This window comes from Schistocerca cancellata, chromosome 5, assembly GCF_023864275.1.
Source record: "Schistocerca cancellata isolate TAMUIC-IGC-003103 chromosome 5, iqSchCanc2.1, whole genome shotgun sequence".
In the NCBI taxonomy this organism is placed as follows: domain Eukaryota; kingdom Metazoa; phylum Arthropoda; class Insecta; order Orthoptera; family Acrididae; genus Schistocerca; species Schistocerca cancellata.
In genome coordinates this window covers 155,711,488-156,288,203 of record NC_064630.1, presented here as the reverse complement: position 1 = coordinate 156,288,203, position 576,716 = coordinate 155,711,488, and the positions used below count along the sequence as shown (strand labels likewise).

General features: G+C 40.2%; 2 protein-coding genes across 2 annotated transcripts; both read right to left on the bottom strand.

The window, feature by feature from the left end:
* Window positions 1–64,388: 64,388 nt before the first annotated feature.
* LOC126188411 (DNA mismatch repair protein Mlh3-like) lies at window positions 64,389–238,891 on the bottom strand. The gene is made up of 11 exons (XM_049930014.1): window positions 238,455–238,891; window positions 215,786–215,890; window positions 189,124–189,251; window positions 173,028–173,367; window positions 151,622–152,336; window positions 149,919–151,523; window positions 143,245–143,414; window positions 96,195–96,327; window positions 95,905–96,113; window positions 85,127–85,268; window positions 64,389–66,173 (listed from the first exon to the last, which is right to left on the bottom strand). Exons 2-11 carry the CDS (start codon window positions 215,873–215,875, stop codon window positions 65,989–65,991), a joined length of 3,717 nt encoding a protein of 1,238 aa, XP_049785971.1. The 5' UTR covers window positions 215,876–215,890; window positions 238,455–238,891; the 3' UTR covers window positions 64,389–65,988.
* A 53,321-nt stretch (window positions 238,892–292,212) lies between these two features.
* On the bottom strand, window positions 292,213–552,578 carry LOC126188956 (papilin). The gene is made up of 36 exons (XM_049930714.1): window positions 552,519–552,578; window positions 539,468–539,618; window positions 527,916–528,039; window positions 519,107–519,187; window positions 518,857–519,029; window positions 514,854–514,989; window positions 512,513–512,853; window positions 495,555–495,734; window positions 480,692–480,865; window positions 480,354–480,536; window positions 480,111–480,252; window positions 477,918–478,021; window positions 472,838–474,461; window positions 469,089–469,253; window positions 463,858–464,071; window positions 457,944–458,122; window positions 451,820–452,008; window positions 448,742–448,915; window positions 440,250–440,474; window positions 416,281–416,460; window positions 410,934–411,110; window positions 408,975–409,151; window positions 403,650–403,829; window positions 403,245–403,430; window positions 393,707–393,919; window positions 387,699–387,869; window positions 379,930–380,355; window positions 369,756–369,968; window positions 364,983–365,216; window positions 356,391–356,600; window positions 347,513–347,640; window positions 340,698–340,848; window positions 331,010–331,579; window positions 318,009–318,164; window positions 315,957–316,070; window positions 292,213–293,861 (listed from the first exon to the last, which is right to left on the bottom strand). Exons 2-36 carry the CDS (start codon window positions 539,570–539,572, stop codon window positions 293,665–293,667), a joined length of 8,196 nt encoding a protein of 2,731 aa, XP_049786671.1. The 5' UTR covers window positions 539,573–539,618; window positions 552,519–552,578; the 3' UTR covers window positions 292,213–293,664.
* Between the last annotated feature and the right edge of the window lie 24,138 nt (window positions 552,579–576,716).

The following is a 576,716-nucleotide window of genomic DNA, read 5'->3' as shown; positions in this document are numbered from 1 at the left end:
GTGCACAAACATAGTTTTATCCCTCATGTCTTCAGAACTCCACGAGTTTGGAAATGCGACGAGAGAACTGGTCCCAGAATGACTTTTTCACTCTGCAGCGAAATGTGCTTCGATTTCAAACTTTCTGCTTGATCATAGCTTTGTATCGTACCGGGAATCTAATATGGGACCTATGTCTGTTGCGGGGAAGAACTGTAACGGTTAAGCTATCCAAGCACGACTCACAACTCATCCCCACTGCTTTCCTTCCGCCAGTACTTTTTCCTGGCTGTGATTAACAATTTCTCTACAATATCCTTTCCTCCATGGTGCTAGTCCCGAAATGAATGCAAGAGAACTGCTAAGTTTGCAAGGTAGGATAAGAGGTATTAACGGAATTGGAGCTCTGAGGGGGAGTTGCGAGTCGTGCTTGGATACCTCAGAAGGTAAAGCTCAAGCCCGCGTCAGGCAAAAATCCTCAGTTCAAGTCCCAGGCCCAGTCCCGCGCACAAGAAGTTTCACAATGAGAGAACTGTACAACCATACATAACTCCATCGAACCAACACAAGTACACGACCGTAAGCACCCTCACCGTCCATAGCCGTGTAACCGTGTCCTCACTGTGAGATACAGTGGCCACAATCTCACTCATGTACCTTTGATCACCGCACAAGCCACAGAAATTAGCACAGGTGTGCAAGAACACTGCCATTGGAAGCTCGGAGCATGGAACCCAAGGACGCCTGGATTGATGAGCAGCAGTTGCGTTAGTATACGCTGATGGAACGATAGGTGTACATCATAAAGTAAACAAGACCATGCTTCCCGCTTCTCATAGGGGCACGGTCTGGTATGCAGTGGAGAACGCTTCGTTTGGGGGAAGTTCCATTGGTTTAAATGGCACACCTGATATATCTCCCATTGCCCTTACCCGACGAAAGATACAGAAGCATTCTAGAAACCATGTACACCGGATTTGTGTGACAACAGCTTGAGGAATACTTCACGAAAGGATGCCTGAATTGATGAGCAGCAGTCGCATTAGTATACAGTAATGGAGCGGTAGGTATACATCAAAAAGGAAACAAGACCATGCGTCCCACTTCCCATTGGGGCAAGGTCTGGTATGCAGTGGAGAACGCTTCGTTTGGGGGAAATTACATTGGTTTAAATGGCAGACCTGATATATCTCCCATTGTCCTTATCCGACGAACGATACAGAAGCATTCTAGAAACCATGTACACCGGATTTGTTGTGACAACAGCTTGAGGAATACTTCACGTAAGGACTCCCGATTGATGAGCAGCAGTCGCGTTAGTATACGCTAGTGGAACGGTAGGTATACCCCAAAAAGGAAACAAGACCATGCGTCGCGCTTCCCATTGGGGCACGGTCCGGTATGCAGTGGAGGATGCTTCGTTTGGGGGAAGTTACATTGGTTTAAATGGCGCACCTGATACATCTCTCGTTGTCCTTATCCGACGAACGATACAGAAGCATTCTAGTAAATCCTGTACACCGGATTTGTGTGACAACAGCTTGAGGAATACTTCACGGTCATATTGGTGCTTATGTAGCTCCCATGCTGGCAGGCTTAAATCATACTAAACACACTTCGGATACCATCGAGCGAGGAGCCTTGCAACCCAGATCCGACCAACCTTCGAGAGTTGTTGGTGACAGCTGAGCGATCATGGATTGGGACAGCTCCCCTATGCTTTTGATGACTACTAGAGTTGCTTCCTCGAGGTGTCGCTGCCATCAACAGGGTGGGAGGTGATGTTACACACTACTAGATAACTTCTCTAGTTGAACTACTCACTAGTGTATGTTTCGCTTTTCCGTCTCTTGTAGTTGAAGTGGCGTGCTCTGAGAGCAGTAGACAGTCTGCATTCTCCGTAGCTTAATAGTTCATACTAAGATTGAGTTATTTGACTTTACGCAGTGTTAATTATAGGCGACACTTATAACTTGGTGAGGTGGTGCGGTGGTTGAGATTCTGGACACCCATTTGGGAGATGAGCAGTTCATATCACCGTCCAGCCACGTTGATTTAGGTTTCTCATGATTACCTTAAGGCACTTAAGGTAAATTCCAGGCTGGTTCCTTTCAAAAAGGCACGGCCGGTTTCCTTCGTCAGTCTGAGTACGTGCTCCGACCCCACTAATGTCATCATAAATGGGAGGCTAAACTCTAATTTTCATTCCTATTGAAACTAATATCTGGGTTCGTATTCTGAATTTTAACTTGTCACACCAATAATCAACATGGTGTGCACTCCACCAAACAAATATGAACTCTTTCGGTGATTTTTTTTAAAAAAGTTATTTACAAGATACTAATGCATACGAGTAGAAACTTCTTTCCAGTTGGGTAGGTTCGTCGAGCGGCAGAGTTTCGAATGACTCGCAGCCCTCTCACATTCTGAGAAGCAGGTGTGGTGCGGAAATAATCCACCAACCCCGCCAGAAGAGACTTCGGTCCAGCTCTTTTTTCCTTGTTATTAAAAAACCGGAGTAAAGGGAATAGAGTAACTGCGGGGGTTTGTCCGAGCAGGAAAAGTCCATTGAGTAGTGTGTGTGTGTGTGTGTGTGTGTGTGTGTGTGTGTTTGAGGGGACGGGTAGATGCCGGACAATTTACAGACGGTCCGTGGCGATTAACTTGTCTGGGGACGGGGGTGCAAGTGTGTGGGGGTAGCAGACTCCCATGCTGGATATTTATGGCCGGGCGCGCCATTACGGAAGCGACGCTTTCGCTCTCCACTCTCCTACGAGAGCCCGCAGCTCGGTTCGCCCTTAGGTGGCTCGCGGATCACCCGGCGCCATCTGAGCCGAGACTGTGATCGATGACAGCAACGAAAGGTGCGAAAAGCGTAGACGCCGCAACTCGGACGAACAGCACCACCGCTTTCGCATTTCCAGCGACATCTTTCTTGAGCTGACTAGCCCCAGCTGCGTCGATATTACTGTAAGAGAACTTTTCTAATGGTAATTACTGCAACTAAATGAAGCATATTTCATAATCTAATAGAGAAAAACTTTCGAGTTTTTACTCTTGTCATCCTTCTAACCATATCGTAGCGAGATTCTAAATCTTAACCAATTGTTCAAAAGTTCCACGGACTCTGGCACAGTATCCTTTCATTATTGTAACGTTTACTCTCTCAGAGACAGACGATTCCTGTTTCCAGTTGGCGTACAGTGTCTTGTGGAGGTGAGGCCACATTATTGGTCACCCGTCCAGCATACTGATCTACTGAATGGTCCTGATCGGCTGAAATTCGTAATTTTCACTACGAGAGACAGAAAGACTTGAACGGAGCTAGCGAGCTTGGTACTCTCCTACAGGGCGAAATTACCTACAAACTTGTAGGACTTGTAGAGGGGAGTGAATAGATAATATTTTGAACTGGAATCAATCTCCGTAAAATCATTTGAAAACATGTTGGTAACGCGATTAGGCATGACGCAGTACATCATTTGTTTTACAGTTCCCTTCGTTAACAGCCAAAGAAATTGCTCGTGTACTCGTTGACTGGTTCTCTTCAATATGATGCAGAATGGTCTCTTCGAGTTATGGTGTGCGGCGTCTCCTTGGAGCACCAAAGTCACGCCTGCTAATGGTGAAGGTATCCTTTCTCGAAGCCGTTGCGTAATTGTGGCGAAAAGGGTATGCGATGAAGTCGAACGTTGTGGAGAACGGTCTTGATAAAGGCGACGAGCAGCTCTTCAAAAATGGCTCTGAGCACTACGGGACTCAACTTCTGAGGTTAGTAGTCGCCTAGAACTTAGAACTAGTTAAACCTAACTAACCTAAGGACATCACACACATCCATGCCCGAGGCAGGATTCGAACCTGCGACCGTAGCGGTCTCGCGGTTCCAGACTGCAACGCCTAGAACCGCACGGCCACTTCGGCCGGCAGCAGCCCTTGCCCGCGAAAGGCAAAGTTCCGAGTTCGAGTCTCGGTCTGGCACACAGTTTACTCTGCCAGGAAGTTTCAAAACAGAGAGCAGTTCTTCAATAAAGTATGGCCCAGAGACAACATGTGGATGAATTCACGTGAGGAAGAAACGTCGGGAAACGGGAAGGAGTACGAAGTTTGTCGACTGTAGCTCAGGAGCAGATTCCGTCTGAGTAGTGGTTCTGGACGTACTCTCCTATAGCGAGAGGTGGGAACACGTAATGCACCCGCGAACATTAACACGGTAGTTTTGTTGATCCAGGTGTTACGATACGGGGAGGCATAATTTTACATGGGAATACTGACGCCCGAATCTTTGAACTTGGTACACTCACCAGACAATGTTACTGTGATACTGTACATCCCATGTGCGTCTCTTTAGTGATGCATTCAGTCCCGACTTTATTTTCATGGATGACAAATGCGCGACCGCTTCGAACAGCGCAGACGGAGGGTCTCTTTGGAACAAGAGTATATTCTGCGAATGGACTGACCTGGCCATTCCGCCGACTTAAATCCCATCGAGCATGTGTGGGTAGTTGAAACCTCTACCTAATACCATAACATGACCATGAATTTTACTCCAAACGTTCTCTAGTTTCTTAAGAGCATACGTTCACGTGTGCCAACGACCATTCGACAGTTATCAACCGCGCTTGTAGAGGAATGGAACGGCCTACCACAAGAACTCCTTAAGAACTTTGGCTTGGGGGCACATTGCAGAGTATGCATTGCCGTCCGTGGTTATCACACACTCTATTACGAATTATTTCCTGTCTTTTGTAACGCCCTATAGATCATTAATAGCGATGACTTCGGCGTAGTTATTGTATTTGAATAAAAGTGTCCTTTCTGTTCCTCTCATTGCCTATTTCTTTCTGCTGCCATTTGTGTTACAGTGTAGCAGTTCTCCATCAACTGAGTCCGCCAGAAAAATGTATACACTCTTAGGGGAACGAAAAGTATTACTTATGTGTTTATTTTACATTTAATAATTGATCACACATGTTTTACATCCTTCAGTTTAGTATATGGTTACTTTAAATGTTCAAAATGTCCGTTGGGGGCTATTCACATAACAGAACGACAAGCGGTCGCCGTAACTATGTCAGTCAATGTTACAGCGGAGATTACTGCACAAATCGCTGTAATCTCGTGACGAAGTTCCTCCAGCGTGCGTTGCTTTATCTTTCACAGTTCCCCACAAGCAAAAGTCCATTGGTGTTAGATCTGGCGACTGTGGGGGGAACTCAGTGGACCCTCTTCGTCCAATCCAATGCTGCGGAAAATTGTCATCCAGGAAAGCTCGTACGGCTAGGTGGTAGTGTGGTGGTGCCCAATCCTGTTGGTAGAATACCTCTTCATCAGCTCCATATCGCACGTATACCTCGCAAAATTGATGTGCGTAACATTTCCAGGTACACTTCTCTAGTGACAGTAGCATCAAAGAAAAAGGGCCCTACTAAACCCCTAGATGATAGCCCACACCACACATGAACCTCTGGTAGATTGACCGCTTTATCCACATAAACATGCGGATTGTCCGGTGCCCAGTACACAAGTACACACTGTTATGCCGATTCACGGTTCCATTAAGTTTAAATTATGCCTCGTCGTTTCGCACTACCTTCGTCACAAGTTGTTCGTCATTAGTTACCATTTGTTGATACCATTCGCAAAATTGCATTCGGCGATCAGGATCGCCATCATTAATCGCGTGCAGTACTCGTAGAATGTAAACTTTCCACTTAGCTGCTTTCAGAATTCTTTGTACACTTGTACTGCTAACCCCCACTTCACGTGCACAATGCGTAGCAGACTTCTGTGGTGAATTAACAAATGTTTTCAGCACAAGAGCCGACGAAGCAGAACTTACAGCTGTACGTTGTCTTCCTGATCTGAACATCACAAATCGTTCCATGCAATTCAAACTTGTCAGTGATGCGTTTAATTGTTAGGTGGGTTGGCGGTTCTCTTTCAAACTCCCGCCTCCACTGACGTTTCACTTTAACGGCATTGTCAAACTTGAAAAACCACTTCACAATACACTTTCGTTGCTCGAATGTCAAGCGTGCTCCAGCCACCTTGTTTTCTCAATACCGAGATGAAAGTACTAACATCTGTTGAGTCAAAGACCTTACTACAACATACTCGTAACTCAAATCGAACTACAATACCGATATCTAAATAGAGCTTGACAAAGAGTGTATACATTTTTCTGGCGGACGCGATCGAAGTTTAGTCGAGCTATGTTACTTAGCAGTGACACATCATGCGAAGCTTACTTTCGTTCTTAAGTAGTGGTGTAGTTAACACTCCCTTGGCGAACGCCCGAAGTTTCGTTTACGTCTGAAGATGTCTCTCCACTGAGAATGATATGCAGTGTTCTGTCAGCTACAAACTCGTCAGTCCATTCGCACAGCTGGTCTGATATTCTGTACGCTCTTATTTTTTTCAGTAGGCAGCAGTGCGGAGGTATACCAAACACCTTCCAGAAGTCCTGAAAACAACCCGTATCTGCTGCTTTTTGGGTCTCGTGGACGAACAGAGCGGGCTGAGTTTCACACGATGGTTGTTTTAGGAACCCATGTTGATGTCTAGAGAGGAAATTTTCCGTCTCCGGAAATGTCGTAATACGCAAGTATAAAACGTGTTCCAAAGTTCTGTAACAGACTGTCAGCGATGTACTCCTACAGGTTGGTGCTTCTGTTCGATCACCCTTCTCGAAAACACGGGTGACTTGCGCTCTACACCAATTATCAGGAACGTTTCCTTCCTTCAGTGACCTACGATACAATGCTCTAGAACAGGAGCAATTTCTTTTGCAAGTCCAGAGGCCTTTCCTCTGTTGAGCTATTTCAGTTCCTTTTCTGTTCCATGGTCACTTATTTCGATGTAGTATTTCGCTTTCTCTGTGTCATCCTCCGTTTTGATGCCATGATGGTCACAGAGGGTCGCGATGGCTTCGATCCGTGCACTGATTTAATATAATGACAAAAGTTCTTAGGATTTTCTGTCAGGCCGGTAGACAGAATTTCACTTTCGAATTCGTGAATGTTTCACACATGACTCTCCTTATACTGATTTTGGCTCCGTTCAGTAGTTATTCCCCTGTGAAGCTTCGGACACGTTTAAAATTTCAGTGAGGCTCTCTTTGCTTACGTAGCAGCTTTCTAAGGGGGCTATCGAACCACGGCGGGTCTTTTCCATCCTCACAACTTTGCTAGGCACGTACTTGTTTAAAGAAAAGGTATAATACTGTTGAACTTTGTCCATTTATGCTCAACTTTGTCAGTGCTGAAGACAAAATTTCACGTTGACCGTACAGGTATTACGAAATCTGTTTCTTGTTGCTCTTGTTAAGCAGAAATATCTTCCTTTCTTTCTTTATATTTCTATTTACGGAAATATTCGGTGATGCCGTAACGGCTTAATCACCATTAATTCCCTGTTCTACGCCCATTCGAAATGTTCGACCCTGTTGGCGACCAGGAGATGTAACATATTGTCGGTTCTCTGATTAGCGCTCAAGGTAGTTTTCGGATAAGGTATTTAGAACAGTTTCACGTGACTCTCTGTCCCTCAAACCAACTTTAAACACTTGAGCCTCCCAGCCTATGGCTGGGGAGCTTCGAACCTCTACCTAATACCATAACACGACCAGGAAATTTACGCGAAACATTCTCCAGTTTCTAAAGAGCATCCTATGACCATGTCTGATCCACCTCTAACACTTATCTTCATCCAAACTGTTACGCAGTCGGAATCAGAGGCTTAAATTGTTTCTTTTGTAAACGCATAAATGTGACGAAACGACTAAAATCAGTCACTTCTCCTCTAACGATTCCTACTGAGATTGCTATTCTTATTATTCGTTGCTGATCCATGTAACCGTATTCAAGTTGAAAATACAATTTTAGAGAAAAGTACGTATTAGAGTCGTGAGCATTATTTAGATATCCTGAGTCATATTCCATTTTCAAATAATTACTAAATGTGGCCTTCAGCATTGTTATAAGAGAAGCTATCGTTGGAGAAATTTTTGGTCAGCTTCACTGAGAATTAATAACTCAAATTTATCTGCAAAGCGCATCTTTTCTGAATTACATTAAAGATGTCTGATAGTTTTTCTACAGGTGACAAGGAGATTACTCATTTCATAATATAAAAAGGAGTCACACAAGTCGATGTTACTCGAACTGTTAGGCACAAAAGACAATGACTTTCATAATGGAGTTAAGAACATATGGGGTCAAAGCTTTAAATAGCATTCAGACTTGAGAAATATTTTTACTCCACCAAATCTCAAAAGTATCCAGAGACCATAGTTATACGTAAAACAGCTTTGTCCTTCACACAGGAAATAGATATGATTAACTAAAATTGCTACAGTCTACGAACACTTAAAACACTTAAAGAGTAATAATAGTACCATTATTTATTTTAATTTTATTTCCTCACTAGATACTATCGTGCTTTTAAGGCCAGTACCGCGCACTGTGTATAGTTCTTTCCAGAACCACAAAAGGTGGAAGAGAATTATAGCTTATCCCACCCCAGACCAAAAGCCTATGGTGGGGCCAGTGTGTCTAGGGCGAATGTAACTCTATAAGACAGCACTACTAGGTCTACATCGTACGCGCAAACGACCATTACTTGCGCGCAGGCGGAATCTGCATTCGTTAATGAAGATCACGGCACGTAAAACGTTGTTAGACCCTTCCTTATCTCCAATCGAGCATGTGGGATATGACGGGACGAGAAGTGATCCTATGACTCGTCAACCAACAACTCTTACAGAACTGCGTGAACAGGTGGAGCAGGCGTGGCATAACGCATCCCAGGACAGTATTCGCCATCTGTATGATCGACTGGATGCCAGAGTTAACGCCTGCATTAACCAACCATGAAGGCTACACAACGTATTAATACGGATGTTACAGCATTGGTCGATACCTGGTACCTCTGAATCACTTGTGATACTGATCTGTAAATGTAATCATTTAACGTACTCCATATGCGCTGTTGCAACAATAAATCTTGAGAGAATTGGATGCCTCTAAAAGGGTGTACTTTTTTTTTTTTTGTGGCAGTGGTTTTTGTTTCTCCGATCTGCCATGATGAATTAATGGGTGTAAGATTCATAGCTGTTTGAAATCTGAACGTATTTCATCAGGTATAAGGAGGGATTTCTCTGTACGCCACACGTATTTCACTATCCTAGTAACCACTTCCCCCCCATGAACCATGGACCTTGCCGCTGGTGGGGAGGCTTGCGTGCCTCAGCGATACAGATAGCCGTACCGTAGGTACAACCACAACGGAGGGGTATCTGTTGAGAGGCCAGACAAACGTGTGGTTCCTGAAGAGGGGCAGCAGCCTTTTCAGTAGTTGCAAGGGCAACAGTCTGGATGATTGACTGATCTGGCCTTGTTACAATAACCAAAACGGTCTTGCTGTGCTGGTACTGCGAACGGCTGAAAGCAAGGGGAAACTACGGCCGTAATTTTTCCCGAGGGCATGCAGCTTTACTGTATGATTAAATGATGATGGCGTCCTCTTGGGTAAAATATTCCGGAGGTAAAATAGTCCCCCATTCGGATCTCCGGACGGGGACTACTCAAGAGGATGTCGTTATCAGGAGAAAGAAAACTGGCGTTCTACGGATCGGAGCGTGGAAGGTCAGATCCCTTAATCGGGCAGGTAGGTTAGAAAATTTAAAAAGGGAAATGGATAGATTAAAGTTAGATATAGTGGGAATTAGTGAAGTTCGGTGGCAGGAGGAACAAGACTTCTGGTCAGGTGACTACAGGGTTATAAACACAAAGTCAAATAGGGGTAATGCAGGAGTAGGTTTAATAATGAATAGGAAAATAGGAATGCGGGTAAGCTACTACAAACAGCATAGTGAACGCATTATTGTGGCCAAGATAGATACGAAGCCCACACCTACTACAGTAGTACAAGTTTATATGCCAACTAGCTCTGCAGATGACGAAGAAATTGAAGAAATGTATGATGAAATAAAAGAAATTATTCAGATTGTGAAGGGAGACGAAAATTTAATAGTCATGGGTGACTGGAATTCGTCAGTAGGAAAAGGGAGAGAAGGAAACGTAGTAGGTGAATATGGATTGGGGCTAAGAAATGAAAGAGGATGCCGCCTGGTAGAATTCTGCACAGAGCACAACTTAATCATAGCTAACACTTGGTTTAAGAATCATGATAGAAGGTTGTATACATGGAAGAACCCTGGAGATACTAAAAGGTATCAGATAGATTATATAATGGTAAGACAGAGATTTAGGAACCAGGTTTTAAATTGTAAGACATTTCCAGGGGCAGATGTGGACTCTGACCACAATCTATTGGTTATGACCTGTAGATTAAAACTGAAGAAACTGCAAAAAGGTGGGAATTTAAGGAGATGGGACCTGGATAAACTGAAAGAACCAGAGGTTGTACAGAGTTTCAGGGAGAGCATAAGGGAACAATTGACAGGAATGGGGGAAAGAAATACAGTAGAAGAGGAATGGGTAGCTTTGAGGGATGCAGTAGTGAAGGCAGCAGAGGATCAAGTAGGTAAAAAGACGAGGGCTAGTAGAAATCCTTGGGTAACAGAAGAAATATTGAATTTAATTGATGAAAGGAGAAAATATAAAAATGCAGTAAATGAAGCAGGCAAAAAGGAATACAAACGTCTCAAAAATGAGATCGACAAGAAGTGCAAAATGGTTAAGCAGGGATGGCTAGAGGACAAATGTAAGGATGTAGAGGCTTATCTCACTAGGGGTAAGATAGATACTGCCTACAGGAAAATTAAAGAGACCTTTGGAGATAAGAGAACCACTTGTATGAACATCAAGAGCTCAGATGGAAACCCAGTTCTAAGCAAAGAAGGGAAAGCAGAAAGGTGGAAGGAGTATATAGAGGGTCTATACAAGGGCGATGTACTTGAGGACAATATTATGGAAATGGAAGAGGATGTAGATGAAGATGAAATGGGAGATACGATACTGCGTGAAGAGTTTGACAGAACACTGAAAGACCTGAGTCGAAATAAGGCCCCCGGAGTAGACAACATTCCATTGGAACTACTGACGGCCTTGGGAGAGCCAGTCCTGACAAAACTCTACCATCTGGTCAGCAAGATGTATGAGACAGGTGAAATACCCTCAGACTTCAAGAAGAATATAATAATTCCAATCCCAAAGAAAGCAGGTGTTGACAGATGTGAAAATTACCGAACAATCAGTTTAATAAGCCACAGCTGCAAAATACTAACACGAATTCTTTACAGACGAATGGAAAAACTAGTAGAAGCCAACCTCGGGGAAGATCAGTTTGGATTCCGTAGAAATACTGGAACACGTGAGGCAATACTGACCTTACGACTTATCTTAGAAGAAAGATTAAGGAAAGGCAAACCTACGTTTCTAGCATTTGTAGACTTAGAGAAAGCTTTTGACAATGTTGACTGGAATACTCTCTTTCAAATTCTAAAGGTGGCAGGGGTAAAATACAGGGAGCGAAAGGCTATTTACAATTTGTACAGAAACCAGATGGCTGTTATAAGAGTCGAGGGACATGAAAGGGAAGCAGCGGTGGGGAAGGGAGTAAGACAGGGTTGTAGCCTCTCCCCGATGTTGTTCAATCTGTATATTGAGCAAGCAGTAAAGGAAACAAAAGAAAATTTCGGAGTAGGTATTAAAATCCATGGAGAAGAAATAAAAACTTTGAGGTTTACCGATGACATTGTAATTCTGTCAGAGACAGCAAAGGACTTGGAAGAGCAGTTGAATGGAATGGATGGTATCTTGAAGGGAGGATATAAGATGAACATCAACAAAAGCGAAACGAGGATAATGGAATGTAGTGGAATTAAGTCGGGTGATGCTGAGGGAATTAGATTAGGAAATGAGACACTTAAAGTAGTAAAGGAGTTTTGCTATTTGGGGAGCAAAATAACTGATGATGGTCGAAGTAGAGAGGATATAAAATGTAGACTGGCAATGGCAAGGAAAGCGTTTCTGAAGAAGAGAAATTTGTTAACATCGAGTATAGATTTAAGTGTCAGGAAGTCATTTCTGAAAGTATTTGTATGGAGTGTAGCCATGCATGGAAGTGAAACATGGACGGTAAATAGCTTGGACAAGAAGAGAATAGAAGCTTTCGAAATGTGGTGCTACAGAAGAATGCTGAAGATTAGATGGGTAGATCACATAACTAATGAGGAAGTATTGAATAGGATTGGGGAGAAGAGAAGTTTGTGGCACAACTTGACCAGAAGAAGGGATCGGTTGGTAGGACATGTTCTGAGGCATCAGGGGATCACCAATTTAGTATTGGAGGGCAGCGTGGAGGGTAAAAATCGTAGGGGGAGACCAAGAGATGAATACACTAAGCAGATTCTGAAGGATGTAGGTTGCAGTAGGTACTGGGAGATGAAGAAGCTTGCACAGGATAGAGTAGCATGGAGAGCTGCATCAAACCAGTCTCAGGACTGAAGACCACAACAACAACAGTAACCACTTCCTGTGTGTAGTGCATGCCTGACCTATTAATTGAGGGGGGGGGGGAGGGGGGCACAGGTTCCTACATTTCTCCAGCCGACCATAGCGGAGGTCGAGAAATCCACATTCAAGATCGTCACAGAATCGTCTGAGCATTTGGTTCTAGCCTTCCACTCGGTTCCTTATCAGAGTACAGTGATCAGTTCTGGGGACGATGCTGCATAACGTTAGTTCTGCTTCCACCCTACGAGCCAGACTAGCTGCCTTCACCAAAACAGCCAGCCTCTTGTAGGAACCGAAGCGGCAATGTATTCAATCGTTGCCAGCACATCCTCCTCCACATCTCGCACGTGAGCCCTTCAGCAAGCAAACAGAGTGAGCACGCCTTTCTTTTATGATCTGTCTGGTATTTCCCTGAGGAGCACGCACCATCACCAGCCTAATGTTGGAGCTACCAATTACAAGTAGTCTCACTCACTGCACTTATTCGGACTGTTCAGGAAGATTGGCCTCAGTCCCAACAGACAGGGCGTTCCGTGCCGGCTCAGATGTACTTTCAGTTGTGGGCAAGATGTCAGTCCTGTTTTTAAGGAGTAGGGGGAAAGCATCGTGTCCAGTATATACATTCGCCTTCTTCCCTGGGATTCACGACCCTGCCACTGTAAGCCATTCACTTTCATGTAAGTGTCGACCAGTCAGGATGTGCGAATCGGAAGGCGCAGCAACATCAGGGATCCCAGGCGTCACTATAGGCTCCAGAGGTATCAAACCAGTCGTCTCAGCCGCGCGGGGTAGCCGCGCGCACTGTAACACGAATTCAAGAACTTTAACACTAATCCCAGGAGTCGTTTCGTACAATTTAATTTCTGCTGTAATGCTGCTTCTGGTTATTTTACTACGCTCCAAGGTCAGCTCATAAAATTAAAATGCACTAAATTATACGCAAAAACGTATATTAAGTTAGTATACACTAGTCATCGCAGTAAAGTACACAGATACAGTTCGCTTCTTTGCAGAAGAACGTGAGACAAAAAGGAAACCTAAACGAAATCCTGTATATAATCAGAAACTGCTGCTAGCATGTACGTTCCTCAGCAGCTGCAGCTACAGGAGATGTTTACCATATAATCGGTAATGAAAGATTAGGATTTTATTCTATTTGGATCTAATGTCACTCATCATCAGTAAGGTTCGACCCCTACGAGTCACTCTTGTATTCACTACTGCGTGGAAGCAAATAGCCTCAGAATAACACCTTGATGAATGTCTTGGCATTCCTGAAGCAGTTGCTATGTCAGTTCATGAAGATGGCTAACTGAAGGTTGGTATGAAGGTACACGTCTTCCCATTCGTGTAATCTTATCCAATTGCTCTCTACTCCATTATTCCAGGAGTTGGGTTGGTGTCTGTATCGAAAGTTGCTGCTTCCTGTGACTGGATTGTTGCTGGACACAGAGATCATCTGACTGCCTCTCAGGCAAGATATAACTTGTGTGTCCCTTTTGAAACCAGACCTGGAAGCTGGAGAGATCTGGAGAGATTGAATAAGAGTCTCTGACCGTTCTTTCCACCAACCTGTCGTCTTCTAAAGTTGTGTCCACAGCTCAGAAGACAACTCGTCGGTTTTGGGATCTTCTTCGGCGAAGGCTGCTATGCTGTCAATTCGAACCTGTGGGATGCCACTTACCCAGGTTAGTCTCTGTATGTACAGAAGGCAAGATCTGTAGTACTGACTATGATGGTCGGCGACACTTCTCATTAATATATCCTGTTTGCTTACTATTCAAATATTCACACGTTTCCACTGTCTTTTACAACACTCGACGTAGCTTTCTTTATTGTATGGTAACTTTTCCACCCAACTTCCGAAATATGATACACATGTTCGGCTCTCCGGTACGCACTGGACAGAGTGAATATTATATATTCACAACTAAGTTACGCCCGGTATAGAGTACAACGCGTCCGGCTCTGAAGAACACCTGACACAGAGTGACTATTACATATTCACATCTAAGTAACACACGATACTGAGATACGTGTCCGGCATTCCAAAACGCCCGAAACAGAGATACACTGTGTGATCAAAACTATCCGGTCACCCCCAAAAACATATGTTTTTCATATTAGGTGCATTGTGGTGCCACCTACCGCCACGTACTCCATATAAGCGACCTCAGTAGTCATTAGATATCATGAGAGAGCAGAATGGGGCGCTCCGCGAAACTCATGGACATCGAACGTGGTCAGGTGACTGGGTGTCACTTGTCTCATACGTCTGTACGCGAGATTTCCACACTCCTAAACATCCCTAGGTCCACTGTTTCCGACATGATAGTGAAGTGAAAACGTGGACTGGACACCTACAGCACAAAAGCGTACAGGCCGATCTCGTTTGTTGACTGACGGAGACCGCCGACAGTTGAAGAGCGTCGTAATGTGTAATAGGCAGACATCTATCCATACCACCACACAGGAATTCCAAACTGCGTCAGGATCCACTGCAAGTTCTATGACAGCTAAGCGGGAGGTGAGAAAACTTGGATTTCATGGTCGAGCGGCTGCTCGTAAGCCACACATCACGCCGGTAGATGCCAAACGACGCCTCGCTTGGTGTAAGGAGCGTGAACATTGGACGATTGAACAGTGGAAAAACGTTGTGTGGAGTGACGAATCACGGTACACAATGTGGCGATCCGATGGCAGAGTGTGGAAATGACGAATGCCCGGCGAACGTCATCTGCCAGCGTGTGTAGTGCCAACAGTAGAATTCGGAGGCGGTGGTGTTACGGTGTGGTCGTGTTTTTTATCGAGGGGGCTAGCACCCGTTGTTCTTTTGCGTGGCACTATCACAGTGCAGGCCAACATTGATGTTTTAAGCACCTTCTTGCTTCCCACTGTTGAAGAGCAATTCGGGGAAGGCGATTGCATCTTTCAACAACATCGAGCACCTGTTCATAATGCACGGCCTGTGGCGGAGTGGTTACACGACAATAACATCCCTGTCATGGACTGGCCTGCACAGAGTCCTGACCTGAATCTTACAGAACACCTTACGGATGTTTTGGAATCCCGACTTCGTGCCAGGCCTCACCGACTGACGTCGATACCTCTCCTACTGAGGAGAGGTATCGGTTACATGGATCAGCAACTCCGTGAAGAATGGGCTGCCATTCCCCAAGAAACCTTCCAGCAGCTGATTGAACGTATGCCTGCGAGAGTGGAAGCTGGGATGAAGGCTAAGAGTGGGCCAATACCATATTGAATTCCAGTATTACCGATGGAGGGCGCCGCGAACATGTAAGTTATTTTCAGCCAGGTGTACGGATACTTTTGATTACATAGTGTACGTGTCCGGCCCTCCAGAACGTCCGAAACAGACTGACTAGCGCGCCGAAGTACTTCGTCTCATGGGCGCGCCAAAGCGACCCGAAGGTGTCGGAAGCACTTCGATTGCAATATTGTTACTCTTATGTCTCTCAAAACTAGTGAAGTTTAATAAACAAAAACGATAGACTCGTAGGGTAACCATGAGAGACTATCATACTAAAAACTAGATTAAATACAATGAAAAGTATATAAATAATTAATAAGAGAAGTTAGGCGTTTTGGCTGCTGGTACCTCAACATGCCGACCAGTCAGAAGCAAGTTCAGTACAAATGGCGGACCCTCCCACGGGACTGGTACATACTATACCATCTGTCGCTTGTACCTGAATCCAATTTTGTACATTATGCTGCTTCACGTGTATCAAGCTGCATCAAGGCGAACTTCTAGCAAAATAAAATACTGGCAGCTGTAGCCAGGAATATCACAGAGTGTGAGACTAATCATAGAACACCACAGAATGTCACTCAGTCTCCCAGTTGATTCTGGCTCTATAACATAAAAATCACTATTGTCTATGGAATGTTCTCAGCAGTGAACTATCCGTGCAAACTCGAAATCGCGACCCAAATCCCATTAACCTATCGTCGACGGTTCGTGGTGACACTCTACCTGCAAACTCTCCCCTCATTTTAGCCGTTATCATTCATCCATACCTCAGAGCCAGTCGAGCAATCCCACAGTCTTCTTGTGATGTAGTCCTTTTGGAAGGCCCTGTGAATGCTCATCTTGTCACACTGTTGTCCTTAGTCCATCTGACCACTACACGTCCTGCAATCATTGCGCTACAGCCAACAGTCTGTGCGATCAGTCGGTATGCAGGGTAATTCAGCTAAGCTGTTCGTCATAGATACTTCCTGGACCGTATCGTAATTCTGAATTCAGCCAAATAAGTTTTGAAATAATACTCACTAAGTGACGTATAATCTTTTTTCATCGCTATATTAATTCCAGAGATCAGTTTTGCGTTTTCAAATGGAACCATAGTACTTTCCGCTGCTAGTATTGTAGTTCAATTCATTGGCTTTTCATTCTTCAGAATCTAATTAGTACACTACTGGCCATTAAAACTGCTACACCAAAAAGAAATGCAGATGATAAACCGGTATTCATTGGACAAATATATTATTCTAGACCTGACATGTGATTACATTTTCACGCAATTTGGATGCATAGATCCTGAGAAATCAGTACCCAGAACAACTACCTCTGGCCGTAATAACGCCATGATACGCCTGGGCATTGAGCCAACCAGAGCTTGGATGGCGTGTACAGATACAGCTGCCCATGCAGCTTGAACACGATACCACAGTTCATCAAGAGTAGTGACTGGCGTATTGTGACACGCCAGTTGCTCGGCCACCATTGACCAGACGTTTCCAATTGGTGGGAGATCTGGAGAATGTGCTGGCCATGGCAGCAGTCGAGCATTTTCCGTATCCAGAAAGGCCCGTACAGGACCTGCAACATGCGGTCGTGCAATATCCTGCTGAAATGTAGGGTTTCGCAGGGATTGAATGAAGGGGAGAGCCACGGGTCGTAACACATTTGAAATGTAACGTCCACTGTTCAATGTGCCGTCAATGCGAACAGGAGGTGACCGAGACGTGTAACCAATGGCACCCCATCCCATCACGGCGCGTGATACGCCAGTATGGCCATGACGAATACACGCTTCCAATGTGCGTTTACCGCGATGTCGCCAAACATGGATTCGACCATCATGATACTGGAAACAGAACCTGGATTCATCCGAGAAAACGACGTTTTGCCATTCGTGCACCCAGGTTCGTCGTTGAGTACACCATCGCAGGCGCTCCTGTCTGTGGTGCAGCGTCAAGGGTAACCGCAGCCATGGTCTCCGAGCTGATAGTCCTTGCTGCTGCAAACGTCGTCGAACTGTTCGTGCAGATGGTTGTTGTCTTGCAAACGTCCCCATCTGTTGACTCAGGGATCGAGAGGTGGCTGCACGATCCGTTACAGCCATACGGATAAGATGCCTCTCATCTCGACTGCTAGTGATATGAGGCCGTTAGGATCCAGCACGGCGTTCCGTATTACCCTCCTGAACCCACCGATTCCATATTCTGCTAACAGTCATTGGATCTCGACCAACGCGAGCAGCACTGTCGCGATACGATAAACCGCAATCGCGATAGGCTACAATCCGACCTTTATCAAAGTCGGAAACGTGATGGTACCATTTCTCCTCCTTACAAGAGGCATCACAACAACGTTTCACCAGGTAACGCCGATCAACTGCTGTTTGTGTATGAGAAATCGGTTGGAAACTTTCCTCATGTCAGCACGTTGTAGGTGTCGCCAGCGGCGCCAACCTTTGTGAATGCTCTGAAAAGCTAATCATTTGCATATCACAGTATCTTCTTCCTGTCGGTTAAATTTCGCGTCTGTAGCACTTCATCTTCGTGGTGTACGAGTAGCAATTTTTATGGCCAGTAGTGTAGTTACGGAGAAATTAAAATATGTAGAACTTCGGATTTATCTCTTTCGAACTTGAAACGATTGCTGTCTTACGCGCAAATTTTTGTTGTTATATGAAACTGCTACATCAGTCCGGTGTGGCGCTCCAGGTTGACGCAGTTAAGAGTGTCCACTTCTAAAATCGAAGTAGGGAGAAAAATTTAATTTAAAACTGATGCTAATAACACTTGGCTATATGTAATTCGACTGACACACCAACTGCAAGGCAAAGGGCACGGCATGTAAGGATGATTCACCAATTAAAAACAGTAACGGTTCTGCTCTTGTGACTGTCAGAGCCTGGAAAGCAAGGTGCACGTCAAAATTGAATGGATAACTAAAAGAGGAATTGAAGCGTAAGGATTGTTAAATAACAACTATCTGTCTTGAATATAATGTCAAGAGACACACATACAGTATCTGATCAAAAGCAACCGGGCACCACTAAGTAATGCGGAACTAACCACTGGACGTGACGAGAGTCGGACCCGCAAGTATAAAGAGGTGTGGGGAGTACGATGTTGTCGCCAGAGACGCAGGGACAGCAGAATGGGTCGGTCGGGAGAGCTAAGTAACTTCGAACTTGGACTAGTCGCTGGATGTCACTCGAACAACAGATCAATCAGAGATATTTAAAGCCTTCTAAAGCTGCCCAAGCTGACTGTTTCCGATGTGATTGTGAAATGGAAACGCGAAGGAACAGTCACTGCCGAACCAAAACCGGGCAGACCTCATGTACCGACGGACAGGGGGCGTCGAGCATTGCAGAGAGGGCAAAAAAAGACTTGAAATCAGCAGACTGAATGGCTTGGTACTTTCAAATTGCTACAAGCAGTCGAGCTAGCACAATGACTGTGCGTAGGGAGTTCAAAAGGATGGAGTACAATGGTCGAGCAGCTCAGCATAAGCTACCTATTTCTGTGGTCAATGCTAAGCACGCTTGAGGTGGTGTAAACAACGACGCCACTGGACAGTGGATGACTGGAAACGAGTGGCTTGGAGTGGTGAATCCTGCTATCCCTGAGGGAATCGGATGGAGGTGTTTGGGGTTGGCGAATGCCTGGGGAGCCTTACTTTCCGTAGTGTGTGGTGCCAACAGTGAAGTACAGAGATGGTGGTGTTACGGCACGAGAATGCTTTTCGTGGGTAGGGTATCGTCTCTTATTGCAGTTAAGAAAACCCTAAATGCGGGAGGACATGAATACATTTTTACAGCATTGTGTACTGTGTACAGTAGAGGAACAGTTGGGAGACGACACGATGATTTATAGTACCAGCATGACAATGCACCCAGTCATAAAGCAGCATCTTTAAGGCAATGGTTTGTGAACAATAACTTACCTGAAATGGACTGGTCTACCAAGAGTCCCTATCTGATCCGAATGGAGCACATTTTGGATGAGATGGGATATCGACTTCGCTCCATACCCTCAACATCCAACATCACTTCCTTCTATGGTTTCGGTTCTTGCAAAAGAATGGGCTGCCATTCCTCCACAGACATTCATCCAACTCAATGGAAGTGTCCCGAGCAGAATTCAACCCGTCATAAAGGCAACATGTGGATACACCCCATATTATACTTTCATACATCCATTCTCAACTTAAAAGATGGTTAGTGCGACAGCAGCTTATGAATATATATACGAAGTAATGAATAACACTGTCAGCTGTGTGTCTCTATCTATTATTTATACATTTGCGACCAGTTTCGGTGGTCCACTCCACCATCATCAGACCCCTATGTAAATCATGTGTGCCGAGTGGTCTAATGCGCTGCAGTCATGGACTGTGTGGCTGGTCCCGGTGGAGGTTCGAGTCCTCCCTCGGGCATTGGTGTGTGTATTTGTCCTTAGGATAATTTAGGTTAAGTAGTGTGTAAGCTTAGGGACTGATGACCTTAGCAGTTAAGTCCCAATATTAAAAAAAACAATGTGTAATATTCGCAGAAGTCGTCCAAGAAATGCAACATCGTAATACCAGTAGTAACTGTTGCAAAGCAAATTTATTTTAGTCAATAGTGTACCGATAAAAACAATTTACATCTGTTCAAGTTACCAGCAAGATCCGTAAACCATAATTAAATGCTGTTCCATAGCAATATACATTTTTACTCACGAACCCCAAATGTTTAAACCAATAGGTGTATTGTTCAGTAAGGACACCATATCACACATGTATAGTAAAAGGTACAAACGTATAACGAAACTTGTATAGTGTAGCCAAACAAATTGTATCATGTAGTACAAACATCCAATTAAGGTAGTAATAATATGTTAATGCAAAGTTACATCTGCCTGTCTACAAAGTTCCACCCAGTACATCGAGTACCCTCCCATAAACATAAAAACTACAATCCAAAAAGTAATACGGTATTCCAAAATATATTAAGATCGATGCCCCCCGGCTCATGACGAACACACAAGTACTCCTGGAGCATGTTGTGTTCAATTATAAAGTAAACTAAAGACTAACAAGTAAGTCACAATGTAAAATAATTAATAATGTATAATGAAAAAGCATGCAGTAACGTAAGATAAAACCAAAAGGAATAAAACGTACCCATGAAAGATACTTATGACGCCACTGGTCACTGGTGACCAATAAACCCCCCCCCCCACCCGATCATTTGCCAGGAATGTCGAAATAGGTGAATATAATGCGGTAAACTGAAACAGCTAATATTTACAGAACTAACATACTGGTGTAATGAAACATTGTTATGCACTATTAATAAACTTATCATACACAAAATACCTAATCTTGATTGTTGTGACAAAGTGCTGTCAAAACTGAAATCCAACAGGCATTTTTACTTAAGCTAGCTTAACAGTCTCTGTTAAGATATTCAACTACAGAGTAGAACGAGTTACCTATCAAAAAGTCTTTCAAACTCTGTTTAAACTGTGCTTTATCTGAAACTAAGTTTTTAATGATTGCTGGAAATTTATTGAAAATGTGTGTTCCTGAATATTGGACTCCTTTTTGGACCAAGGTAAGTGATTTAGGTCTTTATGTAGATTGTTCTTATTCCCAGTATTGAAAATATGTATTGATCTATTGGTTGGAAATAGAGGTGTATTAGTTGCAACAAAATGCATTAAGGAATAAATATACTGCGAAGGAGTGGTTAGAATACAAAGTTCCTTGAACAGGTTTCTACATGATGTTCTTGAATTTACACCACAAACGATTCTTATCACAAGCTTTTGCACCCTAAAAACTTTTGCTCAGTTTGAGGTGTTGCCCCAGAATATGACCCCATATCACATACAAAGTATACAAGTTTTTTTATATTTATATCTCTAACATCTGAAATCATTCTCACTGAAAATATAGACTTGTTTAGGCGCTTAAGAAATTCTGTGGTATGCACTTCCCAACTGAATTTATTATCGAGTTGTAATCCCAGAAATTTAACATTGTCAACCTCTTCGATCTGCATGTCTTGATATGTTATACACATGCTGGAAGGAAATCTCTTATAGGTTCTGAACTGCATATAGTGGGTTTTCTCAAAGGTTAATGACAGTGAATTAACTTTAAACCACTTATTAATTCAGTGAAAATTTGATTAGCAGCTATTTCTAAATCTGTACTTGACTTGCTACTTATTTCAATGTTTGCATCATCTGCAAACAAAACAAACTTAGCGTCTGACAATTTAACAGATGAGAGGTCATTAATGTACACAAGAAAGAGCAATGGACCCAAGATGGAACCTTGAGGAACACCACATGTAATTAATACCCAGTCAGATGAACACTGCGCAGGTATTTCGCAACGACACCCTTTGTTTCCTGTTAGGTAGTTAATACTCAACCATTTCGCAGCATTGCCGATGACGACACCTTAATATTCTAATTTACTTAAGAGAATGCTGTGGTTTACACAGTTAAAGGTTTTTGACAGGTCACAGAAAATGCCAGTAGCCTCTAATTTATTATCTAATGAATTAAGCACATTACCACTGTAAGTGTAAATAGCTTTCTCTACATCAGAACCCTTAAGAAATCCAAACTGTGAGTTGGACAATACAGAGTGTCCCGTCCAATACCTCCCTGATTTCAAAGATGCAGGAAAAAAAAACACAGTAGATACGATAATGAAAAATACACCACATTGTAGAGCATCTCAAAGAATTTATTTATTTATCATCGATACACCTCTACAAGTGAACCATTTGTAGCACGAAGAATATCGAGTCTATATTCAACTTCTAACAAGTTCTTTGTAACATTTACTCTGTTATTGTTGCAATCGCGTTAGTGATACGATGTCGCAATGTAGGAGTATCGTCCACTTTGGTCACAAAAACACAGTCCTTCACGAACGAATCTCCACATGAAGAAATCAAGGGGCATAATGTCGGGTGAATGTGGTGGCCAGGCAATGGGTCCTCAACGTCTGATCCAACAATTGGGAAATTCCCTATGCAGGAACTTGCAAACAGCCGTTGACCAATGTGGCGGAGCTCCATCTTGTTGAAATACGATGTTGGGTTGCAACTCTTGTATCTGAGGTACACAGACTGCTCCAACATGTCCAGATACACTGACCCATTCACTGTTTGTTCCGCAAAAGAGAATGATCCAACAATCCTGTCGTGCATTAGCTAGCACAAGACTTTTAGTTTAGAGCTATCATTAACATGTTCAGTGACAATATGCGGATTTTGTGAACCCCAAATCCGAACATTATGCCTATTAACCCTTCCTGATAGATGAAAGGTTGCCTCATCTGAGAATAAAAATCTTTCCAGGAAGCATACCCTCAGCAAATTGTTGTCAGTGTGGTTTGTCAGATGTTGCAGAATTTGCACTTTGTAATCACACATACGAAGACACTGGTGAACTACACGATACAATGTTGATGGAGGTACATCAGGTTGCCTAGATGCTTGTCGAATTGACTTACGTGGGCTTCTGAGAAACGTTTGTCTGATGTCCTCCACTGTCTTTTCTGAAACTCAGTAATGTGCACCGCCAGAATGTTTCAGAACACTTCCTGTTGCCAGAAACTTCCTATACCATTCCTTAATTATTTTCACATCAAGTGGATCACATTCATACACATGACGATAATTTATTTGCACAGTAATAGGCGATTTTGTTTCTGCAAACCACGCTAGTGCTTGCACGCGCTCCTGTGGAGTCGACATTTTCACTTCATTTGACCATGTAGCACTCTGGCGACGATACTTGGCACTTCTGACACGGGAATATAAATTCTTTGAGATGCTCCACAATATGGTGCATTTTTCGTTGTTGTATCTGCTGTGGTTTTCCTCTCCTGGGTCCTAGATATCAGGGAGGTTTGAGTGGGACACCCTGTATATTATTTGCAGTCAGATGCTTAAGGAGACGCTTGAACACAACCTTTTCAAATATTTTTGATGAATCCGGCAAATGTGAAATTGGTCGATAGTTTGATGGTATCTTAAAAATGGTTCAATGGCTCTGAGCACTATGGGACTTAAAATCTGTGGTCATCAGTCCCCTAGAACTCAGAACTACTTAAACCTAACTAACCTAAGGACATCACACACATCCATGCCCGAGGCAGGATTCGAACCTGCGACCGTAGCGGTCACGCGGTTCCAGACTGAAGCGCCTAGAACCGCACGGCCACGCCGGCCGGCCAAACTCGCATGGACACCATTTGATTAACTTTGTTGGTATGTTATCATACCCACTGGAATACTTAGATTTAAGAATTTTATGATGGATGCTACTTCTTTGGTAGATGTGTCATTTCCATTTTACTGAAGTTATTTTTAAAGACTGGTCTCAAATATTCCATTGCACTGTTCACCAAACCTGATAACCCCAAGCTGAACCTGATAACCCCAAGCTTTCAGCAACAGAAATGAAGAAGTACTTGTTTAAGAGGTTTGCAGCACTACATGCACTTCAGCAAATAAAAAAACAGCACTCATATCAAGACACGAAGCCACGCAAAATAGCACACTACTAGCATCCATATGATACACAGTCAACTATGAAGATGTAGATAGTCTATGTGACAATTACAACACATCTAACATAGCCTACACCCATGACAAATTCCAACAGTATCGCCACAGGGCACATATCGAAAAAAACATAGACAGTCAAATATGCAATCATGAGCAAATGTCACTAACAGTGGCAGGGCGACACAGAATGACAGTATGTTAGTCCTTGCAGCGACAGAAACAAAATATCCTCATAGCATATCTGGCCAAGGACGGAATAATAAAAACCAGTGCGGCATTAGGCTAGGTAGAAAACACTACGTATAAAAAGACAACATATAATCTATGTATAGTAGTGATATGTAGTGATTCAAATGGTTCAAATGGCTCTGAGCACTATGGGACTTAACAGCAATGGTCATCAGTCCCCTAGAACTTAGAACTACTTAAACCTAACTAACCTACGGACATCACACAACACCCAGTCATCATGAGGCAGAGGATATGTAGTGAAAGCCTATTGTTATAGACGATTTATAATGTAGTGAGTCTCACACGATTAACCCTGACATTCTGCAACGATATACACTCCTGGAAATGGAAAAAAGAACACATTGACACCGGTGTGTCAGACCCACCATACTTGCTCCGGACACTGCGAGAGGGCTGTACAAGCAATGATCACACGCACGGCACAGCGGACACACCAGGAACCGCGGTGTTGGCCGTCGAATGGCGCTAGCTGCGCAGCATTTGTGCACCCCGCCGTCAGTGTCAGCCAGTTTGCCGTGGCATACGGAGCTCCATCGCAGTCTTTAACACTGGTAGCATGCCGCAACAGCGTGGACGTGAACCGTATGTGCAGTTGACGGACTTTGAGCGAGGGCGTATAGTGGGCATGCGGGAGGCCGGGTGGACGTACCGCCGAATTGCTCAACACGTGGGGCGTGAGGTCTCCACAGTACATCGATGTTGTCGCCAGTGGTCGGCGGAAGGTGCACGTGCCCATCGACCTGGGACCGGACCGCAGCGATGCACGGATGCACGCCAAGACCGTAGGATCCTACGCAGTGCCGTAAGGGACCGCACCGCCACTTCCCAGCTAATTAGGGACACTGTTGCTCCTGGGGTATCGGCGAGGACCATTCGCAACCGTCTCCATGAAGCTGGGCTACAGTCCCGCACACCGTTAGGCCGTCTTCCGCTCACGCCCCAACATCGTGCAGCCCGCCTCCAGTGGTGTCGCGACAGGCGTGAATGGAGGGACGAATGGAGACGTGTCGTCTTCAGCGATGAGAGTCGCTTCTGCCTTGGTGCCAATGATGGTCGAATGCGTGTTTGGCGCCGTGCAGGTGAGCGCCACAATCAGGACTGCATACGACCGAGGCACACAGGGCCAACACCCGGCATCATGGTGTGGGGAGCGATCTCCTACACTGGCCGTACACCACTGGTGATCGTCGAGGGGACACTGAATAGTGCACGGTACATCCAAACCGTCATCGAACCCATCGTTCTACCATTCCTAGACCGGCAATGGAACTTGCTGTTCCAACAGGACAATGCACGTCCGCATGTATCCCGTGCCACCCAACGTGCTCTAGAAGGTGTGAGTCAACTACCCTGGCCAGCAAGATCTCCGGATCTGTCCCCCATTGAGCATGTTTGGGACTGAATGAAGCGTCGTCTCACGCGGTCTGCACGTCCAGCACGAACGCTGGTCCAACTTAGCGCCAGGTGGAAATGGCATGGCAAGCCGTTCCACAGGACTACATCCAGCATCTCTAAGATCGTCTCCATGGGAGAATAGCAGCCTGCATTGCTGCGAAAGGTGGATATACACTGTACTAGTGCCGACATTGTGCATGCTCTGTTGCCTGTGTCTATGTGCCTGTGGTTCTGTCAGTGTGATCATGTGATGTATCTGACCCCAGGAATGTGTCAATAAAGTTTCCCCTTCCTGGGACAATGAATTCACGGTGTTCTTATTTCAATTTCCAGGAGTGTACACTGAAGATCCAAGAAATTGGTACACTTGCCCAATATCGCGTAAGACCCCATGAGCACACAGTAGTGCCGCAACACGACGTGGCGTGGACTCGACTAGTGTCTGAAGTAGTGCTGAAGAGAACTGAAACCATGAACCCTGCAGGGCTGTCCATAAATCTGTAAGAGTACAAGGGGCTCTTCTGAACAGCACATTGCAAGGCATATGTTCAGTAATGTTCATGTCTGGGGAGTCTGGTAGCCAGCGGAAGTGTTTGAACTCGGAAGAGCGTTTCTGGAGCCACTCTGTAGCAATTCTGGAGACGTGGGGGGTGTCGCATTGTCCTGCTGGAACTGCCCAAGTCCGTCGGAATGCACAATGGACATGAATGGATGCACGTGATCAGACAGGATGCTTACGTATTTGTCACCTGTCAGAGTCGTACCTAGACGTATCAGGGGTCCACGTCACTCAAACTGCACATGCCTCCACACCATTACAGAGCCTCCACCAGCTGAACAGTCCCCTGCTGACATGGAGGGTCCATGGATTCATTTGATTGTCTCCATACCCGAACACGTCCATCCGCTTGATACAATTTGAGACGAGACCCGTCCGACCAGGCAACATGTTTCCAGTCATCTCCAGTCCAATGCCAGTGTTGACAGGCTCAGGTGAGGCGTAAAGCTTTGTGTATTGCAGTCATCAAGGGTACTCGAGTAGGCCTTCGTCTCTGAAAGCCCATATCGATGATGTTTCGTTGAATGGTTCGCACACTGACACTTGTTGATGGTTCAGCACTGCAATCTGCCGCAATTTGCGGAAGGGTTGCACTGCTGTCTCGTTGAACGTTTCTCTTCAGTCGTGGTTGGTCCCGTTCTTGCAGGATACTTTTCCGGCCGCAGTGATGTCAGAGATTTGTGTTTTGCCGGATTTCTGATATTCATGGTACACTCGTGAAATGGTCGTACGGGAAAATCCCCACTTCATCGTTACCTCGGAGATGATGTGCCCCATCGCTCGGGCACCGACTATGACACTATGTTCAGACTTATTTCAATTTTGATAAGCTGCCACTGTAGCAGTAGTAACCGATCTAACAACTGCGCCAGACATTTGTTGTCCTTTATAGGCGTTGCCGACCGCAGTGCCGTTTTCCGCCTGTTTACATATCTCTGTATTTGAATACGCATTCCTATACCAGTTTCTTTGGCGCTTCAGTGTATTTCTTGTATGTAGGGGCCTGATGATTGTGGAATGGACCATCGAAAATGATCGGAGTGAATAAATAATAGATACTGACTCACAGCTTACGGTGTTATTCATTACTTCACAGTCCTGTATTAATGACCACTTCTAGGTGTCCGGATACTTTCGATCAGATACTGCACATTGCAGAATTACATCAGCGATAGCAAGAGAAAGGAAATCACAAAAGAACGTGGTCATAAACACTTGCATAAAATTCCATTTATGTCAACAATTGTTCGAACTGCGCACCATCAACCGCAATACACGTTTGCAGTTGCTGCTGCAAGGACTTCTGGACAGACTGAAGAGATCCCTTCGATATCATTGCACATGCTGAAAAAATGCGATGTTTTAAATACTCCTGGTTCTCTGGAACTTGTGTGTGGATTTCATATTTGTGCTTACCCCAGAGAAAAAACATCCAGTGGCATTAAATCGGGTGGTCGTGCAGATCAACTGATAATGCCTTCACATCCTATCCAGCTACTAGGAAAGACCTGGATGAGTGCTTTCCTGGCCACAAGCTAGTACTGAGCCACGTGCCCATCGTGCTGGTATCACATACATCGACGTATTTTATGCTGTACTATCTCTAGAAGGGCTGTTAGTACCTCTGTAAGAAACTGCGTATTTTTCGCACTTTAAAATTTCTTCAGTGAGGGAAGGACCAGTCACGTAGTCTCCAATAACCTCACACGAAACGTTCACAGTCCACTGCCTCTGGTGCTCAACCTACCTTAGCCAGGACGGATTCTCAGAGGCCTATTAACGCATGTTTCTACATTCAACTTTCAATTATTTGTGAAGGTAACTCCATTGGTGAATAAAATTCTTTGAAGAAAGATCCTGATGTCGCATCAGAACTTAGTGAAGTAATCTGTGTGTCTTTTGCAATTTGACTGGTTAATCTGCTGGTGAAGTGACACATAGTACTGATGGATCTGTTTGTGCGAAAATTCTAGCAGTGCTGGGCTGACTTGTTCCAGAGGCACTTACAATTTCTCTGGGATTAAGAAATAGTTGGGAGCATCAGCTGCCAGAACATCTACTTCTTTCGCTTATAAGATCCTCCTTAGTTATAAACTTTCAGAAGTGTCTCAGTTTAGTTAGGGAGTCCGTAGAAGATGGCATATGAGAAATACAATATGACTGTTCGTGATTTTCCATCCGAGACTTACTGAGTTTAAGATAACCCTGTCCTTGGATATTCTTAGTGAGTCATCGAGTAGGATTTCTTCCTACCTGTTTTGCCGCAAAGCTCTCGTAGTTGATGTCCTGATGTCCCTCGCAGAAGCAGTACCAGCGCCATCGGATTCTATGGAAAATGCAATTTTATCTCCTGTAACTTATAAGTGGTGAAGCGAGAAGCTATATTATTTAAAGTAATGCTCGTGGATCCCGATACGCTAGCATGGTGTGGGCACTGGGCGTATGCCCATGGTAGCTCAAAACGTCAGGAATCACAACGCCATATTATATATATGTACATGGATGGTTGTATTTTATTTATTCCTTTTTTTGGGGAGGGGGCGGATTTATTCGAAATGTTTCAGGTTACGAATAACAATGTACTTTTATTCAATAAGTGAATATAAACACAAAATACACATCTTATTTTTGTGGTCTTTCCGCGAAATATAAGTTGGCGGCAGTAAAATTGTACTTCATTCAGCCTCAAATGCCGGTTCTCTAAATTTCCTCAGTAGCGATTCACGAAAAGAACGCCTCCTTTCCTCCAGAGACTCCCACCCGAGTTCCTGAAACATTTCCGTAACACTCGCGTGATGATCAAACCTACCAGTAACAAATCTAGCAGCCCGCCTCTGAATTGCTTCTATGTCCTCCCTCAATCCGACCTGATAGGGATCCCAAACGCTCGAGCATTTCTCAAGAATAGGTCGTATTAGTGCTTTATAAGCGGTCTCATTTACAGATGAACCACATCTTCCCAAAATTCTACCAATGAACCGAAGACGACTATCCGTCTTCCCCACAACTGCTATTGCATGCCTGTCCCACTTCATATCGCTCTGGAATGTTACGCCCAAATATTTAATCGACGTGACTGTGTCAAGCGCTACACTACTAATGGAGTATTCAAACATAACGGGATTCTTTTCCCTATTCATCTGCATTAATTTACATTTATCTATATTTAGAGTTAGCTGCCATTCTTTACACCAATCACAAATCCTGTCCAAGTCATCTTGTATCCTCCTACAGTCACTCAACTACGACACCATCATCAGCAAACAGCCGCACATTGATATCCACTCTACCCAAAAGATCATTTATGTAGATAGAAAACAACAGCAGACCTACCACACTTCCCTGGGGCACTCCAGATGATATCCTCACCTCCCATGACAACGTACTGGGTTCTATTATTTAAGAAGTCATCGAGCCACTCACATATTTGGGAACCAATCCCATATGCTCGTACCTTAGTTAGGAGTCTGCAGTGGGGCACGCTTTCCGGAAGTCAAGGAATATGGCATCCGTCTGATACCCTTCATCCATGGTTCGCAAGATATCATGTGAAAAAAGGGCGAGTTGCGTTTCGCAGGGGCGATGCTTTCTAAAGCCGTGCTGATGCACGGACAGCGACTTCTCTGTCTCAAGGAAATTCATTATATTCAAACTGAGAATATGTTCGAGAATCCTGCAACAAACCGATGTTAAGGATATTGGTCTGTAATTTTTAGGATCCGTCCTTCTACCCTTCTTATATACAGGCATCACCTGCGCTTTTTTCCAGTCGCTCGGGACTTTACGTTGGACAAGAGATTCGCGATTAATGCAAGCTAAGTAAGGAGCCAATGCAGTAGAGTACTCTCTGTAAAAACGAATTGGAATCCCATCAGGACCTGGCGATTTATTTATTTTCGACCCATTCAGCTGCTTCACAACCCCAGGCATGTCTATCACTATGTCCTCCATACGGGAATCTCTACGAGACTCAAACGGCGGTATGTTTGTACGATCCTCCTGCGCGAAAGATTTCTCAAATGCTAAATTTAAAATTTCAGCTTTCGTTTTGCTGTCTTCCGTTGCCAGGCCAGACTGATCAGTGAGTGACCGGATGGAAGCCTTCGACCCACTTACCTATTTTACGTAAGACCAGAATTTCCTTGGGTTTTCAGCAAGATCTTTTGCTAAGGTATGACGGTGGTAGTGGTTGTATGCTTCGCGCATCGCTCTTTTTATAGCAGCGCGAATCTCTGCTAACTTTTGCCTGTCCTCTGATGCTAGGCTTTATTTTATTAAATTATTAATGAATACATGATAGTGTAAATATTTATGACAATAACTAGGATTTTTGGACAAATCTAATATATTTATATTTATGAACTTTATTGCAATTAACTTATGCAAATGGTATGAAGCAATAATCATGAAGGATTTGAAAGCATGGAGCGATACGTAGTCCGGGTTCTTTTGAACAAAGTTGGCAATAAAATGACGTGGAAATCCTAACTTTTCCTACGTCCCACAGGATTTACAACGCAGTCGGATAGTTTTTCCTTTCGGTTCTTTTGGAGAGAGCTCTGGAAGGTGAACTTTGTTCAGAGGTTTCGGAACTGGTATAGGTTTTGGGCCTCCGACCAATCCGTCGATTACAGACAGGCGAAAGTCCAACAGATTCACTGGCTTGGCATTTCCCCTGCACTTATTATATAATAATTGCGAATAGATGAGCGTTACTTGAAAAATACGCAATCCTAATTTTTTTTATACCTCCTGAGAGTTTTGTGACACACCGGATAATATGAAAGCAGTTGGTCTTGCACGTCTGCCCTTTCCTACACTTACTCTATTTAACAATAAGTTGCAGATTCCTGGTGACTACGAGGTCTCCTCAGAAAATTCCGGAACTTTGTCCACAAAATTTTGCACCGCTTACCTTTTATTTATTGTGCACGGTTGCCTTTGAACTATTCTCCTACACAATTGGTACACTGCTCCCAACGCAGTTTCCACTTCCGAAAGCAGTCTTGGTACGGCTCTTGCTGAACTGCACGAAGTGCCGTCTGCGAATTTTCCTTTTTCTCGTCTACCGTCGCAAATCTTTGTCCTTTCAACGGGTTTTCAACTCTGGAAATGAAAAAAAGGTCTGTAGAGTACAGAGGATGATTTCGTGTTTTGTGCAATAGTCATGCACCGACAGGGATGAATGTGCGGGTGCGTTGTCGCTATGCAAGTGCCATGAATTTCCTCGCCACATTTCAGGCCTTTTTTTTCTCACGTTTTCTCGCAGGCTTCGCAGCGCATCCCGACATTACCATCCAGTAACAGTTTGTCCCTGTAGCACGAATTCATGATGAACTAATCCTTCAGGGTCAAAGAAATCTATCAACATGGCTTTGACATTTGACCTGACCTGATGAGCGTTTTTTGGTCTTGGAGAACCTTTCCCGACCCATTGTGAAGACGGAAACTTGGTCTCAACATCATAGCCGTAGACCTGTGTCTTATCACCAGTTAGGATTCTCTTAAGAAACATCTCGTTCTCATTCAGGCGATCCAAAAGCTCTTCAAGATTGCGAGGTAAAGATCTTTCTGGTCTTGACTCATGAGCCATGGGATGAACTTGGCGGTAGCACGATGCATTCCAAGATGCTTTGTCGGTATTTCATGACATGATCTAACTGAGATGTTACATTCTTCTGCAATGTCTCGGACGGTCAGTTTCGTTGACGTTCATGACATGAGCGTCTAGGGTAGACGTCGAAAGGCGTCCAGAACGAGGGTCATCACCTCTGTAAGCTTCCTGCGTCATTTGGTATGTCTCTTTAAGGGTTTTCTTGAGTTTCACGCAAAATTTAATGCAGAAGCGTTGCTCCTCTAACTTTGCCATCTCGAAATTCGCATACTGTTCGACACAACGTTCGATTCAATACAGCACTGAACAAGTAGCAGACAAACAACAATGAAACTTCCGGCTGTTACACATTAAACACAGGCGTGTGCTGGGATGCCAACCGCATTTTGCTCAACACACTACTGGCGCGAAATTACGAATGTTCCGAAATTTTTTGAACAGACCTCGCAACCCCTCTTGTTCCTTGCCTCCATTAACTCTCCCGTGTTTTTCAAAGATATGCACAGGATATCTCACTTATCCCGCCATTTCGTGATGCAGATTCCTTCCTTTGTATAAATACTCCCCTCTTTAGCTTCTTTTTTTGTCACTTCTTGAGGGTTACCTTGCCTGTTGGGTTGGAGCGTGCCTTTCCCTAAATCACTCCAGTCAAATGCACGGATAGTTACTTTGAAAGGGCATGGCCGATTTCCTTCCCCATCCTTGACACAATTCGAGCTTCTGATCTGTCTCTAATGACCTCGATGCAAGAGCGATTCAGCCAACGCTATACGAGGTGCATTCAAGTTCTAACGCCTCCGATTTTTTTTTCTCCGGACTGGAAAGAGATAGAAACATGCGCATTGTTTTAAAATGAGCCCGCGTTCATTGTCAATACGTCCCAGAGATAGCAGCACCGTACGGCAGATGGAATTTTAGCGCCAGCGGCGAGAATGAGAACTGTTTTAAATACTTAAAATGGCGACGTTTTCCTTACTTGAACAGCGTGCAATCATTCGTTTTCTGAATTTGCGTGGTGTGAAACCAATTGAAATTCATCGACAGTTGAAGGAGACATGTGGTGATGGAGTTATGGAGGTGTCGAAAGTGCGTTTGAGGAACCGACAGTTTCATAAAGGCAGAATATCGTGTGACAACAAACCGAAACAACCTTGGGCTCGCACAAGCCGGTCTGACGACATGATCGAGAAAGTGGAGAGAATTGTTTTGGGGGATCGCCGAATGACTGTTGAACAGATCGCGTCCAGAGTTGGCATTTCTGTGGGTTCTGTGCACACAGTCCTGCATGACGACCTGAAAATGCGAAAAGTGTCATCCAGTTGGGTGCCACGAATGCCGACGGACGACCACATGGCTGCCCGTGTGGCATGTTGCCAAGTAATGTTGACGTGCAATGACAGCAAGAATGGGACTTTCCTTTCGTCGGTTGTGACAATGGATGAGACGTGGATGCCATTTTTCACTCCAGAAACAAAGCGCCAGTCAGCTCAATGGAAGCACACAGATTCACCGCCACCAAAAAAATTTCGGGTAACCGCCAGTATTGAAAAAAATGATGGTGTTCATGTTCTAGGACAGCGAGGGCGTAATCCTTACCTATTGCGTTCCAAAGGGCACTACGGTAACAGGTGCATCCTACGAAAATGTTTTGAAGAACAAATTCCTTCCTGCACTGCAACAAAAACGTCCGGGAAGGGCTGCGCGTGTGCTGTTTCACCAAGACAACGCACCCGCACATCGAGCTAACGTTACGCAACAGTTTCTTCGTGATAACAACTTTGAAGTGATTCCTCATGCTCCCTACTCACCTGACCTGGCTCCTAGTGACTTTTGGCTTTTTCCAACAATGAAAGACACTCTCCGTGGCCGCACATTCACCAGCAGTGCTGCTATTGCCTCAGCGATTTTCCAGTGGTCAAAACAGACTCCTAAAGAAGCCTTCGCCGCTGCCATGGAATCATGGCGTCAGCGTTGTGAAAAATGTGCACGTCTGCAGGGCGATTACGTCGAGAAGTAACGCCAGTTTCATCGATTTCGGGTGAGTAGTTAATTAGAAAAAAAATCGGAGGCCTTAGAACTTGAATGCACCTCGTACTATTACAGCACTTGTCCGTATACAGGCTATGAGCAGTATTTCCTTTCCTTGCTATTAGACTGTTTATCACTATTTCAGAGTGCCCCTTTCCTCCTATTTCTTTGTCGTCAGTCCTCCAGTAAATCAATTGCTTTTCCAGGCGCGGCTCGTAATTAAAGACTCTGAGGTGCAGGCGCCCCAAAATAAATACAAAAATAAATGTCTCAGTAACGTATTACAGAATTTAAATTATCAGAACGCACTTCGCAGATTTCCCACAAACATTTAAAGAATGTCAGACAACGTTCATGGAATTGTTTGGTAATCATACCATGCTGTTTCTCGAACAGGTTGTAGCTAGTGTTTAGGCTGCGGCATGAAATGCTGCTTAGCTCTAGGGGTTTGGAGGCATAGTTTCCTCGGAGTACAGCCGTTATGCCTTGTGGGCGTCCAAAGCTCTGTTCTTTCAGCCTAAGGGTTTCCTACCATCTGCACACAATTTTCACATTCCAGTGCTTACATCAAAAGGGAATGAACAGAGTTTCTGAAACCTCGCTATCGAATCCGTGCCTCTGTATATCTCTATTATATTTGATGTATCTTTAGTCGTCGTCGTATTATTGTTTCGAGAATGTTTTGGATAGTTTTTTTTTTCTGCCATTGGCTGTTCTATCCACCGTTAGAATAAGTTTGCAAGTCTCTCACCAGAGTGCACTAGAGTAGGGTAACAAGCATCACGAAAGACTGGAAGAAAAAGCGCTCGAAATATATCCCGCACGAGGAATATGTACCGTTACTTTAATTGCCTTGTTTACTGACTGCGTTTGCGGGTAACGTGCGTTATTAAGTATCTTTTTGTGAGTTTATTACGCAGGAGTTTAGTCAGTTTTACTTTCTTGCCAACATTTGCAGCGTACCACGAGTTCGAAATCAACACAATATGAATTCAGTATGCACTTTACCAGATAAAATTTTGGAACATGCGGTTAGGATGAAAGACAAGGAACTTGGTGCGTCCAGACCCGATCTAAACATCAATAAAGAACAAAAACAGTGTACATCCAGGCAAGGGTACACACATACTTTTAACACAGCAATGTACTCTGCAGCTGAGTGATTGTGTGCGGTTGTGAAGTGAAGCATTTTTCTGTTTCACCCATCGTATGAGAAATAGTAGTGATAGCGCCGGACTGAGAATGGTATCACAGACTTTAAAAAATTTCAAGCACTGGTGAGAAAACACAAATTTAGTGAAATACATGTAAGCAGGTAGTTTTTCAACTTTCAATGCTAGGGAAAGTGGACAGTATGTGCCAACTAGATAGTGCTACCGCTTCACCGTAAGGACATGATAATGTTTCAAAAGACAGGTGTATGTTGAGTAAACCGATGACTGCCAAAGTCTGCGGCAAATTTAAGCTTGTATTACGGGGCCATGACGTAAGAGAAAAATCCAAGAACCCAGGAATTTTTCGAGTTTTAGTTGATCTGATGGCAGAACTGGACAGCTTCTTCAAGCGGCACACTGAAAAATCGGAAAACCGAGTTTTCTTAGGCCTGTCCAAAACAATTCAAAATGAACTGTTGGAATCAGTTTATGAAGTGTGTCTTAATCTGATCAGGAGTGAACTGTCGAAGGCAAATTTCCTCGCACTCGAAGTTGTCGAAACCACTGACTGTGCAGCTCTGTCAACAACTGGTCGTAATAATCCGATATGAGTTACTGGGGAAAATAAACGAAAGGCTTATTTTCTTCTGTTTAGTCACCTACAGCAAAGGAACACTGGTGCAGTGAAAACTGTTGAATATGTATCCCACATTGCAACTTCTGCCCAGCATGTTAGGGCATCACTTGACACTGACGATCATTGGGAACAGGATGGACCAACAAGAAACCGGGGAAGTTTCATCGAATCAAGAAGGTGTGTGAACGAGATGTCTGCGACTGCATGACTCAGATCAGTGATCGATTTAGTTTTAATGATCACTTGTCAATTGCAGTACTGTTTGAACTGTCGTTGCTTTCGAAACATAAAACTGTTTTCCCAGAAGAAGAACTGTTAATATATTTAAATTACAGTCTTCAGATTTACGTCATGAATGTGTCATACAGCCAAAGGATTTTATCAAAGCGTCAGGTACTTCTACCTTGTTTAACTTTCTTCATGAAACGATTAGGCAAAAGCTTTTCCCGAAAGTGTGTCAAACTTCTGCAGATAATATTAATCTTTCCAATGACGACAGCAGAGGCAGGACGCTGCTTCTCTAAGCTAAAGCGAGAGGAAACATTCATACTTAATACAATGAATGTGGACAGACTTTGTAGGCATACGATGATTTCTCTCACAGAACTATCGAATCAGCCTAATTTCAAAGCAATGGTCATAGACCATTTTGCAGTGCAGAAGGAGAGACGAGCAGATTTTATCTACAAACAAATTAATTAAGGTAAGCAAAAGCGCATTAATAGGTGATAAGAAGCAATTCTTTTCCTATAACTATCAATTTGCTTACGATATTAAGTGCATAAAAAGGGTGTGACATACTTAGCGACCGACATCATGTTTTGCAAAACGCGTCTTCTTAATACGGTTTATGACACAAAAACGTCACATTTTTCGAGACTTAAACACAAGTAACCATACTAAAAACGACTTCTTGGAGAGATCTGTAATGAGCTTTATAATTTTAAATACATATTTTCATGATACATAAGTATAAATACAACAAATACAGTATGTAAATTAACATGGCGGTTTCTGGGGTTGCTCATGTCCGCCAACCACAACACAAGACCCGTGGCTCATGAGAAATTATAAACGCCGCAGTTTGAGCGCACAAAACATAAAACATTTGAAGTTTACGAATGAAAACACGACAAACATTAAGCATGCAGTGAACTAACATAAGCCACATCAAAGATCTTTCCAAAACTCAGCTTTTAGTGTGATTTTTTTTGTGGTAAACAGTGGGGGAAAATGACGTTTGGGGATAAATAAGCGACCTGTACATTTTACCTTGGAGTTAACGTTCGATGTTATTTAGTAGTTGATTACCATACAGAAAGAAGATACATTATGGAAACGTTTGGCTGCAGTGTGATATTGCCACCAACCCTCCACTCCTCAGAAATCTTGGTAGTGGTGACAGACTGATCTGTAGTATAGAGGTCGAGGTTAGTTCCGATCGATAAATATCGCTGCCATCCCCAGTATGGAAACCACGTGCTGCGCCTGGTTTTTGCACAGAACCATTACGTTCCGCCAGGACGTCTATTTGAAACCATATTATGTTTCTTACTTTTTATACACTGCCTGATTCGTAATCTGCCCCTCCATAGGACCATAGATTCGTCCACAAAGACGTCATTTCTAGTGGAATGTACTTGCTCCATCCTGTCATTAAAATATTGTAAAATTGGTCGAATTTTAAATATTTTGTCAGAGTCGTCGTCACTGATGTTTTCACGAAAGTTTAAAGCTCTGAGCAGTAACGAATACCTGTTACGTCACCTTTCATTCTGAAAAAAATTTATGTCATAGCGATACCTGTAATCAGTTCTCCAATAGTCGCTAATTATATTCAGGTGAATGATGTCCATGTGAAATAGAAGACCAGAAATACTTTCAGTTCTTTAGTATTGGCATTCTTCCATTGTGTGATGCTTGCTTAAGAACTCTCGCTAGTACGGAGAATTGTCACAGCTTAACTATTCATTTCAACCTCCAGCATTTGGAGAAATGAGTCGGTCAAAAACCACCGAGTAAATTCGATAGGGTCAACTGACTCTGGGTCAATTTTGAGAGCTTGTTCCCCAATGAAGGGTAGCTACTCCCGCTTTGGTCGTTGGGTTGACCACTTCAGTCCATCAACTGGCACAGTAATGGCTTCTGTAATTTTCTCGCGTGGCTGAGGTTGAGAAGTCTCTACTGAGTCAGGCTCTAATATCTTTCTGCCTCAGATTCAGAATCAGAATCAATTGAGGAGACGTGCTCCATCTCGTCATCTGAAGGAGAGAAAATAATTCTGCATCAATGGGGCAGAATGTCTTGTTCCTCCCCTCCCTCCCCTACTGTGTAATATCGAAGAAAAATTAACTCGAGTTTCATATTTTATCTTCATTTCCGGCCGAGCCGGCAAGATGTGAATGTCCTGGTAAATCACAAGAAGAAATTTCATCCTCACATTCAACAACAAAAAAATGTTAATTCTCAGAGATGAAGTGGAGAACAAGGACTGCTGAGAATATTGCATACATTTCTTGTCAGATAATACCAGAATCTTTCACTGAGAAAAAAAAATTATTGGACATGTAATGAAAATTTTATAATAAAATTATGATATCGAATGTTATTTATGCAAAGCACGCACTGGAGAAAAATAATAAAAGACACAAAAAATACGAAGGGCACACATTTTAATTTATACTTACTACAAATTTACTTTCAACAGGAAACAATTTCCTCTTACGTCCTCGGCTGCTTTGAGACGTGACTATAAAAATAGAATTTGTGTGCAATTACGCTGACAATAATTATTTTAAAGATAAAGAACGATAAATTGAAAACAAGTACACTTACCTTCACAAGTTTCGCCATAGAGTGGTAGAAAGATAAACCAACTGCTAAACCGGAATCTGTGTTCACTGCAGAGTGCCCGGGCACGGACTGACGCAAATCCGACCCGCACAGTATACAAAACGTAGACTGGAAGTAGCCGATAGAACATGGTGGATGTGGCTTCGGCCACCTGCTGCTCCCCGAGATAACCACACCTGGCGGGGCGGAGGCACAGAACGTGGTCAGGTAATGGACATCGTTTGTCGGGATACCATTACGCGTACAACTCAGCTGTTCTCTTCAAGTCCCTTCAGCATTCTCAGTCAAGGAGTGGTACTGCATATCTAGTTTCTCTTGAAACTTCCTGGCAGATTAAAACTGTGTGCCCGACCGATACTCGAACTCACAGTTTTAATCTGCCAGGAAGTTTCATATCAGCGCACACTCCGCTGCAGAGTGAAAATCTCATTCTAGTTTCTCTTGGTTTGTGCAAAACATTCGTTCTTACAACTTAACTAGCCCACGACCCTCGTGAATGACACAGACAGAATGAAAGCTTCATTTTCTCTGTGTCCCTTTCATACCTGTGTCACGGACGTGCCACGATTTCCGTCATATTCGATGTGTCGCATTTTCTTTCTTGGTAAGCGATCTAATCCGTATAAGCTACGACACAATCGGTTGCACGTTGAAATCAGATTATTCCTAAGTTCCAATTCTGAAACCAACATTCGGGTCTTGGAGAATGAAACGTTGTTGAATTCGTCGTTAGGAGCATAAGTTATTATACTTCGGTTTGAAAATGCGAGATTAATATTGACATCTTTGTAATTAATACAGCTATGAAAAAGACCACACGCCGTTTAAAGAAGACTTTTTCACAAATCATAATGGCGAAGAGACTGCGGTATCTTCAATGTTTCCGGAAATATTTGGGGTGTACGGTTTAGCTGAATCACTTTGTATGTTCCCAAATCCCTCTTACCAATGATTCAGTCTCTCTCAGAGGCCGACAAATGGTGACAAATGGCACATGCAATTCCTCTGACCATGCTGTCTTAGTGATCTACACCTGAAAATTTCCAGAAATGTAAGACACACTCAACAGCCACCAAGTACTCATACCATTCTTCCTCTGTAGCAATGCAAAGTAACTTTACTTACGAATGAACTTTCAATCTACATATTCCCCAGGCTTCGAAATACTGGAGTATCAGTTTTTCGGTCAAGGTGTTTATGGTGTAATACTTTCCCTTTTCATCAGTGTATGTCAAAGACTGAGTGAGCCTGCATTACGGGACTATCAACTAGAGTAGTCAAGTATGTAGAGGTGCTAAGAACAAACAATTATTGTCGCCTTACATCTGTAGGTTATGTATATTCAGTGCTAAAAAATAAGAAGGTGCAAAAATAAGGCTGTTTACTGAAATTATATCCACAGTTCACAACAGTACATAGTGAATGACATATGACATGTTTTTCTCCACGAGTTCTCTTGGCTGTGTGGTTAACGTACTGATGACTAGCAATGAAGGTGTTCTTCTTCTGGATATTACTGGGCGGTTTTTTAGGTTACAGGGTCTCAGGAAAGTGTAGAAGGGCTTCTGTCTCAAAGGATGGAGAACAAACACAGGAAGAGGGTAGTCACAGCAACAATGAGTACTGTTGTGGTTATTGCAGGAGGTTAGTCGAGAGATAACACACTTCGGTATGAAATATACATTTGTTGAACACTTGTACATACGACAACTATGGCTGTTACACATATCACAAGCAGAAAGTTCACGCCAGACTCGATAGTCCAAAGAAAAAGGTTCCCAAAGATAGGGCGTTCTGCGCCAGAGATACCACAGCGCCCTCCCCCCCCCCCCCCCCTCCCTGTAGTGCAGAGCATGGCGGAGGAAAGGCTCACCAGATGAAGTCACAATCTCAGTGCCAACGTGGCGGATGTAGGCGGTGGCCAGTGCGGGAAGTGGGGATAGTGGTGTCGGCAGTGCTACAGCTGGTAGTTCCAACAGCTGCATGTGAGTGGTGACTGTGGGTGGAGATGAGTCGGCCAAAGGCAGGACGGCTGCATCAGGAGGAAGGTTGTCATTGAGGGTCCACGCTGGTTTAAGTCTATTAACTGACACTGTCTGGATCAGTCCATGGAGGTGGATGACAAATGTTTTGGTACCACAGTATAGCACATGGTGAGGGCCCGAATAGGGTGGCCAAAGGGCTGCTCACACAGTGTCATCCCACAGCATAACAAAGTCGCACATAGCTAGGTCCTTGCGGACAAACACATGGAGGATAGTGTGGGAGCAGGGCACAGGGGTGCAGAGGTGTGTGACGTGCATGCGGACATGCTCGACCAGGACGGGGAGATCCTCGGATGCAGCGGGAGGTGAATCCTCAACAAACTCGATGGGGAGAAGCAGTGGATTGCCATTCAGAACCTTGACGAGTGAGGCAGTAAGATCTTCCTTATGAGCTGAGCAAATACCCAGCAGGACCCATGCGAGGGCCTCTGACCATAGGCCTCCGTGGCACATTGGGGAGCCTTGAGGGTGTGGTGCCACTGCTCAACGAGGCCGTTCTCCTGCAGGTGGTAAGCTGTGGTATGAAACTTGGCGTCACCGCAGAGTTCACACGGTTGTGCGTAGAGTGCTGACACAAACTGGTGTCTCTGGTTGGTGGTGAGATATAGGGGACAGCCGAAGCGAGCACCCCATGCTGAGATGAAGGGACAGGCGACGGTCTCGGCCGTGATTTCAGTTAAGGGGGACTGCCTCGATCCATCGAGTTACACGGTCGATGATCGACAAGATATATCTGTAGCACTTGGATAGAAGAAGGGGACCAATGATGACGATATGGACGTACCGGAAACGCCCTTACGGATGCCAAATTTGCCCAGAGGAGGTTGGGCATGCCTGCCAACCTTGCTGTGCTGGCACGGAACGCACACATGGCTCCGCGCATGACAGTCGTGCTTGACACCAGGTCAGACAAAGCGATCCATAACCAGCCACATCATGGCTCGTGTCCCAGAGTGAGCTAAGCCATGCAAGGCAGTAAAGATCCTATGGTGAAGAGCAGCAAGGACCAGGGGGCGAAGTGTGCCTCTAGAGGTGTCACAAAGGACAGGTATTGTCGAAGCAGGTAGTATATGGGGCTGGACAGAGAGCGATGAACCGTTGACTGATCTTAGTTGCTGTATATCATTGTCGGTGGCTTGTAGTTGGGCGAGCTCCTCCAGATTCAGCAGTGTGGTTAGCACACAGATGCGCAAAAGGTAGTCTGCCACAACGTTCTCTGTGCCGTGGATACAGCACGTGTCACAAGAGTGCTGAAAGATGTAGTCCATATGGCGGAAACACCTTGGCGGATGGTTCTTTGCCATATTACAAATAGCGTCCATGAGTGGCTTGTGATCGGTATAGATCGTGAAGGGTCACCCCTCAAGATCACTACAAAAATGTTTAATCACCTCGTACACTGAGAGCAGCTCATGGTCAAATGCCGACCACTTGCACTAGCGATTAGTTTCTTGGAAAAGAAGCGGAGGGGCTGGATGGAGTCGGCAGTGTGCTGCTGTAGAACAGCGCCCACAGCTGAATCACTGGCATCAGTCATGATCGAGACATGGGCCTCAGGGTCACAGTGGGCGAGTATGACGGCTTTGGCTTGGCCAGTTTTAAGGTTACCAAAAGCATCAAGCATTTGTTGGGTCCATTTCAACTCCAATTTTTCAGTGGTGTTCTTGTCTGAGAGAGCATCGGTGAGGGCCATTTGGACAGAGACAGCTTGAGGAATACGGCGGCAGTAAAAGTTTGCCATACCCAGAAAATGATGGAGCTGAGCATAATACTCAGGGAGAGGAAGTTTAAGCATGATTTCGACATGAGAACTCATCGGCCAGAGGCCGTCTGCAGAGACAGAAAAGCCAAGGAAGGTAACAGATGTGGAACATGGTTGAGATTTATCATGGTTGATCACCACACTATTGGCAGTAAAGGCTGAACGGACTGAAGCGAGGTGAACTTGATGCTCCTCAGCAGGGGAAGAAAAGATAAGTGTAAGTACAAGGCAGAGGAAGCAAAATGGAATTGATGAACCACTGCCATGTGTGCACAGCAATTTTCAATCCATAAGGCATGTAACAGTATCCTAATAGGCCGAAGGGTGTGATGATGGCCATCTTTGGAATATCTGGTGGATGCATAGGAATCTGATGATATGCTTTGGAACAATATGGAGAAAAAGGTAGAACCCTGAAGCAACAGTGTGAAACCTTGGATATGTGGTATGAGGTAGTTATTGATAATGATGTGGGTGTTAAGGCCGCTGTACATGCATAAGGTGCTGTCCTTTTTGGGAACAAGGTGAGTAGGGGAAGACCAGTTGCTAACTGTGGGGCGGAAGATGCCCAAAGTCAACAGATCCTGAACGATCTCCCTGGCGCGCAGAAGTTTGGGAGTGTTAAGGCACCTGGCCTTATAACGAAAAGGTGGGCCATCGGTGGTGCGAATCTTATGGAAAGTGCCATTACGGATGGCCGATAATCACATAAGCGAGTCAGCATGAGGGGTCACAAAGGAATACACAGTCAACGTCGGTTCACTGACGAGGAACCGGGGCGACTTAGGTGAGGCTTGGCTGTAGTCGGCGATGGAAGGCGTGATGCAGGAGTGAAGTGGTGTGAAGAATCAGAAGAGGTACATGGTGCGTCTACGAGATCTGTCCGCAACACTGTGAAAAAAACAGCAGGTGGTGGAATGCTTGACACTGCAGCAGGTTGGCGAAATGACTCTGTAGAGGCATTTGCGGGCCACCTTGCTGCAGGGCTGCAGATAGGCGATGTATGGTCTACTGTGCATGTGAAAATTCAGCAGAGGCAGAGGCAATGTGGGTGCATAATCGTTCTGGGTGCAGAGTTCTGGGAGCACATATATGACGGATCAGAGAGCCAAGAGGTTATGCGCTCGACCAGGGAAGCACAAGTGGAAAGTGCAGCCAAGGAGGTGGAGAGCGAAGTGGTAATGAACTCGGATGTGCACAGGACTGTAGAGCCGGACGCTTGGCTGAGTGTGGTGGCTTGCAGGTCTGGTGAAAGTTTGTAATGGTGTACAAAATCCAATCCGATCACAGGTTCATCCACGTTGGCAGTGTGGGAGGTCCAAGGGAATGTGTGAACTGGTGAGAGGTGAAGCGACGTCTTGATGGAGTCATGGACTGCAATGGGAGAACCGTTGTCGGTGATCAATGTGAGGGTAGGGGGGGATAGTGCTTCAACAGTGTGCTTGGCTGGGATGACGCTAAAGTTGGTACCGTGTTGACAAGAAAGTCGATGCTGGTCGTGATATCTGTGGCATACAGGCATCGTGTCGCTGAAGCAGGTGGTGCAGCATTGGAAGATAGGCACCGTGAAGGTACATGGCAGGACATGGCACCTAAATGTGCCCACCAGTCTCATTTGGGTAGATGCAGGGTGCGGGCGACATCCACATAAGTAGCGTGGAACCAGCACAGTCGGTAGCCTGGGTGACGGGCCAGCGTGGTGCAGGTGGCGGTAGAAGCTGACTGCAGTGGGGCCGGTAGCTGATTGGGTCACTGCTTCGGTGAGGTTGGCGGCTGTTGGGAACCCACTGGCAGTACGTCCTGTAGGCCACTAGTGGCAGCTCCCAACAGGCAGCTGAGGTGAGCTTGCTGGCCTCTACCAGCTGGGCATGGAACTGGAGGTGCAGGTGTGCCAACTGAGTTGGATGGTGGAGATGTCATTCATGACGCGTGGTGCAGGTGACGAATGATGGCATAAGCCTGATCCGCCATATGAAATCGAACCTCGAGTGGGTCAACAACATGAGACAGGAGATGAAGCTGCAGATCTGAAGACATTTTGACTATCCACAATGTCCAAAGAGTGGCATCAGGCAATGAATAGTCGTCGATTAAAGCACGTAGATGATGCCAAAGTTGCAAAGGGGTGCAGTCGTCAAGATGCTCCTCGTGTATAATGTGATGGATAGCCTCTACTATAGGGCAGGAAAGATGCTCGATGAGCAGTGATTTGGTCATCGAAAATTTGTGCGATGTAGGCGATGAGAGGAGCAAGTCACTGATGAGGTACATACGTATGTGGAGATGGCTCACCACGCAGACAAAATAGGTACCATTGTCGGAAATGCAGTGGATGTCCAGGAGGTGGTCCACTAAGGTGAACCAAGATTTTTGGTTGTCTTTTTGCAGTGCAGGTAGCTTAGGGAACCTGCCTGGTAATACATGTTGAGTTTACACCAGCAGCTGGAGATTGGTGCCGGCAGGGTAGGACGCCTCCGACACCGAAAGTGCAGTGCCGGTAAACGGTGCATTGCCTGAGGTCTGGGTGGGATGGTGGTTGCACGCAGCACATGATACGGAGGGAGCAGAGGCGGCGGCAGGTGTATAAGCTGGCAAGGTATGTCCAGCTGGCAAACCTGATGAAGAATGCGGTGTCGGTTAACAGGCGGTGCCGTTGCAACAGTGGATGGGGGGGGGGGGGGGGGGCAGTCGTGGTGGACCCACAGAGCGTCGACCATGGAAACTGGTGTGGGTGGAATGGCCGGTGCTGTTACGAAAGCTAGTGGAAGGCGGTTGTGGTGCAACCATGGTACAACGGTCGCAGAAACTGGTGCAGTCGAGGCGAGAGAATGTCCTACCCATCAAAATGTAACATTCAATTCGCTGTCCTGGAAATTTGCTGGCATGCCAAGCCATCCGGAAGGTGGCAATATACATGAAGGATAGACGGCAATGTCTTTAACTGGAATGTCCTCCATGTTGTGGTTAGGCAGTGGGCACTGTCCATGTTGCGGCTGTTGTGCTGCCACATTAGGCGGCGGCCATGTTGAACCAGGTAGGGTTAGGTGGCCACCAGCATGGCCCGGCGTAAATAACTGTTCACTTTTAACGTAAATAACTGTTCACTTTTAACTTAGTGCGAAGGAGGTACGCTTGTCCACTCATGGTCACAATCAGTAGAGTTAATGGGGCCTGTTACACTTGCACCGAAAGTCACGGGTAGATGCATTGTGGCATAAACAATGCAGTCTGGCACGTGATGTGAGCGAATGACAAAAACAAGCACAAATAACTCGATGAGACATGACAGTGTCAGGGTCACCACTGTGGTTATCATGGGAGATTAGTCGAAAGACGACTCACTTCAATATGAAATATACATTTATTGAACACTTGTACAAACGACATATCATGAGCAGAAAGCTCATGCCAGACTCGCTAGTCCAAAGAAAAAGGTTCGCAAAGATAGGGCGATCTGTGCCAGAGACATCACACTGTAATTGTAAATTATTGTAGCTGTGTTGGGAAAGAATGAGAGCTCCAAGCACTAATAGAAAGCATCTTAGCTCAAATCTTCATGGTACTGAAAGGTGGCTAAAGTTGGAGAAAAGTTCAGGTGAAATTTTTACAAAGGAGCTAACAGTATTGTGTTCAGAAAGGCTAGATTAAATGCAGTTGGTGGTGGCATGTTTGTTGCTGTTAGAAGCAGTCTGTCAAGTAGAGAAATTGAAGTAGATAGTTCCTGTGAGCTAGTATGGGTAGTAGTTATACTTGACAATCAGAATAAATTAATAATCGCTTCCTTTTACTGACCCCCCTCCTCCCCCTCCCCACCCTTGGGCACAGATGATTCAGTTAGTGAACAGTTCAAAGAAACTCGAGTATCTTCACAGATAGATATCCTACTCACAAAATTATCACGATCAATACCTTCACTGTCTGATACCAATGTTAACATAACCAGTGTCAGTGAAACTAAAGCGGAGTAACTAAACAGAATATTCAAAATTTTTTCACCAAAGACGACGAAGTAAATATTCCAGAAGTCGGATCATCCTCAGTGTAGCGAATCAGCTTAAATTACTTAAAAAAGCCAAATCTTCTGGTCCAGATAGTACATCAGTTAGGTTAATCTCAGAATATGCTACTACAGTAGCTCTATACTAGCAATCGTATACAACTGCTCTCTTAACGAAAGATCTGTACCAAAAGACTGAAAAGTTGCACGGATCACACCAACACTCAAGAAAACAAATAGAATAATCCGACGAATTTCAGACCATTATACTGTCATTGGTTTGCAGTAGGATTTGAAAGATATACTGTATCCGAACATTATGAATTACTTCAAAGGAAATGGTCTATTGACACATAACAAGGATTTAGAAAATGTAGTTGACGTGAAACACAAATAGCTCATAATTTGGAGGAAGTAATGGATTCTGTCGACAGGGGATGTCAAATTGATTCCATATTTCTAGATTTCCAGAAGGATTGTGTCACTCGTTCCTCACAGGAAACGTCTAATCATATTTCGTGCCTAGGGAGTATCACTTCAGTTGTTAGTATGGATTCATGATTACCTGTAGAAAGATCACACACAGTACATAATAATCGATGGAAAGTCGTCGAGAAAAACAGAAGTAATATACGGCGTGCACCAAGGTAGTGTTACAGGCTCACTGCTATTCCTATCTATGCAAATGATTTAGGAGACACTGTGAGCAGGCCTCTTAGAGTGTTTGCAGATGATACTGTCATTTACCGATTAGTAAAGTCATCATAAGATCAAAACCAACTGCAAAATGACTTACAGGAAGATTTAAGTGCTCAGTTTTCCCATGTGTTGCTGGAGAGTGGAATGGTTATGAAGTAGCCTGAAGGTGGTTCGAAGAACCCTCTGCCACATACTTCGGTGTGATTTGTGGAGTAGTCATGTGGATGTAGATGTAAACGAGTGTTGCACGTGTGGGATCGGATCCTACAGCAGATGTTTATATGGTAGTTCATTTCGTCCGAGATAAGAACCATATATTACTGATTGTCTGTTCCACTAAATGAGAGATGTTCTTCTTTAAATCATCCCTTTTTTACAGTAAAGTGCAACAACCTTCACGTATTCTTACAATATTAAATCACTGGGCTTTAGGTCAGGCAGTTGCAGAGGTGAAAACAACACTGGTATAACAGCATTCTGGTGCAGCCAACCCAGCATTTTGGTACACTGGTAACTTTCTGAACTTGAATGACATCAGCATAAACAGAAGCCTGTAACTACAAATATATTGTTTTCACATGATTGCACACACAATTCTTTAGGGGCAGCAGAAAATTACTCAGCAACCGCTTCTGTCCGGTCCTATTGTTCGTTAACGCCGTGGGAAAAAAATCTAGCCCTTTACTACCTCAGTTCTAATGAACAGAGCCTGGCTATTAAATTAATGCACTCCAGAGTCTGTTGAATATCTGTTCCAACCAATTCCATACAGTTCTGGCATAATGAGGGAGAGCTCCACCCAACTGTGAAACCCACCAAAGTGGTCTCTCTGTTGGAGTAAAAGCTGAACAAGTTCCCTAATGAGCTCCTAATAATTCTCCCAATTGGCGGCATCTTCAAAGATGAGGAACCAATATGACATTGGAACATAATACCTCGAAGCCCACGCTGACCACAGTAGTACAAGTATATATGCCAACTAGCTCTGCAGATGATGAAGAGACTGAAGAAATGTATGGTGAGATAAAAGAAATTATTCAGATAGTGAAGGGATATGGAAACTGAATAGCCATGGGGGACTGGAATTCAATGGAAGAAAAGGAAGAGAAGGAAACGTAGTAGGTGAATATGGATTGGGGGTAAGGAATTAAAGATGAAGCAGCCTGGTAGAATTTTGCACAGAGCATAACTTAATCATAGATAACACTTGGTTCAAGAATCATAACAGAAGGTTCTATATGTAAAAGAGGCCTGGAGACACTGGAAGGTTTCAGATAGATTATGTAATGGTAAGACAGAGATTTAGGATCCAGGTTTTAAATTGTAAATTTCCAGGGACAGATGTGGACTCTGACCACAATCTATTGATTATGAACTGTAGATTAAAACTGAAGAAACTGCAGAAAGGTGGGAATTTAAGGAGATGGGACCTGGATAAACTGGAAGAACCAGAGGTTGCAGAGAGTTTCAGAGACAGCATTAGGGAATGATTGACAAGAACAGGAGAAAGAAATACAGTGGAAGGAGAATGGGTAGCTTTGAGAGATGAAATAGTGAAGGCAGCAGAGGATCAAGTAGGTAAAAAGACGAGAGCTAGTAGAAATCCTTGGGTAACACAAGAGATAGTGAATTTAATTAATGAAAGGAGAAAATATAAAAATACAGTAAATGAAGCAGGCAAAAAGGAATACAAACATCTCAGAAATGAGATTGACAAGAAGTGTAAAATGGCTAAGCAGTGACGGCTAGAGGATAAATGTAAAGATGTAGAGGCATATATCACTAGGAGTAAATAGATACTGCCTACAGGAAAATTAAAGAGACCTTTGGAGAAAAGAGAACCACCTGTATGAATATCAAGGGCTCAGATGGAAAAGCAGTTCCAAGCAAAGAAGGGAAAGCGGAAAGGAAGAAGGAGAATATAGACGGTCTAGACAAGGGCGATGTACTTGAGGGCAGTATTATGGAGATCGAAGAGGACGTAGATGAAGATGAAATGGGAGATATGATACTGTGTGAAGAGTTTGACAGACCACTGAAAGACCTAAAATGAAACAAGGCTCCGGGGGTAGACAACATTCCATTAGAACTACTGATAGCCCTGGGAGAGCCAGCCATGACAAAACTCTGCGATCCAGTGAGCAGGATGTATCAGACAGGCGAAATACCCTCAGACTTCAAGAAGAATATAATAATTCCAATCCCAAAGAAAGCAGGTGTTAACAGGTGTGAAAATTACCAAACTATCAGTTTAATAAGTCACGGCTGCAAAATACTAACACGAATTCTTAACAGACGAATGGAAAAACTGGTAGAAGCTGACCTTGGGGAAGATCAGTTTGGATTCCATAGAAATGTTGGAAAACATGAGGCAATTCTGACCCTATGACTTGTCATGTAAATTAAGGAAAGGCAAACCTATGTTTCTGACATTTGTAGACTTAGAGAAAGCTATTCACAATGTTGACTGGAATACTCTCTTTCAAATTCTGAAGGTGGCGGGGTCAAATACAGGGAGTGAAAGGCTATGTACAATTTGTACAGAAACCAGATGGCAGTCATGAGATTCGAGGGGCATGAAAAAGAAGCAGTGATTCACAAGGGAGTGAACAGGATTGTAGCCTATCCCCAATGTTATTCAATCTATAAACTGAGCAAGCAGTAAATAAACAAAAGAAAAATCTAGAGTAGGAATTAAAATCCATGGAGAAAAAATAAAAACTTTGACGCTTGGCAATGACATTGTAAATTCTGTCAGAGGCAACAAAGGACCTGGAAGAGCAGTTGAGTGGAAAGGACAGTGTCTTGAAAGGAGAATATACAATGAACATCAACAAAAGCAAAATGAAGCTAATGGAATGTAGTTGAATTAAATCAGGTGATGCTGAGGGATTTAGGTTAGGAATTGAGACAAAGTAGTAGATGAGTTTTGCTATTTGGGGAGCAAAATAACTGATGATTGTTGAAGTAGAGAGGATATAAAATGTAGACTGGCAAGGAAAGCATTTCTGAAGAAATGTTTGTTAACACTGAGTTTAGATTTAAGTGCCAGGAAGTCTTTTCTGAAAGTATTTGTATAGAGTGTAGCCATGTATGGAAGTGAAACATGGGACAATAAATATTTTATACAAGAAGAGAATAGAAGCTCCTGAAATGTGGTGCTACAGAAGAATGTTGAAGATTAGATGGGTGGATCATGTAACTAATGAGGAGAAGAGAAATTTGGGGCACAACTTGACTAGAAGAAGGGATCGGTTGGTATGACATGTTCTGAGGCATCAAGAGATCACCAATTTAGAATTGGAGGGCAGTGTGGAGGGTAAAAATCGTAGAGGGAGACCAAGAGATGAAAACACTAAGCAGATTCTGAAGGATGTAGGTTGCAGTAGGCACTTGGAGATGAAGCAGCTTGCACAGGATAGAGTAGCATGGAGAGCTGCATCAAACCAGTCTCTGGACTGAAGACCACAACAACAACAACAACAAAATACCTCAACAGAACATGATGCCAGGATATTTATCATGATACTCAGTTACTGTTAAGTCAACTTACAGCAGTAAACACAGTTACGACTTTTTTCACTATCAGAAAGGTAAAATTTTTCTTCATCACTCCACACAACACTCCACTTCTTCTGTAGGCCCTTTGGGAACATGACGGGCCACTCTTCCACAACCATAACACAGAAATACCCAGATTATGCAATATTAGTTGGAGGTGATTTTAACCTACCAAGTAGAGACAGGATGCATTGTACTTGTGAACACACTTTCTAAAAACTGTCTTGAGCGGCTAGTTCAACAGCCCACACACAAAGAAAATATTTTAAACCCTGTAGCATCAAACAGACTGGTCTCACTGATGGGGTCAATTTAGAGACAGGAGTTAGTGAACATGATGTCATCATAGTGACATTGATTACTAAAGTTAATAAATCACTCAAGAATACTTGGAGAGTATTTTTGCTAGAAAGAGCAGATCTGTTAGTGACCCATTTAGAAAATGAATGCCAAAATTTAGTTTCAGTGTGATGGAAGTAGAGGGATCGTGGCAAAGTTTATACAGATTGTAAAGCACGTCCTGGAGAAATATGTGCCGAGTAAGTGTATTAAGGACAGAAAAGACCCTCTGTAGTTTAATAACAAAATTCAGAAATTTTTGAAGAAGCAGAGACTATTGCACTCTCGGTTCAACAAAGAATGCGCAAATGATGATGGGCAAAAGTAAATATAAAACTGAGCATCTGTAAAAAGATCCATGTGCAAAGCATACAACTACCACCATCCCACCTTAGTGAAAGTTTTTGCTGTGAACCCTACAAAATTCTTGTCCTACGGTATCAATATTGCTAAGCAGGTTGAATGCTTCTATCCAGTCACTCATTGATCAGTATAGTGTGACTATAGAAGACAGCAAAAGGAAATTATTCACCCAGGAAAATTGTGCACACATCACACATACAATTGTCTGACCGCTGTACAGACTCCCGTATGGAGGGCCTAGTAACTGCACCCGTGCCATACAGAAGCAACTACAATAGTTGAAAATAAATAAGTCTCCAGGTTCAGATGGAATCCCAGTTCGGTTTTGCAGAGAGTACTCTACAGAATGGCCCCTTACTTTGCTTCCATTTCTAGGGAATCCCTTGCCCAGCAAAAAGTTCCAAAGAATAGAAGAAAGCACAGGTGGCTCCTGTGTATAAGAAGGGTAAAAGAACGGACCTACAAAATTACAGACCAATATCTTCAAAATCAGCTTGTTGCAGAACTCTTAACCATATTCTAAGTTCAATAAATATGATAACTCTCCTTGAGACAGAAAAACTTCTCTCCGCAAATGAATATGGATTTAGAAAGCATCATTCATGTGAAAGCTTGCCATTTTCTCACAATATCCTGCGAATTGCGGATGAAGGGCAACAGGCAGACTCCATAATCCTAGATTTGACATGGTACCGCACTGCAGACTGTTAAGGAAGGTACGAGCATACGGAATAGGTTTCCAGATACGTGTGTGGCACAAAGACTTCTTAAGTAACAGAACCGCAGTACTTTGTTCTAAACAGTGATCGTTCATCAGACACAAGGATATCATCTAGAGTGTCCCAGAGACATGTGATAGGATGACTCTTATTTTCTATAGTCATGAATGATATAACAGACAGGGTGAGCAGCAACCTGTGGCTGTTTGCTTATGATGCTATGGAAGGTGTCATTGGTGAGTGATTGTAGGAAGATACAAGATAACTTATGCTAAATTTGTAATTGGTGTGATGAATGGCACCCTGCTCTGAATGTAGAAAAATGTAAGTTAATGCACATGAGAAGGTAAAACAATCATGTAATGCTCAAATACAGAATTAGAAGTGTGCTGCCTGATATAGACACGTCAATTAAATATCTAGATGTAACACTGCAAAACGATAGAAATTGGAACAAAAACTTAAGGACGGTATGAGGGAAGGTGAATCGTTGACTTTGTTTTATTGGAAGGATTTTAGGAAAGTGTTGTTCATCCATAAAAGAGATCACACATAGAACACTAGTGCAACTTATTTTTCTGTACTGCTTGAGCAGCTGGGGTCTCAACCACATTGGATTAAAGGAAGACATCAAATCAATTCAGAGGTGGGTTGCTAGATTTGTTACTGGTAGGTGCAATCAACACACGTGTATTACGGAGATGCTTCAAGAACTCACGTGTTCGTGAAGGAAAGGCAAAATTCTTTTCATGGAACACTATTCAGAAAATTTAGGAACTGGCATTTGAGGCTGATTGCACAACAGTTTTACTGTTGCCAATGTAAATTTTACATAAGGGCCATGAAGGTAAGATAAGAGAACGTTGGGCTCTTATAGAGGCATATAGACAGTCACATTTCCCTCGCTCTCCACCATGTGCCATATGGTGGCTTGCAGAGCATGTATGTAAATGTAGAAATTAAAGGCAGTGATCAGGATCATTCCATTTAACTTACTGAAGAGTCTCAGATGGTATCATTTCAATTTTATGTATACATACTCTGCAAGATACCACACAGTGCATTTAATCATGCCCTTTCCTGTTCCACTTGCAGATGGAGTGAGGGAGAAACAACTGCCTATGTACGAGCCCTGATTTCTCTTATCCTGTATTCATGTTGATTATGTGAAATGTATGTTGGTAGCAGTAGAATCATTCTGCAATTTGTCAAAATTTTGGTTATCTAAACTTTCTCAATAATGTTTTGTGGAAAGGACGTCTTCTTCCCTCCAGGGATTCCCATTTGAATTGATGGAGTGTTTCTTTAATGCTCAGGTATTGATCGAAACTATTGGGCACAGAACTGATCTAGCACAACTCTGAATTGCTTTGATGTGTTCCTTTAATCTGACCCGTTGGAGATCACAAAAACTTTAGCAGTACTTAAGAATGGGTCAGACAAGTGTTCTGTATGTGGTCTCCTTTATAGATTAATTACACTTTCCTAGCACTCTCCCAATAACTGAAGTCGACAATTCACTTTCCCTACAACTGTCTCTAAGTACTCATTACATTTCATGTAGCTTTGAGGTGTTACATTTAGATATTTAATAGAAATGACTTTGTGTCAAGCAGCACACCACTGATACTGTAGTTGAAAACTACAGGATTGTTTCTCCTATTCATCTTCATTAAGCTACATTTTCTCTCATTTAGAACTAGTGGTATTTGCTGTAATGATGTTCTGGGAAATGATGATGCAGACAGATTTAGATTTGCAGGGTGGTGATGTTAACACCTGCTGCAGCAGCTCCTTGTTCTCAGCCTTGTTGGCAGTGTTTGATCTCCCTGAGCGAGGCACATCCAGTATGATGCAAGTCATATTGATGTATTCATTTAAACATGTTATGGTTTTATACCTTGGTGTGCTCAGTCCATACTCAAGACACATACAGCGATGAACTTCCTACACATTCTTGGTTGTTGAGTACAGACGTAAGCACCGAATTCATTGCTCCAGAGAAAACCTACTAGTCACCATGACAAAAATGCCACAAGTAACTTTTAAGACAGCAAAACTTTGTACCATTACAACTTACACTTCTACTACTTGTCACCGGTAAAACCACTCACAAAATGCATGTCCACTAGATGTTAAAATGATACAACCTCTGGATTACTATTTACTGGCCACATGTGCACTGTATTTTCACATTGGATTTCCAGGAATTTTACAGATTGTGCCAGTCTTCAAATGTGTGACTGCTTACAGAGAAATATATTTTCTTTAGTGGAGCTGTGCATGATACCTTATGTGGTTGCCATGCTACTGTCATACAACAAAATAGTATTGATAAAATTTACACGATCATGCTTTGACAAAATTATTTCTTGAAAATGTATTTAGCACATATCAAGAGTAGAAAGAATTATGTAACTTTGTACATATGTTAATCTCACAACATAAAAAGTTACCTAAGATAGTTATCTTCGAAAACTATGTTAGACATGGTATATCGTAACTGTAATAGTTTGTATGCTGAATGGTCCACCCACTTGTGGACCTATAAAAATAGCAAAATATAAGGGTCATGACTATTATGTATGTTCTGTTGCTCCTAAGTCATGAAACAGAATATTGGATTTTTCTTAGGGTATAAATTGCAGGATTTAAACAGTGGCATTAATCACAACATCCACTTCAAACAAAGTTTTTAGTACCTATTTTGAGCAAAAACAATAAAATGGAATGAATAGCAACAGTTCTCAACTTTAAAAAAAAAATATTAATACATCCCCAAATTAATAATTTTACAAAGAAAAATCAAAATTATATTGGATAATGGGTCTTGTACCTATCTTTAAACTTATAATTAGTTTTCAGACTTAGCTGATGATTTTATAACATAAAAAATAAACGCTTGGTATTCATTTCTGTTCATCTCACAAAGAGGGGTAAATAGAAACAGCACTGTTAATCTTTTATTGTTCTTATTTATTGGTTCTTTGTAAGAATTGGGACCATCCAAAATCTGTTTTGGTTCTAGTAGAATAACAAACAAATTTTATCTGGCTCAAAAAAATTTATTCAGTGCAAAACTAAGAATGTTGCATGAATTGTGTTTTTTTTTACTCTGTTTTCCAAATTATTGTAACATTAAATTGATGAATTTAGTTGTTTGTGAATAATTAAGTCACTCATAACATATTTAAAAATGATCTGTCTTTGAATCTACAAGTTGTTGGTACTCCCAGAAGCAATGGTTGGTTGGGTTGGTTTGTTTGGGGAAGGCACCAAACAGCAAGGTCATCGGTCTCATTCAATTAGGGAAGGATGGGGAAGGAAGTTGGCCATTCCCTCTCAAAGGCACCATCCCGGCATTTACCTGAAGCGATTTAGGGAAGTCACAGAAAACCTAAATCACAATGGCCGCACGCGGGATTGAACCATCATCCTCCCAAATGCGAGTCCAGTGTGCTAACCACTGCGCCACCTTGCTCCTTTACCTTCTAAATAACAAACTTTAGAAGCAGACACTCTAAATGGCTGCTTACTTTTTCCATGTACTTTAATCACAGCATAACCTCCTGAGTGGAAAATAGTGTCAAATGGTGGTTCACTTTTGTCAAATTCTTGGATTTCTTCGAAGAAACACTGACGATTGCTGTTTCTATTCACTCTGCAAATTCAGGAAACATAAATCCTATGTTTTCAGTTAGCTGAAATACAAGTCTGATTGAAGTATACCTTAAAGCTGAAGTTTTTGTTAATTTAAATTGAATTTCAATTTGCTTTCCAGGTACTTACATTAAAACAATTGGATTGGTACTTACAGAGTGCAAAGTAAGAAAATTCTGCACCTTATCCAATGACCATTTAGAGTGAACAAAGCACTGACAGTGTCGACAGCTTTGAAATTCATAATTTCCCTGTGAGACTGGTTCACTACCAACCTAGATAGATAAGTCACTGAATGATATTCCCATCTGTCTTCCAACATAGTAAGACCAAACATTTTTGGAAATTTTGTTTCTGTTCAAACCATTTTATGGTACTCGTGCAAAAGGTACCTCATAACAAAGAGAAATACGCCCTTATACAAGAGCTGGTAAGCTGGCCACCCTGGATGTGTTTTTAGGCAGTTTTCCATGTCCCACTAGGTAAATACTGGGCTGGTTCCCACATCTTGCTGCAGATATAAGCTAAGCAAATATTTAGAAAATGTTTGCAGATTTCCACATGAGATTTTCTGTATATACAGACAGATGGGTACACAGATTTGTCCTGGGGAGATGAATAAGAGACTGACGACCTTAGATTCTTAGCCTCTGAAGACATAATCATTACGATCATCATTATCACCATCATTATCACTATCATCATCACCCTCCCATCATTACAAATAATACATGACCGCAAATATATTGTCAATCAGATTATAATTCTTTCCAATTGCTGTTATTGTGATGATAAGCAATTCCTAGAACCAAAGTTAAATAATTTCTATGCATTGTAAACTGTGCATCATTTTTGACACTCACACTGACATATTTGTTACAATTTTTGTTACCCAAAGATTCTGGTAGAGTCAAATTCAGGCGTTCATGAACATTTTGATAGAAATGAGGAGAAGCACCATCCAGTTAGAAGAGAACATTAGAAGGCCATGTTCTAGTTGAGACACAAGGCATTCTTTTAATATAGACTGAACATGAGGCCAGTGATTATTTTCTTCTGTAGTAATTAAGGGCACTACATTATGTATAGGCTATTTCTTTAAACATTCACTTTTGGTGATTCATGCCTATACTCACCAATCGGAAGCATAGTTTCTGTGCCCCAGAGGCCTACATTATAATGACTGACCCTCCTCTATTTGTTTGTTGTAATGTAGTTTCATCACTGAATACTGACTTGTTATATTCTTCACATTTAGTAACAGGATCTGCATTGCAGAGCAGAAAATATTGCATTTTGACTTGCCCAGCAGTCTTAACTTCCAAATGAGCTCATTTTCTATGGTTTACATTATAGACTCTTTTGCATAACATACCATCAGAGGCTTGTGGAATATTTAATTCATGACTAACCTGCACTGCTGATTTCTGTGGGCTACTTACAATGCATTTCGCACCTTTCGCGCTGTATCATTCAATGTCTGAATGGGAGCAGGCCTCTTCACGGGGCACTAACGTCCAGGTCATAATTATTATTGCTTCCAAACAGATATGCAGTTCATGTGAAGTGGCTGCTTCTTAAATTGTGTTTTAAAGTTGTTCTGGGTTGTTAGCTTACCTGTTCACACAAATTCAATAAAACGCCTTGCTGTTCTGTGAAATAGCCATTTTGGCAGCAACTGGATTTCTAGTGACGAGTATATGAACTACACTGACAGCCATGAAACTTAAAAATAGAAAACTTACAAAGATCATGAATGATTGCATACCACTGAGGCTAGTTAATATCATTTCCTTCTTTATTGTAGGGGCACTGGATTGCACAAGCCACAGCTGCCATAACCATACCAGCTGGTGCAAGGTTTCACCATCATGGCCAGCCTCTGTATGTCTACTAAATTGGCAGTTGTGTTTTAGACCCAGGACACTCCTGTAGTGTTGCAACAGGGGAGCTATGTGACATCTGGGACATCCTCATATTAAAATGCCTGACCCTGGCACATGTAAGTACTGACCACCCAGTCAGCAAGAATCATCAAATCGGCAACTACTGAGGTGCAGGCTACAGTCTTTTGGCCCAGCCCTTCATTAATGGAGACATCTTCATTCCTCATCCTATGGGACTGCCTGCCATACAGACCACCATCAGCTTCAATGGGCTGAAAGTCAACCTAGGGCCCTTCTGATTACAGACACTCTCATTGTCTACCATTGCCAGGTACAGTCAGTCAGATACCAGATGCCAACGTTCATTTCATGGATCACTATGACCTCGCCGCATGCCATCCCAGACCAGCCAGCAACGCCACAAACCCCGTGGCTTGGCCACGATGCAGGGCTGCTGTGTGAGACCAGCACTGGCTCAGCATCAGCTGCGCTGAGTGCCTGCCTAGCAAGTATGTACTGTTCAGAGCCACACTGCACTGTGTAAATATTGTGGATGAGGTTCTGACAACACATTGTTGCTGAGACTGAGGGTTAGATGCTGCCTCCTGTGTACTGTATGTGATCGTTGGATTTCTGATGTACGCTGAACCTTGAAATGAATCAACTAGTTCTAACCTGAGTGTGACTGGATTTGTGCCTGCTCCCACTGCAGAACTGGGGAGAGGGAACTGAAAGCGCTGCCCTCAAAAGTCCTCTCCCAACTTGCTCACCTCCAATGCGGTTGATATCATTACATTATAATAACACTGTGTCATGCCACAGCACGATCTCAACTGTGTACGTAGTTCTTGCAAACTTATAGGGAAGGATGGAGTCCTGGTAACTTGCTGAATAGTATCCTACATGTTCTCCGTGACTGATAAATGTCATGAGGTGATGGCAGATTATCTGCATCAAGAAGACAAAATCTGGAGGCAAAAATTGTTTGGCAGCATTTGTCTTCATGAAATAAAGCAATGGTATAAGGGCAGAGTCACTAACATACTATACTCTTGGGTTGCTGCCTGTTACAAAAACCAGTGATACTAGTTGACCATTAATAAAATCATAGTCAGATGAAATTGTGTTAATTGTTGTTAAAACATGAGAACAAAGTGTTCATCTTGGTGTTATATCACATATGTTTTGTATCCATAAAAACTGGCAGAATGCTGTAAGAGTGCATCCTTGTTAACTTGAGTGACAGCAGTTGTTGCAGTTTGGACTGATAGCACTTTTACAGACAATCATTGAATTGTCACTCCTAGTTATTAGTTATCCACAACTTGCTTTATTCTTTGCACATTCCTTCCTCTAGTCATGATCATTCACAGCAGGTGATGGTACTATTCTTGTGAGCAGTTTGTCATCCATCATAGCAGAAAAACCATTTGATCTCCCACTGCTCTAACAAACTAGATAAAGAGGCAGTAGCATCATATCTCAATAAAGAACTTGAAACATTTAGTTCAGGAGAAGAGCATGTAGAAGGATTGTGGCTCAGGGTTAGAATAGTAGTTCACCATGCACTTGACGGGTAAGTACATACTAGAACAATTCATAATGGGAGGGATCCTCCATGGTATACAGTCACTTGTAAAGAAACTTCCAAAGAAACAGAGACTACTGCATATAAACCAAAACATAGGGCTACAGAGAGGAAGACACTGAATGACACATGTTTGGCTGTTGAGAGAGCAATGTGTGTAGCCTTCAACAGCCCCCATAGTGTAATATTATTGAAGGATCTCATTCAAAACCCAGAGAAAGTCTGGTCATATATAATGGCTGTTAGTAATGCAAAAGTAAGTGTCCAGACACTCATGGACAAGAAAGGGACTGAAATTTTGGGTAGCAAAGCAAAAGCAGAATCACTGAACTCAGTTTTCAAATGCTCCTTCACAAATGAAAATAAAGCGGTTTTGCCTCCATTTAATTCTTGCTTCACTACAAAGATGAGTGATGTAGATTTTAGTGTCAGTGGTGCTGAGAAACAGCTGAAATCCATCAAATTGAGAAAAATTCCATGGCCTGATGGTACCCCTATCAAATTCAATACTGAATACCTGGCTATCTTAGCCCCTCTATTGACTATTACCTACTGTAGATTCCCCAAACAAAAAACTGTTCCCAGTAGTAGGAGGAAAGCTCAGGCTACAGCCATCTACAGGGAAGGTAGCAGAAGTGATCTACAAAATTACTGTCCAATATCCTTGACATTCATTTGTTGCTGAATCTTAGAACATATTCTGAGTTCAAACATAATAAGGCATCTCAAACACAATGACCTCCTCTATGCCAGTTAGCACAGATTCCAAAAATATTGACCATGGGAATCCCAACTCCCACTTTTCTCACATGACCTCAGGGTATCAAGCAATATGTGTGTGAGTCATCAACAAATGTAGGAGGCATTTCAGGTGTGCCTTAGGGAAGTGTGTTGGAACCCTTACTGTTCATGTTGTACACTAATAACCTCACATATGATTTTAATATAATCTCAGACTTTTTGCAGATTATGCAGTTATCTCTAATGAAGTATTGTTTGGCAAAAGCCACACAAGTAATATGTCAGGTCTTGATAAGATTTCAAGGATGTATAAGGATTGGCAACTTGCTTTAAACGTTCGAAAATGTAAAATTGTGGTCTTTACACAATGAAACGAGTCACAGCTGGATTGCTGAAGTAATACAAATATCTTGGTGTAACACTTTGTAGGAATATCAAATAGAAATAGGCTCAGTTGTTGGTAAGGAAAGTGGCAGACTTCGGTTTACTGGTAGAATGCTAGAGATATGCAATTAGTCTACAAAGGTCGGTTGGTTGGTTCGTTAGTTTGGGGGGAGGAGACCAGACAGCAAGGTCATAAGTCTCATCAGACTAGGGAATGATGGGGAAGGAAGTTGGTCATGTCCTTTCAAAGGAAGGCAATTTGGCAATTTACCTGAAGTGATTTAGGGAAATCATGGGAAACTTAAACCAGGATGGCCGGACATGAGATTGAACCGTCATCCTCCCGAATGCGAGTCCAATGTCCTAACCACTGCGCCACCTCACTTGGTAGTCTACAAAGGACGCTGCTTACAAATCACTCGGGCAATCCATCCAAGAATATAAGTGTGTGGGGGCCGTACCAAATAGGATTTACAGGGGATATTGAACACATACAGAGAAGGGCACCACAAATGGTCACAGATTTGTTTGACCCAGGCAGAGTGTCACAGAGGTGCTGAATAAACTGAACTTGTGGACATCTGAACATAGACACAAAATGTCCCCAGAAAGCCTACGTATGGCTTTAAATGACGAGTCTAGGAATATACTACAAGATCCTACATATCACTCCAGTAGGCGTTTCGAGGACAAGATTAGATTAAGTGCAGCATGCACATAGATGTTTAAACAATCACTTTTCACATGCTCCATAACATGAATGTAAAAGAAAGAGGCCCTAATAATTGTACAATGGGAAGTACCCTGTACCATACACTTCCCAGTGGTTTGCAGAGTATGGATTTAGATGTACATGTAGAACAGTATCCTCTTTGAGGAGATCAAGCTTGATAACAGTCCGGTTCATTTCAAAGTCATACAGCTCTCTGCTGTATCTCCAACAACATAATAGTGGGCACTGTAAAAGAAATCACACACAATATTAAGCTCAGCTGGCATGAAATTGAATCATTACCACATACTGTGGATCTGGTCTACATGTTTTTCAGCTATAAATATTTTTACACTGATGACTCTACATTACTGTATAATCTTTCTGCTTCATTCTATGTTTTTTTTTCACTTAATCTCTTAATCCATGTAATTTACATGCTGCATCAGTCTCAATGTTGTATTTATTAGCAAGGCACTCGAGTCAAGGTACATGTAGATTTAAAACCCAACTTCTTTCTGTGCAATCTGAGGGCAGATTTACAAAGATGATACAAAGAATTAGACACAACTGCCATGTTGGGGGATTGGGAGAGGGATAGGGATAGGGAGGGGGAGGGGCAGGGGGAGGGGGAGAGGGAGAGGGAGAGGGTGAGGGAGAGGGTGACGGAGAGAGAGAGGGAGAGGTTAAGACGAGACACATGTTTGGGACATTGTCAGACTAAGTACTGGTCTTTTGCAAGATAGCCAAATGCAGAAAGGGCAAAACAAACAATAGCAGTGTATTTCGGTGTGATAAGATGGTGAGTAATTGTAAAATAGGACAATTGTGGTTACAATGGGCTTTTTAAGTTTTCACTGAGTAAAGGGCATACAGTGGGTGCCTCAATTTGAGGATAACCACCATCAACAGAGTCAAATGCCATGGATGAGAATGTGCCGCTGACAGGGTATGCTGCTGACCATTTTAACAGTACACGTAACTGGAGAAAGCCCACTATCTCTGTAAGAACCCTCATGGCTCTAAATATCTTTCCCTTAACCAAAAACTCCAACACTAGACATCATTAGACCTGTACTATATGCCTCAGAATGCCTGAACAGGGCCAGAAGGAACCAACTCAGGAAAGCAAAATTAAATGATCGAAAGAGTCAGTGAAAAATCTAGGCCTCATCAAAGAACAGAAGTAAGAAATAGAAGTAATCCACAGAATTATAAATCCATATCAGTGACATCAATTTGCTGTAGGAATTTGGAACATATACTTTGTTCGAACATTATGAAATACCTAAAAGAAAATTATCTATTGACAAATAACCAACATGGATTCAGAAAATACTGTTCTTGTGAAAAACAACTGACTCTTTATTCACAGTAAGTAATGAGTGCTATCAACAGGAGATATCAAATGAATTCCATACTTCTAGATTTCCTGTAGGCTTTTTACACCATTTCTCACAAGTGTCTTCTAATCAAACTGCATGCCTATGGAGTATTGTCTCAGTTGTGTGACTGGATTCATGATTTCCTGTCAGAAAGATCTGATATTTGGAGTTCCCCAAGGAAGTGTTATAGGCTTTCTGCTGTTCTCAATCTATACAAAAGATTTAGGAGGCCACCTGAGCAGCCCTCCTGATTGTTTGCAAGTGATGCTGTCATTTACCATCTATTAAACTCATCAGGAGGTCAATAAGAATCAATACCCCAGCCTTGTTACAAATTTTCATTCATTGCTTCCGTCTGCATATATACATCATAGATGTTTGAGACTTGAAAAGGTCTCTGGAACTCTACAGTTTCATTTGATTTGCAAAAATATTTGCAGAGAAAAGTGATAATTTAACCTAAACAATAAAAAGTGTGAGGTCCTCCATATGAGTACTAAAAAAATTCAGTCAAATTTCAGTTACATGATAAATCACACAAATTTAAATGTTGTCATCTCAATTAAACACCCATGAAATAAAATTATGAACAACTTAAATTGGAATTATCAGCCAGAAAATGTGTGAAGCAAGTGAACCAAAAACTGCATTTTATTGGCAGAACACTTAGAAGGTGCAGCAAATCTACTAAAGTGACTGCCTATGCCAAACTTGTCCATCCTCTTCTGGAGTACTGCTGCACTGGTATGGGATTCTTGATGCAGGACATCAAAAAAGTTCAAAGGAGGGCAACTTGTTTTGTATTATCACAAAATGCGGAAGAGAGTGTCATTGCTTCTGATAAGCAAGTTGGCATAGCAAAAAAAAAGTTTCCATGGGAGGTTCTTTTTTTCCCATGAGGTATTTGAGACTGGAATTGTTGAGAAACAGTCTGAAAGCAGTTCTCTGCCAAGTACTTAAGTGTGAATTGGAGAGTAGAAATGCAGATGTAGACCAACAAGTAGAGTACATTACAACAACAACGATAAAGAGCCTGCAAATCTTGTGTAGTCATCTAGACAAGATTGGCAATTGGAGACTCATGTCAACAATCTTTGGCACTTTATATAGAAGGAAAGTGACTTACGTCAAGTTGACTGGCTAGTTTTAATTTAATTTAATCATATGGCTACAGCTAATCATATGGCTAATCATATGGCAGACCATTAGCCGGGTGCCGGTCTTTCAATTTGACGCCACTTCAGCGACCTGAAGTCGATGAGGATGATAGGATGATGATGAGGACAGCACAACATCCAGTCCCTGGGCAGAGAAAATTCCCCAACCCAGATGGGAATTGAACCCAGGCCCAGAGGATTGACAATCCATCACGCTGACCATTCAGCTACCGGCGGCGGACGACTGGTTAGTAAAGACACTGAACAGTTACAAGTTGACTTTAATGACACTCATCTTGGGGATTAGCACATAATGCTTATCACAACAACAGATTCTCTCCAGTCACTAACAGCAGTAAAAGTGTATCTGGAAAACAGAGAAAACTGTGCTCAGGAATAGAAAAACATTCGTAACACCAGGATAGAAGAGTAATAGGCTAAGGGGAAAGTTTGCCGGTATTCAAGCTTAAATCAAAACAACAACAACAATAATAATAATAATAACAATAAAGGTTTTATTGAATACTAGGTAACATTTTGACCAAAAATAAACATAAAATATATTAACATAACAAAAATAAATAGCAAACTCATTCATGAACATTGATTGTAATATCTTGCAGGCACTTAGAGAAACTCACAGAATGAAAACTTGGAATATTTATTTCAGGCATAATATTTTGCAAAGAAATATAGTAAATAAATACTTTAAAAATACCAATAAACTTTTTTTCACTTATCGCTTCTAAAAGGTACTTTGGAAAAAAATAGGCTCTTTTAAAGCTGCAGAATGTTACATCTGACTCAGATTTGCTTATAAATTCTCCTTTAAATTAATGTAACAAAGCTGACATTCTGCAACTTTTGTGGCATATTAGATCTAAAAATATATGAAACTTTAATTTGTGACCGTTATTTTTTTAGACCCATCTGTTTCTCATGTATAAATTGCTAGAGCCAAGTCTAGGGTAAATGGAATAAGCATGGAGGAGGAGGAGGAGGAGGAGGAGATATAGGTGCTGGAGAGAGTAGGAGGGGAAACAATAATTATGAATATTGATCTGAAGCCTGGCAATCAGAGAATTCCTATCTGTGGGTATTGTTTTTGAAAATGAAGGAAGCTGTTGTTCAAAAAATCTGGCAATCAACTTTGTTCAGTTTTACCTCTGAGCCTGCTACCATTGCTGCTATGTCATCATCATTGACATTATTTACATCTGGAAATATCCATATTATTTACCTGTTGTAATCCAACCAATCATTAACCCTTCTTTTCTTCTTATTTAGTTGAGATTTATTTTTCACTGACAAATATTATTCCAGCTGTGAAATACTGGAATGGTGAATTACTCTTAGCTAGTCTGCTATCAATAGTTGAACTGTCAGCTTCTTCTTTGCTGACTAACTCAAGTTCATTAGCTATCACTGCATTCCTGGCTTGGATTCTTCAGCAGAATATGAGCAGATGAAAGAAGCTCATAAATTTGTTTTAAATTCACATATCACATGTTTAGCTAATAACAGCTAAAAATCAAATAGAAATAATTGTATCATTGTTAAGGATTGGTACCACATATTATAACAATACCCCAGTAAAATACGATTTCTTCATGAAACAAATGATGCCATATGTGGCAGTGTATACAATGTTTGACATCGCAGTTGGAAAACTGATCATTATGCATGTGGAAATATGTGTGGATTTTGCTCAAGTTGACGAACTTTGTAGCACGCTCTTTCTCATTTTGTAAATTCTTCATGGTCTAAGTACTTTCCATTAATAAATCTTTACAGTCTTCTATTTCTCTCTCCTGTTTCTGTATGATGAACTCATTCTTTACTGTTTCTGTATGATGTACTCATTCTTTACTGTTTTTCGTTTGCAGGTAGCAGGTGCTGCCAGCAGATGGATTGTAGTCTCTTTCACAAAGCCAATTTCTGTCTGCTGCAGTTTACTTGCATAATATTTTAAAAACGTTTTTATGCTGATCACTTTTGTAAGTTCTTGGCAGAAATAATACAGCAGCTACTCTTCACCTCATTCATGAGATAATGCATAATTAAAAAATGTTACATTCCTTAATAAAACTATTCCTGTAGGAAATTATCTTTGTGTCTCATTCACACAACTAATTACCTCAATAGTAGCATGATAGCAAATCAAACACTTTCTCTCCAGCACTGAAGACTCTCGCTAGGTCTTTAACCCAAGTTTATTAACAGCTACTTTGACTGTTTTGTTAATTTGCTCCAAGTCAAATATAACACCAAATGTAGGGCGACCATGAGCACACATGAAGGGCTGGTCACACTTTGCAAGATTTTTAATTAAAGTTTTACATTCCTCAAGTGCCAACTCTTCGCCAAACTTGATTGCACCTGTAACATATTAGGAATTAAATGTTGCTTATCTTAAAATCAAAATGTTTGCAATTTATTACATTACACAATTCATTCTGGCACAAAATAAAAAAAGACTATAACTACGAAATTACAGCTAACATTGTGTATTTGAGAGAGCAGCATTGAAATTATTGCTTGGATTTCACAGATAATAAATACATCTACACAAAAATAAATTATGTATTAAAATCTCAGGTGTGCTGCACAATTATGGAATGAATGTGAACAAGAGAGCAGCAGCACTACTGGTGACATCCATAAGATCTGTGCAAAATACAGCATATCTGAGTTCAGTAAGTGACACAATTATCTGCTGTTGGTGAGGGAAACATTCATTGGTGAATCTGGACCGACTATTTATTTATTTATATCTAAAAACAAAGTTGATGAGACTTACCAAACAAAAGCGCTGGTAGGTCGATAGACACACAAACAAACACAAACATACACACAAAATTCAGGCTTTCGCAACAAACAGTTGCTTCGTCAGGAAAGAGGGAAGGAGAGGGAAAGACGAAAGGATGTGGGTTTTAAGGGAGAGGGTAAGGAGTCATTCCAATCCTGGGAGCGGAAAGACTTACCTTAGAGGGAAAAAAGGGCAGGTATACACTCGCGCACACACACACATATCCATCCGCACATACACAGACACAAGCAGACATTTGTAAAGGATACCTGTCCTTTTTTCCCCCTAAGGTAAGTCTTTCCACTCCCGGGATTGGAATGACTCCTTACCCTCTCCCTTAAAACCCACATCCTTTCGTCTTTCCCTCTCCTTCCCTCTTTCCTGACAAAGCAACTGTTTGTTGCGAAAGCTTGAATTTTGTGTGTATGTTTGTGTTTGTTTGTGTGTCTATCGACCTGCCAGCGCTTTTGTTTGGTAAGTCTCATCATCTTTGTTTTTAGATATATTTTTCCCATGTGGAATGTTTCCCTCTATTATATTCATATTTATTTATTTATTTATTTATTTATTCATTCACTCACTCACTCACTCACTCACACATCTCATTCCATCAACTGAATCATGAAGGAGAACCTTCAGGAATATGGAATGAACTAAATTATACATTAACAGGCAAAAATAACCATTGACAGCTATTTCTGTAATAATGTATAATAATGTATAATAACAACAAACTATAACTAATGCTAATCAACTAACACTTATAATTATGGAAATTACTTCTACAGTACTTTGTACGCACACATTTATATTAGGAGGAAAGCAACTACTTTGAAAAAAGTCACTGCTCCTCCTTTTACAAGGTGCATTCCATAAGTAATGTGACCAAATTCATAAAAAATCATTTATTGAATATATTCATACAAATAATCAAATATTTTCAAAATAGCACCCTCTTGTGTCGATACACTTCTGGAGGCGGTGTTTCCATGCCGGGAAGGCATCCTGGAATGACTTTTCCGGAATGCCCTTCAGAGCTGATGTAACATGCACCTGGATGCTTTCAATTATGTCCCAATGTTGTCATTTCATGGCTCCTTTTAACCGAGGAAACAAAAAAAATGTCAGCGGGGGCCAGGTTAGGACTGTAGATAGGCAGGGAAACCAATGGGGTCTTGGTCCTGGCCAGGAAGTCATTTACAATGAAGGCGCTGTGACTCGGCGCATTGTCATGGTGAACTTTCCACATGTCCTTGATGTCACTTCAGCAGCACGAGGCCCTCCTTTTCAGTCTTTTGAGCACTTCCAAGTAGAAAGCTGAGTTCACTGTAGTCCCAGTAGGTATGAATTCGTGGGGAACAATGCCTCTGACATCAAAGAAGACAATGAGTATGGTTTTGATCCTGGACTTGCTCATACATGCCTTCTTGGGATGGGGCGACAGTGAGGTGTGCCACTCTGAACTCTGCCTTTTTGTTGTTCTCAAAAATCCATGACTCATCACCAGTGATAACTGAGTTTAAAAAAATGAGGATCATTTTCACACATTTCCAACGCTTCTCGGCACCAAAGCACTTGCATGTGCTTGTTTGTTGCTCAACATTTTTGGGACGAGTTTGGCACGCACCTTTCTCATGTTCAAATCTTTGGTCACAATGCAGAAAACCGTAGTTTTTGACATGTTTAGAGTTTGTGCTATCAATTGAAGGCTCAGCTGTCTGTCAGAGTTCAAACAATCGCGCACACACGTCACATTTTTGTCGACTGTGCGGTTGATGGCCGTCCACTGCGAGGTTCGTCGGTGATCTCCTCACGGACCTCCATGAATGACTTGTGCCATCGGAAAACCTGTGATTTGGACAAGCAATCATTCCCAAAGGCATGATGAAGTAATGGAAACGTTTCGGTAGCAGACTTCCTAAGTTTAACGCAAAATTTGATAGAGTACTGTTCTCTACAGAATGATCCATTGTGCCGCATTACATAAACTCAAAATGGGGTTGACAGAAATGCACGTCCTGACTCTCTGGCAGCTCACAGCCAAATGAGACAAAGAACGTTTTGAAGCTAACACCCCCCTCCACTTAGCCCAGCCAGTTACAACACGCTGTGGTGTACTGTTGCATAAGAAAAAAATTAGTCACAGTACTTATGGAACGCACTCTGTACACTCAGCAGCTGCTTTCTTTTAATACTTAATGTGGTGTCACCGCCAGACACCACACTTGCTAGGTGGTAGCCTTAAATCGGCCGTGGTCCATTAGTACATGTCGGACCCGCGTGTCGCCACTGTCAGTGATCGCAGACCGAGCGCCACCACACGGCAGGTCTTGAGAGACGTACTAGCACTCGCTCCAGTTGTACGGACGACTTTGCTAGCGACTACACTGACGAAGCCTTTCTCTCATTTGCCGAGAGATAGTTAGAACAGCCTTCAGCTAAGTCCATGGCTACGACCTAGCAAGGCACCATTAACTATTTCTAGAGAGAGTCTCACTTGTATCATCAAGAACGCTGTATACAAATGATGGATTAAAGTTGAGTATTCCAGCAGCTACGTACTTTTCTTTATAGCATTCATTATGTATCCTGTTTCAGACCTAGTGCCGGCCTGCGTGGGTTGACACGTGCATTTCGGCCTCCTTTCTAAATTAGTGTTGGCAATTCTGCCGACACTTCACTTAAAACAAGAGATTTACATACCTTTACATAAAACACTATCAGCTGTCTATGTACAGGTAAAGTAATGTTTTTTAATACAGGGTGTTCAGGCTAGAAGTATACACAAAAAAAAGCTTATAATGAAAGACCTCAATGTTTTATATCTTTAGGTAAATACGCAATCTCCTGATGGTCACCGTTTCATGAACTGTGGTGAGTCATACAAGGCACATGTGCATGCATTCATGGAAATGTTTATTGAGCAGCATGCAGACATATCTTGGCAGTCAAACATGTGAACACCACAATGAAAGGTGCAACATATGCTATATTTAGCTGAGTTAAAATCTGTTACATGTGTTCAGCAGTGTGCAAGAAGAGAATGGAATGAGGATCCTCCCACACGTAAATCCATGTATCAGGCAGGTTTCCAGGCTTATACAAATTTGATAATAATAAACAAACATTAATGACATGTGAGCTGGTTTGCATGCTACTGATTCTAAAGACTACCATTACAACTAAATATAATGAATTTGCATTTTCAGAGTTATGAGGAGCCCTCACTCATAACAGAATCTTTGAAACACAGCAAAGTAATTCACAGGCTACATTATTTGGAGTGGCGACAACTGGAACTTCAAACAAACCAACACTGAAGGGGAGATGTTACTGCAAGGCATCATTGCAACAACGTTCATACAGGTGAAATATGTACATGCAAAAGAGAAAGGGGGCAGGGGAGGGAGGGGCAACAGGACAAAGATGGACCCACCTGATGGTGAAGAGACCCAGTCAAACAAAAGAAACTCGCCTCTGGGTTAACTTGGTGGTAATGAGATACCAGAGCAGCAGGGGACAAAACTGTAATAAAAATCATCTGGTACTTGTGGCACTCAGTAGACCTCACCGCACTGAACAAACTTCACTGCACTTAACAATTCAGGTGTTGATATAGGGGAACAAACTGGGAATGTGGCACCAGATTTTGCAGAACCATGGCAAAAATTCTTCGAGGAAACACAGCTTGAGGACGGAGTGCAGGAGATGTGGCAGAACCTCATACATTTTCCATGCTGCGAGGAAATATGCAAACTGAGTGCCAACATGAAACGTGGCACTGGTCTGTGGCACATTGTGTCAGAGGTGGTGTTGATGGCACTGTGACAAGGGCTGGTGGTAGGTGGAGGCAACTTGTGACAGCCAGAGCGAGAGCACCAGCAGCAGCGAGTACTGTTTGTATAAAGCGTTTATTTTGCATTTTGTTTACGACCTTCCACTAAGGAAGGGATTCTATTTGTGTTTATCTGCTCTGCATAGTAACTAACAGTTCTTGATAAAACTTTACGTAGTTTTCGTGTTAGATTTCTTAGTGTTTTCTTGATCGTTTAGAACAGAAAGCGCCCTAAAACCGTCTTTTGTTTGTTTCGCGGCCGTTAGCCACTAGTCACTTGAATCAGCAGTTGTCTTGTGACAGCCAGAGCGAGAGCACCAGCAGCAGCGAGTACTGTTTGTATAAAGCGTTTATTTTGCATTTTGTTTACGACCTTCCACTAAGGAAGGGATTCTATTTGTGTTTATCTGCTCTGCATAGTAACTAACAGTTCTTGATAAAACTTTACGTAGTTTTCGTGTTAGATTTCTTAGTGTTTTCTTGATCGTTTAGAACAGAAAGCGCCCTTAAACCATCTTTGTTTGTTTCACGGCCGTTAGCCACTAGTCACTTGAATCAGCAGTTGTCTTGTGACAGCCAGAGCGAGAGCACCAGCAGCAGCGAGTACTGTTTGTATAAAGCGTTTTTGTACTTATTTGCTGCGCTTAGCTTTTAAATAGTTTTTCTGGGAAAACCTAGCGTAGTTTTCGCGTCTCGTATTTCAGTGAGTGTTTCTTGATTATCAGAGTAGCTCATCAGAAGATTATCTTGGGAATTTGTCACCGTATAGGGTAGGGTAAACATAGTCATGTGTAGGGACTGTGGTTGTTGTGAGCGGACGCAAGGAGAATTGGCCACTCTTCGGGGGCAGGTGGAGGCTTTGTCTGTTAGGCTCATCGAGCTCGAGGCACAGGCGTCGGCTCGTAGTGGCGTTGGGGCAACTGTGGTGAGACCTATGCCTACTTCGGTGGCCTTGGAATCACATGGAACCCCTGATGTCGCTGCGTCTTCCAGCAGTGAGCATCTTACCGGTCAGCCATCACTCCAGGGTGAATGGCGGACAGTGGTGGGCTCGCGCGTGCCTGGCCGAAAGGCGAAGGTGGGATCTGGCCGCTTGGCAGCTGCCTTACCCCTATCCAACAGGTACGGGGTGCTTCCTAGTGGTGATGACATCGTTTCCGAGCCACCACAGGATGCCTCGCCTGTTGGGCCAGTGGCCGATTCTCCGGCAAGGTCCCGACAGTCACAGAGGGCGGGCCTATTAGTTATAGGGAGCTCCAACGTTAGGCGGGTTATGGAGCCCCTCAGGAAAATAGCGGGTAGGTCGGGGAAGAATGCCAGTGTGCACTCGGTGTGCTTGCCGGGGGGTCTCGTCCGTAATGTGGAGGAGGCCCTTCCGGCAGCTATTGAACGCACTGGGTGTGACCGGCTGCAGATAGTAGCACATGTCGGAACGAATGACGACTGCCGCTTGGGTTCTGAGGCCATCCTTGGTTCCTTCCGGCAGCTGGCTGATTTGGTGAAGACAACCAGCATCGCACGCGGAGTGCAAGCTGAGCTTAATATCTGCAGCATAGTGCCCAGAGTCGATCGCGGTCCTCTGGTTTGGAGCCGTGTGGAGGGTCTAAACCAGAGGCTCAGACGACTCTGCGACTATAATGGTTGCAAATTCATCGACCTCCGTTATTGGGTGGAGAACTGTAGGGCCCCCCTAGACAGGTCAGGCGTGCACTACACACCGGAAGCAGCTACTAGGGTAGCAGAGTACGTGTGGCGTGCACACGGGGGTTTTTTAGGTTAGAGGGACCCCCCCTTGGGCGAAATGATAAAATACCTGACGGCTTACCAGAGAGGACATTATCATCGTTGATAAAGAACGTCCGTCCTCAGAGACCAAAAACAGGAAAAGTTAACGTAATATTGGTAAACTGCAGGAGTATCCAGGGCAAGGTTCCTGAATTAGTATCTCTTATTGAAGGAAATAGTGCGCATGTAGTATTAGGAACGGAAAGTTGGTTAAAACCGGAAGTGAACAGTAACGAAATCCTAGACACAGAATGGAATATATACCGCAAGGATAGGATAAACGCCAATGGTGGAGGAGTATTTATAGCAGTAAAGAATTCAATAATATCCAGTGAAGTTATTAGCGAATGTGAATGTGAAATAATCTGGGTTAAGCTAAGTATCAAAGGTGGGTCAGATATGATAGTCGGATGCTTCTATAGACCACCTGCATCAGCAACCGTAGTAGTTGAGCGCCTCAGAGAGAACCTGCAGAACGTCGTGAAGAAGTTTCGTGATCATACTATTGTAATAGGGGGAGACTTCAATCTACCAGGTATAGAATGGGATAGTCACACAATCAGAACTGGAGCCAGGGACAGAGACTCTTGTGACATTATCCTGACTGCCTTGTCCGAGAATTACTTCGAGCAGATAGTTAGAGAACCAACTCGTGAAGCTAACGTTTTAGACCTCATAGCAACAAATAGACCGGAACTTTTCGACTCCGTGAATGTAGAAGAGGGTATCAGTGATCATAAGTCAGTGGTTGCATCAATGACTACAAGTGTAATAAGAAATGCCAAGAAAGGAAGGAAAATATATTTGCTTAACAAGAGTGATAGGGCACAAATCGCAGAATATCTGAGTGACCACCATCAAACGTTCATTTCTGAGGAAGAGGATGTGGAACAAAAATGGAAAAAATTCAGAAACATCGTCCAGTACGCCTTAGATAAGTTCGTACCGACTAAGGTCCAAAGCGAGGGGAAAGATCCACCGTGGTATAACAATCATGTACGAAAGGTACTACGGAAACAAAGAAAGCTTCATCATAGGTTTAAGAGTAGTCGAATCATAGCTGATAAGGAAAAGCTGAACGAAGCGAAAAAGAGCGTAAAGAGAGCAATGAGAGAAGCATTCAACGAATTCGAACATAAAACATTGGCAAACAATCTAAACAAGAACCCTAAAAAGTTTTGGTCATATGTAAAATCGGTAAGCGGATCTAAATCCCCTATTCAGTCACTCGTTGACCACGATGGCACCGAAACAGAGGACGACCGAAGAAAGGCAGAAATACTGAATTCAGTGTTCCGAAACTGTTTCACTGCGGAAAATCGTAACACGGTCCCTGACTTCAGCCGTCGCACGGACACCAAAATGGAAAATATTGAAATAAACGATATCGGAATTGAAAAACAACTGCTATCACTTAGTAGCGGAAAAGCATCCGGACCAGACGAGATACCCTTAAGATTCTACAGTGATTATGCTAAAGAACTTGCCCCCTTTCTAACAGCAATTTATTGTAGATCGCTGGAAGAACGTAAAGTACCTAGCGACTGGAAGAAAGCGCAGGTCGTTCCCATTTTCAAGAAGGGTCATAAATCAGATGCGAATAATTATAGGCCTATTTCGCTTACGTCAATCTGTTGTAGAATAATGGAACATGTTTTGTGTTCTCGTATTATGACGTTCTTAGATAATACAAATCTCCTTCATCATAACCAACATGGATTCCGCAAACAGAGATCATGTGAAACTCAGCTCGCCCTATTTGCCCAAGAAATTCACAGTGACGTAGACACTGGCGAGCAGATTGATGCCGTATTCCTGGACTTCAGGAAGGCATTTGATACGGTTCCGCACTTACGTTTAGTGAAAAAAATACGAGCTTACGGAATATCGGACCAGGTTTGTGATTGGATTCAGGATTTCCTAGAAGAAAGAAAACAACATGTCATTCTTAACGGTTCAAAATCTGCAGATGTAGAGGTAATTTCGGGAGTACCGCAAGGAAGCGTGATAGGACCTTTATTGTTTACAATATACATAAATGACTTAGTTGACAACATCGGTAGCTCTGTGAGGCTATTTGCAGATGACACGGTTGTCTACAAGAAAGTAGCAACATCAGAAGACTCGTACGTACTCCAGGAAGACCTGCAGAGGATTAATGCATGGTGCGACAGCTGGCAGCTTTCCCTAAACGTAGATAAATGTAATATAATGCGCATACATAGGGGCAGAAATCCACTCCAGTATGATTATGCCATAGGTGGTAAATCATTGGAAGCGGTAACGACCGTAAAATACTTAGGAGTTACTATCCGGAGCGATCTGAAGTGGAATGATCACATAAAACAAATAGTGGGAAAAGCAGGCGCCAGGTTGAGATTCATAGGAAGAATTCTAAGAAAATGTGACTCATCGACGAAAGAAGTAGCTTACAAAACGCTTGTTCGTCCGATTCTTGAGTATTGCTCATCAGTATGGGACCCTTACCAGGTTGGATTAATAGAAGAGATAGACATGATCCAGCGAAAAGCAGCGCGATTCGTCATGGGGACATTTAGTCAGCGCGAGAGCGTTACGGAGATGCTGAACAAGCTCCAGTGGCGGACACTTCAAGAAAGGCGTTACGCAATACGGAGAGGTTTATTATCGAAATTACGAGAGAGTACATTCCGGGAAGAGATGGGCAACATATTACTACCACCCACATATATCTCGCGTAATGATCACAACGAAAAGATCCGAGAAATTAGAGCAAATACGGAGACTTACAAGCAGTCGTTCTTCCCACGCACAATTCGTGAATGGAACAGGGAAGGGGGGATCAGATAGTGGTACAGTAAGTACCCTCCGCCACACACCGTAAGGTGGCTCGCGGAGTATAGATGTAGATGTAGATGTAGATGTACCTTGATGGTGCTGTGCTCACTGGATGTAGTTGTCTCCATAATATAGGCCAGCTTGAGCCAGTCTTTAGAGACGATTGTTGCAACAGATGGACAACATTGAGTTCAGACAGAGGGAGAATGTCTTCTCCCCACATTGCAAAAACAGTTGTGAGGCCATGTATTGCAGGCAGTGAGGTGGCTGGTATGCATCCGTCCAAAGCATGATGTGGGAGCATGCTGCAAGGTCATGGTGAACAAAGGTGCAGTGCTCACCGTAATGCTGCAGAAGTGCTGGTTGCAGCTGGGACATGAAGCCTTGGAACTGTTGCACGAGACATGGGATGATGCTGTCGGGAGGAAGTGGGGCTGCTTCTATAAAATCGGCAGAGACGACGAGTGGTTGTCCACATACTAGATCAGTGGCAGAAGTTCCTAGGTTGGCTTTGGGTGGGAGCCCACAGGCCAAGAAGCACAAGGGGCAAGGCGGCAAGCCATTCAGAAAAATAACACCTGAGTGTGGTTTGAAGTGTGTGGCAGAATCATTACATATGCCATTAGCAGCAGAATGACAGCTGGTACTACACTTCATATTGGAGCTGCAGGTGTTTGCCAGAAAGTGAAACGTGTGGAGATGAATTGGCACCTGTGATCTGAAGTGAGGTCATGGATGCATCCAAAATAGGACAGTCAGGTCTGAAAGAAGGCTGCGGCCACAGTTTCGGCTGAAACATCAGGGATGGGGATGGCCTCTGGCCTGCGTGCAAATCAGTCGATAACTGTCAATAGGTACTGACAGCCACTGGAGGAGGATAGCAGGCCATCATTGTCAAGGTTACATGTCAAACTGGTGCTGTGTGAGAGGTAAGGCTGCAAAAGGAGTGTGTACATGCTGGCTGACCTTGGATGGCTAGCACGGTATACAGGTTCAAGCCCAGTTGCTGCAGTCACACTGAATGCCCGGCCAGACAAAATGTTGTTTCATAACGGCAACAGATGTGCAGATGGCAAGGGTGCATTGCCATGAATGCAGTTAAAGGCATGTTTTTGGAAGGCGGATGGGAGAAAGGGGTGGGAAAAATTGCCAGAACTGTCAGGCTGTGAAGGCCCTATGAGCATGTCGCACCAGATTTTATGGTCAGAGCCAGATATAGGTATTAACTGCAGTTTGAGGCCAAAGGCAGCATTCTGAAGGGAGGGGTTGAGGTATGTGTCACCCTTTTTGGGCATTCTATGGGTTTGGTGATGGTGCAGCAACAGCTAAGTTAATCTGCCACAGTGTTATCACAGCAGCATTGTGTATCAGAGAGCTTGCAAGAAAAGAAGGCAATAATTTGCCAGAAATTGTTCACATGTTGCTGGAGGGTGGCTCCAATAGTGACTTGGCTTGCGTCTGCAGCTATTGCAAGAGGGGCAGCAAGTTAGGGGTGGGCCAAAAGCACCACAGTGGTGAGGTCTCATTTTGTTTTCTCACAGCTTTCAATCATGGCCTCTGTTCAAGTAACCAGTTTGTTATCTTGTTTTTTATCACCATGAAGTGTGATAGTGAGGGGCTCTTGGGTGGGGATATCAACAGAAAAGTTGACCATGCTGATGAAACACAGGAGGCCTTTCAAGGTGGTAGGATATGGAAAGTCTGTAATTGCCTGTAACTTCTGAGGGAGGGGGTGTGAGCAAGCAGCAGAGATTGAGCACCTGAGAAGTTCCTTGCTTGCCTGCCCAAAAGACAAATTTTGCTGTGATGACAGTCACCCCAGCTTTCTGTATATGAGTATATTATCCAAACAGGTAAAACATCCCAGTGTGCCCCAGAATACGCCATCTAAAAATCGCTGCCAGGTTTGCAGTGGGGAGGCCAAACGTCATAAATGCATTTGCAATAAGCTGAAGAGTGTGATTATGGCTGTTTTCTCAATGTCCTCTGGACAAACTGGGATTTGAGCATAGACCTTTGCACAGACTTTGTTACTGAAGATAGTTTCTCCAGATATGACACTGTTGTAAATGTGCTGCAGAGGAATGCGATAGCATTCAGGAATAGTGTGGGCATTCAGTTTAGGTAACCACTAAACAGGTACCAGGAACCATCCTTCTTGGGAGCAAGGTGAAGATATGAGGCCCAAGGGCTTTTGGAAGGACAAAGTATGCTGGTGATGAGTAGCTCTTGAACCTTGTTCTATAGGATTAAAGAGCATATGAGGGGGAAGGCGGCGGGCAGGAAACCAATGTCATGCATAGTGTCATGGTAAATGCTTGGGAGGGGGGAGGGGGGGGGGCACAGCTTGTTGAGAAGGGGAAATTCTATTCTGCAAGGAGCTCAGTGTATTGGTGTGGAATCATCATCTGTTTTGTTGTGAAACACATGGTGGAACAGGAACTGTAGAGGATGGACTGGCCAGAGGTGGTGTTGATTAAATGTCACTTCACTACAACGGCCAGTATGCAGTAATGGCTGAGAAAATCAACACCCAGAATGGGGTCAGTGACATCCATGACCAAGAAGATCCTTGGGAGTATGCAGTGAAATCCTAAGTCAAGCGAGTGGGTATGTACCCCGTTAAGTAGTGATAGCTGAGTTGTTGAAGCCAGTGATGATGAGAGGAGAGGCAGGGCTGGGATTCTGGAGTAGTTTGTGGGGAACAAGGAACTGGCATCATTCGAATCACAGACAAATAGGCACTTTGATGTAGTACAGCAACCAGGTGTGCCTTTTGCCAGTGCCTGCTGGTGTTTGGGGCCCAGGAGTAGGAGCATTTACCATTTGTGGCATTCTTATTGAGCCTCTGGTGCTACCAGCAAGCTACAGAAAGTTTCTGATGGTCATTGGAGAGCAGCTAGAACTGCACCAGCAGGGGAAGCTAATTTTGCCTGTGCCACTGTTGTGCAGGTGGGGCAGTCAGTGTCTGGCAGTGAGAGGGTGATATGTATGCAGGCATCACTTGTGGCAAGTGCTGCCACTGTGGAGCTCAAGTACATTACAAGGTTCGTATAAAAAGTAATGAGACTGAGCTTGTAAATCTAAATTTATTGTAGATATCACTACAACCACTTAGACTTTTCAATGTATGACTCTTGAGAGTCAACAATCCCCTGCATGTGAGATTTCCACACTTCAAATGCTGCCACAAAAGCTTAGTCTGGGATGGCCTTCAAAGCCCTCATTGTGGCGGATTGGACCTCCTCCAGGGTCCCATGATGGTGTCCTTTCAGGGAAGTTTTTGGTTTGGGGAACCAAAAAAAGTCTGGTGGGGCCACATTGGGACTTTAGGGGGGATGGGGAATCGTTGGAATCCCTTTCTTGGCCAGGTAGCTGGCCACCATGAAGCAGGTATGACTCAGCGTGTAGTCATGATGCGGCTTCGAATAATCAGCAAGGATGGACCCTGGCTTTCAGTCTCTTGAAGACTTTGCAATAAAAAGCACCATTGACAGTTTGGCATGGGGCACAAACTCATGATGAACCACACCCCTGATGTCGAAAAACACAATCAGCATGGCTTTCACCTTCGATTTGATATGTGAGCCTTTTTTTGACGTGGGGACGTTGCGGTGTGCCATATGGCACTCATGTGCTTTGTCTCCAGGTCATACTGAAATACCCAGGTTTCATCTCGGTGATAACGTTGTCTAAAAACTCTGGATCAGCTTCAACGCTCTGGATATTGTCTTGCCAGGCGTCCACATATGCTTGCTTTTGAACATCTGACAAAATCTTTGGGACCATCTTGGCACAGATCTTCCTGATCAACAATTCTTTGGTGATGATGTTGTTCACCGTCACTTTATCAAGCCTGAGGTCGTCTGCTATCATCCTGACACTCATCCGATGGTCAGTGTTCAATAAAACATGCACAAGTTTGATGTCTTTGTCAATTTTGCTGGTTGACGGGCATCCGGAGTGGTCCTCGTCCTCAACACTGTCCCGGCCCTCTTTAAATCTCTTAACCCACCTGAAAACCTGGGCTTTTGACAGGAAATCATCACCATAGGCTTGCCGACACATATCCAACATTCCTCTACCCAATTTTCCTAGTTTCACACAAAACTTGATGGTGTAACATTGCTCGATCATGTTGCACCAGGACCGCCAACTTTGCGACGTGTCCACTCAACACATGATACTGCTGAGACAAGAGCCCGCAGGCGACTGACATGCCCCGCATTTTCGGCCAGATAAGCCCCATCACCAATTCTCCCCCAGGCAAGCGCGCACTGTAAAGTACAGTCGCATCAGCAAAAAATCAGTCTCATTACTTTTTATACAAACCCTGTAGAATCTGGCAGAGCTTGGTGACCTGCATGCTGGATGGTGGGTTGTTAGTTGTAAGGGGCACGAATGACGTGATGTGCACACACGCTGGCAGTGGGTACGTAGCCATCATGCTGGTGGCTACCAGCAGAACACATCACAGCCATGGCAGGGAGGGAATTCAGAGTCACAAACAGTTTATCGACCAAGACAGTTGCATCATTGAATGTTAAGGTGGGTATGTGAGGCCAGGGCAACTTGAGCTTGTATAGGGGCATGAAGGCACATAAGCCAACAATTTAGAAGAGAGGATGTGTGGTTCAGTAAGTGCTCAGATGTAATTCAGTGACACGGATGGATGTTGCTGTGCTGTTCAGATGATAACATGTTGCATGCTCGTTGCAAATCTAAATGCACAAAGCAGGAAATGATGTGCTCTTTTACGTTAGTGTATCTGGCTGAAGGGGTTGGTGTGAAATAACATTCCAGATATGGGCAGTGGTGGTCTGGTTGAGGTTGCCAACGACCATCCTGAACTTCATTGCATCGCTCATGATAGAACACCCTGTGTAAACTGCCTCAATTGAAGCAAACTACAAGTGAAGGACAGCAAATGGTTGGCCATGTGCCCAGGAGGAGTTTCAATGGGGTGGGCTGGCACTCAACCTGTGACTCCATTGGTTATCTGAGCCAAGCTGTTTAGTTCTAACAGTCGTGTGTAGACTTCTGAAACATCGAAAGTGCTCGTGGGTGTTGGGTCAGGAGCAATAATGGGAGGCTGCTGGTTGGAGCTGATGTGACCTTCACAATAGTGAGGATATGTGACAAAGGTGGGGGGGGGGGGGGGGGGGGAGATGGTGGCGTGTGCACCCTGCTCAGTAAGCAATGGGAGTGAGCGTTGTGCGAGGGGTTGGGTGGAGAGAGGTGGTGAAAGCTGAGGGTGGGCCACTGGTGGAAAATAGTGGTGCACTCTGAGAGTGGGGGCACGAGTGGAGGGTAGATGAGGAGGGGTGACAAGTGGAGAGTGGGAATGTGTGTGGGAAGTATCCTGTACACATAACAGAAACTAACTGTTCTCATGACCATATGGAGTATGTAAAACGAGTAAAGTAAAAATCAGTGTGTTTTGATAGTAAGATTCAGTACTTGTTTTGGAGCAAAGGAACATCTTAATGTTTCCTCCTTTGCTCTTAAGGACTTGCAGGTTTCCAGGCTTATGCAAATTTGCCAAGAATAAATAACAATTAACAAAACATAAAATACGTGAGGTGGTTTGCTTGATATTTATTCCTAAAGACCACCTACTACAGCAAAATATAATTAATTTGCGTTTTTGGAACTAAGAGCAGCCCTTGCTCATTAAAGAATCTCTGAAACAGAGCAAAACAATTCACAGGTTACGTTATTTGGTGCAGCAACACCTGGAAACTCAAACAAACAAGCACAGAAGGGGAGATGTTACTACAAGGTTTCATTGCAACAATGTTCATATGAATAATATGTACATGCAAGAGAGAGAGAGAGAGAGAGAGAGAGAGAAAGAGAGAGAGAGAGAGAGAGAGAGAGAGAAGAGGGAGTGGAAAGGGGGGGCAAACAGGACAAAGATGTACTCGCCTAGCAATGAAGAGACTCGGCATAGTCACAAAAAGAAACTTACTTCTACGCATGCTCTTGGTGGTAAAGAGGTATTATAGTGGCCTGGGGTGAAACATTAAGTCACCTGGTACTTCTGGCACTTACTAGACCTCACTGCACTGAACACACACCCCCCTGCACTTAGTGATCCTGATGCTGATATCGGAGGGTGATGAAACGGGTGTCTGACATTAGACTTTGCTGAGCCATGACAAAAATCCTTCAAGGAAATGCAGTTTGAGGCCCATGTGCAGTAGACATGTTAGAACCTCTCATGTTAGCCGAACTGTGGGGAAACACAGAAATTGAATACTGCCGTGAAACCCAGCTGGTTAATGGATTTTCCAGTAAAGCATGGCAGTTAATGACATGACTCACTTGGCGCTGTTCAAGGTGATCTGCCAAGGGCACGGCCAGGAGATGCTGCTTTGTTGAAGCAGGAACACAACCGGGACAAGCGACAGTGGGGATGCATGGCTCCCAGAAAGGATGCCAACCTAAGATTTACCTGCAGCAGTAGTGACACATGGGCCAGCAGAAGCTTCGCTGACCACTGGTTTCTGACTGGCATGGCACGCCATTTGCTGCTCTCAGTGGAGGAGGATGAAGAGTATCACCACATTTCTCCATGAGATGCTTTCTGAGCATTGGATCAAAAGGGGGGACTCATTGCCTGGCCCCCTCAGCCTTCCAATCTGACTCCACTGTATTTCAGTGCATAGGTGTTTATCAAGAACATTGTTCACAGAGTAAAGGTTCGAGACCTAGTAATCTGAAACAATGGATCTATGCTGCAGTAGAGGCCATCTCTGTCATGCTTATGGACATATGGTGAAAAGTGAGGTTTCGTTTTGACATCTGTCAGGCTACAAATGGTGCTCGTATTGAACTGTACCGAAATGCATAAAAATGTTTGAACTCCTGCATACAATGTTGGACAAACAAAGTTATGAGCCTTAGTAGGTAAAAACAAATGTTTTTGTATATCTCTAGCCTGGACATCCTGTATAAACTTTAAATTTAAATTAATTTACATCCATAAGTCCAAATAGTCTGATAAAGGGTGGCTAGTAGGATACTTTTTTTGCTTTGTTTTGAATAAAGAGCTTTATGTGCAAAATTGTTTCTAGAAGGGCTGGTCAGTTTCACTATTTTCTGTGAGACATAGTTAAGTAGTTGTAGTTCACAATCCACTAAAATGAGCTCTGCAACACTGCTAGAAAACCACACTGATCTGACCACTTTGTCAGAAGATAAAACTCTGCCCACTATCTTCTTGTAACAACTTACAGATATCAAATAGAATGACTTTCTACAGACAAAAGGTCTCTGAACCTCAGCTAAAAAAAACAGCAGTCAAACTATTTTTTCAAATTAATCTCTTTAGTTTCCATTATGCTTTATTCAGTGCAAAGCCATTCTTTATTTTACCATAACCTCACCCAGGTGTTTATTGATACTCAGCTTTTTTATTAACCTGCTGCCAAAAATCTGTGCCCTTAGGCTACGTGCAACAATAGCTCTCCAAGGTGCTCTTTCCACACAAGACAACTACAAAAGGGACTGTAACTGCTCTTCATATTTGCTCTAAACATTTGGATAAATCCATCAGCACCTCTGGATCTGGGCGATAACCTGTAGAAACTACAGAACTGATGAAACACTATTGTCCATGCACTGTAGAATACAGGGTACCACAGTAACTCACAACTCCACTCTACAGAAACCTTTATTTGACTCCTCTGAGAACGGAAAAAAAAGAATTAAAGGCATTCTTATTGTTTCTGCCCCTATTTCATTTAACCGCGATGCACTATAGGGTCCTGTCTCTTGGCAGGGCATTTCATTCTATTGGAAACCATTCTGTTGTTTAGAGAACACTGAATCAAACACAAGCAATTCAGTCACACTACGCAGGCATGCAAAAATTACATATGTTGTGAATGGCTACAAATGGAGTGAGATAGCTTTTCCTATTCAAAGAACAGAAAAATCTTAGAAATAAAAGTATATTACATACCCACATTTCAAAGTATGAAGGCCTACCAGTCATTCCAATCATCATTGTCAACATTTTTCAGTGACTGTCAAGAAGCTCTCAAAACAAACATATTCAAATGGCACAGTTACAACAGCTAACTGACAAGAGAAACCAAACACAAAGTCTGCAATCTTCTAGAACAAATCACCTGTGGCCACAAGTGAAAGCACAGTGCACAAATAATTCAAATATTAGAAAGCCATTTTCAGCATCTTGCGTTATCTCAAAATTCACCATAGTTCTGTTTTGCTTAACATCTGTTGGGGCTTCAGAGAATGGTATATCAGATCTCACTAAAGATCCTCATCTACTTAACAATGAATGCCACATGGGGCACAGTGCCATTGGCCAGAACACAAGACTAACAGCATCATTTCACACTAGAAGGATGACAACAAACGTTAGGCAGAGTGACCAAGCGTCATAGCAGTACAAATATTGAAACAATACTATTTTCATTGCTTGATTTCAAAACAGCCTACATTCATCTTTTCTACCATAACCTCATCCAACTGGTTATTAATAAAATATGGAAATTCCATTTAGGTATTTATTTTATTCTATATTTTGCCTAACACAAACAAAGGGAACCAATTGTCACCAAGACTTTATAATCATATCCCATGGCTCCATCTGCAATGACTTCAAAGTATAATGTCTATGCATACTTACATTGTGTGAGCAATACAATACTGTGCCTGAAGATACAGTCGCTTTATATAACTGCAAGTTTCCTACTCACATAATGTGCTATTTTGGGCTGGCAAAAAGTTCAATAATCAGATCAATACGAAGCCCAAAGTCTACCTATAATCTCAAAATATACTTTTTTTTATTAATTTGGCATCATAGCCACACAGGTAACCAGCAAGTAACAGGTCAAAACTCAGTCAACACCAATGGTAGACATTTAATAGTAGCCTGCAGAAAACATATCTTCCCTGTACATTGTCCAGCCAATGTACTAAATTTCCACTATGGAAAGTGTTACCAAATGTACTGAGAGACAAGATCATTGTTTGGTTTTAAATGTCTAACAATGCCTGTGTTTGTAAACTAAATAAAAGAAGTTCAAGACCAATTTTATGCAAACAACTGTTCTTTTTAATGCCCAAGCATGTTTAGCACCTCTATGTCATAACACTTCTGTGGCATCACCAGATGGGCAGGCGGATGAGGACACATTTTTCACATCTGAGCAGGCAGATGAGGGCATATTTTACAAAAATAACTTTGGGGATGCCAACTTATACAATAATGTAAAGAAGCGCCCAGAAAACCTAACATTCATAAAATAAGAACTGAGTAAAATTAACCACCGATGATGGGATAAGGGTGCTGAAACAGGTTTGGCCATTTAAAAGAAGAGTTGTTTGCATACTATGTATATCTAAACACCCATAATTTTGTATGGAGACAGTGTCATTTCCATGTCCCATAATGAAAATGAGCACCAACTTGTGTATGTTCTCACTAGTGCAGTTTTAGATAAAGCCAGTGACACCTACAACCATAACTGCTGCCTGCCATTACATATCTCAATCACATCATACAAAGTGACAGGTAACTGATATCAGTCTTTGCCAGCCAGATTTCTTTTGAACAGGGATCTTCCATGAAATAGTAACACTTTCAAACTGCCTTTTTCATTTTTACACCTTTGTGATCAACAAAAGATCTGTTGTGATGCGTGTGTTGAGATTACTGTCAAGATAAATTTCTCCAGAGAAACAGGCTGCATGTCATATATCCTTGTGTCTGTAATGGGGTCCAGTCACTGACTCATAGCTGTTGCTACCACAGTAAGCTCAAATTTCCATATTTTCATCATGCTGCACTCTCCATAATAGCCAGATAAATGCAGTGAGTGTATCAATTTTTAGATACAGTGTTGTTATATGTTATTGATCTGATATCTCAATAAAGACTTTCTTCAGTCTTCATAACTGTTGCTTCATTCTTTTGGCTTCTTGGACATATGATCAGTTTTGTTCTCTATTAACAGAGTTTTTTAATGACTTCATGAAATCAAGTAAACAGTCTGTGGCAATTTCACTCTACAGTATACAAAACCATTTTTCAGATACTTAACTTACCTCGGCAAGCTTCATAATTTATTATTTCTTGTAGAACACCAGGTATTCCAAAGCAAGTTCCATGTGTCTCAAACAATACTTCTACATGGTCACTGATCAAACACTTAAGAAATCGTTCTATTGATGAAGATTTTCTAGAATTCTGAAATTGCAGACAAAATAAATTCATTAATTTTATAGTAATTTACAGTCTTCTAATCACTAATTTAGTAACACAGACAACCTCCAAAACTTTACAGCAACTTCCTGCTTATAGACGAGAGGTACGGTGGAAGTAAAACTATGAGGTGGGTTGGGAGTTATGCCTAGATAGCACAGACAGGCCATGAAAGGCAAGATTCCAGGTTTGGGTCTCATTCCAGTTTTAATCTGCAAGAAATTTCAAAACAGCACATACTCTGTTGTAGAGTTTAAGATTCATTATGAATAGAGACATAAAAAAAAGCAAACACAGTGCTACAGAGCAATATTATCCAATTTCTTTGACATTACACACAAATTAACGAATTCAGATCATCATCACAGACTAAAAGGATGGCTCCAAAAGATCACCAAAAATATGTTCTTCAATACAAAATAAGTTGAGATACTTATCATTTTATTTCAAATAAAAGTTTACATCCAGATTTAGAAAATGCTATACTCAAAAAAAGGGAAGAGTGATCAGCGGGAACTTTCTTACATTCTTTTTTAAATACTGACAATGTGTTAGAAACTTTTGTATCAAGCTGTAACTACTGTGTGATGGTCACAGCTAGTATATTATGCACAAGAGACTCTCTCAACTTGTGACTAATACATACTGTGCTTATATGAGAAAACCAATGCTACAGAGTCTTAACTAGACATGAAGAAAAACATCTCATTGATGGTGAGAACATTACAGAAAGATCTCAAGATTAGACTGGATAGAGATAGAAAAGTCAGTCATTTATCTTGCACATTGTGTATGAGTGTAATGGTAAGGGAAATCAAGTACCAGTAATATTTTAAACAGTAACTCTATGCCACACACTATGTAGCCTGCAGAGCATGCATTTAACAGTATACATAGATAAAACAGTGGATGAGATAGGAATCATAAGGAACGGTGGTGTTCATACCAGAATTCAGGACAATGACTGCTTTATTTTTATTAATGTGGGTAATATATTTAAGCTACTTTTGTCAACTGATTCATGAAATAATAAAATTATTTCAGTTAAGTGCAAAACTGTAGAATTCACATTCTAGGTCACATTTTAAGCTATGTAAATAGATACCTTGTTTCAACTTTACAGCTACTATCAGACAAAAATACAGTGATGCAGATAATACGTATTCACAAACTGAACTGATTAATTAGATGTGTGGTACTTAAATAATGGGTAGAAGTTATAAATCTTGGCACTGGCAGAAGTACTGGGTACAGACCTTTAAAAGACTTATTAAATATTACATATTCCAGGTTGTTATGCCTTGGCTGAATGAATTACTTGGAGAAACCCAACATTTATGGAGCACATCTTCAAAGGAGACTGTAGCTTCTACAAAAGTCCTATTCACAACTGAATTGGACCATCATAGAAGTTATGATACATGCGGTACCTCAGTGTGCAGTGAGCACAACATCAGTAGAATGTGCATGTTAGAGTGAATTGGGAAACATATGACACAGTGCATGCCAATCGACTGCTAGTGCCACTGCCTGCTCTATTGTTACTGAGCTCATTGCATATACACAATAGTAGGATGAATACATGATTAAATTTGTAGGTGACCTGGTGGACCATAGGGTGTGAAATTTAGAACACAAAGCTGCCACATATGGCAACTAATAATGCCTCTAACAAAGCTGGGCATAGAGTTAAACTCAACTTGGGTGTGAGACATGGGTACATCATTTCATGCAGCTTCAGCTCTACCCCAGTGTTCATCAATTCTAGAGGCTGGTTAGTGGTACCATCCCAGTGTCGTAGCAACCCACGACCAGATGCTTACAATGGTGAGATATCTGGATAATGTACTGGACATGGTGACAATCAAACACCCCTTGTACGAGCTAGGTCAGGATAGAATGGGAAATGTGCAGTCGAAGACAGGGCACCGCCACTGGCCTAAACATATCAGAAATCTAATTCCTACTGTTACAGTTACCAGCTGTGGGAGCCAGAGGTGATCCTGGTGTGCATCCAATGGCAACCCATGCCATCATGTGGCCAAGTGCTGTATGAAAACAAAAAATGCAGTCTGACAATGTTTATTCTCCTCAGAATTCCACACATGAATATGTCTATTGTGGTGCCGTATGCAGAGCCAGGACTCATCTGTAAAGATGACATGGTGCAACTCATGTGTCCAGTTTTGTCACTGGCCACACCTCTCTTAGCAACCGCACCAAGGAAAACTGCAAGAATTGTCACCATGTTGACAGTCCATATGTTGACAGCCCATGTTGCTCCATATGTCACCACACTGACTATATGGGTATTTGTCTTGCAGCAAACAGTCCCATTTTTTGATTCACTTCACATAGCGTGTCTGTACAAACCTGGATGGCCAAATGAACAACATGTCTGTCTAGTAGGATACTAGTCACACGGGTCATTGAGGTCCACCATGGCATTGGATGTGGCCCTCCTGAAGATCCTACATTCGCATGATTGTCGTGCGATCCCAACCAACCCAAGCTGCAGTGTCACGGAATAACAAACCACAATCTCGTAGATCATGATCCTGCTGTTGTCGAATTCAGGCACATATTGGTAGACAGACCTTTCTCCTTCATACATGAGATATGACATGATCTCACAAACACTCAACAATTCCACTATGCAATTTCTGTCCAATTACGGTTGTGTTCACTTCATGTCAATTTGACATTTGTTGCATGCCATCTTCATGACGCAACTTTGATGGCCTGCACTGTATTAAGAATAGCTCTCTACAATTAATTCTTTATGGTTGATGAGTCCAATGTTTTATTTAATCCTAATTACTGTTCTTACTTTGTGTTGTATTAGAGAAATGCAGCTGTCCTATTAAACAGAACATTACACACTGTGCAGTAGTTGGTTATTGGATGTGAGGAGTGCATAAACTAGCTTGTTCCAATTATCCTGCTAATGACTGAAGTTACACAAGTGACTTTATTTTAAGGAATTGCTTGAAACTGTCTGACCTATTGAAAACTGTGCGCCCATTGTTTTTATATATTAGTGACTGGCAGATAGGACATTGTGTCGTGTGTGCAACAATCAGTTTTCTGAAGATTAGACTGTTTTCCCAAGCTAGAAAGACAAATAAATGAACTCCCACAAAATAAATAAAAGATAATGGGAAACTGAATATTCTAACTGACCCGTGCACATCCTCAGATGGCTCCATCACAAAAATACCATAAAAAATGGGAAGAGGGGGAGGGCTGTAGAACACGAGATAGAGAGATAGAGAGAGAGAGAGAGAGAGAGAGAGAGAGAGAGAGAGAGAGAGAGAGAGAGAGAGATCACTCTGGAACAATTTTTTCATTTATCAAAAGCATACATTTGCTGCCTTTAATACAGTAAAAATCACACCTCTCAAAATGGCCATAACTGTAATTTATGTCTTAGTAATTTATTACCTAACCTGAAGAAGGGAGAAAGCACCTGTAGCCTATGAATCCATATGCATGTTAGTAGTGTGGATTATCTTTGGCATGTTAATTAGTGGGAAAAATTCAGTGGTAGAACCAGTGATACAGCTAAAATTTGTTTGGGTGCTGCCCCAGAAAAATTTTGGCCTTTGTTTTAAAACATGTATAAAAAGAAAATTTATTCTTGTTTCAGTTTGTACGAAAAGATCAAATAATTTGCACCTTGATCTCTGGATGACAACTGAGGAAATTTTTCTCCATTGAAAGCACTGCAAGGACAATTAGTCTTTCAAATCGATAGTGATTCTTAGAAAAGTTTTTATTTCATTCAATGCTGGAAATCAGCACTCTGTCTTTGACATAGTCATGTGAACTATCAAGAGGATTTTTATCAGTTTAATAATTTCATGAAAAGTGTCATCTAGGTCATTTTTCAAGATAAATTTCAGCAGCTCAGTTAATCTGCAATATTCACGGATGTCAGACCTACAATAGGATACTCTTAGTTCAGTTCCAAGCTTTTCTTTGTCAGTCATGAGATATGCTTCAATGGGCAGTACTCTCTCTCTTGTTGGATGTTAATACTTACAACTAGTGAAGCACTTCTTGTAGAAGAATTTAGCAGCTACTAAGTGTTCAGTGGAAGAATATCTGTGCTTTATATCACCACATAACCAGTCACAACCTTTCTCAGCTTCAGCCATGAGCGTCTTTAAAGAATTTTCACATTGGTTTGAGATTCTTAGTTCCAAAATAGCAATTCTCAAATCTATTATTTATTCATCAACTGTCAACATGCTAATTTCCTGAGATTGTATTTGGTTGTAAATCATTTCAACATGAAGCATAATCTGATGAAAAAGCTCTAACCAAAACTTAAAATTATCATCATTCAGGCGTTTTATGATCCCTGTTGCTTTCTGAAACCTTGATGTCAACTGAATTTCAATAAGGCACCTCTTTAAATGTTGTAAATTTTCAGAAGTCTGTTTATGGTATGTATGCTGAAGTTGCACCTTGTAGAGTTTGGATGTGGAATGCTGACATCCATATGCTTCTTGAGGGTGGGTGCACATTGAGGCGATCTTGACAAGAATGGAGGAATAGCCAGAATGTTAGAGAAAAATATTCTTGTTTTTCAAGCTGTATTTCTCATTAGTTGATGTGCATAACAATGAATGAAATGTACATTAATATGAACTCCTTTAATTTTTCTTGAACTCCAGCTGTTTTGCCTTTCATGACATTTGGACAATCAGTTTTGTTCTTTTCCTTGAAGGATTATGTGCAGTTGTTCTAAAATAAATTTTGATATTGCACCTGCCATTCCATTTTCTGAAATGATCTCCAAAATGCTCAAATATTTCTCAAATCATCTGTGCTGTAGAACAAGGACCATTTGAATGTGTTTTGGAATATCTGTCATGTCATCAGCCATGGCAGCTACAAAGGAAGCTTTTCTAATTACTGTCCTTATCTCCTCATGGTATATTTATAGCAGGCAATCAAGTATCTCATTCTGAAAGGTCTTATTAGTAACACCTTTGAAGACTGCATTGTTTCCCAAGTGATTCTTCAAATCCGACAAACCTGAATCTAATTTAGATGCAAAATTTATTAATCCTCTAAATACCCCTGAATTTACTGAATCATATTTTTCATTGTGTTCATGAAAGATAGTTTCAAAGTTTTACAAAAGAAAATGCAATCTATTGTTTTGGACAAAATTTCAAGGCTCTTTTTATCCTTTATATTATGCACATTAATTGAAAGTCTGCATTCCTGACTAAGTTCCTCCTTATGGTTCCTAAAAGTGAAAGTGAAACTACATTATCAATGGGCTCCTTTGATATTTCATGCATTTAATTTTTTTTCTTCACTGTGTTTGTATTTCTAAAATCATCTTTCGTCCACATTACATCCTGCTAAACAGCGAATGCAGGAAGCAGAACAGTGCATTTTTTTACTTCACAGTCGCAACTTCTCCATTGGTACCATTCAGAATTAAAGCTATGAATATGTTTCTTCTTGTTGCTTTTGCCTGGCTGAGAATATTAGGTGTTGAATGACCTTGTCTCTTAACTGTGACTTTCTCATGCAGAGACAGCTATGAAAACACAAGCTGTTGACATTCACTTACAGCTTATTTTTTTCGGGGATGCAAGTTCTGGTTAAAATTTCCTGTGAAATAAAAGAACTACAAAAATGAATGAAATATAACATTTGGAAGAAGGATAATAATCTAATTCTACACCATCACATTCAAGAATGCGGTACATGGTTTATATGCGCTGCAGTCAAACACCACACTGCTGGAACTGTGAAGCGCACTGTTCCACACAAAGACTAGTAAATATTTTTCATAATCTAGGGGATGGCCACTGATATTAAGCTTAAGAATTATGTATTATACTTGTAAAAAGAAAAAAATTAAAGAAAATGGGATTCATTATATTAAACACTAGTCCTTTTATTTTCATTTGTTTTCCAAGGAAACTCCAGATCACTCAAGAACATTTCGGAAAATAGTAGAAATGAACATTCAAAAACCTTAGAAAAGATAGTATGCCATACTTAAGAGTACCCCCGAATGTTGAAAAATACTCTCCAGTACTCTTAAATCCACTGATGTATTCAGTAATACCCAATCTGAAATAAAATACTATGCCAATCACTTCTTTATAGAATACCAAGAATATTCCAAAACATTTGAGAATGCTAAAAAAACAGTCAGGAACTTTCTAGAACATTTTAAAATATAGAGCATTCGAGAATATGTTAAAACATTCCAAAACATTCATTAACATCAAAAAATATTCATAATACCTTGATGACATAAAAATATCGAACTTTTTCCCTTAAAATATACGTTGATGAGAAACTACATCACTACAATCAACATTTAAAAACCACAAATTACCAGCATATTCTCAATACAGCTGAATTTAAACAAGTGAAAAAATTTTTGCTTTGTTTTCATTATATTTCATACTTAACTAACTTATTCTGTCATAACTCTTGCTAATGAACTACATTTGTTCATCTTGTTATTTGGTAGGTAGGTAAATAAATTCATTGGGTTCCTCATACCTAGGGAAAACTGCACATAACTACTGACTATGAGAAAAGCATGATTTTTTTCAAATTACAAGGTGTACAACTTTGTTTCATCATTTGCTGATAGGTGGCGACAACGGTAAGTAGCGGTCGAGAGAGACAGATCACAGACATCAGGCAGCTAGTTTGGACCTTGGTCAATATAACCTCATTCAAACATTAGTCGATTTGTGCCTGCACCATAAAGTTGTTCTTGATTGAAAATGTCAGTTTACGAGCCTAATTCTAATCATTTGCGGGAGGTGTTACTGTTTTGTTTCAGTACGAAGTAAACAGCAGCTGAGTCTCATCGAATGCTCTCAAGTATGTATGGTAAGGATGCTGTTAGTGAAATAATGTTTTGTGAGTGGTTTCAATGCTTCAAGAACGGTGATTTTAACATCGTAGACCGACATAGTGGTAGAAGAGAGAATGTTTTCAAAGATACAGAATTGGAGACATTGCTGAGTGAAGGCTAACGTCAAACTCAAGAAGAATTGGCACGATTAGTGAGAGTGACACAGCAAGCCATTTCAAAATGTCTCAAGGCTATGGGCATGATTCAGAAAGAAGGAAACTGGGTCCTGTGTGAGCTGAAACCAAGAGACATTGAACGGCATTTGTGTGTTTGTGAACAGTTGCTTCAGATCCAAAAACGGAAGGGATTTCTACATCGCATGGTGATCAGGGATGAAAAATGGGTTCATTACGATAACCCTAAATGCAAAAAATCATGGGGACATCCCGGCCATGCTTCCTCGTCAACGGCCAAGATCATGCTCTGCATTTGGTGGGACCAGCTCGGCATCGTGTACTATGAGGTGTTAAAACCAAGTGAAACAATCACAGGTGCTCATTATTGAACACAATTAATGTGTTTGGGCTGAGCATTAAAAGACAAATGGCCGCAATACAGTGAGAGGCATGATAAAGTGATTTTGCAGCATGACAACGCTCGACCCCACGTTGCAAAAGAGGTCAAAACGTACTTGGAAACATTAAAATGGGAAGACCTACCCCACTCACCATATTCTCCAGACATTGCTCCCTCTGACTATCACCTGTTTAGATCAATGGCGCATGGTCTGGCTTACCAACACTTGCGATCTCATGCAGAAGTCACAGATTGGATCGATTCATGGATCGCTTCAAAAGATGAATGATATCTTCGACGCGGGATTCTTACACTGCCGGAAGATGGGAGAAAGTAGTGGCCAGCGATGGATGAACTTTGAATGATACATGTGTAACCAATTTGTTTCATTAAAGCCCCAAATGTTGGGGAGAAAATGGCAGAAGCAAAGTTGTACACCTTGTAATATAAAATCTTAATGTTTGTCCTTGTGCCTTATTTACAGTGATACTAAATGCTGCTGGAAATCAGTCTTCTGAACTGAAATGATGGCGCAGTAGATATAAGCGGAATAATTGGACAAAATGCTGTTTTTCCTTTATATGTTCCTGATATTATTTTTGCTTCAGTTATATTGTTTGTTAACTGCTCACAGCCATTTCTTATTTTGAATTTTTTAGTTGATATCATCAACTACTTCATTTCTTACCACTAAAATGACTCTCATGAATAATCATCTTGTGTAATTTAGAACAATGTTCAGAAAAACCTTTATCTATTAATTCATTGGGGCTGCTGACAATGTTACATAAATCATTTCTAAGTTCAATTTGGCTAGTTAAACAATCAACTGTGTGAGTGTCCTCACCAATTTGCAGGCATCTTCCGAAAAAATGCTCTGCTTCTCCATAACTGTAAAGGTGAACTCTTTATTTGTACTTAATTGTATATTCCTCAAACAACACAATAATAATAATAATTTCTTCAAACAACAACAACAACTGCAACATTCCCCAACATTCTATAAGTAACATTCTGGCCAGTCCCGACCACCTTGAGACTCAATTCCAAGCTGCTTCCCCTCTTTTGACACCCATATCTTTGAATCCAACCCCTGCACTTCCAAACCAAACCTGCTTCAAGGATGGAGTAATGCCATGCCATATAACCCCATGGAGCTGCAGGAAAGTGTGACGGAGTTATAACAGTATGCACAGACAAACCACACTTACATTTTTTTTATGTTGTCATGAATAAATGCCCCTTTAGACACCCATACCTCCATAACTAACCCATGCAGTTCCAAACAAAACCTTCTTCGTGTATGGGGGATGGGGGGTTACTACACAATATAAACCCCCTGGGGCAGTGATATTTTTTCCCGAACTTTTGGCGGCATGCAAAGGCACATCACACTTACATTTATTATATATACACATTGGTTAATGTCAAGTGGAACTAGGGGATGCCACAGGTCAACAGTGCCTATATACAAGCTAACACTGAGGAGAATAGTTTCTAGACTTACTCCTTTTGAAGTTTCTCTCTTAAAATAATAGTTTAGTTTCCATGATTTTCAAAAATAACAGTACATAACCAATTCAAAAGCACAAACATTTTCAATGGTGAACAATCATTATACAAGCAAAAACAAATCTTAAGACACCATATGCCAATGTCACAACAGTGCAGCATATGAAATGAAATGCCTTAAGGAAAAAAGATATATTTGAAAAGTTACTGTCATATGAATAAGAACATTGCATTTAAATTGCACATTATTCATTAAACCCCTTGATAAATTGTCTAACAATTGTTATTGAGCAAAATCCTTTAAAGTTGCCTGTACCACCAATGTTGCACTGCTTCTCTTTGAATGACGTTTGAGACAGTCAGTCAAAGAAAGAGCATATTTGAAAATCACACAAACAGAAAAAAAACAGTTTCAGTGAAATTACTACTTGCTGCTTTCTTACCTTACTTGATCCTTAATTCCCTCTCCTTCTCTGTTGATGAAGATTATGATTTATGGTCTCTTTGTCAGCAAGATCATTTGAGATGGAGGACAAGGTTGGATTGGAGAAAGATGGGGAAGCAACTATGTGGTGTCCTTTCCAAAGGAACCATCCTGACATTTTATCGAAATCAGTTAAGGAAATGATGAAAAACCATGATCTGGATGTCCTGATGGGGGAATGAACTACTGCTGAAAGTGAATCTAGAGTCTTAATTCTCTATTCAATCAAATCTTTCTGACAAATCAGAACTGTGTGCCAGTAGCTCTCTCCTATCTTCTAAATTTCACACAAACTCTCCTGCATGCCTTGCTGGAATAGCAACCCTGAAATAAAGTATGATGCAGAGAAACAGCTTAGCCACAGCTTGGGAGATCATTTACAGAATGAAAAGTACACTTTGCAGCAGAGTGCAAACTGTTTTGAAACTTCCTTGTAGATTAAACCTGAGATACTGGTGGAAGTAAAGTTGTAAGGGCAGGTCATCAGTTGTACCTGGACAGCCCAGTCAGTAAGTGCCTTTCCGATAAAAGGCATGGTTCTCAGTCCAAGTTTTAATCTGCCAGGAAGTTTCAAAACAGCACAATATTTGCAGCAGAGTGAAAATTTTATTCTGGAAACAATATCCACTACATCCTTTCTTCCAGGTCTACTATTTTATGGCACAGAGGTGAGCTTCTGTAAAGTCTGGAAGGTGGGAGACAGGTAATGATGGAAGGTAAAACTATGGAACAACGTCATGAGTCATGCCTGAATAGTTCAGTTGGCAAGACCATTGACCATGAAGTCTCAGCCTGTCACACAGTTTTAATCTGCCAAACATTTCAAAACAGTGCACATTCACAACAATCAATCTTCAATCTTTCCTACACCTTTTGCTGCCCACTCTCTTTTACAAACCCCCCTCCCCCCTCTGCCTCTCTCTCTCTCTCTCTCTCTCTCTCTCTCTCTCTCTCACCCACCCACCCACCCACACACACACACACACACACACACACACACACAATGGGAGGGGGGATGGGGGGGAGGGGGGATGGGGGGGATGGGGGGGAGGGAGGGAGGGAGGGAGGGAGGGGGGGGGGAGAGAGAGAGAGAGAGAGAGAGAGAGAGAGAGAGAGAGAGAGAGAGAGTGCACATGCACTTGTGTCTTTTTCTCTCTATCATTTCATCTTGTTCAGAATGAATACTGATTAAAACTTACCTCTCTTATTTCTCTGTTATACAGACAAGTGGGCACCTTCTTCACACTGACACAGTTATCATTAAGTACCTCATAAGATATGCCAAGTCGCCTAAACTCTTCTTCAAAGTTTTTCATAATTCGACAGTCCTTGCTGTTTAAAGGAAGCACAATTTCAGATTTCAATTCTGTTGCTTTAAATGTATGCTTTCTATCTTCTTCCATGTACTCTGTGACAACATAAACACAAATTCAGAGGCTAGAATGAAAACAAGAAAGTCTATTATTCTTTTATATTATAATCATTTTACCTTTCATTAATGTTTCCAGTCTTATCCTCTCATGTACTGCATGCTGATCAAAAGCTCCTATTACATGAGGTACTTTGTCTTCCACAAAACTACAATATACGATAATAAATTTTTTGTCACATTGTCCTACAACCTAAAAAAAGAAAAGGGAAGATCTAAGATACATTGCAGATGAAGCATTCTGAAGTAACAAAAATGGTATCAAAACAGTACACTTATTTGGAACTTACTGAACATTTAAAAAGGACAAGAAGTAGCACTGTATCTGTGACAATTTTTGGTGTAAATTAATTCTTTTGCAGAGAGAACAGGGAAGGGTGGGTGAGACTCACAAGGGGTTGATAATCATCATTTACTAATAAGTCTTGAAGCTTCAGAAGAAAGTAACAGTGGCTATACTGGCTCCAAAAGGCTGAAACTGCTGTAGTGCTCCTTCTAAAACATAAAATTCAACCATCTGACAAAAAGTGGACTACAAACTCAGTGGTACAAAATACACTGACAGAAATGGAAGGGGCTACACCATGATGCACCAGTTCAATATTCAACTAACTTTGTGGAGGTGTTCATCACTGGGGTATTAAATGATTAAACTTTTCTCCCATTCAGAACTGATGTTCATCATGAACATTGCTGGTTGGAGGGTGGTATAAAGTAAATGTCTTCCCATCACATCCCAGGCATGATCTGTGGAAGACAAATCCAGGACCAGCCAGACCAGTCACACATCCGTAATTTGTCATTTGGTACCTGAGTCATGAAGGCTATGAAACAGGCTTAACCAGTTTTGACACATACTAGTAGGCATTCATCCTCCCTTCAACTAGTAATAAATCAGTCCTGTCATCATATCAAATGGCTTTCCATATCACAATTCCAGAAGCTGGAAAGGTTTGGGTCTCGAGAATCACTGCTTCCTGTAACCTTTTACTGTAACATTTATGGCGTCAATCCAACTGCCACAAACAAGAACAAGATTCACTGTTGAATACCATAGTTGGCTGTGGCTCTACAATATGCAAGTTTCTGTTGTCTCTGGTGAGATGTCAGCAATGAACAATACATGGCAACTCTATGCCTCAACTGGGGTGTAACATATCATCTTAGAGAAAATGACCATCATATTTCATAATTCTTTTTTTTAATAGTAAAGTTTCAGACAGTATATTGTGAGGGAAATGTTCTATTATCACGTGCAGGTAATGTGGGGTTCATGGGTGCAGCATAACTGCAAGACAGGATGACAAGTTTAGCGTCTCCACCTGCTATGGACCACTTATTCTTAAACATCATGGCTTAGAGGTGTTTTGCGGCCATGGAAGAATGGCACTTACAATAAAAATAGTGACGGAAAGAAAGCCAATGTGCACTCAGTATGTCTGCTGGGGGACCTCATTCGAGATGTGGAGGCAGCCTTACCTGTGGCTATCGAGCATGCAGGGTGCAGTCATCTGCATGTTGTCACTCACGTCGGCACCAACAACGGCTGTTGCATGGTTTCTGAGGCAATCCTCAGTTTGTACATGCTGCTGGTGGAGGTGGTGAAGACTGCTCATCTTGTGCACGGGTACAAGCAGAGCTCGCATTTTGCAGCATCGTTCCCAGAGTTGATCAGGGTCCTTTGATTTGGAGCCAAGTGGAAGGTCTCAACCAAAGGCTTCCTAAACTCTGTGACAGTCTTGGCTGCAGTTTATAGACTTGTGTTATCATGTGGGGATTTGTATGACTTCCCATGATAGGTCAGGGGCGCACTACACAAAGGTAGCAGCTACTCGGGTAGCAGAGTACTTGTGGAATGCCCATGAGGGTTTTTTAGGCTAGGCAGTAGTTTGAGGAACTCTGATGAACACTTGCCAGCCAGTATGGAGCAAGGAAAGTCAAACAGCATTCAAAATGAAGACAATTTGACTGTCACAATTTTATCAGTAAACTGTTGAAGTATTTTCAATAAAGTTCCCGAATTTACTGCCTCCACAAAAGTTCTTGCACTAAAATTATTCTTAGGACTGAGAGCTGGTTGAAACCCAAACTGGAAAGCTCCAAGTTATTTGGCGAGTCATGTAACACATATCAGAAAGACAGATTAGAGGCCATAGGAAGGGGTGTGTTCATTGCAATTGACAAAAAGATTGTCTCTAGTGAGGCCGAAGTTGAGTATGACAGTGAAGTCATCTGGTCACGGATAACAGGTGTAGGTGAAACCAAGTTAATAGTTGGGTGTTTTTACCAGTCAACCGATTGTACTGTAACAGTTGTAGAGTCATTCAAAGAAAGTCTATGGTCAATAGCGCATAAATATCCATAGCATGCAGTAACGATTGGAGATGACTTTAAGCTGCCGAGTATAGACTGGGATGTCTATGGATTCATTGTGGGGCATACAGACAGCCAGTCATGCGAAATACTTTTTAACACATTTTCTAAAAATTGTCTTGAGCAGCTAGCTCAACAGCTCACATGCAATGGAAATATCTTAGACCTTGTAGCTACAAATATGCCGGACCTTACTGACAAAGTAAATATAGAAATGGAGATTAGCGATCATGATGTCATTATAGTAACTATGATTATGGAAGTTAATAAATCAGTCAAGAAGACTAAGAGAGTGTTTCTGCTAGACAGAGCAGATAAGTAGTTATTAACATCTCACTTAGACGGTGAATTGGCATCACTTAGTTCCAGCAAGGTGGATGTAGAGGAATTATGGGCAAAGTTTAAGCAGATTGTAAATTGTGGTCTGGAGAGTTGTGTGACTAGGAAGTGTATAAAAGATGGAAAAGACTCACCATGGTTTAATAACAAAATCTGGTGGATCCTGAGGAAGTAGAGAGGCTGTTGCACTCTTGGTTCAAAAGGGAACACAAAAATGACAACAAGCGGAAGTTAGTAGAGATTCTTGGGTCTGTGAAAAGATCTATGCACGAAGCATACAACAATTATCACTGTCACACATTAGCAAAAGATCTGGCAGAGATCCTGAGAAAATTCTGGTCATGTGCAAAATCACTAAGTGGGTCTAAGGCTTCCATTCAGTCTCTTGTTGACCAGTCTGGTCAAAACGAAAGCTAAAGTTTTATGTTTCGTGTTCAACAAGTCATTCACACAGGAAAATTGTACAAACATACTGTCATTTGACCATGAAACATACTCCTGTATGTACAACATAGTAATAAGCATACCTGATGTAGAGAAACAACTGGAAGATTTGAAAGCAAATAAATTATCAGGTGTGGATGGAAACCCAGTTTGATTTTACAAAGAATACTCTATGGCTTTGGTCCCTTACCTAGCTTACATTTATCACAAATCTCTCACCCAGCACAAAGTTCCAAGTGACTAGAAAAAAGCCCAGGTGACTATAGTATGTAAGAAAGATAAAAAGAACGGACCAGCAAAATTACAGACCTATATCCCTAACTTTTGTTTACTGCAAAATCCTTGAACATATTCTCAGTTTGAACATAGAAAACTTTCTTGAAACTGAGAACCTTATTTGCACAAATCAGCATTGTTGGAGAAAGCAATGCTTGTGCGGAACTCAGCTTGCCCCTTTCTCACATGATGTACTGAGAACTGTGAATGAAGGGCAATAGGCAGGTTCCACATTTCTAGATTTCTGGAAAGCATTTTGACATGGTGCCCCATTGCAGGCTGTTAACAAAGGTACTAGCACATGGAAAAGTTCACAGATATATGGGTGGCTCAAAGGCTTTTCAAATAATAGAACCCAATACATTGTCCTCGACAGCGAGTGTTCATCAGAGACAAGGGTATTGTCAGCAGTGCTCCAGGGAAGTGTCATAAGACTACTGCTGTTCTCTGTATACATAAATGATTTGGATGACAGAATGGGCAGCAATCTGCAGCTGTTTGCTGATTATGCTGCAGTGTATGGTAAGGTGTCAGAGTTGAGTGACAGTAGGAAGATGCAAGACGACTTAGACAAAATTTCCAGTTGGTGTGATGAATGGAAAAATGATGGTGGAAAAATGTAAGTTACTGCAGATGAGTAGAAAGATCAAACCTGTAATGTTCAGATACAGTATTACTAGTGCCCTGCTTGACAAAGTCAAGTCATTCAAATCTCTGGGCATAATGTTGCAAAGCAATATGAAGGGGAATGAGCATGTGAAAACTGTGGTACATAAGGTGAATGGTTGACTTCAGATTATTGGGAGAATTTTAGGAAAGAGTGGTTCACCTGTAAAGGAGACTGCATACAGGATGTAGGTGTAACCTATTCTTGAGTACTGCTGAGTGTTTGGGACTTGTACCAGGTTGGATTGAAGGAAGACATTCAAGCAATTCAGAGGTGGGATGCTAGATTTGTTACCAGTAAGTTCGAACAACATGTAAGTGCTACAGAGTTGCTTCAGCAACTCGAATGGGAATTCCTGGAGGAAAGGTGACATTCTTTTTGAGAAACACTATTGAGAAAATTTAGAGAACTGGCATTTGAAGCTGACTGCTGAACAATTCTACTGGTGCCAATATACATTGCACGTAAGGACCACGAAGATATGACACAAGAAATTAGGGCTCATACGGAGCATACAGTCAGTCATTTTTCCCTCACTCTATTTGTGAGTGGAATAGGAAAGGAAATACGAGGGTAAGTCAATTATTATACGCAATTTAGTTATATTTTTGTTTGTTTTGGTAGTACTGTCATTTTACATTGATGATGCATGCTTTGTTTATTTGTTGTTATATCATTGCTATTTCCAAGCTGCTAGGTTAGTTTCATTATCGCTGCCGTGCTGTTAATCATGGCTGCTCCGCTGTCTATTTGCACCAAAGAAGAGCAACGTTCAGTGATCCATTTTTTATGGTTGGAAGGTATACGTATCAGGGGCCGAATTTCATTGAAGACTTTCGGTACAGTGTAGGAACAGTGTTTTGCCACAACAGAGTGTCTACGAATAGATTGAAAAATTCTGAAATGGTCGCACAAGTGTTACGCATGATGAAGGAGCTGGATGAGCATTTACTGCCACAAATGAAGAAACCATTAAGCATTCACGTGAAATGATTCTCTTAGACAGATGATTAACTATTGACAAAGTGGCACATTGTCTGCAAATTAGTCATAGTTCTGCCTACAGAATCATCCACAACAGACTTGGGTTTCATAAAGTTTGTGCAAGATAGGTCCCAAAACAACTCACACAGTGGCATAAACAAATGCGCTTGGACGTCTGCAAAAAATATTTGCACCATTATGGTAATGAAAGGGACAACTTCTTAGACAGGATCATTAATGATGACGAAACATGGATTCATCATTATGAGCCGGAGAGGAAACAGCAGAGTATGGAATGGAAACATCCAAATTCGCCTAGCAAGAAAAAGTTCAAGACCCATCTGTCCGCAGGAAAAGTGATGCTTACAGATTTTTGGGTCGCACAATGTCCAGTACTGGAACATTATGGAGAAAAGGGCACAACAATAAACAGTGTACATTACAGTGAGATGCTTACTGCCAGGCTAAAGCCTGCAATTCAAAGCAAGTGCCAAGGATTGCTGTCAAAAGGTGTTGTGTTGTTGCACGACAATGCCTGTCTGCATACTGCTGCCCACATTGCTGAAATGCTCCAAGGTGTTGTGTTGTTGCACAACAATGCCTGTCTGCATACTGCTGCCCACATTGCTGAAATGCTCCAGAAACTTGAATTTGAAGTACTGGATCATCCTCCATATAGTCCTGATCTTCCCCCTTCTGACTATCACTTGTTTGGTCAACTCGAACAGGCATTAAGGGGCCGTCAATTTGCCTCGAGCGAAGCAGTGAAAGAAGCAGTGCATTCCAGGCTCTCAGCTCAATGGAGAACCTTCTTTTACGAGGGCATCAGGAAGCATGTACAACAATGGACCAAGTGCGTTGAAATGCAAGGAGACTATGTTAAAAAATGATGTTCTTGTTAAGTTTCCTATTTGATTACAGTAACATTTTGTAGCTACTCCGCAGATAATAATTGACTTACCCTTGTAATAAGTAGTGGTACAGGTTACCCTCTGCCATGTGCTGTATAGTGGTTTGCAGAGTATCTTATGTAGACGTAGACATCACAGAAGTGAAACAAAAGAAGTTTTTAAATTGTCATTCTCACATTCATTTTCTGATGTCTGATTGTCACATTGTACAGTCTAATCAACCAAGAAAAGACAAGCTATTGTAATACTATTGTATTATAAGTAACTAATGGGAGATATCTGGTGTTTTATGCTGAAGTTTTAATGTATTGGTATATAAAGAAGAAATTTTCTTGGTCAGAACACAAATTTGATACTGATTACAACTTTCTTCCAGCCATTAACACTAAAGACAAAGCACAGGAAAAGAAGTCCACTAAGAAAAACAAAAGCACAGTTATTCAGAACTGATTAGCAGGTCCAAATTGTAATTACTTCTTGATGAAGGCAACCTCAAAAACAATATTATGTACCATTTATTGATCAACTAAACAGACAAAGCACACTCCATTTTAACTCCACAACCCACCTAACAGGAACATTTTAGTGGTAGTTCTGTCCAGATCTCAGCTATTGTCATCAATCTATTTGCTAGAGCCAGTCAAACAATCTTATAATCTTGTCATGGTGTAGTTCCCCATGGAAGGATCTGTGCTTATTCTCTTGAGCACACTGTTGTCCTGAGATCTCATTGGCACACATTCTGGAGTCATTTCACTACAGGCAATTGTTTGTGTGATCTTTCAGCATATATTCCTAAGCCTCTCAACCTTTCTTAAATTTCAAAAGATGGCAATAAGCCACATGTGCACACCCTCTGGGTATGCAGTGTTGTGATAGCCAACTTAAAAATTACAATAATATTAGAGACACTGAATATCCACCATGTACTCACAACATTCTTCATCTCTATGAATTACTTTTTTATGTATTGAAACAAGCTCAAATAAGGATAACATTTCAATCAAGATATCCCACAGCCATGGAAATATTGGCTCAGTTTGGTAGAGTTTGGTCAAGCTGTTCCTGGAAAAAGATTTCCACTTTCTGTTAAAGTAGGAGACAAAATGCAGCCTGACCCAGTTTTCTCATGTAACTGAGTTCAAGAAATGATAAAGTAACACTGCATATACAGGATGTTACAAAAAGGTACGGCCAAACTTTCAGGAAGCACTCCTCACACACAAATAAAGAAAAGATGTTATGTGGACATGTGTCTGGAAACGCTTAATTTCCATGTTAGAGCCCATTTTAGTTTCGTCAGTATGTACTGTACTTCCTCGATTCACCGCAAGTTGGCCCAATTGAAGGAAGGTAATGTTGACGTCGGTGTCTGTGTTGACATGCGACTCATTGCTCTACAGCACTAGCATCAAGCACATCAGTACTTAGCATCAACAGGTTAGTGTTCATCACAAATGTGGTTTTGCAGTCAGTGCAATGTTTACAAATGCGGAGTTGGCAGATGCCCATTTGATGTATGGATTAGCACGGGGCAATAGCTGTGGTGCGGTACGTTTGTATCGAGACAGATTTCCAGAACGAAGGTGTCCCGACAGGAAGACTTTCGAAGCAATTGATCAGCGTCTTAGGGAGCACGGAACATTCCAGCATATGACTCGCGACTGGGGAAGACCTAGAACGACGAGGATACCTGCAATGGACGAGGCAATTCTTTGTGCAGTTGACGATAACCCTAATGTCAGCGTCAGAGAAGTTGCTGCTGTACAAGGTAACGTTGACCACGTTACTGTATGGAGAGTGCTACGGGAGAACCAGTTATTTCCGTACCATGTAAAGCGTGTGCAGGCACTTTCAGCAGCTGTTTGGCCTCCATGGGTACACTTCTGCGAATGGTTCATCCAACAAAGTGTCAATCCTCATTTCAGTGCAAATGTTCTCTTTACGGATGAGGCTTCATTCCAAAGTGATAAAATTGTAAATTTCCACAATCAACTTGTGTGGGCTGACGAGAATCCGCACGCAATTGTGCAATCACGTCATCAACACAGATTTTCTGTGAACGTTTGGGCAGGCATTGTTGGTGATGTCTTGATTTCGCCCCATGTTCTTCCACCTACGCTCAATGGAGCACGTTATCACGATTTCATACGGGGTACTCTACCTGTGCTGCTAGAACATGTGCCTTCACAAGTACAACACAACATGTGGTTCATGCGCGATGAAGCTCCTGCACATTTCAGTCGAAGTGTTCGCATGCTTCTCAACAACAGATTTGGTGACCGATGGATTGGTAGAGTTGGACCAATTCCGTGGCCTCCATGCTCTCCTGACCTCAACCCTCTTGACTTTCATTTATGGGGGCATTTGAAAGCTCTTGTCTACGCAACCCCGGTACCAAATGTACAGACTCTTCGTGCTCGTATTGTGGACGGCTGTGATACAATATGCCATTCTCCAGGGCTGCATCAGCGCATCAGGGATTCCATGCAACGGAGGGTGGATGCATGTATCCTCGCTAACGGAGGACATTTTCAACATTTCCTGTAACAAAGTGTTTGAAGTCACTCTGGTGCGTTCTGTTGCTGTGTGTTTCCATTCCATAATTAATGTGATTTGAAGAGAAGTAATAAAATGAGCTCTAACATGGAAATTAAGCGTTTCCGGACACATGTCCACATAACATATTTTCTTTCTTTGTATGTGAGGAATGCTTCCTGAAAGTTTGGCCGTACCTTTTTGTAACACCCTGTATAAAACATTTAGTGAGGCAAGTAACATGTGGACTCTTAATATATTATGAAGCCCTTCTTTTAAGGTCCTTAATATATTGAGCATGAGTGCTTAGACCTTAGAAATGAATAAAAAATGACATACCAATTAATGAAACTTGTGAGTGATGTGGTGTATCATATCAATTGGTAAAGCAAACTGTTTGGAAGTTGTTGGTGTTCAAGCATGAACACTGGTCCAGACTGTCATCATACATCTCAAAGGCAGGATGATAATGGCAGTCTTTGTTATGTGCTGTGGTACTTACTGGTTGGGCAGTCACTCCATGCTATGATGTCCCAGCTCAGAGAAGTGGGATGTGCCATTGAGAAAATGGATGTGCCATGATAATGGTGCTTTGTAGAGGACTATCATTAGTAATGTCAGATTGAACTTATGTACCATCAGATTGAACGTACCAACATTCCTTGTAAATGTGGTTTTCCATTAGATCATATAGTGTAATAGAAGACATAAAAGAACTGTTATCAGAAGAAACACTTCCCATCATTTAGGAAAAAGTTGTGATTTAGTAACTGTTTGCACATTCAAGCACAAGAGCAGCTGCAGATGGAAAGAAGTCCTCATCAAGTAATAACTAGACCATTTGTCTAAACAGCCATTCAGAGTTTAAGAGTAACAGCATTCATAGTCTGAAAATACACACTATTTCAGACACAGAGAACACTTCACTGATGACACTGAGCACACTGAAACTGTCAAGCCCTTTCTCAAGGATAAACTGCAAATACAAAATCATGAGGTGACTAGAGAATTAGTGAACAGAAAACAATAACTACATTGAGATAAGTCACAGTTAGTACATTACTCTGACAGCAATATAAGGAAACTGAAGTAACTTCACTACATTAAATTAATTTTTCCCCACAAAGCAGATCAAATGTGGCTAAAAATTAGTAAAGTTACTAACTTAGTAAAAAATATGAAAAATTCTGAGTGGAATACAAGAGATGAAATGAGTAAATATAACACCTCTCCTTGTATTTAAGGAGATGAGTGATCAACAGTCACAAAAACAAGAATATTCTTTTTCAGACTACACAGACACACACTGTTACATTGTCCCCATGTTGCAGAGAGACAGCTGTGAAGTCTTCTAGTGAGTGGAGTTGAGCAGATGAGATGAAAAAGGATTGAAGGTAGATTTAACATCCCACTGATGATGAGGGCATTGGAGACAGCACACGCTCAGACAGGGTAAACATGGGGAAGAAATTGGTCAGGTCCATTTCAATGGAATCATTCTCACATTCACCTTAACTGATTTAGAGAAGCCATAGAAAACCTGAATCAGGATGACCATTCTTGGATCTGGACCCAGCTCCTCCCGAATACATAAACACTGTGAAAACCACTGCACTACATAGCTTGGTTAGACAAACAAGATATTGGTGAGGGGAAAATTGGGATGAGTGGAGAAGGGGTGGACAGTATATGATACCACTTTGTTCTCCTGATTTCAGAGAGTGGTTCTCTTTCCACACATTTCCACTATGCGGAATGCTGAGCTGCTACATAAAAGGATACATTTATCCTTAACTGCAGTTGTGATTATTATGTTGCATGTATTGTACACTGCCTGAATGAGGCATGATGACAACAGAGCTATCTACCAGAGATACCCAGACCACAGAAGCTCCCAGTCATCTACACATAAATTCAAGGATATCCAGGCACTAAGAGTGAAGGTCTTATTATTATAATGATTGTAACAAATTAAAAGGCATTCCTTTGTTCACAGTAAAAGTGGTCTATATAAATTTTATTGAGAGTTGGAAGTAAAGGCCAGGCACTGGAATTTGGTGACCTCTCTTTTTTCTTTTTTTTTTCTTCTTTTCCTCAGTCATCAGTGCTCTGACTGGTTTGAGGTGGACCACCACGAATTCCTCTCCTGTGCCAACCATTTCACCACAGAGTAGCACTTGCAACATTCATCTTCGATTATTTGCTGGATGTATCCCACTCTCTGTCTTTCTCTACAGTTTTTATCCTTTACTGCTCCCTCTCGGACCTTGGAATTTATTCCTTGATGTCTTAACAGATGTCCTGTCATCCAGTCCCTTCTTCTTGCCAGTGTTTTCTATATATTCCTTTCCTTGCAGATTTTGTGGAGAACCTCTTCATTCCATACCTTATCAGTCTACCTAATTTTCAACTTCTTCTGTAGAAATTCATCTCAAATGCTTCGATTCTCTTCTGTTCCTGTTTTACCACAGTCCACGTCTCACTGCCACACAATGTTATGCTCCAAACATACATTCTCAGAAATTTCTTCCTCAAATCAAGACCTATGTTTGACACTAATAGACTTCTCTTGGCAAGGAATACCCTTTTTGGCTAGAGCTAGTCTGCTTTTTATGTTGTCCCCCATCCATCATGGGTTATTTTTATTTTGCTGCCTAAGTACCAGAATTCCTTCGCTTCATCTACTTCTTTACCACCAATCATGATGTTAAATTTCTCACTGTTCTCATTTCTGCAACTTCTCATTACTTTCGTCTTCCTTTGATTTACTCTCAGTCTATATTCTATACTCATTAGCCCGTTCATTTCATTCAAGAGATCCTTTCTTCACTTTCACTGAGGATAGAAATGTCATCAGTGAATATTAACATTAATAGCCTTACACCTTGAATCGTAATCCCACTCTTGAACCTTTCTTTTATTTCTGTCATTGCTTTTTCGATGTATGGATTGAACAGTAGGGGTGAAGGACTACATTCCTGTCTTACACTCTTTTTAATCTGTGTACTTCAATCTTCATCTTCCAGTCTTATTGTTCCCTCTTGGTTCTTGTACATAATGTACAAGGGTTGACTGAAAAGTAATGCCTCCACTTTCATTACTATTCAACTATTACTATTACTATTGGTATGCAGCAGGCATTACATCAAAACTCTGTGAACTCTGAAACAATGGCTAACAAGAGTCCAAAAGGAAAAGGGAAATGTTTTCCTACAGCATGACAATGCAAACCACACACTCCACGTGCCACCACAGCAGAACTTCAGAGACTGAATCTCACCACCACACGGCATCCTCCATACAGTCCAGATTTAGCACCATCTGACTTCCATCTGTTGCCAATAATGAAAGACGATCTATGGGGACATCATTATGCTTCTGCTGAAGATGTTGAGAGGACTGTGAGACTGTGGTTGCGGAAAAAGAGTGTCAACTTCTTCCATGACAGCTTCAGAAAACTTGTTCATCATTGACAGAAATGTATCCAATGGGCTAGTGATTATATGGAAACATGAATACCGGTAATTGAAGATCACATTCTAAGGATTATTTCTGCATCTGATTTATTAAAATATTCCCATCCAAACCCAATTAACAAAGGTGGAGGCATTACTTTTCATTCAACCCTCATATGTTACCTGTCTTTTCCTATAGCTTAACCATATTTTTCTCGGAATTTCAAACATCTTGTAGCATTTTCATAGAGAAATGTTTTTTCTAGGTCAATAAATCCTATGAGCGTGTCTCGATTTTTCTTCAGTCTTGCTTCCATTACCATCGCAACGCCAGAACTGCTTCTCTGGTGCCTTTATCTTTCCTAAAGCCAAACTTATCATGACCTAACAGACCCTCAATTTTCTTTTCCGTTCTTCTTTATCAGCAACATTCTTGCATTTGTTAGCTGTTACAAACTTGGGAATTGTGTAGATGATGTTTCTCCAAAATTCTGCTGCAATATCGCCACTCTTACATATTCTACACAGTAATGTGAATAATCATTTTGTTGCCACTTCTCCCAGTGATTTTAGAAATTCAGATTGGGTGTTATCTATCCCTTATGCAGTATTTGATTTGATGTCTTCCAAAGCTCTTCTAAATTCCAATTCTAATATAGGATCCCTTATCTCTTCCCTGTAAACTTCTGTTTCTTCTTCTATCACTTGATCAGGTAAATCCTCCCCCTCAAAGAGGCATTCAAGGTACTCTTTCCACCTATCCACTCAGTCCTCTGGATTTAACAGAGGAATTCCCATTGCACTCTTAATGTTACTTCCCTTGTTTTTAATTTCACCATGGCTGTTTTGACTTTTCTATATGCTGAGTCAGTCTTTCTGACAACCATTTCTTTTTCAATTTTTCCACATTTTTCATGCAGTGATTTCGCCTTAGCTTCCGTGCACTTCCCATTTATTTCACTGCTAAATAACTGGTATTCCTGTATTCCTCAGTTTCTCTGTTTCTCATTTTTGCACTTCCTTCTCTCATCGATCAACTGCAGTATTTCTTGTTACCCACAGTTTCTTTGCAGTTATGTTTCTTGTACCTATGTTTTTCTCTCCAACTTTTATGATTTCCTTTTTTAGTCCATTCTTCTTCATCTGATCTGCCTACTGAGCTATTCATTATTATAGATGTACGGCCTTGGAGAACTTCACGTGTCTCTCTTCAGTCCTTAGTACTTCTATATCCCACTGCTTTGTCCTTTTTGATTCTTCCTGAATAGTCTCTTACACTTCAGCCTACTCTTTGTCTTTACCATATTGTGATCTGAGTCTATATCTACCCTCGTGTATGCCCTGCAATCTATTATCTGATTTCAGAATCTCTGCCTGACCCTGATGTAATCTCAGAAATCTTCCTGTATGTCCCGGCCTTTTCCACATATACCACCTCCTCTTAACTCTTGAACAGAATATTTGCTATTACCATCTGAAATTTATTGGAGAACTCAATCAGTCTTTCTCCTTTCTCATTCCTACTACCAAGCCCATATTGTCCTGTAGAAGAAACACCTTCCCCTACAACTGCATTCCAATCCCCCTTGAAAATCTATCTTCCTTTACGTACTGAATTACCCGTTCAATTTAAGAGATGGTGGCCTATAACACTGTATACATTTATATTAAAACATAGGAGGATAGCATGTTTTAATTCTCAAGCTCGACATTGTGCTTGAGGAGGATTGGTACAAAATTGTGTAGATTCATATAGTAGGATTTTTTATTATATAAAGATGGCAACACCTTTAGAGGAAAAGTCTATTTTTGTTGGTAGGATGGAAAGTGGCAGTGTCAGTTAGGGCTAGCCCTGATTTTTGTTTAATTTTTTTGGGATGAGTAAGCTTAGTTTTGAGAGAGGGATAGTTAGATGCTTATTTTGACTCAGCACTACGCCATTCAGTTTACTAATTTTGATAAAACAAATGCATTCATTGTCCAAGATACCTTGGCCCTAATTTGTACACAGAATTTGCAACAATTCTTACCAGTATTGCATTTTTAAGTTAATGAAATTAAATGAAGGTGACTATTACTTCTTGTGCCTATCTGCGACTCAGCATCTCCGTTATATGGCAAGTAGCAACTTTCCGTTTGTAACTCTTCAGGCTTTCCCGGCGATCTAATGACATCTTGGGTTGTCGGGTGTTCTGCCGGATATCAGCGTCGTACTTGCACGATATTTCGGTCACGTAGCTCATGGCCTTCATCAGGTGCGACCTGAGACTACTCCTCGAGTGGACCTGGTCCAGTATTTATGCCTATGGCCTTCCCCCTCCACCAACGGCTGCAGGCACTTCCACTGTGGTCCGCGCCCATTCCCTGCGACCTGCTGGAGCGTTGCTGCTCCATTTTCCGTCCGCTGCGGTTCCAGGTGTTCCCTCTGCGGTCCGCGCCCACCAAACCCACTCCTGGGGGTTTCATCTACGGTCTGGGGTACCAAGCGTTCCCCCTGCGGTCCGCGCCCGCTCACCACGGCCTGTTGGAGTGTTGCCGCTCCGTTTTTCGTCCGCTACGGCTCTGGTTGTTCCCTCTGCGGTCCACGCCCACCAGTCCCACTTCTGGGTCTTCCATCTTCAGTCTGGTGCGCCTGGCAGTCCGTCAGGGGCTCGTTTTCCATCTCCATGTCTCTGGTTCTTCTGTTTGTGTAGTGTTGCAGCTGGCCCCGTTGCTCCTTTAACAATTCCAGAGCCGGATCCCAGGCTCTGCTTAGCTGGTATCCTGTGTCACGGTTCATAAGATCGTCAGCCATTTTAATTTCTATCGATTCTCTTATAACACTGTCCCAAAATCTGCGTGTTTGTGCTAGAATCTTGGTATCCTCATACTTCATGGCATGGTCTAGTTCTAGACAGTGTTCAGCAATGGCTGACTTAGTCACTTGTCTTAATCTAGTGTGCCTCTGATGTTCTTTGCACCTGATCTCCACAGTTCTTGTCGTCTGGCCAATGTAGGACATGCCACATTGACAAGGTATATTGTAAATCCCTGGTTTACGTAACCCCAGGTCATCTTTGACACTCCCCAGCAGTCCCCCGATCTTGTTGGATGGACAGAAAACACACTTGATATTGTGTTTACGGAGGATCCTACTGATTCTGGCAGAGATAGAGCCAGCATAGGGCAGATATGCCACCTTCTGCTTCATCTTGGTCTTCTTCAGGAACCTGTGGTATATTGGCTGGTTGGAGTGCCCTCCCAATTTGTCTGTCCGTGTATCCATTCTTGGAGAAAACTGTTTTGAGACGTTCTATCTCTATAGGTAGATTCTCTTGGTCTGACAAGGCACGTGCTCTGTGGACCAAAGTCTTCAGAACTCCATTCTTCTGTGCAGGGTGGTGACAGCTGCTGGCCTGCAGATATAAATCAGTGTGTGTTGGTTTTCGGTACACACTGTGGCCAATTGATCCATCTGCTTTCCTGTGGGCTAGTACATCCAGAAATGGCAGCTGGCCATTCTTCTCCAGTTCCATGGTGAACTTGATATTAGGGTGGCATGAGTTAAAATGTTCAAGAAACTCATTGAGCCTGTCCATCCCATGTGGCCAGATCATGAAGGTGTCATCCACATACCTAAAAAAAGCATGTGGGTTTAAATGTGGCTGTCTCCAATGCCCTCTCCTCAAAACTCTCCATAAACATGTTGGCAACCACAGGGGACAGTGGGCTGCCCATAGCTACACCTTCAGTTTGCTCGTAATATTGGTTTCTGTACAGGAAATACGTGGATGTCAGTGTATGACTTAACAGGTCCAACAGAGCACTGTCAAATTTCTCTGCAATCAGTTCTAGTGAGTCCTTCAGTGGGACCCTGGTGAACAGCGATACCACATCAAAACTAACCATGATGTCCGAATCTGTGATGTGCAGTTGCTTGAGGCGTTGCAGGAAATCTTCTGAGTTGCGGATGTGGTGAATACATTTCCCCACATATGGAGACAGGAGACCTTTCAAGTACTTGGCTGTTGTGTATGTAGGTGCCCCAATATTACTGACAATAGGCCGCAGGGGCACGCCCTCCTTGTGTATTTTCGGTAGACCATACAGTCTAGGTGGCATTGGCGCTTTTTCCTGTAGTTGTCTGATGATCTTATCGGGCATCCCTGTTTCCTTCAAGAGAGCACTAGTCTTCTTGGCCACCTTGTCCGTGGGGTCACACTCCAGAATTCTGTATGCAGGGTCCTCCAGAAGTTGGCGTACTTTCTCATCATAATCCACCCGCTGCAAGATGACAGTGGAGTTCCCTTTGTCTGCTGGCAGTACCACAATGCCATTGTCTTCCCGTAGTTTCTTGAGTGCAAGCCTCTCCTCGGTTGTGATGTTCGATTTCGGCGGCCTGGCCTTGGTGAGGGCCCTGCAGGTCTCTCGGCGGACTTCCTCTGCCACATTAGGTGGAAGTGTGGCTGCAACTTGCTCTACTGCACTGACAAAACCTGAAATGGGTACGTTTCTAGGGGTCGTAGCAAAGTTGAGACCCTTGCTGAGTACCTTTAAGGTTGTATCATCAAACTGTATGTCACTCAGATTCGTCACAGTGCGTGTCTCTTCCATCTGCTGTGCTTACTTACTCATGCGCTCAAACTTTGCAGATTGGCAAGATGAGGCATTCCTTCTAGCACACTCAGCTAAAGACCAGGAGGCACGGTCTACCCAATCCCAATCTTCTCCTGTTAAGGAGGCTGCCATGTACAGATGAATGTGTAACAGCTCCCTGGCCACAACATCTAACCTGTGGCGCATATCTCGAATCTTCTCTCTCACCAGTGCCATGCTGGCTCTGCGTTTTATCTTGTTCGCCGCTCTGGAGTTGATGTGATGTTTAATTCTGGCAAATACTGGTACCACTTCTCCATCTCGACACCTCAGCAAAAAACTGAGAGAACTCAGCATCTTCCCTTTCTTCTGCCATAGCTTGTCCAGCTTCTTGATATTCTGATACATCTCCTCCCCGTGGAGACTTTTGATGTAACTCTTCAGGCTTTCCCGGCGATCTAAAGACATCTTGGGTTGTCGGGTGTTCTGCCGGATATCAGTGTCGTACTTGCACGATATTTCAGTCACGTAGCTCGTGGCCTTCATCAGGTGCGACCTGAGACTACTCCTCGAGTGGACCTGGTCCAGTATTTATGCCTATGGCCTTCCTCCTCCACCAACGGCTGCAGGCACTTCCCCTGTGGTCCGCGCCCATTCCCTGCGACCTGCTGGAGCGTTGCTGCTCTGTTTTCCGTCCGCTGCGGTTCCAGGTGTTCCCTCTGCGGTCCGCGCCCACCAAACCTGCTCCTGGGGGTTTCATCTACGGTCTGGGGTACCAAGCGTTCCCCCTGTGGTCCGCGCCCGCTCACCACGGCCTGTTGGAGCGTTGCCGCTCCGTTTTTCGTCCGCTGCGGCTCTGGATTTCCCTCTGCGGTCCGCGCCCACCAGTCCCACTTCTGGGTGTTCCATCTTCGGTCTGGTGCGTCTGGCAGTCCGTCAGGGGCTCGTTTTCCATCTCCATGTCTCTGGTTCTTCTGTTTGTGTAGTGTTGCAGCTGGCCCCATTGCTCCTTTAACAATTCCAGAGCCGGATCCCAGGCTCTGCTTAGCTGGTATCCTGTGTCACGGTTCATAAGATCGTCAGCCATTTTAATTTCTATCGATAGAAATTAAAATGGCTGACTATTTCTATCGATAGAAATTAAAATGGCTGACGATCTTATGAACCGTGACACAGGATACCAGCTAAGCAGAGCCTGGGATCCGGCTCTGGAACTGTTAAAGGAGCAACGGGGCCAGCTGCAACACTACACAAACAGAAGAACCAGAGACATGGAGATGGAAAACGAGCCCCTGACGGACTGCCAGGTGCACCAGACCGAAGACGGAACACCCAGAAGTGGGACTGGTGGGCGCGGACCGCAGAGGGAACATCCAGAGCCGCAGCGGACGAAAAACGGAGCGGCAACGCTCCAACAGGCCGTGGTGAGCGGGCGCGGACCACAGGGGGAACGCTTGGTACCCCAGACCGTAGATGAAACCCCCAGGAGCGGGTTTGTTGGGCGCGGACCGCAGAGGGAACACCTGGAACCGCAGCGGACGGAAAATGGAGCAGCAACGCTCCAGCAGGTCGCAGGGAATGGGCGCGGACCACAGTGGAAGTGCCTGCAGCCGTTGGTGGAGGGGGAAGGCCATAGGCATAAATACTGGACCAGGTCCACTCGAGGAGTAGTCTCAGGTCGCACCTGATGAAGGCCATGAGCTACGTGACTGAAATATCGTGCAAGTACGACGCTGATATCCAGCAGAACACCCGACAACCCAAGATGTCAACTTTCCGTTTCATAATATTGTGACTGTTACTTATTTAGGCTTTTCTTGAGTTAGTCATATTTAACTGGTGACTTTTTCCACAAGAAACAACGGTCTGTGGTCATATGAGACAATTACTAAAAATAAAAAAATTAAAGATGCTGGAAAAAGGAATGTCAACATGAGTTTGAAAACATAAAACATGGCTATCAGATACCACTATACGTAAGTTGTGCAGGGCCAAAATTTTTAGTAGTCTGTGTGACACATGTATCACTTGTCATCATGCCTATTTTATGTAGTCAGAAATAAAAAAAAGAAAACTATGGTATCTGATATAATTGTCAATGTGACAGCCAGGCTTGTTAGAAATGATAGCCAATATAATCAGAAATTTTCTGGAAATATCAACTGTGCTTGAACATGACTCAGTTGGCAAAATATTTTGTCATTACTGTGATCTTCGATGCTCTGAAAGTTTGTGCACACAATTTCAACCAGTTGGGGAAGAGCATGTAGACATCCCACCATGATAATCGAGCTACTGGAGACTGCTGTAATTCAACGTTTGCAGTTTGGTGGTATCATGCCAGATGTCAAATGCTGTTCTACACACATGCTGCAGAGAACAACAGATTAGTCTGTGATAAGCAATTTATTTATTTGTGTTCTCAGTAGTATTGAATGTTGAGACTTTTTGGAGTGTGATACTATTTAATATTTTTAGTGGTAATAGTTAAAGAAAATATAAAGAACTAAAGCTGATAGAGGCAGAAATTGAAATTCTGTTGGCTTATTTTAGTGTATAATAGTAATCAGCATGTAGGAGAACGCACATGAAATGTTTAGATAAATCATGGAGAAGATGACCAAGGTAAAAAATGAATGAAAAAGGGAATTAAGGCATAAAACAATAAATAAAACTGGTGTTGGGGGTATTAAAAGGGAAGATACAGAATTTGTGCTTTTGAGTGGTTGTTGAGGACCACACAGAAATTATAAATCATGAGATATCCAAACCTAAACTTGAATAGAATCAGGGAATTTTTCAGTTGGAAGTGGGACAGGGTAGGTATGGCAAAGAAGTAGCTGAAATGAAACAGGATGGAGAGCAGAATTCTGCCTGCATTAAATCAACATTAACAAGAAGGAACAACAAGTCAACACATATTATGCAATTCAAGGACAGTGAGGATGCCAAAATTGCCACGCCTCAGAGGTGGGTCTAAGATAAGTTACAATCATAAATGAAATGCTTGACAGTGTGACTGTGACTCAAGGAATAAACCCTTGAGCTTGCCAGCATCATGTGGTTCAGTGTTTTTTACTCCTCAGCTTAAGAGGAATGTAAAATTTTTAAGCATGTCTTTCCAGTTGCATGCAGGAACCTGGGAGAACCACTCTCCCATGTTAATTTTCCAGTAGTGAACAGCAATTTAGAGGGAAATGAAGCTTATTTTACATGAGTTTGAATATGAAATAAAGAAGGGAGGTATATACAATTTTCCAATGTTCAAAACAAATGGTGACGTCCATCCCACTGCATTCTAAAGATCTTTTTAGGGAGTTTTACCTCAATCAAACAGTTTTCACAAAGATTCAGATCAAAGCACTGGTCAAAGAAGCACAAAGAAACTTAGGCTTTGAAATTTTTAGCCTGATGTCATACAAAGAAAGGATGTGTGGTTATCAACATTTAGGAGAATATTGTCTGAATGAAGTGAAGCATTTAAATGAACTGATTAAGAAGCCCCATTTAAAAGAAATACTCACCAGTCATTTACCAAATAGAGTGTCAGAGGGACTGGGTGAGAAAAGGCAGAGCAGTACACAACAATTATTACAATTTCTAGATAACCTAGATGATTTATTCAATTCTAGAAAAATTTTTGACACCAAGAGGACAAATTTTTTGGATGTCAGTAGAGAAGAAAACTATAACCACAACAGAAGACAGAGGTCTGGAAATAAATTCAATGAAAGGAATAACAACTGCTACACGAACAGGCAGAATTATAGTTACCAAAATAATAGAGAGAATCGCACATCAAAAACAGTAGAAATTAAGGAAGAGAAAACAACACAAAATCAGTTGCACTAGCCAAGTACTTCAAAGTCAAACAGTCATTTAGAACAGCACTATTAAGATTCCAAAAAAAAAAAATCAGTTGTTAAAGAATGAGTTGTTATAACAGCTGGAGAGAGGAATCCTCACAGTACCGGTACATAATTTGTGTGTGACAGGAACACTAATGAAGAAAAGAGTACGTATGGTTGTGGACACTGGGAGCCAAGCTAGCATAATACCCAATGGAATTTGGGAGGAAGACCACAAAAAATGGAAGTATCCTTCTGTAAAAAATGTTCACCTTACAGGAGTCACAGGTTTCAAAAGAAATAAGACTGCGGAGAAAATATTACTTAGCTCTGATTTTGATGGAGTCTACTTCTAACAGTCCATGTTAGTGGTAGCATATTTGAAGCAAAGAATTGGGGCTTGAATAGATGGTACCCAATGGAATAATACTTGACCTTGACAGGAAAGTAATGGCTATTGGTGCTGAGAGTAAAGTTAAGATGATTATATTAAATAATGCAAAAAGTAAATACCAGAATACTGAGCCAACTTGGAAAAGTTCACAGGCAGTAACTGATACAGGCAGGGATGAAGACAAGAAGGAAACTAGCTGGCAAACTGATTGTAGTCACAGAAATGAAATCCTTTCCATTGTTGAAAAGGCTTTGTGTAATATTATTTTTTTATTTTATTTTGACAATATGTGCTTTCTTTGTAATAGTAAGAATTCCTCATACCAGAGAAGTGCTATTAACCAATCTGAACTTAAGAAGAATGGAAGGCTTGTACAGTATGCAGAATTTGAAGAAATAAATGCATTCAGAGCAGAAAGTATGGATAAGGTATAGAATGTTTCGTAGGTCACTATATTTGGCTGTTAGATATTTTGAGAAATGAAATATTTGTGCCATCAGCTGTACAATTGTATATTTATCCTCTAATGGCCATAAATTCAAATAAATCCCTAAGAATTTCAATTACAAACAACTTAAATTGGAAAGAACGCGTAGAAAATGTTGTGGGGAAGACGAACCAAATACTGTGTTTTATTGGCAGAACACTTAGAAGAGGCAATAGATCTACTAAAGAGACTGCCTACACTATGCTTGTCTATCCTCTTTTTGCTGTGCAGTGTGAGATCCTTACCAGATAGAATTAACACAGTACACCAAGAAAGTTCAAAGAAAAGCAGCACGTTTTCTGTTATCGAGAAATGGGAAAGAGAGTGTCACCGACGTGATACAGGATTTGGGATGGATACCATTAAAACAGAGGTGTTTTTGATTGTGACACAATATTCTCATGAAATTTCAGTCACCAACTTTCTCCTCCCACATAAGGAGAAACAATCATCATAATAAGACAAGGGAAATCAGAGCTTGCACAGAAAGATGTAGGTGTTCTTTTCTTCAGCAGGCTGTTACATATTGGAGTATTAGAGAATTATTGTGAAGATAGTTCAGTGAACCCTTTGCTAGGCACTTAAGTGTCATCTGCGGAGTATTTCTGTAGATGTAGATGCAGATATTGCTTTTGCTTATTACAACTATCTTCAAAGCAGAGAAACAGTGTCCATCAGTGGAACAAAGAGCTGGTGAAAGTGTAAAAGTCCACACCAATGACTGGCTCTGTGATGTACACGACACAGAATTCATTGCAGCCTTGGCAAAAGGAGCACAGTGTAGTCAGTGGTGCCATGTACCGTGATTTCCGAGTTGTTTGCTGAATGGAGGTTTAAGGGTACTGTTGGTGCAAATGTCAGCAAGCTGAGTTATGGCAAGGAGCTGAAGTATGATATCATGTCTATCACGAACTACTGATGTTTCATGAGGTCAGGCACAAAGAGGCACCACTGCATGGACACCATTGTGGTGATGTGTGCCTGTGCAGTGTGTAAAAGCCAAACGTTACTTGTTTCTTCTACATGGGTTGATGCATCTATATTGGACCACTGACACTGTTTAGGTAATCACAGGGTGTGCAACACTTACAGGCAGTGGTGCCGAAAAGGCTGGGAAATCAGCAAGCCATCAATCAGGGGGCGAGTGGTATCTAGTGTGTTGTTGCCATGTGGCATGGGCTGGGTAGACAAGCTAAGGGGTCCACAATGTCGTTTCTCACATAAGAAACACATCAATGGTTGCACAGAGTTTGCACCAAAGCTGAGATGATGTGAACTCCTGATGCTGCTGCTCATACATGGCCACCTGAAGTTGCTGTTCTGGAGTGTGTGAAAGTCTCTGTAATACAGTGGTTTTCGTTATGCCATACTTATGCCTTTCTAGCAAGGTCAGGATAATGCCACTGATGAGTTCAGATGTGCTACCAGATGGCAGAGTAGGTGTACAAATGTGGTGGCATCATCGGAAATTCCAAAAGTCTCAAAAATATGTTCCGCAGTCATGACCCATAATTCTGGCTGTGCAGCATCGAATGGTGGTAGTTTTAAATGTATGCCCGACTGTTGCAATGAGAAAGGTGGGTGAACAGTCCATCGGTTGACATGTTATGCAACACGCTGGCAGATCTGTGTAAGACACAACTGGTTGCAGTGGAGTGGGCAATAGTTGCTCGAATCAAATACGCAGTGTGGAAGATGCAGAAAATGCCAGCACAGAGTTGTATATAGTTTGCAACTGTTGCTGAAAGGAGACAGTATTGTCCTCAAAGTCTAATATTAGGTTTGGAGCCGGTGGCCACTGTTGAGATGTGACAAGGCCGGTGTTCGCAACAGAAACAGTGCACTGTTGAATGTTGCACTCAGTTTTAAATAAATGATTAGCACATGGACAACACTGCTCCTGCTGCACTGACATCCTTGAGCAGTTGTCCACAGCAACTGGTTTGGTGGATGAGTTAGTAGGATACTGCCAGTAGTACAGAGTAGGTTATGTGGTATAACACTTTACTAGCATGGGCTACCTCTACCTTGTTTGTACAGTCCCACTATCTACTAAGCACTGCCACTTCACTGTTTGTCAAAGACCTTTCTGTCTGCCTTGTCAGAGAGATTCCCATGGTGGCTGAGGTCAATATGCCCACAAAATTATTCCTTCCATTCAACAGTTTATGCATGGGTATCTCTGAAGCAGAGATGTTGCTGGGGGAGCTAGCTGCATATTAAAAGATTGTTACTATTCAATGCTAAACAGTGTTCTTTTGACGTTAAAAAGTATCATCTTGTCAGGAACTAAAATAATTTATAATTGTTTTTGTAAACTGTTTTTAATAAAATCCAGGAATGCATTGCACTAAGTGTATCTCAATAATAAAGATCATACTGAATCCCAAGTTTTAATGAGAACTCAGCATACCTCACATTAAAAATAACAATAATTGTCTGTCTGTGGTTACCATAGTAGCACAGGGTGTATCAGTTACCCATGTGTGAAAGTTATAGTGCCAAAATTATCAACAGGTCATGTTTATCATCACGGCTGTTTGATGTAGTCAGAAATAAGGAAAGAAAACTATGATATCTGATAACAGTAGGAGAAATGAATTGAAATACAACACCAGAGAGATCTCATCCTGGTGTAGGAAGGAGTAGTGGTATACTGCATGTGGTGATAAGGTAGAAAAGAGGGACAATGTTAAGGAAACATTAAGAGAACTACACGAGATGAAAAATCCTATGAACCAAATTGTACTGAGGGATTCAAGTGAAATAATGAGCATAAAATACTGATACAGAAAGTGGGAAATGGAAAGTTGTGGGAACAGGGATAGAAATGGATGTACAGAGATTGAGGCCTGGCTGTTACAAGATCAAAATATATGGGGACAGCTCTCACCTATGCAATTCAGAAAAGCTGCTATGGAGAAAATAAGAAAATGAGATGGGAGGTATAAGTTATGAAGCAGCTATTGGCCAAGCATGGAGAATACATTGCTCTGCCACTAAGAACAATAAAGAAGCTGCTGCACCAGATTTTGGGATATGTCACATCGTATATATGTTTTGAATGACTCCAAATACAGTAAAATATTTGTGGTTTAGTTGTGTGTACTTAATTTGCTGTGTGTGTGTGTGTGTGTGTGTGTGTGTGTGTGTGTTACCTTTACTCCTAAACTAGCTGAGAAATCCAGTGTTGCCCAGATATTTATTTATAACTGTGCCTGAGACTTCATACGGGTAGAATTTATTTTTGATGTATAAGGCTTCTTTCTATACAACATCTGAAGTAAGGTCCACACCCACAACCACAGTCTAATACATACAGTCATGATACTCTCTGGTGCAAAAGATGTTACCATTTTAGAGCTGGAGAGAGAATACCACTCCAAGTGGTCGGAAAGCACACAGTAACATATGCTGTAAGGATAATGTTTGCTTTTAACTATTTTCTATTTAATTAAAAAAATAGTGGTTATATTTTTGTGTTTCATGCATTAATAAATAACCAAGAAACACGAATTATCATAAACATGTAAAAACAGATGAATCACACTGATTCAATGAGCTAGAATATTTTCAAATATGTGAATCTTTGCAGCTTATTCTGCTGAAAGCAAGAGAATATAAACACATATTTCATGCATTAGAAAGATATATTTCTGTTGTTGTCTATAGTTATTAGCCTTAACACTTAATTTTTTAAGGAGTCTAATGATTCATCCATTCTTACATTTCACTTGACTTTCTAATACATGAATATTTTTGTAAATGTAATTACTTTTGCTTCAGATGTGAACGTGTTGAAGATTCTTGCAGGTTGTCACTCAAATTTAGCAACAAATGAGGAATTTATTTATTCTGTGTTGGGAATCAGTCTTATTGCTTTTGATGATTTATTATCAAACCTGTGTGGTTTTCCCTTAAGCTACAGTTGTGGCAACTTATTTAGTGCATTAAATAATGCAGATATTACATTCCATATACATTCCTTATGTTCCACATTCACTGATTTGGCTGAAAGTGTAGCAAACAAAATTCAGCATTGGTGAGCAGATATAGGACATCTTTCTGCAAAAAGTCAGGTCTTGTAGTGCTTACTAGCAATTTTCTGTTATTAAAGGAAAACAACATTATTCAGTAAATGCTTGTGTGTTACCAGAGAATCTAAAATAAACTGTCATGTAATGTACCATTTTGTTCCTCCCAGTATCCTTAGGAAGATAAATAATGACAAATGTGGTGTCATTTTCTAGTTATTATCAATTTTTATGGCACTACATTGTACCCACCTATTGTAAGAACAATATTACAAATCAGTATAAATTGCACTCATCTGATTTTTTATTTAGAAGTGTCACTTGCTGTCCACTTGGGGTGCTGTTGTCAATGGGGTAACAAAAAATGAGACAGGGTGTCACACTGTTATGATAGATTCTGCCTGCAACATGCAGTATCTGCCCTTGTGCTTTATTTATGGTCATGGCATAAGATAAGGTCACCAGGAATTGTACACATTTAAGGTAATATGGGAAACTGTTAGGAATGGGCAGGATTCGGTGCATAAAAATCGCTCACCTACACTACTTCTCGCAAAATTTCTGCTTCCATGATGTTGCATTGGAGGGAAGTAGTTTTAAGCCTTGTGCCATTATACAATTCTGGTGGGCTTAAATTTCGCAACAGAATACTCAGGACACCATTTTTCAAATTAGTTTTGTATGAGGGAAAGAAGGTGCACAAAAAATGTTTAAAAATTCTACTAGATAATTAGCAGAGTCATCTTGCTTCATAACTCTGTTAAGAGAGATACACTCTACATCTTCTGTCTCAACATGAGTAAGTATGTCTGAGTTAATTCTTGCAGCCTGATCATTTATATGTGTCAGTGTAGCCCTCTAACAATTCCAACAGCTTTCATGAGTTGTTTGCATTTGATCACATATAAGGATGTAATGAGGTCTTGTGTGCATCTATGTTGCCTCCTACTTACAGCTACACATTCACTGTTAACTGCATCCATTTTATGTGTTCCACGCTTGAGCTGTTCACGTATGCTCTTATCTCATCCATTATTGCTCACTGGTAATGTCTGCCTAAAATACCACAGAAGGGATCACAACACCGTCCATGGGTGGAACAGTTTCTTGAATATCTCTGAGGGTTCTATCAATCACCTCTACTGCTGTATGATTAGAATCCTGGTTTTGTCACTGCTCCTGGATGTGTCACATAGTGTGTGTTCACACAAGCCCAAATCTATTGGGATTTTAAGTATTGTGTGAGCAGTTTTAACACCAGGTGATGAAGTGGCTGCTAGTACTAATAAAGACGTGGAAAAAGCTATTTTTCCTTGGGCTCTTAATTGGGCCAACATGATTTTAGTGAGGAATGTTTTTCCTCTACCACAAGCTGCATCCGAAAACAGAAATTAAATACTGTGCACTGTTCTCCCATTACATTTTGGGCACCATTTTGCAAGGTTTCCACAAGTTCTGCTATGTTAAAACTTATTTCCACTGTGTACTTTCTGTTGATTTATTTGCCTTCTACTAATAGTGCTGGCAAGCTGTACTGAGGAAATGTATTTCTTTCTACTGACATACCCAAATTCTGAATAGCCACAAAGCATTGATTAAGAGCACTAATTTGCAATCTATCAGTCAATTCACCTTCTATATATTGTCCAATATTCCTATAAAAGTCTTCTTGGCAGCTTATCCTGATATTTTTGCCAGAACATTGTAGCATCAGAAAAGACATAAAAAACATCAAAATGGCAAACAAATGACACAAGTGATGTGGACAGTCGTTAACATAAGCTTTAACCAGAGCATCCTCCCAGTGTTTGTCATCATTGTATGTGTCACTATCAGCAAACATTTCAGTAAGTGGGATATTCGATCCCATTAACCATTAGCAGACTCCCAAAAGAAATAGATCCCCTCATTGTATTAAATGCAAGAACATGTAGAAATTTTTGGCATTGTTTAGATGAACTGTGTATACCCTTCCAATAATGTGTTCTTTAAATATGCAAAGCGGGCTGTATAAAGCTCTGCCACTCCTTCTATAATTGAAGACATATCACTGCTTGTCATAAGTACAGTATGACAGAACTTCATTACACAACAGTTTTTGCAAAACAATCAGTTTCACAAAGCTGAAAGTAAGCCAACAAAGTTGTGTATCCTGGGTTTCCTAAATGATCTGTAATATTTTCAGGGTTAAAATACATCCACTGTCCTTCTCCAAGATGACTATCAAGATGAACCACAGGTGGGTGTGAATAGAGAAGTTGAAAATGTGCTATACTGTCTATGAAGAGGTTATCTACCAGCCCAACTGAAACCTTGTGACTTCGTAGTGTTTATTCTTCAATACAAATGTGGCTTGCTCACTCTCTTTATCTGTGATGTACTACGTCACAAGCAGACTCTTAAAACTTTAAATTAAGGTATCTTCCTGTTCCCACAGTCTGATGACGCCTATATGTTGCCCCAAGCTATGCTCAAGTCACCTATGAAAACCCCATGAAAATCTGTCTAGTGGTTTTGGAGATTAGCATGTTCAAACAGACACACAAACAGACAATGTTTTTAAAATAGTCTCATTGTATTTTGTTACACACCCTACATCACCTGCAGTCAGTTTTTGGCAAATATTTACAATGTACTGACACAAGAGTTTTGCAATATTATTACTAGTATAGATTACTTATATTTTACCAGAACTTTCCACACCAAATAAATACAACAGATTCTAACAAAGAGCATGTGTTCAGTTATTTCCAACTTCTGCCAGTGTAGTCAGTTTATGGAGTATTTACCTAAGTTAATTTGTTAAGTGTCCAACAAGCCACTCACACTGCTGCTACTGTTTTAATAAAACAACTTGATGGAATTTTGAATCCAATAATAGCTAGTGACAGGATGGACTCACTATCAAACATCTCATTTCACCTTCTGCACTTGGAGTTCACCTTATGGCTGAGGGTCATTTTATATAGGTTTTTTTACCATACTCAAAATACATTTAACTGAGGCAGAATTCTTGCTGTCTGTAATAATGTTGCTCCTTCATGTCACAATCATGGAACAACATGTAGAGCTTACGTTAACAATGATCATGAAACAGCAAAGTGGATTTACTCCACTGATATTATTCCACTTGTTTTAAATAACTAATTTTTCCCCTGTCTTTCATCTAAATCTACTTATAAACACATAGTGTGCTGTGTACATAAAAAAGCCAAACTACTGCTCATACAACATATCACATAACTTAATTATCCATGTGATAGATTACAGCCTGTTGATTATACTGACATATTCAGTTTTGCTGAAAAACTTGTTAATTAAGAGAACCCAGAGTTGCAAAAATAGGATGTTGTGTGAAAATTAGTACGAGAGATAATCAGCGGTTTTGAGAGGACTGATATCATGCATTAGGAAGCCCTAATTTCATTCTTTCCAGCAACCAAAGTCATTTTCCTGGAAGCTCATTAATGTAAGAGATCTTCGTAAATAAAGTCTGGTCCACTCAAAATAACTTTTGCCATTTGAGCCAATATGGTTGCTGATTCCAGGATCTGACATAATACTTTTGGTGGCTTAATTTTTCTAAACCTAGTACTGTCCTCAGTTATTTAAGCCTCTGATTAAGAATTTGCATAAATTAGCAAAATTTTGAACACTGAAAGTTTAGATGTAAGTAGGGAATTCATTGTGGAGGTGTACTGTGGATAGCACTGTGAACTTCCATACTTTTATAAACCAAGTATCTTCAAGATAAAACAAATCATTATTGGAATGTGTAGACCATCTTAACTAGTAAATGTTTACCCTGCAGTTTTATAAACTAATGTGTAATATATCAGATCACAAAATATCATTACACAAATCTATATATACTTCACCCCACCCAAAAATCCTCAGCCTGTGTCCAGCTCCCACACAATTAACATTTTTATGAAAGTCAGCACTCAGAAATCACACAAGTAAGATCTATGCAAAAAAATTATCTGTGTAACATCCCCAACTATTCTGCAACATGTTCATAGTAAACAAATCTGCCACAGTTGTAAAATGCTTTGTTGACTGATGTCTTGCATAATATAAGTCGCTATCCACTTCTGTTGTGCAAGACTTCAGTCAATAAAGTATTTTACAACTGTGGTCAGTTTGTTTACCATGAACACTGGGTAAAAAGTTCTTGGTGAATGTGCCATGTTAAGCACTAGAAGCCTATGCCAGCAACACCCGAACTGTATTCTAGGTGTTCAATATTCCCTATCGAAGCTGCTTGTGACGTCTCTGACAGAGAAAAGGGTTTATCTGCATGAGTACAGGGTGGAAGAGAGGACAGAAACAATGAGATTGAATATTGCAAGTAAGGGGAAGTTGTCACTGACTAAAGGAAAGCCTGACACAGACAGATGTTATGTCTACATGGTTGTGCCTAAGTGGGAGGAACCATGGTCTGTCTCATGGAGGGCTGTCATTGTGTATGCTTGACATGAACGCACTGTACACTTATGTGATGCGAATAAGCTGTATGCATAAAAATTGTGTGTCGGGACTGTGTCAGACATTCAGTTCCTTAAGTACTGTGTACCAATGGTTGTGTCATCGTTTCATGATTTTCCATCCTCACAGTGTACTGTTATTCGTTCAAAAAACTGTTCATATCCACACTGACAGAAAAAAATCACAGCACCAATGACGAGTTGTGCGACATAAAAAAAGGTTGGTAGGTGTGTTTCCACATCTAAAAGATGATGCCTGTTCACATTTTGCAACAGTCACACAAAAATGGCGCTAGTTGCACCACAAAGAGGATGAAAATCAGTTTTGCTTTAAATACAGCCTGTAATGACGGTGAGTATGAGTTACCTTTGAGATTGGATGTGCTGTGTTGAAGTTAGTGAAGAATGCCTTTAAGGTGACAAAGATATCATTATCACCATCTCACTGAGTTTGAAAGAGGTCATGTAATAGGGCTATGGTAAGCTGGATGTTCCTTCTGTGATATTTCAGAAAGACTTGACAGGAATGTAGCTACAGTACATGATTGCTAGCAGCAGTGGCCATGAGAATGTATGGTCACAAGAAGACTGGTTCCTGGATAGTCATGTGGCACTGCTGAGAGGGAAGACCATCATAGGTGTATGGCACTGGCATACTGTACTGTATCTGCAGCAGTAATTCAAGAAGCAGTTGGCACCACACCGATACACCAAACTGTTACAATCAGTTACTTCAAGAACTACTCTGAGCCAGATCCCTTGTAGCATGCATTCTACTGACCCCAAGGAGGAGATTAGTGTTTAATGTCCTGTCAACAATGAGGTCATTAGAGACAGAGTAAAGCTCAGATCTGGGAAGGATGGAGAAGGACAGTGGCCATGTCCTTTTGAAGGAACCATCCTGGCATTTGCCTTAAGCAATTTAGGGAAATCACAGAAAACCTACATCAAGATGGCCAAACACAGGTTTGAACCATTGTCTTCCCAAATGCAAGTCCAGCGTGGTAACCATTTTGCTACCCCGCTCTGTCCCACTGACCTCAAACCACCTTCATTCTTCAGCGATGTCAAGCGAGAGCTCACTGGAGGACAGGGTGGAGATATGTTGTGTTTTCTGATGAAAGTGGGTTCTGCCTCAGTGCCAATGATGGCTGTATGTTGGTTAGGAGGAGGTCAGTTGAGGGCCTGCAACTAACCTGTCTGTGTGCTAGACCAAAGGACCTATCCCCTGAAGTATGGTCTGAGGTGCAATTTTGTATGACAGCAGGAGGACTGTCGTGGTTATCCCACACACCCTGACTGAAAATTTGCATGTCAGTCTAGTGATTCAACTTACTGTGCAACCATTTATGAACAGCATTCTTGGGAGTGTTTTCCTACAGGACGACACCCACCCTAATACCACTGTTGCAGCCCATCATGCTCTACAAAGTGTTGACATGTTGCCCTGGCCTGCTCAATCACCAGATCTGTCTCTAATTGAGCACATATGGGACATCATTGAACTACAACTCCAGCATCATCTTCAAACAGTATTAACTATCCCTGTACTGACTGTCCAATTTAATGGCTTATATCACACTTACATTAACCTGTGATCTTGCAATGTTAATCACTTAAATATGTTACTTAGACAAATGTATTTCCAAAATTTCATTATTCTACATGAATTATTTTTATTGTTGCTATTTTTTTCTGTCAGTGTATTTTATGTGCTACATGAACTGTAGAGATTCAACACACTTTATTATAGAGGCATTTGCCTCATTTAAACTATTCCTTTTTATCCACTTTTTGTGTGTGGTATTATTAAGATTTCATTAAAACATGTACAGCATATGCTTGCTTATTTCTTAGTCCATTACATGCATGTACAGGGCATATGCGTCAGTGAAACTTTGTAGTGCTTGTTTATAATACAGGCTTGCTTCAGGTACACTATGGGGTATTGTATTGTGTCTGTCATAGGAAGGAACTCAAAGGTTGATGATATAAATACTGCAGTTAGTGGTACAACACCTCAAACCTAAGCTAGCTATGTAAAAAACGAAGGAGCTGTTCCAAAAATTACTTCTATTCTATGCTCACTAGTAGATGCTATTCCAAGCCATTTCAAATGTTTATCTGAAAGTCAAGTAAAGTCTGAAGAGCTCTGTACAACTTATCATTATCCTTGTAGTGTTTTAAGTCAGAGTACAAACTTAACTTAAGGTAACTTAAGTAAATTTTAATTTCCATAGATCTATTAGGTTAAAGAGTAAGTAATTGTCCAGTTTAGTTTTCTGTGCAATATTGAGGGTTTGCTTACTTTGGATTCCTGTGCTGAATAATTATGACGGTTCAGCTTTACAATTTGCTACTTGTTTGGCTAGTGTGTAAATTTTAAGAGAAATTGTTATGTAGAGCAGAGGCTGTAAACTTTTTAAAACAGAGAGAATATCAATGAATGTGTAATGTGTTAATGTAGCTGTGACCCAATCATTTGTTTCCACCCTTTCTGATCCCATATCCCCAGTAAATACTACGTATGTGGTTGCAGTGTGTGGCTGACTGATTGACAGTGTACACAGATATTTTGGGTAATTATGCTAACTTGCTCACTGATACTGTGTCAAATGTTACAGAATGCCCACCAACGTAAGAATCTAGCTTCTTTGAGGAGGAGTGCACTTGTCTATGAATTACAGAGGTAAAAGATAGAAGTGATTAAGCAACTTCATCAACTTATTCATTTGCCTGTACACCAGACTACCAAGCCCAAGAAGTTAAGTTGGCCACTACTGATATTGCTGCTGTTTTGGAGGCAACGTTAAAGGTTGTGAAAATTGAGCAGTCATCCATTTCTAATCAAATGTATAGATTGCAGACTCATTTCAGTCATTATCTTGACAGGAGGAATGACTTGATGGATGTGGGTGAGGGGCAGGTGGAATAACTAGTAACCTACAGTAATATCATTGAATATGGTTTCATATTAGCAACTCCAGTGAAGCCAGTAGTGACAGTTACCAAGTAGATAAGAATGTTGGGGTAGAGCAAGCGGTCTTTGACACTACATCTTCACAGTTACAGAATCCACAGCAGTACAGTTTAAATGAGTATTCTCAGTTGTCACTGGATTCAGTTGATAAGATAGTACAGTTTTTGCACTTTCCGGTGGAATTTTAAAATCAAAAGTTAGCTATGCAAGTAAATAATGTGGATGCATTATGATTAATAGCCACTACTGTAAAGAGTAAATTACAGGAGGAATTAGAGTGATCCACACAACAGAATAACGCATGGAAACAACTAAGAGAAGGAATTTGTAGGTTAATTCTGCCCAAGGCCTTGCAAGAATTGATTGGTCATCAGCATTGGAATGAGCAAGAGGTTGCTGAAACTTTAATGGAATATGTTGAATGGACTAAAACAAGTGTGGTAGCCTTAGAATTGGAGTTCACAGAGGAACAAACAGTGAACCATATTTTAGGTGGGTTCAGTTTCAAAACCAGACAGAGAGCTATACTTCATTGAATTCCCACAATGTTTTCTCAATTTGAAGGACTAGTGAGACATACACAAGCCACTGAATTAATGGATTCTTGTAGGAATAGAGATAATGAAGGAGAAGTCTGTGAAAATCAGCACTCACACAAAAAACAAGGGGAAGGGGGGTGGGGAGGAGGGGAAGGAACATATCTAAGAAAACTTATGTAGGAGACAGGAATATCCAAGGGCAGATTGGGAATGGGATAGCAAAAGTAACTTTTTGGAACAGTAGCAAGCAGGGGAATATAAGGAGGGAATGCACCAAAATGGTATTAATTAGTGCAATAAGAGAGGGTGGAACTCTGCATTTGCTATTTGTTTCTGAAGCTATCAACAATGAACCAGAATGCATCTTAGTTGATTCTGGTAGTTCAATACCTGCCATCTATTACAAGTGATTTGTCAAGCATAAGGCTGTATGTAGCTGGGGGTACTAGATAATTTATGCTGCTGAATATCTTACAGAAGACAGGTCGAGTCTGGGTGTGATAGGGGTTTCAGAAGTTAAGAGTTTGATTGGCAGATATTCCTGGAACATTGCCAAGAGGGTTGTGGAAGATACAGTTACTGAATTTATTCTGATATTGGACTTTATTGGTAAGGCAGGACTGATTCAGGGTTGTGCAGGCCAACAGTTTTATTTCAAGTTTTGGATTCAAGTTCAGTTTCAGTTTTGTCGACATGGGCAGCAGGGGATGGTCAACTTGGAATATGGTACACATCGAATTGAAGAGGGTAGTGAGTGGAAGTCACACAGCAGTTAGTTCACTTCAACAGTTTGCTATAGGAGAAGATTAAAGCTGTAAGTGAGGACTTTCTGGATGTGCTAGTGGAAGATTTTGGGATGACAGATTTGGCTGAATTTTGTGTAGAGTTATGGGATCAGATTCCCATTAAATACGGGTATTATAGATTATACCCAAACAGAATGAAGGAATTAAGGGAGCAAGTAGAAAAAAATGTTGCAATAAGGTGTGACATGACCATCTAAGTCACCTTATGCTGCACCAATATTCTTAGCAATGAAGGCTAATGGGGGCTCTCATCCAGTTTTGTACTACATGGACTTAAATAGGAAGGTGATATTATGATCTACACTCCTGCCAGACTTGCTTTCATGTTTTGGATGGTTTAGGGGAACAAATATATTTACCACCTTTGATCTTAATCAGGCATACAATCAAATTCTGTTAGACGAAGGGTCTAAGCAAGTAACAGCTTTTTTGAAATACTGGAACTTGTTTCAGTTCAATTGGGTACCATTTGGTTTGGCTACAGGCACAGCAGTGCTCTCACAGCTAACAGATGCAGTGTTTTCAATATCAAGTTTCAGTATGTCTATCATTATCTCAACAATCTGGTCATGCATGTTAACTTGACTTAAGAGCATGTTCTACACCTAAGAAAAGTTTTTCATGGTTGATGCGGAGATTAAGGAAATTTTTGCTTGTTCTACCACAAAGTTTTGAAGTCATATGGTCTCCAGCAAAGGGATTCAGTATCCCAAGCCAGAAAATGTAAAGGAAGTGGCTAGACACGTCAGATAGGCCAATTCTTTTAGAAAATTTATTTGCGTGTTCATTGAGATGACAGCACCCCTCAACAAACTCGGGAAGAAGGGATGTGAGTTTGTGTGGGGTCTGGCCCAGGAAGCTTCATTTGTAGCGTTAAAGAAGCCTTGCAGTCAGCACCAGTATTAGCCCTGCCTGACTTACACATAAGGAATTTCTCTTATAGATTGATGCATCAGCTTTGGGAGTGGGAGCAGTTCTGCTGCCAGAACAGAGAGGCGGCAATAAGGAGATTGCTCATGTTTTAAGTGGTCTGAATGATTTAGCGGAACAATATTCACCTATTAATTAGATGCTTTGACTGTATTGTTTGGTATGGAGAGATTTAGATACTGCCTTGACCATAGGCATAGAAATGGACAATCAGACACTTAACTAGGTGTTGGTGAGACCCAGAATGACTGGTCACATTGCCAAATGGGCCAACCTGATTATTAATGTTCAAGTTTGCAGTGAATAATATACAAAGCCCTGAGATTGTGATTGCTGATAGTCTGAGCTGTATGTTTGGAGAAGAGGGAAAGGAGCAAAGAGATGAACAGCAGGAGAAGGATTATGGTGTGAATGCTACAAAGGCCTCTATCCTCATGAAGATTCTGCTCTTATTCCATGACATCAAGCAATTTAAGGACTCCAATGAACATCTTAACAGAATTAAAGAAAAGCTCCCAGGAGGGGAGAATGTTAAGCCCTATTTGTTGGATGAAGGGGTGGTTTGCTGTAGGATAAGGGGTAAATATGATCTGAAGGTAGTTGTGCCTACTGAACTGGTTCCATTACTGTCCAAATATTTTCATTAGTCACCAGTGGGTTGACATCTTGTGGCTGTATAAGATGCGAGAAATGATCAGGCAACAATCTATACGACTGGATATTGATGATGAGATTTGGAAGGGAATACACAATTGTGACATGTGTGCAATGAGCAAACCCAACCAGGATAGTAGGGGGTGGATATTTAGCTTCCAAGACAATGGACAGACCCTTCCAACAGATGTATTTTGATTTTGCTGGACCTATGCCCCCATAGGGACCAAAGAAATTAAGTCATGTAAATCTACCTAGATCTAAGGCAGGCAACAAGTTCATTTTGTTGTGTGTAGATGCATTCACCAGGTTTGTCTGGTGTTTCCAACTGGGGACCAACTGGAGGAGCAACCATGCAATTCATCATTCAAAACTTGCAAGATATTTTGGAACCTTTGGCCCCCAACAGCCTACAGTTACCAACAATGTGACTACATTCACAGCCCACCAATTCAAGCAATTCTGTATTGGAATGGGTATATGATGCATCACCATCATGCCATATTATCCCAACCCCCCATACACAGGAAGGATTAATAGGAACTTCTGGTCTGCCCTGACAGCATATTGCAATAAGAACCAAAGTACTTCCTTCATTAACCAGGGCATACAACACTACATGCAACAAGAGCCACCAGTCAACGCCCACAAGCTTGGTTCTGGACTACTGAATAGAAACTCCACGTGCAATTTTTGGTCCACTGAGGACTTGTTGCCTGAAAGGAAGAGTGCTCAGCAGGTGGTTGCACAGTGGAAGAGAACAAAGAGGGATGTCCAAAAGACTCATGAGGGGGAAGCCAAATGTTACAAAGAGGGACAGCAGCCAAACAGCTACCAAATTGGGGATACGGTATTTGTCAATAATTTTCAAGGAGAGAGCAAGGGGGGAAAAAAAATCACTGCCCAGTTCCATGGACCCTTTGAAATTCAAGGACTTTTAATACAAGTGACCAACTGTTTGAAGGAGCTCCAGAGAAGAAGATAGAGACACATCTACCATAGGTAAGCTTAGGTCCTCGAGGAGAATTCCATAGTTCCCTCAGCTACTTGACTAATGGGGGATGCGGGGAGGGGGGGGGGTGGGCTGGGAAGAGTACACACCATTTCGACACATTGGCATCATCCAATCTGCATTCTATGTAGAGACCAGAGTGGCATGATCACTTGCTTCCTTCATTAACCTCTCCATAAAACACTGCACACAACGAGAGCAACCAGTCCACACCCACAACTGGGCAGAGTATATGTCATTTTTGCCACTATGGCCTAGGTTGGCATCACATGATCTGTGTTCTATCTTGGCCATATTCCCAATCAGTGCCACTTGTGATCTCTTTGACAGTGAAAGGGGTTTATCTGACCAAATGCAGGATGGAAGAGAGGACAGCAATGGTGAGTTGGAATGAGTACTGCAAGTAAGCAACTTCTTGTTGCTCACTATGAAGGAAAGCCTGACATGAATAGATGGTGTGTTTACTGTGGCTGTGCCTAAGTGGAAGTGACCATGGTCTGTTGCACAGAGCACTGTCATTGTGTATGTTTGGCAAGAATGCTCTGTGCATTTAGGTACTGTGAATACGCCAGTGTATATCAAGATTATGTCAGACATTCACTTCCTTCAGGTGCTGGGTACTTATGGTTTTCCATCCTTAGTGTGTACTGTTATTTATTCACAAAATTGTTTGTATATATTTTATGTGCTACATGAACTGCAGAGATTCAACACGTTTGTGTACATGCTTTATTATAGAGAAATTTGCACAATTTAAATTATTCTGCTGTATCAGCCTTCTGTGTGTGTGGTATTATCAAGATTTCATTAAAATGTGTGTGATGTACACCTGCTTATTTCTTAGTCCATAACACATATGTGCAGGGTGAATGAATCAGTAAAACTTAGTAGTGTTTGTTCTAACTACGGCCTGTTTCAAGCACATTATGAGCTATTGTATTCTGTCTCTCATGTGAAAGAACTCAAAGTTGATGATATAAATACTGCATGTAATGACACATTACCTCGAACCTGAGCAAGCTACACAAGAACGGAAGGAATCGTAAAAATATTACTTCTGTTCTATGCTCACTAGTGGATGCTATACCCAGCCATTTCAGTCAAGTCTGAATAGATCTGTACAAATTATTGTTATCCTTGCAGTGTTTCAGCTCAGCTTGCATTCATATGTCCCTTAAGGTAATTTCAGTAAATTTTAATTTCTGTAGATCTGTTATGTTCCAGTGTAAGTAATAGTCCAGTTTAGTTTTCTGAGCAACAGTAAAGATTTGCTTACTTCTGGATTTCTGTACTGAACAGTTATCATGGTTCAGCTTTTTTAATTAGCTACTCATTTGGCTTGTGTGTAAATATTAAGAGAAACTGTTGATTTTCCCCCCAGTTTTTTATTCTGCTAAATGCGTGCAGTTTTCTTATGTACCTGCAAATGCTCCCTGAATCTTATTTTAAAATAACGGCCAATTTGACCAATATAAAATTTGTCACAACTGCTACAAATGATATAGTAAACCCCAGAACCATCAAATCTATCAGAATTATTACTCAAGTTATGTTACGCACGGAGTTTCCTTATTGTGTTAGAAATTTATTGACAAATTGAAACTGAGTACTAGACAGTTCGTTACTTAATTCCAAATGTAAATCGAAAGCTTCTTTATTTAACAAGTCTTTATGTTTATATGAATGAATAGTACTGCAGAATGCACAAAATTAATAGAACTTTTAGAATTTGCATTAACTTATAATTTTTTACCTTCAATGGCAAAATATATGAACAAAAAGATGGTCTTGGGATGGGTAACAGTATGGCTGGTATGTTAGCAGACATTTTTATGAACGACTTAGAATGTATGCTAAGTTTCTACAACTAAAAGACAAGACTATATAATTTTTTCATAATGTGGGGCCACAGTCATAATATATTTGTTTAAAGTCAGTACCGCCATTAGACGGTTTTTTATTTGCAGTATTTCATTTACACGATCATGATTTTGGCTTAAAATGCCATTATCAAGTGTTTTAGGCACTGTATAACGTTAAAACACTTGATAATGGCATTTTAAGCTGAAATCATGACCGTTTAAATGAAACACTGCAAATAAAAAATAGTCTAATGGCAGTACTGTCTTTAAAGAAACAAGACCACATATTATAAACGTTATGTCGATGACATCTTGCTACTGTTAGAGGGTGATGAGAATGAGGTTACCGCATTTTATCAAGCCATAGGCAGCAGGCACCAAAAAATAGCTTTTACTGCAGAACTAGAAGAAGCGGGCTCCATTAAATATTTAGATCTTACTATTAAGAAGCTTGATAACAGGCATCAATTTTTCATTTTCAGAAAGCCTACATGTACAGATACTGTTATCGGTGCCAGTTCATGCCATCTGCCATGATATAAAAGGGCCTTTTTCACCTCTATGATCCACCGACTTTTTCGATTACCATTGACCAACAATGAAATATGCCAAGAACTTAGTATATTAAAGCAAACTGCAGTAGCCCACGGTTTTTCTGCAAATGATATTACGCACCTGTATAATAGGATAAAAAAACATATAGTAAATAGTAGGCAGACCCACAATCACCCAGAAAAAAGAAGTAATAAAGAAAAACTGAAAACTATTCCAATGAAATTTTACCGACAAATGTTCCAACAAATAGAAAAGTGTTTCAGGAAATCTAAGGTTAGATGTGGTTTTCAAGATAACAACACTCTGAAACTCCATATGAAGCATAACTTGGGTAATAATTCTGATAGATTTGATGGTTCCGGGGTTTACAAGGTCGTTTGTAGCAGTTGTGACAAATTTTATATTGGTCAAACTGGCCATTCTTTTAAAATAAGATTCATGGAGCATTTGCAGGCAGGTAAGAAAACTGCATTGGGAATGCATTTAGCAGAAACTGGCCACACTATAGGGAATATTGAGAATTGTATGCATATTCTACACAGGCCAGAGAAGAGTCATGCTCTCAACTTCATGGAGGAGTTGGAGATTTACAAGGCCAAAAAGCATGAGGTCGCAAAGGTACTCAATGGGCAAAGCAATTTTGTGCCCAACACCTACTTTGCTTTGTTTGATAACATACTACGATAACCACTTAATACCTCGCTTATTTATATCTAGCCTTCTTGCTGATTTATGTCAAGAACAGTATGCATTTGCCTTACTTCCATATATTTGTTGCTCTAATCCTGTAATTGATTATATCCTAGCTATTCATGGATTGTATGCCCAGACTATATAATTTTATTTATCAACTATTGCTATGTTGTATAAATATTTCTGTGGGAAATCATGATGTATGAAAAGCCCTATAGTGGTTAAGTTCTTATGATCGCTGTGCACCTACGTAGCATCCTGGAGGCATTTTGATTATTATTCTGTCTTTTCTTCAGTTATTTTGTCTGAGAGAAATTTTATCTTTCATAGGTAATTTGTAGGTTGCTATAGGCAGTGTATTACGTATATTTTATTAATGACTGTAAATTCACCATAAAAGTGTCAGACCTGTTATCTTTATATATTTCCTTTTAATAATTTGTCTTTTATTTTATCACAATTGGTTTCTATAACAGTTATCAAAATTTACATGTATTTTACCTAATGTGTTTTTATCAGATTATGGTTCTTACATAAATGAAGAATACATCTAAGCCCACAATAGCAACATCTATGTAGTATATGTTGTTGTTGTTGTGGTCTTCAGTCCTGAGACTGGTTTGATGCACCTCTCCATCTACTCTATCCTGTGCAAGCTTCTTCATCTCCCAGTACCTACTGCAGCCTACATCTTTCTGAATCTGCTTAGTGTATTCATCTCTTGGTCTCCCTCTACGATTTTTACCCTCCACATTGCCCTCCAGTACTAAATTGGTGATCCCTCGATGTCTCAGAACATGTCCTACCAACCGATCCCTTCTTCTAGTCACGTTGTGCCACAAGCTCCTCTTCTCCCCAATTCTATTCAATAACTCCTCATTAGTTATGTGATCTACCCATCTAATCTTCAGCATCCTTTTGTAGCACCACATTTCGAAAGCTTCTATTCTCTTCTTGTCTAAACTATTTATTGTCCACATCTCACTTCCATACATGGCTACATTCCAAACAAATACTTTCAGCAACGACTTCCTGACATTTAAATCTATATCCGATGTTAACAAATTTCTCTTCTTCAGAAACGCTTTACTTGCCATTGCCAGTCTACATTTTATATCCTCTCTACTTCGACCATCATCAGTTATTTTGCTCCCCAAATAGCAAAACTCATTTTCTACTTTAAGTGTCTCATTTCCTAATCTAATTCCCTCAGTGTCACCCGATTTGATTTGACTACATTCCATTATCCTTGTTTTGCTTTTGTTGATGTTCATCTTATACCTTCCTTTCAAGACACTGTCCATTCCGTGCAACTGCTCTTCCAAGTCCTTTGCTGTCTCTGACAGAATTACAATGTCATCGGCGAACCTCAAAGTTTTTATTTCTTCTCCATGGATTTTAATACCTACTCCGAACTTTTCTTTTGTTTCCTTTACTGCTTGCTCAATATACAGATTGAATAGCATCGAGGAGAGGTACAACCCTGTCTCACTCCCTTCCCAACCACTGCTTCCCTTTCATGTCCCTTGACTCTTATAACTGCCATCTGCCTTCTGTACAAATTGTAAATAGCCTTTCGCTCCTGGTATTTTACACCTGCCGCCTTCAGAATTTGAAAGAGAGTATTCCAGTCAACATTGTCAAAAGCTTGCTCTAAGTCTACAAATGCTAGAAACGTAGGTTTGCCTTTCCTTAATCTATCTTCTAAGATAAGTCGTAGGGTCAGTATTGCCTCACGTGTTCCAACATTTCTACGGAATCCAAACTGATCTTCCCCGAGGTCGGCTTCTATCAGTTTTTCCATTTGTCTGTAAAGAATTCGCATTAGTATTTTGCAGCTGTGACTTATTAAACTGATAGTTTGATAATTTTCACATCTGTCAACACCTGCTTTCTTTGGGATTGGAATTATTATATTCTTCTTGAAGTCTGAGGGAATTTTGCCTGTCTCATACATCTTGCTCACCAGATGGTAAGAGTTTTGTGAGGACTGGCTCTCCTAAGGCTGTCAGTAGTTCTAATGGAATGTTGTCTACTCCAGGGGCCTTGTTTCGACTTCTACTCTGGGAGCCTTGTTTCGAAGCATATAGGCAAACCGATTTCTGGTAGCTACTGCACTTCAGTAGGTTTTGTACAGTAACACCAGTCGCAAAATGACTGTGTGGACAATGTGACCTATTTTACACATTTTAGTTCTACTTGGCAATGCTTTGCTGAGTGTATTTATGTGTTTTGACAATGCCATTACGGCTTTATCACATTAGGGAATGGTGCAGAACAGGTATTCTTTACCTTATTTTATCTGTACATTTCCCAGTTTGTGTGAGAGTATATTGTGATATGAAATGTTTTGTATTGTTTTGAGAAATAGACTGTCCACTAGGTGTATAGTTTTTTATTTTGTAAATCTGTAGACGGTCATCACTGGCTGAAACCGGTCATCATCAAAGGAATTTATATTGTGATCAAAGACTGGAATAATAATAATAATAAAATATTGACAGACTTGTTAAAACTGTGAGAATACTAATAAATATCTGTTGCGTTACTGTAGCTGCAACTTAATTGTTTTGCACCCTTCCTTATCCTATGGCCCCAGTAAACACTACAACATCTCTTTGCTGAATATTTTGATAAACTTTGTTCAGTATGCGTCTAAACTGTGTCTGCCAGATTGTTAATATCAGTCTTTTTACCATTGTATTACACAATTTGGTGACTCACTTTTAGACTGTCCTGAATGCATTATTTTTTCATAAATCATTATTTTCAGAAAATTAATGTTTACAATGTTGCTAATGAAATAATCATGCAGTACACAGTTTGTCCTAGCTCTTTTAGGGCTGTAACTATGAAAAATAAAAGTCATGTATTACATTCACAAAACCACTGTACTTATTTGAAATAGACTCCCTCTGAATCAAAACATATCTGAAATCGTTTTAAAAGTGTATAGAAGCAGTCACTGTAGCCCTCTTTCAGAAGCAGTCACTGTAGTCCTTTTGCATTTAGTACTGCAGTACAATTTTCTTGGACTTCCTTAACTGCATCATAAAACTGACCTTCCATGGCCATCTTCAATTTGGCAAACAACCAGAAGTCGGATGGAACCAAATTCAGCAAACATGATTGGTGATCCAGGACTGTGAACCATTTGCTGCCCAAAAACTTGTACACAGTCTTCACTCTGTGGGCTGAGGTGTTGTCATGGAGAAGCAACCAGGAACCTGCCTCTTGGTATTTGGGTCAAAATCGACAAATTCTCACCCACAAATGCTGATAGACTAAAAAAAACTTGATCATGTCTTGTCATTGTTCCACTGCAATTTTCTGACAAGTGTCTGACACATACTGTTACATTCACGGCCAGGACGCCTGCAGCAGCAATGCTACAGCTTTGACTTCCTACACTGCTGTTCTTGAAATTTCAAGGGTTGTAACATCACAACTCACCATGAGACAGCATTGCAGTTTTCAGTTTCACACAAGCAATCCTGTCAGAACTGGGACACATTATGTATTTTCCAACTTGTTTTTTGGGAATTATAAATTAAAGTGCACAGAAAACTGGTAATTGCTCAAATATAATTTAAACATATTAAAGGTGTAGACTAGTGTAACTTAAAGCATTGGTGTTGTGTCCATTATGATTTGAATTCACTGAATACCTACATTGTTTTCAATAAGACTACAAATTTAAGGTGCTGTCATGGACTTCAGTCTAAAAGCGGATTAGTAACATCACAACCCATCTTCAGGTTGGCAATTAAACATGAACTCATGAAACTGCTGGCTGGATTCCCTGAGATGCTTCCCACCTGGGACTGTCCAAGAACCATATACAGCTTATGATATGCTTCGGGCAAGCATAGTTCCATCTTTAATCATCTTGCAAAACAGATTTCTGGCTAATGACACAATAATAAGTAACAAGTTTGTTCCAAAAACCAAGTAGTAAAATATTGCATACATCACTGAAAAATGCTTTTAAATGTCTTGGTTGTTTTAGATTTGCATAGCAGTACTTGTGCTCTTCAATGGCAGTTGTTGCTGAAAAATGTGAATTCTATACGAAACATTTTGCCCATGGTGGATGCACTCCTGTCTACATTTAAAACTGAAGTTCTCCATTCTGATGGAAAATTTGTTAAAGGAGTACATAAGGACAGAGTAATTCAAGACCCAAAAATATTTGAAAACTAGACTTTTCCCTATGGCTTCACTCACATACGGATTCAATGCATATGTTGGACACAATGCCTCCTACCCCTTCTCTGCATCCATCTCTTTCCCCCCTCCCCTTCCACCTCTCTGCTTACCTCATCTTCCCACCTCTTTCTGTCTCTCTCTTCCTCCTCCCTCTATTTGTCCATTTCATCCACTGCCCTCTCTCTGACCATATCTTCCTCACCCCTCTCTCTGTCCATTATTCTTCTTCCTCCTCTTTCTGTCCATTTTCTCCTCTCCCCTCTACTTGTTCCACCTACCCACTACCCTTCTTTTCCTTTCACATGTCTCCTGCATCATCTTCTCCTCCTCCCCCTCCCTCTGTTCATCTCCTCCTCCTTTCTCTCTCTGTCCATGTTATTCCCATCCTCACTCTCTGCCTATCTCCTCCTGCCCCTATCTCCCTTTCCACCTCCTCCTAATGCCCTATTCCTATCCATCTCCTCCTGCGTCCTCTCGCTGTCCACTTATTCCTCCCCACTTCTTCCTAATCATCTCTTACTGCCACCTCTCCAGATCCACCTCCTCTCGCTAACCATCTCTTTCTGTCCCTCTCCTCCCCCCCCCCCCTTCCCTGTTCCTCTTGGCCCCTCTCTGCCCATCTGCTCCTGTCTCCTCTCTCCCTAATCATGGCCCCAGCCCCTCTTTCTGTCCACCCCCTCCTCCATCCATCACAACATACCCCCAGCTCTGCCCACCCACGAGTAGCCCCTGTAAAACAGGTTGATAAAGCAGTCCGATACTACTCCCACATCACACTTATTGTACAGGGCAGCCTTTACATCAGGGCCAAGAAATAGTTTTCCCACAGGATCATAGATATGGGCAAAGCATTGTTTATTCAGTGCCTGCCATGTAGGCTAACCTGTGCAACAGGCATGTTGTGTGGGAGTAATATTGGCCTGCCTTATTGAACTGCTTTATAGGGCAGCCTACACATCAGGGTGTGCAAAACCATTTCTTGTCACTGACAAGTAAGTTGCCCTGCGCAGCAGGTTGATAAGGGCGGCTCATACTACTCCAACAAAACACTCCTGTCATTCTGGGCAGCCTATGTCTTGGGGGCTGGAAAATCATTTCTTGCCCCTGATGTGAAGACTGCCTTGCAATGCAGGTTGGTAAGGCAGACCAATTCTTCTCCCATACAATGTGCCTGTCGTGCGGGGCAATGTGCCTGTCGTGCGGGGCAGCCTACATGACAGTGGCTGAAAAACAAGTTTCTGAGTTATGTCCACTCCCATGAGAGCAAGGGGGTTCTAAATGCAGTGCTGATACTAATGAAGTTTTCCATCCGTGTACCAAATTTGGTTGAAATTGATCCAGGGGCTTGGGAGGAGGTGCTGGACACACATACAAGCATGCTGCTCTCTCTCTCTCTCTCTCTCTCTCTCTCTCTCTCTCTCTCTCTCTGAGTGTGTGTGTGTGTGTGTGTGTGTGTGTGTGTGTGTGTGTGTGTGTGTGTGCACATGTGTAGATGAGCAAACAATGTACAGGAACATAATTTTTATGGTGAGTTTAATAGAATTTTTCTTACTCAAATATGCATCAGTTGGTCTGGCAATCGACATAGCAATGCATCCACATGCTTAGAAGCCTACACTCACACAGGGTGTACCATTTTTACACCATATCACCACAGCACGATGCTGTGAGAACTTTTCTTTCCTTTTAAGTGCTCTTGGTCAGAAACTATGTACATTAAGTTTAGTTGCACTTAAATAATAACTACTGCTTTGTAAGCCATGAGCTGTTAACCTACTAGCTAAACCATTTACATTATATTACAAATCTTTTACAATGATATTTTTGTCACTGGAAGAACAGAATGCTTAATCATTGATTAAATAAAAAGAAGGAATTTGCCCAAGATAGAACCCTGTGGCATCGTCCCTTCTTTCACTTTACAGCATTGTGTTTCACATTTATGAGATATGGAAACAATCACTGGTGAACTTTCCCCCTAATTCCACATTGTTCTGACTTATGCAAAAGCATAGCATGATCCATACAAAATAATCCTTTTGTCAAAGCAGCGAAGGTGGCTACAGTCCTCAATGAATCATTTAACCCTGCAAATGTTTCACATACAAAGGAAGAAATAACATTTTCAATTGACCCTCCTTTTTTAATCCAAATTGTAACTTTGATGACAAGTAATATGGGGCTTTTATTACATAGTGATAATTAATGGCATTCATGACTGTAGACTGTACCCCATTTTGTTTCCAGACCATACCATGCTGAGTGAATGTTCGCCTGACATGTTTTTTGCTCTCAACTTTCCTGACTATAGGTGATAATGACTAAAAAAATAACATTTCTCTCACTTACATGCTTGCACAGCCATATTCTGCACGCCTGTGTTCACAATTAAAATACTGATAATGGTTGAGTGCACACTTCAATTTCATGTAACATAAATTATTATTCTTGTAAGTTAAGCTTAAGTCATGTACTAAGCACTAATGTAAGCAAAAGGTACGTCAGAAGTGGGAGTGACAGCACATTATATTTGGGGTGCAAATGGAGAGAGAGGAGTAGGTTAGAAACTATTAACCCCCCTCTGAACCCATCACTGGATCGGCATCCATTTCCATTGGTTTTTCTCCCATCTGTACCTTTAAAATAATTTGTGAGTGAAGCTAATGATGAACTGGTTGAACTTATGGGTAACATAACTTAATTCAGTATGGTAAAACCATGTGCAATGTGTTATACCATGGATGTTTACTTTGAAAGGGATTTCACACAGCTTCAGTCAACGCCACAATTCTAGGCACGAAGGCCACAATCATCAAGCAGTGCAATCAATGGTGCATTAAGTGCATTTTATGTTTCTCATAAACAATCTGTACACAGTATCTAACATAACTACCACTGTTCCACTCACTGAAATGTTCTGCTGAGTAATTCCCATTCCACACAGATTTAACACATTCATCACTGAATATATGAGCATGAGACTGTAAGTCCATCATATTCCAATGTCATTTTTACAATTTATGAATCAGTATGCATGTTATTGAGAAATAATACTTACATGCATATTACAAAATATATTTTTTTTGTATTCTGTTGGATACATTATCTGCGATACTTTTGCCGACAACTTTGCAAGTTTCTTTTCATACAATGATTCATCGGGCTTTCTGGAGTGCTTTATCCGGCTTTCAGCATCAAGTAATAGTTTCTTCACAAGTTTTTTAGACTCTGCATTGGGAACATAAATATTTTTGTAAATAAACAGTAATAATTAAGAATACAAAACAATTGAGTTAAATGCATTCACTGTACTGTCACAAAGTGAAAAAAAAAATATTCTGGTAGATACCATCTGAATTTTAAAGATGTCTTTTAAATGAATTGTTCTAACTTACATATTTACAAGATAGAATAGGACTGCAATTAAGTACATATAGATTTCTTTTATCAGATAGATTCATTCAAAACTAAATGCCTCTTAAAATGCAAGTTTGAAGGAATTTCATTTTAAAAAGAGTCAACAGCTCACTTGCGGATGAATGACAGTTATGTGTACGAAATGAAAAAATCCTGATTTTGTTTTATTTCCAGAATAAATCTTTTACTCTTCAGTGGAGTGGGTGCTATTTTGAAAATGTCTGACTATTTAAAACTGTTGCTAGACTAGGTCTCAAACCTGGAACTTTGAGTTTCGTGTGCAATGTTCTTACTGACTGAACCATTCAGGTACAATACCAATAGGTATCTCCTACTTCTCAAACTTCACAGAAGCTCTCTGGTATACCTTGCTGGACTAGCACACAGGGAAGAAAGAATACTGCACAGAAGTGGCTTAGGCACACATTAGGCTATTGTTTTCAGAATGAATTTTCACTCTAATGCTAGTGCAGACAGTTTTGAAACTTCATTTCTGCCATTTTAGCTCGAGTGTCCTCAGTCAGGCAATGATGGGCAGAGGTGGGCAGGAGTGTACAACATCTTACATGTGTGCAGCCTGGCAGTCAGGCCATGGCATTCATGACTGTAGGCCTTGGTTGAGTGTCTGAGGGCAGGGATAGGGAAATGTCTCATACACACAAACATGGTACATAGGGGAGCCTGGCAGGTAGACTTTATTACCTGTGCCAGCCCGTGGCAAGGATGATGGGCGCATGTGGTCACCCATGCCCTGTAGGATAACACTGGAACAGATTGCCCTAGGCTGTGACTAAGTCATTTGTTCACAGTATCATTTCCTTCCGGAGTGCTAATACACCAAGGTAGGCATCAGAGCTTTTGTCAGCAAGGCACACATCTGAGCTTTTGTGAAGTTGAAAGAGGCAGTGGCAGAAGCTAAACTGTGACGGTGGATCATGAACTTTGCTCAAATAGCTCAGCTGGTAATACCAATGCCTGCAAAAGACTTGGAGCTGGATTATAGTCCAGGTGTGACAAACAGTTTTAATCTGCCAGAAAGTTTCAACCATGATTTTGTTTGTAGCTGGCAATGTAGCACTTGTGATATAATTTCATAATCAATCATGGATTGTAGTACCAAAGTTGATCATGACACATAACAACAAACTCTTTTGCCCTAATACAACATTTTTTAATTTCTGTGAATACTAACCAAAAGTAGGTTGGCAACAGGGCACAAACATGTCCAATGTCGACAGTTACTGCGAGCTTCTTTTGTAAGATTGTGGATTGTGATTATTTTTGTGGATGTGAGGTTGGTTTCCATGTTGAGGGATTTGTGGAATGATGGTGAGGAAATGTTCAAGGAAAGAAAATTGTGTAAAGTTAACAGGAGATGATTTAGGTGCAGTAGGAGTGTATCATGGATAAATTGAGGCAGGCGGGGTTCAGTTGTTATTCTATCCTGGACTTCCCATTGTTGAACAATGTGGATAGTTTAATAGACTGCTACTCACCACTTAGAGGAGGCACTGAGTCACAGACATGCACAATGAAAAAGAATACTACAAATATTCACCTCTCAGAGTGCTTCATCAAAGAGCTGATAATAAGTTTCGAGTGCAATGCAGATCCCACAAAGCCATGGACCCAAGTTGTCAACGATGCACTATGCAGGCTGGTGGTGACTCCATAATGGTGTGCACCGTGTTTACATGGAATGAACAATGTGGATAGGAAGGAAGTCCATGAACAGATACTTAGGCATCCCCTTGGACAAATGACAAAATTATAAACCACATTTGAAGAACTGAGCAAGAGAGCCAGGAACATGATGAACAAAATTATTAGTCTTTCCAGTTATGATTATACACTGCCAATGCAAACAATAAGAATGTATCATCACACTATCTTAACTGCAATCATGGGATATTGTGATGATGATGATGATGTTTGGTTTGTGGGGCGCTCAACTGCGTGGTTATCAACGCCCGTACAATTATCCAATCTTTGCTCAGCCCAATTTCGCCACTTTCCTGGATGATGATGAAATGATGAGGACAACACAAACACCCAGTCATCTCGAGGCAGGTGAAAATCCCTGACCCCGCCGGGAATCGAACCCGGGACCCCGTGCTCGGGAAGCGAGAACGCTACCGCGAGACCACGAGCGGCGGACATGGGATATTGTGTGAGTGCTTGTATGTACAGACTTCTGCTCAGAACATCAACATGGATAGCAAACACGGTGCAACGGGGAATACTTCTTTGGTTGATGGGAACTTTGGCAATGTATCAGATGAGGCATTGCAAGTAATACTTGGAATATGTCCAACCAATCTCCAGATATGGAAAAAAGCAGCAATGTATTGGCTGAAGAAAGAACAATAGGAATACATGCCACAAGCAAGTAGCAAATTCATAATAAGATACTCCAACTGTTGCATAAATGATGGGATGATGTGCAAACAGCATGGTGTACCTATTGTTTTCTGCCAAATACAAAACAGAGGCTGGGAATGAGGCATCTGAATCCTCAAGAGGCCTAACACACTTTTTGACTGGTCATGAGACCTACACTGACTATTGGCATCAAATTGGTAGAAGACAAACCTCCAAGTGTACATATGGTGGAGAAGGTCCATCAGAACATACTATCTGGGGATGTCTTCTGTATGCCAATGTTGCTGATACTGCTTGGCAGCAACTGAATCAGCATGGAAATCTTGGTGTCAAGGAGATACTGCATTGTGGGACAGAATAGCAGATCTTGGGCAACACTGACAACACTGTTTCAAAGAAAGCTTGGGCAGCACATCATCTTATCATTCAAGCTCCATCTACTGGACTATGAGAGGTTGCAACAGAAGATCGAGGAGCAAAGCAGTGAAGACAGCTGAGGTCAGCAGTTGCGGCAGAAGAACAGCCAACTCTGCATGCACAGCCATTGCAACAACACTAGAGTGAAACACAGTTGTGGGTCGTGCCTCCACTCAAGGAACCAGAACTGGGAAGACGTGAGCTGGTGTGTGGCTGCACTATCCGGGGATGTCTTCTGTATGCCAATGTTGCTGATAATGACTGGCAGCAACTGAATCAGCATGGAAGTCTTGATGTCACGGAGATTCTGCATTGCAGGACAGAATAGCAGATCTTGGGCAACACTGACAACACTATTTCAAAGAAAGTTTGGGTAGCACATCATCTTATCATTCAAGCCCCATCTACTGGACTACGAGAGGTTGCAATAGAAGATCGAGGAGCAACACAATGAACATAGCTGAAGTTAGCAATTGCGGCAGAAGAACAGTCAACTTTGCATGCACAGCCACTGTAACAACACTAGAGTGAAATGCAGCTGTGGGCTGTGCTTCCACCCAAGGAACCAGAACTGGGAAGACGTGAGCCAGTGTGTGGCTGCGCTCCTTACCAGCAACAATGATGCTGCCTCAGAACAGGGAAATTGCCCCTGCAACCCAGGAGCAAACATAGTGAAAGAGGCAGATGTAACCACAACACTCTCAATAGGGCCGAAGGAACTGGCAGCAGGGGCCTACAGATCAGGATGCAATGGAGTGCATCGTGGAATTTGACAGACAAGAAAGGATGTTTTGTATTAGTAGCAGACATAGCTAGATTTGATAGTAGGTGTAGTTTCTATTTAAATAATAGGAATAGTTTTTTCTAATTATTATTATTATTATTATTATTATTATTATTACTAATGCTAGAAATAAAAACAGTGATGGGAGATAGTACTGTGTGCGAGGTTATAATGTATATTACATAATTTGTGTAAGAATCAATACCGTCTGAGTTTAAATTATAGGTAATGCCACAGTGGAATGAATGTATGAATGAAGAAATGAATGAATGGATAATAGTCTATGTATGAGACAGAAAAAGAAATCAAAATATACTGCATGAATTTGGACTGCAACTAATATTAGAGTAAGTACATCAGTATTAAGAAGAAGCATTATAACATTTCAAATAGATGCTCAACAAAAGAATCCTAAAAAATGTCCTAAACTACAGACTAAACATCAAAAGAGCTGCAGAATGTTCCATGAAGACAAGGAAGGAAAACTTTAATTTTAGATCGAAACAGTCTTCCAAGTACTAAGTCATGTCAGAATGATGATGATGATGATGACTCTAACAAAGAAACATATTTGTAATTCTAATTAAGCAAAACTTATCTGCAGGTACCACAAACACACACACTCTAAATGAAAACCAATGTGTAAAATTCCTTGTTGTCCACTGAGACAAAACTACACATATAAATTTTTCAAGGAACTCTATTCAGCATCTTTTGCACCTTGAAGTCTCTCCCCTTGTGTTTACAAGGGTGCTAGCTTATTTTGCACATTTATAATTATTTTTGTCTCATTAAATCATCTTTTGCAGAAATGTAGCAGAAGCAAACAACACATTCATTCAGCAAAAGGGAGTATTAATATACTGTGCAAAGCAGATGACCAAACATTCTGCAGAGTGGGCTTCAAAAATCTTGCTACTCTTATGCACCTACTACCCCATAAGATTTCCAGGAATTTGCTGCTAGTATTAATGACCAATTTCAATTCAATCTTGATTTACATACCTACAAAACAACAGAGAAAAATAATTTCCACATACACTTGCCCTTTCCCTCAGGAGGGAGTGGATTTTTGTGTCCTGTGTGAAGGTTTTGTTTCCTGACCAACTTAACAAAAAAGCACTTCTCTTATGTCCATACCAATAGCAGCATAGCGTGGTACAACTCACAACACTGACACTGTAAATATTGCTAAAATTTGACAGTGCTGCTAAGTTTGGATACTGTGTGATTAAAAGCTGCTGTAGAAAATACAGTTAAAAGTTTAGTTTTAACTCATCTGCAGAAGTGTCAGCATACATGTATTTACAGTAATTAAGTGTCAAATAATGATAACAGTCACATTCCCAATGACAACAAAGCTAAGTACTTACTGCAGAGTTACTGTAAACAATAAAAAAAAATTCCTAAAGTGCTATTTATATAAAGGATGGTTGAGAACTATTCATCAGTTTGTATGATAAAAATAACAAACTACATAACTGTACAATAATATGGAAAGAATAGATTCATGCTCACCTGATAGAGGTGGTGTTGAGTTGTTAACAGGTACAATGACAAAGAATGCTACTCAGCTTTTGGATAAAACACACACACACACACACACACACACACACACACACACACACACAGAGAGAGAGAGAGAGAGAGAGAGAGAGAGAGAGAGAGAGCCACTGTGGTCCCTGAGTGCTAAGGCAAAATGCCTTAGCACCCAGAGACCACAGTGGCCATATGTGTGCAAGATGTGCTTGTGTGAACATTTGTGAGTTTTCTGTCTAGCTTCGGACATGTCCGAAAGAACAGAGACCATCGGTGACCAAGCAGCTTGTTAGAATGAAATTACAATGAAATGAACACCCTTAGCTGCTTACAGGCATTGACATGCGTCAATGGGGACAGATGAAAATGTGTGCCCCGACCGGGACTCACCCCCCGGGATCTCCTGCTTACATGGCAGACGCTCTATCCATGTGACGTTGAGAATGTGAATTTCGTGGGAGGCATGCCAGAGATAAATCCCTGCAGTCACGCTATCCTCTGTGCCCTCGGTGGCTCAGATGGATAGAGTGTCTGCCATGTAAGCAGGAGATCCTGGGTTCAAGTCCCGGTCGGGGTACACATTTTCATCTGTCCCCATTGACGCATGTCAATGCCTGTAAGCAGCTAAGGGTGTTCATTTCATTGTAATTTCATTGGTATGTATTCTCAGCACACTCTTGACACTGTGGTTCTCTTCTGAGTTCTCTAATGATTCCCAAAATGGAAAGTCTCATGCATCTAGCTGTAACTACCATTCCGTGTTCAAAGTCTGTTAATTCGCAGCGTGTGGCCTTAATCACGTTGGAAACTTTTTCACATGAATCACTGAGAACAAGTGAAAGCTCCACCAGTGCAGTGCCATTTTATACCTTGTGTATGTGATATTACTGCCATCTGTATATTTGCATATTACTATCCCATGACTTTTGTCACTTAAGTGTATAAAAGGGAAGACAATGTAAATGTCATAGCTTTTCTGAACTAATTTTATTCTTGTATCTATATACAGATAATAATTTTCATTTAGTACACTTACACTCACAATAACTGCTTAAACTACAAACTAACTTTCTACTTTTTTTTAACAGAAATGGTTATAACATGTCATATGACACATATGAAATGTGTCCTTTCTGGATTTCTTAAACTTTTCTGCGCACTTAAAAATATACTTAAATCCACAAAAATCTCACCTGCACTTTCCGAACCAACAGCATTTCTCCATTTAGCTTCAGCCGATGCATTTGTAGAAGAGACATCGTTCAGTAGCATTTTGTGGAGCTCCTGCCGAATCCCTGGTTTCAAGTCACTCTTGTTGTGAAGTACTGTTTTCTGGATCCCTGGTGACAAGCCTTTTGGCAGGAAACTGTATCGCCCTTCAATCGTGTATTTCATGTTAATATTTTCTATTGCTGGTGCACTATATGATGTCACCCCACTTTCACTATGAACATAAAAGGCTCTTCCAGAAGAATCAAACAGTTGGAGCCAAAATGGTGATTTACTAGTGTCTTCACTTTGTTCTTCACTGTTTGTCATTTGACTATTATAAGCTTCTTGTGGGATCTCAGTTTCTCTCAATTTCTCATTGACTACTGAGTGACTCAATCCTTCCTGTGGTGAGTAGTGACAAAAAAATTTCTTTTCTTCTTCACCAGCAGATTCCCTGTCTTCATTTAGTAAATTCCCATTATAAGACTGATCAAAGTACACATTTGAATTTATCACATCAGTTACTTTTGTCATTTCAAGTAATCTCTGTTTTTCACTTGGCGCATCACGTCCGTCACGGCTGACTCTCTTCCTGTTCCTATTTACTTTTACAAAATCATTAAAATGACCACCTGCATCACACTCTTTGCGGCAAGACACACCATTTGCCATCAGATTTTCCTCACATGTGGAATAATTATTCACATCAGAGTCTGGACTTGCTACTTTCATTTCATTATCAGAAAATCCTTTGTCATTTGTAAAATAAGGAGATCTAATGAAGTCTTTAGTTGCAAAGTCCCCTTCTGTAACACAAAATATATCATTAATGCTAAGTGATTCTGCTGCAGATATTTGATGTGTTTTTTTCTGTGTGCATTCTTCAAATGTTACCTCTTTGAGATGCGCAAGTTGTATATCTTGTGTGATCTTACAACCTTCATTGTTAAATGCAGTGGAATTGCATGCTGGATCCTCAGCACTTATGTGTTCATATTGATTTCTCTTGTGCACTGATGGATAAATTTGGTCTTGTTCATGTAATTCTTGTGATAATTCCTTATTACAGGTTTGAACAAATTCTTCAGCATTCATAAAGCTACTATGTTTTCCACTTTCCTTCATCCTTTCATGATTGTTCTTAGACACCTGGACATTAGCAAAACTCATATCCTGATGGTCATTATGCATCTCAAAACTCATATCCTGATGTTCTTTAAGACTACTTGAGGATACCAAACTTCTACTGTCTTCAGAAACAGTAATTTCCTTTCCACAAAAAGGATAAAACTCCTTTTGAGGCTTATCCATGCCTAAATTTCCATAAGACTTTTGCTGCAAAGTAAACACATCTGAAACATTAGAAGAAAAAGGAGTCACAGCATCTGATTCTGATAGCACAGACATTGAAGCGGGAACTTCACTATTTTTACAGAGCTTTCGATCCATTGTATTTGATGTAAGGAAAACATCTGTTGAAGAAACTGGTGTATCACAACTCAACTGCTTATATGTTGTGCTAGTTTCAGCAAATGAAGTTTCTTGTTTCTTTAGGAAACTTAGTACATGAATAAGCAGAAGTATCTCCTACTGCAACTTCATTAGTTATATATTTGTCAGTGCACTTGGGTTTATTTGAAGTTCTGTGAGATGTTTCTTCATAATTAAATGTTGTTTTATCAACTTTTAAAATGCCACCTCTTCTGGCTGGTACCCCCATGAAATGCATGTTTGATGTGGAGTGTAAATGGCTCCTCATCACTGCTTGGTTCTGTGGATTGGTTTTGAAAAGTTTCCTTTTCGATGGTCTCAAGAAATGTCAGTGGTGAGGTTCCAGGAACTTCTGTTCCTTCAACAAGAGAACTATCTATCAAATTTTCTTTCTCTAGAAACTGTCTCATACATTCTTCAAAACAATTTAGTATGTGCTTCCAATTCCTGAATTCAATTACTGTTTTCTTAGGATCAAAGCATATGTCATATTCTGCATATGAACACTGCAAATTAAGAACATAAACACCAAATCTATTCCGTCGATTAAGGTTTGGCATTGACAGTAGACTTTTGGAACTCATTTCCTTTGGTATGGGCTTGTAACGCCATGGCCCATTGGCTCTTAAAATAGAGCTCTTTGCTAACATATTATTCACTAATTGATGTATTTTTGTGTTCAGCACAACTCTTTTATTAACATACACAAACTGTAAGTTTTTATACTTTGAGGACTCTTTCCCAATGTACCCATGTATGGTCAAGTTATCTGCTTTGTACTGTACAGGTGCCAGGGTCTGACCAACAGTCATACCAAACAAGTGGGAAAAACAACTTTGAAGATCAGCACTTCGATGTTTTTGAAGGATTGTGCATCCTTTGCACTCGTCATGAAGGCTGAATGATATCTGAAAAATAGAAAAAAAAATAATACACATACCATTAGGCTCATGCAAAATTCAATCTGGAAACTTGTAGAGGAAGAGGGGGGGGGGGGGGGGGGGAGGAGGTCTGTTAGTAATGATCAACAGAAATTTTTTAAATTAATTTTATTAAACTTAAGAACTCAGATGATGAACACCTCCACAACAAACAGCTTTGCATGAGCCACTATGTTATGATGTACAATTAACTCCCCCATACATTACATCACAATGAATTCTTATTTGTAACAGTTTTAGTGACTATTCCTCTGATTTGAGTTCTTTGTGTACCATAGTAAAGAATAATACTTCTAAACTTTAACACACTCTCTGTGTTGGTTGTTAAATATGAAGCACATATACAAATGAACAAACAAAATAGGTTCCCTACTGAAATCAAACAACAAGAACCTCAGCTTCACTCCAAATGCACAGTTTTAAACTACATTTCTGAAATGCTCCTGCTTGTTTCAGATCTTTAATGTCCAATATGTTCAACCACTTTACACATGTACCCAGTATTAATCATTAATTATGTTCGGTATGGACATTGCAAATGACTTGAACAGGATTTCCCTTACAAATGAATAACAACATTTCATTCTTCTTGTAGCTGCATCAAATCAACTAATTCTATACAATAAAACTGTATCTATTCAGTTTACTATTCATTCACAATTTTGGTTTAAGAGGGAAAAAAAAGTCCTTTCACAAAAACCAGAATGTGGCAATAGAGATAACCTGAAGTCTGACAGTATGTTTTTGTGTGGTTTCATGTGCTCAAATAATATCATTTTTCATACTCACTGTGTTATTTCAGGATGGACAACTGAAAATTTTATTTCTTGAATTGTATTTTCAAATGACTGCGTTTAATTTATATCAAATACCAAGGATGGACAAAAATATGGAAACACCAAAAACACACCACTTAACCAGGCCTTATATGGTGTAGGAAAACCATTGTCATTCAAAACAGATTTCCGTTAGCTCAGTATGTATAAATACAGGTCCTGTATGGTTTTCATTCTTCCTGCAAAATAATGGCAAAATCATGAAATGATTATGGGGGTGGATAGCAATCATGCACCCTTCTCTCCAAAACAGGGCACAAAGGCTCAAAAATATTGAGATCTGGTGACTATGGTGGCCAGGGGAGAGGTGACAGTTCACCCTCATGTTCATAAAACCAGTCCTGGATGATGTGAGCTGTGTGAACAGGGTTCCTGTTGACTTGGAACACAGCATTATCACTGGGGAACAAACACTGAAACATGGGCTGGACTTGATCAGCCAAAATGGTAACATAATCCTTGGTAGTAATGCAGCTTTGCAGAGCAACCATTGGACCTATTGAATACCATTATACAGTAGTTCAAATCATCACCGAACACCTCCCTTGTCCCACTCTTGGGGTGTAAACTCTGCCAGAAGGTGGAAACAATGTGAAATAAGGCTCATCTGACCAGATGACTTTCTTCCATTGCTCCACAGTCTAGGGTTTATGGCTTCACCACCATGATTTCCTGTTACATGTATTTGCATCACTGATGAGTTGTTTTGGAATTGCAGCTCACCTTGCAGTTTCCTGCTTATAGAGCTTCCTCCATGTCATTTTGGTGCTGACAGGTTTCACGAGTGTGACATTCAGTTCTGCAGTGAACTTTTGCAACTGTCATATTTTTATTTTTAATCACAATCAGCAACATAAATACGACTGGGGCCTGCGGGTTAATGCCCTGGTAGGGACGGGCATTGTGATCTATCATACATAGAATACCACACAGTGGACACAAGTACCGTTAATCTGGGAACATTTATAATACAGGGAGGTTGAGCAGAACCACTCTATAGAGCTTGGTTAAATATCAGCTACCAACAGTGCAACTAGCGACCGTTATGAGTCTGGTGGGAACCATTACTGCAGAGCCATAAACTAAGTGTCAAATTACTCTGCATTGACCACCACTTACATGCAGCACAGAAACAGAACCACTGTTCAAATATTCCACACCAAGTACACCCTCACCATATTGTTAGTTGGTGTTGAAGACAGCTGATCTGGGTGGTGGTGGTGGCAGGAAGGTCAGTGGATGTAATTCCAACAGGTCACACCTTCAACAGCCGATCCTACTACAGGTAGACCAGATCCTTTGGACCGCCAGTGTCACACTCTCCATGCTCCACATCTTTTGTTACCCTGACATATTCTATTGGACCCCTGGAGCATTGGAAGCCAGAAGGCCATGGGCTAGCACCACACTGCTTCAGTCCACTTTAGCCACTCAGCTCCCTCCACCTCACCTTGCCTCACAGTCTACCATCAAATCCCCCTTTTCCAGCACACACGTGCCCTCTCGCTGACTTGTCCCATGCACCAGAATCTTTGCAGGAAAGATGTGCTACAATTTATTGATAGGTTGGGCCATGGCTTAGTAATGACTGATGATACTCTGCTCAGGTAAGCAGCCAGATAATGTAGTCATCTTTACAATTTTTTTTTTTTTTTTTTTTTTTTTTTTCAATTCACCGACTGGCCGTCATCTTCAGATGAGTATGCTGATGCACAATGTTACCATAACTGAGTTTTGAACAGAATTAGTGAGTCCTTTATACACCACAGCTGACTCACCGCACATCTGTGAACAGCAGCACTGCTGCCCTCAAGTGCAAGTGAACTAGTAGCAAACTGGAAGAAGAAATATGCAAAACAATATATCACTAGCAGAACACTAATTAAAAATTACCCACTGGCTGAAATCAAAACTGCTGTTGTTTAATATCAGACAAATTCAGATACCACGTCTCAGTTAAAGAAAAACCCTTATCCCTATTAACAAAATTATTGGGTAAACAAATGTCGATAGATTCCTTTAGAACATATTCCCAGTAGCAGGAAGTAAGAGTGATCACTTGCGGTGCATTACACACCATCTTATATCCCTCATTAAGACAGTGATCTGCCACAGCAGATTTCTCTGGCTGGAGCAAACAAGTGTGATGACGGTGTTCTAAATGTCGGCCCTGAGTAGTAGGGATAATCTGGCCAATAAAAGCCACCCCACAATGACAAGGAATTTGTATACTCAGTTTCCTTGGTCCCAAGTCATCCTTTCAGAGCCAAGACGGGCTCTAATCTTAGCTGGTGGCATAAATACACATTTGATGTCATATCTTCTTAGTATTCTTGAAATGGTTGAGGATATCGATATCTACATCTACATCCATACTCCGCCAGCCACCTGACGGTGTGTGGCGGAGCAAATGGTAAAAAAGGAACAGATTTACAAGTCTCCTCCAACGGTTTCCCCAGTGGTCAGAACTGAAGAGCACAACATATTTGTTGGTCAGTATCACCATTTTTTTTTTTTTACAAACAAATTCCAGAATCAAAATTTGTGTGTCAGAAATGCCACAGGCTCTCTTCACCAAAGTCCGCTGGTGTGGTGGTTGACAGCTAGTCACATGAAGATAATGACCAGTAAGCGTAGGTCTACTATATACATTATGCCCCAATGTCCCACTGTCATTTCTGTGAACCAAAACATCAAGAAAAGGAAGTTTGCCATCCTTTCACAAATCTGATACTAGGATGGAGACAATTAAAAAGATCTAAAACATGATTCAGAGTATCAATCCTATGAGGCTAAACCAGAAAATTATCATCAACATATATCCAAATAAAGAAGTGGGTTTCAGCAACAAAGTCCTGAGTGCCACATCTTCAAAGTCTTCCCTAAAAAGATTGGTGACTAAGGATAAAAGAGGGCTCCCCATACACTCCATCAGTTTGCACAAAATATGTATAAATAAATAAGAAACATGTCAATGTTAGCATATGATGACATAACTTAGTTGTTTAGTCATTGAGTTTCTCACCAGTTAACAAGAGGGACTCTTCCAGAGCACACAGGTAAAAAGTAACACATCATCAAAACTAATATGCAAGTCTGAAGGACCAAAGCACAAAGACTTCAAACACCAGATTAATTCCAATGTATTAGAAATGTGATGCTCACTATTTTCAAGATGGAAGCTGAGAACAAAAGGTAAATATTTGTCCAAACTGTAGGTAGAAGCACCCAGATAGCTCCCAACTGAATGAAGAAGAATCCCATGTTTGTGAACCTTAAGTAAACCGTATAACTTGAGGGGGAACAGCAGTTTCAGTGTGAAGTTTTTTAAGCACCTCATCAGAAAATGAGCTCTCCTTAAGAAGTGAAAGAGTCTTTCATTTTATTCATTCCATAATGTATTGTGTAGTCTTCGTCATGCCAAGTCCTCCAATAAAAGATCCTGTTTAGCCAAATAATCTCCATGTGAGAGACAAACTACAACACTGCTTTTGTTGGCTGGAAGAATAAATAAATCTTGATCTTCTCTCATGCATCAGATGGCCGTCCTTACAGGGGATGAAATGTTGCTGCCTGGGGGTGGTGCTCGACAAACCTTGAGGGAGATGACCTGCCTGATTTCTTCCACCAGGTACTCAGGAAAGTGGGACACAGCTTGCTCAATGCATAAATGTTAATGAAATTAATCACAATCTGTCAATGGGTGTCATCATTAGATATGGTGGCTTGAGGATACAGTTAATAAAACTTAGATGACTGATGACTGACAGTACTCTTCTGCACTGAGTCCGAAAATGTCCACGAGGAACTATCCAACCATTCCCATGATGCAGTTGCACAGCTTAGATGAAGTCTCCAAATGCAAATAATATAAATCTTCGGATATAAACTCCAATTGTCTACATGTAAAACAAATGTGTTCACATACTAGGGTAAAACTAGCATGCTTCTTAATCTCATTAGCCATTTTCTTATCAACATAATGGGCAATTCTGGCAAACATAGGAATAATACCTTCATTATGGCAACTCAGTAAAAACACGAATGCACTCAGCAGCATTCCTTTCTTCTTGCGAAGGTTATCAGACTTCCTGACAAGATAACCATCTCCTCCCACTAAATGTTCTTGATGTGATTACATAAGAAGAAGAAAGGAAATCTGCTGAATGCACATGTGTTGAGAAGTGAGGCATCATGCTGTCAAGAAAGCAGGCATGCCGTGTGAGTCATTCTTATGTCAGAGAAGAAAAAAGAAGTTTCATTCTAGCATGGACGGAACTGTCACCACCAGCTTTCCTGAACTGTGCTGAAGGGAGTTATCCTTACGACATATTCTCTGCTCCTGAAATTATTTTAGCCTCAACCTCTGGTAACCTAATGCCCCCGAACCCTCCTATCACCTCCTCCCTTTTCACATCCCCGACCGTCATTGTGTGCCAACCTCTGCCAATGCAACAGTCCATCCATCCCTCTTCCGTCCTCCTTTCCTTTACCGCTCCCCAGTCATTCCCCTCCCCTCACACCCCACCTCCCGACACTGCACCTGGGAGTCTCAGACAGCACTCTACCTTCTCCCCACCTGTACCCTGCTATCCCACCCTCTTCCACCCCCCCCCACCCCTCCCCCCCATCCCCACGTGTTTTCTTTGCTGATGAAGGCTATGACCAAAAGCTATAATGTGTAACAGTCTTTTCATTGTGCCTGTCTCCAACTCAACGGATCATCTTCAAAAGAGTAGCAATCTTTACTTTCCCTAATATTGTTAAAAAGGAAAACATAGTTTTGTGTGATATGAGATATATCTTATTAATAAAGTCACAGTGGCTACAGTTGTTCAGTATATATTGTGTCAAAACTTCTCCTTGGACAAAAACATTATACTGAAATTTTTCTAGCCTTTAAATTATCAAAATCTTTCAGAGTAGAATCTGAATTCTTTGACTTTAAGGTATCGCTTTCAAAGGCTGAAGTTGACACTCCACACAGTTGTTCTGGAGGAAGTCTTGCTCTAAGGTACATCTTTATCAACAGTTGTGTGTAAAATGTCTTTCAACACTAGCTAAAGATATTGGCCAACATTATGAATGAAAGAATATATCAATACCAGCAGAGGGTGTACACAAGGAGGGGTTTTGTTCCCACTACTGTGGAACCTAGTGATGAATGAACTCATTGAAGAGCTAAATACTAGAGGTTACTTTTGCCAAGGATACAAGGATGACTTATTCATAGTAACACATGGCAAATTTGCTAGTACTGTAAGAACAATGGCACAATGTACATTGAACATTGTAGAAAACTGGTGCAGGAAACATGATCTAAGGATCAGTCTCAACAAATCTGTACTATTTACAAGGAATCATATCCAGCACATGTAATGGAATCTTTGGCTTCTTGGTGAAATTCTACCTATAGAGGGTGTAGTAAAGTATTGATGGTTTACCCTGGATGCAGAACTATTATGGACCTCTTACATAAGGAATACATCTATCAAGGTGCCCTTATGAGCACTAGAAGAGCCTGTGGAAAAAACTGGGGTCTAAATCCCAAGAGAATATACTGGACACACTCCACTGTAATAATACCTATGATAATGTATGAGGCTACAGCAGAGTTGAATAAAGTGAATACAAGGTGGCTGCTAAGGAACTTGGCAAGGTGCAGAGACTGGCCTGCCTAGCCATAACAAGTAAAATTAGCAGCACACCCACTGCTGAGGTGGAGACCATGCTGGAAATGCCTCCATTATACCTGATTACAATGGAGGCACCACCAGCAGCATACAGGCTGAAAACTGGAAATAACCAGATACCTTTTGGATACCCAGAAGCTGATATCAACACAGGGAATGTGTTAAATACAGGAACGGTTGGGAAAATGCTGACTGACTATACAATAACTTCCAGCTGCTTCTATAAATCTTTCAGTGCAGCAAGTGGAAGTAGAAGCATTGGAAGGATGAACCACAGCACCATGCGCGAGACATAGTCTGGTTTATTGACAGACCGAAAACGGACAAAGGCGCAGGGGCCAGGGTTTACGATGTACAACCAACACTAGAGATAGCAATATCTCTATGGAAGTTGGCCACTGTATTCCAGGCAGAATTATCTGCTATCATGGTGTGCACGGTTGAAAATTTGCGTAGGAACTACAAAGACTGCAGCATTTGCATATATTCAGACAGCCAAGCAGCTCTGAAATCTGTCCCTGCAACAGAATCAAAAATCATTGCAGATTGCAAGAAAGCCCTTGGGAGACTAGAGGAAAGCAACAGGGTAAACTTTCTGTGGTTCCCTGATCACCTGGGAATCAGTGGTAATAATCAAATTGACATGATGGCCTGAACAGGCATGACAACTCCATTTATTGGACTGGAAACTGTCCTAACCGTCACTGAGGTAATAGTTAAATCAGGACTACGAAGCTGGATCAGAAGGTGGCAAATAGAATTAGAATGTAGAACTATGATAAAAAAACAAAATATGGGAATATAATAATGCCAAAGCCAGGTTCTAAGAGATGTTCTGTAATCCTGTGTTTGATCTGGAGGCAGATTTACCTCATGGAAGGACTAATGAAAGGCCATGGGCACTTGAAAAAATACCTACACATGATGGGATTATACACAGAAGCCTCTAAGTCTAAGCTGTGTGGTGAGGGTGATGAAACTGTGCCACATTTAATCTTCCAATGCACAGTGTTGGAGACCAAAAGACACAGAACATTAGGGTTATTGAGTCCTGAAGAAATTTTGTCTAATTAGGAACTTGTAAGGGGCCTCCCACTACTCTGTAAGGGTACTTATTGATCTTACTAGAATCACAGAGAGTGAAACTGCACAATAAACCCCATCTCAGTGCAGGCATTAGTGGGGTGAGCATGCTGTTGATTCTGTCTCCCCATTCAAATCACATCAGTTATAAACAGCATCCTACACTCATTCAATGTAATATCTATGAGACTACTGAGCATCTATTCAACTTCCCCAAAGGGTGCCTTTGGAAGAGTTTACACCCAGAGTAGATACATGTTTCTTCAAACTATCTCATCAATAGTTAGATGCAGAAAAGAAACTTAAAACTTCTTGACCTGTACTGAAAATGTTGACACCAAGAGGACATGATTGAGCTGAATCATTCATGACAAGGTTTAATGAGTGAGCCCCACAATGAAAAAAACTGCTCAAGAATTGAGGTCATTAATGCTTTTTTCGAACTCTTATATTTATCCCTTTAATACTCAAATCATTACCATATTCTTGCCATTACATATTTTTCAAAGGCACCTGCCATCTTATCAATTTGTCTAAGAGAAAATCATTGATAAAGTCATCACTAGTATCTGTAACTGGAATATAGCTAAATAAATTTTCTTTGATAGTCATTTCTTCACCACACTCTCTATGACCAAAACAAAGAACCGTTGACATTTGTTCTGTGTGACTCACATTGGGAGTAATGGCTAAAATAATTGAGTAACATGTCACCTAATTTTAAGTTCATCTGAAATGTGGTATTGAATCTGTATTGGAAATGGAGTGATGAATTCATTACTTTACAGAGATAGTGAACATAAGTTTCAAGAGAAGTTACTCTTCGTAAATGCCCTTTCAACACAACAAAGGGTAATGAGCTCTATTAGTTCCAAGACATTCCCATTATTTTCTTTAAAGAAAATGTCTGTTGTTTCTTGAAATGCCAACCTCTGTGTTCCCAGGAACTGTTGTGCGAAACAACCTTTTTAATACCTCATACCAGTATTCTGTCTTAGCCTGAAAGAACCTCTGATTTTCTTCATAAAGTGTTTTGCCTAGAGGTAAATGCAAGTGTAATTCTTGTCATGAAAGCTTTTATATGGTTTGAGGCATTTTCATGTTGCACCAAATATTTTAACATTTTTTTTTTCCACTTCAAAAGCCCTGACATACCTGCAAGTGAGATAGTTTCAGAAGTAAAATGTTTGCAGTAAAAACAAAAAACAAAAATTGAACTTTTTAAATGGAAGAATTTAGCCACTCTTTGCAGGTTTCTTCAGTGTTGGAGAGTTTTTTTCCTAGTCAGCTGCAGTAAATCTTCTACCTCTTGTATCAACAGGAAAATTAACGTCAGTGACTTGAGAAGGGTTGCTTTCTACAACAGTTTCTTGTAAGTCATCAGTTATTTTATCTGGCCATCGCCATCAGTCAGCCGATAAGTTAACAGTAACTGAGGCAGGTAAAGAATGGTTTTTCTTTTTTAAATGCTACATAAACTGCAAAGAAGCTCATATTCCTATCAATCAGATAAAAAATTAATATTAAATGCAAAACTGCCAAATGTGTGAACAAGAAAATTGACAAGTCAGTGCATTCCTATCCTAAAGATGCCTCTGTTCTGGTATGCATAGGAATAGATTTTCACATAAAAGTGTCTCTTTACTCAACATAAGGATGAAATAATTCTAAAAAGTCATTAAATGTTTGTCCAATCAGAAAATGTCAATGTGCCAATAATCATAAGGCTCTATCCTAATATTACCTTCTGAAGATTTTCACAGGAATAGTAATCTAATCTTATCATTTTAACCATCCTTTGGGCCTGGACAGTATTCTTACATTATTCTTAATACACAATGGTCAATATAGAAAATGTATAGCCTCCATTAATATTAATTTTCATTTGTCAACAAAAAAAATCATGACAAGACAAAGCAATGGTGCAGCATGAAGAGCAGTGTTCACCAAGTGAAGTCAAGTGTGATGAACTCAAACTGTATATTAAACTGTGTATTATTTCCAAAAGCCTGGAACAGGTAACAGTAAGACTGACAAACAAGACTGATGGTTTATAGGGAATTTATTGCCAGCTGTTCCAACAGTGAGAGATCACAAGTACCTAGGGCTCATGCCCAAAGAAATACTGGTGGTGGTGGTGGGGGGCATATACAAACACATTTTACTCATAGAAAAGCATTCAAGACTTCATAGACACCCATGAAGATTATCCTGCAAGTTCATTTCTCAGAAACAGGCTTTCATTAACAGCTATGATGCATTTTTCTGACATATCAGATCAGGATTGTCAAAAATGTGAAAGGAAACATTTACTGGAAATGTCAGCACTAACAAAGATCTGAAGGGAAATAGGAGACTTTAGACAATAAGGACAACATGTGTCGGTGATATGTCAGAAAGAAACCATACCATCAATTTTGGCCAATATGCACAAAAAATGAACCTGCGAAATCTTCTACACATTTTTATTCAACAGAACCCACTCAAATTCATATTTTCTAATCTTTTAATACGGGCCAGTACTTTTATGAACTCCAGTGTATGTTTTAAAACTGACTGCCAAAAAATAAAATCTGTGAGTAATAGTACATATTTTCAAGATAAATTTTATAATGTTTAACTGAAATAGATCAAATGTGAAACGATGCACATGGTAGGGGAGGAAATTTTCCATTTTCTTTACGTAGCAGATTTGCTCGTGGTACTTATGAGTACAGACGCACGTGCCTGCTAGCAATGCATCCACAAAACTGCATTTTTATGATGGCTGTACAGTACAAAGATCTGGATAGCCACCAGTCAAACACTTGAGACTATACTGTATTCATCATTTTTTAAAGATCATATTACTCTTTGCAATGACCCATGTAAGACTCCACACCCACAATCTGGGATGCAGCCACATGGCATGCCATGGAAGTGGCAAGACACTAGCACCTGTAGAGGTCTCCACTCTCAGATGCGCACAGACTTTCTGTAGTGAATTCTATCAGCTGGACTAAGGATTGTAGAGTTGGACTCAGCCAGCCTCATTCTGAGTCATATGTTGAGATTCAGCCTACTTGACTCAGAATAGGAGGGCAGCCACGTTCATGTACCAGTATTCTTGATGTAATAAAGAAGCTCTACTTCAAACGTTGGTGCAACAACAAACAGAACTTCTTATGGTCATGTGACAGGTTGTGACAGCATTGCGCTTCCCCCCCCCCCCCCAACCCCCCCCCCCCCCCCTTCATCTCCAGCTATGTTTCTTCTCTGTTTGACAATACGGTAAAAGACTGAGATGCTTACGAACATCATCTACAGCAACATTTCGAGGCCTTCTGCACGACATATGCAGAGGTATGTCATGCACCATTTCTGTCATGGATTTCTCCTGCCTTGTATCAGGTGTTGCAGCAACTGGCTCCATTACAGAAATCTTCTTTTTTGTCTTCTGACATTTTATGCTCATTGTTGTCTTCCTATTATTGATGATGCATGCATGCATGTTGTGACTAGGTTTGAATTCTACTAATGGAAGAAACAGCTCTATCAGTCTTATCATGCCTGGGCCCCGACTCTCCATGACCATAGTCTGAAGTGCCATTTTGTCATGTCCAAGTCAAAAGAGTCATATGTGGATGACAGTTCATGATGTTATAATGCACTCCACCATGGATAAGGAAGTCCATCAATGGGTCCTACAATTAGAAAACCTTTCCCTCGATGAGGTATTGTCTATTGCTCAGTTGTATGAGTTGTATGAGGTCTCACACGCCATTGGTCGGCAACTGGAAGCGTGGTGCGATGTCGTGGCAGTTCAGGGTAACACAGCTGTGTGATCTTTGTGTCCGGGGAGGACAACACAGCAATGGTGCAAGCTGGCCAATCTGGCAGTTTCCACATAGCATGTAAACAGCATTCCAGCTGCCACTCCTTGTTGCCATTATGTGCATCTTGTTACACCCAGCATGGTAGATCAGAGTGTCCTCAGCACTGAGCCATCTGTTGTAAGTGTCAGAAAAAAGGCCACGTTGTGCTAGTCTGCCACTCAATGGCATGGAGTGCAATATCAGACATTATGGATACAGACATTCAGGAAGTGTCTTGAACGGGCATCCATCAAGCTTTTTATCAAGGTTTTAGTTGTCCTGTGACAGTTGCACCTGCAGTTGGACACCAGCATGGAAGAATCCCTGCTTAATGGCCAAACACAATCAGACCTTAGCTCTCCTCTGCTGTCACCAGTTAAGAGGTACCTATGAGGTTATCGTAAACAGCAAATCCCCATGCTTGGTCAGTTCACAGCTGACGTTACCTATAGATCAGCAACTTGCCCTATTACCTTTATCATCACTCACAACACTAGTTCAGCAAATCTTTTTAGGTCTGATGCCTTTCAGACATTTGGCCTTTCAGTCATGGATTCCATACAGTTGGTATCTGCTGGTGTCCCATATCAATAGGAATCTCAGGGTATTTCAGGGTATTTGTGGAGGTGGCCTAGGGTGCAGCATAGACATAAAACCCACATAACCTTGGAGCAGTTGGCTCATACTAGATATTTTCATGTTCAGCTGATTCCAACAGACCTCCACTCCCAAATCAAGCTGGAGCTGGACCAGCTTGTGCCTTCTGGGTCGTGGTTCCCATTTACTCTAGTGAATGGGCCACACCCCTTGTTAACGTAATGAAACTCTCTGATACACTGCAATTTAGCGGCAATTTTAAGGTCCCCATGAACTACCTGTAAGACGATTTTGTTACCAGACATACTATGAGTGACCACCTGCACAATCTCTGCACCATTTTTGAATAACTTTGGGCCATGGGTCTACGTTGCAAGCTGCAGAAGTCTTAATTTTTCCAACCCCTCCCTTGAATATCTGAACCACACCATATCACAGCAGGAGGTCCAACCACTGGACGGACATGCTTCATCCCTTTTTGTTGCACAAACTGTTGGCATTCACAGGAAAAATTGCCTATTACCATAAGTTCATTACCAAGGCATCCACCACTGCATGCTCAGTCTACCATCTTCTCTGCATGGATGTTTCATTTTCCAGACCTTTTTCCACACTGAAGGACTGCCTCTGGTTGGCACTGTGTCTAGCTACTTTTGATTGTAACAAACCAATGGTTTCAGTTACAGACACCTAACAGTACGGAGTGGGGGCAGTTCTCGCCCACTGGAATGCAGACAGCTTAGAGCAGTCACTGGTGCTTTTATCCAAAACTCTCAGTCCAGCACAAGTCTATTACTCCCACGTCGAGAAGGACTCCGACCATTGTGTACATGGCCACCAAATTTCATGTGTTCTTGTACGGCATCAAATTCCAATGCATTATGGACCACAAGCTGTAAGTTTTGTCATTCACTCTCCGCATGGGTCCCCGATAATGCAGCCCACAGACTGCAGTGATGAGCTTTGTTCTCTCCAGATAGCACAATGGCATCCATTTTCACCCCACTGGGTGCCATGCCAATGTGGACACCGTATCCAGACTGCCCATCACTCTGGACCCTGAGTTTGATAGAGAGGAGTTCATGTGTTTTCATTAGGATGTCATCTCCCATCAAGTGGTAGACAGCTTTCCGATCACTATAGTTCGAGTCATGAGCAATGGCGTCACGTTCAAGCTTGTTCTGCGCATCTATGACAAGCATTCTCCAACAACCAATGAGCATTCAGCAAAGTTCTCAGTGCTCTGCTTTGAAATTCATAGCCAATGCAAGCATGAAACGTGATCATATTGAGCTATTTAGTGAATTTTTCTTCCATTTGTTGTGATTTGTCACAGATGATGATGGTGACAAGTGACAACATCTCCACAAGCAAGCAAGAGATGTAATTTGCAGTATACATGCTTTCTTCAAATGCAGAGCATGCGTATGCACTTAGTGCAACCACTGCTTGGAACCCACAACAATGCAATCCCAGTCCATGTCTCAAGCTGTGAGAACTGCCATCATTCATGAATCAGACTATAGTACCGGACTGCTGAGGTCACAGTGTCTGACCCCCTCCCCAAGCCAGTCATCCACTTTGACAAGCAAGGTTGGTCTTCTCATCCTCTGGGCCACACTTCTGATGAACTTTATAATTATATTGTCTTGCGCCATCATCTCTCAGTCTTAGATGGGGATCATCCTCCTCTCGAAGGACAACACATCTCCCAGGGTGATCAACCCAGGAGTTTGCATCAAGAGGTCTTACAGATGTTGCATGAGGGTCTCTAGGCTGTTTCCCACACCAAAGTCTTGGCTCACAGACGTGTACTGGCGCAGCATTGACCTGGAGCTGCATATTTTGTTTGCTATGTCTACCCAGTGCGCTAGTTACCAGGCAGGGGCTTCATTCTCCCCATGGCCTCCAGCAACACGGCCCTGAGAATGCATCCACGTCAATTTTGTGGGTCTGTTACTGAATGTGTTTCAGCTGACTGTCACTGACACGTTTTTGCATTTTCCATATGTGGTCCGTGCTCCTCAGCCACTACCAGAGTTACTATTTAGACTCTTTAAAAAAATTTTCTGTGGAAGGTCTCCTGGGTACTCTAATTTCTGACAACAGACCACAGTTCCTGTATCAGGCATTTCATGATTTCTGTGCGCGGTCAGTCATTCATCATGTTCACTCCTCTCCTTTTTACTTCCAGGGTAATGGGGAGGCCAAGCACATGGTTCACACCTTTAAGGCCCAGATGAAAAAATATCTGCAGAACTTTCCCACCAAGGAGGTGTTACTGTTTTTTCTAACATTTCGCTGCTGAACTGCTCCACGGGTGCCAGCCTTGGACACTGCTCCAGTTCCTCCACCTGGGTGCTCACCTGCTGTCTTGTTCCACTGTACCGGGCTTTTTTCCAGGAACGGCAATCTGGGCACATGGTTTTGGTCAGTGCCCTCACTGGTTACCAGCAAACATCATGCGTCAGAACAGCTACCGGATCTACACATTCCAGGTGGGATACTGGGAGGTCCGGCGCAATATAATAAGCTCAGAGTCTGGGTTGGCACCCATCCACCCATTTTCAAAAATTGGTTCAAATGGCTCTGAGCACTATGGGACTTAACATCTGTGGTCATCCGCCCCTAGAACTTAGAACTACGTAAACCTAACTAACCTACGGACATCACACACATCCATGCCCGAGGCAGGATTCGAACCTGTGACCGTAACAGTCGCGCGGATCCGGACTGAGCGCATAGAACCGCTAGACCACCGCGGCCGGCCCACCCATTTTGGCCACACCACCGCCTTCGCCAGTGACCAAGTTCCTTTGGGCTGCATATCTGTCAGTGTTCCAGCCTCCATTTCTGCCTGTGTCACCACCAGCCAGTGAGTTGATAATGTCACAGTCTCCAGCAGCAGTTCCAGTTGTCCTCCAGCCAGTGGACATACCCCTCACTGGTTCTATATCCCCTGTGTGGTCTCAGCCTGCAGTGGAGTCACCTCCACCTTCCCGGATGCACATGAAAGTGCATGATAACAAAAGTAAAACCATTCCAGGAGACATGGGCCCACAAACAAACTGTTAGTGAGATAATTGCAAATGTGCAGTTATTAACCACCATTGATTTCAATATCAAATAGTGTGCTAATTAGAATAAATGTATTTCAAGTCAGCTTTTTGCTAACTAAATTTTCTATGAGTGCTTGGCAGAACATACCAACATAGTAAATTGGAATCATTTCTCTAATATTCTGTTATTTTGCCATGAACCAGCTTTCAGTTTCTTAGTCAACCAACAAGTAACAACTGAATGTTGCAAACACAGATAAAGTGACACGCAGTTTACACAGATTTTAGTTAGACAGAAGATACAAAAACTGATAACATGTTGTTGTTGTTGTTGTTGTGGTCTTCAGTCCTGAGGCTGGTTTGATGCAGCTCTCCATGCTAATCTATCCTGTGCAAGCTTCTTCATCTCCCAGTACCTACTGCAACCTACATCCTTCTGAATCCGCTTAGTGTATTCATCTCTTGGTCTCCCTCTACGATTTTTACCCTCCGCACTGCCCTCCAATACTAAATTGGTGATCCCTTGATGTCTCAGAACATGTCCTACAATCTGATCCCTTCTTCTAGTAAGTTGTGCCACAAACTCCTCTTCTCCCCAATTCTATTCAATACCTCCTCATTAGTTATGTGATCTACCCATCTAATCTTCAGCATTCTTCTGTAGCACCACATTTTGAAAGCTTCTATTCTCTTCTTGTCCAAACTAGTTATCGTCCATGTTTCACTTCCATACATGGCTACACTCCATACAAATACTTTCAGAAGCAACTTCCTGACACTTAAATCTATACCCGATGTTAACAAATTTCTCTTCTTCAGATACGCTTTCCTTGCCATTGCCAGTCTACATTTGATATCCTCTCTACTTCGACCATCATCAGTTATTTTGCTCCCCAAATAGCAAAACTACTTTACTACTTTAAGTGTCTCATTTCCTAATCTAATTCCTTCAGCATCACCCGACTTAATTCGACTACATTCCATTATCCTCGTTTTGCTTTTGTTGTTGTTCATATTATACCCTCCTTTCATGACACTGTCCATTCCGTTCATCTGCTCTTCCATGTCCTTTGCTGTCTCTAACAGAATTACAATGTCATCGGCGAACCTCAAAGTTTTTATTTCTTCTCCGTGGATTTTAATACCTACTCCGAATTTTTATTTTGTTTCCTTCACTGCTTGCTCAATATACAGATTGAATAACAACGGGGATAGGTTACAACCCTGTCTCACTCCCCTCCCAACCACTGCTTCCCTTTTGTGCCCCTCGATTCTTATAACTGCCATCTGGTTTCTGTACAAATTGTAAATAACCTTTCGCCCCCTGTATTTTACCCCTGCCACCTTCAGAATTTGAAAGAGAGTATTCCAGTCAACATTGTCAAAAGCTTTCTCTAAGTCTACAAATGCTAGAAACATAGGTTTGCCTTTCCTTAATCTAGCTTCTAAGATAAGTTGTAGGGTCAGCATTGCCTCACGTGTTCCAACATTTCTACAGAATCCAAACTGATCTTCCCCGAAGTCAGCTTCTACCACTTTTTCCATTCGTCTGTAGAGAATACGCGTTAGTATTTTGCATCCATGACTTATTAAACTGATTGTTCGATAATTTTCACATCTGTCAGCACCTGCTTTCTTTGGGATTGGAATTATTATATTCTTCTTGAAGTCTGAGGGTATTTCGCCTGTCTCATACATCTTGCTCACCAGATGGTAGAGTTTTGTCAGGACTGGCTCTCCCAAGGCCATCAGTAGCTCTAATGGAATGTTGTCTACTCCTAGGGTCTTGTTTCGACTCAGATCTTTCAGTGCTCTGTCAAACTCTTCACGCAGTATCGTATCTCCCATTTCATCTTCATCTGCATCCTCTTCCATTTCAATAATATTGTCCTCAAGTACATTATCCTTGTATAGGCCCTCTATATACTCCCTCCACCTTCCTGCTTTCCCTTCTTTGCTTAGAACTGGGTTTCCATCTGAGCTCTTGATATTGATACAAGTGGTTCTCTTTTCTCCAAAGGTCTCTTTAATTTTCCTGTAGGCAATATCTATCTTACCCCTAGTGAGATAACCCTCTACATCCTTACATTTGTCCTCTAGCCATCCCTGCTTAGCCATTTTGCACTTCCTGTCGCTCTCATTTTTGAGACGTTTGTATTCCTTTTTGCCTGCTTCATTTACTGCTTTTTTATATTTTCTCCTTTCATCAATTAAATTCAATATTTCTTCTGTTACCCAAGGATTTCTACTAGCCATTGTCTTTTTACCTACTAGGTCCTCTGCTGCCTTCACTACTTCATCTCTCAAAGCTACCCATTCTTCTTCTACTGTATTTCTTTCCCCCATTCCTGTCAATTGTTCCCTTATGCTCTCCCTGTAACTCTCTACAACCTCTGGTTCTTTCAGTTTATCCAGGTCCCATCTCCTTAAATTCTCACCTTTTTGCAGTTTCTTCAGTTTTAATCTACAGGTCATAACCAATAGATTGTGGTCAGAGTCCACATCTGCCCCTGGAAATGTCTTACAATTTAAAACCTGGTTCCTAAATCTCTGTCTTACCATTATGTAATTTATCTGAAACCTGTCAGTATCTCCAGGCTTCTTATATGTATACAACCTTCTTTTATGATTCTTGAACCAAGTGTTAGCTATGATTAAGTTGTGCTCTGTGCAAAATTCTATCAGGCGGCTTCCTCTTTCATTTCTTAGCCCCAATCCATATTCACCTACTACGTTTCCTTCTCTCCCTTTTCCTACTACCAAATTCCAGTCACCCATGACTATTAAATTTTCGTCTCCCTTCACTATCTGAATAATTTCTTTTATTTCATCATACATTTCTTCAATTACTTCGTCATCTGCAGAGCTAGTTGGCATATAAACTTGTACTACTGTAGTAGGCATGGGCTTCGTGTCTATCTTGGCCACAATAATGCGTTCACTACGCTGTTTGTAGTAGCTTACCCGCACTCCTATTTTGTTATTCATTATTAAACCGACTCCTGCATTACCCCTATTTGATTTTGTATTTATAACCCTGTATTCACCTGACCAGAAGTCTTGTTCCAGCTGCCACCGAACTTCACTAATTCCCATTATATCTAACTTTAACCTATCCATTTCCCTTTTTAAATTTTCTAACCTACCTGCCCGATTAAGGAATCTGACATTCCACGCTCCGATCTGCAGAATGCCAGTTTTCTTTCTCCCGATAACGATGTCCTCTTGAGTAGTCCCCACCCGGAGATCCGAATGGGGGACTATTTTACCTCCAGAATATTTTACCCATGAGGACGCCATCATCATTTAATCATACAGTAAAGCTGCATGCCCTCGGGAAAAATTACGGCCGTAGTTTCCCCTTGCTTTCAACCGTTCGCAGTACCAGCACAGCAAGGCTGTTTTGGTTAGTGTTACAAGGCCAGATCAGTCAATCATCCAGACTGTTGCCCCTGAAACTACTGAAAAGGCTGCTGCCCCTCTTCAGGAACCACACGTTTGTCTGGCCTCTCAACAGATACCCCTCCATTGTGGTTGCACCTACTACGGTACAGCTATCTGTATCGCTGAGGCACGCAAGCCTCCCCACCAACGACAAGGTCCACGGCTCTTGGGGGGACTGATAACATATAGAGTGTTTACAAAGGAAAGTATTACATTTTTAAGTCACACAGAAATAATTTTATACTTGTGTGCCTGTAGCTCTCCCTCCAGCTTGTCACTCCAAGCAGCTGCTTGAGTTGCTTGTGCCTCAAACCAGCTCTGGACATGTGGTAGTAATTGAATAAACCTTGATAGCTGTGAACTATGTGAAGATTTTTGTGGACTACCTGCATCTCGTCAAGCTTGATGTCTTCACAATAGTGATGGCATCAGGATCACTGTCCACCTCACAAGACTAGCACTATGCTACAGTGTATTATAGTGATTGCACACTGAGTCTAGGCCACCAAATATACCTGATCTGAACCCAATGGAATACACCTAGGATGCTATTGGACACCAGCTCCACACACACAGACCACCAGCCCATAATTTAATAGGGATCATGTGAACTGTGGATACACATACCTTCAAGAACCTACCAAGGACTTGTCAAATCCATATCACATGCAGCTGCTACTTTATTGCATTTTACATGAATCAACAAGCTATTGGGTTAGTGCATAAGTGCATAGCATTTTTCCATAGTTTTAATAAACACAGTAGATGGAAATAAGAGAGACTTCAGTGATCAATAATATATTCTCCTTCATGATTTACAACAGTCTGCCAACTCTGAGGCAACCTTTTGGTTCCACAACTGTAGAAATCATGCAGTTTTGAGGTAAAGAACTCATCAAGCCATGTTTGGAGCACATTTTCACCTGGAAAGGAAGTTCTGTGAAGGTTGTTTGATATAGAGTGAAGACAGTGGAAATCTGAGGGTGCAAGCTTCCCAACCTAACACTTGTACACTGTCAGCCCAGCAGAATGTGGGTGGCTGTTATTGTGTAGTAGCATCATTACACACAGTCTTCCTTGTTGTTGCTCTTGGATTGCATCTGTAAGACACCTCAGCTGTTGTCAGTAAACATCAGCAGTGGTGGTTACACTTCAGAGAAGCAATTCATACCACACTGCACCATCACTGTTCCAACACAAATATAACATTACCTCTTACGGATGCACACAGCTCTTTGTAAGGGGAGTTGCTGCTTTGTTTGGGTTCAACCATTCCTTTCTTTTCCTTATGTTAGCATATAAAGTCACCATTTCTTGTCACCAGCAACAATACAGGATATGAATAATTGGTGTTGTTCACAACCCAATTGATGGGCAAACAGAGACACTCATATGGCCACCAGCTGATTTTTTGTGATTTTGACAGAGCATGTGGTACCTATACATCAAATTTTTGAACCATCCCCATTGCATGCATATGTTGCATGATGGTGGAATGACCACAGTTCATCCCAGTTGGCAGATCTAAGTACACTAATGTGGATCATTGTGGATTAATGTATAGGTCTTCCTGAATGAGGGAGTCATTAATGTCAAAACGATCATCCTTAAAATGAGTAAACCACTTTCTTGGCAAGCTCTGGTCCAATGGCATTATCCCCATATATGAAGCAAATTTTTCTGGCTGCCTCTGCTGCTGCCACCCCTCTACCGAACTAAAACAGAAGAATATGTCAGAAATGTTTCAATGTTTCCACTTGGCACTCCATTTTCTAGCATCCACAGCTCCACTCACCATCTCCAAATGACAATATATAAACTCAAATAGCAAGAGTGAACTACTAATAAAAATAACAATCGACAAATGAATCCATACCAACTGGAATATCAACATGCAAAACAAAAATGCTGCAGATTTACGGTCCAACATAATAATAAGCAGGTGGTCATAATTTTTTTGGCTTATCAGTGTATTACACATAAATTACAAAAAGACTGAATGCTGGCTGGTACTTAGCCTGTAATATGCATCACCAGTATTCATAAAAGTATGACTAACTTATGTAGGTAGCATAAAAATTGTTGTTGTTACCTGTGGATGCATCAGAGCAATGCACTCAATCTGACGCTTAATTTCCTCAACATCCAATGTATCATGTGTGCACTTTTGTCTAACAGGTAAATTGTACATAAAATCCTGCACTATGACTGTTGTCCCAGCATCCATATTCTTTAATGTACATGGTGAAATTTTTAATGATACTCCACGCACAAACATTTTGGAATATGCTTGTTTGCTTGTAGCATGCTTTGTGATAATTGACAAGACACCAGAAGCATCTCGGATACTAGCCAGAGCTTCTCCACGAAATCCAAAAAAACGTAAACCATCCTTAAGATCTTCGACTGAATAGCATTTGCTGGTCATATACCTAAAATAAAAATTTTAAAAAATTCTTAGAACTGTTTGTGCCTATCTTATTATATGTAGGTGAATGTGGCTAAGTAAAGAATGTGTACACAGAGATAGTTGACCAAGCACCAGATACATCTGCACCTAACAAATAATTCATGATGGGAGGAACCTTCCATAGTATACAGTCTCTGTTAAAAAACTTGTAAAGAAATAGTGAGTATCACACAATAGATGTAAAACAAAGCATAAAGAGATGCCAAGTGAAACACATTTGGTTGTCCTAAGGGCACTGCATGAAGCCTTCAACAGTGACCATAGCAGAATCTTACTGAAAGACTCCTCACAAAATCGAAATAAATTCTGGTCATACGTGAAGGCTGTCAGTGGCTCTACTGTTAGCATCTGGACACTCATGTATGACAATGGAATTGAAATTAAGAGTAGCAAACCAGAAGAAGACATTTTGAACTCCATTTTCAATTATTCCTTTACATCTACATCTACATCTACATCTACATCCATACTCCGCAAGCCACCTGACGGTGTGTGGCGGAGGGTACCTTCAGTACCTCTATCGGTTCTCCCTTCTATTCCAGTCTCGTATTGTTCGTGGAAAGAAGGATTGTCGGTATGCCTCTGTGTGGGCTCTAATCTCTCTGATTTTATCCTCATGGTCTCTTCGCGAGATATACGTAGGAGGGAGCAATATACTGCTTGACTCTTCGGTGAAGGTATGTTCTCGAAACTTCAATAAAAGCCCGTACCGAGCTACTGAGCGTCTCTCCTGCAGAGTCTTCCACTGGAGTTTATCTATCATCTCCGTAACGCTTTCGCGATTACTAAATGATCCTGTAACGAAGCGCGCTGCTCTCCGTTGGATCTTCTCTGTCTCTTCTATCAACCCTATCTGGTACGGATCCCACACTGCTGAGCAGTATTCAAGCAGTGGGCGAACAAGCGTACCGTAACCTACTTCCTTTGTTTTCGGATTGCATTTCCTCAGGATTCTTCCAATGAATCTCAGTCTGGCATCTGCTTTACCGACGATCAACATTATATGATCATTCCATTTTAAATCACTCCTAATGCGTACTCCCAGATAATTTATGGTATTAACTGCTTCCAGTTGCTGACCTGCTATTTTGTAGCTAAATGATAAAGGATCTATCTTTCTGTATATTCGCAGCACATTACACTTGTCTACATTGAGATTCAATTGCCATTCCCTGCACCATGCGTCAATTCGCTGCAGATCCTCCTGCATTTCAGTACAATTTTCCATTGTTACAACCTCTCGGTACACCACAGCATCATCTGCAAAAAGCCTCAGTGAACTTCCGATGTCATCCACCAGGTCATTTATGTATATTGTGAATAGCAACGGTACAAAAGAAGTTACAGAAGTAGAACCCTAGTTTAAATCTCACACCACAGCAAATATGAGCGATATACATATTAGTGTCAGCAGTGCAAAGAAACAGCTGAAATCACTTAAACTGAAGAGGGCCTCATGGAATACCTGTCAAACTCTACACCAAATTTCTGACTGAGTATGTCCCCTTGTTTAACCATCCCACAAACCAAAAATTGTGCTCAACTGTTGGAAGAGAGGACAGAACACTCCCACCTATAAGAAGGGTAGCAGAAGTGATCCATATTCATTCAATATTATTCCCATTCATCTGTTGTAGGATTTTAGAACACATTCTGAGCTCAAACATAATGAGGAATCTCAAGCAGCCAGAGTGAAAGTTCAAAAAGTACCATCATGGAAAATCATGAATTTGGCAGTGAAAAAGCAAGTGTGTACAAAGTGTAATGATGAAAGAACATGTTTCAAACTGAAAAAGTGCATAAAAGTGCCATATAAAAATAACAGACATAAAGTGAAAATGCTGAAGACTGTGTAGCGTATGAAAATATAGTGAACAAGAATCATTTTCAAATACTTTCTAATATGGACAGTGCAAAAGCTGTGAACAGTGTGGAACCGCATGGCAAGATCGAAGACGGCAAAAACAAGACAAGACAGGAAGGTGTTTCTGCTTGGAAAAATAATCAATGTAACATGACTGTGAACAATAGACCTTTTCATTTACTGATTATTAGAAATTATCCTCACATATCGTCACCTCTCACTGACAAAAATAACATCTGGAAAATATGATTCAAAACACCGCAGGTACCTCTAATGATTATAGACCAAACAACAGTGAGATTCCCACAACAAGTACATGTGAAATTGACATTTATGCTGATAGCCATGAGCAAGGAGCAGACTCTGATCTGCAAAGAATATGTAGACATGAGACCAACAGCAACCAGGCACAAATTTCAAGGCAGCAATTGCAGTCCGTCATGAAAAAGTCTCAGGGCTAAACAGTAGCAATTTTTCTGCCTTTCTCGCGAGAACGAACACTGTAGCAAAGAACAATGCAAAAGATTTTATGCTTTTCCTTTAAATAGAGACTGCAAAAATTCAGAAATATGAATATGATCATTTTTTCTGTACCCGATCACCATAATCTACATGATTGGTCCTATGTGAATAAGGAAGTTGAAAATACAAATAAGGCTGTGCGAAATGTATGCAGGGACTTTAAAAATGCAGCACACATTGATGTAAGAACACTACAGAGATGATTTCATACAACACATGGTTTACATCTCAACAGACTGGGAAAGGTCTTTGTTAGTCATAGTGTGTGTGGGAAAGGCCTTTGTTAGTCATAGAGTGTGTGTGTGTGTGTGTGTGTGTGTGTGTGTGTGTGTGTGTGTGTGTGTGTGTGTAAAATTTAGCTTGCAACATGATGAAACAGTACCAGTAGTGGTCTCTACCAAGATCAAGCTAGTGATGATGAAAATGCTTTTTTAGTGAAAGCAATTCAAACTTAGACAATTACAGTGTGTGTAATTTGGATATGCCACATGCAGATGAGTACTCACTTGAGAAAGAAACCAGTGATAAAATATCTACTCTTCTGCAAGTCAATATCTACTGTATAAGAAAGAAATTATTAGAATTGGAACATTTTTGTAGCATTAAGGATGTAGATGTGATGTGTGCATCAGAACATTGGCTAACAGAAAATCAAATTCACTGTTTCATTCCTCAAGGATACATTGTTGCTGACATAAAGTGTAGGAAACACAGAAAATGGTGGTGCTGGAATTTACATTGAGCATGGTAAAATTTACAAGTTAAACATTACATCACATTGTTCAGAAGTAACTACTGAGTTTAGTTTTATATGACTAACTGAAGACATTATAATAAACATTATCCTGTTCAGGTTACAAAATGGAGATATAAATGTATTTTTTGAACAATCTGAATTAGTGACATAAGACTTTTTTGTTTAAAACAAAGCTTGTTATCTGTAGAGATTTTAATATTGAAATGGGAGATTCAAAGCAATGAGACTCCAGAACATTTTTTAACATTTTAAGATCTTTAAACTTACAATGAATGTCCTACTGGTAATGAAGCATGTCTAGGCAATATTATCGTTAACTTAAATAGAAAAGAATTTGTGGTTAGCCTGGCCAATGAACTATTTTCACATCATGTTCCATTGTTTTTAACACTTCATCATAAGCAGCCAACTTATTCAAATGACTTTAATGAGGCATGAGTAAGAGGTCAGACAGAGGAGCACATAATGTTATTTGTTGACAAGTTAAAGAATGCAACCTGGGACTCTGTACGCATGTGTCAAACAGGAAAAACTGGAGTTGAAAATGATTTTGAAGACTTTCTTAAAAAAACATTGGACTTATCATTTTCAAGCTCCCCATTAACATAAATTAGTTTCTCAAACAAACGTAAAAATAAAAAAAATTCCACGGGCAGATGTGGAGTCTGACCACAATCTATTGGTTATGAAAGGTAGATTACAACTGAAGAAACTGCAAAAAGGTGGCAATTTAAGGAGATGGGACCTGGATAAGCTGAAAGAACCAGAGGTTGTACAGAGTTTCAGGGAGAGCATAAGGGAACAATTGACAGGAATGGGGGAAAGAAATACAGTAGAAGAAGAATAGGTAGCTTTGAGGGATGAAATAGTGAAGGCAGCAGAGGTTCAAGTAGGTAAAAAGATGAGGGCTAGTAGAAATCCTTGGGTAACAGAAGAGATATTGAATTTAATTGATGAAAGGAGAAAATATAAAAATGCAGTAAATGAAGCAGGCAAAAAGGAATACAAACGTCTCAAAAATGATATCGACAGGAAGTGCACAATGGCTAAGCAGGAATGGCTAGAGGACAAATGTAAGGATGTAGAGGCTTATCTCACTAGGGGTAAGATAGATACTGCCTACAGGAAAATTAAAGAGACCTTTGGAGAAAAGAGAACCAAATTGTATGAATATCAAGAGCTCAGATGGAAACCCAGTTCTAAGCAAATAAGGGAATGCAGAAAGGTGGAAGAAGTATGTAGAGGGTCTATACAAGGGCATTGTACTTGAAGACAATATTATGGAAATGGAAGAGGATGTAGATGAAGATGATATGGGAGATATGACACTGCGTAAAGAGTTTGACAGAGCACTGAAAGACCTGAGTTGAAACAGGGCCCCTGGAGTAGACAACATTCCATTAGAACTACTGACAGCCTTGGGAGAGCCAGTCCTGACAAGACTCTACCATCTGGTGAGCAAGGTTTATGAGACAGGCGAAATTCCCTCAGACTTCAAGAAGAATATAATAATTCCAATCCCAAAGAAAGCAGGTGTTGACAGATGTGAAAATTGCCGACCTATCAGTTTAATAAGTCACAGCTGCAAAACACTAACGCGAATTCTTTACAGACAAACAGAAAAACTGGTAGAAGCCGACCTCGGGGAAGATCAGTTTGGATTCTGTAGAAATGTTGGAACACGTGAGGCAATACTGATCCTACGACTTATCTTAGAAGAAAGATTAAGGAAAGGCAAACCTATGTTTCTAGCATTTGTAGACTTAGAGAAAGCTTTTCACAATGTTGACTGGAATACTCTTTTTTCAAATTCTGAAGGTGGCAGGGGTAAAATACATGGAGCGAAAAGCTATTTACAATTTGTACAGAAAGCAGATGGCAGTTATAAGAGTCGAGGGGCATGAAAGGGAAGCAGTGGTTGGGAAGGGAGTGAGACAGGGTTGCAACCTCTCCCCGATGCTATTCAATCTGTATATTGAGCAAGCAGTAAAAGAAACAAAAGAAAAGTTCGGAGTAGGTATTAAAATCCATGGAGAAGAAATAAAAACTTTGAGGTTCGCCGATGACATTGTAATTCTGTCAGAGACAGCAAAGGACTTGGAAGAGCAGTTGAACGGAATGGACAGTGTCTTTAAAGGAGGATATAAGATGAACATCAACAAAAGCAAAACGAGGATAATGGAATGTAGTCGAATTAAGTCGGGTGATGCTGAGGGAATTAGATTAGGAAATGAGACACTTAAAGTAGTAAAGGAGTTTTGGAGTTTTGCTATTTGGGGAGCAAAATAACTGATGATGGTCGAAGTAGGGAAGATATAAAATGTAGACTGGCAATGGCAAGGAAAGCATTTCTGAAGAAGAGGAATTTGTTAACATCGAGTATAGATTTAAGTGTCAGGAAGTCGTTTCTGAAAGTATTTGTATGGAGTGTAGCCATGTATGGAAGTGAAACATGGACAATAAATAGTTCGGACAAGAAGAGAATAGAAGCTTTCAAAATGTGGTGCTCCAGAAGAATGCTGAAGATTAGATGGGTAGATCACATAACTAATGAGGAGGTATTGAATAGTATTGGGGAGAAGAGAAGTTTGTGGCACAACTTGACTAGAAGAAGGGATCGGTTGGTAGGACATGTTCTGAGACATCAAGGGATCACCAATTTAGTATTGGAGGGCAGTGTGGAGGGTAAAAATCGTAGAGGGAGATCAAGAGATGAATACACTAAGCAGATTCAGAAGGATGTAGGGTGCAGTAGGTACTGGGAGATGAAGAATCTTGCACAGGATAGAGTAGCATGGAGAGCTGCATCAAACCAGTCTCAGGACTGAAGACCACAACAACAGCAACAGCAACAACAACAACAACAACAACCTGGTACACAAAAGAACTAGCAAAAATTGTGAAAGTGTCCTCATATGGTACTGAGTACATAAAAATGAGGATAACTGAGGGACTGAACAGAGGGATTTGGATTACAATGCTTACCTTACAAGTAAAAAGTATTACAAAGCCAACCAGCTAAAGAAGCAGCATGTAAAAGGTACCTTGAAGGCGCTCCAAATAAATTTAAGGCAGCATGGGAAGTTATCAGACAAGATAATTCTTCTGGCCAGGTAAGTCAAACTTGGCTTGATCCACGAGAATTGAATTACTACTTTGTCACATCAGTCAGTGAACTCAGAAACAACATTAAGATCACACACACATCTGCACGGGATCTACTTGGTACCTCGTGGTCTGAAAGGACTTTGTTTCATTGGGAGAAATGCATGTCTGATGACATCTGTAAAACTTTTTCCAAATTATCTAATTCCAAAAGTATGCACTGCTAGAGGAAGTCTAATTACGATGTTAAACGAACAGTTCACTTGATAGGTAAGCCACTAAGTTTCATGTTCAATACATGTTTAGAGTTTGGGATTTATCCAAATTCACTCAAAAGCTCTAAAGTTATTCCCATATTCAAAAAGGGTGATAAATAACTCCCCCCAGAACTACCGACCAGTTTCTATTGTGCCAATATTCTCAAAAATATTTTAATCACTTATGTACATTCAATTAACAAATTATTTTGAAAAGCATGACCCCCTTAGCAACAGTCAGTCCTGATTTCAGCCATGTACTGCAGCTGTTCTTGAAACTGTTGATCAGACTTTAACAGCTTTTGAGAATAAGAAGACAGTGCCACTTGTATAGGTGACCCAAGAAAAGCATTTGACTGCATTCCTTTTAACATACTGCTAACAAAATTAGAGTATTACGGTACACAGAAATCTACATTAGCAGTAATTTCTTCCTATCTGAACAACAGAAGGCAGTTTGTTTCAATTAGAAATAGACACTCCCCCTTAATAAAAATTGGAACCAGCGTTCCACTGGGTTCTGTCCTTGGCCCCTCAACCTCACTTACTTCATAACATGACAGCCCAACTCTTGAAAAGATTAGGCTACACAATAAACTCTTGACTCTGCATTAAACTGGTTTGCAGCCAATAAATTTGTTTGTCATCCAGACAAAACTCAAAAGCTTGTTAGTTAGGATTGTTCAAGAATGTACATAATAAATATGTCAAATTCTGATGACAAACTCTGTTGCGAAGAATGTAACAACGAAGCCTGTAAGAAAATTTTACAAGGGTCCTAGCTCATGTGGAAACTGAAAGATATGGTCAGCAATAATTATCTTTGTATGACCTATTATATCATATGGCCTGGTCATATGGGGACATTCTCCTCATATCAGTATCATAAAAAAAAGTCCATGTAATATAAAAGGCTGGTCCTAAAGAGCACTGCTGCCCTCTTTTATGGCCTTAGATACTAACAGTGGTGAATCTGTACATCTATGAGTCTGCACTCTTTATCCAGAACAACAGTAAAAAATCAGGGAAACAGTTCACAATTGTGACACTAGAAATAAGGAAAAGATAAAGTTCCCAAGGCAAAGGCTAGCAATAACAGGAAATTCTCATAAAGTGAATATCCTCAAAGTTTTTAACAAGTTTCCTCTAGCTGCTAGGTGCTTGCCATTTAAAAAATTCAAATTTAAATTGTATGACCGGCTAAGAAAAAAATCAATGTTACAATATAAAATAGTTTTATGATATGGACAATGTTGATATCAGTATTTAAGATTACATTTGTATACAAGATACTTGATTTGTACATGTAATACAAATATTAATTTTAATAATTTGGTTGCAACTGTAATTTGCTATTGCTGGAAAAGCCTAGTCTACTGTAAGTGGTCAATGGCAATAAAGAACCTGAATGAATCTCCTCCTTGCCAACCAGCATTTGTTTCAGTACTACACCTGTTGTTATTAATCACTGTACAATCATATGTGGTAAGAATGAAATTTTTGACTGGATTAAAGATTTCTTGACAGAAAGGACACATGATCGTGTTGGACATGGTGTCATCAACAAATGCAGAAGAAAATTTTGGCATGTTTCTTGGAAGTATGTTCAAATCCTTACTGTTCATCTTGTATATTAAAGACCTGGCAAATAATATTAATAATAACTTCAGACTTTTTGCAGATGATGTACTGTAGTTATATTTAATGCAATAGATGTCGGAAAAAGCTGCACATATGTTCAGTATGCTATTAACGAAATTTCAAAGTGGTGCAAAGATTGGTGACTTGATTGAAATATAAAAGAATGTAAAATTGAGCATTTCACAAAATGCAAAAATATAGTATCTGTAGGTATAATATCAAAGAGACACAGTTTGCAATTTGTCAATTCAAATGCCTGGGTGTAAAAATTTGTGTGAATATGAAATGGAGTTATTACATATGTTCAGTCATAGGAGGAGCAGGTAGCAGACTTTGGTTCACTGGTAAGCTCCTGGGAAAATGCTGTTAAGTCTAAGATGGAGACTGCTTATGAAACACTATAAGAGTTTTCCCAGAATTTTGCTCAAGTATGTGGAACCAAATACATCCGACAGGGAACACTGAATATATCCAAAGAAGACTGCAAAAATGAAGACATATTTGTTTGCCCTATGGGAGAGAGTCATGAAATTGCTGAAAAACCAGAACTGAAGGATGCTCCAAGACAGATACCATTATTCTAACAAAGCCCACTTACTAAGTTTCAAGATCAGAATTAAGTGAGGAAACTAAAGATATTCTTCACTCGCATAGTGACCATGATGACAAGATTAGACTAATTACCACATACACGGAGACTACACAGAGACATTTAAGTAATCAGTCTCCCTGTACTCCATATGCAAAAGGAATAGAAGAAACCATAATATGTAATACCATATGAAGTATCCTCTGCAATGCAGTTCAAAGCGGTTTCCAGAGCATGAGTGAGATGTAATGTAGATTTATGGGCACTCTGGTATGAGACATGCAAAAGCAGATTTTAGACTGGTGGTCTGCCAGGTGTGGTGGACTAAGAAAGTTGATGTTAAAACTATCAATAAATTGTTAAACCCGCACCATATCAGATATAACATACAGGATCACTGAAATCCCTGGGCAAGCAGGACAGAGTGGATGAGGTTATATTTGTGGAAAGGGGCAAAAATAAGTTACTGTCAGTTGCACTCAACATATAAACTTTATTTGTTAAAACCCACAATCACACAAGCAAAAATCAAAAACTCTCAAGGTTTTAATGAAAGACCTCCTTTGATTTAATTTAGATTGGCTGAAGACCACATCGAAAATCCAAGGCACAAGGCCTAAGCAAGGAATTGAGGTACAGGACTTCTTCTGGAGGTTTCACTTCTTTAGAAGAAGTTTTTTTATCTTCAATATAAACAGACTCAAAGCCTTAGCTTAAATTTTTCCCATAGAACTCGGCTGAAGGTCACACATTATTCAAGAACAGTTTTACGGCTTAAGGCCGAGACAAAGATTTTCAATGTTTAGTCTAAATAGGCTGAAACTCTGCAGAAGGCCGCATACAAAATAGAAAATATTTCCTATGGCTTAAGGCCTAGACAAAATTTTTCAACTTTTGATTTACAAAGGCTGAAAACTCGGCTGAAGGCAACATACCAACCTGAAAAAATTTACGGCTTAAGACCTAGACACAAGGAATTTTCAATTTTAATTTTGAAAGGCTGAAACTCGACTGAAGGCCACACAGAGTACTTAAGACTAAAAAGGAAATCACTATGTAAAACACAAGGAGTGGCACTCAGAAGGTTCCAAGGGTCAGCCTGGGAAGGTAACACTAACATACGTTTAGGTGAGACAGGCAGCCAGACCAGCAACCTCTTAATCGGAAGGCAACCCAACTGAAGGCCAGCCGACGAACCAACCAACAAGATCAGTTCTGCTCCGCCCAACCAGCAAACCGACAACAAGACATCAATAGCACCACATTCTGGATACTGGTACCCAATCCAGCCAAATCAGAATAAACGCCCAAAACTACCAACAACACCTCAGCTGTCGAACTACATGCCGCGCTGGACAGCATCAACATGACGAGGAAAATACACTGCAGAAAACTAAGCCAACGACCAGGGCATCTAAGTGGAATGTCAATGGCCACAAGGCAGAAGATACCGCTGGTGCACTTCATTAATGAAGGAATGAATTAAGTTAAACACCATACAGGAAGACAGCTGCAATTCTAGCCGACTTCAATGCACACACATTGTTGCTCGTAGGAATCTCCCAGAAAGTGACGACCAGGATCAAACAAAGAGATGTGATAGCAGTTGAGGCTTAATAGTAGGTTAAGTGAGCACTCAACTTTAGTGTCCCGGATTGGGGGCGACGAACTTCGTAACCTTCGCAAGAAGTGCCTTACAACTCCAACCGTGCATGCACGCCACCAGCGGCAATGGCCGACTACGCACCACAGAGACTTCCTCGCTTCTCTGCCCCAACCTACTGCCACACGCAGCACACCCGGAAAATATATCCTCCACACCAAAGATAGTACAGTAGCACTGCTGCTGATACTCACGGAGAGAAGACAGCAACGTTATGGAGGTAACCGAAGAAGAATAAGACACCACTGGACTGCAACCAACGATAAAAAAACAAGGCATGACGTGAGCCAGCCACGGCTCAACCTCCCCCCCTCAAACACGATGCCTGGGGGGAAGGGGGAGGTGACTCAACCATGAGACTAACTGAATTTAACCTGGCTAAGGCGATCCCGGTACTGCTTACCGGACTGGTTATCCTTAACCAGCAGATTTACCGGGCCTAAAATGTGCACATTGGTTCAAGGCCCCGGAAAATGAGGAGTAAATTTACTCAGATTTCCGACACACACCTGTCCACTGGGAAAATTAACGACCCAGACCTGATCTCCTGGCCTCCCTGTTTTCCTTGATGACCTGAGGAATAATATCTGCCGGAACTAGGTCTTGAATTCCCCACAAGTTTGAAAGAGGGGAATTAACAGGATACAAAAGGATCAAAGAGGTGGGAGTAGCTCTCAAGACTTCATGATTGGCAGTATTAAAAGCAAAACTAAGCCAAGGAAGACTGGAGTCCCACTTGCTAGACATTTTCTGATGATAAATAATCAAAGCGGATTTAAGATTTTGGTTAACCCTCTCCGCAAAGGATTCCTGCAGATAATACAGTGTAGTCGTGATATGCTTGACACGGTTCTGAAAACAGAACGCCTTGAAAGGAGCTCAAAGGAAGGCCGGAGAATTATTACAAACAATTTGCTGAGGTGGGCCAAAAACACTGAAAACATTAGTTAAATGAGAAATAGTGGTGGTAGCAGTGACGTTACAGCTTGGAAGGAGCCAAGTGAATCTGGCGAATGCATCAATAATAACTAGCACGTATTGGTGACCTTTCTTAATACGAGGTAAGGGTCCTAGATAATCGATATGTAGTTTGTGCATAGGACAGGACTCTTGCTCAGAGCTCAACAAACCCTGCTGAAGAGCATTCTTGGGCTTGGCTACATTACACAACCGACATTGGGATACCATCTCTCTGACATCCCGGTCCATGGAGGGCAAAGTCAAATGCTCCTTGATTTTTTGCGTAGTCTTTTATGTTCCTAAGTGATCACCCACGAACAAATCATGAAAATAATGAAAAACTGGGTGCTCCAGAGCTACTGGCAAACAGATCTTGAACTGCTTCACATGCCCCACCCTTTTACACAGAATGTCACTCTTAATAATATACTCATCCGACAGTTCCCCAGCAAAAAGGCGTTGCTTAATCGGCCCCAAATAGGGTCCTGATCCTGATGCTGAGCAACATCATCAAACAAAACAGGAATTTCACCCAACATGATACAACTAAGACTGCCTCCATCTGTCTCCTGGGTTACCTCACTAGGTGTAGATTCAGCGAACAGCAGGCTGAGGACATCTGCAAGGACATTTTCAGTGCCTCTTACATGTTTAAACTTCAAATTGAAATGCAGAAATGTGTACCGCCCATCTGACAATACGGCCAGTTTTATGCAGCCTAGCCAGCACCCAGCTCAAAGCCTGATTGTCAGTTTCTAACTGAAATACCCAATGCTCAAGATAGAAGTGGTACTTCTCCAATGCAAACAAAACTGCCAATGCCTCACACTTGAAGACGGAGTACTTAAGTTTGGCACCAGTTAACTGAAGAGACGCGTAAGCTAATGGCTGCCTCTGACCTTTGAACTCATGAAGGAGGACAGCTGAAATACCAGCATTAGATGCTTCAGTTTGGACAATAAACCTTTTATTAAAGTCTGGTACTCTGAGAACCAGAGGATATGCTATAGCTGCCTTAATATGCTCAAATGCGGCCTCCTGGGCACGTCCCCATTCAAAAGCACTCCCTTCCAGTGCAATTCATTCAATTGCACCACCAACTGAGCAAAATTAGCTACAAAACAACTAAAATAGTTCGCCATGCCTATAAACCTAGCAATTCCGCATTTAACAGTAGGCGGAGGCAAAGCCCGTAAGGCCTTAGTTCGCTCTTGGTTGATGCGAATACTCTGACCTGAGACTAAGTGACCTAAGAAGGACACCTGCTGCCTGGATAATGTTATCTTACTGGGTTTCACAGTGAGCCCGGCTCCCTGTAACCTCAAAAGAACTTGCTGGATATGATCCAAATGGTCCTGAAATGAACGGCTATACATGACTAAGTCATCCAAATAATTATATACACACACTAATTTCAAGTCCCCAATTATCCAGCAAATGAGTAAGAACACCCGCACCGGTTGTCAAACCAAAGGGAACTCTGTTAAACTCAAACAGATTCCGATCAGTACAAAACGCGGTAACATGTTTACATTCTTCAGCTAATGGAATCTGATTATAGGCTTGGTTCAAATCAAGAACAATAAACCAATTAGCACCGGCAAACCAGGTAAAAGAGGTATGCAGATCAGGCAGAGGCACAGATTTGAGGACAACCTTAGAGTTCAAGTGCCGGTAGTCAACCAAAGGTCTGAAATTACGCCACTAATCCTTAGTAACAAGGAATATGAGGGAAGCATAGGAACGAGGAATGTGAGGGAAGCATAAGCAGATGGAGAAGGCCTAATAACGCCTTGTTGGAGCATTTGTGATATTTTAGCCTTCAGTATCTTCACCTTAGGGGGTGAGAGGCGATATGGGGACTGCCTGACAGGAATATCGTCAGATAGATGGATATGGTAATTAAAAAATTAGTGACACCCAAGTTATCACTAAGAAGCTCAGGAAAACTCTGTAACAAATTCCGTAATTGTGAAGCCTGATGCAGCGAGAGATGGGTAAGATCAAACTCATTAGCCACAGCCTCAACAGCCAATGCGTCTGCATTTTGATGCACAATATGTTTAGCGCACTCACAGAAACCAAACTTCTCCACAGGAGAGAACTTAAAGAAAAGGGTGTGCCCAGAATAATCCACAACTAACCCCGTGTTATTGATGAAATCACATCCCAAAATTAGATCGACCGGCAGCTCCTTGACAAAGGCTAATGACAAGGGCCAGGAAAAATCCCCCACCGATATACTCCCTCAGACCCAACCATGCAGAGGAAACACCTGGCCATTGGCCACCCGACATCTCTGCACCGGAGAAGGGACCGAGCGAAGTTTCGTAAGATGACCAAATTCCAAAAAACCATTTGAAGCTCAGTAATGAAAAGGAGCTACCAGAATCCAAAAGAGTACAAATCGGTTCACCACCTACTCGAGTACAAACATAAGGCAAGGGTGGTCTACTCGAGTACAAACATAAGGCAAGGGCGGTGATGAGGGAGTGACAACACGGGTACGCCAGGGTCTAAAGGCTCGATCCTGAGGTCGCTGCCCAGCCCGGCATCATTTATTGGCTCTGGGTGCATGAGGCAGTGGCACGGAGCTCTTCCTAAGTTGAAGGCTGATTATGGAAGACAAAGTGCGACTTATCCACCACACGCATTCCCCTAAGATCAATAGACACCAACTCTTGTTCAGGCAAATCAATTGACAAGGCCAAGGAGGCAGTCTGAACTCTGTCCACATACTGATGTAACTGCTCTTTATCCCACTGCATTTCCTAAATTAATGACACTCGAGCTATTTTAGAACTTTGGTGGTCAATCTCTGGCTAATGACAAGCCCCCTCAATTGCTGTAAGGAGAACCCTTCTGCCATGGCTCGGGCGAGGAGGTTCTGCAACTCACCTCTAGCTAACAGGTACAACAGTGACAAAATTACTTGGGGCGGAACATGAAAGACAGCACCATGTTGTTCAAGGCAAACCAACAATCATAATAATTTCTTGACCTATTCAAGCTACTCCAAGACTAATTTAGTAATATCACGAAAGAAATACGCCAGAGGATTAGGCAAATTGGCAAACATTGCGTCTAACTTCACCCCCGAGCTGGCTCTAACCCCCTCCCTGGTACAGCAAGTCCCGCTCTTCAGTCCTCTTTCCATCCAACTCTAAACACGTAAGGTTAAACTGCAATGCACAAACCAAAGATCCCAATTCAATGGTTAATTTTTTATAATGATCTTCCAAAGCTAACATGCTAAATCCACTATCCGATTAGTTAAATGCATTAACTGCGCCCGCACCCTATCCTATTGACTGTCACTAGGTTAAGTGCCTTCCAAAACACAAATAGTGTCCTCAAGTCTGCTTACAGCCTTAAACAAAAATTCAATGGCAGCTCCTGTCTCATCCACCACCACCACCGACATGACGTCAACCAGATGAAGAATGGCAGCACGCAAACAGGCCACTAAATCTGGAACACTGCCCTCGATAAGTTGGTGCCTTATTGCCAACTCGTAAACAAGATGGTCCTTCCTGAGTGGGCCGGACAGCCAGTACTCGCCCGACTGCTGGCGACACACATGCACTGCCCAACAGTAGGATATGGTCGCAAGAGTGCACAACCACGTCAAGGACCGGGCTCAGTGAGTTAGTTGAGTGGACCGCGATATTCAAGTAGTGCAATTTTCACCGGTGTGTGTGTGTGTGTGTGTGGTGTGTGTGTGTGTGTGTGTGTGTGTGTGTGTGTGTGCGCGCGCGTGTGTCCGTGTTGTTTCACAGTGACTGGTTTTAGTATTGGTTGAGACATTGGGGAATTGTCTTTGCAGATCCAGTGAGGAGGTCCGCAGCGCTAGGGCAGGCCGGGGCCACTGGCAGTGTGAAGGCACTGTCAGATTGAGGGGCTGTAGCTGATGGATAATTTGTAAATGTGGCTACAAGCTGAACATTAATAAGTTATTATTATTATTATTATTATTATTATTATTATTATTAAATCTACATATGTGAGTTAGCAATTCCTATCTACCACCTTTTACACATTACAATTTCTTCTATGACAAAAATCAAACAATGAAAAATCCAGGATGAAACATAACAATATTGTGAAAAGGAAAGTTACCACTCATCTCATAGCGGAGATGCTAAGTCGCAGACAGCCACAACAAAAAGACTGTCACAAAGGCCGAGAGCTAATTTGTGACAGTCTTTTTATTGTGCCTATCTGCGACTCAGCATCTCCACTATATGGTAAGTGACAACTTTCCTTTTCACAATTTCTACTATGGAAGAGATGTATGTTTGTGTTTTCTTACAAAAACATAAGATTTGAAAAGTAATTAAAGAAATGGCTGCAGTCTTACCTCCCACAAATAAGCTCTAACTGATCTTGAGTCATTCCACATCCATCATCCTCCACGCGAATTTTAAAATATTTAAGATCAACATATACAGCAACAGAAGTTGCCCCAGCATCAATAGAATTCAGCACCTAGAAATATTGTAATAATTTTGAGTGGCTATAAGAAAAACAATCATAGCAGTTATTATACAGTACAATTGATTCTGTAATTACATATTTGCAAAAGGTCTAATATATTACTATATAAGACAAAAAATGTCATGTAGAGTTGTGTGATATTGTTTTAGATGATTTGCCTTCCACAAAAATTCACTTCATGTTGCTTCATTGTGTACATCATGTATTTGCAGTCTGTTTTAAACATAAATCTTGTTGTTATTAGTTATGTGGTGATTTAAATTATTTTCATCATATCAAACTAAATAAATAGAGAGAACCATTTAAAAAAATCAGAAACAATGCATAATGTATGAGCATCTTTAAAATGGATGAAATCCCTTCAAGTGTGCTACAGGAAAAAAATTAAACTGTAAGCTGCTTGTCTCTTTGCTGTTACATGTGCAGGAACACTGAAATGGCAGATGCTGTGATAACTGATCACAAAACTGAAAAATCAACTAAAGTCATTCAACAGTGGGAAAACATTTGGAGTGGGTGATATACCTGTGAGACTCTACAGACATTATGTGAACTAACTTACTCCCTCTCTCTAGCAGCACCTTACGGTAGGTCACTGGAAAAATGATATAAATCAAATGATTGGAAAAAAATAGCAGGTCATTCTGATTTTCAAGAAGGGTAACTGGACATATGTACATTAATATAGGCCTATATGGAAAGACAGAGCAACCAAATAACTATATGCAAAATTGCAAAAAGTAGTGGAAACCAAAACAAGCAGCTTGGACAGCACAGAGGGTCACAATAATAATACACTTGGACTTTTACATCAAAATAAAAGAAATTACATATGAAGTATCAGTTTCTCATATCATTACAGGAAACTGAAAAACCTAAGGAGATTTCTGCAGATGTGCTATGCATAACAGAACATAATATGGAAGTAGCAGAAATTGGACAGCTGCATCTAGATGGATACAAGTTAATATCACATTACTAGAGGCATAACATAAAGAAAATGTGGAGTGGCTATATATGCAAAAAGTGGAATGAAGTTTCAGGTCGCAAACCTATGTTAAGTGCAGCAATTAAAATCTCTCTGAGTGCTGTACTTGAGTAATAGACTTTAAAACATACATGATAGTAATTCTGACAGTGTATAGGCCCCCCAGAAAGGCAGCACATAGGGTCACAGATTTATTTGGGGACCATGGGAGAGCACCACAGAAATGCTGAAAAACATGAACTGACAGGCACTTTAAGATAAATGCAACTATCCTGCAAAAGACTACTTACAAAGTTTCAAGAACCAATATTAAGTGAAGAATTTGGGAATCACCTATATATAGCTCCCCTAGGAACCACAAAGAGAAGATTAGACTAATAAAAGCATGTATAGAGGAACTTAAGCACTACACACATGAATGGAACAGGAAGAAACGCCAATACTTGGTACTACGGAAAATTCTCTCAGGATTGCATTTCACAGTGGTTTGCAAAGTTTAGGTGAGGATGCAGAAATGTTTTAATCTTCATTAAGCAGTTACAGAGGATACTAATGTTACTTATCATAAATAGTGGGGGCAGCCATTGTACTTACAGATTTCAAGACTGATTTCATCTCTGACAGTACTGATCAAGAGCACAGCCTTTTGTTTGTTCCCCAAACTAACATTGAAATGCAACTGCCTTAACCAAATTATAATGTATCATGCAACACAAGCATTAATGTAGCATCCAATACATGCATATTTCTCAATCCTATAGCTTCTTTTTCTTGTTTTTAGCATTAACATATAATTTTGGGCTCACAATTGGGTTGATTTTGGGGAGGAGACCAAACTGCGAGGTCATAGGTCTTATTGGATGAGGGAAGGATGGGGAAGGAAGTCGGCCGTGCCCTTTCAAAGAAACCATCCCAGCATTTGCCTGAAGCGATTTAGGGAAATCACGGAAAACTTAAATCAGGAAGGCCAGACGCGGGCTCACAATTGTCACTTTTGGTTAATAATTTGAGGAATTTGCTTCATTTTGCAATTAGATACCATAATCAGCAAAACTAATAATTTATAACACAGACAACAAGTGCCAAGTACTTCATTGTTTTAAGCTGCGTAAAAACACAATTTCTCAAATAAAATAATGCTGATAATAAAACACTAAACTATGAATGATAATGTGTGAATGTAGACTTTCTTAGCACACACTATTGATGTAAAGCTCTTGAGCTTTCAGCCAGGTAGCAATGATAAATTATCACAACATTTCAAATTCCTTCACCAGAAGATGATGAGTACGAGATTCTTTGAAATATTGCGGAATTTTAATACTTCCATCTGGCTGGAAGCCCAAGAGCTTTTTATTGAAACTGTGTATGATTCTATTTAATGAATGATTGTTGAATATATGTAGATATTTGTCAAAGATCAAAATAAGAAAGGAATTTTATGATAGAGATTCATGTAAGTGATCTGAAAAAGGCCACATGCTTGTGTCAGGAAAGTCAAATTTGTAAAATACTATGATGTTAATAATTTTAGGTGAGGATGTTGAATAACTTATCACATCAAGACTGTTATAACATCAAACAATAGAAACTCCAGGTAGGAATATCAACAATGTAGGAAAAGACAGTTAGCTCATCAAGTTTCAGACAGGCATAATTAAAAGGCACTTACATAAAGCTTTTGGCCACAGCCTTCATCAGGGAAAGAGTGAGACACGCACACACACACACACACACACACACACACACACACACACACAAAATAAAAAATAAAAACAAAGCAAGCACATCTGATGCATACACGACCACCAACCAATGTCATGCGTGCATAAGGTGTGCTTGCTTTTGTGAAGCTTGATGTACATGTCTTTTAATTGAGCCTGTCTGCAACTTGACATGTCTTCTTTATGGTACCGGTAAGTAACAATCTGTCTTTCCTACATTGCTGTTATAACATCATCACTTTATAATAAAATAAACTGAAACTGAATTTGTAAGAAAGAGGAAAAACGTAACCAGTGTTAAAAACATAAATGTTATAGCATCTGTGACCACATGCCTAAGTTTTGATCAGTTTTGGTTCAGTACTATTTAGTTTGGCTCATCTCAGTGCCAGTCTTACGGAATTGTAATCGCTGGCTGAATATTATCAAATAAACCATGGATATATTTGTACGGCCTTCGGGCCAAAAGCCACATATTTTAAAAAACAAACCCACATATATGGATAAAAGCATCAGATTTCATGCTGTAAATACCTAAGGACCATTCTACATTATATTATTTTAAAAAATATAAGTAAAAATACTAATTTTACAATGATCTATGCAATAATAATGTGTTTATTACCAATTATGGATGTGGTGTAACTAACTTTTTGCAGTTGCAGCAAAGCAAAAGCACTGAGCAAAATAAAATGGAAAATATTTTTGTCTGAATATGACATGACTCAATGAGTGTAGGTAAGTAAGGAGAAATATGTCAATGTAAGCAACAGAGCGGAGGGGACTTAGCAGAAGCTTATCATTTGCACACAGATTGTATACTTCATTTAGTTTAGTGTTATTCTTACTTTGGAGTAGAAGTGAACAGTAGTTGATTATTTAGCTGTTTTTAGTAGTGTTATTTATTTTCATTGTAAGAGTTTAAGTATTTTTTGATTGTTTGTGTTGACTGAGTTCAGTTTCTTGGGTTAGTGTTCCATTACCTGCAGTTTAGACAATAACTGATTAAGTACAATGTAATTAGATAGATAAAAAATCTAATCACCAAGTGGCGGCTGGAGAACACACATATGAAAAAAATATTTTATTTGTGTAAGATTTCAGAGCCAGTGTCTCCTTCTTGTGGCAGAAGTATTGAAGGAGAAGGAAGAGGAGTGAAGAGAAAGGAACTGGAGAAGTTTAGGAAAAGGGGCAAAGTTCAGAAAAGTCGCCCAGAACACAGGGTCAGGGGAGACTTATCGGATGGGATGAGAAGGAAAGGACTGCGCCAGACAAGATTTGAAAACCTGAGAGCTTAAAGGTGGAAGACAAGATAATATTCAAGACAGAGACTACTGCTAAAACAACATGCACAAGTTGATAAGAATGAAAAGCTAAGTGCATTGTGTGTAACACAGAAGTGGGAGGGGGAAAGGCAAAAAATACACAGGTAAGAAAATGAAAGATGGAGAATGCTATAGTGGACTGAAGAAAGGATTAGTTACTGTGAAGTAATGCTGAGACAGAAGAAATTAACGTAAATTAATGCAGGTGGGTGGCAAGAACTGAAGACACATTTTAGTGCTAGTTCCCACCTACAGAATTCTGAGAAACTGATGTCTAGAGAAGAATTCAGGTAACGTGTGGGGTGAGACAGACACCGAGGTCATGACTGTCATGCTGTAGAGCATGATCTGCAACAGGATATTGTGTGTTGCTGGTATAAACCCTCTGCCTGTGCCCATTCACCCTAACTCATAACTTGGTGATAGTCATGCCGATGTAGAAGGCTGAACAGTGTCTGCCTAGCAGTTGGTGTATGACGTGCATTGTTTCACAGATGGCTCTCCCTTTAATAGTATATATTTTGCCAGTTACAGGGCTGGTATAGGTGGTGGTAAGCGGGTACATCGGGCAAGTCTCGTAGTGAGGACAGTCACAGGGATAGCAGTCATAGAGTAGAGAGATTGGGTGTAAAAGGAGCATAGGGCCCCACAAAAATACTGTGGAGATTGGGAGAGTGATGAAAAGCTATTCTAGGTGTGGTGGACAAAATCTCAGACAGAATGGATTTCATTTTAGGGCAAGATTTTACGAAGTCATGGCCTTGTCAAAGTAGCTGATTTGGCTCTGTCTTAGTGTCAGTTCTACAGAATTGAAATTGCTTGCTTAATATTATCAAAAAAGCCATGAATATAGCTGTGTAGTCTTCAGGCCAAAAGGCCACATATAAAAAAATAAAACCACAAAAATGGAGAAAAACATCTGATTTCATGCTGTAAATACCTGAGCTAATCAGCTACTTCAACAAGGCCACGACACCCAAAAATCATGCCTTGAAATGAGATCCATTCTGTATGAGATTTTTTCCATCACACCAAGAATAGCTTTCCATAACTCTCCCAATCTCCACAATATTCTTGTCGGGCCCTATGCTTCTTCGCATCCATCTCTCTACCCTATGGCTCCTACCCCTGTAGCCATCCCCGCTGCAAGACTTGCACTATGCACCCTCTTACCATCACTTAAACCAGCCCTGTTACTGGCAAAACATTGACTCCCAAAGGAAGAGCCACCTGTGAAATGACAAATGTCATATACCAGATATTACGTAGACACTGTAATGCCTTTTACATTGGCATGACTACCAACAACTTATGAGTCTGGATGAATGGGTCTAGGCAGAGGGCGTATACAGGCAACAGACAATATCCCGTTGCAGAGCACATTCTACATTATAGTTGTGACCTCACTGCCCATTTCACCATATGCACCATCTGGATTCTTCCCCCAGACAGCAGTTTCTCAGAACTCTGCAGTTGGGAACAAGCGCAACGACATGTCCTTGGTTCTCACCACACACCTGGCCTTAATTTAGGTTAATTTCTTCAGTCTCGGCATTTACTTACACTAACTACACCTACCTTCAAACCATTTTAGTTTTCTATATCTTTCATTTTCTGTCCTGTCTATTGTTTGCCATCCACCTCCTACCTATGATGATGATGATGATGATGATGATGATCGATTTGTGAGGCACTCAACTGCGCGGTCATCAGTGCCCACACAAAGTCTTAATTTTTAGACAGTCCAATTTTTTTGCAATCCAATCTAACCACTGACAAGAACGATGATGATGATGATGATGATGACAGCATAATCACTCAGTCTCCGGGCACAGAAAATCCCCAACCAAGCTGGGAATCAAACCAGGGACCCCGTGATCCAGAGGCGACAAGTCTAGCCACTAGACCACGAGCTGCAGACCCCTCCCACCTCTGTTACACACAATGCACTTAGCTTTTCACTCTTATTAACTCATGTACAATGTTTTAGCAGTAATCTCAGTATTGAATATTATCCTGTCTTCCATCTTTAAGCTCTCAGGTTTTCCAATTTCATCCAGTGCAGTCCTTTCCTTCTCATCCCGTCTGATAAGTCTCCCCTGACCTGGGGTTCTGGGTGACTTTTCTGAACTCTGCCTCTTTTCCTAAATCTCCCCTGTTCCTTTCCCTTCACCCATCTTCCTTTCCCTTCAACCCGTCTGCCAGAAGAAGGAGCCACTGGCTCCGACAGTTTGCATAAGTAAAACCTTTCTTTATATGTGTGTTCTCCTGCCGCCGCTTGGTGAGAACATTTTTTATCTATCCAGTTACATTATATTGTCAAAAATTGATTATCTTCATTGTTAATAAGTGATTAAAGATGGATGGGGACTGTGCCTGTTGTCTATGGATGCTGGGAAAATTTATAAATGTCCGTATACAGCTGAAAGCTGTGATGACCACGTCATGAGGTTGCCCCATGCTGTGGTAGCATTGGGGCATCTTGACACAAGTGCTTTGGAACCTCTGGAGCCTATAGTGTCACCTAAGATACCTGACATCACTTTGTCCTCCGATTCCCACAACCTGGTAGGTCAACACTTACCTGACATTGATTGTCTCATAGTGGTGGGGTTCCAAATCACTGGGTGGAAGGTGAAAGTGGATATCAGCCACACAGCTGTATGCTTATGTCTCAAAAACAGGTGTGAATTCCTGCTGCTGAAAGTACATCTGAGCCAGCACAAGATGCTTCACCTTTTGGGACTGTGGCCAATCTTCCTGAGAGACTCAGACAAGTGCAGAGGGTGGGATTGCTTGTCCATAGGGGCTACAGTGTTAGGCAGGTGATGAAACCCCTTCCGGACCATAGCAAGGAGCAGGTCAGGAAATAACGCCAGTGTCCACTTTGTCGCCCTGCTAGAGGGGGGGAGGGGGGGGGGTGGCTCCAAGATTTGGAAGAGGCTTTGCCGGATGTAACTGAATGTGCACTGGGTGTATCCGGCTGCAAATCATGGCTCATGTAGGCACAAATGATGCCTGCTACCTTGGTTCAGAGGCCATCCTCAGTTGCTGCAGGTGTCTGGCTAATTTGGTGATGACAGCTAGCCTCACCAACAGTGTGGAAGCAGAGCTATCATTTTCCATTATTGTTCCCAGATCTGATCAAGGTCTTCTAGTTTGGAGCAGAGTGGAAGGTCAAAACCAGAGGCTCGGGCAATTCTGCAATGGTATCAGATTCAAATTTCTTGAGATCTGCTGTTGGTGGTAGAATCATAGGGTTCCTCTTAATAAGTCAGGTGTGCACTACATGCAGGAAGCTGCTACTGGAGCTGTGGAGTACATGTGGCATGCATGTGGGGGTTTTTTAGGATACAGAAATCCCTCCACAGGCTCAATGAGGTGTGTTCTGATTCCCAACAGGTTAGCAAATCAGTTTGGAGAAAGAAAATGTTAACACAGTATTATTTAACTACAGAAGCGTCTATGGACAGATCCTAGATGTAGTCTTGCTTACAAAAGGTAAAAATGCCCCCACAGTGCTAGAAACAGAAAACTGGCTGAAACCAAATGTCAACAGCAATGAAATTCTAAATTCTGATTGGAATGTATATTGCAAAGACAGGTTGAACATAGATGGTGGAGGTGTGTTTATAGAACTAAAAATACGATAATATCTAATGAGATTAGTACAGATTCTAATTAAACAATAATTTGGATGAAACCAAGTATTGAAGGAGGATCAAACATGTGGTGCTTTTATAGATCCCTGCCTCAGCAGCAGTAATGATAGAACATTTTAGAGGAAACTTTGGAAACATTCCATGTAAATTTCCTGGTTACATTGTAATATTAGCAGGAGAGTTCAACTTACAAACTGGGAGATTCAAGTGATTAGGATGGGTTGTAGGGACAGGGAATCATGTGAAATTGCTTTAAAATTCTAGTCTGGAAATTACCTTGAGCAGTGAGATCAGACTAGTGCAGGTAACATCTTAGATCTGCTGGTAACAAACAGACCCAAACTTTTTGAAGGAGTTAATATCAACAGGCATCAGTGATCATAAGTTGTTACAGCATCACTGAATACAGCAGTAAATATGAATACAAAGGAAGGTAGGAAGATCTTTCTGGTTAGCAAGTCTGACAAGAAACAGATTTCAAATTACCTGCATAATCAACTCAAAAATTTCATCTCCAATATCAATGCACACACTTCAAGAGCATTGTTACAACATGCTTTAGACATGAATGCATCAAGTGAAATTGTGAGGGATGGGAAAGACTCTCCATGGTTCAACAGCCATGTTAGAAAGCTCCTATGGAAATAAAGAGAGCTTCACTGCAAATTTAAATGTAGCCAAAACCTCACATACAAACAAAAACCAAATGAAGTTAAAATTAGTGTAAGGAGAGCCAAGAACCATGACTAGACAGAAAATCCTAAGAAGTTTTAGTCTTATGTTGAATCACTAAATACATTGAAGTCATCTGTCCAGACACCACGTGATCATAATGGGATTGAAGCAGAGGATGACACAGGAAAGGCCAAAATACTTGATATCTTTTTTCCAAAACTGTTTCACAGAGGAAGGTCCCACTGTCCTGCTTCATTTAATCTGTCGCACAAATGTCAAAATGGCTGACATCAAAGTAAGTGACTACGGGACAGAAAAGCAACTGGAATCGCTCAACTGAGGGAAGGCCACTGGGTCTGAAGGGATACCAATATGACTTCTACACAGAGTATGCAAAAGAATATGCAGTGTACTGCATGTCTTTGGAAGAGCAAAGAGTTGGAATAATGCATAGGTCATTCCTGTTTTCAAGAAGAGTTGACAAATAGCTGCACAAAACTATAGGCCTATATGTTTGACATCAGTCAACTGTAGAATCTTGGAACAGGTTTTATGTTTGTGTATTATGACATTCCTGAAGATACGTGCACCCAGGTAGACACTGTGTTTCTTGACTTCCATAAAGCATTCAATACAGTTCAGCCCTGGCGTCTAATGAACAGAATACATGCTTATGGAATGTCAAACCAAATGCGTGATTGGACTGCAGAGTTGCCAGCAAACTGTATCACAGAATGTCATTCTCAATGGAGAGAAGTCTTCAGACGTAAAACTGACTTCAGGTGTATGCCAAGGGAGTGTTATAGGTTCATTACTTTTCACAGTAAACAGAGTGATCAGAAACAGTCTGAAAAGCTTGTCAGAGTGTTCCAGGGTAGGTTTTGTTGAGAAATAACTGTTAAGAAAAAATTTGATACGTCGCACCATTTCCAAGACAATTAACATTGAAGCTAGCCAATCAGATCATTGTGCACACAAATTCAAGTGGTCCATCAGAGAAAGTATTGCCAAATGTGTTCTTCATTTCATTTCCTAAAACTGAACAAGAGGCAATACAAAAACTGGATATGGGACAGCAGTACAGATCGAACTTGAGCCAATACAGATCGAACCTGAGCCAACGGCTGAGTAGTCTCATGTGCTATCATCTAGGAGCTATGAGAACAACTAACACTAATTGCTGCTTCAATTTGTGTGTGCAATGGCCTGACTGGCTAACTTCAATGTTAATTAACTCAGAACTGGTGGGCTGCTTGAATCTGCACCCCGAAAGCTAGCAAGTTTCCTTTATTTTGTGTGTGCCTATTGACAATGCAACACTTCTGCTTTGGGGTGACTGGTATCCTTTAATCCAAAAGTACACAGCTGGAAAAAATTGGTACATCCTTTTAGAGGTTTCAAATTCACTCAAGATTTATTGTTCCAACAATGCATATTGGGTACATCAAATGATTATATTTACAGATCAATATCACAAGCAGTTCTGAGGTACCAGGTATCAACCCACACTGAAACACCGATATTAGTGCATGGTGTAGCCTCCACAGGTGGCAGCAAAGGTGTCCAGTCAATTGTATAGATAGTGGAAACTATCCTGGGATATATTACACCGCAACTGCTTGACCTGTTCACATAATCCTGTAAGAGTTGTTAGTTGTCGAATCACATGAGCCACTTCTTGCCCCATCATATCCCACATCTGCTTGACTGGAGACAAGCTCAGAGATCATGCTAGCCAGGAAAGTTGCTGCACCTCTTACAGAGCATATTGAATTTCACAAGCAGTGTGTAGGTAGGCATTATCCTGTTGCAACAACACCTCACCTTCTTGTTGCAAAAATGGCAAAACAATGGGTCTAACAATATCCTACATGTACCAAGTGCTGGTTAGTGTCCCCTCCAGAAACAACAAAGGTAAATGAGAGTTGTAGCTTATACCATCCTATAACATAATGTCTGGGGCGAGGCAAGTGCGTCTTGGATGAATGCAACCTACAAAACAGCACTCGCTATGTCTGTGTGGTATGCACAATCAATCATCACTTGTGTGCAGGCAGAATCTGCTTTCATCACTCAAGACCACGGCACACCATTCTGTCTTCCAAGTGATCATCTGATTGCACCAGTCAAGCCGGGTACATCGAGTTTCTGGTGTGAGTGGAAGATTGGCTAGACGTGTGCATGCCCATATTCCCACTGTTAATAACTGGTTCGCAAAAGTTTGTGTTGACAGGTCAGGGCCCACAAGCCTTCTTATCTGTGCTGTATCTCTCCAATCTGGCACTGCTGCCCTTACGATACGATGATCCTGGCAGGCATCTGTGCTGTGTGGACATCCAGAATCCCTTCTATGGTTGTTGAGAATGTTCACGTGTTACTGATACCAGCATCCTTGCACAACTGATGCCACACATCCAACTTGTGTGGCAATTCTCTGAAAGGACCATCCTGCCATTCAGAAGACCACTATTTGACCCCTTTAAAACTCATTTAGTCAGTCTTAGGAAGCAAGAGTGCATCTCTGTGGCATGGTTGGCTGCTTACTTCACGTGTTTGCATCACTTGGAGCCTTCTGTCTGTGAGCATTCCCTATTACAGGATAGACACAGATGGTGCCCTGGTAGCTATGCCACTATGCTATCTGTTGGCAGATGATGTTGAAACCATTATCATACACCTACTATCACACAGGTGGCACATGCCACCATCGGATCAAGATCAATGTTGTCTTTTCAAGTGTACTACCTTTTTACAGCAATGTATATACATTCTACAAGAACTTTCCTACAACTTATCTATAAATGACGTAGCAGACAACACTGGAAGTTCCATGATGCTTTTCTTGGGTAATGCTGGTGTATACAGAGAAGTCAGAGTGCTAGAAAATTGTTGCAAAATGCAGGAAGACCTGCAGAGGATCAATGCTTGGTGCAGGGAGTGGCAACTGACCCTCAACATAAATGTACATATTGTGTATACAAAGACAGAAAGAGCCATTATTGTATGATTACACAACGATTTGAAGTGGAATGATCATATAAAATTAATTGTTGGTAAGGTGGGTACCAGGTTGAGATTCATTGGGAGAGTCCTTAGAAAATGTAGTCCATCAACAAAGGAGGTGGCTTACAAAACACTCGTTTGACCTATACTTGAGTATTGCTCATCAGTGTGGGAACCATACCAGATCGGGTTGACGGAGGAGATAGAGAGGATTCAGAGAAGAGCGGCGCGTTTCATCACAGGGTTATTTGGTAACCGTGATAGCGTTACGGAGATGTTTAACAAAATCAAGTGGCAGACTCTGCAAGAGAGGCGCTCTGCATCGCGGTGTAGCTTGCTCGCCAGGTTTCGAGAGGGTGCGTTTCTGGATGAGGTATCGAATATATTGCTTCCCCCTACTTATACCTCCCGAGGAGATCACGAATGTAAAATTTGAGAGATTAGAGCGCACACAGAGGCTTTCAGACAGTCGTTCTTCCCGCGAACCAGATACGACTGGAACAGGAAAGGGAGGTAATGACAGTGGCACGTAAAGTGCCCTCCGCCACACACCGTTGGGTGGCTTGCAGAGTATAAATGTAGATGTAGATGTAGAATAGCAGAAAAATTACTGGAAGCAGTTACTTCTATAAAATATCTAGGAGTATGTGCACAGTGCAATTTAAAGTAGAGTGGAGTGACCACATAAAACTAACTGCAGGAAACGCTGATGCCAGATGGAGATTCATTGGAAGAATACTCAGGAGATGTAGAACATCAACAAAGGAGGTAGCTCAAAAAACCCTAATTCGACGGATACTGGATTATTGATTGTCAGTATGGGATCCATACCAGATAGGACTGATAAAGGAAATAGAGAAGATCCAAAGAAGAACAGCACATTCTGTTAAAGGTTCGTTTAGTAAACACAAAAGCATCACAGAGATGATTAGCCACTTTCAGTGGAGATGTTGCAACGGGGGCATCCTGCGTCACTGTGTGGTTTACTGTTCAAGTACCAAGAGCATACATTCATAGAAGAGTCAACAAGTTGCAGAAAGACTGTGAAGATAAAATTAGAGAGATTCGAACCCTCACAGAGGCTTTCCAGCAATCGTTTTTCCCACGAGTTTTCACGACTGAAACAGGAAAAGGGGAAGTGACAGTAGTACATAAATTACCCTCTGCCAGACATTGCAAGGTGGCCTGTGGAATGTAGATGTAGATGAAATAGAAGGATATAGCGCAACATAATTAATAATTTACAACTGAATCGAACTGTATGTCATGAAATAGAGATGAGCCCCATAATAAATGGCTTATCTGATCCTGATGGTCAAATGACAGTAATAAAGCATCTATGTCAATCAGGTTTAGCTACAAAAAGTATAGTTTCACAGAATTATAAATCCTGTCTCAGTTACACTTTCCAGAGAGAATTTACAGGGTGAACAACAGGGAGAACATTATCACAGACATACAGAAAATGAAGAAACAATTTTTATCTTTAAATTGTTCTTACAAAACTGTGACACTAGTTTTCCTTTACAATAAGGGAGGGACAATCAGAGTGGAAGCCAAGAAAAAGCCATATTAACATCTGTGATCAAGGTACCTAGTGAGCTTTACTTCATGCAAAGGGCCAGATCTATCAAGAACTAAAGATGTACTACATCGACTAATGGAAGATTCTTCACTGTGTTGAAAATAGACAGAGCACAAAGCAAAGCCAATTTTGAGCACTATAAGGCATGAAACAGACAGACTTGGTAAAGCTAATATAGTCAAGTCCCAGATGACAGTAGCAGCGGAACACAGATGATGTTGCATACAAATCATTGGTTATTAGATTTAATGAATTCCTAACAGTAGCTGAAAATGCAGGGAGGAAAAGAGACCATCAAAAATCTATTTAGACAGGTATGGCATACTCCACCACCAGCTATCACATATGTAAAGCAACCTGCAAAAATCATTAGTCACTGAAAACAAGCAACTATTCTGACTATAATGGTATTTCCACCAAAGTACTAAAATCTTGTACTGACTTGATATGTATAAGTTATTTTTGTAGCTTATTAAATTTGTAGCCAGTCGGTGAATGAAAGTTCCTAAGAAACTGAAATATGTGATACTAACACCCACTTAGAAAAGTGGAGTAAAGCTAGTGACCTTTATCTATAGACCCATCTCCCTCTTTCCTACATACTCAAAAAATTTTGAGAAAGCAGCTTACAACAGATTATTGAACTACATTTCTGAGACTAACTTTCAACAGCTCAGTTTGGCACCTTTAATGCATCTCTACCAAGAAAACAATATACTACCTCACAAACCAGATTCTGGTAGAAGTAAACAACAAAAATAATCCTTTTCACATTTCCTGTGATCTTATTGTGGCCTTTGATTGTTTAACTCATTAAATCCTACAAGAGACACTAATGTGGCAGTGCACTAAAGGTTTTCCCTTGCATAGACTGGAGCATTGTCTTAACAATAGAAATTTAGATTTACATTAGCAAACAATATGAAAGAATAAGATTAAATTCAGAGAAGGGAACATTAAAATACTGTGCTGCAAGAATCAGGGCTTGGCCTTGAGAAGGTGAGAACTATCATACAATCACCCTGGCAGCTCACACAGCCAACTTCCTGACCAGAACAACATATAAAAGAGTAGCAAAGAAAACTGAAGATATGTTACATGACAATCACTTTGGCTTTAGGACTGACATTAGTATTAATAATGGAAGCAAGACTTGGCAAAAATCAACAGACTTTCTTAGAATTTGTTAACCTAGAAAAAAATCTTTCAACAAGATATATAGGGGCATGATGTCTGAAATCCACATGAAAATCGTTATACACTATAAGGAAAGATGGGTAATATGAATTATGAACAAGAACCTGTTGTTGTTGTTGTTGTTGTTGTTGTGGTCTTCAGTCCTGAGACCGGTTTGATGCAGCTCTCCATGTTACTCTATCCTGTGCAAGCTTCTTCATCTCCCAGTACCTACTGCAACCTACATCCTTCTGAATCTGCTTAGTCTCCCTCTACTATTTTTACCCTCCATACTGCCCTCCAGTACTAAACTGGTAATCCCTTGATGCCTCAGAACATGTCCTACCAACTGATCCCTTCTTCTAGTCAAGTTGTGCCACAAACTCCTCTTCTCCCCAATTCTATTCAATACCTCATTAGTTATGTGATATAACCATCTAACCTTCAGCATTCTTCTGTAGCACCACATTTCGAAAGCTTCTATTCTCTTCTTGTCCAAACTATTTATTGTCCATGTTTCACTTCCATACATGGCCACACTCCATACAAATACTTTCAGAAGCAACTTCCTGACACTTAAATCTATACCCGATGTTAACAAATTTCTCTTCTTCAGAAACACTTTACTTGCCATTGCCAGTCTACATTTTATATCTTCTCTACTTTGACCATCATCAGTTATTTTGCTCCCCAAATAGCAAAACTCCTTTACTACTTTAAGTGTCTCATTTCCTAATCTAATTCCCTCAGCGTCACCCGATTTGATTCGACTACATTCAATTATCCTCGTTTTGCTTTTGTTGTTGTTCATCTTATATCCTCCTTTCAAGACACTGTCCATTCCATTCAACTGCTCTTTCAAGTCCTTTGCTGTCTCTGACAGAATTACAATGTCATCGGCGAACCTCAAAGTTTTTATTTCTTCTCCATGGATTTTAATACCTACTCTGAATTTTTCTTTTGTTTCCTTCACTGCTTGCTCAATATACAGATTGAATAACATCAGGGATAAGCTACAACCCTGTCTCACTCCCTTCCCAACCACTGCTTCCCTTTTGTGCCCCTCGACTCTTATAACTACCATCTGGTTTCTGTACAAATTGTAAATAACCTTTCACCCCCTGTATTTTACCCCTGCCACCTTCAGAATTTGAAAGAGAGTATTCCAGTCAACATTGTCAAAAGCTTTCTCTAAGTCTACAAATGCTAGAAATGTAGGTTTGCCTTTCCTTAATCTAGCTTCTAAGATAAGTCGTAGGGTCAGTATTGCCTCACGTGTTCCAACATTTCTACGGAATCCAAACAGATCTTCCCCGAGGTCAGCTTCTACCAGTTTTTCCATTCGTCTGTAGAGAATGCGCATTAGTATTTTGCATCCACCTTCAGAATTTGAAAGAGAGTATTCCAGTCAACATTGTCAAAAGCTTTCTCTAAGTCTACAAATGCTAGAAACGTAGGTTTGCCTTTCCTTAATCTAGCTTCTAAGATAAGTCGTAGGGTCAGTATTGCCTCACGTGTTCCAACATTTCTACGGAATCCAAACTGATCTTCCCCGAGGTCAGCTTCTACCAGTTTTTCCATTCGTCTGTAGAGAATGCGCATTAGTATTTTGCATCCATGACTTATTAAACTGATTGTTCGATAATTTTCACATCTGTCAGCACCTGCTTTCTTTGGGATTGGAATTATTATATTCTTCTTGAAGTCTGAGGGAATTTCGCCTGTCTCATACATCTTGCTCACCAGATGGTAGAGTTTTGTCAGGACTGGCTCTCCCAAGGCTGTCAGTAGTTCTAATGGAATGTTGTCTACTCCCGAGGCCTTGTTTCAACTTAGGTCTTTCAGTGCTCTGTCAAACTCTTCACGCAGTATCATATCACCCATTTCATCTTCATCTACATCCTCTTCCATTTCCATAATATTGTCCTCAAGAACATCGCCCCTGTATAGACCCTCTATATACTCCTTCCACCTTTCTGCTTTCCCTTCTTTGCTTAGAACTGGATTTTCATCTGAGCACTTGATATTCATGCAAGTGGTTCTCTTTTCTCCAAAGGTCTCTTTAATTTTCCTGTAGGCAGTATCTATCTTACCCCTTCTGAGATAAGACTCTACATCCTTACATTTGTCCTCTAGCCATCCCTGCTTAGCGATTTTGCACTATCTGTCGATCTCATTTTTGAGACGTTTGTATTCCTATTTGCCTACTTCACTTACTGCATTTTTGTATTTTCTCCTTTCATCTATTAAATTCAGTATCTCTTCTGTTACCCAAGGATTTCTACTAGCCCTCGTCTTTTTACCTACTTGATCCTCTGCTGCCTTCACTGTTTCATTCCTCAAAGCTACCCATTCTTCTTCTACTGTATTTCTTTCCCCCATTCCTGTCAATTGTTCCCTTATACTCTGCCTGAAACTCTCTAAAACCTCTGGTTCTTTCAGTTTATCCAGGTCCCATCTCCTTAAATTCCCACCTTTTTGCAGTTTCTTCAGTTTTAATCTACAGTTCATAACCAATAGATTGTGGTCAGAGTCCACATCTGCCCCTGGAAATGTCTTACAATTTAAAACCTGGTTCCTAAATCTCTGTCTTACCATTATACAGGGTGATTCAAAAAGAATACCACAACTTTAAAAATGTGTATTTAATGAAAGAAACATAATATAACCTTCTGTTATACATCATTACAAAGAGTATTTAAAAAGGTTTTTTTTCACTCAAAAACAAGTTCAGAGATGTTCAATATGGCTCCCTCCAGACACTCGAGCAATATCAACCCGATACTCCAACTCGTTCCACACTCTCTGTAGCATATCAGGCGTAACAGTTTGGATAGCTGCTGTTATTTCTCGTTTCAAATCATCGATGGTGGCTGGGAGAGGTGGCTGAAACACCATATCCTTGACATACCCCCATAAGAAAAAATCGCAGGGGGTAAGATCAGGGCTTCTTGGAGGCCAGTGATGAAGTGCTCTGTCACGGGCTGCCTGGCGGCCGATCCATTGCCTCGGGTAGTTGACGTTCAGGTAGTTACGGACAGATAAGTGCCAATGTGGTGGCGCTCCATCCTGCTGAAATATGAATTGTTGTGCTTCTTGTTCGAGCTGAGGGAACAGCCAATTCTCTAACATCTCCAGATACTGTCGTCCAGTTTTGTATTTATAACCCTGTATTCACCTGACCAAAAGTCTTGTTCCTCCTGCCACCGAACTTCACTAATTCCCACTATATCTAACTTTAACCTATCCATTTCCCTTTTTAAATGTTCTAACCTACCTGCCCGATTAAGGGATCTGATACTACATGCTCCAATCCGTAGACTGCCAGTTTTTTTTCTCCTCATAACAACATCCTCATGAGTAGTCCCCACTCGGAGATCCGAATGGGGGACTATTTTACTTCCGGAATATTTTACCCAAGGGGACGCCATCATCATTTAATCATACAGTAAAGCTGCATGCCCTTGGGAAAAATTATGGCTGTAGCTTTCCCTTGCTTTCAGCCATTCGCAGTACCACAACAGCAAGGCCGTTTTGGTTAGTGTTACAGGGCCAGATCAGTCAATCATCCACACTGTTGCCCCTGCAACTACTGAAAAGGCTGCTACCCTGCTTCAGGAACCACACGTTTGTCTGGCCTCTCAACAGATACCCCTCCGTTGTGGTTGCACATACGGTACTAAAGATAAATAAGAATGGAAGAGCAAGAGGGAAGTGTTCAGATTAAAATGAAATTAATTTATCATATGTTCTGCACCATGGCCAGCCCTGGGTAACACTGCTGTGTGGTGTGAACACTTGAGCAGACTGTTGTTGACTGAAATTAAATCTCATATGAGTGCATGAGTGCAGTGCCTGTTGCTACAATTTGAAGATGGGGATATTCTAGACATGGCCTACAGCTGAATAGGAGAGGGAAAAATATGTTGGCTGAGCTTCTTACACATAATATACAGGGGCCACCATCACACAAAACGTGATCCCTGTGGTTACTGGTGTCAGAGAGGTATCTTTCTTAGGTTAGAATCAGGATTCACACACCCTGTTTTGAAAGAAGTAAAAATGACAGATGAGCCTAAAAAAAGACTTCAGAAGGAACAGAAAAGAAAGGTTAGCTTATTTCACCAAAATATTAGAGGGCTGAGTAATAAGGTACAAAAACTTCCTGATAATTTGGAAAATTTAGAGAGCTCTGAAAAGGTAGACATCTGTGTCTATCTGAGCACCACATAACCACAGGATTAGACAAGTTACATAAAAAAGATTACATTCTAGCAGCCTACTCACACAGAATTAATACAGGAAAAGGAGGAGTTGTTACATAGATTAAGACAAAACACACATTCAAAAACAATGAGACTCATAGATTTTGTAGTGGTCAGCACAAAGAAGTGTGTGCTTCTGAACTAATACTGAAAAATAGTTCACTTTTAAGTGTAACTGTATATAGATCACCACTGAGAAATTTTGAACTGTTTATGAGTAATTTGGATTCCTTGTTACATTATGTGTCAGACAGCAGCAAGTTGTTAATAACCTGTGGTGACTTCATTTTAGATTTCATAAATGATTCTGACACAAAAAATGATAGGGAAACCTTATTTGTAGCCTACAATTTGATCTCTGTAATTAACTTTGCAACACGCGCAGAACAAGACAGGAGGAGAAGCTCAAAGAAAGAAAATAACTGTTTACCCACTAACAAATGCTCTGATCATGATGCATTGTTAATTAGGTTAAATAAAATAATGCTTCAGAGTATGCATACTCTTTAGTGGAAATAAGAATAATTAATGCCTCCAGGACAAATGTTCTTAAGAATAGTTTACAAGAGATAACCTGGGATGAAATTTATAATGAATCAGAGTGCTAACATAAAATTTAATCTTTGCCATGATAAAATCATGTCATTATTTGAAAATAGCTTTCTGCATAAGCTAACCAGAAAGAACACTAAACAGCCATGCAAAAACCATGTGTATCACTAGAAGGATTAAAGTATCTTGTGACAGGAAAAGGGAACTTTATCTGTTGACAAGAACAAGTAGAGGTCCCGCAGTAATTTCATACTACAGAAACTACTCAAATTACTAAGAAAGGTTATTAAAAAATCATGGAACATGCACATAATGACAAAAATCAGTAATTCCAACAACAGACTTAAGGCTGTGTGGAATGTAGTGAAACAAGAGCAGGACAACAGCCACAGAATACAATAACATCACTATTGAACTGAATGAAAGTGCTATAACTGAGGACTGATGTCTCAACTATATTTAATAATCATTTCTTAGATATAGTAGAAAATATAAGGACAAACATTTCAAGAGAAAAATAGCAGTATAGGGGGTGGATCTCGGGCCACACATGGTCAAATGCCTTTCGTCTTAGGTAGGAAAAGTAGGTCTTTTTAGGATAAATCCAGACAACAGGTTCCCCTGCCTAAAGAGTATCCCCAGCACTTTAAAAAATACTGAAACAATCACTCACAAGACAGATTTCAACAACTCAAATATCACATACACCAGACGTCACAAAGAAAAACAAACCACTGGAAAGAGTAACATGAGTCATTTCACAGACTTAACAATCCTCCATCAAAACATGCAATCAATAAAAAATAAAATACAACTATTAGAAATTGAGCTCCAATCTTTGAAATGCACAGTAGTTTGTATTACTGGGTACTGGTGTAGAGACACAGAAATCCAACATGTAGTATTATCATTGTATGAAAAGGCCAACTCTTACTGCAGAACTACTTCAAGGGGTGGAGGATCATGCATTTATATCAGAAAAGGAACACAGTTCAAATCAAGACATGACCTCAGTGCAGTAAGTGAAGACAAACACTTTGAAATATCAGCTATTGAATTAACAGGACTCGATATCGCCAAGAAATTAATCATTTTGTGTGTGTATAGATCTCCCAGTGGTAGTGTGGACACTTTTTTCAAAAAATTAACAGAAGTTCTAGTTAAAGTCTCAAGTACAAAGGTCAACATAATTCTGCGTGGGGACATTAACATCAACACTAATATCACAAATGAATCCAGCAGCACCTTTATAAACATCATTCAAAGTTTTGGCTTGCCCCTATCAGTCAATAGTGCAACAAGGGTTACTACAACAATTTCATCAGTAATTGACCATGTAGCCACAAATATGGACAGGGAAAAATGTGATGTAGCTGTAAAAGATCTCGGACTATCAGACCATCTCTGTCAAATAACAACAGTAAAATCAGGCATTGAATCATTCCCTAAACTACAAGCAAAACAAATGACATCAACCAGAAAACAAATAAAAGATTTTTCAAAAGAACTAGAAAAACAAAGCTGGGATGAAGTGTATAAGGAAACCAATATGAATATGAAATTCTCTAAATTCTCCACATTGTTTAAATTGAACTTTGAACAGGCATTTCCAAAAGTATGCATGTCTGTATCAACATCTCACAAAAACAGATGGATAACAGCACGTATTAAGAAGTCCTTCCAAACATTTAAACACTTCAGTTCCATGAAAAAGATTTGCAATGATCCAGAATTCTTAAATTTCTATCATAAGATACAAAAAGGTCTATAGGAAGGTGCTGACTGCTGCAAAAAAGTCATTTAATGACAAAATAATATATAATGCAAAGAATAAAAGCAAAGCATTCTGGGATATTATAAAAAAGGAAACGGGGGGGGGGGGGGGGGGGGGCAAACAAATACAGAATAGCATACTGATAAGGGAGAAGAATAAGGTAATAAATGATCCACAACACTTAGCAAACTATTTAAACGAGCATTTTTCAAGTATTGCAGAGAAGTTACAGCAAAAACGCCCCCCAAAAAATATAACCCCTGTAAATAATGTTGCACTAAATACAATGATGTTACTTCCAACCACAGAGACTGAAGTCAATAAAACTGTTGAAAAACTAAAAAATAAAAAGTCAGTAGGCTTAAATGAAGTACCAATGTGTGTACTAAAACAATGCATAGCGATTATACAAGGCCCCTTAACAAATATAATAAATGAATCCTTCACATCAGGGACATTTCCATAGGAGTTAAAACAGGCAAGAGTTGTACCTTTGTTTAAGAAAGGTAATGCAGAAGACATAGAAAATTACCGGCCCATTTCCCTGCTGTCACCATTCTCAAAAATAATAGAAGCAATTATGAAAGACAGATTAATGAATTACCTGAATAAATACAATCTTTTAAGCAAATCACAGTTTGGTTTCCGAAGTGGCAAAAATACGGAGTCAGACATAGTAGAATTCACAAAAGTTGCACTTGATGCTTTCGATAAAGATGAGTGTCACAGGCATATTTTTGGATCTTTCTACGGCGTTTGATACAGTCGACCACAAGATTCTATTAAATAAATTAGAAGCATTAGGAATAAGAGGGGTAGCTAATGACTGGTTTCGATCATGCTTAACAGATAGGGTACAAAGAGTAGGGATAACACATACTTCAAATAGATCTAAACATTTAGTAAAACACTTATCAGAACCACATTACATTAACATAGGTGTTCCACAAGGTAGCATATTAGAACCAATACTGTTCCTGATATACGTCAATAACTTTCCCAGTAGTGTTACTCAAGGTGAAAAAATTCTCTTCGCTGATGACAGCAATATTACAGTTACTGAGAAAACAAGAGAACTCCTTGCCGAGAAAGCAAATGAAACTCTCAAGAAAGTTTATGATTGGTCAATAAGCAATAAAGTGACATTGAACATAAAGAAAACTTATGCCATGAATTTCAGTTTGAAGAGGAAAAATGACAATGTTAAATTAAATGTAGATGGTACCACTATAGACTGTGTAACAAATGCAAAATTTCTAGGAATGAATATTGATTCTCCATTGAAGTGGTGTGAATACACAAAGGTACTTGCACACAGAATGTCATCAGCATGTTATGCCCTTAGAATCCTATCATCAGTGTGTAACATGCAGTGTCTTTTAGTTACATATTATTCATGTGTACACTCAATTCTTAGCTATGGCATTCTTTTTTGGTGAAAAAATGCACAAAATATGAACACAATTTTCAAACTTTAGAAAACAGCCATAAGAATAATAACCAAAAATACTAGTCGAGCTCATTGTAAAGATCTGTTCAAAACATTGGGGATTTTACCTGCTCCATGTGAATACTTTTACCAGTCAGTTGTACACATCAAAAATAACATTGGTAATTACTGCACAAACAGCTGTGTCCATGACCATGCAACAAGAGATAGACTAAACTTATATTTACGAAGAAAAAATAAACATAAAACTCAAAACATCATTTTCTACCAAGGAATAAAACTGTACAATAAATTGCCAAAAGAGATTAAAGAAATCGCAAAAATACACTTATTTAAAAAGGCAGCTAAAGAGTACCTGTTATGCAATATATTTTATACATTGAAGGATTGCTTAGCTAAAACAGAGTAGGGGTTTGATAAAAAAAAGGTATACAAATAAATAATAATAATAATGATTATAAAATATCCAACATTCCACATAACACCTTCACTTTATGTTTTTTTTTCCTTCTTTTTTCCTTTCTAGAAATACTTACCCCCAAGCTATGCATAGCACAATACTAACACCTCTTTCTCTTTCTGAGCTCAACATCTCACTCATTATGGAGGGATGTTGACTCAGTTTTTCAGGATAGCAAATGGGAAGTTGCAGTACAAAAAATGGCCCACAAATCACCAGTGTGTGTGTGTGTGTGTGTGTGTGTGTGTGTAGTGAATGAAGTGTTATGAAACAATGTGTGTATAGTGTGTGCAGTGACTGATAGGGAGATACGAGTGAACAGTGTGGCATTACGTTATTTAATAAGTTATTTTTTAACAAAAGTATTGTATACCAGGAGTAAATCTAATGATAGTCTCTAACAAGAAGTCTGTAAATATATGTGTATACGAATTAGCTGTCCGCAGCTCGTGGTCGTGCGGTAGCGTTCTCGCTTCCCGCGCCCGGGGTTCGATTCCCGGCGGTGTCAGGTATTTCCTCTGCCTCGTGATGACTGGGTGTTGTGTGCTGTCCTTAGGTTAGTTAGGTTTAAGTAGTTCTAAGTTCTAGGGAACTGATGACCATATATGTTAAGTCCCATAGTGCTCAGAGCCATTTGAACCATTTTTATACGAATTAGCTTATTTTAAATTGATCTAAATTTTGTTGTCCTATATCCTAGTAGAAAGAGATCCACGGCTGAATAAAGTTGCTGCTACTACTACTACTACTACTACTAGCAATATGTTGAAAAAGTAACTCTCATAAAATTCAATTATATGAACGCATCGCCAACTTCTTCTGAACTTAAGAAAATTACATATTCTCCCAAGAATAAAACCTCGTCTAGTTTTGACAGTGTTTCCAGTAGAGTACTAAAGATTTTTTGTACGTCCATCCTTCCGACTGAAGGTTTGAGGACTTCGGCCGTTCACTTGTGTAATAAAACGGATCACCTACAGTTGGTAGCTGATGGTATGAGACACATCATTGTTATAGTCTGTGAAAACCAGTTCATAGATGTTGGCCACTGACGGTATCGTGTATATGATAGGATTTAACCCCCTCAGTGTCAATTAAGGCCTGAAGATAGTGTACTGAATCACTGAAACTGGTAGCCATATAATAAATAACATCAAAAGGATGGCTGTAGGTGTTTCATTTTATTACATACTAAAGATTTGTTCCCATACAATAAGCCCGATCTCATCAGAAATATGTAATGCATCATTAACTGAATGCATTTTTCCAGAGAGACTGGAATATGCCATTGTCAGAAACCTATTTAAAAAATGTGATAAGAGATACGTTGACAACTATTGATCTCTTTCACTGCCGATATCATTTTCCAATTTTTTTTAGAATATGATGTATTCTGGATTAGTATCTCACTTGAGCAATGATAATGTCAGCAGCAAATCACAGTTTGGATTTCAGAAGAGTTGTTCTACTGAGAATGCCATTTACATGTTCACTCGCCAAATTTTACAAGCATTAAATTATAAATTAGTGCCAGTTGATATTTTCTGCAACCTATTTAAGGCAGTTGACTGTATGCAGTTTTCTCCTACAAAAAGTGAAGTTTTATGGGGTGATAGTACAGCCAACCAATGCATACCGCCCTGTCTAACAAAAAGAATGCAGAATGCAAAAAGCTGTAATTCAACCAATATAGTTGGGAACGTTATTCTGACTGGGGAGAAATCACATGTGGGATTCCCCTAGGCTCAACCTTAGACCCACTATTGTCCCTCATATATGTAAGTGAGCTTCCATCTAGAATGTAACAAGCAGAATTAATTCTTTTTGCAGATGACACTGGTATTGTATTCAATCCAAGAACGTACACAGAAACAGAAGAAAAGATAAACAAAGTTCTTAAAAGTATCATTGGCTTGGCTGCTTTTCTGTTAATGGTCTCACTATCAAATTTAAAAAAGACACAACATATTCAGCTGTGCACATCTAGGAGTACTACATCAACGATAGATGTAACACATGGTGAGAATATAATAAACATGGTAGAAACATCAAAAATTTTATGTTCACTTATTGATGAGAATTTAAACTGAAAAAAAAAAAAATGCTTTTTGGAGCTCCTAAAATAAATTAGTTCAGCCACATGTGCACTTAGAATCACTTTTGGGGGGGGGGGGGGGGGGAGACAACAAATCAGTAAGTTAACATATTTTGCATATTTTCATTCAGTAGTCATGTCATATGGAATAATGTTCTGAGTTAACTCATCGTTAAGAAGGAAAGTTTTCATTATACCTCAAAAACATGGTGTAAGAATAATACATGGTGCTCACCCGCAGTCATATAGTAGACATCTGTTTAAGGGTTGTGCATTCTGACTACTGCTTCACAGTACATTTATTCCCTCAGGAAGTTTGTTGTAAATAAACTACTGCAGTTTGAAAGGAAAAATAATGTACCTAATTACACTACCAGAAGGAAAAATTACATTCATTACTGCACATTATAATTTTTTTAGCTCTAAAAAGGCTGTAACTACAATTTTTCAACACTTACCCAAGGATATAAAATGTCTAACAGACAGCATAGTACAATATGAAAACAAACTGAAAATGTTTCTCCTTGACAACTCCTTCATTTCTGTAGAAGACTTTCTATTACTGTAATGTGTAAAAGATAGTGGGTGGGAATTACTAACTCACATCTGTTCTTCTTCTTCTTCTTCTTCTTCTTCTTTTCTTTAAAAACAACTGATAAACTTTCAGCATGCAGCCACATTTACATTTCAATTTGCATTGTGAATGTAAAATAATTCATACCATGATTTATGATGCAAAATGATCCATGGAATGTGAAACTAACTGTTAAGCATAAATTCAGCATTTGTCCTTTACTGTTCAACCATTACATCAAAGAATCAATAAAGGAAACAGAAAGTTCAAAAATGGGATTAAAAGTTGCTGATGACAGCTCTCTGAAAGTGATGAACAATTAGAAGAACTGTTGAATGGGATGAACTGTCTACAGAGTGCAGAACATGGATTGTGAGTAAACCAAAGGTAAGATTAAAGTATTACAGGGTAAGAGAAATGAGATGAACATTCAAATCACCATCATACTAGTGGACATGTAATAGATGAAGTGAAGGAATTCTGCTGCACAGGAAGCAAAATAGTGCTTGACAGACAAAGCAAGGAGGCTATAAGAAGCAGAACAGCACACATAAAGAGAACATTCCTCACCAAAAGAAGTCTACTACTACCAAACATAGGTTTAAACTTGAAAAATAAATTTCTGAGAATGTTCATCTGGAGCACAGCATTGTATGGAGTGTATCATGGATCGTGGGAAAACTGACAGAAGAGAATCAAAATGTTTGAGTAGTAGTAGTAGTAGTAGTAGTAGAGGGGTGTTTGGGCGCACGACAGCAAGGTCTTCAGCGCCCAAAATGTTTGAGATATACTATTACAGAAGAGAGTTAAAAGTTTAGTGGTCTGATAGATAAGAAATGATGAAGTATTCCAAAGAATCAGTGAGAGGAGTACTATATGTAAAATATTAACTAGAAGAAGGGATATAATTATTGCACAGTATTAAGATATAAAGGAATGGTTTCTGCGGTACAACAGGAAAATGGAGACAATAAAACTTTTAAGGAAACACAGGCATTAGAATACATACAACAAATAATTGTAGATACTGGATGCAGGTGCTACGCTGAGAAGAAGATATTGGTGGAGGAGAGTAAATAGTGGCAGCTACATCAAACCAGTCAGATGACTGGGGTTGGGGGGTGAATGGCACTTTTAACCCATCACTAGACCATAAATTACACGATACTGCACCAAGAATTAGTTTTTTGTATTATAAAATAATTCTTAGGACTCACCAATTCAATCACAGCTTGTGATACACTTGGAACCGAAATACTCGAGCGTATTAATGATTGCACATTCTTAGGAAGTTCTTGAATAGCCATTTTTCAAATGAAAATCTGGAAGAGAAACATCAGTTAAATAACTCATCAATATTGAAAAAGCCACAACAGTCAGTAAAGAAAACACATTCTTAATTGTTCAAGGGTAGTTTTTTCAAGGTTTATGAAAAGGACAGTTGCTGCTCACCACATTATGAAAAGGATAGTTGTTACTCACCATAAACAAAGAAGCTGTAACTTACCAAACGAAAGCGTTGGTATGTTGATAGAGACAATATAAACAATAAAAAACACACAAACACACACACAATTTTCAATCTTCGCAACCCAAGGTTGCTTCATCAGGAAAGAGGGAAGGAGAGGGAAAGACGAAAGGATGTGGATTTTAAGGGAGAGGGTAAGAAGTCATTCCAATCCTGGGAGCGGAAAGACTTACCTTAGGGGGAAAAAAGGACAGGTATACACTAGCACACACACACATATCCATCCACACATATACACACACAGGCATACATATGTAAATGCAAAGAGGTTGGGCAGATATGTCAGTCAAGGCAGAAGTACAGAGGCAAAGATGATGTTGAATGACAGGTGAGGTACGAGTGGCGGCAACTTGAAATTGGCGTAGGTTGGGCCTGGTGGGTAACGGGAAGAGAGAATATATTGAAGGGCAAGTTCCCATCTCCAGAGTTCTGATAGGTTGGTGTCAGTGGGAAGTATCCAGATAACCCGGACGGTGTAACACTGTGCCAAGATGTGCTGGCTGTGCACCAAGGTATGTTTAGCCACAGGGTGATCCTCATTACCAACAAACGCTGTCTGCCTGTATCAGTTCATGCGAATGGACAGCTTGTTGCTGATCATTCCCACATAGAACGCTTCACAGTCTAGGCATGTCAGTTGGTAAATCACGTGGGTGCTTTCACACGTGGCACTGCCTTTGATCATGTATACCTTCCGAGTTACCAGATTGGAGTAGGTGGTGGTGGGAGGGTGCATGGGACAGGTCTTACACCGAGGGTGGCTACAAGGGTAGGAGCCAGAGGGTAGGGAAGGTGGTTTGGGGATTTCATAGGGATGAACCAAGAGGTTAGGAAGGTTAGGTGGACAGTGGAAAGACACTCTTGGTGGAGTGGGGAGGATTTCATGAAGGATGGATCTCATTTCAGGGCAGGATTTGAGGAAGTCGTATCCCTGCTGGAGAGCCACATTCAGAGTCTGATCCAGTCCTGGAAAGTACCCTGTCACAAGTGGGCCACTTTTGGCGTTCTTCTGTGGGAGGTTCTGGGTTTGAGGGGATGAGGAAGTGGCTCTAGCTATTTGCTTCTGTACCAGGTCGGGAGGGTAGTTGCGAGATGTGAAAGCTGTTTTCAGGTTATTGGTGTAATGGTCCAGGGATTCAGGACTGGAGCAGATTCTTTAGCCATGAAGACCTAGGCTGTAGGGAAGTGACCGTTTGATATGGAACGGGTGGCAGCTGTCAAAATGGAGGTACTGTTGCTTGTTGGTAGGTTTGATGTGGACGGATGTGTGAAGCTGGCCATTGGACAGATGACGCAACTCCAGAGATGGGAACTTGCCCTTCAATATATTCTCTCTTCCCGTTACCCACCAGGCCTCAACCTCCGCTAATTTCAAGTTGCTGCCGCTCGTACCTCACCTGTCATTCAACATCATCTTTGCCTCTGTACTTCCGCCTCGACTGACATCTCTGCCCAACCTCTTTGCATTTACATATGTCTGCCTGTGTGTGTATATGTGCGGATGGATGTGTGTGTGTGTGCGAGTGTATACCTGTCCTTTTTTCCCCCTAAGGTAAGTCTTTCTGCTCCCGGGATTGGAATGACTCCTTACCCTCTCCCTTAAAACCCACATCCTTTCGTCTTTCCCTCTCCTTCCCCCTTTCCTGATGAAGCAACCTTGGGTTGTGAAAGCTTGAAAATTGTTTGTGTGTTTTTTATTGTTTATATTGTCTCTATCAACATACCAATGCTTTTGTTTGATAAGTTACAGCTTCTATGTTTTTAGATATATTTTTCCTATGTGGAATGTTTCCCTCTAACAAAGATGATGAGACTTACCAAACAAAACCGCTGGCAGGTCGATAGACACACAAACAAACACAAACATACACACAAAATTCAAGCTTTCGCAACAAACAGTTGCTTCGTCAGGAAAGAGGGAAGGAGAAGGAAAGACAAAAGGATATGGGTTTTAAGGGAGAGGGTAAGGAGTCATTCCAATCCCGGGAGCGGAAAGACTTACCTTAGAGGGAAAAAAGGACAGGTACACACTCGCACGCACACACACACACACACACACACACACACACACACACACACACACATATCCATCCGCACATACACAGTCACAAGCAGACATTTGTAAACGCAAAAACACAAACATACACACAAGATTCAAGCTTTCGCAACCAACGGTTGCTTCATCAGGAAATAGGGCTGTCTTTCCCTCTCCTTCCCTCTTTCCTGATGAAGCAACCGTTGGTTGCGAAAGCTTGAATATTGTGTGTATGTTTGTGTTTGTTTGTGTGTCTATCAACCTGCCAGCGCTTTCGTTTGGTAAGTCACATCATCTTTGTTTATATATATATATATATATTTATTTATTTAAAAAGAAAGATGATGAGACTTACCAAACAAAACCGCTGGCAGGTCGATAGACACACAAACAAACACAAACATACACACAAAATCTAGCTTTCGCAACCAACGGTTGCCTCGTCAGGAAAGAGGGAAGGAGAAGGAAAGACAAAAGGATATGGGTTTTAAGGGAGAGGGTAAGGAGTCATTCCAATCCCGGGAGCGGAAAGACTTACCTTAGGGGGAAAAAAGGACAGGTATACACTCGCACACACACACATATCCATCCATACATACAAGACACAAGCAGACATTTGTAAAGGCAAAGAGATTGAGCAGAGATGTCAGTCGGGACGGAAGTACAGAGGCAAAGATGATGTTGAAAGACAGGTGAGGTATGAGCGGCGGCAGATTGAAATTAGGAATTAGCGGAGATTGAGGCCTGGCGGATAGCGAGAAGAGAGGATATGCTGAAGGGCAAGTTCCCATCTCCGGAGTTCTGACAGGTTGGTGTTAGTGGGAAGTATCCAGATAACCCGGACGGTGTAACACTGTGCCAAGATGTGCTGGCCGTGCACCAAGGCATGTTTAGCCACAGGGTGATCCTCATTACCAACAAACACTGTCTGCCTGTGTCCATTCATGCGAATGGACAGTTTGTTGCTGGTCATTCCCACATAGAACGCTTCACAGTGTAGGCAGGTCAGTTGGTAAATCACGTGGGTGCTTTCACACGTGGCTCTGCCTTTGATAGTGTACACCTTCCGGGTTACAGGACTGGAATAGGTGGTGGTGGGAGGGTGCATGGGACAGGTTTTACACTGGGGACGGTTACAGGAGTAGGAGCCAGAGGGTAGGGAAGGTGGTTTGGGGATTTCATAGGGATGAACTAAGAGGTTACGAAGGTTGGGTGGACGGCGGAAAGACCCTCTTGGTGGAGTGGGGAGGATTTCATGAAGGATGGATCTCATTTCAGGGCAGGATTTGAGGAAGTCGTATCCCTGCTGGAGAGCCACATTCAGAATCTGATCCAGTCCCGGAAAGTATCCTGTCACAAGTGGGGCACTTTTGGGGTTCTTCTGTGGAGGGTTCCGGGTTTGAGGAGATGAGGAAGTGGCTCTGGTTATTTGCTTCTGTACAAGGTCGGGAGGGTAGTTACGGGATGCAAAAGCTGTTTTCAGGTTGTTGGTGTAATGGTTCAAGGATTCCGGACTGGAGCAGATTCGTTTGCCACGAAGACCTAGGCTGTAGGGAAGGGACCGTTTGATGTGGAATGGGTGGCAGCTGTCATAATGGAGGTACTGTTGCTTGTTGGTGGGTTTGATGTGGACGGACGTGTGAAGCTGGCCATTGGACAGGTGGAGGTCAACGTCAAGGAAAGTGGCATGGGATTTAGAGTAGGACCAGGTGAATCCGATGGAACCAAAGGAGTTGAGGTTGGAGAGGAAATTCTGGAGTTCTTCTTCACTGTGAGACCAGATCATGAAAATGTCATCAATAAATCTGTACCAAACTTTGGGTTGGCAGGCCTGGGTAACCAAGAAGGCTTCCTCTAAGTTTGGTACAGATTTATTGATGACATTTTCATGATCTGGTCTCACAGTGAAGAAGAACTCCAGAATTTCCTCTCCAACCTCAACTCCTTTGGTTCCATCGGATTCACCTGGTCCTACTCTAAATCCCATGCCACTTTCCTTGACGTTGACCTCCACCTGTCCAATGGCCAGCTTCACACGTCCGTCCACATCAAACCCACCAACAAGCAACAGTACCTCCATTATGACAGCTGCCACCCATTCCACATCAAACGGTCCCTTCCCTACAGCCTAGGTCTTCGTGGCAAACGAATCTGCTCCAGTCCGGAATCCTTGAACCATTACACCAACAACCTGAAAACAGCTTTTGCATCCCGTAACTACCCTCCCGACCTTGTACAGAAGCAAATAACCAGAGCCACTTCCTCATCTCCTCAAACCCGGAACCCTCCACAGAAGAACCCCAAAAGTGCCCCACTTGCGACAGGATACTTTCCGGGACTGGATCAGATTCTGAATGTGGCTCTCCAGCAGGGATACGACTTCCTCAAATCCTGCCCTGAAATGAGATCCATCCTTCATGAAATCCTCCCCACTCCACCAAGAGTGTCTTTCCGCCGTCCACCCAACCTTCGTAACCTCTTAGTTCATCCCTATGAAATCCCCAAACCACCTTCCCTACCCTCTGGCTCCTACCCCTGTAACCGTCCCCAGTGTAAAACCTGTCCCATGCACCCTCCCACCACCACCTATTCCAGTCCTGTAACCCGGAAAGTGTACACGATCAAAGGCAGAGCCACGTGTGAAAGCACCCACGTGATTTACCAACTGACCTGCCTACACTGTGAAGCGTTCTATGTGGGAATGACCAGCAACAAACTGTCCATTCGCATGAATGGACACAGGCAGACAGTGTTTGTTGGTAATGAGGATCACCCTGTGGCTAAACATGCCTTGGTGCACGGCCAGCACATCTTGGCACAGTGTTACACCGTCCGGGTTATCTGGATACTTCCCACTAACACCAACCTGTCAGAACTCCGGAGATGGGAACTTGCCCTTCAGCATATCCTCTCTTCTCGCTATCTGCCAGGCCTCAATCTCCGCTAATTCCTAATTTCAATCTGCCGCCGCTCATACCTCACCTGTCTTTCAACATCATCTTTGCCTCTGTACTTCCGTCCCGACTGACATCTCTGCTCAATCTCTTTGCCTTTACAAATGTCTGCTTGTGTCTTGTATGTATGGATGGATATGTGTGTGTGTGCGAGTGTATACCTGTCCTTTTTTCCCCCTAAGGTAAGTCTTTCCGCTCCCGGGATTGGAATGACTCCTTACCCTCTCCCTTAAAACCCATATCCTTTTGTCTTTCCTTCTCCTTCCCTCTTTCCTGACGAGGCAACCGTTGGTTGCGAAAGCTAGATTTTGTGTGTATGTTTGTGTTTGTTTGTGTGTCTATCGACCTGCCAGCGCTTTTGTTTGGTAAGTCTCATCATCTTTCTTTTTAAATATATATATATATCTCTGCGTGTGTGTGTGTGTGTGTGTGTGTTTGTTTTGTCTAATTCCAATGAAGGCCTTTTCGGCCAAAAGTGTACTTGTTTGACTGTCTTTTTGTTGTGCCTACGTGCAACTCAGCATCTCTGCTTTATGGTTAGCAGCAACTATCCTTTCAATGATACTGTCATTATTCCATCCTGGACTTAACATTGTTGGATTTTGGAAATCAACAAAAAGGAAATTTGAAATAAGCAATGAAATATTATTATTGAAATAATGCATCTTTGGAGAAGTATTGTTTTATGATATTCCAGAAGCAATGAGTAAGTTATCTTGGGGGGGGGGGGGGGGGGGATGAGGGAATGTTGTTGGATTTAGCTAGCAATTTTATGTTAGTACGTAGAAATATTTGTTTTGCTTTCAATTTTTCAGAGGATGAAAAAATTAGGATCTTTTGCCACCACCCCTACTCCCCCTCCAACATGTATTATTCCTGCATTAATTTTGTTAATGAAGTATAGTTTGACTTCTGAGGTAGCAGAACAATATCATCCATAAGAGGGTTTTCAGAAACAGTAATTGAAGCTCTTAAATAAACATCGAAGATTGTCACACTTTCTTACTTTTGGATGTGCCCTAAGGCTTTTGACGCTGTTGACTGTAAAATATTACTAAATAAACTACAAGTACAATGTATAAGAGGAATAGCTAATAATTGGTTCCAGTCAAATGTGGAAAATAGGATGCAACATTTCAGATGCTGCCAATTTAAACCTATTAACAGAGGTGCCCTTAATGAGAATATATTTGGAGTACTTCTGTTCTTAATGTAGATCAATGACTTTCCAGACAATCAAACAATGGAAACTCCAGTTAGAAATATCAACAATGTAGGAAAAGATAAATTGCTACTCACTGTAAAGGTAACACTCTGAGTTACAAACAGGCACAGTTAAAAGATGCTTACATGTGAGCTTTCAGTCACAGCCTTCATAAAAAAAAAAGAAAAACACACACCATTCACTCACACAAGCAAGCAACCCTCACGCACACATGACCGGCAACTCTGGAAGCTCAGGCCAGAATGCCTGTAGGAAACTTATTGTGTTATCTTAACAGAAGTACAATCTCTCTCTTCCTACTTTGTTGACTTTCCTGACAATATAGACCATGGAGAAAAACTTCTCTTTTTCCATGACAGCAACATTCTAGTCACTGATAAAATATTAAAACTTTTAGTTAAAAAGGCAAATGAAACCCTCGAGGACATGTACAACGGAGCAGTATGTGTTACATTTAACACAGAGAAAACAAACAGTGTCAACTGCCGGATTAACTGAATTTTCAGTTGGAGGAAGGAGGACGGGAAAGCACCCAAGTGATGTGGTGTGAGTGAAAATAATATACTAATAACATAATTAATAATTTAGACACAGCTGTAAGGGCACCATCTCTGTGTTACAAAAGACTGTATAAACAAATCACAGGCTGAGCAAGAAAGAAAAAAATTGTTGATAAGAATTACAACTTTAAAGTACTTCACCAAAATGTACTACATCCTTCCAACAAATCTGATGAAACTGATGTAATGTTAGCAACTGACAGAGAATGGGCTAAAGGAAAATGAAATAATGGTGTATAATCTAACATAATACCTTTCCCTGTTGCTTCATAACCTGGGTTGTGAGTAACTGAATCCACTTTCCCTTCTTCCCTTTTTTCCCCCTCTCTCCTCCCTGATGAAGGAACAAAGTTCCGAAAGCTAGGAATGTAAATTTTCTGTTCTGTTTTGAGTTATCTATCAGCTGTACTGAGCTGAGGTAAGTAATGGCCAGCTCCTCTATCTCTTTGTTAGTATTTGTTTCACATAATACTAAAAACGGCACATTATTGTAGAAGTAAACAAAAAACTTGTGGGGTAACTATAATGTTGATTGTAATGTAATGGACTGTACTGCTATCACATACCTAACTACGCAGAACTAGTGTTCACAGCAGCAGCCATACAAATGCAGTTCCTAGGAAAAAAAGGTCTTGTGCCGGTTATATACAACTCACAAAGCTCAATGGTGGACAGCTTCCTCTTAGAATTTGAGGTATTACTAGGCAGACTTACCAGAAAATTCATTTTTTTAATAATAGCATGTGGCATTAGTATTAATACAATAAGAGAAAATGTTTGTGCAATAAGCTTCCCTGATATTTTAGGCTCATTCAACCTGTAGACACAACAAGGTGTACAGATACAATAAACACTATAATACAGCATATGTTGTGGGCAATGAAGATAGAATGAAGACAGAACAAACCAGGAAACTTAAACATCTTGGAAGTTTTGGAGGAAACAAAAACATGGGATGGGATTTATGGTGAAAATTATAGAAGAGAGTTGGGTAATTTTTTGTTAAACTATGAATTACTGTGTAAATATTACTTGTGCAAAGGTATGTCAGGAAGTACAAAACAAGCCCAATAAAAATCTTATCACATAAAAAATTATTCAAAGCCGACAAAAATTAAAATGAATATATAAAGATTATCAGGAGGACAAATTTAAAGTCAAATGGTGAGGACAATAGAGACTTAAGAAAGCTTATAGAAGGATGATAAGGGAGACCAAAGCCAGCTACAATAAAACTGTACCAGCTTTTGTTAACATCATACTTACAAGGGAAGGAACACAACGAAATATGGAACATAGCTAAATGTAAAACTTTCAGTCAACACTACATAGTTGTAGTTGATGGGTTGGTCAAGAACTGAAAATTCAAATAGAAAATAACATAAAAAGCTCCAGAAAAAGTTGCAGATTGTATATTTCTAGCACATACAGATGAGTCAGAAGTCATCAATGTAATTAGATCCTTAAAAAACAAAAATCCAGAGGTATTGGATGGTATGTCTCCTAAAATTATTAAATATATTTCTGAATACCTGACAAAGCCTTTCACATTCCTGATAAATCAAATACAGGAGGAAAGAACATTCCCAGACCGCCTAAAGAAAAGAAAAGTACAGCCAATAGATACACAAAAAACAGAACCGAAAATTTACGTTCCTAGCTTTCGGAACAAATGTTTCTTCATCAGGGAGGAGAGAGGGGAAAGAAAGGGTAGAACAAAAAGTAGATTCCGTTACTCACAACCCAGGTTATGAAGCAACAGGGAAAGGAAAAGGAAAACAGGGAGGGTAGCAAGGATGCAGGCATCGTTGTCAGAGGGAAGCCAAAGATATTCTACTGTAAGTACTGTGCCAGCTTCAAACCAAAGAGGATGCATACAGAATTAAAGAGGTGTAAAGTATAAAGATAAACACAACTATGTAGGATGAAAAGATGCGTGAATGGCTAAAGAGGAAAGGGAAAGAGGAGAAGACTGAAGAGTAAATGGGAGTGAGGTTGTTTAACATAGGTTCAGTCCAGGGGGATGGCGGGATGAAAGGATGTGTTGGAGTGCAAGTTCCAATCTCCGCAGTTCAGAGGGACTGGTGTTTGGTGGAAGAAGCCAAATGGCACATACGGTGTAGCAGGTTCCTAGGTCCCTAGAATTATGCTGGAGGGCATGCTCCGCTACTGGGTATTGGGCATCTCCTAGGCGGACAGTTCGTCTGTGTCCGTTCATGCGCTCAGCCAGTTTAATTGTTGTCATACCAATGTAAAAGGCTGTGCAGTGCAGGCATGTCAGTTGATAAATGATATGTGTAGTTTCACACGTGGCCCTGCCTTGAATTGTGTATGTTTTACCAGTAGTGGGACTGGAGTAGGTGGTTGTGGGGGGATGCATGGGGCAGGTTTTGCAGCGGGGTCGGTTACAGGGGTAGGAACCGCTGGGTAGAGAAGGTAGTCTGGGAATATTGTCGGGTTTAACAAGGATGTTACGGAGGTTAGGGGGGCGACGAAAGGCAACTCTGGGTGGTGTGGGGAGAATTTTGTCAAGGGATGATCTCATTTCAGGGGTTGACTTGAGAAAGTCATATCCCTGGCGGAGTAATTTGTTGATGTTTTCGAGGCCAGGATAATATTGGGTGACAAGGGGGATGCTTCTGGGTGGTCTGGGGGTAGGAACATTGTTGTAGGATGGGGAGGAATGTATTGCTCAGGAGATCTGTTTGTGGACAAGGTCTGCAGGATAGTTGCGAGAGAGGAAAGCACTGGTCAGGTTATTGGTGTAATTGTTGAGGGATTCGTCACTGGAGCAGATACGTTTGCCACGAATACCTAGGCTGTAGGGAAGCTATCAAAGTGAAGGTACTGTTGTTTGTTTGTGGGTTTGATATGGACAGAGGTGTGGATGTGAGCTTCAACAAGATAAAGGTCAACATCCAGGAAGGTTCTGTTTTTTGTGTATCTATCGGCTGTACTGAGCTGAGGTAAGTACTGGCCAGCCCCTCTATCTCTTTGTTAGTATTTGTTTCACATCTTTATATGAGATTTTCCATTAATCATTTAAAGAGAAGAAAAGTATTTCCCATTCTTAAAGGGGAAGATAAAGGCATCCTCAAAACTACAGGCTTATTTCTATCACACCTAAAACTGCAGAAATATATATAAAGGATAGGGCAGTAAATTTTATAGTGAAAAATAACATTATAAATAGGGCACAGCATGGTTTTAGAAAGGGTTGATCTATAAAGACAGCAATTACAGGCTTCACAGCATATGTAGTCAGGGCATTTAAGAAATAGGAACAAGTCTGTTATCTTTCCCTTGATCTGCCAAAGGCTTTTGATTGTGTGTATCACAGATTTCTGTTAAAAAATTAAACCAGTATGGCATGAGAGGCAGAACAATAAATATTATCACTACATTTGCCGACAACAGGTGACAATGTGTATAGATAAAATGCAAAAATGTCAATAGAATGGAAAATTTGCTTTAATATTCAAAGAGGTAAAATCTGTAAAATACAAGGTTCAGTACTGGGACCATTACTGTTTATTCTATACGTAAATGACATGCCAGAATCTGTGTGAAACAGTGATTGTGTATGCTAATGACACACCCCTAGTAGTCACCAGTGAATCCACGAAGGACCTAGAAACAAAGACATGTTTCGAGAAGGATAAGGCATGCAAATGTTTTGGGGGTGCCTTGTGCTCTTCAGTCCTCAGAATGCAGTGCTCTACAATAGTCTACCTGTGCAACTCTCTTCATCTCTGCATACTTATTGCAACCTGCATCCATCTGAAACTTATTACTGTATTCAAGTCATGTCTTCCCCTACAGTTATTACTCCCTTCCCACACACGCACTTCCCTCCATTATCAAATTGGTAATTTATTGTTGTCTCTGAATGTGTCCTGTCAACTGATCCCCCCCCTTTTTTTTTTAGTCAGGTTGTAACTTTTCTTTTTCTCCAATTCAGTTGAGTACCTCCTCATTAATTATTTCATCCATCCATCTAATCTTCAGGAGCCTTCTGTAGTACCATATTTCAAAAGCTTCTATTCTTTCTGAACTGTTTATTGTCAATGTTTCATTTCTGTACAAGGCTACACTCCAAACAAATACCTTTCAAAAAGACTTCCTAATATTTAAATTTATATTCAATCAACAATTTTCTTTTTTCAGAAAAGTTTCCTTGCTACTGTCAGTCTTCATTTTATATCATCACTATTTTGGCCACAATTTTGCAGTTACTTTGCTGCCCAAATAACAAAACTCCTCTATTACTTTAAGTGTCTCATTTGCCTCTCATCACTTGATTTAATTCAATTACATCCATTATCCTTGTTTTACTTATGCTGATGTTCATCTTCAGAACTCTTTTCCAGACACAATACCCATTGCATTCAACTGATCTCGCAACCCCTTTGGCATTTCTGGCAAAATTACAATCAGCAAACCTCAAAGTTTGTTTCCTTCTTCCTGAACTTTAATTCCCTTTCCAAATTTGTTCTTGGTTTTCTTCACAGCTTTCTCAAAGTATAGACTGAATATCATCATGGATAGGCTACAACCCTGTCACATTTTCTCAAGTACTGCTTTTCTTTCATGTCCTTTGACTCTTACAACTGCAGTCAGGTTTCTGAACACACTGTAATTAACCTTTGTTTCCCTGTATTTTATCCTTTTTATTTTCAGAATTTCACGTAGTGTAATCCTGCCAATATTGTCAACAGCCTTCTCCAAATCTACAAATGCTATAAATGTAGGTTTTCCTTTCATTAACATACCTTTTAGGCTAAGTCATAAGGTCAGTTTTTTCCATTCTTCTGTAAATAATTAATGTCAGCAGCCATGGGATTCTTCTCTGGGGACTAAATGCACAAACCTGAATACAGTTTTCAAACTGCAGAAAAGGGCTCTTAGGATAACAACTAAAGGTAGTCAGTATCCACCATGTGAAGTTATCTGCCAATCTACTGTGCACAGAAAAAAGTATGTTACAAGTAGTTCTATAGAGTATTGTGGAACAAGAGCCAGTTTGGACTTAAATTTGCCAAGGAAAACAAACAAAACCACTTAACAGCATTTTCTATCAGGAATTAAAATTGTATAATAATCTCCACAAACTTAAAATAGCAATCAAAGCCTATATCTTAAATATGTAATTACAGATCTCAAAGACCTGGGGCACATAATTGTTAAAAAAGTGATTGCTAGAACGTTATACTAATCTCTCAGTATTTTTCTGAGGAACGCATCTCACTCAGTATGAGAGGAAATTGACTCAGTTTCTTACATTGGCAGAAGGAAAGACATGGAGATATGGCAAAGGTTTGGCAGCATGATAGTGGACTTAAAGTTGAATGCAGAACAAAATGTGAAGAGACTAAGTGAAGGGTGTACAATTATTTTTATATTACTGAGCGATCTTATTTCAAGCAGGCTATGTACAAGCATAAGAGAACTTACATTAGGTATAACTGAATGAAGCAGTGCACTTCCAAGACATTGGCTTGATATTCAGGAGAGTGGAGGCTCATAATGTCTACTACACTCCTATAAGTTTTCCTAAATCGCTTTACGCAGATTTCAGTATGGTTCCTTCAGCAAGGCAATAGCTAACCAATTGTCTTGTCGTCTTCTCATTAAACGTGTGTATAAATATCTCTGTATATATGTCTTCTATTTTCCTTGTATTAAGCTGTCCAATTCTGTATCCTTGAATAAATGAATTGTTAATAGTAATTCCAAGGTTTGGGGTTTAGCCTCCACCTATCCTTGGTTACACAACTATTTTGCCAGTAACACTGGAAAGTTCTTCAGAAATTGTAATGTTAGCTGATAACACAAGTACACTAATGAAAGAGTCCAAGAACACCCATACTAGCCCCAGCCAGAAGAAGAATGGAATAGCTCACAAATGGGATAAAACCAACAGTTGATCACTTAATATTACCAAAATCTAGTATTATGCAATTCCAAACAAATAAAGCTGATTTACAGCTAGGAGAAGTAGAGATCAGTGAGCATACACTGAATGAGACTCCATGAGTGAAGTTCCTGGGCATCGAAATGGATAATAAACGCAGGTGCACCAGAACATGGATATTTACCTCAATTTCTGAGTTCTACTTCAAAATTTCTCTCACTGTGATGACCTATTGAGTATTGTCTCAGTTGTGTGACTGGAATCACGATTTTATGTCAGAAAGGACACAGTCATAGTAATTAACAGAAATTCACTGGGTAAAACAGAATTGATACCTGGCATTCCCCATGGAATTGTTATAGGAACTCTGCTGTTTCTAAAGTATATAAATGATTTGAGAGACAATGTGAATAGCCCTCTTAGATTGTTTGCATCTGGTGGTGTCATTTGCCATCTAGAAAAGTGATCAGAGCAATATGAATTACAAAATTATATAGACAAGATATCCATATGGTGCAAAAAGTAGCAGTCGACCCTGACCAATAAAAAGTATGAGATCCTTCACACAAGTACTAAAAAGATTCCATTAAAGTCTGATTCCACAATACATAATACAAATTTAAAGGTTAGCAGTTCAACTAAATACCTAGGGATTACAACTATGAACAACATAAATTGGAGCCATCACCTACAAACTGTTTTGGGGAAGGTGAACTCAAGATTATGTTTTATTGGTAGAACACTCAGAAGGTGCAACAAATCTTGCAGAATGACTACCCTACTTTTGTCCGGCATCTTATATATTGCTACATGGAATTTGATTCTTACCAGATAGTACTGATGGAGAATATTGCAAACATTCAAAGGAGTATAGTGAAATAGAAGCAAGAGTGTCACAGGTATCATGCATGAGCTGGGATGGCAATCATTAAAACATAGGCAATTTTCATTGCAACAAAATCTTTTCACAAAATTTCAGTCACCAACTTTCTCCTGCGAATATGAAATACTTTGCTGATTCCCACCTAGAAAGGGAGAAAAACCATCATAATAAAATAAAATAAATCAGAGCTTGCACGGAAAGATTTGGATGTTCATTTTTCCCATGTGGTACTCAAGAGTGGAAGAGCCAAGAAACAGCTTCAAGACTCTTGAAAGAACTGTGACAGAAGCCTGAACAACAGGGGACTGATGCTCTAGAACATGCACTGATACTATGAAATGGTGCACTGATAATGGCTAGGCACTAGCTGAAATCTAGGTTTGCTGAGTAAAACCTGCAAGAAAAGGGCAATTGATAGCTGTGCTCTATCATTTGTAAATACAAGAACTAGATGTTTGGTATAACTGAATGGATAACTTGACTCATTCCATAGCCATGAAGGCTTGCTTTCATGTGGGGTTTATGGAAATTATGTATGAATGAAAGAATGTATGTATTTTGATTTGTGACTGAGTGAGATGTGTAGAAATAAAATTCTGTAGTTTATCCACAATGTAGAGCCATCGACAACATTTCTGCATCCCAGAGAAGCATGATAGAATCATTATCATTCATGCATTGTATAAATATCGTGGAAGACAACATTAATTCTGGCCTCATATTGACGGATGGTGGTGACAGCCACAATTTAAATGTTTTTATGTAGAATCTGGATAAATATACTGGAGGGATCTGGTATAGGGTCCAGCACTGAAGTTTAAATTCTGAAAGTACGTAAAGTTATGCAACTAACTCAAGACATAATAAGAACAGCTGCCTCTATGAAGTGGAAAATGATGCTTACAAATTGCTTGATATACAGGGTTATTAGTCAACATCTTGTATTATTAACATATAATCTCCCCCATTCTTTCCAGATCCATCCATGAATAGTGCACAGGAAGAACAACAGTTGGTAGAACTCAATATTCTGTGAGTTGTACAATGAAATATTTATGACCTAGACAATTACTAAAGAGAGCTACAACCTAGAAATGTGACACTTATTGAGATTGCATGCATCTAGTTCTACTTATTAAAGACTCAGCTGGTTTGTCACTATTTCCTTGAATCACAATTTTAGGTTTTGCATCGTTTCCCTAAATAGTTTAAGGCATATGCTGAGGGAGTTGCTTTGAAAAAAACATCATCCATTTCCTTCCCTATCCTTCTGTAATCCGAGCTTATACTGAATGACAAGATGACCGCATGTAGTATGTTTACAATTGAGACAGCTCCCAACAAAAGCAGAATTTTGAAGCGTATAAAGCATAAAAAGTGTAATAAAAAAGTGAATAACGGAATTCTATGCAACGAGTGTGATTGTTGGCTACATTTTCAATGTGCAAAGTTAAAAAGACAATCTACATCTACATCTACATTTATACTCCGCAAGCCACCCAACGGTGTGTGGCGGAGGGCACTTTACGTGCCACTGTCATTACCTCCCTTTCCTATTCCAGTCGCGTATGGTTCGCGGGAAGAACAACTGTCTGAAAGCCTCTGTGCGCACTCTAATCTCTCTAATTTTACATTCGTGATCTCCTCGGGAGGTATAAGTAGGGGGAAGCAATATATTCGATACCTCATCCAGAAACGCACCCTCTCGAAACCTGGCGAGCAAGCTACACCGCGATGCAGAGCGCCTCTCTTGCAGAGTCTGCCACTTGAGTTTGTTAAACATCTCCGTAACGCTATCACGGTTACCAAATAACCCTGTGACGAAATGCGCCGCTCTTCTTTGGATCTTCTCTATCTCCTCCATCAACCCGATCTGGTACGGATCCCACACTGATGAGCAATACTCAAGTATAGGTCGAACGAGTGTTTTGTAAGCCACCTCCTTTGTTGATGGACTACATTTTCTAAGAACTCTCCCAATGAATCTCAACCTGGTACCCGCCTTACCAACAATTAATTTTATATGATCATTCCACTTCAAATCGTTCCGCACGCATACTCCCAGATATTTTACAGAAATAACTGCTACCAGTGTTTGTTCCGCTATCATATAATCATACAATAAAGGATCCTTCTTTCTATGTATTCGCAATACATTACATTTGTCTATGTTAAGGGTCAGTTGCCACTCCCTGCACCAAGTGCCTATCCGCTGCAGATCTTCCAGCATTTCGCTACAATTTTCTAATGCTGCAACTTCTCTGTATACTACAGCATCATCCGTGTAAAGCCGCATGGAACTTCCGACACTATCTACTAGGTCATTTATATATATTGTGAAAAGCAATGGTCCCATAACACTCCCCTGTGGCACGCCAGAGGTTACTTTAACGTCTGTAGACGTCTCTCCATTGATAACAACATGCTGTGTTCTGTTTGCTAAAAACTCTTCAATCCAGCCACACAGCTGGTCTGATATTCCGTAGGCTCTTACTTTGTTTATCAGGCGACAGTGCGGAACTGTATCAAACGCCTTCCGGAAGTCAAGAAAAATAGCATCTACCTGGGAGCTTGTATCTAATATTTTCTGGGTCTCATGAACAAATAAAGTGAGTTGGGTCTCACACGATCGCTGTTTCCGGAATCCATGTTGATTCCTACATAGAAGATTCTGAGTTTCCAAAAACGACATGATACTCGAGCAAAAAACATGTTCTAAAATTCTACAACAGATCGACGTCAGAGATATAGGTCTATAGTTTTGCGCATCTGCTCGACGTCCCTTCTTGAAGACTGGGACTACCTGTGCTCTTTTCCAATCATTTGGAACCTTCCGTTCCTCTAGAGACTTGCGGTACACGGTTGTTAGAAGGGGGGCAAGTTCTTTCGCGTACTCTGTGTAGAATCGAATTGGTATCCCGTCAGGTCCAGTGGACTTTCCTCTGTTGAGTGATTCCAGTCGCTTTTCTATTCCTTGGACACTTATTTCAATGTCAGCCATTTTTTCGTTTGTGCGAGGATTTAGAGAAGGAACTGCAGTGCGGTCTTCCTCTGTGAAACAGCTTTGGAAAAAGGTGTTTAGTATTTCAGCTTTACGCTTGTCATCCTCTGTTTCAATGCCATCATCATCCCGGAGTGTCTGGACATGCTGTTTCGAGCCACTTACTGATTTAACGTAAGACCAGAACCTCCTAGAATTTTCTGTCAAGTCGGTACCTAGTATTTTACTTTCGAATTCACTGAACGCTTCACGCATAGCCCTCCTTACGCTAACTTTGACATCGTTTAGCTTCTGTTTGTCTGAGAGGTTTTGGCTGCGTTTAAACTTGGAGTGACGCTCTCTTTGCTTTCGCAGTAGTTTCCTAACTTTGTTGTTGTACCACGGTGGGTTTTTCCCGTCCCTCACTGTTTTACTCGGCACGTACCTGTCTAAAACGCATTTTACGATAGCCTTGAACTTTTTCCATAAACACTCAACATTGTCAGTGTCGGAACAGAAATTTTCGTTTTGAACTGTTAGGTAGTCTGAAATCTACCTTCTATTACTCTTGCTAAACAGATAAACCTTCCTCCCTTTTTTTTATATTCCTATTAACTTCCATATTCAGGGATGCTGCAAAGGCCTTATGATCACTGATTCCCTGTTCTGCACATATAGAGTCGAAAAGTTCGGGTCTGTTTGTTATCAGTAGGTCCAAGATGTTATCTCCACGAGTCGGTTCTCTGTTTAATTGCTCAAGGTAATTTTCGGATAGTGCACTCAGTATAATGTCACTCGATGCTCTGTCCCTACCACCCGTCCTAAACATCTGAGTGTCCCAGTCTATATCTGGTAAATTGAAATCTCCACCTAAGACTATAACATGCTGAGAAAATTTATGTGATACATGAAAGTAGTAAATGGTGGCACAAATTCTGCCTGAAGAACAAAAACAATATGGCACTGCTGGAGGAAGACAGACACCACGTAAACACAGATTATGATACTCTACAAGTTATTTTATCTGTTATAGAGGAGAACTTAGTTTTGGCTGAAGAAAAGGAGAAACTGATAAAGGAATAAGAAGTGATGGATTTGAAAGTGATGAATAAAAAACTTTCTCAAGATGACATTTCTTTAATGTAAAATTTCTACAGAACCATACAATCAATGTAGGCCAAAGGACAATTTATAAAGACATGGGGACATTGTTCCTAACACAGAAAGCTGCAATCCAAGGCTTCAGGAAGATCATATAAATTTTCCACCACACCTTAACCTTACAGAAAAAACATTAAAGCAGACTTACAAGTTAAACTGCCTAACCCAAGGAAAACCTAATGAAAGTGAGTAAAGAACACAGTAAAAAGTTTAGGTCAAATGTCAATGGAAGTAATGAAATGAAAAGCCCAAAGACATCAAGCTGTAATGGCAGACCTAGATCTATGAAAATGCATTTTTATGCACACAGCCAAGGGAGGAAAATAAGGGATATTTTTGAAAACAGTTAGAGCCATCATCTCACTGCCACAATAAAACTTGGTGCAAAATCTGGAGATATTGTGGCATGTTTTTCACCAACAGATGCTACTTAAGCAGCAGTTTTTCTTGCTGGAATAAACAATACGGTGGGAAATGATGGAAGAGGTTTCTTGTTGTCATTAAGAAAAATGTTGTATGGACTATACAACAGAAAAATCATGCTCCTCTCAATACCATTTAGGCTTGATCTTCCATTCCGGGCATGCTAGAACATAAAAATGGCATGAGTAAATGAAGAAATTTTGTAAACACTTTAAAAATGTCTCTTTTGTAAACATAATTGGTTTGTGTGAATGTAGGCTTTCCTAGTGTATACTGCTCAAGAAATCTTCTCGAGTTTCCATCCGGGTAGCTACCCAGATGGAAGCCCGGAAAGATTTCATCATAATTGGTTTGTGTAAAAGATTTCATACCACTCATGGCCTCCATCTTAATAAACTTGGGAAAAAATGTAAGTGATGAAATCATAAATCTAGCTGATAAGTTAGGCTAAGCACAAATTGGTAGGATAGAGTCAATACCACTTTTTTTTATGGAAAATTCTTTTTTAGAGATAGCAAAGAAGGCCTGGGCCTAGCTGGTTTACCCAGATTCCCACTGGAGAACCAGCTTAAAGATAAGAAATTTTTAATAAATATTTGCACTAGGCCCTTGAAGATGGTCAGGAAAATATCAAAGGTGAGAACAAAATTAGCATAAGGAATTTTGCACATAGTTCTTCACCTCGAGGCATGGTCCACTGAAGTTAGTCATTGTTTCGAGAAAATAGCAGGAACGATGACTGCCCTTATAATACAACTTTATATACACACACTCCATTCTCTACACTGATGATACCACCTTTTTCAATGTCAGTTCAGACTGACTAAAGACAGGCACCTTATCACAAGTATCAATCTGGCTTCATCGTAATGGATTCTTGCTCAGTGATAGTAAAACTCAATAAACTGTATTTAGTTTAGGAGATTTGCCAGCGGAAGACTTTTTAGGTAATGTTAGTTGCTGACAGTAAATTGTTTTGGTATCCACACATTAAGTATGTTAGTACAAGGCTGTCTAAAGTGGTGTACTTGTTCAGAAATTTAAAAAATAATGTACCTTTGGCGTATGTACGTTCAGCCTATTTTGCTTTTTTCACTGTATTATTCCTATGAGTTTTTATTTTGGGGCAATAGCACATATGTTCAGGATATTTTGGTACTTTAAAAGGAAGTTAGTAGGATTAATATAAACTCAGAAAAACTTGTCCACTGCAGACCATTTTTTATTGACATGAAAACATTAACTGTAATAAACTTGTACATTCACACTGTTCTCTTGCATACAAAGAATAACTCATCAGAATACAAACTTAGACAGGATTTGTACTCTCATAACACTAGAAATAATAGGCATATTAACATACCTTACTGTAGACTATCTACATTACTGAACAACTATGAAGTTATGGGTATGAAAATGTTGAACAAACTGCCTCCAGAAAGGGTAGAAGCTCCATTCAACTTATTTAAGCACAGACTGTGCAGTTGGTTATCCATTAATTCTTTTACTCAGTTAATGAAGTCTATGAACATGAAAATGTGACAGCATAGTGGGAATTCTTTGGAGTGTTTACCCCAATTTCTTTAACACTGATAATGCAAGATGCTTTGTTCATATTGTTTTAGCTTAAATATTGTACTTTGCCAGAAATTTAACGAGAAGGGGTGAGGGGTGATATCTGAAGACAGATTGGCAATGGTGGATATCAGTGAACTAGGAGATCCAGCTCAGCTGCTTCTAGGCCTAGGGAGGTGTACAGATTATGTCCAAATAAAAATGTGTTTAGACCTTGCACTAAAGGCAATCAAGTTTTGCATTAAACTAAACAAGTATGCAATGAACACTTTTGATATGATATCCTGTATGAAGCTTGCCAAGGCAACCAGAATGACATTGTTTTGGGATGAATGATGCAGTCTAAATAACTTCAACGAGGTTTCCAGACAATCTTGTCATTGCAGGCCTCCAGAGGGTGAACGACAACTAATTGGACAGTTTATGTGTTTTATTTATTCATCCAGCTATCATTTCACAATAAATAGGATTGTCATCATATTGCACTGAAAAATGAATAGCTCAAAATATATAAACACAGAATATATAACTATACTTTTTAAGGCTTTTTTAAGGATAGAACAAGTACTTGCCATGGCCTTGATGAAGGAAGTGCCTGGCATTTGCTTAAAATGAGTCTGGAAAATCACAGAAAACCTAAATCAGGATGGCCAGATAGAGCAAACTCCATCCTTCTGAAAATGAAGGCAGTGTCTTAACAATTGCACTGCCTTGATCGGATGGTAGTTATTGTACAATGCTCTTTGATTTACACATGATGTTTACTCAGAACATAAAACTTGGATTTGAACTTCACCACTGCACACAATAACATTGGTGACTCTTGGACCACAAACATGCTGCTAGGCCCCTTGCACTTGCTCCAGTCTGTTCAAAAAACTGACTTTAGGCCTGTTAACATGCAACTCTGCCCCATTCAAGTCCTTCTGAAAAACTGAGTGAGCATCTCCCCCAAGAGTTGTGTTGAGCTCAGGAGAACAAAACCACTATCATGCACTGTAGTTCTGATTTGTTGATTTTCTTATAAAGGCATTACATAGTGATATTATAGTGTAATGTGACAAAGTGTTACACTTATCCCTTTTCATTATGAACCACCACTCTTGATTTATCCAAGTACTAGTTGACTGTATCACATGCATTACTAATGAAGTTTTAGTTATCTTTTAAAGCAGATGTATTTTAGTAATTTTTTTCATCTCCTTGGGCAATTTATTATACAATTTTATTCCCTGATAGAAAATGCTGTTTTGAGTTGTTTGTTTTTCGTTGGTAAATATAAGTCCGAACTGGCTCTTGTTTCATGATTATGTATAGAACTATTAGTGAAATATTTAGAAATGTTTCCCTAGACAACAGACTGGTAGATGTGCTCACTTGGTGCATTAGAGGTATCCAGATTTTTAAACAGCTCTTTACAATGAAGCTAACTACTACTTCTACTACTAAAGTACTGACAGCGGTTTACTGCTGCAGAAGGGGAATAATTTAGAGTATTAACCTCCTGTCTGTGTACCTGCAATAAACTGATTTATGTAACTTCAGTTCCAATTTTTATTCAACAAACCTTTTTGCAGAAGGAAATAAGATACTGTTTAATTCTTCTTGCAACATGAATTCATGGAATTTTAATTAATGCCTCTCTGATATACTTCTCCTATACTGCCTCTGACTGGAAGTGTACCTATGAGTATCTCCACAATATTAATACACTGCCTAAGCAAACTAATGATGAAATCTACAGATCCTATTTCAATCTTCTCTATTAACTGTACCCAAGAATGTCCCAGACTAACAAATATTCTCAAGAAATGGCTAAATAATAGATCTGTGAGCTCCTTGTTAGATGAACAACATTTTTGTACAATTCTTACAAACATACTCAGTTTGGCATCTAGCTTTTCTATGAACAATTTCATGTTGTGATGAGACCTTAAACAGCTCTGGGCACATATCTGAAGTTCGTTTTTATTGTGTTTACCACTTCCATTGATTGATCTACAATGGTGTCATCAAAATAATGGGTACTTCTGATCACTTAAGCCTAATATTTCACATTTGTTTGTCATAACATCAACTACCAATTCACACACCAACAGTGATGGTATGGGATTGCAGCTTTCCTATATATTCGGTGACAAAAATTTAGTACGGAATCAAACGAATAAAACGGCCATACAGAAGTTTGATCATTGTATAGAAAAATGTAATAACAAATTTTGCAAGATAAGGTGCCAAAAATTTATTTTTAACTTGCAAATTTATCCGCAGTACTAATCCCAAAATTATTTATTTTCAGATCATATAAACAATTCATTAACCTCAAACTGGCCGACAAATAAAATGCAAATGAAGCTCATCAGTGTAACGTAATGGACAGGCATTTCTCATTTATACATAAGTATTATTCAAAATGCAATTGCAAGAAACATGTGAAACCCATGAAAATGTTAAACTCCTTTTAAACTGTGGGGCTTCTTATTTTACGATGTTTCCAACTACAGTAATATATTATTTCAGGCATAAATGACCATTTTTCGAAACTACAATAAAAAAGTCCTCTTCATAATTATAAAACTTCAATTACTACTCTGTCCACGAATCAGAAATGCGAAATTTAAAAGTTCTTTTCACAGAAAAATTTATACCTCAATCCCCTTTACTTGCGTTATCTTCTCTTACTCGACTGTGATGCGGTACAACCGAATGAATTCCAATTACACACACGCCGTTGTAAGCAACGAACGTGTTTCATGATATACAACATACATTATTAACTTGTATTTTCATTGCTCATTCGAATGCATTATAAACTCTCCATTGCACAACAGAAATAATAAAATTACTGGCAGCTACTACGTCCTCACACTCCAACGTTACACGCTAATTGTGCGTTTCAGCTACAAATGCATATTAACATCGGACACAAACTGATGTTTTCATAGTTTATATACAATACGTGCAACACAAATAACATATATACATTGACAATGAATAAATACATAGTTTTGGCTACAACATAATTTCTATTATTTATTCGGGGAGACAGTTAACAGTTTATTTCCAGGAAATTAACCCACATTTACATCCCCTTCCCTTATTTAAAACTGTCAAGTTTTTCCATGAACCATAAAGATATTACCAATACGAACCATAAAGATATTACCAAATTCAGCTACGATTGTGCCGAAATCCGCCGAGACGCAACGACCTCACTGCGGTAATATCTTTGCGCAGGCAAATCGTTGCCAGTGAACCGAATTTTGTGCAGATATGAGGTGTACGCAGACCTGTAGGTTGGAGTTGGAGGTTTGAGAAAAGTTGCTCAAATCTGTGGGCACCAACCACATCTGCGCAGACAAATCTTAGCGTATGAACAGAAGATCGCCGCGAATCTGGCTCGCGACATGTGTTTCAGGCAGCTGTTTGATCAGTCTATTTTGTAGTGTTTCTCGTCTGTGTGTGCACAGTGAATAGGAAAATGGAAGATCCACGTCATTGCTCTGGAGATTTTATTGTTGAACTTATTGAACTGTGTAGGGGTCATCAAGGGGGTTGCTAGGTGTATTGCCACTCTAGGTGAGAACTGAAAAATGACGATCCTTGTGTTTACTAGCATCGGTCTCCCCAATATCTCGCCTGCACCCTCCACCACCACCAACATCCAGTACCACAACAATTCACATACCCTACTACACTTTTAATCATTAAACTAAGATAAGCAGACTTCCTCCCCCCCTCCCCCCCCAATGAACCTAGGACCTTGCCGTTGGTGGGGAGGCTTGCGTGCCTCAGCGATACAGATAGCTGCACCGTAGTAGGTGCAACCACAACGGAGGGGTATCTGTTGAGAGGCCAGACAAACGTGTGGTTCCTGAAGAGGGGCAGCAGCCTTTTCAGTAGTTGCAATCAAACCAGCCTTGCTGTGCTGGTACTGCGAATGGCTGAAAGCAAGGGGAAACTACGGCCGAAATTTTTCCTGAGGGCCTGCGGCTTTACTGTATGATTAAATGATGATGGCGTCCCCTTGGGTAAAATATTCCAGAAGTAAAATAGTCCCCCATTCGGATCTCCGAGCGGGGACTACTCCGTTATCAGGAGAAAGAAAACTGGCGTTCTACGGATCGGAGCGTGGAATGTCAGATCCCTTAATTGGGCAGGTAGGTCAGAAAATTTAAAAAGGGAAATGGATAGGTTAAAGATAGTAATAGTGGGAATTAGTGAAGTTCGGTGGCAGGAGGAACAAGACTGCTGGTCAGGTGAACACAGGGTTATAAATACAAAATCAAATAGGGGTAATGCAGGAGTAGGTTTAATAATGAATAAAAAGATAGGAGTACGGGTAAGCTACTATAGACAGCATAGTAAACGTATTATAGTGGCCAAGATAGACACGAAGCCCATTCCTACTACAATAGTACAAGTTTATATGCCAACTAGCTCTGCAGAAGATGAAGAAATTGAAGAAATCTATGATTAAATAAAAGAAATTATTCAGATAGTGAAGGGAGACGAAAATTTAATAGTCATGGGTGACTGGAATTCGAGTGTAGGAAAAGGGAGAGAAGGAAACGTAGTAGGTGAATATGGATTGGGGCTAAGAAATGAAAGAGGAAGCCACCTGGTAGAATTTTGCATAGAGCATAACTTAATCATAGCTAACACTTGGTTTAAGAATCATGATAGATGGTTGTATACATGGAAGAACCCTAAAGATACTAAAAGGTATCAGATAGATTATATAATGGTAAGACAGAGATTTAGGAACCAGGTTTTAAATTGTAAGACATTTCCAGGGGCAGATGTGGACTCTGGCCACAATCTATTGGTTATGACCTGTAGATTAAAACTGAAGACACTGCAAAAAGGTGGGAATTTAAGGAGATGGGACCTGGATAAACTGAAAGAACCAGAGGTTGTACAGAGTTTCAGGGAGAGCATAAGGGAACAATTGACAGGAATGGGGGAAAGAAATACAGCAGAAGAAGAATGGGTAGCTTTGAGGAATGAAACAGTGAAGGCAGCAGAGGATCAAGTAGGTAAAAAGACGAGGGCTAGTAGAAATGCTTGGGTAACAGAAGAAATATTGAATTTAATTGATGAAAGGAGAAAATACAAAAATGCAGTAAATGAAGCAGGCAAAAAGGTACACAAACGTCTCAAAAATGAGATCGACAGGAAGTGCAAAATGGCTAAGCAGGGATGGCTAGAGGACAAATGTAAGGATGTAGAGGCTTATCTCACTAGAGGTAAGATAGATACTGCCTACAGGAAAATTAAAGAGACCTTTGGAGATAAGAGAACCACTTGTATGAACATCAAGAGCTCAGATGGAAACCTAGTTCTAAGCAAAGAAGGGAAAGCAGAAAGGTGGAAGGAGTATATAGAGGGTCTATACAAGGGCGATGTACTTGAGGACAATATTATGGAAATGGAAGAGGATGTAGATGAAGATGAAATGGGAGATACGATACTGCATGAAGATTTTGACAGAGCACTGAAAGATCTGAGTCGAAACAAGGCCCCGTGAGTAGACAACATTCCATTGGAACTACTGACGGCCTTGGGAGAGCCAGTCATGGCAAAACTCTACCATCTGGTGAGCAAGATGTATGAAACAGGCGAAATACCCTCAGACTTCAAGAAGAATATAATAATTCCAATTCCAAAGAAAGCAGGTGTTGACAGATGTGAAAATTACCGAACAATCAGTTTAATAAGCCACAGCTGCAAAATACTAACACGAATTCTTTACAGACGAATGGAAAAACTAGTAGAAGCTGACCTCGGGGAAGATCAGTTTGGATGCCGTAGAAATACTGAAACACGTGAGGCAATACTAACCTTACGACTTATCTTAGAAGAAAGATTAAGGAAAGGCAAACCTACGTTTCCAGCATTTGTAGACTTAGAGAAAGCTTTTGACAATGTTGACTGGAATACTCTCAAATTCTAAAGGTGGCAGCGGTAAAAGACATGGAGCGAAAGGCTATTTACAATTTGTACAGAAACCACATGGCAGTTATAAGAGTCGAGGGACATGAAAGGGAAGCAGTGGTTGGGATTGGACTAAGACAGGGTTGTAGCCTCTCCCCGATGTTATTCAATCTGTATATTGAGCAAGCAGTAAAAGAAACAAAAGAAAAGTCCGGAGTAGGTATTTAAATCCATGGAGAAGAAATAAAAACTTTGAGGTTCGCCGATGACATTGTAATTCTGTCAGAGACAGCAAAGGACTTGGAAGAGCAGTTGAACGGAATGGATGGTGTCTTGAAAGGAGGATATAAGATGAACATCAACAAAAGCAAAACGAGGATAATGGAATGTAGTCGAATTAAGTCGGGTGATGCTGAGGGAATTAGATCAGGAAATGAGACACTTAAAGTAGTAAAGGAGTTTTGCTATTTGGGGAGCAAAGTAACTGATGATGGTCGAAGTAGAGAGGATATAAAATGTAGACTGGCAATGGCAAGGAAAGCGTTTCTGAAGAAGAGAAATTTGTTAACATCGAGTATAGATTTAAGTGTCAGGAAGTCATTTCTGAAAGTATTTGTGTGGAGTGTAGCCATGTATGGAAGTGAAACATGGACGGTAAATGATTTGGACAAGAGGAGAATAGAAGCTTTCGAAATGTGGTGCTACAGAAGAATGCTGAAGATTAGATGGGGAGATCACATAACTAATGAGGAAGTATTGAATAGGATTGGGGAGAAGAGAAGTTTGTGGCACAACTTGACCAGAAGAAGGGATCGGTTGATAGGACATGTTCTGAGGCATCGATGGATCACCAATTTAGTATTGGAGGACAGCGTGGAGGGTAAAAATCGTAGGGGGAGACCAAGAGATGAATACACTAAGCAGATTCAGAAGGATGTAGGTTGCAGTAGGTACTGGGAGATGGAGAAGCTTGCACAGGATAGAGTAGCATGCAGAGCTGCATCAAACCAGTCTCAGGACTGAAGACCACAACAACAACAACAAGGAGACTTCCACATTTCCTGGTGATGATACTCAATTGAACTGGTGCAGGACAAATGAACCGCAGTGACAAAACAAAAAGAGGGAGTGAGAGGGGTATGATATCAAGTAGCAACACGATTGCAAGCCAGTGGACGAGCCCTGCTCCAGTGCTCGACATAGACGAATCAATGTCATGTATGTTTGCGTTTTGCCGGCCTTTGTGGCCGAGCGGTTCTAGGCGATTCAGTCTGGAACCACGCTACCGCTAGGGTTGCAGGTTCGAATCCTGCCTTGGGCAGGGGTGTTTGTGATGTCCTTAGGTTAGTTAGGTTTAAGTAGTTCTAAGTTCTAGGGGACTGATGACCTCAGACGTTATGTCCCATAGTGGTCATAGCCATTTGAACCAGCCATTTTGTTTGCGTTTTGTGCTCAGTAACAGCTACCTTAGTTCTGTTTTTGAGGCATTTAGAGGCAATCTGTTTACTTTCGTCAAAGAAAGTAAAGACTTATTAAGTAACTGCCCATACATTTTTGAAAGCAAATCGGTTTTTTAGTTTTCCTCTTTACCATATTTTCTCCCTCTTTGCTCAATTTTTTCGCTGTTCGATTTTAAATTAATTTTTTCTGCCCTTCATATCCTAAAACTTTGCCAATCTAGGCGGTTGCCTAGTCTTGGCTAAAGGCAGAAACAGCGCTGGGGTTCATAATCGTTTGTGGGAAATTAAGAGCCAGGAGTACAGTGATCGAAATGAGACGGCAGCTACTTATTATTCCTTAACAGAGAGATTACGAGCAGTTGACTCTACGGGAAACGATAAATAAATAAATTCGTTAGGCACTGTTTACATGAAATATCTAAGCAAAGCAACAAAATCAATGCGATCTGGCGCCAGGGACGACAATATAGATAAGCCGAGTTTGTGATATTTGGACATCCTCTACTTTCTGATTTATTCCAGTAAAGTTCTAGGTTTGTCTTGTAGATAACAGTCACTCTTAGTTGGTTTTTTCAGAACTATTTCCTTACCTCTAAGACAAAAGGCATTCAAGTACCAGAAACAACAGAGGGAAATGACTGCAGCTTCATGTTTTCATAGATTTCTCTTTTAGATGCTAATATAGAAATCATTTTGCCAAACTGAAGTGGCACTATCATGTAGGTTACTGAACCAGAATTCTCAGTTCAGCTTGGTTTGCACTTAGAAAATTCTTTCTTTATGTTGACCTGCAAAAGGGATTGTTAGCATACTTTCACTCAGTAGTCTATAGTGCCATAATCTTACACGACAGTACACCAAAAAAATTTAGCGCCATTTATTCCAAAGAAAAGTGCAGTCAGTATATTGTGTTAGGCGATAATGAAAGATCTTGCAGCAGTTCCTTCAGGGACTGGAGATTTTTACACTTGCTTTACTTCCTAAAATAATATGCAGTGAGCTTAAGTGAATTAGAAGTGAGCTGGAGAATTCACTGCAACAATACTATGAGTAAGATTTTTGTGATAGACTATGAATCCCTGTCTAGTATTCAGAATGGAGTTTTATATTCTGGTCAAAAGCTCATAACAGGATGTTAGTAGACTTCAGTTAGGGAACTGAAAATCCCAACTGATAAACAAAGGAAACTATACTGTAGCTCATTGGGTTATAATTTCTAGGAATAGATAAGTTTCAAATACGTCTAGAAAAGTAAAACTACTATCTGTAACTTGACAGGATTGATGTATTAGAGAACTGAGTTACTTTATTTGCCTTCATGAAATCCTTCCTCAGGATAGCATATATAACTTCACATGTGTTGGGTGTCATTTAACTTAGTGATTGCTTCGATACTACAGTAGAGAATTCCAGTTCCTTTTAGCATTTTCCTATTGACAGAAATCTTAACGTCAGCTTTGGCTACTCTTGTGCAGTAATTGTTCTCCTCTTATGAGTATTTTTCAGTATTATACAAGGGGTTATGAGCATCAACATATAATCGTTTGTTTCTAAATGCATTCACAAATAATTGAGCCAACTGTCTAGTTCGCCCTGAAACATGAGAAGTAAATTTATTTGTAACTGCCTTCGCTTAAGTTGCAATTGTTTAGACCATTTTGATTGGTCTTTATGTTTTTGCCTTTTTTCCAACACAGGTTGCTAACACAAACCATAACAAAATTTCCCCACTAGATGTGGATGTAGGAGTTTCTGAATATATGAAATAAACTTAGAGGTTGCAACAGCCTATTCACTTGCTCCTGAAATTTCTTTTCTGGACTGACAGATGGTGGGGGAGAAGTAGTGAATAGACTGGAAATATGTCGTGTGACCACATCACATTTGCAGCAATTTAGTGCATGCACAGACACATGTGCACATATATGCATAGATGGATCATTGTGTGTGGATAGGCCTGTTGACTGTGGCAGAACACATATGGAGGTTAGAATCCATGGAGTTTTTCTAAGAGCGGCCACACACTTAATTGCATGCTAGACAAGCAGGCATACAAATTCCCCAAGCTTCCACATGGCTCAAACATGCTGTGCAAGTATCAGTTTGATTACCAGAAAAAGTCGAGCTCAGGAGATGATGCGCTGTCTTTGGCAGCCGTTTTCCTTATATTACGAAAAAACGAAAGAGGAAACGTGATACGTGGGTAAAGATGGTTAAAGAAACCACAATATTAACTATTCGCGATAGACACGCTATAGAACCTATCTCACAGTACCACTGTTTTTATTCTCTTTTTCTCTATGTAAGATCGTTTTCCTTGACTTGTCCTACAGCATGGTACAACCTTTATACAGGACATAATTTAACAGGACCAAATAAAAATTAAATTAAAAGGATCACTGATGAATGCTTGCACAAGCATCCCCATTCTCGGCACATAGGATCAAAAATGCAAAAAACCTTGCAGAAACATATATAATCTAAATTTTATGAAGTGTCAGAATGCTTGTACAATCCTCATGTTTGTGAAGATTTATCTTTATCCTACAGACATTCAATTACGCTTGAGCAAGCACTCTTGCTCATGAGTGCTTGTCAAGCATGAAGTTATGAGTGAGACTGTCTTAAGTTACACGTTAGTGCCTGCTTGACAAGAACTCTTTTGCAAGCATATGCGAGCAAGTGTAGTATAAATCTGTGCAAGTATCAGTACTGTATAAGCAGCTTAACATTTCATCGAATTTCAATTATAGATGCTTGTGCAAGCGTATCCATGCTTGAGCCAGTGCACCAAGGGTATGGACGCTTGTACAAGCGTTCTTCAGTTCTAAGTTAGTCTGCGTAGCATTAGTGTCTTGTCAAGTTAATGTTTCGTTTTGTAACCACTATGTCTGAAATCAGAAACATTAATTGCGAATTGTTACAAAAATTTATTTGGCTCTATGAAAGACATTAGTATTTATGGAATGTAAAAAGTAAAGAGGATCGTCGTAAAACAATGAGGGACACTGCAATTGAGGTTGTAGTTTTTACTCTAGAATCATACAAAGTTAATGTTTACTAACAACAGAGTTATATATGACATTTAATTTATTCTGTAATCAACCTAGGACAAATACGTGTCTAAGTGCACAGGAGGCATAAAGTACACTGAATCGTAATTCTTCAGTTATTTCACATGAGGCTTCTGTCACTGACAGAGTTTCTTTACACAGTACAAGTATTAATGTAATGTAATGTGTAAATTCACAATTGTGTATCTGGTACAATAGTCTTCAAACCACCTTCAAGCTATTTCTCTACCATTCCACTCTCGAACAACATGCAGGCAAAAAATGAATCTTTCTGTGCAAACTCTCATTTCTCTTATTTTATTATTATGGTCATTCCTTCCTACATATGTGGGCATCAGCAAAATATTTTCACACTCTGAGTTGGTGACCGAATTTTCATGACAATATCCTACGGCAACACAAAATGCCTTTGTTTTAATAATTGCAACCTATGACTCTCTCTCCCATATTTCGCGATAATACTAACCGAGCTGCCCATCTTTGGACTTTTGGGATGTCCCCCATCAATCTTATCTGATACACATCCCACACTCCACGGTGATACTCTAGAAGAGGGCGAACAAGTTAGTAGATCTGTTGCATTTTCTGTGTTCTGCCAGTGAGTTGCAGTTTTTGTTTTTCTTATCCCATAACTTTATTTACATGTCAACAGATGCTCTTGCTGTCATCTCTGCTATAATGTTCATGAGGGGAATGGCTTCCACCCAGAACGTCATTTGGTTGATGACGGAAAGTATATATTGATAGCCTTCAGACTCAGGAAGAAAACCTACCATGTTGGTGTGGATATTTGAAATCACCCTGTCAGGATCTCAAAACGACCGAATGACAAGTCATGCAGCCCTATGTCCAGGATTGGTAGTCCTTTTTTATGTTAGGCCATACAATCCAGTCTATAACAAGTTGTATCAACGCATGTATGCCAGAGTGTTACAGATTGTGTAGTTGGTCGAATATGATATTCCTCATTGATGGGGACATGAGATGTCGAATTTGATTGTGTGAAATATCACACAAAACTTGCTTAGTGGATACAGGGATGGGACGACATACTATATGTAAGTTGGTTGTAGTATCTTGAAGAATGGCCAGAATTTGTCGGTCTTGTAGCTGCACCTCTGCTAATGTATCGTAGTCTACGTGTGTGGAGAGGGCGTTTATTCTTCATGGATAGTCTGTGATGACGCTGTCTGTTTTGTGTAGATGTCTGATATCTGTTGTGAATTGTGCTATATAATCTAAGTAATAGAACGAATAAGGGTGGAAATCTTTTGAATTATTGCGAATCAAGTCCACTGAAGCTCAATGGTCTATGTAGATGGTGAGTGGTCTGCCCTCCACGTCATCTTTAAACTGGCGGACTGCCTCCTATGCTGTCAATAGATCATGATCATATCGCTCATATCCGACGTAATCGTGAACTGGGCGTTAGATAATCGGTATGCTTAAGTAAAGGCATGTGCGAGACAGTCTCTAATTTTGTCAAAGGTATGTTGAATATGTGGAGTCCATTCGACCATGCACTTACAGGTCATCTTCTTGCGAGCCAGAACTTCTGTGGGGGCTGTCTGTATGGTGGTAACATTAGGAAGGTGTCGATAATAGAAGTTAATCATACCTGGAAAATGGCATAGTTCTTGGAAATACAGTGTTGAAGTTGTTGCTTAACCCTTGCATGATGTCTGGGCTCTTTCCAGACCCCAAAGCTCATTTAACTACAAATAAATAGTTTCAATATGGGTGTAGACAAGACATCCTCCAGATATACTATTCACGGACTTGTTTTTATAACTGAGTAAAATATTTATGATTATATCACAGTCTGTAGTACAACAATTTGAAATTTTTGCAGTGGGGTTAGAAAATACCCCAGATATACAATATGTGATTTTCAGTGCTATACATAAGTTGCAAGGGCAACAGTCTGGATGATTGACTGATATGGCCTTGTAACAATAACCAAATCGGCCATGCTGTGCTGGTACTGCGAAAGGCTGAAAGGAAGAGGAAACTACGACCGTAATTTTTCCTGAGGACATACAGCTTTGCTGTATGATTATATGATGATGGCGTCCTCTTGGGTAAAATATTCCGGAGGTAAAATAGTCCCCCATTCGGATTTCCGGGTAGGGACTACTCAAGAGGATGTCGTTATCAGGAGAAAGAAAACTGGCGCTCTACGGATCGGAGCGTGGAATGTCAGATCCCTTAATTGGGCAGGTAGGTTAGAAAATCTAAAAAGGGAAATGGATAGGTTAAAGTTAGATATAGTGGGAATTAGTGAATTTTGGTGGCAGGAGGAACAAGACGTTTGGTCAAGTGACTACAGGGTTATAAACACAAAGTCCAATAGGGGTAATGCAGGAGTAGCTTTAATAATGAATAGGAAAATAGGAATGCGGGTAAGCTACTACAAACAGCATAGTGAACACATTATTGTGGCCAAGATAGATACGAAGCCCACACCTACTACAGTAGTACAAGTTTATATGCCAACTAGCTCTGCAGATGACGAAGAAATTGAAGAAATGTATGATGAAATAAAAGAAATTATTCAGATAGTGAAGGGAGACGAAAATTTAATAGTCATGGGTGACTGGAATTCGAGTGTAGGAAAAGGGAGAGAAGGAAACGTAGTAGGTGAATATGGATTGGGGCTAAGAAATGAAAGAGGAAGCCGCCTGGTAGAATTTTGCACAGAGCACAACTTAATCATAGCTAACACTTGGATCAAGAATCATAAAAGAAGGTTGTATACATGGAAGAAGCCTGGGGATACTGACAGGTTTCAGACAGATTACATAATGGTAAGACAGAGATTTAGGAACCAGGTTTTAAATTGTAAGACATTTCCAGGGGCAGATGTGGACTCTGACCACAATCTATTGGTTATGACCTGTAAATTAAAACTGAAGAAACTGCAAAAAGGTGGGAATTTAAGGAGATGGGACCTGGATAAACTGAAAGAACCAGAGGTTGTACAGACATTCAGGGAGGGCATAAGGGAACAATTGACAGGAATGGGGGAAAGAAATACAGTAGAAGAAGAATGGGTAGCTTTGAGGGATGAAGTAGTGAAGGCAGCAGAGGATCAAGTAGGTAAAAAGACGAGGGCTAGTAGAAATGCTTGGGTAACAGAAGAAATATTGAATTTAATTGATGAAAGGAGAAAATATAAAAATGCAGTAAATGAAGCAGGCAAAAAGGAATACAAACGTCTCAAAAATGAGATCGACAGGAAGTGCAAAATTGCTAAGCAGGGATGGCTAGAGGACAGATGTAAGAATGTAGAGGCTTATCTCACTAAGGGTAAGATAGATACTGCCTACAGGAAAATTAAAGAGACCTTTGCAGATAAGAGAACCACTTGTATGAACATCAAGAGCTCAGATGGAAACCCAGTTCTAAGCAAAGAAGGGAAAGCAGAAAGGTGGAAGGAGTATATAGAGGGTCTATACAAGGGCGATGTACTTGAGGACAATATTATGGAAATGGAAGAGGATGTAGATGAAGATGAAATGGGAGATACGATACTGCGTGAAGAGTTTGACAGAGCACTGAAAGACCTGAGTCGAAACAAGGCCCCCGGAGTAGACAACATTCCATTGGAACTACTGACGGCCTTGGGAGAGCCAGTCCTGACAAAACTCTACCATCTGGTGAGCAAAATGTATGAAACAGGCGAAATACCCTCAGACTTCAAGAAGAATATAATAATTCCAATCCCAAAGAAAGCAGGTGTTGACAGATGTGAAAATTACCGACCTATCAGTTTAATAAGTCACAGATGCAAAATACTAATGCGAATTCTTTACAGACAAACAGAAAAACTGGTAGAAGCCGACCTTGGGGAAGATCAGTTTGGATTCTGTAGAAATGTTGGAACACGCGAGGCAATACTGATCCTACGACTTATCTTAGAAGAAAGATTAAGGAAAGGCAAACCTATGTTTCTAGCATTTGTAGACTTAGAGAAAGCTTTTGACAATGTTGACTGGAATACTCTTTTTTCAAATTCTGAAGGTGGCAGGGGTAAAATACATGGAGCGAAAGGCTATTTACAATTTGTACAGAAAGCAGATGGCAGTTATAAGAGTCGAGGGGCATGAAAGGGAAGCAGTGGTTGGGAAGGGAGTGAGACAGGGTTGCAGCCTCTCCCCGATGCTATTCAATCTGTATATTGAGCAAGCAGTAAAGGAAACAAAAGAAAAGTTCGGAGTAGGTATTAAAATCCATGGAGAAGAAATAAAAACTTTGAGGTTCACCGATGACATTGTAATTCTGTCAGATACAGCAAAGGACTTGGAAGCGCAGTTGAACGGAATGGATGGTGTCTTGAAAGGAGGATATAAGATGAACATCAACAAAAGCAAAACGAGGATAATGGAATGTAGTCGAATTAAGTCGAGTGATGCTGAGGGAATTAGATCAGGAAATGAGACACTTAAAGTAGTAAAGGAGTTTTGCTATTTGGGGAGCAAAATAACTGATGATGGTCGAAGTAGAGAGGATATAAAATGTAGACTGGCAATGGCAAGGAAAGCGTTTCTGAAGAAGAGAAATTTGTTAACATCGAGTATAGATTTAAGTGTCAGGAAGTCATTTCTGAAAGTATTTGTATGGAGTGTAGCCATGTATGGAAGTGAAACCTGGACGGAAAATAGTTTGGACAAGAAGAGAATAGAAGCTTTCGAAATGTGGTGCTACAGAAGAATGCTGAAGATTAGATGGGTAGATCACATAACTAATGAGGAAGTATTGAATAGGATTGGGGAGAAGTTTGTGGCACAACTTGACCAGAAGAAGGGATCGGTTGATAGGACATGTTCTGAGGCATCAAGGGATCACCAATTTAGTATTGGAGGGCAGCGTGGAGGGTAAAAATCGTAGGGGGAGACCAAGAGATGAATACACTAAGCAGATTCAGAAGGATGTAGGTTGCATTAGGTACTGGGAGATGAAGAATCTTGCACAGGATAGAGTAGCATGGAGAGCTGCACCAAACCAGTCTCAGGACTGAAGACCACAACAACAACAACATGAGTTTTGTTACGAAAATAAATCTTGCCAACTATGCGCCTTATAAACCGACATTCAATTGAACATTGTTGTAAACAATGAATAAAAAATACATTCATGTGCATTGTTACAGCAAATTCATATTTTTAAATTGAGTTTTGTGGAAGGAAGACATGGTGTTATAGTTAATTCATCATGGATGGTAATATATGTTTTGCAAGGGCCTACAGTCTCGAGCAGGCTTTGGCAGATTTACAGAAGGGTGATAGTGATAATGAATCAATTTTTAGTAACGAGGAGAACAGTGATGCTGATGGAGAGATGATAGTGGAAGATATACAGCTCTAAGGTGAAGTGGATATGAGTGACTGTGAAGAAGACGATAACGGTATTCAGGTAATGAGTGCATGTACTTTTGTGTCTAGAAGTGGACAGATAACATATATCATAGTACCAGCTGATGTACATAAGCAGGTTTCAAGGAATGTAATACATGAAACTGATCATATTCCATTTCACCTTAGGCCGCAATTACAGCCAAGGGCAGATTGTTTCAGACTTTTTATCATTAATCACATGCAGAGTATAATAGTAATACATACCAAAAATCATGCAAAAGATACTAAAGTTCTGAACCCAACTGTTGAACACTGGGTTGAACTTTATTCTACAGAGCTGCAGGCAATCTTTGGTTTACTAATAACAGCTGGCTTGCATAAGGCATGTGGGAAACCTTTGAGTGAATGTTGGTCACAAGAGTGTGTTTTACTTATTTTTCGAGCCACAATGAGCTTTTTAAGATTTTGTGGTATTTCAATGTACCTCCAGTTTGATAATAAACTTACAAGGGTAAAAATAAAACCTGCTTCTGGATCAAAACCTGAATTTACAATGGCTGTGTTCGTTGATGCATGCTTTTGGTCTCATACCCCTGGACCTTATATTACAGTTGATGAGAATCTGTGTACTTTCAGGGAGTGGTGTCCATTCAAGGCGTACATTCCTTCGAGATCTGGAAAGTATGGGATAAAAGTGTGGGCTGCTGTACATTGTGAGACCCATTACGTCATAAATGCGCAAGTGTATGTGGGGAAATCTGCTGAAGGATGGGAAATAAATCAAGGGAAAGGAGTGATACGTAATTTAGTTAATCACCTGAAGAGAAGTAGTAGAAAAATTACCACTGATAACTTTTTTTCAAGTTTTGATTTTGGACAAGAATTTCTTGCTAATAAATTGACACTTGTGGGAACTCTTTGGGCCAACCGAAAAGAGATATCAAAAGAAATCTTGTCATCAAAACAGAGGCTTCCATTATCAACCACTTTTGGATATGCACAGAATACTGTTTTAACTTCGTATGTTTCTAGACAAAGTAAATCAGTCATTTTCTTATTCAGTCTACACCAAACATTTAATGTAAGTGAGCATGAGCACAAAAAACCTCAAATAGTAATGTTCTACGACTCAACAAAGTCAGGAGTTAATATAATTGATAAGATTATTCACTGAAACGTGGAATGAGAAGGTGGCCACTTGCTGTATTTTTTATATACTACATTAAGCTTGTCTGAATGCTTATGTTCTGTATTGTAAATGTTTACATAATATCAGAAGTAAAAATGCAAGAAGAGAATTCCTCTCGGAACTAGGAAAAGAACTAGTAAAACCTCATGAACGATGAATCCTGTCACCCTAGTGCAGAACACAACCTATACGTTCAGTAATAGTATCTTCAGGCTTCAAGGATCTTCTAAAGGAAAAACAACATGACAAGGAGGAAGCCGATGTTCCAAATCTGAAAAGAAAATGATGTGATTCTTGCCTAAGGTCGGAGGACAAGAATGTGAACCAACAATTTGATGGGTGTCACAAATTTACTGGTAAGGAACATGCTAGGATAAGTGTGTTGTGTAATGATTGTTTGTCATATGACACAGAGAGCGAGTAGGAGTGTATTTCTAATAAAATTCCATGTAAGTGATATTACACATAATATTAATAAATTACAGTATCGTTACTCAGTGTGTGGGTTATGAATATTTTGTGTTAAAATAATTTTTGGAACTAAAAAAACTATGTTGTTTTTGTGGTCTTCAGTCCTGAGACTGGTTTGATGCAGCTCTCCATGCTGCTCTATCCTGTGCAAGCTTCTTCATCTCCCAGTACCTACTGCAACCTACATCCTTCTGAATCTGCTTAGTGTATTCATCTCCTGGTCTCCCCCTACGATTTTTACCCTCCACGCTGCCCTCCAATACTAAATTGGTGATCCCTTGATGTCTCAGAAGATGTCCTACCAACCGATCCCTTCTTCTGGTCAAGTTGTGCCACAAACTTCTCTTCTCCCCAATCCTATTCAATACTTCCTCATTAGTTATGTGATCTACCCATCTAATCTTCAGCATTAGCAAATTATATTTTCATATTTCAAACAAATGTAGTAAATAATTACAAGTTATATGTAACTTAATTAAATTAAGAAACTATGGAGTTGTAATATCAACATCATGCATATGTTTCTCAAACAATTACAATTACGTTTGTGGACATATTTCACATTTTATCGCCATAAAGTTGCTTGAATCTCATTGGGTCAGAAAAGACCCCAGGCATACAATATGTTTTCCAGAGCTGATACCAAGCAAGGGTTAATGAGCCTGGTTCGTAGTTTTGCAGGGTGGATACCAGAAGCATTCACCAGCTGGCTGAGTGAGACTGCTTCAGGCTAATGAAGCTGACAGTTGTCATCATTAATGATGGTGCCATTGTCAGTAAGCACATTGAGGACTTGTTTGTGATGCAGCTCATACTCTTCCTATGAAGGGGAGAAATTGGGAATGTCATCCAAATATGGACAGCAAAAAAGGATCTTAAACAACATATTGTCAATAATTCATTGCCAGGTCCAAGCAGCGTTTTTGAAGCCATAAGACAAGTACAGAAGTTTATACAAGCTAAAGGGCGTGATGATGGCTGCCTTTTGAACTCTCACTCATCGGCTATTTGGAAGTATGCCTGTTTAGCAACCAAAGATGCTGAAAACCGCAATGCCCATGAGGTAGTGGGTGAAGTGTTGGGGATCAGGTAACTATCAATGATTGTGTGGGCTTTCAATACCTTGTAATCGAGTGGCAGATCATGGGCCTAAATTCTGGGGAGAACAGGAAACCTTTTGGAAAATCCCCATTCCTTCCCTTTTAATGTACACATATCTAGTGCTCCTCACGACCACTCACTACGACGACCACCACCACTACTACTACTACAACTACTACTACTACTGCTGCTGCTACTAAGATGACGATGATGACGAGGACTACTACTACTCCTGCTGTTGCTGCTAATGATGATGATAATAATAATAATAATAATAATAATGACACTTTTATTTATCCATGAACAACTAGATTGGGTGTTTGAGTGTTGTTACTAGTAAAACAAAGTTAACTCGAGATACTTCTTCCTCCTGAATCACTCGATGACATCATCATATCAAGTGTCCTGGCTTCCAACTATTCGCAGTACTGGTATTTCAGTAGACGTACAAGCAAGAGCTGATAAGCGATCATCGTACATAATCTCCCTCAAATACGTTTTTAGATGTTTAAGACAAGAAAAACTCATTTCAACTGAAGCATTTTTTGGAGGAATAGTGGTAGTTACACAAAATAGTTTTAAAGGTTCTGGAAGAATTTGGTCCATTTCATTCTCAGCCATGCTTTTGATAATGTCCGCCAAACTGACAGAGAGAGTGAAGTGTTTCCTTATTCTGGAAAAGTATATTTTCCAGTTCGAAAAGCGATTGAAGGATGCACCATATGTTTGTAATAATGAATCCAAGCTGTCTACAGAGAAATGTTGACCATAACTGTCAAAGTGGTATCGCCTAAATTAATGAAAGAGCTGGAATAGCTCAGTGTTTTGAAATAAAAACTGGTGTTACACAAGGTGATGGTTTATCACCTTTACTGTTTAACTGTATTCTAGAAAAAATTGTAAGGATCTGGAATTCGGAGCTAAGAAATCACAAAATTGAACCAATAACTCTGGGAAAGAAAATAAATGGATTTAAGGTAAACTGCTTGGCTTTTGCGGATGATTTCGCAATACTTTCAGAAAACCTGACAGAAGCAGTTACTCAAATAAACATTCTGGAAAAATTAGCTAACAGAACTGGCCTCAAAATTTCAGCTGAAAAAAGAAAAGTCATGACAAATATAAAAAATGCACCAAAATACATAGAAATGGAAATAGGTAAAATAGAGTGAGTAAATAAATTTACATATCTTAGAGAAACTATACGACAGAATGGACTAGAAAAATCTGCAATAGATGTAAGAATTAACAAAATGGAAAGAGCGTATGGTTTGACCAAAAATTTTTGCAACAAGAAATGTATATCTAGAAAAACAAAACTAAAACACTACACCACAGTGGTACGACCAGAATGTTTATATGGATCTGAATGCCTAACGATGAACTATAAGATGGACAAACTAGAAATACTGGAAAGAAGAGTTATTAGGACAATAATGGGTGCAATGAAAACTGCAAATGGTTGGAAAATAAGAAGTAATGAGGAGATCTACAAAAACATAGAGAAAATATCTGAAGTAATGGCCAAACGAAAATTAACCTTTTTTGGACAACTCTACTGAATGGATGGAAATAGACTAACAAAACAAATACTCCCATATTTCTGGAAGAAGAAGTCGACAATAGCATGGATCTTGAAAGAAACAACATCAAAGAATCAGAAATACCAGAAATAAAACGTTTTAAAAACAAAATACTAAATATGGAAGGCTTTCAAAGCAGAAGAAATAAAAAATCGGGAACAACACGGACAGAAGAAAGGACGAGACTTCATGGTGAGAAAATGAGGGAATACTGGAAAAATACGAAACAAAAACAAAGGAAGAAGACGAATTGCAGTTTTTGATGTGATCTTAGTTGATCAATACGATTGTAAAAAAATGACTAAAAAAGTGTGAAGATTTCAGGCAACAATTGTTTTTGGGAATATATGTATCTCAAGAGATTTTTAGAAACCAAGCATGACTCAGAAGAGTGGAAGTCTAAACAGTCCATGGAAGAAAGGTGGATTTACTTTCATAAGGATACTGATAATCTTGAATGCAAATGTCGACTGCCAAAATTTTGTGAATATTTTTTTTTATTCCCACACACAATATCACTGTGGAAAGCGTATTTCTGCTGATGTCAGCACAGTGGACTGATGAAAGAAATCGACTGCTACCAGGGACTGTGGAATCAATCTTACAATGCCAACTGAACTACAAGCTGATGTGCATGGAGTTTTATAAATATATATAAGGGAAGAAAGACTTGCTCAGAAAGGTGAAATCTTCCGAAAATTATGGTGTACCAACTACTTCTGCCGCAACAAGTTCCATGTAATTGTGTTCTAAATAAAAAAAATTCATATTAAATGAAGTTTTTACTTCATTTCTACACCCCCATCTCAGAGTGTGCCAACGAGGTCCCAGCTAGACATGGCAACTCTATTTACAGGCCATTTAATTCTCCTGCCAGAAAAGAACCACCACCATAAGTTTGGGCCATTAGTTTGTTCTCCCTACCATAATTTAAAAACACGCCTCTCAGCACAGTGAATAAAGCAGCAGTAGTTCTAGCTTGGCTAATATCACAAAGCCAAGAAAATATTTGTGAATGTCGCCATTGGAGTCCACTACTCTCACAACAATGAACATCACAAACTGGTTAAAATCAGACGCAAACAATAAAGTGAAAGCTAACAGAGACATCATTAAAATTCTAATTGATATCATAGATCTTTTGTGCAAGCATAATTTGTATAAACGTTATGATCTGTGAGACCAGGTTTTGTGTAAATTGTGGATTATATGTGGAAAACAATCACCGACTGTGATGTGGCAGTTATTAAACCCAAAATTAGTTATTCTAAACGCCTATGTAAATGAATACAATAAGATTCCAAAATCATGGAATAGTGTATGTCTGCAGATGATATTTAATTTCATGCCAGTTGTTGTTTAATTTGACATAGCAGACAGCATTTTTGTCTTGGGGTGTTATTTGTTTTAGAAATATATTTGTGGCTCCTGATTTATTCCTGTGCAGAATATATTTTCAGAATATATTTTCCTTGTATTTAACTTTGGTCACAGCTCTAATACCTTAACCTGCACTGTGACATTAATACCCGACCATATGACTTCAGTTGACACCATGCTGAAAACAGTGCAACTATGTAGAATTTGTGGCATCCTGTTGAACAGTGGCACATGGTGCAGCTCAAAAACTGTAGCATCACATTAGTTACGTGTGTGAAGCCAGCTTAAGAACAAGCATGGCCAGTGGAATAATTCTTTTGCAGGGGTAGCACATAACCACTTGTGCTACTCATACCATGAACTTTGGAATGCACATGCTTTGTACTTACGGTTCTGAAGAAGGTGTAGCGCTGGTGCTAGATGTTCTTTCTTCAAAATTTAACGTTGTTCAGTTTCACATCTCCTTGAAAACTAAAGTTCCTGATGTCTTCACTCGAAAGTTTTACATAAGTACTGGCACAAGACTGGACTTCATCCACATTCATTGCACGTGGGACAACTAACGTGAAAGAAACCCAGCCACTGGCCACATTTGCCACAGAAGTACATGGCAACATGGCTATAGCTGCCTGTAGCCTCTCTTTTGTTCCTAGTACAGACGTCATGGTTACCATGGCAACTAAGCATTAACAGGTGGCCTGGGCTGTGTCTGGCTTTCTAGTCATATGCTTCATACTTCTTTGCCTTAGGTAAGGGTTAAGCTTCCACATTTTGACTTGCTATTAAGAGCTTGCTGTTTAGATGAAATAACACAAGCTAACATCTTTCATACTCGGTGAAAAAGGTACATACATTTTATTATATACATAATTACTGCTACCGCTACTACTACTACTACTACTACTACTACCAGTACTTGCCTCCTCTGATCAGCTGCCACTGCTGTAATCTCCACATAGCCTAACTGTACCATCATACTTAGGTTAATTTCATAGTTGAAACCCATGAACTTTCAGAAGGTTACACGATTCTATCAGTGGTCATCTTGGTCACACAGAGTTTGTCTGGCAGTAGCTACTGCAGTCTGTAGGAGAGGGCGTAGGGTGTTAGTAATTGTGTGGACCTCCCAAATGGATGTATCTCTTTCTTTGTATTTGCGGCCATGGCCACTGAGAGCTAAGTCTGGGCATGGGACCCCATCTTCAAACATAGCAATCCTGTTTTATTGTGATTTTAAAGAAGGTCTGAGACAGTTTAAACATCACACATTTCGGGAAATATACGAGATACACAAAAAGTACACGTTGAGGTAAAATATAGAATAAACGCTATATATGTCTTCACAAATACAATCAGTCCATGCATAACACTATACGATACCAATATGCTGCAAAAAACAGTGGGCGAAAATGAGATTTTTCAATGGTTCGTACCTTAGGTTCTATTGATCACAGACATAAGAGGTCAACTGTTTTGGTTATTGCTTGTCTTTTGGCAATTTGTATACCTGTCAGAAGAAGTGGCATACTGTAGGGATCCTGCAGTACAGGATGAAAATTTAAATATGAATCACTTTCTCCAGCCCAGGCAAATTGAGCAAATTGGTAGGTTGTTTTGCATTAGGTGTTGTGTATGGTAGACCATAGGTTGCTTTTAAAAGCACAATTTGTTCATGGACAATCTGGAGAAAACCCTGAAAAACTACGATTTTTAGGTTGGAAAAGTACCGAGCATGGGAATGGCCACTTCTCTAACTTCTGTTCATGGCAAATCATTGAAGATTTTACCACAAATTTTTAAGATTATGTTCTTGGGGAACTTTTTGGTTATTATTAACAACATCCAGAGCTTCATAGTTACCACTGCTTTATGTAGAAAACTGCAAAAATCGGTTTTTAGCCATTTTTCCACTGTGGGCCATAATCATCTGAGTAACTAACCATAGCAAATGAATCAATTTTTCATCGTACATTTTTTAGAAATTCATCTAGAAACACCATTTCCCTGTTGTCAAACGTGGGTATCTGTTATCGTGATAATCCCAAAAAAAAAAAAAAAAAAACCATGATTTTGGGCACCAAAAGTACCAGTTGTGGGGATGGGCAATTCTATATTTTGTATTAGTGGCAGATCATCGAAAATTTTACGATATGTTCTAAAAATGATATTCTCACCGAACTGCGTAACTTTTTTCAACATGATTATAAGTTACCAAGATCCAGAGGTTCAAACTTGTCATACTTACGCAGTAAGATATGCTTGTAATACCTGGTCTGATGCATAAACTAGTTCTAACTGAAGTTGTGAACTCATGGCAAGGGTTCTAGGGACATTACAAGGAATCTGAGATCACCAAACTATGTTTTTAGTCTGCATTTTTTCCACCAATGGAACATCATGACGCACTGTTTCTACACTCCTGGAAATTGAAATAAGAACACCGTGAATTCATTGTCCCAGGAAGGGGAAACTTTATTGACACATTCCTGGAGTCAGATACATCACATGATCACACTGACAGAACCACAGGCACATAGACACAGGCAACAGAGCATGCACAATGTCGGCACTAGTACAGTGTATATCCACCTTTCGCAGCAATGCAGGCTGCTATTCTCCCATGGAGACGATCGTAGAGATGCTGGATGTAGTCCTGTGGAACGGCTTGCCATGCCATTTCCACCTGGCGCCTCAGTTGGACCAGCGTTCGTGCTGGACGTGCAGACCGCGTGAGACGACGCTTCATCCAGTCCCAAACATGCTCAATGGGGGACAGATCCGGAGATCTTGCTGGCCAGGGTAGTTGACTTACACCTTCTAGAGCACGTTGGGTGGCACGGGATACATGCGGACGTGCATTGTCCTGTTGGAACAGCAAGTTCCCTTGCCGGTCTAGGAATGGTAGAACGATGGGTTCGATGACGGTTTGGATGTACCGTGCACTATTCAGTGTCCCCTCGACGATCACCAATGGTGTACGGCCAGTGTAGGAGATCGCTCCCCACACCATGATGCCGGGTGTTGGCCCTGTGTGCCTCGGTCGTATGCAGTCCTGATTGTGGCGCTCACCTGCACGGCGCCAAACACGCATACGACCATCATTGGCACCAAGGCAGAAGCGACTCTCATCGCTGAAGACGACACGTTGTAACAATAACCACTATACCTATAATAATTTTTTTTCATTATGAAATTAGATAAATTTTTCTTTCTGAATTTATGTAAAGTAATATAAGTAATGTTTTGAATTTCTTTTTCTTTTCTTGTCATGTTAAAGAAACTGTAAACAACTTTTGAAATGAATGTTATTATTTACGTTAGATTTCAAGCAATTTGATAAACAAAGGGAAATGTATTTAATGTTAAAACTATTGTAAGATATGAAAATTGTAATTTATACACTTGGTCCATACGTAGGTAATGCATTAAGATATGTGTAGTAGAAAACCTGTGGTGAATACCCTACCTGTAGGGGAGCGGGAAAAGGTGGATGCAGGCGAGTGCGGGAAAAAGCACACTGGCGCGGTTCGGCACAACGGGCTCAGTATAACAGTCGGAGTTGGGTATTGGTCGGAGGAACATGTACCGTACTGAGGAGGCTATCCAGGAAAAGTGGATTCCATTGAGCCTCGGATGGGCCGATTCCGATGACTACTTGGCATGGCTATATTCTCAGGCACAAAATTGGAAAGATTACGACGCTAAGAAGAAGGAAAGTGCCGATGCAGTGAGAGCCTTAGCCGTGTTTGTATGTGTGCTGTGCTGCCCGCTATCTCGCTGCCCGCCACCCGCCGCACCGACGTGCACAGGTCAAACATTTATTTCATCTTTAGAAGTGTATCTGTGTGGACCAGTGTCGAAACTGTTTTAACTGTTCAATAATAACGTGACTTTTATCGGAATTGCCTTAGCCGTTACTTATCCTTTATCACTGACCTAGATAGGGTCCTTACCACATATTGTGCAACCCGAGTATCCCGAACTGAAAGTTTACAGTTAGTATTAAATTATCTGCAGACCAATCTATGCTATAAAGGCGTTTAAAGTTAGGTGTGTAAATGTAAATGTTAGTAAAAAACAACAGTGTGATTAAATTGAAAGATAAATTTTGAATTGAGCTAGCGATGTTATTTAATTAATGTGTGACTAAAATAATGATAACTAATTAATTCAAAAATAAGACAAAAGAGTAGTTATCCACAGATTGATAATTTTGAGTGTTAATTTACCTCCAGGACTTACTAGTTTCAGTATAACAACTATAACAGTTTCAGGGCCCCCCTTCTCTTGCCTATTCTTTCACATCTTGAAGTGTACTGATCAGATTTGAACAGCAAAGTTAAGTTCTATATTTAACCTAAGTGTATTAGTGTGTTTTCCAATTTTAATAGCGACATTGTATGTGTGTTTTCAAAATTGTTAATTCTAGGGTAATCTATGCCCGATTTCAGTCTGATCAATATACAAAATGCAGTTCGTAGTAATCATTGCTGTGTGGTGTGGTGTAAATTTAACTCGTCCAAACTAATACAAAAGGAGAGAACTTTAGTTCAGTGGATTTTTCCTATGCCAAACTTTGTCTTATAACGCAACAGTATTCCGTGTTGTTATGCTTGTACATGCACACACTTGTACAAGGAAAAACTCATTCAATGCCTAATTAGGCTGGCGACCGAATTATTAATCATTGGTAATATCTACTGTGTGTACTTCTTGTCCATGCGAACGCGTAATTATACTTTACATTAGCTTGACGCATCACTGTAGTTACTGACTGAATATAGGTTCGATCTTGCTTCCATTAGGTACACGCGGTCATTTTATGTACTAAATCCTTGTTTACAAGGTGAAGCCCGTGAACTTATTACAGTACAGGCTTTATTGAGCTAACGCACGTCCGACAGGGCGGTAGTGTTACAACGTCTCCATTCGTCCCTCCATTCACGCCTGTCGCGACACCACTGGAGGCGGGCTGCACGATGTTGGGGCGTGAGCGGAAGACGGCCTAACGGTGTGCGGGACCGTAGCCCAGCTTCATGGAGACGGTTGCGAATGGTCCTCGCCGATACCCCAGGAGCAACAGTGTCCCTAATTTGCTGGGAAGTGGCGGTGCGGTCCCCTACGGCACTGCGTAGGATCCTACGGTCTTGGCGTGCATCCGTGCGTCGCTGCGGTCCGGTCCCAGGTCGACGGGCACGCCACCTTCCGCCGACCACTGGCGACAACATCGATGTACTGTGGAGACCTCACGCCCCACGTGTTGAGCAATTCGGCGGTACGTCCACCCGGCCTCCCGCATGCCCACTATATGCCCTCGCTCAAAGTCCGTCAACTGCACATACGGTTCACGTCCACGCTGTCGCGGCATGCTATCAGTGTTAAAGACTGCGATGGAGCTCCGTATGCCACGGCAAACTGGCTGACACTGACGGCGGCGGTGCACAAATGCTGCGCAGCTAGCGCCATTCGACGGCCAACACCGCGGTTCCTGGTGTGTCTGCTGTGCCGTGCGTGTGATCATTGCTTGTACAGCCCTCTCGCAGTGTCCGGAGCAAGTATGGTGGGTCTGACACACCGGTGTCAATGTGTTCTTTTTTCCATCTCCAGGAGTGTATATAATGGAACTTCACCCCTATTTAAACAGTCCGAAAGGGTAAAGTACTGCAGTAACAAAAAATAGGGTTAAAAGTGTCCTAATGCACCTGAAAAAACTTAAAACGACAACCAAAATTTAAGTAAACCTGGGAAGACTGGAAATTCAGTAAAATATTTTCAACAGCATTTGAAATAGCGGCGACATGGTTTAGTTACTTTTTAAAAATTTGTATAAATAATCATAGGTCTTTGAAAATACATGGGGAGGGCAGCAGACCGAACAGCTGCTGTAGTTATGTTCACCTGTAACACTAGTAATTTTCATCAATGCCTTGAACAATAATGTCTGTGGAAGTTATCGCTTTATCTCGTTTCTTCTTAATATTAGCAGCTTTGGAACCTTCTTCTTAGGCCTTCTTTTTACTAAATGAATAAATTTCTTCTGACCATGTTACATTATAAGGCATCTTCTTCATGATATACAATTTTTTACGTAGGAATCTTAATAGACATAGGTTTTTTCTCCTACTAAATAAAATCCCACTCCAAACTTGTAATGAACAGTGTATTGAATTCTGTTTGAGACAAATTGAAACTTTTTTCTTCTCGCAAATGGCAGGGTGTCTTCAAAAAGCATCCTACCACGGAGGCATCTGGGACAAGAGAAGTGATTAATAAAAAAAATCTGTTAACAAATTAACATTAAGAAAATTGGAATTACTGAGATAATGGTGACTCTATACCAGATGTTGTATAATCTTGTCAGGTTTATCTTTCTATAAACCTTGAGAGAGAGAGAGAGAGAGAGAGAGAGAGATAGAGACAAAGAGAGAGATAAACAATAGATTTATCTTCCTATAAATCTTGAGAGAGAGAGAGAGAGAGAGAGAGATAAACTATGTAAAAAATTTAAAAAAGTATTACAGTCTTTCAGGTATCCCAGTTTAAGTATGCTACAACTGCTCCTCCTACACCTCCCCCCCCTCCGACCCTGCTGTATACTGGCGTTGTCCACTATGGCAGTAAATAGTACATATTCAAGGAGCCGTATTCCAGGAGTAGGCGTTTTTGTTTGTACAAAAAAAAATGGCTCTGAGCACTATGGGACTTATTATCTGAGGTCATCAGTCCCCCAGAACTTAGAACAACTTAAACCTAACTAACCTAAGGACATCACATACATCCATGCCCAAGGCAGGATTCGAACCTGCGATCGTAGCGGTCGCGCGGTTCCAGACTGAAGCGCTTAGAACCGCTCGGCCACACAGGCCGGCCTTTGTTTGTACAGTTCGCTGTTTAAAAGGCTATTTGATACTTACACTGTGTGTCATGTTCCTCATAGTAAATTACCATTTTCCTTATTTGTTATGGTCTTAAGATCTTTCCTTTATCTCATAAATTCAATCTCGCACTTAAATATCCAAAAACCTCACATACATACATACCATTGCTTATACATTCGTACACATAACATTTCCAACATGAGGGGCCATCTTCAAAGGTACCATCACCCTAATATTCTTCTGTTTAATTGGGACATGGCATTGCATCATTCCCTAGAAAATATTCTTATCACTAATGAAAATATTAAGTACATACTGCCCGTGAGTTAGAGAATCCTTTAATCACTTACTCATATTTGTCCAGTATGTGAGACTGTTCTCTTTTTATTGACTTTAACACCCAGTAAGTTAAATTCTTCAATTATTCTTATCTTCTAAATCTTCTGTTAGTGAGCACATATGTTTTGTTTTTAATATGGAGACAAATATCGTTATTCTAGCTACAATCGACTTACCTGACGCTTGTTCTACTTGTGTCTGCTGTATAATGAAATGACTTTGTGTGTAACATTTTGTTATTTAATGTGTAACATAAATAAGCTAGTAGGTTTCTTTTAGTATGTGGTACCTGATATTCACTTCTTTTCCATATAGTTTCTAGTTTTGTTAAAAATGCAGTTTGCTTATGCAGTAAATAACCCTAACTTTAACTCACAGTGCATATTGAAAATATGAGTGTAATTCGTAGTTAGGTTTAGTATTTGTTGAATTTACTTCATCTACATCTACATACATATTCCGCAATCCACCATACGGTGCGTGGCGGAGGGTACTCGTACTACAACTAGCATCTTCTCTTCCTGTTCCACTCCCAAACAGAACGAGGGAAAACTGACTGCCTATATGCCTCTGTACGAGCCCTAATCTCGCTTATCTTATCTTTGTGGTCTTTCCGCGAAATATAAGTTGGCGACAGTAAAATTATACTTCATTCAGCCTCAAATGCTAGTTCTCTAAATTTCCTCAGTAGCGATTCACGAAAAGAACGCCTCCTTTCCTCCAGAGACTCCCACCCGAGTTCCTGAAGCATTTCCGTAACACTCGCATGATGATCAAACCTACCAGTAACAAATCTAGCAGCCCGCCTCTGAATTGCTTCTATGTCCTCCCTCAATCCGACCTGATAGGGATCCCAAACGCCCGAGCATTTCTCAAGAATAGGTCGTATTAGTGCTTTATAAGCGGTCTCATTTACAGATGAACCACATCTTCCAAAATTCTACCAATGAACCGAAGACGACTATGCAACTTCCCCACAACTGCCATTACATGCTTGTCCCACTTCATATCGCTCTGCAATGTTACGCCCAAATATTTAATCGACGTGACTGTGTCAAGCGCTACACTACTAATGAAGTATTCAAACATTACGGGATTCTTTTTCCTATTCATCTGCATTAATTTACATTTATCTATATTTAGAGTTAGCTGCCATTCTTTACACCAGTCACAAATCCTGTCCAAGTCATCTTGTATCCTCCTACAGTCACTCAACGACGACACCTTCCCGTACACCGCAGCATCATCAGCAAACAGCCGCACATTGCTATCCACCCTATCCAAAAGATCATTTATATAGATAGAAAACAACAGCGGACCTACCACAATTCCCTGGGGCACTCCAGATGATACCTTCACCTCCGATGAACACTCACCATCGAGGACAATGTACTGGGTTCCCTTTTGTAGTAGTGTATATTTTACTTTAGCTGTATAATTCTGTCAGTTCCCTATTCTTTGTGGAATCTCCTTTTAAATTACCTTGATCCTGTTACATACATATATACATGTTATTTTATTAATTTCGTTCCTGTGCTTATTTCAGTACCATTGCTTATGCTGTAGGATTTTGGTACATGTATGATATTACATTACAAGTGTGGTTCATTAACTAAGCCATATCGTTCTGCACAGGTGTCAAGTTTCCCAAAATGTGCTGTAGTGTTTGTAGTGTCTGCGGGAGTCTCCCACCACTATTCCAATACTTCAGAACTGCTTCTGTCCACAACAGCAATCACGTGCCATAGGTCAGAATGTATCTGTCATTTGTGAAATCTGTTGTTGCCCCATACAAAGGTCACTCCAAAGAATTTGATTAGTTGCTGTTTGTTTAATGATCACTAATCAACTATATCGCTGAAAATCCTTTAAAATAATCATTCACTTAGTTTTGTATTACCTGGCACTTTCCTGGATACTGTCATAGTGATCTTGTTGCTCTGATTAGGTGTTTAATCCACGATATCTCCATAAAGTGCATTTATGGTGTCTCCTCACATTTATGGCATTTGTATTACCTGACACTTACTTAGATATTATCATTGTGATCCTGTTGCTCTGATTAGGTGCTTAATACACAATATCTCTGTGAAGTGCATTTATGGTGTCTCCTCATATATATGGCACATGATTTGTCTGCTGTCGAACTGATATATGTTATTCCAACTCCTCCACCTTTTTAATTTGTGTGTACTGATTATATTGTTTTGTGTTAGTGAACAAATTCTTTAAGAGCGTTATGTGGGTACAACCCCTTTTCCTCCCCACTGTTTGGATACTCTAGTTATTAACATCCTGGATTTGCGATATTGAGTATTATAAATGGTTCAGAGTATAATAGTTGTATCTTATGATTTGAGTTTCTTGTATTTTTTCGATTTCAGACAGAATTGCAGCAACACTTCCTCACCCATTTGAAATCTAATTATATGTCCTAAGCTCTTATCATGTATTTTTTCTACCTTCTGCCTTTTTCTCTAAGATTACTAGTTGTCTTATCTTCTCCTCCATTGTCATTTTTTTAGGTATCTTTGGTAATAGTTTTGCCTATTTATCTATTGTAATTTTGTTGAACACCAACTCTATGGGTGTAAAACCAGTAAATTTGTGTGGTAAATTACTTATGGTCTGCTGGAATGGCGATGTAAATTAAATCCACAGTGTGTGTCAATGGTATGTGTGTTTGGAAGAATTAGTTAAACTCTCTGAATACTCTCTCTGTGGGGCTGGCCTCCTGGTGAAAACAGTATACTAGCATATGTTTGATGTTGTATTCATTGACAAATTCTTTCCATTTCTTACTGGTGAAAGATAACACATTGTTGATCAAGGTTATCCTAAGCTTTCCTAGCCTTGGGAGGTAATCTGCCTCTAGTCTGACGTTACAGCATATAATTTGAACTACTTAGAAAAGACATCATAAAATGTTATCACATATTTCACTCCCCCTTTCTTTGTAGATATGAACCAGCCCCATCAACTGATACTAATTCAGGTGGTTTCATCAGAATGATAGGATTTATTTCATTCAACCTAGGCTTAGTTGTGTGTTTAGACTTTTGGTATATTTCACGTTTTCTGATCACTTGTTGTATCCTGCATATCGTATTTGGAAAATAACAATAGTTGGTGATTTTGCCTCCAAAAGTTACGAATGTACTTAATACAGTTATCAACATAGTACTCTGGTAGCAATAGACACCAATTTCCTTGTTCTGGGGTGCATCTGTGAAACAGCACATATTGGTATATCGTGTAGAATTTGTTTAAATTTGTGTCTCTAGCATCTTGCAACTTTTGTCTTACCTTTTGCCAGCGCTGATCCTCTTCTTGCAGCTGTCCTAGGCTGTGGCACATTTTTATGTAATACGCTCAATAGATTCCATCATGTATTAGTATGATTCTAATGTCTGGGGTCTGTTCAGTAAATTCCAAACATTCATTCAAACCATGTGGTAATCTCGATACTGCATTAGCTATTATGTTTTGTGCACCCCAAATATTATACCACACTATTTCAAAACTAAATTCTTGTAAATATACCCACCTACGAGCTATCCTTCTGTGTTAGTAGCTCCCAGGTTAGGAGAAACGAGAGGGTTTTATGATTATTGTAAACATTTGTGGGCCTGCCTCATAAATAATATTCAAATTTTCTAAATGCCTACATAACAGTGGGTGCTTCAAGTTCAGTTACAGAGTATGATGCTCTCTCACACTATAAGTGAAACTAATAATGCTTGCTGATTGTTTACCATTTAGCTCTTTAATTTGAAAAAGACATGCACCCAGTCTTTTGATGATGCATCTGTACTTGTACAAAATTCCTTATTCATGTCAAGATGGTTTAAAATATCGGCATTGACGACTGCCTCCTTCGTTATTTCAAAATCTTTTTGGCACTGATTTGTCGATAGCCAAGTATTGTTTCTAGTAAATTCAATAATGCATCATTATTTAAGAGTTGGTTAGGCGCGAATTTCCTGAAGGAGGAGGGCAAGCCCAACTACACCTTGAGCTGTTTCTTGTTTTATGGAGGTAGAAGGTATCTATCTAATGGCATCTAGTTTCCCAGGGTCTGGCGAGATCCCTTGAGGCAAAATAACGTGTCCTAAAATTTTAATACTTTATTTCTCGAGTTCGGACTTTTTCAAGTTTGCCGTTACCCCATATTCAGAGAGATGGTAAAGTACCAATGCTGTTATACTCAGTGCTCTTCCATGTGGGGGTTGCAAATCAGAAGGTCGTCTGCATGTACCATAACTTGGCTAAGCAGTTCTGATCCCAATACCTTCTGCAGGGCTATGACGAAGGCACTGGTACTTATCTTTAAGCCAAAAGGTAATGCATAAAATTCATAACTCGTTCCACCACATAAAAAAGCCTTGTACTTTTTTCCTCGTATCGTGCAAGACTAGTTGCCAAAAAGGCACTTTGAGATCGATCTTTGAAAGAAATCGAACACCATGAAACTCAGCAATTCTTCTTCTAAATTTTCTGGTCGTGTCCTCACTGGGACGATAATTTTGTTTATGGCCCTTTCTTCAATTATTAACCTCACACTGCCATCTGGCTTTCCAACTGCTAATACGGGACTACAGTAGGGTGAGTGTGAAGGTTCTCTCACCTCCCAGTCGATCATGCATTCTATTTCCTTCCTTACTGCTTCCTTTTTTTACCATGATATTGGTAAGATGAGTACAAAATTTTTCATGGGGGTAGATATCCAACTTGTAGATATAACCTTCTATTACTTCCACTTGTTTCTCAAACACATAAACATATTATTGGATGAGTACCCTTAACTCCTCCCACCGAGCCTCAGATAAACAAGTACATTCTTTGACCTTTGTCTCTATTGCTAATACATGTATGTTCCTTTTGTTAAAGCGTTCGTCTTTTTATTCATGAAGTAGAGGTAGGGGTGTAAATGTGAAAGCGCGTGGGTAATGTGGAAACGTCTAGTATCTGCCCTGCAGAGTGCTGCACTCCTGCCTGCCATGGTAGAGGGTTATCAGTCAGTTGAGCAACTGATGTCGTGACAGTGATGCAATTTACGTCCAAGCAGTTTCTAAACCTTTTTCGAGTTAAGTTGTGGTATTATATTTACCTACATACTTTGTAGTAATCTTTCTTTACGTCTGATAGCTTATGAATGGAGGTGCATAAAAGGTTTTAGCAGTTCTTTGTTAACCTTAAATGGATAGTTTTCTAATGTAATCTACCGAAATTTAAAATGGCTATTGTGTAGGTAATGTGGAAGCATATACACGATGGCATTGTGGAAACGTTTGCACATCAAATGAATCAGTAATTGTAAAAACAACATTAGTCCACAAAAGTAAATTTTTCAGGAGAAGCAAAAAACTGTATACAGGCTAAATAATGGGCATTAGGATAAATCCATTAATTTTAATATTTACTGTGTATGTTAGGTAAGCTTTAACAATAAAACAAAATACTTTAAATGTAATAACTTTGCATGAACGATTTTTTTTAATTGTACGGACTTTGTTGTTATTGCAGGATGAACATTTTGGACTGACATTTTAACATCAACATTTGTTTATGTTATCAAAAATTTATTTACTGTATAAATTTAATATACAATATAACTTGTACATTGCCTAATATTGTTTTACAGAGAAACTGAAAAATATTGTTAATGTATGCACACACTGTATGGAAAGACTAAAGATATGACGATGTAAATCGTGACATTAGGAATTAAATTTCTTATTTCACCTAACAGGACAATGAAGGATTAACACTACACTATACAGGTTATTTTACACCAAAAATTTATTATGAATCATCTTCAGGAGTGTCCACAGATGGCCACTCAGTCAATTCCAGATAAAAGGCTTTGTGCTCATCAGGAATATATTGCATTAATTGTCCAACATCTTTCAATTTTTTGACATTGTTTGCAACTTTGTTATTATATGCAATTTCTGTAGGCAACTTTGGTTCTGTCTGTAATGAATGTCACAATAAAAAGCGGTGTTTTACGAGACTATCAATATGATAGTAACAGTCAACTTTGCCTGGAAATATTTCACTGTGATGGAAGCTCATAAATGAGGACACTGTGAATTTCACTTTACTGCTTTTGTCCACATTAGTCCCATAACTGTCGTCAGACAAATAGGATCGCTTATAAAATTTGGGCCACCATTTTTTGTAACCCAAAATCTCTTCAGTGGTAACAAGCTTTATATTAATATTTTGTTTTTTGAACGATGTCACCATACATTGAACATAATCATACAAACAATATACAGGGCTCTTACAAATGATTGAAGCGATTTCATAAGTTCACTGTAGCTCCATTCATTGACATATGGTCACGACGCACTACACATACGTAGAAAAACTCATAAAGTTTTGTTCGGCTGAAGCCGCACTTCAAGTTTCTGCCGCCAGAGCGATCGAGAGCGCAGTGAGACAAAATGGCGACAGGAGCCGAGAAAGCGTATGTCGTGCTTGAAATGCACTCACATCAGTCAGTCATAACAGTGCAACGACACTTCAGGACGAAGTTCAACAAAGATCCACCAACTGCTAACTCCATTCGGCGATGGTATGCGCAGTTTAAAGCTTCTGGATGCCTCTGTAAGGGGAAATCAACGGGTCGGCCTGCAGTGAGCGAAGAAACGGTTGAACGCGTGCGGGCAAGTTTCACGCGTAGCCCGCGGAAGTCGACGAATAAAGCAAGCAGGGAGCTAAATGTACCACAGCTGACGGTTTGGAAAATCTTATGGAAAAGGCTAAAGCAGAAGCCTTACCGTTTCGAACTCATTGATGGGGACATGCTGTGCCGAGTGTGGGAGGGACTTGATTATCGGTTTGATGTCTGCCGAATCACTAAAGGGGCACATATCGAACATTTGTGAATGCCTAAAAAAACTTTTTGAGTTTTTGTATGTGTGTGCAAAGCATTGTGAAAATATCTCAAATAATAAAGTTATTGTAGAGCTGTGAAATCGCTTCAATCATTTTTAATAACCCTGTATTCTGTCTTTTCTTCTTAACACCCACTTTATGGAAGCAAATGTACGATCACATGGTAAAAATGAATAGCCACGCACAGGAAAATGCTGGAATACATCCTTGAATCTGCCAGAACTTACAAGGCAGTTCATTAACGTAACCACTGTGTTGTTCTTATTTTGTGCAGGGCACCCATCTGAGAACAGGTGTAATTCAGTAACACTATCAGATATCTCTGTGTTGATGTAATCAACCAAAAACGAGCATACTTCGTTAGGGCTTTGTGGGCAGTACCTTCGTTGTACAGATATACCTTGGATTTGTTGCTCTTTAGGTCTGTTATACAGAATGCATTAACGTTAATTTGCCCTAAATAAAAAGCTTCCTGTACTGGGAGCTTAGGCAACTGCAGATTTTGCATATAATCGAAACACAATGCTACTGCATGCTCATTTTCTGCACACTTCTCCTTAACAGCATCCATCTTTAAATATAATTTTTTGCTTCTTTTTTTATGTACCATGAGTTCCGCTACAGTCACACGCTTTGCAGTATCGTTCAATGATGGACTCTTAATCTTCACTGAAAGTGACTCATAAGTGCAGCAAGTATCGATTTACGGTCGCCCTTTGCGGCCGCTCAAAGCGTAAGTTAAAACGCTCAATGAAAACCCTTAAATAAATTCCATATGACACTCTGGTATGAGGACATAACTTCATGAACAGTTCATACATACTTTTTACAGATAATTCAGGACTTAAATAATATATTTCTTTGCTTGAATAATGTGAGATTTTCGTAGGGAATGTTTTAATATGCTCCTCAATTATCGATAGGACTTCCTGTGGTGTTGCATTGGTTGAAGCAGTACATCCTCTACTGTCACATGGGCGAACATTATTTTGCACACAGTTACAAATTCCCCGCACACGTTCATTTGTAATGCCAAAAATGCTACAAAATGCCTTTTTGCACACTTCGGCCCACCCAGCATCTCCAGTTAGCACGTGATATCGATAATTTAGTGGTCTTGGCTTAGGCTGGCCATCACTTTTCCGGGGTCTTCTGCATACCACGTCTTCTTTTTCGATCAGCCCCGTAAGGTAACCATCTTGTGTGTTCTTACTCTCAAAATCGTGAAATTTAGTGAATATATCTATCTGTTCATGTTCAGAGATCCTCTTGAAACACAGTTTCTTACATCTGAAACATATTAATACACGAATACCAATGTCAGGAAATGTAAAAGAGTTGCAAAAAAAATTATTTACGTAAAATCAATTATTTTTTTATTGATAGAGTAAATTATGCATATGATATTTACGTACCATAAAACTTAGAACAGATGAGAACCTCTAAGAAGTAAAAAATACACAGACAAGAGATTAATTCACATAGCCTTTTAACTTACCCGCAGTCAGGTCCTATTTTTACAGCATTAATTTCTCTTCCGCTGTGATTCACGTAACCAATTCCCTTCGTTCTGGCAGCTTTTATGACATTTCTTTTACATAGTTCCGGTTGCGCACCTCTCTTCTTCGACATTGTGCATAGATAATCTAAATAAACGTGTTCTATAAACAAAACTAAACGACAATGTATACGCAGCTGCTACAACAATGCACACAGGTAACAAGATCATAGGCGTCAGATGTGCTGCCATCTGGCATGCATTCTATCCACTACATGAAACAAGATCCGAGTATGTTCGTTTGGTGCTGCCATCTGCCATTTCTTGCAATATTAACAGAAGTCCTGGACTCATGTTGTTACTGCAAAAAACACGAGAAACTGTATGCCTGTAAACGCATTAATATGTGTAGGACAAGTGTGATTTTTGCATAGATGCTGCATCTAGTATCCTGAAGGCTTCTCTGCAAATATCTAATTTTTGCCAAAAAGTGGACATGTGTTGTTTTTACAATTACCGATTCAAATACATTGCTTCTAATACGTTTTGCGTCTGTTTCTAGGCGCCACGAAAACTAACTGGTCATAAACCAAGACCTATTGTGAAGACGTGGGATGCTGAAAACAAGATTAAGGCTATAATAGCCTTAAGGGAATAGCAGATGGGGTTAAGAAGAGCAGTAAAAGCTTTCACTGTACCTCAGACGACACTTCAGATGTTTCTGTATAGTGATATGTCACCTGAAGAATGTGTTTCTTTGAGACTTGGACGTAAGCCTGTACTAACTGATGTTATTGAGAAACAGTTGGTACAGTATCTCATTGAAATGGATAATCGCCTCTATGGCCTTACCAGATTAGATGTCAAGAGAATGGCATATCAGATAGCGGAAAGAAATAATATTACTCATGCTTTTACTTCAAATGCTGCAGGTAGAGCTTAGTTTGACACGGAAATAAACTCACAATCCACAAACCTATGGGGACCTCATTGTCAAGAGCAAACAGATTCAACAAAGAATTTGTAGACAAGTTTTTTGACATTTTGGAAGCCGAGTACAGTAAGCACTCCTATAGTGCTGAGCATGTGTACATTGTGGACGAGACTGGGATCTCTGTCGTCCAGAGCAGAATACCACATGTAATTGGACTGTAAGGTTATCGTCAAGTAGGTGCCCTCACATCAGAAGAGCTAGGATCCCTGGTGGCTGTCATATGCTGTATGAGTGCTGGCGGTACTTTCATACCACCAATGATGATCTTCCCCAGGAAGAACTGGACTGATACTCTACTTAAAGGAGCACCAACTGGAACAATTGGTAAATGCCATCCTTCAGGCTGGATTCAAACTGAGCTCTTCTCTGAATGGTTTGACCACTTCATTTCTAAGGCACATCCCTCAAAAGAATATCCTGTGTTGTTAATTCTTGATGGGCACAACAGTCATGCCAGAAACCTTCAAGTTATAGAACGTGCAAGGGAGAACACTGTTACAATCGTGAGCACCCCACCTCACACCTCTCATAAAACTCAGCCACTTGATAAGACCTTTCTGGGCACTCTAAAAACCTATTACGCTGAGTATGTTCGCCAATGGTTGTGGCACAGCAGCCGGTCCTTAAGACCATATGACATATCTGAGTTCTTTGGGAAAGACTACCTAAATTGCCAGACTGGCTCTATTAGTACAAAAGAATTTTTAGAGACTGGAATTTTCCCAAGTGACTGGACTGTTTTTTGCAGAAATCGACTTTATAGCTGCCACGTCGGCTTTAGACAAGGCCAGAAGTCTGAGAGGAACTTATGAGAATCCAGCATCTCCAGGTGGAAGTAATGACCTCAGACAAGAAGACACTCAGAACGCATTCAGACCTGTGACAACTGACCGCCCAAGTGAAGATGGCCAAAGAGAAAGCAGAAGGTCAACATCATTGTCAAATACCTCATCAAACATGTGTGTGTCTCCACAAGATATCATGCCAATCCCTCCTCTAAAGAGGACGGTTTCCAACAGAGGTCGTAAGTCAGGTTCATTAGCTGTTTTTACATTTTCTCCTTATAAAACACGCCTTGAAGACTGCTTACTGAAGGGTAAACAGAAGCTTCCTAAGGCTCCTGCCGAAAACAAGAAGAAATGTGAAGCTCTTCCTAGAAAACCATGCAAAAATAGCTTAAGTTATCTGAGGATTCAGATGGAGAGCCCAATGCACCAACTGTCTCTTCAGGTGAGTCAGATTTATATCTCCCAGTTGGGGAAGAAAAACCTACTGAAGAAGATGCCATTTGTATTTTTTGTGGAGGAGCATTTTCCAAAGACATTCAGGGAGAATTGTGGATTAAGGTGCTGTGTGTGAGGAGTGGAGTCACTCTTTGTGTGCCAGAAATCAAGGAGATATTTAGATATGAGATTTTTGTAAGTGAACTTTGCTTATGGAGCATTTTTCTATTACAGTTGCGTTTAAAAATATTTGTGTAATTTAAATTTAATATAAAATAAAATAGTTTATAACATTTTTAATAGTTTTCGTTTGAAGTAGGCAGTTTCCCACAATTTTAAGGCGTTTCCACATTACCCACACTTCTTGAAAAATTAATGAGTTGTTGTGCAAGCAGAAAATGTTTTTTAATTTGTAATATATTTAGTTTTTGTGTTTCATAATATTACATTCATTGCTAAAACTTTATGAATTATCTTTGGCTAATTTTTGAAGCTGAAAGAGAAGTAAACATTTCTTTTATACAGCCCTACCTCTAATAATATCTCAGGATATAACAATTCTATTTTTACATTACCGTCTCCTCTGTGGCTTTTATGGGTTGTTGTTACCATCACCAAGTCTACTCTACTGATATATCTTTCTTATCCGCTGTGAAACAATACTTACCATTAAACAACTGACATTCAGTTTTTCTACTACCAAAAAGGTACATTCTATAGTGATGTCTTTGAATGTCATGGGTATACAATCCTGTAATGTTATTCCCTTTGATCTGTTCTCAACTGCACTCAAGATATGGCCGTTTTGTACTAATAAAATTGGTATGTCTATATATTTTCTAAAGTCATTGAACATACTTTGTGAAATAATGTTAGTTGATGCCCCTATATCTAGTACACTAGATACTGTGACAAATTGCCTATTTTAGCCATTAGCATGGTGCATTATTTCTTCTGCTTTTTTTCATACCACTTCTGTCTTCACTATATAATTTCTTCTTAATATCAGTATGACAGTCACAGTGTATAAAACAGTTTATAAATGAGTTCGTTCCCTGATCCTCACCTTGGATTGCAAGGGGGAAATTATCGCGACCATTGTCTGTTGTCCTGTGGGGGTGACGGAGTAATTTCGTCAGTTTGCGTTACGTCTGCTTTATGCACAGTATGATCACTGTTTCTCGAATTTGTATCCTGCCCGTATCGTGACTTAGGTTCCCTTTGTCCTCCTCTGCCCTGTATCTACCCCTCTGTTTCCTTGCCTGTAATTATTGTTAGTTTATGTTTCGATTTGTATTGTCTACTGACGGTGGACCTCGAAATTTGGTATCTGGACCCCTTTGTACCATAGATCTGGGATCATGGTAAGCTGGATAATGTTCTCTCTTATCCCTTTTTTGGTACCTGTAGTTTCTTGTATTACCGTAACTCTTATTTGTTACTTTGCTGAGGCGCGTAAGGATGCCTACCGTTCTAGTTGTTTCCACTGCTATTGTTATTGTTATGGTGGTCTCCATTACGCGACGTATCAGGCTGTACATCCTACTCTCAGCTGGAGGATGCCCCTCCTCGTAAATGAGACTGATCGAGTAGAGAAGAGAGAGCAAGTACTCGAGATCGTTCTCTGCTATTGTTACCAATTTTTTCTTAATATGCGGTGGCAACCAACTCTTGACTATCTTTTAAGACGTCAACGTGTGAGATTGGATTTGTCCAGTAACGTGCCTTATTAAGATTTTTTTACCAAATATCGACGCAGTCCTCTCTGTTTACTGTTAAAGGGCTGAGGGCTAACACCTCAAGATGCAACCTCTCTTATACAGCGATTAACCAGAACTTCTCAAGGAACGCTTCTTATGTGTGGCAACGCTCAGCCATGTCGTTAGGTAGAGGTGGGCCAAACGGTTATTCTGGAGTTATCACAGTTCCAGTTATTCTTTGATAACCGTTATCGTTAACGGTTATTAATAGCTGCCAAGTTATTTTTCGGTAGCGAATACCGAATACTCCGACAGTTAAATAACGACATAGTTGGAATCCATCAGTTTAGTTATCAGTATAACTGCGAGTAGTGTGAAATAGCAGGAATGTCGTATGAATCGTGTCATAACCTCAGCTTATTAACTCCGGGTACATTTTAGTTGATGTTAGAATGATTATTAGTGTTTCAGATTATATGTTTGTAGGTTATCGGTCGCTATTAGAAATATTATCTTTGCAGCTGCGACAGAAAGTACGCGGAACTTCGCCAAAGCACTGTTTAAGTAAAATGTTAACAACGTGCATTTTTAAGTATGAAATAATATGTAAACTGTGTACTGTAGGTTAAATTCGAAGCTTAATTTCTTGTGCTGCTCACATAATAGAATAAAGTGTACAGCCTTGTAATACAAGAAAAAATATGCGTAATGTGACAGATTCGTTCACTCTTGTGGTGTAAAAGCTAGTCCTATTGGGGAAAGTGTGAGTACGCTAATCCAAGTGTTATGTCAGATTTGGAAACTGCTCGATTTCTCCAGTTACAGCATGTTTATAACATATGAAGACATGCAGACAGAAAAGGTTGACAGTGTTACATTTCTGGGACTACAACTCGATAATAAATTCAGTTGGGAAGGGCATACCACATTTTTTCATTCTATTATTTCATAAGGGAGCATATTCTGTGGTAACTTATCAAACATAGCAAAAGTTTTTCGCATGTAAAAGCGTGTAATAAAAATCGTTTGTGATATCAATTCAAGAACATCATGTAGGAACCTGTTCAAGGGACTTTGTATTCTAACTACTGCTTCCTAGTATATTTATTCCTTAATGAAATTTGTTACGAGTATTTCCAACCAATAGCTTAATACATAATATCAGTACTAGAAATGGGAACAGCAATCTACATAAAGACCTAAAATCACTTACCTTGGTCCAAAAGGGGTCCAATATTCAGGAACATGCATTTTCAATAAACTGCCAGCAAGTCAGCAACCATTAAAAACTTGGTTTCAGATAAAGCACGGTTTACAGTGTGTTTGAAAGACTATTTGATACAGAAGTGTGATTCCACCCGTCATCAATATGCCGGAAATAGCTATTTTAAGTGTGTCTATGACGTTACTACATACACATGGCAACAAATACGAAGATACATATAAATAATACAATAACATTTCCCACCAAAAATACAATTAAACCAACGGGACAACTGCGGGAAGTTGAGGGTTTTAGAGTGAGGACAAGCTAGTAAAAAAAACACACCATGATCCCAAAACACAAAATGAAGAACAAAAAGAAAAAAATACAGCATTCTGCTACATCAACAAAAATCTGCAGGAATAGGACACTTCCCTTGAACAATATAGGTCAACCATAGGTGACCATACCAAAACACCAATACCCACAACTAAAAGTACAAAAATTGGAATCGGACATTTCCCTTGACCTACATAGGTCAACCTCAGATGACGATACTAAAACATCAGCACATACAACTATAAAAATGGGAATCAGTCATTTCCGGTGACCTATATAGGTCCACCACAGCTACTGATGCCAAAAAACCAACACCTACAACTGCGAAAAATAAAACCACAATCCCAAAAGTCCACAAATCAATCATCCCTACATAAATTAAATCACATTCAATACTTCATAAATACACAAAACATCACAGCTAGAAAAAAAAATAATTACCACCACCAAATTCCGGTACTGCAACCTAGATCGACAGCCCCCCCCCCCCTCCGCGCACACACACACACACACACACACACAAACCAACTCATAAACACCGTGCCGTAATGACATTCACACACAACACCTTTACGTCGAAGCAGACGAGTGGAATCAGACGCTTCCATTGACCGCTCCTTCTACTCTGTAGATGAATATCGTAACAGAGACTGATAGACCAACTTAGGTAAAAATTCTGCTATATTTCAGTTTTGACAGCACTTGGTTGCAACAGTCAAGATCGGGTATTCTGTGTATGATAAATTTATTGAAAGTGCGTATCTGTGTTTTATTCTGACAGTGTATCAATTCTGTAAATATTAGCACTTACTGTGATATATTCACATATTTTGACAATCTCCTGACAAATGATGAGGATAATAATTATTATATTCCACTGTATTATGTTATACGTTCTGACATGTTATTTGTCATTCGCGACGGCCAGCGGCTATTTCCGAAGAAGTAAGTAAATATTTGTTCGCTCCAGTAACTATCGTCTCTGTAATATCACCGGTGTCTAAGACTGGAGTCACTGTATCAGGAACACAGACACACAGTTATTCCGTTACCAACTTCCAGGTTACTTGTAATGGTAGTCCGATAACGGAGGATGCTAAGTTCACCCAACCTGGATATGATGTGACGTCATTATGACGTATATACACTTTAGTCGATTAACACACCTATCGACTTTTACGAACGTTCGAGATTCTAAACTGTCGTCAGCTAGTGGTTTGTTTAGACACATGCGATTCTGATAACAGCTCAGTGTGGCAGCGTATATGTATTTCGCCAAATTAAAAGTAAAAGAGCTTGATATTAATAGAAATATTCCTGACCGTGGCCTTGAAAACACCACAGACATCACGTTTCGTAAAAAAGTGAAGCCTTCTTATGTCCCGACCAGATTAGATTGTGTGATTGTTGTATTGAACGCTTACGCCGAAAATAATATTTATTTATTATCAATATTTTAGTATGGTTTCATACAATTGGTCTTGTCAGTACATATTAGATTGTAGCAGCATACTCTTGCTGACTTTTTTTTTTCTTAATTTATATAGCTGAAAGAGAACTCGTGCAAGTTTGTTAGCTAAGTAATTTACATGTCCGTCCCAAGGTAGTCTTTTATCAACCATAATTCCAAGTAATTTTACACTCGGACTGCAGAGACAGGTACCTTAGTGTCCAGTAATGACTGGTGTGTAGAATGATTGAATTTCGAATTTAAAAAGAAAAATATGAGGCATTGTTGAAGAAAAATCGTCGACCGGAGATGAAATACGAGGGGAAGTGGATTTCTCAATGTAATCTTAACCAAAGGTTAGTATCTTGACGCATCTAAAGATTTTGGCTGCTCAGTGCTTCTTCTTACCGAGTACGAATAACCGACGCACTTCAGCTGGGTCAGAAGTACATCAATTTCTGCTTGAGATTCACAATAACCACGCAATTGCCCGTCGTCATCGATGCTGAACTCTTTCAGCTTTTCTCTCATTAGTCTCTCGAATGCTGAACACATAATTAGAGACGAGCAAACGAAAAACAACGCACAGGACACAAACACAGTACAATACACGATTTAAACGCAAGGAGCGCAAAACACATTTAGACGAATGGTGCAGAGTACAGCGCTACCCTGTCACAACCTCTCGAAAGTTCACAAAAGTCGAATAGTCGACATACTGTTTCTATCGTTTTCGATGTAGCGTGTATACGTCATAATGACGTCACATCGTATCCAAGTCCGGTGAACTTAGCATCCTCCTCCGATAACTGCCAGAGAGCGAGAACTGTGAGCCAATGACGATAACTGCCAGAGGAAAATACCTATCTCTGACAGTTATTTCCATAGTCGCTCGAATTCCTTATGGTACCTCTCTTTATACAACCCGTCCAAGCTAAATTGACATGTGAGGCAGTGGCTTAAGGGAACGACCGTACGTGTTAATGCCTGTACTGCAGCTCCTATCAGCCACCGCTCGGACATTAATCTTATTTAATTGTTTGTGCTAAAAGTAACGAAGGCGCACGATATAGTACACAGTTCTTATCAACAGATGGCGCGCAGTCTCACAGTTATTCCCATGGCCTATAGAACGCCTTCCAAATGGTCTATCCTCTCCTTAGTTCCTAGCCAGTTCTCCGATGAGTTGACGAGAAAGCGTAGTACGATCTTCGGTCAACAGATGGCGCGAGGCACTGTTGACATTAGACAGTAATTGAAATAACTGCCTGTATCAGAGGAACGGTTATCGCAGTAACCGTTAGTTTTCAGTAACCGGTTATTTCTATCAGTTACGTTATTTTTTGCTACCTCTATCGTTAGGCCAAGCAAAGCGTCACCTGGGATATAGCCTACTACGATCTGATCTTTTGTGCTACCGTCCAGTTACGTGGCAGCACATACCGGAATGCCCTTATCAATACGACAGGGTTCGTTTCTTTGCCCTCAGTCTAATATACTGGAAATTGCCTATGCCTAATTAGGCCTTCATCTGGAAAAATAGATGACAAACAAGGTGCTGTGTTCACAGGCTTGGCGCCGTCTCCGGCGGCATGCGATTATGTACAACATAATTATGACGGTGCTGTCATTGGAATCTGTTGTTGCAAATTTTATTTGCTTTCTTCCCCGCCAGGTACAGTCGCAGATGAATGCGTTTAAGAATTCTCGCTTCCTGACATATCTATTCGGCTTTTATTGTTGGCTGCAGTCGACTCCTTTCAGCTAATTTCACCATTCACGAGCTTTGTATGTATTCGCTCTTCTACTGCTTTAATATCCGAGTCGATTTTAGCTATTATTTTGCTTTCGTTCTGTGACATTACTTCTTCCACAACAACTACGTACGTTTTATGCTCAGGCATGAACTTTTATGCAAGTGTCGCTCTAGTAACGCAAACTCGGCTCTTACAGTTAGTTTCTTCATATCTTTGTCCTTACTTTCTTGGTATTTTTTCACGAATTCGTCACCCATTTTCAAGTTTTACACCTCTCCTGAAAATTTTTGAACTTCATCTAGGGAGTCCTTGTATGGTGACTCCAATTCCGTGGCGTTGACTTGCACAAACTTCACGGTTTTGTAACTTCGATCTGTAGTTTGTATATTATTCTGAACTACGTTTATACTGTTAAGCCTGTCAACGGTTTCCTTTTGATCTTTAATTGTGGACGGGAGCTTCTTATCTAGCTTGTTTAGGTCAGTGGAGAAGTATGTAAGTAAATCTTTCGCAAAATCTCTGCGTAGGTTCACGCGTAACTTTGAGCTCAAATCGTCAAACATCTACGGTATGTTACGTCATTATACAAGTCTGTGCGCAAATTGCACATGTTCGAATTACGTCACCAATAGTTTTTAATATTACTTGCATTTATCCACGCTAGCATGTCTTCCGCAATTATCCTGGGAAAAAATGCCCCCTGCGGTTTCTTGCGAGTTGATTTCATTTACTGTGAACATTGCTCCATCATACATCAGTACATTTTCCTCCAGTAATGTTCGTTACAATGTATTGCTAGACTTTTAGAAAGTTTATGTGCCGTTTACACTGTGTCCAAATGGCGGCTAATTGTTGCCTGCATTATGCATATATTGAAGCAATTTTTTGATTAACAATACTGCTACAACTACTAATAATAATAATCACAGGCCCACGAGTTTTAAGATAGAATAAGATCTGGATTTAGTACAGATAGAGACGCTACCAACCGTAATCATCCAGATTAATAACTGGATAGTTCTTACCTTTGTTGCAAAATGTTTCTCCGCGTATTTATCGCAGTTTACCCCCAGCATATTATTTGATTACTTTCATCTGTAGCTTTTTCTCATCCTCGATTTTGCTTCACGTCTCATTCAATCACAATAGTGGCAAACATGAAACGTAGAAATAAAATACAATTAGTACTTTTGCAATGTATGCTATATAACACTTTTTTTATTCACTCCGAAGTCTTCTTCTGCGGCCTTCGTCTTATTAGGAAAAGAAATTTCTTCTGACTATGTCGCGTCGATAAGGCATCATCTTTTCAATATAAAATTTTCTTAGTAGGAATCTTAATGGATGTAGGTTTTTCCTCATACTGAATAAAACTCCACTCCAAACTTGCAACAAACACTATACTGAATACTTTTTGAGAGAAGTTCACACGTTTTTCCGTCATATAAAAGGCTGAGATCTCCATAAAACATCCTACCACTGAGGCTTCCGAAACAAGAAAAGGGATTCATAAAAAAACTGTTAACAAATGAACCATGAACCATGGACCTTGCCATTGGTGGGGAGGCTTGTGTGCCTCAACGATACAGATAGCCGTACCGTAGGTGCAACGACAACGGAGGGGTATTTGTTGAGAGGCCAGACAAACCTGTGGTTCCTGAAGAGCGGCAGCAGCCTTTTCAGTAGTTGCAGGGGCAACAGTCTGGATGATTGACTGATCTGGCCTTGTAACACTAACCAAAACAGCCTTGCTGTTGTGGTACTGCGAATGGCTGAAAGTAAGGGGAAACTACAGCCATAATTTTTCCCGAGGGCATGCAGCTTTACTGTATGGTTAAATGATGATGGCCTCCTCTTGGGTAAAATATTCCGGAGGTAAAATAGCCCCCCATTTAGATCTCCGGGTGGGGACTACTCAGGAGGACGTCGTTATCAGGAGAAAGAAAACTGGAATTCTACGGATCGGATCGTGGAATGTCAGATCCCTTAATCGGGCAGGTAGGTTAGAAAATTTAAAAAGGGAAATGGATAGGTTAAAGTTAGATATAGTGGGAATTAGTGAAGTTCGGTGGCAGGAGGAACAAGACTTCTGGTCAGGTGAATACAGGGTTATAAATACAATATCAAATAGGGGTAATGAAGGAGTAGGTTTAACAATGAATAAAAAGATAGGAGTACGGGTAAGCTACTATAGACAGCATAGTAAACGTATTATAGTGGCCAAGATAGACACGAAGCCCCTTCCTGCTACAGTAGTACAAGTTTATATGCCAACTAGCTCTGCAGAAGATGAAGAAATTGAAGAAATGTATGATGAGATAAAAGAAATTATTCATGTAGTGAAGGGAGACGAAAATTTAATAGTCATGGGTGACTGGAATTCGTCAGTAGGAAAAGGGAGAGAAGGAAACATAGTAGGTAAATATGCATTGGGGGTAAGAAATGAAAGAGGAAGCCATCTGGTAGAATTTTGCACAGAGCATAACTTAATCATAGCTAACACTTGGTTCAAGAATCATAAAAGAAGGTTGTATACATGGAAGAATCCTGGACATACTAAAAGGTATCAGATAGATTATATAATGGTAAGACAGAGATTTAGGAACCAGGTTTTAAATTGTAGGACATTTCCAGGGGAAGATGTGGACTCTGACCACAATCTATTGGTTATGAACTGTAGATTAAAACTGAAGAAATTGCAAAAAGGTGGGAAGTTAAGGAGATGGGACCTGGATAAACTGACTAAACCAGAGGTTGTACAGAGTTTCAGGAAGAGCGTAAGGGAACAATTGACAGGAATGGGGGAAAGAAATACAGTAGAAGACGAATGGGTAGCTCTCAGGGATGAAGTAGTGAAGGCAGCAGAGGATCAAGTAGGTAAAAAGACGAGGGCTAATAGAAATCCTTGGGTAACAGAAGAAATATTGAATTTAATTGATGAAAGGAGAAAATATAAAAATGCAGTAAATGAAGCAGGCAAAAAGGAATACAAACGTCTCAAAAATGAGATCGACAGGAAGTGCAAAATGACTAAGCAGGCACGGCTAGAGGACAAATGTAAGGATGTAGAGGCTTATCTCACTAGGGGTAAGATAGATACAGCCTACAGGAAAATTAAACATACAAGGGCGATGTACTTGAGGACAATATTATGGAAATGGAAGAGGATGTAGATGAAGATGAAATGGGAGAGACGATACCGCGTGAGGTGTTTGACAGAGCACTGAAAGACCTGAGTCAAAACAAGGCCCCGGGAGTAGACAACATTCCATTAGAACTTCTGACAGCCTTGGGAGAGCCAGTCCTGACAAAACTCTACCATCTTGTGAGCAAGATGTACGAGACAGGCGAAATACCATCAGACTTCAAGAAGAATATAATAATTCCAATCCCAAAGAAAGCAGGTGTTGGCAGATGTGAAAATTACCGAACTATCAGTTTAATAAGTCATGGCTGCAAAATACTAACACGAATTATTTACAGACGAATGGAAAAACTGGTAGAAGCCGACCTCGGGGAAGATCAGTTTAGATTCCGTAAAAATGTTGGAACACATGAGGCAATAATGACCTTGCGACTTATCTTAGAAGGAAGATTAAGGAAAGGCAAACCTACGTTTCTAGCATTTGTAGACTTAGAGAAAGCTTTTGACAATGTTGATTGGAAAACTCTCTTTCAAATTCTAAAGGTGGCAGGGGTAAAATACAGGGAGCGAAAGGCTATTTACAATTTGTACAGAAACCACATGGCAGTTATAAGAGTCAAGGGGTATGAAAGGGAAGCAGTGGTTGGGAAGGGAGTGAGACAGGGTTGTAGCCTATCCCCGATGCTATTCAATCTGTATATTGAGCAAGCAATAAAGGAAACAAAAGAAAAGTTCGGAATAGGTATTAAAATCCATGGAGAAGAAATAAAAACTTTGAGGTTCGCCGAGGACATTGTAATTCTGTCAGAGACCGCAAAGGACTTGGAAGAGCAGTTGAATGGAATGGACAGTGTTTGAAAGGAGGATCTAAGATGAACATCAACAAAAGCAAAATGAGGATAATGGAATGTAGTCGAATTAAGTCGGGTGATGCTGAGGGAATTAGAATAGGAAATGAGACACTTAAAGTAGTAAAGGAGTTTTGCTATTTGGGGAGCAAAATAACTGATGATGGTCGAAGTAGAGAGGAAATCAAATGTAGACTGGCAATGGCAAGGAAAGCGTTTCTGAAGAAGAGAAATTTGTTAACATCGGGTATAGATTTAAGTGTCAGGAAGTTGCTTCTGAAAGTATTTGTAAGGAGTGTGGCCATGTATGGAAGTGAAACATGGACGATAAATATTTTGTACAAGAAGAGAATAGAAGCTTTCCAAGTGTGGTGCTACAGAAGAATGCTGAAGATTAGATGGTTATATCACATAACTAATGAGGAGGTACTGAATTGGATTGGGGAGAAGAGGAGTTTGTGGCACAACTTGACTAGCAGAAGGGATCAATTGGTAGGACATGTTCTGAGGCATCAAGGGATCACCAATTTAATATTGGAGGGCAGCATGGAGGGTAAAAATCGTAGAGGAAGACCAAGAGATGAATACACTAAGCAGATTCAGAAGGATGTAGGGTGCAGTACGTACTGGGAGATGAAGAAGCTTGCACAGGATAGAGTAGCATGGAGAGCTGCATCCAACCAGTCTCACGACTGAAGACCACAACAACAACAATTTTCCACAGCACTTGTACAAAATTTTCAAAAATATGATGTCATAACCATCCTAAAATTCTCAAAAGTAACCTGTTTCTCAAGTAATTTTACAATGAAATTAGAGAACAATTGTATTTGAATGAGAATAGGCTTATTGTTCTCAAAAATTTCTAAAAGGGAACTAGATGAACAGCCAAACAGGAATTTCATCAATGCGCTTAAAGTTAAGTAATTAACATTGTTTAATTTCCCCTTGCTCATAGTAATTTTGTAATTATCATATAAATGGATGCATTCTTTACACATTGTCAGTTTTGCTCATTTGTTTAGTACTTGAATTATAGAAGTCAAAGCCGGCCGAAGTGGCCGTGCAGTTCTAGGCGCCGCAGTCTGGAACCGCGAGACCGCTACGGTAGCAGGTTCGAATCCTGCCTCAGGCGTGGATATGTGTGATGTCCTCATGTTAGTTAGGTTTAACTAGTTGTAAGTTCTAGGGTACTAATGACCTCAGAAGTTGAGTCCCATAGTGCTCAGAGCCATTTATAGAAGTCAAAGAGCAAAAGGGGGGGGGGGTTTAAAACTTGAGGATTCCATGCCCAGAACTGAAACAAAATGTACCGAAATGATATGTGTGTAACCGAAAATTGAGGAAAATAGTAATATTGTTAACTGAAATAAGAAGAAAGTTTATTTTCAAACAAAGTACAGCAATTATGGTGGATAATAAAGGAACTGGATAGCCAACAATGGCAGTGCAGCATGTGGAGTTACGTAATGACATTTATTGTTTTTTATTTATATCGCAATGGAAAGTAACAATATTTTGAAAAAGATAGTCGCTATTCACCTTATAGCAGAGACGCTAAGTCACAGGTAAGTGCCACAAAAAGACAGTCAAAGTGAGCTTTCAGCCAACAAGGCCTTCATTGAAAATAGACACATATCATAATTTCGACAAAGGCCTTTTTGGGCTAAAGCTCACTTTCCCAGACTTTTTGTTGCACCAATCTGCGACTTAGCATCAGTGCTATATGGTGGGTAGCAACTATCCTTTTCATAATATTGTTTCATTTATCATGTGTTAATAAGGAGAACATTTAGGAAAAATGATCATCTTTGAGCTAAAGTCAGATTTGGAACAAGTGGAGGACAGTGAGTAAGTGTTAGGAGAGGAGACTTAAATGTAATAATCAAGAAGGAGAATGAATCGTTTGAAGCACCAAAGCTGGAAGGAAGATAGTATGATCAAAATGGATGAAGTGGTGGTTCAAGCAGGCAAAAGAATGTCAAACGTAGAAAATATTTTGGCGAACATCGAAAAATTTCTGGAGAATTTTCAGGACCAAACAAGGGATTTTATGGACCAAACTAAGAATATTGATGACTAAACTACACATCATCTCACAAATTTGGAACAGAGAATATGTTAAAAAGTTTCACATCTTGGAGGATTGATGAACAAAAAATTTTCTGGTGTTGCATGTTGTGTTAATACATTACATAATTATCTTCAAATACTGAGGGAAAAACCTGATAATATAGACCAAAAGTTTTGCCTGGAGAATCAAAAATGAGTAAAGTAGAACTAATCTCAGTAGTAAAATCAAACAAGTCAGAGGCGAAATTGGTAATGATTGGAAACAGAACAAAATTGCTTTTGAAGATATTCATTCTGAAATTTAAAATGTCTACAAAAATTTAAAAAATCATATTTCTGCTATTGAAAAAAATGTTGGTATTCAATAGAAAGCATTTTGCACCTAAGATAAATTTGGTCAGTCAAAGAGTAGATTCAAATGAGATGTTCAGTGTGTCAATCCTGGAAAGTAGTATTTCTGTACTTACTAAGAAATTTGATGAGCTTAATAATAATATAGTAAATAGAAAACTTACTAATAATACTGGTACTACATGGTGTAACATTCCAGGGAAAAGCTTTACCGATAAGGCTATTTTACACCTAACTGACTTCTTACAACGTTAATAAAATAACTTTGTAGTTAATATAAATAAAAATGATGCACGTAAGAAAATTTTTGGAAGGTGAGGCATTGTCAAATGCCATTCAAAATTTTTCTGTAGACATGTTTTATTCAGAATTTAGAAAGGGGTTCTTAAATAAGTGCTGGTCAGAAACTGAGCTGTGCAGAATAAAAAGTGAATTTCTGAAAGGACCAAACTACAGGGAGGAACATGATGGCATGAAACAATTTTGTAATGAACAAATAAAGAAGTTAGCACACTTAAACAAATCATTTGATGGGTTAACACAGGTAGGTGCTTTAAAAAAGATGTTATCTGCTGAAATATTATGGGACTAAGTGTAATGGGCCACTTAAATCTGAAGATAATTTTTTAAAATATGTGGACAAACTGGGTAGAATTAAGGAAAAAAATGAGTAGACAACATCATAACAATCACAGTCATTTACAAAGGAGCAGTAATCAATATTGAGGAATTAATAACAATTACAGAAAGAAATATAATGATTACCATGATAACAATTTTCAATTGTGGTACAATAATAATAATAATAATAATAATAAAGATAGTAATTTTCATTGAAAGCGATGCCATGGAAGTGTCTGGAACAAAAATGCGAATAGAGACTTTGACAATAGATTTTAGGAACAGGAGAAGCTTTGAGAAAATAATTAAAACATGAAAAACATTATATTGAGCTGCCTGTAGCTGCTGTTAAAATAAAAGGTGCAACAAGCAGATATAGTAAGAGGGTAAAAAAACCAAACTTTATTAATTTTTGCAATTGAATAAGAGACTTTTACACATGGATGATTATTTATACCTGATCTCACTGAGGACTTTATTCTGGGGATAAACTGGATATGAAGTGCAGTGCAGAGTTCAATTGGGGAGGACAAAAACTTAGCATAACATCACCTAATTGGAAATGCATTTGTACTAATTTTATTAAATTAAATGTAAGTCATAAAATAAGTACTAGCAGAAAATTTTCAAAAGGGGGAGAATTTGTACACAGAGATATTGAGTTCCTCTTTGAGATAAGACATCAGTGCATCTTTATCTGACTGACTGAACATGTTCAATGTTAAAGACAGATTGCTACTTTCCATAAAGAAGACATGTTAAGTCACAGACAGGCACAATTAAAAGATACTTACATAAACCTTTCGACCACAGGCTTCATCGGCAAAAGAGAAACAAACATCATTCATACAGACAGGCAAGCAAACAGTATGCACACACGACTGCCATTTCCAGCAGTTCAGCCTTCATCAGCAAAAGGCAAACACACACCATTCATACACACAAGCAAGCACACCCTATGCACACATGACCACCAACTCCTGCAGCTCATGCTGGCCTGAGCTGCTGGTCATGTGTGCATGAGGTGTGTGTGCTTGTGTTTACGAATGGTGTGTGTTTCTCTTTTGCTGATGAAGGTTATGGCCAAAGGCTTTATGTAAGTGTCTTTTAATTATACCTCTCTGCAACTTGAAGTGTTTTTTTAATGGTTAGTAGCAAACTATCTTTTCCTTCACTGTTGATATCCCTACCGGAGTTTCCATTGTTTGACTGAATTTGTAAATATTTCTACTTGTTTCAGTTTCCCTTTGTATCTTAGTAATTATTGTTCTTATAAACTCCCTTGGTAACTGATACCAGTTTCAATATGGTCATCCTCAAAGAGGTCGGATGTATTTATTACCATTAGGTCCAACATATTTCACTTGTGAATGGGCTTCTGAACTATTTTTTCCAAACAATGTTCAGAGAAAGCACATAAACTACATGCAGATTCAGTTTCTATCTCAGTGGGTTTGACCTTCTTGTCTACTGAATAAATACACCACTGTCCTTTTCCATTAGTCTATTCTTTCTATTAACAGATTTATCTCAAAAATGTCATTACTATCAATTTTGAGTTTTAGGCAGTGATTTTACTTAGTACTAGACAAGGTCCACTGCTTTTTTAAGACTCCTTCAACCTCTGGGACTTTGCTGCAAATGCTTCAGACAGTTTATCACTAGGATTTTAATAATTTCACTGTGGGAGAGGGGGCATTTCTTGAGGACTTACACAAATATTTTGGGGTCTCCTGCAACTATCATTATCTTCAGTGGATTGTTCACAATTGCTGACAACTAACAGACCCCTACCCTTTTGCCATTGCTTCCCACTGATAGCTTATGCAGGAGACAGTAGCCTCCCTACAAGGTGAAATGCATCACACTAGCTCACTTTCTGTTTCCATGGGTGACAGCATCTCAAACCTATTGGTAAGAGACGTCCAGGTTGAAATATCAGCAATGTTAGGAAAAGGATATCCTTTTCCTTTTGATTTTACTATTGGTAAGAGAGATGAGAGTAGAAACTTGAGTTCTCCTAGGTCCATCACTCCATGTATAGCACCCTGTAGACACATTGACTAGCCACTCACAGTCAAGTCAATGTTCTGCATTTCCTGGGGAGAAGATGGTACCCACAGAAGAGGATAGTACTTGCGATACCTTTATTATCTCTACCATCATACCCACTGACAGTAGCTTCCAGCCACTTGACCTATGAACAGCAACTAACTCATCCTTGCCCCAGAAAGAACAATAACAGTGGTGCTGCATTCAGAGTGGCCCAATGTTAATATGAACACTAAAAAAATAACTTAAATTTATTTTCACTTATACTGTTTCAATTCCAGAGTCTGTTATGCTGCAAGGATTCCAAATATCCTTTAATATATATAGCTAAAAACCCAAAAAAGTTGTTTGTGTCATAACAACAGAAACATCTGGAATAAAGTTTACAGGATCCTTCAAGATTACTTTGTATCTCAAACTGTTGTTAACGTTTTGCTCTCTTAACAGATTTGTGTGACAAAGTTAGAAACAGTGCCATTGTATCACAGAGGTTGACAGTATACACTTTTGCTGTAGAGGGGAACTAAATGGAACACAATATGTCAGTTACAATATATGCAAAACGCAACTGTAGCAGCTGACTTTGTAAGACCTAAATTTATGTCATGATCATAAGATTTGAAACAAAGACTTACAAGAAACAGGCCACGAGAGGAAGAAAGTGGAGAAAAAGGGAAATGAATTTCTAAAAAGATATTCCTGCCAAAATTTGCAGAAAACATAACTTTACCTCACAACTTACTGTGAAATATGATACACATAATACTTGTAAGATTCTAAAAATATACCTTTTATCATATAAATGCACTGTGAAACGGGAGGGGGGGGGGGGGGGGGGGAATGATTGTCAATATGAAGATACTGCTGCAAAATTTCTAAGAAGAACAAGTGTATGAGTCACAGTTGATGATATAGTATGAATTTTGTGCAGAACCCACAAAAGTTTGAAAATACTCAATACATCACAATACACAAAACTCACGACCCAATCAATAAAAGATAATGGGAAACTGATATGAGCAGTATAACATTTTCATCTAGAATTTTAAGTCAGACTCATGTGGCATGTGCAGCCTCACACAGAAAAGAAAACTAGGTGCTTATATTTGTAAAATGCCCAAATTTTTCACTCAGCCTAACTGAAGACATCTTCCACATTAACATTTCAAAAATGAACACTGTAGAGTCAGTCTCCTACAGAGCCCCACACAAACTTCATTTGCCACTATTTATCTCAGTCAGTCCAGGTGTACAATTGATCTCGATCTCTTGCCAGTCTTTCATGGTCTGTCCTTCATCACTCATGTTTCCTAGCCTTAACTGACACTTACTACTACTTTACTTGACCTTTATTTTGACCCCTTTTTTATAAGTAATGTGGCCATTTTACCCTTTTTGTTAAAGTAGTTGTCCTGTAGTTATCAGTTGCCATTTATTAAGAAATGTGGTACTTTTTTTTTATTGAGAAGGGAACTGTTGAAAAATAAGTTCACAGATTTATTTCAATAAATTTTCTTATTTACACAATGTTACAAAAAATTAAAAAATCTCAGTAATACATTATGAAATTATACTACAAGTACTTTTGTGTTGGATGACATTTTTAACAAATTGTTAACATGATACATGTTTCAGGAAAGTGAAATGAATGATGATATAATACAGTACACTACAAAATATCATTAGCTTTGCCAGCTTCACGTATTTCTTTCTAATGTGGCAGTGACTTAAGTGAGCTCTCCGAATCTACTATAGTCTTAATGTACTTTCCATAATCTCTTGCTGTATCTCTACAGTAATTGACTACCTTCTCAATGACCAGTGCATACATTTAAAAATATATATATGTTTCATTCTTATCCTCTCTCACTCCCTCACACACAGATACACATTCACAGTCTCACATGTTTGCACTCATTCATTCATTGTACATGCGGCCTGTCTCTGGCCATTTTAAATAATATGAACATCACGCATCCTTCAAAGAAATACTTTCATCTCCTTGTGAACAAAAAAACTTCTATGGTATCCCTTGAAAATATGCTGAAAATAAAGAAGTGAAGAAAAATATACCTTTATGCTCGTTAACATAATTTTACATTAACTTAACTTAGCAGAATTTAATAAATATGTGCATTTTTACATATTTTCAAGGCAACATAGCATTTTCTATGTTTCTAAGATCTTGAAGGCACTTGTCTTCAATAAGACCACTTCACTGGATTGTCATAAATCCTTTGAACTATAAAACACTGATTTTATATTTTCTCAATCTGTTTGTTATCCTTTGGAACTGCTTCTATTATAGAACTGTGAAATATTGTCTGGCTGTTGGGCATCTAGGTTTAAACACCCCTGAAGTATGTTTTACGATACTCTGTCTCTGGTGGACCTTTCTCAATTTAAACAATGGAATGCTATGAAACATTTTGATTTTTTTTTTTTTTTTTTTTTTTTTTTTTTTTTTTTTTTTTTTTTTTTTTTTTTGGAACAGTTAATGTGAACATACAAACTCTACTAACAAATTATTTTATTTCCAGATAAATCTACCACAATGTTTTCCATGATTATTTGATATCTTGTACATATTCTTAACTTCACACATTACCCTTCTAATCTATAGTGAGAGTCATAGTGTAACAGAAGCAGATCATGGAGGTATAGCATGCTTTCTTTTGTCCCTAACATGGAAAAGGTCATATAAAATCAGAGTTTTATATCAATCAATGAGCACTGAAATTCTAGATTCACAAATGTGTCAAGAATTTATCACAATAATTACAGTAATAATGAAATTGTTACTGTACACAGTGACATCAAAACAAATGTAGGACCACTTTTAACACTAGAGGAACACAATACACAGATATTAGTCTACTGTTTATTTCCGTCACTGTGATCGTTTGGCGATGTGACTAGCTGCATATATTATTTTCTTCTGCCATCAATTCTGCTTGTACCTGTTCTTTCAAGATGAGGGCCATATGATGGCAACTGGCCAGCTAAAGTGCAAGATTTGCAGCAGAAGTGAGCGTAGTACTTATGTGTACAATATTGACCCTTCACAATCAGACTACAATTGGCGAAGAATGGATTATCTGTACAGTTTGGATGGATGTATATCCCTGAAACAGAATTATTAGAATGTCACACATGCTGTAATAAAATGGGAATATGGTGGAAACATCAGTTATAATTAACATTAAAAATAAATAAAATATCACAGTGCATACTACTGCCAAATTGATGAGAAAAATTAGGTACAGTTTGTTTTGTGGTGCGCACAGGCTGCTTTGATCACCAATCCAATGACTGAAAGGGAGAGTGAACCTAGCCCTTGTTACATGACAGCTGCCTTTATGCTGAATTTGAAGTTGGGTCAGGCATAAATCCATATGAGAGGACAAAAACTGAAAGAAGACTTTTTCTTTTTATTATTATTATACTACACTTTCACAGTACAGTGTTACATTTTAGACAATCCTCCATTGTTATTCTTTTTTATTTTTTTATTTGTATGTGTGCTAGCTATTCTTCTCTTTAGTTTTAGGATTTTGTCAAATCCTATTTTCTGAGTGACATTAAAAAGAATTCCACTTGTGTGTGTTACCCCTGGCTGAACAACCATACTGTAGTGTTTTAATTTTGTTTTGATCGACAGAAATTTTTATTGTATGTAGGCCATGTTAGTTTTTGAATCTTTATCATTGTATTAGTTCTACAGGTTTTTCATTTAAGTTGTTTGTCATAATTCCTCCTACATACTGAAATTGTTTCACTATTTTTATTTTTCTGTTGTTCACTCTGATGTGATTTATTACTTCTAGGCCCATTTCCATCAACTCAGTCTTTTGAAAGCTATCTGGAGTCCAATTTTTTGTGTTATATTTTTAGCATTGTTGTTTGATTTCTGGCTCCTTGTATGTTATTAGGTAGCAACGATAAATAATCTGCAAATCCTAAGCAATTTAAATGTATTTGATACTTGTTTGTTCAAGTTTGTATTTTCTTAGGATTTTCCTTGTAACATTTTCACATTGAGTATCCCAGAGCACAGCTGAAGAATAGTGTTGATAGACCATCACCCTGTCTTAGCTCTATTTTAATCCCTAAATGGGTTAAATAGTTCTCCTCCGAATTTTACTTTGGCTTTAGTGTTTGTGCGGGATAATTTTATTATTTTTATTAATTTGGGGTGAAGTTCGTAATTCCTTAATATGTGCATTTTTGCATGATTTGTTTTGTCTTCTTTTGTAGACACCCATTACCAATTTTAAAGTGATTATCTGTTCCAAGCAGCTTCTCAAGGGTCTAAATCCTCCTTGGCAGTCTCCTTGTTCCTGTTGAAACTGATCTTTACAGTGGCTGTACAACATTTTTGACAAGAGTTTATATGTGCAATCCAACAGGTAAATCACTCAATAGTTTTTGTTTTTACCCTCTTTTATGTAATGGATATACTATAGCTGTAGTCTCATGCTCTGGAAGTTCTTCTTTGCTCCAGATTTTCACCATGCAGTGGTGTAATGATATCTTCGATGACTCTGCTGCAGGTTTCCGTAGTTTCACAAATATCAGATCTCCACATCCTTTGTAGTTCTTGAGCTCTCTAGAAGCTTTGTAGACTTTATGGATTGTTGGTGGGTTTACATTTTATGGTGGTTTTTTTTTTTTTGGAGGTTCTTTGTTTTTATCTGAAGTTCTTGGGCATCTCTACAGTTTAGTAGTTTGTTAAAGGTTTCTAGTAAAATGACTGTATTTACTCAACTGCTATGAGTCATCTTACTGTTTTTATCTTTTAGCATTAGTGTTGGAGGATCATATGTTTGGAGTTGTCTGCTAAATATTTTGTAGTAATCTTGTGGATTTGTTTTCTGACTATTTGTTTCTGTCATAAAAAGTATATCTTTTTGGTATTGGCTTTTAACCCTTATTATTATGTTTTAGGTTACCTTTCTTTGATTTGTAAGTTCCAAGTGTGATTCTTCTGTTTTTTGATTCAGATATCTTCACCAGGCTTGGTGTCTGTCTTGCACTGCTTTATAACATTCATCATTCTTCCTCTGGTGTTTCTTCCTTGGATTTATTGTGGCCACCTGTTCAGCTGTTTGTTTCAATTGGAGAATTATTTCCTCTAGGCCATCTGTTAGTTTTATATTCCTACTTTTTCTTCATATTCCTTGTTATTTATCAGTTTATGTGGGTTATTGATTTTCTTCATTTTTGGGTGGGATTTTTTGTTTCTTTCTCAATGAGATGAATTTAATTTTAAGTTTAATCAAGTAGTGATCTGAACATGATCTAGCTGCCTTTATCCTTTTTTCCAGTCTGGGTGATTCCAGGTTTTTAGTTTTCTCATGAAACATATTGTCTCTGAGATCATGCCATGGTTTTGCAGCATTCCACCAGTCTTGTGCCATTTTTGTTCTTTACTGAGCTGACTATTTCCCTATAACATCTGTTTTTATATATAAGATATTGCCTAACATTCTTCACAAAGCATTAATGTTCCTTTGGAAATTATGAAACTTAATGCTGTCCCAGAGATTAATATCATAGATGAGATAATATATACCAATAGCTGTTATTAATCCTACAAGTAATCACAAAAACATATTCGGAATCAATGGGATTTATGAGTTTTGCAAACCTGATGACTTTGGCACCAGACCATAGGTAGCAACAAGGACAAGGAGACAATGTCTGTATGCAAATCATATTTCTGGAAACTATTGTGGTGGTGTTAAGTCAGAGATAACCCAAAACAGATTTTCATTATTTTAAACAAGCACCATTAAGTAGTCAGTGTACTTGGAAGTGAGAATGAATTCCAAGATTTTTGAAGAGTTCTTTGAAGGTGTACGGTTATCTATTTCACACAGTAGAATTGCTGCTACATTATACTTAACACAAACTTTATTTATTTTATATGCATTGCTGCAGATGATAATTCCATAACATAATGAAATATAATTATAATTAAAAAAAAACAGTATGAACTGAATTTCTTTATTAGTTTAGCTCCACATTGTCTCCATTTCATCTTTTTAATCAGCTTGACCCTAGGGATTTTACCCATTATGTGCCTATGAGTGTACTGTATATCTGTTGATGTCAATTTCTATCTGCAGGTAATTTTTGCTTGTCTGCAGTTGCAGATGGGTCTTTGTGAGACTTACAGCTGTTGGCAGTGAGCCAACTCAAAGTCTGTTCAGCTGTTACTTGCACTGTGTTAGAGTGATTGACCTGAGCACCTTAATTAGTCTTACTGTGCCATTCCCAAGCCTTTTAGTTTTTGAACAGTCCTTTAGATACACTGTAAGGTCATTTACGAAGATCAAGAACACTGTTGGATCCAGTATCAAACCTCCACATATTACATTTTTTCATTCTGAATAACTTTTATTACTAGTGTGCAATTTGTCTATCTGACCCTCTGCTTTTATACAGGTAAGACTCAGTTCGAAGAGATATGTCATTAACAGCATAACACTTAAGTTCTCCAACAAAATTTTTTTGATAAACTCTATTAAAGACCTTGACAACATCACAGAACTGTACCAACAGGATAGTTTTTGTTGTTCATCTCTCCCAGGACTTTATTGGTTAGATCCGATATTGTTTACTTTATAGAGAAAATTGCAAAATTATGATGGAACAGAATGGCTGGTCAATACTTTAATTCAGGAAGACATATTCTGAATGCCTTGCAGAAAAGAAACACAATTTTTTTCTATTTTTAAGTATTCAAGAAGTTCTTGGATTTACTTCTCATGGTTAACTCCCCCCCCCCCCCCCCCAAAAAAAAACAAAGAAAAAAAAATTTGCCACCTAATGATACATACTTGTCAGCCCTTCTGTCGCTTTTTAATTTTACAACTTTATGTGCACAGAATACTTAATAAAATTCAATGAGAGGCATCTACCTTTATTTTGCTAAAGAAGACGATTCAGTTTCCTTATACAAAAAGAGACTGTAAGGAGTTAAGTAAGTCTGCAATTAGAGATGGTTTGCTTATCTCCATTTGTAAATATGGGCAATAACATAGATAACTTACAAGTAGCACTGTTAGGCATACATCTAAATCAACATTCTGCAAACCACTGTGAAGTAAATGGCAGAAGTTACTTTCCATTATGCTACATATTATGGTTTATTCACTTTTCATTCTGTATGGGCTACGGGAAGATTGACTGCTTAAATGCCTGTGTGTGTGAACTGTAATCATTCTAATCTTGTTGCATGGTAGCACTACAAAGTTCCTCACTTAATATTGGTTCTTGCCACTCTGTTAGTAGGCTTTCACAGGGTGGTTGGTACTCTATCCTCAAATGACTGCCAGTTCATGTTTTTTAGCATTTCTGTGATGCTCATCCATGAGTCAGACAAAACTGTGACCATCCATGCTGCCTTCTTTGTGTTGCTGTTGTGGTCTTCAGCCCAGAGACTGGTTGGATGCAGATCTCCATCTTGGTCTATCATGTGCAAGCCTCTTCATTTCTGCATAACTACAGCAACCTACATCCACTGACTGCTTACTGTATTCATGTCTTTGTCTCTTTCTACAATTCCCCCCTGCCAGACTTCCTTCCATTACCAAATTTGATGCCTCAGGACTGGTCCTATTAACCGTCCCCTTATTTTAGTCAGCTTGTGCCATTAATTTCTTTTTTCCACAATTTGATTCAGTACCTCCTCATTTGTTTATTTGATCTACCTATCTAATGGTCAGCATTCTTGTATAGCACCACATTTCCAAAGCTTACATGTTCTTCTTGTGTGAATTGCTTATAATCCACCATTTCACTTCCATACAAGGCTACACTCCAGACAAATACCTTCAGAAAACACTTCCTAATACTTAAATTTACGTTAGATGTCAAAAAACTCCTTGTTTACAGAAATGCTTTTCGTGCTATTGTCAGTTCGCATTCTATATCTTCCTTACTTGAGTCACCATCAGTTACTTTGCTGCCCAAATAATACAGCTCATCTACTACTTTTAGTGTCACATTTTTCAACCTTATTCCCTTAGCATTGTCTGATTTACTTAGACCACATTACATTACCATTGTCTTACTCTTACCAATGTTCATCTTACAATTTCTTTTCATGACACTATCAATCCTGTTCAACTGCACTTCCTAGTTCTTAGCTGTCTCTCTCTCAGAATTACAGTGTCATTGGCAAACTTCAATGTTTTCATTTCCTTGATTTCCTTCACATCTTGCTCATTGTACAGACTGAACGAACTACAGGCCTGTCTCATCCCCTTCTCAACTATGGCTTCTTGTTCATGTCCTTTGACTTTTATAACTGCAGGCTGGTTTCTGTACAAGTTTTAAATAATTTTTTGGTCCCTGTATTTTATCCCTGCAACCTACAAAAATTAAGCTTCCTCTAAATCTATAAAAGCTAGAAATGTACATTTGCCTTTCTTCAATCTACCTTCTGAGATAAGTTGTAGGATCAGTGTTGCCTTGTGTGTTCTAACAGTTTTCCAGAACTCAAAATGATCTTCACAAGTTCAGCCTTTACCAGTTTTTCCATTTGTCTGTAAATTATTCTTGTCAGTATTTTGCAACCACTACTTATTAAACTGATGTTTCAGTAGGTTCACACCTGTCAGCACCTGCCTTCTTTGGAACTGGAATTATTAACTTCTCCCTGGATCTGAAAGTATTTCACCTGTCTCATATATCTTGCACATTAGGTGGAATAATTTTGTCATAGCTAGTTCTCCCAAGGATAATAGTTCTTAGGGAACATCATCCACTCCAGGTACCTTGTTCCAACTTAAGTCTTTCAGTGCTCTGTCAAATTCTTCTCACAGCATTGTACTCCTACCTCATCTTCATCTAGCTCCTTGTCCATATCTATAATATTGCACTTCTCTTTTCTCCAAATGTTTTTTTAATTCTCCTACAGGGAGCACTGTCAATCTCGTTTTTACAGAGATTTGTATTTCCTTTTGCCTAATTCATTTGCTATGTTTTTATGTTTCCTCCTTTCTCCTCAGTTATCTAAAGATTTCTAATGGGCCTTGTCTTTCATCTACATCTACATCTATATCATACTTCACAAGACGCCTAATGTTGTGTGGCGGGGGATACTTTGGGTACCACTATCTGGTCCCTCCAACCCTGTTCCACTTTTGAATAGTACATGGGAAGAATGATTGTCAGTTGGCCTCTGTATTGGCTCTAATTACTTGAATTTTCTCCTTGTGGTCAGTACGTGAGATGTATGTGGAGGAAGTATATGTAATCTGACTCCTCCTGAAAAGTGCTGACCTGAAATTTCAATAGTAAAGCTCTCTGTGATGCACAATGCCTCTCTTGTAATGTCTGGAATTTGTTTAGTATCTCCGTAATGCTCTCTCACCAGATAAACGATCCCATGATGAAACGCACTGCTCTTTGTTGGATCTTCTCTATCTCCTCTATCAGTCCTACCTGATGGGGATCCCAGATAGATGAACAATACTCAAGTATCAGGTGAACAAGTGCCTTATAAGCCTCTTCTTTCATAGATGAGTTACATTTCCTTAAGATTCTTCCCATGAATCTGAGTCTGGTATCTGCTTTTCCCACTATCTGTTTTACATGGTCATTCCACTTAAGGTCACTCTGGATAGTTACACCTAGATATTTTATGGCAGATGCTGTCTCCAACTGTTTGTCATCAATAGTGTAGCTGTACAGTAATGGATTTATTTCCTAAGTATGTGCAATATGTTACATTTATTTACATTCAGAGTCAACTGCTACAGCCTGCACCATTCATCAATTCTCTGTAGGTCATTCCACAAATTCTTATAACCTTCTGGCACTGCTACTTTGGTATAGACAACGGTATCATCTGCGAATAGCCTCAAAGACCATCTGACACTTTCTACTAGATCATTTATATATATATATATATATATATATATATATATATATATATATATATTGTAAGCAGCAATGGTTCTATAACACTTCCATGTGGTAATCCAGATATTACCTTTTCATCTGTCGATTTAGTTCCATTAAGAGCGATGTGTTGAGTTCTATCTGCAAGGAAGCCTTGAATGCAACCCCAAGACTGCTCCGATACTCCATAAGCTCATATTTTTTCATTAAACGCCAATGCAGGATGGTGTCAAATGCCTTACTGAAATCTGAGCACTGTTGTCCACTGCACTGGGGATCTCGTGGAGGAACAGATTGAGCTGAGGCCCACAGGATCTCTATTTGTGGAATCCATGTTGATTTTTAAAGAGGAGACGTTCATTTTCCAAAAACGTCATAATTCTTGAGCATTAAACCTGTTCCATAATCCTACAACAGACTGACGTCAACAATTTAGGTCTATAATTGTGGGACTCTATCTTAAGCCCTTTCTTAAAAACAGGAATGATCTGTGCTTTTTTCCAGTCGTTAGGTACCTTTGTTGTCAAGTGATCTACTATAAATTACTGCTATAAGGGGAGCACGTTCTTTTGCATAATCTTTATAGAATCTTACAGGTATCTCATCTGGTCCTGAAGCCTTTCCACAACTAAGTGAATTTGTCTTTTTACCTATGTGATCCTCTGCACCTTCCCTGTTTCATCCCTCAAAGCTACACATTCATTTTCTGTAGTATTTCTTTCCCCTATTTCAGTCCAACATCACCTACTACTCCCTCTGAAATTCTCAATAACCTCTGGTTCCTTCAGTTTATCCATGCTCCGTATCCTTAAGTCCTACCTTTTTGTAAATTCTTCAATTTTAGTCTCCCATTCACTGTATATATTAAATATCCCATGTTAGACCTTTTTTTTATAGGTGTGACAATATTCTAGGATGGCCCAAACAAATGTTTTGTAAGCAATACCCTTTATATAGACTGGTTTGTATTTTCTCAATATACTGATAAGTCTGTTAGTTGTTTTACATACAATGGAGCTTATCAGTTTCATTCCATTTCATAGCTATACAAAGTATTACACCTCGATATTTGTATGAGTTGACTGATTCAGTCGTGCCTCATTTTATTGTAGTCACAAGCTGTTACCTTCCTGCATTTTGTGAAATCCACTGTTTATATTTCTGTAAATTTAAAATAATTTGGGAACTTTGTAAGATCCTGAAACCTAAATTGAACTGAATATTTGTGCAGCTTTTTCAGACAGTTTTTCGTTATAAATTATTGCAGGAGGTGCAGAAAGTCTGATGTTACCATTAATATGGTCTCCTAATATTGATAGCAAGGGTGGCAGTAAACTTCTGTGGAGAACTCCTGAAGTTATCTCTTCATCTAATGATGACTCTCCACCCAAGAAAACATGCTGTGTGTTCTCTACTGATATACCCTCAGTCCAGTCACAAATTTCATTTAATACCCATATCACCACACTTTCATTATTTAGCATCAGTGTGTTACTGAGTTTAATGCTTCCTGTAACTCAATAAACACAGAATCTACACGTCTGCCTTGACAATGGCTTTCAAGGTGTTGTCTGAGTAAAGCACGAGTTGCATTTCACACAACCAGTGTTTATAGAATCCATGCTCATCGTCATTGAAGAGAACACTGTTTGAGATACATCACTGAGTTTGGGTTAAGAACATATTTTAAGATGCAAATGGGTGCCACTGATATTGGATAGTATTCTGTGGTTCACTTAATTTTCCTTCCTGTAGTCAGGTGTGACCTGTGCTTTCTTTGAATTTTTGGGCACAGTTTTATGTTCAAGTGATCTGCAGTATATTATGGTTACGAAAGTAGTGACACAGCTGCAAATTCTGTATAGAAAATGATTGGAATTATATCGAGCCACAGGTCTCTGTTCAGTTTTTGTGATGTCAGTTGTTTTCCAAAGACATTGACACTTGTATGTCACTAAGACACTTGTATGTCAGTAAGACTAATTAAGGTGCTTAGGTCAATCACTAATCTTTTCAGTGGTGCAAAAGCTAAATTGGGGTGGTACTCCTGGACCCTCCTTTGTGAAGGAACATTTGAAAACACAGTTCAGTTATTTCTGCTTTACCTGTCTTTGACTGAGTTTTGTAAGGAGTCTTTAAATAAGATAGTGTCACAGAAATCACTTAAGGCTTCTGTTTTGATGTTATACTCTTCACACTTTACTTCACAGACCACAGAGATGAGCTCGGATACCTCTGTTCGCATCTTAAAAAGGATGTATTGAAACCTCTTGCACCCGTATCATTTATTTGGTGTTGCATTTTTCCCCTTATCTTTCATGTGGCTCTATTTATACACATAGATTGTATGCAGGATATACTTAAAACTGCCAAAATGTTGGTCTTACTATATGCCTCATAATTTTATTATCCCTGTGATAGTTCACAGTCTACTGATTATAATGGTATATTTAGTTTTGCTTAAAATCTTGTTTATTAAGAGAAATTAGTAACCAAAACTGTTACAGTAGCATGCTGTATGAGAATTCGTGTGAACTAATCAGTAGTTTTGAGACAACTATTAGAAGGCCCTGATTTCATTCTTTCCAGCAACCAAATTAATTTTCCCAGAAGCTAATTAACTTACAAGATATTTTTAATTAAAATTTACCCACACTCAAAATTATTTTTGAGCTCTGAAACTTATGCTTTTCTTATTCTTAGGTTTGACTTCATACTTTTGCTGCCCTTATTTTTCTAATCCTGATCCTGATGTGGCGACATTCTACAGTGCATGCATACTCGCCACCCATCTGCACGATACCAGGTGCCTATGAACCCACCTGGTGCAACGTTTGCACCAGTACCAACCACTCCGGCTCCCCTCTGAAGTGTGTCCATCTGTACCTTCCCCTGGATTTCTGCAAGGAGGCCTTCGAGCACTTGAATGGCCTGGCCCACACTTGTGTTCACACATCGGACACACTCGTGCAGTAACATTTTGTTTGGCCCAGTATCCAATGCAACTCCACCAACTGGGCCTGTGCCTGCATCCTGCGACAATGCTCTACAGTAGGCAGGCATGTGCATGCTCTCATCATCCCCTTCCCCCGGTGGACCACTGCTCCTTCCATATACATACTGATATTGTAGGTCCCCTGGTGTCATCCAGCGACCACCAGTATCTCCTTACTATCACTGATTGGTTCACACAGTGGCCTGGAGCAGTACCTCTGCCTGACATAGACACAAACACAGTGGCAAAGACCTTTATAGATATGTGGGTCTCACACTTTGGGTACCTTACCATATCACCACTGACCATGGGTGAGCAGTTCATGTCTTGATTCTCATGGCAACTTGCAGCACGACTGTGCACTTCATGAGAAGCTACCACTCTGCCACTAATGACACAGTGGAAAGATAACACAGGTCTCTAAAAGCTGCCATCACATGCCACTCTGCAGCTTGGTCTACCGTTCTGCCTCTAGTGCTCTTAGGCTTGCAGGTGGCCCATGTGGTAGATCTGCCACATCCGCTACTGAGCTTGTGTACAGACAGCTGCTCACCCTCCCATGTGACCTCATCGAGCCACACCCCTTGCCGCCCATAACCTGCATCTCAGCCTATGTGCAGCAGCTCAATGATTCAATGGTGTGCCTGCCCCTCCACCCCCCCACCCCCGCTCCCCACGTGATCTGACCACATGTATGCATAGTGCACTCTGCATGGACACCTACCAGCTGCATCTGTGCCCACACTACACTCAGGCCCATATCTTGTCCTCATGCGTGGCACAAAGACATTCTCTTGTGGCTCCAAGCACTACACCAAGATCTCAATCGTTTGCCTGAAGCTGGCTTACACGGTCGACCTCCTGAGCTCCTGTGCACTGCCAGCTATCGAGAGCGAAGTGGCACCAAGCAAAGGTTATGGCACTTTGTCCAACACCACTGATCTGAGTGGTCATCAATGGGACCCTACGGTGGATGTTGCCTTGGCATTCATCCCACCAATCAACCTGACAGAGCTGCCAATGATTTCAGCCACCTTGTCCCCACTAACGTACCATTCCCCGACCACTGCACCTGAGTCATCAGGCACAAGAGCCAAGACCCAAGCACTGAGGGACCATTCACCACCATCGCAGTGCCAACATGCAACCCTGAGGCGATGTGTGGCCCAGCCTAACAGCATGGGCTGCCTGCAGTCCACTGCACCAAGACAGTACAGTGCGCAGTATACCACCCACGTGCTGTGCACCACCTGCTGTGCGTCATTTGCTCATGCGCTGGCAGATTATCGCCTCTGTCACCAAACCCTGCCCCTGCACCACACGCACACCTGGCGAACAGAGGTGCAGTATTGCCCCCTGCCCCAGCTGGCAGTGTGGCATTGCTTCAGCCAAGCACCAGGCTCAAAGCAGGACAACACACCCACTGCCGTGGCATATGCCTGCCCTACTGACTCTGCGCTGTAGCTCGCTGCAGGTACCACTCCATGTATCATTGCCACCTCTGTCTTTGCCATGCCCTGCCAGCACCACACCACCACCACCACCACCATTGCCATTGCCAACATTTCCCCCTGCCCCTTCACCATTCCTTCTCATAGGGTGATAACTGTGTGACAATGCACTACACTGCACAACACATATTGGCCACAAGCATAGTGGACCGAAGTAGTGGAATCTCTCTCCACCATGTGCTACCTTGCAGCAGCCCCCAGTTTTTCCCAAGTAAAGCATGCCACGGAAAGAGTTCCCTGAGTGTGCTGTGTGGACATGGAGACCGGAGTTTCCATGATACGCAGTGATGGCATCCTAGACATATACGGTTGCAGAGAAGCTGATGCCGGTGAGTCTGTATCACACACTTCAGCTGAACAATGACTGCAGACATCTGCAAAACTTTGCTGCCGCTATTGGCAGAACATTAGAATTTTGTTCATTGGACCAATTTTAGATTGATGTTTCTTATGCGAGCCCACGTTTCACGGGATAAGTAGACTACTTCTGCATCATGGACTTCCCCATAATCCTCAGTAACAATTGTATCACAGTGGATACTGTACCACATGTTGCCTGATTGCTGTATTCTACCATGTGCACATGCCCACGTTTTCTTTTCCTGTATTTGTTAGGTATGGAACAGCTGTGTGTAATTTTCAACATTTATGATTCATTACTTGCCAATATATATGATTCATTACTTGCCAATATATATAAATGACCTAGTAGATAGTGTCGGAAGTTCCATGCGGCTTTTCACGGATGATGCTGTAGTATACAGAGAAGTTGCAGCATTAGAAAATTGTAGCGAAATGCAGGAAGATCTGCAGCGGATAGGCACTTGGTGCAGGGAGTGGCAACTGACCCTTAACATAGACAAATGTAATGTATTGCGAATACATAGAAAGAAGGATCCTTTATTGTATGATTATATGATAGCGGAACAAACACTGGTAGCAGTTACTTCTGTAAAATATCTGGGAGTATGCGTGCGGAACGATTTGAAGTGGAATGATCATATAAAATTAATTGTTGGTAAGGCGGGTACCAGGTTGAGATTCATTGGGAGAGTCCTTAGAAAATGTAGTCCATCAACAAAGGAGGTGGCTTACAAAACACTTGTTCGACCTATACTTGAGTATTGCTCATCAGTGTGGGATCTGTACCAGATCGAGTTGACGGAGGAGATAGAGAAGATCCAAAGAAGAGTGGCACGTTTCGTCACAGGGTTATTTGGTAACCATGATAGCGTTTCGGAGATGTTTAGCAAACTCAAGTGGCACACTCTGCAAGAGAGGCGCTCTGCATCGCGGTGTAGCTTGCTCGCCAGGTTTCGAGAGGGTGCGTTTCTGGATGAGGTATCGAATATATTGCTTCCCTCTACTTATACCTCCCGAGGAGATCACAAATGTAAAATTAGAGAGATTCGAGCGCGCACGGAGGCTTTCAGACAGGTGTTCTTCCTGCGAACCATATGCGACTGGAACAGAAAAGGGAGGTAATGACAGTGGCACGTAAAGTGCCCTCCACCACACACCGTTGGTTGGCTTGCGAAGTATAAATGTAGATGTAGATGTAGATGTGCTGATACCTTCAGTTCTGTTTGCTGAAACCTTCAGTTTTGTGTGGCTACTGTGTGCTATAGATTTTATTTCCACTGTGTCCACATTTATCGCTAGGCATTTTTTACTGTGTTAATGTTCCATGTTAATTTTTATGTAATTTGGTCCTGTTCCAAGTCCTGTTCCAGTAAAGGAACTGAAAAATCAAGAGTACTTTTATGTCCTTTTTGCTTTTTTTCCACTAATGCCTGTACATACTAGTGTACCATAGACCATGTGTGCAAGGTTAGTGAGTAAAGAATTTTCCACACAGATAATGCCCTTGGTTATACAGTTAAGTCCCTAATTAATAATTTGCATAAATTAGCAAAATTTCAATAATGGCAGCTGTACATGCAATTAGGGAAATCACTGTGGAGGCATACAGTGTACTAATCAAATTCTACTGTGAAATTTTGTAATTTTTTAACCAGCTATCTTTTAGTCAAAGCAAATCACTGTTGGGACACAAGATCAACCACTCTAGTAAATCTTCACCCTTGCAGTGGAACTGATCAGTGACACACTATTACTATTTTGTGAACAGCTCAATACATCATATAACTTTGCAATAGGATCCAATACAGAGAAATCAGTGACTTCACTTTTATGAGTGTTTTATAGTCTGAATAATGTAAATAAACTGGTTACACGTATTTATAAACAACAGAATATCCATTTAAACAAGAATCTAATATGAAAGCATTTGTTTTATTATTTAAAAAAATTATTTTCATTTATTGAATGTATTTAAAAATTTTGTTATTTGATACAACTACATCTGAAGACACTGACTTTAAGTTTGTTCTTAAATAAGATTCAGAAAAGGTTATTAAAAAGTGACTGTTTTCTTAATGTTAACATTGTCTTTTTTGAAAATATAATTGGATAGATAAAAAAAAATGCACCAAGTGGTGGGAAAAGAAAACACATATGAAGAATTAAGATGTTTTCAAGCATTTGGAGCCAGAGGGATGAAGGAAAAGACCTGGCAAAGATTAGGAAATGGGGAAAGTTCAGAAAAGTCACCCAGAACCCCAGGTCAGGAGAAAATTACAGGACAGGATGAGAAGGAATGACTGACTGTTGGGAACTTCACTGGATGAGGTCTGAAAATCGGTGAGTTTAAAAGTGATAGGTAGGGTAATAAGAAAGACAGTGATTACTAACAAAACATCCTGCAGGAGTTAATAAGAGTAGAAAGCTAAATACATTATATGTGGTAGAGGTGGGGGTGGGGAAAAATAGAGAGGTCAGAAAATAAAAGATATGGGAAACTAAAAGGGAAAATAGAAAGGAATAGTTATTGAGAAGAAGTGTTGAGACCTAGGAAATTAATGAAAAAAATTAACATAAATTAAGGCTACACAAATGGCAAGAGTCAAGGACATATCGTAATGCCAGTTCTCACCCTGAGTTCTGAGAAAGTGGTGTCTGGGGGAAAAATCTAGGTGGCATGTGTGGTGAAACAAGCACCGAGGTCATGACTGTCATGTTGTAGAGCATGCTGTGCAATAGGATACTGTGTGTTGCTAGTAGGCACCCTCTGTCTATGCCCATTCATCCTAAATGATAACTTGTTGGTAGTCATTCAAACATAGAAATCTGAACAGTATTTACGTAACAGCTGGTACATGGCATGTGACTTTTCACAGGTGGCTCTCCCTTTGTTAGTATATGTTTTGCCAGTTACAGGGCTCATATATATGATGGTAGGAGGGATATTGAAAGGGTAATGCAGTATGTAAAGGGGGACGAAAATCTAATAGTCATGGGCGACTGGAATGCAGTTGTAGGGGAAGGAGTAGAAGAAAAGGTTACAGTAGAATATGGACTTGGGACAAGGAATGAAAGAGGAGAAAAACTAATTGAGTTCTGTAACAAGTTTCAGCTAGTAATAGCAAATACCCTGTTCAAGAACCACAAGAGGAGGAGGTATACTTGGAAAAGGCCAGGAGATACGGGAAGATTTCAATTCGATTACATCATGGTCAGACAGAGATTCCGAAATCAGATACTGGATTGTAAGGCATACCCAGGAGCAGATATAGACTCAGATCACAATATAGTAGTGATGAAGAGTAGGCTGAAATTCAAGACATTAGTCAGGAAGAATCAATACGCAAAGAAGTGGGACATGGAAGTACTAAGGAATGACGAGATACATTTGAAGTTCTCTAACGCTATAGAGACAGCAATAAGGAATAGCGCAGTAGGCAGTATAGTTGAAGACGAATGGACATCTCCAAAAAGGGCCATCACAGAAGTTGAGAAGGGAAACATAGGTACAAAGAAGGTAGCTGCAAAGAAACCATGGGTAACAGAACAAATACTTCAGTTGATTGATGAAAGGAGGAAGTACAAACATGTTCCGGGAAAATCAGGAATACAGAAATACAAGTCGCTGAGGAATGAAATAAATAGGAAGTGCAGGGAAGCTAAGATGAAATGGCTGCAGGAAAAAAGTGAAGACATCGAAAAAGATATGATTGTCAGAAGGACAGACTCAGCATACAGGAAAGTCAAAACAACCTTTGGTGACATGAAAAGCAACGGTGGTAACATTAAGAGTGCAATGGGAATTCCACTGTTAAATGCAGAGGAGAGAGAAGATAGGTGGAAAGAATACATTGAAAGCCTCTATGAGGGTGAAGATTTGTCTGATGTGATAGAAGAAGAAACAGGAGAAGATTTAGAAGAGATAGGGGATCCAGTATTAGAATCGGAATTTAAAAGAGCTTTGGAGGACTTACGGTCAAATAAGGCAGAAGGAATTGATAACATTCCATCAGAATTTCTAAAATCATTGGGGGAAGTGGCAACAAAATGACTATTCACGTTGGTGTGTAGAATATATGAGTCTGGCGACATACCATCTGACTTTCGGAAAAGCATCATCCACATAATTCCGAAGATGGCAAGAGCTGACAAGTGCGAGAATTATCGCACAATCAGCTTAACAGCTCATGCATCGAAGCTGCTTACAAGAATAATATACAGAAGAATGGAAAAGAGAATTTAGAATGCGCTAGGTGATGATCAGTTTGGCTTTAGGAAAAGCAAAGGGACGAGAGAGGCAATTCTGACGTTACGGCTAGTAATGGAAGCAAGGCTAAAGAAAAATCAAGACACTTTCATAGGATTTGTCGACCTGGAAAAAGCGTTCGACAATATAAAATGGTGCAAGCTGTTCGAGATTCTGAAAAAAGTAGGGGTAAGCTATACGGAGAGACGGGTCATATACAATATGTACAACAACCAAGAGGGAATAATAAGAGTGGACGATCAAGAACGAAGTGCTCGTATTAAGAAGGGTGTAAGACAAGGCTGTAGCCTTTCGCCCCTACTCTTCAATCTGTACATCGAGGAAGCAATGATGGAAATAAAAGAAAGGTTCAGGGGTGCAATTAAAATACAAGGTGAAAGGATATCAATGATACGATTCGCTGATGACATTGCTATCCTGAGTGAAAGCGAAGAAGAATTAAATGATCTGCTGAATGGAATGAACAGTCTAATGAGTACACAGTATGGTTTGAGAGTAAATCGGAGAAAGACGAAGGTAATGAGAAGTAGTAGAAATGAGAACAGTGAGAAACTTAACATCAGGATTGATGGTCATGAAGTCAATGAAGTTAAGGAATTCTGCTACCTAGGCAGTAAAATAACCAATGACGGACGGAGCAAGGAGGACATCAAAAGCAGACTTGCTATGGCAAAAAAGGCATTTCTGGCCAAGAGAAGTCTACTAATATCAAATACTGGCCTTAATTTGAGGAAGAAATTTCTGAGGATGTACATCTGGAGTACAGCATTGTATGGTAGTGAAACATGGACTGTGGGAAAACCGGAACAGAAGAGAATCGAAGCATTTGAGATATGGTGCTATAGACGAATGTTGAAAATTAGGTGGACTGATAAGTTAAGGAATGAGGAGGTTCTACGCAGAATCGGAGAGGAAAGGAATATGTGGAAAACACTGATAAGGAGAAGGGATAGGGTAATAGGACATCTGCTGAGACATGAGGGAATGACTTCCATGGTACTAGAGGGAGCTGTAGAGGGCAAAAACTGTAGAGGAAGACAGAGATTGGAATACGTAAAGCAAATAATTGAGGACATAGGTTGCAAGTGCTACTCTGAGATGAAGAGGTTAGCACAGGAAAGGAATTCATGGCGGGCCGCATCAAACCAGTCAGTAGACTGATGACCCAAAAAAAAGGAGGGTGCATAGGGCAAGTCTTACTGCAGTGATGGTTAAAGGGGTAGGAGCTGTAGGTTAGGGAGCCCTGGATATTGCAGAGAGCTTGGGCGGGGGATTGGGGGTGAGGGGGTGGGGGGCAGAAAGCTATGGGCAAAATGTCAGACATTTTAGGGCATGAGTTTAGTAAGTCATAGCCTTGTCGAATGGCTGATTAATTATTCAATTTTGTAACTAACATAAATATGGAAAGTTGTATTTTTCCAAATTCTACATTTCTGTATTGTACAGAATATTCATTTCTGTAACTTTATATTGTATGTAAATTTCATATGTTTGATTTGTGATTAATTTAAAAAAGCACATGGTCTAATCACATCAGTGTGACCAACACCTATGTTTGCCATCAATAGGCAATAACCACTCACAGAGAGCATGTGACAGGGCTAATGGTGGAGGCTGTGTCGTTATGAGGAAATGGAGCGATTTATCTGGTGTTCAAAAGGGCATGACCATTGGCTTTGGGGTCAAGTGTGGAAGCATTTCCAAAATGAATAAGGTTGTACACTGTTTGTGTGCTGCTGTGGTCAAAGCATATGGTGAGTGGCAAAATGGTGCTATGCAAAATTGGCGCTGAGGCAACTGTGATGTATCATGGGCCGCAGACGACAGGGGGAATGACAGCAGTGGAGATGTGTATGGGCAAATAGACATGCAAATACTGAGAAACTGACTACCCAGATGAAATAAAGGCTACCAACAGCATCTACTCAATGACCATTCCGTGAATGTCGCCATGTATGGTCTCCACAGCAGGCACCTTGTTCATGGACCCATGGTGACTGCTGTTCTTTGCTGACAAAGGCTGGAATTTGCACACCAACACTGCAACTGGAGGTCCACTGAGTGGCAACAGGTAGCTTTTCCAGGTGAATCATGTTTTAAACTCCATCAGACAGGCGGCCATTGGCGTGAAGCGCATGAAATGTCTAAAATCAAACACTGCAACAAATGTTGGAAGGGCCCATGCCAGAGAAAGATGCGTTATGGTCTGGGGAATGTTTTTGTGACATTTTCTGAGTGATATTGTCATTGTGGAAAGCACACTGGATCAACACAAGTATGCATCTGTCCTGGGGAACTGTGTTCACCCCTACATGCAGTTTGTTTTTTCTCAGCACGATGGCATCTACCAGAAGGACAATGCAATGTGTAACTCAGCTTACAGTATACAAGCTTGTTTCAAAGAGCACCAGGATGAGTTTACCATACTCCTCTGGCCACCAAACCCCCCAGATTTAAATCCAGTTCAGAATCTCTGGGACCACTTCAAGCTGGCTGTTCATGCCATGGATCCTCATCTGAGAAACCTAGCACAGCTGGCTACGGCACTGGAGTTTGTATGGCAGCACATCCATCGGTACTTGCAGAACCTCACTGACTCTCTTCCTGCAGGTCTCACAGCGGTCCATGTTGCAAAGGGCTTCTGACAGTTGGTCGTATTAATGTGGCTAGACAGTGTATGTGTAAATGTAAATGACTGTTGTGTTCACAGTGAATTATCTAGTTATCAATTTTTCAATATTTGTAAAATTCAGTGGCGGAATAGCAAAGTGGAGTGAATCACCTGATTTTATTCCACTCCTCTTAAATAATAATTTTTTCCCTTATCTTTCATCTGACTATTTATATACCTAGTGCATATATGCAGGATGTATCTGAAACTGCGAAAAAACTATTCACACAATATTCTAAGTAATTTCATTATCCATGAAATATTTTACAGTCAGCTGATTATAGTAGTATATTTAGTTTTGCTTAATATCTTATTAAGAGAGATTAGTAATCAAAGTCATTACAATATCATACTATATGAAAATTAGTGTGAGCTGATCAGTAGTATTGTGAGGATTGAGTCCACTCATTGGAAACAAATGATTTCCAGCAACCAAATTCAAACTAATTAATTTAAAAGATATTCATAATTAATGTTTTGCTTCACCCAAAATTTTTTGATATTTGAGTCGTTGTGTTTGGTTAATGCCCGAGTTTGACTTTATGCTATTGTTGCAGTAATTTTTCTTATTTTTGTTATGTAATTAAACCACTAATTAAGAATTTATTTAAATTAGCAAAACTTGAATTATGATAACTTTACATGGAATAGGAAAATCATTGCAGAGGCATTACAGATTGCTAATCAAATAGTACTGTGAACTTTTGTACTTTCCTAACTAGCTACCTTTTAGTTAAAGCAAATTTTTGTCGGGCTCCACAGATCATCTATACAGTAAATTTTCACTCTATAATTTTATAAACTAATAAGTAAAAATCTCACAAAATATCATTATGCCATTCTATATACACTATCGCTCACCCAAACATGCTCAGTCGACATCTAGCAAGGATACACTCAACATCTCCATGAAAGTTTGTGCCCGTTAATCATATGACATACAGCTAAGTGCTGAAGTGTGTGGTTAGTTTTGAACATGCGCAAACCGTGTACTCACTAAACTTCTTTGGTTATTGCAAATATGAACTGTGTCTAACAGTCTGCATTTAGTAGTAGTGTCTTTACCTTTGCTATATTAAATGTTTAGGTGACTTACTTTGAGGACTGTGTGTAACGGACTATTTTCTTATGATGGATGATCCGTGGAAGGTTAACGTTTCTAAAATGTGTTGCCACTGAAATACTCATGCAGTGTATGTTCTGACCTGGTGTTTGTGAATTATGAACTGAAGTTCAAAATGAAATGGTATCATTCAAATGCAATTTTAACATAATAATGAAACTTTAAGCAACTGTATATGATTTTGTTCAATGCTCAAACTGTTTTCAGTAACAGGCTATGAACTCAAGATGCTACTGACAGACTTCACTCTCAGCTAGGTTCGTCACATTACATCCTCTAACGATCATATAACTCAGCACAGTGAAATGGTGAGTATGTGCCAGCCGATTGTATGGAATCAGCACAATAAGAAGGGTTAAAGTGCAGATGTCTCAGAATGGTAGAAAGATGCAATAGTTTTTACAGTTTCTTATGACCACATCATGAATGAAGTTGCCTAACATGTTGGTGTATCTACATGTCTACAAGGCATGATGTACCACCTGCAGCTACATAACGTGACATAAGAACAGTGGTCATAAAAGATGGCAATTGACAGGGATGGAGATAAGTTCATGACTTGTCAATAATTGTCAGTTTCAAACCCAACTGGAATTACTACAATTAGTGAATGCATGCCAATTTCAACCAATTTCTGAGTAAACATTGAAAGCTGCAAGCAATGAACATTTGGAGTAGATTACCTTGCAAATGGCCATTGAACACAGCAGCACATGAGGCTGTACAACTCTGATGGGCCACACAACTAGAGAGTAGCTGACTGGAGGTGTGCAGTGTGTTTCAACAAGTTGCAGTTAGGTCTCTTTTGAAATGATCACAGGTTTCAAGTGCAGCAATGGCCCAGTAAGATGTGTAAAGTGTAGTGTATGGAGGGTGTAGTTTAGGCAGAGGTGGTGCTGCAATGTTTTAATGGTGTTTTTCATGCCATGGATTGAACCTACTGATTGAGGTTACTGTGATTGTGAACCAGGATGTTTGTTTATAAATTCTCGGTGATCATGTGTTGCCCTTTCTCCCACACGTCCAGAACAAAAATAATCAAGTTTTGAAAATGCAATTTAATTTGATAAATAAAAGATATACTCACCAAGTGGCGGCAGGAGGAAATATATGTAGGGGTTAAGTAAATGCAGAAGCTTCTGGAGCCAGTGGCTCCTTCTTCTGGCAGAGTGGTTGAAGGGAAGCAAGAGGGATGAAGGTAAAGGACTGATGAGGTTAAGGAAAGGGGGAGGGATTTGAAAAGATTGGAGACTGTTGTCAGTCCCCAACAACCAGCCTCTCCTTCTCATCCCATCCAGTAAGTCTTCCCTGACCCAGAATTCTGGGTGACTTTTCTGAACTCTGCCCATTTCCTAAATCTCACCACTCATTCCCTTGACCCTTCTGCCACAAGGAGCCACTGCCTTCAAAAAGTTTCTAAATTTACGTTACCCTTATATATGTTTTCTCCTGCCGCCACTTGGGGAGTAGATTTTTTATCTATCCAATTATGTTATATCTCAATAATGAGTATGATGTGGACACTTCTGTCTTGCAAAGTGACAACAGCTTTAGATAGTTGTATGCTCTAAAAACACCTTGTTTAAACTCAACTTAAAGTAAACTATCTGTATAGCAGCTTCTGATATATAGTGGAGTGATGACCCATTTAGTGATACACTTAAGTTTTTAATCCTGCAACACGATTCTCAAGAAGTTGCAGCCTAGCTTGCCCTAGAAGGTTTAAAGTCTCTGGTTGAAACATAAACTGAAATTCAATGGGCAAGACTGATATTCTCGGCCTTTTCTGGTAGTTGCTAGAATAATCCAACTGTGACCTTAGAGCCCAGACAACAGGCATCACTCATTTCAATACACATCTCCATCTGCAGATGGTTGCACCTTTCCTGAGTGGCTGCTGGGATGGCCTCTTCACCACATTAGATGAGACCATCACTTGCTGAGATTTCCTTAAGGGGTACCGTTATTCACTGTACATTTAAACTGCTGTCATTTTACACACCCCTATCCTTTTGTGTTTGCCTGTCTCTGAAGTGGAATATGATGGGCTTCCCTAAAGGTGAAGTGCATTGTACTGGCTCAGTTTCCATTTCAGTGGGTGACAACATCTCAAACCTGTTGGTAAGAGAGATCAATGTAAACCTTGAGTTCTCTTTGGTCCCAGCTTTCTTGTATGAGCCCCTGTAAACTACCACCGACTACCTACTGAGAGTAAATTCAACCAATACTGATATGTTCTTTATTTCCTGGAGAAATGACAGTATCCACAGAAGGAGATAGCTCTTGAAGTACCTTTGGCACACACACACACACACACACACACACACACACACACACACACACACACACACACACACAGATATATTGATATTTACCTTCAACAACAACTGAGACAGCACTAGATGAGGCACTGTATGGATTTGATGCTGCACATCGATATGTGCCAGAGTCTGTTCCCTCAGCTCTTGATATCAGCAGTCTGTGACTTTCTGCAAGTTGTAAACACATAAGTCTAAGAAACAAGTATATTTAGTAAAACTGTTAAGGTGTGCATTTATGTATTCAGCCAATTATTGAACAATTAGGTGTGAATGTTACCAAGATTCACCCATAGCAATTTTGAAAAATGTGTTTTGTAACTTGGCGTAAGACATATAAAGATCCAGCTTATGAAACCATTAAGAATTTTGTGAATATTATCAACATTATTCTGTGTAGTCCTAGGTTCTGTATCCAACAGATCTATGAACACAGGTCATTATTAATGCAGGCTACAGAAATGCAGGTGTTTTCAGCTTTGACACTTAAGTATTGCTGGAGGCCACTGGTACAGAAATAATGTTTACAGGGCCAGTATATTGCTGAAGTTTTGTAATGTCAAAATATTGTAGGCTCACAATTGTCTTACAACATATCTGAGGCAATCATTTACGTTAATTTGTAGTGTTCGTGCTATGGTGTTTTTAAAAACCAAAGTGATATATGTCCATTGACTACATTGCTGGTATACATTTACTGATGTGCTCTTGTTTGCATTAGCTCAAAAAATATAATACAAATATATACTTGACTAGCTGTGACATTGTGAAGTCCTTCTCCTTAACTCAAAAGATTCTATGTGAATTACGTGCTTACAGTTATAACTTGGGAGAAATATGTCAACAAGTAGCATCCTGACAGGAAAAATCAGACACTTTGCAATGAATGTACTGGTACTTCCCTGTTGTTACTATGTCTTCAGGTTATTTGAAACAGGAACATTAAAGTTCCAACAGAGGATTACAAAGCTCATGCAGTAATGTATGAAATAATATTTTGTAACTACTCACAGGAATATGAAGATAAATTTTTTTCCCATAGTAATTTCGATGTTTACAAGGATGTCAAAAATATTCAGGGTAATTATGTATATGAACTGGGGGAGGGGGGAGGGGGTGAAAATTGGGAGGGCCAGAGCTCGATGTACTCTGTGGGTGCCATTTGGAGCCAGAAATATTATACATTGAATGCTCCAATCACTTTAAGTATTTACATAGAAATCTCTACTACATTTTCAGCTTTGATATTTTGAGTACCCTATTGAATATAAGGTTTTTGTAAATCAGAATATGAGTAACGATAACTCAAAAGAATCGGATGCACTGAAGGTGCATAGTCATTGCATTCTCAACTGATTGAATTTTATGTACGGAAGATGCAAAAGCCTTCTTCTCATTAACCAAGATAGGCAACATTTATGCCATGTGTATGTATTTTCCTGTAACTAATAAAATATTGGGTTTACTGCCAATAGAGGACATACATCCCTCTCATCCTGGAGTCTGAAGGGACCTGCTACTCCTTTCTAATATTCCCCAACCTACTCATCTCTGCTTCCTGAGAAAGGAAATAATAGTTCCAGAAACTAGGTTTAGTGTTTTCACTTTTCCATGTGTCTATTGGCAGTATTACAATTTCTTGAATGTAAGTACTGAGTATCTATTTAGTCTCTTTGTTAAAGTATAAGGCTTTTTTCTCATTTTTTATTACATGTCAACCCTTAATTTGGAAACACAATTAATGTACTATTGTTTGTAAAGTTAGTATCATCAGTACAACCATTCTCTTTTGTACTTCACACATGTTACATATTATGGAAACCAACACTATCAAATGTTAGGGTATCATTTGATACAACATGAGTGAATTACAAATCACCAACTTGTAATGATAGTTAATAACAATTTATAGCAGTGGGCCCTACCAAGCATCAAATATTATCAGAATAACATTTAAACAGACACTGACAAAGAACATTAGCTGCAACCTGATGACCAGCATGATATTTAAAATATCCTTACCAACAATTATCTTTAGTACTATGTAAAACAATTGGCTGTTCATTATCATATTACAAAATGATTAATAAAACAAGGTACATATGTTACCTGAAACTTGAATTCTGTTTCCAACTTGAAGAGGATTGTCATCCTTAAACCACTGAACCTGTGGGATGGGATACCCATCAACATCACAGGCAATGGATATTTCACTCCCAACAGGATAAACTGTTCGGTCTACTGTTACATTAACTTGCACAGGCACTGAAAAATATTCAGTAGTTGAAAATTAGCATCACACTGTTCTTATACATGAAATTAAAGTTTACATTCATTGGCTACCATTAAAACATATTAAAACTGCCAATGACATGGGTCTTAATGCCTGTTGCCATGACTGATCCCTGACTTTGAACTCATTTTCTGACTGCATTGCATGACAAAAGTTGATGTGTTGTACCGTCCTGGAATTTTGTAAATGTCTACTTTTATTTGGTGTATGAATATTACAGTTTAGTTGGAAATGGGATGGCATATGCAGTAATATTTGAGAGCGCTTTTTGGTGAATGTTAACTTTGAAGAGTCACGGAAGACAGACCACAAATATGTAAACAGTTTCCTTTGCCCAATTTAAAGATAGAAGCATTTTCTACTGACAGACAGATTTTTGTTGGTTTCTCATTAGTTATTTGTTGTAATAATAATGGATGTAGATTGCTACTATTCACCTAACGATGATATGCATGAACAAGACAAAGAGTGTAAATTCTATTTCTGTCTATTGTTGCCTTTCACAGCTGTTAGGTTTTATGCTCATAAATCTACATAAAGCACTAATACCAAGTGACTAATTTATTTGCTTTTGCATTGTTATGTACCATGTCCTTGGATATGACACGTTAACAGACCTCTGAACAGAATTTCCATTCCATCATTCATTGTTGCAGTGTTCACATTGGTGCTTCCTGTCAGGTAAAAAACAAGCATGTTGACTTTCAATGTTGTATACTCATGTGACACAGTCTTTATGATAGAAATAGCCTTGTTCTAGTGTGGAACTGTGTATCATTTATGCAGTTATGAAAAGTCCATGGTGATCAGTGCATTTGCTTACTCTCAGGCCAAAAAGAACAGGGTGTGAGTAGTTCAGTATCATAACCTCAGGCACTACATAGAATTTCTGAATATCTCAGTATTAGTGAAGGAACAGTGAAGCAAATTTTGAGAGAATGCGGGGAACCTTCATGTCTTGTGCCACCAAAAGTAGTACTGGCAGGTGAAAGAATTTTGCATTGGACAAGTTTACACATGGAGTTATAAGGAGGAAAATCCATGACTTGTATGTAGAAAAGCAGTTTCCAACAGTAGCTGCCATATTGAAAAATTTGAAGAATGAATTGGATGAGTGAAACAACACTTTGGCACACTACTTGACAATTGGGTTTCAGATACCAAAAATTCACCAAAAAAACTATGCTGATAGAAAATAACCAAGTAGCAGAGTTCTTGCAGGAAATAAACCACTTGCAAAATACTGGATGGACTATTTGTTACACTGATGAGAGTCATTGTGGTCCAAATAATTCCTGAAAGTTTGGATGGCAGGAACAAAAATTGCCTTATGTGCAAGAAAATGTATAGGGTTATCACAGAGGAAGTGTCCAAGAGTAGAATGGCTGGTAAGGAAGAATTAAAACACTGTACAGATCCGGAAAAAAGATTAGAGTGTGCTCTGATGTGAACAAATGTGGGATCGTGCTAAATGGTGGCTCTTTTTATTGGGCAAAAAGGAGGTGCAGATTATGATTCTGAAATGAATGACAGACGCTATGGAAATGGGTTTAGGAGCATTCTTTAAAAATTACCAAAGAGATCTGCAATTATTACAGATCAGGCTAGGGCTGGGAAAAACTGACTAGTTGAAACCAGTATTGTTATTTTAGTTCTGAATAACTGGCATTTTTCAGTATTTTTTGGCCTTGATTATAACAGGCATTTTTAATTTAAAAAAGTTTCTTACAACTTACTGACTAAAAAGCCAAAACATCAATTAGTAACATCCCTCTAACTGACTGGCCTGCACAGAGTCCTGACCTGAATCCTATAGAACACATCTGGCAGGTTTTGGAAAGCTGACTTCGTGCCAGGCCTCAGTGACCAACATCAATACCTCTCCTCAGTGCAGCACTCCGAGAAGAATGGGCTGCCATTCCCCAAGAAACCTTCCAGCACCTCGTTGAATGTATGCCTGCGAGAGTGGAAGCTGTCATCAAGGCTAAGGGTGGGCCAACACCATATTGAATTCCAGCATTACCGATGGAACTTGTAAGTCATTTTCAGCTAGGTGTCCGGATATGTTTAATCACATAGTGTATTAGTACATAACAGCCTTTCAGACCTACATACGATTCTTATTTTAACCAAATCATTAAAGGCAATGCATCCCATTTTTCATCACCATCATATGCCACGGAACCTTACAACACTTCATTCACAACAACATTTAATGCATGTCAGTTAAACATAATGGAACTGCACAACACATATATGGCATTACACCATAAACTTATCATACCTTACACCTTTAAACATGTTGAGTAATTTTTAATTTGTGTGCATAGTTGCATAAAAATATGTTAGTAAAAATGCTAATACTAGTAACACATTTTAGTTGTAGCAAATGATACAAAGAATTAATCAATGTGAAATAGTGTTGTTATTACCAGCAATAATTAGTTTTTGTTATTGCCCACTACTAATGTACTTAGAAATATCTAAAGTCCTTTTATTATGTAACAAAAGAAGCCAGCTGAAAAAAGTGTAAAGCACAAGAGAATATTGTGTATAAAGAAATAACAAAAACCTCATTAATTCACATGCTATTGTCAACAAAACAACTTACTGGCCAAATACAATGGCTATGAATAAATGAGGAAGTGATTCCCTCATCCTGAATTTGAGTTGCTAAAAACTAAATCCTATGACACGACACACATACATCTGTAGAAGAGAGATATAATTATCAATAATCTTGGATATGAAGTAATGGCAAACAAAGAGAATATGTAGAAAATTATTTCTGAGCTAAATGTTTTTTTGCCTATCTATTCTTCTAATATATTGAGGTACTGTGCTTCATATATGGGAAAGTATACATACATATTCTGCCCTGACCCGTCTCCTGTGAAAGATGTTAAGTTGATCTAAACTATCAGTTCACTTCACGGATTTGATCATATGAGAGGAGAGCGGGAGGGGATTCCTATGTTACACATCATATTTTCATATGAAAAATTGTGCAGATTCTAGAAATTTGCCTCGTACCACTGAATATTACAATAATTGTCAATTATCACTGTAATAATAGCTTGATGAAATTTTAAAGCATTCCACCATTCCCTGTGAAGGATGTGAGTATTTTTCAAACCAGTTAGTTACTTTGTCTGCATGAGACATAGCTATTGGTGAAAGAAACTCAGAAAGGTAACAATGAGAGTGACACACAGATACAAATTCCACTCAATCCACTGTGGGAATCGACTCAATAAGGCTGGAGCTCTTGTTGGTTATTCTTAGCCTGCAGTCCAGACTGCTAAACTTCAAACAGTGGTGAGATACTGCTGGGGAAAAAAGAATATTTTATATATATAGAATATATTATCAAAGTATGAAAGGTACGAAAACTCCACTGTACCCTTCTAAAGAATGACGACTGTCTTCAGGGAGGCAATAAAATGGAGATATGACAATGGACAGTGGGGCAAGGGAATTAACCATTGATAAAGTTGTCTTCCCTCACATGAATCATGGCTAACCCTACTACAGAAATATTCCCCCATGTAGTTTCTCCGCAATGTATCCAGGTCATGGTTCACTTGTTTCCCTTGTCTACCATCAATAGATGCATCTAAATGTCCATGTTCCATATAAATTTAACATTTTTTAAACATCGTACCACACTGTCATTTGAAAGCTTGAATGCTAGCCTAAAATCCATTTATGGAATTTTTCCCATTTTCTCATTTTCATGTAAAACATTGATTATTAGCCACACATTGCATACTTATGCAATTTCACTGAAGGAAAGGATACCTCTCTCTGTTCCTTCATATGGTGAGATCTCTTATTGTATCAATTCTTTGTGCTCTTTTCACAGGCTTGTTTGTGGTGCATCCCACCATGGATGTCTAGCCCCAAATTACTCCTCAGAAACACAACAGAATCAGCTATTGTGGCCACATCATTAGGTTAAAAAAAAAAATCCAAAGACAAGCTCATAGGGCGTGCAGTTTTTTAAAAAGAAGAAGAAGAAGGAAGAAGAAGAAGAAGACGACGACGACTTCAGGTACACTTTTAAAACCAGCCCAGGTTGTTGAAAATATTTTTTTCTGAAACTCTCAAAAAGTCCATTTTGTGTTCTCTGAATGAGCATAGCAGAGTTGCTTTGTGAGTTACTGCCAGACTACAGATCCAAAGGTCTGGGATGCAACACCCACCTAGTCCTGGGATTTTTTGTGTCATTTATAATTTCTTTCACCTCTGGCAGTGATTTGGTAATTTAAGACCTATCAAGCTGGACTATGGTTCATAGCCCACATTAAATTGTAAGAAACCCCTACAATTGGACGAATATATCACTTCAAAGATCACAGGAAGGCAATGGCATACTTCTTCCAATAGTATGATGCCTAATGAAGTACTATGATGGTCAAACCAATCTCTTCATTGAGGACAGATTTACTTACTATTTAAAAACGCCACAGAAACATCTATTACACATGTGATTTCTTCAAATTTATGATGATTTGGTGATTCATGGAGATATATTAAGATTAAAATGAAGTAATCTTGAACTAGTGGGTTGACAGTATACAATCTTCCCTCTTACTGCATCAAGTGACTGCATGGCAATTACAGGTAACACAATTAAGTACCTCAGTGCAGTAACCTGACAGTCACACTCCTGTTCCATATAAAGCTACAGGTCATGCAGCAATCAGTATTTGGCTATGTCTCACTGTCTTGCTTTCGATTTGCTCTTTGGATATTCTTTGTTTGTCAGCTGATGACTTGTGCTTCATACTTGTTTCTGATTTGCATGTTATTGTCATTCACAAACCAACACATCATCCTCACAATTGGATATATTGGTTGGAAGATTGTTGGTAATCACACCACTCTGAAATTTCCTATTTATGGTTCCATCGCTACCTCCAGTGATTCATCCACTTGCAGTTATGCTGCTGCCATTTCCAACTACTTCTGTATGACACTATCTTGCCAGATAGTATAGAAATTTCTGATCAAAGCCCATGGTCTTCACTGTTACATACAAATGCCATTAAAACTTTTCTTCATAAGCTTATCAACCCATTTCAGTTCTTTTGCTCCTTCAGATCATATACTGGAGAAAAGGTGCACCTATAACAGCTTTGAATCTCATATAAAATTATGTGACACACTTATAACCATATAACTTTCATATTACTTCCAAGGAGAGCAACTTCACACTGTCATTAATGGTTACATACTAATCCTGTTTTAAAATAACATTTCTGGTCACATCAAGCTTCCTTAACCCACAATCACTCTTCAGATATTATGCAGATGAGTGTATTGGCTAAGCACCCTGGCCAAACTGGCAATTTTATCAGTTTTTATCATTAGTAGAAACCTCCCTCGAGAGGTTGCTTTTACAAAATATACAATTAAACACCATAAAAACCCAAACAGGGCACTGAAGGGTACTATTGTTCTCAAAACACAAATTTACAGGCACATTTTTGATTTATGTCTGGCAAAGTATCTATCATAATCATCTGCAGGTGCTCAAACAACTCAATTATTTCTTAATATTGAATGAGCTTATCATGAGGTGCTCTGGCATATTTACTGCTTATTAAGTCAAATATGACTCATCACTTGCATCTTTACTGCTGATTATTCACAAGAAGATAAACTCTAAAGCTAACTTACTATTTTAATTAAATGTTTTCCCTGCAATATAATAAAGATGAGGATAAAGACAAGAAAGGTAACGAAATAAATGGGAGAATCAAATCAAATCTTAATTTTGTTATAAGAATACAGAATTATTGCACTATCATTGAGTAAAGTCCTGTCAGTATTTTTGGAAAAGGTGTAAATAACGTCCTGCAGATGACAGTAAATTTCAGACACACAAACAATGTCACAGTAGAAGAGCAAACAAGGTTACTGGTCTACATCAGAAGTGCATTAAAAAGGAACATTATTCTCTTATCCAACACTGATAGTATGTAACCTACTGGAATCATAAAAAAGGGTAACATACATTTAGCCAAAACAGCAAGGTAGCAAATTTGCAAATACATTGTTTTAGGAGAAAAAACTTTTCATCTGAGTCAAATGTTGCAGCACTTACTGCCCTGTTCTAATAACTATTTATCTTACTAATTTATACATTTTATCATTTCAAATTTGAATTGATTTCTGCAGTCCAGAATGTTTTAATTTCTGAGATATGAGAGATTACATCTTGACAGATTCACAGTTGATTGTAAACTTGACTAACAATTATATAAGTCCATAATTTTATTTTTATAGAACTTGATGAGATGGAAAGCGGCAGGGCAGGTAGCCTGTCTGATGATTAAAAGCCTATTTTTCATTACTTATATCTGAATCAGACCACTGAATCCTTTGAAGCATTTTTGTTATGCAACTGCTAATTTTTTTTGCTCCATGGATCTAGTGTATTGTGTAAAACATTAGTATAGCTACAACAAATAACTTCAGTTAGCATGTTTTGGTCATTTTGTGTCCTTTAGATTAATAATATGAGTGACATAATTCCAAGACCATCAAATCGGACTCAGCCTAAATTTGATCCAGACCTGCCATATTTTCTCCGACCACAAGAATGAGACTGCTACAACTGCACTGAATGTAATTTTGCTTCTAAGTCCTGCTCATAAACACGACTCACCCACCTCCAGTTACCTCTTTGATAAGAAACATAAGATCACTGTTGGCAGTGTGAAGTATGTCCTATGCAGTATGAAGGTAAAATTCTTTCTTTTGGGCATAATCAACTTGGGCACAAATTTTTCAGATACTCTGCACATGTTTAAATCAATGCATAAAAATACATGAGTAGAATCTTTGTTTATAGCAGTCTTTTGGGCATTCTCGCATTATCTGATTTCACATGCTCTTTAAAACAGTTGCACTGTGCATGGAATGCTACCTCCTAATTTGTTTGTAAACCTTCACAAATACTGACCATTTTGGAACTGGTTGAAAAACTCTTTTAGCTGTATTTTCCTTTGCCTCTAATCATCTGTCAAAATGTAAGCAATACTTCATTAATAAAATAATGAAACATTTGACAATATTTTTTGCAAGATTTATGTTCAACATCTTCAGTCATCTTGACAAACTAGAAATTCAATGAACGTTTGAAAATCATTTGATTGATGTTATAAATGATAAAACCGATTGGGAGATAAATGATTAAATAGCTTCTAGGATTTTCTCTGAACAGATTCCCTGGACAACCGCTCTGCCTGAATCACCATAATCATACAATTATTTAAGTTGCCTTATTTACAAACATATATGAGTTCCCTTCTTAGTAGCAAAACTCAAAAACCAAAACATTCAACTGAAAAACCTAAGTGTTTTTCTCTCATCACACAACACTAATCAGTACTGGAACACATCAAATAACAATGCTAGGACCACAGTTATTGAAAGTCATTTTCTAAAAATAATGGCCACTCCTCCCAGTGCTCTTTGTATGCTACTATGAGTAACATTTCATCACCTTTCCAATCCTTGAAATAGCCCAGTCATTTTCTTTGACCCTCCTCAACACATTCCTTTGTCAGATAGCTCATATCCTCATGGCCAAACGCAATGAAAAGATTTGCTTGTGCACCTACCTATTCCAGTAACTAAGTCAATGAGTAACACAACGATAACAGAGTAGAAACTCAGGGAAGTGTCTGAAGTTTCTTCTTGCACTTTAGAAAGTGGAACTGTCTATCATCACTACATGCTGAGAAAAGTTAAGTTCAGATACTTTTAGGACGTAGTTCGTAACTGGAATGGGGAGGTGCATAGGCAAATCTTTTCATTGGGTGTGGTAATGAAGATATGAGCCATATGGCAAAGGAATGAGTTGAGGAGATTCAAAGAAAATGATTGAGCTGTTTTAAGGATTGGGAACATGATGAAATGGTACTCACAATAATATGTGGAGGGTAGTGGGAAGAATGCCCATTATTTTTGGAAAATAGCTCCAATAATCATAATTTTAGCAGAGATGTTGGTTGATGTATTTCAGTCCAGATTAGGATTGTATGATGAATGTTACAGTTTTTGAGTTCCTGAGAAGAGAAGGCATATGTGCTTGCAAATGCTTAAGTAATTGCAAGGATATGATGGTTCAGTGTAGCTGTCTAGGGAAGCTGTGGAGAGAAAACTCTATATGTTATTTTAATCACATATCCCCCACCAAGTTTTATTTGTTACAATACAAGGTCTAATAGCTTTGAAAGAAATGTTGACTTAAACTGTACATCATGTATGAACTTCATGTGTATGATTCACTAAATTTTGTGAATGATGTACTACACTCATATGAAGCCTTAACTTCATTCCTGAACTCACCCTTGTTACATTTGAGGATAGAACTGGTCCCTTATATCAGTGAACCACTATGAATCATGATATGCTGCATATCACAGTCATTTTGGACATCCAGTTTCCTTAATGTAACTTTATCTGCTGGTAGTTGTGTTCAGAACTTTCTCAGGTATGGGAAAGACAAATACTGCCATTCTCTCTATTTGTTTCTCATTGATGGTATCAGCCTAGGTTTCATACCATTTCAGAGACTCTTGTGAAGACATCATTACACTCTCACTGAAAGCATCTTAGAACTTCTTCATATGTAAGTTTTTAAATTCAGATATCAATATGGGTGACACCTAGTGTGCTACCTTCTTGTGAAATTGGAGTTCATCACACATAATATGTAGAGGTTAACTACTGATAAGTCACAAAGTTGTACATTCTTATTCTGGGTCACTTGGCACTTAATTACACAATGACTTGCAATGTGCAACTTTTTTCAGTAATATCTAACTAAAATGAAAAGCTTGTGGCCCCATAGTCATTCATGTGCAAATTTTTGCCCTGTTTGTGTACTTGCTGTTGTATCTAGCATGGGACCTGCACCCACTCATCATCACCAAGTTCATCCAAATTTATAGTACGTGGAAGGCTTGGCCAGAAATGGAAGTGACAAAAGTGGGAGCACCAGAAAGCCAAAATATCAATTTTGGCACGGAACAGGTGAGGTAACAGCCATATATGTTACTGTTCTTCCCAGGCTGTGGTTTATGCAGCAGGAAGAGAATGGGAGAGTTATCCAAGAGTCATGGGGTCGAGGCCCTATGTCACAACATTTTTTTTCTTCTTTTCTTTACTTTTAGTGTTTATGTTACTTACACTGCATAAAAATCAAAATAATGTAAATATGGTGTATTTATTAGTATTTTCATAAAAGGAATGACAAGAAAGGGCAAAACAAAATTTGTGATTGCAATTAACTTTCCAAAAAGGAATTGTAATTCAAGTGTAAAGAACTTTGTTATGGGTAGTTTGCTCTCAAACTGTCCAATAAGAGAGAATCTTTTGTGAATGTAAACCACATTTGTTTTTCCTACAGAAACTTTAAAACAACCATGTAATTGTAACATGAAGATTACATACTATCACTGTTGAACAAAAGAATACAGTTCCTATTTAGTGCACTTCTGATTTAGACTGGTAACCATGTTCGCTCTGTTCGTGTATCAAACTCAGAAAATTAAAGTGCATGGATTTATTGTCTTAGGGAATCTCTTTGTTTAATCTTTGCACGGTACTGAATCGTTTCACACTTTCCTCTATTATCAGCAAACAGAGGATGTCGCAGGTCCAAAAAATGAAAAATCTATAACTTTTGTATATGTCTAACAATATGCAAGACTGACTGTTGTCAGTAGACATGTCTTCACATGTTATGTGGTTTCAGCTGTTAACTCGACTCTAAATTCTTGACAAGCAGAAGACTGTGAATCTAACATTTTTGTGATTACCCTGCTATCCAAGCCAACACAATAAAATACTGCCCTCATTCATGATAAAGATAGTTGACCACTGTCTTAGTTTTTCATCCAAGAGTTCTATTATTTTCATAAAGTGCTATGAGTAAAGTCTAGTTGTTTCTTTACAATGTCAGGGCTAATTATTTCAAAAGTAAAATAAGAACACTATTTTCAATTACCTTGTCATCAATAAAAAAGAAACACTTAATTGTACATTGTCTTCACATTTTTTCTGTCTATCAGCATTTTAAATTCTTTGTGATTGGGGCATCAGCTATCTTGACACAAGTATTTGTAAAAACAGAAGAAACTTTTGTTTTTTTTTCTTAAGATTCAGTAAAGTGTGAGTACCTTAATGTAGCAGTCAGCCATGACCATAAACAAATGAGAAATTATACAGTCTGAGGAGCAAGGAGCGGTATGGGGGAATAAGCTCTGCGTTCCCCCGAAAGGCTGGTTAGCCTATGCATGTGATCTGTACTTTTGTGAGAGATCATCTGTCCTTCCTGGTGTCATGAGAATCATACTCAAACTCAGTAATGGACCAAGATTAGTCTCGATAACAATTTTGAAACAAGAAAAGAAAATAACAAGCAACACACAACTCAAAGCAATATGGAGTATACGAAACATTCAGTATTGGCTGCCACACAATTGCTTGCTAATTTGGCAGTGTTGTAAGCAAGAAGTTTAGGTTAGTCCTCTACTGGTATCTCATCCTCCCAAAGTTCAAAACACACCTCACCTAAAACTGCAACATTAAAGTGTCCACATAATAACTACTTAGCACGTGCCAGAATGCAGCAGTGCAGAAGGACGCAGTGTAAAAAAGCAAGAACACAAAACAAATGGTATAATTCATGTTTTTTCTCTACAGACAAATTTGGTGACAAACCCTACCATAACACATTGTAAGATAATACAAGAGCTATTTGGAAAATAACCTCCATTTGGTTATAAATAAAATACTGGAACAATAAAATTTATTTGAAAAATATTCAAACCATTCCTTACTGTTACTTCTCTACTTACTCACCATTCAGATATTAGCATTTATTACATCTCTTAATAAATTGCCGAATTCCCTCTGCCTTAAATGCTGTTAGCTGAGATTGTAGCCAGCTGATGATAGCACCTTGATGTTCTTCATAGGTATCCAAGCATTGGGGCTCAAGCCAATTTTTCATGTGCATGGAGAGGTGGAAATCATTTGGAGCAAAGTATAAACTGCAGGGAAGATGTTCAACAACCTCTCATTTGAACTTATGCAACAATTTTGAAGTTTGCTGGGAACAGTTTGGTGGAGCATTTCCATCACAACACTGATTGTCAAGAGATCATGTTGCTCATTTTTAACGGCTCTCCTTAGTTTTATTAATGTCTCTTAGTGGACTACTGAAGTGATTGTCCTTCCACATTCCATAAAACCCATAAAAAGAATACTTTGGTGGCCCAAAAAATGGTAGTCATAACTTTTCTAGCTGAGAAGAGTTTGGAATGCCTCCTGACATGAAAACATTTATTCGCTTATTGAACAAACTTTCTTGTGTGACAAAATACCATCTGTTTTGAATTGCTTACAATATGGGATTAATAATATAGAAACAGTGGTTGAGCTCATAATGGATAGGTCATGTCTGCATGTGTTTCTCATGCAGTTTTTGTTTTGCCTTTGATGTCATCATACCAGTGTAGGGCCATGTGGGTGGTTGGTATGAATTAGCTTTGTGTAAACTTTTAAGTTGGTGTAACATGAAGATGCATTTAGCTAGGATATTGATTCAGGTGTCATTGTGAAGAGCTTGTGGATCACTTATAGAACCCATAGGGAGACAATAAAATATTTGCCAGTATATAAGTGAAAATAGATATTAAACTGAAAATTCAAAATAATGAAAGACATTGCCTCATAGGACTTTTAAATACAGTCAGAGCTATAGAAAATGCAAGTCAGCAGAAACCCTGCATAAAAATAAATCCAAAAAGCCTGAAAGTCCACTGTTGGATGAATGTGAGAGATACAGTAGTCAAAAATGAAATAAAAAAGATACAAAGTGATTACATAGATGGCCCGTCATGCATACAGCAGCCAGTAACAGTCCAAGCATGTGATTTATCTATTGTGTAACAATTACAGTACTCTGTGTAACCACTGTATTAAATAAACTGATAATTATGAGTAAATTACATATTAATATGAAACATTTGCTATGATTTCATCCTAACATTTTCAAGAAAAATCTATGATGTCAACCCAAACTGCACACACAGATTTTTTAATTTTTTGTTTGTTTGTTTGTCGGTTGAGTGTGTCAGTGTGCCCTCACGCCACTGAGACACTGTCAATGGTTTTGTCTTCACATTAGAATGGAAAATCTGTGTTATCTTGGGACATGATTCAGTGCAGTAGGCGTTTTCTCTCTCCATCTTGTGACAAAAAAGAAAGTCCAGAGAAGTAGTCATATATTGCACTTTTTAGTTCACAGAAAGGAGTTTTGAAAACTGATAAACACAGAACTTGTGATACCCTAATTACTTAGTCATGATCTCAAGCAAAACAGCTTTGAGATTTATTGCCATTTAAAACTATTACATAACAGATTTCATATATGGAGAGATTTTGGATTGTAATGTTCATTTTGGAGGACTACAGCTGGCAAACCAGAAACATTGTGGCTTTCACACTTTCACAGATCTAAGCATATCTACCAACTGCATGAGTCACTGTAGTGACAAATATGTTCGCCAGTCCCTACTTCCACACTACTTTTCTCATACTACATAAAAATAGAGGTACTTTCCAAATAGTCCAAATAATAAACTAAACAGAGTTAATTTCTTCATCATGAGAATAACTGACTTACATGACATGAGGTAATAATATTTTGTTGGTGAAATCTCTGGAATATTAGCTCACAAAAAATGTAATAGAAGACAATTTTAATAAATAAATAAAATCACATTCTCACCTACAAATACCCTAGGCTGCTCCGGTACCAGGACATTTTCATCTTCTCGTTCTTCAACTGGTTGAGGAGTGGTAGTAGTGGTGGTTGTAGTCATTGTCATAACAGGTATTGTCTGAGTTGTTGCAGGTCTTGGTCTGTAAGGTGGACGAACAGGTCGGTATGGATATGAAGGTCTAGTTTGGGAACTTGCTGTCTTATTCCTTTCGGGTGCCCTTCTAGGTGCAGATACAAGGTACTGGAAGTAATCTCTGTCAATAGGGTTATTACTGTAAACAGGACCAATAGCTTGTACAGTGACAGTCCATGACGTTGCTTTTCCTTGGCCATTGTAAGCCTGACATGTGTAAGGCCCTAGTTGTCTCAAGGCAACAGATCTGATAAACAAGGAGTAGTCACGCCGTTGCTCATACTGCTCTGAACTGAGAGGCAGCAAGCGTTCACCACGCCACCAGGTTACAGAAGGCCTGGGCCAGCCAACAGCATAACAGTGGAGAGAAGTAGGAGCTCCCAATGTCACCACTACGTATGTACTGTCTTCACCAATTATCTCAGCTGGCCGTGGATGAGGATCTACAATACAGTGTTAGTTGAAAAATCTCATGCTTAGCAACATTCCAGTTAGTCTTATAAATAGTGCACTTGTGTAAATGTGAGAAAGTTCTTATCTGACTTTAGTACCAAATGAGAAAAAGTCTTGCATCTTTTTTTAGGTAAAGGTATTTGTTGGAGAAGCAATTTAAGCAGCAAATTTTTTATACTTTGGTTATAAAATTATGAACAGCTAGTTAAGCTGTTGCCATTAAGCAAGAGTGGCATGAGAATTAAGATTTTCAAGATTTTTTCTTTATAAAGGCAAAGTAGTATTATAATGTCAGTGAATTAATTTTACATGTTCCTTTCGGATCATGTGGACTCTTAATCATAGCAAAATTGAGATCAATAGTTCCACCTCACATGTACACAATGGCACTTCCATTAATAAAATGTAAAAACATGCTTTAATATGAGAATAGTTATTATAGTACCAGAAAAATGTGAAGGAAGAAATATCAGTTAGAAGAAAAGAAACCGTAACTTCTCCATGCCCTGCAACAAATCAAATTTTGTTATTGATCATGTTATAATATCATCTTAAAGAGTACTATAAAGCCACAGTATAATGTTAGTTAACATTTTACTGTTTTCTGAAATAAGAGAGGCACTGAAATTGACACTTTAAGTATGGACAATTTTGTTATAAGTAGCAAATAATATTATAGCACTCCCCTTCAAGTTTTGTTATACAGAAAATCTTACATTTCCTAAGACCAATTTGAAATTAATTTTTTACAGTATAATGAATAATGTCATCAATTACAAAACAGTATCAAAATGTAGAAGACATGAGTACCTATGGCATAAGCTTTCCATAAGAAAAGTCATCTTTATCCGAGCGTATTACACTGCCATGACAACAACACAAAATGTACAACTGTAATAGAATGTTTTTGTCCTTGGATGGATTCCACCTTGAGCAAACACAATTTTCTCTTCATTTCACCCAAATAGGTTTCACTGAAGTTAAAGCATCAGTTTTTTTATTTCCTTTCTATCAAATAACAGGAAAAATCAAACAATGGAAAATCCAGGACAGAATGTAACAATATTATGAAAGGGATAGTTGTACTCACCCTAAAGCAGAAATGCTCAGTTGCAGATAATCACAACAAAAGGATTGTCAGAAAGTGAGCTTTTGGCCAACAAGGCCTTTGTTGGAAATAGAGAACACACACACACACACACACACACACACACACACACACACACACACACATTCTTCTTTTTTTAACAAAGAAAATTTGACTCAGAATGTTCAACTTTGAAGTTCTCTATGGTTACAGATAACAAACTGTGAAGGAAAACCAGCTACAAAGCAAAACACAGAAACCACAGCATATGTTAACAAACCAGATATAAAAATTTTTGTCTGTTTTCAGGTTACTGAAGGCTTTTCTTAAAAACTGATATTCTATAAGTACAGATAGTAATGAGCAATTTTCCTATTATTTAACAGAAATAAAATAAAAAGCCCATTGATGATACTGTAACTTCAGTGAAACTGAGTGAAAAGAAGAAAAAATTGTGTTTGTTGAAGGTGGAACCTATCCAAGAACAAATTTATTTGTAAACAAACACAACATGACACAAAAGTTAGTGAATGGGGTGAAGAACAGTGGAACGGTGTTGTATCTTAAGGGCGGGTAATGGCCGCCATTATTGGAAGAAAATGAATGAGCTGAAACAACGATTGTTGGCCGGAGCACATATCACAGACCTGAGAGGGAACCCGGCAGTGAGGTTCAGCGTCAAGATGAATAACTGAGTATTTTGTCAAAAGATAAGAGAACTGCCACAAGTATAAAAATGGCAGTTCATTATTTCAGATATTGAGAAATACAAATTAAAAAAGGATGTTTCCATGTTTACTATGAAAGATGAAATGCCAACACTTAGTGTATGCTAGCATTGTTACAGAGCTGGTACCACTGAAACTGTGATAGCTCTAAAGTATCTGAAGACAAACTGTTGAAAATGAAAGGATGAGGACAGCTATAATGCATACAGACACTGTTATAAGATGAAATAATATCAGGACAAACTTTTCTTGTTTTCTTCACACTCCTTGTTTCAGTCTTGATTAGTGTGGTGCGTAGTGTCTGTATAGTTAATCTTTAACTTCCATGTTTCAAAACAACAATGAGACAAAGCTAAATACTGGCACCTAATCTGCTTTAAAAGAAAAACTGAAATGCAGAGCCAGGAAAAATTTGGAAAATGACACATGATAGAGTTGGGGAGAGAAATAATTTAAATATAATGCAACCATCAAAGGTGTCAGTGCAAAGGTAAAATTCTCATATGGATTAAAATTTACTAGATGCAGTTAATTTGGAAATAAATTAAATACACATTTGTTTATCTATTTGATTATGTATTCTAGAGGGAAACATTCCACCTAGGAAAAATATATCTAAAAACAAAGATGATGAGACTTACCAAACAAAAGCGCTGGCAGGTCGATAGACACAAAAACAAACACAAACATACACACAAAGTTCTAGCTTTCGCAACCAACGGCTGCTTCATCAGGAAAGAGGGAAGGAGAGGGAAAGACGAAAGGATGTGGGTTTTAAGGGAGAGGGTAAGGAGTCATTCCAATTCTGGGAGCGGAAAGACTTACCTTAGGGGGAAAAAAGGACAGGTATACACTCGCGCACACACACACATATCCATCCACACATATACAGACACAAGCAGACATACTAAAAGGCAAAGAGTTTGGGCAGAGATGTCAGTTGAGGCGGAAGTGCAGAGGCAAAGATGTTGTTGAATGACAGGTGAGGTATGAGTGGCGGCAACTTGAAATTAGCGGAGATTGAGGCCTGGTGGATAATGGGAAGAGAGGATATATTGAAGGGCAAGTTCCCATCTCCGGAGTTCGGATAGGTTGGTGTTAGTGGGAAGTATCCAGATAACCCGGACGGTGTAACACTGTGCCAAGATGTGCTGGCCGTGCACCAGGGCATGTTTAGCCACAGGGTGATCCTCTTTACCAAAACATCTACATCTACATCTACATCCATAATCCGCAAACCACCTGACGGTGTGTGGCGGAGGGTACCTTGAGTACCTCTATCGGTTCTCCCTTCTATTCCAGTCTCGTATTGTTCGTGGAAAGAAGGATTGTCGGTATGCCTCTGTGTGGGCTCTAATCTCTCTGATTTTATCCTCATGGTCTCTTCGCGAGATATACGTAGGAGGGAGCAATATACTGCTTGACTCTTCGGTGAAGGTATGTTCTCGAAACTTTGACAAAAGCCCGTACCGAGCTGCTGAGCGTCTCTCCTGCAGAGTCTTCCACTGGAGTTTATCTATCATCTCCGTAACGCTTTCGCGATTACTGAATGATCCTGTAACGAAGTGCGCTGCTCTCCGTTGGATCTTCTCTATATCTTCTATCAACCCTATCTGGTACGGATCCCACACTGCTGAGCAGTATTCAAGCAGTGGGCGAACAAGCGTACTATAACCTACTTCCTTTGTTTTCGGATTGCATTTCCTTACGATTCTTCCAATGAATCTCAGTCTGGCATCTGCTTTACCGACGCTCAACATTATATGATCATTCCATTTTAAATCACTCCTAATGCGTACTCCCAGATAATTTATGGTATTAACTGCTTCCAGTTGCTCACCTGCTATTTTGTAGCTAAATGATAAAGGATCTATCTTTCTGTGTATTCGCAGCACATTACACTTGTCTACATTGAGATTCAATTGCCATTCCCTGCACCATGCGTCAATTCGTTGCAGATCCTCCTGCATTTCAGTACAATTTTCCATTGTTACAACCTCTCGATACACCACAGCATCATCTGCAAAAAGCCTCAGTGAACTTCCGATGTCATCCACCAGGTCATTTATGTATATTGTGAATAGCAACGGTCCTATGACACTCCCCTGCGGCACACCTGAAATCACTCTTACTTCGGAGGACTTCTCTCCATTGAGAATGACATGCTGTGTCCTGTTATCTAGGAACTCCTCAATCCAATCACACAATTGGTCTGATAGTCCATTCTGTCTGCCTGTGTCCATTCATGCGAATGGACAGTTTGTTGCTGGTCATTCCCACGCAGAATGCGTCACAGTGTAGGCAGGTCAGTTGGTAAATCACGTGAGTGCTTTCACACGTGGCTCTGACTTTGATCGTGTACATCTTCCGGGTTACAGGACTGGAGTAAGTGGTGGTGGGAGGGTGCATGGGACAGGTTTTACACTAGGGGCGGTTACAAGGGTAGGAGCCAGAGGGTAGGGAAGGTGGTTTGGGGATCTCATAGGGATGAACTAAGAGGTTACGAAGGTTAGGTGGAAGGCGGAAAGACACTCTTGGTGGAGTGGGGAGGATTTCATGAAGGATGGATCTCATTTCAGGGCAGGATTTGAGGAAGTCGTATCCCTGCTGGAGAGCCACATTCAGAGTCTGATCCAGTCCCGGAAAGTATCCTGTCACAAGTGGGGGACTTTTGTGGTTCTTCTGTGGGAGGTCCTGGGTTTGAGGGGGTGAGGAAGTGGCTCTGGTTATTTGCTTCTGTACCAGGTTGGGAGGGTAGTTGTGGGATGCGACAGCTGTTATCAGGTTGTTGGTGTAATGGTTCAGGGATTCTGGACTGGAGCAGATTCGTTTGCCACAAAGACCTAGGTTGTAGGGAAGGGATCGTTTGATGTGGAATGGGTGGCAGCTATCATAATGGAGGTACTGTTGCTTGTTGGTGGGTTTGATGTGGACGGACGTGTGAAGCTGGCCATTGGACAGATGGAGGTCAACATCAAGGAAAGTGGCATGGGATTTGGAGTAGGACCAGGTGAATCTGATGGAACCAAAGGAGTTGAGGTTGGAGAGGAAATTCTGGAGTTCTTCTTCACTGTGAGTCCAGACCATGAAGATGTCATCAATAAATCTGTACCACACTTTGGGTTGGCAGGCCTGGGTAACCAAGAAAGCTTCCTCTAAGCGACCCATGAATAGGTTGGCATACGAGGGGGCCATCCTGGTACCCATGGCTATTCCCTTTAATTGTTGGTATGTCTGACCTTCAAAAGTGGAGAAGTTGTGGGTCAGGATGAAGCTGGCTAAGGTAATGAGGAAAGAGGTTTTAGGTAGGGTGGCAGGTGGTCGGCATGAAAGGAAGTGCTCCATCGCAGTGAGGCCCTGGACTTGCGGAATATTTGTGTATAAGGAAGTGGCATCAATGGTTACAAGGATGGTTTCCGGGGGTAACAGATTGGGTAAGGATTCCAGGCGTTCGAGAAAGTGGTTGGTGTCTTTGATGAAGGATGGGAGACTGCATGTAAGGGGTTGAAGGTGTTGATCTACGTTCTGTGGGGGCTTGGCAACCAGCTACAATGGGGCGGCCGGGATGATTGGGTTTGTGAATTTTAGGAAGAAGGTAGAAGGTAGGCGTTCGGGGTGTTGGTGGGGTCAGGAGGTTGATGGAGTAAGGTGAAAGGTTTTGTAGGGGGCCTAAGGTTCTGAGGATTCCTTCAAGCTCATCCTGGACATCAGGAATGGGATTACCTTGGAAAACTTTGTATGTGGTGTTGTCTGAAAGCTGACGCAGTCCCTCAGCCACATACTCCCGACGATCAAGTACCACGGTCGTGGAACCCTCGTCCGCCGGAAGAATGATGATGGATCGGTCAGCCTTTAGATCACGGATAGCCTGGGCTTCAGCAGTGGTGATGTTGGGAGTAGGATTAAGGTTTTTTAAGAAGGATTGAGAGGCAAGGCTGGAAGTCAGAAAATCCTGGAAGGTTTGGAGAGGGTGATTTTGAGGAAGAGGAGGTGGGTCCCGCTGTGACGGAGGACGGAACTGTTCCAGGCAGGGTTCAATTTGGATAGTGTCTTGGGAAGTTGGATCATTAGGAGTAGGATTAGGATCATTTTTCTTCGTGGCAAAGTGATATTTCCAGCAGAGAGTACGAGTGTAGGACAGTAAATCTTTGACGAGGGCTGTTTGGTTGAATCTGGGAGTGGGGCTGAAGGTGAGGCCTTTGGATAGGACTGAGGTTTCGTATTGGGAGAGAGGTTTGGAGGAAAGGTTATCTACTGAATTAGGGTGTTGTGGTTCCAGATTGTGTTGATTGGAATTTTGAGGTTTTGGAGGGAGTGAAGCTAGAAGTGGGAGATTGAGTAGATGGGAGAGACTGGGTTTGTGTGCAATGAGAGGAGGTTGAGGTTTGCTGGAAAGGTTGTGAAGGGTGAGTGAGTTGCCTTTCTGGAGGTGGGAAACCAGGAGATTGGATAGTTTTTTGAGGTGGAGGGTGGCATGCTGTTCTAATTTGTGGTTGGCCTGTAGGAGGATGCTCTGAACAGCCGGTGTGGATGTGGAAGAGGAAAGATTGAGGACTTTTATTAAGGATCCTATGGATGCGATGGAGCACTTCCTTTCACACCGACCACCTGCCACCCCACCTAAAACCTCTTTCCTCATTACCTTAGCCAGCTTCATCCTGACCCACAACTTCTTCACTTTTGAAGGCCAGACATACCAACAATTAAAGAGAACAGCCATGGGTACCAGGATGCCCCCTCGTATGCCAACCTATTCATGGGTCGCTTAGAGGAAGCCTTCTTGGTTACCCAGGCCTGCCAACCCAAAGTTTGGTACAGATTTATTGATGACATCTTCATGGTCTGGACTCACAGTGAAGAAGAACTTCAGAATTTCCTCTCCAACCTCAACTCCTTTGGTTCCATCAGATCCACCTGGTCCTACTCCAAATCCCATGCCACTTTCCTTGATGTTGACCTCCATCTGTCCAATGGCCAGCTTCACACGTCCGTCCACATCAAACCCATCAACAAGCAACAGTACCTTCATTATGATAGCTGTCACCCATTCCACATCAAACGGTCCCTCCCCTACAGCCTAGGTCTTCGTGGCAAACGAATCTGCTCCAGTCCAGAATCCCTGAACCATTACACCAACAACCTGATAACAGCTGTCGCATCCCACAACTACCATCCCGACCTGGTACAGAAGCAAATAACCAGAGCCACTTCCTCACCCCCTCAAACCCAGGACCTCCCACAGAAGAACCACAAAAGTCCCCCACTTGTGACAGGATACTTTCCGGGACTGGATCAGACTCTGAATGTGGCTCTCCAGCAGGGATACGACTTCCTCAAATCCTGCCCTGAATTGAGATCCATCCTTCATGAAATCCTCCCCACTCCACCAAGAGTGTCTTTCCGCTGTCCACCTAACCATCGTAACCTCTTAGTTCATCCCTGTGAAATCCCCAAACCATCTTCCCTACCCTCTGGCTCCTACCCTTGTAACTGCCCCTGGTGTAAAACCGGTCCCATGCACCCTCCCACCACCACTTACTCCAGTCCTGTAACCCGGAAGGTGTACACGATTAAAGGCAGAGCCATGTGTGAAAGCACCCACGTGATTTACCAACTGACCTGCCTACACTGTGACGCATTCTATGTGGGAATGACCAGCAACAAACTGTCCATTCACATGAATGGACACAGGCAGACAGTGTTTGTTGGTAATGGGGATCACCCTGTGGCTAAACATGCCCTGGTGCACAGCCAGCACATCTTGGCAGTGTTACACCGTCCGGGTTATCTGGATACTTCCCACTAACACCAACCTATCCGAACTCCGGAGATGGGAACTTGCCCTTCAATATACCCTCTCTTCCTGTTATCCACCAGGCCTCAATCTCCGCTAATTTCAAGTTGCTGCCACTCATACCTCACCTGTCATTCAACAACATCTTTGCCTCTGCACTTCCGCCTTGACTGACATCTCTGCCCAAACTCTTTGCCTTTTAATATGTCTGCTTGTGTCTGTATATGTGTGGATGGATATGTGTGTGTGTGCGCGAGTGTATACCCGTCCTTTTTTCCCCCTAAGGTAAGTCTTTCCGCTCCCAGGATTGGAATGACTCCTTACCCTCTCCCTTAAAACCCACATCCTTTCGTCTTTCCCTCTCCTTCCCTCTTTCCTGACGAAGCAGCCGTTGGTTGCGAAAGCTAGAATTTTGTGTGTATGTTTGTGTTTGTTTGTGTATTTATCGACCTGCCAGCGCTTTTGTTTGGTAAGTCTCATCATCTTTGTTTTTTGATTTTGTATTCTGAAGCAAATGGAGTTGAAAGGGCAGGAGTGTTCAATGGAAACAGTGACTCTTTAATTTATTGTTAATTAGAGTTGCAATCATAAAAAAGCACAAAAAAGATGTAACAGTCATTCGTCTATCAGTGAAAAAACCTTTGGGGGGAGCAATAGTTATATGTAAAAACAGAGTGGAATAGCAAAGAGATGGAGGGCTGTGTTGTGTGAATTGATACTAAAGGATTTTAGCACACAAATACTGATACAGCAAAATCATATTCAAGTAAGCAAACCATATCTGTCAACTCCAGAAATTCAGACACAACTGACAGAAGAAAAAGATGAATCCCATTACCTGTAACCCAGTTGCTTCAATTACTTAAAACATGCAAAATATTGTTATGAAACATGCTCCACATAGAAGACCAGCAACCAGAATATTCTTGTACTAAAGAATATTTTTTAAATTCATCCACTATATACAGAAGAGGAACTTTCTTCTGTGTTATTCATAACTTACATTATAGTCTCAGACTTTAAATGTTAACAGTCTACCACAATATACAAACATGCATTAAGCAGTATCAATATTGTAAATAAAACAGCTAAAAGAAAGAGTGTTATGAGAAAAGTATCCGTAAATTTCAATACTCATCAGAAAACAGAAACATCAGATTATATTATGTTTTATAATGAGGATGCTATTGAGATAATTCTGGAAAAAAAACTTCTGATGACCTCACTCAGCACCTGCAGTGCACAGATTGTGGAATTAAAATTATGGAATGTGATCTCTCAGACCAAAAATGTCACAAAGTTTTCTTCTTCTTGGCAACATGTGAACTATAGTAGAAACATATGTTATAACACAGGATTGTAGAGAATGATCTTTAGTTTACATGTTCCATTTGATCTTTGTATATAAAATAAGTTTGACATGCATATGTCCAGTTCTTCTTAAAAAAGAAGGGAGGGAATTTGGAGTTTAAATCTTATTACACTGCTTCTTACTGTACCTGTCACTTTTAGATGAGTTTCCTTCTGAGCTGGTTGGCCTATGCCATTGTCAGCAGTGCAGATGTAGACACCTGCATCAGAACGATACAGACCTATAATCTGCAAAGATCCATCCAACAACAGTCTGTATCGCCCACTCGATCCATCAATCTGAAATAAGATCATATTCAGAAAATTATCAGGTGCAGTTTTTTAATGAATGTTTAATATTAGATATCTAATTAAAATATTATGCAGTTCAGCACATATTCTGGTGAACATAATTTCTGTGCTGATCGGACAGCTGCAGATGCAGTAGTGTATTACGTACAGTGTTTCTTTAAGAGACTGTGTCCCACTGTACTGTACCATCTTCAGAAAATACTTCTTGCAGCCAAACACATTAGTGACATGACTGGACACATGGAGGAGCTGTTTGTGAACAATTTCAAACAATTTTTTCCAACTGTATAAAGGACTTTGCTTTGTACAAAGGACAGCAATGCAGACTTTTTTAAAATAAGTTCTGCTGTGGTCACTATTGCAATACCAGATATTACAGTGTGGAAACAATAAACAAAATTAAGGAAAGGCAGCAGCTCAACTATGGCTGCCATATAAACACATCAAAAAAAGTTTTGCATCAACCCTGTTCCCAGATCTCCTGAAGATAGACGTTGACTGTGGATAATGTATCACAGACACAGTCCCTTTGACTATTCAGAGATGTCACTAAACTCGCCCAAAGGTATAAACAACCATGCATGAGCAGCGCTTATTTGATGGAGAGGATCTGACAGCCGATCAGCTGCAGTCATTCCACCAGGAAGGAGGTACATGGCTTTTGTTGTCTGTAGTTCAGCCATGCCTAGATGGTCAATACCATGGCTCGATCACGTCCGCATTGTTACTTTGTGCCAGGAAGGGCTCCCAACAAGGGAAGTGTCCAGGCGTCGCAGAGTGAACCAAAGCAATGTTGTTAGGACATGGAGGAGATACAGAGAGATAGGAACTGTCGACAACATGCCTTGCTCAGTCCGCCTAAGGGCTACTACTGCAGTAGATGACTGCTGCCTATGGATTATGGCTCAGAGGAACCCTGACAGCAACACCACCATGTTGAATAATGCTTTTTGTGCAGCTACAGGATGCCTTGTTAAGACTCAAACTGTGCGCAATAGGCTGCATTATGCACAACTTCACTGCCGACCTCCATGGTGAGGTCCATCTTTGCAACCACGACCCTATGCAGCAAGGTATGATGGACCCAACAACATGCCGAATGGACCACTCAGGATTGTCATCACATTCTCTTCTCCAATAAGTGTCACATATGCCTTCAACCAGACAATCATCAGAGACATGTTTGGAGGCAACCCGGTCAGGCTGAACACCTTAGACACACTGTCCAGCAAGTGCAGCAAACTGGAGGTTCCCTGTTGTTTTGGGGTGGCATTATGTAGGGCCGACATATGCCACTAGTGGTCATGGAAGGCACCATAAAGGCTGTACGATACATGACTGCCACCCTCTGACCAATAGTGCAACCATATCAGCAGCATATTGGTGAGGCATTCATCTTCATGGATGACAATTTGCGCCCCCATCATGCACATCTTGTGAATGACTTCCTTCAGGATAACAATATCGCTCAACTAGAGTGGCCAGCAAGTTCTCCAGACATGTACCCTATTTAACATGCCTGGGATAGATTGAGAAGGGCTGTTTATGGACAACATGACCCACGAACCACTCTGAGGGATCTATGCCAAATCGCCATTGAGGAGTGGGACAATCTGGACCAACAGTGCCTTGATGAACTTATGAATAGTATGCTATGTCAAATAAAATACAGGCATGCATCAATGAAAGAGGGCATGCTACTGGGTATTAGAGGTACTGGTGTGTACTACAGCAATCTGGGCCACCACCTCTAAAGGTCTCGCTGTATCGTGGTAGAACATGCAATTTGTGGTTTTCATGGGCAATAAAAAGGGCGGAAATGATGTTTATGTTGATCTCTATTGTTGCAATTTTCTGTACAGATTCCGGAACTCTCAGAACCAAGGTGATGCAAAACTTTTTTTGATGTGTGTAGAAACACCTATAACATTGAGACTTTATTCATTTTTGAACTATCATTTTTTCTGCAGTGCAAGTTCACTCTCTCATGTACATGGACATTCAAGTCTGGCTACTAATCCGAAGTCCACTGTGTATAATTTAAAACAAAGTTATTATCTTCAATGGAGGTAGAATTTATGAATATGTTCATCTGAATATGCTGTGCAGCTAAAATCAGATGAGCACATGTTGTATGATGTTCAGCTCTGCATCCAAGGGCATTTAACTTCTTGCACAGTGTCTTAATATCACAGAGTTGTTTTCCTTCAAAATAGAGAGAACTGGTGAAGTTCATATGGTCAGTGTTTTAGGGAACTACAAAGCTCAGCATTCCATCAGGGAGATTTCACCGGATTTACATTCCCCAAAAGCACTTTTGCTGATGTTATTGCATGCTACACATTAACACTCCATTTGATGATAACTTCAGCACTTTATTTGTCTGTGTTTCATAGCACTGTGAAAGTATAACAGTTCACAATTCACACTGCCTGAAAAAAATGTGAAGAATTGGAGGAGAAAATGAAATGGAACTTCAGAGATTGTGATATTATTTCAGTGAGAAGAAATAAAAGTCAAATTTACAAAGAACTTGGCAGTATGAGCCTCTTATCAGTAAAACACTGCACGACCGCTGTCATGGATGGATGAACTGATTTGATTGGGAAGGGTGTCATAAAACTTGATCCTCTTCTGCAGCAAGCTGGTCCACATTGACGTATTCAGTTTTGGATGTGTATACTGACACCAGGATGGAAATGACATCTGAGTTGGTCCCACACATGTTCCATTGGCGACAGGTCTGACGATCATGCTGGTCACGGGAGTAGCTCAACATCACGCAGACAATTCACAGGTGGAGTGGTATTGTCGTTTCAAAAAAATGGCACCATGATACTGTCACATGAGATGTAAAACACGAGAATGCAGGTTGTCCATCATATACCATTGTTCTGTCAGGTTTCCCTGAATCCCTGAATCACCAACAGTCATAGCCTGAAGTCATACTTGATGGCTCTCCACACCATGATTCCAGGAGTAACATCACTGTGCCTATCCAAAACACTGGAAGCATGGGACTTCCAACCAGGTAGCCACAGTCACCAACAATTGTCATCCACAGTTGTGCAAAATCACCATTCTTAGCAGAACACAATATGATGTCTTTCATCAGCATTCCACGTTTCTCGATCACAGTTCCACTCCAAATGCAATTGTTTGTGTTGTGACGTCAATGGCAGCCTTGATGTGGGGTGGTAATTCCCTATCCTGGATGTTGCTAGTCTCTGAGCAATGATGCAGGATGATACAGAATCTTGCATGGAGTCCATTACATGTTCTTGGATGGCAGGTGCAAATGTGAAGGGGTTACAATGTGTTTGGTGTATAATATGGTGAGCCTCCCTTATGGTGGTCAGACATGCTCAATTGTAACCCTGACAAATAGTATGCCTGCCCTCACATTCTCATGCAGTGCAACACCGAACTGTGTGTGTGTGTTTTTGTAAGTTGTGGCTTATTTGTCTCATGACATACATTTATAATCCACATGGTCTGGGTACAGGTGACATGTCAAAAATTTACATTACAGTTGAAATAATGTTTTGCGATAACAGAAATTATATATGAATGAAACTGCACAGGCTGAGAGGGTGCTTGTTATTATTTCAGTGATTACAAAATAAGAGTAAAATTGTAGACAGGTTTGGTTATCTCACTGGCCACAAGAGTACCTCAACATCATGCAAACAGTTCACAGACATTAACCATGTGTGGACATGCATTATCCTGTTAAAATAAGGCACATTAATGATATTGCATGAGAAGTAATAAGAGGACATGGGATATCCATGATGTATTTTGTGCCATCAGCGCTCCCTAAATCATTAACAGTCATGAAATAAAGTCATATCTACTGGCTACCTATACCATGACACCAGGAATAATACCATTGTGGCTCTCCAAAACACTAGAAGAATGACACCTCTCCTCAGGTCAGTGCCATATTCACCAATGAGGGTAATCAGAGGTAGTGCATAGCCACAATTCATTGCTAAACGCAACATGACACCATTTATCAGCAGTCCATGCTATCCGTCCACAGCACCACCCCAAACTCAGCCATTCATGTTGTGGTGTTCATGGCATTCTATGTATGGGGCAAAACACCCTATCCTGCCTGCAGGTATTCTCAAAAGAAGGAAGGAAGATAAGGTTTAACATCCCATTAACATTGAGTTAATAGAGACAAAGCACAAACCTGGATTGTGTCAAGGATGGGGAATGAAATTAGCTGTAGCTTTCAAAGGAACTATCCCAGCATTTGCTTGGAGTGATGCATTTGCTTGGAGTGATTTAGGGAAACCACAGAAAGCCTAAATATGAATGGCTGGATGCAAGTTTGAATCATCGTCCTTCCGAATGGGAGTCCAGTGTGCTAAACACTGTGCCACCTTGCTCAGTGTAGTTACTTTTCAATAAATGATGCAGGATGACACAAAATATTGCAGGGAGTCTATACTTGTCCTCAGATGCCAGGTACAGATATGAAGGGGTTACAGGGTGCCTGGTGCACAGTACGGTGATCATCCATTGTGGTGATTAGATATGGTTGACTGGAAACACGACAACTATGCCTGGAATCACATTCCCACACAGTCAAACATGAGACCGCTGTCACATCTGAGTGCCCCACAAATCTGGATACTACGCAATTTGACCAGCCAGCCTAATGGAGTCCAATAATTAGGTGCCTTCCAAATTCTGTCAGGTGCTTATAATCTCCACAAGAGTACACAGCATCTCTGTGTCCTTCACAGTGACCACTTAACATCCAATGCTGTTCAGCCTCATTATATACCCCACCAAGTCTGGTAAAAGCACTAAACATGAACAACACTGATGCACTCTGGTGACTGTTTTCTCACAGAGAACTGAAACTCTAATAATTTCCTTCATATCACTAGCTTGATTAATGACCAGCTTTTAAGTTCCATCTTAGTGTGCCTCACAAAATAGGAATGTATTCCTTTTCAGTTAGTGCTTGACCTTCTGTCATCTGAATGCCCCAAAAATTTGGATATTGTACAATTGACCAGCCAGTCAAATGGAACCCACACTGAGCCTCTTTCAGATTCTGCCAAAGAGAAACATTCAATTTTACAACTTACAAAAGCTTTTTTAAAATAAAAAACACCATAGTGCCCAATTTCCTTTACTTACTTATTTGGAACATATGAGACAAATTTGTGGCTGGATTTCTGCCAAATCACAATTTTACTCTTATTGACTAAAGTTCTTCTCCTAAGTACAAGTTGATCAGATGGTGATTTGTGTCACTCTTCAGCTATTAGCTGCAGGGCTTTATTGTTTCTAAGAGGAAAAGGAGACTAGCATTGTGACTTTAAGATGATCATAGCTTTATTGGCTGTGCCTATAACTAAATCTGTAGTGAATTTTGTGATATCTCCAGTAATAAAGATGTTGGCATCTTGCAGTTTTCTTTACCCTGCAATTAATAAAAATTAATTCAACATGGCAGTGAATGTAAAAGTATACTATGTTTCTCTGCAAAAACAAGTGTTAATATCAGTATTAAAAAGAAAGCCTGTCTAAAATGTAAAGATAAATTACAAAACTGAAGAAGCAAGTAACAAGTCAGCAGTTCATAATCAGCATGCAACAAATGGATATAATCAAATTTTAATAACGAAACTGTAAGCTAATGCTGCAGCAAAATATTTTGAAACCTGTGCAAGAAAATAAGAACTCTGCGGATAAATGAACTAACGTTGTGAACAAGTACAAGAAGTGATAAACTGTGTGAACACAGTCTATTTTGTGCGTGACAGTCCATTTGAATTATTTTCAGTTGAGGACGGTGATTGTGCAGTGAATAGTTATTGCAAAGCATGTGAAAAGGAAAAGTGCTGTGTAGTGTGTACACAAAATAAAAAAATTGAGAATGGCTGGGAACATTTTTCAGTTATCAATATCTACTGTAGTATTAGGGAAAAACAGTTGCAATAAACAATACAAACTAAACCTCTTAACAGTATAAAAATAAGCCAAAGAACTGTAAATTCCAGCAACAAGTGTACGTAATATTAATTTACATACTGACAGCCAAGGTGAAAACTTGTAACATTACTTCATGGTAGAAGTTCCATAAAATATTTGAGTGCAGTCAAACCAAGTGTCAAATTTTGTTCTATGACTGGAAGCAATGAAAAAATTTCATTATTACAGAGAAATTATATTTTTGTCTTTCTTGCAGGAACAAAAGATGTTGCAAGATACAAGACTAAATATCTGGCCATATCACTTAAGAGATGGCCTATCAATCAGGGAAACACAAATGTGATCATTCTACACTGCTTTGACTCATATGAAATCTGACTGGTCCATTGTTTAGAGAGAGAGAGAGAGAGAGAGAGAGAGAGAGAGAGAGAGAGAGGTGTGAAGTGCACTGTATACCTGCATAAGTGTAGTTAAGAAAACCTATATCATGAACATGCTCAGTAGCTGATGAATAAATATGAATAATAAATTGAGATCCAGAAAGTGAGTACATCACTTGCATCTGATAACATCTACTTTTCACAGCAGCTGTTTATGTTTTACTGAGAGCATGTACAATAAGTGTAGATAACTTGAAACAGTGGTGATTTAAATACATAAAAAAAATTCCTTATGCACTCAGAATACATACTGTAGAAGTGCCTTTCCTCCAGACAATACGTGGTGTTGGACGACCTTGAGCAATACATTTTAGTGTCGCATATGATCCCTCTTCAGCTTGAACGTCACTATCAGTGAGATCAATACTAGGTGGTTCATCTAAAAGTAAAACAAATTCAATATTCAAAAAATTAGTAACATGGTAATAATTTGATTCCAGTCATTTATAAGTATAATGGAGATGGTGGTTTAAATAATAATAATAATAGTAATCATAACTTACTAATTTGCAGAGTGTAGCAGATGTAGGCATTAGAAAAATGTGAAATGAATACTATTTTCAAATCAAGGTCCAAGAATTGAAAAGTATGTGTAGAAACAAGGCTATTCAGGCAGTATTAAACTTTGTATGCCGTCAGTATTTCATTGAGGACTTACCTTTTGTCCTAACCTGTTGCATCTACATTTAAGAAGGGTCCAAAATGAGTTTCCTAGATAATTCCACAACAGTTTCATTTCCTATATTTCTTTCCTTTACTTGATCATAAGCAGGAAGTCCTGGTGAAACATTACACTTGAATATTTCCGGCAGTTTGGATCTCTTCTAACCCAATATTAGAAGTACTTATTGTTCCTTTCAGCACCTTTCTTTTAGGTTTTCTATACTTTATGATTACAGGAGACCACTCGCCAAAAAGCAGAAGCACTGAGTTGCCTACAGGTACACACAAAAGAAATAAAATTTGCTAGATTTTGGAGTTATCCTTTAACTCTGAAAGCTACCAGGCTACATTCTACAAGACTTTTCCTACCCTTTCATGCCCCTTGACTCTTATAACTGCTATCTGGTTTCTGTACAAATTGTAAATAGCCTTTCGCTCCCTGAATTTTACCCCTACCACCTTTAGAATTTGAAAGAGTTTTCCAGTGAACAATGTCAAAAGCTTTCTCTAAGTCTACAAATGCTAGAAGCGTAGGTTTGCCTTTCCTTAATCTTTCTTCTAAGGTAACTCGTAAGGTCAGTATTGCCTCACGTGTTCCAAGATTTCTACAGAATCCAAACTGATCTTCCCTGAGGTCGGCTTCTACCAGTTTTTCCATTCTTCTGTAAAGAATTCACGTTAGTATTTTGCAGCTGTGACTTATTAAACTGATAGTTCGGTAATTTTCACACCTGTCAACACCTGCTTTCTTTGGGATTGGAATTATTATATTCTTCTTGAAGTCTGAGGGTATTTCGCCTGTCTCATACATCTTGCTCACCAGATGGTAGAGTTTTGTCTGGACTGGCTCTCCCAACACCGTCAGTAGTTCTAATGGAATGTTGTCTACTCCCGGGGCCTAGTTTCGACTCAGGTCTTTCAATGCTCTATCAAACTCTTCACGCAGTATTGTATCTCCCATTTTATCTTCATCTACATCCTCTTCCATTTCCATAATATTGTCCTGAAGTACACCGCCCTTGTATAGACCCTCTATATACTCCTTCCACCTTTCTGCTTTCCCTTCTTTGCTTAGAACTGGGTTTCCATCTGAGCTCTTGATATTCATACAAGTGGTTCTCTTTTCTCCAAAGGTCTATTTAATTTTCCTGTAGGCAGTATCTATCTTACCCCTAGTGAGATAAGCCTCTACATCCTTACATTTGTCCTCTAGCCATCCCTGCTTAGCCATTTTGCACTTCCTGTCGATCTCATTTTTGAGACGTTTGTATTCCTTTTTGCCTGCTTCATTTACTGCATTTTTATGTTTTCTCCTTTCATCAATTAAATTCAATATTTCTCCTGTTACCCAAGGATTTCTACTAGCCCTCGTCTTTTTAGCTACTCGATCGTCTGCTGCCTTCACTACTTCATTCCTCAAAGCTATCCATTCTTCTTCTACTGTATTTCTTCCGCCCATTGCTGTCAATTGTTCCCTTATGCTCTCCCTGAAACTCTGTACAACCTCTGGTTTATTCAGTTTATCCAGGTCCCATCTCCTTAAATTCCCACCTTTTTGCAGTTTCTTAAGTTTTAATCTATAGGTCATAACCAGTAGATTGAGGTCAGAGTCCAAATCTGCCCCTGGAAATGTCTTCCAATTTAAAACCTGGTCCCTAAATCTCTGTCTTACCATTATACAATCTATCTGATACCTGCTAGTATCTCCAGGATTCTTCCATGTATACAGCCTTTTTTCATGATTCTTGAATCATGATTAAGTTATGCTCTGTGCAAAATTCTACCAGACGGCTTCCTCTTTCATTTCTTACCCCCAATCCATATTCACCTACTATGTTTCCTTCTCTCCCTTTTCCTACTCCCAAATCTAGTCACCCATGACTATTAAATTTTCGTCTCCCTTCACTAAATGAATAATTTCTTTTATCTCATCGTACATTTCATCAATTTCTTCATCATCTGCAGAGCTAGTTGACATATAAACTTGTACTACTGTAGTAGGCATGGGCTTCGTGTCTATGTTGGCCACAATAATGCGTTCACTATGCTGTTTGTAGTAGCTTACCCGCACTCCTATTTTTTTTATTCATTATTAAACCTACTCCTGCATTACCCTTATTTGATTTTGTATTTGTAACCCTGTATTCATTTGACCAGAAGTCTTGTTCCTCCTGCCACCGAACTTCACTAATTCCCACTATATCTAACTTTAACCTATCCATTTCCCTTTTTAAATTTTCTAACCTACCTGTCCTATTAAGGGATCTGACATTCCACACTCCGATCCGTAGAACGCCAGTTTTCTTTCTCCTGATAATGACGTCCTCTTGAGTAGTCCCCACCCGGAGATCCAAATGGGGGACTATTTTACCTCCGGAATATTTTACCCAAGAGGACGGCATCATCATTTAACCATACAGTAAAGCTGCATGCCCTCGGGAAAAATTACGGCTGTAGTTTCCCCTTGCTTTCAGCCGTTTGCAGTACCAGCACAGCAAGGCCGTTTTGGTTAGTGTTACAAGGCCAGATCAGTCAATCATCCAGACTGTTGCCCCTGCAACTACTGAAAAAGCTGGTGCCCCTCTTCAGCAACCACGTGTTTGTCTGGCCTCTCAACAGACACCCCTCTGTTCTTCGGGGTAATTGGTACAAATTCTGGCGTAGAAAAAAATTTGACCATAAGTATCTGGCTTGCAAGGTGAGGAGAGGTGGGGAAATAGGTTTCTGATCACCAAGCTTTATGCCAATGTCCTGCATTATATTCCAAACCTCTCCACAGAGTCGGCTGAGAACTTGTGACAAAGTTAATGGCTTATCCATAGAGAGGTATGACTAGCTAGGTAGCCCCTTTGTGGCATTCAAGAGGAGCAGAGTATGTGCCAGCACCAAATTTCACAAGCAGATTGAAGCAGCTGATGAGCAGGTGCAGAAAGAGGTTCTGAAGTGGGAGAAGGACATAGTGTGAGAGGTCTTCAAGGATGGCATCAAGCTACTACTTTTGTTTTAACTTTGAGATATGTGTACCTATGCTATACATACTTAATTGACATGTTTTATTTCACTTGCAACACAAAATCTAATTCAGAAAAAAGTATGAGAGTAAAAGCTATGGTTCATACATTAGAATGTTTCCAAAAGATCTGTTAAAAGAAGTAAACATTAAATGGACTTACAACTCTTATTTTTTGAGCTACGGTATTTAGAAAAATTACAAATTTTTCAAAATTTCCACTTGTGTTCATATAGCGCTCCCCTTAAGAATTCATTGAGTTTCCTGGGTCTCAAATTTGATGAGATACTTCATTTCCTCATAAAAGATCTCAAAGGTACATTAACAAAAACACATGCCATTTTACAATGCCAGAACGGCAGCTAGGACAAAAAAAGAGCACTCCGTCTTCCGGCCACGAGTGGCCTACCGGGACCATCTGACCGCCGTGTCATCCTCCGTGGAGGATGCGGATAGGAGGGGTGTGGGGTCAGCACACCGATCTCCCGGTCGTTATGATGGTATTCTTGACCAAAGCCGCTACTATTCGGTCAAGTAGCTCCTCAATTGGCATCATGAGGTTGAGTGCACCCCGAAAAATGGCAACAGTGCATGGCGGCCTAGATGGTCACCCATCCAAGTGCCGGCCACGCCCGACAGCACTTAACTTTGGTGATCTCACGGTAACCACTGCGACAAGGGAGTTGCTGCAGTTAGGACAAGACTGCCGCAATTTTATAAAAGGCACATTTGTTCCTGTCCTAGTTATGGCTTCACCATGTATGGAACTGCACAGTCATTATATATGAAGATGCTAGATGTAATCCATTATAAAACAATTAGTTTGGCTACTAGGGCTATCAGAACAAGACCAATTCCCAGTCTCTGTGCTGAGGTGGGAGTGCCACCATTATCTGTTCAGCAGTGGCTTCACATGATACAACACAGCTAAAAGTATCACACCATACAGAAGCCACCTGCATCGTCATCAGTTGCTCATCTGCATATTAAGTACTTTTGCAAACACCCAAAAGCCACTGTACCACTTGGGATCAGAGCAAACCACCTTCTGCCAAATTACAGACAGCAGGCATATGGGTTCTTTCTCAGGGTTGTAGTAGGTCTCCTCCCTCATTATTGGAAGGACCCAGGAATTTTTAAATTTAATGGAATACAATAAGTCCCTTACTATAAATTAAACTTTTAATTTCAAATTTTATGAGATTTTAAATTAGAACAAATATTTTAAAGCTACATACACAGACATATCTACACAGGGGGATAACCTAGGCTGTGCAGTCATTTTCCTTGACTGTATCTTCAGGGATCCTTTCCTGAATGAGTAGAGTACATTTTACGCTGAATGCCACACAATCCTGTAGACACTGCACCAGAAGAGACAAAATTAAGGTAAAAAGTTCTTCACCTGCTCCAGTTCCTTAAGTGCCATACTGTTTATTCGGCACATGTACTCATCAAGTAAAACTGTCCAAAGAATTCAGGACACAATATATCAGCAAGGGACAGTAGTTGCATTTACTTAGTACCAGGCTATGTTGGAAATGAGATAAATTAAATAGCTGATTAAGTGGCAAAGGAGGCCTATCACGAGCTACTCATAGTTAACAGTCTGGGAGCCATCTGATTACAAGCTGTTACCATGACATTTAGGCATAATTGTGAGGGCCATATTTTAATTTTAATTTTTTACTGTTCATGGAATGTTCTTTGATCAGTTAAGATTTTAGTTGTGTGCATGTGTGTGTGTGCATGCACACACATGTGAACATGCATACACTGCAGTCATTCACCCCAATTTTTTTTACATTAATACACTTGCTAACTCCTTCTCATATTTATATTAGTGGTCAGCCAATCCTATATAACTGAGTAACAGTTTTAGACACTTATAAATTTATTGACTTGTCACTTTGAACAAAATCTGTTGTTTTGACATGGTGACTCGAAGATTTTACATGTTCTTGACTACCTTCTTCTAAAAGGAATTTACACTGGCTCTGACAGCCTCATTGTTGAGTGCCATGAATTCAAACCACAGTCACAACCACACATTCCCTGTGGGATACTTGTCTTCACCAAGTCACCGTTTTTAAACTATAGCAATTTCCACAGCAGCACAAAAAATTGACAACTAAATCTCACATTCAACAATTCAATACCTCTACTATCTGTGAGGTGTTACCCTTAATCCTTGATTTCTATATATTTATATAGTATGTATTACTAGGGGCTCCAGTTTTCAAGATAAGTAGAGCTTTTTGCCACAATTTTTTTTTTGTAGTTGGGCCAAGATCAGTTTTATCTACTTTTAATTGATTTTACAAGCTTCTCTAGACTTATCATTTGTAGAATTGCTATGCTGAGTGGAAAAAACAATAAGCACAAATTTGAGAATTTTATACCACCACTAGCTGATTTTCAGCTTTGTAAGCAACCGACACTGATGGATTTAGATTATGAAAAGACCCTCTACAAGTAGGAGAGTAGTTATGATACTTTGGTAGCAAAATAACTGATGATGGCAGAAGTACAGATGGTATAAAATGCATAATATCAAGGACAAGAAAAGATGTAACAGAGTAAGGATGGATTAGCCTACTTTTTCTTCTACCACTCCTGACACCAATACTAATTTTTTGTTTTCTTTTCTGATCTCTTTTCATTAGTAGTGAACATACCATAGTCACATCCATGCAGTATTTCTCTGAATTTCATTATTCAAGGCATAATTTACCATTTGCTGATGACAATAGTAAATAGTTCATATGGAAACATTTTATTTAAAGAAATATTCATAATTTACTATACCTGTAAATCATGCACTCATCAAAATTCCACCATGATAAAACTTGTTTGTTTCTAGATTGACATGATTGAAAGCCCTCATTCCCCTTTTTCAAGCAAATGTTTTATTTTTTTCTGAAAACTTTATATTTCAAAACTTATTTGTATTCAAAATTTTCATTTTCCAGAATGTTTCAGTTGTTTCCAAAACCCAGTGGTTTTTCTGTTTTCAAAAATGAGTACTTTTACTGAGGTAGCCTGTTAATTTATCAATCATTCCAATTAGAAAATTTCACTGTCTAGAAAATTATTGTTGAGCTTTGTTGAATCCCCATACACATTAAAAAGAGCATCCCATAAAATAGTGCCTATTATTTTGTCATTTCATAATTATAAGGCTTTAGTCAAACAAATTTATTTAATTGCCTGCTGTGCATTTGTATCTTTCATTTTTTTCACTTTTTATGTTGATATACAAAATGTAATAGCCCTGTATTTTCATGTTTCATAATTTCTGTAATATGTACATCTATAAATAGGTGTGACACACAAAGCCCCAGTCAGCTGATGGCCAGTAGTCAAAAAGTGAAGATCTATGGCAGTCAGTCAAACTTCTATGTCAGCTCTGTTTGAAAATTATGTCAAACCACTTGTAGGATGCTTAACTTATTGATCTGCATTGTGAAATCTATATGATAATAATAAGCTGATCATCTGTGCTGTTTAGTAACAATAATTATGAGCAAGGTGAAAAACAACTAATCTGTTGTTTTGCATTTTGGGCTTTATTAATTGTCTGAATGGCCTAGCATTTATTGGAAGATTAGATAGATAGAATTTAATGAGACTAAAGAGGCTCCAATATGGTTAGTAAGGTCAGCAAGAATTTCAGAAAAAGAGAAATATATGTTAACAGTGAATATAAATCTAAGTAGTAGGACATTAGTTCTGAAAGTATTTGTCTCAAATGTAGCATTATACGGATGTAAAAATATTGGTAATAAACAGTACACACAATCAAAGAACAGAAGATTTTGAAATGTGATGCTGCAGAAGAATACAGATGATTAATGGGTAGAATGGAAAACAAATGAGGAGATGCTGAACCAAACAGAGGAGAAAATAAATTTATGTACAACTTGAAAAAAAGATGAGGTGGTTGAAAGGCCAGATCATGAGGTGTTATGAAATAGTTAATATGGTAATGGAGGGAAGTGTGGGGGTAAAAATTGTAGAGGGAAACCAAGACTTGACTGGAGTAAGAAAGTTAAAATGGATGAAGGTTGCAGCAGTTATGCACATGATAGACTAACATGGAGAGCTGCATCAAACCAGCCTTAGGAGTACAGAAGATAACAAGAAGAAGCCTGTAACAAGTATCTTTTCCTTTAAAGATTAATGCATGATGTATTACAAGTGTATGAATGGAGGATATACACTTTAGATAATTGCGTAACTCATTCCAATGAACTGAAAAGCCATCTTTCACATCTTATCTATGTTCATACTTCTTTAATTTTCAAAGACAGAACATCTGCAAGTGATATAATGATCATTTTTATGATGATTAAGGCTCTTTCTTGTTACCTAAATTTTTATTTTGTATCTTCCTATTTTCACTTTAAAAAATTTATAAAGGCCTAACTGAAGAACAAAAAAGAAGCACATAACATAGTGAATTTGAAATTGCTCACAATATTATGAAATGTGCATTTTCCTCGTGTTCATTGACCCTTCACTTCTTTCCTACTCTTTGTTTCCAGTCACTACACATGCATGATAAGTTTGTTATACGGATTAAAAAAAAAAAAAAAAAACTAAGCATATAAGAATTACAAATAAGTAAAAGTATGTTATGTTATGAAAAGGATAGACCGCTACTTCTCATGCAGAGTAGATTTTGAGTTGCAGACAGGCACACCAAAAAAGACTGCTAAACATGTGACCTTTCAGCCAACAGGCCTTCTTTTAAAGTAGGCATAACCAACACACACACACACACACACACACACACACACACACACACGCATATTACAAAAATACAACTCACACACACATGACCACTGTCTCTCGCCACTGCGACCATATTGCAAACAACTGCGCAATGTGAGGGAAACAATATGGTTGATGGGGGGTAAGGTAGAGGCTAGGGCAGAGATATCAGGGTAGGGGTGGGGATGATATGGTACTGGGGACAGGGTAGTGCAGCAGGAGCGAGGAGTGAAACGGAGAGAAGTAGTGGAGGAGAAAAAGAAGACTGTGGGTGTGTTGGTGGAATAGAAGGCTGTGTAGTGCTGGAGTGGGAGTAGGGAAAGGGACAGATGTGAGAAGAACAGGGAATAATGAAGATTGAGCCCAGGGGGGTTATGGGAAGGTAGTATACATTGCACAGAGAGTTCCCACCTGCAGGTTGATTACTTGTTTAAGTTCTGCTCTACTCCTCTTCCACAAGTGTTTATCCTTCTTCATATCAATGTACACACTCTACCCAAGATTTTCTGTTACTCACATTAAATGATATGTAAAATAAAGGAAAAGCAACTACTCACCTATAGCACTATAGGTGAGTAATTTCCTTTCCCTTATTTTATGTATTGTTCCACCCAAGAATTTCCAATATTGTTTCACATTAAATGACTCATTTTAACAATAGATATTGCACATGAACGTACCATAAACTCCATAAGGTGGCTGTGGTTGTGGTTGCACAACTGGTCTTTCTGTTGTTAAAAGTTGTCCAGGATAAACAGGATTCAGGCATGAAGAACCACAACCACTGAAACAACATTTACGTATGTCTGTGCAGTCTGCATCTGATTGACACTCTTGTATACAATTTTCATTTGCTTCCACTAGTTTAGGACATTCCCCTGGCTTATTCACTGCAAGACATAAAAAACAGAAGTGAATTTTATGAGTAAGGAGCAACACCAAAATATGCATTCTGTTAACAGATTTTTCATTTATTTGAGAATTTTAGACAAAAGTTAGGGTGCTGAAAATGTTAAGATAATACAGAAATATCACTGATTTTTCTGGATCAATCACTCTTTAATTATGACCATTGCACATTTTTGTAGTCATACCACCTCCATGAACAAGGTTTCATTCTGGTTTGGATTTTAAATTGCCTTTGTGGCATGCACATGTGACAATGTTTGGCACTCTGCAGTGACATAAGAGGGGTATACTCTGATTAAAATTAGTCTGAGACTGATGGATTCCAGTGGTGGGGGACAGTGTTGCCAGCATGCTGCCAGCCATACTTCACACGGCACTGCATGTACCTACAAAATGGGAAATATAGTGAGCACATGGTGCTCAACAAAGACCTGCAACTGACTAGTGGCTGACCCTTACCACACAACTCGCTGTAACATTAATGATAAAGTAATTTTAATTGGAGTACGACTCTTGCCTTGCAGTAGTGGTGAAACAAAGCAACATTCTATATGCTTCAGTTTAATTTCAAATATTATTTCTGTTAAAATACAAATAAACATGGCAGTCCTATCAGACTTACTGTTAATTCGATCAAAAACATAGCATATACAATAATAAATTAATGTGTAAAGTAAATCATATTCTACAAAATATCTACATTTTTACAAAAAAAAACCTACTTAGTGAAAATATACTAACATACCAGTTAACTGTTTTACTTCACCCTACTTACGGGTGGGCTGTGTGTCAATGTCTTCATCGAGACTGGGTCTACAGCCATAGACCCTGCCTCAATGAAGAGCTTACCTCTTAATGATGCAATAGTAATTATAAAATATAATCTATTTTTCTTTTATTTGAAAATTCCCCCACATACAGTACTGAATTAGCACACCTAATGAAATTAACTCTTTAAGATACACAGAACACCATAACACTTTACAAGGCATGGTGCTACTGGACAGGGGTATGCTGCTGTGTCTGATTTTCACAAGGAGGAGGGGGCAGGGTGAGCTGAGGTAGTGGTCATTAGCTGGTGCTGTTGACATAAGTCAATCAATAAATGGCAGATCTTTGATGTTTTGTGTTTCATGATAGCAGATGAATGTTCAAATGACATTTTTTGATTAACATCAATTTGGCGGTCAACTCTCCTTGCAGAAAACCCTTCTTTTCATAAAATAAACAGTGCACACGTGGTATAAGCTGGAAAGATCTTTTGAGGCACACTGACACACCCAACAGCGTACATAACTGACAGTGTCCTGTTCATGACTGGAGTCACTGTGTGCTTTATTTGACTTAAATGAGAATGGAAGTTTACTTGTACTTCCATAACATAGTGATTTCCTGTGGTCAAAAGAGTATTGAGAAATGTGTTTTTGGTAAAATAAAAAATAAACAAACACTTTGTAAATCATTAGGTTGTGCAAAGTCTATTTGAGCAGTATGTAATCAATAAAATAATTAAGAGTTGCAATTTATTTCAATGAGGCCTTCATAATTTGATATTATTTGTAGTATTCTGTTCTAATTAAAGTGATAAATGAAATTGAAAGTGATATTGCAAAATACACAAATTTTCTGTACGACAAAGCTGCAATTTTGGGATGTGCCAGATCTAATTTAAGTGCATTGCCCCCTCTGGAACCTATTGTCTCAGTTAACTTGAACGAACGCAATATGCCACAGATAAAGTAAATTATCTGGAGCATCTGCAGAAATGAAGGTGTTAAAATGTTAAATTATAATTCATATTTATAAATACTTGGCCAACCATCAACATAGTTTTTAGTATCATTTAAGAAGAAACCATTATGATTTGTTATTTTAGTTCTAACAAAGGTAACGGTTTCAGTTTATTAAAGCTTAGAGTCCGGCACTCATTCTGCTCAAACAGCACTCGAAAAAATATCAATGGCCTCTCTCTACTCATAGATATGAGCCTATTAAATAATTCTTTGGTGAAAGGTATTGTCTTACAATATTTTCTAATATAACATTTTTAAAAGTTTGAGATAGCTTTGTGGTTGGTATTACCTTTCTGTGAGACTGTTTTATCTTTGATAGTATCGGGAAACAATCACTGGTGCAGTGACAGCATGTCCAATTCACAGTATGGAGTTCAAGCAGTGAATGATGAAATCTGTATGAGATACCTAATGAAGATAACTGGGGAAGTTGTTGAAATATTGTGGAAAGAACATGACATCATTAAGTCAGTGGCAAAGCCTGAAACTTGGAAATATCATATTTCTGCTTTATGCCTGACTAAATTCTTTATCAAAGAGTTCTGTGAAAGTTAAAAAGTTAGTTTCAGTAGAAGATTTTGTCCCTTGTACTGCTATTTATGAATTCTGATGGTAATATGTGATAAGGGCATGATACATATTCTACAACCCACTGCTGGTGAGAATTAATGCTTGCAGTTGAATGTTGTCATGTCACACGAAAATGGAAAAAGTTGTAACCAATACTCAAGGGTGTGTTTGATACACATACGAACATCAGAACTGCATCATTTAAAGCTAACTATTTTGAAGCTGAAGGATCAATTTTTGTAGAAAATAATTTTTATAGAGAGAAAAGAATGAAGTATGAAAAAAGTGTAATAGAGGGAAATAAAGATTAGAGCTGAAAGTAGATATGATGATCACATTAACAGACAAGTTGAAGAAAGCAGAGGGACTTCGTAGGGCAGCATTATAAACTGATACACAATCAGACTCTAATCTTGGCTAGAGGAGAAAATCTTATCTGTGGAACTTTGAATATTATACAGGGTGTTACAAAAAGGTATGGCCAAACTTTCAGGAAACATTCCTCACACACAAAGAAAGAAAATATGTTATGTGGACATGTGTCCAGAAACGCTTACTTTCCATGTTAGAGCTCATTTTATTACTTCTCTTCAAATCACATTAATCATGGAATGGAAACACACAGCAACAGAACGTACCAGCATGACTTCAAACACTTTGTTACAGGAAATGTTCAAAATGTCCTCCGTTAGCGAGGATAAATGCATCCACCCTCCGTTGCATGGAATCCTGATGTGCTGATGCAGCCCTGGAGAATGGCGTATTGTATCACAGCCATCCACAATATGAGCACGAAGAGTCTCTACATTTGGTACCGGGGTTGCGTAGACAAGAGCTTTCAAATGCCCCCATAAATGAAAGTCAAGAGGGTTGAGGTCAGGAGAGCATGGAGAGGCCATGGAATTGGTCCGCCTCTACCAATCCATCGGTCACCGAATCTGTTGTTGAGAAGCGTATGAACACTTCGACTGAAATGTGCAGGAGCTCCATCGTGCATGAACCACATGTTGTGTTGTACTTGTAAAGGCACATGTTCTAGCAGCACAGGTAGAGTATCCCGTAGGAAATCATGATAATGTGCTCCATTGAGCATAGGTGGAAGAACATGGGGCCCAATCAAGACATCACCAACAATGCCTGCCCAGACGTTCACAGAAAATCTGTGTTGATGGCGTGATTGTACAATTGCGTGCGGATTCTTGTCAGCCCACACATTTTGATTGTGAAAATTTACAATTTGATCACGTTGGAATGAAGCCTCATCCGTAAAGAGAACATTTGCACTGAAATGAGGATTGACACATTGTTGGATGAACCATTCGCAAAAGTGTACCCGTGGAGGCCAATCAGCTGCTGATAGTGCCTGCACACACTGTACATGGTACGGAAACAACAGGTTCTCCCGTAGCACTCTCCATACAGTGACGTGGTCAACGTTACCTTGTACAGCAGCAACTTCTCTGACGCTGACATTAGGGTTATCGTCAACTGCACGAAGAATTTCCTTGTCCATTGTAGGTGTCCTCGTCGTTCTAGGCCTTCCCCAGTCGCGAGTCATAGGCTGGAATGTTCCGTGCTCCCTAAGATGCCGATCAATTGCTTTGAACGTCTTCCCGTCGGGACACCTTCATTCTGGAAATCTGTCTCGATACAAACGTACCGCGCCACGGCTATTGCCCCGTGCTAATCCATACATCAAATGGGCATCTGCCAACTCCGCATTTGTAAACATTGCACTGACTGCAAAACCACGTTCGTGATGAACACTAACCTGTTGATGCTATGTACTAATGTGCTTGATGCTAGTACTGTAGAGCAAATAGTCACATGTCAACACAAGCACCGAAGTCAACATTACCTTCCTTCAATTGGGCCAACTGGTGGTGAATCGAGGAAGTACAGTACATACTGACGAAATTAAAATGAGTTCTAACATGGAAATTAAGCGTTTCCAGACACATGTCCACATAACATCTTTTCTTTATTTGTGTGTGAGGAATATTTCCTGAAAGTTTGGCCGTACCTTTTTGTAACACCCTGTATAATGTAACAGAGGTTCAATTAACTTGAGCCATAAATAATTTAAAACTCCCCAATGCAGTGATGGAGACAATTCTCTGTCTGTGGCATGTGTATGAATTTATTTGAATCTGCTCAATTGCTGTTGTTTTGGCTATGATACACAACAGCACAGCCATGTTATCTAAAGTGAAATTTGATAACACTAATTTAAAATGAACCAAAACAGTAACAAAAATAATACATTAATTAAAATGCTAAAAAGGGTAATGTCATAAAAAAAATGTCAAAAAACTGAAATATCTCCAATATTAATGTGGATGACCATGCTAAATCTTCATTCTCACGAACTTATACAAACGCTGGGAAGATGACAAAAATTTAATGAATGCTTAACATTGTGTGTGTTGTCACATAAAATAGACAGTAAGTCTCCTGCCAAAGCAGGAGCTATCGTCTTGTCAGTAACCTGTGAGCAATCATGGCATCCAAAATGGGTCCTTTTGCTGAGGAATAAATCCATGAATTAATGGGAAAGCTGGGTTCTAAAAACCACAGCTTCTTGTTCTTCATTTCAAGCCATCTGACATCACAAAGATTCATGACCCTGTGTCTCACCATCACAAACATTGCATTCGCAGTTATGAAACAATGCAGACAGTGTCAAATCCAACTTGTGCATGGAGAAGAGGCAGCTGTGCAGCTTTTCATTTTTGTAACAAAGTCTCAACTGTACCCTCAGTTAAGGCTCTGGTGGTTATGGAAGACTTCAACCTACCTAGCAGTTGTTTGATTGTGTATTTTTCTACTGTCTAAGCTACAGCTCTCTGATTGATATGGATACAGCCATTTCTCATTATGCCAGTATCATGCCATCTGCAGATTCATCATACTTTCCCATATTATTTAACCCATAATCAATTTAAATTTACCAACAACAAAATCTTACTTAAAAAAGAAAGATGTTGATGTTCACTACAGCAACTATTTCCATTATCAAGGTAGTATGTCACATATTTTGCAAGTTCATACGAGACATCCAGGCTGTCAGGCAATGGTTCTAACATTCTTGCCCTCCAGTGGGTAAAGTTATACACTCAATGATGACATGTACTCAATATACTACTTACTGTAGGTGTTGTTTCTTTTCATTCTTCTGAAACTCATCTTGAGTTTTATTAGATGCTGATTCAGCAACACTAGTAATTATATTTCATCTTTTTGTCTATTTCAGTTATATTTCTAATTTTTCATGCCTGATTTCCCACCTGCATATACAGATGATACTCCAATGATATTTTACCAGTGACCAAGGCACTTTGAGATGTTACATGTTTTGAGGGACCAAGCCATCAGATGTCTCAGTAGTTGTGATAAAAAATAGAGCCAGAAATTTCACCAGATCTTTTAACATTTAGAATTATGTCCCTCATTTGCAGTACAACTGGAAGATAAATGTCCCTTGCATTGTGAAAATCAATGCAAACAAATTTACAGCCTATCCACACCGTCCACTTCTCCAACCTTCTGACAGATAGCTGCCAACTGAGAGGTACCTGGGTTGTAGGATATCTGGATTCTAAGAGGAGCATAATATCATCTGCAAATATGGGGCACAACTTTGGTCTCATCATCACAGATGTTTTTCTACTGTAAATTGTGTCCTCAAGGAAGAATAATAATACTTCTTTTTCCAAGTAAAATTATATATACATATATCTAAAAAGAAAGATGATGAGACTTACCAAACAAAAGCGCTGGCAGGTCGATAGACACACAAACAAACACAAACATACACACAAAATTCTAGCTTTCACAACCAACGGTTGCCTCGTCAGGAAAGAGGGAAGGAGAGGGAAAGACAAAAGGATTTGGGTTTTAAGGGAGAGGGTATGGAGTCATTCCAATCCCGGGAGCGGAAAGACTTACCTTAGGGGGAAAAAAGGACAGGTATACACTCGCACACACACACACACACACATATCCATCCGCATATACACAGACACAAGCAGACATTTGTAAAGGCAAAGAGTTTGGGCACAGATGTCAGTCTGGGCGGAAGTACAGAGGCAAAGATGATGTTGAAAGACAGGTGAGGTATGAGCGGCGGCAAATTGAAATTAGAAATTAGCGGAGATTGAGATCTGGTGGATAGCGAGAAGAGAGGATATGCTGAAGGGCAAGTTCCCATCTCCGGAGTTCTGACAGGTTGGTGTTAGTGGGAAGTATCCAGATAACCCGGACGGTGTAACACTGTGCCAAGATGTGCTGGCTGTGCACCAAGGCATGTTTAGCCACAGGGTGATCCTCATTACCAACAAACACTGTCTGCCTGTGTCCATTCATGCGAATGGACAGTTTGTTGCTGGTCATTCCCAGATAGAACGCTTCACAGTGTAGGCAGGTCAGTTGGTAAATCACGTGGGTGCTTTCACATGTGGCTCTGCCTTTGATCGTATACATACATACATATATATATATATATATATATATATATATATATATATATATATATATATATATATATATATATATATATATATATATATATAAAAAAGCACTGCCGTGGGTGGAGCTTGTGCAGTACACATTTCTGCTGCTAGGCACATATAGTGAAACTCATTGCCAGTTCAGTCCTAACACTGTTTTGTTCTTTTTTATTTTTTATGATAGCAAGTTTAAGTAAACAAAGTTCAGCTGTGAAATTTTGTTTTCTACTTGGTAAAAATGCTGTTGAAACTGTTTTAATGTTGAAAACAGCTTACCAGAATGATGCCATATGACAAACTCAAGTGTACGAGTGGTTTAATCGATTTAAAAATGGGGGCAGGACTGATTTGTTGACAAATCTCATGCTGGATGTCCATCAACTGCACAAATTGATGAAAATATTGAAAAAAAAAATTGAGAACTTATGCTTACAGACCATTTTAAGAAGTGTCAACAAGGTTGCGCAACAGTGTTCATCAAAAAATATCTGATCTGCAGCAGACAGGAGACTGGTTCTTCCAGCAATACAATGCAGCCGCACACACAGCTATCTCTGTTAGACAGTTTTTAGCTGAAAATGGCATGGTTCCACTACCCCACGCACCTTACTTGCCTGACCTGGCTCCATGCAACTTTTTCTTATTTCCATGCATGAAAAGGGGCGTGAAGGGACACCGATTTAACAACATTGAAGAACTCAAGAAAAAATGAGGGAGGAGCTGTCAGCCATATCTAAAGAGGAATACAAAAAATGTTTTGCAAACAGTTGAAGCACCAGTGGAACAAATGTATTCATTGTAACAGAGAGTATTTTGAAGGGGATATGGTTGTTTTGTAAACAGTTTGAAAATATATAGCTTTTAAAAAGCAATTCTGGTTTTTTTGGGTACCCCTTGATTATTTAACTTTTTTTGTAGGGAGGATTTAATAATTCTTTAAGTTTTTACATTTTATTGGGTGTTGTTGGAAAGAGATACTCAAGACAGACTGAATACAGCCAAGACAGTGAAAACAGGATGTATCTATTGTTCTTTTGAAATGTAGTTTCTCCAGATCTACTCAATTCCCAAGAAGAACATTGTCTTCCTAGGTGTTTTGCAAGAAGCACACTGCCATCTTCCTAATCATTCAGTTCATGTTTCTCTGTGATAATTTTGTATGAACTAACTAAACTTACTGGATACATATGAATCATTCAATCAGGAGGAAAGGTTTGTTTAACACCCATATTTAACTAACAATATGATGAAAGGGATTGTTGCTACTCATCCTGTAGCACAGATGCTGAATTGCAGGTAGGCACAATAAAAAGACTATCACAGAATAAGCTTTTGGCCAATGAGGCCTTTGTCAAAAACAGATGACTGACCACATACACATACGCAAACGCAACTCTCTCTCACACACACACACAAACATAACCACAGTGGGTTGCAGTTGAAACCACACTAATATTTAATTAATGTGGACAGAATATACATATCCACCTACCTGGTCTACAAACAGCTCTAAATTCAGTGTCATCTGTCTCAGTATTTTGATAAAGGTCAACAGCACACCTAGTTCCATCTGGACAAATATGGTCTTTGCATGGCTCATGACACTGACATATTTCACAGCTATCTGCATTGACAAATCTTTCAATCCCATAAGGGCATTGCAACAGATTGCAATTCTCTTTGGCAGATGTGCAATCAACTTTTTCTTCTGGTTTATCTTCAATTTCTGCACAATTTAAAAAAGTATTTTAAGGAATTAGGAATTACATGGGCAACAGCTGCGATATTATCATACAATAAAAAATTACATGTTGATAATTTGGCAGTATGCGTGGATAGTATATCTAGACCATTTATTATATAATAGGAAAATAAGAATCTCAAATATAACAATGCATGTGAAGAAAGGTATAGAATGAGAAGCTTATAATACAATCTGCCTGATTGAAAAGCTGAAAGCATGTAAAATTATAGCATTAAAAGTCACCAATTCATTTCTCAAAAGCTAATGGGATTAACAGGAAAAAATTAGAGGGAGGTGCTGAGACAAAAGACAGACTACTGATAACACTATGCAGAATAAAGCATAATAAATACATAAAAGAAATTAACTTAACCCCTTGTGCTACAGTGCCACTGAAGCACTGTTTCAATGCTCTAACCATCATTCAATGGCATTATTTGAGGAGCATATGTTTAGCAGATTGCTCTCCCTGTCTTAACACTAGTTTTTAAAACCAGGAATACTACTCTTTTTCCAAGCAATTTCTCAGTTGTCACTCCAAGGCTGAGTGGGCTCCACTTCACTCTTATTACAGAAAACATCTTGACAAGACTGAGGAACAAACACAGATCATCCACCTAGAAGTCCAGTGAACTAACTAGTCAGTCACAGAGGCGGGTCAGGGTTAAGACTGAAGCAAATTAACCATACGTAAACAAAGAATCTCTTTTTTACTTGACTTCTTTTCTTGGTTTCTGTGGAATCAGCACATACTCAATTATGGAAAAAGTGACAATACACATAATTCAAAATGTGCTGATTGCAAAACCAAACACCAAAAACAGGAAATCTGTTTCATACATATAGTACAATATGCAAAAGGCTCTAAACTACGGCGTGAAATGCATAAACATAATAAGGTGAGGGTGCCACAGGAAATCTTTCAACTGAGGTTTCAAAATCTATGGTTCATCACTCCCTTCTCAGTTCTGCTGGAAGCCTACTGAAAAACAGAAACTGCAGAATAATTCTGTACACTTATTAGATTAGGGAAACATTACATAAGTATGAATGTGGTATACTCCCAATTATTCTGGGTAATGTGGAGAAGAAGATACACGAATAGTCAAAGTACTTTCAAACACATGTGGGGGAGATGTCTACTTGATGAGTTGTAGCTGCAGTATTGTTGGCCGATGTCTGCTCTTGCTCCAGTGCACCAAGTAATGCAGCAGTTTCCTTGGAATGTATTCGCAGCATAACCCATAAATCTCAAGAAGGAGTGTATATTCAGGAACAGCAGCATTAGAATAATGAAATGTTTAGACTGCAACTTACACGAAATATTTGTGAACTGATGCTGCAGATTATGATAATAATAGTGTGTTCAAGCTGGATGCAGTCTGCCTGCTTATGAAGCTTTGTGACACTGTGGCCTGTGTCCAAAATTTTTCTAGAGGTGAAACACCCACCCCTCACTTCTCTCTCTCTCTTGCACACACACACACACACACACACACACACACACACACACACACACTGATATTTTACTCAGTAAATCAATAAAAACTTTTTAGGGTTATGCTGTATCAACATGATAAAAAAAAAAAACAGATTTCTCCAAAAAAATAGGCTGCAAAACATCCTCCCCTGCCCTCTCTTCCCATATTTCTAACTATCACTCACTAGATTGTGCAAAAAACTGAAGAAATTAAGTAGCAAAGAATTGAAGTAAAAGCATTTTCATGTGCTATGTTTCATAAGCTAGCAAAGTGCAGCATATTTAAAGCCAGAGTGCAAATAGTCATCATGATTTCTATTTCCACTTACTATCATCATTACCACCTGGCAAAACTACAGAACAAAAAGATAGACAACTCTGGAAATTCTTGAACCGGTTGAAATTTCCACCACATCCAGTATAGATGAATGGAATACAAGTCTGCCGCTCATCATCATAATACCATCTTTTGTGGTATCCCCCAGCACATGGTCCTGAGTCTACAGGAAGCCTACATATTGCTAAACAGAGATTTTTTATGTAGCATCTAAAATGTTTCACTTAATAAAACAAATGCTCATCATTTCTATTTGAATTATAAATAAAAAAGAAACAAAAAAAATATATAAAAACAGATAACACGGGGAACAATTTAAACATGGAGCTGTATGCGCGGCAAACAACAGCACTATAAAATTGCATTTATTAGTCTTACAAGCTTCATTTGACTCATCTAGGGCTGGAGAGAGAAATGTAAATCTATAGCTGCCTGTAACTGGTCCTGATTTAGTAGATGTGTGGATTTCACTTAAGCTGATTAACTTCTGGCTACTGTGCTCCATTGTAAGCAGATGGTTTCTGTGAATAAATATTACCTTTTTATTAAATGTAACTGAACATGAACAGTACTGATTGTGACAATTCTGGATCCTTTGTTCGTTATACTCAATAAGTCGTTAGAAGAGTTCACAATATGGCAATGTCAGGTCGAAGATTAAAGACTCGTGACTTTGTTAAAGCAGTGATCATTTCAATCAATATACTGATGAACACTTAAAAATACAAGCTTCGTATGCAAGTTGGATTCCAGCTTTGCTAATGAGTTATCTAAATTGTGAATCTGGAGTCACAGGGCAGAAACTAAAAATGCTTGCTTCAGTGGATACATTTTTGGTAAGGATGGGAAAATCATTTGGATTTTGAAGACAATAAAATGGAACAGGGTAATATTGTACAGTGTTAGAGGACTGACCTAATGAATCAGTTCAAAGTACTTTTCTTTAGCTAAAATTAAAATCCCATTTTGTAGTGATAAAACAATTGCACCAACTTCTACAAATACAACAGCCAGATTAATAGAACTACCCTATAAACTCTTTCATTGTGTATTCAAGGACTTTTCATTTTTAATGAAGGAATGAGATAGGGATCAATGAAAAAAATGTTTCTTTCATTAATCTGCACTAAGCATTATGTATGAAGGAAGCAAAACAAATGCTACAAGTCATTTATTTAATGCAACAATGATAGTGAAATCAAGTAGATACTTTTTCTTTATTGTATCTAACAGTTTGAATAGAACAACAATCAAGTTTTTGTTCAGTGCAATGGTTAATTCATCAGATCAAATATTGTGAACATAAATTTTTGTTCACATGAAGATCTATGCTTCATTTTTTCACTTTTTTAATATTATCACAACATAAACTAATTCTAAGGGAGAAAAGGGAAACAAACATTTTATGAATTGACTATATGACTAGTGCACACAACTGTAAACTACATTAAGATATTTAACAACACAATGAATTAAGATGAGATTGCTACTCACCACATACAGGAAGCACTGATCAGAAAACAGGCACATATAAAAGTACTCTAAAAAAAACTAAGCTATTGAACAAAATCCTTCATCACAATTAGAAAAAACACATTAATAAGTGTATAACTCTCACACAAGTGGTCACTGTTGTCTCCAGGCATCTCCCGATACAGCACCCAGAGTTGACACTGGCCACGTGTGAGTGTTTTTCTAAATCTGACAAAGAACTTTGTAACTTTGTTTAATAGCTTAGTCTACATTTAATGTACTTTTAAATGTGCTATCTGCCACTCAACATCTCCTCCACATGATGAGCAGTAATCTATCCTAATACATATAGTTGTTATTTCTTCCTGGATTTTACATTTAATGTACTTTTAAATGTGCCATCTGCCACTCAACATCTCCTCCACATGATGAGCAGTAATCTAAACTAATACATATAGTTGTTATTTCTTCCTGGATTTTCCACAGTTTGAAATTAAGAGACATGTACTTTTTTTTGTGAACTTTGGATGTCCTACCTATTGTTGTGTTGTGTAAGACATATTCCATGAATCTGGATAGCATATATAACAAGTGGTTAAGCATCACTGAATGGGTTTTGCAAGCCACCTAAAAAATACACTCACGGGAGTACAAGTGCCAGTGCATCAGTAATTAATGTGGCTTACAGATATGAACTAGAATGAAACTTTCACTCTGCATTGGAGCATGTACTGATATGAAACTTCCTGGCAGATTAAAACTGTGTGCCAGACCAAGATTCAAACTCAGTACTTTTGCCTTTTGCCTTTTGAAAGGTAGAAAGTACTTGTGGAAGTAAAGCTGTAAAGATGGGTCATGAGGCACGCTTGGGTAGCTCAGCTGGTATAGCAACTGCCTGTGGAAGGCAAAGGTCTTCAGTTTGAGTCTCGGTATGGTAAACAGTTTTAATTTGCCAAGAAGTTTCAGTTATGAACCATTTCTGTATAATTTCCCCAACACTGCAATGGGTACTTAATACAGTGTGCAGTAAACTGTTTAAAAATTTCACATACGAGGCCTCTTTTACATTCTACTATACCTATGTTGTAAATAGATTATAACTTGCTGCAATTATTTGTATTCATTTAATACCTACAACAAAAAGTAACGAATGTAACTGCAACAATACTGGAAACAACACAAAGAACATAAAGGTACATCCTAAAAAACCTATGCTTCTAGAATTTAATACCTTGTCTGGAAAGAGCAGTGTCATTGCCAAGTGGAGGAACTTCCTGATACTGTAAACAAACAGATTCACATTCTTCTTGGCTACTGAAACGATTTCCACTTCCACCACAGCCTGTGTAACTAAACTGTGTGCAGCTTCGAGAAGTTCCATCATAGTACCATTTTTGCAGTGCATCTTGGCAATACCCAGGATCAAATGGGATGTTACAAACATCTGAAAAAGAAAATAATTTTTGTGGATGTAGATGCAAAATGGTAACCACTATTTTCACTCCTTAGTCATTAGATTATTTTGTTTGGGACATAATTATAAGCAATATTATTAATTCCCTTAATTTGAAAATGAACACATCATTTTAACAAGGTATTAACATTTGTGTTCTAATGCAAAGCTAAGTTACAGGTAAATCATCATACACTCGAACAGCACTGAAAGAAAAGCATCATATGCATCACTTATACAATAAAATATCATACATATGATGGAATGTACACATGGAAGAATCCTGAAGATACCAGAAGGTATCAGATAGATTATATAATGGTAAGACAGAGATTTAGGAACCAGATTTTAAATTGTAAGACATTTCCAGGGGCAGATGTGGACTCTGACCACAATCTATTGGTTATGACCTATAGATTAAAACCGAAGAAACTGCAAAAAGGTGGAAATTTAAGGAGATGTAACCTGGATAAACTGACTAAACCATAGGTTGTACAGAGTTTCAGGGAGAGCATAAGGGAACAATTGACAGGAATGGGGGGAAGAAATACAGTAGAAGAAGAATGGATAGCTCTCAGGGATGAAGTAGTGAAGGCAGCAGAGGATCAAGTAGGTAAAAAGACGAGGGCTAGTAGAAATCCTTGGGTAACAGGAGAAATATTGAATTTAATTGATGAAAGGAGAAAATACAAAAATGCAGTAAATGAAGCAGGCAAAAAGGAATACAAACGCCTCAAAAATGAGATCGACAGGAAGTGCAAAATGGCTAAGCGGGGATGGCTAGAGGACATATGTAAGGATGTAGAGGCTTATCTCACTAGGGGTAAGATAGATACTGCCTACAGGAAAATTAAAGAGACCTTTGGAGATAAGAGAACCACTTGTATGAACATCAAGAGCTCAGATGGAAACCCAGTTCTAAGCAAAGAAGGGAAAGCAGAAAGGTGGAAGGAGTATATAGAGGGTCTATACAAGGGCGATGTACCTGAGGACAATAATATGGAAATGGAAGAGGATGTAGATGAAGATAAAATGGGAGATACAATATTGCGTGAAGAGTTTGACAGAGCACTGAAAGACCCGAGTCGAAACAAGGCCCCGGGAGTAGACAACATTCCATTAGAACTACTGACAGCCTTGGGAGAGCCAGTCCTGACAAAACTCTACCATCTGGTGAGCAAGATGTATGAGACAGGCAAAATACCCTCAGACTTTAGGAAGAATATAATAATTCCAATCCCAAAGAAAGCATGTGTTGACAGTTGTGAAAATTACCAAACTATCAGTTTAATAAGTCACAGCTGCAAAACACTAATGCGAATTCTTTACAGAAAAATAGAAAAACTGGTAGAAGCCGACCTTGGGGGAAGATCAGTTCGGATTCTGTACAAATGTTGCAACACGTGAGGCAATACTGACTCTACAACTTATCTTAGAAGAAAGATTAAGGAACCACAAACCTATGTTTCTAGCATTTGTAGACTTAGAGAAAACTTTTGACAATGTTGACTGGAATACACTCTTTCAAATTCTTAAGGTGGCAGGGGTAAAATACAGGGAGCGAAAGGCTATTTACAGTTTGCACAGAAACCAGATGGCAGTTATAAGAGTTGAGAGACATGAAAGGGAAGCAGTGGTTGTATATTGAGCAAGCAATAAAGGAAACAAAAGAAAAGTTCGGAGTAGGTATTAAAATCCATTGAGAAGAAATAAAAACTTTTAGGTTCACCAACGACATTGTAATTCTGTCAGAGACAGCAAAGGACTTGGAAGAGCAGTTGAACGGAATGGACAGTGTCTTGAAAGGAGGATATAAGATGAACATCAACAAAAGCAAAACGAGGATAATGGAATGTAGTCGAATTAAGTCGGGTGACGCTGAGGGAATTAGATTAGGAAATGAGACACTTAAAGTAGTAAAGGAGTTTTGTTATTTGTGGAGCAAAATAAGTGATGATGGTTGATGTAGAGAGGATATAAAATGTAGACTGGCAATGGCAAGGAAAGTGTTTCTGAAGAAGAGAAATTTGTTAACATCGGGTATAGATTTAAGTGTCAGGAAGTTGCTTCTGAGAGTATTTATATGGAGTGTGGCCATATATGGAAGTGAAACATGGACGATAAATATTTTGTACAAGAAGAGAATAGAAGCTTTCAAAGTGTGGTGCTACAGAAGAATGCTGAAGATTAGATGGTTATATCACATAACTAATGAGGAGGTACTGAATAGGATTGGGGAGAAGAGAAGTTTGTGGCACAACTTGACTAGAAGAAGGGATCAATTGGTAGGACATGTTCTGAGGCATCAAGGGATCACCAATTTAATATTGGAGGGCAGCATGGAGGGTAAAAATCGTAGGGGGAGACCAAGAGATGAATACACTAAGCAGATTCAGAAGGATGTAGGTTGCATTAGGTACTGGGAGATGAAGAAGCTTGCACAGGATAGAGTAGCATGGAGAGCTGCATCAAACCAGTCTCAGGACTGAAGACCACAACAACAACAACAATGATGGAATGTGGGGATACAGTTGTATTGTCATGCTGTAACCACTCTCAAGTACAAATCCAAAACCAAGGTCATCAATGAAGTACAATACTTAGCACTGAAAGCATGTTTATTATGAACACCATCTTACAGGCAGAACAGAACTGAACTCCTGGACAAAGAATGCTGCTATTTATCCAATGCCCCCACCACCTCTCAGGGAAAGGAAAAAAAATGTTATCAGGTGTTTTTCTCTCAAGAAAATGATTTAAAACTTGGTTGTTATGCATGTTTTACAGGGTCAGAACTGGAACTTTTTTACGGTAACTTATAAGTTGCCATTCATCTTCCAAATTATTAAAAGTACTCCACACCTCCACATCTTGCCCCCTCCCCTCTGATTTTGGCACTCTTGATGCTAGCCAGTGATGCTAACCATGCCATCATGGTGCCTGCACCAGAACTTCATGATCATTGAGAAGGTTTTCAGCTTCCTTGAACCTCGGTCTGCGCCTCATGACTGTAGTAGAGCTTTATATGGAGGACATGGACAACATCCATATTCTTTTGTCATCTTGATGAAGGGTCATAATCCTCAACTTCATATGTAACATCTGACAAACAATGAGGGATATGATATGGCCCAAAGTAGTGTGTTAGTAACTTTCAAACAGTCTTACTCTCTGCACAGTCCTAGACTATATCTCACTGGTTGGAATTTGAAGCTATGGCATTCTCGGTCTCTCTCCCGGCCATCCAGGGTCTGTAAGCAAGCCAGTGCATTGCTTCTTTGGTAGTGGTGATGAAGTGTTTCACACAGTTGAAATGTGAATAATGTAACCATTATTGTCTCTGCCTCGTGACTGTGGAGCAGAAAGAACGGTGTGAATCCTGCAGTATCTTACTTCGCAGTGTTGTATTCGAATGTAACAACAGGTGGTATAACATTCCAGTCTCTCTTTTTGATATCAGCATACATCAAGAGCATACATGCCAACGTCTTATTAAAGCATTCTCTGAGGCCATTTTTCTGTGGATGGTAGGCAATTGTCATCCTGTGAGTGATGCCATAACATGAAATCACTTCTGATACCATCTTGACTGGAGAACTTTTCCATGATTCAAGATCATCACATGAGGTGCTACACAATGATGTCTTCTAGAAGGAACTTTTGCAATTCCTGGAGATTTAGCAGTCAACACAGCTTTGGTGTCAGTGTACTGGGTGAGATAGCCTGTGCAGACTATAATCTATGAATTCCCTTTCGTTGTGTTTGGAATCCCCCCCCCCACCTCAAGATGTCAGTTCCAGTTTGGTGGAATGGCGTTGATGTAGGCAGAACTGGTACCACATGCCTCAGAGGTAACTGCAGAATGTGCTTCTGTGACTGGCATTCCTTACAGTGGCTCACATAGTGTCTAAGGAATTGGTAGAGACCCAGCCAATGATAACATGCATCTCATTCTGTGTAGAGTCTTCAAAAATCCCAGGTGACCAGATGCTAAAATGCCATGGCAATACTTCAGAATAGCCAGCTGTAGAAGAGCTGACATGATGAGCAACTATTTCTCCCCATTGGATCACAGTTCTTGTATAATGCTCAGTTTATTAACTTAAATTCTCCTTTAGATACTCCCTCCTTCTTCAAGGCTTCTATGGTTTCAGCAATGCTGCATCTTCCCTCTGTTCAGCAGCCATATCATTTAGTGCTGCAATGACTGAGATTTCATCCACAAAAGGATTCCTTGAAAAGCAGGTGGTGTCCTTGTGTTTGTCTCTGTATTTGTGTTCCATTTTGATGTCATACTCCTTAAGCCTCAGTGCCCATCCAGTAAGTCAAACCAATAGATCCTTCAGGCTAGTCAGCATAGAGAATGGGGGGTCTGTCACAACAGTGAACAGTTTGCCAAATAAATATGGCCAGAATCTGTTATGGCTTGGCACAAACAACTGCAAGGCACTCTTTCTCAGTGATAGAATAGATCATCGCTGGCTTAGAGAGTGCTATGGAGGCATAAATTATCATCTTTTGAGCACCTTCCTCAGTCGGAACCTGAACTGCACCTGTACTTTATCTGCTGGATGTGGAGTTCTGTCTCAGCATTTTTGTCATACACTGCTAGGACTGGAGAAGATTTTAGTGCCTCATTAAGAATAAAGACAGCTCTTCCTTGTGCCTCAATCCAGGGAAGTTTGGCACCTCTCTGTTGTAGTTCTTGCAATGGTACAGAAGTCCAACAGTATGAGCACATTTTGAGCAAACTTCCTTTATCATGAATACGCTGAGGAGTTAGAAAATTTAATCCTGCTCTTATTTTCTCTGGATCAGGATGAACACCACTGGTATTCATTACATGCTGAAAGATTTTTATTTCTTGGAGAGCAAAGAGACACTTTTTCAGATTCAAGTTGAGGCTTGCTGCTTGAATACACTTCAAGATTGTTAGCTTAGATGTTCTTCAAATGTCTCTGAAAAAATGACAGTAACATCCGGAGAGCAAAGACATGTCACCCATTTAATGTGTTGCAGCAAATTGTCCCTCATGATTTTGAAGGTGAATGGAGTGATACACAGTCAAAATGTCATGATCTTGAACACAAGGATATCATCAAGTGTTATGAGGGTAGTATTTTTTCTGTCATTGTCATCAACCTCAATTTGCCAGTAGCCTAGTACCCAGACAAGTTCGCTGTCAGTGACAACATTAATGAGATTTCCTGGTATCTTGGTGACTGTCATTCATGGAAGATTTCCATTTGCGATGGCCTCACCTCCAAACATGTTTGCCTCGCTCAGTTTTCCAGAATTCGGCGGGTAGATGAGTGGCTCAAACCTCTATATGACAACAGAGAATGGCTATGGCTTGTTAGGAAATAACATGTCCAGGGTGCAGTGATAGTGTTCATCTCACAGGTCAGCTGTAATCATCTGCAATTGAGTGGCATGAACAGAACTGTTGTGATGGTTGACATCTGGCAGTGTAGTAGTTATTGAAAACACACTTGCTCTCTGCACAGTAAAGTACAACAGATAGTACATGGTAAAAATGGAAATAAGCGTTTGGCATCATTGGCTGGGAGGCCACTTGCAGGGCAGGTCCAGCCGCCTTGGTGCAGGTCTTATTACATTCGACGCCACATTGGGCAACCTGCACACCAGATGGGGATGGAATGATGATGGGGACAGCACAACACCCAGTCCCTGAGCGGAGAAAATCTCCGACCCAGCAGGGAATCGAACCCAGGCACGTAGGACGGCAATCTGTCACACTGACCACTAAGCTATTGGGGTGGACAGTACGTGGTGGAAACACACCTCTTTGCTAACCTCTATCCTCCAAATATCTTTTTTTCTGTGGGGCATTAAACTTGGCATTTGAATTGGAAATAACTCTATTTCTGAGGTGCAGAATTGCCATTTGACAACTGCAGCATAAGTTCGTTGAGTCCATTCTTACTGGTATGTTCAACTGGTGGCGAAGATTGGTGCTAAAGATCAACTTCTTCTTCAATCTTCTCTAGTACTTCCTGACTTATAGGGTCGACATTCATGTCGGTTATCTACTGCTTACTCTGGTTCCCTTAAAATGCTCTCTTCTCTCACTATCTCGTTTCTGAGAGAGGCAAGGTCAAGGTTGTCTTCTGCAATTGCCATAGGGACCACATTTGGGAGTTGGCCACACTTCTTTCATTCAACTAGTATCTGTTGCATTTCGTTAATGCACTAGTACCACTTATTCTTTGTTTGTTGTAACATCCTTTACCAGAACAGCTTGGTACAAGTCTTCCGTGATCCCAGTCATCAAATGTGAAATTTTATCAGTTTCTGTCATTTTTGGATTCACAATGTGGTGTAGTGCCAAAAGGTTGTGTGTGTTGAATTGTGTTGTTTCCTCCTGACACTGGGCTCTGTTTTTCAATTGTTCCTCTTCAAAGTGGGCTAGCTATTGATTGTCCCAGCTATCAAGTTTCTGTTTGATGTTCTTGGACCATTGCTGTGCTGTGCCATCCAAGTAAAACTACACATTTGTCAAACACTTCATGTCACCCGCCCCACTGTATTTGACGACTCAGTGGACTCAATTAACCATTTTGTTGTTTCCTGACTAGCTTCTCAGAAAAACACTGATGGATGCCTGTGTGCACCTAACTTATTGCTGGTCTGGAATCCATTGGTATCCTGGATATATAGAACTTGGGAATAAATATACTGCATGTTCTCCAGTTCCTGTCAGTATAGGTGACACCTGTTGCATTGCCTAATTGGAGCCACAGTGCTTCAGATATTTTGAAGTACCTGGAGTTTTCACTGAACAATGTCACATCGTAACCACACTCAATAACCAATCCAAAATCAGAGTCATCAATGAAGTACAACACTTATCAGTGAAAGCATGTTTATTACAAACATCAACTTACAGCAAGAACAGAACTGAGCTCCTGGGCAGAGGGTGCTGCTATTTATACAAACACTGATTACTCCAGAATACACAAACACAAGAAGTTTTGAGAACCTTCCAAAAATGACAAACACTAAATAACAAATATTTGCTGGTTAGCAAGTCTGAAATGGCAATCCGCAGTACACTAGCCAACAACGCTAACAGCTATGCCACACTACATGCACTACAGCTGGTGGCAGTAGGTTAAGTTGAAATTAAAAATAAATTTGCCTCTTGACTGCAAAAATTATCTTCAGTTTCTTTTTATTGTGTCATGATTGATTTTATGGCCACCAGATCTATGCTCAGATGCAGCTCTTCACATTAAGACAACCTTTTCTACAAAAATTACATTATGCCATTGCATATACTACACAACAACATTACTTGTTGACTATGTGTTACAAATTCCTTAAGCTCTTCCAGTCATGAGCTCAGTAAATGTTCTTATGCTTAAGTCAAAAGTGCAGGTAAAGTAATAATTTCACATGATCATAGACAAAAACATTACTACAACAAAATTAACTAACATAAGCATGCTACATGTTGACTAATAATGTTGGGAACCAGTTTACATCTTGAATTAAGAATCATCTGTAATGAGGGTCTATATGTCATACTCCATGATCATCATGCATTTTTTGTACCAAAACCTTACGATAAAATAGGTAACAAAATATTACTCTATACTCCATGGGATAGACAGCTCTGGACTAAAATTAGGTATGTTATTCATCTATCAGTACATAATATGGTGAAAAACAGGTACTAAAATTTACAGAACAGTTATGTATAATATATGATGTATTATTTGTTGTGACATGCATTAAATCTATTTCATATTAAGTTTTATGCACTTATAACACACAAATGAAACTCAGGAAGACACTGTCACATAAACTGATAAAGTATCGTATGGAGGTATTACAGACACTCCCAAGGATTAACACACTGGTGCCTCAAAATGAGAGGGATCACATTTGGTAACCACTGTACATACTACATTTTACACCAAATCTTCCATCCTCGGGCTGTCTGACAAAACCTGCCTGTCCTCAAGACATATTTACCAGACAACATAATAGTGGAATAAGATTATATAATCATGTTTTGCATGGGTGTTTAGGATTCATTTTCTTATTTCCATATATAAACTGTTGATGTGAGAGTGGCTCCTCAACACCAATTCACAACATCTGTCAATGACTTTTCATTCAAGCTGTGTCCTTTCTATCATTGAACCTTCAACCAAGTAACATATTTCACTTGATACCACATATGATCAATCATATTTGCATGACCAATGTTTTGTGTGAGTGATGTTTTCAGAGTCGATCCCAGTTGGTATGGAGGAGATTTCTTATTTCCGTATCTGTCACTTACACTTATGAGCCAATACATTATGACTACCTGCTTAGTAGGGAGTTGGTCCACCTTTCGAATGCAACACAGCAGCAATTCTGGAAATGCAGTGATACTGCATGGCATAGTTTCAACAAGCCCTTGCTAGGTTACCAGATGTACACGGCACCAGATATTTATGCACATGTCATGTAGTTGCTTTAAATTTTGGGCTGGTGATTTGTGAGTGCAAAGCTCGTGCCCTGTAGCAGCCCAGATGTGTTCCATAGTGTTCAGATCAGGCAAATCTGGTGGCCAAAACATCCACAGTACCATGCTCCTCAAGCAATTATAGCACAATTCTGGTCTTGTGACACAGACAGTTATTCGGCTAGAAGATGCTATTGGCACAAGGGAAGGCACCAAGCATGAAGGAATGCAGGTGGCTCACGTTACTGTTCATGTAGTTTTCTGTTGTTTTTGATTAATACCATAGGCCCCATGGAAGCCAGGTGAATGTCACCCATAGCATAATACTGCCCCCATCAACCTGCATCCAAGACATGGTGCCTGTTTCTAGCGGCCGCTCACCTTGATGTCAGCATATACTGACATGTCCATTGACCTGGTGTGACCCAGAAATGTGACTTATCTAACAAGATGACACAATTCTGTTGATCCACACTCCAATCTTGATGATCTTACGTCAATTACATTTGCAACTGATGATAGGTCAACATTGGAATACATAAGAGTCATTGCAGAGCTCCATGTTCAGTGGTGTAAAAACACTTATGCCTGCACCAACATTGTACTCCATCACCAGATCTGACACAGATTCTGCTTTCCAGAGTGGGCAAGCCTGTGATGTGGCATGGATACCCAACAAATTGTTGCCTAACTGTGGATTCATCATCCTTCAACCACCTTCCACAAATGCTCTTGTGAACAGTTGACCAGCTTCACCATTTCTGGAATGCTCATTCACAGACATTGGGCCACAATCTTCTGCCCCTTGTCAAAGTCACTTATGTCAGTGGACATCCCCATTTGCAGCCATTATTACTGCCAGTATGATTCCCCACTTGTTTCTGCTCCACTAGAATGATGTTCTGTTTATATAATTCCCTTATCATATACATGCCACAACACCATGAGATGGCACTCAATCCTATGTTAAGTAGCGATCATTATTTTTTGGCATATTAGTATATATCCACATATGTCATATCCTGCTCACTGACTGTTTGTATATACAAAACTCACGAACTGCAAGCAAAAACAAGTTTCAAATATTTCCTGGTTGCTTCATCATGCCCTATACCTAAGTAAGTTGTAGAATTATCAGAATATGAATTACAACAACTTTTAGTCATACTATGTGCTTTGACATGCCACAATTAAAAACAAATGGAATTAGCTGAGTTGTTCAAAAGCATGCCTAGATCAAGGCACAATATCCTTCATATGAATAAATAAAATACATTATCAATGGTGTTCTCTAATGTGAAGAGAATAGCTGATGCAATAAAAATGTAAATATATATGTTGTTTCGAAGCTGAGATCCTTTGAAGACAGACATCAACTAATACACTGCCCATAAGACTTAATTTTTCATTTAATTATATTATTTGAAACTTTACTATCATTTATTTGTCCCAAAGTGTAAGTGCACTGACCTTGTCCTTTAAATGCTCCACACTGCCTCTCACACTGTTCTTCTGATTGGAATCTGTTGGCATTTCCTCCACAACCACCATATGCAAATGATCCACATCTTCCAGAGCGCTCGTCATAATACCATGACACAATTGAGTCTTGACAGGGACCAGGATCTACTGGTGCACTGCAGATATCTGTACTTTCTATCTCATTCATCCTATCATCCTGGGTGGTTAGTAGCAAAGCACTCACATCAGGGGCAGAAGTTGTAAAGTGATACCTCTTACAGTACTGTTCACACTGCTGTTTGTCATCAAATTTATTTTTGTTGCCTTGGCATCCACCATAGTCAAATTCATAGCATGAATCAGTCACTCTATCATAATACCACTGAGGAATGCTTCCACTGCAGGGTCCAACAACCCTAGGAAGATTGCAAATATCTGCAAAAAGAAAAAAAATTTCATAGTCTATGTACATTTTTCTATAATGCCAATTTATTCAGCAAACATTTTCTGCAACAAGACCACAAATATACAGTTTAATTTTCTTTTTAAATAAAATTATAAGAAATGAAGATTTTGTTTTTATCGACTCTGAAGCACATTGATATTGCCTTATTTGCTTATATGTTGAGCAGCAATTGCAGCACTCTGAAGGAGATGATACATCCTGCTTATACATGAAGACTTTAATAATTTCTAATTAACTAACATGGGGCAGATGGAGGGAATATTTTGAAGAGTTGCTCAATGTAGGTGACAATGCGATCAGTAATGTTTCAGATTTTGAGGTAGAATGGGATACGAATGATGGAAATAGGATCACATTTGAGGAAGTGGAAAAAATGGTCAATAGATTGCAGTGCAATAAAGCGGCTGGGGTGGATGAAATTAAGTCGGAACTCATCAAATACAGTGGAATGTCAGGTCTTAAATGGCTACACAGGATAATTGAAATGGCCTGGGAGTCGGGACAGGTTCCATCAGACTGGACAAAAGCAGTAATCACACCAATCTTTAAACATGGAAACAGAAAAGATTGTAACAACTACAGAGGTATCTCTTTAATCAGCGTTGTGGGTAAAATCTTCGCAGGTATTGTTGAAAGGAAAGTGCAAGTATTAGTTGAGGACCAATTGGATGAAAATCAGTGTGGGATTAGGCCTCTTAGAGGTTGTCAGGACCAGATCTTTACTTACGGCAAATAATGGAGAAGTGTTATGAGTGGAACAGGGAATTGTATCTATGCTTTATAGATCTAGAAAAGGCATATGACCGGGTTCCTAGGAGGAAGTTATTGTTTGTTCTACAAGATTATGGAATAGGAGGCAAACTTTTGCAAGCAATTAAAGGTCTTTACATGGATAGTCAGGCAGCAGTTAGAGTTGACGGTAAATTGAGTTCATGGTTCAGAGTAGTTTCAGGGGTAAGACAAGGCTGCAACCTGTCTCCACTGTTGTTCATATTATTTATGGATCATATGTTGAAAAAAATAGACTGGCTGGGTGAGATTAAGATATGTGAACACAAAATAAGCAGTCTTGCATATGCGGATGACTTAGTTGTGATGGCAGATTCGATTGAAAGTTTGCAAAGTAATATTTCAGAGCTAGATCAGAAATGTAAGGACTATGGTATGAAGATTAGCATCTCCAAAACGAAAGTAATGTCAGTGGGAAAGAAATATAAACGGATTGAGTGCCAAATAGGAAGCACAAAGTTAGAACAGGTGGACGGTTTCAAGTACTTAGGATGCATATTCTCACAGGATGGCAACATAGTGAAAGAACTGGAAGCGAGGTGTAGCAAAGCTAATGCAGTGAGCGCTCAGCTACGATCTACTCTCTTCTGCAAGAAGGAAGTCAGTACCAAGACTAAGTTATCTGTGCACCGTTCAATCTTTCGACCAACTTTGTTGTATGGGAGCAAAAGCTGGGTGGATTCAGGTTACCTTATCAACAAGGTTGAGGTTACTGATATGAAAGTAGCTAGGATGATTGCAGGTACTAGTAGATGGGAACAATGGCAGGAGGGTGTACACAATGAGGAAATGAAAGAAAAACTGGGAAAGAACTCTATAGATGTAGCAGACAGGGCGAACAGGCTTAGATGGTGGGGTCATGTTACAAGCATGAGAGAAGCAAGGTTACACAAGAGACTCATGGATTCAGCAGTAGAGGGTAGGAGGAGTCGGGGCAGACCGAGGAGAAGGTACCTGGATTCGGTTAAGAATGATTTTGAAGTAATAGGTTTAACATCAGAAGAGGCACCAATGTTAGCACTGAATAGGGGATCATGGAGGAACTGTATAAGGGGGGCTATGCTCCAGACTGAACGCTGAAAGGCATAATCAGTCTTAAATGATGATGATGATGATGATGATGATGATGAACTAACATGGGGATGAAAAAAGTTTGTGATGTGGAACCTGAGGTGTAAAAGAGAGAATAAAGAGAAAGTGAAATATTGCAATCACACTTTATGGATAACTTTTTTATCTATTTGTGATTGCAAATTATACAGTGCTCCAAATCTTTGTAATTTCTTCACATTATTATTTCTCATTCTTGCTATGTTTACTGTTTTGCTCTCTTCTCACTTGGAATTCTAAATGACTTATCATACTGAGCAGAAGTCATATAAACCTAAATTTAATGGGATGTTTATTGGTCCCTGTAGATTTCCTGAAAATTCTAACAATCAGACGACTGCTGCAGTACATAGTTCGGACAATTTTGAACAGTCATGTTTTTAAGAGGCCATTGTTGTTCAAGCAACATGTGCACATGTCAAGGCTCAGAAGATGGGTGAAAAGGAGGAACAGTTGATACCAATTATAGTTTGTTGAAAAGCTGATTTTTCAGTGACAAAAGACAACTGAAATGATACGGCATGTGGGCAAGTCAGAACTGGATCAAACAAGCATTCATGATTGTGTAAAGGGACACCCTCCTCTAACATTACCTTTATTCAACAGAAGTAACTGATACCAAAAATATTTTCAAATCTTGTATGGGTTAATATTATCTCAGCTGTTTTCCTAAAGGAATTTCATATGATTTTGTTTATGATGTATTATATTTCAGGCTAAATTTTGCAGAAATAAAAACATATTGCATAGATTTTGTGTATGGTACATTTTAGCTCATACATTGCTGTGTATGAAATGTAGCTAACATATTAAATTGTATTTAAAGCTGAGAGCAGAGTGATATCTATTACCATTGGTTTTTATAGCTAAGGGACAGTTGCACACTGAATGGCCAGTATTTTGCCCATGTGCAACGTGAATCATGTGGACATCATATGTGTCGTATTTCATAAACAGTTCAAGATATCAAAACAAGGTTTTCTACTAATGATAGCACACAAGGAGGTGCATATTTTTTCATGTGATTAATGCTCGAACTTTTTTATCTATTGAGATATGGAAGTAACTATAGCTTTTTCAATGAAACAATGTACTTCTCTTAAGAGCATTTAATATCTCATCAAAAAAGAATACTGTGGCATTGTACATATTAATATTTGTGGTTTTCTATGTGGCCTACTTGGCTTTGATCGAAACCTGTTTTTTATTACGTCACAAGATGTTATCACTAAGTAACTACATGTTTTAATTATTTTGGTTTCCATCGGTACCTTTTGTTTATTTACAACCTTTAGAATGCTTTATATCTGCATGAAATGATGTCAGCTTTCCAGATAGTGTCTCAATCAATGCTATTAAAATGGTCTTTATACATGCCTGTCACCATCTTTATGATTTCTTCCTCTGTACAATCACAATGGTGTGCTATTTTTGTTGTTGTCAAAAATGAAGATGAAAACAGCAACACAAATAAGATCACAGCAGTAAATGCACACAGGCTGAATATTGGAAAGCTACTGAGCACTCATGGTGGAAATGCTGCTACCTGGCCACTCTACCTGGCCAATAAGTGCCTCACACATTAATACTTCCAGAGCACTCAGAGGGGCAGGGGAGGGGGAGGGGAGAGGGAGGGGGGGAAAGGTGGAGATGATGACAGCCTGTTGTAACATGTCGGGCATACGTATGCAGTGGCAAGTGAGTACGTGTATACACGTCTAGAGCAGCTGATGAAATGAATAACAGTGTGTGTAAATGCATCCAGAGCACCTGGGGATGTAGCAGTATTAAAACATATCTAGTGCAGTCAAGTAAAAATAGATTAGCCATGAAATGAAAAGGTTTTTTTTGACAATCAGCCTACAAAATTAACTTATCTGCACCTCCAGCTACATTTGGCATCCCATATGGTACATACACAAAAAAGAAAAGAAAGAGAAAGAGAGAGAGAAGGGGGGGAGGAGGGAGGGGGGAGAGAGAGAGAGAGAGGGAGAGGGAGAGAGAGAGAGAGAGAGAGAGAGAGAGAGATTGGGGGGGGGGGTGCGTGGGAATATTTGTAACACCCTTTCCCTCCCCTTTCCTCACACACACAGTAGCAACATGTAGACAATACGAGGGTGAGTCAAATGAAAACCATAAATTTGTAATAACAAATCGAAATTTCACGCCGTTATCCTGTAAGTTGGTAAGCGTGCTACAAACAGCATGCAGAATGGCCTGTAGGTGACAGAATAGTGCAGATGCACACATACCATCGTAGTATCAGTATAAAGATGGCCGCCCCACTTGCGACTTGCACTAGGAAAGAACAGCATTCTGTTATTCGGTTTTTGTCTAGTGAAGGTGTGAAACCTATTGGAATTTGTCGACAAATGAAGGTTCAGTACGGTGACGCATGTTTGCCACAGCAGCAAGTTTACGAATGGAGTAGGAAGTTCCAAAATGGTTGACTTCAGTGGAAGATGCTCCTCATCCAGGACAGGCACAACAAGTTGTGACTCCACAGAACATTGCAGCAGTTGAAGCCATAGTGAAGGAAAACTGCCGAGTGACACTGAATGACATTGCAGTATGTTTACAGATTAGTCATGGGTCAGCACACCACATTGTGCATGATGTGCTCCAGTTTCACAAAGTGTCTGCAAGATGGGTGCCACAGCAGCTGACTCCTGAAATGAGAGAACGACGTGTTGATGCTTGTGAAGAACTTCTTTGGTGCTTTGAATGAGAAGGTGGTGGCTTCCTTGCAAGAATCATTACTGGGGATGAAACCTGGGTTCACTTCCATCAACCGGAAACAAAGAGAGCGAGCAAGGAATGGCGCCATTCGTCATCACCAAAACCAAGGAAGTTTCGAAAAGAACCATCAACAGGAAAGGTTATGCTGACTCTCTTTTGTGACGAAAAAGGTGTCGTTTTGGAGCTTTACATGCCTAGAGGGACCACTGTCACCAGTGCATCATACACAGATCCCCTTAAAATATCATCTGCAGATTGCAATATAATAAACTGACTTGGATTGCTGTCAGCAGGTGTCCTTTTGCAACATGACAATGCAAGGCCCCACACTGCCCATACTACAGTTGCAACAATCACAGACCTGCATTTTGAGTGTCTTCCTCATCCATCATACTCACCAGACCTTGCCCCAAGTGATTTCCATATGTTTGGACCACTCAGAGACGCAATGGGAAGAAAGACGTCCCATTCTGATGAAGAGGTACGCCACGTGGTGCATGAGTGGTTGTGCGGACTACCAAAAGAATTTTTTTCTAAAGGAATTTATAGACTTTGTAAGTGCTGGAGGACTTCCATTGAGCATGGGGGAGATTATGTTGAAAAGTGATACAGTTTTGTACCACTTATACACAATAAACAATATTTAAAAAATATATTTAAGGTTTTCATTTGACTCACCCTCGTATAATGTAACAAAGGCATTTGCATGTAAAATGTAGTGTTTTTCATACAGGAACATTCAGTACTTTGTTTAACTATTGGTTAACCATAATATTTAAAGGAAGTAGACTAACTTGCAAGTACTGCAACAAATACTTTTAGAAATATAAAAAATAACTATTCCTAAATTCAGAACTGTTAGTTCCTTTCTATCCTTCTTTCCTACCTGATGTGAAACCAACAGTTCCTAAAGCTACATACAGATTTTTTTCTATTTATAAATATGTCCATTGGCAGTACTTGCAATATTGTCTGTTGAAGGTAAGTACTGACCAGCCATTCTGAATGCTTGTTAGTTTACATTTTTATTGGTGAATTTTTCTTTTTATAAAATATTAGTTGCTACTTTTTCAGTACATCTTCATTTTGGACAAATTAGAACCCTTATGAGGTAGTCTAACTTCCGTTACAGCCATTTTTCCTCACTGTATTGTGTTATTGAAAAATCTGGAAGTGCATTCTGAAATCATGCCTTATTATTATTGTTTCATCATGAGACCTGGAGGTTACTGAACAAGCATACATACAAAATTTCAGTTTCAAAGACACTGTATACATTCATGGAATACAAGCACAATATCCATATGGTGAAAGCCTTCTGCACATTGTTAAGGGGTTTATTCTTTACTAAGGCTCCTATTATCAGATAACCCTTTCCAAATTTGCTGAAACAGGTCTAACAGAAGAGGAGGTTGACCGATTCTTTCAGCAAATGGAGCTCCATGTAGGGTTGCCATAATACAAGGACGAAAATCAAGGACAAAATCTGGTGATTAAAAATATGTGGTAGAAACATGGACCGAAATGTTGTGCAAGTGACCATTGGTGTGCATTTCAGTTATTTTATACACACACACTCAGACACTGTACTGGAGGTTTCATTGTAAACCAGCTGTGGAAAACTGAAACAATCGAAAAGAATTGATTATTGCACTGCTTCCACAGTCTGTTCTGAAAATAGCAAAGCAATTCTGAAGTGACACGGAATATCAGCACAGGTTTCAATGACTATTGTCAAGTTTGAGGAGTTATGAAACACTTGATCGGTGGCCAGTGGCAAAAGTTGTGTAAAAAAATTCTTTTTACTTACTAACCACGTTTTTCATGGACATTTTCCTCTTCGTCCAGGACACCCATCTTCGAGCATAAAATCGTGGACGGTCCACGACGTATGGCAACCCTAGCTCCATCTTATCTTCATACGAAGTTCAAACAATGGAAAATCCAGGATGGAATAAAGACCATGTTATGAAAAGAAAAGATTGCTACTCGCTGTATAGAGGAGATATTGAATTGCAGACAGACACAAGAATAAGACTGCCATACCTGTTGTGCTCCTGACCAACAGACCTTTGTCTACTCTAGAAGAAGGCCTTTTGGCCAAAAGCTCATCATGTATGGCAGTCTTTTTGTTGTGTCTGAACTGCGACTCAACATCTCTTCTATAAGGTGAGTAGCAATCTTTCCTTTTCATACTATTGTATTCATAGTAAGTCTGTATGTATATAACTCAAGACATGGTTGACTAGTGACAAAACTATCAGAATGCACGAAACAGATGGTATTTGTACCACTTTTTTCCAATGTCATCTAGGGGAATACAGGGTGTGTACAAAATATCTGTACAACTACTAGGTCCTGCTATGCAAACAACAAAAAATGTTCATTATATAAGCCGTGAATACTCTCAATAAAAAAAAAAGGAAAGAAAAAACTTCTTATTTGGCAGATTTATTCACTTTACCACCAAATTCTTTTTCTTTTCTGTGCTTCCAGTTTAGTAAAAATATTTACAGCTACATCTGGTATGAAATTCTGTAATGCCATGAGAAAGAGAAACACATCTGGTTACAGTAGCTCTGCTCTTTTGTGTAGAATTTGTCATTATTTTAAAAATTACAATATAGTTATAAATATTTTAAAACATGTTTGGAGACTGTTTAAACAAGATTACCTTGTACATCACCACATTTCTCTTCACACTCCTGATGACTGGAGAAACGGTTGTCATTCCCTTCACAGCCTCCATACAGAAACTGTTTACACACACCATCCCGGCTATCATAAAACCACTTTGCCATACTCTCAGAGCAAGGCCCATGTTCATCAGGGAGGAAACAGCTTTCTGAAAAATTATATCATTTTTATAATTTACCACTAAGCGGCATCACCAAGTCAGGCATGCCATTAAGTGAAGTGTTGAAATCCTGGGAAACATCAATAACAAAAGGTGCAAAATGTGTCATTATTGGGGGAGGAAACGACATTTATAGAAACGAAAGTATCAATGCAAGAAGAGTACTGAGGGAAACTCTAGGGAAAGCTACTCATTCTGAAGTATAAATGCTAAGCATTCCTCAAAGACACGACTTGATGGTCGAGTCCTGCGTAAATAAAGAAATTACCAGAACAAATAGGATATTTAGGAAGATATGTAGCAGCTTCTCAAATGTGACTTTCATAAATGCAACAAGCTCACAAAGAGAGCATTTCACAAGGCATGGTTTACACAGAAACAACTGCGGAAAAACTATTCTGTGCAAATAAATTTTGGAAAAATTTGACAAACTACAAGGGCAGACACCGACACCCGTGATACTACCAATGAAGGAAGAGGCAGGAAAGTCTCCACTGTGCCATATAAAAGAAAAAGAAACAACCTCATCACCAACAGAAGCAGACCCACAAACGTCACCATGCCCGATAGAGGAAAAAGAAGCAACATCATCACCAACAGAAGAGGATCCACCACCCACACCCCCAAAAGAGGAACAGATAACGCAAATAACAGGAAAAGAAGTAAGGTCATCAGAGACCCGACAGATAAGATATGAGAGGGGAGAAAGAAAAAATAAACCTATCAGGGACCAGGACTTCCTATATAATGAAGCTGGAAACCGGCCAACCTACAAGAGGCTGTCATCGAAGGAAACTCACGATTTTCACTGGCCCAAGACCAGCAATGCCACAACATAGCAGACAATCTGAGAAGCACACCGGTATTAGAATGTAAAAACCAGATGTACCCGGAGACGACAAAACCAGGAGAAAATGAAGGGAGAAAAAACATGAAGATAATGTTATGGAATGTAGAAGGATTGAAAAACGCAGCATGCATAGCTCCAACAGACTTTCTCAAAGGTTATGACGTAGCAATATTCACAGAAACTTTTCTCTCAGATCATAGGCAACACCCGAAATTCTATAGCATAAATTTGCTGGCAAAGCAAGGAGAAAGGGGGCGACCCCAAGGGGAAATAACAGTCCTACTGAAACTGTGGATAACACTAATTATAGTGACAACAGAACTAAATCACTCCATTCTAATAGAAGTAAAACACTTCACAATATTAGCAACCTACTTCCAGCCAAGCGAATTGGCCATAGACATAATTGATGAACTGGGCCAACAAATAAGATGGAGCAAGAAAGACATCCCTTTACTTATCACAGGGAATCTAAACTGTCGGTTGGATGTACAGAATCACAAAACAAAATTAGTAATTGAATCACTACAAGAAGAAGGCCTCATCCTGCTAAACGACACAAACGTCCCTACGTACTTCTGCCATAATGGCATAAGTGCTATTGATATCGCCCTCATAAGAGGAAACATAAAAGGGGACATAAGCCCACTTTGGAATGCAAACCACACGCCTATAAGAAAACACATCCCGATGAACATATCCATACAAAGTGATTGGAAGGCAAGTGAGAACCAAGAGAAGAGACCGCTCTCGAGCAGACTGGATTCACGGAAAGTGGAAGAATACCACAACCAGATAGAACAAATTGAGTCCTTAATTGACAACTGAAATGTAGAGGAGACAGCGCTTGAACTGGAGAAACTCTTAAAACAAGCAACTACCCCCAGGAAAGTGAGAAGAGCTAAACCATGATTCGATCAAGAGTGTTATCTGCAAAGAAAAGAAGTACTCCAAGCTTTACACCGACTAAAAACGGACACAGATAATCACTCACTACTACACACATATGCTGAGAAAAGAAGATCCTACAAAACACTAACAAGGGAGAAGAGAATGGCACACAGCGAAGAAGAGGGAAGAAGACTAGCTGAAGAAGCCAGGAGAGACCCATTCATTGCAATCCGCCCCCAAAAGCAGGCACAGTCACACTATATAAGCATGGAAGAATGGACGAGACATTTCAAAGACATTCTCAACAAAGATGGTAGAGAAGGAGCACAGGTAGCAAGTCAAGAGCTCACACCGCAAGAGATACCAGGCTGGACCCCACTCACTCCAAATGAGGTCCGAAACATCATTGAATCAACAAAAAGGAAGAAAGCAGCAGGACCTGACATGCTTTACAACGAATACCTTAAAGACACAGCCCATCTGCTAGCACCAACCTGGACAAAACTTTATAAAAAATGCATTGAAACAGCAAAAATCCCAGGCCAGTGGAGAAAATCAATAGTAAGGGTAATGTACAAAGGGAAGGGCGACCCTAAGGACACAAACAAATACAGAGGAATAGCCTTGGAAAACAACCCTTTTAAGGCATTCACAAAACTAATCACAGGAAGAATAAGACACACTTTGGAAGACCACCTCCCTGAATCTCAATTCGGGTTCAGGGAAAAAAGATCCACTACCACAGCAGTGGAGCTGCTTTTAAAAAACATATGGGAAACCATCGATAAGAAGCAAAAATATTATGCTGTATTCTTAGCCTTTACAAAGGCCTTCGACCTCCTCGATCGATCATTAGTAAAAAGGATGCTCGACGCAACCCTGGGAAGAGACAGCGTCAGGACAAGGATCATAAACTCCATAAATGAATGGAATGAGATAAGGATCTTGGACAACCTCAACCTGTCTGAAACAATAAGGCAAACAAATGGAGAACTCCAAGGAGACCCACTAAGCCCGCTTCTGTTCATTCTGGCAGCAAAGGACATTATGGAAATCGCTCAAGATGAAGATGTCGAAGCATATGCCTACGCGGACGACATTGTGATAGACTCAAAAAGCTTAAAGAAACTACAGGAGACTATAGACGATGTGGAAAAATGATGCACAAAACACAAGTTAGTAATCAACACCGACAAGATGGAAATGATGGTATTCAAACGACAAGAATTGCACTACACAGAAAGCAAATATCTATCACAAAAGATTACAAATATCTAGGGATAACACTCCGGCCGTCCACAAAGTGCTTCACTAAACATACAACAGAGAAAGCGACACAAGCCATCAGAGTGATAAATGAAATAAGTTCCATCAGAACACTAAATCTAGACACAGCTATGGCACTCTTCAAATCAAAAATAATACCGATACTGGCTTATGGGATAGAAATCATATGAATACACCTAAATGAAAAGAACTTAGAAACATTGGAAAGAGTAAAAGCAACCTATATCAAAGGAGCATTAGGGGTAGCAAAAACCACAAGATCAAGGTTAGTCTACCTTCTCGACCGAGAATCTTTCCCAATAGAGGATCTAAGGACAAATTTCTTACTTCCCAACACATCAGCATCGGAGAACCTACTAAGATCACTACTCAAGAAAAGAGAGGAAGTACCAACGGATGGATCCGGGGCCATGATCGACCGCACTTGGACAGCAGCAAATTTTGAGATGAGACACGTACTTACAAGACTTGCAGTACACGGATTCCACCATGAAATTTGTGCAAATACAACATACCACAAACCGTCAAACCTTTGCAAGTGTACACTATGTGGACAGTCTTGTGAGAGACACCATACAGAAATATGCAACAAGAGGACCAGTTCAATTAGAGACTATGCAATAAATGGTTCAAATGATAATCTGTTATAATACCTGCACTGAATGTAATCTACTACTAAGAATTATGAAGACACTCAATACATCCTTGTAATTCACTCTCAAATGATTGTAATCTAATGTATAACTATAATGGCTATTTTGCTGCAATAAATTCTGACTGTGTCTCAAAGTTGTGCTGGGCAGTAGTTAATGATATGAGGAACACTGATTCAAAAACTAAAATTAATAATATAGAGTTAAGTATACATAATGATAATTTTTCTGATCCTTATATAGTTAGCAATATATTTAATAATTACTTTATAGATGCTATTGAAAATGATACTTGCATGAAACAAGTGAGGCAGTTTAAATATGATAAGGAAAAGGAACGGGACTCTTGCAAGCTACCTACAGTAACCACCAAGGACGTAACACAGCTGATTGACAGCCTAAAAAATAAAAGATCAGCTGGATGTGATGAATGTTTTCCTTTTCTACTGCAAAAAATGCAAGGGTGAGTTAGCCAGACCATTAGTCCATCTAATAAATTGTGTACTTGAAGAAGGTGTGTTTGCGAAGAAACTCAAACTTGCTATAGTTAAACCTTTACATAAAAAAGGGGAAAGAAAACAACCACAGAACTACAGACCAGTTGCCTTCACCTCAGTGTTTGGTAAATTAATTGAAAAAATAATGCTAGAAATCTTAATTGAGCACTATAATATGAATAGCTTAACAGGAGATTTCCAACACGGCTTTAGAAGTGGTCGGAGCACCATATCTGCAGCAATACAGTTTGTACACTGTCTGATGGAGAAAATAAATGACGGTTACGAAACGGCAGGGGTGTTTTTAGATCTTTCCAAAGTGTCAAGTAAACTTGCTTGTAATGGTGTCAGTGGGAAACTGTTGCTTTTAATAGAATCTTACCTTAAAGATAGACAATAATGCACAGAAGTTGTGTATGATAATGGAGAGGTAACCGAAAAAGAAGATCAAAGATAAGAAATATAAATTTTGGTGTGCCACAAGGCTCTATCTTGGGCCCCTTCTTGTTTATTTGCTACGAGAATGATTTCCCAAAAGTATTAGACACCAGTCATCGTATTACTATGTATGCTGATGACACCTCTGGGGTTTGCTGGGCACATAGTAATGATGACCTAAAATCAGTGGTACAGAATTTTGTTGAAAAAGCCCAAACACATTTTGAAAAAGAAAACCTGGGGGTCAATATTAACAAAACTAATTTAATTTATTTTAAGACAAGTGGCTCAAATAAAAATACTGTTGTAAATGAGGACATTCAGGAAAATACCTGTTCAGAACGTAAATTTCTGGGGATATATATAGATGACAGACTTTCGTGGACTCAGCAAATAGATCATGTCTGTGGTAAAATAACATCTAGTCTGTATTTACTAAGGAGATTCGTTCAATATTTAGATATTGAAGCAATAAAAATAGTGTATTTTGGGTTGATGTATCCCCATCTATCTTATGGAATTGTATTGTGGGGTGGGTGTAGCCAATACAATATAAGAAGGGTATTTGTATTGCAGAAAAGAGTAATAAGAACTATGGCAAAATTAAGACCCAGAACTTCACACAAAAACCTGTTTATTAAGTTTAATATTATGACTATCTATGCCGTATATATGTTTCAATCAATATTATTAGTGAAAAAGGACAAAAAAGTGACAAACAGGAATATGGAAATCCAGGATTACAATACAAGACACAAATCAGACTTTCATATGGCGAGCAGACAACTGAATCTAACAAATACCCCATTCGTTAAGGGAGAAATATTTTATAATTCTCTGCCAAACAACCTGAAACAGCTTTCTGGTAGAATTTTTAAAAATGAGTTAAAAAAATGGCTTATATTGAAGTGCCCATACAATATGGTGCTGACATGATTTGACCTCAGGAATGCTATGTTAAATATACTTAAATGATCTTTTACTTAATAGCATGTAATCTATTTATATTGTGTATCAATAATCTAAATGTAATTATTATAACATTGCCCATGCATGTTAAATACATGTTTCGAGCTGTAAGATAAATAAAAATCATTTAACATAATTTACCACTGCAGCACATAATAAAACTGTATGATAAACAGAAGATTCCTTTCTTTCTAAGACATTGTTTTCTTCTCAATTTCCTATAATAATAGTATTATTTACCTTTTCTGAATTCTGCAGCAGGTACAGAGGTAAGAATCCGCTTCTCACAACGATTTTCACAATCCTGTAGTGTCAGAAAATTGTTTTCATTTCCTCCACACCCATTGTAATAAAACGACCTGCAGCGCACCTCATAAGAGTCATAATACCACCGTTCAGTATAATTGTAGCATTGACCACCAACAACAGGTTTAAGAGTACAGATGTCTTGCTCTGTTGATACAAAGGAAATTAATTAAAACTAATCCACAAACCTTGTGATACAAAAGGTCTTCAACTAAAAGTTCATGAGTGTTTAATGTGCTCCTTAACTAGAGAAAGTCATCATCACAGAACTATCAAATAACCTTCCTTCCCATGGTTTTCATTTAATAAACGATTTACAAATAAGTAAATAAATCAATAAATTAGTAGGAAAGAAGGAAGATTAAAATTTAACATGCCTTCAACAGTGATTGAAGTAATTTGAGACACAGCAAAAAGTCTGAATGTTTCAAGGATGGGAAAGGAAATTGGCTGTGCCCTTTCAAAGAAGCCATTCTGACATTTTTCTGGAGCACTTTAGAGAATTCATGGAAAATCTAAATCTGGATGGCCAGACACAGATTTGGACAGTCATGCTTCTGAATGAAGAAAATAATCTTCAATACACATTTTCAATTTTTTTTTTTCCACACAGCTCACTTTCAAATAAATGTAATCCCCACATGCACCTGTTCATGGATTTTGGAAAACAGTTTCCAGCACAGTTACTAACATGGTGTGACAAAAAGAACTCAACTCACCAACAGTGCTAACTAAAGCAGAGCCAACAGAAATAAATAGCACCTAAGACCAACCACCTTCCTTCTGAAAACTTACGACTGTTCTATTACTGTTTTGTACTACTACTACTACTACTACTACTACCCTGTTGCAGTTACTTCCTTTTTTTGCCACTGTTGAGTTTTTCCTGTTAATTCTGAATATTTTTATTTATCCAGCATGGACTTACAGAGTTATATTACAACAATGATAATATACAGGGCTATTACAAATGATTGAAGCGATTTCATAAATTCACTGTAGCTCCATTCATTGACATATGGTCACGACACACTACAGATACGTAGAAAAACTCAAAGTTTTGTTCAGCTGAAGCCGCACTTCAGGTTTCTGCCGCCAGAGCACTCGAGAGCGCAGTGAGACAAAATGACGACAGGAGCCAAGAAAGCGTATGTTGTGCTTGAAATGCACTCACATCAGTCAGTCATAACAGTGCAATGACACTTCAGGATGAAGTTCAACAAAGATCCACCGACTGCTAACTCCATTCGGCGATGGTATGCACAGTTTAAAGCTTCTGGATGCCTCTGTAAGGGGAAATCAACTGGTCAGCCTGCAGTGAGCGAAGAAACGGTTGAACGCGTGCGGGCAAGTTTCACGTGTAGCCCGCGGAAGTCGACGAATAAAGCAAGCAGGGAGCTAAACGTACCACAGCAGACGGTTTGGAAAATCTTACGGAAAAGGCTAAAGCAGAAGCCTTACCGTTTACAATTGCTACAAGCCCTGACACCCGATGACACAGTCAAACGCTTTGAATTTTCGGCGCGGTTGCAACAGCTCATGGAAGAGGATGCGTTCAGTGCGAAACTTGTTTTCAGTGATGAAGCAACATGTTTTCTTAATGGTGAAGTGAACAGACACAATGTGCGAATCTGGGCGGTAGAGAATCTTCACGCATTCGTGCAGCAAATTCACAATTCACCGAAAGTTAACGTGTTTTGTGCGATCTCACTGTTTAAAGTTTACGGCCCCTTTTTCTTCTGCGAAAAAAACGTTACAGGACACGTGTATCTGGACATTCTGGAAAATTGGCTCATGCCACAACTGGAGACCGACAGTGCCGACTTCATCTTTCAACAGGATGGTGCTGTACCGCACTTCCATCATGATGTTCGGCATTTCTTAAACAGGAGATTGGAAAACCGATGGATCGATCGTGGTGGAGATCATGATCAGCAATTCATGTCATGGCCTCCACGCTCTCCCGACTTAACCCCATGCGATTTCTTTCTGTGGGGTTATGTGAAAGATTCAGTGTTTAAACCTCCTCTACCAAGAAACGTGCCAGAACTGCAAGCTCGCATCAAAAATGCTTTCGAACTCATTGATGGGGACATGCTGCGCCGAGTGTGGGAGGAACTTGATTATCGGCTTGATGTCTGCCGAATCACTAAAGGGGCACATATCGAACATGTGTGAATGCCTAAAAAAACTTTTTGAGTTTTTGTATGTGTGTGCAAAGCATTGTGAAAATATCTCAAATAATAAAGTTATTGTAGAGCTGTGAAATCGCTTCAATCATTTGTAATAACCCTGTATATCTTTCCTTTTCTTGGGAAACTGGTATGCAGGTTATGAAGCAAGGATTGTTCATCACACTTTAAATTTACACCAAGATATAAGTGGATACAGTAATATAGCTAAGAATTACATGTAATTATAATGAATGCATATTTATAATTTATGTTTAATTTACATGCAAAGTGAATGATAATGGAAGAAATTATTAAAGTGTATTTTAATAAACATGCAAAGGCTTGGTCAAACACATGCACTTACCAACTTTTGGAGGACAGTCAACTTCACATTCTGTTTCTGTCTCAAACCTGTTGGCATTACCCCCACACCCACTGTAATAAAATGGCATGCACCTGTTCTCTGAGGCATCAAAAAACCATCGAGGTATACGATCTGTACAGTTTCCTTCATCTCGAGGTAGTGAGCAAGACTCTGTTAGGAGGCATCAACAACATTTAACACCATGAAATTAAAACATGCAAAATTATTCAAAAAATTATACCAGGCATGTTAAATGTTACTGGAATATTCATGCTCTACATTAACCGTGCATTTTACTTTCAATTATTAACTGTAATTGGTGTTTCTAGAAATTGTTATGGTGATTATTTGATAAGTTGATGGAAATTACTTTCCAAGTATACCACCCATAGAAAAGAAAGTAGGCAATAATTCTGAATGTGCATGCACTAATTCAGCTGATTTTGGTTATACATTTTCATTTTCATATTTTTTAAGCAACTGAATTTCAAATGTTAGGCAAGAACTTTAGACTCCTTTAATTCCCATGCACTTATCATAATTATACTATTTCCTTTCACCTTCTTCTAATATAAATCTGTCTGAGAATATCTGTTCAAGATGATAATTGACTACAACTGTTTTGTTACTGGCATATCACACAATTTTCCATTGCAGCTTAAAGTGAGAAAATTTGAATGCTTACAGAGATATGTTAACAAAAAGTAATGCAAACCAACACCATCCATCCCAACTTCTCCTACGGACTCTCCTATTGCGAGTACAGCGAAAATTTACTGGTTAGTCTCTGAGTATTTTTGTATCTTGCAATTAATTCCTCTTTTTTACCAGTAATCTATGGTTGCAAAAAATAGTATTTATGTCACTTTCTAAGTGCCTTATGCTTGCTGCCTACTTGTTAGCGGAATAATCTTCCATCATTTAATCGCATTTTTATTGTTACTGTCGTTCGTAGGACACAAAATTTTTCTACTCAGCCCTCAATCTCTCCCTGTGCCCTTTTACATTCACACAGACAAGTACAAAACAGTGTATGCAAACCTTCTCAAATCTCCCCCCCCCCCCCCCTTTTTTTTTCCTCAACTGGGCCAAAACCATAGTACTGAATAATATCTGTTTTCTGAAGTAATATATTTAAAATAAAGCTTGACACCTAATGTCTTCTAAATACATTTCAAAACAAATAAATTTACAGTGGATTATCTGTACATAACCACGTTTTTTCAGACTTCCTTATTTGCCATCACCACATGTTCACTTCATGCATCTCTGTGGAGATTCTCTTTATTTTATTTCTCTTCTCACATCAGTGTCAACTGACTTCTCTTTTATAGGGGGGACGGGGATCAATATGCAATGAAAATTATATTTTCCAAGTATTCTCCAGATATTCCTGGAGACTGAGTTAGGTTAAGGGAAGGATGTCACTTTGATGCTCTCCTCCTCAGTGTTAGTTTTCTCCTCAGTTTCTGTTCAGTTATGTTGCAGTCATCACTCACTTCCTTGTTATGAGTCCCCCCCCCCCCTTTTTTTAAACCTTTCTCAGATGTACGAGTTCTCAGACAAGACTTCTTTTATCTGATAATATTTATACTCTTGTGTCCTAAGTGCAGGATGTCCCTGCAAAAGGGGAGGGAGGTGGGTAGGGCTTGTTTCCTCATGGCATGGAGATGGGGTTCAGAATGGGAAGACTTCCCATAGACACTGTAGCCCAGTGATCCATCTGCTATATTATGAAGAACTGATAGCTGGGCCAATTGCTGTATTTCAATTGTGAATTTTGTACAATTATGGATCTAGCTGAGATTCCAGGAATTCTCAAAATTTCTCCATCTTACACAATCAGACAGCAACATATTGCCAATATAACAATAGAAATGTATGGGCCTATTTTTGGTAGATTCTGCTACTCTGGCCTCAAAATGTGTCAATATAAGCTGGCATTTACTGGCAATATTGGACTGCTATCAGCACATCATCTAATTATATGGCTCTTGGATGTACCGTCATATCGCACAGTGCAAATTTCACAAATTCCCCCAAGACACCTGCTCTTAGTAGCAAAGTTGTTACAACAGGTTACTGCTAGCAAATAGCAGCTGTTGGTATCTACATTGTGATGGTCTTCTTATGGAAGCCTCAACTGGTTTGCTTCAAGTGGATGAATGTAGTTTTTCTACAGGCTTATACTGGCAACCAAGAGTTTAAGCCTTCTGTGTATCCAAGTATCAGCAGAACTCCCAACTGGAACCAAGTTGTTGCCTTCTGAGCATTTACTGAGGCACCAATGCTGCTGCTGGTCACTGCTGTGGACAAGAGCCAAATCAAAGATGGTAAGACCTCTACTGTGCTGCAATGTGACTGTCACTGGAAATTTATTTTAATTTAATGACAGCAAGTCCATGGCAGAGTGCCTTTCATTAAACTATCCAATGTGTCATGCAGTCCTTGAAGAACAAAACTGTGGATATAACATTTGTCTTCTTGAACATCATGTGTATGATGTGCTAAGGCAATGCTCTACTACTGCAGATATATCTGATCAGCCCAGGCTTGTATGAAGAGAGTGTTCATTGTACTTTCCTTGCACTAAGCAGAATGTTTGGCCAATGTATATATACTGTCACAGAACTTTGTGAGGCCTTGTTTCCTAAGGATGAGACTGTCTTTAATAATATCCAGCAAGGCACTCAGTTTCACAGATGGACAAAAGGCTTGTTTTAATGTTGTGTCTGTTGAGGAACCTGCTGATTCTTTAAGAATTACTGCTGAAGTACATCATGGAGACTACATTTGTGGGTGCCTCTGTTTCTTCATTTTGTTCCCACACTTTAGATGGAATGCATGATGAAACTGTTTTTCTTGAATAGCCGCCCAGTCATAAAACCATCCTTAGGTTTAACCTGGCAGCTTAGGACAGTCTGAAGTTATGCGTGTTCTGTGAATTAGTATCCTACAGCTTGCAAATACAGATCTGTGTCAGTTGGCTTGTGGTACATGCTATGTGCCAGCATTCTCTTGACTTTCCATTACACCGAAACAAATAATAGTATGCCCTCTTGCCCCGACTCCATCATCAATTGGATATTAGGAGAGAGCATACTGAAACGTTGGAGAAACATGGGAAGTCCTTTCACTCCATCAGGCCACGCTACTTGCTCAAAGTACTTGTCATTGAATAAAACTATGTTGAAGTGAACACGTATTTAAAAAGCACCAGAATGTTCACATCAATGCTCCTGCCAGTCAACTCCAAAGGGACTTTTGTAATTAAAGACACTGTACTAAGTAGAAGGTTCTGTGGTTGTAGTCTGACAATGCTCACTTAGGTTTTTGCCTTGCACATTCATGGTTTCAGTATACAGTTCCTTCTCAGTTAAACTGACAACTGTAGGGCAAACTGCTTCTTGTCTTGGCTCATTTAGAAAGCTGTCAAATGCTACTTTCTGCGAAGTGGTGATTTTATAGCTCTACGGATCTGCTTATGTTCTGATGTCAGTCCACTATCAAGAAAATGTAGACAATCTAGCAGACATACTGAGATGTAGATGATGTAGACAACATATTATATTATGGTAATGGGAATTAATTATGCCTGGCACATAAACATGTCATGGAGATATGCATTTGGAGTAATGCAACTTCAATTTTGTGTGTGTGCACGATATAGAGAGAGACAGAGAGAGAGAGAGAGAGAGAGAGAGAGAGAGAGAGAGAGAGAGTGCAATTACTTATACAGAAATGAGTGTGTGCTAAAATCTAATATAATTTTCTGTTCTATTACAAGTGTCCATGAGCACAACCTTGCCTCCCCCCCCCCCCCCCCCCCCCAATTTATCTGGAGGTGAGTGTTATAATCTTTACTAAGTTTGTTGTTTCTTGTAACATAATGTGCGTGCTTGGCAAATGCATTATTTTGTTAAGACTTACTGTTGTAGGGTTTTCAATGAAACAAAGATAAGCTCAGGAAGTCACAGGCAGCTAAAATAAATGTGAACATTATAATGTGCCTTGAACTAAACAAAAGTTCTGCAAATAATTCCTGAAATAGCATACAGGTAATGATACTGGGCACATAAGATGAACAGTAACATACCAAACTAAAATGAAGCTGTAAATGTGTATATTAAATAATACATAAGTATATACTCCATAAAACAAGTCTCCACTAATCTCAAAAGTAAGTAACATCCCATGTATAGCTGTCTCCTACTACTATTAATTTAAGACATGTTTATGTTACTTCACTTCCTCACCTTCCACGTATTTCAACTTCTTGTTCATAACCATCAAAGGAAAATGTTGTTCTAAACCATGAAATTAGTGTCAGTAAAATCAGATGACAAGAATGAAGAGAAGAAACAGCCCCTGTTTGGAGTCTTTGCTGATAATGTGTCTGAATATTATTTGCTGCCACTGAGCATGTGTGTCTGGAGGTTCCAACCATTCTTTCAGTTTCAACTTTGGGTGAAGCTAGTGTTTATTTTTCCCAAATACAAATAAAGATAGATTCACACTAGCCATCAATGGACTGGAATGAAAGGCAACACATCCTTAAATGGAAGCATGTCCATACTAGACAGAATGTCAACAGACATCATTTCACTTACTGAATGGTGAAATTGAGGTGATGAGACACCATCTGTGATACAAAAAGATGAAATATAGTTTCAGAGTTAAGTAAGTAACAATGATAGTACAGTTCATTAATGGTCAAAGAAAAGTTCATTATGTGGCAGCAGAACACATACATATAAAAGAATGTTGTAATTGGTAAGCTTTTGGAGACAGTGGGTTCTTCTTCAGGCAGAAGGGTTGAAGGGGAAGGAAGAAGGGTGAAAGAAAAGGACTGGAGAGGACTAGGAAAAGGGGTAGATTTCGGAAAGTCACCCAGAACCGCAGGTCAGGGGAGACTCACCATACAGGATGAGAAGGAAAGACTGATTGTTGGGGACTGCATCGACAAAGATTTGAAAACCTGAGAGCTTTCCTTCTCCTGTACGGTATGTCTCCCCTGATCCGCGATTCTGGGTGACTTTCCCGAAATCTACCCGTTTTCCTAGACCTCTCCAGTCCTTTTCCTTCACCCTTATTCATTCCCCTTCAACCCTTCTGCCTGAGGAAGGAGCCACTGGCTCTGAAAGCTTGCCAATAACAACAGTCTTTTATGTGTGTGTTCTGTCACTGCTTGGTATGTAATTTTTTATCTATACAATTAAATAATTTTGTCAATAACTGACTGTTTTTGTTGTTATAAAGGTTCACTATGGATATTCTTGATGGAAGTTGTATGGTAAATTTCCCACATTGCTGAGAGTGAAAGAATACAAAGAGCATCATGCAAACATTTCAAATAATCAATTTTTTGCTCAAGTAAATATATACATAGAAACACATTAAGCAATATTTAGATGACAATTTGTACAGGTTTTTCACTCTATCTATTGTGTTTTTTTTCCTAAATAGTAAAGAAATCAAATATAACTGTATTTTTTCTCCTTCTGTACAGCTGACTCTCTGACTGGTTTATCCATTTATGTTCTTATTTACACACAGAGTGGACTTTTTATTTGTCTGCATGTTACAAAATCTAAATTATTTTTCGATTTCAGATACGTTGCCTCTTTTGTAGAACTCTCATAGCATAAAATATCTAAGTCCTTATAAAACAATCACAATATCTTTTCCTGTTTTGTTGACATTCTGTGTGGATATCACTACTTGAAATGTAGTGTGGCATGTTTTGACGTTGCATTCCATGAAGTATGATGTGAATCAACCTTAAATCATACTAACAGGAAGAGACTGGAACTATATTTATTGTATTATAGAAAGGGAAAATATTTTCACTTATTGTAATCATGTGCAATGATACAGCTCTTACTGACATGAAAAGTTATGCCAAAATCCTTGACATATTGTGAAATGCATACTTTCCCAAGAATTTTACAAATTTTGTAAACAAATTAACATTGCTAAAGAACAAAAGTCTCCAACATTCAACTGTGAAAAAAAAATTGTTTCCATTTGCTGAAAAAGCTTTATGTAGTTGAATAGTGCCAAGGCACTATGTGATTTGTATCCCATTTTAAGGAGAAGAGTTTTCATGATTGGCTGGGCACATGAGTTTACACATGAAGGAAAGCCATGGTACACCATTTTAACAGATTCATTTGGTAAAACACTGTGGTGTTTAAACCAACTTTGACAAATTTTGCTTTAATAGTGTTCAGATCTGTAGTTTCACTGACACTAATGAAATTGTTGAATAGAAGTAACAGAACATAAATTATATATTTTAAAATCTGTAAAAATGTTATGTACAGATGCTGAAACATAACAAATGTCATTTTATGCCAGATTCTAGTGACATAAGAAGCTTACAGATTGAGTAATGAGAGGTCATATTCTGGCAAAGAGTAAATACAGGGTGTTATAATGAGTGTTGAGGGGGGGGGGCAACTTAACAAAGCTTAGTACACATAAGCAATAAATATAATGCTTTTTTAAATTTTGTAATGCAGAGCCAAAAGAAAGAATTGCCTCTACACCATAGAAAGTACATTTACCTAAAGACTTTGAGCAATTTGGAATTTGTAATCCAATTTATGAGACATTACTGATTTAGAAAACTTATTTTTCAGATAAATTTTCTGATTTGCAGAAATTTGGTTCTCTTTCCATGTCTGTAAGAATATAAATATTTTATAAGTTTTGTGGTATAGTACCTGAACAGGTAGCATGCAAAATACTTTACACAAATACCAGAGAAACATACACCTTCCCCAGCATTCCAGTAATGAGAGTGAAGATGGGATGCAAAAGCAACAACACAAAAGCCTTTTTCCCAATAAACATCACCATCAGCAGCAATAATGCTACAGAAATGAAAGATACCACATTGCGTGCCTACAGATCATTGATTTCTGAATACCTCTCATTATGTCAGAGACTTCACACTTAGACTTGCATTCGGCTTCAGTCCTAAACCTGTTTCCATTGCCTTGGCAACCACCATAAACAAACTGCTGACATCTTTTCTGTTCAGCATCATAATGCCAACGCAACATAGCACCTAGGCACGGACCCATATCCTTCGGAAGAGCACAAATATCCATTACTGCTGAAACAAAGTTTGTAACACAGCAAGGCAGAATATTTAATATGAGGATATGTCTCCTGGATGCCTGGAAAGAAAGTTATATAAATCCTATACCTCTGTTATAATACATGAAAAATTTTAAAATTGTCTACAACTATGTGTAGCAGCTTATCTCAGCAACATAAGTAATTTTTTTACTGAGAGGTCTTTAACATATTCTATGATGAATTTACTTACCCCTACTTCGCCCAGGTTGCAAACACTGTTGATGACAAGCTGCTTCAGTGAGGAAGTTATTTCTGTTTCCTTTACAGCCACCATATGCAAATTCTTCACACACACCATCTTCTCTGTTGAAGAACCACCTTCGGTAATTACCCTTACACGGACCTTCGTCTTTTGGTTGCTCACATGCATCTATCATTAAAAAATAAAAAATTCTGTAGGTTTGGATGGGATACCCTTGAAAGTCATTAAATAGCAGGACATCCACTATCTTTAATAATGAAGCAGAATAAGGATGTTTCACATATGCAGTAAAATAAGTAGGAGTTAACTCACTGCTCAAAAAGGGTCATGAAGAGATATGAGAAACTATTGCTTTATCTCTCTTTTGCCAGTTTTGTCAAAAGTATTTGGAGAAGCTGCTGCTTCCCAAATATGTAATTTTATTACAAGCCATGGGATTATTTCACATAAACAATTTGGTTTAAAAATTTTGTGGATGTCATGAATAATTTTGTTGTAGTTATAGGAATCTTTTGTGCCTTATGAAGGTCTCTTATTTCATAAACCACATTGTTAATCCATATAGTAGATAAAGATGGAATGAAGGGCAGTGCTTATGGGCTTATTCTGTACAGTGCACCTGGCAATAGTTTGTAACTGCTAAATATGTATAGGAATTGGATATACCTCCCAAATTCCTCCCCTCTCTCTCTCTCTGCCCATCTTCTCCTCACCCCTCTCTTCGTCCATCTCTTCTTCCTTCCATCTCTGTGCATCACCTCCTCCCCTCCTCTCTCTGTCCATCTCATCCTCACCCCTCTCTGTGTCCATTTCATTCACCCCACCCCGTATCATGTCCTCTAACCCCTCTCTCTGACACTGAGCCTTGTTTACTGCTATTGCAAACAAAGTCACTTAAAATGAATGGGTAAATGGGTTGAGAACATTGGTACAAGGGATACGAGAGAGAAATCTCTCCAGATGTTGGATATGTCAGGACAGTAGCTTCAGTGTAAGTATTTTATATAGTTCCAGTCTGCGAGTGAGTAGTATTACAAAGTTTTGCACAATTTATGTTCCATAGTAGTATTCTAATTGTAAGCCAATATACCATAAATACACCTTTCCTGTTTTCTGTAAAACTGACAGAAAAAAATCAGCATGTTGTTGTGTATCCTTTTTTTTTTTTTTAAAAAAAAGAATAAGCTGACATTTGACTGTGTATTACTGTATTTATCTTCTGTACTATCTAGGTTTTGACTTTTATGCCATTATCAAGTTCAGTGCTAAAAAGTTCTTAGACCATTAACACATTATATCTGTTATGGCAGTCCTAAGCAGGTAACAGTTACAATGTGTTAAGCGTCTAATAACTTTCGCATTTTACTTGATAATAGCATAAAAGACAAAATCTAGATAGCACAGAAGGTAAATACAATAACACACAGTCAAATAGCAGTTTATTCTTTCAAAAAATATTGAATGACTGTGACTCAGCACCATCAAAAACATTTTATACAATTTCTGTTTGAAATTACATATGAGATGTGTGAGGAATATAATGAGACTGACAACACTGCGACCGATCTGGCAAGGCTGTGTTGTTCTAATTGTGTAGACCAGAGTGTTCACCCCTTCCAGATGCTCAATCTGAGTTTCAGCTCCATACAGTCATCATGTGATTTTTTTGATGCCACCAAATTTTGTGTTAAACTGTGGGAATCCACAAGCATGACATCTGAAAATTTGAAACGTGCCTATGGGGAACATTTGTTATTAAGAGTACAAGTTGTCCACTGGCACAAATCATTTCTGGAAGGCTCAGGGAGACCTTCAACTTCAAAAACCAATGAAAATGTTGAATGTGTGCATGCTCATGTGAGATTGTTCCTCCATGAAAAACTGTCAACCAAGCATTTCACAAAGATGGTCTTGAAAGGCTCAGGAAAAGGGTGATTCGAGTGAGACTGAACACCGCACACAAGTGACAACTCCCCCTGTTGCATGGCCACTTCCATCGCAGAATTTTTGACCTCAAAAGGCATTCCTGTTGCACCACAACCCCCCTGTTCACCTGATCTGAGTCCTTGTGACCTTTTTCTTTTCCCAAAACTGAAAAAAAGTCTTAAAAGGATGTCATTCTGGGTCTCTGGAGGACATTCAAAAGAATGTGACTGACATGTTAAAGGCCTTAACAGTTGATGCTTTCCAGAGCTGCTACCAAGGCTGGGAACAATGGCTCTGCCAGTGTATAGCTGCTGAAGGGAACTACTTTGAAGAGGACAGTAATGTTGTTTGAAAAATCTTGGTAGATAAAAAATCAGTCTCATTACTTTTCTCACACACCTCATGTAAGGAGAAAGAATATATATATGAGAAACAATTTGTTTAATGGTTTACATGCTTTGCTATCAAAGTTAAAGCTGAGCTGCAAGAAAGAAAACAAAACTGCACATTTGCACAGCATAACACAGCATTTTCTTTCTCACAGTCTATTTTAACAGAAAACCTGTGGATTGTCATACAAAAAATATGTAGCCTATGTCTGTCTGAACATTCATTAGAGTATCATGTAGAAATCTGAAGTAAATTGGTGAAGAACTTTTTGAGATTTTTGTCGACAATGTTTACCCTTCACAAATTAAACATATATTTATACCTCATAAATATGTAGCCTATGTCTGTCCCAATGTTCATTAGAGTGTTGTGTAAAACTTTGAAGTAAATTAGTCAAATAGTCCATTGGCAACTACATTAAACAATCTGTCTTTATGTAGATAAGACAAAGAATAACTGCCTACTCATTAAAAGTAAATTATGCTTAGAATTGCATAAGGTTCACCTCAATGACCTATTCTCTATTAATGATTTGCTGACCAACAAAAACTCTCCACCAGTTTTGTCTGCAGATAACACTCCTATATTAACTGAAAATCATAATAATTTCTGTGTGGCATATGAAGCCCTTCCAGTGCAACCTCTGCTGAATAATGTCAAATGTTTCCACAATATTTTCAAGGTAGTCAGTTACAAAATTAGTTGTTAATGTCATGTGGAAACTATTGTCATTAATGCAATTGCACACAAATCTTAAAGCAGTTCTGTTGGAAAACAAACATAAACAATGACAGAAGTCAAGGCACAAAAGGCATAGCGGCAAGGGATTATGCTAATGTTCATTAAATAGTTTCACTCAAGTCTAATTAGGAAGAAAAACAACTTCTGATGGTCAAATTTGATTCCATCATCTGAAGTTTGGACTTATACCATCATCAAGGAAGAAGACACTCAAACTAAACATGATAATAGCAACATATAAGAAACAGTTAATATTAAAAAAATATTACATTGTCCATCCTGCTGTCCCAGATTGGTCCCCTAGATTTTAACTTGTTTAACTGTTACTGAATTCTTTAGGAACACAGCACCTTTAAAGAACTGATACACACCATGGATATTGTAGAACTGCTGGTTATGTTCCTTCATTGCTCACTGATGCACTGTTCAGTACACCTAAGTTCTATATACTTTCATTTCTTTAACGAGAAACATTATGGTGTAATGAAATCTGTGTACATATTAGTATCACAGTTTAAAATTTTGTTACAGAAATGACAATTTTAAACTACAATAACACTAATATGAGGTGTGGCAATAAAGAAACTGGATTCATGCTCTAACACTTTATTGAAAAACTTACACGTAACTGAAATGTTGTCCCCTTCAATGTGGTCCCCTCTCTGATCCCTGCACCACTTCATGTGAACTTTCCATTGTTGGAAGCAGTGCTGCAAGTCTTTTTCTGTTATGTTGCTGACGAGGGTCGTAGCTTTTTCCTTCACTTCATCCATAGACACAAACCTGGTTCCTCCAAGTGCAGACTTCAGTTTTGGGAAGTGAAAGAAGTCGCATGATGCTAGGTCAGGTGAATGGGGTGGACGTTCCATCACTGGAATGTTGTTTTCAACCAAAAATCTCTTAACAGACATTGCACTTGGGGCCAGAACGTTATCCTGACAAGGAATCCATGAGCGATTCTTCCACAGATCTGGTCTCCTTCGTCACGAACATTCACAGAGGGTTTTCAGAACAGTTACATAATAAACTTGATTGACAGTCTGACCTACAACCACCCAATCAATGTAGATAATCTGTTGGACATTGAAGAAAACACTCATCCTTTTTTTAAAATTTTGATTTGCTCCTGTGGACTTTCTTCTTCCTAGGGGATTGTGGGCTCTTCCAAAGCATGGATTGTCACTTAGTATCTGGAGTGTATTGGAATATCCATGTTTCATCACACGTAATTACTTTGCTGAGGTAATCAGGGTCATTTTCAACATTTTCAAGAGTGTCAGCACAGCAGTCCACTCGATGTTGCTTTTGCTCGCTTGAGAGTATTGTTGGCACCACTTTAGCACAAACCTTTGTCATGCCCAGATCATCATGCAGAATCTGTCTAACAGTTTCCAAACTGAACAATGGAAAATCCAGGATAACAATATTATGAGAAGGAAAGTTGCTACTCACCAAATAGCGGAGATGCCGAGTTGCAGATAGGCACAACAGAAAGACTCTCACAGTTATAGCTTTTGGCCATTAAGGCCTTCGTCAACAGTAGACACACATAGGCACATGCACTCACGCTGTGTTTGCATGAGTGTGTGTGCATGTGCATATGTGTGTCTATTGTTGATGTAGGCCTTAATGGTCAAAAGTTATAATTGTAAGAGTCCTTTTGTTGTGCCTATCTGCAGCGCAGCATCTCCGCTATTTGGTGAGTAGCAACTTTCCTTCTCATTATATAGTTTCCTTATTGATTCAGACAAGTTCTGTAATAGCTCGAATGCTCAGGTGGCAGCCTCCTTGAACAATTCTATTGACCTTCTCCACATTCTCGCCAGTTTTCAAAGTGGAAGGACGTCTTCAACATCTTCCCTACCATCCATGAACCTCTTAACCCACTCAAAAACTCACATATGAGATAGACACTGATCATCATAAACTTGTTTCTCAAACTGTAAGTTTCTGTGGCAGATTTTCCAAGTTTTGTGAGGAATTTGATGTTAGCACATTGTTCCACTTTAGAGTGTACCATAATTCTGACAGAGTTCAGACACAAGACCTGTTTCTAGGAAGGTTTATAGCCAGACTAACCACCACAACAATGTGAAATTTTATATGTATGTCAGGGAGAGTTCCAAGATTATTTTGCCACTCTTCTTTTTGTCATCAATAAAATCAGAAATATGCACAACAACCAGTCTGGTTTCTTTATTGCCACACCTCATATTACTTTCTTTACAGAGAAGAGAAATTTTTGCAGTGTCTTACCAATGGTATCAGGGAGCACACAAAGTGCCTCACATTCCTCTTGAGTTTGGAATTTGTTGTTGTTACCCAAACAACCTCCATAAATGAACTGACCACACTGCTTTCTTTCCGAATCATAATACCAAGTTGGATAGTAGCCTTCACATGGACCTGCTATCTTAGGTAGGTAACATGCCTCTGCAATCATAAAATATACTTATTACTGGTACAGTAGATTGGCTAAATTAACAATAAACAGTTCTCAGTCTAACCATCTTCAAAAGACAACCTATCTACAACTCAGAAACTGATTGGAAAAAGAGAGAGAGAGATAACTGATAAATAATTAATGCTAGAAGGGCATTTTCTGAAGAAAATAGCACTAAAAAAAGACAAATCAAACATTTTTAAAATATTTTCTGTGCCTGATCAGCCCATCAACACTTCTGTCTGTTTATTCTGATAGCACAGTTATTATGACTTTGCCCTTACTAGATGTGAATACAACAGTGAATTTTGATTTGGCATTGCAACCGAGTTACAGCTGTACTTCTCTTTTATTTTTCCAAGCTGCCATCTGAATATGTATTTTAGATGAGGCCACCTCTTTTGCCCCACTAAGTAATATTAGAACATTAATTATCTACCTTACAGTCACAGTCATTAGAGTCATACATTATCATTACACTATTTTTAAAAAAGTGTAACTGTACCATTGGCAGCGACATAACTGGCTATACTAAACAAGTGTCTGTTCAACTTATTTAGGAAGAGTGTATATGTACACACACACACACACACACACACACACACACACACACACACACACACACACACACACACACACACAAAATTCATAATATATAAACTGAAATAATATTATATTCACTGTGGTTATCTGCATACTATAGTTAATCATGTCTCATGTTAAGTTTTGGCTGACTAGGTACACAAATCCGGATCACGTAACACACTGTACATGCTTAATGTGTTGGTACTTTAGTGGTATAGAATAACATTTTGTAGCTTATAAGAAGTTTTTGCTTTATTTTGAATTTTTTTTTGTAAATCCATAAACTAATTATGTTGAGAAAGAACTCACCAGTACAGAATGCTTCAGTGTTTAGAGAACATAAATTTTCAATTTATGTATGAAATAAAAAATATCCACAGAAAATTGAGATTGTAAATGACTGAATGAAATTAAAAACTGATGGAAACAAATGAAACCAAATGTAGAATTGTCAATGGAGACAAATGTATGAATTTGAATTCTGAGCAGTACTGTTTTGTAACAGGAAATGTATTTCTTCAAGGTGAAGGAAAAAAGTATCTTGCAAAAATCTTTCAAAATAGTAAAGTTAATTGTGATTAACCTTATAATAATTGAAATCTATGATCTTGTCATTAAGCATATATGGATGATACAGTGGCAGAGGTGACAATGGATTTTGTGGAGACTGATGTGAAGAGTTGATTGTTTTTTCCCTGCACACTTGTCAAGTAAAATATTTTGTAAGAATACCTGAATCACCACATCCTGTTACAAGATAAGTAGCAAAATGGATTCACAATTTTCCATAATTTAACATAAATTTTATCATCACTGGCATGACATGCTATGTTTTTTTCATAAGCCATTAATGTAGTGCCATTTAAATTATTATTTTTCATATTTTAGGTGGGATGAGAATGTTAAAACTTCTGTGTCCTGCTTCTCGGCTTCAGTTCTCATTTATTCCCAAGAAATGCATAACAAGTATTCTGATTATTCAACGAGTTTTGAAACTCCTCTGAAACATTACTAGTATCATAAAAGTTGTGTGAAAACTGGACATCCTGTGTACATACCTTAAATATTATAAAGTGATGTAAACTCTACAAATCTTATAATCTATGAAATTTTAATGTCTTAAATTACAATTGAAACTCCCAAAATACAAATATTAGCATTGTTTTTAGAAATAGATAGTTCACTACCTCTTCCAGGAGGTTCAACACAGATATTCTTGCATTCTTCTTGTGTTTTGAATCTGTTGTCATTGCCTTCACAGCCACCATACCAAAACCGTGAACAACCTCCATATTCAGTGTCAAAGAACCACTTGACAGTAAAATCTCGACATGAGCCTCGGGACTTTGGTAATGTACAGATTTCTGTAATAAAAGCAAAACCTTTAATCCTGAAACAAGATGTTAATAGCAAAATGTGCAATAAAACATAATGGCAATAGTCACAAATGCAACAGCCAGTCCTGTGTATAACAAAGGAAAGAACAGTATTATCTTCACTAATGAGTAAGTTTTGGGAAGAAATAAGGAAGAAATACAATGAAATTGCTTGATTTTTGTACAGAAACAGGAACAAAATAACAGATGGATTATGTTAGGGTGATCTGTGTCACTTTACCCCTTTGCAGTATCTAATTTCATTTAAGTATACTGAACCTGCTCAGGTGTAATAATTACATATTTTTACATTGCCACATAGCAGTTAAAACATGTAGGTGGCAACAGTGCTGCAGCTACACAAAAGTGAATTCTGTTGCATGAACACTTGTTGTTAAGAGGTGATTTGTAGAGACTTGATCAATTCGTCAGGCCTCCACAATGAGAGAGTTAGATATTGTATGGATAAATGAATAAGAATGTTTTATTTTATATATGACAGCAATCAAGAAAACATTGATAGGGGCAAATTAACATAATAAATAATTATCATTTGTTTTTATGTATGCATCTAATATACATCCTCAACTTTTCAATATTTATAGCTGTCAAAAGATTTTGATGGACTGCAAATAATGGAAGGAGTAAGGGTAAGAACTCACTGTATAGTTGAGACAGTGAGTGGCTGATCCACAGGTAAATAAGACTGAAAATGTTGCTGAACTTTTGACTACAGAATAAACATACTGACACATTCATACATTCACATGGCTACACTGTCCCAGATGACTACGTTGTATCAGCTGTGGAGCACATCATTGTGCAGCACACACAACTCCCCCTGCCTATGCCAGAGTGAGCTCACTGGCACCACATTCATACTCTGTGTGTTTACTGACCTCTCACCTCTCATATTGTGTACATGCTGCACCAGTGCAATGTAGTTGGCCAGGAGATGTAGCCATGTAGGCACTTGTTGATACTGTAGTTATCGCTGAAAAAGGAAATTATCTGAAAGCTCACCTAGATTTTCAATCTTATCTACGTGCCTGTCAACCACTTAATACCCTTACCTTACCTTTACAGCAAGTTATTACATTTACTCTTTATGTTGTTTAAATTCCAATATTTAAGCTGAGAAGGAATTTAGAAAATGGGTCACAAAGCAAGAATATGTAGGTCTCTGCAAATAGTTTCTTCTTTTTCTGATTTTCTCCTTGAAATATACAAAGACTTTGTTTAACCCTACACGGTGGAATTCCCAATACAGGTGATGGGATCACATACAATACAGTGAAGTACTCTTAGCTTTTGTCGCAGGCTCTTTCTTTGAGGAGAAAGGAGGGTTCAGACCTCTCAGAACCATAAAAAGGAAAAGATGCAAGGTGAAGGCAATATATATCACACAAAGTATGAAGTCCAAGAAAGCACATCTGTAGCCATCCTCAATACAAAAATAACAAATGGGAGTTATAGAATGAGAAGTAAAGAATTATGTACATTTTGCCAGCTATGGGGATTGAATATACGATAGTGGGTGCATGGAGTGGAAATGGCTATATGGGTAGGGGTGGTGGTCTGGGAATATTGTACGGGTTGCCAAGGAAGTTGTGAAGGTGTGGAGGGTAACGAAATGCAACTCTGGATGATGCGAGGGCTATATCAAGGGAATGATGATTTGATTTCTGTACTTGACTGAAAGAAGTTATAGCCTTAACTAAACAAACACTGTTTTTAGCCTTGTTTCACAATTTATTATTAATGTTATTGCACAACCTATATTTTGGGTTATAAGCCCATTTGTACTTGAAAATGGGCTTATAACCCGAAATGGAGGTTGTGCAGTAACATTAATAATAAATTATGAAACAAGGCTAAAAACAGTTTTTTTAGTTAATTTATAATGTTTCACTAAGAACCCACAGTTGATTCAATTAAAATGAGTTGTAACCTTAGTTGGGTAATCTATGGAGGCTTGGGTGGTGCTGAGTAATTAATGGGGTGTTGAAAGCAGAGACTTCACTGCTAGGAGGAGAAGCCCTCTTTGTTTGCAGGTAAGGTCAGAGAGTTAGTAGTGAGAACGGAAAACCTGGGAAAGCTTGTTCATGTATGTGTTACTGAGTTTGGTGCTGGGATGATTTTTATCCCAATGTTTATTCTGTAATATGTCACGTATTTAAAATCATATATAAGTCTCCTTCCACTTGCTGGAACTTACATTTTTCAGACATCATAATGTGGTATTACACTAAATAGCCTTTTTGTGTACATTTCATATTCAAATGCTAATATCAATAAGTTGTATTTATATAATTATTTTTCCTGTTGAGCTGAGCTAATGTGAAGTTATCAAGTTTCTAGTTTTGCAAGATCATAAAAAACATGGCATTTTGATGAGTGTTATTTGTATAATTTTCTGGCAATATTTCAAAGTGAAGTCTATGTTATCTTTATGTAGGTGGTATCAGGGAGCAGTCTGACCCCTTTAAGTGTTTCAGGGTAGAGCAGGAGGGGAGAGAGAGGGGACTGAGGCTATACTGAAATCCCAAAGTAGTCGGTCAGGCTCCATCTCATATGCTATCTGTGCGTCACTAGGCTAGGTGTACTCAAAGGGAATTGGGGCAGTAACAGATCCTGAACACAGCTTGTTTCATGGCCTTGGCCACTGTTTATGAAGCAATGATTGATCTTAATTTCAATGTTCTCCTTTATTATGCTGTCTCAAAGGCCACTGGCCCTGCATGGCACATTATTCCATTCAAAATTCAATACATGACCATTGTTCAAGCAGTGTTGGAAAATGTCTGTCAAATGCACCACAGCTCACGCTCACATTGAATATTGCATACATCAGGCATGTACAGTCCTACTGGATATCTCATCTCCAGTGGTTAGAATATATTTTTGATGCCACATTTCTTCAGAATCATTATCATCTTGATTGTTACGGGTTCCTATAAAGGGAAAGAAATGCTGGTAATTTTAAACCTTCATGCATTACTTTGGAGTTGTATGTTGTTTGCTTTTTCCTTCCTAATTTGTGTGTTACTGTATCCATTTCTCTGAAACACCTTACTCAGGTGTTGCAGTTCAGGCTTCCCTGGACATTTATGGCCTAAAAGTTCAGTGGACCAAGGTCCTCAGGAGTGGCAATCAATTCAATGAATCCATATTTATATGCATCTAGCTGCCACCACTGAGCTCACTAAAGTATTACTTTGAGAACTATGGTTGACAAGAGTTTACACAGACTATGTAAACTGATCTTTGCTACAGTGAAAAACTTCTACTCACAACATTATCCTCAGATCTTCCTATTCTATTGTGTATCTTTGGCTCTCAGGGAAGGAACAGTCTGCTATTATAGCTTGGAATTAGGTGTCTTATGTTTTGTGTTTTTGTCGACAAATTACTATTTTATATGCCTACGGAAGTAAATGTTTTAGCTCTGTGAGACGTTTAAGAAATTTAATAGTTAAAAACTATACTAAAAGTATCTTTCTCTTATATTATGTATGTGTCTTTAGAAGCAATATTGTAATCAGACACCAGTCCAAGGTAATGAACCAACTAATGCCACTTGTATACTCAACACAAAATGGTCATGGGCAACCAACACAAATAATGAAATATGAATTACAATAATTAACTGTCTCACATATCCTAATTTTGTCCAAAAATTGTGCAACTGTGTGATTTACTCTGAAACTTATGTGTCAGTTGTGAACACTTTGGAAAGAAAGTTTACTATAACTAATTTTGTATGAAAATGTCAGAAGAAAAATGCAAATGAGTAGAGCAAGAAGAATAAGGGAAAAAAAGAATAAAAAAAGAAAGAAGCAAAATTCACACACAGTTTGATCATGTGATGCCAAAAGCTGAAGCTTTGAATACTGCTTGTATTATTTTACAGGAGATGAACTCATTGAAGACAGAGATATAGTGCTAGAAGACATATATAAGGATTAAAATTTAAGTGGTAATCAGCCACAAGTACAGCTTAAAAAGATAGCAGAAGACATATATTTCATGAAGACTAAGCCTACAAGACTGAGAGTTTCAAATGTAATAATACTAAGAGACAACAGGCTATTCTACATTTAGTGGGTGAGGATAGTCACTAAATAGTTACAAGCATTAACCAGAACTTTTTGTTCTGGTGGTCATGTGACTTAATATGCAGTTTCCATCATTACCCTCATATTTGCCAAATTTCTGTTAATGGTGGCTCCCCACTATCAGAATTCATGTAAATATTACCCTATTGCATTCATCATCTGCACTTCAATGAAACTGCAGCCTCAGTTCAGCCGGCCGGAGTGGCCGTGTGGTTCTAGGCGCTTCAGTCTGGAACCGCGTGACCGCTGCGGTCGCAAGTTCGAATCCTGCCTCGGGCATGGATGTATGTGATGTCCTTAGGTTAGTTAGGTTTAAGTAGTTCTAAGTTCTAGGGGACTGATGACCACAGATGTTAAGTCCCATAGTGCTCAGAGCCATTTGAACCTCAGTTCTGCTAAATGCAATGCACCATTTTTATTACTGATATCTTCTTTCTGCCACCACTTCAAACAGAGTGAGAAACAAATTTTAAGGAGTTCGGTTTCTCATTTAACTTATATTTTTAATCCTGTCTTAATTATATGTGTAACAAAACTAGGGTCAGTCAGATCTTATATTAGCCTTCTTTTCATAATACATAACCTGTAATTTTGTGAAAAGGCAAATTGATAATCACCATATAGCAGAGATGCCGAGTCACAGATAGGCACAACAAAAAGACTGTCATAAATATAGCTCACGCAAATGCAACTGACACAGACGACTGCAGTCATGTGGCCTTAGTTTCCCCGAGACTGCAGTCATGTGTGTGTGAGTTGCGTTTGTGTGAGTTTTGTATGTATGTGTTTTTTGCCTAATTTTGATGAAGGTCTTACTGGTAAAAAGCTATATTTGTGACAGTCTTTTTGTTGTGCCTATCTGTGACTCAGCATCTCCGTTATATGGTGAGCAGCAATTTCACATTCTGTCTTGGATTTTCCATTGTTTGATGACCTGTAATTTTACATTTTTGTTACTTATTGTACACCGAGACAGTGACTCTTCATTATTCATTACATCAGATGTGTGTATTGAACAAAACATTAGAAAAATGACACACCTGAGGCAATAACGGGTGCATCTTCACATCCCTCAAACTTTTCTCCTTCAGCTTCTGACACCCCATCAGGACAACAGCCATACTTTGAAGCTTCACATCCACAGCCTTCTTTGTTTGGTCCAGCTGCTGGGGTCTTATCATCTGAGCAGCAACCAAATTCTGTGTTTTCACACCCGCAACCTGTAATACACAATGATTAAAAGTAAATCCTGTATTTTAATGGCAAATTTGCTCATGAATATGTTAGCAGTGGCATTTGCATGCGTATGTCCACTATTTCAAAAGCTTGGGATGTGGGAGGGTGGATGGGAGGTAAGGTTGGGGAGCATAATGGAAACAACAAAAGATTCCAACATTTGGCATAGCAGAATTATCAGGTTGGACCCATAACATTAATGCACTGATACTCAACACTACATAGGTTAGTAATACATATCAGCTTTTAGTATTTGTATAAAATATAAACAGTAACACTTGATCATTCTACAACAAAGGACATATTTAACTAACAGCACCCACAACCATAGCCTACATAAGAAGTTTTCATGCCATTATAGTGAGGGCACGTACTTTGTTGATGGCGATCTGTCCATCAGCCCTTTCTGATTAGATGCCTGAGCCTATCCCTCATAAATATGTTTTTAGTCAATCACTCAAAAATTGTGCCATAAAGTAAGTGAGCAGAATCATTATCATAACAAAGACATTTAAATGTAATATTAACCCTTTTTTTTTGGGGGGGGGGGGAGTTTGGAAGTATGTTGATGGTTAGTGTGCATAATAGGTGTAAAACAAAGTGTAGGACTATAGACAGATGCTGAACGAAAATCATTTGGCTGTCAAGAGAGCAATACGTGAAGCCTTCAGTGTCTACTGTGGCACAATATGTCAAATGACCTTCAATAAAACCCAAAGAAATTCTCATCCTATGCAAAGGCTATTAGTGGCATAAAAGGTAGTTCCAATCACTTGTGAATGACACAGGAACTAAAATTGAGGGCAGCAAAGCAAAAGCTGGAATTTTTAACTCCATTTTCAGATGATCCTTTACAAAGAAAAACCCAAGAGAATTTAATCCTTGTACCACTGAAGAGATGAGTGAAATAAATGTTAGTGTCAGTGGTGTTGAGAAACAGCTGAAATCTTTAAAACTGAACAAAGTTCCGGGGGCCCAATGGAATTAATCTCAGATTGCATCTGTATTTGTGGCTGAGTTAGCCCCTCCTCTAACTATAATCTGACACAGATCCCTCAAATTAAAAATCATGCCCAATTGTTGGAAGAAAGCACATGTCACATCTGTTTACAAGAAGGGTAGTAGAAGTGATTCACAAAACTGCTGTCCATTATCCTTGATAAAGATTTGTTGTGGAACCTTAGAACATATTTTGAGCTCAAACATAATGAACCAACTCACACTTTTCTCACGTGGCATACTGAAAGCTTCAGATCAAGGAAATCAGGTAGATGCAGCATTTCTTGATTTCCGTAAAGTGTTTCACTCAGTACCATACCTATGCTTATTGTCAAAAATATGGTCATATGGGGTATCAAGCAGAATTTATGATTTGATTGAGGACTTTTTGGCAGGGTGGATGCAGCATGTTATCTTGCTGTTCATTTTGTATATTAATGATCTTGCAGACAATATTAATAGTAGCCACAGACTTTTTGCAGGTGACACAGTTATCTATAGCAAAGTCCTGTATGAAAGAACCTGCAAAAATCTAAGTCAGAGCTTGATAAGGTTTCAATGTGCTGTAAAGATTGGCAACTTACTTTAAATGGTTAGAAATGTAATACTGTGCACTTCACAAAATGAAAAAACACGATATCAAAGGACTATAGTATCAACGAGTAACAACTGGAATCTGGATGTAATACTTTATAGGGATATGAAATGGAATGATCACATAGCCTCACCATGGGTGTAGGCTGGTAGTAGTCTTCACTTTATTGGTAGAATTCTTGGAAATTGCAATCAGTCTACAAAGGGGATTGCTTATAAATCATTTTTACAACAAATTCTGGAATATTGCTCAAATGTGTGGGACCCCTAGCAAATAAGACTAACAAGTGATATTGAACATATACAGAGAAGGGCAGCATGAATGGTGACAGGTTTATTCGGCCCATGGGAGAGCATCACAGAGATGCTGAAAAAACTCAGCTGACAGACTCTTGAAGATAGATGTAACCTATCCTGAGTAAGCCTACTTGCAAAGTTTCAAGTACTGGCTTTAAATGATGATGCTAGGAATATGCTACAGCCCCCTATCAATCACTTACATAGGGATCATGAGGACAACATTAGATTAATTACAGCACACACAGAGGTATTTGAATGACCATTGTTCCCATGCTCCAAACATGAATTCAGTGGGAAGAAATCTAATAACTTCACAATGATTTGCTGAGGATGGATGTAGGTAAATGCAGTGTAGAGGTGAGTGACCTAACATTTAAGAAAAAAAATTTCGGAAAAGTATACAGTCAGCATACCATGGACATAGAAATTAGAAGAAAATGCAGAAGGACAACACAACTTTACAAATTCAATACATCAGTCATACTCTGTGGACCTCACTGAGAGAGAGGGCAGTGGCAGTGGGTGGTTGGGTGGGTGGGTAGGTGGGGGGGGGGGGAGGGGGTGTTACTTTTGGGACAAGATAGGAAGTAAAAATGTGCATTTTATTTCAGTGTAATAAAGCTAAATGACTTAACATTATAAAATATTATAGTACAGCTATAGTATTTCATAATGTTAATCAGATTATAACCTTATAGACCCCACATTCATTTTAAGGGTTTCTATGCAGATGCATTTCAGTGGAGTAAGATTTCCAAAAAGAAAAAAAAGAAAAACAGAGTTCTTTAGTTTTGTCTTGAATTCTAACATATGATTTGGCAGGTTATTGAATAAATATTATCTAAGATCTTTCAATACTAACATTAAGCCCTTGAAATATTTTTAGGGGTTGGTTTTGGTCGTCATATTATATTCATGCTTTTCACATTCTTTTAAGGAAAGAGATATAATAGCAAACACAAAGCATATCACTAAAGAGTGAAATGGATGCCAAAAAAGAATTTTTTAGAGGTCGCTACAGCATGCTCTAGAACTAACACCAGGTACAGTTCTTATGACACATTTTTGCTTTCTAAAACTATTATCCCTGTGCATTAAGTTTCCACAAAAATTATTTTTTAATCCCTTACTGAATAGAAATAAGCAGAAAAAACTAGTTCCTTCTTTTTCAATACCCTGTTGCAGTAGATTTGCAAACTGCAGGAAGTACTGAATTGTATTTACTGGAAGTTGTTACAAGTTAATGACAATTCATTTGTATTGAACCATCTGGTTATGTTTTCACACATTTTATTAAATGTCTTTTCAGTTACAGGCCTGGTACTAATTTTTGTTTCTATATTTGAATTGCCTGAAAAAAGTACCAACTTTATATCTTCTGGTAATACAACAGGAGACCATTTATGTATCTCAGAAACAACAGAAAACACAAAATAAAGTCCTGACTATTTCAGATTCTAAGTGCCCGTCATTATGTGATCAACATGCAACTTGTGGTGACATCAGTTACTGTGCAATTAGCCAGCTCAAGAGACAAAAGATGAATTGCTGATTTGGCAGATAGAAGGTAATATAAATATAGAGTTTTGTTCATTATGCTTTGTATTTACACTGATCAAGATTTAGTGTGCAGTAAAGTTATGGACTGAGTAGTCATCATATCCACAATTTATTTATTTATTGTCATCAAAATACCCTTAGTAGAGACCCCAATGTGACTCATTGAAGAGGAGATTCAGGACTGAGATGTTTTCTTCTTTTGTGATAATGACAGATGTGATATCACCAGAGACTGATACAAAAGTGGGGCAAACCATGTCTCCAGCTGTGTCACACCATGCACCCACTGACATAAATTGACAAGACACATATTCCATGATCAATTTTAATCACATCAAACTTCCGCCATTCTGATCTAATCACTAACTGATGCGGCTGGCACACATAGAGTGCATCTTTCAACAATGTGGAGTGTGTACTTATAATGACAAGTATATAACCACAGTTGCACATTTAGAATGAGCAATGATGCAAGAAATATAAGATGTTCTAATGCAACATTGCTACATATCATTAAAGAAGCTCGTTCAATGCTATATTTTGTCACTGAAGTTTTGGCTGCAGAAAGGTTATAATGATGAACAACTTGGCAACAGTTTCCCATCTCAAATGTTGCAAGTCTTACTTACTTCAACTGCCCTGATCTGTTGCCTGAACAGTTGCTATGCAGGCTGTGGGTTCATAAGTTACCAGTTGGTATTCACACAGTCATGGCAACGCATCAAAACTTATCACTGCAGTTGTTGGCAAAGAAGGCTGATGCAGTAGTGAACATCTTGGCTGAAGTACAACTGATAACGGTCATGGAAGGATCATTTAAGCAGCAAGCACTGCCACCAGCAACAAGAATGGTGCATTTGATGAGCACGGATGCACCAAAGCACGAGCAAAGAATGGAACAATTAGAAGATAAAATCACAAGTCTGAGATTGAAGCTATTGGCACAGCAGCACAAATTCTGATAACTCTATGATCGAACTCCTGAGGAGCAGACAGGACACCAGAAAGATGGTCAGTGTAGAGCTGATATGATACTGACCAATGGTGCTGGTATCACACAGGTTTTGGAGGTGCAGCTTGCCAGTGCACCAGCCCTTGCTGTTACTCAAAAGTTGTAGACAGACATTAGAGGACACTGACATTTGTCGTCAACAATGTGTGCATCCACAACTGAATGATGTACGATCACACCACCATTAAACATTTTGTCATAGATCTGGGTGCAAAGTGAATGTACACCCAAACAACTGAGTATTCTACCTGCCACCTCAACACAGCATATACTGACCAAGGCAAACAATTCGTGCACTGGAACGGCTAGTGAACAGAAACTGACACTGGAGTTGGGTCTTCAATATGAGTCTACTTCGACATTTCTTATCACCAATATTGCCGACCCTATACTCAATGCAGATATTTTGTCTCATTTTCATCTGTAAGAAGATTTACTCAACTGTCAGTTAATCACAGTGAGCCACAGTGCCAGTCTGTCAACCATGTCATCCATCCTGATAAATGAAGAGTCATTTGTGTCTTGACAACTGTGTGGAAACCACTTGGGTGTGTCTCACTTGATGTTGACCACAGGTCCAAATTATTTTGGCCAACGGAAACTATTACTATAGTAAATGACAGCAGTCTTTTTGGCTGCATACTTCAAGAATTTCCGGTGCTCACTCATCTGACAACCATTAATAGGAAATGTCACCACTCAACGGTGCATCGTATACACACATCACCTGGTCAATCTGTTGCAGCTCATCCAATATGGCTTCTATCTCACAAACTCCTGGCAGTGCAAGCAGGTTCTGAGAAGCTGTTGAAAGCAAGTACTGTGACTAGATAAGATAGTTCAGGGGCATCACTGCTACACATGTGTGAAAAAAAAGATGGCTCCTGGAGATTATACGTGGATTACAGGGCACTCAAGGCCTGCACAATTCCTGACCCTTACCCTGTGCCTCATTGGACTATTTCCAACAGTGTCATTAGCCATGGTCAGGTATTTGGTGTGGTCAATTGTACAAAGGCATTTCTGAAAATTCCAGTGGCACTGGAAGAAGTTCAGAAAACCACTGTAATAACATGTTTTGTGTTTCTCCAGTACAAATTTATGCCTTTTGATATAACAAATTCTGTGCAGATGTGGCAGCATTTTATGCATAAAGTGTCACAAGGAATACCATTCCTAATATGTTGATGGATGATATCGTCATATTTTCACCTACAAATGAGGAGCATATTACTAACCAGTGGCAGCTTTTTCAGTGCCTACAGGAGTATGGCATAGTCATTAATGTCACAAAGAGTGTTTTGGGCAAATGAGAGGTGCAATTTTTGGGATATGTAGTCTCATCAGCCAATCGGTCATCACTTCCCAGATGCTTGGCAGCAGTGTAAGATATGCCTTTGCCAAAAATCTGTAGAGGATTGCATAGATTTCTGGGAATGCTGAATTACTACTTGCAGCACTCTCCAGGGCTGACAAATTAACAGGCACCACTTACTATGCTGCTCTCAGAAAAGAATACATTTGGTAGTTGGAAGGTACCTTGGAGTTCAGCGAGTGACACTGCATCTCATAAAGTTAAGCAATATTTGGCAGAGTGGCACGGCTCGCTTAACTGCAGGTTAGTGCTCCATTTCCTCTAATGATACACTTGAGCCAAAATGCAATTGGTGCAGTACTGCAGCAGAAAGTGAACGACTGATGGCAACTGTTCACCTTTTACTTGCAGAATCTTATGCTGTGGTAGAGGAAATGGAGTGCTATATATCACAAGTTGCTGGCAATCTATATGGTCATTAACCATTTTTGTTTGTCTGTGGAAGGAAGAAATTTTACAACTTTTACTGGCCACAAACCACTAACTTGTTTCTTCCAAGGCACAATGGATAATGGCTCCTGCAGCATTGTAGGCAAGCAGAATATACACCACAATTTACAACTGATGTGAATCACACCTGAGGCAGAAACAACATTATCGCAGATTGTCTGTCACGGAATACTGCCAGCCTACATGCTCTGCCACGGGTTAAGATAGTGGCCAAGCACCAAGAGGACACAGTGCGGCACAACTACTCCAAAGTGAACACACAAGCCTGCAACTGAGACGTATTTCGATCCATATTGTGCCATGAGTCTCTTGTGCAACACATGCCAAGACAAACAACATCCATACATTTCCACAGAATTCCGACACACAGTTTTAAACTGGTTCATCCAGGGAACAGGGTTAGTGGTAAGCTAGGTGGTGTGGCAAGGAAGTCAGAAGTACTGCTGAGTGTGAGTGTGCCCCTGTCTCAATTGCCAGTGAGGTGAAATCGGCTGATATGCCTTCACACCAGTTGCACATTTTCCAACACTGAAAGCAAGATTTTCACTCACACATGTGGACATCATAGGACTGTTACTCTATTCTGATGGTCACCACTATCTAGTTACTGTAGTGGATAGTTTTACATGGTGACCCAAAGCTACTCCCATGCAAGACATCTCCAATGAGGCGGTTGCAAAGGCATTGTTGCTAACGTGGTTTTTGAGCTCTGGCATTCCTCAAACCATTATGACTGACTGCAGATGCCAGTTTGTGTCACAGCTGTTTAATGAGCTTCTTCAACTATTTAGCTGCAACCATCTTCACACCACTCACTAACATCATGCTAGTAATGGAATGATGGAGAGGCTTCATGACATGCCAAAGACGGCACTGATGTGTTGCTCATCAGTGTGTATGGATGCCTTGCCACTGGCACTGTTAGACCCATGCACCTTAGTAAACAAGGATCTGCAATGTTTGCCAACCCAACTAGTGTAGGCAAACAGTTATGTGTGCTAGACGTACTCATCATACCAACACCACTTTAGCCAACTGTTCCAGAAACAGTGACAAAGTTCACACAATGGTTCAGCTCCCAGATGAAATGTCAGCATGAAGGCCCTCCTGTCAGGATATGCTTAAATCACACATGTCTGGCTCAAGAGCTGACACTGTGCACCCACCACAAACTGGTCCCTAAAGAGTTCCCTCAAAAGAGAATAACACTTTCAAGATTGTCCAGAACAGCAGGCACAAAACAGTCACCATAGGGTGACTAAAGCATGCCTACCTCTAAAAAAATGAACCTCTACAGCACAATCCCATCACTTTTCCACTGGCCTGCTCTGAGACTACAATGAGGACTGATACTGCAGCCTCCCAGGAGACTCAAGAGCCCTGGACTGTCCTGTCAGCTGCTGCCACAACACACATGCCCCCCCCCCCCCCCAAGCCAATCATCACATCACAAGGGCTGGCTGACAGGTTAAGCACCAGTACCTCAATATTCCAGAAGCACTCAGCTTCAAAAGGGAGGATTACTGGGCAAGTAAGAGATTGCTGGTTTGGCAGAGAGAATATATTATCAATGTAGAGTTGAGAAAGATGAATTGCTGGTGTGGCAGAGAGTATATATTATCAATGTAGAGTTTTGTTCATTATTCTTTTTATTTAGTAGTTGTAGTAGCTTTACTCATCCGTAATTCTCTTTTTACAAGAATATAGGACATGTCAAATTATTTACAAGTTTAGACCAATTTAAAATAAGATAATTCATATACACATACATTACAGACTGCTAGTTAGAGACAATCATTAGATTTATTCCTGGTTATGATCAGTTGTGCAATAAAGCTATGTATTGCATAATCATCACGTTTACATATGGGAATTATTTTTTGTCATCAAAATTCCCACAACTGATACACACAGCTTTCTGTCACACAGATAAAATAAAAACCATAACCTGCTCTGCCTACTATTCAATAATACTTTAAATTTTTTTGTGAGGGTACCATGGTTTACAAAATTAAAAGCCTCTGCCAAAAACACAAATTATTTTCAACAGTAATTATTTCTGACTTTCTGATTCCAATTACTTTCTCAAATACAAATCTGTAGGTGTTTAGAGGGAAAAAGTAATTACAAAGTTTTCACCATGGGTGGCTGTTAAAGCTTGAATATTATTTCAAAATTATATTTCAGTTTGGTTGATCAAGGTAGGATAGTTTCATCTGCTTTCTGATACCACTCATAAAACAAATATACATTTTTTGTCTTCTCTCTTTTATTTATTTGATATGTTCTATACCATCTATACATAAAGTACCAAATTTGTTTTTCAAACTGTATCTTTGGAAGGCTTATTGTTCAAAGTATTTTGTGTAGAAACATTTTGTATAAGGAAACATTCAAAATTTAAGATGCAAGAAAACTATGTGCACTTAAAAAAATCCAACCCCATTGACAATTGTTTGTTTTAGGATTAAACAAACTAATTTGAAAGCTCTGATCCTCTTCTAAACAAACATATTGCATTTTATATAAATTCTGTGACAATGAAAATGTTACTACTCAAAAATGTTGTTGCAAAATTATTCAAATTTTGGAGTGCTAACCCTACAAAAATTGAATATTACAATCTTGTAACCTTAATTTTTCAGTATCCAAAAATGTATACTTTTACTAGGAACACATGTTAGTGAAATACCTCAAATAAAAAATTTTGGATTTTAGAACATTTTTGGCTGCCTTAACTAGAAAACATGGGAGAAAAGAGCACACCTAACAATTTGTGCAGGGTGTAGATACTTATATTAATACCACTAGCTGTACATGTTCCATTTTGGAGTCACTTGCTTGTATCGACAGTAGCCGTACACGACGAATGTCTTTGACCAGTTTCTGGGTAACTGAAGGATGCTTCGTATTAGAGGGCAGGGAGGCAGAGCCGAGCAACACTATATGGACATGCAAGGCATATTCATGGAGTTTGGTCTTGTCAGCAGAACTGTGTATAGTTTGGGCTCTGCAATTGCCACAGATGTGTTGACATCCCTGTGAACTGGACATTACCTGAAGTCGGCAGCCTGGCTTGGGGTGTTTGTAGTTCGCACTGACAGGTTGAAATTCAAAGTGTCAGCCACTTAACCAACTGGAGGAAGCAAAGCTGGCTTGGGAATCTGTCTCACCTGAGGACTGTAAATTCTATGGTGAACACCCGTTTCCAGCTATGGACAGCAATTCTGAATTTGATATACAAGTGTTGTGACACTGGGCATCCTGGTTATCTTCCTAGTTTTTGCGTCATTTTCCTGTGGTTGTCCTGAGGAGTGTGTATGCACTCATTTGTTTCTGTACTGGACTTTCTCTCACTGTTTGAGCATGTTTAACGAGTTGTGGCAAACAAAGGCTAGTCATTAAATTTACCACTGACAGTTTTCGCATTTTATTGTATTACTGTTGAGTGGACCCTGACCACAATCTATTGGTTATGAACTGTAAATTAAAACTGAAGAAACTGCAAAAAGGTGGGAATTTAAGGAGATGGGACCTGGATAAACTGAAAGAACCAGAGGTTGTACAGAGTTTCAGGGAGAGCGTAAGGGAACAAATGGCAGGAATGGGGGAAAGAAATACAATAGAAGAAGAATGGGAAGCTTTGAGGGATGAAGTAGTGAAGGCAGCAGAGGATCAAGTAGGTAAAAAGACGAGGGCTGGTAGAAATCCTTGGGTAACAGAAGAAATATTGAATTTAATTGATGAAAGGAGAAAATATAAAAATGCAGTAAATGAAGCAGGCAAAAATGAATACAAACGCCTCAAAAATGAGATCGACAGGAAGTGCAAAATGGCTAAGCAGGGATGGCTAGAGGATAAATGTAAGGCTGTAGAGGCTTATCTCACTAGGAGTAAGATAGATACTGCCTACAGGAAAATTAAGGAGACCTTTGGACAAAAGAGAACCACTTGTATGAATATCAAGAGCTCAGATGGAAACCCAGTTCTAAGCAAAGAAGGGAAAGCAGAAAGGTGGAAGGAGTATATAGAGGGTCTATACAAGGGCGATGTACTTGAGGACAATATTATGGAAATGGAAGAGGATGTAGATGAAGATGAAATGGGAGATATGATACTGCGTGAAGAGTTTGACAGAGCACTGAAAGACCTGAGTCGAAACAAGGCCCCAGGAGTAGACAACATTCCAATTAGAACTACTGACAGCCTTGGGAGAGCCAGTCCTGACAAAACTCTACCATCTGGTGAGCAAGATGTATGAGACAGGCGAAATTCCCTCAGACTTCAAGAAGAATATAATAATCCCAATCACAAAGAAAGCAGGTGTTGACAGATGTGAAAATTACCGACCTATCAGTTTAATAAGTCACGGCTGCAAAATACTAACGCGAATTCTTTACAGACGAATGGAAAAACTAGTAGAAGCCAAACTTGGGGAAGATCAGTTTGGATTCCGTAGAAATATTGGAACACATGAGGCAATACTGACCCTACGGCTTATCTTAGAAGCTAGATTAAGGAAAGGCAAACCTACGTTTCTAGCATTTGTAGACTTAGAGAAAGCTTTTGACAATGTTGACTGGAATACTCTCTTTCAAATTTTGAAGATGGCAGGGGTAAAATATAGGGAGCGAAAGGCTATTTACAATTTGTATAGAAACCAAATGGCAGTTATAAGAGTTGAGGGGCACGAAAGGGAAGCAGTGGTTGGGAAGGGAGTGAGGCAGGGTTGTAGCCTCTCCACAATGTTATTCAATCTGTATATTGAGCAAGCAGTGAAGGAAACAAAAGGAAAATTCGGTGTAGGTATTAAATATCATGGAGAAGAAATAAAAACTTTGAAGTTTGTCGATGACATTGTAATTCTGTCAGAGACAGCAAAGGACTTGAACATCAACAAAACTGAAACGAGGATAATGGAATGTAGTCGAACTAAGTCAGATGATCTTGAGAGTATTAGATTAGGAAATGAGACGCTTAAAGTAGTAAAGGAGTTTTGCTATTTGGGGAGCAAAATAACTGATGATGGTCAAAGTAGAGAGGATATAAAATGTAGACTGGCAATGGCAAGGAAAGCGTTTCTGAAGAAGAGAAATTTGTCAACATCGAGTATTGATTTAAGTGTTAGGAAGTCGTTTCTGAAAGTATTTGTATGGAGTGTAGCCATGTATGGAAGTGAAATATGGACGATAAATAGTTTAGACAAGAAGAGAATAGAAGCCTTCGAAATGTGGTGCTATAGAAGAATGCTGAAGATTAGATGGATAGATCACATAACTAATGAGGAGGTGTTGAATAGGATTGGTGAGAAGAGAAGTTTGTGGCACAATTTGACTAGAAGAAGGGGTCGGTTGGTAGGACATGTTCTGAGGCATAAAGGGATCACAAATTTAGTATTGGAGGGCAGCGTGGAGGGTAAAAATCGTAGAGGGAGACCAAGAGATGAATACACCAAGCAGATTCAGAAGGATGTAGGTTGCAGTAGGTACTGGGAGATGAAGAAGCTTGCACAGGATAGAGTAGCATGGAGAGCTGCAGCAAACCAGTCTCAGGACTGAAGACCACAACAACAACAACAACAACTGTTAAGTGTCATGATATAGCGGAGATGCTGAGTCGCGATAGGCACAACAAAAAGATTCACACAATTAAAGCTTTCGGCCGTTAAGGCCTTTGTCAGCAGTAGACACACATACACATACACACACACACACACACACACACACACACTCATGTAAATGCAGCTTGCACACAGATCTATAGTTTCAGAGAGCTGAAACCACACCCAGCTCTCTGAGACTACAGATGTGTGTGCAAGTTGCGTTTACATGTGTGTGTGTGTGTGTGTGTGTGTGTGTGTGTGTGTGTGTGTGTGTGTGTGTGTGTGTGTCTACTGCCGACAAAGGCCTTAATGGCTGAAAGCTTTAATTGTGTGAATCTTTTTGTTGTGCCTAGCGCGACTCAGCATCTCCGCTATATGGTGAGTAGCAACTTTCCTTCTCTGGTATTGTTACATTCCATCCTGGATTTTCCATTGTTTGATTGTAGAGTGTCATGGCTTGTTAGTGCTTGTACAAGCTTTGTGTTTTAATATTCTCTAGAGAGCTACATGCTAGAGTATTTATTCTAAAACTTCCTTGTGTTTTTTGTGCTCACCAACCTTGCCTCACTTCTTGGTGCTAGATTTTCTTGTTATAGTGATACTAGAATTTATGAGTTTTATATTGCAGGAGAACTCTATAACCATTATTTCATAATCATTATTGTATTGAATTCAAGAGGGAGCCTGGAAGGAGATCTCATTGTGCTGCATGCCTCCGAGTGGAACTAAATTCACGCTAACTGAAAATAAAAAGGTGGACAAGAGACACCTTGGGGTTCTGTTTAATCTTTTGTACACCATTGGATATATGTGTGTTATGTCTTTGTAAAACAGCTTGTCAGCTAATTTTACTTATACACTTTACTGTAAGTTTTTTACTGTTCTATGGCATTAGAGCATGCTTGCCTTTTGTGCTATTACCATGTTGCACATTCATGGGACTCCATTTGCTCCCACAGTGAACTTAAGGTGAGTTATTTAGTGTCTGTTTTGTTGGGTGTAGATAGTCATTAGCTGTTTTAACTATTATATTGAAATGTGGTGTCTGTTTTGTTTGACATGTCTGACAGAACAGTCATCACATTTCCATACATATACAATCAAGGATGGCTGTACGTACTTCAGTGCAGATATACCATATCTTCCTAGCCACAGCAGGCTTTAGTGAATGCTATGAGTAGTGGGCATTATGGAAGTGGGCACTAGTTGCACATGACAGGCCAAGAATTTGGGTCAGCTAAGAAGCGTTTCCAGATGGCTGACACAGTTAAGGCATCTGTTGTAGGAAGTGGAGCACCTACTTTTGAGTTCCAGTTGGGCACAAATTTTCAGTCTTCACCACTATGTCTCATAATATTGATTTAACTGTTAGTTCCTCTAATTGAGCATATACAGTAAAACCTTGCTTTTGCACTTTTCAAGGGACTTCAAAAAATGACGTAAAACACAGGAAAATGTAAAAGGTGGGAAATAATGTTTTAAGCTGTAAACGTTATGTATAGGATACCCCCCTCGCATTTTATGTATGATATATGTACATAAAAGGCATCAAAAGACTTGTCCTGGACTTGTTTATTATCTAATGAAGGTTTATTATGTAACGAAAATCACTGATGTAACTGGAACTGATAACTGTCTGGGAAGTAGGAACATTAGACTCAATTTCATGTCATAATCGATGTTTTTGAAAGCCTGCAGCTGTCATTCATTAATTGAATAATGAAATATTGCAAAAGTTACATATTTTTTTCATGCTTAGCATGACGCATTTCGAATTTTTTCTTGTTGTAGAGTTCAAATATGTAAGTAAGTACTTTGTGTGGTGTTTGAATATGTGGTATTCTGCGACTCTTGCACTGTAGTTGTTTTTTTGAAGTTATCAGGTACTGTGCCTCATCTGTTATGTAGAAAACCACACACACACACACACACACACACACACACACACACGCAAAATATCACTCACATTTTTTGTTTGTGTAACATCACAAAAAATACATACGTAAATACAGTACTTGACAACAAGAATAAATTCTCGAAACACATTTTGCTCAGCATGAATAAAATACATAGCTGGCACTGTGTTTAAACTAAAAACTTTTTTTAATAATTTTATCCGTATGTTTTAGCTTCAATCGTGACTGTATTCAATACACTGGAGAGTCACAACTTTTTGTGTTTTTTTAAGTACATGATGCATTTCAGATCCTGTGGGTGCATCATCAGGTGTAATTTGTCTCAATATATGGTCTTTATCTTCTCTAGAATGAGGTGAAATTCATATCCCTGTGACAAAAAGGTTTAATGTTAGGTTATGAATTTCGTAAGTCAAACGTGGAAAATATGTGCGAAATAGTGGAAAAGATGAACAGTGTAAACTTACCACATAATCCGAGAAAAGTGTTTTAACATTTTAGAAGCAGCAATCATACTTTTCTCTATCATTTTCATACATGTCACTTCATTCAAGAGGACGACACTGAGCTGATTACTTAGGAGAGAAAAAAAAGTATGCCGTGCCAGAACTGCTCCCAAAAGAGCATGCTTGGGCCACCCCACCTGGACAACTGAAACAATTTTCCAGAAAAGCAGGTTGGCAGCCTTGGCAGCCATGACATCATGCACTATCAAAGGAAAAATGCAGCAAAGTTTGCTGAAAGGCATCATCCAAGATGAAAATGAGAGTCTCTTGTTAGTCGAACTCTGTATCTGGTCCCACTGAGAATTACAATTGTGCATCCCCATTTGCATGCTATGTGGTGGACCAGTATCAAATGTCATAACAATAATTCAGTAATTGAGGAATAGTGCCTGCCTCTGCAAAAAAGTTCGCACTCCTATCTGGCAACGTGGAATGAGGACTGAATAAGGAACAAAATGGATGGCCCACTGTCTTGATGGAATAGGAGAAACAACGCCAATGTCCTGCCAATGCTGCAACTTGGCCTTGACCTTGTTGCACATGGCAAAAGGATTTTATTTATTTATTTATTTATTTTTTTTTGGGGGGGGGGGGACAAAATTTAGATATTGCAGATGGCTTAAGAGACATGATTATCTCAAAATTTCCTACCCACCACAAGGTATTCTCAAACAACAGGTCACACAACCATAGGAAAAAGTCCAAATATTGGACAGGGACAGAATGAGATATCAATTGTACTTTGTCAACTGTCTGGAAGCCAAAAACATAAAAGGTATCTAGCCCAAATGTATCTTGATCCAATGGTGAATTAATCACTAACAATGTCAGTTGCCATTCCATATTTTTATAATGTGTAGAAACAGATAACTGTCCCATCAAAGGAATAAAATGATTGCTATTAGAAATGTCAGCCTCCATAGTCCAATTGTCAATATGGAAGACCTTCATGTGGGGACCCTGGTTCAGTTCCTGGTACTGTCATGAATTTTTCCTGGGTGGGAGGACTGGACCGAGTTGGGCTCAGCCTTGCTATGCCAACTGAGGGGCTACCTGATGAGAGGTCAAAGTGTGGCATTGTTTGGGAATGTAGCGTGCTGATTCCACTGCCCCTCCATAACACATCCAATGATAAACGACTGAGGATGGCATGGCAGGCAGCTGACTACCGCATGATTTCAGGGCATGATCATGAGTTCTCCTTTTTCCTTCTGCTGTAAGGCACAACAATATGTACAGGCCATTGCAATGCAAGACAGCTCAACAGACAGGTGTGTGTGTCTGTTAATGAGACTGACCATCGCTCCTGGTCTACCCAAAAACTCAATCGGTTGCCCATCCAATAACAAAATCAGTTGAATATGCTGGGGTGAAGTTTGTGGGGCACTAGAGACCATCTGCGACTCTAAGGGAAAATGCTGGGTCCTCCAATAATCACCCTGCAGTTTTCCCACTGTCACAAACTGTTGCCAAATGGCCTACTTCGTGGCACATCCCACACATGACATCTATATGCAGGTAATTCTATGAATGTGAACTAAATGAGAATTAGGTCAGGACCACCAGCTTGCTCATTGGGCAGAAATAAATGTGGAAGGGGAGCAACTTTGAGAATCCAAATAACATTGTGAGTGGGGATAACAATGTTTTGATTTGCTTGTATCTGTCAAGCACAATGCAGGTGGAGATGGGCAGCACTGTGACATCACTGCACTTGAATCATCCATGACACCAACAGACACTCGCTCAGTGGAAGGCAAGGCCACCTGGCTCGCCCCACGGATCATCAAGGGTTGTTTACCATGCACCATGTTTATCTTGACTGCCTGCAAGTTGTCAGGTGGTACGTCCCTTGCCATTGCTGAAAGTCCATATGATTCAATGATCTTAGTGACTTTAGCAAAAAAAGAAAAAAAGGATTAGAAAAGGCAAATGAACAGGAAAATGCCCTAGCATGGACCTCTGGATCAGGTCTTAACTGGGCGATATCACCACCAATTAGTGAGATCACAAATGAGGTAACACACTGGTGACAAATTGACACTTGCACAATAGACTTTGCACGATGGTGATCTACACTGCATATGACTGCCCAGGTCACTTGCGGTAGTGATAAAACTGTAACCATGCTGCCAACACATGGATTTGATGATCAAAATACTGTGTGAGCAACTGACAAAGATTCTCAGAGTTTTCCAGGATGGTAGACAGCTTCAAATTCTGGACAATTTCATACAATGCTGCACTGTTGGACAATAACAAGGCAGCCTTATCAAATCGATTGATGATGCACCTTACCTGGCAGAATGGCAAGAATTGGTGCATGTAATACTCCCACATTTCTATAGCCTTGCAAAACTAGTGAATGGTGTTGGGGGTGACGTGGGGAGGGGGAAAATTTCTTAGCAGGTGCCTGGGTTCAGCATGGTCTATCTACAGAGCACTTCCACATTCTGTCTGAGCAGTTCCTACATGTGCTCCTGCTGGAGCTTTTGTTGCTGCTCCTGGAGGTGCACCTGCTCCTTCCAACAATGCAAAAATGCTGGGTCCATGGTGGCCACAACTTAACACTATGAAAAAAAGGATGAGTGTCACATGGTGGCTAGTGTTGATATGCATAGTGTTCATGCGAAAAAAAGTGAAAATTACACTGATAAAAACAGCATGTGCACGAATTGTACTGATGAAATCAGAAAGTTAAATGATCGTGTAAGTAGTCTGCAACTAACCATTAATACTCTGATGAGCGAACTAAAAAAACTTACGTCCGGAAAGTGTGAACCTACATCAAACCTGACTCACAGTAACCACAAAATTCCAGGCAAAGTGAAAAACAAGGTGACTCATTCTCAACGAAGCTTATTGTATGAGCCTAATATCGTTTTTACAAGCAGGTTCAGTGTGAAATCAACTGTGCAAGATAAGAAACATTGTGCTTGTGATAAAACTAACTTCCGAGCTGAATATGAAACTACAAATACGTGGAGTGATACATCCAAAAGAATACCTAACAACGCAACTACTGTTATGAAAGGAAATGAAACTGAAAGACCTGAACACTTGCGTGACCTAAATATCAAGTATTTGTCCAGCGCTGATACTAAATTGTTTGGCCATAATGCTGGTGGGCCTTCTAAACATGCAACGAAGAAAAGTAGTTGTGATGGCAGACAGTCATGGTCGTGGATTTGCTCGCCTTCTGAACGGTCAGTCCAGTGTACAAACAATCGCTTACATAAAGCCTGGTGCCTCTATGTTGGAAGTTTGCAATTGTGTACGATCCACAGACATTGCTGACTTATCCTCTGAAGACTTTATTGTGCTAATTGTTGGGTCAAATGACATATATAAAAACGAAACACACAAAGCAAAACAAGAACTAAAAAGGTGCTTAGGACAGTTGACACACACAAATGTTTTAGTGCTGAACATCCCACATCGGCATGACTTACCGTCTTGGTCATGCATAAATAAAGAAATAATCAATGCCAACCAACAAATTTCATTACTTTGCAAACATTCAAGAAATGAAGAACTCGTAAATGTTAACAATATTGGAACAGATTCCACACATTACATGGATTGCACGTTAACAACATGGGGAAAAACCTGCTCGTCGGAAAAATTGAAGAAATTATCATCAAGAGGCATCAAACACCTAAAAGTAAAATCATTCTGGATTGGCCCCCCAAATATTCGAAGGAAACAATGCCAGCAAGACCTCACTCACCAACATTAACAACAAAAGAAGGAACAAGGTGCCTCCAATATTCAGGCACAGCAACAAGAATGAATGCAGTAACAGCTCTACCAATTGCAGACCCAGCTCTAACACCAGCAGCAATATTATCAACAGTAGGATCAGCAGCTGAACAACTACCAGGGGAGTCAGACACAGAAGAAAATTCTGCTGCAGATGATAATAGATTAGGTGCAGTTGGGAAAAGAAAAGCAGTACTTGCAGCACACCTGAATGATTTTTTATTGACAAGGTAAAGGTAAGTGATCAATTAAATATGCCAAAGTCTAACAATATGCCAAAGCCTAACAAATCCTTTAATTTCATGCTGATTCATCAAAATGTCCGATCATTGCTAAACAAATTAAGTGAAGTTGAAATTTTATGTACTGATGAGCTAAAAAACGCTTCTGTAATGTGTATAACTGAACACTGGCTGCCTAAAGATGCAATGTCAGTCACAAAACTTGCAGACTTCAATCTTTCATCATCATTTTCTAGAATTACATCCAGTCATGGAGGGTCATGTACATTTGTTAAAAGTGGCATTGATTATTGTAACATAAAACCCATTGAACTGTTAGCTGAAGAGAAAGTTTTTGAAGTATCCGCAGTTGAATTCTCTGCATTAAAATTAATAATCATCTGTGTATATAGGAGCCCTGATGGGAACTTAAATGATTTCTGTCTTCAACTAGAAGCATCTTTAAATACTATAAGAAACTTCAACAAAACAGTGACCATATGTGGAGATTTTAATATTGATTTCCAAGAAATCTCAAAAGACCAGCAAAGCTTGATGACCCTACTGGAAACATATAACATAAAAGCCACCATAGACTCTTCTACAAGAGTTACACCAACAACTAGCTCAAAAATTGATCAGATATTAATAAACACAAATGTAAATCACAATTTCTGTGCCGGAAATCTTAATACTGGCTTCAGTGATCACTATGTACAGTTTATTGCTTTGCACACCCCAGGTGAAACAACTGAGAATGGGGAACTTGTAAAAGATTCAAGGACATTCACTAACATAAAAATAAACCTTTTTGTACAGAGACTAAGTGAAGAAACTTGGTATGAAGTGTATACTTGTGAAAACACTAACAAAAAGGTTGAAAAATTCATGGAAATCTTCATGTCATACTTTAAACCTGAATTTCCATTAAAAAAAAAAAAAAAACAAAAATGTCAACCTAACTTCAAAAAGAACAAATGGATTACAACAGGTATTAGAATCTCTTGTGCAGAGAAAAGAAGATTACACGATATAGCAAAGACACAGAACATGCCTCCTGAATTTCATTTGTACCTGAAGAATTACAAGAGGATCCTCAAAAATGTTGTAAGGAAAGCTAAAACAATGGCAAATGACAAATACATTGAAAATTCAAAAAACAAATCTAAAGCTATATGGGAAGTTACAAAAAATCAAACAACAAGTGAAACTAAACAATATAAAAATATGAACTTATGTTATGAAGGACAAATGATTTCTTACACAACAGAAATTGCAGGGACCTTCAACAAATATTTTGCAAACATAAGTGAACAGTTGGTAAGTGGACTGGAAGAACACAACAAAATATCACCTCCATCATGCAATAGTGTGAGAAATGTGTCTACATCTTTGTTCCTTTCACCCACAAATACTGAAGAAATTTTATCAGTTATAAAAACCTTGAAAACAGGGTACTCATGTGGAATTGATGGAATACCAGATGCAATTATTAAAAAATGCTGTCTTGCCTTAGCTGAACCCTTGACACACTTGTGCAACAGCTCACTGGCATCAGGAACCTTCCCTTCATGCTTAAAAAAAGCAAAACTGAAACCACTGTTCAAAAAAGTAAATCCAGAATGTGTTTCAAATTATAGACCAATAGCCCTACTGCCTGTATTTTCAAAAATTTTAGAAAAAGTCTTTTATAAGAGATTGTCTGATTTCCTAAATAAAAGTAAAATTCTTTCTCCTTCACAGCATGGCTTCAGGAAAGGCTATTTAACTGAAAGTGCAATATTTGAATTTCTTAATGAAATCTGTACTAAACTGGATGCAAGTGAGTTTGTGACAGGCATATGTCTTGATTTATCTAAAGCTTTTGGCGTCATTGACCATAATGCCCTACTGCAGAAGCTTGGCCAATTAGGAATTAGAGGTATATCCAATGAGCGGACCATAATAAAATCAGCTACTACTATTCAGGATATGAAAATGTGAAATATGATGTCCCTCAAGGATCAGTATTAGGACCTATTCTGTTTCTCCTCTATGTCAATGATCTTATGTACAACAAGTATTGCCAAACTACCCTCCAATTTGCAAACAATACAAGCTTTCTTATTAGTGGTAAAACAGAAGAAAAACTTAAAGACTCCGCTATCCAAACAATGAACAGTGTAGAACAGTGGTTCAGCTCCAACAAGCTAATTATAAACAAAGAAAGACAGTAGCACTGAACTTCTATAATGTAAAAGGAAGACACCACCCAAACATAGAAATAGAACTTAGGGACAGAGTTCTTGAATGTGTTGACAGCACTAAATTTCTGGGACTCTGGCTCCAGAACAACACAAAATGGGAGGTACACATTGAATATTTGCAAAGAAAACTACGTAAGCAAAACCTGGTACATGACACGGATCTTAAAAACTTGTTGCAGCAAAGCAAAGCCAGCCTGTTAAATGTATACTACTCCTAAGTGCATTCTGTAATTAAATATGGCATAACCTTCTGGGGCAATACAACAACAAATATTAAACTTTTAGGAGGCAAAAGAGAATACTAAGAATTACTGAAGGGGTAAATGGTACGAAATCATGCAGACCCACATTCAAAAAACTGTCAGTTCGTCCTCTTCCTTGCATTTTTATCTACGAAACATCAGTTTTTATCAAACAATATATCGATAGACACCCAGATATCTTATTAAAAATGAAGATATAGATGCACACAATACAAGACAAAAATCTGACCTTCATATGAAACAGGTGAGAACATCATTGCGCCAAAAAGGCACACTACATACTGGGATAAAGATTTTCAATGATCTACCTAACGATGTTAAATCAATAGGTAAACTCTGTAGTTTTAAGGCTGAAGTAAATGCATATTTAATTCATTATTGCTTTTACAGTCTGACAGAATATATAAAAGCCAAACAACAAAAATAAAGATTCATTATTAATATTCTACTTTGTATGTTGCCTGTAATGTTTGTTGTATGTATGAATCTCTGCTAAATTACTTCAGTATCTAGTCCTTAAGATTGCAATACAAACTGTATTTTATCTTGTAAATACCTAACCATGTCCAATATCCTTGTATATATTCTATAGATATAGGATTTGAAGGACTAAATAAATAAATAAATAAGAATGATGTTGCCACTTCATCATCCATACAAGTCATGACAATGCTGTGAAGTGTCACTGTTGGCACTAATGTAAACTATGTGAGCCACTGGTGGCTCATCAACAGGACTGGAGTTGAACCCCAGTAGAGGGAACAAAACTCAATGTTTGAGTTAATTTACAGGGTAGCGGAGGGTCTGAAGACCATGTAGAGACCGAGTGCTAAGTAAAACACAACATGCAATCAGCTTGCGTGGCTGACAACTAAGCACATGAAAACAGAGCACTACACAAGGTGAAGGATTGGTCTGTGAGTGTTGAAATCAGTGTCAGAAAGCCTGTACCAGGCCTACTGCTGCTGGCAGGTAAATACCTGGTCAGTGGCTCTGTCCAAGCCATGCTCAGAATCATCGACTACTAAGTTTCACCTACATAAGCAACAAAACTCAAACAAATGTCTACAAGTTCAGCATTTACGTGCCAGAAAAGACAGAAGAAGAAGAGGAAGAAGAAGAAGAGGAAGAAGAAGATGATTACTGGGGTGAAGGAGGTAGAAACCCCCTGGTCTCAACAACGTGACTGACACGGCAGACCGTACAGTTTGGTTCTATAACAAAGCAATGGTTGTGCACTTCTAAAACAGTTGTCTTATCTGTAACTAAATACCAAAGATTTTGAGAAAAACAAAAGTAACTGCAATACGAAACCCAAGCAATGTCCATTCTGTTCCAAAAAAAATCTGCTCTGTGTCTCTGCTGTATCACCTGTATAAAACTTTTTAAGGGATGTTTCCTCTACCTTCTGAAAAGGTTTTAGTTAGTTTGCTTGGTTAAATTTTTCATTAGTATTGTAATGACAAAGATGTGAGCTCAGAAGCCTTGTGAAGTTCCTAAATTGTTTGCAGATTGTCACAAGAAAACAATAAGTTACCACAATAAGATAGTGTCCTTCAGGATCAAACCACACCGTGTATCTGTAAAATTAACAAGCTATGAAGCTCTTATTCTTAGTGCCACTGTGTCCAACTAGTACAAATTTTAAGGTAATTTTCTGGGTAGAAGAAGCACTACTGAGAAGCAATTTTTTTTTTAAATAAAATGACAAGTGCCTGTTTAACTAGCTGTATATCTATGACTTCTGGTTACAATTATTATTATCTTCTATCATTATGTAAGGAAATAAAAGTGAGGAAAGGCAACATGGTTTGTTGTAACTGCACTTATTTGACAGGCCTTAAGGTGGTAAATTTTCGCAGATTAGGTATGTGACTTTATCACTGGTTAGTTTTGAAGCAAACAAATCTCTCGTGTCTGCATTTCAGGAGCTTATGTCAAAGAGGAATGGTAGTTCTGGTGACATATGAAAGCAAGTTATCTTGAAATAACTAATGTAGAATATATAGTCTGAACGCGAACTTCAAATGTTTCAGCAGTAGATATCTGTGATCTCCAGATCTCTTTACTGGGTAACCTGATGCTGTATTACAATTCAATGAACCTTTTGGTCACAATGATTTGTTACAACATATTACAGAGAAACTTCATACATTAATTTCTGTCTCTTTTAAAATTTGATTCATGATTTGATCTCAACAATCCTTTTGCAGTCTGCTACAAACTGACAATGATTTTAATATTCTAGAAAATCAGAACATTTCTGTAGCAGCTTTAAATATCACCAAAGTTGGCATTTTCAACTTTCAGTGAATGTTATATTAATTAATTAACAGGAAATTGTGAATACATAAATAAATAGAAAGGTACTGATGTAACACAAATAATGGAATGACTAAAGAAAACTGCTGATCCTCTAGTCTCCACTAGTCTGGCTTCAGTTTCTTGAAATCTTCAAATAGTAGACTGGCACATAAATTGTGTATTCAAGCTATTAACATAAGCAAGAAGTTATATTGCATCTACAATTTTCAACTTCTTCTTTACAGGTCTATTCACAGTGCAACAATTTCACTATATGATAAGTGATTTTTTAAATTATATATATATATAGATTTACAATAACACCAGCAAATATTAAAAGACAAAAAGTATTTTATCAATATTCCTGAAAAAAAACCACTCCAAATGCAGAATGTTGTAAAGTTAATTTTCATCCTGAATGGTCTGTAGTTGTCTTGCAAATTTCTCCAGTAAATCGAAGACATCTCCCCTTTTTAGACTTATCCTGCCTGTTTCAAATATTCTCAATAAAAAATTAAAAATTAAGCATCTAAATAACTACAGATATTTCTGAGAGTCCTTGTGTTGGTATTGCTAATTTCTGGCTTCAGTTTCTTGAAATCTTCAAAAAATTCTTTGTTCATTAGTGTTAAGGCAATTATAAAATAGTACCAATTAACATACCTTGGTTATGCAAGCCTCTAGCTATTGTTATGCCATCAGGGCAGCAGCCAAACTGGAATGTGTGACACGGGCAACCCTCATAGTTTGGTCCGGCAGCAGGAGTGTAATTATTTGGGCAGCAACCGTGCTTGGTATACTTGCAGCCACAACCCTCATTACCAGGTCCCCGTGCAGCAGTCTTGTTGTCCGGGCAGCACCGATAGCGAGTGTACTCACAACCACAGCCTGTATGTGCATGTTATGTGCAATATCAAGCTAATGCTAAGAAGCAAGGAGGGGCAGTAAAATCAGTGCGGGAGAAAAGGAAGGAAAAGATTGGGTCAGAAGTTCAATTTCATGGTTAATGTGAGTTAGCTTTCCTTTGCATGCATGTGTGAACTACTGACTACACCAAGCTTAATGCTGATATGGTTAAGCTAGGTATACGGATTGCATTCAATAATGCACCGTAATATTCCTCACTCTTTTGGCTACAAAACCCTATTTTTCAACATAATCTCTATTCAATGCAATGACCTAATGTCACCTTACTGGGAGGACCTATATACCCACATAGTACCATTCTACTTGTCAGTGTCAGAATCAGTATCTGCATCCAGTAATCTCCCCATCATCCACGTAATGCTTCCCACGGAGTGCATCCTTTATCGGGCTACGCAAACGGATGAAGAAAAGCGTGAGATCCGGGCTGCAGCATGGGTGCACAGTCCAATGAAATTTTGTGAGCTCCTCTCAAGTGCACAGACTTGTGTGAAGTCTTGCATTGTCATGGAGAAGGAGAAGTTTGTTTGCATTTCTGTGGTGATGAACATGCTGAAGTCATTACTTCAATTTCCTGAGGGTAGCACAATACACTTCATAGTCGATTGTTGCACCACGAGGGAGACATAAAACAGAATAACCCGTTCAGACTCCCAGAAGACCATCGTCAAGACTTTACTGGCTCAGGGTGCAGCTTTGAATTTTTTCTTCCGAGGAGAGGTGGTGTGGCACCACTCCACAGATTGCCATTTGGTTTCTGGTTCAAAGTGATCAACCCATGTTTCATGGCTTCTGATGATGTTTGACAAAAATGGTCCTTCGATGGTCTTCTTTTAGGTGGTGAAAAACCCAGTGGGCATACAACTCTGATACCTCAACTGGTTACAGACACTACTTGGAAGGCTACGTTTAGCACTGTCACCTATTGGAACTTCATGAAACTGTGGGGGCTGAGTGGGAACACTAGTATGATGAACAAATACAAAAAGTACAAAAACATAAAGAGTCTCCTCATCTGTATATGAAAGATCTAAATCTTCAGCCTCTTAAGACTTCTCTCAACGTTTGTTTCTGAATGATCTCATGTCTAAATGTTTCCATTGCTTTCTCTTGTATTTCAAATATTCTTAAGATGATTCACTGGTTTACCATTGCTTACAGAATGCCAGGTAAGTAACATACATTCTGACCCCCCACAAAAAATTGCAAAAGTAATATAAGAACTATGCCACATATTCAAACAACATTTCACTAAACTAAGTGCTCAGAAAGCAACATGCAAGTATTTTACAGATCTTAAGTGAAACCTCAAGTAAAAACACTAATGGATTCACGCAATTTAAGCGTGTTAGAATAAGTTGAAAGGCTGCAAATGCATGAGAAAACAATACAAACAAGATAATAATGTTGCATACTAATATCCTAATACAGTAGAGGAAGCTGGTGCGTTTTAGATAATCCCAACAAAAGAAAAGCAAGCTATGGTGAATGACTTGGCTTCTTCTGTCTCTGAACATTTTAACACTCTGTAGACTTTAAAAATTAATGATATTTTTGAAAATGATCCAAACCAACTTAAATGTAATACATCATTCATACAAGTTAACAATTATAAATGAAGTATATATGTCCACATATAACACACATCCCTTACATAATGTATTATGTTGATTAGAATGTGCAAATTCAAATGCAATTGATACATGTTCCCTGACTGATTACTAGTGTGTTTCAGGATGTAAAGCTGAGTTGCTGTTTCCATTTCTTGCCCAATATTTCTAAGACTGACACAGCCTTTTTCTTCAGGTGCTGCACATTTTGCTGTTAATTATACTCACTGCCTAGATGCCAACCAGACTGAACAGTAGTGCGACAGGACCAGTGATAGTTCAGTCTGGTTGGAGTCCAGCCACGGAGTACACATAATAACAAAACTTGGAGCACCTGAAGAAAAATGCTGGGTTAGTCACAGAAATATTTTGTAAGAAATGAAAGCAAAATCTCTGCTGCATACCTGGAAACATACCCTTAAATAATCGGCACAATTATGCTCTAACTCAAAGAATGCAAAAATATACTGACAAATCGAGAACATATACTGAAACAATTATTGTACTTTTTTCTGTGAAAGGATATGTAATATCAGTAATTTATTGAGGTAGAAAACTCAAGATAATCAAGACAACGCCAGTGAAGTGCACTATAATACATTTTTGGCTTAGAGCTGGGATTCAGGTTACTGATTAATTTCTGATGCTGGTGGGGAGAGGGAGGTCCAAGTAAAAGAAAAAGAAGTGGGATTAATGTATGAGTACAGTACTCTTGACTATCCAGCCTACTGTGGCAAGAGGTTGAACTTGAAAACAAAATAACCAGATAGACAGGAGTTCTGTAAGTTCTCTCTTCTGATCCCATCAATACATTTCAAAACATCCTTTTTTATACTAAAACCTAATTTTATTAATATTTTCTGACTCCTTATGTAATACATGCTAGTTATAAGTGTTTATTATGTACATACAGCATCCTTCAAAAATTATTACAGGAAACAAGATGATCTGCTGAAAAGTCAGGCCTAACAAAAAAGATGAAACTTACAGGTTCCTGTTTTTAAAAAAGTCTTTGACAGATGACTGCTTCCCTCCTGAGCCCTCCTCCATGCTACAATATGCAATTCAGCTGGCAGTGCTTCATCCTGCTCACTAATGTACTGCAGTACTGGCTCAATCCTCCTGAACCTTCCGAGTGTTCACTGAGTTTCTCCTGTCATCTAAGTTTGCCTTCTCCTCTTGTGTTACTTCTCCCTACATCACCATTTTCACCATATTGTTGCCAGTTAGTCAGTCAATGTCATTTGCCATCCATTGTGTGACATCCTCTGCACTGACATACAGCCCAGTTTATTTTTGAGAAATAAAATGACATTTTTGTTTCCATCTTTGACTGCAGTTTCACACGTGGATTCAAAGTTCCTCCTTCATAGGCTAAAAGAATTTTTCAAGAGCTTACAAGTGATATGTTCAGAATACATTCCCACACTTCAGCCAACCATCTTATAACACACAGCAAATCAATCCTCTTCAGAAAGATTACACTGTCCTCTTTATTATCAATCACTATCAGCAAACTGAGAAGATGGTGGCAATACATCTTCTTTAGCATTTCAAGGATGAGGTCCATTGGCTGACAGAGAGCAGTCACAGTTAGGGCCAATTGTATAAGCATCACTGACTGGAGATCAAATCTGACATAAGATCAGAAAGTGGACTATGTTCAAGACTCAGCTCTATTGTATAATGAAATCCTGGGTTCACTGAAGCAGTTTCCAGTTTCATCTTAGGTAGCACATAACATGCTTGGCTATAACCATGGGAGCAAGTAAACAGAAAAAGGAGAGATTGTCAAACTTTTCTCAATATGAGAAAGATTTGCTGCTGGAAACTGTGTTAGGTCACTATACAGAACGATATAATTGAGTGGGGAAAGAGAAGGGAACAAAAAAAGATGAAGTCACTGTGTCCAGTAAGGTAAAGGCATAGAGGGAAGGCCAATACATTACGGACAGCTTTGCAAGCTGTTGATATGTATGCTTTAAACAGATCACCAACCACTATTTGAAATGTCCCTTTCATGTAAAATATTAAGGTTAACAGCAACATGCACACTGCAGACAGTGGTTGGTTTCTTTTGATTGGCTGCATCATATAGTCTCTCAGCCTTAGTTCCAACAGCTTCTCCAAATGAAACCTCAGCTTAAATGATGTGTTATTTAACTCCAAGAATGGGTTCACCCCATCATGGAATGTGCGGGCAGCTCATTGGAGCTCATCACTGTTGTTCTCTGTGGACTCATCTCAGATATTTGTAAAGTAAGTAAAAGGAAACAATGTAATTCACATCGCATAGGGTTACTGCACACAGAATTCTGTCCCAAAGTGGCCAGAATGCTTGGAAAATGGAGAGTATGGTATGGTTTCAATGGTATGGAATGCCATGGTAACGCTGTTACAATTATCTTCATGACCAATAATGCAGAGAAAGTAGTAATAAACAGGGGGAGGGGAGGGGGATGAAGAAGTTTAAGTAATGACATGGGTTTGAACGTGCAATCTTCTGCACTGCAGTCCACAACGTAACCTCTGAGCCACTGAAATGAATGAAACAAAGTTATGTGGTTAGTATATTTTGACATATTTGCTTATGTTCTCTTTATCGAAATGGGCATGGAATTGTCATAGCAGTTTAAGGATGTGTTTGGTAGTTAACAGTTTAATACAAATTGCATAGTTACTGCTACTTGATCTGAAAAAGAACATCTATAAGTGATGTTGAATCATTTTTGGTGGCTGTCAAAATCTCATACTTAACTGTTCACTGCAAATATTTCAGATTTTCCTTTTTTATACTGCTGCTAAGTGTCTATATAATGCCTTTGAACTAATCACATAAATTACGAGTCATCTCCCAGGAACTGTTATGAGATTGATTATTAATTACATGTAGTAGCTGGTAATTTCCTTAACCTAACCTTCCACATAAAAAAAGGTATTTTGAGCATCAGTGGCATATTTACTTGCCATTTTTTGTGTTAATAACAACATTTTTATTATTTCAATTGGTATCTGCTAAAAACAAAAGCAATGAATCATAGTGCCACTACACTACAAACCAACAATTAGAGCTGAATCTGACTTTGAACTGTGAATTTTAACCAGTCAAATATGATCCCATTTCACGGTGACATGATCTACGATTAATGTTTACACAATGCAGATTTCCAATTTAAGTTTGATCTAAGGTCATTTTCTGTCTTAATCTAAGGCTAAGTGCTTTATACAATTTGCCCTAAGTGGAAAAATAATGCTTTGATATCTCCATCTGTGAGTTCATAGCTGGCAGGATGAGAAGGTGCATCATCAAGAAGCAGCAGAGCTTTCCTCAGTAAATTATTGTATCCAAATATTTCTCTGCAGTTGGTATGAATTCATTTTGGTACCAGGTTCTACAGATTTCTGAATTCATATAGCTTTCTTTTGATGAGTGTAATGTAAGGGCAGTGATTCCTGATTTTTCAGGATTTTTTAAAAGCTCTATGTTTAATTGATTTCCCTATTAATGTAAGCCTAAGTTTGAGGTTGCCAGTCACATTACTGCAAGCCAATATGGTATCTCATTCTTATTTATCTTATATCTGGGTGCCACAGTGTATTGTTTTGAAGCAAACATTTTCATAGGGAGCATCTTGTGATTTAAACCACTCTCATCACAGTTGTACAACAGTTCACCATAAATTCCATCCCCATCAATTAACTTTGAAAGATAATCTTTAAACAATGGCACAGCCTCTTTGTCAGCAGATAATGTCTGTCCACTAATGGTAATCTGGTGAATACCCAATTGCTTTTTCCTCAAATCCAACCACCCATCCATCACTGGCAGTAAATTCTGAATCTTCTCATTTTATTTGCTGCTGCAATTGCTAGGCTTTTTGCTGAAGTCTCAGCCCAGTAATGGGCAAACTTTTTCCTCTTTAATGTTCATGCCACAAAAAGATTCTTCAGCTTCTTTATGCTTACCATTCAACACAGTCTTCCTTATTTTTATTCCACTTCCAGTAACTTGGGAAGCACACCACTTTTCAATTTCTGCTTGAATTTTCTTCCTGTCTCCAACAGTACTTTTTCCTCTCCCGAATTCCAAAGCAATAGTTCTGGCTGGTACTCAGACTCCAGTTGCATTACAGCACACAGTTTCTGATCCATAGTCTCTACAAGGTTGTTTCATTTATCACCCATTTTGGACTCTTTAATTAAAAAAAGGACTGCACAAAACAACAATTTAACAACACATGTATTTTATGTGGCTGATATGCAGCTGAAGAAACAAAGAACACAGAGCTGCTCACTACTTGTTTTCATTTTTGTTTATAAGTACTGGAAGAAGGCTTTTAAGTACTGGTTCCAGTAATTTATTCAGTATTAACAATACAGTATGTACCTTATAATTGTGACTCCAGATGTGCTAGAAGCACAAAAGACACATAAAACATTTTGAAAGGCCACATGGCATTGTAGCCAGCACGTGCTTGCTAAAGCTTTGTGAAAGTACAATACGCTCAATAAATTAACCCTTGTTTTATCATGGAGAAGTATTATTGTGATATTAATTAAGCAGGCTAGATTAAGTAGGCCAGATAATCATGAGCTGGAGAGTCAGGAGTCTACTGTATACATTACCATCAGACATTGTATTATGACACTGAGTTCGTTTACTAGAGTGATTATAGCAGCAATATTGAAAGAAATTAAAACAGATACTGTCCAGTGGTCTTGTTTTACTCATGTGATTTGATATCATTGTCTTGTTTATCTATTAATGACAGCAGACACTGAATCATTATACGAAATCTTTAATATGGAACAGATGTTGAGATGAAAATCAAATGAGAACTTGTACCACATCAGAGTGTTAGCCAGATCTACAGATGCCATACAAAGTGGCTTATCCTGTTCCTTGGATTTTTCTTCAGACTGATGGGCTTTGATGATCATGTCTGTAGTGTCCGTTAATGGAATGAAGGCATACTAACTTTCTAGTAGTATTTTATGTGTTGATAGTAATACACTCCTGGAAATTGAAATACGAACACCGTGAATTCATTGTCCCAGGAAGGGGAAACTTTCTTGACACATTCCTGGGGTCAGATACATCACATGATCACACTGACAGAACCACAGGCACATAGACACAGGCAACAGAGCATGCACAATGTCGGCACTAGTACAGTGTATATCCACCTTTCGCAGCAATGCAGGCTGCTATTCTCCCATGGGGACGATCGTAGAGATGCTGGATGTAGTCCTGTGGAATGGCTTGCCATGCCATTTCCACCTGGCGCCTCAGTTGGACCAGCGTTCGTGCTGGACGTGCAGACCGCGCGAGACGACGCTTCATCCAGTCCCAAACATGCTCAATGGGGGACAGATCCGGAGATCTTGCTGGCCAGGGTAGTTGACTTACACCTTCTAGAGCACGTTGGGTGGCACGGGATACATGCGGACGTGCATTGTCCTGTTGGAACAGCAAGTTCCCTTGCCGGTCTAGGAATGGTAGAACGATGGGTTCGATGACGGTTTGGATGTACCGTGCACTATTCAGTGTCCCCTCGACAATCACCAGTGGTGTACGGCCAGTGTAGGAGATCGTTCCCCACACCATGATGCCGGGAGTTGGCCCTGTGTGCCTCGGTCGTATGCAGTCCTGATTGTGGCGCTCACCTGCACGGCGCCAAACACGCATACGACCATCATTGGCACCAAGGCAGAAGCGACTCTCATCGCTAAAGACGACACGTCTCCATTCATCCCTCCATTCACGCCTGTCGCGACACCACTGGAGGTGGGCTGCATGATGTTGGGGCGTGAGCGGAAGATGGCCTAACGGTGTGCGGGACCGTAGCCCAGCTTCATGGAGACGGTTGCGAATGGTCCTCGCCGATACCCCAGGAGCAACAGTGTCCCTAATTTGCTGGGAAGTGGCGGTGCGGTCCCCTATGGCACTGCGTGGGATCCTACGGTCTTGGCGTGCATCCGTGCGTCGCTGCGGTCCGGTCCCAGGTCGACGGGCACGTGCATCTTCCGCCGACCACTGGCAACAACATCGATGTACTGTGGAGACCTCACGCCCCACGTGTTGAGCAATTCGGCGGTACGTCCACTCGGCCTCCCGCATGCCCACTATACGCCCTCGCTCAAAGTCCGTCAACTGCACATACGGTTCACGTCCACACTGTCGCGGCATGCTACCAGTGTTAAAGACTGCGATGGAGCTCCGTATGCCACGGCAGACTGGCTGACACTGACGGCGGCGGTGCACAAATGCTGCGCAGCTAGCGCCATTCGACGGCCAACACCGTGGTTCCTGGTGTGTCCGCTGTGCCGTGCGTGTGATCATTGCTTGTACAGCCCTCTCGCAGTGTCCGGAGCAAGTATGGTGGGTCTGACACACCGGTTTCAATGTGTTCTTTTTTCCATTTCCAGGAGTGTAGTTAGTTCTTCATGATGTGAGCATTAATTTCTTTGAACAAGACAGCTGGAACGTCTCAGTTGTTGCCCATCTGTCTTATCACTAGTCATGAAAGCAGTAACTATTAACCTGTGCTTGAGGCCTGATGTGATTTCTTCTTTGACTAATTTTTGGAATTTTCATGAAAAAGCTAAATAGTCACTTACCTTCCAGGTTTGGACCTTGTGCCGGCAATACATTGTCTGGACAGCAGCCAAATTCTGAATTCAGGCAACAACCTTCCTCATTTGGTCCATGAGCTGGTGTTATACCATCTCTGCAGCAACCATACGTTTCACTTTCACATGGCATTCGACACCCAATGTAGTCTGGTCCTAAAGCTACAATAGTGAACAGGGTTTCATGACAATGTCCTCCAGGGACAAATCAATATAATATTCACAAATTTAAGTTGGATTTAAATGCTACTGTGGTATAATGAAGAACTGGAAATTGATAAAGGAAGCTATTACAACTGGTTTTAAATCTCAACCTCAAGCTTCTGTATAAAGAATTACTTAGCCGTTTACAAGTGAAAATTATGAATAAGTATCATGTTCAACAGACCATTTAATTATCTGACCAGACAGGGTGAGAAGGAAACATTGATAGTTTAGTCTTCATTTTCATACTGTCCATTAAGTCTCCCCTGACCAATGGTCCTGGGTGCCTTTCCCAAAATCTACCCCTTTTCCTAGATCTCTCCAGTCCTTTTTCTTCACCCCTTTTCCTTCTCCTTCAATCCTTCTGCCTGAAGAAGGAACTACAGGCTCCAAAAGCTTACTAGTTATAACTTTCTTTTATGTGTGTGTCCTGCAGCTGCTTGTGGAGTAGATTTTTTATCTATCCAATTAAATTGTTTTGTCAAAAATTGATTGTATTCATTGTAACAGATGGAGTAAGTTTCTTTGATCATGACTGTTCCCGTAATATGAAATGTTATTTTCAGAGGCCACTACTAGTCCTAAAGTTTTGTTGATTTGCTTAAATTATTTAATGAAGCAACATATTTTGAGACCTCATCTCAAAGCTACAATGGTAATACAAAATCTTTTAACGAAAGTACACAGATGTTAAAGAGATCTTAAAGTTGTTCTTTACAATCTCGGCACATGCTGTGGCCATCCTAAGTAGAAAGAGAAAGATTAACTACTATGAAGGAATGTTTACTTTGTTTGCTAGTATGATGTTCACATGGTTAAGAAAAAAATAATCATTCATTTTGTTCATATGAATTGGCTGTGTTCTTGTCATGTGTTCAGTTACATTCATTGCTATGGCTCCTTGGATCTTTCTAACTACTATTCATAAACTTGCAAAGGACACTTAAAACATGTCATCAAAACATGTTACTACAGAGAGTATTTATTTTTTTAAACTCCAGATGCGAAACAGAAGAGTGCTACTGCTACCACTAAAAACATCAACAATAAATGTTCAGCTAATGAAAAGTGCAATCTGAAAATCAACAAACAGTGTTGTAAATTTGTGAAAAATATTGTTGAGAGACATGTGTCACTAATGCACTTAATCTAGGGTTAAATAATTTAAGTCAACAAAAATGTGTTACTGGTAGCAGCCTCTGAAGAACATTTTCATAAGTTGCTTCCATATATTTCACTTTCTCTTTCCTCCTTCTTACATGGCTCTGTTTCTATTGGGATGGCAACTGTTTTGAAAGCTAGATATACAATGTCCTTTTCACTTCAGTAATTTTAAGACATATACCAATTACTTCTGTTTAACCATCTGCTCTAAGTGAGTATGTTTCTTCTTCCCTTCATAGTGATAAATTATTAATTATTCAATAATTATTACCTTAACAGACAATTTCATTGTTTCAGTTTCTTTAAGAAGGTAGATCAAAGTGTGCAGTTACTTGTCTGATACATCATTTACACATAAAATCTTTTTTCAAGCAGTAAGCAATTCGTCTGTTCTGGTCTTGTAGAATGTTATTTGCCAACTTTTCCTTGGTCATCCATGTCTCTTCAACCATTTGATCTGTATGATAAAATGTATTTTAGTATTCTTCCTTCTAGCATTATGTTTACATGTGACAGCCACCTTTATTTATTTTCACTGATTCTGTTTTATGTTTTAAAAATATTCAGTTCTCTCTGTGCATTGCCATCTTTAAATCTGTTCAGTCTCAAACAGCATTTCACAAATTTCATCAATGTAATTTCTGATCCCTGTATCTTACTCAGTTATTTAGGACTCATCACCCTTGCGCTGAGCCACACAGAAAAACTTAGACAACACTCACTTTATAAAATTTCATAGTTTTTCTCATTGTTCCACATAAGGCTTTATACCTATTTAGTTTGTGATCAATATCAGTATCAATGATGCAAGCAATCAGCCAAGGCACTGAAAGTGAGACACTAGTTCAATAGGTCTATTATCTAAAGTTGTTTCCATTGACTACACATTTGCTTCTAAAATTCATAGTCTTGGTCTTTTCTGCAGATATTTTCATGTTATGTCCTGAGCAGGTCTTCCAACGATAAAATACAGAGATCTCTGAAGTTCGTCCTCAGTTTCTTCAATAATAACTTGATCATCAGCAAGGAACAATATATTTAAGTACATTCTTTCATTTATTTTAATTCTGAGATTCCCAGGGACTGTATTGCAGGTGTTACTAAATCTCTGAAATATTTTAACTGCAGCTTCAATTAATGATATTGCCTGTTGATGACGACTCCTAAAAGGTTTGTTCTGTTGTGAAATATATACTGCACAGGTACCCAGCAACAGTATTTAATCTTTAATTTGGCATCTCACCACACAATCTGTTTACTTTGCTTTCAAAAGAATGCTCATTTCTAAGGACTGCATCACATTTTTACCATGACAATTAGTGCTTTGATGATTTCTTCCACAAACTGTTAACACCATCAGCTGAAGATGACAAACAGTTTCTCCATAATAATATTACAGAGTTTCAGTGACACTACTTGATATAATATCTGAAAATCTCATCAACACCTGTCATGCTGGAAAAAGCCTTACACAGTACAATAAATAATATTCCATGTTTTGATCAGGCTCAAATAAATAAGTATTATCAACTGCTGTTTCTTAATCCTGATATTCAACTCTGTCACTCATAGCAACTTGTAATTTAAATCAAGCATTTGTCACATATTGTGCTGAAATGACATATACTATGCACACAACAGTGCAGAAAAATTATAAGACTGAGAGGAAGTTCACCTATAACCTTAAAACTGTAGTACCTGGGTTTATTTGATCGGGGCAACATCCAAAGTATGATGCAGTGCAGTTTTCTGAGTTAATAACACCACATCCCTCAAAGTAAGGACCTGTAGCTGGTAGGTAACCATCTGGACAACATCCGTGCTCAGAAGCAGTGCAGTCAAGCTCAGCCTCTGTTGATTTCAACAATGGTGTTGTAACACCAGACCCTAGACAAGAGGGAAAAAATGTTGCTGTCAAAAGAGAGAACTGTGTTACAACTAAATCAAGATAAACAGGCTCCTATTATAAAAGTATCTTGGTACATTTGTTTTTACATGCACACACACACACACACACACACACACACACACACACACACATCAGTCTGATTTTCAGAAGTAATAGACTCTTCCTGGAGAGGAGAGAAGGGTAGGTTGGGAAAGGTTAAAAAAGGGCAGAATGAGAGGGATCCATCTGGAGGGAGAGGGAGAGGGAGAGAGGGAGAGGGAGAAGGAAAGAGGGAGAGGGAGAGAGGGAGAGGGAGAGGGAGAGGGAGGGAGAGAGAGAGAGAGAGGGAGGGGGGGGGAGAGACTGAGGTAACTGCAAATCAAGATATTTGAGAACAGGAAATATTTTCAGAATGAAATTTTCACTCTTCAGTGGAGTGTCCGCTGATAAGAAACTTCCTGGGAGATTAAAACTGTGTGCTGGACCAAGACTCAATCTCGGAACCTTTGCCTTTCACAGGCAAGTGCTCTACTGATTCAGCTACCTAAGCACGACTCATGACCCATCCTCACAGCCTTACTTTCACCAGTATAGCACTTGCCTGTGAAAGACAAAGGTCTCCAGTTTGAGTCTCGGTCCAGCACACAGTTTTGAAGCACACAGTTTTGAACTGCCAGGAAGTTTCATATCAGTGCACACTCCATTGCACAGTGAAAATTTCATTCTAGAAACATCCCCTAGGCTGTGGCTAAGCCATGTCTCTGTAATATCCTTTCTTCCAGGACTACTAGTCCTGCAAATTATGCAGGAGAGCTTCTGTGAAGTTTGGAAGGTAGGAGATGAGGTACTGGCAGAAGTAAGGCTGTGAGGACCTGTAGCTGGTAGGTAACCATCTGGACAACATCCGTGCTCAGAAGCAGTGCAGTCAAGCTCAGCCTCTGTTGATTTCAACAATGGTGTTGTAACACCAGACCCTAGACAAGAGGGAAAAAAATGTTGCTGTCAAAAGAGAGAACTGTGTTACAACTAAATCAAGATAAACAGGCTCCTATTATAAAAGTATCTTGGTACATTTGTTTTTACATGCACACACACACACACACACACACACACACACACACACACATCAGTCTGATTTTCAGAAGTAATAGACTCTTCCTGGAGAGGAGAGAAGGGTAGGTTGGGAAAGGTTAAAAAAGGGCAGAATGAGAGGGATCCATCTGGAGGGAGAGGGAGAGGGAGAGAGGGAGAGGGAGAAGGAAAGAGGGAGAGGGAGAGAGGGAGAGGGAGAGGGAGAGGGAGGGAGAGAGAGAGAGTGGGAGGGGGGGGGGGAGAGACTGAGGTAACTGCAAATCAAGATATTTGAGAACAGGAAATATTTTCAGAATGAAATTTTCACTCTTCAGTGGAGTGTCCGCTGATAAGAAACTTCCTGGGAGATTAAAACTGTGTGCTGGACCAAGACTCAATCTCGGAACCTTTGCCTTTCACAGGCAAGTGCTCTACTGATTCAGCTACCTAAGCACGACTCATGACCCATCCTCACAGCCTTACTTTCACCAGTATAGCACTTGCCTGTGAAAGACAAAGGTCTCCAGTTTGAGTCTCGGTCCAGCACACAGTTTTGAAGCACACAGTTTTGAACTGCCAGGAAGTTTCATATCAGTGCACACTCCATTGCAGAGTGAAAATTTCATTCTAGAAACATCCCCTAGGCTGTGGCTAAGCCATGTCTCTGTAATATCCTTTCTTCCAGGACTACTAGTCCTGCAAATTATGCAGGAGAGCTTCTGTGAAGTTTGGAAGGTAGGAGATGAGGTACTGGCAGAAGTAAGGCTGTGAGGACCTGTAGCTGGTAGGTAACCATCTGGACAACATCCGTGCTCAGAAGCAGTGCAGTCAAGCTCAGCCTCTGTTGATTTCAACAATGGTGTTGTAACACCAGACCCTAGACAAGAGGGAAAAAAATGTTGCTGTCAAAAGAGAGAACTGTGTTACAACTAAATCAAGATAAACAGGCTCCTATTATAAAAGTATCTTGGTACATTTGTTTTTACATGCACACACACACACACACACACACACACACACACACACACATCAGTCTGATTTTCAGAAGTAATAGACTCTTCCTGGAGAGAAGAGAAGGGTAGGTTGGGAAAGGTTAAAAAAGGGCAGAATGAGAGGGATCCATCTGGAGGGAGAGGGAGAGGGAGAGAGGGAGAGGGAGAAGGAAAGAGGGAGAGGGAGAGAGGGAGAGGGAGAGGGAGAGGGAGGGAGAGAGAGAGAGTGGGAGGGGGGGGGGGAGAGACTGAGGTAACTGCAAATCAAGATATTTGAGAACAGGAAATATTTTCAGAATGAAATTTTCACTCTTCAGTGGAGTGTCCGCTGATAAGAAACTTCCTGGGAGATTAAAACTGTGTGCTGGACCAAGACTCAATCTCGGAACCTTTGCCTTTCACAGGCAAGTGCTCTACTGATTCAGCTACCTAAGCACGACTCATGACCCATCCTCACAGCCTTACTTTCACCAGTATAGCACTTGCCTGTGAAAGACAAAGGTCTCCAGTTTGAGTCTCGGTCCAGCACACAGTTTTGAAGCACACAGTTTTGAACTGCCAGGAAGTTTCATATCAGTGCACACTCCATTGCAGAGTGAAAATTTCATTCTAGAAACATCCCCTAGGCTGTGGCTAAGCCATGTCTCTGTAATATCCTTTCTTCCAGGACTACTAGTCCTGCAAATTATGCAGGAGAGCTTCTGTGAAGTTTGGAAGGTAGGAGATGAGGTACTGGCAGAAGTAAGGCTGTGAGGACCTGTAGCTGGTAGGTAACCATCTGGACAACATCCGTGCTCAGAAGCAGTGCAGTCAAGCTCAGCCTCTGTTGATTTCAACAATGGTGTTGTAACACCAGACCCTAGACAAGAGGGAAAAAAATGTTGCTGTCAAAAGAGAGAACTGTGTTACAACTAAATCAAGATAAACAGGCTCCTATTATAAAAGTATCTTGGTACATTTGTTTTTACATGCACACACACACACACACACACACACACACACACACACACACACACACACACATCAGTCTGATTTTCAGAAGTAATAGACTCTTCCTGGAGAGGAGAGAAGGGTAGGTTGGGAAAGGTTAAAAAAGGGCAGAATGAGAGGGATCCATCTGGAGGGAGAGGGAGAGGGAGAGAGGGAGAGGGAGAAGGAAAGAGGGAGAGGGAGAGAGGGAGAGGGAGAGGGAGAGGGAGGGAGAGAGAGAGAGTGGGAGGGGGGGGGGGAGAGACTGAGGTAACTGCAAATCAAGATATTTGAGAACAGGAAATATTTTCAGAATGAAATTTTCACTCTTCAGTGGAGTGTCCGCTGATAAGAAACTTCCTGGGAGATTAAAACTGTGTGCTGGACCAAGACTCAATCTCGGAACCTTTGCCTTTCACAGGCAAGTGCTCTACTGATTCAGCTACCTAAGCACGACTCATGACCCATCCTCACAGCCTTACTTTCACCAGTATAGCACTTGCCTGTGAAAGACAAAGGTCTCCAGTTTGAGTCTCGGTCCAGCACACAGTTTTGAAGCACACAGTTTTGAACTGCCAGGAAGTTTCATATCAGTGCACACTCCATTGCACAGTGAAAATTTCATTCTAGAAACATCCCCTAGGCTGTGGCTAAGCCATGTCTCTGTAATATCCTTTCTTCCAGGACTACTAGTCCTGCAAATTATGCAGGAGAGCTTCTGTGAAGTTTGGAAGGTAGGAGATGAGGTACTGGCAGAAGTAAGGCTGTGAGGACCTGTAGCTGGTAGGTAACCATCTGGACAACATCCGTGCTCAGAAGCAGTGCAGTCAAGCTCAGCCTCTGTTGATTTCAACAATGGTGTTGTAACACCAGACCCTAGACAAGAGGGAAAAAAATGTTGCTGTCAAAAGAGAGAACTGTGTTACAACTAAATCAAGATAAACAGGCTCCTATTATAAAAGTATCTTGGTACATTTGTTTTTACATGCACACACACACACACACACACACACACACACACACACACATCAGTCTGATTTTCAGAAGTAATAGACTCTTCCTGGAGAGGAGAGAAGGGTAGGTTGGGAAAGGTTAAAAAAGGGCAGAATGAGAGGGATCCATCTGGAGGGAGAGGGAGAGGGAGAGAGGGAGAGGGAGAAGGAAAGAGGGAGAGGGAGAGAGGGAGAGGGAGAGGGAGAGGGAGGGAGAGAGAGAGAGTGGGAGGGGGGGGGGGAGAGACTGAGGTAACTGCAAATCAAGATATTTGAGAACAGGAAATATTTTCAGAATGAAATTTTCACTCTTCAGTGGAGTGTCCGCTGATAAGAAACTTCCTGGGAGATTAAAACTGTGTGCTGGACCAAGACTCAATCTCGGAACCTTTGCCTTTCACAGGCAAGTGCTCTACTGATTCAGCTACCTAAGCACGACTCATGACCCATCCTCACAGCCTTACTTTCACCAGTATAGCACTTGCCTGTGAAAGACAAAGGTCTCCAGTTTGAGTCTCGGTCCAGCACACAGTTTTGAAGCACACAGTTTTGAACTGCCAGGAAGTTTCATATCAGTGCACACTCCATTGCAGAGTGAAAATTTCATTCTAGAAACATCCCCTAGGCTGTGGCTAAGCCATGTCTCTGTAATATCCTTTCTTCCAGGACTACTAGTCCTGCAAATTATGCAGGAGAGCTTCTGTGAAGTTTGGAAGGTAGGAGATGAGGTACTGGCAGAAGTAAGGCTGTGAGGATGGGTCATGAGTCATGCTTGGGTAGCTACATTGGCATAGCACTTGCTCGCAAGGCAAAGGTCCCAAGTTCGAGTCTTGGTCCAGCACACAGTTTTAATATGTCAGGAAGTTAAATATATTAATTACACTTATGTGGGACATTTAAGAGAGAATTTCCTAAGATATTCTGTCAGACTGAAATTTAAATTACAGTTTCTTTGATTTTATTTACACAGACTTTTAGCCATGGTCTGATATATGTTTCTGTGCATAACATGTTGTCTCCTATTGCTGGAGGCATCCTCAAAAGCTATAAAGACTTTGTTTGTTGATTTTCCACCTCACACAAGCTCATCTTACAATATCAAGCCTCTGGTGATATCTCCAACAACAGGAGACAAAACTTTCAAGAAAGCCTGCACTGTATGTTTAAATTACACATTTTATAGCTATAGAACTATTGCAGGATCTACTTCATTTAATGTCTTGTTTTTCTGCACTTTACAGCTATAATTGCTCAGCTCCACATCTTTTCTACAGCAAGCTATGACACCTTACTGTTACTGCACAGAATAAACCATCACTGGGAGTTGGCTTACATTCGAACTATTAAGCATGATGAAAGAAACATTTTCTTTGGGATCATAATTTATGTGAGAATATTATAAAAGAAGCTATCAGCTGAAAATTTAGTGAAGGAACATTTAGTTCAGCTATGCTGTCACTCTACACAAGGCTTACTGAGTCAGCAGAGAAAAATCAAATACTGCTTACAATAGACTGTATGGTAACACATCACATGAAATATGTATACAACATGGGAAATGAAATGTAAGTGGATGAATCTGATACAGAAAATATGTTTGGAATCAAACACAAGACAGAACCCCAATAGCGGTATCATACTGTGGATACAGACATGGAAGAGAGACGAAATTATGACAGGAATGGATAATAACGATGAGATATATATTCCAAAAACTCCCATCAACCTACGCAAAATCTGGGGATTTATTGTAAATTTGATGTACTTCAATGGCTAGTACACAAAATTACTATGACAGTTTTGTGATAAGTAAATGATACAATACAAACAGTGAGGAACTGAAATATTCAGAGAATGCCACAAGCAAATTGGGTACACAATTACTTAATGTCAGTATGCCTGAGTCATACCTTCAAATCCATCATCGTAGCAGCCAGTATTATTAGGCCCAGTTGCAGCCCTAACACCATCAGGACAGCAACCAAATTTTGTATCAGCACATGTGCATTCACCAGAACCTTCACATTCAAAGCAGCCAGCATTGTTTGGTCCAAAGGCCTTTGTAATCCCATCAGGACAGCAACCAAACCTTAAAACAAAAAATTATAAAATAATAGAAATAATTTCACAATAGAAAGAGGAATAATCTAGAAGAAATATTAATTTTTCATTGTGAGCCAACAAAGCTTTTCTCACAATCAGCAAAAGTTTTGTTTTCATGCTGGGGAGTCACATATAACAAATTTACAAACAAGCCAAAAACAGCTACTATTACCCATAGACTCCTGATTTGTTTTACAAGCAAGGCCCTGTCTTCTGATCTGAGAGAGTAAGCTACCAGCAATAATGGTGAGGATGGAATGCTGCAAGCACTTCTTTCTTCTACTTCTCTTATATGCATTAATTGCTATGAAGAACAGTCCATTAAGGAGCAACCACAAGATCTTCTTGCATCAATATCCTACGACATGAATCACTAATGATTGTGCAGGGGGAACTGTAGATGATCTGAATTTTTAAGAACAAAATTTTCTCTGGGTCTATTTCTTACTTGGAATGTGATATTAAAAATGGTTAAAACACCTGTAATTATTCTTGCTAAGAGTGGCAGAAAACAAAGGGAGGAAAAACAATTGGACCATGAAACGCAGTTTGATTTGATTTACTTAGAAGGGCATTGCACACTCCACCAGCGGACATGTGTTTTGCTAAAGTAACTGTTAACTAGATCACAAAATTCATTACATGAATGAAAAGCACTTGTAATCATGTTCTGATTATGATGATATTTCAACCAAAGTGCTAAACTGTGAGGCCAACTTGACTGTACCCCCACACCCCTCCCTTTTGTAATTAGTTAATGAATCAAAGTGTTTGATCACTCATTAATTCACCCATTTTCTGTAAGTCCCATCACAAAGGAGAACCATCAGGGATGTGCAATGAGTCATTATTGGTAGATTACTTCTGAAACGTATACTAACAACTAAATTATTTGTAGATTGCTTTACATTTGTATATGTATATTTAGGGAAAAACAAATCGTTTGAAAAAGTCACTGTCCTTTCTCTTCTACTACTCAGCTGCTGTTTTTATCTACTACATCAAACAAAGCATTTACATAACTTTTCACAGACCACTATTAGCTGTCTATAAATGGCAAAGTCAAGACCTAAATACAGTAAGAGAAGTTATGGCAGAATGTAAAGAATTTAGGAGTGAAGGTAACAACTCATTGAATAGTAGAAGTATTGAGTTGTAAACAGCCACATGATGAAGAAAAATGAAAACTTTTCTAGCTTTTGGATAAACACACACACACACACCTACGCTGTACTGGCAGAATGCACTATGACTGTGTGCGGTACACTGTTACAGAAAACACACATTAAGAATAAGAGTGTATATACATACTAGACAAAAAATACAAAGAAAACATACCAATAATACAAATAATTGGGACTGCATCAGCTTCAATAGAATTGTGGATCTACAGGACACAATGAATGAGTGACTGAATGAAGAAAGGACAACTATTCACAGATGGCATTTTTAGTATAAAAAATACTGACAGAGAAAAGAAAATAATTTATCTTACACATGCACATACATTATGATAACATTTTAACAAAGTCAATAGACAGCTACTGTGGCAGTTTATGGGAGAAAGAGGCTTCTCAGCACATCTGTTTAATCTCTTTGCAGAGAAACAAAAACTACAATCGAAGATGAAGAGAATGTGTCCAAACAATTGACAACAACACACAGAGCTGGACAAGGATGTGACCTGTTTCCACCTCTTCGCAATACCTATAAGGTATGTTTTTTAAGTAGGGTCCATTTTGTTGTAGACACTAGTAGTTCGCGTGCATACCACAACGAGTGCATGTCTTGTGTACCACCATGCCTCTGGAACAACTGTGCTCAGTTTCAGCTCTGTAGCTAATCTGTGTGGTTCTGTTCCGTGCTTTCAAAATGTTTAAAACTATCAACTGACCTGCCGCATGTGAGGTTCACTCAGTGATATGGTTTTTATCAGCAAGGAACCTGTCTGCTGCAGAAATTCATCGACAGATTTGCAAAGTGTACGGTGATACTGTTATGAGTGAAAGCAAAAAGTGTGTGAGTGAGTACAAGAATTCAAAGATGGCCGTGACAACATCCATGATGAGGACCACTCCAGTCGCCCTTCTTTGTTTACAGACGATTTGGTGGCTGCAGTTGAAACAAGGATTCGTGAGAACAGGCGCTTCACAATAACAGGTCTTACAAATGAATTTCCTGCCGTATTGAGATCAGTGCTTTACAACATTGTTTCTGAACACCTAAAGTTTAGGAAACTGTGCTCCCGTTGGGTACTGAAACTCCTAACAGAGGACCACAAAAACCTAAGATCTGAGTGTGCGATGAAGTTCTTGACTCATTATCACAAAGAAGGGGACGGCTTCATGAGTCAGATCGTAACTGGAGACGAAACATGGGTTTCACATATCACACCTGAATCGAAGCAACAGAGCATGGAATGGAGACACACACACTCGCCTGTAAAGGTGAAGGCCAAACAGACTCTGTCCCATCACAAAATCATAGTGTCGGTGTTTTGGGATAGGCATGGTGTTTTGTTGGTCAACTTCATGCAACGAGGAACCACTATCAATGCAAAAGCACACTGCCAAACCCTGAGAAAGCTACGCAGAGCGATTCAAAACAAAATATGTGGCATGCTGACAAAGGGAACTGTCCTCCTCCATGACAACGCAAGACCTCACACTGCACGTCAGACCTGCGATTTATTGGACAGTTTTGGCTGGGAAGTTTTAGACTACCCACCCTACAGTCCTGATCTTGCACCGAGCGATTACCATCTGTTCCTCCACCTCAAACAACACCTCAGTGGCAATTGTTACAATGATGATGACGACGTGATAACGGCAGTGAGCTCTTGGTTATCAGAGTGCAAGTTTTCATGAAGAGGGTATTTTAAAATTGGTTGAGGGGTATGATATGTGTTTGAACAAACTTGGCAACTAGGTTGAAAAATAGAGTGAAGTACATACTTTCTGAAAACAAATTAATTTTTTTGAAATAATCTTTTGTTGTGTACTTATGCTCAAATGGACATTACTTAAAAAACACGTCTTGTACATGGATGACCTAGTCAGGGTCCGGGAACAAAATATCAGCTACTGTGTAAAGATCAACAGAGAGAAATGCTTTAATACCCTACTATACATAGACTATCAAATAATAATTCAAGAAAATGAAGATAATCTTCAAAGAGCTGTCTATCACCTTAATTTAAACAAGACACATCAAGTTGCAGACAGGCATGATTAAAAGACACATACAGCTTTCATCAGTACAGAGAGAGAACACATACAACATTCTCACACACACAACATTCTCTCTCTCTCTCTCTCTCTCTCTCTCTCTCTCTCTCTCTCACACACACACACACACACACACACACACACACAAGCAAGCATGCCTTAGTCACACATGACTGCCAACTCCAGCATCTCAGACCAGAATGCAATGTCAGCCATGGAAAGTGAAACACAGTCTGCTGGTAAAGTCATTACAACTGTTTTTTGGGATCGGAAAGCGGTATTGTTGGTCGACTTTATGCCCACTTGGACCACAATTAACACTGACAGGTACTGTGAAACTCTGAAAAAACTCAAATGGGTAATTCAGAACCGGAGAAGAGGAATGTTGAGCAAGGGCGTACACATTCTCCATGACAACGCTCACCCACACATCGCTCGGCAAACTGTTGCACTCCTGCAACAGTTTCACCCACTCACCCTATAGTCCTGACTTGGTGCCCAGTGACTATCACCTGTTCCCTAAATTAAAAGAACATTTGGCTGAAAAGTGATTCAGCTCCAACAATGAGGTGAAAGAAGAGGTTCATAACTTTCTGAACAGCATGGCAGCGAGCTGGTATGACACTGGCATACAAAAACTGCCACAGCGTCTACAAAAATGCACCGACAGAAATGGTGATTATGTCAAAAAATAGCTAAATGTTCAAGCTGTAAACCACTGTAGAAATAAACAGGTATATGTACTTATAAAAAAATAGGAGACCTTACTTTTGGGATTACCCTCGTACATATAAGGTTAAGGATCAACTTATATGAAACTTGTAATGCTGATGTGAGAGGATGTTTCCAATGTCATGCACGAATAGTTGTGTTTCTACACTCCTGGAAATGGAAAAAAGAACACATTGACACCGGTGTGTCAGACCCACCATACTTGCTCCGGACACTGCGAGAGGGCTGTACAAGCAATGATCAAACGCACAGCACAGCGGACACACCAGGAACCGCGGTGTTGGCCGTCGAATGGCGCTAGCTGCGCAGCATTTGTGCACCGCCGCCGTCAGTGTCAGCCAGTTTGCTGCGGCATACGGAGCTCCATCGGAGTCTTTAACACTGGTAGCATGCCGCGACAGCGTGGACGTGAACCGTATGTGCAGTTGACGGACTTTGAGCGAGGGCGTATAGTGGGCATGCGGGAGGCCGGGTGGACGTACCGCCGAATTGCTCAACACGTGGGGCGTGAGGTCTCCACAGTACATCGATGTTGTCGCCAGTGGTCGGCGGAAGGTGCACGTGCCCGTCGACCTGGGACCAGACCGCAGCGACGCACGGATGCACGCCAAGACCGTAGGATCCCACGCAGTGCCATAGGGGACCGCACCGCCACTTCCCAGCAAATTAGGGACACTGTTGCTCCTGGGGTATCGGCGAGGACCATTCGCAACCGTCTCCATGAAGCTGGGCTACGGTCCTGCACACCGTTAGGCCGTCTTCCGCTCACGCCCCAACATCGTGCAGCCCGCCTCCAGTGGTGTCGCGACAGGCGTGAATGGAGGGACGAATGGAGACGTGTCGTCTTCAGCGATGAGAGTCGCTTCTGCCTTGGTGCCAATGATGGTCGTATGCGTGTTTGGCGCCGTGCAGGTGAGCGCCACAATCAGGACTGCATACGACCGAGGCACACAGGGCCAACACCTGGCATCATGGTGTGGGGAGCGATCTCCTACACTGGCCGTACACCACTGGTGATTGTCGAGGGGACACTGAATAGTGCACAGTACATCCAAACCGTCATTGAACCCATCGTTCTACCATTCCTAGACCGGCAAGGGAACTTGCTGTTCCAACAGGACAATGCACGTCCACATGTATCCCGTGCCACCCAACGTGCCCTAGAAGGTGTAAGTCAACTACCCTGGCCAGCAAGATCTCCGGATCTGTCCCCCATTGGGCATGTTTGGGACTGGATGAAGCGTCGTCTCACGCGGTCTGCACGTCCAGCACGAATGCTGGTCCAACTGAGGCGCCAGGTGGAAATGGCATGGCAAGCCGTTCCACAGGACTACATCCAGCATCTCTACGATCGTCTCCATGGGAGAATAGCAGCCTGCATTGCTGCGAAAGGTGGATATACACTGTACTAGTGCCGACATTGTGCATGCTCTGTTGCCTGTGTCTATGTGCCTGTGGTTCTGTCAGTGTGATCATGTGATGTATCTGACCCCAGGAATGTGTCAATAAAGTTTCCCCTTCCTGGGACAATGTATTCACGGTGTTCTTATTTCAATTTCCGGGAGTGTATTATAAACTGCAAAGCTATACTTAATTAGTTCAAGAATAAATCATATCCCATTGAACTACCACACACCCAAAGTTAATTTTCTTAGCTAAAATTTCATAAACTTAACCTACTTGGATGTTCATAACAGTTATTGCATATAAAATTACAAAATACTGATAATGTCAGCTACACAAAAAATGAGATGCTACTCACTCAGATGTTTTACAATCAAACTGTGGTTCTTCATCAGGACAACCTTCAAAATCATTTCCTTCTGCTATGCTAACATTGTCAGGACAACATCCAAACAAAGTTTCTGCACAAAGTGAAGGTGGACAACCTTCCAAGTGTGGACCTTTTGCTGGAGATACTTCATCTGGGCAGCAGCCATACTTTGTCTCACCACATGTCCTCAATTGTGGGCAACCTTTGAGTAAAAGTCAATATTCAGTTCATAAAACTTCAATTGATTACGATAAATATACTTTTATTAAGTAGACACATGTAACAAAATAGAATGCATGTCCACTATACGGATATAAAGAATGAAGCAGTAAATAAATATTCAAAAAGAAAAGAATGTCTGGAACAAGATTAATAAACAAATTGTTTACAAAAGTGTATAGGATGTGAGCTCTGGTGGAGAGCGGGAGGGGGAGCTGATGGGAGCTACTAATGTTAGTTTCAAGGTGAATGATGAAATACTTTTTAGATTCCACGAGAATTGGCTCTGGGTACACTTGCTGGTAGTAAACTTGTACATTCTGTTCAGGCTTTCTTCCGACTGATACATCTGTCTCTTAGCAGACTGTGATGCAAGTTCAGTATGTCAAGATTTTTTTCTGGAGACTGAAGCTTCCCTTGCCTTCCTCAGCCTAATATATAAGTTCTTAAGAGGAAAGAAGAGAGAGATACCATTATTAGAGCTCTTCACTGTGTTTATCCCTGTCTGGGATGTTTTCCCACCCAAATGCATTGGGATGCTTTCTTCCATAGAAATTATTACCATACAGCAGTGATAAATCTTCTGTATTTCTGGTAGGTCGGAGGAATCCATCCACTTCGCTTAGTGAGTCATTCTGCAGAGAGAGGCCAGTTAGCCTTGGCAGAATTCCATTTGGGACTGGGGCTTTGCTCAGTGGCACTTCCAGTATTACTGGACAATGTTTTGTTAAGAAAATTAGCAAGCACTTAACAGGAGACTTGCAGAAGTATGATATTGTCACTGTAGTGGCAAAACATAGATTAGTATTGGATTCAGTTTTCCAAGCTGCTGATAGAAAGGAGTCACAAAGTTGGTCATCGAAAACAAAATGAAGATTATTTTCTTCACATCCATTTACTAGTTCCTCTCTATCCTGTTAATTTGGGGTGAAATGCTAGTCCCCCTTCTGGATAACACTTCTCATGAACTACACTATGTTATCAAAAGTATCTGGACACCTGGCTGAAAATGACTAACAAAGCCGGCCAGAGTGGCCGAGTGGTTCTAGGCGCTACAGTCTGGAACCGCGCGACCGCTACGGTCGCAGGTTTGAATCCTGCCTCGGGCATGGATGTGTGTGATGTCCTTAGGTTAGTTAGGTTTAAGTAGTTCTAAGTTATAGGGGACTTATGACCTCAGCAGTTGAGTCCCATAGTGCTCAGAGCCATTTTTTTGACTTACAAATTCATGGCACGCTCCATTGGTAATGCTGGAATTAAATATTGGCCCATCCTTTGACTTGATGACAGCTTCCACTTTCACAGGCATATGTTCAATCAGGTCCTGGAAGGTTTCTTGGGGAATGGTAGCCAATTCTTCACATAGTGCTGCATTGAGGAGAGGTATCAATGTCAGTCAGTGAGGCCTGGCACAAAGCTGGCATTCCAAAACATCCCATAAGTGCTCTATAGGATTCAGGTCAGGACTCTGTGCAGGCCAGTCCATTACAGGGATGTTACTTCCATAAATCCACTCCACCACAGGCTGTGCGTTATGAACCGGTGCTCGATCATGTTGAAAGATGCAATCGCCATCCCTGAATTGCTCTTCAACAGTTGGAAGCAAGAAGTTGCTTAAAACATCAATGTTGGCCTGTGCTGTGATAGTGCCATGCAAAACAACAAGGGGTGCATGCCCCCTCCATGAAAAACATGACCACATTATTACATCACTGCCTTCGAATTTTACTGTTGGCACTACACACGCTGGCATATGACGTTCACTGGGCATTTGCCATACCCAAACCCTACCATCCGATTGCCACATTGTGTACCTTGATTCATCACTCCAGACAATGTTTTTCCACAGTTCAATCGTCCAATATTTATGCTCCTTACACCAAGCAAGGCTTTGTTTGGCATTTACCGGTGTGATATGTGGCTTATGAGCAGCCGCTCGACCATGAAATCCAAGTTTTCTCACCTCCCGCCTAACTGTCATAGTACTTGCAGTGGATCCTGATGCAGTTTGGAATTCCTGTGTGATGGTCTGGATAGATGTCTGCCTATTACACATTACGGCCCTCTTCAACTGTCAGCAGTCTCTATCAGTCAACAGATGAGGTCGGCCTGTACACTTTTGTGCTGCACGTGTCCCTTCACTTTTCCACTTCACTATCACATTGGAAACAGTGGACCGAGGGATGTCTATGAGTGTGGAAATCTTGCTTACTGACATATGACACAAGTGATACCCAGTCACCTGACCACATTCGAAGTCCATGAGTTCCGCAGAGCACTCATTCTGCTCTCTCACGATGGCTAATGATTACTGAGGTTGCTGATATGGAGTATCTGGCAGCAGGTGGCAGCACAATGCACCTAATATGAAAACCATATGTTTTTGGGAGTGTCTGGATACTGGAATGAGATTTCCACTCTGCAGTGGAGTGTGCACTGATATGAAACTTCCTGGCAGATTAAAACTGTGTGCCAGACCGAGACTCAAACTCGGTCCCGAGTTTGAGTCTCGGTCTGGCACACAGTTTTAATCTGCCAGGAAGTTTAATGTTTGGATACTTTTGATCACAAAGTGTATCTTAATACTGGTGACTCAAAAATCCTTGGGTCTCCTAGTTATAATAAATCCCTACTTAGCTAAATGTTACACAGTGTGCAAAAATAAACAAAAAGGCCTGATATTTTTTGACTACATAATTGGAAACCAGTCACTAAAATCAGTCAGACCAATCAAGTGCCTCAGAGAATCTATCTGGAATGATTTAATGAGGGCTAATCACATAATTAGCTATGAGGAAGGCAGATTCCAGACTGATTTATTGGAAGATTCACAAAGAAATGAAGTCCATCCACAAACGAAGCTGCTTACAAATATATTTTCCAAGAATTCTTCAGTATTGTACTCTTGTGAAATCTGATTAATGGAAAAGGTAGGAAATATCAAAGAAGATCTACATGCTGCACCACAAATTTGTTTCACCTGCTTGAGGACATTACAGAGAAGTTGAACAAACTCCAATAGGATTCCCTATAAGAAAGGCAATGGACATCAGATGAAACCTTACTCTAAAAATTTCAAATTCTTACATTTAATTTAGAGTAAAGAGGCATATTACATTGTCTGTTTTTTATAACAAATACTGATAAACCCAATATAAATCTCTACTTCACATTAACTTATGGCAGCTGAGGACAGCAAAAGTAACTGATGGTTTTTCTGCATCTACAATAGATCTGAAGATGTTCCAAAATGCAACAAAACCAGTAACCATTATAAACACAAAAGAGGTAAAGTCTGAAATTTAAAAAAAATATTAAAAAAAGACATAAATTTAAAAAAAATATTTTAAAAATACTAGATTAACAAATACTGCTTAAATATGAGTTTCACTCTCAGTGACATTACACACTTGTCTGTACAAAATTAGGAATAGTTGCACTTCATCTCTTGGATATACAATGGGAAAACAGCTGAGAACCTGCAAAGATGAGATATATAAGGAGGTACCAAAAAACCTGGAATTAATTTTTAAAAGCTATATATTTTCAAAAACACTCTCCATTGCATTTGTTCCACTTGTGCTTCCACTGTTCGAAAGATTCATTGAAGTCATCTTTAGAAATGGTTGACAGCTCCTCCCTTGTTTTTTTCTTGACTTCTTCAGTGCTGTCAAATCTGTGTCCTTTCATGCCCTTTTCATGTGCGAAATAAGAAAAAGTTGCACGAAACCAGGTCAGATGAGCAAGGTGCATGGGGCAGACAGCAGAACCATGCTGTTTTTATCCAAAAATTGTCTAACAGAGATGGATGTATGTGTAAGTACATTGTCATGGTGGAAGAACCAGTCTCCTGTCCACCACTAATAGGTTTTTTTGACTAACACTGTTGCGCAGTTTTCTAAAACTTCCAAATAGCAGATTTGGTTGACTGTCTGACCTGGGAAACAAACTCTGAATGATCTAAGCCCTTGGCAACAACAAAGCATATCAGCATTGTTTTGATGTTTGATTTGACTTGATGATTTTTTTTTGGATGGGGTAATGATGACATCTTCCACTGCCTTGACTGTTGCTTTGTTTCTGGGTTAAGCATAGCACCATGACTCATCACCTTAGTGACCTTTGACAGAAAATCTGGATCAATTTTAAGCTGTTGTTTCAAAGTACCACATTTTTGAACTCGAAGTTCCTTTTGATTGTTGGTCAAAAACCAAGGAACAAACTTGACAGCAACCCTTTTTACTCCCAAGTCTTCCATTAAAATTTGCTGAACTGAGATCCAAAATAGCCCACTAATCTCTGACAGTTGATCAATTGTCTGCCAACTGTCTGTGAGCACAAGCCCTCAAATTTTTACAATATTTTCATCAATTCAGGCAGTTGGTAGACATAAAGAATGATGTTTGCCATCAATCGACATGTCGCCATTTTTAAATCAAGCAAACCACTCATACATTTGAGTTTTTCACACGGCGTCATCTTGATAAGCTGTTTCCGACATTAAAACAGTTTCAGCAGCAGTTTTACCAAGTATAAAACAAAATTTCACAGCTGCACATTGTTCACTTAAAACTTGCCATTGTAAAAAACAAAACAAAAGAAAAGAACAAAACAGCACAGCAAAAACAATCACTGGAGATGGACAAAACAAGTCAGGTCAAGAACAAAGGTGACACTGAACTGGCAATAAGTAGTGCTACACATGCCCAGAGGCAAAAATGTGTACTACAGAATCTCTGCCCAAGGCAATGTTATTACAGCTTTTTTTTTTTTTTTTGGGTACCCCCCCTCATAAATTTCTATCACTGCTGCAGTTATGGTGACAACAACACAAACTGAAAACCTGAACTGCAAAATCCAGAATGAGCAGATGTTAAAATAGAAGGGCAAGCTTAACATTCCATTGAAATGCTCATATACAAACTGTAATACTTTTTAATATTGACAAAGATTTGTTGGAACTATCTCTGGGTTAGGGAATTTCAAATTAAAAGTCGTACCCAAGCTGAATGGTCCTTGGGCTTTTGTAATACCATCTGCACAACAGCCAAACTTAGTTTCTTCACATTTTAATACTCTGGGTTTCTTCCTTCTACGGCACTTCTTTCCTTTTGATTTTATTGTTGTTATTAATTCTCTCAAGGTGGTTGCTGTCTCCCACAGACCTAGAAAAAGAAAAAGACATGAAAGAAGTACTGTTTACTAATATACTGTATCTCCTAATATTATGTGAAATATTGTTGATGGTGCAATGAAGTGCTAAAATGTCAACAACCCCCCCCCCCCCCAAACAGATGCTCAGTTGAGAACAGGTCATGTTGAACAGTTCAGCTGTTTGTGCTTGTATGCTCTTTACTGCTAGTTACCCCATATTGGGCAATCTTGTTTTCTCTCTATAAAATATTAAAGACTATGACTTCAGAGTGGAATAAAACATTAAGAACATTTTACAAATTCCCAAAAGATATGTTTATTACACTCTGGATGTTTCCTCAAGCTGACCTGCTGCTAAGCCTTCTGCTTCTTGTCTCGATGATATGTTGCTTTTGGTCCAGCATCTCACTTTCACTCTTTCACTCACTTTCTTACATGGCATAGACTGTTTTCCATCGGCCAACTTTTTATTCATTGACTACCCCCCTATGAGCATCATGATTTTAACTACAAAGTTTGGTCTTGTATGTTCTCCGCTTTGTTGTTTATTGCACTTTAATTTTTGTAAGTACACTTGTTTTTTATTTACTCTCATAATTAGGTGCTTTTGGCTCCAGTATTACTTTAACGTATAAGGGTTCAATTACTGTCACTATTTATTTCCTATTGTGTAGCTATGCACCTGATGATGTGACTTTAAGCCACAAACCTGGGTGTACCTTAATAAAATTGGTCAAGATACAGCTGTTTGTGAAGTTCTTGCTATAAAATATTCTATCACAGTAATGGATGCCTCGACCACAGAGTCATTTGTAATTATGTTTTGTATGAACCAACACCAAAAAGGGGTATTTGTGAGCAAATAAAATATAATTTAAACATGATCATCTCATGCCTCCTGATTATCTAGAAACTGTCATTTTTAACAGCACTATGGGGTGCCATTTTATTTATAACCAAAAATAATATACAAATTAGACATGCTATCAATTATGAGTAGTAACTTTGCTGCAGTTCTATATGTCTGTCATTCAAAATTTTTTAAGTAACATGTTTTTCAAAATAAAATTCAGTTGTCAGTTGCAAAAATGTTTTTAATATACTTTACTCATTTTGAAAAATTAATTTTTCATCTTACAAAGCCTACAAAATTAATTTATCAAAACCGGTAAAACATATTGAGAATATATTTGCAACAGATGACTCAAGCTTATTCTGTAAATTTATACTATAGTTGCTCAAAATTACAGCGCTCAATAAAACACTAAATAACTTGCATTAAGTTCCTCATATTAAGAATGAACAACATCAAATAAGGACACCAAGTTGCCATAAAAATTTACAAGAGAATTGTGTGGGCTGCAAAATCAAAAATACATCTTTCTGCTAACAAGGAAATGCTCTTCACATCAGTTCAGTATTTTTCTCTTACTTTGAACATGATAACTCTGCTGGTCTTATTGACAGCAATGCAGGTTTAACATCATGTTTCTTTGACATTTCTAATCATTTGCATGTCCAACTCCGCACAGTAATAGCTTATTTTTCTGTCATGCAAATGTTAATCTTTACTGACTTCAGTGCTTTCTTTTCATTTTAGAAAATTATACAAGAAGGTATTCTTGCAAAAATAATCATGAACCTTTGAAATGTTCACACTTTTCTCTATCACATTTAGAGGTGTATTCCTTTTTTTCTTCTTTTAAATCAAATGTGAACCTATATTTTCTACCCTGACTGAGAAAACTCACTAGCCAAGAGGCCATGGTTGGCTTTGCTGCATCTGTCTTAAGGACTTTATTTTTAATCTATTAGAAACTTCAAACAGGTTCAACAAAGGCCATGCTATATTATGCGTACTGAAATTTATACATCAGATTACATACTGTGAAGCATAGCCCTATTCATTCCCACCCACACCTATAATAATAATAATAATAACAATGAGCAACTTGCTGAAGTACGAATACAAATTTAGAGACACTTGTAACCCCCCCCCCAAAAGCTCCCCCCTCCCCCCTCCACCCCTCCCCCCTGCCCAAAAATGATGAAACATGTTAAAGAAGAAAGTACATAGTGTTCAAAACACTGAATGACATGGAAAGAGTACAACAATTTTATTATGTCACACTGTAATCAAATGTCTAATTCTTTTGTTACCATTATATGACACAAGAATCACTTGAAAACAACTTTAGAGTGATGGTTTGGATATACCATTTGCCAAATTTTAATCCCGCAATACAACACATTCCTCAACAGCCCACAACATAGCAGACTGAATACTAATTGCCTGTATCTCACAGCCATTTTGCTGCTTTCTGGCTTACTTATGCTACCAGTCTGTGGAGGAGTGAATGTGACATGGCTCTCTCTAGCCAGTACATTGACAATGCAACATAGATAATAAGAGGAAAATATATAACAGGAATAAATTAATAAGATGGAGGGCAACATAATACTACTTACAATTCCACCATAACTTTGTTAAAGAGAGCAGTTTTTGGTGTCATACACTGGCCTGGTATTTAGATTTTGTAACAATTTGTTCCATCCCCCATTGTATGAGACAATAACATATGCACAGTTGGAATGATGGAACAAAACCACCAAAAGTATTTGAAACGGTAATATAATAAGAGGTACAAGAAGCCTTTACCTTATTAAATTACCATGAAGTTCCCTAGAAATTCTGCTAGACAGGAAAGTCATTTCATGAGAACAAAGTGCTGTTTAAACCTGATTTTAACCTGACTTGATATTTTCAAGCTGTTCTGAAATGCCATATTTATGTCAGACTAAACAGGTTCACTGCACCACTTAGCATCACTGTAGCTATAAAATGGATTCCCATTCTAAGGAAACATTTCATCAGTTAATCAATAGTTTTATCATAAAAATGGAGAGGTAATGAAGACAAAGGCAGCACCAAATGCCTATTTAGTAAAGTAGAAGGGGTTGGGAAATGAGAAATCTCTGATAGCAATTTGATATGGCTCTCCCAGTATTAGTGTGTGTCTTTTAAAATATTCTGACTCACTGTCTAGCTTCTTCATTGAGCAGTTTACAACTCTTATTTCACACTAGTCACTTGCTGTTGCCATGAGCCATTACTTCTATCATATTACTTGATTGAAATTTATTGGAAGGTAAGTCCTCCTTGAATTCTGAATTTAGTTGTTGTACAATGCTAATTGATATTCTTTACATAGTCAATCGAGATTTGTGGTCTGCTTGTTTACATAGTAATTATCTACCATAGGACAGTCTGCACACTTTTCTCTGTGATATTATTTTACTCTTCTTTAATTTCTCATCTGCACCGGCTTAATTGTGCTGTTCTGAAATCAAACTTTTTGCTTCTAATGGATCATCTCATTGAAGACATATTCCTACTTAAAATTTTGAATTTTTTCATTATTTATTTTTCATGTGTTTTGGTTGCATGCCTTGACAAATTAAGGAGTAGTAAAATTTTAAATGCCTGCAATTTGTGTTACACACACAGTGTGAAATTCAAATTCTACTCATAGAACATAGAAAATTGATCAGATTGGTGAAGAAGGTGCTATACAAACACTGATGTGATACATACTCTCTTTCTTTGTTGTTACTGCTGCTTCTTTTGTAGGTGAGTAGTCTAAAATTCCAGTGCTTCCAGTAAAGACTTCATCAGCTGTTGTAGAAGCAGCTTCTGATGTTTCTTCAGATGCTACAGATGTACTCATAGTTTGTGTTGCAGATGAAGCAGTCTCTTCTGAAACTGTTGTTTCTGAACTGACTGATGTTCTTTCAACTGGTGACACTGTTGTTGCCATGGAAGTTTCCCATGGTGTGGAAGTTTCTGCAATTGATTCCTCTGTCGTCTCCGATGGTTCTGTGCTGGCTGATACTTCAGTAGTCATTGAAATTTCTGTGCTTGTTAATACTTCTGTACCAGCTGATTCTTGTGATGTAGATATTCCTGTGGACTGTGAAACTTCTGGTTCTGAAGTGGAAACAGATGAAACTTCTGTTGGGTAGGAACTTCCTGGGATTAATGGAGAAAATGAACTTTCTGCAGTTGATGATGGAATCAATGATGAACTATCTGAAGATGATGAATATAGTTCATCTGTTGTCATTTCACTGTATGCTGTTGAACTTCCCTCAGTTGTTTGTTGGGGTATAGTGTCATCAGCTTTTGCAAATGCTGAAGCATCAAATTCTCCTTCAAACTGTGGAATTGTGGATTCCTCTGCATCTGATGACACAGTTGTACTTCCTTCTAAACTAATTGCAGATGAAACAGTAGATGAATCACTGCTTTCACTTGTGCTTTCAACAGTGGGTGTGCTGCTGTTTTCATAACTAGCTGTGCTGCTGCTTTCATCACTAGCTGTGCTACTGCTTTCATCACTAGCTGTGCTGCTGCTTTCATCACTAGCTGTGCTGCTGGAAGTGTCAGTGGAAGATGATTCAGTAACAGTATCAGTTTCTAATCCTGAAGATGTTGTCATAAGCCCTGAAATCTCTGTTGTGTCACCTGCTGTTTCAGTTTCTCCACCTGTTATCTCTGCAGTTACTGTTCCACTATCAGTAATACTTTCAGCAATGGTAGAGTCTACAGAAGTAGATGTGTCAGGAACAACACTGGTTTCATAAAGATTAACAGTAGTTCCAAAACTAGTGCTTTCATCAGTGTCTGAGGCAGTAGTCCCAACTGATGTGGTATCAGGTGCTTGACTACTGGAAAGTGATTGAGAGTCAGTGCTACTGTAAGTTTCTGTACTCATAACATCCTCCCCACTAGTGGTCTCTGGTACTGAAGTGCTAAGAGGGGTTTCAGAACTAGTGCCATCACTTCCAGATGTATCTGGCAGACTATGAGGCTCATCTGTGAAGCTTTCATCAGTGGAGGAAAAGTCATCAGTTGTTTGATCGTAAGCGTCTGTTGTATAAGCAGTGTCTTCATCTTCAAAGGTGCTTGCTGCATCACTTAGCATTAATTCCTCATCGGCGATTGCAGCTGTTGAGAAACTGGATTCTGGAGATCCTTTGGTATCTGTGGCACTTTCAGAAAGACTGACAGTACTCACAGAAGATAAACCACTAACTACACCATCAGACATGATTGTTGCCACGGAGGTTTGAGATGGGAGTCCATCAGCACTAACTGCTCCTACTTCTGATGTCACTGTAGCAATGTCTTTAACACTGCTAGGTGATTCAGTTTTGCCCTGGAAAAAAAATGCAAGAAGTAAACAAAACTGATTCATGTGATTTCACATGGATTTAGATTACAGTAAAAATTGAAAGAATAAACACAAAAAACTTTACACATGTATATAAATGGATGGTAAGTCTCCAGTTAAGGCAAGAATATTAATTATATGACATCAGAAATCAAAGCAATATTCAAACAGATGTGAGATTAGTTTGAAGAATACAGTTTCAATGACTCCACATAAATTGTTGTTTTAAATAGATTTTAACGTAATGAATCCAGTATCTGTACACAAATATTTCAAAACTTCATCTCACAATAATTTTTGTTTAGCCTTCATTTAAATTTTCATACTTTAATGCATATTTGTCTATGAAATTTTAGTTGTATGTCACACATTTTTTTACAGAGAGATGTAGGGAAATGCCAACATCTTAATACATTGTTCACAAGCTGGCAGTGTCAGCTACCATTCTGGTACTGACATGAAGTCAATGAAAATAAAGTGTCATCTATTAATATTTGATTGAGTGGTATGAAGATTGTGTTCCAAGTCAAATAATTTTATAAGAATAGTGACAGTATACTACTGTGCAAAGAGGATTTTGCTGTCATTACTAGCTAGGACATTATGATCATGTTCCACTAGTTTGCTCAGTTAGAGCACAGATCTGTAATTTTGAAGGAAGGAGTTCAGATTTGTGTAAGGAATCTGTAGGTATCACTCAAACTGTATATACCTCAGAGAATACAGATGCTGTTTGTATTGCCATTGGCCTCTACTGCTTTATCTAACAACATACCTCAGCACCCTAGTGCTATAAATTACAGATGATGCACACACTAAACCCTTGAGACACTATACTGCATAAGAATTTTTATGAAAGGAGTTAGCTGAGAATATCATTTTCCTTGATACTTATGGGTGAGAGATAACTCTTACTTTCATCTTAACATCAGTTTGAACAGACAAAATTTTCATTATGAGAGGTGCAAATATATCTCGATTTATATCATCATAATGATTATGTAAGATGTGTGCTGCAGGAAGTAATATCTTTCTTGACTCATCTATGAATACAGTTTATTTTTCAGAATAATATAAGGAACTCTTTTGATGATGTACTACACATCTCTTGTAGCACCTTCAATTGGAGTTCATTACGAAAAAGTTTTTCTGTGAAGCTTTTGACCTCATTAAACAAAACTGCAATGAATCTTACAACTCATATTTGTATCTTATTTTGTCCATTGATTAAACTTACTTAATAACATTCAAGAATTGGTTGAATGAAGATTTTGTTAATTGATCTGTGTAGACAATATTAAACATCCTTAAGATTTTTCCAACAAATCTCAGTTCAACACATCCCACCATGTAACCACATTGTCTCACAATGGTGACATCTTGTTTTGTTTCCAAGCTATTGTTATTTAAGTGAAAAATGATACATTAATTGTGGTGATTTGAGTGATGTCTGATTTACGATGGAAATGATGAAACATGATTTGTTACTGTAACAAGTTTGAACTTTCGAAATAAGCTTATAGAGATAATGGTCTAGGTCAAACACAGTCTTATGACTGGTTCTCCTGCTTCAAAAGTGGTTCTCAATTAACTAAAGATAATCTCAGTCACTCATACATCATATTTCATAAATCCCATCAGAAGGTGAGCCTCTAAGAACATTTAAATTATGAGATAGAATTGCTGGTTAGTACTTACTTTCAGTACTTACTTTTACTTGTTACTTTAGTGTTAACAGCAGACAATGACAATGTCCTAGCTTTCAGAACTATTAGTTCCTTCCTCAGCAGCAAGGAAGGGAGAGGTTGGAGAAGATGGGGTAGCAAGGGAACCTGAACCCTGGGGAAAGAGGGGGCCATAATGCCTTCTCACTGAAAACAAATTACTGCGTTCTTACTGCCAGGAAGTCTTCAAATCAGTCATTAAATTGGCCTGATGTTTTATGAAGACATAATTTGTTTCTTATGGGATGGCATGCAAAAGATTTCATGTACAGGGCAAGCAAGTTCACACGTGTCTGTGGAACCCATGTTCATTAGTAAAGTGGAGATGTTCAAGCTTAAGAAAAGTAATCAAACACAAGAACAAAGCATTTCCTAGGAGTCTACATTAGATCTTATGAACTACACATTTTTAGAGTACCTGTGATATTGTTACTTTAAGATACTTCCCCAACTGGCTGCATGCATTACGAAATTACAAAACCCTGCCTCACTGCTAGCAATGGATATACTGTTACAGAAGGGTCTCCAGTGGAAGTGCCCATATCCACCAATAGATAACTTCCATTGATTGGTATCAATTCTAGAAGATGTCTACAACGAAGAGCTGACGCTGAGCGTTGGCAAAATAAATGACATCTGAACATCACTAGAACACAAGCTCACTTGGGATATGAAGGGTCAGAAGATTGCAAGGAACTATCCTAGGACTTGCCTGAAGTGAAACTATGAAATCCTTAAACTTGATGGTTGGACAAGGATTTGAGGTCTACTCCTTGCAATTGAAAGCGCAAGGCCTTTAACAACTTCATCAGCTAATTTAGTGTAGACAGTGAATTCATATAGCATGTAAAAGATATAAGTAATGTTCCTATCTACTGTTTCTGATGACACAAAGTACAAATATGTTGAAATTTTCACACATGAAAATTGTCTATGCTTTGTGAGCACACATAAAGGCATGTGTTGAAATGGACTAACCCAGGAAGCTGACAATCGTACATCATCAACAACTGTGATACTGAATCTGAATGAGCTCTTCAAACAACAGTTCAGGATAAAGTGAGGGCACTTGGCTTCCTATGTCCAAGCATCTGCTCAAAAGGAGACCGTCATACTAAAATATATAATCTCTCCCCTCCCTCATCCACAGGATGTAGGACATGATATGGCTGGAGCATTTAACAATGAGATGATATTTAAAAAGTGATAAATTTTCATGAATACACTAATAGCTCAAATTTAAGTTCTTTTTAATATACATTTGCCCTTTTCTTATAGAGTATAACTATTTTATCTACCACAATTTCAAAATAAAAATGAGGAAAGGCAACCACTGTTCACGCATAGCACATGGAAAAACTTAAAATATCACTAGCTCCTGAATGAGCTTCTATTTTTTTCCAGTTAAAGAAGCACCCCCACCCCACCTTCCCTTCAGTCCCACACAAAGGGAGGTGGGATGGGGATGGAGGGGGAGGGGGAGAGAGTGAGAGAAAGAGAGAGAGAGAGAGGGAGGGGGAGGGAGGGAGGGAGGGAGGGAGGGAGGGAGAGAGAGAGAAAGAGAGAGAGAGAGAGACAGAAACAAATGCACACACCCCTGAATACACAGCCAGCCATCAATCAACTTCAGGTGAGTGGCTGTCTTTCCTCATTTTTGTTTTAAGTTTCATTATGGTAACAATTTCAAAATATTGTTTTGTAAATATATTTAATTCACCATAGATGAAGCTTCCAAGACAGTATCTGTAGTGAAGTAAATTTCTTCCTCTTCTTCACATTCTTCCTCCAATGAGACTTCATCATCTGTAGTGATGACTTCATCTGTAAAGAAAAAGGAAATTGTTCACTGGCTCTCAAGTAAAAACAAGTTTACTATTATGAAGAACAATGACTCAAGTAACAGCTGTGCAATCAATCCACTACAAACAAATTGTTAAGAAACATTACAGATTTAATTTTAACTGGTGCTGTATGGTTTACACAATGTTTTATTTTTCATTGTTTCCATTCATTATTTTATCTCACTCACACGAGGAATTGCTAGTTGTATTTTAGTGGATTGATACAAGGACCAATCAAAACATAGAAATTTTTCAAAAGAAATTTTTTATTGGGGAACAATATTCCAAGTTACATCACTTCTCCCTCAACCTCTATGCACTTGATCCATCCCTTAACAAATTTCCTAATTCTGTACCGCAAGAAGTTCTGTACCATCATGCACATCTACTCTTGCACCACATCCAAAGAAAACTTACATACAAGTGCTCATTCGTTATACCAAAAAGGTGAAAATCAATTGGAGCTAAACCAAGCACTTCAACACTAAGAGTTTGAATACAGTGGATTGTTTGATAGTCGTATGAGGGTGGCCATTACCCTGAGGCAAAATTCACACTTTTTGAAAGCTTTCCTCTCCCCTTTGTTTTGATTTGGGTTTCAGATCTCACAGTAGTTAACAGTAGCTGTCACTATTCACTGTTTGACCTTTATGAGTGTAAGGAATCAACAAGGGGTCTTTAATTTCTGAAGACACTATCATCTTCAATTTTCCTGGGTTTTTAACTTTTTTGCTGTAGGCAAAGATGGGTGTTTCCACACCATGCTCTCTAACTTACTCTGCAGTTCATAGTGACATATTCAAGATTATTATATGCAACTGAGAAAGATCTGTAGAGATCTGGATACATCATGAACTGATAAATAAAGATTGCAGTTTCCAGTTAAGTAAAACTTCAGTCCAGGCTAGAGCACATTCCAAGCACAACAGGCTGTGGGAAGATCTGCTCATACCACACCAAATGAAGAACTGATACCATAAAACACAAATGCACCTCCTCCACAATAGCAGCATGCCACCCTGAAGGTGACAGAAGAGACAGGACTGCTGCTTGTATCCCAGCAGTGTACTGCCATCTCCATCTTGCCAGCAGAGCCAAGTTTGAGTACCACCTGCTAAAGATTGCCAACAAGTGAGAGGGAGTATATACTACAGCACCAAGTGGATGACAGTCAGTCAACAGCATTGCCTTAAGATGGCTAGAAGCCAGCTTCCTGAAATATTGCACAATTTGGATGACCTCATCTGGCTAAATACTCAAAAACAATTCAAACTTCCTGTTTGTGTTTGTCTGTCAACTGGTCTGGTACACAACAAGCACAAACTTAGCAATTTATTTATTTATTTATTGAGATTCATGGACAATTGCAAATGATGAACCATGGCTAATGTCCAATTCATGTGCAAAATCATAAATTTTGGCATGATATCATCATGAACCATTTGATCAGCTGTATCAATTCTCCTGTCAGTTTTCGAAGTAGATTGGCTACTTGAATGCTCTTCATCACAGGCAGACACATATCTGCTTTTGAAGCAATTTATAGCAGTCACAAACTTTTCACATACTATTCTGCAATAATTTTTGCAGGTTTAGTCCTTCCAGAGTACAGAAAATGAATCACTATCCCTCATTTCTTCCTTGGTGCATATGGGCAACAAGACAGTCATTATAAAATGCTCTCAAATCACTAGGAATAAAGCTATTTACTGAGCCAGCACTGCCAACATGAAAAACCACAGAGTACAGTATGTCATTGTTGAGTCAGTACTTTCAACCTGTAGAGCAGAAATACAAGTGCATTTACTTACAGAGTTGCCCTCTTAAAGAAGAATCACACAGGAAAACTCAAAAGGCATGATAGTTGTAATTCTTAGAGAAAATGATATTTTCTGCTATGATTCTTTTGATTGTCATGCAATGATTGTATGCTGTTAAAAGTAGTAACAGAATAATGTTGACTACATGACACAAAGTGTTCAAGGTAATTAGAGACTAAACCATCATCTGTAAATTATCTGATACCTGAAATTATTTATGATTACAAAAACATGAGATTCTTCATTTACCTTCACTGCACTGGTGATTATTGCATGACTCTGTTCTAAATGGGAATTTATCTGCATCACATTTGTTTACATCAGCAGTCTCATTTGCTACCAAGCAGAGAACTTGTCTTACTTTAGTTCCTCCACCACATTCTTTATCACACTAAAAACAAAAAAACAAAAACTGCCATACACGTTGCAAAACAAAGCATACATTTTGCAAAAATATACTTCATTCATTTACAATAAAAGCAGAAGTTTTACCTTACTCCATGGGCCATGGTACCATTGCCCTTGACACTCTTCTTTCCCTGTGCAATTTCTAACCTCTTCATATTTTTTACTCAAGTCACAATTTTCATTATCCACTCGCTTCACTGTATCACCGTGAAAGGCACCACAAAAAACTTTTCGTGTCTGAATGCCAGTGCCACACTCTGCTGAGCACTAGAAACAGATGAAGGTCAACAATAAAATTTATGCCTAAGCTATTGCACATTAGATGTAACTGATACATATATAGAATGACAGGACACAGTAAAACATTTTTTGTTGGTGTTCTGAAAACAAGAAAGGAAAATGAAATCAGTAGACACACTTACATCACTCCACTGTGAGGCAAACCACTCATGATCACAAGGTCGCGGACTTTTACAAGGTCTTTTGAGTTCTTCTAGCAGGTACGGTTGACAGAATTTTTCAGGATAACTGACCCCAGCCTCATTGACACAATGCGCTTCTCGAGTCTCGAATGTCAGTCCACATTTATTTTCACACTGTGAGCAAAATTAGAAATGAGCACAACACAAGGAACATACCACACACAAAAATATTTATTATGTCATTACAAAAGATGAAGTTCAATTTGTTACATAATTTAAGGCAACACACATATCTATCCTATTTCTTTCATTGAATATACAGCATCTTTTGGTAAATTCTAGTACTCATCTCTCATAATTTCTTAAATAACAGATATTTCTCTGCTTTCATACAACTCAAAATGAAAAGATTTTGTTTGGAAAACAAGGGGAAAACTCCACTCAATGTATTCAATAGACATACAATATTTTACTTGCTGCCCAAAGTTTATAAATAGAAAATAAAATGCAGAACAGCGAACCTTTGACATTTTAGTAAAAGAACTGATGATTTAAAAAAAAAAAGCATTGATTTTATCTGTATATACTATACTACTGTTTGCAGTTTGGAGAAAGACAAAGACCTGCTGACTGTTTTTCATATCCTTACCTTAAAATTAGGAAACAAATGCTGCAGTATTCTCTTCACGCTAATAATTCATATGTCTTGATAATTACACTCATTCCCAAAGTACACAAAAGCATAAAACATAAATTATATTGAAATAAGATTGCCTGAATTTTACAAAAACCACTGGTTTCTGCACAACTCAGCTCCTGGTTGTAAGCAACAAACTGTTCAGTCCCAAATAATCATGCCTTCCCCTTGAGGGATGACATACAAGATATTAGATCAAGTGCTGTTTGTAATCAATATACTATGATAAAGCATGTAAATAATGTTGATTAATATTTTATGTTATTTCATGTAACTAAGCCAACTGCACTGAAAGACGAGCTGTAGTCACAGATGTAAAAGAAGTGAAACTGTATGGCTATGTAAAAAGTGTGGTGGTGTTCCACATTTAGAAGACTGTTTTGAGGTCCACTTATACCCTACAGTCATACTAGCTGATATGTAAAACAATCATACCAGCTGATATGTATTAAATTCCATTTCATATCAACCAGTATGCTATTTAAATATGATGTCACTGTGTTAATGTATTTGCTCTGTTTGAAGCAGAGTGTATGGACAGCATGTCAGTGTGGTAGCAGTACCTTCCAATTTTTGGCAAGCTAAGGTAAGCTGACAAACACAGATATCTTTATGACAACCAGTGATCACAAAAGCCCTTCATCATGAAGGAGCTGCAGCTGCAGCATGAATTATTAATCATGATAGAAATAGATATCTATGTGCTTTGTAAAAACTACCATCATAAAAATGAAAGTACTGAAAAAGAGTTGCTATTTGCAAAGGCTAGCATAAAGTCTTTTACATAATTACAGATATTTTATGTATGTAATCTTGAATTCAAAACAAGTGTGTAGTGTGTTCTGATTTTTCTAATGGAAAAATAATAAGTAGTACAAGACAAAATTGTACGAAAATATATAAAAGACATTATCCTGTAAATTTTAACATCACAGGTGTATCTACAACTTCACTGAATAACATACAAAATGGAAATTTTATCAGGTTATGATGATGCTTTTCAGATAATTCTAAGTGAAAGGATTTAAGGACCAATATTTTACATGAAAATAGTTCTGCTAAAGTAATACAGTTTTGAAAAAGAAGGAAATAGTAAATCAATTATTAAAACTGGACATTATGTGAAACTAAACTCAAAGAGCAAACACACTGTTGAAGACAGTTGCACTAAATAAATAAATTTAACATTCCTACATATGTCAAATCCCATGTAAGCACAATCAGTTTCAAACTAATGCAATCCTGCAAATACAAAGCTAGATTTTTTTGACAATATTGTATGAATCTCATATAAAATATTCACTCTGAAAAAAGAGATTACATTAATAACAATGGTGCTCCAGCTGAAAGATATAGAAGTTTGTTGTACCCGCTATCATGTAACATGACCAAACACTCAATTTTGTAATGGCAGTAATTTGGAAATGTGAAAACATAACAAAGCAATAAATTGTAATACTAGAAGGTGTGTCTCAACCTGGATCTTCATTTTTCATGAAATATATATATATTAGCTTTCGCAACCAACGGTTGCCTCGTCAGGAAAGAGGGAAGGAGAGGGAAAGACAAAAGGATATGGGTTTTAAGGGAGAGGGTAAGGAGTCATTCCAATCCCGGGAGCGGAAAGACTTACCTTAGGGGGAAAAAAGGACAGTGTCTTTGTATATGCGGATGGATATGTGTGTGTGTGCGAGTGTATACCTGTCCTTTTTTCCCCCTAAGGTAAGTCTTTCCGCTCCCGGGATTGGAATGACTCCTTACCCTCTCCCTTAAAACCCATATCCTTTTGTCTTTCCCTCTATTATATTCATATATATATATATATATATATATATATATATATATATATATATATATATATATATATATATATTTCCTGATGAGGCAACAGTTTGTTGCGAAAGCTTGAATTTTGTGTGTATGTTTGTGTTCGTTTGTCTGTCTGTCGACCTGCCAGCACTTTCATTTGGTAAGTCACATCATCTTTGTTTTGAGGTGTGTGTATATATATATATATATATATATATATATATATATATATATATATATATATATATATATAATAGAGGGAAACGTTCCACGTGGGAAAAATATATTTAAATTTGCCTTTACAAATGTCTGCTTGTGTCTGTGTATATGAGGATGGATATGTGTGTGTGTGCGAGTGTATACCTGTCCTTTTTTCCCTCCTTTTTTCCCCCTAAGGTAAGTCTTTCCGCTCCCGGGATTGGAATGACTCCTTACCCTCTCCCTTAAAACCCAAATCCTTTTGTCTTTCCCTCTCCTTCCCTCTTTCCTGACGAGGCAACCATTGGTTGCGAAAGCTAGATTTTGTGTGTATGTTTGTGTTTGTCTGTGTGTCTATCGACCTGCCAGCGCTTTTGTTTGGTAAGTCTCATCATCTTTCTTTTTATATATATATATATATATATATATATATATATACACCTCAAAACAAAGATGATGTGACTTACCAAATGAAAGTGCTGGCAGGTCGACAGACAGACAAACGAACACAAACATACACACAAAAAATATATATATATATATATATATATATATATATATATATATATATACACCTCAAAACAAAGATGATGTGACTTACCAAATGAAAGTGCTGGCAGGTCGACAGACAGACAAACGAACACAAACATACACACAAAATTCAAGCTTTCGCAACAAACTGTTGCCTCATCAGGAAAGAGGGAAGGAGAGGGAAAGACGAAAGGATGTGGATTTTAAGGGAGAGGGAAAGGAGTCATTCCAGTCCCGGGAGTGGAAAGACTTACCTTAGGGGGAAAAAGGGAAGGGTATACACTCGCACACACACACATATCCATCCACACATATATAGACACAAGCGGACATATATATATATATATATATATATATATATATATATATATATATATATATTAAAAAGAAAGATGATGAGACTTAGGGGGAAAAAAGGACAGTGTCTTTGTATATGCGGATGGATATGTGTGTGTGTGCGAGTGCCCCACTTGTGACAGGATACTTTCCGGGACTGGATCAGATTCTGAATGTGGCTCTCCAGCAGGGATACGACTTCCTCAAATCCTGCCCTGAAATGAGATCCATCCTTCATGAAATCCTCCCCACTCCACCAAGAGTGTCTTTCCGCCGTCCACCTAACCTTCGCAACCTTTTAGTTCATCCCTATGAAATCCCCAGACCACCTTCCCTACCCTCTGGCTCCTACCCCTGTAACCGCCCCCGGTGTAAAACCTGTCCCATGCACCCTCCCACCACCACCTACTCCAGTCCTGTAACCCGGAAGGTGTACACGATCAAAGGCAGAGCCACGTGTGAAAGCACCCACGTGATTTACCAACTGACCTGCCTACACTGTGAAGCGTTCTATGTGGGAATGACCAGCAACAAACTGTCCATTCGCATGAATGGACACAGGCAGACAGTGTTTGTTGGTAATGAGGATCACCCTGTGGCTAAACATGCCTTGGTGCACGGCCAGCACATCTTGGCACAGTGTTACACCGTCCGGGTTATCTGGATACTTCCCACTAACACCAACCTGTCAGAACTCCGGAGATGGGAACTTGCCCTTCAGCATATCCTCTCTTCTCGCTATCCGCCAGGCCTCAATCTCCGCTAATTTCTAATTTCAATTTGCCGCCGCTCGTACCTCACCTGTCTTTCAACATCATCTTTGCCTTTGTACATCCGCCCCGACTGACATCTCTGCCCAAACTCTTTGCCTTTACAAATGTCTGCTTGTGTCTGTGTATATGAGGATGGATATGTGTGTGTGTGCGAGTGTATACCTGTCCTTTTTTCCCTCCTTTTTTCCCCCTAAGGTAAGTCTTTCCGCTCCCGGGATTGGAATGACTCCTTACCCTCTCCCTTAAAACCCAAATCCTTTTGTCTTTCCCTCTCCTTCCCTCTTTCCTGACGAGGCAACCATTGGTTGCGAAAGCTAGATTTTGTGTGTATGTTTGTGTTTGTCTGTGTGTCTATCGACCTGCCAGCGCCTTTGTTTGGTAAGTCTCATCATCTTTCTTTTTAATATATTTTTCCCACGTGGAACGTTTCCCTCTATTATATTCATATCATTAATTTGAACCCAACAATCACGTTTGTTATTGTTATTGTCACTGTTACATTTCGTAGTCTTTTCTGTCATCTTATTTCCTCCTTCTGTTTTTGCCAGCAGTTTTACTTTCTTTTCACCTTCTCCTTTTTTACCGTAATCCAGTATTCAATTTTATCCCGCCGATATATACTCAATAATACGTAATAATACGTAACCCACTTCCAAACAAAAAATTTTTTTTTCCCGCTTTCAACACCACCGCTGCTATAAAATCCACCGTTTCCATTTCACAAACAGTTCCTTTCAGCTATTTAACAACCTTTTCGGCTAGTTTTAATATCTTTTGCTTTATTTCCATTTCCGTTTTTCTCACATCATCGATCATTTCTAGCCGCTTCCCACAGGTTTTAACGTCATTATTTCTTCATCAGACAATTGTTAGCTTCATTTCCATAATCTGTCACCACCAAACCACCCTTTTAATACATCCTCACGTAGTTTTTTCGAAATTCTCCCGTATTTCTTCACCCTTTAACGTGTTTTGGCGGCAACACAACCACCTAACCTTCATGCACATCATTTTCTACCTACACAAGTTCACCACAGGATCAACAGCCCAGCTCTAACCAACCCTTTTTCGCCTTTTTTCACACCAGATTTTTATATTTATTTTCATTTTCATTTCAGCCTCGTGTTCCACTTTCCACCTTCTAGGACCATGTCACCCTCACAACACCTCCACAACGACCCCATTAAGTTTTATTTACATTCCCTCCGCAAACATGCCTTCGCCCTAGCCAGATTACACTCCCATATTTTATTTTCTCAGGCTTGTCTGACATTTGGCATCACCCCCAAAGGCCTCACACTTAAAGTTCCCATCTCTGGCTGCAACCCTTCTTTCCATCAGTCCCTATACCAGTTCCAAACTGAACAATCCATTGCCCTCACCCACCTAATCCTTCACCTGCACATCCACTCAGCCAATCAACACACCCATCAACTCCTGTCCCTAATAAAAGTCCTCAATCTTTCCTCTCCCACATCCACACCGGTTGTTCAGAGCATCCTCCTACAGGCCAACCGCAAATTAGAAAAGCATGCCACCCTCCACCTTAAAAAACTATCCAATCTCCTGGTTTCCCACCTCCGGAAAGGCAACTCACTCACCCTTCACAACCTTTCCAGCAAACCTCAACCTCCTCTCATTGCACACAAACCCAGTCTCTCCCATCTACTCAATCTCCCACTTCCAGCTCCACTCCCTCCAAAACCTCAAAATTCCAATCAACGCAATCTGGAACCACAACACCCCAATTCAGTAGTTAACCTTTCCTCCAAACCTCTCTCCCGATCCGAAACCTCTGTCCTATCCAAAGGCCTCACCTTCAGCCCCACTCCCAGATTTAACCAAACAGCCCTCGTCAAAGATTTACTGTCCTACACCCGTACTCTCTGCTGGAAATATCACTTTGCCACGAAGAAAAATGATCCTAATCCTACTCCTAATGATCCAACTCCCCAAGACACTATCCAAATTGAACCATGCCTGGAACAGTTCCGTCCTCCGTCGCAGCGGGACCCACCTCCTCTTCCTCAAAATCACCCTCTCCTAACCTTCCAGGAATTTCTGACTTCCAGCCTTGCCTCTCAATCCTTCTTAAAAAACCTTAATCCTACTCCCAACATCACCACTGCTGAAGCCCAGGCTATCCGTGATCTGAAGGCTGACCGATCCATCGTCATTCTTCCGGCTGACAAGGGTTCCACAACTGTGGTACTTGATCGTCGGGAGTATGTGACTGAGGGACTGCGTCAGCTTTCAGACAACACTACTTACAAAGTTTGCCAAGGCAATCCCATTCCTGATGTCCAGGCGGAGCTTCAAGGAATCCTCAGAACCTTAGGCCCCCTACAAAACCTTTCACCCGACTCCATCAACCTCCTGACCCCACCAACACCCCGCACCCCTACCTTCTACCTTCTTCCCAAAATTCACAAACCCAATCATCCCGGCCGTCCCATTGTAGCTGGTTACCAAGCCCCCACCGAACGCATCTCTGCCTACGTAGATCAACACCTTCAACCCATTACATGCAGTCTCCCATCCTTCATCAAAGACACCAACCACTTTCTCGAACGCCTGGAATCCCTACCCAGTCTGTTACCCCCGGAAACCATCCTTGTAACCATTGATGCCACTTCCTTATACACAAATATTCTGCATGTCCAGGGCCTCGCTGCGATGGAGCACTTCCTTTCACGCCGATCACCTGCCGCCCTACCTAAAACCTCTTTCCTCATTACCTTAGCCAGCTTCATCCTGACCCACAACTTCTTCACTTTTGAAGGCCAGACATACCAACAATTAAAGGGAACAGCCATGGGTACCAGGATGGCCCCCTCGTATGCCAACCTATTCATGGGTCGCTTAGAGGAAGCCTTCTTGGTTACCCAGGCCTGCCAACCCGAAGTTTGGTACAGATTTATTGATGACATTTTCATGATCTGGACTCACAGTGAAGAAGAACTCCAGAATTTCCTCTCCAACCTCAACTCCTTTGGTTCCATCAGATTCACCTGGTCCCACTCCAAATCCCATGCCACTTTCCTTGACGTTGACCTCCACCTGTCCAATGGCCAGCTTCACACGTCCGTCCACATCAAACCCACCAACAAGCAACAGTACCTCCATTATGACAGCTGCCACCCGTTCCACATCAAACGGTCCCTTCCCTACAGCCTAGGTCTTCGTGGCAAACGAATCTGCTCCAGTCCGGAATCCTTGAACCACTACACCAACAACCTGAAAACAGCTTTTGCATCCCGTAACTACCCTCCCGACCTGGTACACAAGCAAATAACCAGAGCCACTTCCTCATCTCCTCAAACCCGGAACCTTCCACAGAAGAACCCCAAAAGTGCCCCACTTGTGACAGGATACTTTCCGGGACTGGATCAGATTCTGAATGTGGCTCTCCAGCAGGGATACGACTTCCTCAAATCCTGCCCTGAAATGAGATCCATCCTTCATGAAATCCTCCCCACTCCACCAAGAGTGTCTTTCCGCCGTCCACCTAACCTTCGCAACCTTTTAGTTCATCCCTATGAAATCCCCAGACCACCTTCCCTACCCTCTGGCTCCTACCCCTGTAACCGCCCCCGGTGTAAAACCTGTCCCATGCACCCTCCCACCACCACCTACTCCAGTCCTGTAACCCGGAAGGTGTACACGATCAAAGGCAGAGCCACGTGTGAAAGCACCCACGTGATTTACCAACTGACCTGCCTACACTGTGAAGCGTTCTATGTGGGAATGACCAGCAACAAACTGTCCATTCGCATGAATGGACACAGGCAGACAGTGTTTGTTGGTAATGAGGATCACCCTGTGGCTAAACATGCCTTGGTGCACGGCCAGCACATCTTGGCACAGTGTTACACCGTCAGGGTTATCTGGATACTTCCCACTAACACCAACCTGTCAGAACTCCGGAGATGGGAACTTGCCCTTCAGCATATCCTCTCTTCTCGCTATCCGCCAGGCCTCAATCTCCGCTAATTTCTAATTTCAATTTGCCGCCGCTCGTACCTCACCTGTCTTTCAACATCATCTTTGCCTTTGTACATCCGCCCCGACTGACATCTCTGCCCAAACTCTTTGCCTTTACAAATGTCTGCTTGTGTCTGTGTATATGAGGATGGATATGTGTGTGTGTGCGAGTGTATACCTGTCCTTTTTTCCCTCCTTTTTTCCCCCTAAGGTAAGTCTTTCCGCTCCCGGGATTGGAATGACTCCTTACCCTCTCCCTTAAAACCCAAATCCTTTTGTCTTTCCCTCTCCTTCCCTCTTTCCTGACGAGGCAACCATTGGTTGCGAAAGCTAGATTTTGTGTGTATGTTTGTGTTTGTCTGTGTGTCTATCGACCTGCCAGCGCTTTTGTTTGGTAAGTCTCATCATCTTTCTTTTTAATATATTTTTCCCACGTGGAACGTTTCCCTCTATTATATTCATATATATATATATATATATATATAAAACAGAGGGAAACATTCCACGTGGGAAAAATATATCTAAAAAGAAAGATGATGAGACTTACCAAACAAAAGCGCTGGCAGGTCGATAGACACACAAACAAACACAAACATACACACAAAATTCTAGCTTTCGCAACCAACGGTTGCCTCATCAGGAAAGAGAGAAGGAGAAGGAAAGACAAAAGGATTGGGTTTTAAGGGAGAGGGTAAGGAGTCATTCCAATCCCGGGAGCGGAAAGACTTACCTTAGGGGGAAAAAAGGACAGGTTTACACTCGCACACACACACATATCCATCCACACATACACAGACACAAGCAGACATTTGTAAAGGCAAAGAGTTTGGGCAGAGATGTCAGTCGGGACGGAAATACAGAGGCAAAGATGATGTTGAAAGACAGGTGAGGTATGAGCGGCGGCAGATTGAAATTAGCGGAGATTGAGGCCTGGCGAATAGCGAGAAGAGAGGATATGCTGAAGGGCAAGTTCCCATCTCCGGAGTTCTGACAGGTTGGTGTTAGTGGGAAGTATCCAGATAACCCGGACGGTGTAACACTGTGCCAAGATGTGCTGGCCGTGCACCAAGGCATGTTTAGCCACAGGGTGATCCTCATTACCAACAAACACTGTCTGCCTGTGTCCATTCATGCGAATGGACAGTTTGTTGCTGGTCATTCCCACATAGAACGCTTCACAGTGTAGGCAGGTCAGTTGGTAAATCACGTGGGTGCTTTCACACGTGGCTCTGCCTTTGATCGTGTACACCTTCCGGGTTACAGGACTGGAATAGGTGGTGGTGGGAGGGTGCATGGGACAGGTTTTACACCGGGGACGGTTGCAGGGGTAGGAGCCAGAGGGTAGGGAAGGTGGTTTGGGGATTTCATAGGGATGAACTAAGAGGTTACGAAGGTTAGGTGGACGGCGGAAAGACACTCTTGGTGGAGTGGGGAGGATTTCATGAAGGATGGATCTCATTTCAGGGCAGGATTTGAGGAAGTCGTATCCCTGCTGGAGAGCCACATTCAGAATCTGATCCAGTCCCGGAAAGTATCCTGTCACAAGTGGGGCACTTTTGGGGTTCTTCTGTGGAAGGTTCCGGGTTTGAGGAGATGAGGAAGTGGCTCTGGTTATTTGCTTGTGTACCAGGTCGGGAGGGTAGTTACGGGATGCAAAAGCTGTTTTCAGGTTGTTGGTGTAATGGTTCAAGGATTCCGGACTGGAGCAGATTCGTTTGCCACGAAGACCTAGGCTGTAGGGAAGGGACCGTTTGATGTGGAATGGGTGGCAGCTGTCATAATGCCATCAAACGGTCCCTTCCCTACATCATCTTTCTTTTTAAATATATATATATATATATATAGGGTGTTTCAAAAATGACCGGTATATTTGAAACGGCAATAAAGGCAATAAAAACTAAACGAGCAGCGATAGAAATACACCGTTTGTTGCAATATGCTTGGGACAACAGTACATTTTCAGGCAGACAAACTTTCGAAATTACAGTAGTTACAATTTTCAACAACAGATGATGCTGCGGTCTGGGAAACTCTATAGTACGATATTTTCCACATATCCACCATGCGTAGCAATAATATGGCGTAGTCTCTGAATGAAATTACTCGAAACCTTTGACAACGTGTCTGGCTTCACATGCAGATGAGATGTACTGCTTCAGCTGTTCAATTGTTTCTGGATTCTGGCGGTACACCTGGTCTTTCAAGTGTCCCCACAGAAAGAAGTCACAGGGGTTCATGTCTGGCGAATAGGGAGGCCAATCCACGCCGCCTCCTGTATGTTTCGGATAGCCCAAAGCAATCACACGATCATCGAAATATTCATTCAGGAAATTAAAGACGTCGGCCGTGCGATTGTGGCCGGGCACCATCTTGCATAAACCACGAGGTGTTCGCAGTGTCGCCTAAGGCAGTTTGTACCGCCACGAATTCACGAAGAATGTCCAGATAGCGTGATGCAGTAATCGTTTCGGATCTGAAAAATGGGCCAATGATTCCTTTGGAAGAAATGGCGACCCAGACAAGTACTTTTTGAGGATGCAGGGACGATGGGACTGCAACATGGGGCTTTTCGGTTCCCCATATGCGCCAGTTCTGTTTATTGACGAAGCCATCCAGGTAAAAATAAGCTTCGTCAGTAAACCAAATGCTGCCCACATGCATATCGCCGTCATCAATCCTGTGCACTATATCGTTAGCGAATGTCTCTAGTGCAGCAATGATAGCGGCGCTGAGGGGTTGCCGCGTTTGAATTTTGTATGGATAGAGGTGTAAACTCTGGCGCATGAGACGATACGTGGACATTGGCGTCATTTGGACCGCAGCTGCAACACGGCGAACGGAAACCCGAGGCCGCTGTTGGATCACCTGCTACACTAGCTGCGCGTTGCCCTCTGTGGTTGCCGTACGCGGTCGTCCTACCTTTCCAGCACGTTCATCCATCACGTTTCCAGTCCGTTGAAATTTTTCAAACAGATCCTTTATTGTATCGCTTTTCGGTCCTTTGGTTACATTAAACCTCCGTTGAAAACTTTGTCTTGTTGCAACAACACTGTGTTCTAGGTGGTGGAATTCCAACACCAGAAAAATCCTCTGTTCTAAGGAATAAACCATGTTGTCTACAGCACACTTGCACGTTGTGAACAGCACACGCTTACAGCAGAAAGACGACGTACAGAATGGCGCACCCACAGACTGCGTTGTCTTCTATATCTTTCACATCACTTGCAGCGCCATCTGTTGTTGAAAATTGTAACTACTGTAATTTCGAAAGTTTGTCCGCCTGAAAATGTACTGTTGTCCCAAGCATATTGCAACAAATGGTGTATTTCTATCGCTGCTCGTTTAGTTTTTATTGCCGTTTCAAATATACCGGTCATTTTTGAAACACCATATATATATATATATATATATATATATATATATATATATATATATATATATATATATATATATATATATATATATCTAAAAACAAAGATGATGTGACTTACCAAATGAAAGTGCTGGCAGGTCGACAGACACACAAACGAACACAAACATACACACAAAATATATAAAAGACAGCTGCAGCACATGAGATTTGAATAAAATTTCATTCATGTGTTGCGCTACATGACACCAAGAAAATTCGAGACAATGTGTTCCAGTTACCATCCCAAAGGCACTTGGCTGACAACTATGTTGACCTGTGAAATGTTACATCAACTTGTGGCATCGCTCATAACAACTTGTCAATGCAGCATTGCGCCAATCGGCCTTCTCTGCCAGACTGTCAAACAAATGGTTACCAATGTGTTATTTATATGCACTAAGCAAGCCACCAGACACGGTCAAGCTGGTGGCCATAAAGATATGGCCACTGTGCTGTTGAAACCCTAGCATCTGCCAGCCAGTGTGGCCAAGTGGTTCTAGGCACTTCAGTCTGGAACTGTGCGACCGCTGCAGTCGCAGGTTCGAATCCTACCTTGGGCATGGATGCATGTGATGTCCTTAGGTTAGTTAGATTTAAGTAGTTCTAAGTTCTAGGGGACTGATGACCTCAGATGTTAAGTCCTATAGTGATCACAGCCATTTGAACCTAGCATCCACTGGACAACTGTCATCATCGTCAGCCTGCCACCCATACACCAAAGACTGGTGTTCGAGATTCCATGCTGCCGCACCTCCACACTACTGCTCAGAACTGTCGATGACACAGCTAGCACCAGCAAAGCCACTGGGGCTTTGACCTACCAGCTGCTGTTTAAGCACCTGACGCATCAACACCACAAAGCAGCCATGTTGTCTGCCAGCAGGAAGTGTGGCTTTTAGGTATGTCCGTCACAGCTACAGTGACATAAAGACATGTAACTCAACAATAGGCTGTGCCTACCTTATCAAGACACACACTTATATCTCCTCTTGCAGGTGGAACAGTAAAGAGTTTTCTTGAATGCCATCAGTCTTCCTGCAGCCAACTTCACTTCTGATGGATTTCTGTAGCCTCCACCATCTCATCGAAACGTCCATGCAGGACAGCTGAATGCCATCCTGACAAACCAGAACTGCTTCTCTACCACCCACCATAGATGTCAACACACTTCAAGTCTTTACAGTGGTGTCAGTAGCAGCATGTGTGTTCTGTCGCCACTCGTGGGTTCCTTGTATCTTTTATTCCTGGGTTTGTGTCCGTCCTCTTCTTATATGCTCTCAGTGTAAACTACTAGGTCCTGTAGATCTATATACCAAGTTGCAAGATGTAGTGTGTAGTGCTTGCTGACAAAGAGAACACTACTAGAGACAATGTAGAGAAAGTGCATTGCTAATATCTGGCAAACTGTGAATAGTGGGGAAATTTAGATGAGTGTATGTAGCAGACAAGTGTAAATGTAGTTTATCAAAAGTAGTTTTTTCATGAAGCTTCTTTCTTTCTTCTTTCAGTTTCTGCAAGGCACTCCAATCAGTGATTCTACTCTCTAGAGAGGTAGTAGAAAGTCATAATACAGCACTGACAGGATAAAAAATTGATCAGTGTCATAACAGTGTCTTATGGTTCAGATTTTTTGTCTTCTAATCCTACAACACTGACTTAAAACAGAGCAGCAGGGTGCTGAGACACTACATGGATGTGAAATGGGTCATTATACTGCTGCAGGTCCCTTGAAGTTCAGTCAACTTATTAGCAGAGAATATACCTGAGATGACTGTCCAAATCAGTGTAAAGAACTATAGGAGGCACAATGAAAGAACATATCATGTTTCAGGGAAATATGAGGAGATGGAACTGTAACAGGAGTTGAAATAAGGCTGCGCAGGCTGAAACTGGTGGAGCACTTGTCATTAAACAAAAATGTCAGTGCTATCACAGAGCTTACAGAACATGGTATGCTGACTGTGTCATTCTGGGATGAGAGGTTCTTCTTCCTGAATTCATGTGCTTCTACTTCAAGTAGCAGATTTCACAACATAGTGATAAGATGTACTGGGTTGATAGGATGAGGGATAACATGGGGAATAAGATGAATATGTTGATAAGTATGAATGATATGTTGATGAATCTCTTCATTTAAGGAGGGATAATTCATGGAAATGAGCAAGTATGTAATTTTATGTAATTGCAGATAGGTCAAATGAGACCACTATGGTAATCATAGGAAACCTCCCAGAATCCCTATCTCTATATTCAAGGCCAGAATTTCTTCAAAGATGGGAGGCATGTTTTGGTGCAGACAAGTTAACATGATGCAACTGAAATTCAGAATTAGGCTGACGATATGGGCAACCTGCAAAATGCCCCACACATTATGTCAACATGTGGCAACACACTCGTAAGAACTCATTGACACAGCACTGAGCCAACTGGCAGAGCATGCCTTCACTGCAAGGCAGTCAAATGAACAGTCATTGGAATGTCATTTATACTCACAGAGCAAACCATCAGGCAACTATGAGTTGGCGGCCTTAATCAGACAGCCATCATGCAGTTGAACATCCCAGCATCTGCTGGACAACTGGTTATCATCAGACATCAATCGACACTAGACTGTGCCCACTGGTTGAGGGTGTACCCCTGTATCCATTCTAGCCTGTGCAATGAGTTTTCATGAATGCAGTCTGTCTTGCTGCAGCCACCTTCACCTCTGATGGATTTCTGTAGTCCCCACCTATCCATCAAACAATGCCCAGGTGGTGACGTCCTGACAGAATGGTTTCAGTACCATCCACTGTGGAGATCAATACACCCCAGGCCTCCATACATATGTATAGGTTGGGTGAATATCATAGTTAGAAGATTTTCTTCAACTCTTGTTTATCATTTGTGTAGAAATCAAAATACTTTTTCATGCGCCCTGAATGGTAATCGGTTTTCCTCTGGCTTAACAATACTCAATTAACTTCAGATATGAAATACTGTGATGTGATAAAATACTGACAGTTTAGTAATAAATAAAAAGGGGTAGTATCATAATGTAAAATCTGTCTTTGATTTTGTGAGCAGTAGTTTACATATGAAAAAACAAAGCTGAATAATTTTAATAAGCAACAAATCACTTACACCTGACCATTCAGACAAGATCCAGTCAACACCCTCACATGGTCTCAGTAAACATGGCTTTTCTTCATCTGGTTTATCAGGAGAACAGGATGAATCATCCAATACTTCAATTCTTCCATCGACTCTTCTGTAACAACGTACTCTTCTCCTGTGTCTTCCTTCACCACAGAGGCGGTCACACTATGGGTAAGAAAGAGTATAGCTTTGAAAATCTCATACTTCTTAACACAAAACTTTGGCACTTACTACTGTATGTTCACTATTGTATTTTACAAGATACATTTAATCCATCTTTGTTTTTCTTGGTTAGATGATGGCTGGTACTGAAATTCATTTTAATAAAGATTAATAAATACATGTTATCAAGACAAATATGTGTATAAGTACTAATATCTTATTTATCATTCACAGATTGTGGAACTGTTCAATGAGGTACATTTTCTACCTTGCACAAGCTGCTGTATTACAGTGATCAGAGTATCTTTTGTTGCTATTTGCATGCGTGGAAGCAAGATTTGTCAAATAATAGTTAGGATCTTTATGAAAAGTGATAGGGCAGATGACTTTAATTCTCCTTTGTCTTTCAATGAGAATACTGTGCTTATGTCAATCCTTGCTCTTCAGCACCTTAGTGGAGGGTAATCTGTTCCTTACATTTATCATACTTGCCTTCCAGAAGTGATAAAATGACAAAAAGCAGGAAGAGCAAGACAAGAGAATAAATTTAGGTCTTTGATGACAGACAGGAGAGTTGAGTCCTACTGTACACGACTGACTGATTTATCAAGTTCAGCTGAGAATATCAACCTTGCTAGTAAGTCTACTATATTGCAAAATGTTTTACACAGGAGTCAATTTAATTTCACTTATTATAAATGAGATTAATTGTAATCACACATGTGGGTTATATAAAGTTGTTGTTCCATAGCACAACCATGAAAATGTTAGAAGAGATATATGTGCTTGATGAAATTTAAGTTATCCTAGCAGTTGCTCTTCTAGTGACAGGAACAGAAAAATTGAGCTATTCTGAATACTGATCACGAGTTCACTGCCGCAGATGCCAGTTTTTGAGAAATAATATCTCATGACAGATCTTTGTTATACACTACATTCTGCAAATTGATGTAGGTTGTATAAAGTTGTTGTTCGATAGCACAACCATGAAAATGTTAGAAGAGATATATGTGCTTGATGAAATTTAAGTTATCCTAGCAGTTGCTCTTCTAGTGACAGGAACAGAAAAATTGAGCTATTCTGAATACTGATCACGAGTTCACTGCCGCAGATGCCAGTTTTTGAGAAATAATATCTCATGACAGATCTTTGTTATACACTACATTCTGCAAATTGATGTAGGTTGTATAAAGTTGTTATTCCATAGCACAACCATGAAAATGTTTGAAGAGATATATGTGCTTGATGAAATTTAAGTTATCCTAGCAGTTGCTCTTCTAGTGACAGGGACAGAAAAATTGAGCTATTCTGAATACTGATCACGAGTTCACTGCCGCAGATGCCAGTTTTTGAGAAATAATATCTCATGACAGATCTTTGTTATACACTACATTCTGCAAATTGATGTAGGTTGTATAAAGTTGTTGTTCCATAGCACAACCATGAAAATGTTAGAAGAGATATATGTGCTTGATGAAATTTAAGTTATCCTAGCAGTTGCTCTTCTAGTGACAGGAACAGAAAAATTGAGCTATTCTGAATACTGATCTTGAGTTCACTGCCACGGATGCCAATTTTTGGGAAATAATATTTCATGACAGATATTTGTTACACACTACATTCTGCAAAATGATGTAGGTTGTAAACTGAACTCAGTCATCTCATATCTGAATGAAAATATTGTATACATTGTCAGACTCTTACAAAATGTCTGCTTTGATGAAAGCTTTCTGCTTCTTAAAGGACACTTGGTTTTCAAAGTAATCCACTCCATCATCAAAGATAAGGTCTTAAAAAATGAAAACATTATTTCTTCAAGACTTTGAAACCAGATCGATATTGAATTTTTTTTTAGTTAACACAGATGTCATAACTGGCACAATGTATGGTGGATTTTTGGGACTAGTGGGCAATACTGCAAGAGTACTTTGGAACACAACATGTGCTCTATGTTGACATACAGTTCACAAGTCAACATCTCCTTCAATACTTGCATCATCAAGGAATTAATGCAGAAGGAGCAGTTTGCGTTTATAGAGAAGAAAAGATTGAGAAAACACAAACGGAGACTGCAAAGAGGAGATGTGGGATTTTGATCTAACACATCAATAATGACAGTGAAGTGGTATAATATAATAGAAATGTGCATGTTGACAACATGTCTTACTTCTGTAATGACACCAAGGAGCAAAAGAGACAACCAAACAAACTTGGAAAAATCTAAACTGAAACGAGTGCTGGATTACACCGGAAAAATGGGATGAATTGATACATGTAACCTGATGCTGAAAGTGACAGAATTTGTGAGAGAAACTGTGAAATAGAATAAAAATGTCTTCAGGTGCTAGACATGTGAGTAGTAAATTCACATGCTGTTTATAGGCTGCATACAAGCAAAGGTATAAAACAGAAGACCCTTATGACTTTGAAAAAGGCACTTTCCAAGTACCATCATATCACCTCAAAAACCAGTCCACCTGATAAGGAGGTATGGAGTTTGCAGCAAAAGATTTGTAAAAGGAATGTGTGATTGTTATAGACAATAATGTGTGATTGTCATTGACAATATGATGGATTGTGGCATGTGTTGCTTTGAACTATATGACAAATGAAAGACTTTCTAGGTAGTTCACTTCTGTTTCATTGCATGGCTCTATTGATATAAATCAAGAGAGAAACAAACAAACTGGCAGTGTGCGCAGGCATGCTGTGCAGAGTGACAGAGTTCACTTATATTTTGCTAAAGTCACAGGCAGCTTCTGCCAACATTCTCCCAACACTTCCCTACCTTCTTCTTTGCTCTGCAGCCTCCCCGCCCCCCCCTCCCCTCCACTTACCAACTCTCTTCCCCTACCCATAGGCTCTGTGCCTTGATGACCACTCATAAAAGTCAGTATTGCCTTGTTCATATAAGTGTGTGTGTGTGTGAGAGAGAGAGAGAGAGAGAGAGAGAGAGAGAGAGAGAGACTTTCCTGATATTTGATGACCACCTAAACGTCACCAACCATTCATCTGCAGGTGGTTGGAAGCCAGTAATAATTTTTCATGTTCTGAAAGATGTAACAGATTACAGAGATGAATAACATTTATCACATGCCATGTTATGACAAATACACAAGTGGCATGTGTGAGCACCAACTACCTAACTACATAAACAATAGAATACAAACATATAAAATTCCAGTTCTCGAGAAGACAGCAAAGTACTGTACTGCAAGAGAAAGATCAATAAATATGCTACAGGCATCATCAAGTTAACAAATGAACAGACAGTGAACAGACAGTGAGGCAGAATATGGGAAGTGATTTTGACAGAAAGAAGAAAACAAAAGATACATCATTTCCCAAAATGTTTAGATATATGACAAACTGAGAAGAAAATAAGTTAGTAATTTCTGAGAACTTAGGAGCAGGACAGATATAAGTAGTGAAAACCAACAAGGGAAGGAGAAAAGGCAAAACCTGATCAACAGAAAGAGAAAGACATAGAGGGAAGGAGAAAAGGCAAAACCTGATCAACAGAAAGAGAAAGACATAGTTAAAAGCTGATGATGTACAACATTAGAATAAATAACATGAGGCTAACTCAAGAGGTTACAAGATGTGATGGACATGCTGGAGAGCAAATGTCCACCTGGGGAGCTCCAGAAGGAAGCCAGTTACTAAATTACCTAGCAAAATAAGTACTAGATTATTGTTGGTGTGGAGTAGAAAATACTGTGAACTGAAGTGTTATATATGAGCACAAGCTGTGACATAGCACCAGTAAGGTTCCCTGGTGATCCAGGTATCATTTGTTGTATTTTACTATAAATTCAGTCACAAACCACAAATGAATCAGGTTGTTACTTTTTGGTCAACAATGACCATCTTCAGACCTAAAAATAAGCATATAGAGGCAGCTTTATACAACATGCTTCCAAATTACACAAAATACAGAATCATGCAATATTCAACACAATTAGTGTTGCTGCATATTTTGATGGTACACTCTCGTTAATTACCTGCACAAGCTTTGTCACACAATTATGAATTTTGAGTACCATGGACATCATTACGCCACACATGTTCACATTTTAAGGAAAAGAAGTATACTGCATTCTCGCAGATGTCACTGCAGTTGATATAATTTCAATAGAAGCATTCTTTTTAATAAAATGTACAAAATCTTTGCTACAGAATTTAGCAAAAATAGATTTCAAAACACTGTGCTGCATTTGTATAGTATGTAATAAAATGTGACAAGGAAGGATGCTTTATTAAAAACAATATTAATAATACACAGAATCATTGTACAATGCAATTGATTATTAAAATAAAATCAGCATCTCTTATAAAGCAGAACAAAAAACTGTGCCCACGTAATCCATCTGCCAAACATGATCAGACAAACTGGCTCACAACCAGGCAGAAAGTTCAACAAATGTCACTGGCCATAACCAGTGCCATTTGTCCCACATCACCTATTCATGAGCCCAGTTAAAACTGTTTGTAGTGAACAAGGCTTTATTGAAAATATAATGTTAACTATGTTGCGAAAGATATACAGTGCCAGTGTACAATGCAGTCAAATCTTTAAACAACAGGTCTGTACTTCAACAATAGAGCATGACAAAGCTTTTTGACAGACAAGCTGCACCCACACAATCCACCCACCAAGTGTCAGTACATAAGCTGGCTTGCAATTACAAGCAACGAAACAAAAAACAATTGCCTTGGAACATAACCTATGTATTTCTCACACATACCAGCAATTCAGATGAATTACAGCCAGCAAAGTCAATCTCTATTGGTTTCAAAGACTTGAACAGAGGTACACTGCGCCCACCAACTGCGACGATAACCATGTCACCCAGGCATTGCAGAGGTACATTTACACAAGTGAATGTTGCAAGCCAACACCCAGTGAAACCCAAGACTAAAGCATCTGCACTCACTGACATCCACAGAGCAAATGACGCCACGTGCTGTAAACATACCTCTGCAATGCCTTTGCGATTTGGTTATCACCGCCGTTTGTGGCGTAGTGTACCTGTGTACAAGTCTTTGCAAGCAATAGACATTGACCTTGCTGGGCAATTCAATAAGCAACACCTTATTGGTGGTCCAAATGTCTTACGTGGTCTGAGAATGCAGTTCACATGTGATGTTAGTGTTGTCTTTGGAGGCAGTACATGGTTAACATCGGCTGTTGTGTGGGGGCACCATGTAGACTACGGTGGCCTTGAAGCTTTCCCAGATGCAAACATTTTGGCTTGGAAGACTTGGAGTATAGTGGAGAGTACAGGACTGTTAGCGAAGGTTCCCTATGGTACCTTGGTTCCAGACAAGCCCTTTAATTTGTCTACAAGAAGAAAGAAGAAGCTGAATGCTGATGAATATCTTTTCATTTGGGCCAAAGTAGGCAACAACTAAATAAAAAAATAAAGATTTCTGGTGACTGTATGTCGTTTTATAGACAATAAAAAATTCCTTAACTCCTTTCCTAATTCCTTATCTTTCAAAAAAAAATATATATTCATTCAGTTATTTGTGCTTTTAGTGCATGGTTACACTCTAGGCGTAGTGAGGCCTTGAGGGAGGTGATGTGTTTTGTCTGGTGACGAGGCACTTGGCTACCTTAAGAGAGCTGACTCAGGTGCAGCCTGGGTGGCGTGACACAACTAGTATTACTTGGCACCACTAGTATTACTTGGCACTGAGCGCACTAAAAATCGGAGACCGGAAGTTGACAAGCGAGCTGCAGCTGGCTTTCCCTGATACAAACATTTTGGCTTGGAAGACTTGGAGTATAGCAGAGAGTACACGACTACTGGCAAAGGTTCCCTATGGTTCCTTGGTTCCAGACAAGCTTTTTAATTTGTCTACAAGAACGAGAAAAGAGACTTTATTAAAAAATACAATACTAAGTATGTTACAAAATTAACAGTCCAATTACATAATGGAATTTGTAATAAAAATACCAGGTCTGCGGTTTGCTAGTGTAGTAGTGCCATCAATCAGGACCACACAAGACATGCTTACAGTAATTTACAACAAAATGGAAAAATAACTGCCACTGGACACACACAATGCTAATGTCCTGTGTATCGTACAATCATATGTGCTACATATGCAACCCAATAAGTGTAAATTGAGACTTTAAAAATATCTGATATGAGTGCCCAAACCATGCCCAGTGGGTAGAGAAAAATTTGTGTACTCAGACTCCACAGCATCATTTCTCACATACTAGTAATACAAAAATATCTCTCACAAAATTTTGTCCTGTGCATATTTCCGGCAGTAAGTGGACGTTAGAGATGGACAGTCTGGCAATGCTGTAATCATGTGTATGGTGACTACTCTTGTCAGCACACAGCACTAGTGCTGTACAGGTTGTGCAGTAATAGCATTTTGGGTTAGCTTGCTGGAGGTTGAGGGTTTGATGATGGGTTGAGGCATATTTGTTTTTATTTGCCAGTTTCATTCTGCCATGTAATACTGTAGTATGCACCTTTTCATAAGCCACATGCATCCAACATTTACATAGTACATTCCTAACAAAATGTAATGGTCCTTAATGTGGCAAGAATAATAGTTGGCACTAATCCGTCGGACCATTGGGGGCGGGTACACACAAAACAGGATTGTAATCTAGTAGGTGCAGTGGTGCAAAACAGTTCATGTCCCCAATGTGTAAAAGGCTTCTTTAAAAGTTGACTAATGAAAATGATTGTACTTCCATTTCTGTGTTTGTAGTATATAAGTGCAAATGTTTTGTAGAAGAGCCACCTTAATCGCTGTATGACAGTTAAGACACCAGATACCATACCATGCAGACTACATTTAGCAAATAAAAACAAATTTGCCTCGATCCAGAATCGAACCCTGCACCTCTCTCTTGCTAACCCAAAACATTATCCACTGCACCAACTGCACCTATATGCTGACGGAGTAGCAGTTACCGTACATGTGATTTTAGTGTTGCCAGATTGGCAATCTTTGACTTCCATTTACCACTGGAAATACACACACGACAAAATTTTGCAAAAGACATTGTTGTATTGTTAGTATGTGAGGAACCGCACTGCGAAGGTCGAGTGCGTGAATTTTTCTTCACCCTGTATATATCACTCTTATGTGTTACTTGTGTGTGTGTGTGTGTGTGTGTGTGTGTGTGTGTGTGTTTTATGTCTCCACATATTTAACAGTTTCAGTATACAGACTACATATATATTGAAGTTCTGACTGATTCTTGGTTGGGGGCAGTTTATGCACTTATATCAGTTATTTCTCAAGCCTCAATTTAGAATCAAAGAGTTGCATCTGTGGCACATACAACTGGGCATTATATACATTAGCACTGACTAATGAGGAGGTACTGAGCAGAACTGGGGAGAAGAGGAATTTGTGGCACAACTTGACTAGAAGAAGGGATCCGTTGGTAGGACATGTTCTGAGGCATCAAGGGATCACCAATTTAGTATTGGAGGGCAGCGTGGAGGATAAAAATCGTAGAGGGAGACCAAGAGATCAATACACTAAGCAGATTCAGAATGATGTGTGGTGCAGTAGGTACATCAAGTTGAAGCTTGCACAGGATAGGGTAGCATGGAGAGCTGCATCAGACCAGTCTCTGGATTGAAGACAACAACAACAACAATGACTATGTCAAGTGGCAGTTATTTTTCCATTTCATTGTACATTACTATAAGCACGTCTCGTGTGTTCCCAATTGCTGGCGTGGATTGTGTGGGACAACCTGTCCACTAAAAATCTGTGTTCTACATCACTGGCAAACTCCAGATCTGTTATTTTTGTTACCAATTCCAATGTATAACTAGACTGATAATTTTGTAACATCATTAGTGTTATATTTTTAGCAAAATCTCTTTCCTCAGTACAACTCATTGGTTCATTTGTAGCTCATATGAATATATGGTGTGTGTAATAAATACACTGAGTATATCACAAAACAATTATTTTTCATACAATTTATAGCATGTAATTGTGAGCTACCTTATGTGCTCCAGATTGGTGCTTGGATTTTGTAGGCATAGCTTCTTCATTAAAAAATCTTTGTTTTCCTTTATTGGTGAGCTAAAGACCTGTTGAACTGTGTTCTGTACTGAGACTCAAATTCGGGACCTTTGCCTTTCACAGGCGCAAGTGCTCTATCAACTGAGCTACGCAAACATGACTCGTGACCTATCCTCACATCTCTACTTCTGCCAGTACCTCATCTCCTACCTTCCATACTACACAGAAGCTCTCCTGCAAAACTTGGCAGGACTGTCACTTCTGGAAAAAAGGATATTAATGAGGCATGGCTTAGTCACACCTGGGGGACATTTCCAGAATGAAATTTTCACTCTGCAGCAGACTGTGCACTGATATGAAATCTCCTGGCAGGTTAAAACTGTGTGCTGGACAAGGTCTTGAACTTGAGACATTCGCAGGGAAGTAAAGGTGAGAGGTTGAGTTTTGGGTTGTGTTTGGGTAGCTCACTCAGTAGTGCACTTGCCCATGAAAGACAAAGGTGCTGAGTTCAAGTTTCAGTCTGGAACAGTGTTTAATCTACCAGGATGCAAGACATCAGCACACACTCCACTACAGAGTGAAAATCTCTTTGTGGAGACAATTGCCAAGCTGTGGCTAAGCTCATCTCTGCAATATCCTTTCTTCCTGGAGTAGTAGTCCTGCATATTATGCAAGAGAGCCTCTGTGAAGTTTGGAAGCTAGGAGATGAGGAAAGACTGGAAGTAAAGCTGTGAGGATGGGTTGTGAATTAAGCTTGGGTAGCTCAGTCAGTAGAGCTCTTGCCTGTGAAAGGCACAGATCCTGAGTTCAAGTCTTGGTCCGGCACACAGTTTTAATCTACCAGGAAGTTTCAGTGCACACTTCACTGCGGAAAGAAAATTTCATTCTACAGACATGTTGTTTAATGATTCAACTGCATTGTATAATGATGTTGTATATCTTTTGTAACATAATTAGTATTATATTTTTAACAAAGCTTCCTTTGTTACAAATTGTGTTAACTGTAGCTCATGAATAGATGGTGGGGGACAAATAGTGCTGATTATGTCCCTTAACATTTGTTGATCTTTTTGCCTATGATTGTGAGGCAGTTTGTCTGATCATGTTTTGTGGATGGATTGTGCAGAAGCAGTGTATGCACTTGAAAGAAGGTTTTTTATTCTGCTTTGTTAATGTTGTTTTAAATGCACATCATTGTACAACAATGCTGTGTATTATGAGTATTATTTTTAATAAAATCTTCTTCCTTGTTGAGTGCTACAGTGTGAGCTGTATACACGACAGGATGCATGAAAAGGGGAGCAACAATCAACACATGATAATGGTGGTTCTGGCACATTTATTAGGACAGAGTCAAAAGTTACAACATGTATTCACTCAAGTTCTGAGGCCTCCGATTTTTTTTCTCCGGACTGGAAAGAGATAGAAACATGTGCATTGTTTTAAAATGAGGCCGCGTTCATTGTCAATACGTCCCCAGAGATGGCAGCACCGTACGGCAGATGGAATTTTACCACCAGCGGCGAGAATTAGAACTGTTTTAAATACTTAAAATGGCGACGTTTTCCTTACTTGAACAGCGTGCAATCATTTGTTTTCTGAATTTGTGTGGTGTGAAACCAATTGAAATTCATTGACAGTTGAAGGAGACATGTGGTGATGGAGTTATGGATGTGTCGAAAGTGCGTTAGTGGGTGCGACAGTTTAATGAAGGCAGAACATCGTGTGACAACAAACCGAAACAACCTCGGGCTCGCACAAGCCAGTCTGATGACATGATCGAGAAAGTGGAGAGAATTGTTTTGGGGGATCGCCAAATGACTGTTGAACAGATCGCCTCCAGAGTTGGCATTTCTGTGGGTTCTGTGCACACAATCCTGCATAATGACCTGCAAATGCAAAAAGTGTCATCCAGGTGGGTGCCACGAATGCTGACGGACGACCATATGGCTGCCCGTGTGGCATGTTGCCAAGCAATGTTGACGCGCAACGACAGCATGAATGGGACTTTCTTTTCGTCGGTTGTGACAATGGATGAGACGTGGATGCCATTTTTCAATCCAGAAACAAAGCACCAGTCAGCTCAATGGAAGCACACAGATTCACCGCCACCAAAAAAATTTCGGGTAACCGCCAGTGCTGAAAAAATAATGGTGTCCATGTTCTGGGCAGTGAGGGCATAATCCTTACCCATTGCGTTCCATAGGGCACTACAGTAACAGGTGCATCCTACGAAAATGTTTTGAAGAACAAATTCCTTTCTGCACTGCAACAAAAACGTCCGGGAAGGGCTGCGGGTGTGCTGTTTCACCAAGACAACGCACCCGCACATCGAGCTAACGTTACGCAACAGTTTCTCCGTGATAACAACTTTGAAGTGTTTCCTCATGCTCCCTACTCACCTGACCTGGCTCCTGGTAACTTTTGGCTTTTTCCAACAATGAAAGACACTCTCCGTGGCTGCACATTCACCAGCCATGCTGCTATTGCCTCAGCGATTTTCCAGTGGTCAAAACAGACTCCTAAAGAAGCCTTCACCACTGCCATGGAATCATGGTGTCAGCCTTGTGAAAAATGTGTACGTCTGCAGGGCAATTACGTCGAGAAGTAATGCCAGTTTCATCGATTTCGGGTGAGTAGTTAATTAGAAAAAAGTTGGAGGCCTTAGAACTTGAATGCACCTCGTATAGCCTCCCAACTCAACAACATGCTGTGTCCAACAGTTGCTCACAGCATATCTAGTACAATCAGAGTGACATGTCAATGTATGCTACTGTTTAGATCACAAATAGTCTTCATACAACCCCAATAGACACAGCCTTTCAAATATATCCACAACCAAAGTAACATGGATTTAGTTCAAGGGATCTGGAAGGCCACACATCTTGACACTGCCTAGAGATGATGTGGTCATTACTGAAGGTTTTTTGAAGCAAATCTTTCATCCTGTAAGTGACATGGAGTGACACACCATTTGCATGAAAACAGTGGTGTGGACACGGCTGCGTTCTCGCAAAGCTGAAATCACATGTGGCACGAAGAGGTTCTTATAACATACAAATGTCACTGTACATCTAACAGGCCCACAAATTGTTACCTCCTCAAAGAAAAATGAATTGAAAATGAAGGAGCTTGTGAAATCACAACACAGTCATATAAGCCGAGTGCAGTGGTATTCCTGCACAACATGTGGTGGAGTAGAACCCCACACACTACAGTTCGGTGCAGTCATTACAGCATGCAGAATAAAATCTGTCTCATCCACCTACAGAATACTCTCCAGCCACATGCCATATATTTCCACGCATGCCAAAAAATGAAGGCAAAGTAATGGTATTGTAACCTATCTTGGGGATTCTTTTAGTGCACATTCTGAATCTTACAGGGGTACCATTGTACAATGTGCCACAAAATCTTTTGAACTGTTAACAAGGGGAGAGACAATACCCATGATATAGCTTGAGCACTGGCTGCAGAATCTGAGGCATGTGCTGCATGGTTGGCTATTGCTACAGCAACATCATCAACAACTACCATGGGAATGGGCCACCTGCTGCACCACCTAATTCTCCTTTTTTTTTAACATATCCTTCAGCCTATTTATTGACATAAGACTTCTACACTTCTACGCATGTGTTTCTGTCAGTGATATACCTGCAATGCTTGCTGCTGTTCTGATAAAACAACTTTACCAGCAGTGCACGGTCTTCCCTCTCAATATCCATTGCATTCCATACTAAAAACTTCTAGCTTCTTAACCTTTTACACCAACAGCCACTTTACAAAAAGCATACTGATGAAAAAACAAGAATCAGTTCCCATTCTGACTGCTTACAGTGGCATATTTTCATTAGGTGGCAGAAAGTATAACTATCATTCTTTTCAGTATTCTGCACGAGTGCACCGATTAATAAACATACCTATGATTTTTAGCATCCTGCGATGTACACAGCAGCATTTGGAACACCATCAGTTTAATTATAGCCACCTGGTATGTAAGCAAAGTCATCTGCATTTTGAGATCTATTTGCGCTAAATTCTGTAGGAAAGATTTTGTACACTTTATTAAAAAAAAAAAAATACATATATCTATTGAAGTTATGTCCTCTGATATATAGCATCAATGCCTATCATGCCAGAATGCAGGCACACCACTTGTCATAGCAAGGCAGCACACTTTGTTTCCTTAAAGTGTCAACAAGTATGGCGTAACGATGAACCTTGGTGCTCAAAATTTGTAATTTAGTGATGAAGCTTGAATGATTAATTAATATGACTGCATAGACAAAATATGCTATGACACGAACTGTGAAGTATACTGCATTTACTTGGTATGAAAATGTCACATCTGCTTCTCTATTTTGTGTAATTACAGACTGACATTAATAGCCAAATAGATAAACATTTCTGATCTATGAGTCGATTCATAATAAGATAAAATATTATATATGAGCAGTGACTGTTGTTTCTAGTCGACTTCTGTTGATGTGTAAACTGTCTCTCCAGTATCATTTCATTAACACACATGACAATTCAAATTGTTTCCATTTTCTTACATCTCTCCGTATCTTGTGACCAGGTGATTTATTGCTTTCTTATTCATTAATTTTTATAATTTTAACATACTTCCCTATTCTCTGCTCCCTCAAAAAGCTTGTCATTTTATTGATATCTCCTCTAGTTTAGAGGGGAAAAAAAACAATGTCCCCTCAACTGACATTCTTAGTTCAAAGCATGATTTTCCAGCTTTATTCCTACTAATTATATGTATGATGCTAGGAAATACGTAAGTAAACTGCTCAAAAAGGTTCTGCACCATGTATATACTTATGAAAATGTGTGAATTTTGATTTTAAGGAGTCAGAGAATGAAAGTACAAGCCTTATGAAAAAAAAGAAAGAAAAAAAAGCCTTACTGTGTAATAAAAGCAGAACAAAACAAAATGGTAACTGAAAGTCAATCTCTTTGAAAGCGTTCATCTTTGCATTTCTGTGAAATCAAAAGCTGCTGCTGATTACCATTCAGTAATATATTCTCAGACACTCATTAGCATGCTATCTTCAATGTGGCCGGCAGGTTACTGCTCAAGCTTTTCCCACACTTTGATGGCAGTTCTACTGAGGTCGTATAGTGCCAGGAAAGTTATTGCTCCAATGACTGCAAGTTTCAAGTGGTCTCACTCACAACTAATCGCATTCATGCCAGCATCATACTAAGGGCCGTACCATTTGATTGATTCCTGACTTCTGGGGGAAGGTGTTTATGATGTGGGCACAGTGTGCTCATGCATCATCATTTTGAAAAATGAACCCATTGCCAAAATGTTGGCTTTAGGGCTCGACAATAGATTTCAGGATTCTGTTCCACTACTGCACAGTTCTCAAACTACCATTGATAAAGTTGAGAGGTGCCAAACATCTGTACTGATACTGAGTGACAACTACTTTCTGAAGCAATGGGATTGTATGCCTGAGATGTACACTAACTTCTGTCTGTCTACACACACTTCTCTGAGAACATTCAGGTGTTTGATAAATCCTGCACACACCTGTGAAGAGAACCAGGAACCAATGACCCAGGCTCCATTTTTACTATCTTATTCATGTATCACAGTACTAGTGGGTTTGTTCTGTTACTTGTAGTGGATACTCAGGGACCAAATTCATCATTGCAGACAGGTGAATACTGTCTGAACTGACAAAACCTCCCAGTTGCCTCCATAACAGCAGCGCACAGTTTTGCTTCATTCTTCTTTGGGTACCTATGGTGCTTTAACATGTAAGTAGTGGTCATCAGCTAGTGTTTTTGACTGTGGATGACCACTACAAGACAGATATTCAAAGTTCCGTGTTTCACGACAGCAGTTAAATATTCAAATGATATTACTAAGGACTACAAAAGTTCAAACGACAACTTCACATGCTGACATCCCTTCTCACTATAAAGTAACAATGTGTGCACAAATTAAGATTGAAATTACCAAGGCATGCTGACAGACTCAACGGTGCACACAAGCTGTACTGTCCTGTTCATGACTGGAGACACAACACTCTCTACTGAACTGTACAGACAATACAAACTCAGTTATACAGGGTGAGTCACTAACTATTGCCATCTAGAATAACTCTGAAAGTATGATAGTATCCGAAAAGTTTGCGGGACAAATGTTGCCTGTGCCAATGGGGGCCGTAACATGAAATTGGTATTTTGTTGCTAGGTGGGGTCGTGTCAGAGATATGAAGGTCAACTTTGTTTTCTTAAATGGGATGCTATAGTTCGGTACTTATAGTCGCTATCGAGACGAATCCAATGATGTGTTATCATGGATTGAGTGGTATTCCTTCTCACTTCAGCACTTATCGAAGCACATGCTCTGATAATTCTCTCTCGTTTATCGTGCAAATAGTAAGTATGCACCAATTAAGGCGTAACCATCTAATGTGCCATTGACATATAAACACCATCCAACATTTTCACAATACAACACTAGTAGGAACAGTAAGACTAGTATCATCAAATCAAGTGAATGTGAATGATGTATTCCTTCAAAGAACAAGTCGATATGCTTCTCATTTACGGAGAATGCCAACGAAATTCAGTGAGAGCTAGAGACTTATATGCTGAAAGATATCCTCAACATACTCACCCTACACATCGTACATTTAAATATATGTATGACTAATTGAGAACAACTGGATCTTTAACACATCGGAAACATATCTGGCAAAGAAAAGTTACTAACAAAGAAATGGAAATTGGTACTCTCGCCACTGTGGTTCGGGATCCTTGTGTTAGTTTGTATCAAATCACAAGGGAATCTGGCATGAGCCAGAGTATTGTTGTTCATGTTCCACATCACCATAAATATCATCCTTACCATACCCGTCTCGACCAAGAATTAACTGGTACGGATTGTATGCGTCGCATTGAATTCTGCCGATGGGATCAACTTCAGATTCAGAGGGATAACACATTTATTAATTTGATTTTATTTACTGATGAGGCTATATTCATGAAACATGGAAATGTTAATTTGCATAAATGCATTATTGGACAACTGAAAATCCATGTTGGCTGTGGCAAGTTGCACACCAAAAACCATGGTCAGTGAATGTATGGTGTGGGAATCTGGAGGACAGAATTATAGACCCCTATTTCATAGAAGGAAATCTCAATGGTAGGAAGTACACCACATTCCTGCAAGAAAACTTAGGTCTGTTATTGGAAGAAATACATTTAGGAACAAGGAACAGAATGTGGTATCAACACAATGGGTGTCTGGCACATTTTTCACTGATGGCTAGAAATGAGTTGTAGAGACAATTCCCAAATCATTGGATTCGATGTGGAGGAGATGTGTCATGGCCGGCTCGTTCGCCAGACTTGATGCCTCTGGACTTTTTCTTGTTTATAAAGACATCCCAACTACACCTGAAGATATGCGAGAGAGAATTGTCAGAGCATGTGCTTCAATAAGTGCCTATGTGATAAGGAACACCACTCAATCCATGATAAGAAGTTTGCAGCACTACATTGATACCAATTGTCATCACTTCGAACACCTTCTGTGAATGGATGTTCATGCCACCTTTGTGACCTTCGTTGACCCTCAAAGACCTTAGTGTTACACATCATTGGATTCATCTTGATAGCCACTATCAGAAAATAAGTAACAAACTATAACATCCCATTTAAGAAAATAAAGTTGACCTTCATATCTCTGAAGTGACCCCAACTAGCAACAAAAGACCAACATCATATTATGGCCCCCGTTATCCCATGCAACTTTTGTCCCACAAACTTACACCTCTGATCATACTTCTGGAGTTGGTGGCAATAGTTAGTGACTCGCCCTGTGTTCAGTTTTCTGTGGTCAAATGAGTATTCTGGTTTCTGTCAAGAAAACAAACTCTGAGAGTCATAAAGGTGGTGCAAAACTGTCTTGAGCAGTTTAATATACTAAGTTTAACCACCGCATGCCAAATTGTATACACTAACTACGGCAATACTGTAATGCATGGTCAAAATATGTAGCAACTAAATGTACAACAATGAAAATAAATTACTATTGTTATATTTATTGAGAAGTCCAAGAGACACTTCACACTGTAGCATTCTTTACGATGACAATAAACAGCAACATTAATAGCAGGAAGCTGGTAAATAAATACAAGTGAAGCATACACAGCTAGCTACTGGCCACAAATGTATAACATAAAAAAAATCTGTTGTACAATCTCAAGAAACATCTTTACGTTATTATTTGGATGAGCAAAATTGGCAACAATGCATTATTTCCATCACATGAGCATGTGTTGAACAACCAATACTGGGAAATGTCAAACAAGAACTTTCAGAGTGTATAATTTATAACACTTTAAACCAATTAATATTAAAAATATTATTTTATTATACAAATGTACTACTCAATGCCTTACGTATTTCATTTACACTATTCCAGGTTATGGACTATTTCTGTTCACATCTGCATATAATTACTGTCTAATAACTTTACATCTAAATGTACATTTAGATCTCTGCCTTCTGAATACTAGTTTATATGAAATGTGTAGGATAAAAACTCATTTTGGACACAGGTTACAATAACAATCTTTTATTATTGAATGTAGGTAAGTCAACATGTATCTGAAGCAATGTTGACACAGCCCATGACAGTACTCCAATTAATATACAAACTAACAATAATATTCATTTGATTTTGATTTTTATCTTACAACTGAAATTTTTATGGTACTTACAGGTCTCCAAGGGCCAACATGCCATGTTGGGCACACAACATCTTGATTGCACGGTTGTGACGTGAGAGGTTTTGGACCCAATACTTCCAGACATTGCTCCTCATCTACTATAGATGGGAGGTTGTTGCTAACTATTCTTTCACAATAAACTGGCCTTGTCTGCACTCCCCCACCACAAGTAGCACTACAGCTGCTCCAGTCACTAACAGACCATTCAGGCAAGCAAGGATCTGTACCACAAGATTCATTCCTTCTGGGTTCTAATGAAGGATCGCAGAGATCATTAGGAACAACTAGTCCATCTTTCCGTCTGATACATGATACATTTCGCACCTGGAAACCTGGAATTCAAATTTATGAGTTAGATTTTTGAAGATTTTATATTAAATTCATGAATTCATGTATTAAATTTCTGTATTCAACCACTCCAACACCTGAGACTATCATGTGCAGTCTCACACAAAGTAATTCTTTCAAATATGAAGTGCAGGCTTCTCTAATGTATCATAGAACATCTCATTAAATCTCAAAACATATGGCCAAAATGCTTTAAGAGAATGTAAGTTTAACAAAAATTGACAAATACAATCATGTACACAGTAGAACACTGTCGTGTTGGCAATAACTTGAGAACATCTGAGAGAGAGGTCTGATCTGAATGGTATTTATGAGAGTCAAATAAGCTAGTGCTTTCCTCGTGACAGAATTTTAGTCTGGAAATCATAATAAGCTGGAATTCTTGGGCATAGCTATCAGACAATAGTGATTTCATTCAGCCTGGTTTTCTCATCTGGTCAGCTTTTCTGGAAGCCCTGCTGCTGTTGTATGTCCCATCTTGGCTTTAGAGACTCTGGCTGGTGTATCTCACAGCATCTGTGGACTGAAAGACTGCCCTTGCACTCTCAGTATACCTTCTTACTCCATATAACTGGTCATCAGGCTGACAGCGCCTCTCACCCTAAGATGTCAATTCGCTGCATTGACACTTGGCAGTTAATTACTCCAGACTGGTTTATAGTGCAATGCTATACCCACATAACCTGGTGGATAGGATGAGCAGCAATCTGCAACTGTTTGATGATGATGATGTAGTGTAAATAAAAGTAACTGTAGAAGGATACAGGATGACTTAGACAGAATTTGTATTTAGTGTGATGAATGGCAGCTCTAAATGTAGACTAATGTAAGTTAATGCTATGAGTAGGAAAAACAACCCTGTATTGTTCAAATACGATATTGGTGGTGCACTGCTCGACACAGTCACGACAATTAAATATCTCGGCAAAACGTTGAAAAGCGACATGAAATGGAATGACCAAGTAAGGCCAGTAGTAGGGGATGCAAATGGTAGACTTACATTTATTGGGAGACTATTAGGAAAGTGTACCTCATCTAAAAGGAGACTGCATATAGGATGCTAGTGTGACCTATTCTTGAGTACTACTCAAGTTTTTGGGATCCATATCAGGTCAGATTAAAGGAAAACATTGAAGTAATTCAGATTGCTGTATTTGTTACTGGCATGTTCAATCAACACATGAGTATTACTTGTCAAATAAAATGGGTTTCTTGGAGGGAAGATGATGTATCGTAGCAACACTGAGCTGAATGCCCTGACAAAATAGCTCACATTGGCATCTATCCAATCCTGCTGTGTCACACTACCACAGGTTCACTGACAGTGGGCATATTCGTATGCCACTAGGGATTCATAAGTACACAAAGCACCACACCCAGGCAGTCTCATCCTGGACTAAGCTACAGCTGTTGCCATAATGCCAAGCATTTTGATCACTCTCATCCAGACTTCAGCTCTGCTAGGAACTGAACTATTCTGAGTTTTCTTCTACTCAGCACTCTGATCACCAGTGTCTTCCATGGATTTTACTATCAATGTCCCAGTGGCAGTGCAGGTCCAGTAACTGAATTTTGTACAATTCTGTTTTCTGTCTTTGTATGTAGAGGAATAAACTGTGTTCAATACTCACATCTTCCATTTTTTGTTGTTCCTCAGCTGCATAACCCCTTCTTGGATGTAGCAATACTGAATTTCAGGATCACAAAAAGTACTCATTATTAACATGCTCTTAGCATCACATTTCACAGTGTTCCAGAAATTTGTTAAATACATAAAGATCTGTGTACACTTTCTAAACTAGGAACTGTAGTGGAGTTTATAAAGACACTCTTTTCTCTTACACTTTATTTACCAATAGACCTGGGAGGGCATCGGATAATAACGAGACTGATTTCTGAGTTATGTGTATGAATTCTGGATTAAATATACAGATGCAACTGTAAGGACTGATAGGAGATAAATAAAAATTTATTTTTGCTTTACCTCCACCACATGTCACAGTACAGTCTGAGAATTCTCCAGGGATCCATGTGTAGGTGTCTGGATCTGTAGGCTGTGAAACTCCTTTAGGAATACTGTATTCATAATGTATTCCAGGATTAGTTCCTTGGTACAAAAGCTATAAGAAAAAAAATATTTGAAAAAGAAAGCAATATGTCATTCTACTTGTACGATTCACAAAAATAATTGTGTTCAATAACCTTCATTTAAAAAATGTGAAATAAACACAAAACAAGTTTCACACTAAAATAACATTCACTCCAAACAAGCAACATCACCAAATGTTACAGATTAATAATCAAAATTAAGAGATACTTCCTGCATTAGACCATAAAACCTTTGCTAGAGAAGATGACTCTGTGTGAGAAGGATGTGAAAAATTGTCAGTTATCATATTTCAGAATTCTCCACAATGGCAGTTTCCAACATGATCATCTTAGTTACTAACAGTAAGGCTTCCTATGTAAATAAAGCCCACACATATCTTAAACTAACTTTTATCAATACATTCAACACTAACTTTTGTAAAGTATATTTTTTCCTCTTCAACATGTATCACTTTGGTAAACAGTGGTTACTGAGGCATTACACTGAGGTGGAGGGGTGTGGGGATGGGGTGGGTATGGGGTGGGGAGGCGGTGGGGGGGGGGGGGGGGGGAGAGGAGCAGGAGGGACAGCGGGAACAACTTGTTACAACGGCACTCTTCTTATGTACAGTAAGAATTTCATATATTCCTGGAGAACATGTTAGGAAATTTTGCACGTGTGCGTGTGCGTGCGTGTGTGTGTGTGTGTGTGTGTGTGTGTGTGAGAGAGAGAGAGAGAGAGAGAGAGAGAGAGAGAGAGAGAGGGGGGGGGGTTGCTTTTATATAAACAAAGATGATGTAACTTACCATCGAAAGCGTTGGTATGTTGATAGACACACAAATAAACACAAGCACACACACACAAAATTCAAGCTTTCGCAACCCACGGTTGCTTCATAAGGAAAGAGGGAAGGAGAGGGAAAGACGAAAGGATGTGGGTTTTAAGGGAGAGGGTAAGGAGTCATTCCAACCCCGGGAGCGGAAAGACTTACCTTAGGGGGAAAAAAGGACAGGTATACACTCGCACACACACACACACACATATCCATCTGCACATATCTTTCCTGATGAAGCAACCATGGGTTGCGAAAGCTTGAATTTTGTGTGTGTGCGCTTGTGTTTATTTGTGTGTCTATCAACATACCAACGCTTTCGCTTGGTAAGTTACATTAAGTTACATCATCTTTGTTTTTAGATATATATTTCCCACGTGGAATGTTTCCCTCTATTTTATATATATATGTATTATAACTATATATATATATATATATATATATATATATATATATATATATTTTCCACGTGGAATGTTTCCCTCTATTTTATATATATATAGATATATTTTTCCCACGTGGAATGTTTCCCTCTATTTTTATATATATATATATATATATATATATATATATATATAGTTATAATAGAAGGAAACATTCCATGAAGGAAAAATATACCTAAAAACAAAGATGATGTGACTTACCAAATGAAAGTGCTGGCAGGTCGACAGACACACAAACAAACACAAACATACACACAAAATTCAAGCTTTCGCAACAAACTGTTGCCTCATCAGGAAAGAGGGAAGGAGAGGGAAAGACGAAAGGATGTGGGTTTTAAGGGAGAGGGTAAGGAGTCATTCCAGTCCCGGGAGCGGAAAGACTTACCTTATGGGGAAAAAAGGACGGGTATACACTCGCACACACACACATATCCATCCACACATATACAGACACAAGCAGACATATTTAAATATGTCCTTCTCACCAACACCACATTTTTTGAACTGCACAGGTGGGAACTCTCCCTGTAATATATCCTTTGTGCCCATAATCCTCCTGACATCAACCTTCATTAGTCATTGTCCTTATCCATCTAGCCCCTTCCCTGTTCCCATTCCAGCATTACACAGCCCTCTATTACACCAACGTACCCTCAGTCTTTTTACTTGACTTGTCTTCTTTTCCACTCCCCCCACCTGTCTAACCTCCCGACTGCACCTAGCTGCCCTACCTGTTCTCCACCTTGTCCCTGTATGCTCCCACAAGCAGTACTTTACCATCCCCTGCGCCTACCATGCTGTCCCTCCCTCTCCCTGCCTCAGCTTCGTCTTTATCCACACCACCAGGTTGCCTCTCCCATCATGCGCTGCTGCTCGCAGTCTGGCTTCAGTTGCCAGAGACAGTGGTCATGTGTATGTGAGTTGTGGTTGTGTGAGTGTGTGTGTATGTGTATGGCGTCTATTTTCGATGAAGGCCTTGTTGGCAAAAAGCTCATTTTCTGACTGTCTTTTTGTTGTGCCTATAGCATCTCTGCTATATGGTGAGCAGCAACTATCCCTTTCATAATACTGAAATAATGCCTCTTAGTTTCTAAATTTGATGGCATAATTGTATTCAAACCATTTATAACTGTATTTAAGTGTATTATTTTTGCATTTGGTTTAATTAAGCATTAATTTGCATTTCCCAAGGCATTAGCATTAACTAGCAGGAAGTCTGTAACACTTGGTTGCAGGAAGTTTGAGTCCAGAATGTATTCTAACACTGTCAAATTGTCTGTAGGATTCTATCTCGGGTTCTCTGGACAGCGTTCATTTGATAAATTTCCTGAAGTTTGGTGAGCACATTTGGCTGCCATTGTCAAAGCTTCACCTTCCACTGTTTGTGGTGGACCAGCAATGAAGGGCAAAGATTTGACAATGCCAATCACTGGTACTGGTGCAACATCAGAAAAATTATCAAACAAATGTTGGCCAAAGAACAAGAAGCAGAATTCACCAGGTAATTTGTCAACAAGTGGCCATAACAGCATCAACAATTTTATTCTAACATTGTCAGTAGATGGCAGAATCATTCTTCTGTAGGTTCTGCACGTTACTGCTCTCTGTCGAGAAGAACATAAAGCTTTACGTCAAAGCAAACTTGGCTCTACCCGTCATAAGAAGCTTGTAGAAATGGACAACCTAGCTTTTCTCACAGCACTTATGAGTACAGACTGTGTCAGTCTTAACACGCCTCTTCAAACCAGAGAACACATACTCAGAAATAATGTTTTATGTGCAGTTTGTATAGATTTATTTGTTTCTTTGTCATAAAAGTGGCCTCACAGCACTATTCCAGAAGCTGCACTTGGAAACAACTCAAATTATCGCCTATAAATTTCACTGAATTGATGGATAAAGAGAAGCAAAAACATTGCGAGATAGGGTGGAAGGGCAGGGAACAGTCTGGGAACAAGGGCACAGAAGAAATAATAATAACAGAAAAATAATATGAGAGCGAACGATGTTTTTGAAGAACAGGTCCCACCTGTGTATTCCAGGAAACCTAATGTCTGATGATACAGATAGCTTGGTTTATGCAGTGCAGGATATTGTGCAGTACATTGTGCAGGGCTGAATGCTGTGCACCTTACTATGTCAGTGGGTGGTCAAGTTTGCTTGTGAACACTGTTTGATGAGGGCCATTTGTGTGGATGCAGGTAGATAGCAACTTGCTGGCCATGTTCACATAAAAATCTGTGCAGGAATTACAGCAGAGTTGTCTTTCAAAGGAGCTCCTGTTTCTGGGGGAGTGGGATATATCAGTGACATGAATGGTATAGGAAATGCTATGTGAATATATTGTAAAATTTTCTACCTGAGCCTTTTGGATTGATACCGCATATGCTAGGTATTAGTTTGAGTACAGTACTTACTTCGAAAAACAAATTTTATTTGTGATTTGTCATATTTGATTTGTTACATGCTGTCATCAGTCATTTCATTTTTAAGACACAAGAAATATTATGAATTGCAGCTGATTGTAGTTCAGGAAAGTCAATTTTAGTTCAGGAAATGATTAAATCTTCTTGAAAAAAGTATACTTTTTCTTTTCATGTACCAAGATGGATATAATACATACCACAATATAAACAGCCTCCCTTGTTGGACCAAGAGCAGAGATGGATTCTGGTGCCAAGAATGCATGTGGGACTCTCTCATAGTGAAATATTGTTCCAGCAAATCTTAGGCTTCTCGGAAAGTCAATCCTCCAGTTTCCATTTAAATAATAGTGGCCACTTTCATTTCTGATTGCTGGAAACAGTATTTGATTTAGTATACTAACAAAAGTAAAACGAACAGCTAATGAAGACAGGCAGAACACCACCAACCTAAGTAGTTGCTAGAGGCCTTCAGTTCATGAACACGTATGTTTGTTGCTCCTGCAGGGATCAGAAGGATGTCATTGTAACCTGAGGAAGAAACAGGGAAAAAATAGTTAACACTATAGGATTTTGATTGCAAAATATTGGGTTGGTGCTTAAGTTCCTAGTGTTTTTCTGTAAGTTCAGTAACCACAACAGATACATATAATATTCAATTTAGTCATTAATAATATATTTTCCTTCACTATTTACAACAGTCTTCCAATGCTGGGGAAACTTTTCAATTCCAGCATTGTAGAGATAATGTGTTTTTGAGGCAAAGAACTCATCAACCCATGTTTGGAACACATTTTTAACTGCAAGGAAGTTCCTTTGAGGTTGTTTAAAAGAGAGCAGAAAAGGTGAAAATGTGAGGGCAACAAGATCAGGTGAATAAGGTGGGTGTGGAATAACTTCCCAACCCAACTCCTATACAGCATTTTTTGTGAGTCTAGCAGAATGCAGGCGGCCATTATCATTGTGTAGTACCACTTCACAGAGCCTTCGTGGTTACTGTTCTTGGATTGCATCTGCAATATGTCTCAGCTGTTGACAACAAATGTCAGCAGTGATTGTTACACCTTGGGTAAGCAATTTGTAGTACACCATGCCATCACAGTTCCACCGGATGCATAACATTATCTTTTCTAGACGTGCACACCTCTTTGTATGGGGAACTGCTGCTTTATTTGGGCTCAACCATTCCTTTCTTTCCATTACATTAGCATTAAGACATCATTTGTCATCACCATGAATGATACAAGATAGAAATGGTTGGTGTTGTTCATGAGCCAGGTGATGGCGAGCAAGCAGAGAAGTCCATATGGCCACCTGCTGATTTTTGTGATTCTGGCTTAGAGCATGCAGTACCCAAACACCCAATTTTTGAACCTTTCCCATTGCATACAAATGTCACATGATGGTGGAATGATCACATTTGCCAATTCTCGAATGCACTGACATGGATCAGTGTGGATTAATGTGTTTAAACAATCTTCACCATACCCCAAAGGTCTTCCTGAACATGCTGTGGTCAGTCCAGTAGCATTAACCCCATACATGGCACAAATGTTTCTGGCTGCCTCCATGGCTGTCACCCTTCCCCTGAACTCAAACAGAAGAATATGTTGAATGTTTTGATTTTTCCACCTGGTACTCCATTTTCTAGCAGCCACAGATCCATCACTATCTCCAAATGACAAAATGGAAATTCAAATAGCAACAGTGAACTACAAATAAAAAATGACAATTGATAAATAAACCAACAGCAACTAGAATACCCACACGCAAAATGAAAATGCTAAGAGCTTATGCACCAACCAAATAGTTGCAGTATTTTTACAACCAAAATTAATGATCTGAAAACAAACATATGGCAAGTGACTGGCTGATTTCAAGTCATATGAAATGGCAACAGTCAATATAAAATATGTCTCACTAAATAAATTCCAGAATCCAGTTACACTTTTACATTACCTCAAACTTACTATAGAATGTCTTGTACTATTACACTGACCTAAAAAAAAAGACATGACAGGATGCCAACATAGCTTCGTACATGTACACACCACTGGTAAGTATTAAATGATTAAAGCTGCAATTCTCTGTGACAAGTAGAATGACCACCAGAGTGCATTAGTGTCATTCATTGTTACCAGACCTGGTAGGATATATGAAATGATTGTATGACATTACTTGGCTGGGAGGATCTATCTGGGTTTCTTTGGCCACCTGGTGCAGTTGGTAGGGCATACAAAATAATTTAATTGGATACATAAAAAATCGACTCAGCAAGTGGCAGCAGAACACACAAATAAAAGAAGGTTGTGATTGGCAAGCTTTGGGAGCCAGTGTCTCCTTCTTCAGGCAGGAAGTTTGAAGGGGAAGGAAGAGGGTTGAAGGAAAATGACTTGAGAGGTCTACGAAAAAGGGAAAGTCACCCAGAATCATGGGTCAGGGGAGACTTACTGCACGAGATGAGAAGGAAAGTACATAAACAGAATCAGATGCCATGTACTCATGTGGGACAGTGTTACCAATACCTGAAGGAGATTGAAAGGTGACTCATTGTGAGTCTCCATTAGGCTGGCAGTCAAATCATGCAATATTCAGATTTTTAGTGCCTTTGTATGTGACAGTGGCCCGTTGTCGGACTGTATAACAACATGAGGGCAAGCATACTTGTCATCATGGTTCCAGTTGACCACGTCTGACCACTACATGGTATTGTTTGCTAGTGCATTGTAACCGCTTCACATCAGTGCCTGCCACCCAAAATCATTCTATGTTGCCTGGATACCATTGGTCACAGACTAGCAGCAACCTCAGTAGGGATTTAACATCCTAGGCACAGGCTGCCATTAAGATCACAACCCAAACAGTTGTGTTTGAAATTGTGATGTGACCAGGAAGCATGTATTACTGATTAATGGTGTTGCATTGTGTAGTGATGATTTGTGGTTCTGTACTACCCCAGCTGACCACAGTCGTTGAGTGTGGCAGAGACCTGGGGAGAGGTCCCATTCTTCCAACATTTTGGAGAGACACAGCAATGTTAATCCTTTTGTCACGATGTGAGGAGCCATTGGAAATGACTTTGGGTCAAAGCTGGTAGTGAGTGATAGAACTATGGTGGCACAATGGTATATGTCACAGACATCCTGTGTTCCTCTTGTGTGACCATTTCGTGGTGCTGTTTTTCATCGGCATAATTCTTGTCCACATGTGGCAAGTGTCTCTACAAACTATCTGCATGACATTGAGGTACTCCCTTTGTCAGAAAAATCTCTTCAGCTGCCCCAATAGCACTTTTGTGGGACTAGCTCAGATATCAACTTCATACTGGTACCACTACCCAAGATATCAGGGACCAGGATATCAAGACCGGCTTGCCTCAGTTCTCATCCAGAAATGGCACATGGTTATGAACTGTCTGCATGATGTTGAGATACACTCACAGCCAGAAAGGATCCCCAATCAGTTCCCAATATAGTTTGTGTGGGATCAGCTTGGTTCTCAATTCTGTTCTGGTGCCAGCATCCAGGATATCAGGGATGAGTTACAATAGTTGGAGGGCAGCTTGTCCCAGGATAGGCTATAACGGCTTTGCAGTACCCTTCCCAACCAAATAAGTGCTGTCATCCAGGCCGGAGGGGGTGCAAAGTCGTACTAATAACTGGCTTTTTACTGACAATTTCTTTTTAAATTTGACTCAGTTTTGTGCTGACTGAAATAACATCACATATCCTCTCAACTTGTGAATTTTTATTTCATTCCCTCCTCCCTTTCAGGGTGCTTCACTTTACGTCAGACAGTGTCGATATTAAACTGATCTATGTAATTAAGTGCTTTCCCCATGGGAAAACATCCAATATTGCATGATGTATCTTGAAACAACTACACCGTTATACAGACAGAATGGGAAATGAGCACTTTTCATTGTTGAACACTTTTTAAACAAATACTAAAAATTAATTTCATTTCAGCAGATGTTCTAATTTCTGGACATTTGTTTCAGCTCTACCCTCTTTCTTCTTTTTTACTTTTGTACAGCTGTCTAACAGACATGCCTCTTTGGTTTCTAGTACATAGACACTTGTGTTTATTAGTGTATATGACTTTTTTAAAAAAATTTATTCCCAATTAAAAGAAGATATTTCACTGATTGGGGTATCTAAGTAAATTTTGTCATGTATTAAATGAAATTCAGAACAACTTAAAAGTAGCACACAAATAGGGCAGATACACAATTTAATATGTATCACAGACCAGTTTAAATTATAACAACTCTACTCCTTATTTGGTGACTGGCAGGAATATTAAACTGGTGGCAAATTCTTGTAGTAAGATAATTTTTAGATCCATCTCCCACAATTACATGTACAGTAAAATGCAGAAACTTAATTACAGTATAAGAATGTGCTAAGATTATCATTATCCTTTTGTATGATATGCAGGTAATTCTGCCAAGGCAATAAGAAATGCCATATTTTACATCTGGTTTTTTAAGATAAAGTTTTTTAAATGGTGAATTCATGTATAAAATTGATAGCATACATAATGTAATTTCCATTCAAATATATGCATAATAGGAAGTTTAACTGTCACTCAATGTCAGTAAAAATATAGGTGTTTCTGTCTCAGTCAACAAGCTGTTGAACAACAATGTCAGATTTTTTAGTGGAACTTCACACAGCTGTTTCCATGTTGCAAATGAAAACTTGTTAACTAAAATATGCTTCACAAACTTCTTCAAATTAGATACGAGTACATTAGATCCACTTTTTTCACCTTTCCAGACTATAGAAATGGATCAGTGGCATTTGTTGAGGACTACTTTATTAACACTAGCTTCCCCCCTGAGAAAAAGAAAAAAACAGTTCAACCCTTGAACAGTCAATTTTAATTTCCACAATAACCAATTTAGTTTTTAACAACTCTCCAACAAATTTCATGACATTTATCTATTTTTTCTACTTCTGACAACAGTGTATTGGAATTTGCTAAGTTTTCAAAATTTCATGGAAATTTCATTTAGTATACCTAGAAAGGCAGTATGGGTCAACTGACCCCTGGCATAACTCCTTTTTAGAATATTGGTATTCTCATAATTACAAAGATATTTGCACTGCATTTTGCTCTGGTCAATGATGGCTGCCTCGAATAATGATAGACATATTGTCACTAAGGCTTAAATACTAGACACTATGATGGAACTGCTAATCGTATTTCATGTGTTGTTCACCTCATCAGTTAGATAGCGATTTTTTGCCTGTAACAGGCATTTTCAATTATGTCGTGTCAGCACGATCTTACTAATGAAGAGATTTAGTGTGTTCTGGAGTACTTAGATACTGAATAAGAGAATGTTTATCAGATTCATAGGTGATTCTCTGCCAGAGACAACCCACATAGAAGATTGATGAGAAGTCACTATCAGTTGATGACTACCCATCTCAGTTCTTTCCACAACAGTTTCAGGAGTCAGCTGGTACAACAATGCGGATGGCAGTCAGAGATAGAATGGAATGGAATGTCACTGAACATGTCACCGCATGTAAGAGGGGCTGCTTCGAATGCCATGAAAGAGAAAGGAGAGCCCACTGCATATGCAGCCTCCAAGTGGATGATTCTGACATCAGTACCTTCAGACATCTTTTTGATGAATAAATGCTGTGTAGCATGAAAAACACACAGAATCAAATAAAAAACACCATATAGACCATAGTGATTGTGGATCTGAAGGCAATGCTGGTACCTTATATGCCAGAGGCACATTTTGTGCTAAAAGTGTTTGCTCAGATGACCTTTGGTCAAGTTCTTGGAGACCTAATTTTATCAGGAATAAAATGAGAAGAGACAGAGTCTGTGAAGTTATCAGAGTCCTCCACTTAAATGAGAAGTCATGCTGAGCTCAATGCATCCTTGTTGATAAGTTCACTCTTATTTCTGAAATACGGAACAAATTTGTGCAAAACTGCTACCAATGTTGCCACCCTGATGAAAATATTACAACTGATGGACAATTACTTCCAAGAAAAGCAAGGTGCATGACAACAGACACTTACTTCACATTCCTTCAGCTTGCCAAGAAAGTTATACAGAAAAAAATGGCATTAGAGGGAACAATATTTGCTGAGGAATCGCCATGTGTGTGTGAAGAAGAACAGTTCTGACTTACATTCCACTGTGATCTTGAAGAAGACTGATAAGCCAGAATGCACCCCTGCAGTGTAGTAAAGGAAGAAAAATAGGAATGTCATTATTCTCAGCACACTACATCCTGAAGCAGCAGTGAGTGAGGGAGGAATGAAGAAACCAGATAGTGTTACTTCCTATAATGCCAAAAAGTATGATATGGACGAGTTGTAAATATTCAGCTGAGATTGCTTGCAACAAACTGTCAATGCAAGTCTTTTACAATATCGTAGCTATGGGGGCAATAAATGCATGGATCATTTGCAATTAAATAACCAAAAATAACATGTAGAGGAAACTGTTCATTCTTCAGCTGCTATATGAATTCAAGAATGGGAAGAAAACAAAAATCAAGAAAGGAGCAAGAAAGCCAATGGAATGGACAAATCAAATAATCGAAAGAAGTGTCAAACTGAAATGTGTAAAGAAAACAAGATCAACCACATCAATGAGAAATGCAAATATTCCATCTGGGAGGTATTGTGTATGAAATGTACCAATAACCTGTTCATAGGGTAATTTCAATGTTTAGAAACAAAAAAGTGAAATAAAAAAAGAAGTGTTAGTAGCTCTAGTAACAGGTAACATTTCTGGGTGAATAAGCAATGTTATCTATTCGAAATATAAATCTAAAAGTTTTAGAGCTTCGAGGTAAAGTTTTTATTGAAAAGCCCACATGACATGTAAATGATTGGAGACAATGTAGGTCCTACTCTAACCCTACTGTGTATTTTTTAATGGAAATCTCATTATGGTTCAAATGACTCTTTCCTGCTCTTCTATTTGCATCACATTTTCCACAGTTCTATTGTTAATTCATTGGCAAAACATCACAAGAGCATAGCACATGTGAAAGAGTATCATGGCAAAACTGCAAAGTTTTTGCACTATTGTTCAAGTAAAATTGGAAAATTTACGCAGGGTAACATTCACATTTAATATCTGTGGTTTATCTTTTGTAGTTATAATGTAATTGGCTAAATAAAAAATCTACTCTACAAATGGTGGCAGGAGAACATACATGTAAAAGGTATTACAGCTCATAAGCTTTCGGAGCCAGTGGCTGCTTCTTCTGGCATAAGGATTGAAGGGGAAGGAAGAGGGCTGAAGGAAAAGGATTGTAAGTTTTAGGAAAAGGGGTAGAGTTTGGAAAAGTCATCCAGAACCCTGGGTCAGGGGAGACCTACCAGACAGAATGAGAAGGAAAGACTGATTGTTTGGGACTGCATCGGACAAGATTTGAAAACCTGTGAGCTTAAAGGTGAAAAATATGCTAATGTGCAAGACAGAGATTACTGCTAAAACATTGTGCCCACAACTCTATCACATACAATGCACTTAGCTGTTCACTCTTATTAACACATGCACAATGTTTTAGCAGTAATCTCTGTCTTGCATATTACCCTGTCTTCAACCTTTAAGCTCTCAGGTTTTTAAGTCTCTTCTGGTGATGTCCTCAACAATCAGTCTTTCCTTCTCTTCCCATCCAGTATGTCTCCCCTGATCCAGGTTTCTAGGTATTTTTTCTGTACTCTACCCCTTTTTCTAAATCTCACCAGTCCTTTTCCTTCATTCTTCTTCCATCCTCTTTAACCCTTCTGCCAGAAAAAGGAGCCACTGGCTCTGAAAGCTTGAAAACTGTAATACCTTTTACATGTGGTTCTCCTGCTGCCACTTGATACGTAGATTTCTTTTATCTACCCATTTACATCATATTTTCAAAAACTTATTATCTTTTATAATGGAATTTTAGTGGAGTCTTCTTCCATATGTCTCGATAGCAGTTCTGATTTTCCCTTGCACCTTTTTAGATGGATATTTGTGCATTACTTTCAACTGTCATTTATTGTAATTCTTATAGCTTCTGCATTCATCAGTTGTGGATTGTAGTACAAACAGATAGTGACATCTAGTATTGGCACTATGGTGGATTTTGTGACCAAGTGCTGAGTGTGGTGTTGCTTGAACTAATGAGGCTACTTGTAAAAGGATCATACTGTCTCCCAACAACACTTCCTTGCAGAGGGAGGGGGAAGGGGAAGGGCAGTGGGGAGCGAGTCACTTGTTGCAGCAATCCTGTGTGGAAGTACCTTGGCAGGTAATGTGGCAAGGTGCAGTGCAATAACTTGTAGGTGAAGGTTCGACTCCATAGGGAAACAGTTGCGCCGAGTGACTATACCATTTCAAGCAGTAAATGGTACACCAATGAGCCACAAATGATGTTTATTGCATACCTAGATTTCAGTCACTGTGTGGCCACCTTCAGTGCAGTAAATGTAAGTTAAAAACTCTTGTATAAGCACATTGTCTCAAGTGTATATGAGAGATTGAGGTCACATATATCGACAAATGTTTTTAATATTTTAACTTAGATTTACTGCACGGAAGATGGCCACACAGTGACCAAAATCTGCAACTGATTGCTGTATGCTTTACTACCTGACACTTAGAATGGATGCAATTTTCAAACACTGAAAATATGAATTACCATTTCCCTAAATGTGATTACTGTTACTAAAATCCTTTTGTTAATTTTCTTAAAGTTTCATCAAGTTTTACAACATTCCTTTTCTCCAGCCTGTACTTTATACAGCAGAATGTTATAGTTCTCACTATTTCCTGTTCATGTAGTTTTCAAAAATGAATAGTTACTGCTGGCAGCAACACATCATAAATCAACATGCATTGCATTACACTGGTGCCTGCTAATGTCCATCTACCAATTCACTTTCATTGTTCAGATTGCAAGACCAAAATTTTTGCAGGCATCACTTTATCTTCTGTTCTTTTGGATTATATCTAAGTCCTTTACTGACATACCCAGCTATTTACAATACACTGTGTTATAATGAAGAATATAAAGTAAAAGTGTAAAAGTCATCTCCATGTTGTGAATGTAAAGTTACATGGCACAATCAGCTATCTCCTCAGTAATGTGTTGTGTTAATTAGTCCTCTCTGAAATCTTTCACATTGACATCTCATAACAAAAACTGATATTTCATGTGCTATTGCCAGTTGTGTGGCAATATTACTTGAAATCCATATCTACAGTTATCACTGGTTATTGACAATCTCACCAACTTGAAGATCATCTGTGTCAATCAGATCTTCGACAGTCTTGCAGCCACTCCCGTCACCACGACATTCTCTGCATTTGTCTTCTACTGCAGTTGAGCCCAGCAACATGTCACAGCCAACAGGCTAGAAAGCAGTATTAACGCAAATGTATGGCTGCCTCAACAATTAACATATAAAGATTTATTTCACTAAAATTAGGAGTAAAATAATAATAAGAAATATAATTTCAAATACCATAATTGAATATCCAAGCAACAGGAATTAAAATATAATTAAAACAAATATTTAAAAAATTATTCAATGTAACTAATTATTATATAAATAAACAAACTATATACTTTATTTTATAAAACACACACACACACACACACACACACACACACACACATACACACACAGATGATCTTAAGAGCGTGTTGGTCTGCCTTTGGAACACAATACAGCAGTAGTCCTGCATGACATGGATTTGACAAGTCAGTGGTAGGTTTTTGGAGTTGTGGCACCAGATGTTCACATGTATGTCACACAATTCCTGTAAATTAGGGGCCAGTGGCTTAGCAGTGTAGCGCTAGTGACTGATAGCATGCCAGATGTCTCACATCAGGTTCAGATCAGGTAACTTTGGTGGCCAAGACATCAAACTGAGTTTACTACCATGATCTTCAAACCACGGCAACATGATTCTGTTCTTGTGATATGGACAGTTATCCTGCTGGAAGAAGCCTTTGCCATTGTGGAACCCATCAAGCATGAACAGATGCAGGTGGTCCACAATAAAATTCACCAAGTGCACAGTTGTTATTGTGCCTTCAATTACTACTGCAGGTCCCATGGACGCCCTATGGCATAGTGCATGTTTTCAGGGGCTGTTTGTCTAGATGATGACACCTTCAGATAAGACTGTCGACTCGGTGTAACAAAAAACGATTCATCAGTCCAGGAGAAACATTTCTATTGATTCACAGCCCGATCTGGTGAACTTGTGCCCACTGCAATAATAACTAACAATATTGTTGGGTCAACATGGGAACATGTAGGAGTCATCTGCTGTAGAGCCAATTAAAAGATATAATGTTCATAGTGATTATAATTGAAGGGAAACTTTCAAAACACTGTAGAAATAACACCACTAGTCAGAAGGACGTCAAACTGCAATGGAATGTTATCGGAGAAGGGGGAAACGTATGGCAGGAAGAAAAAGGTAGTGTGAAAATTGATCAATAGATGGCACTGTATGTGTCAGAATAAGCAAATTAAACCACTTGTCATGCACACGACCCATTGAAGTTGGTATAAACATGCCGGGTACACGGCTTTTCCTCCTTTTGAATCTGCGACGTTCGAAGTGACTGTCTCAATACAGGGTCACACTCTGCTTGTAAAGCTGTATTACAAGAATGATGACTGTGCACATGTCGCTCTGCAGAAGTTCCGGACACTGAAGGGTTTAAAAAATGCATTGGTCTGATGATTGCTGTGAGTCTGGAGAAAATGATTCGGAAATTTGAAAAGATGGGTTCATTTGGTGTGCAACCTGTAAAGGGAGGAAACGAATTGATTCGACGTCAGTGGAAGCAGTGGCCACAGCAATGCAGGAGGAGATGAGTGGTGTTGTGGAAATGTATAGTGCATGGAGAACTGCCCGAAAACTCGACATACCTCTGAGCACGGTGCATAAAATCCAACAAAACATCCTTCTTTGCTATCCATTCAAAATTACCCATGGGCACAAGTTGCTTCCTGTTGATCTGCCAGCAAGAGAGATCTTTGCTTTAGAATTTCTTGCTCACATGGATGTGGGCAATGATTGGCTATGGAAGATTTTGTGGGCAGATGAAGCCCACTTCCATCTGACAGGATATGTCAATACACAATTGTCAAATCTGGGGAATGGAAAACTCACACACAAATGAACCAGTACCACTTCATCCTGAAAAGGTCATTCTTCTGTGGTGCAATGTTTAGGGCATCATTTATCATAGGGCCATATTTTTTTGAAGAGACAGGTGCTTCCGGTCCTGTTACCTGTACTGTCACTGGTAAGCACTACGTGTGTCTTTTGCGCAACCATTCCAGCTCTCCAGCAGTGTGGCTGTGAGGATGGGATCATTTTATGCAAGATGGTGCACCTCTGCACATTGCAAATCCAGTTAAGCAGCTGCTGAAGTGCCATTTTGGAAATGCTAGAACTATCAGCCGTCTTTCCCTACAGCCTGGCCATCCCAATCACCTGATCTTAATCCATGTGATTTCTAACTGTGGGGCTATCTGAAAGATGTTGTGTTCAGTGTTCCAATTTCAAACTTAGCTGCAGTGAAGGCATGTTCTGAACATGACCCCAGAACAAGTTGCAGAAAACAGTGGACAGCATACTGAACATGTTTTGCACCACTCACATGGAAATTAACGATCTGATTTGATTCTGATCAATGCTTTTTATGCAGTTTTTGGCCTCAGGACAATTACCGATTTTTCCCATCTGATGTGATATGACCTTGCCGTGATGGATGGGCTTATGTAACTAACAGTATCACACCTGTACACCCATGCACACAGTAGTACAGTTTTTGTAACATCAAACGTACACCTCAGGCATTGTTGTATGATTCATATGTCATTTGTAGTCGACCACTACTAAATTATGATGCTTACAGTGCCATCTATTGCTACATTTTTGTAACTATTTATTTTTCTTCTGTCATATGTTTTCCCCCTTCTCAGATAATATTCTGTTGCAATTTGACGTTACTCTGACCAGTGGTGTTTTTTCTACACCAGTCTGAAAGTTAACTTTAATTATAATCGCCCTGTAGAACAAGAAGATGAATGAAAATATTCCTTATACAGTGATAATTTCTATGGTTTGAGTTACATATAATTAAGCACAGTGGGTATGCACAAGTGTGTTCCATTTTCAATTTATGCTATAGTTACAATCAAAGGATGGGCATGCGCATTAAATAACGGTACTTATCGGTGAGACAGAGACACCACTGTCAAAGCTGACAGTAACATTGGTGTTTGATAGCAGGTTCCATTACTATTGAGAACAACAGTGTAGTCACTCTGACTGAACTGATACTGAATCTATCGGACATTGACAATCACTATCAAATTAGTAAACTCTGTTGTTAACAGATCATTAGTATATGAAAGTATCTGACAGTTCCAAGAATGGTGGAACAACATGTATAATGAGAAATGTAATGGGTAGTCGTATCTTGTGACAAGATGACTTTGTCCAAGTTTGTCCGAGAGAAGATAAAGAATATTTGATGATTCTCTGTGACAGCTTAGATTTTGCTGATAGTTATGCATGAAACTGAGCCAGACACATTGAATTATCACAAACCGTATGTTCACTGGGTCCCACAGTCACTAACATGTGACCACACTATGACACAGGAGCTTGTGGATGGTGTTTTGAAGCAAACAAGATGTGAAGCTGATACAAACATACACACAAAATTCAAGCTTTCGCAACCAACGGTTGCTTCATCAGGAAAGAGGGAAAGACGAAAGGATGTGGGTTTTAAGGGAGAGGGTAAGGAGTCATTCCAATCCCGGGAGTGGAAAGACTTACCTTAGGGGGAAAAAAGAACAGGTATACACTTGCACACACACACACACACATATCCATCCACACATATACAGACACAAGCAGACATATTTAAAGGCAAAGAGTTTGGGCAGAGATGTCAGTCGAGGCGGAAGTAAAGAGGCAAAGATGTTGTTGAAAGACAGGTGAGGTATGAGTGGCGGCAACTTGAAATTAGCGGAGGTTGAGGCCTGGCGGATAACGAGAAGAGAGGATATACTGAAGGGCAAGTTCCCATCTCCGGAGTTCTGACAGGTTGGTGTTAGTGGGAAGTATCCACATAACCCGGATGGTGTAACACTGTGCCAAGATGTGCTGGCCGTGCACCAAGGCATGTTTAGCCACAGGGTGATCCTCATTACCAACAAACACTGTCTGCCTGTGTCCATTCATGCGAATGGACAGTTTGTTGCTTGTCATTCCCACATAGAAAGCTTCACAGTGTAGGCAGGTCAGTTGGTAAATCACGTGGGTGCTTTCGCACGTGGCTCTGCCTTTGATCGTGTACACCTTCCGGGTTACAGGACTGGAGTAGGTGGTGGTGGGAGGGTGCATGGGACAGGTTTTACACGGGGGGCAGTTACAATGGTAGGAGCCAGAGGGTAGGGAAGTTGGTTTGGGGATTTCGTAGGGATTAACTAAGAGGTTACGAAGGTTAGGTGGACGGCGGAAAGACACTCTTGGTGGAGTGGGAAGGATTTCATGAAGGATGTATCTCATTTCAGGGCAGGATTTGAGGAAGTCGTATCCCTGCTGGAGAGCCACATTCAGAGTCTGATCCAGTCCCGGGAAGTATCCTGTCACAAGTGGGGCACTTTTGGGGTTCTTCTGTGAGAGGTTCTGGGTTTGAGGGGATGAGGAAGTGGCTCTGGTTATTTGCTTCTGTACCAGGTTGGGAGGGTAGTTGCGGGATGCGAAAGCTGTTTTCAGGTTGTTGGTGTAATGGTTCAGGGATTCCGGACTGGAGCAGATTCGTTTGCCACGAAGACCTAGGCTGTAGGGAAGGGACCGTTTGATATGGAATGGGTGGCAGCTGTCACAATGGAGGTACTGTTGCTTGTTGGTGGGTTTGATGTGGACGGATGTGTGTAGCTGGCCATTGGACAGATGGAGGTCAACGTCAAGGAAAGTGGCATGGGATTTGGAGTAGGACCAGGTGAATCTGATGGAACCAAAGGAGTTGAGGTTGGAGAGGAAATTCTGGAGTTCTTCTTCACTGTGAGTCCAGATCATGAAGATGTCATCAATAAATCTGTACCAAACTTTGGGTTGGCAGGCCTGGGTAAGCAAGAAGGCTTCCTCTAAGTGACCCATAAATACAGTAGATTGGCATATGAGGGGGCCATCCTGGTACCCATGGCTGTTCCCTTTAATTGTTGGTATGTCTGGCCTTCAAAAGTGAAGAAGTTGTGAGTCAGGATGAAGCTGGCTACGGTAATGAGGAAAGAGGTTTTAGGTAGGGTGGCAGGTGATCGGCGTGAAAGGAAGTGCTCCATATCAGCGAGGCTCTGGATGTGCGGGATATTTGTGTGTAGGGAAGTGGCATCAATGGTTACAAGGATGGTTTCCGGGGGTCACAGACTGGGTAAGGAATCCAGGCATTCGAGAAAGTGGTTGGTGTATTTGATGAAGGATGGGAGACTGCATGTAATGGGTTGAAGGTGTTGATCTACATAGGCAAAGATACGTTCTGTGGGGGCTTGGTACCCAGCTACAATGGGGCAGCCGGGATGTTTGGGTTTGTGAATTTTAGGAAGTAGGTAGAAGGTAGGAGTGCGAGGTGTTGGTGGGGTCAGGAGGTTGATGGAGTCAGGTGAAAGGTTTTGTAGGGGGCCTAAGGTTCTGAGGATTCCTTGAAGCTCCGCCTGGACATCAGGAATGGGATTACCTTGGCAAACTTTGTATGTAGTGTTGTCTGAAAGCTGACGCAGTCCCTCAGCCACATACTCCCGATGATCAAGTACCACGGTCGTGGAACACTTGTCAGCCGGAAGAATGATGATGGATCAGTCAGCTTTCAGATCACGGATAGCCTGGGCTTCGGCTGTGGTGATGTTGGGAGTGGGATTAAGGTTTTTCAAGAAAGATTGAGAGGCCAGGCTGGAAGTGAGAAATTCCTGGAAGGCTTGGAGAGGGTGATTTTGAGGAAGAGGAGGTGGGTCCCACTGTGATGGAGGACGGAACTGTTCCAGGCAGGGTTCAATTTGGATAGTGTCTTGGGAAGTTGGATCATTAGGAGTAGGATCAGGATTATTTTTCTTCGTGGCAAAGTGATATTTCCAGCAGAGACTATGAGTGTAGGACAGTAAATCTTTGACAAGGGCAGTTTGGTTGAATCTGGGAGTGGGGCTGAAGGTGAGGCCTTTGGATAGGACAGAGGTTTCGGCTTGGGAGAGAGGTTTGGAGGAAAGGTTAACTACTGAATTGCGGTGTTGTGGTTCCAGATTGCGTTGACTAGAATTTTGAGGTGTTGGGGGGAGTGGATCTGGAAGTGGGAGATTGAGTAGATGGGAGAGACTGGGTCTGTGTGCAATGAGAGGAGGTTGAGGTTACCCTCCACAACCTTTCCAAAAAACCTCAAACTCCTCTCATTGCACACAGAAGTGTGTGCATGGTGTCTGTATATGTGTGGATGGATGTGTGTGTGTGTGTGTGTGTGTGTGTGTGTGTGTGTGTGAGTGCGAGTGTATACCTGTCCTTTTTTCCCCCTGAGGTAAGTCTTTCCGCTCCCAGGATTGGAATGACTCATTACCCTCTCCCTTAAAACCCACATCTTTCGTCTTTCCCTCTCCTTCCCTCTTTCCAAAGCTTGAAATTCTGTGTGTGTGTTTGTGTGTTTTTTATTGTGTCTGCCTACCAGCGCTTTCCCGTTTGGTAAGTCATGGAATCTTTGTTTTTAATATATTTTTCCCATGCGGAATGTTTCTTTCTATTATATATATATATATATATATATATATATGAGGGTCAGCAAATGTTTATCAGCAAAAATGGGGCCCCCGGGGTCCCAAAGTCGTGATGGCGGCGTCACTGTCCCACCGAGATAATTTGTCCTTTTAGGACAATTATCTGAGCAAGCACCCACGCCAGCAAAAGGTTACCCGACACATGCTGTTTGATAACGTAATGTATATAAAAGGTGGTAATAATTTATTTAGTGTAGTCAGCAAAATGTCTTGGGTAAATCAGTATTTAAGCACGGGCAACCATGGCTCTATACAATACGACGGAGGTGTTTTATATCCGAGACCTGAGGAAGACATTAAAATGGTGGAAAGAATTCCATTAACAAATGTTAATCGTTCACGTAGCAGTAATGATATTCGAACAGTGCAAAGAGAGGATGCTGCTACTCGTATGCAGTATGGAGATAATTTTGACGATTTGGATACGAGTGGCGAAACAGTTGAATTTGAACGGGTGACAGAATCAAGGCCAGAAGAAAGTAACATTGGCGTGCGACAGCACCGCCCAAATAGACCACGAAATCGCGGTCGAGGTCACCAGAGTGCAGATATAGAAACCGCTAGCGAAACAGTGCCCTTGTTATTTGAGAGTGTTACGGACAGGGCCACAATTAGCACAGCTGGTGTTACAAGTTCAGGGCAAATAGCGATAGTGGCTGGCGCGACAACTGCTGCCGCTGCAGGTGCTGCTTACGGTGTTAAAAAATTAGTTGAACGTGTACAGAACAAAGGATACACTTTACTTGGCAGTGATTACGTAGGACTGGGAAATCCTATAAATATAGACGCACCGCGCAGTGGAGCAGATGCCATTGCTAAAGAGCACGACGTAGGATACGATAATCTCTTAAAGGAAGCAAGAGAACGACCATTTACAGAAGAAGAGTTTAGACAACGAGTTCAACAGTTGGATGCAAAAGCTATAATTGATTTTGCAATTGACTGGAGTCATACACGAAATTGGCATTCATTTGTGGGAAAATACGGCCTGAAATTGAAGACAGCTGTTGAACAACGTATTGGAAAAACTTTGTATCCGAAACAACCAAATGCCGAAAAAACAGGTATGTAAATATAATTTTTGTTGTGTATGATGTATTTTTGGTTTTCATTATTTAATCGACTCATGAATCGAAACATGACTGCATGCGTCATTTCATGATTCGAAGGTCGATTCGAGGGTCAGCAACTGATAAAAAAAATGGGGCCCTCGGGGTCCCAAGGTCGCGATGGCGGCGTCACTGTCCCGCCGACATAATTTGTCCTTTTAGGACAATTATCTGAGCAAGCACCCACGGCAGCAAAAGGTTGCCCGACACGTGCTGTTTGATAACGTAATGTATATTAAAGGTGGTAATGATTTATTTAGTGTAGTCAACAAAATGTCTTGGGTAAATCAGTATTTAAGCACGGGCAACCATGGCTCTATACAATACGATGGAGGTGTTTTATATCCGGGACCCGAGGAAGACATTGAAATGGCGGAAAGAATTCCATTAACAAATGTTAATCGTTCATAATCCAGCATTCGACGATTTAGATACAAGTGGCGAAACAGTTGAATTTGAACGGGTGCCAGAAACAAGGCCAGAGAGTGTCACGGACGGGGCCGCAATTAGCACAGCTGGTGTCACAAGTTCAGGGCAGACAGCGATAGCGGCTAGCGCGGCGACAACTGCTGCTGCTGCAGGTGCTACTTACAGCGTTAAAAAAGTAGTTGAACGTGTACAGAACAAAGGATAATTATAATTTATTTTTATTTGTTGTAATAATTGACAGTAAAAATTATACATTGTACAAATTCTTGTCTTTTATTTAATAATAAATGAGAAACAGAAAAACTCTTTCACATAATCCAAAATAGGTTACGTTACATGTTTGGATGTGATGTTGTCTAGACATACATCAATACTTATTTCGATATGACTGCTGTAATACAATTATTGTTTACAGTCTCTGGTTGGCAAACATTCCTTCATTCACCTCTGCAACCCCAATCTCATCCCACCTGCTTTTCATTATGTTTTGCGAGTGAAAGCTTTCCTCACTGTTGAGAAATTACTATGCTACCAAACCAGATGTTTCCATTTCATTATCAAATAAAGGTAAAATGTAAATGCCATGTGGCTAGGGCCTCCTGTCAGGTAGACCATTCGCCTGGTGCAAGTCTTTTGAGTTGATGCCACTTCGGTGACTTGCTTGTCTATGGGGATGAAATGATGATGATAAGGACAACAGAACACCCCAGTCCCTGAATGGAGAAAATCTTCATCCCAGCCGGGAATCGAACCAGGGCCGTTAGGTATGACATTCTGTCATGCTGAGCACTCAGCTACCAGAGGTGGACATCAAATAAAGGTGGCATCATTCTTTGATTCATACATTTGATAAATATGTCAACATAAAAGAAATATAATCTACAACATGTTCGGTTCACAATGAAGTGTTTTGTTTCATTATCTTTTTATGTTCCAACATTGTTTACTTTTCTGATACATCTTGTAACTTCCCCAATCAGCTTAAGAATTCATACTGTTGATAACATACCTGATAGCGGCATTTTATAGAATCAGTTAAAAAAACTGAAAAAAATTCTGAACTGAATGCTTATTAGAGGGCGAAGACTTGCCTCTTCAAATATTTTCCTACCTCAGCTTTATGAAGAGCTCCACACCAATGTGAAGCCACATTATTGGGTCTCAAGGAAAAGAGACGTATGTCAAAACTGTACGGTACTCAAACTGTGAGGTAATATGCAAATACCAATTTAACTTCTAATTGCACTGTTTAACAGAGGCTGTCGTCAATTTTTTCTGTAACATACTCAAATTATTGGTACATGTGTTGCTGTTTACAATCCACAATCAATTAAAACTCAGAAAAAAACTGCACATTAATATGCAAAACCTCTTCTGCGGTCAGTAAAACCAGGATAACTTCTTTTTCCAACTAAGGTTGGAGTACTAGAGTACCAGGTAGTTCATAAAAATATCTTCAAGGGTTTGTGGACAAAGTTTATACCTCCAAAACCACCCACCACCAGTCACTGGTTTTTGCAGTCACAGGTTTTTTTGTCTGGTGCTACCCTTGGTTTTCCAGTGGTGCACTATAATGGTTTTGCATAGGTAGCTGTTAGTGGTTGTAGTGATGGGAGTGTTTGAAGTGGTTGCCCATCATACCATGGTGGTCACTAGGATTTCTTTCTCTTTCGCATCAATGCATGTTTTAAGGGATAAAATTTCTACATTGTTCTGCAGTTCTTGAACTTTTATGAATATTAACGAATGTTGTTGAATATCCTCGAATGTTAGAACACTGGAATCATGCAGATCACACTGATCCACACTCTAGTTCTCTTAACCGATTAATGTTGCAATGTAAGTTATGGGGAACAAATTCATCGAGAATGTGTACCAGCCTATAGTGAGAAATTGCTCAAAGAACAGCTCTGTGAGCAAACAACGGAAAAAGTTAGGTACAAATTGCACAGTTTAACTTGACCCCTACATGGAAAATGCTGGGAGCAAAATCTTGCTCTCTCCGCGTATCACTTAGCTACTGAGACAATCCCCGCCTCCTTCTAGAGCAGCCAGATTAAAGCTTATAAAAGAAAAGAACATGTAATGAGCATCGTGGAAGTGGCACGAAACTTGATGACAAGTCGCTAGAAGGACCAGATGCAACTTCTTAGCTTATTTTTATAAGTAATACTAACAATCACTATGCACATTGCACAACACTACATTCACAATGGCTACTTACTGCTGTGCCGCACAGTACTACGGTGGCGAGTGGAAGCATTCCGTAGCAGTACGAAGTCAACCGACTTTCACAGGTCAGAGAGGGACCAAGATAAAGTGTGTGTTCTGATGAGGATTCCCCGTAGCATTTCTGATAGTTTATGTGCGACATATTTACATAACCCATCAAAATATATATCAGAGACTTATACTATGGTTCAAATGGCTCTGAGCACTATGCGACTTAACTTCTGAGGTCATCAGTCGCCTAGAACTTAGAACTATTTAAACCTAACTAACCTAAGGACATCACACACATCCATGCCTGAGGCAGAATTTGAACCTGCGACCGTAGCAGTTACTCGGCTCCAGACTGTAGCGCCTAGAACTGCACAGCCACTCCAGCCGGCCACTTATACTATGAACATAAACATTAGTTTTCGCCCCAAGTAAATCTGTTAAACCCTTATTTGACATTCACATTCGTTGGCTTCTGCAATTCATAACCAAATCATCACCTTTCAATATAAACTAGTCCTTCGGCTACTATACAGATCAGTTTATCATTACAAAGAAGATTTCATGGAGGGTCCAGTAGCACTCTGCAACTCAACAATTTTAAAAACAAAAAATTATGTTGGTAACAAAAAAATACCTGCAGAATATGATATCAAGGCAGGAAAAATATTTAAATCCGTTGTTACTCTGATTGACCAAGTTGGAAACTTAAACGTTCCGAAGGAATTCCCAAATTCGCTCAATGTTTGTGGTATGCACTTGCAAAGATGCTTCCACATAGCGTCTTAGAACAGTAATATTAACCGGAAAAGAAAAAGGCAAGTCAGTATTCACACCATGAATTCCATTCTTTTCTACTAACATACTATTGAACTTCAAAAGGCCCTAATCCACGGTAAGATTAGCATACATATTACTATCTATAAAGCACAATGGTAAACATTCCAGTGCCATAGAGTGAACTTAATAGAACCGTGTTTCTCGCAAGGACAAATGTACATACAGTACTTGTAGTGCAGCACGTTTACATGATGGGCAACCACGAAAGCAAAACATCCGAAAACAAAAACACAATATGTAGTTTGTACGAATATACTTCTTCTAAGTTAGATATTACACAAAGGAGAAGATTAATTTCTCGTGTTTTTGTAACTCAGAAAACAACAGGGGAAAAAGACCAAGCGAGGTGAGTGTTTTTCAGCTAATTTACGCTAAAATGATACACTTACTAGGCACTGGCCTTCAACGCAAACGTCCAGTTTTTCATCATTGCACCTCGTCCCGTCGATCACTGCCTGTTTATGTCGGTAATAAAACCGCTCCCCGCGAGGCATGCAGTTCAGTTCACAAGGGTTGGCAGCCTTGGTGTACGGCACCCACCTGCAACATAAGGCAGTAACATGAAATACAGTTTTATTGCTGGTGCTACTGTGCATGTTATGAAGGAAACACGGCTACAAAAGAAAGAACTCATCAATTAACATGCTTTCTAAAGTAGGCACATGGTTTAAACACCATAGCAAACCGGGACACAATAAGATCTCGTCGTTCGGTCTGTAACATGGTAGCAAACAATCGAAAACGATCCATACCAGCATACATAGGGTTGCCAGATCCGAAAATACAAAAACTGTACTCAGTGTTATGTTTTGCTGGATATTTTGCTCTTAAAGCCGAAATTCTTATTTCAAATAGAAATAAAGTCAGTTGGGCATTTTAAATCATTTATTAGTCATCAGTCTACAGCGATATTAACCTGAAATGTGCTTGATCTTAAAAGAAAGAACAACAGAAGAAAACAGTAAATGGCCTTACAATTTGGCCATTATGATAGTAACTAACTGCCCTATCTTGTTAATTGCCCAGTCTTGTCCTTATGATAATCTAACGTCAAAATAAACTAAGTCCTTCATTATACAAAACAATAAAGTCAGTACTGGTGTACATTGGCACCAGTACACCATTGAGATTACGGGAGTGTCGATAAAGGCCTATGACAAGACTCTCTGGAAACACGCCGCCAACCATGGAGGTAGAATATTTTTACCTCCATGCCGCCAACGCCCTCTCAGCCACCAATATTTAGGATCGCTGCTGCGGACCAGAGGGCCAGTTTATCCAGTTAGTTAGTCGTTTAGTTCGACCCTTTTATGCCAGTTAGAGTCTGTACGCTGTGGAGTTCCAGCATGTCAGCGAGGCAGAGCCGCAGACTTAGCCTCTAGCACAGAGACAGGCAGCGCCTTATAGTAAACATTGCGGACTTCAACAACATTGAGGCTACGTGGACTACACAGAAGAGAGCTTGTACCACAGCACTTAGAAACTTAAAGTTAAGTAGCTCTTTCTTTATGAATAAAGAACCCAGTTATTAATTGCGTGCAGTTTGTTTCGTAGATCGAGGGGAGACGAGAGGGTGGGGCATGTTAACATCGGCTGGACGGCACCATTTACTTTGCCTCGCTTGCCCTGAACTTAGCACGGTTGTGAGTGACACTGTATGTTAGGCTTCTGCCTGCTGTGAAGAAAAACATAGGGCACAGACATAAGAATAGAACTGGTTGGTACATCTACATATCCTGAAGGTATATCTCTTTATTCCTTCTGATATTCATTCCAAAAGCTTTGCAAGCAGTGCGTTCTCTGCTTCATCGCTAAAATGCCTAAGAATAACCAGATAGGCCGGACGTGTATACACTCCTGGAAATGTAAAAAAGAACACATTGACACCGGTGTGTCAGACCCACCATACTTGCTCCGGACACTGCGAGAGGGCTGTACAAGCAATGATCACACGCACGGCACAGCGGACACACCAGGAACCGCGGTGTTGGCCGTCGAATGGCGCTAGCTGCGCAGCATTTGTGCACCGCCGCCGTCAGTGTCAGCCAGTTTGCCGTGGCATACGGAGCTCCATCGCAGTCTTTAACACTGGTAGCATGCCGCGACAGCGTGGACGTGAACCGTATGTGCAGTTGACGGACTTTGAGCGAGGGCGTATAGTGGGCATGCGGGAGGCCGGGTGGACGTACCGCCGAATTGCTCAACACGTGGGGCGTGAGGTCTCCGCAGTACATCGATGTTGTCGCCAGTGGTCGGCGGAAGGTGCACGTGCCCGTCGACCTGGGACCGGACCGCAGCGACGCACGGATGCACGCCAAGACCGTAGGATCCTACGCAGTGCCGTAGGGGACCGCACCGCCACTTCCCAGCAAATTAGGGACACTGTTGCTCCTGGGGTATCGGCGAGGACCATTCACAACCGTCTCCATGAAGCTGGGCTACGGTCCCGCACACCGTTAGGCCGTCTTCCGCTCACGCCCCAACATCGTGCAGCCCGCCTCCAGTGGTGTCGCGACAGGCGTGAATGGAGGGACGAATGGAGACGTGTCGTCTTCAGCGATGAGAGTCGCTTCTGCCTTGGTGCCAATGATGGTCGTATGCGTGTTTGGCGCCGTGCAGGTGAGCACCACAATCAGGACTGCATACGACCGAGGCACACAGGGCCAACACCCGGCATCATGGTGTGGGGAGCGATCTCCTACACTGGCCGTACACCACTGGTGATCGTCGAGGGGACACTGAATAGTGCACGGTACATCCAAACCGTCATCGAACCCATCGTTCTACCATTCCTAGACCGGCAAGGGAACTTGCTGTTCCAACAGGACAATGCATGTCCGCATGTATCCCGTGCCACCCAACGTGTAAGTCAACTACCCTGGCCAGCAAGATCTCCGGGTCTGTCCCCCATTGAGCATGTTTGGGACTGGATGAAGCGTCGTCTCACGCGGTCTGCACGTCCAGCACGAACGCTGGTCCAACTGAGGCGCCAGGTGGAAATGGCATGGCAAGCCGTTCGACAGGACTACATCCAGCATCTCTACGATCGTCTCCATGGGAGAATAGCAGCCTGCATTGCTGCGAAAGGTGGATATACACTGTACTAGTGCCGATATTGTGCATGCTCTGTTGCCTGTGTCTATGTGCCTGTGGTTCTGTCAGTGTGATCATGTGATGTATCTGACCCCAGGAATGTGTCAATAAAGTTTCCCCTTCCTGGGACAATGAATTCACGGTGTTCTTATTTCAATTTCCAGGAGTGTATATTTCGCCGGACACGACCGCAAAACACCGGTTACGTCCGGCAACCCTGGCCATACAGTGCTCATACATTTACGTGACACCTTAGCTTCCTACCTGTAGTTCTCAAACGGCAGAAGTCGAATAATATTGGGCCTATGGAGTACCCGCGTAGCTGGTTGGTTCAAATGGCTCTGAGCACCATGGGATTTAACATCTATGGTCATCAGTCCCCTAGACCTTAGAACTACTTAAACCTAACTAACCTAAGGACATCACACAACACCCAGTCATCACGAGGCAGAGAAACCCGCGTAGCTGCTTAATGCTAATTTTACTACGTTTGTTAAATTTAGCCAGTTTGAAGATGTAGATTCTTAGAAGTACTTCTCTTTTTAATGTAAACCCAATCGGCCGCTTCGTTCTTGTGTAATCTCGTGTGAAACGAGTAAGCTGCTTGCCTGCTAACCTTCTCCACTGCTGTATTCACTACGTACTGAACGAGGGGTTCCTACTTCTGCATCGGCTGACGCCGGTAGAAATTGGTTGGCTTCAGACCACAACTTTTCCATAGAATACTGTTCTGCGCCCGATCGTCGCCAACATTAGCGATCTAACAATACAGCACCTCTTTGTTACGTTGGCCTTACGAAGAGATTGTCGTGCTGTGCCAAACCGTTATGCACTTAGGTAGTGCACGACTGAAGTGGAAAGAAAGACCCTTGGTGCATCCATCCATGAGTGGATAACGACAAAAAAATTTCATTCCTCTGCGTAGCGCAGCTCCAATGTACACTACTGGTAAAATTGCTACACCACGAACATGACGTGCTACAGACGCGAAATTTAACCCACAGGAAGATGATGCTGTGATATGCGAATGATTACCTTTTCAGAGCATTCACACAAGGTTGGCGCCTACCTACAACGTGCTGACATGAGGGGAAAAAAATGGTTCAAATGGCTCTGAGCACTATGGGACGTAACTTCTGAGGTCATCAGTCCCCTAGAACTTAGAACCACTTAAACCTAACTAACCTAAGGACACCACACACATCCATTCCGGAGGCAGGATTCGAACCTGCGACCGTAGCGGTCGCGCGGTTCCAGACTGTAGCGCCTAGATCCGCTCGGCCACCCCGGCCGGCGACATGAGGAAAGTTTCCAACCGATTTCTCATACACAAACTGCAGTTGACCGGCGTTGCCTGGTGAAACGTTGTTGTGATGCCTCGTGTAAGGAGGAGAAATGTGTACCATCACGTTTCCGACTTTGATAAAGGTCGGGTTGTAGCCTATCGCGATTGCGGGTTATCGTATCGCGACATTGCTGCTCGCGTTGGTCGAGATCCAATGACTGTTAGCGGAATATGGAATCGGTGGGTTCAGGAGGGTAATACGGAACGCCGTGCTGGATCCCAACGGCCTCGTATCACTAACAGTCGGGATGACAGACATCTTATCCGCATGGCTGTATCGGATCGGCCGGCCTGTGTGGCCGAGCGGTTCTAGGCGCTTCAGTCTGGAACCGCGCGACCGCTACGGTCGCAGGTTCGAATCCTGCCTCGGGCATGGATGTATGTGATGTCCTTAGGTTAGTTAGGTTTAAGTAGTTCTAAGTTCTAGGGTACTAATGACCTCAGATGTTAAGTCCCATAGTGCTTAGAGCCATTTGAACCATTTGTAACGGATCGTGCAGCCACGTCTCGATCCCTGAGTCAACAGATGGGGACGTTTACAAGACAACAACCATCTGCACGAACAGTCTGACGACGTTTGGAGCAGCATGGACTATCAGCTCGGAGACCATGGCTGCAGCTACTCTTGACGCTGCATCACAGACAGGAGCGCCTGCGATGGTGTACTCAACGACGAACCTCGCTGCGCGAATGGCAAAACGTCATTTTTTCGGATGAATCCAGGTTCTGTTTCCAGCATCATGATGGTCGCATCCGTGTTTGGCGACATCGCGATGAACGCACATTCGAAGCGTGCATTCGTTATCGCCATACTGGCATATCATCCGGCATGATGGTACAGGGTGCCATTGGTTACACGTCTCGGTCACCTCTCGTTCGCATTGACGGCACTTTGAACAGTGGACGTTACATTGCAGATGTGTTACGACCTGTGGCTCTACTCTTCATTCGATCCCTGCATGCACGACCTCATGTTGCAGGTGCTGTACGGGCCTTTCTGGATACAGAAAACGTTCGACTGTTGCCTTGGCCAACACATTCTCCTGATCTCTCACCAATTGAAAACGTCTGGTCAATGGTGGCCGAGCAACTGGCTCGTCACAATACGCCAGTCACTACTCTTGATGAACTGTGGTATCGTTTGAAGCTCCATGGGCAGCTGTACCTGAACACGCCATCCAAGCTCTGTTTGACTCAATGCCCAGGCGTATCAAGGCCGTTATTACGGCCAGAGGTGTTTGTTCTGGGTACTGATTTCTCAGGATCTATGCACTCAAATTGCGTGAAAAGGTAATCACATGTCAGTTCTAATACAATATATTTGTCCAATGATTACCCGTTTATCACCTGCATTTCTTCTTGGTGTAGCAATTTTAATGGCCAGTAGTATATGTTCAGTCATAGCTATTGTAAATGCTGATGTAATGAATTTTGGAAATCCATATGTTTCTGAGTCGAAATTGTCAACAGAGAAAACTCTTGTAGTTTAAGTCAAAAATGGATAGATTAACAAGCTGGTATGTTGAACTTTGCTTGTTTCAGTTCTTTGGGATCAGTTGTGTACTACCAAATGGAATTTTGACCCTATGGTTGAAGTTTTAACCCAAAAACCTAGGACTTATTTGCATAGCGCTAATGAAGTTCGTGAAACCGGGCTAAAAAGTGTTTTGTTTACTTAATACAATACTCAATGTTCACCAAGAATCCGTAGCTAAATCAATGAAAGTATACGAAAGACCTGATAATTCCGGTTGCTTACTTTCACGCTATCTGTAATTACATGGCTCATGTATCACTGTTTGCGACATTTGATGATAAATAAACATGGTTAACTGGGGAGCACACGATCTGCCCTCGAAAATCAATATAGCCGATTTTATCAAATAAATTATTATTAACAGGTCGTAAGTGAACTTCACGTTTCATTACTTACATTTTATTCCTTATACACTGAAGTGCCAGAGACTGTTTTTGCATGTGTTTTCAGATACAGAGATATGTAAACGGGCAGAATACGGCGCTGCGGCCGGCAACGCCTGTGTAAGACAACAAGCGTCTGGCTCAGTTGTTAGCTTGGTTACCGCTGCTGCAATGACAGATTATCAAGATATAAGTGAGTTTGAAAGTGGTGTCATAGTCGGTGCAAAAGCGACACACGATAGGACACAGGATCAAATGGTTCAAATGGCTCTGAGCACTATGGGACTCAACTTCTGAGGTCATTAGTCCCCTAGAACTTAGAACTAGTTAAACCTAACTAACCTAAGGACATCACACACATCCATGCCCGAGGCAGGATTCGAACCTGCGACCGGAGAGGTCTCGCGGTTCCAGACTGCAGCGCCTAGAACCGCACGGCCACTTCGGCCGGCCCAAGGCACAGGATCTCCGAGGTAGCGATGAAGTGGGGATTTTCCGATACGACCATTTCAAGAGTGTACCCTGAATATCAGGAACCCGGTAAAACATCAAATCTCCGACATCGCTGCGGTCGGTAAAAGATCATGGAAGAACGAGACCAACAACGACTGAAGAGAATCGTTCAACGTGACAGAACTGCAACCTCTCCGCAGATTGCTACAGATTTCAGTGCTGGGGCATCAACAAGTGTCAGCGTGCGAACCATTCAACGAAACATCGTCGATGTGGGCTTTCGGAGCCGAAGGCCCGCTTGTGTACCCTTGACGACTGCATGACACAGAACATTACGCCTTGCCTGGGCCCGTCAACACCGACATTGGGTTGTTGATGATTGGAAACATGTTGCCTGGTCGGCCGAGACTCGTTTCAAATTATATCGAGAGGATGGACGTGTACGGGTATGGAGACAACCTCATGAATCCATGGACCCTGCATGTCAGCTGGGGACTGTTCAACCTAAATGAGGCTCTGAAATGGTGTGGGGCGTGTACAGTTGGAGTGAAATGGGACCCCTGATACGTCTAGATACTACTCCGGCCGGTGACACGTACGTAAACATTCTGTCTGATCACCTGAATCCATTCATATTCATTGTGCATTCCGATGGACTTTGGCAACTCCCGCAGGAAAATGCGACACCCTACATGTCCAGAATAGCCACAGAGTGGCTCCAGCAACACTCTTCTGAGTTTGAACACTTCCGGCTGCCCACCAAACTCCCCAGGAACGAACATTATTGAGCATATCTGGGATGCCTTGCAACGTGCTGTTCCGAAGAGCTCTCCATCCCCTCGTACTCTTATTGATTTATGGACAGCCCTGCAGGATTCATGGTTTCAGTTCCCTCCAGCACTACATCAGACATTAGTCGAGTCCACGTCACGTCGTGTGGCGGCACTTCTGTGTGCTAGGGGGGGCTGCACGATATTAGGCAGGTGTACCACAGTTTCTTTGGCTCTTCAGTTTATGTACTCTAATAATTCTCGAAGTGTTCACATATGGCACATAGCAGCTACTGAAATTCGAAACAGTCACCTAGGCAAATGTCTCCATTTGCTAATAATTGGACACTAGAATATTAATGGTAGCTATTCTTCAGGTTACAGTAGACTAAGGTGACAAACGTCATGTGATAGATCCTAATATCGTGTCGGATCATCTTTTTCTGGGCGCGGTGCAGAAACTCCACGTGGCATGGACTCAACAAGTCGTCGGAAGTAGCCTGCAGAAATATTGAGCCATGTTGCCTCGTTAGCCGTCCGTAATTGCTAAATGTAAATGTCGTGCGACTAGGGCCTCCTGTCGGGTAGACCGTTCGCCGGGTGCAAGTCTTTCGATTTGACGTCACTTCGGCGACTTGCGCGCCGATGGGGATGAGATGATGATGATTAGGACAACACAACATGCAGTCCCTGAGCGGAGAAAATCTCCGACCCAGCCGGGAATCGAACCCGGGCCCTTATGTTGACATTCTGTCGCGCTGACCACTCAGCAACCGGAGGCGGACTCTGTAATTGCTGAAGTGTTGCCGGTGCAGGATGTTGTGCATGGCCTGACCTTTCGATTATGTCCTATAAAAGTTCGATAGGATTTATGCAGGGCGATCTGGATGGCCAAACCATTCGCTCGAATTTTCCAGAATGTTCTTCAAACCAATCGCGAATAATTGTCGCCTGGTGATGTGACAACGTTGTTTGGGAACTTGAAGTCCATGAATGGGTGCAAATGGTCTCCAAATTGCCGAACATTACCATTTCCAGTCAATGATCGGTTCAATTGGACCAGAGGACTCAGTCCATTCCATGTAAAGACATGGCACACCATAATGCAGCCGCCACCAGCTTGCACAGTGCCTTGTTCACAACTTGAGTCCATGGCTGCGTGGGATCTGCGCCACACTCGAACTCTACCATCAGCTCTCACCAATTGAAATCGAGTCTCGTCTGACCAGGCCATGGTTTACCGTCGTCTATGATCCAACCGAAATGGTCACGGGCCCAGGAGGGGCGCTACAGGCGATGTCGTGGTATTAGTAAAGGCACTCGCGTCGGTCGTCTGCTGCTGCAGCCAATTAACGCTAATTTCGCCGCACTGTTCTAACACATACGTTCGTCGTAAGTTCCACATTCATTCCTGCGGTTGTTTCACGCAGCGTTGCTTGTCTGTTAGCACTGACAAGTTTCCGCAAATGCTGCTGCTCTTGGTCGTTAAGTGAAGGCCATTGGGCACTGCGTTGTCCGTGGTAAGAAGTAATCCTGAAATCTGTTATTCTCGGCACACTCTTGATACTGGGGATTTCGGAATATTGAAATCCCTGACAGATTTTCTAAGTGAAATATCCCATGCGCCTAGCTCCAACTACCTTTCCGCCTTCAGTGTCTGTTAATTCCCGTAGTACGGCCATGATCATGTTCTCACACGAATCACCTGAGTACAAATGACAGGTCCGCCAATGCATTGCCCTTTTATACTTTGTGTATGCGATACTATCGCCATTTGTATACATGCGTATCGCTATCCCGTGACTTTTGTCGTCTCGCTGTATGTCTGAGGCACTGACAGTATTTAAAGGAGAGGAGGATTTCAAAGGATCAGAATTCGCCGTAGCATATTACGATGCTCCGTCAGTATCATTGGCTTCTGACTGCAGCTTAGAAAGATTTAATTATCTTGCTGGATATGCTGCTTACGAATCAGACAGTACAACAAATCACGCCGGCCGGAGTGGCCGAGCGGTTCTAGGCGCTACAGTCTGGAACCACGCGACCGTCGAAGCACCATACCATGGCCCGCACGTTCACCGGATCTGACGTCCCCGGATTTCTTTATGTGGGGAAAGTTGAAGGATATTTGCCATCGTGATCAACCGACAACGCCTGACAACATGCGTCAGCGCATTGTCAATGCATGGGCGAACATTACGGAGCCGGCCGGTGTGGCCGAGCGGTTATAGGCGCTTCAGTCTGGAACCGCGCGACCGCTACGGTCGCAGGTTCGAATCCTGCCTCGGGCATGGGTGTGTGTGATGTCCTTAGCTTAGTTAGGTTTAAGTAGTTCTAAGTTCTAGTGGCCTGATGACCTCAGAAGTTAAGTCCCATAGTGCTCAGAGCCATTTGAACCATTTGACCAACAAATCACTGGTCACACTTACAGTAGGGTTACTGGCAGCGCCTGAGGACACATCGACTTCGTAGCTGAGTGTGAATTCTAGCGGGGATTTGCTTGTTGTCATTAAGCTCCTATGTGCCACACTTAACCGAGCGTTTCCCCTTATTCATCCACAAATAATTAAAATTGACACCATAACGTGATCATTTATACGTCTGCGCTAGCTGTCATCAAAACACAAGGCAAAGAAAGCAAAGGAAGCTCAACATCGCAAAGCAAGGAAGTTGCGATTCTCATCGCCTAAAGGTGGATATGGACAATATTTGTGTAAATTTTGCTGTGGAGAAACTTAGATTACTGACAGAAGTGAAGCTCCTCTGACTGTGTTTGTTTGACGACACTGGAACTCCAACTCCACCTACCTGGACTGAGCCATGATCTGACTTATTTCCTACACCAAATCCCGGCTTTGCTGAACGGCAGACCCGGTGAACGAACGCTCTACTTCAACCATCGTCACTTATTTTGGTTGCCGGAATGAAAAATCCATCTATTACTTTTACTGTCTCATTTCCTAATCTAGTTCCCACAACATCACCTAACTGAATTAGACTACATTCCACTATCCTGGTTTTACTTTCGTTGATGTTCATCTACTAAGCCTTTTCAAGGTATTATCAGATTCGTTCCGTTGGTCTTCCGAGTCCTTTGCGTCTCTGATAGAATTGCATTGTCACCAGCAAATCTCAAAGCAAGTATGGGAAAGATAATGTCAATGAAGTATGATTAATGAAATGTGAAGTATACATGCAAAATCTGTCATATAGGCTAATCCATAAAATTTGCCATGTAGTTTGTTAAAATGGAACTAGCCCAATGGCGGTAGATACATATTAGTAATTGTTTCGTACTTATTTATTTTCAAGGAATTTTCTTGTGTTGATAGAGTGCTATTGGTCTCGTATCTTTTCTGGACAGAGGAGTTATCAATTGTGCTAATTCACTTAATAACTGATCCTCAACAGATGTACTTGGCGAGGGACGTAGGTCACTTAAAAGAGAATTATGACCAGACATGTTCGTCGTGATGCGTCACTCATGGTCTGACTGGAAAGCTGATTATTCTTAAACAGCAGGTATAATTGACATAGTACTAGGCTTATGTGGATAGTAATTAGTTGACACTGCAATTGCTGACGATCTAGAAGAAGTTTCTTTAAACGGATTTGTAATTTGGAATGCATTTGGTTTTTCTGGATACGATTTCTTCAGAAATATCACCATGCTTTTGATAAATTTGTAAACTTCGTGTTCTTCAGTTTCCTTATCGAGCAGTGAAGACAAAAATTTCCTGTTTTTTTTCGGATTTGTTCTTGAACTATTCACGCACTATATTGTCCAAGGATTGTTGTTGTCCGTTTTCGCTTATCAACAGGTTGTTATTTATCCCCATATCGCTGTTCGACTTAGTGTTCAGCTGAAGTTGCTTTCATGTTAGGATTAACATTTCTGGTTTCAGAAAAGTCTCTCATGCTTCACTTCTTGGTTCTGCCATTCCAGCATCCTCAGCTTGTTGGCTTTCGTATTTGTCATCAACTTTCATTTTAGAAGACGTAATGTTTGCCCAAGTCGTGAAAACTATATAATTCGTGTCAAAAACATGTAACGTTTGTACGAGCTAATATCAGAGTTCTGTTTTGTTGGAAATTATAAAAGGAAAATTCAGCACATTATATTTATTAGTAACTAAAATTATTACAGCAAAAAACTACCATAAAACACTTCAGATTCATAAAGAGCAATGGAAATTCTCCGACAGCGCTGCTAACTGACTATGTAGATATTGGTGATAAACAACATCGGGTAATTTACAACCGTTAGGTTGGTGCGTAAGTTCATATCATTTCTGTTTTGCATTTTGGTATTCCGTGTTCTATGGGTTTATTTATCGATTTTCATTTTTCATTTGTAGTTCACTGTTGCTTTTTGAGTTTACGTAGTGTCATTTTGACATTTGGAGATAGGGAGTGGAGCTGTGGACGCTAGAAAATGGAGTACCAAGTGGAGAAATTCGTGCATTTCCGACATATTCTTCTGTTTGAATTCAATGGGGGGGGGGGGGGGGGGGCGGTGACGGCCGCGGGGGCAGCCAGAAACGTTCGCGGCGTGTGGGGATAGTGACATTGGACAGAGCGCGGCACGTTCAAGAAACCTGTGGGGTTTGATGAATATTGTTTAAGCACATTAATCCGCAGTGATACACGTCAGTGCATTCGAGAACTGGCAAATGTTGTGAACTGCAATCATTCCACCATCGTGAGACACTTGCATGCAACGGGCAAGGTTCAAAAATTGGATGTATGGGTACCGCAGGCTCTAAGCCAAAATCACAAAAATCAGCAGGTGACCATATGTTCATCTCTGCTTGCTCGTCATCAACTGGCTCATGAGCAACACCGAACATTCCTAACGTACATCGTTACTGGTGACGAGAAATGATGTCTTTATGCAGCATATGGAAAAGAAGGGAATGGTTGAGCCCAAACAAAGCAGCAACTCCTCGTCAAAGACCTGCGTGCATTCACAAAAGATATTGTTACGCATCGGGTGTAACAGCAGCGCTGTGATGTACTGCGAATTGCTTCCCCGAGGTGTAATAATCACTGGTGACATTTATTATCAACAATTGAGACGTTTTGCAGACGGAGTCTAAGAACAACGACCCATATTTTCCGCTCTCAGTCGAACAACTTAATGAACTTCATTTCTAGTTGAAACCTGCGCTCCGAACATGTTCTTCGCCTCAAAACCACGTTATTTCTACAGCCGTAGAATCGAAAAGTTACCCAATGGTTGGCAGGCTATTGTAAATAGTGAAGGAGAATATGTTATTGATGAGTGAAGCCACTGTTATGATCATCTGTTGTGTTTATTAAAGTTATGGAAAAACGCTACGAACTTATACATCAACCTAATATTTCTGTTCTGACTCTTACGGAATTATTGATCGAGACAGTCAAAGTGCTATGTCTGACAGCAGCTTCTCCAAGGACTAGGAACAAACAGAAGCAAACAACCATAGTTAAGGAATCCAGAGAATTAAAATTTTTACTCGTTGGTGCAGCCGTTAAGAAATGAACAATGAACGTCAACATGTAGACAGCCTTTGCCACTCTGTACTGACCTTCCTTGACACTGGTAAAATATCCCGTATCTCAATAAGTGTTTGTTTCCAGTCACATGTCTGAAGAATATCTTTTCTACTTTTAACTAGTCCTATCTCCTGTACGAATATAGTGCATTTTTAAACACTTCCATATAAAGATAGAAACAAAAACTGTCCACAAACATGATTAAATACGATAAATGTAACATAATAAACCAATGATATGAGATTTATCACAACAGGTTTGATGCAGTACAGTGCTGATTGAAGGCAAAGTAAATTCCTTAAGCTGCTTGCTTGTACTTACGTAAAATATCTATTTTCAAAAGGCTCCGCGTCGAATTGGGAACATTGTTCTGCGCGGAAGTCTTTGGAGTCTTCTGGACAATCCTGTGAATAAGAAGCATTAATTCAATATACATAATTCAAAATGATCACACATTACTTAATACTGTCCTCAGGTGTAAACTAAACTGTAAGTGACCGTAAAATATACGATTCTCTTCATAAGTTAGAGCTTCGTAAATGTGAAGACTAAGGCATAAGAAAGTTATTGGGAAATATCCAACAAAACTGGTGAAAATTTGAAAAAAATCCAATGGTATCTCCATTCTCTTACATCCAAATTATTTCAGAATTGTGATTAAATACAACATTGACTGCTAAATCGACAGCGGTAAGTCAACACTGACTTTCATCCGGGATATACTGATATACTTCTCCTATGGGCAGAGGAAAGAAAGGAAGGAAGATTGAGTTTAACGTCCCGTCGACATCGAGGTCGTTAGAGACGGAGCACAAGCTTGGGTCATGTCAAGGATGGGGAAGGAAATCGGTCGTACCCTTTCAAAGGAACCATTCCGGCATTTGCCGCGAGCGATTTAGGGTTTGAACCGTCGTCCTCCAGAAAGCGAGTCCAATGGGTTAACCATTGCGCCACCTCACTCGATGTAGAGGAAAGACTAGGTCTTTTACCTCACTTTCGGAACCATCGTAGCACATGAAGGGAGTTATTTATTTATATTTAGCCCACTGGAACTCTGTTAGTGGTAGTTAATAATAGAATATATTAGTATATTTAACAATCAATGCAATAATAATAATGCTGCGAAGTTGAATAACGGGAAAGGAAAGTGAAGGGTTCGATCATCGCCTACAGTATTAAGAAGCAAAGGAAGGAATGAAAGAACATTAGGATTTAAAGTCCCGTCAACATCAAGGTCATTAGAGACAAGGCACAAGCTCGGAATGGTTCAAGTCTAGGGGAAAGAAATCGTCCGCGCACTTTCAAAGGAACAACCCCAGCTTTCGCCTGGAGCGATTTAGGGAAATCACGGAAAACCTAAATCTGAACGGCGAGACGCAGATTTTAACCGTCGTCCTCCCGAATGCCAGACCGGTGACGTAACCACTGCGCCACCTCGCTCAGTATTAACCATTGACGCATTTGCCAGAATGATTCGAAAAAACCACACAGAATCCAAATAAAAACACAGTGGCACATATAAAAGAGGACCTGAGGGGCTGGGGTTGAAACCGTGAACTTCCTACCTATAATCTAGGCATTTTATACTTAAGACACCATCTGGAAAGAAAGGAGAAATTGCCAGTACAGATAAATAAGACCACCGGGTAAAAATCTGTCACCAGGCAGCCACGTAGCCTCCACTGCTGGCATAAGTCAGGCCAGTGAATGGGTGTGCAAGTGCCAGTCGGTTGTACGATGTGTCGACGTGGAGAACTGACGAAATGGCAGAAAGGAGCTATCGTGTTTGGACGTGCCCACAAATGAAGTTGCCCGATTTGTTGCTGTATCAGTGCAGACTGTCCAACGTACGTATGTACATGGAATGTTGAGCCACTAGTAAAAAAAAAAACTCGACCGACACGGACGGGAAACTACTGCCGTGCCCTGTCAATGACGATCGGTTTCAAATCCGACAGTGAATGCAGGTCCATCTCAGCAAGTTGCTAAGCGTTGTATACGAAATGAACTGCATGCAGTGAACATGGAGCCAGGTCCTCGTCAAACGCCACTGCTCACTGCGTCTCATAAGGCAACGGTTCTTCTGTGGTCCAAACAACACAGAATCTGGGCTGTAGCTGAGTCGAGACGTATAGATTTCTACATCCACATTTACATCTACATCGGTACTACACCAGCCACCGTACGGTGCTTGGTGGAGGGTACCCTGAAACACTACTAGTCATGTGCTTTCATGTTCCACCCACAAATAGAGAGAGGAAAGAACGCCTGTGTATATGCCTCCGTATGAGCCCTAATTTCTCGTATCTTATCTTCATGATCCTTACAAATGATGCAGGGCGTCGAGTACCTGACAGCAGAATAGGGCATTTAACCCGCTATGTGTGGAGGGTGTTGTTCTAGGAAGGAAGGAAGATTAGAGTTTAACGTCTCGTGGACAGCGTGGTGATTACAGACGGAGAACAAGCTCGGATTACTAACGGATGGGGAAGGACGTCGGACATGCCTTTTCCAAAGGAACCATTATGAAGTTGCCTGGCGTGCCTTAGGGAAACAACCAAAAAAGTTAAACCTGGATGGCCGGATGGGGATTTGAACAGTCTGCCTCCTGAATGGGAGTCTAGCGTGCTAACCACTGAGGCACCTTGCTTGCCGGAGACTCTTCTGTGGTGCTTTGGGCTGTTTCGCGTGGCATGACTTGGGCCCACTCATTCAGGTTATCATCTACGTGAACTTGGATGTATATTTCAACATTCTCGGTGACCAAGTGTTGTCCTTGCTTCTGCATCATCATGATAAGTATGCTGTGGACACTACCGTCTTTTCAGGGGAGGACAACACTGCTTGCAGGAAGGCGCACGTACGTTCCTAGTTCGACGAACACTCGGACATCCTATCGCTCCTTGAGTGATCCAGTAAATCAGATGATCTTAATCCCGCTGAGAATGTGTGTGACAATTTGGAACAGCGGGTGAAATGCAGCAGTTAACATCCTCCTCAATTTTATAGCTCTATGGAGTGTAATCATTAATGAGTGGTTGCACTTGAATATGGCATATCTGAAGAAACTTTTGGACTCTGTTCATCACCGAAGTGGAGCCTTCATCAAGACCAAGACAGATGCGGTGTTAAAGGATATTAGCCGATGTCTGCTTGGGGGTAGGACTGATTTCTTTTTTTTTCTTCTTTTTTTTGTATAAAATCTATGCCCCATATTCCAGGAGGGAAACTTACCTCTTCCTCCCCCCCTCTGCCCCCTTCTTACGGACGCAAAATATTCTTTGTATTGCAGGTTCATCGTTCCCAAAGGATTTCACTGACGTCATTTCATATCACTGCATTTCATTAATTTATCACCATCACTTCTCTTAATTTAATAAGTTGTCAGTGATAGTGTCGAAATGATGACGGATGGCTAACTAGGTAAATGAAAAACGTTACTGAACGCTATCGTAAGCTCCTTCTTCACGTTAGCTCCCGAATATTTCGAAGCTGGTGAAAATGCGTATGAAAAATTTATCGGAAAAACATCTCAACATACATCACACAACCGAAAATTTCACGGCGTGACTCAGAGACTTTGCTAGTCATTCGAAAGCAACGTTTTATAACGGTCACGATTGAATACAATTAACCATCATGGAAGCCAAGGCATCCGCCTGTTTATAAAGGCCGTCTTTTACTTCAAACAATTTCATTTTTGAGCATGTTCAAGTCAGCTATTATCATTATTTACGGATTTCAGTCACTAGATAAAAAAGATAATCATAAATGAAAAACGCGACCAGTGTCACCAGCTGTACATGGCGTAGAAAGTTTTCATTCTCTTTCAAACGAAACATCTACTGCTGACACATAATAAAACGTAGTTCTGCATCCTAATTTTAAAGACAACTGCGTTGACCTGAGCAAAATTCAAATTAAGCATACCTTACGCTACTCACAATAAATGAAGGAAAAGGAACAATTATTTCTAACAACACATGTTCTCACTCAGGTTCACCAATACAAGTACCATTATAGACAAAAAATACATGTCAAACTGGAGAACAAGATGTATTTGCGACTGTACTTAAACGGAATTGGTGAGGAGAGGGGGCGGAAGGCAATACAGGCAGCCAGACGAATGATAATGGGCCTAGGAATAGGGTGCAATTTACTAATTTCAAAAAGACGTGCGACCTAAGAACAGTGGGTAGAAGGGGCAGGAAAACACGCAGGAATTAGGTGGAAGCACGTAGATGAATACCGTAACGTGTGGAGACGCCTGGAAGAAGTCATTAGCCCGTGGTGGACGTAGAAAAGCTGATATATATGGAACGGAATTTCAATGTAAAGTAAGTCGTTTATCCTGTAATCTCGGAAACTTACCTGAATGTTGCACGAGAAGTACCTCTTCGAGCCCCCTCGGCAGGCGTCGGGACCTCTGAAACACGTGAATAAATAATTGTAACAACTGAGGTAAAGGCTTATAGACACATTAACGACACATTAGTAAAAATATGTGCCTCTTGCAGGTGGATCTGTGCAGCTCGCACGTATCAGCCTGTTTAGTAGCTTGTGTAATGGTACTAGGGAGCCTAATTACAGTGGAGCAGCTACCGTGGGTCATGCGAAGCGGTGGATGGAAAAGTGTAGGATGGGCCTGAAAAGTAGATTGAAGATCCTGACGGTGTTAGATTCTATAAAGGATTTGAAGCTAAGTTAGTTCCCATTTTTACAACAATACACCGTAGATCCGTTGGACGGAAATCTGCGTCCATTCATTAGAAGAAAGCAAAGTCACACCTATCTACCACTAAGGTAGCAGAACCGATCAACAAAATTACCTTTCTATCTCAATGAGGCCATCTGTTGACTGCCAGAAGGGTAGCAGAAGCGATTCACGAAATTACCGTCCAATCTCATTGAGACTATCTATGGTAGAACCCTAGAACATATACTGATCTGAAACACAATAACATATTTCTAATGCAGTGATCTGCTCCATGCAAACTGACACAGATTCCCCCCCCCCCCCCCCCCCAAAAAAAAGAGAGATCCTGAAACCCGTGGGTCAACGCAGTCAAGTAGCGCAGTATTTCGAGACGGCCGAAAAGCATTTGACTCGGTACCACACCAACATGTATTAATAAAAGTACGATTATATGGGCTATAAAACATAATTTTTGACTGAAAGGAGAGGTTACTGGTAGGGAAAACGCAGTGTCTTATAGTGGATGGAGGTTCACTAGGGACCGATGACCATCGCAGTCTGGTCCCTTCAGTCTCACAAACCAACCAACCAGGTTCACTAACAAAGTGGAAGCCACCTGAGGCGGTTCCAAGAGAAGTGAGTTAGGTTCCTTGTTGCCAAGGTTGTATATTAATGATCTGACGGACAACTCAGATAATTTGCAGATGATGCAACTGTCTGTATTGAAATACTACATGAAAACAACCTGCAGGAATATCCAGATTTTAATATTTTAAATGTGGATAATGCAGGATAATTTTTATAACAAAGAGAAGTAAATCGATAATACTCAGTTGCAAGATTAGGGGGTATGTATATACCACTACCAACCATTCCCCTTCCTGTTCGACTCGCAAACGGAGCAAGGGAAAAACGACTGCCTACAAGCTTCTCTACGAATCCTAATGTCTCTTATCGTGTCTTCGTAGTCCTTACGTGAAACGTACGTCGGCGACAGTAGAATCCAAGTGCAGTCAGCCGCAAATGCCAGTTCTCTAAATTCTCTCTGTCGTGTTACACGAAAACATAGTCGTCTACCCTCCAGAAATTACCATTTAAATTCACGGAGCATACCTGTAACAGTTACACGCTGGTCGAACCTATCGGTAACAAACATAACAGCACGCCTCCGCATTGCTTCGATGTCTTCCTTTAATTCGATCTGTTGGGGATCCAAAACAAGCGAGCGGTACTCTAAAATAGGTGGTACTAGTGCTCTATAGGCTACACGGTCTCCTTTATAGATGAGCTACACTTCCCCCGAATTCTTCCAATAAACCGAAGTCAACCTTTCGCTTTCCCCACTACCGATTTTACACTCCTGGAAATGGAAAAAAGAACACATTGACACCGGTGTGTCAGACCCACCATACTTGCTCCGGACACTGCGAGAGGGCTGTATAAGCAATGATCACACGCACGGCACAGCGGACACACCAGGAATCGCGGTGTTGGCCGTCGAATGGCGCTAGCTGCGCAGCATTTGTGCACCGCCGCCGTCAGTGTCAGCCAGTTTGCCGTGGCATACGGAGCTCCATCGCAGTCTTTAACACTGGTAGCATGCCGCGACAGCGTGCAGTTGACGGACTTTGAGCGAGGGCGTATAGTGGGCATGCGGGAGGCCGGGTGGACGTACCGCCGAATTGCTCAACACGTGGGGCGTGAGGTCTCCACAGTACATCGATGTTGTCGCCAGTGGTCGGCGGAAGGTGCACGTGCCCGTCGACCTGGGACCGGACTGCAGCGACGCACGGATGCACGCCAAGACCGTAGGATCCTACGCAGTGCCGTAGGGGACCGCACCGCCACTTCCCAGCAAATTAGGGACACTGTTGCTCCTGGGGTATCGGCGAGGACCATTCGCAACCGTCTCCATGAAGCTGGGCTACGGTCCCGCACACCGTTAGGCCGTCTTCCGCTCACGCCCCAACATCGTGCAGCCCGCCTCCAGTGGTGTCGCGACAGGCGTGAATGGAGGGACGAATGGAGACGTGTCGTCTTCAGCGATGAGAGTCGCTTCTGCCTTGGTGCCAATGATGGTCGTATGCGTGTTTGGCGCCGTGCAGGTGAGCGCCACAATCAGGACTGCATACGACCGAGGCACACAGGGCCAACACCCGGCATCATGGTGTGGGGAGCGATCTCCTACACTGGCCGTACACCACTGGTGATCGTCGAGGGGACACTGAATAGTGCACGGTACATCCAAACCGTCATCGAACCCATCGTTCTACCATTCCTAGACCGGCAAGGGAACTTGCTGTTCCAACAGGACAATGCACGTCCGCATGTATCCCGTGCCACCCAACGTGCTCTAGAAGGTGTAAGTCAACTACCCTGGCCAGCAAGATCTCCGGGTCTGTCCCCCATTGAGCATGTTTGGGACTGGATGAAGCGTCGTCTCACGCGGTCTGCACGTCCAGCACGAACGCTGGTCCAACTGAGGCGCCAGGTGGAAATGGCATGGCAAGCCGTTCCACAGGACTACATCCAGCATCTCTACGATCGTCTCCATGGGAGAATAGCAGCCTGCATTGCTGCGAAAGGTGGATATACACTGTACTAGTGCCGACATTGTGCATGCTCTGTTGCCTGTGTCTATGTGCCTGTGGTTCTGTCAGTGTGATCATGTGATGTATCTGACCCCAGGAATGTGTCAATAAAGTTTCCCCTTCCTGGGACAATGAATTCACGGTGTTCTTATTTCAATTTCCAGGAGTGTATTATGTATACTCGGACCTTCGCCGACAACCTGCAGTGGGGCGTCTAGAAATCTACTCGGTAGGAATCAGCATGGGTTTCGAAAAAGACGGTCGTGTGAAACCCAGCTCGCACTATTCGTCCACGAGACTCAGAGGGCCACAGACACGGGTTCACAGGTAGATGCCGCGTTTCTTGACTTCCGCAAGGCGTTCGATACAGTTCCCCACAGTCGTTTAATGAACAAAGTGAGAGCATATGGACTATCAGACCAATTGTGTGATTGGATTGAAGAGTTCCTAGATAACAGAACGGAGCATGTCATTCTCAATGGAGGGAAGTCTTCCGAAGTACGAGTGATTTCAGGTGTGCCGCAGGGGAGTGTCATAGGACCGTTGCTATTCACAGTATACATAAATGACCTTGTGGATGACATCGGAAGTTCACTGAGGCCTTTTGGAGATGATGCTGTGGTTTATCGAGAGGTTGTAACAATGGAAAATTGTACTGAAATGCAGGAGGATCTGCAGCGAATTGACGCATGGTGCAGGAAATGGCAATTGAATCTCAACGTAGACAAGTGTAATGTGCTTTGAATACATAGAAAGATAGATCCCTTATCATTTAGCTACAAAATAGGAGGTCAGCAACTGGAAGCAGTTAATTCCATAAATTATCTGGGAGTACGCATTAGGAGTGATTTAAAATGGAATGATCATATAAAGTTGGAAGAATCCTAAGGAAATGCAATCCGAAAACAAAGGAAGTAGGTTACAGTACGCTTGTTCGTCCACTGCTTGAATACTGCTCAGCAGTGTGGGATCCGTACCAGATAGGGTTGATAGAAGAGATAGAGAAGATCCAACGGAGAGCAGCGCGCTTCGTTACAGGATCATTTAGTAATCGCGAAAGCGTTACGCAGATGATAGATAAACTCCAGTGGAAGACTCTGCGGGAGAGACGTTCAGTAGCTCGGTACGGGCTTTAGTTAAAGTTTCGAGAACATACCTTCACCGAAGAGTCAAGCAGTATATTGCTCCCTCCTACATATATCTCGCGAAGAGACCATGAGGATAAAATCAGAGAGATTAGAGCCCACCCAGAAGCATACCGACAATCCTTCTTTCCACGAACAATACGAGACTGGAATAGAAAGGAGAACCGATAGAGGTACTCAGGGTACCCTCCGCCACACACCGTCAGGTGGCTTGCGGAGTATGGATGTAAATGTAGATGTAGATGTAACAAACGCTTTCCGAAAAACTACGAATACGTAATGTGACTGTTGCCTTTCATCCATGGTTCGCACGGTATCGTTGAGAAAATCTGGCTGATTCATGGCAGAGGTTTTTCTGTCTCAAGGAAATTTATTATATTCGAAATGAAAATATGGTGAAGGATTCTGCAGCTAACTGGTGTTAGCGATACTGGTCCGTAAATTTGTGGGTCTGTTCTTCCAACTTTTTTAGGCACAGGAATCACCTGCGCTTTTTCCCGCTCGTTTGGGCCTTTGCGCTGGATGTGATAAATGCGAGCTAAGTAAGGGGCCAATGCCGATGAGTACTGTCTGTAAAACCGAATTGGTATTCCATCCGCACCTGGGGACTTTTTCAGTTGCTTCTCAACGAAAAGTATGCGTACTTCTATGTCCTCCATACGGGATTGCGTGCGACGTCTTCTACATCTACATTTATACTCCGCAAGCCACCCAACGGTGTGTGGCGGAGGGCACTTTACGTGCCACTGTCATTACCTCCCTTTACTGTTCCAGTCGCGTATGGTTCGCGGGAAAAACGACTGTCTGAAAGCCTCCGTGCGCGTTCTAATCTCTCTAATTTTACATTGGTGATCTCCTCGGGAGGTATAAGTAGGGGGAAGCAATATATTCGATACCTCATCCAGAAACGCACCCTCTCGAAACCTGGCGAGCAAGCTACACCGTTATGCAGAGCGCCTCTCTTGCAGAGTCTGCCACTTGAGTTTGCTAAACATCTCCTTAACGCTATCACGGTTACCAAATAACCCTGTGACGAAACGCGCCGCTCTTCTTTGGATCTTCTCTATCTCCTCCGTCAACCCGATCTGGTACGGATCCCACACTGATGAGCAATACTCAAGTATAGGTCGAACGAGTGTTTTGTAAGCTACCTCCTTTGTTGATGGACTACATTTTCTAAGGACTCTCCCAATGAATCTCAACCTGGTACCCGCCTTACCAACAATTAATTTTATATGATCATTCCACTTCAAATCGTTCCGCACGCATACTCCCAGATATTTTACAGAAGTAACTGCTACCAGTGTTTGTTCCGCTACCATATAATCATAACACTCCCCTGTGGCACGCCAGAGGTTACTTTAACGTCTGTAGACGTCTCTCCATTGATAACAACATGCTGTGTTCTGTTTGCTAAAAACTCTTCAATCCAGCCACACAGCTGGTCTGATATTCCGTAGGCTCTTACTTTGTTTATCAGGCGACAGTGCGGAACTGTATCAAACGCCTTCCGGAAGTCAAGAAAAGTAGCATCTACCTGTATCTAATATTTTCTGGGTCTCATGAACAAATAAAGCGAGTTGGGTCTCACACGATCGCTGTTTCCGGAATCCATGTTGATTCCTACATAGTAGATTCTGGGTTTCCAAAAACGGCACAATATTGGTGAACGAGATCGCTTTTAAGGACAGACTAGAGTGCATCTGCCAACTGAGGGGACGTGCCGACAGCGCTAGCCTCAAACCAGTGGCGAACCCAGCAGGGCTGCAGTGTTCGCCAGCAGCAGGCGGCGGTAAGACACAACAGACGATTATTGTATTCAGACTCACTGATTGGGGGACACTGGCAGTGTGAGAAATCCCGCAGCTCGAGGAGAGCAGCAGGTACTCTTGCTTTCTTTGGCGGCTGGCAAAACACGATGCTCTTAACCGTTGCCGAGGGACATCCGGCATAGCGAAAGAGGGTGAGGACAGAGGCTGCTGAATAGATTTAAATAAAAAAACTTATCCAGAACAGTTAGAGAAAAACCAAAATTACTTGGATGGGTGGCCGTCCTGTTTGTCGAGTGCTGTTGGCAAGTGGGGTGCACTGAACCCTTGTGAGGCCCATTGATAAGCTACTTGATTGGGAAAAAGCGGCCCTTGTCACGAAAACTGACAACGGCCGGGAGAACGGTGTGCTGACCACATGCCTCTCCCTACCTGCATCCAGTGACGTCTATTGGCTAAGGATGACATGGCGGTCGGTCGGTATCGTTGGGCCTTCAAGGCCTGTTCGGACGGAGTTTAGTTTAGTCTATTAATTTTATTCATTATTATATCAATTTTAAACTGTGCAGACGCACATGGGGGTTCGAGAGCAACAGTTTGCTTGAAAAACATTTCATTAGTTTAAAGCACGAACTTTGCATAAGATTCGTCTCATTCAGCATCAGTAACCTGCAGCGAAGTAATTCACAGGATTAGCCGCAGTCTATAGGCTTACCCTGTGTGAATGATTTTAAAACGCGAAATTTAATATTTCAGCTTTCCTTTTGCTGCCTTCTGCTGCCACACCAGACTGGTCGACGACTGACCGAACAGAAGTCATCTATCCACTTAGCGATTTTACACAGGACAAGCATTCTCTAGGGTTCTCGGCGAGCGCCTTGACCAAGGTACTATACTGTATCTCCTGAGGTGGTCATGATCTTGAAGTGTGTAAATGCCATGTATCGATAATTATTGTGTGAATGGCTGGCGAAGCATGCCAGCGGGTGAATGCATTATATAGCAGTTCCATGGACGTTTGAGATTCTGTGCCTGAACTCTCTATTCTTTTGTCGTCTTCTTCTGTTATTGGACTTGAAGAGAAAAGAACGATTGTCTGAAGTTAATCTTGCTGTAATAGTCTATGTAAGTTGAAAACGAAGAAAAAACTAGAGTTGTTCATAACTTAAAATTTGTGTACGGTATTCACTAACTTATATTCTTCAACCTTACTTGTCCTGAGTAGACCTGGCATTAACGGAATATTGACTATTGTTAGCATCATACTAGAAAATAATTAGTAATTTTCTTTCAGCTCATCTTCGAGATGTGCCGCCGGTTAGGACACTAAACTTTCTTTCAGATTCTACGAGCTATGTGGCGGCTACGAATAATTTAATATATTTCATTTTCAGATTTTCTCAAGGTTGCGAGTAATATCCAAGGCAGAAAGGCCTGCTCACAGGATTCTAGTTCTAATATAAGATGTCATCTGCGAAAGATTATGCTTGTTATCTTATACTGGTATTCGAGACGAAACCACGATATGGAGTTACGGGTTTTATTACTTCAAACTGAACTGTCATACGAAATATTATCTGGTGCTATAAGCACATTAGTTTTAACTATACTGTTGACACACACACACACACACACACACACACACACACATATATATATATATATATATATATATATATATACATATATATATGAACATGAGAATATCTGTGAGGATTCATGAGAGAGACAATTAGTTATTTACGTTCCCGTAACCACCCTGAGTACTGAGCTAGTTTGCGGATTGCTGATCCGCGTCGGGCTAAGTTAAATTATATTACACTGTTAATTGTATTATTAGAGTTATTTCTCTTTTGTTTTGACGTCACTTTATTAAAGGCTATCAAGGCAGATACAACAAATTTAAAATTTTATTAAATTACATTACAGTACGACGGCAAAAATTGTTGTACCTTCTGGTATCGATTTTACTATGTGGACCTGTTGGCAAATCTAATTCTAAATGACAATATTTGTTCTAATTATAGAAGAATTCTTTAGGATTGTTATCCCTTTTTTTTTCAAAAACCGCCGAAGTACGCAAAGATCATCCGCACCCAAATACCCGGGAGCTCTGTGTATACAGCTTCGAGCTTGAAGTACAGCGGCTGCTCAGACACACTGTAGACATACGATGAGGTGGCGAAAGTCGTGGGATGCTTCCTAATGTCGTGTCCTTTTTCCCGGTGTAGTTCCACATGGCATGGACTCAACAAGTCGTTGGAAGTCCTTGCAGAAATACTGAGGCGTGGTGCCTCTGTAGCCATCCATAAATGCGAAAGTATTGCCGATGAAGAATTTAGTGCACCAACTGACCTCTCGATTATGCCCCACAAATGTTCGACGAGATTTATGTGGGGCGACCTAAATGGCCAACTCATTCGCCCGAATTGTCCAAAATTTTCTTCAAACTAATCGCGAACAATTGTGGCACGCTGACATGGCGCATTGTTATCCATAAAAATTCCATAGTTGTTTGCGAACATGAAGGTCATGAATGGCTGCAAACGGTCTCCAAGTAGCAGAATATAACCATTTCCAGTCAACGATCTGTCGAGTTCCATGTAAATACAGCACACACCATTATGAAGCCACCATCAACTTGGACAGTGCCTTATTGGATAAGCTGGGTTCAGGGCTTCATGCTGTCTGCGCCACTCTCGAACCCTACCATCAGCTCTTATCAACCGAAATCGGCACTCATCTGACCAGGCTACAGTTTTCCAGTTGTCTACAGACTAACCGACATGACCAGGAGTTCAGGAGAGACGCTACAAGCGATGTCGTGCTGTTGACAAAGAACCTCGCGTCGATCGTCTGCTGCCATATCCAATTACCGCCAGATGTCGCCTCACTGTCCTAACGGATACGTTCGTCGTACGTCCTACATTGATTTCTGCTGCTACACTACTGGCCATTAAAATTTCTACACCAAGGAGAAATGCAGATGCTAAACGGGTATTCATTGGACAAATATATTATACTAGAACTGATATGTGATTACATTTTCACGCAATTTGGGTGCATAGATCCTGAGAAATCAGTACCCAGAACAACCACCTCTGGCCGTAATAACGGCCTTGATACGCCTGGGCATTGGGTCAAACAGAGCTTGGATGGCGTGTACAGGTACAGCTGCCCATGCAGCTTCAACACGATACCACAGTTCATCAAGAGTAGTGAGTGGCGTATTGTGACGAGCCAATTGCTCGGCCACCATTGACCAGACGTTTTCAATTGGTCAGAGATCTGTAGAATGTGCTGGCCAGGGCAGCAGTCGAACATTTTCTGTATCCAGAAAGGCCCGTACAGGACCTGCAACATGCAGTCGTGCATTATTCTACTGAAATGTAGGGTTTCGCAGGGATCGAATGAAGGGTAGAGCCACGGGTCGTAACACATCTGCAATGTAACGTCCACTGTTCAAAGTGCCGTCAATGCGAACAAGAGGTGACTGAGATGTGTAACCAATGGCAACCCAAACCATCACACCGGGTAATACGCCAGTATGGCGATGACGAATACACGCTTCGAATGTGCGTTCACCACTATGTCGCCAAACACGGATGCGACCATCATGATGCTGTAGACAGAACCTGGATTCATCCGAAAAAATGACGGTTTGCCATTCGTGCACCCAGATTCGTCGTTGAGTACACCATCGCAGGCGCTCCTGCCTGTGATGCAGCGTCAAGGGTAACCAACCGCAGCCATGGTCTCCGAGCTGATAGTCCATGCTGCTGCAAACGTAGTCGAACAGTTCGTGCAGATGGTTGTTGTCTTGCAAACGTCCCCATCTGTTGACTCAGGGATAGAGACGTGGCTGCACGATCTGTTACAGCCATGCGGATAAAATGCCTGTCATCTCGACTGCTAGTGATACGAGGCCGTTGGGATCCAGCACGGCGTACCGTTTTACCCTCCTGAACCCACCGATTCCATATTCTGCTAACAGTCATTGGATCTCGACCAACGCGAGCAGCAATGTCGCGATACGATAAACCGCAAGCGCGATAGGCTACAATCCGACCTTTATCAAAGTCGAAAACGTGATGGTACGCATTTCTCCTCCTTACACATGGCATCACAACAACGTTTCACCAGGCAACGCCCGTCAAGTGCTGTTTGTGCAAGAGAAATCGGTTGGAAACTTCCCCCATGTCAGCACGTTGTAGGTGTCGTCACCGGCGCCAACCTTGTGCGAATGCTCTGAAAAGCTAAATATTTGCATACCACAGCATCTTCTTCCTGTCGGTTGAATTTCGCGTCTGTAGCACGTCATCTTCGTGGTGTAGCAATTTTAATGGTGAGTAGTGTGTTTCACGCTGTGCTGCTTGTCTGTCAGCACTGACAACGCCACGCAAACTGCGCTGCTCTTGGTCGTCGGTCACTACGTTGTCCACGGTTTTTTTTTGTGTGTGGGGTTTAAGGGCGCTCAACTACTGAGGTCATTAGCGCCCAGTCACAATTGTTAGAGCACATAGAATCTAGTAAAACTCAAGGGGGGGGGGGACACCAGAAAGTTCTTACAAAGATGCAGATAAAATAAGTGAAGGAGTTACATGTCTTTGGACAAGCCAGTCAAAGTAATGAAACGAAGAACACGAGCAGCTGCTCGAGCGTCATCAGCTAAAATATCCTGTAAAGTAGATGGCAGAGACAGGAAAACACGAGATTGACTAAAACGGGGACACGACAATAAAACATGGCGCACTGTTAATGCATGACCACAAGGGCACTGCGGGGCTGGGTCACCGGAGAGCAGGTAGCGGTGGCTAAACCGGCCATGCCCAATCCGCAACCTGGTCAGAAGAACCTCTTCTCGCCGAGATGGTCGGGAGGAGGTTGTCCAAGCAGTTGGGAACGGGTTTACTGCCCGGAGCTTGTTTCCTTGAAGTGATGACCAAGTATCCCACCACAAAGACACAAGCCTCTTACAAACAACCCCACTAACGTCAGATGACGGGACACAATGGGAGGCTGGCCGAGGCAGGAGGACTGCAGCCTTGGCTTCAGCATCAGCAGCGTCATTCCCAGGCACTCCTACATGGCCGGGAACCCACAGAAAGCTGACAGGAGAGCCATCAGCAGCAGAAGAATGGAGGGACTGCTGGATCCGTTGCACCAAGGGATGGACCGGATATGGAGCTCCAAGGCTCTGAAGAGCACTGAGTGAATCAGAGCAGAGTACATACGATGAATGGCAGTGGCGGCGGGCATACTGAACGGCCTGATGGAGAGCAAAAAGCTCGGCCGTAAAGCTGGAACACTGGTCGAGGAGCCGGTATTTAAAGGTGACGGCCCCGACGACAAAGGCACAGCCGACACCATCGTCAGTTTTGGAGCCATCAGTGTAAATAAAGGTGTGACTGACAAGTCGCGCACGAAGTTCGACAAACCGTGAGCAATACACTGCAGCCGGAGTACCCTCCTTCGGGAGCGAGCTGAGGTCGAGATACAGATGAACCGGAGCCTGGAGCCACGGTGGTGTCGGGCTCTCACCCTCTCTGAAGGTGGTAGGGAGGGCAAAATCCAATTGTCGAAGCAGGCGACGAAAGCGGACTCCAGGGGGCAGCAGGGCAGACACATAGAACCCATACTGACGGTCGAGAGAATCGGCGAAGAAGGACTGATAAGAGGGGTGGTCGGGTATTGACAACAGCCGGCAGGCATACCGACAAAGCAGTACGTCGCGCCGGTAGGTCAATGGTAATTCGGCAGCTTCAGCATAAAGACTCTCGACGGGACTAGTGTAGAATGCTCCGGTCGCAAGACGTAACCCCCAATGGTGGATGGAGTTGAGACGGCGTATGAGGGATGGCCGAGCAGACGAGTAGACGAGGCTCCCATAATCCAGCTTTGATCGGACTATGGACCGATACAAGCGAAGCAGGACAGTGCGATCCACTCCCCAAGATGAACCACTAAGAACTCTGAGGACATTAAGGGAACGTGTACAACGGGCAGCCAAATAAGAGACGTGCAGAGACCAACAAAGTTTCCTGTCCAGTGTGAGCCCTAGAAACTTAGTTGTTTCCACGAATGGGAGAACAACGGGACCGAGATGTAAGGATGGCGGAAGGAACGCTTTATATCGCCAAAAGTTGATGCAAAGCGTCTTCTCTTCAGAGAACCGGAAGCCATTTGCCACGCTCCATGAGTAGAGGCTGTCTAGACAACGCTGAAGGCAGCGCTCCAGGAGGCATGTTCTCTGGGCACTGCAATAGATCGCGAAGTCATTGACAAAAAGAGAGCCTGAGACATTAGGTGGAATGCAATCCATAATTGGATTGATCGCTGTGGCAAAAAGGGCTACGCTCAAGACGGAGCCCTGAGGCACTCCGTTCTCCTGGAGGAAGACGTCGGACAATACGGTACCCACACGTACCCTAAACTTTCGATCTGTTAAAAAGGAATCAATAAAAAGGGGCAGGCGACCGCGTAGACCCCACTTGTGCATAGTGCGTAGGATACCTCCTCTCCAACAGGTATCATAAGCCTTCTCCAAATTGAAGAACACGGCTACCGTTTGGCGCTTTCGCAAAAAGTTGTTCATGATGAATGTCGACAAGGTCACAAGGTGGTCAACAGCGGAGCGGCGGCGACGAAAGCCGCATTGAACATTGGTAAGTAGCCGTCGAGATTCGAGAATCCAAACTAACCGAGCGTGAACCATGCGCTCCATCACTTTACAGACACAGCTGGTAAGAGAAATGGGGCGGTAACTAGAAGGAAGGTGTCTATTCTTCCCGGGTTTGGGTATAGGAACAACGACTGCGTCGCGCCAACGCATGGGGACTTGACCTTTGGTCCAGACGCGATTGTAGGTACGAAGAAGGAAGCTTTTGCCTGCCGGAGAAAGGTGGGTCAGCATCTGAACGTGAATGGCATCTGGCCCCAGAGCAGAGCACCGGGACAGTGCAAGTGCACGTTCGAGTTCCCGCATAGTAAAGGGGGCATTATAATTTTCCAGATTCAGCGAGTGGAAGGAAGGTCGCCGAGGCTCTTCTGCCTCTTTCCTGGGAAGGAAGGCAGGGTGGTAATGGGCGGAGCTTGAAACCTCCGCGAAAAAGCGGCCGAAGGCGTTGGAGACATCCACAGGATCAACAAAGACCTCATTACCTGAAGTCAGGCCAGGTACCGAGGTGTGGGCCTTAATGACCGACAGCCGGCGCAGGCCACCCCAGACGACAGAAGAGGGAGTAAAACTGTTAAAGGAGCTGGTGAAAGAGGCCCAACAAGCTTTTTTGCTGTCTTTGATGACTCTACGGCATTGCGCTCGGAGTCGTTTGTATCCAATACAATTCGCCAACGTAGGATGGCGGCGAAAGGTGCGTAAAGCACGTCGTCGAGCACGGATAGCGTCTCTACAAGCCTCATTCCACCAGGGGACGGAAACGCGACGTGAAGAAGAGGTAGTACGAGGGATGGAACGTTCGGCAGCATTGATGATAAGAGCCGTGAGGTATTCGACCTGACTGTCACAACGGAGAAAATCGTGGTCCGGAAAGGTCGCCAGGGAGGAGTAAAGTCCCCAGTCAGCTTTCGGTATGTTCCAGCTCGAAGGACGTGGGGATGGGGTGTGGTGCAGGAGACGAACGACACAGGGGAAGTGGTCGCTCGAATAGGTGTCAGAAAGGACATATCACCCGAACCGACGGGCAAGAGTGGTAGAACAGATCGAGAAGTCCAAGTGGGAGTAGGTATGAGTAGAGTCCGAGAGGAAAGTCGGGGCGCCACTGTTGAGGCAGACAAGATTGAAATGGTTGAAGACATCCGCCAAGAGGAAGCCTCTCGGACAGGATGCAGGAGAGCCCCAAAGGGGATGATGGGCATTGAAGTCGCCAAACAATAAAAACGGCGGAGGAAGCTGAACAATCAGGTGCATCATGTCAGCCCGACTAACTGCGGATGACGATGGAGTGTAGACGGTACAAACGGAAAAAGTAAAGGCAGAAAGAGTAATACGGACAGCTATTGCTTGGAGTGGGGTGGTCAATGGGATGGGATGGTAATAGACATCGTCCCGAACGAGCAACATGACCCCACCATGAGCTGGAATACCGTCCACAGGGGTGAGGTCAGACCGCTCCGAGGTATAGTGGGTAAAAGCAATACGGTCAGTTGGGCGCAACTTGGTTTCCTGGAGACCAAGGACGAGCGAACAGTGCAGGCGGAGGAGCAGTTGCAATTCCTCCCGAGTAGATCGAATACCTCTTATGTTCCAATGTAACAAAGCCATCGCTAGGCAGAAAAAAGGGGGAACGAAACGGGTGAAGAGCTGGTCACCTCGACGGTCGCGGAGGGCCAGTTGTCCACGGTGAGAGGCAAGGCCCGAAATTTGGTGTTCTCGGCATTCTCTTGACATTGTGGATTTCGCAATATTGAATCCCCTAACGATGTTCGCAGTGGAATGTACCACTCCGTGGTCAAAGTCTGTTAATTCCCGTTGTGCGACCATAGCCACGTCGGAAAGCTTTTCATATGAAGCATCTGAGAACAAACGACAGCTCTGCCAATGCACTGGCCGTTTATATCTTGTTTGTGCGGTGCTACCGCTATCTGTATATGTGCATATCGCAGTCCTACGACTTTTGTCGCTTCAGTGTGGAAACGGTTCGAGATAAATAAACCAGCGTTAGCAGAGACCGGTTGTAGAGAGGGGGACTAACTCGAGGTGTGAGCGTGCCGCCTAATTTCGGAGGGTCCAGGAATGCGGTGATGGGGTGTTTGCTTAATGCTGGCGCCGGGAGATGGCTATCGTGCGGCGGGCGGGGGCGCGTGGGCTAACGAGACCAGATTGCCGGTGATGGCGGCTCTCTAATAACAGCCCGAGGCCCGCCGAGGTGCCAAGTGGCGGCTGCCGTCAGCCGTCACCCATCGCTCACGCTCGCGTGAGAAAGCGCTCGCCCGCCGGCTCGTGCAGTGGCGGCCAACCCCGGCTGTAACGAGCGCCAACAGGTAGGCGGACCCTCCCCACACCCTCGCACGGGGCTCGTTCGTCTGGAATGCGGCCCAGGGCGCTGTGTACGATAGCTGTCGGGATCACACAGAACCGCCCTACAACAGAAAATGGTAGGAAACACGTCTACACCTACATCGATACTCCGCAATCTACCTTAAGCCGTCAGCAGACGGACCATGTTGTCGGATGTTAACGTTAAACGTGCCAAGTTCAACGTGCTGCTGAACGCTCAGGAACGATGCGACTTGTGCATACGGTACGTGGGCCCCAACGTGGTATTCGCGATCGCAACGCACTCCTGTGGCAGTTGAGGGATGGTTCTAGTTCGTAAATCACACTGTTTACTCAACGGGCGCGCGTAAAAATCCCACGTTAGCTGCATTAAAACGCACATTTGCTCCATCGTCCACGAAAAGGAAAGTACCATGTCCAGTCAATAAGGACACAGGTTTATAAAAGTTCCATTACGAACAGTGCGTTACAAATTTGGAATACTTGTGCGCATAAGATAAGCATTATTTCATCATTCCCACATTTTAGTAAAGCCCCAAGGTCAGTCTTACTTGATCACTGTTCCTACCCAGTAGCAGAATCTTTGCAACATGTGAATTACGAAGCATAAAAGAAAAAGGAGCAAGATATCTTTATAAAAGTAGCGCAAACTGTCCTGTAGATTAAGCCAATCGAACAAAGTCACCCTTCAGAAAACGTGAACTTATATTTACATAACATCAAATATTATAAAATGGTTAAAATGGCTCTGAGCACTATGGGACTTAACATCTATGGTCATCAGTCCCCTAGAACTTAGAACTACTTAAACCTAACTAACCGAAGGACATCACACAACACCTAGTCATCACGAGGCAGAGAAAATCCCTGACCCCGCCGGGAATCGAACCGGGGAACCCGGGCCCGGGAAGCGAAAACGCTACCGCACGACCACGAGCTGCGGACTCAAATATTATAGTATAGACTTATATTAAACTAATAATAAAGAATCAGAACCTAATAAAAACGCGAATGTTAGGAAAAAAATGTAAGACTCAAGACGCGAACCACCACCCCACCATTCAATTCCTTACGGGATAGTGACGCTACTCATTACGCTTTTCTTTGTGTTCGGTCGTTGCGGACGTCGCAAGACATCCTGTTCAAGTTCGATGATTGATCCTTCCACTCAGTTTTTTATTACAGAGGCCAACCGTCTCTCTGGCCGAACACGCTGAGCTACCGTGCCGGCTGCTAAACGAACGTCGCACCTGTGGAATCTAATCATATTATGTTACCCGTTACTGAAAACCTTAATCGTAGAAATGTTGCTAATTGAAATTTAATTATAAAAAATTGTACGAAGAACAAAATGGTTCAAAGGGCTCTGAGCACTATGGGACTCAACTGCTGAGGTCATTAGTCCCCTAGAACTTAGAACTAGTTAAACCTAACTAACCTAAGGACATTACACACATCCATGCCCGAGACAGGATTCGAACCTGCGATCGTAGCGGTCTCGCGGTTCCAGACTGCAGCGCCAGAGCCGCGCGGCCACTTCGGTCGGCTGTACGAAGAACACTCCGTCTGGGGTGTTCATCAGTGTGTCACTACCTTCAAATAGCCAACTCTCATAATACGGAAGTTACACTAATTCTTTTGCCACGAATATGATGTTTCTCATTATTTTATTGGAACGAATCACACAGTTAACAACGGGTTCTCCACAGATTCTCAATTTGCTGGTGCTCAGAAACGGCATATATACATATAGGCTTGAAATGAATGCCAATATGGCGCCTCACAACTCTGTTCAAAATGGCTCTGAGCACTATGGGACTTAACATCTGTGGTCATCAGTCCTCTAGAACTTAGAACTACTTAAACCTAACTAACCTAAGGACATCACACACATCCATGCCCGAGGCAGGATTCGAACCTGCAACCGTAGCAGTCGCGCGGTTCCGGACTGAGCGCCTAGAACCGCTAGACCACCGCGGCCGGCCAACTCTGTTCTGAAGGGATACGGCGTGCTTGTGACGTAGATGGCGTTGTGCCATCTCATTGGTCAACGCTCAGACGCACGCTCAGAATATCTAAAATGCCAGATATCGCTCTGCACGTTCGGAAAGACTCCCTAGCGTGCTATTCCACGCTATGACGTCAGAAACTCGGCACGCTCAACGTTCGGATGCACGGTCCGTGTGCCGACGGCTTTACCGTGTGTGGCGGAGGGTAGTTTGTGTACCACTTGCCATTTCAGTCGCGAATTGTCCGTTGTTTTTACCGTCTACAGTTCCCTCTAGTACTGTAGAAGTTATTCCTTTTTGTCTTAAGACATGTCCTAATATCCTGTCCCTTCTTGTTGCCAGTGTTTTCCGTTTGTTCCTTTCCTCGCCGATTCTGCAGAGAACCTCCTCATTTCTTGTCTTCGAAACTGTAAAGATGAAGTCTGTGGTGCAAGCTCGTGACCAGACCATCGGCCTGACTGCAAGGAGAGTGCAGCTTCCCATTCGCCGCGGTAATAAGAAGGGCAGGGGTAGCGAGTAGGACTGTTGATATTTTTAAAAATATCGGGAATCCAATATATCGATATTTAAAAAGATAGCATTGTCGGCTCTCGATGTACCGAAAGTAAGCAATATCGATACATCAATATGTCGACAAAAAAGTATCAACGTAGCGGCAGATAAAAACATCGGCCGCACATTGTAAATACACTGCCGGTTTTAGAGCTGTGTATTCAAGTTCTGATTTATTATTAGATATTGTGTACAGCAACAAGCTAGCAGCCTTTCTGTCCCTCTTAGAGCAAGAATGAAACGGAAAACGATGCACGTTCACTCTTGGAGATAACCACTTTGCTAACAATGGTAGCTGCACGTAAGTGGCACAATAAAAGGTGTTCGATGGGTCCGTCGTTCGGTTTAGTCACATTTCTGACTGGTCCGGAACACTTCACGTCGACTTCCCTTTCTTTTAAAAAAAAAATTTTGCCAACGCCAGCGCCCTAGCAGTTGTAGTGTGAAAATTTCGTAGTGAACATAAACGTTGCAGTTTCTATTGGTAGCACCAAGCACCGATTACGTCAGCGTTTCCACTCACACGTCTTCGCCCACTGCAATGATCAATCTTGTCATTTACACTTTTGTTCATCACATTCAACAACTGTTTCCGGAGAATGCCGATGTGAAGAAATAGCACACTACTTGCGTTAAAATACAACTGGTGTGCTATTTCTTCACGTCGTAAATCATTTTATTCCATTCACACCGCCACTCCGACCCCCCCCCCGCCCCCCACCCCCCACCCCCCGCCCAGTGCGTGCAATTGGACTTCTTCTTTTGTGCCACCTATACTTGTTTCACACAGTCAAAGAGAAAGACTGGACGTGATGAAAGCTCAAAAAGTAGTAAGACTCCTTCACACAGTGAAAATAAAATTATGTTCTACTGCAATTTCAGAAGAATAACATCAAATATTTACCGATAACTGTGAAAAAAATATAATATAAAATATAAATATCAGCACTCGATACTGCTATTTTGATACAGAAAAATTGGTATACTGACGAAAATAAGAGCGCCAACTTATCGATATTATAACAGCAGGCCTGGTGGCGAGCGCCTCGCCCCTGGTGCCTGTTAGCGCTATGGAAGATACTCGTACTCATTTTGACAGCAGGCCGAGTGGTCCTCAGAACGGTACTTGCTTTAACCCTTTCAGTTCAGACAATATGAAAAAATATTACTTTAAAATTTTTCACAATATTAACCTTTCTCATCATAGAGCAACGAATACAACAAGAAACTGGCGAAAAATTAACAATCAATTGTTTGAGAAGATGTTTCAGTTTGGAACAACTGGGACATACAATTTTCAGTCGCACATCATTTCATGTGATATATTTGAAAGCAATTTCGAATTTTCCCTTGGCACAATCGCATATCTCGAAACTCCCAAGAACTCATAAGCCCTGAAACAAATTATAGTCCTAAATAATAAGCCAAAATGGGCATAAAATTGTATAAATTTATGTCAACAGCACGTACTGTCACAGGGGTTTCCGTTCGAAACCACTCATAAGAGCAGTAGTACAAACTCAAATTTACGTTACAGTAACTTCAGATCTACATCTACATGGATACTCTGCAAATCACATTTAAGTGCCTGGCAGAGGGTTCATCGAACCACCTTCACAATTCTCTATTATTCCAATCTCGTACAGCACGCGGAAAGAATGAACACCTGTATATTTCCGTGCGAGCTCTGATTTCCCTTATTTTATCTTGGAGATCGTTCCTCCCTATGTAGGTCGGTGTCAACAAAATATTTTCGCATTCGGAGGAGAAAGTTGGTGACTGGAATTTCGTGAGAAGATTCCGTCGCAACGAAAAACGCCTTTCTTTTATTGATGTCCAGCCCAAATCCTGTATCGTTTGTGTGACACTCTCCCATATTTCGCGATAATACAAAACGTGCTGCCTTTCTTTGAACTTTTTCGATGTACTCCGTAAGTCCTATATGGTAAGGATCCCACACCGCGCAGCAGTATTCTAGAAGAGGACGGACAAGCGTAGTGTAGATGTTCTTACTTTCACTGTAACTAATCTCTTCACAATCTCCCACAATGACGCAGCACAACTATCGCGCGCAATGTTGCTTTGAAAGCTGTAAATAAATGCTGCAATGCACTACGTTCGTAGAAGTACCTCAGTACACCACTAGATGTCTCCGTTTTGGAACAACATAGGCCGTTTCATGCGAAAGACATTGGTACTTCAAAACGAAATCGTTGGTTTGAGGCAGAAACCACTGGTATTCAAAGGATTACAACGTGCCTACATCTACATCTACATAAATACTCCGCAATCCACCATACGGTGCGTGGCGGAGGGTACCTCGTACCACAACTAGCATCTTCTCTCCCTCTTCCACTCCCACACAGAACGAGGGAAAAATGACTGCCTATATGCCTCTGTACAAGCCATAATCTCTCTTATCTTATCTTTGTGGTCTTTCCGCGAAATATAAGTTGGCGGCAGTAAAATTGTACTGCAGCCAGCCTCAAATGCTGGTTCTCTAAATTTCCTCAGTAGCAATTCACGAAAAGAACGCCTCCTTTCCTCCAGAGACTCCCACCCGAGTTCCTGGAGCATTTCCGTAACACTCGCGTGATGATCCGACCTACCAGTAATAAATCTAGCAGCTCGCCTCTGAATTGCTTTTATGTCCTCCCTCAGTTCGACCTGATAGGGATCCCAACGCTCTAGCAGTACTCAAGAATAGGTCGTATTAGCGTTTTATAAACGGTCTCCTTTAC

Bases quoted from the DNA above. Each gene is read 5' to 3' on its own strand.
- LOC126188411 (XM_049930014.1), bottom strand. From the start codon at position 215,875: ATGGCTATTCAAGAACTTCCTAAGAATGTGCAATCATTAATACGCTCG. The intron at 143,415-149,918 runs GTGAGATTTTTG...TTCCCAATGCAG, and splicing joins TGTTGGTTCGGAAAGTGCAG to AGTCTAAAAAACTTGTGAAG. The intron at 96,328-143,244 runs GTAAGTATTATT...TTCTTTTTTTAG, and splicing joins ATATATTTTGTAATATGCAT to GTTGTAGGACAATGTGACAA.
- LOC126188956 (XM_049930714.1), bottom strand. From the start codon at position 539,572: ATGCCTCGCGGGGAGCGGTTTTATTACCGACATAAACAGGCAGTGATC. The intron at 512,854-514,853 runs GTAAAGCAAAAA...TTTGAATTCCAG, and splicing joins TACTGTGACATGTGGTGGAG to GTTTCCAGGTGCGAAATGTA. The intron at 469,254-472,837 runs GTATGTATCACA...TTCTTTTTCTAG, and splicing joins AGTAACAACAAAGAAAGAGA to GTCTGTGGGAGACAGCAACC.